At 50.6% G+C, this 569,401-nt stretch overlaps 6 protein-coding genes and 2 long non-coding RNA genes across 22 annotated transcripts; 5 read left to right on the forward strand and 3 right to left on the reverse strand.

The window, feature by feature from the left end:
* Positions 1 to 302: 302 nt before the first annotated feature.
* PHF20L1 (PHD finger protein 20 like 1) lies at positions 303 to 85,968 on the forward strand. 5 transcript variants are annotated; one of them, XM_042973278.1, is made up of 22 exons: positions 303 to 580; positions 2,730 to 2,846; positions 19,526 to 19,697; positions 19,843 to 19,927; positions 23,684 to 23,772; positions 24,034 to 24,111; positions 28,911 to 29,118; positions 29,717 to 29,842; positions 35,708 to 35,790; positions 39,335 to 39,587; positions 41,688 to 41,876; positions 42,119 to 42,325; positions 48,039 to 48,095; positions 49,286 to 49,393; positions 63,669 to 63,833; positions 67,194 to 67,375; positions 68,386 to 68,485; positions 70,063 to 70,258; positions 80,482 to 80,848; positions 82,354 to 82,516; positions 84,162 to 84,331; positions 84,973 to 85,968. In XM_042973278.1, the coding sequence occupies exons 2-21, from the start codon at positions 2,764 to 2,766 to the stop codon at positions 84,302 to 84,304; spliced, it is 3,054 nt and encodes a 1,017-aa protein (XP_042829212.1). In that variant the 5' UTR covers positions 303 to 580; positions 2,730 to 2,763; the 3' UTR covers positions 84,305 to 84,331; positions 84,973 to 85,968. The 5 variants fall into 5 exon arrangements, with proteins under 5 accessions (XP_042829212.1, XP_042829213.1, XP_042829211.1 ...); XM_042973279.1 differs by having other exon boundaries at positions 2,726 to 2,846; positions 84,162 to 85,968; XM_042973277.1 differs by having other exon boundaries at positions 84,162 to 85,968.
* A 13,773-nt stretch (positions 85,969 to 99,741) lies between these two features.
* TG (thyroglobulin) lies at positions 99,742 to 353,851 on the forward strand. 3 transcript variants are annotated; one of them, XM_042973584.1, is made up of 48 exons: positions 99,742 to 99,823; positions 100,846 to 100,954; positions 102,069 to 102,166; positions 103,238 to 103,441; positions 104,116 to 104,275; positions 112,028 to 112,134; positions 112,603 to 112,746; positions 113,186 to 113,371; positions 117,077 to 118,174; positions 118,584 to 119,171; positions 123,721 to 123,960; positions 128,581 to 128,721; positions 129,089 to 129,166; positions 129,700 to 129,812; positions 132,975 to 133,077; positions 134,029 to 134,229; positions 136,473 to 136,685; positions 138,224 to 138,378; positions 139,965 to 140,121; positions 141,422 to 141,646; positions 149,251 to 149,400; positions 154,200 to 154,370; positions 161,555 to 161,671; positions 162,230 to 162,345; positions 165,808 to 165,916; positions 170,785 to 170,976; positions 174,812 to 174,976; positions 184,166 to 184,231; positions 186,085 to 186,165; positions 191,137 to 191,274; positions 192,102 to 192,278; positions 193,893 to 194,004; positions 196,549 to 196,628; positions 197,327 to 197,470; positions 204,774 to 204,836; positions 228,739 to 228,873; positions 230,650 to 230,814; positions 235,913 to 236,132; positions 237,154 to 237,247; positions 240,198 to 240,357; positions 248,375 to 248,577; positions 316,772 to 316,936; positions 317,968 to 318,135; positions 332,296 to 332,477; positions 333,907 to 334,014; positions 350,946 to 351,080; positions 352,525 to 352,715; positions 353,616 to 353,851. In XM_042973584.1, the coding sequence occupies exons 1-48, from the start codon at positions 99,757 to 99,759 to the stop codon at positions 353,699 to 353,701; spliced, it is 8,280 nt and encodes a 2,759-aa protein (XP_042829518.1). In that variant the 5' UTR covers positions 99,742 to 99,756; the 3' UTR covers positions 353,702 to 353,851. The 3 variants fall into 3 exon arrangements, with proteins under 3 accessions (XP_042829518.1, XP_042829516.1, XP_042829517.1); XM_042973582.1 differs by lacking the exons at positions 99,742 to 99,823; positions 235,913 to 236,132; positions 316,772 to 316,936; ... (4 more) ...; positions 352,525 to 352,715; positions 353,616 to 353,851 and adding an exon at positions 102,742 to 102,886 and having other exon boundaries at positions 100,849 to 100,954; positions 248,375 to 248,462; XM_042973583.1 differs by lacking the exons at positions 99,742 to 99,823; positions 235,913 to 236,132; positions 237,154 to 237,247; ... (6 more) ...; positions 352,525 to 352,715; positions 353,616 to 353,851 and adding an exon at positions 102,742 to 102,886 and having other exon boundaries at positions 100,849 to 100,954; positions 240,198 to 240,344.
* Positions 256,410 to 294,177, reverse strand: SLA (Src like adaptor). 6 transcript variants are annotated; one of them, XM_042973586.1, is made up of 11 exons: positions 293,744 to 294,177; positions 291,738 to 291,998; positions 284,771 to 285,008; positions 283,082 to 283,271; positions 279,028 to 279,125; positions 269,990 to 270,089; positions 268,851 to 268,937; positions 265,770 to 265,873; positions 263,058 to 263,189; positions 259,082 to 259,214; positions 256,410 to 258,486 (listed from the first exon to the last, which is right to left on the reverse strand). In XM_042973586.1, exons 5-11 carry the CDS (start codon positions 279,086 to 279,088, stop codon positions 258,276 to 258,278), a joined length of 828 nt encoding a protein of 275 aa, XP_042829520.1. In that variant the 5' UTR covers positions 279,089 to 279,125; positions 283,082 to 283,271; positions 284,771 to 285,008; positions 291,738 to 291,998; positions 293,744 to 294,177; the 3' UTR covers positions 256,410 to 258,275. The 6 variants fall into 6 exon arrangements, with proteins under 6 accessions (XP_042829520.1, XP_042829521.1, XP_015393367.1 ...); XM_042973587.1 differs by lacking the exon at positions 283,082 to 283,271; XM_015537881.2 differs by lacking the exons at positions 283,082 to 283,271; positions 284,771 to 285,008 and having other exon boundaries at positions 279,028 to 279,173.
* A 47,598-nt stretch (positions 353,852 to 401,449) lies between the features above and the next one.
* CCN4 (cellular communication network factor 4) lies at positions 401,450 to 433,600 on the forward strand. The gene is made up of 5 exons (XM_042973075.1): positions 401,450 to 401,572; positions 419,317 to 419,596; positions 425,977 to 426,237; positions 429,904 to 430,097; positions 431,975 to 433,600. The coding sequence occupies exons 1-5, from the start codon at positions 401,504 to 401,506 to the stop codon at positions 432,272 to 432,274; spliced, it is 1,104 nt and encodes a 367-aa protein (XP_042829009.1). The 5' UTR covers positions 401,450 to 401,503; the 3' UTR covers positions 432,275 to 433,600.
* An 8,772-nt stretch (positions 433,601 to 442,372) lies between these two features.
* Positions 442,373 to 496,816, reverse strand: NDRG1 (N-myc downstream regulated 1). The gene is made up of 16 exons (XM_042973616.1): positions 496,702 to 496,816; positions 483,380 to 483,460; positions 480,939 to 480,974; positions 468,314 to 468,419; positions 466,157 to 466,277; positions 463,447 to 463,509; positions 462,606 to 462,666; positions 461,256 to 461,342; positions 459,023 to 459,079; positions 455,839 to 455,942; positions 454,155 to 454,211; positions 453,300 to 453,351; positions 452,130 to 452,177; positions 450,321 to 450,356; positions 446,373 to 446,424; positions 442,373 to 443,488 (listed from the first exon to the last, which is right to left on the reverse strand). Exons 2-16 carry the CDS (start codon positions 483,440 to 483,442, stop codon positions 443,277 to 443,279), a joined length of 1,155 nt encoding a protein of 384 aa, XP_042829550.1. The 5' UTR covers positions 483,443 to 483,460; positions 496,702 to 496,816; the 3' UTR covers positions 442,373 to 443,276.
* Positions 496,817 to 530,109: 33,293 nt separating this feature from the next.
* Positions 530,110 to 531,820, reverse strand: LOC122235043. Its single transcript, XR_006213133.1, has 3 exons — positions 531,669 to 531,820; positions 530,748 to 530,843; positions 530,110 to 530,149 (listed from the first exon to the last, which is right to left on the reverse strand). It is a non-coding gene; the product is annotated as an uncharacterized LOC122235043 (long non-coding RNA).
* Positions 531,821 to 531,926: 106 nt separating this feature from the next.
* Positions 531,927 to 539,889, forward strand: LOC122235042. 4 transcript variants are annotated; one of them, XR_006213131.1, is made up of 6 exons: positions 531,927 to 532,065; positions 532,518 to 532,726; positions 535,102 to 535,171; positions 537,887 to 538,076; positions 538,776 to 539,302; positions 539,563 to 539,889. It is a non-coding gene; the product is annotated as an uncharacterized LOC122235042 (long non-coding RNA). The 4 variants fall into 4 exon arrangements; XR_006213132.1 differs by having other exon boundaries at positions 537,890 to 538,076; XR_006213129.1 differs by lacking the exon at positions 537,887 to 538,076.
* A 22,766-nt stretch (positions 539,890 to 562,655) lies between these two features.
* Positions 562,656 to 563,051, forward strand: LOC102950319 (glyceraldehyde-3-phosphate dehydrogenase-like). The gene has a single exon (XM_015537902.2). The coding sequence runs from the start codon at positions 562,680 to 562,682 to the stop codon at positions 563,049 to 563,051; it is 372 nt and encodes a 123-aa protein (XP_015393388.2). The 5' UTR covers positions 562,656 to 562,679.
* Positions 563,052 to 569,401: the final 6,350 nt, after the last annotated feature.

Below are 569,401 nucleotides of genomic sequence, written 5' to 3' on the forward strand. Positions count from 1 at the left end.
TCCCAAGTGCTGGGGTTGAGCTTTGGCAATCTGTTTCCCACCAAATCAACCATGATAATACTCAATGGGCCCTGTCCTCATCTCTCAAAGGTCAACAAACACTTCAGAACTCCTGATTGGCTCCCGGAGCTCGCTTTCCCTCTTTGCCTCATAACGGCCCCTCCCGCTAGCCATCAGCCAACTGCCGCCAAGCCCCGCCTCCCAGGGGCACTCTCCAATCGGAGGCGCGGCCTGGGCCCAACCCTCGCGAGTCACGTGACGCGCCCAGGCCCGCTTCCGGCGCGTCGCGGGCGGCTGACGTCGCTGGGCCCGGCGTCGCGTCAGGGCTGGCCGGCGGTGGCGGCGGCGGCGGAGGCGGCGATGGCAGCGGACACTGAGCGGGCTTGAGGGCTCGGACCTGCTCCCTCCCGCGCGACCTCGGGCCCGACCCGGCGCTGCGGTCCCTGCTCTCTCCCCTCCTGCTTCCTCCCCGGCCGCTGCCTGGGCGGAGGCGGAGGCGGAGGCCCGGGCTGGCCGCCCTGCTCGCGCCCCGGCTCGGCCCCGGACGGCCCGGCTGCTGTGCGGAGAGGAGGCCGAGTCGGTAAGAGGCGGCGGCGGTGGCGGGGGCCTGGAGGCCGCCTGGATCCCGTCTGGCCGCCCGGGACGCCCCCGCGCTGGTGTCTGTCTCAGGCCCGCTCCCCTCTCGAGTCCCTCCCCGTAACTCGCCGCCCCTATTGTCTAGGCGCCGCCGCTCCCTCTCCCCCTCCCTTCCTTCCCCCACTGCCGCGGGCCGGACGGCTGTCAAACCTGGAGGCACCTCCCGCTCTTCGCCAGCGCCGTCTGAGCCCTTCCAGCCCGTCTCTGCCAGCCGCTCCCGCCCCGCGTCAACCCCCCTCCTTCTGTGGCCCCGCGGCCATTCTCTGACCTTTGCTTCACTTTCTCGGTGTTTTATCTTCTTGCGAATTTTCTCTTCCCTCCCAGTTGTCATCTCCTCCGAGTTTAACCATCCAGATAATTTTTTTTTTTTTTTTTTTACCATTCTTGTTCGCTTTCTTTTCTGTTTATGTTCCTCTCCGTTCTCTCTGTCCCCTTTTCTTGCTTCACGTACCCCTTCCCCCCATAGACTGTCTTACTTTGTCTTTTCTTTATTTCCGATACCTCCCCATCCTCCTCTCTCCACCCAAGGAAGAGGAAATCGTGCCTCATCCCAAAGTATCACTGGGAGTTTATAGGTCTTAACAACATCACTTTTATGGGTTCGAGGTTTTGTTGTAGAAAATAGTGTAACTGGTAAACTACCCCATACTGAGTTCTCCTTCTGAAGAACAGTAGAAAAGGTTAGTTAGATTTCTACACAAATGATTTAAGTAACTGCCTTGTATGTTACATACGACCAGCCTTTTAAAAACAATTCATGCTTTTGTCCCTTTTGCACCAAATACCCTCTGACCTAGCTTCCTGTTAACTTTAATGTATTAATCTTTTTTCTTGCCATGGCCAGAGGATAGTGTCCCCTCCCTCCCCAGGAGTATTTAGGTTTGAGTTTACATATTTTTATGGCAAGTATTGGTGCCATGTTTAACCCTTACCTATTAACAGAGGTCCTTTCAAAGAGGAAAAAGGACAGTCGGTTTTTATGTTTACTGTTATGTTTTGTCTCTTTTGAATTGTGAGCAAACCATTAAAAAAAACCCATAAAACAGTTGTGTTTTCTTTTTTAACCTGGAGGAGAGCAGCATCCTATTAGTAATTCTAAATATCACGAAGGTTTTAGGGATCTCTCTTTTCCCCCCAAAATTGTAGGTTTGCGTCCCTGATTACCGTTATGTTTTGGTCTAGCCTATCTCAAAGTGCATCCATATTCCTAAAGTACTAGTTAGTGACAAAGTCTACTTCAGGTGTTCTGGCTGTCCAGTGTGGCCAGAAGGGGAGTAAAGAGCCTACAAGGCAATGATCTAGAGAGGAATAGATAGTCCTTGGTAGTTTGTTGTTTGTCTAAACGTTACGACCACTTTTATTCGTCAGTGTGGGCGCTATGTTGAAATAGAGCAGAAAGAAATTCTTTAGTTAAAAAACCCCATATCATTGTTGCTTATTGAACGTGAAGTGTAAGGAAGAAATTTCCGACGCCACTTTGCATGTTCAATTAAAATTACTGACTCGTTTGCTACCAAAGTGGGAAATCGCAGGTAATGAAGAGTCCTAATCACAGGAATTATTACTGAAATTGTCCCTGGCAGAGGAGTGTGCCTACTGCTTCTTCCTTCTTTAGATGCTCTTTTGTGCCTTATCTAGTGTCGTGTGCTATGAGGCACTCACACATTGGTTGAAAAACTTGATTAATTTGTACCCTTCAGAATTTCAGTAGTCCCATTCCAGAACCCTCAGGTGTCTTGATTTGTCCAAGACAAAACACAGCTTCAGCTGGTGTGGAGAATTTTCTTGGGTATTTTCAAGTTCAAACTTAAAGCACGTTAGCCATTAGCAAGTTTTAATGCTCATCTGTTTGTTCTTTTGAAGTGGTTCTTTTTTATGTCCTTTCCCTTAATTCATCATCCAGACTGCCTGCAAGTTGCACCGTACTTTACCTATAGATGTTGGTACTCATCATTCCAATTTCTTTAAAATTTGGCACTTATTTTAACTTCTCGTGCGGGGTTTTAAAAATTCTGTCTTACTCCCTATGCATTTTATGCATTGGAGTCTAACTTTTTTTTTTTTTTTTTTTTTGTTCCTTCCTCCCGAGGTAGTGAAAAGCAAATACGGAAGAAATAGGATCTCAAGATGAGTAAAAAGCCCCCAAATCGTCCTGGAATCACTTTTGAGATTGGTGCGCGTTTGGAGGCCCTGGACTACTTACAGAAATGGTATGGAAAACCCGGAGCCCTTGACCTGAAGCACCGTATTGGTAGCCTTAGAGTTGTTTCTCAGTTGCTTTTCTTTTGACCCTGGCAGAAACATTAACGTGGTCACGTTTTAAGTACTCATACACTTTTTTTTAGCTTTCCTACTCTTCAACAGGCTTTGCAGGTTCAGCATTCCAAAGCTATTTGTAGTCAGAATCGTTTTAGGTATTGGGAACTGAACTGAAAATAATGATCTAGAATATGAAGTAGAGAGAGCGTATCAGTACCCTTGTGTGCTTACCGTGAGCTATATTGGGGGTGGGAGGGAGGGGATTAATTTAGATTAATCCCAAGATTTGGATAGAACTTGATATAAATCTCTTCTCTTGGCCTGTGTCAGAGGTAGTCTTTCAAAATACTGTGGTTGATGGTTATGTTGAATATGTTGATGGTTAGCACAGTCACTGCTCGTTCACTGTCCCATCTAAAATCAAAAACCAGTTTACATCCTCTTTTCCCCAGAGGGTGGTGAACTAAAGGCAGGTTGTTACTGTCCCGTACTAGATGGGCAGCACTTTCAGACCCTTTTAAATTTCTTGTGTTCTGGCCACGTGTGGTAAGTGGTGAATTTAAGCCCCTAACACACCCCTAAAACAGCGGTGTAGGGATAAAACCATCACCGGAAAGGAGAGAAGGGGAAACAACACACAGGGGCACCGGGCCACAGTAGAAATGACAAGGATGCATTCCCTCGTTCTCCTAGGGAATGCTTTCCTCATTCTTCTTAGCTGCCCCTAGTTCTCCCTGGGTGGAAGTCTGTTCTTGCCACCCTCGGCCCGCTCTCTGAGAGGGGCATTGGAGAGCTCCTCTGCAGGCAATGCGGTTGTCTGGCTCTCTTGAAGCCCGTCACTTTGATGAGGGATCTAGTGGCTTAGCAACTCCAGGACTCTGTCCACCAGACTTTCTGACATTTTCTCTCACGACGACTCCCTTCAAAACATGGCAGGCATTTTATAAATGCGCTTTTGATAGACTTGCATTATGTCAACCTCCTGAGTTGGCAAATGGCAGGGAGAGAAATCTTGTTTAGTCATGATATTTGACTTTAGACCAGTCTGGGATCTTTGTCTCTTAGTATCTGGCTTTAGAATTCTGCACGTCCCTGATTCCCAGGTTGACGGGCTCTGTCGTAGGCACTGCTTTAGGACAGTTTAAAACTACAGTCTGATGTGGGAAGGCAGTTATTTGGCCCCATGCCTGTAAGGTGCATCTCAGAAGATAGTTCTTGTTAGGGGACTTAATTGTTATTTCCCATCAGGTGGAGAGTGAACATAGTAGTTCCCAGGTGGGGTTTGGGAATCGCCTGGGCCTGGCAGTAGCATCTCTCGTAGTCGTGAAGCTAAAAACGATCTCTAGACGTGGTGGGGTGCTCCCTGGGGGGGCACACGTGCTCCTGATTGAGAAGCGCTGCATTGGTTAGTCAGTAATTGGCCCTCTTTGGTTCTCATGTGACCCAAAGGAGCTTTTTACTCTGAAGGCACACTGGTAAATCTCTGTGTGGTATGAGAAGTGATGCTGCTTCTCTGATGCTCATCCTTGTCTCTTAAGTTTTGGGTTTTTTTTAAGTTATTAGCTTTTGAATCACTAGTTAATTCATATTAACGTATTTTCTTAGGCTTCTAAACTGACAAAGATGCAGTTGAGATAGCTTCCGGTTTTGGACAGGGACCCAGTTTATTAATTTTCTTAGAGGTTTCCAGGGATATTAACATAATTTCAGCATTAGTAAGAAATTTGCTTTCAGTGGTGAAATGTTTTCTAATTCAACAATTGTTAAATTGATGGCCCCGTAGTTAAAACGATTATAAAAGAGAACTACTTTAAAGGTGAAGCCCGAAAGTGCTTTTAGAGTACTTGGAATTTGAGAGAAAAAATGATCATTGTAGCTAAGTTTTTCCATGGTCTTTTGCTTCGCACCAAGAAATTCTAAGTGTTTAGGTAGTGTGATAACATGCATACGTAATCACTGGTGAAGTTTAGCTTTCATTTTAATGACTCCAGTAGTAATGGTGTCTTTAAAGTACGTAAACATCAGCCAGAATAATCTTAGATGATAATCAGTGAAACATGTCATTGATTTGATTTTTGTGAGCTCATTTATATGAAGATTTTAGTATTCTGCTATGGTTGGCTCCTTAATTAAAAAGGAATGAAGAGTATTGTATATACATATTCTAGGTAGTTAAATAATTTTCTTACTGTGACTTTGTTTATTAATGTTGGTAGTCTCAAGAACTAGGTAGCTTTGGGTGACCCCTGTCATTTAGTATTAAAGTGCTTTACTGTAAGACAACTAATTGTTAAGATTTATTGGGTTTTAGATGGGCATGAAAGAAGTTCTACGAGACACAGTACTCTTTGGCAGACTTTATTTTTATTTTTATTTTATTTTATTTTTTTTTTTAAATTTTTTTTAACGTTTATTTATTTTTGAGACAGAGAGAGACAGAGCATGAACAGGGGAGGGGCAGAGAGAGAGGGAGACACAGAATCAGAAGCAGGCTCCAGGCTCTGAGCCATCAGCCCAGAGCCCGACGCGGGGCTCGAACTCACGGACCGCGAGATCGTGACCTGAGCCGAAGTCGGACGCTTAACCGACTGAGCCACCCAGGTGCCCCTGCAGATGCAGACTTTATTTTTAAATGAGGCAATAAACCTTATTCTTTGTATCATTCCATTTGAGTCATTCTGTATTTCATATAAATGCTACAGTTTTTTGCTTGAATGCCAGGTAAAAGTGTAGAAGGATTATTTGAGTGTTGCGAAACCTTAATATTTTTGTGAGGAGCAAAATAGTTAATCGCTGAAAATTTGCTGAAATGATTCCACTTTCACCCCTCCTTCCCTGTTTTCTTTCCTGTTCTCTTCTGTTGCACCCATATAGAATGCTTCACCGTCCATATTTACTCCGTACAGCTGGGAAAGTATTGGGTTCCTATTTGACATAAGTCAAATAGGCATTGGACAGGGAGGGACACGTAGGAGTGCAGATACTGCTTGCTGTCTCTGCACACAAGACATTTCCAGTAAAGCCGTGTGTCTCTTATGAAGGAAATAACATCACGTGTTGATAGAGAAGTGCGAAGGGAAAGTTGTGCGAGTGGAGCGCCCAAAATGTCAACATGTCCTGTATGTAGAAGATGTGTCCTGTGTCAAAAAAGCAAACTCGTTATTACTGTGTGCCCTGGACGTAAGAAGATAAATTCTGAATTAAGTGGCCAGAAATCAACAGAAATAAGCTTCCGGTTGTAGGTTTGGGGGTAGATTTGATTTCATAGGAAGGTACAGTCCTTTTCATATGGAAAGTACACGATTACTGCTTGAGCAAACCATATTACGTTTTCTTTAAAGTTCAGAAAGATATTTCATCCTTGAAAATACAGTCTATACATTTTTTAAAGTAGTGATTTGTTACTTTTTGTTTTCAAAGTCGTTTTAGAGCTACATTAGGAAACTCATTGAATAGTTGGATTACCTACGAACACTCATGAATGTAGGCCGTAGGAAGCCGTTGAGAGGCCAGCTGCCTTCAGTTACAGTGTGTGATTTTTGGATTTCCTATACTGACTAAACCTAACTCCTGCTGAGTAGTTAGGTTGCTTAATTTTTAATTAATTTTCTTTGATTTTTAATTTTTAATTTTTAAGTTATTTTTCGGGGGGTTGCTTAATTATAAACTGTTACAGTTTTACGTAAAACATAGTTTAGTTTCTCAATAGCCTTTTAATTTAAAAGACTTTTGTGATATTTATAGCTAATACAGTCAATCATTTTCTTTTACTTTTTTAAATATTTTATTTTTAAGTAATCTGCACCCAGTGTGGGGCTCGAACTCACAACCCTGAGATCAAGAGTCACATGCTCTACCAACTGAGCCAGGCAGGTGCCCCCACAATGAACCATTTTCTGTCTTACCTCCGCAACCCCGGTGTATTCAAACTGTGACATACCAGATTTATAATCTCTTGAATGCAGTAACATCATAAGAGTGAAAAAGAATGCAGGTGGTTGATACAGGAGTATATTTGGGGAAATAAAGTTCAGAGTTGAAGTTCTGTTGGAGATACTGGAAGTGAATTCTAAGGACAAAGAGGTAGGTCCAAAGTCAGACTGTCACTTTCTGATCCTGTGATATGGATAAGTCCTTGACTTGAGTTAGTGTATCAGTAAAATGGAAGCAGTGTTACTGTCTTTTCCTTAGAGGATCATTTTAGGGATTAAATAACGTGTGTAAACTTGCTTCCAATTCTACAAAATAGTGCGTAATTATAAAGCACTGAAGTAAATACAAGGGAAGAGGGAGAGTTGAAAAATAAATCTTTGAGGATCTGAAGACTTAAGTGTGTAAGTTTTTAAATGTAGCTTTAGTATTGAGGTGACAGTGGCCTGGAACGTACGAGGAAAATCATGTCATTGTAACCAGCTATAAACTGTCTTTTTTGAGGTGATAACGAAATGTTTTTGTTACTGCAGAGCTTTACAGTTGATAAAGCATCCTTGCAAATATTATAGTTTCTAATTATTCTGAATATTGGTCAAGAAGAAAAGTGATAACATCAAACTGGTTTGGACTACTGATTTAACTTCTGTCTTTTGAATGAAATTGAAATAGTTACTCTGTAGCAAGTGATTTAGTTATGAAGACAAAGTAAATATGCTCTGAAAATTTGAAATACAGAGTTAATTTAAAATATTCAGATAAAAAATAAAATATTCAGATGAGTTAATGCTCTTCTGAAATTTTTTGGAATATTTCTATTCTCTTCTAGATACAAAGGAAAGGAAAATGAAAAAAACTGTGGAGATATCTCCAAGTATCAGAGTTTGATAGAACAGTGTAAACTTGAATTGGCAAATGCTGTTTCCATACATTGGGAGTTTTTTGAACTGTATGGAACGTTTGCAAATGTGAGTTTTTAAAATGCTCACAAATAGAATTTTAATAGAGTGGGGAAAAATTGAGGAAATTTAGATTGTAGCAAGTACAAATACTTTCTGATTTGAACAAAAGTACATATTTTCTGAATAAAAAGGGTTGCTTTTTTCTAATTGAATTTAGTTATTCAAAGGCAAATATTAATAGAAGTATGTTGCATTATCTCTATTTGCAGTAGAAAAATGTTCCTGGGAAGTAGTAATGTAGATCAAATTTTAAAACTCAAGTCATTTTTAAATTATATTAGTTGAGTTCGAAGTTTGTAGAAACCTTAGGTGAATAGTTTTAAAGTAGGAAATCTTTTGCTAATATGAAGAAATTTTTTGTATATTGGGTTTCCCTAACTCTGTATATTTGAAAAGGTTTGATTCTTATTTTGAGTCACTACGTACCTTTGAAAACCTAATTTTAGCTGTAGACTCAGCAAAATGTACGGTCACACTTATATACCCCCAAAATTGAATTATATCATATGGGTGGTCATAGAAAATGTATCCAGGGACTCCAGATTAAGGACTCTTCTTGCAGAGAATTTCAGATTGAAATCTATGTGATTTTTTTTTTTTTAATTCCTAGATTTTTCTATTCAGAAAGTCACAAATTTTGAATCTTAAGATCTAAGCGAGTCCTCATTTTCGTCATCACATAGGTCTGCATCAGTGCACAAACGTTGTAGTTTTTTAATTTTTACAATTTTCGCCAAAAAAACCCCTATAAACTTTTAAGGGTAAAGATCTCTGTCTCCCTTCTCTTCCGTCAAAATATGGTGAAAGCAAGGTCAGATGTAGGGGCAGAGTATATGTATTTATTATTCTAGTTTTTACTCTGATGTTCTTTTCATTATATTGATTCATTTCCTATAGAACTTCTTGTTATTTGCTCAGACTTTTTGCTCATCCTAGTTTTCTTGGAAGGCGAAAGAAAAGGAATATTGGAAAACGTAAATTACACTGGAAATCAGAAGATGTGAGTTCTGGGTGCTCTTTTACCATGAAGTGTGTTGTGTGACTTTGGATAGTTCCTTCTCTGCTCTAATGTCCCTAAAACGAGGGTGTGATGTTCAGGTCCCTTGACATAGAAACTGAAATTTCTTTGATTTACTTTCCATCAATTCAGGGATGATAGATTTTTATAATCTCACTTTCCATTGGGTAAATAATACAGACTTGAGGCAAAAGTAAGACAGTAGAAGTCCTATGTAGTTTGTTCAAAACTGCTGGTCACTCAAAGAAGAGAAAAAATGAGTGGACACAGTGGAGAAAGTTGAATCTAGTTTGGAACAAAAACGATAGTTTTGAAGTTTGGGGGAGAGTGGTATTGGGCACATGGTTGTCCTTTCTCCAACCTGCTCTCCCACTCATTTAAATACTTTTCATTATTTAATTTTGAAATTACTTACAACCACAACTATTGGCTTAGAAAAGTGTATTTAACCAATAGGATGCCCTAACTCCCTGACTTTCCATGTGTTAACAATTCACTAATTGATTCTCTTACAAAATTCATGGATGTTGTAGTTTTGAAAGTGATTCAGGTGAAGTCTAGAAGCGTGAGCTTTAGCAGCCTCTGATTCACCTACAGGGTTTGTTACACACGCATCACTGGGCTAATGCCCGCGGCTCCTGAATCAGTAGATCTGCACTGGGGCCCAGCAGTTTGCACTTCTAAAATGTTTCTAGGTAATGCTGGTGCTGCCGGTCTGGAGACCACATAAGAGATTCACTGGTCTAGGGCATACAGAATTGTTAGCCCAAAGATACAGTTTATGAGGTGGATAGCAATGGAAGTGGTCAGGATTGTTTTTGAATTTATAGTCTGTTGTGATTATGTTCGTTGGAAGAAGTAACATATAAGTACATTGCAAAATGATGCATGATTCAAAAACCATTTTTTGCCGTTTTTCAGTACAATAGAGTATATTGACCTACATGTGCTTTGACAAAGTGCTTCAGTTTTCTTGCTTTTTTTCTGCTTTATGTAATCTCCACCGCTACGTGGCTGGATAGTTGGTATTTAGGTCCGTGTTGACAAGGGGCAAAAAGACCGTCTATGGTTATAGTTAATTATGGATTGCTGTTGTGAGATGATAACTTCTGTACTGATTCAGGATATATGGGAGATATTCAGTATGTCACTTGAGTTTTACAAGGAGCCTATCAGGTCTGGGACACTCTTTGCTGGTTTAGAAATGATGTGTCTCAGGTTTGGAGATATTAACTGTTTTCTTCCAGCTCATCTAGTTAGAAGAATCCTCCTGTACCCAGGTTCTTTTGACTCTCAGTCTTATGATCTCGTTACTATAACCCATTGCCTCATATATGGACACCCTGGAGTTTGAGCCTCAGCTTCAGGGGGTAAATGGGCTCAGTGCTGATAGGCTACCTTCATTCCTGACTTTCTCTGGTGACGTGTGTGTATCTGGTGTTTAGAAGGGCCCCAAGAGTCCAGCATGCCCGTGTCACTCTTGTTCCATGGAATTATCTTCTACAAGGTAAGTTAATTTCAGGCCTATCTGGCCTAGAAACTCTCCCTCCCAAGCTTACCTTCAAATCAAGCCTTCAAGCTAATGATTTCCTAGCTTTCTTCACAAATGTGTAGTAAAGTCCAGGAACCTTGGGCTTATTGTAGTGTGCTCTCTGTGTGTGCATGTGTGTTCATGTAATGGCAAGAGTTGGACTGAAAGAGAAGACCGTTTGATTTGCTCATCTGACATTTGGTTGAAGGTCAGCCATTGTATATCACATGCATCCAACTCTATTCATTACATCATTCCTGCTGAATATTATTATGTGTTGTGAGATTTTACACTTGCCACATCAAATTAGATGCTACTTTATTTTGTGATCAAAGCCACTAGTTGGGAAATAATTTATCTGGGTGATAGTCAACTCCACTAAAGAGAATGGCTGGCAGGTCTAGTTTTGCTGAGGAGACAGAACTGCTGTCTGTAGATGCTGATAAGTTTTTAACTTTGTTTTTACTTGAGTTTTTAAGTGAGGGGGAGAATACTAAGTTTTAAAGATCAGTGTAATTTTTTTTAAAAGCAATTAACATGATACTGAAAAGGCAGTTTAGTTTTGCTATTTTTCATAAGGGTCCCAGTTTTTAGTTTTTCTATGTGACTTTTCATTTTGAACAACCATTGACCATCCCTGCTGTCACCTCCCACACATTATTACTCATCACATAGAACTTTTCTTTTTATTAAATTGGACATTGACATGCAAGTGTCATGTTGTTTCAGTAGCTGTAACTCATCTTTGAGAGAATTGTTGCAGTGAAATCGAAGAAGGAATGGGGATATTTATTTAATATTCGATGTGTCTTAAAAGTCTGTTTTTTCACCGCAAGAAAGCTAACCTTCTTTAATTAAAAATAAGTGTGTTCCTGGTATATCATGGTTAGGGAAGGTACCAAAGTATCAGGTGCTTGCATGAAATAATACGTATGTACAAGGCCTAGCCCCTTTTACTCCTAAAGGTACCCAGCAAAGTTTATTGAATTTTGACAGGTTTAGTAAAGAGTGAGCTCAAGAATTTGGGGGATATCATGATATCTGGTTACTGTTTCAGAAATTTTTGGCAAATGAGTTGTGACTGATGGGTTGAAAACTACACGTAGGATTATATTTGTCAGACTAGTAAATTTTATTTTTCAAGTCACCTGGTGTTTTTCTTAGTTCTATAGCAAATCATCCCCAGGATTCCTATCTTAATTTTTAAATTTACAACAATTTTGAAACATCCTAAAAGTTAAGCCACTTGCTTTTTTCAGACTCCTTCATTTTAATGTGATATTTTGTACTTAGGCACAATTGAGGTATACACCTTTTGGGAAATTTTAATAATAAACCAAAAGAGCCTTTTTGTGCATGGGGGGGGGGCAGTGTTTTTTTTTTGTTTTGTTTTGTTTTTTGTTTTTTTTTGTGCAGTGTGATAAAAGCTGTTTTCTGTACTCTTTGGGCTAACAAAAATCAACTTTAGCCATTTTGTATCAAAAGCAGAAGATTAAAACTGAATTTACAAGAAAAAGTAAACATAATATCTGATTTTCTTATTTTGTTTTCACTACCTCTCAGTAAGAGCCCCCTATATTTGAAACTGCAGTAAGTGTGATAGGTGAAAAGCATCAGTTGGCAAGATGCACCATATATATTGAATGTCTTTAATGTCAGACGAATGTCATTTCAGGGATGTACCACTTAATTGCTATTTTTACTTGAGCAAGTTACTTAGCAGTTCAGAGCCTCTATGACCCCTCTGTAAAATCTGGGCTCAATAATAGTACCTAACTCAAAAAGGCTCTTTGGGAATTAAGAGAGTGCATCTTAAAAGCTTATCATGGTTTGTGCCACATGGTAGGCACTTAGTAAATGTTAGCTTTAATTATAATGACAGCATGAATCTAGTGGGAGAGGAGTCCGTGTAAATCTTTAAAACTTCAACCAGTAGGTATATAAACATGTATAGTTCCCTATAGTAGTAAAATAATTTTTAAGTCTGGAATATTAAGAAATAGAAACTGAGTGGACCTCAACTTGCTAGAGTTTGGGTTTTGTGACAAAATTAAGCAAAAAGGGCATTTGGTCCTGTTAGTCTGAACAAAGTATATAAAGTACGTAAACTTTGGGTACAATACTGGTGGCATTTTTTGGGTGGAGTAGGAAAGGAATTTTTGATAGTCTGATTGATTCTTGTGGTGGGAGTTGGTAATAAGTAGAAAGGCCATGGTGTAGGCATTTTGACTGATTAAAACTGACTGTGGATGAATGTACGCGTGGCAGGAGATTCAGGTGCTAAGGAGGAAGAGGGGAGTAGGACTTTATATGGAGGCATCTGAAATGAAACCTTAATTTGAAAGGTGGCGGCGTCACGGTTCTAAAGGAACACACGTAGCTAACTCTGATCTTACCTGTGTGCTGCTGCAGAGGTGTGGACAGGTAGGCAGCAGGGTGGTCTGGCAGCTTATACTGGACACGTGTCCTGGGGGTGGATGCCTCTGAAAAAACGACCTGACGGGTGATGTGATGAGACACTTAGAATTCTGTGTTGGAGAAAATGGGAGTTTGACATATAAGCTATTAGCTGAATGTTTTGGAAAGCCTAGATGCTTTTGTATTTACACTTCATTTTGGAATGTCAAGTTTGGATAAAAAGAGTTTTGTTTTCAGTGTGTCGTTAAAGTGTGAAACAAATTAACACGCGGTATCTGAAAGCACGTCATCTAAAAACACTGGAACACTAAATGACATCGTTCTTGTAGTTTAATCAGTGAGTGGAATGGGTGAGAAAACCCTTTTGAAAATTACAAAGCAGACTGATAAATTTAAAGTACTCCCAAGAAGCTAAAATTTTAAAAGGTTATTTTTATTATTTGGCAAATAATCCTAACAATTGTATGTAAGGAAGTTCTTACCTCCGTAATTCTAGTTCTTCTAAGGTGTTTTAGTCATTTTTTACGACACCGTGTTAGAGTTTCTTGCTTACAAAGTGCTTATCCACAAAACTGTTTGGAGTTGTTAATCTAACTCCCTAAATTTCTGCTAACATTTAGATTATGTGTAAGGCATATTTCAGGTGTGTTTCATTTTTTAAAAATCAGAGACCTGGGGTGCCTGGGTGGCTCAGTCGGCATCCAACTTCGGCTCAGGTCATGATCTCGTGGTTCGTGGGTTCAGGCCCCGTGTCGGGCTCTGTGCTGACAGCTCAGAGCCTGGAGCCTGCTTCGGATTCTGTGTCTCCCCCTCTCTCTACCCGTCCCCAGCTCATGCTCTGTGTCTCTCCATCTCTCAATAGTAAATACATGTTAAAAAAAAATTAAAAAATAAATAAAATCCTTTGCCTTTTTGATTAATGTGGTACTTACTCAAATGATTAGTTAAATCTCAGAGTGAATTCTGATGGTCTGTAGGACATTAACAATGTAGGCTGGCCTTGTTCGGTGGATTGGTACCTATCAATGAGTAGTTAACAACTCTGTCCTGTGGCTTAAGTGCAGGAGATCCTTGGCCCTGAGTGTATCAAGGAATTTCTCTTGTCGTGTCCTCGTGGTTTGCCTTTCTTTATCAATACAGGTAAAGATCTGGGTATTACAAAGTAGATGACAAATCAGAATGAGTTCAAATAATGTTTAATTGTTTTACTGTTAATATATTGAATATATATATATATGTTTTTAATAGTTCCATGCCCATTATTTCTTTATTCTTCCAAGGATAACGGAGCACCTATGGTATGAGTGTTAATAGATAATCTTGCCTTCCAGAAGGACTTTTTGTTTCTGATCATGGACCCCTTTGAAAATCGGATTAAAGTTGGGAATTCCCACTTCAAGAGAATATTGGTACATATCTACACCAAACAGCATTTTGCGGACAGTCTCAGGGCATCATGGTCTCCTGATTTAGTGAGCGAATCAGGACCTGCCCGTGTTAAACAGTTACCGGTGTACAGGAATTCATCTGTAATGGTAATTCCCATCTTAGATTTCTCGTATTCTCCTTGTGTTTTGACAACACTCAGGAGTCAGTGCTGTAGGGAACTGATGCAGTGTATTCAGTGTATAGCCAACCTCTTTGGTCAGCATGTGGTTCTTAACGGATTGCGGATTTGGTCCAGAATCCACAGATACTGCTATGCTGAATGATCTTGTATAAGTGGGAGATCCCAGTAACAGTGTTAAAATGTTGGTGTTCTTAGATGAGGCAATAAAGCATTGTAAGCATTCAGAAAAGGTGAAAATGATTTTTATTCTTGGGGATGGATTTGTTCTACTCTGTAGTTACAGCCACAGTTTAACTTGACCATTGAAGTCTTTGACTATACTAATTCAGAGAGGGTCCTGAGAAATCAACCGACAGATTATGGTAGTAGAATTGCATGCATGAAAATACCGTTCAGTTCAGCAAAGATCGCTGTAATATCTTCTCAGAATTTCTGAATGCTATTTGTTTCCATTGAGCCTAATAACCAGTTTTAGAGTGGATCATTTTTCTTGTTAAGGTCGTTATACTTGCTAGGCATCAAGTGCGAAAGACATATGAAGGTGTGGCAGACCTAGAGCAATGAAGGCAATTCCTTGTTTTCCACACGAGTGAAGATCATTGAAGCAATGCATGCGTTGCAGAGTGGGATTCGAGTCGGGAGGGTAGATAGTGGACATTTGATAGGGTTGTGCAGTAACTCATGATAAGGGGTGGGAGAGCTCTACGTAGAATTTTGGCACTGAGGAATCATACTCCCCTCTCTTTTGAACCCTTAAGAAATGCCAACCACGGTGTTTTCTTCTTATCCCTCATTGAAACTCCAGTCTCCCACTTCTCAGCTCTTTTCCCAAATCATTCATAAATGTCTGGGACTCAGCCTAATCACTGTTCTTTAACACTTTTCCATGATGTAGCCTTTAAAAAAATGGCAAAACAAAAACATTGTCACTACATCTTCCAAATTCATTAGAAAAATTTTATGTTCCATTCACACTCAATTATAATGAAAACTAAATTGTACATCAAAATGATTGTGCTGTAGGTCAAGATAGAGAGGCATTTGTAAATACGTTTTTTCAATGTTATTTTTCATTCGTTGTGTGTATCAAAGCATTATTACTGTGGGCCATTTGCTAGAATAGGGAAATCACTTCTTTATATAGAACTGTCTATTAAGTTGCCATTTTGTGCATTTGACATGTATAGCAAAGATCTTGATGTTGTTGTTTTTTTTTCTTAAGGTATAACTGATAACCAAAGTAAGGGATTTCCTGTTGTTTCTAGAATGATGGAGCATTTCATTACTTTGCTATTTTAGAGCACTTCAGTTTGAACCTAGCCAACAAGTCCAATCTGATGTCCCACTATTCTCCTTTATTCACCCGATTGCTTGTTTCGTAGTCTAGCCAGAAGAAGCGGTTTCCTTGAACTGCCTCCCAGTGTCTGGTCATGAGGTTCTTCAGGACAGAAATGTCATTCTGCTGGTCTCTGCATCCTCATTATCTGGCTGATTGCCTGACTTTGGCTTTAAGTAAATGAACATTGACAAACTGAAAGTGTCTATGCTTTACCTTTGTTTGTACCAGGCTCATTAGGTCTAAGTCCTGGAGTCTGTTACTAAGACCGATATAGATTAGGTCTCCCAAGAACCTTCAGTGCACTCCCCAGTTTTCTCTGAACTGTTAATAGCATCTTATGGAAAATTTTTATATATACTTAGCAGTTTACCATATATGATATAATTACTTTGATACGGGCCGTATCCCAGTTCTCCTGTAGGCTTTTGTGCCAGTTGCTTTTGGCTGCGAATGCTCTGCCATGTGTATTCTTGGACAGTCATCTGTGAAATGGGGACTGTGTTATCTATACCTTGGATGGTTACCAGGATCCAAGGAGAAAAGGTATATAAAGAGCAGTTGACACTCAGTAAGGAAAGAACAGAGAGCCTAACATACATGTAAATATTCTGAGTCATCTCTCTCCTTGTCTGACTCTAAGCTAAGCTCCTTGAAGACAGCAGTTAATTATGTTTCCTTTTTACCTACCAACAGTGCCTAGCAAGTTCCTTAATCTTATTAGATGCCCAAATATGTGTTGACTGAAGGAACAGAAATTCAGTCATTGTTAATAATGGTAATATTTATGGCTCCTTTATTTAAGATTCAGAATTTGATTCGTAAACATTGTAAGAATGAAAAGAGATACGAATCTTGGGTATGTGTGTTACTTATTTAATTGTTGGCCTGCATCTGAAGTTTACCTCTCCATCTCTGGATATTTATGGAAAGAGTATAATATACCGTAAATTATCCTGAAGCACTTCCCCACAAGTCTGGTTGTTGCATCAGGCATCCTGTCAGTGAAACAGAATTTGAAAGATTTTAGGAAAACTGTAGGTTACTTAAAAGTGCAGTTCAGATTTAAGTTATATGAACTTATTTAGATTCTGACTCTGTGCTGAATTCAGTCATGTTATGAAAATAAAGATGTGTTGGACTCTTCCTGTGGACCATTTTCACTTTGAGAAATGTTTTAAATATGTGGAGTTGTTTACATTTAGAATTTGAAGGAACCTAGAGAATAAACCCCTAATGTTTTGCTCAACAATAAAAAGGTGTGATAATAAACACGTGGAAGTATAAATTTATTCATTTTTATAGTTGAAAGAAAATCTTTTTTTATAGTGGTGAAGTGGCTGGTGAGCGTTGGAAAATAAACTAAAGGGCAACCTTCCCTCTAGGCTTCCCTCGGCGCTGTTGACAGTTTTTATGTTGTAAAAACCAGAGGAACAGAAACATACAATCAGAGCGGTGTTGCAAGAGACCGGCATTACGGCACTGATTCTGAGTGGGTCGGGTCAGTGTGTTCACCTTGGGGAGTATGTTAGTTCCCTGGGTTTGGGGGTTTTCTTGTTTCTATGCCTTTCTTTAACAGAATGTTTCTTCATCCACGCCGCCCCCCCCCCCCGCCCCCCGCCCCGAAAGACTAAGAGTAAGCTCTAACTTAGGGCTGTAAGGTCGACGGCCTTCTTAGTTATGAAGACACGTGCAGGTGGTCTTTAACGTCACTTCTTACTCATTCTGAACTTTCCCCGAGTGGCGGCTGGTGCTGTGTCTGTCACTCGGCTAGATGCTGGCGGATGCAACGATGGACATGACTCTGTTATTCCTTGAAGCTCACAGGCCAGAGTAGCTTCTAAAATCAAGTCCCTTAGATGTCTGCTAGCACGAGAGAGGTTAATAAATGTTCCGTGATAAAAGGATTACATATTTCTTTAACTTCAGCGCTAGAAAATGTTTCATGTCTATGTTGTTGACAAGACCGAGAAGTCTTTCAATAAAGAAAAGAATTAAACTTTTTAGCCAGTATTTTCCGAGGCTGTTTAACCATCAGACCCTTTTTGTGTGTCACGGGTCTTAACGTTGCAAGGGCTGTAAATGCTCTGCAGCACACGGTTTGGGAGCCTGCACTGAGATGGTTCTGGCCAGGTGGGTGCAGGGAGGGCTGCAGGGGCGGGGGGAGGCGGTTGCACATTCAACCGGCTCTGGAATGAGGAGTAGAAAGGGGAAGGGGAGGCCGCCCAGGGCTAGGCCAAAAGGACGGAAGGTACAAAAGCACGAATGTTTGACCTAGCGTGCGTGGTGTTTTTGAGGAAACCCCAAGTGGGAAAACCCAACCTACACCGGAGCTAGGAAGCTACCCCAGAGGAGGACTCAGGGCCCTTGAGATGCTTAAGAAGCTTTGACTAGCATGAGTGATACAAAGCTTATAGTAATCAGTTCCTGAATTTCGAAGCTCTGTAAGGTCTGTCGTGCTTATGCTGAAAGCCAGTTTTCTGTAGGGAGAAGAAAAATTCCAGATTTATCACAAACTAGCAAAAATATGAAATAAACTCTTAGGGCTGAATCATCTATGTGCTACTGTTGAATTCTTAAGGTTATTTAATGATAGTTTTTAAAAACTTTTGAGTCATCTGTGAACATTTAATACAGTACATTAGGAAGGATGAGGCAATTTTCCTTGTTGAACGTTTCAAGTTAACTAATTTCTATTTTAGATTTTAACGTAGGAGAGTCATCACACAGAGAGACAGAACAATGTACTGTTGTTTTTATATTTTAGAATTTAAAGTTTAACTGAGCTTTTCCCCTCCTATCATTAATGTGCGTTTTATGTATTTATTTATTTATTTTTAGTTTTTGAGAGAGAGAGAGAGAGAGAGAGAGAGAGAGACAGAGTGCAAGTAGGGGAGGGGGAGAAAGAGGAAGACGCAGAATTGGAAGCAGGCTCTGTGCTGACAGCTCAGAGCCTGATGTGGGTCTTGAACCCATGAACTGCGAGGTCATGACCTGAGCTAAAGTCGGATGCTTAACCGACTGAGCCATCCAGGCACCCTGATGTGCATTTTAAAATATTGGAAAGTACAGAGAAATAGAAAAAACAAAGTGATTTTGTGTCATAAAGAGACAAATGAACATGTTGGTATATTTTGCCAGACAAATTTGTTTTACTTATAATTCTGCTGAACACAGTGCTGCTACTTTACATTTCCCTATGTAAATTTTTTGCAAATACCACATTTAAAGACTATAATTTTCCATTCAGTGGGTATGCCATTGTTTGTATTTTTTTCTAACCATATTTTTAGGTGGCTTGTATTTTCTTTATTAATGTTTTGTATGTATAGTTCCAGATTTGTAATGATTGAGTCAAAAAGTAGCAATCTGTCAAGGCTCTTGAAGTATGTTTTCCAATTAAAAACAGTGCAGGTCATTTATAGTTCCACTGGGAATGTATCGAAGTATTTTTTTAAAAAACTTTTTTAACATTTACTTATTATTGAGAGACAGAGGGAGACATGGCATGAGTATGGGAGGGGCAGAGAGAGGAGGAGACACAGAATCTGAAACAGGCTCCAGGCTCTTAGCTGTTAGCACAGAGCCCGAGGCAGGGCTCGAACTCACAAACTGCGAGATCATAACCTGAGCCATCCAGGCACCCCTGAAGTATTTATTTCACTGGATATTGAGACCAGGCATTAAAGGCAAATAATGATAAAGCAACCTTTGTTGGTTCAATTGTTTAAAAATATGGACCCATATCATTTTGTTCATGGATTTAACGGTAAGCAGTGTTTTCAGTTAAATTATCCTTTTTAATACTTCGTGTAAACAGATGTAAGAATTTTCTCTTGATGTGAAGCTCCTTTTTATCTTGGAGGTATCCGTCACGGATTGAAAAAATCGACTATGAGGAGGGCAAGATGTTGGTCCATTTTGAGCGTTGGAGTCATCGTTATGATGAGTGGATTTACTGGGATAGCAATAGGTTGAGACCCCTGGAGAGACCCGCATTAAGAAAAGAAGGGCTAAAAGATGAGGAAGATTTCTTTGTAAGTAGCAATCTTCTTCTCATTTGCTAGATGTGTAATGACATATTCTAAAAGGAATTCTGTTAAGTATTACAAAAGCTTGTTTTTATAAAGGAAATGCTTATTTATTATACATGGTATTGATCTTAAAAGTTGTTTAAAATAGGATTTTAAAGCTGGAGAAGAAGTTTTGGCTCGTTGGACAGACTGTCGCTATTACCCTGCCAAGATTGAAGCAATTAACAAAGAAGGTATGTATTTGAAATGATCTTAGATTTAAAATGGGATTGATAGTAAAATTTAACTGTTTCTAATTTTAATTCTTGTAATTGTTACCACTGTTACTTCTGTCTGTCTTATACTTAATGAATTGCCTGCTAATACTCTTTTCTGGGAGTATTTCATTGTTACATATCGTATAGAATAACATGATACATGATCTGCTTACCACCTAAATAAACTGTTTAAATTAGAAGTGTGAAAGTTGGTTAAAATTGTTCGGCTTTTAGTTGACAGGCTTATATTATGTGCATTTTATTTCTCCTTCTCTGTTTCCAGTTTGCCGGCCAAGTTATTTTTATGAGCAACTCATCCAGAGTGTTAGGGAAGGTTAAGGATACAGGAAAATTCAAATCAGTTCAACTTGGAAGTAAAATACAGTACGGTGTTTTTTCTGAGGAAAGAGTGTGGGAATTTATCAGTTTGAGGATTTCCTTTATTGCCTTTTTCCACTGCCCCTTTTTTCTTAGTTTCTGTGAATAATTGAGAGGGAAATTTCCCGATAGCCTTTGTGGCATCTAAACATTCATATTGAGCAGAAATTACTGAACTGACCAGTGATGTTGAAAAAACACAGGAATCGGGTGTGTTCGTGTGGCCAAGGCTAATAAATCTGTGGGGCGGATAATGTATTTAAGAAAACAGGACTTGAAGACTGAGGAATTTGGAAAGGCATGAGAATTAGTATTTAAATTAGTATTGGAACTATGCTTAACTATTTTCTTTTTTAAATTTCTTACTTAAAATCTCATTTTAATAAGTTGTGAAATACTTGTAAGTATATTTCCAAGTCAAGAATACATCCGTTTTCTGTAACAATTGTTTCGTAAACTTGACCACTCATCCGTTCTGTTTACTAAAGAAAACACACATTGAGTGACAGCTTCTTTGCAAGAGAAGGATTTAAGTAAGGGGGCACTTTAAACCCGAAAGACAAACAGGTCAGCTAAAGAGGGAACGGAAGGCTTTTCTGACAAAAGAAATGAAATGGCATATTGCAGAAGAATAGAAGAGAGGCCCGCCACTTTTTAGGAACTGCAAGACTTCGTTGTAACTGGAGTGAAGGAGTCCTTTGAAGGGAGTAGAGTATCAGAAGAGCTGGGAGAGAGAAGCAGGGATCTGCGTATGGAATGTCTTGCAATCTTGCTACAGAATTTGAATTTTTTTGGAGGTGATGGGAAAGAAACGTGGAAGGGATTTAAGCTGAGGATTTAAAGTAACAACAAACTTGAGAAAACATGGGAAGTAAGAGGAGACAAAAGAGGAAAACATTTAAAAAGAGACATATTAAAGAATGTTAGGTGTGAAAAAGCAAATCAGTGTTGTCTACCAAAAAATTATGATACAACTTTATAAAGTTCTATTCCAGTTTATTGTTTTAAGGAATTGAAATAACAGATATGGCTATGATTTTACCACCACCAGTCACCTTCCTCCTGCAGGAGTTGAGGGACGTCTCTGTTAGGTTTGCAGGTTACTTTTCCTTTCCTGGTATGCTTCACCTCACTGTGCACTCAGCTTCTTGAGAGCTCTGTTACGGAGCCCCTGTTCCTGTGTCTAATACACATGGACCCTCCAGGTTTATAGCATGTGGGCAGTCAGCAACAGGTTGTGGAAAGAAAGGAGGCAGTAACGGATCAATTCTTTGGGATAATTAATAGGATCCACCCAAAATAAAGGAAGATGGTGCAAAATTAAACAACACTCTCCATTTTATATTTTTAAAGTTCATGTTTATTTATTTTGAGAGAGAGAGAGAGAGAGAGAGAGAGAGATTGGGAGAGAGGAAGTGGGGGAGGGGCAGAGACAGAAGGAGACAGAATCCCAAGCAAGCTCTGCGCTGTCAGCACAGAGCCTGATGTGGGCTCGAATTCATGAACTGTGAGATCCTGACCTGAGGCTAAGTCAAGAATCGGACGTTGAGCCTACTGAGCCACTCAGGCGCCCCAACACTCTGTATTTTGATTAAGAGCCGTTTCTTTGAGTGTGGAGAGCTCTGAGATCTTGTCTCCGTGCTTGCACTCCTTGGGAGTGTAGCATATACAAGTACACGTGTACACACACATGCAGTGCACTCAGAAGCAGAGCCCTCCTATTTTGTCCCATCCCATTTGTCCATGGGCATAGAGCACAGAAAATTAAGCTTGTATTCGTGGAAGAGCGGTGACGCTCACTGCAGTCTCTGCCGTTTTGGGAGCAGTTTGAGTGCACCCTTAGTGAAATGTTAGCAGACACGATTTCTTTTTAAAATATCTCCACTAGAGGTCTTTATTTTGCGATTTCCGTATGTCCCACGTGACGGATGAGCCTGCCCGCCGTGTGCATTCTCCACCCCCCCCCCCCGCCCCCCCCGCCCCCGCCAAGGGAAGGCAAAGGCAAAGGAAGCCTTCAGGAGGCCTTCTGTTCACTGTAAAAGCTAAACAAAACCTGCAGATACGAACGTTTACGTGTTTGTAATAAGTCTTAGAGAAGTTGAAGAGGAGGGGCGAATGTGTAAACCAGAGGGGACGGGGAAGTGTTCATGTCACGGGTGGGATTTGAAGAGCTGATCCTCGAAGAGGAGGCTGAGGGAGGAAAGGAGGAAGGCATCACAAGGGCGGCACCGGTGTGATCAGCAGCAGGGAGGGATGAATGCCCGGCTGGGGTGGCGTGGAACCTGCTCTCATCTGGAAGGCGGTTCCTGCAGGAGGAGTTCAGGCCTTTGCAGGGTGGCGGTGGTCAGGTGTCGGGTGCTCGTGGGGTTCGGTAGTCTCAACGCTTTCTCAGTGTCTTTACGTCCTGGTTACTCAGCTCATCAGTTTTTTTTTCAATGACTTGGGTTTAGATCTTTATACGTGCAACACTGTGAATTATGCTAATCACAGAAAATATGAAATGAAATGATGTTCACATTACAAAATTAAGGAAAATGTTTTGTAGATATCTGTCTGGTTTGGTGCCAAGTTCAAAGCCAGTGATACCAATTATGACACTGTTTTGACTTGTTTTGTAAAGGTCTAGTACATGTTTACTTAAAGGGGCTCTCAGCCATCATTTGTACAGGAAATGATAGAAAAACGTTGGAATTTCTTAAGTATAAAATCTACGTAATTTATGCTTTGTGGCAGTACTGACTTTTATTGACTTGAAAGCATGGACTCTGTGGCAAAACCTGAATATACTTTGTGGTTGTCATTAAGGCAGGGTGTTGAGTCCTGAAGGCAGGTTGAGTTAGTGGGAAAGGCCTCGGGATGGGGGGTTAGTTACAGCTGTGCTGCTGTTCGGCTGACTGCTGTGGGTGCAGCGTTCAGCCTCCCTGGAAATCAGTGTTCTGATCTGCACAGGAACACTTTCATGTAGATGGTCTGTAAAGTATTTTCTGGCTTAAAAGCCTGTGGATCTAATTCTTATTTACCAGTTCACTAGTATGGTGAAAGGAATAATCTTTTCCTGAATAAATGATTTTTCCCCCATATCAGTTCTTTCTCTCTGTTACTTGGAAAGAAACTTCCAAAGAGAGCAAATGATAATTCTTATAGAAATATTATATATGTTTGTAAGTAATGATCTTATTAGAAGGGAAGAGAAAATAAACTTCTCCAACTTCCTGCAGTTCTGAACGGGTGTGTGTGTGCAGTTACTGCGATCAGAGTGTGTTTCTTTCTGTTAGGGCGTTACTTGTTAGGTTTCAAGTGTTGCTATAAGATTCAGTTGTATTTTCTAATGATTCTGACTTGCTCCTGTTTTAGGAACATTCACAGTTCAGTTTTACGATGGAGTAATTCGTTGTTTAAAAAGAATGCACATTAAAGCCATGCCCGAGGATGCTAAGGGGCAGGTAAGAGAGTTCAGCATTCCTAGCTACCCAAAGGGATGTCTTCTTGAATGGTGACCAATCAAAAAAAAAAAAAAAAAAAAAGATACATATATATATATACACATATATATATTAAAGGGAACTAATTGTAGGATTATGTGCTGATAGCCCCAAATAGCAGCAAGAAAAAGAAGCTTAGAATGTAAGATAAATTATACACTTGATTTTTGCTTCTTTGGCTTTAGACCTGCTAAAGTTATAGGTCACTAGTTTCTGTTCCAGGTGAAATCCCAGCATCCACTAAGCTGGTGTTGTCCTATCGACCCAGCTGGATCGTGGAACCAGTCTATGGGAAGTGAGGTAAGTGCCTTTTTTTAATTTTGTTTTGTTTTTCCTGGTATATAGTATCATTTAGAAAGTTAATTTTTAATATAAAATTTTATATTGAGTTTCTTATCTTCTTTCCTTTTATAAATCATAGTCATTCATCTTCTTTTAAAAGGCGCTTACCTGACACTCTGTAGGCTGCTTCAGGTAGGGCTCTGTGAGTCATAGGATGTAAGCAGTGTGTTAAAATGCCTTGTCACTGCTCAGAGCAAGAATGATGAACGGTAAGCATTGGAAGGAGAGTCTGGGATGAAGTGAAAACCATGATTCCATTGGTTGAGTATGTTTTCTTAAATACTGGAGAGAAAAGGTGCCACTAGAAATTTAAAATATTTTCTTTTATGTTCTGCTGTTATTTGGGATTTTCAGCACCTGGACCTACAATTAATTTTTAGAATTGAAAGTAACCTATGAAAGTGTCTAATATGGAAATGCGCTTGTATTTGTTCCATACCGTGCAGTGAAAAATGTCATTCTGAAACGTGTTGAAATCATCTGGTCAGCTCCAGCCAAGTGTATACATTTAGTAATCTAGAAATGTGGATCACTGCAATAAAAAAAAAAAAAAAAAAAAAAAAAATTCCTCCTATCTTCTGAGAAGTGTGATCATTTTAAATCACCTGCTTTTTAAAAATTTAGTTTTGCAGTGATCAGCTGGCATTTCTTCCCCAGTTAATATGGAAATGTAGTTTAAAATGGAAATGCTTTTGACCGGGAAATTGTTTTGTGTCTTCCTACTTGTATGTATAAATAAAATGTTCCTTTAAGCATTCAGTGGTGTGATTTCTTGGTTACTGCATAGAAAGATTAAAACATCGGGAACTTAATATGTGCCTGTTTAATTCAACAAAATTCTCTCTCTCTCTCGTTTTTGTTTTGTTTTGTTTTGTTTTGTTTTTTTTTCGCTTTAAGGCTATTCTTTATTATTCTGGTTATTCACAAGTTTGTGAGATGGCACTAACTCTAAAACTTCATTTTTTTTCCAACGTGAGATACTGAGCCAGTTTGGTTTGTGGTAAAATTACAACTTATAAAAATTCATTGGATGTATTGGGTGTTTACTTTTAATAAGTAGTTACATTATGATGTGTGTGAACGTTAAAATCAATCCTGAATATAAACTATTGAAAGAACACGGGTAGCACTATATCCTTAATTTACATTTTTCTTCATAATTTTTAATCACAAGCACGCTAAAAATATTTGTAGAATTGTTTTTTTATAAAACGCTCTCTTTTCAAAGTGTCTTTGTTTCCCAAAAAGTTTTGACTTGTTTTCATGTAGGAAATAGACTAAGTCAGGTGTTGTGTGGGAAGTGCTGAGAGAATCCAACTTTGCATATATTTTCTAAATTTTCAGTACCTTGAGAATTCCTTTGTAAAGATACACAGTAAATTTATGAAACTAGCAAAGGATAAGTAGATGCAATATGGAAATACTCTTCTCTAAACTTCCTGTGGCTTTTTCTATCCTATCTTGTCTTTTTGCAAGCGTGCTGATATAAAACTCACTAGTATTAAAGCTTTGCTCATAAGGTCCTGTACCATTTATGAAACTTTGTTCTGCATACATTATTTAATTGGGTTCCCCTAGCAGATCCTTTGACATAGCTGTAACTGATACTTCTATTTCACATCTGAGGAATTCAGAACTTAGGGAATTGAGTGACTGACTTAAAATTTCACTTAGGCATCATGTGCAGAGTAACTCTGAACTCCCATCTGGTTTCCAGCATGCTCCATATCGTGTGCTGCTCTGTTACCTACAGGGAACTTTGAAGCATATCATGAGTTCTAATTCGTGGAAGGATCACACCAGTTATTAAAAAAAATATTTTTTTAACGTTTATCATCTTTGAGAGACAGAGAGAGACAGAGCATGAGCGGGGAAGGCGCAGAGAGAGGGAGACACAGAATCCGAAGCAGGCTCCGGGCTCCTAGCTGTCAGAGCCCGACACGGGGCTTGAACCCACGAACTGCGAGATCATGACCTGAGCCGAAGTCGGACGCTCAAGCGACTGAGCCACCCAGGCGCCCCCACACCAGTTATTTTTAATAGTGAATCTTACCTATTTAAAAGTAGAAGGGGGGAGTGCCTGGCTGGCTCAGTCGGTTGAATGTCCGACTCTTGATTTCGGCTCGAGTCATGATCCCAGGGTGGTGGGATTGAGTCCTGTGTTGGGCTCTGTGTTGAATATGGAGCCTGCTTAGGATTCTCCCTTTCCTCCCCCTGCCCTTCTCCCCAGCTCGCGCGTGCTCTCTTTAAAATAAAAAATATAAATAAATAAACCAAATAAATGACAAATACAAGGGCAAAATAATGGGAGAATTCTTTAATGACATAACTGCATTGATTCCATGATTAACAAGTCACATGATCAGGAACTTGTAAAAAATATCTAATTGCACTTTTAAGAGATACAACACGAATCTCTCCCAGTTTGCTGTCCATTGGAAAGAGGAAAGAGCTGGAGTAGAATTTACCTCTGGCATTTTTCAGCATTTCTGTAACATTAACTTAAAATTTTTCCCACAACATGGAACCCAGAATTAAGCACTCTGCTCTTAATAAGACTGTACAGATCTCTGCTGAATTTAACACTTTGCTTTTGTCTGGTTGTAGTTTTGTTTCTCTTTCTGCGTTGTTGCTTACTGTCTGTTTCATTGGGGCTTTCTTTCTCTAGTACTGTAATGTCGGTCTCAGGGTTCAACCTAGACGTAGCACTTGGGCTCCCCAGACCACTTCCGCCCCTTGTGCCTGTTCGCACATATTCTGATTGCCATGACCTTGTCTAATGGTTTCCTTCTTGCTTGCGGTGCCCTTGGATGCCTTTCCTTCTGCCTTTTGCCTCAAAGATACCTGCTGTAGGGTTCAGCTCCTCTGTCATGTTCCCTGAAGCTTTCCATTAGCCTTTCTCTTAAGTCACAATTAATCTTTTCTGTTTTGTTCTTCCGTGGTATTTTGTTTATTCCTCCACTGCCTCTCTTATCACACTGTCTTATAGTTAATTTTATTTGCCTTTCAATTCCTTATAGGTAGGACCAAAAAAACGTGGCTCTAAGTAAACATGGGGTTGGACAATATTGGTTTATCTGGTTTGTTTTGAGGTGTTTTTTTGTTTTTGTTTTTTGTTTTGTTTTGGGTGTTTTTTTTTTTTTTTTTTTTGCCAACTAGAGACATAAATCTGTATTTTACACCTGTGTCTTAATTTGCTTTCTAATAAGACATGTACTGGGGACACAGTTTAAGTACTGAGGAAGATAGATGCTGGGCATTTTCCAGGCAGGAACAAAGATGTGGTGACTCCGGGGCTCATGCGTTTTAAGTCCTTTCAGGCAGCATCTTTTATAATTGATGTCTCATGACTGCTTAGCGTGCTTCCTGGCACATGTAGCAAGGTGTTGAACAGAACTTTGGTGAATGAATACGATATTTTTAGTTCATTTCAATCATGGGGGAGAGAAAGAAACACAGGTTCTCTTTGTTGGTTGTTTATTTTTAGTGGCTTATTGTCTTCACTATGTATTTTCAAGACTGAGCAACCATCAACCTCTATTGACTAATGATTGAGGTTTGTTAATATAACTTGTGGAGTAAATGTATTTGATGTTGAGAAGTAGTTTTTAGTTACTTGGACTAAAAATTTAGTGTATTACCCATTTTGGTTGAATTTGAGCTGGTCTCTTTGAAGCTTAGTGGCCTTAGAGGAAGATTAACTGTAGAAATACTACAAATACTTGTAAGAAAGTTTTCTCGGTTGTGAAAATTTAAATGTTAGCACCACGGTTTTTACATAGTTCCTTTTTTTTTTTTTTTTTAAGAGAGACAGTGAGCGAGCACGGGGGAGGGGCAGGATTGGGGGGAGAGAATCTCAAGCGGGCTCCATGCCCAGTGCAGAGCCTGATGTGGGGCTTGATCTCTTGACCCTGAGATCATGACCTGAGCTGAAATCAAGAGTCGGACGCTTAAGACTGAACCACCCAGGAGCCCCTCCGGATTTTTTACAATAAGCATTTTTAGTTTAGAAAAATTATGTGGCAGTTAACTTTAAATATAAACACAGGAAGAATAAATACTTGCATCGCAGAAGAGTGGTAATCAGCACAAATCTAGGAAGTCATAGAGTGAGGGAAATTAGTCTGGAGCATGACCGTACGTATGTATGTAAGACACCTTGGTCAAATCACGCGGCTCTTTTTTTCTTTAACTAGTAATATTAAGCTGTTGTGATACGTTGGTGTCCAGGCTGTCAAAGCTTTAAAAATTAATTAAATCATATCTTGAATTCTGTGAAATTGTCCATACTTCTTCTTCCAAGAATAGTAATTTGTTCACTGGGAGTGCATTTCTTTTAACGTTTGCAGAATTGCAACATAAGCATTTTTCTCTCATTTCTTCTACGATTTGTTGTATTCAGAAAAGAAACACAGTTTACCATTTAAATCTAAAGTACTGAGAATGTCATGTAATGTTCCATATTTGTTAAAGGGTTTCCCTTTTATTTTAGATTTTATTCCTCTGAAAATAATAGCGAAGGAATGTTTGTTATTGAATATTTACCTGTTTCATGAGGGGTTATATAATCCCACTAAGCCATTAGATCATGAAATTTGATAATTACCATGTCGATGATTTGTCTTGTAAATGTAATTAATTCGATTTTTACATTTGTGCGAGAGTAGCTTTGAAAATGTGATACGTGTTTTTATTAGTGTAATTAAATTTCGATTAATTTTTTAATACTTGACATGTTTTGTGTTTTTCCTTTGGAGGATTGGATAGCTTTAGTCAAAGCAGCTGCTGCAGCTGCAGCCAAGAATAAAACAGGGAACAAACCTCGCACCAGCGCTAACAGCAATAAAGACAAAGATGAGAGGAAATGGTTTAAAGTACCTTCAAAGAAGGAAGAGACTTCAACTTCCATAGCTTCATCAGAAGTTGAGAAGAAGGAAGATCTGCCCACATCTAGTGAAACATTTGGTACAAAATATGTTCTTACGTTCATTCCTATGGCAGGGTGAACTCTCATAGTGAGTAAGCCAGACCCCCTGGCTACCTGTGATTTGGGGGTGCGGTTAAATGATTGGGCTCCCCCCCCCCCCCAGCATAAATGGTTAACTTTTGTAGCGTGTAACAGAGCCAGAGATAACTGGTCTAACATGGGTACCGGATAATAGGTGCCCTCAGTATTCTTGAATAGAAATGGGTTCAGATCTTGACTTTTAAGTTCTTGTTAGTAGGCTTTGGAGTTTTTGTTTGTTTTGTGTGTTTTTTTTTTTTTTTTTCTTTAACTTTTTAAATGCTTCTGCATGTGTTTTGGTATGTAATATGGGAAAAGCAGTAAGTCCTTTTCTTCCTGCTTTTCTTTCCTAAAGAATAACTACTTGGTACTTTTTTATTTCTAGTTTTTCAGTCTGGAGAAATTTGTGTTGTTTGAAGTTCTATGTCAAGCACTAGGTTAAAAAAAAACAACATAAGTGCAAAGCATTTTTACTATTTTGCTATTTTAAAAAAAAAATCATGTGTTTTAACTTTGGATTCTAGATAAACTCTCATATATGTATTCTATTAAAAGTAGGACTTCATGTAGAGAACGTTCCAAAGATGGTCTTTCCACAGCCAGAGAGCACATTATCAAACAAGAGGAAAAATAACCAAGGCAACTCATTTCAGGCAAAGAGAGCTCGACTTAACAAGATTACTGGTAAACTACAATGATTCTTTTGGTTTGGGGGGGAATGGAGGGGTTGATTTTAGGGTAGTTTGTTTTTAATAAAGCAAAATGTATCTTTCGTTTTAGTGTAACAAACTGCTTAACAAGGAAGACAGGTACTTTATGGTTCTTCAGAGTCAACATCCTTCAACGCTGTCAGCTTTTTCTCTTGTGAAATGTGAAAACCGTCACCTATTTTCTGCCTACCTCACAGGGATGTTGTGAGGGTGGATAGGATCAAATGAGATAAAATTCCATAGTTTTTAAGTCACCTTGGTGGCAGGAGTCGTTTCTATTAAGACTCCGATTATCTGCTGTTGTCAGCCTGGTGGGGTCACAGTCTCTGAGGTTCTAAATGTTACTACACAAACCTTCTTGCTCTTGCCTGGGCTCCTTAAAGATGGCAGCAAGTATGGCTGGAAAGATGGATGCTCCACTGAATTCAGGTCCTGAATCTGTGTGCCCAAAGTAAAAGTACTTCTAGAAGTTTCTTACACTTTTCATCTTCAGGTTGGTTCCTAGAATCTCATCTTGTTTCTCGATGCCTGCCTTAATCTAGGGAGTGTAGGGTGTTAGGACGCCGAGAACTCTGGCAGGCTTGGCGTGGTTAGTGGTCATGGGAAAAGCGTTGGAAGCAGGGTCAGTCATACCGGGGCCCCATCACTTGCAGGGCCTGTTCAGCCTAGCGATTCTAGTCTTTCAAAGAAATTGTGAACATGTTTAATTTTTCTGAGTATATGTTAAAAGGAGAGTTAAGATACTTTTAATGATTCAGTCGTATGTTCTTATTTTAAGGACAAAATGGTTTTTAGTGTCTTTGGCCTAATAAAGCTGTATAAACCTTTGTTGGCATTCTTTTAAATAATTTGAAGAAGCTTGGTTTCACTGTCAGATCAAAGGATACATGTCAATTAAACATTCTGACCATTTCCTGAAGAATAGAATCCCATTGAAAAGTGACTGCAGCTGAGGGTTCTTTAGAACCACTGTTTTTTTATCGCAGTGTTCTTCTTAGTGATTATGATTGGTTTCAACAGGTGAGAATATTTAGTCTTTCCATTTGTTATTATTTTTGTGCCTTTTGCTGATAAAGGATATTTTGGCCCCAGGACAGGAAATATTTCAAATCGATTCACCCATTCCACCCTTTCCTTAGAAACTATGAGCTTTGGAGAAAGCCAAAATGTCATCCGGTGATTGTTGTTACGATGGCAACTTGAGACTTCAGTTTGGCCCTAGCAGAATGGAAACTAGGGCTGCGTGCGCAGGGGGAAGAAGAGGAAAGCGCTTCCGGCTCCGGTGCCACCAAGACTAGAACCACGCTCCCGCAGGGGCCAAGACCAGGGGCCACGCCTGAGGGAGATGGACATGACCCTGACCCTGACGCTGACGCTGACCCACTCGGTGTGCCTGCCAGCTTACCAGCCTCGAGGGTTTTCCTGCAGTCTGGATAACCTGCTTTTAGTTTCAGGCAGTATATTCTTACATGTGCCTTACTGAGAAGTTCAAGCCCGGCATTTAAAGAAATAAAAGAAGAAAATAGCTCAGTCCACAACAATGTGTTATTTACATGTGGCCTTGAAAAGACAATAGCGGGGAAAAAATCATTTTACCTTGTGTCTCAAGGAAGTTCTAATATTGGTTGCTTAGTAACACAAGGTGGAGGGACTTTGTCCTTACTTCCCCTTGGGAATCTCGAAAGAACAAGTGATAGTTTGGCAGCAGTAGAAAAGAGTAAGATTTCACGGATGTGAAGCCATTATGGTTTTTTTTCCCTTTACTTACTTTGAAAATTTGAATGTATGGTAATCCTTTTAATAGTTCATCTGTTTCTCTTTTCATGTAGCAATTATATCCTGCAAAAAGATAATAGATCTTCAACGGTTGAAACTCAGGCTTGCCTCTGTGTAGTAAATTTCATTTGCAGACCATACAAAGAGATGAGAACAATACAAGATAGTGATTTTGTTACGGAGTTTTGGTGTGTTTTAAATTTATGAAGCTCACTTAACACGTGTCTGTCTTTGCTACTGCCCCTTTGCTACTGAGAGGAATAGGGCTGTGATCATGGCAGCATCTTCGCTGCTCTGATGTGTTTCCCCCCACTCCACATTTTTATTTTTGAAATCTTTCTAGCTGGAAATAAGCAGATCAGCCACTGGATAAATTTAATTCCCGTCTTCACTCTTTCTGTGCACTTCCCGATGGTCACACGCTATAGAGATTCTAAACGTGAATTCTGTTTAGGGGATGGTACAGGATGGCTTTTTTTGAAGTTTCCAAATAAGTACATACTGAAACGATAGTGGCACAGTGTATAGATGTCCTTCCAGAGACTTGTTTTTCATTACGTGATATACCTTATTGATAGTTAATATACTTTATGCATACTGATTTAGAAATTGACGATTTTACGGAGCGAGTCAAGAGCCCATGCTTTGGGACAAAGTTGCAAGCAGACTGACTGCAAGCAAATTTGAGTAGATTTTAAAATACAGATTGACAAGGGAGCAAAAGAAGAGACATCAGCAATTGGCACATGATCCGATTCTACAACTTGTAGGAGTTCCTAGAATTTCAGCCCCTGAAAGTTTGTGCAGCTTAAGGAACTTTAAAAATAATTTGAAAAAACCCAGAGGTTGGAACGGGCCCGTACATGTTACTGATAATAATGTCAAGAATATTCGATTCTTTTTCCCACAGCAGGAATGTTGTGTTTGAATCCTCTGTCTGAATTCCCTGTGTTGGAATCCCTGGTTGAAAAGAAGAGCACAGATTTAACTACTTACTTTGTCCTTCCTGCCATTTGCCATCCCAGGGTTCTCTGGCCTCTGTTCTGTGCATTCCTATTAGCAGAGGCAGACAACTGTGATATTGCAGCTGAAGTACAGTATTGAGAAATTGTAACTTTGTGGGTGGGACTTAGGAATATTTGGTATTCTACTTTTATCTGATATTTGCGTAACATCTTGAAACTGAATAATGCATTCTGTTAAGATCGTTACAGATATGTTCTTCTGGAGATGGACCTGTTTAGTGGTATATAATTAATAAGCATTTTCAAAGAAGTAAAACTAACTTCATTTGTATCTCTTTCCTTTCACTTAATTCTTCTCATTTTCTAAGGATATTGCATTTTTACCCAGAATATTCACAGGCCAGGAAAACAGATTTCGGACAGCCTCTTAAGGCGGCAGTAATCAGAGACCTTTCAGAGACTTTTATTTTTGTCCTCTTGTTTGTATCTGGTACCTCTTTTGTAAGATAGCATGTATACAAAGCGTGAAAAGCTTTTTCTCGATCGTATTTGAGGCATTTGAATTCACTGAATTCCAAGTATTGCAATTTTCTAATCTAATTTTGAGTAGTTTTTATTAAATGCTCCATTACTTTTTATAAGAACATTACAAAGCTTTATTTTTCTATCACAAACCATTAGGTGGGAATTGCTTTTAATTAATTGGGTCTATAATATTCTAATTTAAATTTGCAAATATGTCTCAATTAGTTTCTTTTAAAACTTGTAGTACCTTATTTTTGTAATTTGAGATCTCTTCCGTGTATTGATGAGATTTAAAAAATATTTCTACCACCTCTATGAAAGGAAACAAAATATAAGATACATTTAATAGATTGAATAGCCAAATATTTGTCCTGTTTGAGTAAACATTAGAAGTGGAAACTCTACTCATTTCCCTGCAAAAGAACTTGGTTCCCTAATTATTTTTCTTTTTATTTCAGTAGTATTGATTCTCAAAAATATTAGCTAGAGAAGAAAAACCTAATGAACATGATTTTAAATGTTAAGGAAATACACCATGCTACATCTGTTTCAGTCATCTAAAAGTATGTTCAGATGTGATATTAATATAATCAGGATTGAATCTATGGTTTGTAAGATTTTTATAAAATTATTTCTATATTGGCTTTCCCCCCACCCCCGTTTAAATCTACATTTAATATCGTGTGAGCAAACTATATAGATTGTTATCTCAGACTGGACCAAATACATTTTTAATATCAGTCACTGATCTGTCAAAAGTCAAAATCGTTGTGTAAAACAATAGAAATGGAAAGCCCCTTTTCTATTTTAAATTACAATTCTGGGTGCTGGATATTCAACTTTCTAGAAAAGGAAAGGTGCTTTTGGCCTAATTTAACACTTGCCTGTAGTACTGCTTTAAGGATACGTCTTTAATATTTGAATTCCTACTTAGATTACTTAACATCTTCAAGATAGTTACCTGAAAAAGCCAAGAGATGTTGCCACGTGGATAGCTCAATGTTATGTGGCATTTGGGGGCACTTTTTTTTCCCTCCTATTAACTACACTGTATAGACAGCTTCAGGAGTCTAGGGGGTATAATTGCTGCAGTAAGTTAACTGTTACGTTGCTGATTGTTAAACAGGCTTCCTTTGAAGCAGAGGTTTTGTGTAGCCAACTTTGTTTAAAAAAATTTTTTTTTTAACATTTATTCATTTTTGAGATTGAGAGAGGCAGAGCATGAGCAGGGGAGGGCAGAGAGAGAGACACAGAATCTGAAGCAGGCTCCAGGCTCTGAGCTGTCAGCACAAGAGCCCAACGCGGGGCTCGAACTCACAGACCGTGAGATCATGACCTGAGCTGAAGTCGGACATTGAACTGACTGAGCCAGCCAGGTGCCCCTTGTGTAGCCAACTTTGTAATGGTAGAAATGATTTTTGGGGCCCTTTTATGTGCCCAGTGGTCATAAGCAAAGACATACTTGTATTATACAAGCGTTATAAACTTGGCTATATTGACAGTGCTTGTCAGGTGCTTAGCAAAGAATCTTGACCAAGTAAATGCCTTTATTTATTTATTTATTTATTTATTTATTTATTTATTTATTTATTTATTAAAAAAAAATTTTTTTACATTTATTTATTTTTGATAGAGACAGCACAAGTGGGGGAGGGGCAGAGAGACAAGGAGACAGAATTTGAAGCAGGCTCCAGGCTCCGAGCTGTCAGCACAGAGCCCGACGCGGGGCTCGAACCCACGAATGCAAGATCCTGACCTGAGCCAAAGTCGGACGCTTAACTGTCTGAGCCACCCAGGCGCCCCTAACTGCCTTTAATTTAGAAATTAAGGCAGAGTTTTATTGTCCTATAAAGTTGATTTATATACTCTAGATAAAATATTCTGTCCTCGAAAATTGAGAATTAGTGATACACATTGGAGAAAACTGGAATTCCTAAATTATTTCATAGTTTATAGAATGAGGCTCTATAATATTAAGTTGAATGTAGGAAGGACCTGCACTTTTTCCCCCATTAACATAAAACAGATCCATCAGTGTTTTTGGCACTTTTGCAAGAAGATAAGGTACAGCAGGGTATAGGGATGAACCCATAAAGCTTTGGTCAAAGGATCCATGTGGAAATAAAAATTGGGAGTCGTTGTTTAGCTAATAATATAACAACAACAAAGTCTTCTAGATGTTTGGAAGGATTTCTCAGATCTTGATATTAACTCTGTATTTCAGTTGTGTAGACAAAGCCCATATTATGAGTATTAGTTAATCTAACCAATCTTTGGTTTCTAGACATTAAGTCGTAGAATTAAAATGTGTATGCATGTGTTTTTTTTAAGGATATCCTTAGGAGTAATTTTTTTTTTTTTTACAGAGAACTGATTGTGTAAAAAACTCAAGTTCTGATTCAGTCCCTTGAGTCATTATAAAGGGTGTTCATGTTTTTGACAAGTAAACTTTATATTAAATCCTCTATATTAAAAAGGATGGGGGATGTCAACTGCTAACATTTGGGGGAAGTTGATTATATCAGAAGCCAGTATTTTTTCTAATAAGCAATTTCTGTACAATTTTTCTCAAGGTTTGTTGGCATCCAAAGCTGTTGGGGTGGATGGTGCTGAAAAAAAGGAAGACTTCAATGAAACGGCTCCAATGCTGGAGCAGGTATGAAATGGTAGCATTTGATTTTTTTCAAGGTTCCCAACTGGAATGATCACGGAGCTATAGTATCCACGTAATTGAAATTGCCCTTTTGATTGGATATGGGAATAGGAAGCTAATTAATTGATGATATATTTTTAACTCTGCCTTCTCCAAGGTACGCAGATAAACTACAGACTTTGCTAGTGTTTGTTTTCGGTAGACTGGCATTAAAGCCTTTATCTCCAACATTTGAAGGCCTGGAGACAGGCATCCCAGGGTATAAGCTTCCAGCTGGATCACCTTTAACTAGCTTACATAAAGACCCTTACACAAATACTTTTCATTTGTGAGTTAAAACAGGGTTTTTGACATCTAATAAAGCTTCTTTTGTAAGAAGTTTCTTTTATATTGTAACAATTGGTGTTGTTAGACTGACTATGTGTTTTATGAATTGATCAATGAGCCATACATTTTTGCTAGGATGTATATTTTAATAACGACAAAAAAAAGAATTTTAAAAAACTATTAAGGGTCTGTCTTTAAACCACCTAATAGAGGAATTTAAAAGTGAAGGTTGCAGTTGCTAGATTTTGCCTTGGCTACCTTCAGATTCCCACAGTACCTGTACATAATGAACTGTGCATGCTTTTACATTCTCTAAGGGCTTAACTTCTTGGGCACTGTAAGACTATAAGAACACAGTAATAGCCATAACTGGATTTCCTTGGTTCTCCTGTTTTAAAATCTGAGCCTTAATGTAGTTTTAATATATCCTTTTTGTATTAATTTAATTTTCTTTATTAGTAGCCTAATAAAGAAGACTTTAAAATGAGTATCTTCTGCTCTTCTCTCTACGCGTTTTAAAAAATAGTCCAAATTTAATTGATATTGTATTGAGTTTTTCAGGGTTATTTTAGGCCTGATTTGATAACAGTGCATTGTTTTGGTGCCTCCATTAATGTTGTATGAAATCAATGGTCTTTTAAATTGATTAATATGTCAGCGAATCATACCTTCTGATTTTCTGTGATCATCAAGCGGTTAAGTCTTTGCCGTTATTGTCAGCATATCAACCAAATTTTAAGTGATTTTTTTTTTTTTACTGTGTATTACTATATTCAACGTCCCATATCTAACAATATTTTGTATTTTCACCACTGTTTATGGTATTCTCAGAATGCAATAAATCAGGGACTTGGTAATAAAATGTTTCTGGAAAATTCATTACAATGTCAATCTTTCATGATGCACAATCCTGCTGCGGTGAATGTGATTGTGAAGATTACTTCTTCTATGTGGAAATTAGTGGCGAGGGCAGGGCTCATTTCAGAGAGAAGTACAGAAAACAGCATTCTGAAATTGAGTTTATAAAAAAAAAAAGAAAGACAAATTGAGTAACTCGGCTGTTTGTTTGCATCATTAAGGCATTTTGAGAGTCCTTGCCAGTTTTGTAACAAAGAGACCAACAGTCATTACTGAAAACTTTGTAAATTATTTTAGATTTTTAAGGAACGTGATGCTGTTCCCTCATTTTTTGTCATTCAGATTGATATCATTGTGAAAATGTTTTGTAACCCAACAATTTTTATGCTGTTCGCCCTGCTTCAAAGTTAAAAAGCCGAGTTATAAAACTCTTACTTCCAAGTACTGGTATGAGCTACAGACTTAAAGGAGAGGCATCGATTGTCACTAACCTCTGTTGTCTTAATGAGTAAAATCATGAATGTCACTCATGACATAGATTTATAACAGGCCTATAGCCAGAACTTACTGTGCTAATGGATTTTCTTTATTGACACTCAAAAAAAAAAAAAAAATCAAACTGTGGTCTTGAACCCCAATTCTCAGATATTAATTATAGATTATTTAATTGTATTAGGGAATTGTCATGTTATATTTACTTTTGGATAAAACCTGCATTAGATGCATAATTCAGTAAGTTTTTAAAAATGTTAATTTGTCCTTGTTTAGAAGTTAAGCACCTTATCAAGATACTAATTTCAGTTTTCAATCTTGTTTCATAACTTTGTAACTTGAGAGTAATGGATGCTGTAGTGATGTCTCTCACGTATGTGAAGATGAACAATAAAATTGTTTATTTACAAGTAATGGCTCTAATTACTTTTCTGGCAACACCTTTTATGATAAGTTTAGGACTCCTTTCCATTTATGGAGTACTTTTTCAAACGATTAATCTGCACTTGTACACACGCATGATGAGTAAGTTCAAGACTAGAGATGATGACAACCGATTGAAGGGGATACTTGCCACCAGCCCTTTCTGTGGCGCGTCCAGCATGCCACCTGCAGAGCATCGCGAGGTGCTCTATCTACTTGGCACCAGCTGTGCATCAGACTTGGAGCGCCTTGTCCGTTAGCGGGAGCAGAAAGCTGTTTGGTCCCCAGACGATGCTCTTTCATGTTCCAGAGAACCACAGACTGCTGACCTGATGGTCATCCCTCATAAAAGATAAGGAAGCAAAAAGGTTTCCTGGGGACAAGCATGCTGTTCATAGCGTTAGCAATTTAAATCTGTAGAGAGGCCTATCTTAGCGTAGGTTATTTTTTAAAAGGGTATCTCCTGTTTTGTTCTCAGATCCGTGTATCAGAAAGAGATACAGCCCAGGCATTCCAACACCATAGATTGTAAATCCATCCAATGTGGCTATTCTCTGTTGTCTTTGGACACATTCACATAAATTTCTATATAGGGAGGAAATTGTACTGCCAAATGAACCAAGATATCCTTTATGAAAGAACTGACAAAGTTCTAATTTTTTTTTAAAAGTATCAGTTGGCAGGAGGAAGGTAAAAATTCTCATCTAAGAATGCGACGTATTTTGTTTTTAAATCCAATGTTTTTAACTTACACTTGGTTTTACTCCTTGGTTTTTTTTGTTGTTGTTGTTGTTGCTTGTTTTGTATTGTTTTTTAGTCTTTTAACTCTGTACTGCTGGTGGCTTTGATTTCATGACGCACTATGCTTATGAAACTCTAGCTTTCAGCACTAAAATGAGTTAAAGATAATGTTTCGTTAATTTGGTCATTGTTTTCCTGTTGAGATCTTTCTTTAAAGGGAAGCTGTCTACTTAGACTCCTGCAGTCAACTTGATAAAGGAAATTGTTTTTTAACAAGACATCTAAAAGTCAGGAGCTTAAATGTATTCAATTAAACGCATCTGAACAGTGGAAATGCTGTTTATTTACCTGTTATCGACGTAGTTGGTAATTAAGTGTCAAAAGAGGTGTTATTTCAGCGTAATACCGTGAAAATATTTGTCCGTCAAGCTATCACTTTATATTCCGAAAATATGATGAATAATACAGTTTTTAAAAAAAAAAACAAATGTAGACCAAAAGCCGACAGCATCCCTTTAAAGATAGCCTATTCAACTTTTAGTTAATAATTTGTGGGGTTCTTTTTGGTTTTTCATTTGTAATAGAAATGTTACATGTTGCTTAACAATGTTTTTGGATACTAAAGTTGCTTAACAATCAAAATAGAATACAAGAACAAAAATGAAGAAACCAAAATAAAAATATCAATTTTTTATTATTTATTCAGGCGATTTCACCTAAACCTCAAAGTCAGAAAAAAAATGAAGCTGACATTAGCAGTTCTGCCAACACTCAGAAACCTGCACTGTTATCCTCAACTTTGTCTTCAGGGAAGGCTCGCAGCAAGAAATGCAAACATGAATCTGGAGATTCTTCTGGGTGTATAAAACCCCCTAAATCACCACTTTCCCCAGAATTAATACAAGTCGAGGATTTGACGCTTGTATCTCAGCTTTCTTCTTCAGTGATAAATAAAACTAGTGAGCACAGATTTTTAAAAAATAGTTACTTATCCTATAAGATACATTAAAAACAGTTTGATTGTAGTTATATTGTATTTTTATGAAGTTGCTTTTTAAAAATTCAAACTTAAGTGGATCTGACAGGGAAGGCTTAAAACTATTTTCAGGGGCAAAAACCATATACATTTCTGACTGATTGACTGTACAGAGGCTGTACATTTCATGGCGCCAATTCTGTAGTTTGACTCTCCTCGATTAATAGTAATCCGAGCACAATGAGAGGCCTGATTCATTACAAAAAACCAAACCAAAACAAGGAGCTAGGAAGAGACTCACACTGGATGTTTTTCCTCAACTCCTAAGACTATTCTCATGGGTAGATTTAGTTCTTGTTCCCAGTTGTCTGTAGCCCCCCGCGATAGGTTTTATTCATTCTTGTTCTGGGATTTGGAGTTCAGACTTCCGTGTATTCTTACCGAGGAAGGGAGAAGAACGCTTCCTTCATCTTATTTTTAAAGGTTTTACTGTTTCAGTACCACTGATCTTTCAAGAGTTAACTTAGTCTTTTTAAAAATAGCCTTCCAACGTGGGTCTGGATATATAAACGGAGATTTGTATGGACCCTCTGCTTCTCCGGTTAGTTCCGTATTCTAAGTTAGAGACGGTTTGAAAAGCTGTGACCTGGGAAGTCGCTGGATAAAAGATACTTCCCTTCGTCAGTTCACACAAGCGAACTAGTATCCTGATTCGTAAGTGAAGACACATGTTCTTAGGAACTCTTCCATATCATGTTTTCTACAACAATTAAAAATGTTGGCATCGAGGAGACTTTCATCAGCCAAATATAGTCTCTTTCTCCCAATTCAGTTGCCATATTTTCTACCAAACTGTATTTTTGAATTTTTGAGCAGGCGTTGGTATTTTTTTTGTGTTTTGTTTTGTTTTGGTTTTGTTCTTTTTAATAAATGGGTAGGGAGAATGGGAACAGAAAAACTCCGTTGTTTCCTCATAAGCTTCATTTCATTTTGGCATTTACCACGAAATAACATAATGTTGTTAGTAGTCACCACAATGTCACGTGACATTGATAAGTATTTTGTTTTGAAATGGTTTTATATTTTGGTATTATAGCCACAGTGTTACAGCAATTGAATTTTATTCTTTCATTCTTTTTTCAATTATCACCATGTCTTTTTTTTTTTTTTTGATTTTTGTAATATGATTTTTAAGTACCCAAAGCATCGACCACTCTTATTTCCTCCTTCTAAGTTAACATGAGTATATTGGCCTGTGTAATCCTGTCTGTTCTAAATTCTTCAACATGTTTACATGCCCCGTAGAAAGAAGAAAACTAAAGGTTAAAAAAAACCCCACAGATTTCCAAACTTTTGTGTTACCTAGCTAGAAGATGCTTAATTGACCCACCAAATTAGTTATTTAAAAAAAAAAAAAATGAGGGCAAGAACAGTGTTATATTTTAAAGTCCTCATTATTTGCCTATAATAAGTACTTAAAGTTGTTTGTGTTCAATTTTTTTTAATGAATCAGGCCCAGAATGTTTATAAAAATCCATTTGTGGGAACGAGGGTGGGATAAACTTAATGTACGTTAGTTTTATTTTGGCAAGTAAAGCACTGACTCTACAATGCATGTCAGATTTTTGTCACCTATGCCCCCTGCCTTTTTGTCCCTTAGAGTTTCTAGATTTGTAATATAGCTAAAGAGATCTATCTATCTTTCTATCTATATATATATTTAATTTTTTTAAAAATCTCAGCTATACAGACTATTTTCCCAAAGGAAGAATGGCAACTAACACAATGATCTACAATTAGAGAATTAACTGTAGACTGTCACTTGGGAAACTACCTGAAATCCATGTTCCATGTTATTTTCTTTTGGTTCTAGTAGGCCTTAGACCTTAGAAGTTTTGATTAGCTTTTTGTGAATGAGGGCACAGTTTTTGCCTTTGATTACTTTTGGAACATGCCGTTCCTTGTGGATACCTAACACCATCAGAGGGCAGAATTTGAATCATTTTTCCCATTTATCTCCTTAAATATTATAAGATGATCCTGGCATGTATCTGCTTCGTGAACATTGAAGATCTTTTTCTAGGTTCTCCACAGCCTGTGAACCCCCCTAGACCTTTCAAGCATAGTGAGCGGAGAAGAAGATCTCAGCGCTTAGCCACCTTGCCCATGCCTGATGATTCCATAGAAAAGGTGTCTCCTCCCTCTCCAGCCACTGATGCGAGCATGTTCTCCATCAGTTCTCAGAATCAGCAAGAGTCTTCAGTACCAGAGGGTAATGTATATTGATTTCCTATAGAACCAAACATAAAAGAGATAAAGATTATTAGAATGTTAAGAAGTCACTACTTTTTCCTTCTTCCATCTTTTAGACTTAAAAGCACTTTGTTTACAAATATTTATTGAGTGCCCTTAGGTCAGGTGCGATTTGACGCAGATAACGTTTTACTCCACATTGATACTTACCAAGCCCGTCGACCTCTGTTAATATTCTGTTACATCCTTTATCTTGTGTAGTGCCCGATGTTGCACATTTGCCACTCCAGAAGCTGGGACCCTGTCTCCCTCTTGACTTAAGTCGTGCCTCGGAAGTTTCGGCACCGCCCGCCCCAGAGCCTGTTTGTCCTCATGAATGTCCCAGGCCAGAAAAGGAAGACGCACAGATGCTTACGAATCCCTCGTCCAGAGCGATAGCTGATGGAAAAGGAGCTCCAACAGCATCAGGTAAAAAAATAATAATAATAAAAATAAAGATTCATTTTATAAGGAGGTAGGCTTGCATTTAGAGGGCATAGACGCTCTCATGTTTGCTTCCGTGACTTTAACATGTAATTCCTCTTCATAGATGCTCTTGTGTAACGTCTACGGGAGAGAGGGTTTCACTTTAAAGTTCTTTTGTGCAATCATTTACCATCAGCCTCCCTGGACTGACTTCCTGTTTTGTCATTTTAATCTACTTCCTTCTCCTTGCTTCTTTCTTATATCCTGTTTTTGTTTTTAATTAAAAATAGGAATTGTTAGAGCTGACTGTAATGACATAAGTTCTTGGGTTTGAAGCCAGAAAATACCTAATGGGATCGGTATTCAGGTTTAAGGGTTTGAATAGAATTTAGTATTTAAGAAACACGTGGCTTCAATTTAACTGTATACCTTAAACATAACCCCCTATTTGCAGGCACACTCTCCGTAAGTTAAATGTCCTTTGTTACGAAGTCATCTGGGGAGCCTAATGTGCAAAAGCAGCCAGTAACACATTTTGGGGACAGTTTTATGATACTGTAACCTATGATATGGTTACATTATTTTATTCGGAAGTCTTAGAAGATTTTAACCTCAACCAAAGAGTATATAGGATTTAAAAAAGGCGAATACTAACTTCATATGTTCTTCTAGTAAATTACTAATTTGGAGATAGAGGGATGAAGGAAGTCGGAATTGAGCCAGTTCAGAGCTGGAGAAAAATGTAAGACTGTTTCTTGATCTGCAGCCCAGAGCATGAGGGCTGATTGTTTTAATAGCACCCGCCCTGGAGTCACTTTCTCTACCAACTCATCAGATGAAGCAGAAAATAGAGCTTGCTCTTTCCTGGCGGTGGCACGTATGAAAATAAAATGATTGAAGTAACTTACCTTTTAGATTACTGCCTTTACCTTCTTTCAAAGTAAAAACGTAATCTTAAATACACAGTTCTCTGCAGTTTGATTTTATCAATAAAGATTGAAGTCATTTTGTTTCTGTATTTTGTTTAAAAATTCCAGTGCCCAAATGTGAAGATTTATAGGTTTTGAAACATTTGTCATTTCCCAAGTCCGATCCGTTGCCTGTTGACTTTTTTCCAAGCCCCTTCTATCCATCGGGTAATTTTTCTTTTCCCTTTTCCCACAAAATTCCTGAATTACCTTGACTCTCTGAGATATTTTCCTGATGAAGGTCTTACACAGTTGGTGAATAATCTGGACTTTTTCGCGGTACTGAATTTATGAAAAGTATGTTAAAGTTATAATCTATATCCATTGGGGAAATTATTTTCAGACGTGCCTTTGACGATATTTGTATTTTCTTTAAATATATACATACATATTCTAATCGTAACGTGACTGAAACGTAGACCAATGTAAACAGCTATGTAATAATGAAGAGTGATTTTAGATTACATATCCTAAAATGTCAAAGTAGTGATTGCACATGAAGTGGAATCCTTGGTTGAAATGACTTTACTTCTAACCAGAGTATTAGCTTCGTCTTTTGTTAGAATTTCTAGCTTATTTGCGGACTTACTTACTGCTAATTACGACTGGGGTGTGGTTCTTGTTTCTCATAATAGTGTGTGGGGGGGGTGGGAAGGCATAATATTCTCTTTTTTTAAGACTTAGAGATAACTTTGAGAAAATCAAAGTAGTAGGACAGTATTCTGGAAAAGTGAATGGTAGAGAGGAGCTGAGATTTGTAAGACGACGAATTTGTAGATGCGTTGATGGGTGAGGATCTTCTGGGTGTGCCGACAGCTGGCAACCTTCATTGCTTAAATCAAGGAAGTGCATGGTTTAAATGTTAATTACTGAAAGGCCGTTTATTAGAGGGTTGAACACAGTCACAGTATCCGAATGTGGCATGATGGGGGTTCTGATTTATTTCTGTTACTTCTTGTAATTTTTTATTTTTGGAGGAAGTAGTGAAATTCTACTACTAACTGGACGCCTTTTTATTAAACCTTTGTGAGCCTCTCTGACTTGCATTAACATTCTGAGTCGTTGGCATGCTTTTATCTCTTACCAGTTTTGTTTCCTACCTTCTTTCCACTGTTTTGCAGTCTTGTTGGACTTCTGTAGTCTTTCATGTAGAATCACAGTGACAGCTGTTTTTGTTTCTGTCGTGTTTTGTTGTTTTTTTAATATATGCATATGTGCTTGGTTGGTTGGTTTCCATCTTCATTAATAAAAGGAAATTTTGTTACTTCCATAGCAAGCATTATTTACTCGAACTTGAGTCAAAGACTTTTCCTGGGGTGTTTTTGTCAGATTGAAACTCTTGGGTTGTTGAAGATGAGGAGGATGTTAGTCATAAGCTGGGAAATAGTTGAGCAGACTTAGATGTTTATTATTCATGTGTCCGAGGTACACACACTGTTGAGTTTAGCAGTCCTGGTAAAGGATTCATGAGATTATGCAAATTATCACATACACCTGTTCTGAAAGGTTAAAACCTTTCACGGTAGAGATGAGGCGTTCGAGGCCATCCTTCCGAGTTCTTTCACGGGCAAGTGTGCCCACATTCTGTCTAGTCTGGGTTAAGAGTGCTACTGCTGCCCACGTTACCAAAAAACACCAGCGGTAAAAACCGATGCCTTTGTTCTCATTTTACTATTAGAGTGCTGTATGTAATGGAGCCGACCGGTTTTAGGTTAGGATGAGTCTTAGTTTTGTTACCGTCTGGAAACGTTTGCTCGTTTTCTCATTTACCTACCGAGTGTGCGTGTAGCAAATACTGAATTACTCCAGCCTCTTTAAGGAGTTCAAAGATGTTGAAGCTCAGTGGACGGAAGGGCGAGCCAGTAATTATCACAGAACCTCTGACGCGTGGGCCGCTTGCCTGTGCTGTGGTGCGGTGCTGGCACTTTAAATAGATGAGTTTTAGTCCAGTGCCTTGCCTCGACTTTGCATTTACTCTGTAAGAGACTTGGGGTTTTTTAAGTGTTTTTCAGTGTCTTCCCTTGTTATTTGATTTGTTTATTTATTTCAGAATTGGGCAAAACAAAACTACAGCCAGGGACCCCACAATCTGCTTCTACTCCCACACCAAATGTTCCCGGCCCCTATGGAGCCTGGGGTTTCCATGGAGAGGCTCAGGGATAGCCTCGTTTTCCAGCCAGAGGAATTACAGATACTCAGCCTCCTGGAAGGGGCTTGAGAAACCAGTGCGCGCCGCCGGGTTTTCCGTCGTGCGCAGGCAGACACGGTTCAGAGACCTACCTCCCCGAAGGGCCCCGTCTGTTTCCATTGCTCATATTTTCGGCTTTTGTAGTCTGTGTTAGACTCTCCTGTCATATTTTGTTTGAAGAGAATGTTGTGTTGAAAAAATTCAGCCTAAAAATCACACTTCAATAAATCGAAGGCCTCATTATTTGGCTCCCAAATTCCAGCACACGGGGAATCCAAGGATGAGGGAATGAACTTCTCGTAAAACAGTTTTTTCTCTTCAGTTCTAGAACAGATCAATTTTAGTTGTCTACTTAGGTGTGTTTTTAGAAGTCCAGCCATCATTATTGCATGTATGAATATTTTAATATCTATGCTTACATAAAATGTTGACGTCCCTTTGTCAGCCCCTCAGTGTTACGTCTGAAATCGTATCAGTTGAGAAATCTAAAGGTTTAGGAACCGCTGGAAAAGTGTACGTAGACCTGATCCTGCAGACAGCACTGTTGTGTTTTGCCAGCCCGTGTTCCCGTGTTCCAGAGTGTTCCGGAGCAGACGCTCCCAGCCAGTGCATTTGTCCTCCGAGTACCTGAGGGTTCCCACAGGCAGCCCAGGAAGCAGTTTTCCTTTGAATCACCCTGGATTCAGTGCCCGGGACGGGGGGAGACCTTCAAGGCAATAATCAAGATCAAGTGCTGCTCCCGAGTATTGAGTCGAGAAGCTTGCGTGTGCCATCACTGAGGACTGGGAAAGCTTCTTTCTCAGGCTCGGTCTTGTAAATGTCTTATTATTTTCAAGCAAAACGCATCAAACACGTAGACTTTTTACGGTGCGGTAATTAGTAGTTAATAAACAGTTATTTTTGTAAAGTTTTTTTTTAAAGTTTATTCATTTTTGAGAAAGAGAGAGAGAGAGCAAACACAAGCAGGGGCAGGAACAGAGAAAGAGGGGGACACAGAATCCGAAGCAGACTCCAGGCTCTGAGCTGTCAGCACAGAGCCCGATGTGGGGCTCGGACCCACCAACTGTGAGATCATGATCTGAGCTGAAGTCGGATGCTCAACCGACTGAGCCACCCAGGTGCCCCAATAAACAGTAATTATTAAAGGAAGTGATGCATTTGTTCAGGAGTCTTGACAGTAAGGAAATTCAGTTGTATTTCTCTTTGTGCTGATGTTCCTTTCATTTTTTTTCTTGTGAAAGATTTTTTGTTTTTTGTCACGGAGACTATCAGTATTCTTACTTAATTTAAAACTTATTAGAGTCTTATTAACATTTAATTCAATTTGAGTGGTATTTTTGTATTTCTATTAAGTTTTTAAATTGTATAAAATATTTGAAGTAAGGTGCTAGCTTTTTTTTTTTTTTTTTTTTTGATTCTGTATTGGAATGTCTTGAAAAATCAGCAGCTTTGTAAATGGCGATATTAAAGCATAATAGACCGAAATTGTACATTAAGTGTACTTTAATATTTCTCTTAGATTAACCTCAGATACACATAAGATATTAGCATTGGAAACGATTGAGTATTGAGTTGAGAAGCTTGGTTAAATGTCGGTGTGTCAGCTATACCGTTATTGAGAGTACTGGTTGAAAAGATATTTTGGGATATTAGTTAATAGTACCCAAATCATTAAGGTTGAGTATTTTTAATGTGCAAATAGGCCTCTGTGTTTTCCTTTTAGAGAAAGACCAAAAATGATTTGTAAAATAATTGTTTTGGCTTTTATCATTACCTAACAACACATTCATGATGGAGTTCAAAGGTACTAGCTTAGTTTAGGCAACAGAAGTTAAATATCAGTTTAAAAATTTTAAACAGATTTGTTGAAAACCACTATCCTTTAATAAGAAGTTTAATTTTTCCTCTGGATGACCTAAAGAGCATTCGTGTCATAATTGTCACAGAAACAGGAATGTTCCACGGACCTACCACTTGGGTGCATTTCAGTCTCAGGATTGCCAAAGGCTGTGATGCCAGAAGAGATCTTTACTGATTGCTCAGTGCATTCATCTGTCTTTTTAAATGTTTGAACCCATGTTTGTGCTCTTTCTAAAAAGGATGTAGTCTTCAGTTATTACCCCACCACGGAGGAGAAACTGAAAAAACAAAAAAACAAAAAACACTGATTATTATTAGTCAAACACTGGTCTAAACATCTTACGGATTTTGACTCACATAATTCTGATAACGATGTGAGATAGTCATTCCTGTCTGGCGGAGAAGGAAACCGAAGCACAGACGAATTAAATGATTTGCTCAAGGCCAAACAGTTAACAAATGGTGCAGCCAAGATTTTAACGTGGGTAGTATGAAGAAACAAAAATCATCCTTCGTGTATCAGTTTTGGGGAGCGAGAAGTCCCACCTCTTTGTTACTAGTCCAGGCGATAAAATGACGTAGACCCTTAGGAGAAAAGAGTCTTAAGTAGACTTCTGTGAGCACTTGTAATGTAAACTATTGTCCCCTACTTTTAACCGCTTCTGACTAAACTTGACGTATTTTTCCCCTAAACCTGCAGGACTATCGAAACCAGAAAAAAAAGTGAAATTGGAAGAAAAAAGCTCAACAGCATTTGGTATGAACAGAAAGTAATCTTTAAGCAAAAGACTATAGATGGCTTGGCAGCGGGAGGACGTAGTCTGTCCCCTACTTTTTACCCGTTAGTGCTCCTTTAGGTGTCAGTGACCATCCGGGTTCGTATTTATCAGTGCTGTTCAGTTCCACATACGTATTTCTTAAACACATATTTTCATAGTATTATGTGTATTTTTTGTTGACGGAGTCGAAGGCTTCCTCTGAGAATTTTGTGTTTCTGAACATCTTTGTAGGATGGCTCTTTAAAAATAAGCCACCGTCTAATATTGTTGGGACTTAGGGCGTGGATGGTAAATTAAAAGTCATTTTTTTCAGACTTTCTTCTTTAACTGACCTTATAAAAACGTCAGTGAGTTTTCTGCTTTCTTTTCTGTCTTCTGTGCTATAATAATGAAACATTTTACAGTAATGGATGATAGTCTCAAATATTCTGTAGATTAGCCAGCTGGAGTTGGGTCCCTGAGAGTGGATTAAATATGTTTGATAAATTGTAGGCTACATCATTCTGATTTGGAACAATAGTTGAGTATATGTGATGAGTCCGTTTTAAGTAGAATACCCTAGGATATTGCTTTCACATCCATTCCTTTTTTTTTAAAGTACACGTGAATGGGAAGAAGGGTATTTTAAACTTTGGGGGAAAAATCAGTTTAATTAAGTAAGTTTTTGCACTGTGTTCCTAGCCTTCATTGTACACACTGGGAAGTGTTGGAAGACTGAAGGAATTACTTACGGATCGATCTAGTTTTTTATTTTTCCAGAGGAAAGAATTTCATTACGTTCTTTTTAAAATCTGATCTATTTTCTCATTCAATTCTCCGTGGAAATGCTGAGTCTCCTCAGTCAGGTCTTTCTTAAATTATGGAATTTCTTTCTTGCCACATCAGGGAACTGAGTATATTACTCATTTAAGATTTTAACTACTGTCTGTGTTAACTTCAAGGTGTCAGGAGTTGGGATTTCTCAACACTGCTAATGAAGACCCCCTCTTAGAGCCCAATAAGCTAATCAGGAGTTCCAGACCCATGACAGGAACAGTTTAATTGAATCCATCCACTGGGCAGGTGACTGGAATAGCTGATTAAAACATAAATGCTGCTTTTAGGTTAACCACAGAGCAACGACTCAAGATCAGTCACGATGGCTAACTTTGTGGCTCCTGTCATGTAGGTAAGAGAAGAGAGAAGGATAAGGAGAGAAAAGAGAAGAAAGACAAAGATCACTACAAACCAAAACAGAAGAAGAAAAAGAAAAAGAAAAAGAAATCCAAGCAGCATGGTAAGTACGCTAAAATGGTGATTACTGTTTCTTAAAATTCTCAGATTCTGTCGCTTTTTCTGTGTGCTTCCACCAGAATGGAGATAGGACAAGATCCTCATGTTGTTGAGGACCTGGGAAGTCCCTGTAGATTGTCTTTGGCTTTTGCCAGTTTTGAAAATCTGTAACAGTGTTCGCTGTAGTCTGTGAATTAATCCATCTGTACACCAGTCATCACAGCCGATTAGAGATTTTCATTTCCGGCATTATGGTGGACTAGATACCCTTGTCAAGTATGCTTCAGTATACTGAAGGAATTATTTTCAGTCGAGAATTACAATCCCCAGAATTAGCTTTCAAAAGTGAGGATTAAATAAAGCCATTTGTAGAAACAGTTGAAAAAATGATTTTTATTATCAGTAGCCTGTCTAAAGGATATCTTCTGAATCCTGTACTTGAAGGCTGAAGGAAAATGATGACAAAGGAGTGTTTGAGATGTCAGAAGAAATGACAAGCAAAGAAAATGTAAATACATGAATAAATCTGAACACTGATTATATAAATCATTTTGAGTTGTGGGCAGAAACAACAAAATGTTAGAGAACGGAAGTGTGTACCAATAATAACAGCTTTTAAATTGAGAAGGGCATATGTGTATTTCAGTGTTTTAAAGGTCTTGTTTTGGAAGAGGAAAAGAAAGAAATGTATTGCTTGAAGACTCCCAACAGGTTAAATCTGCAGTGTAGAATTGCTAACATGAATACTAAAAGAATGGAAACGTGGGGTATAATTTCCAGAGTAACAGTAAGAAAATGTAACGAAAAACCCATCCAAAGGAAGGTGATACAGAAAGAAAAACATCAAAGAAGAAAAATACAAATTACAAAATAGAATAGTAGACATAAATCCAAATATATCCATAATTCTAGTGAGAGAGATGATCATAATTGATTTAAAAAACCCAGTTAAAGGTTATTTTTAACAGACCAATCTAAATATAGGAATAGAGAGGACAGCAATGTTGGGGGTGGGGGGAAAGCATGGGAAAAAATGTGAGCGAATACAAACCCAGAGGAAAGTTGGAGTAGATACATTCATGTCAAAGAAAATAGTCATTAAAGGAAAAATCATTTCTAGAGATAGGCGACTATGTAATGGGAAATGTTCAGTTCACTTTATATCTTTCTAGATGTAAAATTTCCACATTTTATTACTGAATAAATTCATCATATCTTTCGTAGTAATTAATGAACAAAACTCAAAAGTATTCTGTAAGGAAAAGAAAGGTGGTGGCAGCACAGGTGACCTCACAGCTCCTGTCAGGGACGCTGAACTCAGCAGCTGCAGAGCCGAAGGGTTTTCTCAGTCGCCAGCAGGTATTAAAGATGACTGGCGACGGCCCTGAGCAGGTGTCAGCACTCTCTAGAGATGGGGTGACGCAGACTATGGTTGCTGACTGCGGTAGAGTTAAGTCAGTGTTAAAAAGATAACTAGAAAAACCTCGTATGTTTAGAAATCATGCCACACATTTTTAAATAATTCGTGGATCAGAGAATGGTATCAGAAGGAAGGTGAGATGTTAAGAACTTATGAGATGATGAAATTACATATCGAAACTTGAGAATGTGGTTAAGATGGCACTTCCAGAAGAATATGTATTGTCATAGATATTTTTGTTAGAAAAGAAGGCTGAAAGTCAACTAAGCCTTTAGCTTAAGAAGTTTGACATGAGCAGGTTCAAAAAAAGTACTAGTAAATAAACATTCGAGTAGAAATTAGTGAACTACAAGTAAAATTCTAGAAACAAATAAAAAATGCCAAAATTAATTGATTAAAAACTAACAGAATGAGCAAACCACTGGGAACACTGGTTAAGGAAGAAAGACAAAATGCACAAATAAGTGAGATTAGAAACCAAAGGGAATAGAACTACAGATGTTCCAGACCTAAAACGAAGAAAATATAAACAACTTTATGCAGTGAACTTGAGAGGTATCAACCTGAATAGTCCTCAAACCTGAAAAGAAATTTAATTAGTATTTTAAAATCTTGCCACAAAGAAAAAGCCCCGACCCAAAAAGTTTTGTTGCCAGTTTTTACCAACTGTTAAAGGAATAGATTATTCCAAACTTACATAAATTATTTCAGAATTTAAAAAAAGAGAACATTCCTTTAGTAGGGAGAATAGTGTCCCTCGAAAATCTACGTCTAACTCTCGGTCCTTGTACCTGTGAATGTGCCTGTATTTAGAAGTAAGATCTCTGCCGATGTGATTAAGAATGAGATAGTCTGGGGGCGCCTGGGTGGCTCAGTCGGTTAAGCGACCGACTTCGGCTCAGGTCATGATCTCACGGTCCGTGAGTTCGAGCCCCGCGTCAGGCTCTGTGCTGGCAGCTCAGAGCCTGGAGCCTGCTTCAGATTCTGTGTCTCCCTCTCTCTCTGGCCCTCCCCCGTTCATGCTGTGTCTCTCTCTGTCTCAAAAATAAATAAACATTAAAAAAAAAAAAAAAGAATGAGATAGTCTGGGGGGCGCCTGGGTGGCTCAGTCATTCAGGCGTCCGACTTCAGCTCAGGTCATGATCTCACGGTCGGTGGGTTCGAGCCCCCCGTTGGGCTCTGCGCTGACAGCTCAGAGCCTGAAACCTGCTTCGGATTCGGTGTCTCCCTCTCTCTCTGCCCCTCCCCCACTCACACTCTGTCTCTCTCTCTGTCTCTTGAAAATAAATAAATGTTAAAAAAAAATTAAAAAAACATAAAAGAATGAGATCATCTGGGATTTGAGTGGATACTAGAGCCAATGAAAAGGAGGGGGAGATTTGGAACCCACAGGGGAGAAGGCCGTGTGAGGACACAGGCAGCGATCGGAGTGATGCCATCCCAAGCCAGGGCACTCGAGCCACCAGACACCGCAAGAGGCAAGGAAGGATTTGCCCCTAGATACTTGTGAGGGAGAGGGCCCTGTTGACACCGAATTTTTGACTTCTGGCCTTCAGAACTATGGCAGAATAAACTTCTGTTGTTCTGATCCACCAAGTTTGTGATAGTTTGTCGGAGCAGCCCTAGGAAACTAATACAACTCCGAATTCATTTTAGATTATTTAAATAACTTGGCTCAAAATCAGAAGAGAACAGTATGGGAAAGCTCAGTTCTAGGCATTTCTCATTTGTGGACACAGATACAGAACTCACAAGCAAATGTTATGGAATTAAGTCCAGCAATGTATTAAAACCTATGACCACATAGGGTTGGAATGCACAGTTGGTTTGACATTAGAAAATCCATTGGTGAAATTCACCACAGTAACAGTTGAAGGGCAACAAACATTACTGTCTTTCTATACGTAGAAAAACCATTTGATACATCCATGTGTCCTTACACTTAGCAAAAAAAGTTACGACTAGCTGGTTATAAAACTTTATTTAGAAACATTAAAGAAGGACTAAATACATGGGAGATAATTCACGTTCATTGGTTAGTAGATTCAATATTGAGAAGATGTCACTTCATGCTAAATAAATTTACAGGTTCAGTGCTGATCTTAAAACTTAACAGTGGTAAAGAGCCTAAAATAAAATAGCCAATCTTGAAGAAGAACGAAGAGAAGAATTACCATTTCACAATAGTTTAAGGCAGTGAGGCATTGGGAAAGAATAGATGTATTGATTGAGGACAGGCTCATGCAAAACATATACAGATATAAAACCTTGGTTTGTACAGAGCTGGCATTCTTAGATTAGATAGAGGGTGAGCTTTTCAGTAATTGGTATGAGAACAGTTTTATTCCATAAAAATGAAATTGGACTGCTACCTAACACCATACCCAGAAATCCGTTCCAGGATGATTAACGATGAAATGTGTGGAAGACAAAACTGTAAAACTTTGAAAGGCAGTATAGGAAAGCATCTTTATGATCTTTGAGTAGGGAAGGATTTCTAAACAAAAAGTGCTAATCTTAAAGAAAGGGGTTGAAAATTTGACTAGACTGAGATTGGCGGGTTACACTTGAGAGGGGTCCAGCGACAACTAGATAAAGCAGAAGAAAGGATCCATGAACTCAGAGGCAGAGCAGCAGAACTCATCCAGTCAGAGCAGCCAAAAGAAAAAATGAAAACAAGTTACAATAGATTAAGGGGCTATGGGACAACATCACATGGACTAACCTTTACCTTATGGGAGTCCCAGAAGGTGAAAAGATAATTCATGCAAATGGAAATCAGAAGAAAGCTGGAGTAGCTATATTCCTATCAGACAAAATAGACTTGAAAACAGGCAGTAATAAGAGGCAAAGATAGGTGCCACATAGTGATAAAGGGGTCAGTCCAACAAAAGGATACGAAATTCATACATACTTATGCATCCTACATAGGAGCACCTAAATACAGAAGGCAACTATTGCCAGATCTAAAGGGAGAAGTACACCGCAATACAATAATAGTAGGGTATTTTTAACATTCCACTTCTATCAATGGATAGACCATCCAGACTGAAAATCAACAAGGAAACCACCTTAAATGACATGTTAGATCAGATGGACTTAACAGATATATTAGAACATTCTGTCCCAAAGGAGCAGATAACAAATTCTTCTCAAGTGAACGTGGAACATTTTCCAGGTTAGATCAGACGTTAGGCCACAAAAGAAATCTTAATAAATTTAAGGGGATTTAAATCCTATCAAGCATCTTTTCTGATCACAATAAATAGTATGAAACTAGAAATGAATTAAATGGAGAAAACTGGGAACTTCACAAATATGTGGAGATTAAACTACATACTCCTGAACAATCAGGGAGTCAAAGAAGAAATCAAAGGAGAAATAAAATGCCTCAAGACAAACGAAAATGAAAATACGCCAAAATTTGTGAGCTATAGCAAAAACAATTAAAAAAAATTTTTTTTTAATGTTTTTTTATTTTTGAGAGAGAGAGCATGAGCAGGGGAGGGGCAGAGAGAGAGGGAGACACAGAATCTGAGGCAGGCTCCAAGCTGTCAGCATGGAGCCCGATGCGGGGCTTGAACTCATGAACTGTGAGATCATGACCTGAGCTGAAGTCTGACGCTTAGCCGACTGAGCCACCCAGGCACCCCACAAAAACAGTTGTAAGACAGGAGTTCCTAGGGATAAATGCTTACTTCAAGAAACAAGAAAAGTCTCAACCTAACTATTCATCTCAAGGAAATAGAAATAGCAGAAGAAACAAAGCCCAAATGTAGTAGAAGGAAGGAAATAATAAAGATTAGAGCAGAAATCAATGAAATAGAGACCCAAAAGACAGCAGACAAAATCAGCAAAACTAAGATACTGGTACTTTGAAAAAGCGAACAAAATTGATAAGCCTTTAACTAGATTTACCAGGAAAAGAGCAGAATCAAATAAATAGAATGGAACAGGAGATGTTACAACTGATGTCATGTATTTAAAGATTTGTCCGGCACTATTGTGAGCAATTATATGCCAACACATTGGACCACCTAGAAGAAATGGATAAATTCCTAGAATCATACTAACTACCAGCACTGAATAAAATGAAATAGAAAATCTCAATCGACTGGTTACTAGTAAGGAGATTGAATCGTAATCAAAAACCTCCCAACAGAGAGAAGTCCAGGCCTCACTGGGGAATTCTACCAGGTATTAAAAGAAGAATTAACACGAGACTCTTCTCTCAAAGTCTTCCAAACTCTTCCAAAACACAGAAGAGGAGGAAACTCTTTCAGACTTGTTTTGTGAGGCCAGCATTACCCTGGTGGTACCAAAAGCAGATAAGGACACTTTAAGAAAATTACAGGCCAGTATCCCTGAGGAACACTAATGCAGAAATCATCAACAAAATGTTACCAAACCAAACTCGGTAATCTACTAAGTGGATCAGACACCATGATCAAGTGGAATTTATTCTAAGGATACAAAAATGGTTCAACATCTGCAAATAAGTCAGTGTGATATGCTACATTTACCAAATAAAGGATAAAAATCGTATCATCTCAATAGATGAGGAAAAAGCATTTGACAGTATTCAGTATTTATGATAAAAACGCCCAACAAAGCAGTATAGAAAACTCTAAAGACTCCATCAAAAAACTATTAGAACTAATAAGCAAATTTAGCAGATTTGCAGGATACAAATCAATATACAAAAATCTTGCATTTCTGTACGATAACAACAAACCACCTGAAAGAGAAATGAAGAAAACAATCCTATTTACAACTGTATCAAAAAGAATAAAATACTTAGAAATAAACTTAACCAAGGAAGTGAAAGACCTGTGTATTTAAAAAAAACAACCACAACAAAACTATGAGATGTTAATGAAAGAAGTTGAAGAAGATGCAAGTAAATGGAAAGATATTCTGTGCTTGTGACCTAGAAGAATCAGTATTGTTAAAATACCCATACTACCCCAAACAATCTACAGATTCATTACAATCCCCATCAACATTCCAAGGGCATTTTTCAGAGAAGTGGAATAAATAATCCTAACGTTTGTGTGGAACCACAAAAAAAGCCAAATAGCCAAAGCAACCTTGAGAAAGAACAAAGCTGGGTGCATTGCACTCTGACTTCAAACTGTACTACAAAGCTACAGTAAATAAAACAGCATGTAGCATAAAAACATACACCTAAATTAATGGAAGATATATAGCCCAGAGGTAAAATCTCACATATATGGTCAACTTATGACCGTGGAGTCAAGAATATACAATAGGAAAAGGGCAGTGTCTTCAATAAGTAGCACTGGGAATACCGGACAGCTACATGCATGAAAATGAAACTTGACCACTATCTTATACCAAACACAAAAATTAACTGAAGGTGGATTAAAGACGTGAACGTAAGCCTTGAGACCATAAAACTCCTAGAAGAAAACATAGGTGGTAATCTCCTTGCCATAGGTCTTGGTGATGAGTTCTTAAATCTGCTACCAAAAGCAAAAGCAACAAAAGCAAACGTAACTGAGCAAAAATAACATCCTGCTAAAAAGCTTCTTTACTGCAAAGGAAACCGTCAACAAAATGAAAAGGCAGCCTACTGAATAGGAGAAAATATTTGTAAATATACGTCTATTAAGGGGCTCATATCCACAATATATAGAAAACTCGTACAACTCAATAGCAGAAATACAATTCAATTAAAAAAAAAAATGGGCAGTAGATCTAAACAGACATTTTTCCAAAGACATACAGATAGATAGATGGCCAAAAAAGGTGCAGGAAAAGATGCTCAACATCGTTAATCGTACAAAGATGCAAATCAAAACCACAATGAGATATCACCTCACACCTGTTAGAACGGCTGTTGTCAAAAGACAAAAAAACAAGCAAACAAAAAAAAAACAAGTGTTAGTTTGAATGTGGAGAGAAGGGAACTCTTGTGTACTATTGGTGGGAATGTAAATTGGTGCAGCCACTGTGGAAAACAGTATGGAGGTTCATCAAAATGTGAAAAATAGAATTACCGTGTCTAGCAATTCTACCATGGGCTCTTTGTCCAAAGAAAACAAAAACACTAACTTGGAGAGATATTTGCACCCCCGTATTCATTGTAGCATTATTCACAATAGCGAAGATATGGAAACAACCTAAGTGTCCACTGATGGATGAATGGTTAAAGAAATTGTGGTGTATACACACACACACAAGTCAGTCCTTAGGAAAAGAAGGAAATCTTGCCTTTTGTAAGAACGTGATGGACATTGAGGGCTCATGCTACATGAAGTAAGTCAGAGAAAGACAAATACCACATCCTCTCATTTGTATGTGGAATCTTAAAAAACAAAAAACCAAAAAGGAACAGCGTATAGATATGGAGAACAGATTATTGGTTGTCAAAAGCAGGGGACGGGGATGGGGAAATGGGGATATCAAAAGATAAAGGGAAAAAAAATTAAAAGAAATTCCCTTACAGAGAACAAAAGGAAAACCTTAAATAGAGTGAAAAGACAACACAAGCCATGAGAAAATACTGCAACACCTATATACCTGACACAGGATTCGAATCTATTTCAAACTTACAAGTGAAAAATAGAAAAATATCCAGTGTGAATATGGGCAAAGGTGTTACTAGGTACTTCACAGAATTGAAAATCTTAAAATGATAACATGAATATGTAACATGACGCCCAATCTTATGAGAAGCTGGGTTCGTGTAATTTTGAGAACCCAGTGGACTCTCTTTCCCAGCTGCTAGACAGGCGAAAATTACAAGGTGGGCGCGTCAGATGTCGCTGAAGCAGTGGAGACCACTGTCCGACCCCTGTGGAAAACGGTCGGCCATCGGCAGGTTGTGCCTGCCACGTCCCTACAGTGCCTCACTAAGCTCACGGGACCCATCAGGAGGCATTTACAAGAATGTCCGTCTCTGCACTGGCACCGGCCCAGGTGTCCATCAGAAGTCACACGTCCATTCCTTGGAATCCATATCACTTTGTAAGTAAATGAATTATACCCGCAGGAATCCCAGGAACAAAATGATGAGCTAAAAACCAAGTCATTGAAGAAGAAGACGTGTGATATTTTATTTACGGAAAGATCAAAAAGTTGTAACGTGAAACTGTGATAGAGATGCAAAATAGTAAGAGCATATGGTAGCAAAAAGTAGCAGAGGCATAAAGAAAAGCCAGAGCATGGGAAACTTTCCAGTGGTGGTGTGTAGAAACCAATTTGACAATAAATTTCATATTTAAAAAAAAAAGAAAAGCAAAGCAAGACAATGGTGAGCAGACATTCAGGACCTTGGTAACCTCTGGGGTGGGGAAGGGAATTCATCAGTTCAAATCGGAAAATGGTACCAACGGGAACTTCAGAAGTGATGATAATATTCTCTGAAACTGCATGATGGGCACCCAAGTATTTTGTGTTATTGATATGCTTTATGTCCTACCTGGGTTTTTTTCATATTTATGAAACACTTTTTTTTTTTTCATTTTTATTTATTTTTGAGAGACAGAGCACAAGTGGGGAGGGTCAGAGAGAGAAGGAGACAGAATCCAAAGCAGGCTCCAGGCTCCGAGCTGTCAGCACAGAGCCCGACGGCGGCGGGGCTCGAACTCACAAACCGTGAGATCATGACCTGAGCCGAAGTCGGACATTTAACTGCCTGAGCCACCCAGGCGCCCCTATGAAACACTTTTAAAAACCAGTTTTAAAAACTGTAAAGCCAACTGGGAAATTTCAGAGTGACCCATTGATGGTAAATTCTTCAGACTTTTAACTCTGTGAAGTTTCTGCATTCTCTGTCTCTAAAGCTGCCAGAGTAAATACAAAGACATAGGATCAAACAGAATTGAAAAGCTTTTTGAAACCACTTTCCAGAGAGTGTCTCGAACATGTCTGGACGTTCCTGTGCCTACATTGCCCCTTGTCCCTTCTCCCCTCACCCCACCCCTTCACGTAGAGCTCTGTGGGGCCTAGACTCCAGAGAACCTTAAAGTCAGGAAATTCTGGCACTTCAGAAACAAAAACCAGTTAGCACAAACCCATTTGATTCAGGATTACCCTCCCGGGAGGATGAATCCTAATGTAGGCATCAGTGAAGCTTCAGACTGCAGGTAAAATGGCCAGGGGAACTCCCAAGTGACCAGAGGCTATGGGGATTTGGTGGCCTTAGGTACTGCGGTGGGGACAGGAAGTGCCCAGGGCCGGAAGGGCCGGCTGTTCAAGTCCCCGTGTGCCATGTCAGCAACAGGTCTGTTCCAGGACTCGCTGGCAGACACACAATCTTAATATGCTAGCGTCCCGAGAAAGTGGGGGAAAGATAACAGGGAGGGGCTGGCAGGGAACAAGTGAGGAGTGGGCCTCCCTTGGCTACGCAGTGAGAGAGCATTTATGAGGATGCAGGGAGTGGTGGTCTGGAGGAAAGGAGGCTGATCAGGATTAGTAAGACTTGGAGAAAGAATTGGACATTTGCACCACTGAGTCGTGTTCCGCTAACCCTAGTTTTAAAGAGCCATTAAAAAGTAATCTTGGAAAACACGTTAATATATTTTTATTTTTTAATTAAAAAGAAAAGAACTTTATTTTTTTTTTACATATTAAAATCGGACCGATAGGGGCGCCTGGGTGGCTCAGTCGGTTAAGCGTCCGACTTCGGCTCAGGTCATGATCTCGTGGTCTGTGAGGTCGAGCCCCACGTCGAGCCCCACGTCGGGCTCTGTGCTGACAGCTCGGAGCCTGCTTCGGATTCCGTGTCTCCCTCTCTCTCTGCCCCTCCCCCACTTGTGCTATGTCTCTCTCTATCAAAAATAAATAAATGTATAAGAAAATTTTTTTAATAAGTAAAATCAGACCTATGAATGAAAATCTTAACTTTGTAGATGGAATCCTGGCAAATACTTAAAGATGCACAGAAGCTTTGCTCTTTATGCACTTTATACTCAGCAGGTGCAGTGCTGGATAATCACCGGCATCCTTGCAATTGATGATCACTTTGACAGTTTATTCTGGGCTGTTTATATTCATCTTGGATGTGACACTCCTCTCCAGATCAAATTAGGAGGGTAGTCTTTAAGCTGGAAATGGGGGGTTTTAAATAATTTTAAAGACATCTTAATTTTAAAACATTCACATTATTTTTCCGGGGCACCTGGATGGCCCAGTCAGTAGAGCATGCGACTCTTGATCTCAGGGTCACGGGGGGAGTTCAAGCCCCACTTTGGGCATGGAGCCAACTTCAAAAACAGAAACATTATTCCTACTTGAGGTTCCTAATACGATACGTATTTTAATCTACAGTTACTACCACCAGGGAGTTTTGAAAATTCATCCTTAACACTGAGTGTTATTTTGCATATCCTGCCGGTGCTTATTATGTAGATGATATAAGCAGTTCACATTCGGTGCTTTGTTTCCTCTTCACATCGACTAACTCTAAATTTAGTGGGGCCTCTTCTCCCCATCTTGTAAACCGTGAGCCGAGACAGAGCGTCGTCCAAGCCCACGTGGCTAGTAAGCGGTGAAAGGCAGATTCAAACCCAGGCCGTGTGGCTTCGTTCTCAAGTTGGACTTTAACCATCATGCTCTGTTGTTACGCTACTTCCTGTGCCTTCGAGAGTGTTTGGCGGGTGGCGCGGCCTTCCCTCTGGCAAGCGTTGGCTGGTCTTCGCTGGCGTAGTAAGTTCTCGTGGTTGTCTGTATGAGCAGCCACCATGTTGGGATTTAAGAGTGACGTCTTTGCCAGTTTTTACCTTTGTCACTTTGAGCCACAGTCGCTTCATCTCTTTGTCATATATCTGTAAGTATGAGAGAACCGAAGGCACACAGAGAGGGAAAAGAACGAGAGTGAGAAATGCCAGGAGAGTCCAGAACACTACGTAGAGAAAGCAAAGACTCCCTCCCAGGAGCTTATAAGCAAGCCTGTCCGTGTAGACGAAGAGGGATAAGAAGCATGCGCGGCTCCCTACTGGGAAGGTAGCAGTGACACAAAGTAAGTTCTGTGTATAGTGTAGAGAAGCCCCGGTGGTCGAGGAAGGGGCTTTATGTGGAGGACTACAGCTGATCTGACCTTGAAGCCAGCGGTGGCCTTTAGTCACGGTAGCCAGTGGGGACTAGAATGCAAGGTGCAGCAGGTGTGGTGTAGACTGCCGAGTTTTGTTTGGCTGCTAATCCCACGCGGAGGGACGATATGTCAGCGTGCCTTCTTTTTAACACCAAATTGAGATTTCTCCCGTTGTTTTTACACTCCGCTGTAGAAAGTAGACTCCGCTTCTACTTTTACTTGGCTGAGAGGGCACTAGGGTCGGTAAAAGGGCAGCTTTCAAGGGTGAGCATTGGGTTCAGTTCCTCGCCGTGACATCGATAGCTCACGTGACCTTTGGCGAGTTAGGTTAATGCTATAAACGTCCGTTTCCTCGCTTCGGAAATGGTAATAACAGTGCCTACTGTGTGGTTTCATTTTTGGGATTCAGTAAGGTAATCGTTGTAAAGTACTTAACACAGTGCCAGCTGGCATTCAGCAGACGGCCTTTTCGCGCCTGTGTCTGAGTCATGGCGTTGGGTAAGCCGTGTAGAGTCACCGGGAGGCCGTGAGAGAGGTACAGGAACACCGCGCCACTCCGAGACCGCTTTGCAGTCTGACAGCGGTATCCGGGAGTGTCCCCACTCCTGACCTGCTGGGGGTGAGGCCCAGGCGTCAGCTTTAACAAGCTTTCCAGTTTGTGTAGACGGTAAATGTCGAAGTCCCCTGGTAACACTTTCTGGTTGAGCGTAAGGCTCGGTAGTCAGACTCAGGTTCGAAGGCTGGCTTTGCCGCGGAGAGAGATGTACTCTTCGGCAGTTTAATTTACGTAACCTTTTCTGCCTCTGCTCTTCCGCTTGTAAAATGGCACCAAGCCTGCTTAGCTCCCTTGTCGGATGGCTGTGAGGACTGAGACATTTAATATACCCGAAGCACTTGGAATCCTGTTTGGCACACCAGGGTGCCCAAAGAATGCGGCTGTGCTGTAGTATTTATGGCGACCGCTCTATTACTGTCCGACTGCTGCTGTCACGGAAGTCTGTGTATCGGGGACATAAAACAACACGAATCTGTTAAAGTTCTCTGAAGGTCAGAAGTCCATAATGGGCCTCGGGGGAACTACAGTCCTTTCGGGAGGCTCTCGGGGAGAAGCCATTTACTTGCCCTTCCCAGATTCCCGGGGGCTGCTGCATGTGTTGGCTCATGCCCCCCCCCCCCCCCTCCATCTTCAAAGCCAGCAACGGGCCACTCAAGTCGTTCTCACTTCACGTCGCTGCGACACTGACTCTCCTGCCTTTCTCTTGCACCTTAGGGACTCTTCTGGCTGCATTGGGCCCACTCCGATGACCCGGGGTAATCTCCCTATTTTGAGGTCTGATAAGCAGCCTCAATTCCCCTTTGCTCCAGAGCCCCGCACACTCACAGGTTGTGGGGATTAGGACGTGGACGTCTTGGGGGACAATTATTTTGCTGACCACAACCACCAACGTCACTTGGATGCACACAGTGCACACCAGCATTGGTGCTGCCCTTCTCCTGGAGCTTGCTTTCCTACCCTCGACCTTTCCTCCACCTCTTCCGCTCTGTTCTCCCTCTTTTTAGTCCCTAACCTGCCTCCGGTGACCTGTGCCTCACTCATACTCAGTTGTGGAAATAGCAGCCACCAGATGAGAACTTGCTCATCTGACCCACAACTGTGCACTTAGCTGCTTGTATCCATTTTCTCCTCCTTTGCCTCTACTAAAAGGGAGGCAGTGTCTGTCTTCAGTTCTTAAAATCCTGGCACTTGTCACCCTGCCTCTCCTCATTTTTAGGTTTTGGAGACAATGTATAGGGTCTCCCATCTTTAAAAAGCCCTCCTCGGAACCCACATTCCTTCTCTGGTTCCTCCACCTCTCTCTTACTCGTCAGCCCCATCTCCGAACCCTGCTTTCACACTTGGCAGTTCAAGCAGAAGCCTGGAGATCACCCTCTGACCCTGTGTCAGCCCCTCCCCTGCAGTCCCCGGATCCCAGCATCTGCCTGTCCGGCTCCACGCCCTCCTCCTTCCTCCCCTGCCGGGCCCTGGTGCCTCCGCCCGTGCCTCCCTGCGCCGTCTCTCACTGCACAGCTCCAGTGGGATTTCAGAGCCAGAACCGGACTTGCGTCACGCCCTTTTTGCTGCATTTCGAGCAGAACGCAAAACGAAAAACATGTTTAACCTGACCTGCTCCCGCCACTCTAGCCTCGTTTCTCCCTCCCCCCTTCACTGCGAGGCAGCCACAGTCTCACAGGTTGTCACTTGTCAGACGTGCCAGGTGGTCGTCTGCCTCAGAACCTCCTTGTCTGCAGGACTCAACGCTAAGTTGAGGAAGACAGGACTGGCATTAATTTCATTCAGAGGTTTTCTGCTGAAAAATTTATCAATGGATTGAATTGTCAGTGTAATAATTGACATGCTACCTACTAGAAGCACCTCTTTACAAATTGCAAAAAAAAAAAAAAAAAAGTCGATTTTCCATCTTGCACCTCTTACTACAGACATAGCCTTGATTATAATGGAGAGAAACTGTAGAGATAATCCTTTTTCACTTCTGGACCGGTTAACAAGACTTTATTGGTACCAGCTAGAACACGGTGCTCCCTGGTATGCAAATACTGCCCGGGGTGTGTTTCCCAGGTGTTCTTGCCAAACCCGGTTTATCAGATACACAGTGATCTAGCTGTTCCTGGGTAAGGAGAGAAAGAGGTGACATGGTTATCTTGTGTCTTGTAAAACATGGCTCTCTCGTTATTTTTATAGTGATTCTTCTTGATTACCGGACACTTTATTAATATTTCTTTATGTATCTTATGTTGCAGACTATTCAGACTATGAAGACAGTTCTCTAGAATTTCTGGAAAGGTGCTCTTCTCCACTAACTCGATCTTCTGGGAGTTCTCTGGCTCTGCGAAGCATGTTTACGGAGAAAAATACAACATATCAGTACCCAAGGGCAATTTTGTCAGTTGATCTTAGTGGTGAAAGTATGTGTAACTATGTAATGCTTAAAACAAGTCTTAAGATCCTTAAATGTGGAACTGAGATAACAACATGCTTTATTAAGGGCTTACGTGAGCAGGGCACGCCGTTTCAAAAGTTCTTCCGTAAACTAATAAGAAAATCTCAGCATTAGAAATTTGAGCTACTTTTTAAACTCCTGTAAAGTAAAATTGGCTTCTGTAATTGGTTGAAGGGCAGATGGTAAAGAAACTCTTAGTGTGCACCGTGTGCTGGTCATAGGTATTTGCACATACATACTGGGAATCCGCCGGGTTTCCCCGAAAGCCCGGTCCTGACCGCGGGGTTGTTACCTTACCTTCCAGTGCTCTCAGCAGTCCAAGGGGAGCCTCTCCCGCTGGAGACCCTGACGGCAGTGGCTTGAGGACGACAGTCAGGGAACGAAGGATAAGGGACAGGGTCTTCGTCTTGGGATGGTTATGGCTGAGCTCACTTCCCGTCTTCTCCTTTCTGCTGAGGGCCCAGCGTGGTTGGTGCCGTGCTTCCTTTTGCACTGCTGCCTCCTGCCTCCTGCTTAACTTCCAGGCCTGACTGCTGTCGAGCCCACTACGGAGAGTAGCATCTTCTCCCTTTTCTCCTAAAATAGGCGCCCAGCACTTTAGAGATGTATAGTCTTAAAATATGGGCGGGGGTTGGGGGGACAGAGGATTGGGAAAAAGACCTCCCTCTGTTTCTAACACACACCAGTCCCCTGTCCCTTTTTGGGCCAGTGGCTCTTAAACCCAGGTGTACGTGATCATTGTTGCTGTGATGCCTTCCGAATCCCAATACAGAGACCTGTTGCGGAGCATGAGGGAGATTTCTGGAAGGGCAGATGCGGTTTTTGGCAAGATACGGTTTCTGAGTGATTCTTTGGGGCAGGGTGGCGGGGGTTGAAAATCACCTAAGAGCACCCCAGTTTGAGCCGTGAGGGCCTGAGTGTCCTCATTATACACAGAGCGCTGGAGAATGGAGATTATGTCCGGGCTGGCTGTGTTGCCAGAGCTAGATGCTCGAGAGGGGAGGGAAAGGGTGTCGTGGGCGTGTGCTGTCGGTTCTGCTGTGTCTTCTGCCCCCTGTGTGACTGGGCACTGACCTGTGAGAAAGAACGGACGTTGCGGGGTGTGGGTCTTCGGCCAGGGGTTCTCAAACGCTAGCGTGCATCAGAACCACCTGGAGAGCTTGTGAAAAACACTTTTCTGGGCCTCACCCTCAGAATTCCTGACGTCAGGTGAGTTCTCGGGTGATGCTGATCTGGAATCCACACTCGGAGAATATGTCTGGGAAGATAGCGATAGATCAAGGGGTAGCAGTTGGAAGAGAATGGTGTTCTGTGGCCACTCAGTTGGAGCTGTTGTCCAGATGCTATTTTAGTGTGAGAGGGAACTTTGCTTTTGTAACTTTGAACCCTAGGACCCATTTACCCTGCCCTTAGAATTCAGCCAAACGTACGTTTGATGCTTGGGAATTATTCAAACTAGGTTTTCTGGCCATTATGTTCAGTTTACATTCGAACATCATAAAACCGGTGATTTTGGCCATGAAAGCATGTGTGAGCTACACACTAATTCCTTTCAGGGATAATAGTTTTAAATTTATTTATTCTGCTACGATTGCCCTCCATATCATGCCACCCACATGCTGCAACAGTGTTTGTTTATTCATGTCCCAGTCTGCCATTTTGAAACATGAACTTGCATTCAGGAAGGCCTGAGAGAAAATACTGATTTGGGGTTTATGCTAGCAAGATTATGAATGAATGAAATCTCCTCTTTAGGTTCTCGAAACTACTCATTATTATTAGGATTTTATAATGCATGATTGACTTACTCCTTCTTGAAAATTTTCCTATATTTCTCGACCATTATTTCTACTGACTTCTCTGAGATGTCCTAAGACCCTAAAAAAGACATTTTTCTATAGAACATTAACTTTTTGTAAATCAAAAACAAAACATTCAAAAACAGAGTCAGGGAAAAAATAAGATTAGAAGCTGATAAGAGAAACACTAAGTCATGAAATATTTAAGTTATAAACATGATTTTTTTTTTTTTTAAGTTCAAATTTGGCCAACTTCTTTCTGGTCTGATTAAAGAGAATTTTCTCTTTATATAGACCCCCCCCCCCCCTTGCTCCTCCAGAAGCTGGAGTGGCTTTACCAGTATAGACCAGGCTCCACTGTAAGAACTAGATGTGGAGCACTCAGCAGTGCAAAGCCCTGGCTCTCCCAGCCTGTTGATGCCGCCCAGAAGGAGGTGAGCAGTGGGCAGGGGAAGCAGCGGGCAGACCGAGACCAGAGGCTGGGACACTGGGGCACAAGCAACCACCTGTCGCTGCGGTGCTCAGCTGATTAGCCCCCAGGTGCCCCACAGCAGCGGTCAGGTGTTCCACTGCACAACTCGCGATGACTCAGCTCCCTCATATCTCCATCCACGCTCCTGCAAGATCTCTAGTGTCCGTCATCATTTTTTCCCCTTGGTTATAAATATTTCCTTGTGTGTGCCTCAGTTGTTTTTGTTTTTTCTCAATAGCCTGAGCAAAATTGTGGTCTTTGACATCAATGCTGGCACAAATACAAACCTAAAACCGGGCGTTTGAGTCAAATTCTATGTAGTGGTCCTCTATATAATCTAGTTTCTAGAATATACTTACTTACTTTAAAAGATTTATATCAAAGTGAAATTTTAAAACTTTGCCAATTCCTTAGGGAACTCAAGATCCCAGCTTAAGAAATACTGGTGAAGTCGTTAAGAACGCAGGCTTTGGAGTCAGGTAGTCCTGGTATGCAGTCGGCTTCACCATTAGCTGGCTGCACTCCCCGAGCAAGTAACAGATCTTGTGTTTGGAGTGTTTGGTAGAGTATCTGGTGCACATTAAGTGCAGTGGTGGTTGATGATCCTGATACTGTTAAGAATAGTAGCACTGATATCGGACTCCAGGCAGTCTCCTTCCCTTCACTGAAATGCCCATGTCTGTGGTGCAGATAACGAAACCCGTTCTCTTTATAACCCGTGGTTCTTGGGAGGATCAAAAGGACTAACGTTTGTGAGAGCGTTTGAGAGCTCTGCATATTTAAGTTATCAATATCAACCTTGGCCATAAACTCTATAAGCACCAAGGCTAGGGGATCCTCTGCAAGTTACTTGTAATAGTGTATATGAGAAGACGCAAAGTCAGTCATAATTACCTTGGCCTCAAAAATCCTTTGTTTCTTTGTTTCGGGACAAGTGCTCTATTCTCATTTGTCTGCCCTTCCCTTCTAAATATTTAATAGCTTACAGTCACTTCCTTTAGCTCCTTTCTATCTGGAAAAATACTTGCTGAGTATACTTCTGTGTATGTTCTAGACTTATCGGATGTGGAATTCCTAGACGATTCTTCAACAGAGAGTTTACTTCTAAGTGGGGATGAGTACAATCAGGACTTCGATTCCACCAATTTTGAGGAATCTCAGGATGAAGATGATGCTCTTAATGAGATCGTGCGATGTATTTGTGAAATGGATGAGGAGAACGGCTTCATGATCCAGGTAACCCGTCTTCCCTGCCCTCCGGAGCCATTAACTTCAGGTGCTCAGCAAGTACAAGCAGGGCTTCCGTGTTTGTCACTAACTGTCCTGTTGAAGACAGAGGTTTTCAACTTATCACAGCGCTTCAAGTCCCAGTAGCAATGGTGGGGAAATCTCTTCGTCAAAGGAGTAGACGGCTGTCTCACTTGAGAGAGCTAGTGTTGAGTTTGAGGTCTTCAGGCTGAAATTCTGGAAGCCAGTCTTTGAAGCCATTAAGATGGCGAGCATCCGCGTTGAAGGGTAGAGCGGAGCAGCCCTTCTCTTCCTGGCCTGGGTCCCTGTTTAATAACATTGTGTCGGCACCTTCCCGGCCCCTCAACCTGCAGATCTGGAAATAAACGAGTCCACTCTTCTCAAAGTTTGTTGCGAGCATGAAGCGTTACCAACCACCGGTGTCTCCCTGGAGAAAGGGTATCTTTCTAGGAACAGGGAGAAGCATAACCCCATGTTCTGTGATGACATTTAGAAGATTTGGAAATGATGGTCATAGGAATGAAGAAAGAGTAATCTTTTTTCTCCCCCTTTTCAAAGGTTTTCTCAAATGAGGGAACTACAAATGTATAGCATCACCACACCGGTAATACTTGAAGTCACTGCTACAGGCACTCCTACGAACTTGCCTTTTAAAAAAAGTGCACTCTAATAGGCTATTTTTAAGAGTTTTAAGGATGTAATTGCCTAAAAATTAGTGGGAAACAAATGAGGGAACTAGTTTTATGATTTGTGTGTGTGTGTGGTTTAAGTAATATGTCAAGGTTCGTTCTAATAGCTGTGGCGGGGGGAAGTTCGTGAAGCATTTGAGTGTTTCAGAAATAAAATGCATCCTGAATCCGCGTCCGCGTGGTCGCGTGGACGAGCCTCGCAGTGCGGGGGCGGCAAGAGCCTCGCGGGGGGGGGGGGGGGGGAGGGGGCGTGGCTTCCTCGCTGGGGAGCAGCCCAGTGACCGCAGGCGCCCCTGTGTTTTCTCGCAGTGCGAAGAGTGTCTGTGCTGGCAGCACAGCGTGTGCATGGGGCTCCTGGAGGAGAGCATCCCCGAGCAGTACGTCTGCTACATCTGCAGGGACCCTCCCGGTAAGCCCGAGCCCCGTGTCGGGGGCTGGACGCCCGAAGATCTGGGTCCCAGCCCCTGGTGTGCCGGCCGCAGGAGACATCGCTACTTGGCCGGGCCGGTTGCATTCTGCTTCCGCGTCGGCGTCTTTGAATATTTTTCGCTGTCTGTCACAGCTTTATTTTCCATGTTAATGACCTAGGCCAAAACATTCGCCTCATTTCCCACCGCCTTTCGGGGCAGCGTTAGGACTTTCTCCGGGAGAAGAATTCACCCCTTCGTGTGTCCCTGTGTATTGATTTCTAGATAGGTTCCTGTGTGACTGAGTGGAACTGTATTCGAGTGTGCACTCCTCATGACGTGGCTTGAAGAAAGTTCCTGAACATGCTGCGTATCCAACTAATTTTGGGTAGATGGGATCTCAGGCTCTCCCGTTGGGTCCCTTTATCTTGCCGAGGAGGCAGCCGGGGCTCAGAGGGTTGGCTGCGTGCCGTGTGCACAGACCTGAGATGGAAACCAGTGCCCTTCGCCTCCCTCTCCAGCACCTTCTTCCATCTAGAGGCTCTTTGAGTAGCAAGGTTTTGCATATTCTGTACACATTCAGCTGCCCAGGCAGAAAATAACTAGGTATTCTCAAATAAAAGCCTACCGAATTGTTCTCTTGTCTATCTTTAAAACAAAAACAAAAAAAAAGTAACATTAAGAAGCTGGAGAATGATTCAGAGCTATATGAATGTAGACATCAGTTTACTCATTCAGCAGCATTTATTGGATGCCTTCTCTTTGCCAAATGCTGGTAAGAGGTAAGAGGATTGATTCTAAGCAAGCCTTCCACTGTCTCATAGTATAGTAGGGGTCACAGACACATAAGCAACTAGCTTAATAGGATATAGTTAGCATTGGTGAAAATACAAGATTCTACAGGGCCCTGTGAGATCTTGGAAAGGGGTTCAAACATCCACTTAAGCAAGTCTCTGTATTTCATCCACTTCAAAACAAATGTGAGGGGCGCCTGGGTGGCTCAGTCGGTTGAGCGTCTGACTTCGGCTCAGGTCACGATCTCGCACTCTGTGAGTTCGAGCCCCGCGTCGGGCTCTGTGCTGACAGCTCGGAGCCTGGAGCCCGTTTCAGATTCTGTGTCTCCCTCTCTCTCTGACCCTCCCCCGTTCATGCTCTGTCTCTCCCTGTCTCAAAAATAAACGTTAAAAAAAAAATTAAAAAACAAAACAAAACACAACAAAAAAAACAAATGTGTGTGAGAAACAGGCACCCCGTCTAGTTTCTCTCCAGCCCTCTCGACTTTCCTAGAAGACAGATGACAGATAGGCAAAAAACGGAAAGCAGTACACTCAGGGTTCTTTGCAGGTGTCCTCAGCCCCTGACCACATCCCTAACGGACCGTGTTCTTAGCGGGCGGAAAATCTGAAAGTGCGGAGGAGCATCACAGCGCCAGCTCCTCAGAACGCTGTCTTGCTCTTTCGAATTTGCTCTTAGTACTAGAGCTCACCTTGCTTTCCGAATGACGTCAGTGGGGTGACAGTGGAAGGGGAATCTGAGTAAGTGGGATCCTTTGTCATTTGAATGTCCCCTTCATCTGCAGGTCAGAGGTGGAGCGCAAAATACCGCTATGATAAGGATTGGTTGGACAACGGGAGAATGTGCGGGTTATCGTTTTTGAAGGAAAATTATTCTCATCTCAATGCCAAAAAGATAGTTTCCACACACCACCTGCTTGCTGATGTCTATGGAGTCACGGAAGTCCTGCACGGGCTACAGCTGAAGATTGGCATTCTGAAGTAAGTGAGGAGAGCTGGGGGTCACAGGCGGCATGTATCCTAATCCAGAGTAGTCGTCAGCCTCTGGAAGGTTCAGATTAGCAGCTTGGAAGACAGAAGAGATATTTGAATACATTTTGTCTTTAAAAAAAGGAAAGATGAATAACTTTTTGGGTGAATAGCTGTCTTGTGCCTGTCGTCCTGGAATAAACAAACGTGGTTGAAAGTAAACTCTGCATCAGTGTTTCAACAAGTGACAGTCCCCGCCCCGCTGTTCTGTGTGCTCGCCACATGCACAAAATTAAATGCAGTTGCTTGGCGAACCCTGTATTTCGTGTCCTCCTTCAGGAATGGTGTCAAGATGAAGTAGGTTTAATAGTGTATTTTTTAATTACTTTAGGGTTGACTTTGGAGGGAACAGGTCATATAATCCATCCCTGTGCTGCGCACTGAAGGTGTTTTAGTCATTGCAGACAATTTTCCCTTAAAACAGCCCCCAAACCTGAGCCTCCCTAAGTAACAACAGGGTGTTCTCGAAGTCCTTGTTTTCAGTTCTTCCTAATTCCTGGCTGGAGTCCTTCTTTAAAAAAAATATTTTATATAAAAACAGGATGATTCGCCGGTTCTTCACAAGATTTTCTTCATTTCGACTCAACTTGCCTGGACCAGAAACTTGTCCTTTCCCCTTCTTCTATCCCCGTCCAGGTTTCACCTCAACTTTGTGCGTCAAGGGCACTTGGCCATTGTAATTGCTTAACACGGTTCAGTGCGTTCCTGTGTCTCTTCATACTCCCAGCCCAGGCTGTTCTGTTCACATGCACGATTGTCACACTTCTGAGTTCCCTGCGGCTCTGGTCTCGCACTCTTTGAGTTCATCCTTCTTACTCTTGCCACTGTGAGCTTAGTAAAAGATGAACGTGAGCTTGTCTTTGAGCTTCGTATCCCACCGTGCCTTCCCGGGGCCCAGCGGACGAAGTCTGAGCTCTCCGGCACGCACTCTGAGTCCTTCCCTGGGACCGTTCAGTTTTGTTGCCAAGTCTTTCCTCCCCCAGTGGTTTTCCCCAAACATCGCAGCTCTACCAGACCATAATCCCTGGATGAAGCCTGCTGTTCCATAGGTACGGCCCTTCCACACCCACACCCAGAACAGCCTTCAGCCATCTTTCTGGCAGATGCCTTTTCACGATACCTGCCCGGCCAGGGCTGATCACACCCTCTTGGCAAGCTGCCTGCACCCTGGTGTCGGCGTGCGCCTCGGTGCACTTTGTTCCCCATGTTTGTCTCCTCTTACTAAACAGGAGTTCCTTTAAGGGGGGGCTCGGGCCTCATTTCATCCTGGTACTTAGTGTGGGGCTAAGTCCTCAGTGATTGTTCCTTGAATGGGATTTGCTTCTGTTGTATGTCATGAATCCGAATGTGGATTTCTTTATAAAAAGGCCATGCAAATGCTAAAACTCAAGGGAGGAATGAACTTATTAAACTAATAAAGCTTTTGTTTAAAAGCCCAGTTGTAGGGGCACCTGGTGGGCTCAGTTATAAGAGCACATGACTCCTTTTCTTTTTTCTTTTATTTATTTTTATTGCTACTTATATTTAATGTTACTAGGTAATCTGCATTTAACTTTTTTATGATTATGAAAATGTACACACACACATAATAGTGAAGTGAACCTCCATATACTCATAACTTAAGTTCAACAATAATCGTATCTTGCCACGGATTCATCTATTTTTGTCCTTTGCTGAAGTATTTCATTTCGTTTTATTATTTCTTTTTTTTTTTTTCCTTGTCTCAGGTTTTTTGTTTTTGTTTTTTGTTTTTTTTTTTTAATAATTTATTGTCAAGTTAGCTAACATACAGTGTAGTTTTGGCTTCAGGAGTAGATTCCTGTGAATCATCACTTACGTACAACATCCAGTGCTCATCCCAACAGGTGTCCTCCTCAGTGCCCATCTCCTATTTTCCTTGCCCCCCACAGCCTCCCCCCCACCAACCCTCAGTTTGTTCTCTGCATTTAAAGAGCCTCTTATCGTTTGCCTCCCTCTCTGTTTATAACTTATTTTTCCTTCCCTTCCCCCATGGTCTTCTGTTAAGTTTCTCAATTTTCACATATGAGTGAAAACATGCTGTCTTTTTCTGACTTATTTCACTTAGCATAATACCCTCCATTTCCATCCATATTGTTGAAAATGGCAAGATTTCATTCTTTCTCATTGCTGAGTAGTATTCCTGTGTGTGTGTGTGTGTGTGTGTGTGTGTATCACATCTTCTTTATCCATTCATCAGTTGATGGACATTTGGGCTCTTTCCATAATTTGGCTGTTGTTGATAGTGCTGCTATAAACGTTGGGGTACATGTGCTCCTACAAATCAGCATTTTTGTATCTTTTGGATGAATACCTACTAGTGCAATTGCTGGGTTGTAGGATAGTTCTATGTTTAACTTTTTGAGAAACCTCCATACTGTTTTCCAGTAACAGTGCACAAGGATTCCCCTTTCTCCACATCCTCGCCAGCATCTGCTGTTTCCTGAGTTGTTAATTTTAGCCACTCTGACCGGTGTGAGGTAGTATCTCAGTGTGGTTTTGATTTGTATTTTCCTGATGATGAGTGATGTTGAGCCTCTTTTCATGTGTCTGTTGGCCATGTGGATGTGTTCCTTGGAAAAGTGATTATTCATGTCTTCTGTCCATTTCTTCACTGGATTGTTTTTCGGGTGTTGAGTTTGGTAAGTTCTTTATAGAGTTTTGATATGTCATTTGTGAATATCTTCTCCCATTCTGTCAGTTGCCTTTTAGTTCTGTTGATTGTTTCCTTTGCTGTGCAGAAGATTTTTATCTTGATCAGGTCCCAATAGTTCATTTTTGCTTTTATTTCTCTTGCCTTCAGAGATGTGTCAAGTAAGAAGTTGCTGTGGCTGAGGTTAAAGAGGTTGTTGCTTGTTTTCTCCTCTAGGGTTTTGATGGTTTCCTGTCTTACATTTAGGTCTTTTATCCATTTTGAGTTTATTTTTGTGTATGGTGTAAGAAAGTGGTCCAGATTCATTCTTCTGCATGTTGCTGTCCAGTTCTCCCAGCACCATTTGCTAAAGAGACCGTCTTTATTCCATTGGATACTGTTTCCTGCTTTGTCGAAGGTTAGTTGGCCATACATGTGTGGGTCCATTTCTGGGTTCTCTGTTCCACTGATTTATGGGTCTACCATGGGTCTATGGTGTATGGTATTTGTGCCAATACCATACTGTCTTGATGATTACAGCCTTGTAGTAGAGGCTAACGTCCAGGATTGTGATGCCTCCAGCTTTGGTTTTCTTTTTCAATATTACTTGGGCTATTCGGGATCTTTTCTGGTTCCATGCAAATTTTAGGACTGTTTGTTCTAGCTCTGTGAAGAATTCTGGTGTTATTTTGATAGGGATGGCACTGAATGTGTAGATTGCTTTGGGTAGTATTGACATTTTTACAATATTTATTCTTCCAATCCCTGAGCATGGAATGTTTTTCCATTTCTTTGTCTTCTTCAGTTTCTTTCATAAGCTTTCTATTGTTTTCAGCATACAGATCTTTTACCTCTTTGGTTAGGTTTATTCTTAGGTATTTTATGGTTCTTGGTACAATTGTAAGTGGGATTGATTCCTTGATATCTCTTTCTGTTGCTTTATTGTGTATAGAAATGCAGCTGATTTCTATACATTGACTTAATATCCTGCAACTTTGCTGAATTCATGTATCAGTTCTAGCAGATTTTTGGTGGAGTTTTGGGTTTTCCATGTAGAGTATCATGTTGTCTGTGAAAAGTGAAAGTTTGACTTCTTCTTTGCCAATTTCGATGCCTTTATTTCATTTTGTTATCTGATTGCTGAGGCTAGGACTTCCAACACTGTGGTGAGAGTGGAAATCCGTGTCGTGTTCCTGATCTCAGGGGGAAAGCTCTCAGTTTTTCCCCATTGAGGATGATATTAGCTGTGGGCCTTTCGTATATGTCTTTTATGATGTTAAGGTATGTTCCTTCTGTCTCAACTTTCTTGAGGGTTTTTATTAAGACAGGATGCTGTATTTGGTCAAATGCTTTTTCTGCATCTATTGACAGGATCGTATGATTCTTATCCTTCTATTAATGGGATGTATCACATTGATTTGTGAATATTAAGTCGGCCCTGCAGATCAAGAATGAACCCCACTTGATCATGGTGAATAATTCTTTTAATATACTGTTGAATTTGATTTACTAGTATCTTATTGAGAATTTTTGCATCCATGTTCATCAGGGATATTGGCCTGTAATTCTCCTTTTTTACTGGGATTTTTGTCTGGTTTGGGAATCAAGGTAATGTTGGCTTCATAGAATGAGTCTGGGAGCTTTCCTTCCGTGTCTATTTTTCTGGAACAGCTTGAGAAGAATAGGTATGAACTCTGCTTTAAATGTCTGGTAGAATTCCCCTTGGAAGCCATTTGGGCCAGGGCTCTTATTCGTTGGGAGATTTTTGATAACCGTTTCAATTTCTTCGCTGGTTATGGGGTCTGTTCAAATTTCCTATTTCTTCCCATTTTAGTTTTGGTAGTGTGTGGGTATCTAGGAATTTGTCCATGTCTTCCAGATTGTCCAGTTTGTGGGCATACAATTTTTCATAGTATTCTCTCATAATTGTTTGTATTCTTGTGGTGTTCGTTGTGATCTCTCCTCTTTTCATTCGTGATTCTATCTATTCGGGTTCTCTCTCTTCTTAGAAGTCTGGCTAGGGGTTTATCGATTTTGTTTATTCTTTCAAAAAACCAGCTCTTAGATTCATGGATCTGTTCTATTTTTTTTGGATTCTATTTTGTTTATTTCTGTTCTAATCTTTATTATTTCTCTTCTTCTGCTGGCTTTGGGCTTTCTTTGCTGCTCTGTTTCTAGTTCCTTTAGGTGTGAGGTTAGGTTCTGCATTTGGGATCTTTCTTGCTTTTTGAGATAGGCCTGGTTTGCGATCTGTTTTCCTCCTAGGACTGCCTTTGCTGCATCCCAAAGGGTTTGGACTGTCATGTTTTCATTTTCATTTGCTTCCATATATTTTTAAATTTTTTTTCAATTTTCCAGTTGACCCATTCATTCTTTAGTAGGATGTTCTTTAATCTCCATGCATTTTTCTTGTGGTTGATTGCAAGTTTCGTTGCATTGTGATTTGATAATATGCATGGTATGATCTCAGTCCTTTTATATTTGTTGAGGGCTGTTTTGTGACCTAGGCTGTTACGTGATCTGTTTTAGAACATGTTTCATGTGCACTCGAGAAGAATGTGTATTCTGCTGCTTTTGGATGAAAAGTTCTAAATGTATCTGTTAAGACAATCTGGTCCAGTATATCGTTCAAGGCCATTGTTTCCTTATTGATTTTCTGTCTCTATGATCTGTCCATTGTTATAAATGGAGTATTAAAGTCTCCTACAATTACAGTATTATTATCAATAAGTTTGCTGTTGTTTGTAATTAATTGTTTTATATATTTGAGTGCTTCATATATTTATTTACAATTGTTTATAATTGTTGGGTCTTGATGGATAGACCCCTTAATTATGATATAATGTCCTTCTTCATCTCCTGTTAGTCTTTGGTTTAAAATCTAATTTGTCTGATATAAGTATGGCTACTCCAGCTTTCTTTTGACTTCCAGTAGCATGATAGGTGGTTCTCCATCCCCTCACTTTCAATCTGCCTGCGTCCTCAGGTCTAAAATGGGTCTCTTGTAGACAGCATATAGATGGATCTTGGTTTTTTTATCTATTCTGATACCCTAGGTCTTCTGATTGGGGCATTTAGTCCATTTACTTTCAGAGTGACTATTGAAAGATACGGATTTAGTGTCGTGTTATCTGTAGGTTTTGTGCTTGTGATGTCTGTGGTCCTTTGTAGTCTTTGCTGCTTTCCACTCACAGAGTTCCCCTGTAGGATCTCCTGCAGTGCTGGTTTAGTGGTGATGAACTCCTTCAGTTTTTGTTTGGGAAAGCCTTTATCTCTCCTATCCTCAATGACAGCCTTGCTGGATAAAGGATTTTTGGCTGCGTATTTGTCCTATTCAGCACATTGAATATTTCCTGCCACTCCCTTCTGGCCTACCACGTTTCCATGGACCGGTCTGCTACTACCCTTATGTGTCTGCCCTTATAGATTAAGTCCCGTTTGTCCCTAGCCACTTGCAGAATTTTTGTCTTTGCATTTTGGCGGTTTCACTATGATATGTCATGGTGTTGACATGTTTTTGTTGATTTTGAAGGCACTTCTCTGTGCCTCCTGGACTTGGATGTCTGCTTCCTTCCCCAGATTAGGGAAGTTCTCAGCTATAGCTTGTTCAGATAAACCTTATTGTGAGGTTTATTATGTTTCATTGAATCACTTAGGTCTCTAATTCTCCCCTTGTGGTCTAGTCATTTCCTGTCCCTCCTTTTCTCAGTTTCATCATTTTCCATATTTTTATCTTCTGTTCTGCCCTCTGCTTCTTCCATCCTTGTTGTCACTGCATCTAGTTTATTTTGCATCTCATTTATAGCATTTCTTAATTCGTTGTGAGTCTTTCTTAGGTCCTTGATCTCCGCAGCTAGAGATTCTCTGCTGTCTTCTATGCTTTTTGCAAGCCCAGCTATTAGTCTTAATGACTGTTGTTCTAAATCCATGTTCAGATACCTTTTTTATATGTTTTGAGCAGTTCTCTGGTTGTCATTTCTTCCTGGAATTTCTTTTGAGGAGAATTCTTCTGTTTTGTCATTTTGGCTAGTTTTCTTTTATGTGTTTTAATAGCTTGTTATGTGTCCTATACCTGCGAGCACTGCTATATTAAAACTGTCCAGGGCCTGGCCCTTCAGGAGGTGTTTTTGGAATGTCTTGCATGCTCCCTGTTGTTGTGACTCTGGTTGCGTTATTTCCCTACTCGTAGTGGTGGTTTGGACCTTCCACCAGCTGTGCTTTGATTTGTTTCTTGAAGTAACCCTGGAAAAAAATGGAAAAAGGTGGAGGAGGGGCTGGAAGAAGCCTTATCCCATACAAAGAGAGAGATGACAGAGGTGGAAAAGAAAGACCAGGCAGAGAATCAAAGAAACTATAAGGCTTAATCCAGAGAGAGAGAGGAAAATAAAGAAGGAGTTACAGAAAGGTGTAAAAAGGATAGAGTAAAATGCCTGATTAAACAGACAACCCGAACAGAGAAAGAAACATAAAGAAAAAAAAAAAAAACATACACACACACACACACACACACACACACACGCACACACATTCAAAATAAGAATTGACCAAAAATCAAATCAGAAAATGCAAAACTGCAGGACAGTTGGGTGTCGCTGCCTGGGACTGGTGGCTGTGCTGGTCTGGAGGAGGGTCCGTCTGGTTTGATCAGTGTCAGTCTCTCGTAGATACGCAGTTACCGGGCACAGAGGGGTGAGGTCCCCCCTCCAGTGCAGGGCCGCGTCCTGTTTCCTGAAACTCCACCTTGTTGGTGATGGGGAGAAAAATCGCAACACCCAAGTCTATCCTCCCTCTACGGGCTGTCGCAAACCACACTGTTCAGGCTGTCCTCTCAGTGCTGCGAAGGCACAGGTAGCCGGTTTGTCCTGCTCCACAGTCTCCCGTGCCTCCCAGGCGCTTGGCTGGGATTAAAATCCTGATGTCTTAAAGGATCCCGCTCTATGTGGCCTGGTTCTCCAGAACCATAGCGCCACTCCCCTAGTCGACAGTGGGCCTCTGGCTGGCGCCTGCGGGGTCTTTTGTCCTGACCCTGTATACCCTCTTCCCACAGTACTCAAGGGAGGGGACTGCTCTCTCCCAGTGTGCCCCCAGATCATTACAGAACCCCGGGGCCAGCTCCTTTTCCCTCTAGGGGCACGCACACGGCAGGCTCGGGTCCGGACCGTGTCGTGCAACCCTGAAAACTCTGATCTTCATTCCCGAGGCTGTAGTTTTCATTCTGTCTGTGGTCCAGAGAGGTTTTTCTCTTGGCCAAACACAATCCCACTCTTCCACGGCCTCTCTTTCTCTTCCTTTTGTTTCTCCATCAAAGGGGCTCCCTTTTCTCCATGCCTACGCCACACGTTTTATCTCTCCCAATTTTCGAACACCCACCTCTGTCCTGCCAGCCTGTCTCCCGACACCCGGGAAGATGTTTCCGTCACTCTGCAGCCTGGGTTCCTGGAGTTCCAAGTGTTCTGACCTCAAGACTGCTGTGTTTGAGGGATGAGACAAATTCCAATTCTTCTACTTTTCCACCATCTTGACTCTCCTTTGTTCAGTGTATTTGCAGGTGCACACAAGCCGGGGAAGGGGCAGAGAGAGAGAGAGCAAGAAAGGGAGAGAGAATCCCAAGCAGGCTCCACGCTGTTAGCACGGAGCCAGATGCGGGACTCCAACCCACGAACTGTGAGATCGTGACCTGAGCTGAAACCAAGAGTTGTACGCTCAACGACTGAGCCACCCAGGTTCCCCCGAAGAGCATGCGACTCTTGATCTCAGGGTTGTGAGTTCGAGCCCCATGTTGGGTGTAGGGATTACTTAAAAAAAAAAAAAAAAAAAAGTAAACTTAAAAGATGAAAGCCTGGTTGTCCTTGATAGGAATTTGAATTTCAATGCATTCATTCTTTCGATAAGGATTTAAACTGGACCAATTTGGCCTCATGTCTGTGGCCTCTCTTTATGTTAATATTTCTAATGATAGAAATTGTTGTCATTAGCGATTTATTGAAAGTCTGAAAATAAAGTCTACTTCATGCCAGAAATCGGTGCTTTCATACGAGATTTTATTTCATCCTTAAAATAAGCCTGAAAAATAGATCCTACCTCATTTGATAGGTGGGTAGTCAAAGACAGAGGTTATGTAACTTGTCTAGGATCCTCAGTGGCACAGTAGGATTCGACCCATTGGACCGTTAGACTATAAAACCAGCTTTCTGCTATGTCTCTTACTGGGTAAGAATTTTAGTGTTTTCTGTTACTAAATTATTAAGGGTTCAAAAGTTAAAATTTTTCATTTCAGAAATAATACTTGGGTATTAGAAGAAGACTAATTTGACCCCTGGGTATTTATCTAATCTGGAAATAATTCACCAACATTATTGAGCCTTCTGAAAGGTTTATGCCTCTTGAATATCCTCCTTTCTTACCACCTCTGATGAAAGAATTCCTGTTGTACTCAGTGAAGGATTTTAATGATGAATTAGCTGTGCAGTATCACACGCTCACATGTTTAGTGAGGATGGGGTAGATAAAAGGACGTCATTGTAGACTGTCGGTGAGGAGGTAATTAGTACAACCTCTTTGGAGGCCACTTGGGCAGTTACTTCCCAATTTAAAACGTGTACCCATTATCCAGCCGCTCCATATCTGACTGAAAGCCCCACTTGTGCGCAGCGATCACACGCACGCACGTCGGTAGGTGGGGGATTGGCTGGTGAGCCCAGACTGTGGCACACTGATACCGTTCAGCTGCTAGAGTTAAGGGAAACGTCTGTGTCCTGATGTGGCAAGCTGCCCACATGTGTCATATGCGAAGAAGGCAAATTGAGAGCCCCATGTGTGTAAGAAGAGAAAGTGTACGCTTACCCCTTTAAAAAGAGTAATTAAACCAAAAGTAGAAATTCTTTGTCAGACCTGTAGTTAAAAAAATAAATAGGTAAAATATAATTTTGTGTGTATAGAAAATGTCTGAAAGGTTATGCCTCAGTTTTTCATGATTGCCACGCAGGGAGGTTTTTCCTTTGTACACATTTATTGCCTGAATGTTTTATCAGGAGCAAGTATCACTTTTTGATTGGATGAAGCTGTTAAAATGGACTCACATAAAAGTTTTTCATGCCATACAATTTTAAAAAATCCAGTGAAAAGTCAGAAAAAGAAGTGCACATATATCAAGTATTGCTGTGAACTGTCCACAGAATTACATTCACCAATGCTTTTCTTCTACCTCAGTATTATTTCTGTAAAATCGTGAGAATTCCAACTTTGGCTTAAGTTCTGGGGCAGGTTAACCTAAAGCGTACGTCTGCTTTTGTCTAGAGTCCCTGCCCTCTTCCTAACCGGGGTCCCCGGGTCCCGGGAGTCTAGGTTTTCAGTGGGGAAGTGGGGTCGGTCTGCCCGAGCGCGCACACTTGGCGTGCAACGTCAGTCTGCCCGAGCGCGCACACTTGGTGTGAAACAGGCACGGACAAGAAGGGTTACCTGTGTCACCTTACATTCTGAAACTTGTTTTTTCCTGAACTGCTCTTTTCTCCAACTTTGTTGTAAGGAATAAACATCATCCCGACCTGCATCTCTGGGCTTGTTCTGGAAAGCGAAAAGACCAAGATCAAGGAATTGCGGGGGTAGAGAAAAAAATGACAGCACAAGACACAGGGAGTGTTGAGGAGAAGAAATACCACGTTCAGAACCACAAAGAACCACCTCGTGTGCCCCTAAAAATGGAAGGAACTTACATAACAAGTGAGCACAGCTACCAAAAGCCACAAAATTTTGGTCAAGACTGCAAATCTCTCGCAGACCCCGGGAGCTCAGACGACGACGATGTTAGTAGTTTTGAAGAAGAACAGGAATTCCGCAGGAAAGATAAAAACCGTTCACAGTATTCAGTGAAAGAAGATGGGATGCCTGACAAGGTAGAACTATCTCATTTGTTTTGGCTTGGAAGATAGGATAGAACGTAGGAAAATTTTCTAAAATCAAACAACTGAATTCCCAGTAAAATTATGCTTATATTTCCAAGTTCACGGGTGCCTGGTCAGGGTGAAAACATCTTTTGCTTCTCTATAAGAAAACACTGGCCATTTGAACATTTAATTATCCCCTAGTTCAGAATTGTAGATGCAGTCAACTTTTGCCCTAACCCAAGTCTCAGTTTTTTGTTTGTTTGTTTGTTTGTTTTTTTTAACGTTTATTTATTTTTGAGACGGAGAGAGACAGAGCATGAACGGGGGAGGGTCAGAGAGAGGGAGACACAGAATCCGAAACAGGCTCCAGGCTCGGAGCTGTCAGCACAGAGCCCGACGCGGGGCTCAAACTCATGGACCGCAAGATCATGACCTGAGCCGAAGTCGGCCGCTTAACTGACTGAGCCACCCAGGTGCCCCAAGTCTCAGTTTTATAAATGCACTTAGATGCCTCCGAAAACCATGAGCCACGGTTTTTTCCAAATGAAGTTGTCTGTGTGCGAGAACGCGTGCGTGCATGCGGGTGTGTATATGTTAATATAATTTTTCTGCCTCTTTTTGTGTGTTTCAGATGAAAGATGGTGCTCTAACCTTTTTAAAACTATAGCACATTTCATTTGTGTCTGCATATCAATTCCATTAGGCGATACAGTGGGTTTTTATAGCTCTTTGTACACTGAATATTTGTAAACTTCTTTCCTAGTCACAGGGATTGTCTTAGTGATGCTGTTTCCTCATTTTTCATTGATTTTCAGCTAGTAATGCCACTAAAATAATCCTTTATTTTTCTGGCCTATTTCGTCAAGAAATCACGGTAAATAAATTTGGGAAGCTTACATTTCCTGATATTTGTGAAAAATTATTTTGTGAAATTCATATCCCTTTTTTGAAATGAATTCTTTCTGGTGAGTCTCAGTTCGGATTTTCTGTGTATGTGTTAAGCAGTTTACATTTTTTTTTAAGTTTTTAAAAGATTCTTAACTTTCACTTGCCTCATTGATTTAATTGCAGCAGTTAATTACAGCCTACAGTTAATTTGACTTTAAACTGGCCTTTGCCAGTTTTCATGATTTTTCCATCATTGCTTTCTGCCTTCGCTCCACTTATGTCCTTAGTTTGGATTAATCGAAGAAGGGGTCAGTCTAAAATTAGCTGGGCTTTTTAGTTACAGAGTATAATTAGCGACTTCGTTTCTTTAGCATGTTTTATTGAATGACTTCCACCCTGTGTGGCCCTGTGCGAGGCATCGTGGAGAGACATGGAAGGCATTTTTGCTCTTCTAAGGACCAGCAGATAAAATGTAATTATATGCTAGCACTTCCTCTAAGACTGTTCTGTGAGTCAGGTTGGATTTCACTGATCATTGTGGTAGTGAGGTGTTTCATGCTGTCTTTCCCGTTATGACATTATATTTCGCCCCATTTTGTTTTTTTTCCAATGGTTCTTTGGAGAAGAATCCGGCTGAAAGGAATACGGTATTTATTTATAATGATAAAAAGAGCACTGACGACTCAGGACACGCACATCTTCAGTGGCAGCTCAATCTCCTTACTCACATAGAGAATGTCCAGAAAGAAGTTGCCAGCAGGATGGACCTAATAGAAAAAGAAGTCGATGGTAATTTTAAGAAAGAACTAAAATACAGTGACTCTAGTATGTAAAGTGTTCGTTGTTGTTACAGAGACATTATGTGAAGTGTTATGTGAATTACCGGGTGGGAACTGTAGATCCTGTCTGTCCCGATGGAGCGTCTTGCTCATTTACATCTCATTTAACACAGATGGCGTTCGGGGTCTTTTAGGCTGAAGACAGTATGACTGGATATTATCTTGGTTTTTTTTTTAAGTTGGGTATTTATTGGACTTTAAGACACAGAATAGATGAACATATGGGAAGGGAAGCAAAAATAAGATAAAAACAGGGAGGGGGACAAAAAAACATAAGAGACTCTTAAATATGGAGAACAAGCAGAGGGTTACGGGAGGGGTTGTGGGAGGGGGGTGGGCTGAATGGGGAAGGGGCATTAAGGAATCTCCTCCTGAAATCAGTGTTGCGCTATATGCTAAGTTGGATGTAAATTTAAAAAAATTAAAAAAAAAATTTAATTAAAATTTAAAAAATAAAAATAAAAGCTAAAGTTGGATATTTATTAAATACTGCCCATTTGCTGGGTGCAGTATAAAGCACATGTGGAATATTTATTAGTTTCATTGAACTGTGATTTTTTTTTTTTTTTTTTTTTTGGAAGTTAGTTTACGGACCTTAAGCATATTTAAAATATGGGGGAAAACACTTTGTATCTTTGCTATCACTTTGGTCAGTAGGTCAGTAAAATTAACAACAGGAAACTCCTGCAAGCTGGATAGGTAAACCTTAAGTGTGCAGACACATTTTCAAATGGTTTTCTTTTATAGTTTTGTTTTTTATCACACAGGAGCCTGAGGGTATAGACAGGAAAGTTGAGAAAATAGGGTAAGATTACCTAATTCCTAATCCAGTGTTTTGGTTTTTTTTCCTAACGTCATGCATAGATTATATTCCCATTTTTAAATTTCACCCCACACTAAATTAGAACTCCTCCTGCTTTGTTTTTCCCTGAGAAAAGAGAAAATGGAAACCATTTCAAAAGCATCTTCCATTGGGTTTAAGCTAGCTTTTTGTTACTTTAATGTTTTGAGTAGATTTCTGAAGGGAAAAAAAATGTGCAATTTGACACTGTCCCTTATTATTAATAAAAAGTGTAGAATAACTAATTGTATTCTGCCTAGACTTCTAACGTGCTTGCATATTTTTAAAAGTAATGATAAAATAGTGGGACTGAAAGGGACACTGAGAAATTGCCAGCTCCTTTCCTTTGTTAAGAACTTCCTGATTTAAGAAAAACAATGGTGAGAGTAGCTAAATTTCATTGAAAATGGAGTAGAGAGGATTTAAATCTAAAATAATAGAAAGCTTCAGCAGGCACAGGGAACTGTTATTTCCTGTTCCAGAAGAGAGTAGAAGGAGATGTTCAAAATGAAATTAGCTTATACCTATAAAGGAAAGAATTATCTAAAATAATAACAAAGTCACCAAGAAGGACTAGAACTCTCGTGGGATAGGTGTAACGGATGCTATACCCTTAGACAGGCGTGAGTCTGTTGGCCCTTCTAGAGAAGGGGACGTCGTCTCTGTCTCCATCCTCCCCCAGCCTCCCAGTTACACCATTTTGTGACTTCTCCCAGTTGCCGTTTCAATCTGCTTGTTCTGTTCTGTCTCTTAGTTCTGGAAAGCTGGCTGGATTTCACAGGGGAGTTGGAGCCACCGGATCCTCTTGCGAGACTGCCCCAACTTAAGCGCCATATCAAACAGCTCCTAGTCGACATGGGCAAAGTACAGCAGATAGCGACTCTTTGCTCCGTATGACAGCAGTGAAAGCCGAATGAAAAGAACGTGGGTCTCTTCAGGCGATCGTTTTTATTATCCACATGACTGCTACGTGGATAGTTATAAAAAGCTTAGTGTTGTTTGGTCATTTACTGATTTGTGACATCAATAGGATGGCACCTTGGAAAGGAAAATGAAGAATAGCTTTATCAAGGGAGCTGATGTTAAAAAAAAAGCTTATGAGCAAGCTACAAACGATAATGTGATCTATGCCAGGGATCAATGACGTGGAATATAACTTATGCCAAGGAAATCGAGTTGGCAGGAGTTTTGAATAGTTGCTTAAGCACGAAGCTCGAGATACCTGTAGAAAGAAGTATGGTGTGTTTATGTAATTTTTAGTAGAGAGGTCCATGTTACGAAGCAGAATTTGGCCTACAGCACAATTGTAGAGGAAATGGAAATTCCGGAGAGTTCTGTAAGGTTGCTTAGACGAAGTGTCTTCTCCACGGTTCGTCCGGCTGCACCGCAGTTTAGAGTATTTAAACTTCTATAGGATCATGAGCTGTTTGTTAGGTGATGAATGTCCTTAATCAGAAAACTGACAGTGGAAGCCTCACTTCCCAGGAAAACAGTTGTGGAATTCTTGCTTCATTATGATTACATATTTAAAAACAAACGCCAAATAATTGGAATTTATTTTGCAGGCAGTAAGCTCATTGTAAACAGAATGGCTCACAGAAGGGTCAGCGTGCCAAATGACGATGACGCTGCTGGGGAGAGAACGTTAAATACCCTGGGAGTTCTACTCCCAACGTCTTACATAGGCCGTCAGCCCATCAGACACCCGATATCCTACACGGGACACACGTACTCTGTAGAGTTGAATGCGGTATTCAGGCATCGGCGTACAGCTTGATCCTGAGTATGCTTGGTGTTTGCCTTCAGATAAAAATTGTAAATAACCTCAGCTGGGATGAGGAGTGACAAAAATGTCAAAACAATTTGTGGCTGTGGATTTTTTTAACTGCTGGTAGTGGAATACTGGAAACGCTTCATTTCTGAAGATGAATTTTATTTTTAAAAAATACACGCGCACTCAAAATGTTTAGCTTTGGTCACAAATGGACAAATTTCTGAAACCAAAGGCAACTATAAGTTGCTGAGTTAGCTCTTGCTGGAGTTCGGGCCCGGGCCCTCCTGTCTGCCAGTGCCCTTGTGAGTCGTGTGCCACCATGCTTTGTGCGCAGGTGTGCGTCCGCGTGTGCTTGTTTGAAACAAACACTCAACGTACATATGTACATAGTCTACACATATTTATATCTACACATATCTAGTTTTATTACTATAGACTATAAGAGTTGGTGGTTAACATGAAATGTTACCTTTTAACAGACTGTTTTTAAAAATTAAAAATGTATGTACAGGTTTTGAAACTTTTTTAAAAAGGGGGAAAAAGACTGTTAAGAGGAGGCTATTTGATGATATAACACTTGAATATTTTATGCCTCATTCTGTTTATCAGTTCTAGCGATCTGTGTAAATGCATTGTAGAACTGATACACAGTAAACTTGAATTTATCTTTGATAAGAATACATGCCACTGTACATTCAGATATTATTTAAATTTGCAAACACACTGTTCTATATGTAAGGTACTGTATGTAAAACTCTTTATTAAAACTATTCCACATATCCTGAAATTTCAGCTTGCCTTTTTGTGGCCTTATATTTTGATGTAAAGACGATTAAAAGAATGTGCAAAACAGTCATTCGAAATTTTTATTGCCTTCTGACATTTTCCAACTTGATAAATGTGCCAAAGACCAACAGACATAACATAAGGTCCTGTGTATTTCACTCGTTCTGCGTTCACTTTGTCAGAGGTCTTACTGGGAAATGAAAAGCTTTCGTAGGGGTGATTGGGATACTTGCTTAAATTTGCATATTAAAGTAAAAAAAAAAAATAATAGTGCCTGTATTCCATGTGTGGAGTAAACTTGCTAATGCCTGTATTTCAAGATTGATAACTATGTCTTTCATTCGTGTTAAAAAAAAAAAAAAAAAAAAAAGAATGGCTCTAATCTTCTCTCTGTTGTGGTTAAATTCCGGATATTGAACTTGTGTCTTTTTCTTTTCCCCTCCAGAGTGGAGCGAATAGCATCCTTAACCTATGGATAGTGGAGTTGCCTAGGTTCTTGTCACGTACACAGAAACCCTTTGTGCCTAGTGATACCCGTCTTCTCAGTCCCTGGGAAGGGGCCACAGTTAAATCGACGTGCATTTGTTCTTGGAGAACATTGTAATCGGATCCCTTTACTTGTTAGAAGCCAGCAAACGGGAGGCTTCCCGTTAATACCTAGATTACTCAGTTTTGGCTCTGCTTCTGTGTGTATGAATTGAAAGTCTGAATTTTTTAATTTAGATTTTTAAAGAAAATCTATGCCAGATCACTTTCATGCACATATCCTTTCAATATAGAGTATATCAGCAATCGGTTGACGTCTTAGCAACGAGTTGGCTGAGCCTTTCCTTGTTTAAGAATATGAATTCGTTTTTGAGAAGTCAGTCCATTGTGAGAGGTTTCAGATGAGTGGATTAAAAAAATCTATGTATTTAAGTAGAAGCAGTAAACCAGAGAGGGTGTTTCTTGAAAAGATAACTTTGTCCTTGCTGCCCCGACAGAAGAGAAGGAGCACTGGCGGGAGGGATCCTTAGCGTGGTAGTGGCCAGGGGAATCTGCTTCCTCGTACTTGTGTGCGGTCCTTCTGACTTACTTCCTTAAAGGAGCTAGGTTCCTCTCCTCATTGCAGGTAAAGCCCTTTTACCTGATACTCTGTGTTTTCACTGACTTGCTTCCTCTCCACGTGCATGCTCTACACGTTTGAAACGAAGCACCCCAGTTCCCCTCCAGTGAGCTGGACCTTCTCCAGCTTCACTCTCGGCTGCGACATGACGTGGAGAGAACCCCCTTTTGAAACCCCGTATCCGTCCCATCCCCCCCGTGCTGATTTCTTTGCCGTCCCCCTAGTTCTTCAGCACATCTTGCGATGGAGGGGTTACTTCTGGCCCCTGAGATGCTAACCTGGTCTTCATTGTAATTCAGGAAAACGGTCACTGCCAGGCCAGAGGATTAAGACTTCCCGAGTGCCTGCTTCTCTCGGGAAGCCGGTGTTTTACGTTACCTGCAGAACCCGATTTCAGGCTTGTGTGCTCGGGGGCAAACAAGAAGGTTCTCGGGACAGGGAAGCTGAAGCGTACAGACACTTAGACACCTGTCCCGGGTAAGGCTTCCGTGGCAGGTCCGAGATGCAAACCCCGTGTTCTTCGAGCCCATGGTCTCTTCCCAGCGGAGGTGGGTTTCAGTTTCCTTCTCTGAAGCCACTGGTGACCATTTGAAACCAAATCCGTTCTGTGTGATCTGCATCTCGAGTTCATTTCAATTCAGCCTCACTTGTAGACTGTGCTTGCTTCCTTCTTAACATTTCCCTCTTCTGGAAGGTTCTCCATTGTTGTGTTTCTACGAACCCCGACAGTTATTCAAGCTTCGATTTCTCTTCTGTATCCGAGGCCTCCGACCTGCAGCCCCTGCGTTGTGCCTGCCGTGGAGGGGCAGTGTCAGTGAGCAGCGACCTGGCAGTCGTAGGGCAGGCATGAGCTTTGCAATCTGCCACTCGAGTTTTCACTCGGGCAGTTTAGCAGCAGCGATCTCTCTGAGCTTGGCGTTCCTTATCTATAAAATGTGGATAATGCCTAACGACTGTTTTGAGAGTTAAATGAAGCAAATAAGGTACCTAGAAGCTCTTATTAAATGATGGGGTTGCAAATTAAGTGTAGTCACATTTCAGTGTCATCCGTGTTCCAGCCATCAGGTTATGTGGCTGGATATAGAATCAATAAACTCCTAGTCTACAGGCTAATAGAAACATAACAAACCTATTTTTTTCAAAGAGATGGGTGGTACCAGAGAGTGCAAAGAGGCAAAAGAAAGGAAAAATAATTAGATTTGTAGGTGGAGGGGTTTGGGGAAAATAGAATATGTACGTTGAAAACAATGGTCTGTGGATGTTTTTTGACCTCTGCATAGGAATTGTGAAAAACTACCATCCACTCCCGGTACTTCTGTCTTGGGGTACCCCTAAAAATGGATCTGAAGACCAGACTCAAGTGTACTTACTGCACTGTGAAGAAGCGGGAGGGGGGAGGAAAAAGCCAAGAGCTGCTCAGCTGAGGGCACTGCTATGGGCAATGGAGCTTTGATTCTGCCATTTAAAACTGTTCATTATAAATGTAAACAGTTGCAGAGGGTGTGCTTTCCAAGTTGTAAATATTGGCGTATTGAAATCAACATGTTATTTTCAAACGTAATAAATCAATTGTTCTGTAGACCAACATCTATTTTCAGAACAAGCTCTTCCTTGACATTGGGAACTTCTACATGTTTGTATATTCTCTTGTTTGCCTTTCCCAATAGAATGTATCTTCCTTTATACTTACAGGTCTCTATCATTCTTTTGTCCACACACACACACACACACACACACACACACACACAAGTATATTACAACAGAAATGTATTTATAGGACTAATATAGGGCACTAATACTGCTGAATAGAAAATGGAAAAAATCTACAATTATAGTTCAAGATTTCAACCCTCCTTTAACACTGATTGATAGAACAAGTAGCAAATCAGGACATAGGACACGAACAAATGTGAACATGAACAGTCAATTTGATGTAATTGACACAGAACGTTTGACCCAGCAACATGAGAGTAGAAATTTCCTTTTCAAGTGCATATGGAATACTCAGAAGGATAGGCAGTATACTAGGCTATAAAACAGGCCTCAATACATTTAAAATAATTGAAATCATGTTTTCTGACAACAATGGAATTAAACTGGAAATCAATTTTGGATCTCTGGAAACCACCCCCCACCCCACCCCGCCCCCCGCTCCCAAATGTTTGGAAATTATCAACATACTTGTAAATCACCATGAGTCAAAGAGAAAAGTTACAGGCAAAATTAGAAGATATTTTTAATGGAATGAAAAGTAAAACGACACGCTAACATTTGTGAGTTGCAGCTCAAGCAATATCAGAGGGAAATGTGTAGTTTGAAATGTTTATATTAAAAAGGTAACACGGATTTTAACGAGACCTTTTGTGATCGTTTCACAATATCTACAAATATCAAATCATGTACACCTGAAACTAATATTTGTCAATTGTACCTCAATTTTACACATTAGAAATAGAATGTAGGACAAAATCACCCATCTAAGATTTGAAAACTAGAGAAACAAAACTGAAATAGAAAAGGAAATATGCTGAAATCAATGACCTACGAAATGTGCAAACAATAGTGAAACAGTGTAAACCAAAATGATTCTTTGAGTAAACCAATGAAATTGGTTAACTCCTATGGAGACTGATCAAAAATTAGAATGGAAGAGGGAATGTTACTACGTGTCCAACAATTTTTAAAAAGGGATATTATGCAAAACTGTCAAATGCCAAATTTGACAGCTTATGTGAAATGGAAAAGTTCCTCAAAAGACACAGGCTACCAAAAGTGACTCAAAATGAAATTAAACAAATTGAATTTGTTAATAAAAACCTTTCCTCGAAACTCCAGGTCTGAATGTGAATTCTATGAAACAAGTAAGGAGGAGATCTCAATTTTGCACAAACATGGACAGAAAATAGAGACGAAAGGAGCACTCACTTTTGGAGACCAACTTTGACCTCGTGCCAGACCAGGAAAAGACGCCAACAAGGGGAGGAAATCAGACCAATACGTGGTCTTCTTGAATAGACACAAAAGTCTTCAACAAAATATTAGCAATATGAAGCCTGTGACCCAAAGTAAGGATGATCTATCAAGATCAAGTTGAGTATTCCATTGGAATACAAATTTGGTTTAATATTAGAAAATCAATGTAATATACCGTCAAAATAAAAATCTGTTCATCTCAATAAGCTAAGCAAAAGCGTTTCCTAAATATCGGCATTTATTCATGATTGAAAACTTGGAAAAGGAATAGACGGGACTTTGCATTCCGATAAAAGGCATCCACTGAGAAACTTACCCTTAATGTCATCGTGATAAGTGAATACTTTCTTCCCTAAGATGAGGAGGAAGGCCAGAATGTCCACTGCCACCACTTGTATCCAGTGTTGCTCCAGAGGTCCTGCTAGTGCAATAAGTCACTGAGCAATAAAGGAAAAAAAAATAAAAGGCATACTACTTGGAAAGGAAGAAAGAAACATTTTGAAGTGACCTGCACATGAAAAAAAAAATCTAAGGACTCTACCAAAATGCTACTAGGACTAACATTTCTACACATTAGCAGCAAACTATCAGAAATTGAAATTTTTTTAAATACCATTTTCAGGGGCGCCTGGGTGGCTCAGTCGGTTAAGCATCCGACTTCAGCTCAGGTCACGATCTCACGGTCCGTGAGTTCGAGCCCCGCGTCGGGCTCTGGGCTGATGGCTCGGGGCCTGGAGCCTGCTTCGGATTCTGTGTCTCCCTCTCTCTCTGCCCCTCCCCCATTCATGCTGTGTCTCTCTCTGTCTCAAAAATAAATAAAACGTTAAAAAAATTTTTTAAAAAATACCATTTTCAGTGGCATCAAAAATATGAATGCTTAGGGGTAAATCTGAACACATATGTATGCAGAACCTGTACACAGAAAACTACAAAACAATGCCTAGAATAAAGATGAGATCAGCAAATAGACAAATATGCCAAGATCATAGACTGGAAGAGGCAACATTGTCATATGTCAGTTTTCCCAGAACTGATGCAATTCGGAGCAAAATCCCCACAGACTTTCAGAAACAGAACTGAGCAAGCTGATTCTAGAATTCAAACAGAATTGCAAAGGTCCTAGAATAGCCTAACCCGTTTTGAAAAAGAAGAACAAAGGACAATTCCTGATTGGGGGGGGCTTATTACAAAGCCATAGTCATCAAGTCAGCGAAGAGGCGGCCACGAGATGGAAGTCTAGACCGATGGCACAGGATAGAGAATCCAGGAATAGACCTACTGAAATACGACGGGCGGTTGAATGGGTGAGAGTCTGTTACTCTCCCTCCTCGCCAGCATTTGGTGTTGCCAGTGTTCTGGATTTTAGCCATGCTGACAGGTGAGCAGTGGCATCTCGGTTTAATTTGCGTGTAAGTATCCAACTGTTCCGACACCATTTGCTGAGAGTATTATTTTCCCTTTGAATTGCCTACGCGCCTTTATCCAAAATCAATTGACCTTGAACACACAGATCTATCTGTACCCTGGATTCTCTTCCCGTTGCTCTACACGTCTATCCTTAAGCAAATACCACACTGTCTTGATTCCTGCAGCTTCATAGGAAGGTTTGGAATCAGTGTAATTCCTCCCTAAGTATGTTCTTTCTTCTTTCTTTTATGCCTGTTTATTCAGGGGGAGGGGTGGAGAGAGAGAGAGAGAATCCCAAGCTGTCAGCACAGAGCCCAACGTGGGGTTTCATTTCACGAACTGTGAGATCATGACCTGAGCAGAAATCAAGAGTCGAATGCTCAACCAACGGATCCCCCCAGGTTCCCCTAACTATGTTTCTTCTCGAATGTTTTTGCCAATCCCATGTTTTGCATCTTCATAAAAATTCTAGGATCAGATCGTCAACTGTTAAGAACATGCTGGGATTTTGACAGGAATTGCACTCAATCTACAGATCAATTACCATTTTAACACTATTGAGTCTTATGATCCAAGAGTATGGTATATTTCTCCATTGATTCAGGATATCTGTTACAGTTTTCTCAGTAATATGTTGTAGTTTTCAGTGTTTAGATTTTGTGCTTTTTGTTGAATGTATTTCTAAGTGTTCTTGGTATTGTAAATGGAATATTTTTTTAAAATTTCATTTTCATATGTTTACTAGAATATAAATAAAATTGTTTTTTATATATCTTGTGAGGTTGTTAAACTCACTTAATAGTCCTAGAATTTTTGTATATTCCTTAATATTTTCTAAAGAGGAGGCTAAGAAGATTTTATAGGTGAATGGAATGTAAGATTCTGGATTGGATCCTAGAATTAAAAAGGATATTCATGGGAAAACTGGTGAAATTCATTGATGTCTGTAGTTGATAGTATTTTATTGATGACAGATGATGATTGTTTGGTAATCGCAATACGACTGTGTAAGATGTTAACATTCAGTGAAATCAAAGAGGGACCTCTACCATTATTTCAACTCCTGGATAGATTAAAAAATTATTTCAAAATAAAAAGTTAAGACACAAAGAATGAAACTTAATGCAAACTATGGACTTAGTTAACAATGTCTAAATATTGGTTCAATAAGTGTAACAAATGCACCACAGTAATGTAAGATGTTACTAAGAGAAGAAACTGGGTGTGAAGGAGGGTATATGGGGACTCTCTGTACTCAGTATTTCTGTAAATCTAAAATCTATTCTAAATTTGAAAAAGTTAAAGAGAAAAGAATGCGAGAAGATAATTACAATATGGCATCTCTGTAGTTTGAAAAAGAAAAGTATTCAGTGAAATTCTTACAGACCCACAGGCAATTTAAAGTTCATTCATCCTTGAAATACTCTGTCTCTAGGAGTCAGACTTGCCCAGGAAATCACGGAGGAAATAGAGTCATTAAAAAAGTATGCTTCGATGAAATCAGCACAGGAGCATTGGGGGATTGAAAACAATCTTTTTTTTTTTTTTTAAGAAATGGAGATTAATTTTTTTTTAACGTTTTATTTATTTTTGAGACAGAGAGAGACAGAGCATGAACGGGGGAGGGGCAGAGAGAGAGGGAGACACAGAATCGGAAGCAGGCTCCAGGCTCCGAGCCGTCAGCCCAGAGCCCGACGCGGGGCTCGAACTCATGGACCGCGAGATCGTGACCTGAGCTGAAGTCGGACGCTCAACCGACTGAGCCACCCAGGCGCCCCGAAAACAATCTTTAAAAAAAATAGGAGAACATGAGAATACGGTGTGGGAGAAAGGCTGAGCCCTTAGAAGGCCAACTGGCCAGATTTCAAATAGACAATGGGGCTTTGAAGACCAGAGCGGACTGGTCAGTCAGGGAGTGGAGTTGCATGGCAGATACAACCGCTTTGAAAAGAGGCAGTAGAGAAAGCAAATGCATCTTAACTGTTACCGAATCAGAACAGACTCGAAAAGATTGGGCCAGGCTGCACGCGGAGATCTTGGCTCTCTTGCTGGATTTCCCCGGACACAGCACTAGGATCAGGGGACTGTTGAGAAGTTCCATCTTGAGAGCCACCAAGTAAGAGTGAGCGAGCCGCCTGAATGGGCGACCGTACAGGATGCTTACAGAGAATCTAGACACATGTGGGAAGACTGGACCAGGAACAGTACAGAACCACCGACCCCATGGGTTGGGGGCGGGGGGGGGAGTTCATTACTGCCCGGCCAGGATGAAACTCCCGCTCCCCGTGGGACCCTTCTGTCACCATCCTGGCAGAGGGTTGGGGAGCCTCCCTAGGGTTAGGCAAAGGTGGGATTCTACGGTCCCCCCTCTGGCCTTGGCTAGCATGGGTGGAGGCAGAGCCACATTTTTCTCTGCGAGGTTTGCTAGAATAGAGCAGTTATTGTGAAAAAGGTTTTGTCTTGCCAGGCTGCCCCTTTTCTGGACCGTCAGCTCAAGAAGCTTTTCTTGGGGCTTTTTTTTTTTTGAGCCCTGTGCTTATCGGTGTCTCTGGTTGCCGGCTTGTCCCAGTCTGAGAGACGTGAGGCAAAATAAAGTCTGGGGACCTTACTTCCATATTGTTCCTCCGTCCTGAGGTTGCTAGCTGGCTGCCTTCTTTCTACCTTTCAGTGTCGTCTTCTGTCTGTTTTACGTATACTATCCAAGGGTTTTAGCTGTGCTTCGCAGGAGAAATAGGGAGAAGTATGTCTACTCCATCTTTCTGGAGGCGGACTTCAAGCACCAGGAATTCTGACTATTTCTCTGGCAACCCAGGAGGAGGGATGTGGCTCTGAGTCACTGGGGATGGGGCTGGTGGGGAGAAGCTGTCCAAGGCAGTGGCCTGGTACCCAGCAGGAGGGCAGCAGGCTGGCTTAGGGGAGGGGCGGCTGGGAAGCAATTCCCCGAGGTGGGCGGCGGCTGATCAACGTCACCAACATTGGCATCTGACATTGTAGTTCAACTAATGCGAGTTTGCTCCTTGGTGAGTTACAGGTAGAGAAGACATCAGGTGGAGTTGTCACACAAAGGAACCTATTTCCAGCAAATAAGGAGATCCCCCCCGGGGCCGGGGATAGCTTCCAAAGTATGACTCCCCAGCAAGGGTGGATAGGTTCCTTTTATTTAGGGTTAGGTGACTATTTATTTGTCAAGATTTTATTTTTATTTTTTTTATTTATTTTTGGGACAGAGAGAGACAGAGCATGAACGGGGGAGGGGCAGAGAGAGAGGGAGACACAGAATCGGAAACAGGCTCCAGGCTCCGAGCCATCAGCCCAGAGCCTGACGCGGGGCTCGAACTCACGGACCGCGAGATCGTGACCCGGCTGAAGTCGGACGCTTAACCGACTGCGCCACCCAGGCGCCCCCAAGATTTTATTTCTTACATGATCTCCACAGCGAGCGAGGGGCCGAACCCACAACCCCGAGATCAAGAGCCTATGCTTCTTCCCACTGAGCCAGCCAGGCCCCCCCAGGATGATGATGTAGATAGTAGGGCAGCCTTGTCATCGTAAACAGGGGCGGGCACAAGGTCGCGGGTGCGCCTTCAAAACCCAAGCCTACACGTACATTGTGTTACGTTAACGACCGCGTGCTCCTCCTCGGTGGCGATTTTGACATTACAATGAGACGACGCGAACCACAGGTCACTCCGGGGTCACTCCAGGGCCCTTCTGCGCAGGCTCAAGTTGGGGGTGGAGCTCCAACCGGTCTGGGTGGTCCGGGCCGTCCTCACTGCCGGAGGCGAGGTTTCTTTCCCCACCAGGAGGTCCTTTGGCCGTGGGGTCTTTGGCCCCAGTGAGAGAGAAGCTGGAAACTGGAGCTTCAGAAAAATGTGGACGGAGGGGGGTGGGTGCAAGCAGGTGGGCCCTAAAGTCAGGGCTCGGCGTCCAGCTGGCGCGCGCACGCGCCTTTTGAAGCTATTTCCTCCTCTTTATTCCAGTTACTCGCCCCCCCCCCCTCCAGTCTTCGGTAAGCCCCCCAGTATCGGGGCAGGAAGGAGCGGAGGCAGGGTTCTGGGTTCGACCCTCGGGCCAGTCTGAGCGTCGTGGGCTTGAGCCGGGAGCGGGTCGGAGAGGAACCCGGCGGGCGTCACCGCGGAGGAGGCCTGCGTGTCCCCGCGTGTCGCCCCGCTCGCGGCGGGGGCCGCTGAGTCACGGTGAGAAGCCGAAGCCCGGCGCCGGCCCCAGCTCCACGCTCTGCTGCCCGCTGGAGCCGAGCACCTCTCCTGCGCTCCCCGTGCGCACCCCTGCGGCCCCCCGCGTTGCAGGGCTCCAGAGCCAGCCGAGCGGGGACGGCGGCGGCCGGGCCAGCGGCAGTGACTCAGCAGGCGCTGGGCTCCGGGGCTCGGAGCAGGTCATGCCTCGCGGTGGCCCCTCACCCGCCCTTCACTCCCGGGGTTCGGTTCTGGCGGGCAGGCCCGCCGCGCGTCCGGAAGGGACCGTCCTCCTTCCAGAGTTGGGGGACCTCTGCAGGAGGGCGTGGGAGGGATCCCTGCAGATGAGGAGGCGCCGCTGTGTCGCCAAGAGGTGTTGCTGGCTCCCCACAGTGAGGGGTGTAGGACGGGGGGGCCTGGCGGGGGAGGGGGGATTCTTCCGCTCCTGCCTCCTTCTCCCGTAAATGCCAACACACCTACCCGCTCAGATCCTCTTTGCCTCAAATCTGAGTCTCATTATCCGTTAGCCTCCCCAGCCCTCCCATGGCTGGACGGTTTTCAGGAGCGGCCCCGTGGTCTTGACCTCCGGAACACCTGCGCAGTAGTGACTGTCCCTCCCCCCCCCCCCCAACCCCTGCAGCTGGAGAAGCAGCCTGGTGAGGGGCCAGGGTGGGAGGCCCTGCGAGTCCAGAGCCCGTAGCCCAAGGTGCTGTGAGGAAGGGTCAGGCCCAAGGGGTGGGGGGACGAGGGTTTGCTGGGAGGACGTGGAGGCGGCTGGCTGCCGTGTGAACGGAGAGGTTAGGGTAACACTCAGGTTTGGCGTTAGAGAGATGGAAAGAGCACAGTGAGGTGCAGCGCTGGAGGAAGTGTTGAGCAGCTTGTTGTGGTGGGGTGTGTTGAATTTGAAATGGCCGTGGAGCATCCGGGCGGAGTGGACCTGAAGCTTAGCCACCCATTTTGGCTGGGCTGGGGCCGGGGCTGGTGCTGAGACCGGGGCTGTGCAGAGCAGGATTTCTTACCCAGTTTTGGTCCCCCCCCCAGCTAAAATAAGTGTAGAGTTTTACTTTCTGTGCTTTGTATCAGGAACATAATAATGATGCTGGTAACCAACCCTGGGCAGTCACATGCAGGGGCTGTGTTAAGCACTTCGCATATGTGAACTCTTGTAAGATTCATGGCACCTCTGTCGGGTAGCACAATCCACTTCTGCGGCTAGGACCCTTCATTTCCCTCCTGGGTGGGGAGCCTCCTCTACCTCCCAGCCTGGCCTCCTGCCCTCCCCCCACCCCGGGATGCCATCCCTCCAGGCTCTCGCTCCCCCTCCCTCTCCACCCGGGTCCCACATCCTCAGCGGGGCCTTGCCTTCCCATCCGCTACCCCTGCCCCTACCTGTCACCAGCCCCTGCCCCTGCAGGGTATCCTGGGCGCCTGTCACCCTCTGGCACCACGTCATTTGCAAGATGAGAAAATCAGTGATCTTAATTGCCAGCTTCTCTTGTGCACATACTCATCGCCTTACAGCAACCCTATCGAGTAGGTACACATTAGTATTCTCCTTGTATTTCTTTTTTCTAGAGGAGGAGGCAGGGGCTCGAGAGGATGATGTGAGTTTTCCATGGTCGCTCAGGGAAAGGAGGAAAGGAAGGAGGCTGGCTTTGCTAAGAGAAAATACACAGCTTTACATTTACAGTCTCTCTGTGGGAGACACAGTGCCTGCTCCCTTTAGGTTGGAGATTCTGAGGTCCTCGGACAGAGGGGAAGGGAGACCACGGATGAATAGGAACCTGTGTCTGTGTGCTTGGCTTCCCTTCCTAACGTTCTTACCTTCTATACTAATCGTTTTGCCTGTTCTCTGCCACAGTCTCATTGCCTGGAATAGTGTCTGTTGCTGTGGGGCTCTAAATTATATTGGTGGAAGGAAGGAAGGGAGGAAAGCAAGGGAGGGAGGGAGGGAGGGAGGAAGGAAGGAAGGAAGGAAGGAAGGAAGGAAGGAAGGAAGGAAGGAAAGGGAGGGAGGGAGGGAGGAAGGAAGGAAGGAAGGGAGGAAAGGGAGGGAGGGAGAAAGGAAGGAAGGGAGGAAGGAAGGGAAGAAAGGTAGGGAGGGCGGGAGGAAGGAAGGAAAGGAGGGAGGAAAGGGAGGGAGGGAGGAAGGGAGGGAGGAAAGGAAAGAGAGGGAGGAAGGAAGGGAGGAAAGGGAGGGAGGGAGGAAAGGGAGGGAGGAAGGAAGGAAGGAAAGGAAGGAAGGAAAGAAAGATAGGAAGAAGGGAGGGAGGGAGGGAAGAAGAAAGGATGGAGGGAGGAAGGAAGGAAGGAAGGGAGGAAAGGGAGGGAGGAAGGAAAGAAAGATAGGAAGAAGAGAGGGAGGGAGAGAAGAAGAAAGGATGGAGGGAGGAAGGGAGGAAGGAAGGAAGGAAGGGAGGAAAGGGAGGGAGGAAGGAAGGAAGGGATGAAAGGAAGGGGAAGGAAGGAAAGGAAGAAGGGAGGGAGGGAAGGAAAGAGATGGAGGAAGGAAGGGAGGAAAGGGAGGGAGGGAGGAAAGAAGGAAGGAAGGAAGGAAGGAAGGAAGGGAGGGAGGAGAGGGAGGGAGGGAGAAAGGAAGGAAGGGAGGAAAGGTAGGGAGGGCGGGAGGAAGGAAGGAAGGAAAGGAGGGAGGAAAGGGAGGGAGGAAGGAAGGGAGGGAGGAAAGAGAGGGAGGAAGGAAGGGAGGAAAGGGAGGGAGGAAAGGGAGGGAGGGAGGAAGGGAGGGAGGAAAGGAAAGAGAGGAGGAAGGAAGGGAGGAAAGGGAGGGAGGGAGGAAAGGGAGGGAGGAAGGAAGGAAGGAAAGGAAGGAAGGAAAGAAAGATAGGAAGAAGAGAGGGAGGGAGGGAAGAAGAAAGGATGGAGGGAGGAAGGAAGGAAGGAAGGGAGGAAAGGGAGGGAGGAAGGAAAGAAAGATAGGAAGAAGAGAGGGAGGGAGGGAAGAAGAAAGGATGGAGGGAGGAAGGAAGGAAGGGAGGAAAGGGAGGGAGGAAGGAAGGAAGGGATGAAAGGAAGGGGAAGGAAGGAAAGGAAGAAGGGAGGGAGGGAAGGAAAGAGATGGAGGAAGGAAGGGAGGAAAGGGAGGGAGGGAGGAAAGAAGGAAGGAAGGAAGGGAGGGAGGAAAGGGAGGGAGGGAGGGAGAAAGGAAGGAAGGGAGGAAAGGTAGGGAGGGCGGGAGGAAGGAAGGAAGGAAAGGAGGGAGGAAAGGGAGGGAGGAAGGAAGGGAGGGAGGAAAGAGAGGGAGGAAGGAAGGGAGGAAAGGGAGGGAGGAAAGGGAGGGAGGGAGGAAAGGGAGGGAGGAAGGGAGGGAGGAAAGGAAAGAGAGGGAGGAAGGAAGGGAGGAAAGAGAGGGAGGGAGGTAAGGGAGGGAGGAAAGGGAGGGAGGGAGGAAGGAAGGAAGGAAAGGAAGGAAGGAAGGAAAGGAAGGAAGGAAAGAAAGACAGGAAGAAGTGAGGGAGGGAGGGAAGAAGAAAGGATGGAGGAAGAAAGGAAGGGAGGAAAGGGAGGGAGGGAGGAAGGAAGAGAGGAAAAGGAGGGGAAGGAAGGAAAGGAAGAAGGGAGGGAGGGAAGGAAAGAGATGGAGGAAGGAAGGGAGGAAAGGGAGGGAGGGAGGAAGGAAGGAAACGGAGGGAGGGAGGAAGGAAGGAAACGGAGGGAGGGAGGAAGGAAGGAAGGAAGGAAGGGAGGAAAGGGAGGGAGGGAGCAAAGAAGAAAGGAGGGAGAGAGGAAGGAAGAAGGAGAGGAAAGAAGGGAGAGATAGAGGAAATGCTTTGTTCCCGGGAGGCCTGAGCCTGTGGCCCACAAAACCATAGAACTTTCTTCACCTGCAAAGATGAAGTTCAAAGTCACCCCACTAGGTTCTGCTTCACAGAGCCTCAACGAGATTCCCGTCCCCCACTGGCCACACGAGTGTCCTCGGAGGGAGCAGACACAGGTGGAGGAACCCCTTGTGACGGGTAGAGAAAACACAGCTTCCCTGAGTGCCCGTGGGGGTGGGGGTGGCGGTGCCAGAGGGGCTCTATAAAGGCTCCCTGGCCAGAGCCTAGGGCGGGCAGTGGCTTGTTCGCCTTCGTCCCCGGACGGGCCCACAGAAATGGTCCTGGCCCCGTGGGTCCTCAGTCTGCTGGGCTCAGCCTGCTTGGTGTCGGCCAACATCTTTGGTGAGTTGCGGGTTCAAGGCCACGGAGCAGAGGGTCTGGAGGGAGCTCTGGGGTCACAGCCCCGACGCCCGCCAGGCTCTGCCCCTGCGCCTGGGAACATTTGTGATCTCGTTTAGTCCCCACGTGTCCTGCGGACGGTTTTCCGATGAAGAGACAGTGATTTTGAGAGTCGGACTAAGTTACCTTGAGGGCACGGAGCCAGCGACTGGTGGGAGAGGAGGTGGGAAATCAGATCTTCCCAATTCAGTTTGAGCTCAGCCCACCCGATCCTGTTAGTGAGTTTTGGCGTTGATACCTGGTTTTATTCCCTTGGCGGTCTCGGGCCGAGGTCATCCACGTGAGGCGTTTGAGAAGTCATCGGCAGGTAGTGAAGAAAAACCACAGCAAACCAAAAACCACATCCACCTGTGCAGCGAAATAGAGGCGGTGAAATAGTGAGCAGAGGTTGGCCACTTGCTGTGGGACTTTGGATAAGTGTCAGCTTCCCTTCTCTCTTTGCAAAAGGAAGACAGGGACACTAACCTCCCGACCCGGTCGTGATCTCCAAGTGCGAGCCTGCATGTCACATGTGTTCTCAAAGGACGCCTGACCCATGGGGGTTGCTGATTAATTTGCATTCCTGACCTGGGCCGGGAGAGGCTCTGCCCACAGGGAACCGCTTGATAAATTCAAGAACACCATCTTTCTGGCGCTCGGACGCCGTGGCTCGGGGGAACGCGGTGTCTGAGGGTTGGCTTTGAGCCCTTCTCTTTGCAGCTGTGTGACCTCGAGCAGGTGGCTTTCACAGTGTTAGTGCCACGTGGGGAAGCTGCAGGTATCACCAGCCCAGGGGAGGCTGAGGGTTAAATGAGCTAAAGTCCTACTTGGAAACGTGTGAATCGCGAACTTGGAAACAACATTGCGAGTCAGAACGTAATTAGTGCTGATGACGCCAGGAGAGCACCTGTGCTGCAGGGACCCCCATCTTTGCTACTGGAATCCCATCCACACCCCTCCTTGATGAGCTGCTTCCCTTTCCCCAGAATACCAGGTGGACGCCCAGCCTCTACGTCCCTGCGAGCTGCAGAGGGAGAGGGCGTTTCTGAAGCGAGCAGACTATGTTCCTCAGTGCACAGAAGACGGCAGCTACCAGTAAGGCTGCCCCAGCCCTGTGCACTCCTGGGGCCCCCAAGAGACCTTAAGGCCCTGCACTGAGCCCTCACCAGCCCCCCTCCCCCCCACCCCCCCGAAACGTGACAGGTGGCCACTGTCAGGTGGGTGGGCCCCGCCTCTAGGTTCAGTTCCCCCAGGCTAATGGGCTGGATAATATGACCCAGAGCGTCCCGGTCCCTGTTTCATCCCAGCCAGGGCCAAGAACTTCTCTTCTTTTCCTGCCCAAACTTTCAGCCCGTTTCCTTTTTTTTTTTTTTACATTTTTTTAAATGTTTATTTATTTTTGAGAGAGAGGGGAAGTAGGGGCAGAGAGAGAGGGAGACGCAGAATCCGAAGCAGGCTCCAGGCTCTGAGCTGTCCGCACAGAGCCTGATGCGGGGCTCGAACCCACAAGCTCAGAGATCATGACTTGCTGAGCCACCCAGGTGCCCCAGCCCATTTGCTGTAATGAAAGGTGGGGGGGGGGGGCGGAGTGATTTCTGCTTTGGCGCCTCTTCCCCGCATGTGCTCTTGAGAAGTCAGAGCTGGAGCCAGAGCTCCTCTCTGGAAGGGGAACGTGAACTCGCATCCAGGACCCTGTCCCTGGAGAGTGGAGTGGTAATCTGAGCAGTGCCCCCCCCCCCCCAGCATGCACGGGGATCCTTCATGCGGGCTTGGATGTTCACTTTCCCTGCTCTTGTGGTCACGCTGGACTCGGGGAGTCTGTGGACTGTGTTCTGGGAACCCCCCTCCCCCAGGAAGCATCCCCACCTCCCTTCATTTCTTTCCTGTGCGTTCTCAGCACTCTTCCCCCCCTCGCAAGAGCACAGAGACCCTCTGCTCCGCTCCCCGCTTGGGCCTCTGGGAAGGGTGGAGGGGCACAGGAGGTGCGGGAAGGCTCACCTTTGCCAGCCCTGTTTATGTCGCCGTAACATCGTGGCCGGAGCCGAAGCGGGACCCTTGACCGACTGAGCTAGGCCAGGTGCCCCAGTTTCTCCCTAATTTAATTGAATTGAAACTTGACAGAAGGGAAAGGGAGAAGGAAGGGAAGCCGGGTTGTGGCTTTGGGGCCCGGTAACTCTGTCTGCGTGTGGTGTCTCTCTCCCGCCCGCAGGACAGTCCAGTGCGAGGGTGACGGCGGCTCCTGCTGGTGCGTGGGCGCCGATGGCAAGGAGGTGCCTGGAAGCAGGCAGCCCGGGCGGCCGGTGGCCTGTAAGTGCGTGAGGGGCCGTCCGAGGGAACGGGGGTCTCCCTCTGGCTGCTGGATGTTCCTCTTCCAGTTAGGCTGGGGGTCCCGCACCCGAGGCCCTACTTCCTGCAGGGCTGCAGTGAGAATCCAGTGGGACAGTCGGTCAGCTACTGAGTTCAGGGGACACTGGGGGCCCCTGGAAGCGGGATTAAGCCATATACACCTGGTGTTTCTCACATCAGGTGCGTCTCAAGCTTGAGACTTCGGTGAACTCTTCACTGTTAAAATAATCATTATCGCGAATAGTGGAAGACACGCAGCCCCCCCCCCACCCGCCCCCGCCCCCATAAAGCATGTCAGGGCTAAGCCTAAAACAAAGTTCACTTCAAGCTGGTCATCTTGAAATGTGTGATTGAGCCCGGAACCAAAGGTCTCCTTTAAGGAGGAAAGCTCCGTTTTGGGTGCTGGTTGTTTGCTGCCAGCCTTGCGGGCTTGGGGGTTGGGGGGGGGGGCAGGCTGGTTCCCCAGCGCTGTCGGGCTGAATGACCCTGGCCGGGTCCCCTACCCTCGCTGAGCTGGGGTTCCTCGTCTGTGACAGGAACGTAGGCTCCACCTCACCGGATTTAAAGCATGTGTAAAACACTGGGCACACAGTAGGGATTCAGCGGGGGTGGTGATGGTCAAGGTCACTAATCCACATGCACACGGACACCGAGGAAGGCAGTTGTGTCTCAACCCTGGAGGTGAGAAGGGAGGCCGGGGGTGCTGCAGGGACTCCCGGGCCCACACAGCGAAGGAGTGGGCAGGGCCGTGGGATGCCAGCAGCCAGCCCACAGTGCATTCGCCCCTCCCCTCTGCAGCGCCCGGGCTGTGGGGTGTCTGGTTGACAGGGCACCGTGGAGCCCCCCCCCCCACCCCCTCACTTGGCCCACAGGCTGCTGGGAGAAATCCCGGGATAAAGTTGGACAGTCGGAGCGCTGGGCCTGAGCCGGCTGCCTTCTCTGAGGATCCCTGGGTTGTTGTGGGTGGGAAAGATGCGTCCCCGTGTCCAGGGAGGGAGCCCGAAGCCCTGACCCTGCTCTGTGCACCCTCAGGTCTGTCCTTCTGCCAGCTGCAGAGGCAGCAGATCCTGCTGAGAGGCTATGTTAACAGCACAGCCACATCCTACCTCCCTCAGTGTCAGGATTCGGGGGAGTACGCGCCCGTGCAGTGTGACCCGTGGCGGGGACAGTGCTGGTGCGTGGATGCAGAAGGGATGGAGGTGTACGGGACCCGCCAGCCGGGGAGGCCCACGCGATGTAAGTGCCAGGGGCCCCAGCGTTGCACACGTGCCCAGCGCGTCCAGCTTTCCACACGTAACCGTGACTTTGCCGGGCCTCCCGGCCAGAAGGCAGAGGACCTGGGCCTCAGTACAGAAAATGGGAGCATTTTAGGGAGGCTGTACCCTGCTCATATTTCCACGCATGTGGTATGAACGTGCGCGTCCGGGCTGCAGAAGTGAATGTGCCTCCTTGTCCCTAAGAATGCATTTATTTATTTATTTATTTATTAAAAATGTTTTTATTTTATTTTTGAGTGAGACAGAGAGAGAGAGAGACAGAGTGTGAGCAGGGGAGGGGCAGAGAGAGGGAGACACCGAATCCGAAGCAGGCTCCAGACTCTGAGCCGTCAGCACAGAGCCCGACGCGGGGCTCGAACCCATGAACGCGAGATCACGACCTGAGCCGAAGTCGGACGCCCAACCGACTGAGTCACCCAGACGCCCCTATTTATTTATTTTTTAATATCTATTTTTGGGAAAGACGGGGACAGGGTAGCACGAGAGGGGGAGGGGCAGAGAGAGCGGGAGACACCGAATCCGAAGCAGGCTCCGGGCTCTGAGCTGTCAGCACAGAGCCCACGCTTAACCGACTGAGCCACCCAGGCGCCCCTCATACCTAAGAATTTAAAATTTTTCCTCTGAAATGCGTAGGCCCCAGGAGCTGCGAGATAAGAAACCGCCGTCTCCTCCACGGGGTGGGAGACAGGTCACCCCCTCAGTGCTCTCCGGATGGGCGCTTCCTGCCGGTCCAATGCAAGTTTGTCAACACCACAGACATGATGATCTTCGACCTGGTTCATAGCTACAACAGGTAAGGGGAGCCGGCCTCTGGGGGGAGGCCCACCCCCGGGCCATCTCTTCCTGTCCCCTGCCAAAGCTCATGCGCGTGCGGGCTGTCACATGCACAGGCTGCTGGGGACCTCTGAAAGACGACCGTATTTTTAAGGAGGCAAGTGGGCAACAGCCGTTCAAATTAGAAATACGTGGACGCTCCCGCCCAGGCAGCCCAGGGAAATAAAAAGACCCCAGGGTGAAGACATATGTACTGGGATGTCTTCTGCCTTGTTTTTCGCTGTAGCGGAAAACTGGGGACAAAGTGACGGAGAAACCCAGGGTGGAGAGCTGCATACATGTGCACCCCCCAGAAACACGTATGCAGCCGTTACACAGAACGCACTGGAACTATACCAGTTGATTTGGACGGGATGCTGCCGCACGTATTATGATAATATGGTAAAAGGTACTAGGCGCTTGTGTGATTTTCCCTTTAGAAAACAAGTAAGCAAACATCCTCTTATGTGCCTTTACGATGACCCAACAGCCCTAGTGTCTGTCCAGGACTGGCTGAGCACAGAGGACAGTATGAATCCACACTCGCTGGGGTGGTCACCACGGCCATCGGCCGGGTCAGGTTGCTGCGGAGAAGCAGGAGGAGGGAGAAGGGACTTGGCAGAAAAGGAAAAAAAGAAAGATGTCACTGTGGCAAGCATGGGTATGACCGTATTTATACAGTTTTGTAAATGGTGTGTATATAGGCACCTGTTAAATAAGTTTAAATTTTTTTCATGTTTATTTTTGAGAGAGAGAGAGAAAAAGAGACCGAGTGTGAGTGGGGGAGGGGCAGAGAGAGAGGGAGACACAGAATCTGAAGCGGGATCCAGGCTCTGAGTTGTCAGCGCAGAGCCCGCTACGGGGCTCGAACTGGGAGATCCTGACCTGAGCCGAAGTTGGACGCTTAACCGAGGGAGCCACCCAGGCGCCCTGACCTGTAGATAAGTTTAAGGATTTAAATAGCAAACGTAAAAAGGGAGATACAGGATAGATCTTGGCCCAAATAATCGGATAGTTTCTCGTTATTCAAGATGGCTGCTTTATCACTGTATGAGGACGGCACAGACCTGCAGACATGATTGAAACGTCCTAAATAAAAGCAGTAAGCATATTAGGCTGTGAAAACTGCTGGGAATTCTCCGAGAGAACCTGAGCCTCGATGTGGCTGGCTTCCAAAACAGCCCGTTTCTTTCCTTCTGCAAGAGAGAGGATCCCCAGGGGCTGTGCTGGGAGGGGTCACAGGCTAGGGGCCTGTGCACAGGGACTGTCCATAGAGAAGTCTTATTTGAACTGCATATTATTTTAAAAACTGGAACATTTCAAGTGAACTCCATGGAATTTCTGCTTGTGGAGGTAAAAATAGTTGAACATCAGCAATTTTGTATGTTTCACCTAATACATAAAATCTGAATTCCTGAATCCTCCTGTGACACCAAGAAGCTGGCCTTGAACTGTTCTTTTTGGACTGATTACACACGGTCCAATGCTCTGGGTCCCTCCAGGTGTCCTGTTCCCTGCTTTCGTCTGCATCACCTGCCAGGGCCCGTAGCATTTGCCTTTGTGACCCCCATTCTAACTCTGCCACTGCTTGGCAAAGTGACCTGATCATTTACCCTCTCTGCGTCTCTGTGCCTCAGTGTCTCCACCTGAGATAAGGAGACAGCACCTGCTCCCTAGGTCATGGTGAGGATCTGATGGGGCCTCGTCTTTGAAACCACTGAGACAATTGTGAATTATCATGAAATGATCATGATTGCTCATGTAGCACCCAGCTTTAGCAAACGTGGGTTAGGGTGTTTTTCCTCCCAGGCTTAGAGAACGGTCTTCCCGTGTGCACATAAGAATTTCCAAACAGCCTGATTTACTGATACTCACGGATGCAAACCAGTGTGTGCTCAGTTCAGGTTCAACTGAGTGCTTACTATATACAGGCAATTGGACAATCTTCTGCCTACTTTAATATTTACAAAAAATAATTGGACGGTTAACGTTCTCTAGCATACGGATGAGGAATCTGAAACACAGAGGCTAAGGAGCTCCCCCTGGGAAGCATAATTAGTGGGTTCTAGAGCTGTTTGGCTCTGTTCACTCTCCCATACAACCTTGATTCAACTCTCTTTCCCTGCACAGTAGGCCTGCAGTCTGTGCTTATAATCAGCCTGTGTGCCAGCTTGAGGCACGGTTCATAGCTCCTTCCACAAGAGGGCGGTCGAGTTAAATACAAAAATTCAAGACTAAGCATCCATTGTTTCAGACAGACAAACAAAAAAAACTTACTCCTGAAATGGGATCCTTTCCTTTATGTAAGCAAGCATGTCTCTGGGGGAATTCCGACTTAGGAAGGTCATGGGAAGGGTTGGGTGGTCGGTTACTGGAAGCCCAGCCAATTTCAGGGATTTCTCGATAAGCTGACCTGGGCGTTGCCAGGCCCAGCCACTCTATGGTGCATGATGGTAGGAGCCACAGAGGCCGTGTAGAGAGTCTAGACTTAGTACCTAAGGCTGCTGATAAAATAAAGGACGGCCAGTTCTATTTGAATTTCAGATAAGCAAGGAGTAATTTTTTCTAGCATTAGTATGTCCCCAACATTGCGTCAAGAATTTTGAGCCTGGGGACGGAGATTGGGTATGTCTTGAGTTTAGGATAGAATGGACTGGCTGGGGAAGAGCAAAGTGGGTGCTGGTGGGGGGAGCTCTGTGAGCCCGGAGGCTCCCGCACTGGTCCAGGTGAGAGACGATGTAGGTGTGGATTAGAACACGTGGTGGGGGGGGGACTGTGGGGGAGACAGGGCAGCGGGAGAAGCCTGCACAGGATAGAATCCACAGCACTCATTGAAGGTGGAGGGTGAGAGGGAGGAAGAATCAAACCAAAGTCTGGCTTGAGACGGATGGTGCAGGATGAGTTTGGAAAAGGAAAGTCACAAGTGGGATCGTGGAATATTGAGTCTGAGAGGGTTTCTTCGGGAAATTCCAGCGGAGATGTGGCACGAACTGGTTGGCTTACTGGCATGGGACCTGGAGGGGAGGCTGGAAGCCTGGGGGTGGGGGGTGCTCATCTGCCAACCTGCTGTGGGTTCTTAGACGTGCTGGGTGACGACCTGTACTTGAACGTGGCTGCAGTGTCTGTGCATTTGAGGAGGTCCTTTGCCTCCGGAAGGCCACGGCTCACTACACCTATTCGGCTGGTGACTTAGAAAAGCCATGTGTGGTGGTGAGTAAGCTTTGGTAGGTGTCCCGACTCTTCCCTGCCTTTCGTATTGCCCTCGTCCAACCACTAACTAGGGAAACGCTTTGTACGTGAAGGTCTTAAAAGCCGATGCCATTGCCAAGGCCTTAGTGGTCTGAGCTAAAATTCAGTTAATTTGTTTTTGTTCTTAGGCCCGGTCTTTAGTGACTAAGCAAACTCAAATTTTCTTAGCAACCAGTCTTACCAAGGATGTAACCCCCTCTAGTCAGATAACCCAGGGAGAAGGATCAGATACATCTTAATGCGTCGCCAAGGGTCATCGTTACCGGAATATGTGGAGAAGTCCTGGTAGACTGACCATCGGAGACATCCGTGCTGGGTCAGAGCTCCTACTTCAAGGGGCACTCTTCGGGCACAGGGGAAAGCCAAACTAATTGCTAATTTGTTAAGGGATGGCTAGGTTTCTGGAGGGCCTGTCTGGGGGTGGCATGGAGAATCTGACTGAGCCATGGTATCAGCTACCTGAGCCCAGGGCACGGGGGCTGCTCTGTATGCGACCAGGACCAGACGCCTGCCAGGGCCTGACGTTTCGTGTTCCACTGAACCGTAGCCGTGATTTCTCCAACTCTGGGCTGGCCACCATGTGAGGGCACCAGGCCTATCACCCTGTCCCCCCCGCGCTACAATTTTCTCCCTTGAACACTTTCTTACGATCATTCTGAGCTGTTCCTTTTTATTCAACAGAAAGGGCACATCCTTTTTCACTAGGTGAAATATGTCCTTTTTGGTTTTCAAGTTCTGTGTTGATTTTCGCTTCCTCTTTTCTTCTGACACGCCCAGAACAGGAGAGAAAAGGAAGAGAGAGGAAATCATAGGGAAGGCAAAATCAGGGTAGAACGTACGAAGGGGCCAAGGCAAAGGTTGCACATACGGTTCATTCTGTAAAGTATTCTTATCACAGGTATGAGCGGCTGCTTACTTATGTCTGGGAGCCTAAGAACCAGAGCAAGAGAAAACAGTCTAAGTTATTTGGTTTCTGCCAGATAAAAGGAAGCCTGTTTTTCAGAAGAACACAATTTTTTCTTCTATTGAAGATGGGCAAAGCTTTTTCGGATCCTCATAAAAGGGGGTGATGCCGTGTGCCGTAGGGTCCTCCGTGACTTGACCGGACAGAGACAGACAGGACAGTCAGTTTCCTTAGGCCCGTGCCCAGAAGGGGAGTGGGCAGGGCACGTTCAGGAACGGTGTGTCCGTGACAGAGATGCTTGGGTTCCGACATTCTCCTCCAGACCTGTGCCCTCCCGCTGCCCCGGTGACTACCAGCCTCTCGGCTAATCCTTCCACCCACACTGTCGTCCTCTGCCCCCACTTTGAAGTTGGAGACGGGCTAAAGATCCTTGTAGACGTGTTCTGCATTCTCTCCCTGTCAATTCATCGTTCTTAGCTTTGCAATCCCACTCAAGGCTCACATCCTCTGGAGCCTTCTTTGGCCGTACAGCAGGTTCCAAACCTAGCTGGCCCACGTGTGAGGATGGAACCTTTCTCCCTTTCCCGTGGACCTCGGGTTCAGTGTTAGTGGCCGGACTTCTGCTGGGGTGGCAGAGAAGGGTTGGGAATCCAACAAGCAGGAGGTGGGAAGCATGGCCAAGGCCCTCCCGTCCTGGCCGCCCAGAAAGCACCAGTGACGATAGCGGAAGCAGCTACGAAGCCACCCTCTACGCTGTCACCTGCTACGCTGGGGGAAGAGTCCAAAATTCATGGCGGTGGTGCCGTTTCAGAGATCAGCCACAAAAATCAGATTGTATCAAATCGGGCTTTGGGAACTAAGGAGATCGAGGAAGATTCAGAGCTTGAACTTCCCATTGGGTGCGGGGCGGGGTCCCCTGAGGACCAGGCTCCGTTTCAGAGGCAGCCCCCCTCCCCGCCAGCTGCGGACGCCCACCCCGGGTCTGGGCTGGGTGATCTTAAACCAGTCTGTTCACCACTCCGAGGGCCAGCGTTCTCGTTTGCGAAGTGCAGCTTTGTAAGTGTTGTCGTGAGGACTGAGAAGGAGTGAAGAGGGTGCTTGGTGCAGTGTTGGGTCGTCCAGTACGTTCCCCCCGTTATTATTTTCATTCGTAGTGGTTAACGGCAGTGACCACATGTGGCTGGGCCAAGGCCGGAGCTCTGAACTCTTTTCAGTGCACGCAGAATTGGCAAGGGGGGGTTACAGGCGATGGTGCAGGGGGGTTTCCTGGGAGGACGCCCTCCAGCTAAAGCCACAGTGATCTCCAGTATGCAAGACGTGGGGACAGTGACCGTGAGGTCCATGCAAAAAGCACATGGAGGTCCGGGAAGTGGGTAGCTTCTAAGGCCGGAAACCGAGGGAGGAGGACTCTGCCCCCAAAGTAGTGGGATGAAGAAGGCTCCGAATTCCTTCTGCTGGCACCGGCCCCCGGGACATGACGCTGAAGAGGGCCTTTGGGGTGAACTGGCAGAACGCGGGACTAGAGTGACTGGAACCTCCCGTGTCTCGTGTTGTTACGGGTTCAGAACCCGGGGCCAGCCAGGTGGCCCATTCCTGTGTTCTCCCACGCGTGTGTGTTCCACATCTATTAGCTATTGGGAAGGGGCACACAGGGGAGAGTGTCCGAACACAAGAGAGTCGTGTGCCTCTGAGAATGTGCGACGGGAACCAGGTGTAGCCAACACCCAGTGAAGAACACCACTGGCAGACAGAGGCATCACGTGGGGCGTAAGACCTGGGTTTACAGTCTATCTCCCACCGCTATTTCAAGATGGTGGCCAGCATACTTTACTTTCTTAACCTCTAAAATGGGTACAAAAAAAGTCCACCTGCCTTTTAGGAGTGTTAAGTGGGTTAAACAAGTCAATATGTAGTAAACGTTTGGCAGGTTGTCTTTTACAAGATAGTGTGCAATGAATGGAAGTGATTATTCTACTACTGCCACCTCTCTTAGAATTGAATTACCCCAGGGACACCTGGGTGGCTCAGTGGATTAAGCATCCGACTTCGGCTCAGGTCATGATCTCGCGGTTAGTGGGTTTGAGCCCCGCGTCGGGCTCTGTGCTGCCAGCTCAGAGCCTGGACATTGCTTTGGATTATGTCTCTCCCTCGCTCTCTGCCCCTCCCCTGCTCGCACTCTGTCTCTCTCTCTCTCTCTCTCAAAAATAAATAAATGCCAAAAAAAGAGAGAGAATGAATTATCTCAGGTTTCAATTCATTTTTTGTTTTTATTATATACCTCTAATCCGTGATGACTGGGTGAAGGGAGTTCTTAGTTTCTGTTATGCATAATTCACTTACTACATCACCCCTTTTTATTTAGCTTATAGATACACAATGATCAATGGCACGGAGAAAAAAATCCATAACCTTACAGTGCTCTTGTAAGCTTGTCGCCTATTTATTGCCATGCAAATTAGCTAGTACCTTCTACGCCCCCCGTTCAGGCTCTGAGCGATTCCTGGGTTGCCTGTTGCCTTCCAATGCTGCTTCATTTCCGTTGAGGTCGTTGTGGACGTACAGGCCATTTTGCAAGCTGCCGTCTTCACGGAGTGTTACGCGTGCATCCATTTAGGAAATTTACTATAATTTGCTTCTTCCTTTTCCTATCGTTGGACACTGAGCTTGTTTTCAGTATTTTGCTGGAACGCATCCCACAGCAGCGGATCTGTTTGTGCAGAGAGCTGCCGCTTTCGCGAACTCGTTGTTTGGGGATATATTTCCAGACATAGGTAGGTGTGCCAACCCCACAGGGCACGGAAACGAATCTCTCAATGTCGCATAACAATGAAAAGCGCCTCTCCGGTTGCTTAATCACTGCACACGGCAAGAACTCTTTAATCAAGTTTCATGTCACCTCAGTTTCATCTTCCGGGATGGGGAACCCAGCGAATTAGCTCCTTATGAAAACTGCCGGGTCAGACGTGGCTTGGGCACACTCTCCCCGCACGCATGGAGAGGCACGCATAGCCCTTGTAGTGGCGTCATATTGATTCTGTGTTGTTTTTCTCAACTACGGAGCGGGAAATGTCCTTAAGAATTTCCTAGGGTGGAATCTGGCTTCTTTTCGAGCCCTGGAAAAGTCGTCAAGGGCCCTGAAGTTGTTTGATCTCCCCCAATGAGATCATCCACAATGTACCATATGTCTGTAAAGCCAACTTGGCTTTTGGTCCCTCGAGTTACAGTCTAGTAAATTACGCTCTGGTCATGCGCCGTTCATTACCTGTTTTCTGCCTGACCCTGTGAGACACACGCGTGGGTGTGAGTTGGTGAAATGCCACATGTGAGGGAAATGACTAGTGAGCAGGTAACAGCTGAGCACAGCTTTGTTTTTCATCTGTCCAGCCGAGCTCGGGCCAGGTGAAAACCCGGTTTAGAAAAGAAACCCATTTCCTGCAAGAAACACAGAGCAAATGGCATGAGATAAAAAAGCAGACATTCCTTCTCCCCAGATGAGATGAGGCCACGTTTATTTATTTCTGCGAGCGGCGCTCGTGAGGATTTGATGAGGCAAGGAGCAGACATCTCCTTCTCTCCTAGGTTTCCAGATGCATTCGTGACCTTCAGTGCCTTCCGGAACAAGTTCCCTGAAGTGTCTGGGTATTGTCACTGTGCTGACAGTCAAGGGCGGGAACTGGCTGAGACAGGTAAACGCACCTCAGGCAAACCGAGGGGGGTGGGTGAGAGGCACCTCCCAAACCCGAAAGCCTGAATATCATCACCTGCCAAGCAGAAAGAGCAATGTCTGGCTGCTCCCCGGCTAAGCCGCACACTTTGCAAATGCTCATCTCCGGTGCCTTGAACACAGCTGCTGGCCCATATGGAGCCTCTGTGTGCACTGGAAAGAGGCGCCCCGCTCTGGGCAGATGCAGCTCCCAACCTGGAGAGTGGAGGACAGGATGGCTTTCCTCTTAGAAGTGCTCCTTTGTGCCGTGAACAACCTGCACAACCGTACAGGGCAGCCTTGACTCTGGACACTATTAAAACCTTGATCAAACCCAATGCCTACGATGCCCAGGAAGGCTCTGGGCCTCCTGAGGTCTGTTTGAACAGCAGAGTCAGGACTTGCCTTTCGGAACGAACCCGTCCCTTGAAACGCTTCTGCCTTTGCTCAGGTCTCGAGCTGTTGCTTGACGAAATTTATGACACCGTCTTTGCTGGCCTGGACCTTGCTTCCACCTTCACTGAAACCACCCTGTACCGGATATTGCAGAGACGGTTCCTAGCGGTTCAGCTCCTCATCTCTGGCCGCTTCCGATGTAAGTAATAAGCCGACAGCAGACGTGCGTGTTTCTGCTTGGAAGAAACCACTGGGTTTTAAAGTTGCTGTGGTCTCTGTGGCTGTTTTGCCTAAGTGGGTGCAAGGATCTAAAACCAGGGCGGGTTTTTTTTTTTTTTTTAATGCTTATTTCTTTATTTTGAGAGAGAGAGAGAGCGAGCGTGCGCACAAGCAGGGGAGGGGCAGAGAGAGAGGGGGAGAGAGAATCTCAAGCAGGCTCCGCGCTGTGAGCGCAGAGCCGGGCTCGGGGCTCAAACTCACGACCTGAGCCGGAATCAAGAGTCGGCTGCTTAACCGGCCGAGCCACCCAGGCGCCCTGAGCATTTACAACGTTGTGAAAGCACACAGAGTGCGTGCTGGAAAGACCACAGCCCTGTTCACACGCTGTCCTCTCCTTTTCCCGCGTGGCTCTGTCCTAGGCCCCACAAAATGCGAAATGGAGCGGTTCACAGCGACCAGCTTTGGTCACCCCTACGTTCCCAGCTGCCGCCGGAGCGGGGACTACGAGGCGGTGCAGTGCCAGCGGGCAGGGCCGTGCTGGTGTGTGGACGCCCAAGGAGAGGAGATCCACGGAACTCGGCGGCAAGGGGAGCGGCCATCGTGTGGTGGGTTGCCTCTCGACAGCCTCCTCTTTTGCTCCCGTCGGGTCGCATTACTTTAACTGTTTCTCCAGACCAGCCGCTCCAGAACCCGTGAGTTCCGCTGCCTCCTGAGCGTACCCAGAGGCCCTTCGAGCCCACCACGGTGGAAAACCCACTTATCGCCATTAACTTCCGACGTGTTTCTCATCCTGTGTCAGACGTGGTCTATTCTTCCTCAGCGAGCCCAGGGGATATTGTGGGGCCTCACAGGTGAAGGAAAAACAGAATTTTGTTTACTTGTGCCACGAGAGAAGCAGCGCAAAGCAGGGTAGGGTCAATTCGAGCTTGTGAAAGCGTATGAAGAGGAGACATTCGGGAAGGCTTCATGGAAGAGGTGATGCTTGGTTAGAGTCTTCTAAGATAACGACGTTTTCTGAAGGAGGAAAGTAAGGAGAGGTGTTCTCTATCTATAGAGCAGGGAAGTATAAGGACTTAAACGATAGGCATTGCTCTGGTACTGGGCACCAAATCTTCAAGAAGAGTAGAGAAATAAATTGCTGGGTGTGGTCAGGGTGGGGCTCTGCACTACAGGACTGGGGGAAAATGGCGGGGATGAGACGGTGAGGTCTTTCGTACCGAAGCAAAGGCTTGGGGACTTCTTCCTGGAGGCCAGGTGGTGACGTTGAGGGGTTTTACGCTGCAGAGTTCCATGGTGGGTTCTGTGTGTAAGAAAGACCACCCGGGCACTTTGAAGGAGAGCTTGAAATCGGTGTTAGACTGCAGGCCACGGGGCCAATTTGAAGGTCATTGCAATGTCCTGAAGAGAGATAAGGGGACTATATTACTTTCCTGGAGCCGCTGTGACGAATGAGCGCAAATTCAGGGGCTTAGAACAAGAGTTCTGGAGCCTAGAAGTCCAAAGTCAAAGTGTCACCAGGCTCACGTTCCCTCTCTGAAGGCTCCAGGGCAGAATCCTTCCTGGCCTTTTTCCTGGCTTGCGAATGTTGCCGACAATCTTTGGCATTCCTTAGTTTGTGGCAACGTGGCCCCAAATTCTGCCTCTGTCGTCACATGGCTGTCTTCCCTCTGCGTCTGCCTCTGTGTCTCTTCCCCTCTTCCTACGACGACACTGGTAATATAAACTTAAGAGCCCGCTCTACCCTAGTGTGACCTCGCCTTAACTAATTATGTCTCCAATGACCCTATTTCCGAATAAGGTCACGTTCTGAGGTTTCCAGGAAGGATGTGCATTTTGAGGAGACCCGATTCAACCTGGTACAGGGACCAACATTAAGTAGCAGCAGTGGTCTGGGGAGAAGGGTGTGGACTTGAGAAATGTCACAAGTCCCTCCAGTGAGGCCATTCCATTTTACCACTGAGACCCTGAAGGGAGTTAGGGGTGAGGGGGGATGGAGAAATCCAGGAGCGCTCGTAGGCTTCCCACTTGGGTGAGCTGGATGGATCCCGCAAGTTCTCAGTGAAGGAGGAGGGCAGGTCTTTTTATAGCCTTGACACAGGTGAGCATTCATGTTCATTCAATAATTCCTGTTAAGTCACTGATTTCTTCAGCTTCACATTTTGAGTACTCTGCTCGGTGTTTGGTCGTACTCAGTCTGCTAAGCGTGAGAATCTAGACGAAGAAAAATTCCAAGCGCTGCCCTGAGGGTATTTATGATTACATTGTCGGTGTCTTAAAACCTAGAGAGTATGGTGCCCTCCAGTTTCCAGGTGGACACAAAGAACTATGGTTTTCCAAATGAAAACCAGAATGCTACCAAACGCGTGCATCATATATTTTTATTTTTTCCTCCCTGGCGTATCAGTCCTATTTCCGTGGAAACGAATGCCACGTGGAACTGAGATGTGCATTTTTTTCTTTTTGCCCTGGTAACACGACATAACAAATGAACGGAAGGGATATACTCTCCACGTAGAAACAGAAAAAGCACAGCAGTGAACTTTATTTCTTCCATACCTTCCGGTAATACCTTCCATTCAAGGAGGCCGTGCCTGGTTGAGGAATGTGTTACGGGTTCTGATGTTGCCAGTATGTTTTCTCTCTCCGACCGCAAGTTCCAGTTCTTTCTCTGTTGCCTGGTGACAGAGGGAAATTGGCTGACTTCCTTTTTGGCATCCGCGTGAACCGAAGGAAAAGAATTAAGTTGGCGGTGGGTGGGTGGGTGGGTGGTTGAGAAGGACTGCTGAGATTTATGGTTTTACGGAGAAACGTGGAGCCTAGTTCATTCCACCCGTGTGACAGAGACCCTTGGAATTTGAATTGAAGGTCTTTTTTCTTAATGTGATTACTGTCCGCTAGAATCTTCAGACGGAATGACCTGACCAGGCATGGAGTTGACTGAGTTGATCACCCTTTAATTAATAATTTCAAGGAAAGATCAGGAAGGCTAGAAAAATGTGCTAAGTGTTTTGCTGCACAGACATTACTATATTATATTATGGGAAATATATTTCCTATAGTATGTTATAATATTAGATATTACAACCTAGGAAATGTTTCTTATTATAGGAAATACTAATGGCATTTAAAGTATGGTTCTTATCTTCAAAGAGACTATCAATTAGTTAGCCTAGACAAGCCTACCCACAAGGAGGGATTAGGCAGCCGCACAAAGAGCAAATAATGAAGCATTAAAGTCCATTAAAAATTCCAACAAGAGAATGCTGGAAAAAAATTTTTTTCATTAAAAACACATGGGAAATAGGGTTCCTGGGTGGCTCAGTCGGTTAAACGACCGACTTCAAATCGGGTCATGATCTCGCTGGTGGTGGGTTCGAGCCCCGCGTCGGGCTCCGTGCTGACAGCTCGGAGCCTGGAGCCTGCTTCGGATTCTGTGTCTCCCTCTCTCTCTACCCCTCTCCCACTCACACTCTGTCTCTCTTATCTCTCAAAAATAAGTAAACATTAAAATTATGTTTAAAAAAATAAAAATGAAAACAAATAGGAATTTGTTGGTGTGTGAGTTCCCGAGGGCTGCCGTCACAAATGACCACAAACTCGGTGGCTTAATCCGATAGAAATTTATCCCCTCCCAGTCTGGAGGCCAGACATCCATAACTGAGGTGTTAGCAGGGCTAGGCTCTCTCTGAAAGCTCTAGAGAAGGATCCATCTTTGTTCTGTCCAGTTTCCAGGGGCTTCCAGCGACCTGGCTTTCTTTGGCTTTTGGTATTCTTTTTGGCATTCTTTTGGCATTCCGCCCCCATCTTCACATGGCCGTCTTATGAGGACATCCGTCGTTGGAGTTAGGGCTCGCCCCGGTTCAGTGTGACCTCATTTTAACCGACAGCACCGGCAAAGACCCTACTTTCAAATGATGTCATGTTCTGAGGTTCTCAGTGGACGTGAACATTGGGCTTGAGGAGGAAGGGAGGACACCATTCAGCCCAGTACATTTGGTGCATGCATTTGGTCAGCTTTTCCGAAAGTGGGCGGGCACCGACGAGCCTTGCCTCACAAGGGGGTCACCCTCCCGTGAAAGGTGGGAAGGGAAGTCACGTCAACTGGAACATTCATTCCCCCAAACGGCCGCCACAGACACTGCTTGGGGGAAAGAAAAAATGAATAAAAAGGCAGGGAAGAAAGAGGTACAAAACGTAGGCGTTCTTGATTGAACTGTTGGCCATCTTACTTCGAGAAGGATCTGGGGGGTTGTCTCAGGAGAACTTGTTGATGTTAAAACCATTTCTCCCGTTTGCTCTGTCTTGTGCAGCTGAAGACCAATCCTGCGCCTCTGAGAGGAGGCAGGCCCTGTCCAGACTACACTTTGGGCCCTCGGGCTATTTCAGCCAGCACGGCTTGTTCTTGGCTCCTGAGGGAAGACCGGTCTCCCAGAGAGTAGCCAGATTCGCCACATCCTGCCCGCCCTTGGTGAAGGAGCTCTTTGTGGACTCTGGGATTCTCCACCCGATGGGAGAAGGGCAGGGTAAACAGTTTTCTGCCTCAGAAACTCTCCTGAGAGAAGCCATTGGAGCGATTTTTCCCTCCCGAGAGCTGGCTCGCCTTGCCCTTCAGTTTACCGTGGACCCAAAGCGACTCCAGCAAAACCTCTTTGGAGGGAAATTTTTGGTGAATGTTGGCCAGTTCAACTTGTCTGGAGCCCTTGGCACAAAAGGCACATTTAACTTCAGTCAATTTTTCCAGCAGTTTGGTCTCCCGGGCTTCCAGAACGGAGGGACCGACCTAGCTGCCAAGGCTTTCTCCTTGGGACTGGATTCAAATCCTGCCGCAGAACCCCCCGAAGCCTCTGTGAAGGGAGCTGCTAGGAACAGGCCGATGGTGGGCAGCTTTGGCTTTGAGATCAACTTACAAGAGAACCAGAACGCCCTGACATTCCTTGCGTCTCTCCTGGAGCTTCCAGAATTCCCTCTCTTCTTGCAGCATGCCATTTCTGTGCCAGAAGACATAGCGAAGGACTTAGGTGACGTGATGGAAACGGTGCTCAGCTCCCAGGGCTGCGGGCAGACGCCGGGCAGCCTTTTCGTCCCACTGTGCTCGGCGGAAGGAGGCTACGAGGACGTGCAGTGTTTTGCCGGGCAGTGCTGGTGTGTGGATTCCCGGGGCAAAGAACTTTCTGGCTCCAGGGTTAGAGGCGGACGCCCCCGGTGCCCCACAGAGTGTGAGAAGCAGAGGGCCCGCATGCAAACCCTCGAGGGCAGCCAGCCCGCGGGGTCCAGCCTGTTGGTCCCTTCTTGCACCAGCGAGGGGCACTTCCTCCCCGTCCAGTGCTTCGGCTCTGAGTGTTACTGCGTTGACCCTGAGGGTCAGCCTGTTCCTGGAACTCGAAGCGTACTTGGAGAACCCAAGCAATGTGAGTCTGTTGCGTATTCAGTCCGCAAACCCCGATTCGTGGGGCCCCGACTCAGTGCATTACGGAAAAAGTGAATTCTGTTGTCGCGTAAGCCCCAACTTCTGCAGCGGCGAAAACTGCCACTTAACGTAAAGATTGTCCAGAAGCGGGTCGATACTGTTAACCATTCCCGGGGTTGAATAGGGAGACTCGTTTGGCTTTTTAGGGGCTGCCCCATAGGTTTCTGCAGAGCAGACAACAGTCTCGACAGTGCACTCTGTCTAGATGTTATTTACAGATTTGAGGCTGATGGGATTTCTGTGGCCGTATAAGGTTTCAGATGGGGCTTGGACCGTCAGGGGTTTGCATCTTGGCCTCGTGGGCTCCCCGCACTTCTTTAGCTGACATACCTCCTCCTTGTTCCTCCCAGGCCCCACCGCCTGTCAGTTACAGGCCGAGCAGGCCTTTCTGCACACAGTGCGAGCGCTGGGCTCTGACTCCAGCCTGCTGCCCGCCTTCGCCAGCATCTACATCCCGCAGTGCGGCACCGGTGGGCAGTGGAGGCCCGTGCAATGCGATGGGCCCCCAGAGCAGGCCTTCGAGTGGTACGAACGATGGGCAGCTCAGAACAACGGTGGCCAGGAGCTGACCCCTGCCGAGCTGCTCATGAAGATCATGAGCTATAAAGGAGCAGCTTCCAGAAGCTTTCGTCTCTTTATTCAGAGTCTGTATGAGGCCGGCCAACAGGGCATCTTCCCAGGGCTGGAGAGATACCCTTCTTTCCCAGACGTCCCGCTGGCAGTGATGGAAGGGAACCTGACCCAGCCTGGAGGGAACATCCTCCTGGACCCCTACGTCTTTTGGCAGATCCTGAATGGCCAGCTCAGCCGATACCCAGGGCCCTACTCAGACTTCAGCACTCCTCAGGCACACCTTGACCTGCGGAGCTGCTGGTGTGTGAATGAGGCTGGTCAAGAACTGGAAAGCACCCGGACAGAGCCAAGCAAGGTCCCAGCATGTGAGTTACACCCCGTGGAGAGCTGAGTTTGTGCCTTTATAAAAAAGATGTCTGGTAGGCGTGTACTGAGTGTCTGAGCTGGAGTGGAGTTCAGATACGGACAGGTATATGTCCCTTCAGTGCTCGAGGCACCCGGATGCATTAGTCGGCTCGGGCTGCTGCAAGAGTACCGTAGACTAGGAGGCTTAGCCAACAGGCATTTCCCATAGCTCTGGGGGGGGGGTGGAAGTCCAAGATCAAGGTGCTGGCCGATTCCGTTCCTGCTGAGAGCTGTCTTCCTGCATTACAGAAGGAACTGTGTATTCACATGGCAGAGAGAAAGTGCTCTTTTTATGAAGACACTAATCCCATCCAGAGGGCCCCACCCTCATGACCTCTTTGAAACCTAATCACCTCCCAAGGGTCCCACCTCCAAGTACCATCGCTTTAGGGGTTAGGGCTTCAATACAATACATTTGGGGGAGAGGGGGGATGCGAACGTTCAGACCAGAACGCCAGCGCTCGTAGAAAAGAAGTGACTTCCCCACATCCACACAGTTGGGTGTTGGCGAAGTTAATGTAGTTCATGTTTTTAAAACGTTTATTTATTTTTGAGAGAGAGAGAAACAGAGCATGAGCAGGGGAGGGGCAGAGAAAGAGGGAGACGAAGAATCCAAAGCAGGCTTCAGGTTCTGAGCTGTCAGTGCAGAGCCTGACGCAGGGTTTGAACTCGCGAGCTGTGAGATCACGACCTGAGCCGAAAGTCTGACGCTTAACCGACTGAGCCACCCAGGCGCCCCAATGCAGTTCATTTTTATTTTTATTTAAAAATTTTTGTTTTACATTTATTTATTTTTGAGAGACACAGAGACACAGAGCATGAGTGGGGGAGGGGCAGAGAGTGAGGGAGACACGGAATCTGAAGCAGGCTCCAGGCTCTGAGCCATCAGCACAGAGCCCGACGCGGGGCTCGAACTCAGGAACCGTGAGATCGTGACCTGAGCCGAAGTCGGACGCTCAACCGACTGAGCCACTGAGGCACCCCAATGTAGTTCATTTTTAATGTTCATATGATCAATTATTTAAATCAGTGCCTCAGATTTTAATTGGATGTCGTCTGTGTGCAAAGCATGATCTCAGGACCGATGAAGCCTGTCACGTGGGTATGACCTGGCTCTTGCCCACTATGGCTAACACTTGAGTAATCTCTCCTAAATTAGGTGCACCGCCATTGGATTGACCAACACGGATTATGATGCTCCTTACAAAGACACTGCTAGGTCCTCCAGACCTCACGAGGTGCCTTTACTTCACTTGAGGGGTTTCGTTATAGGACTAATTGGAGAACAGCTGAAGGAGGTCTGTAAGTTCGGCTCTGTGGCAGGTGGACCTAGAGGAAAGCTGTGGTGTATGAGGCAGATGCAAAATGAGGCTGACTCTGTCCGAACTTCAAATGGCTCATTACCAAGTGGCCACACCAGCAGCTGGAAAGAACAAGACGGATTCAGCACTGTTATTATCAAATGAGAACCTCTCTAGCCAGCAGTTGCTAGGTATTACAGGTAACAGTACAGCTGTTCAAGCCCAAAGACACCTCTCAATCCATTCTTTGCAATGTTCAACATCGTCCACGCCTTTCTGGCTAACGCTGAAATTAATCAGACGATGTTGACATTAGCCAGAGCGTAGGCTTGAGCAGAAAGTGGGTTTTTAGGATGTTGGATCATAGCACCACGTGGCGAGACCAGGAGTATCCTGTTCGAACACCTGGGAGGACCCCCCCCCTCCCCCCGCCCGCCCCTGCCCTCCACGACTGGGATTCTCCACTGAGTGTCAGGTCCCAGCAACAGGCTGACCCCTCCCAAGTCACACACAGATGTCGGCATGCCTATTGCATAAAAAGTCTTACTCAGATTTTGAGAGTCTCTATACCAATGGTCACGCCTATACAGGTACATTCCTATAATTTCAGATGCTTCATAAATTTAGTCCTCTTTGCATCCAATGTTTGCGCCCGATTGCTGAGGCCAAAAGCACCTTGTAACGTTAGTAGCTAGGTTTGCTCACCTTGGCCTGAGTGCTGGGCAAAGCATCAAAACTGGGCTGAGAATATGCTGGCCTTTGCAATGAGTCCCAAGAGGTGTGGAGGGTAGACCAAGATACGAGATAAACCGCCGGGAAGCAAAGATTAGAACGTCCACCCGTATGCCGTGTTGGTTCTTTTCCTTCTAAAGTCCTATTTTTGGTTTTGCAATTACATGTTACGAACAGCTGAAGAAAAATGTACCTAGTGTATTAATACAGTTGTATGTGTATTTCGCTTTACAAATACAGAAATACGCATTTTGGGGGCACATGTTCAAACTCTTGTTGATAGGGCGTATTAAAAGGGTGTGGCGACCATGGGCTCCGAGCCTTGATACCCCAGGCGTGGTTCAGTAGCATTAACATCACTTCGGGGAGCTGTGAGAAATTTGGAATCTTTGACCCCACCTGCTGAATCTATGCCTGCGTCTCTACAAACCCCCAGGGGGCTCCGATGCTCCCTAAAGCCCGAGGAAGGACTGGTCTCGAGGCCAGGGTGCTAGTTCTACCAGAGTCTTGAGCCCTGTTTCCACTACCTACCCCTCTGTGGCCACAGTCACACTGTTGGTTTCATCTGTGAATTTGAGTTAGGATGGATAACTACCTCCAAGGTCGTTGTGAGAATCATACAAGGCAATCGATGTGAAGTGCCAGGTCTGGTACATAGAAAGTCCTTCATAGATAGCTGTATTAGTACAACGGATGGTGAGTAATACAGTGACCAGTAGCCAGTGACCAGTGACCGTAAGCAGGGGGGATGACACCTGCCTCCAGGGGCATGAGGTCAGGTCCTGTCCATAGTAAAATCTCCGGACGCTTTGGAATTTCGCTCTCTTTATTCAATATGCAATTATGGACAACTGCTGTATACACTGTGCTGTATGATGGGAAGACAGTCATGAGAAAGGTGTGGTGTCTACTCTGAGGGGCTCAGGAACCGGTCGGGGGAAACTGACATGTCACCATGTCATGGAGGATGCCCAGAGACTGGAGCTAACTCCCTGGCTGGGAAACTGGGTAAAGATTGGCATGGCCTCAGCTTCTGGATTGCGAAGGATGTTTGCCCAGCTTAAAAAGGGGGCTGGGCCCTTCCTGATGGGGGAAATAGCATGTTCAAGATTAGGGCCGCTGAAAAGGGTCCGCTTTGTTGGGAATGGGGTGGTGGGGGTAGGTCAGTGTGTTAGGAAGGGAGGGGACTTGGGAGGGAGTGATGGGAGAAGCTACAGGTACATTTGGGCCAGATTTTAAAAGGTCTTACATGTCAAAAAGAAAAAAAAAACAGTCATATATCCAGTTACAGAATATTCATACTTTTTTGGAAGAAATGGGTAGCAAGCATAGATTTTCAAATGGGAGTTTTTGCTTCAGCTATTCTCAATCCCTGGGATTGACAGAAGAGATTATTTTGATCAACAGCACCCACAGAAAGCAATAATGTCTTCACATCCCAGAAGCCAAGGGTTTCTGCTGATTCTGTGCTCTCAAAAGAACCCAATGAACACATTTCCTGTTGAAGTCACAAAGTGACCGGTTGAAATAAATATGGCCAGTGTGGTTTTTGTTAATAGTGACAATTTCAAGGACAACATGGGCCAGACACTGTGCTGAGTATTTCAGATGCAGCACCTCATAGAATAATTTTAAAGACCCTCTGAGGGAGATGCCCCAATCATCCCCTTTTCACAGATCACAAGACTGAAGCTCAGGAAGAGTTAAGCACATCATCCAAAATTACACAGCTGATAAGTGATCAAGCTGACATTTCAATCCAGAAGTCTTTGAGAGCCATGCTCTTTTCTCTTTAAAAGAGTATCTCTCTACTGACCTATAATGCCTCCTTTCAACTTTGAAATCCATCCATCCATCCATCCATCCATCCATCCATCCATCCATCTACTCATCCATCCATCCATCCATCCATCCATCCATCCATCTACTCATCCATCCATCCATCCATCCATCCATCCATCCATCCATCCATCCATCCATCCATTTATCTACTCCATCCATCCACCCACCCATCCATCCATCCCTGTGCATCCTTCCGTAGGAGGCAGCTAGTCCAGATCTCTGGTTCTAGAGTTATACTGACTAGATGAGAAATCTGAATCAACTACTTGCTAGCTAGGATGGAGCCTACGTGACTTTAAGTTTAAGTGATATGACTTCTCCATGCCTCAGTTTCTCATCTCTAACACACAGATAAGAATAGTATCTTATTGGGCTGTTGTATAGATTAAATTGGATTGTCTGTGTACATGTGCTTAGTACAATGGCTGGTGTGGAGTAGACATTAGCTATTGCTCACCTTCTTACACAGTAGGTTCTCCATAAATGTTGAGTGAAACGAAACACAAGGAACATTCCAGGCTGTAAATAGAGCTGGGTGAAGGAAACAGCTAGGGCAGAAATGTGTGCATGCGTGTATGCACACGCGCCTCTGGGGGGGGTCAAAGCGTTCAGCCACGATGTCTTTATTCCCTAGGTCCTGGCTCTTGTGAGGAGGTGAAGTCTCGTGTCCTGCAGTTCATTAAGGAAACAGAAGACATCGTCTTGGCTTCCAACAGTTCCTGGTTCCCTCTGGGGGAGAGTTTCCTAGCAGCCAAAGGAATCCTGCTGACTGATGAGGAGCTCTCCCTTCCTCAGCTCTCTCCCTCCAGGGCCACCTTCTCAGAGAAGTTTCTGAGCGGGGGCGATTACGCCATTCGTCTGGCAGCTCAGTCCAGTGAGTTTCCTGTGCTTCTGGCTTCTTGGGCCATCTCGTTGGGGAAGCAAGGGCTTGAGTTCGTGGCTCTTCAGTCCTCAGAACTTTGGCCTTGGTTTTCCCAGGCTGGTGGGTCCCTGGGAAAGAAAAGGCAAGGTGGGTTTGTGTCCCAGGCAAAGCTAGAACGGTGCACCCCTCTCCACTGTATTCCCGAATCCGCCGGCACAGCCACTTGGGCGCGGGTCCCCATGCCGCATATTGCAGATGGTGCCCACAGCCCAGCAGGCAGCCACACGTACTTGCTAGAACGTGAGGGGCCCCCACCCGAAATGCTCGTGGCCTGTTCCGAAGCTTCCCTCCACTTCCACTGGGGACAAAGGAGAGGAACATTTATTACCAAGAAACGAGTGGGTTTCGGGCACCTTCCACGTGTGGTCTCAGCTAAATCTGACGGGGGCTCCAGAGAGCAGGGCTTACTGCCTGCATGTGACAGAGATACGCTCGGAGGGCCGACAGCGCTCTAGCCCGTGATGGCGGCTCAACATTACTTGAAACCCACCCCTGGCCGGGCGCTGCCTGTGCTGAGTAGACGGCCGGCCCTTTGCATGTCATGCTCCAGCGCTTCTACGAGAACAGCGCTGCAGTCACCATCCGGGGTGCTTCTCAGGCCCAAGTTCACCTGCCCCAGCTGACCCAGCTCGCAACCCGCGGAGCCTGGATGGTTTGGACCGCGAGCCTCTGTCCCCTGCCCAGCCGGTCCCTGGTGCCCAGAGCCTGCGTCTGGCTGGTCCCGGACCCCCTGCCCTTCCTCCACCGCCCGCAGCCTCGCTGGAGGGAGGGTCCGACGGCTCCCCCAGGTCTCTCTCTGACCCCGCCCCAACTGGGCAGGGGCAGAAGGTTCCTGTCCTCCCAGCATCCCGGGCTCCCTGCTCCCGGTCAGAAGATCTCAGCACATTCCCCACCTGGGATTTGCTGGGTTCGGGTCGCACCACAGCAAAGCCGTGCTCCCCGTGATGACATCTGTGCCGAGACGAGAGTCCCCCATCCTGCAGGCCAGGGCCCCCCTGCTTCTCCCTTCAGGGATGTCTGCTGCCCCCTGGGGACGGGGGCTCAGGTGTTTTTGTTCTCCGCACCCCAGTGGGACTCGCCCAAGTGCCATCTTTGGTTCCTGTCCCTCTTCCACGCCAGATGCCTCTTCTGGAAGATGAGGTGCCGCGTCTCACTCATCGTTATGCCCCCTGTCTGGGCACAGTGCCTGACAGACCGCGGGAGCCTGCTAAATGTTGCTAAACAGTCCTTCTTGCTTCTTCCATCACCTCTTTCTTTCTCCTCCGTCTCCTCCCCTCCCCCATGCCCAGACACTTCTTGTCTCTGTTCCTCGGGGACTTGGGGATTTCTGCTTTTGGCAAGAAACCGGGTTTTTGTTTTTGTTTTTGTTTTTCAATTTTGTCCCTGGACAGACTTGATGTAGTCGGATGGATACGTGGGGTTGATGTTCCTGCAGTTGTGGCCCCTGGTTAGAGAAGGGGAGAAAAAGTCGTTGGCGCCATAGAAATTTCGTTATTGAATGGTGAGCTGGCTGAACTTGACTTCAGAAGTCAAGTTAAGGAAGTCACCACCCCCCCACCCCTCCCCCCACCCCCGCAGCAACAAGCTCTGATTTTGCATGTCTGAGGCGGTAGTGAAAAGAGGAAGGGTCTGTAGGGAAGGAGCAAGGGTGCGCTTTTTTCTCGAATCCCTCGAGATGAGAAGAGGTGTCTCTACTCTTGCACAGGCGAGGAAGCTCTTCGTGTGTAGCCCTCCCGTCCTGGAGAGTCTGGGGATTGAAAGCCCAGGACAGACAGAGATGAAGGGTCACGGAGTGTCTTGGGCCAACAGGACACGGCAGTCGTGTCCTCGGGTCCAAGGAGGGTGAGGGAGAGACGCGGGAGTCATTTTTACCCAGCTGCTCTTGGCATGAGCTCGGTGCTCAAGTTCTCGTGATCTAAATGTCACACTTACCCTGTGGGGTGTTAGAGCCAATTCATCAATGGGGAAACTGAGGCTCAAAGAGGTTGGGGAGCTCACTCATGACCCCGAAGATCACTCACGATAACCAAGAGGGGCTGTGCCAGGATTCAGGCAGAGGCTCATTGGCTCCCGAGCCCCATCCTGTGCACCAGGCCGCTTTCTGGGGTCCTGGTCTCCTGAGGGGATCTGACCGTGGGCTGCTGGGGTCCCCCCCGGGGAGCCGTGAGCCCGTCTCTGAGAGGAGCAAGTTGGGTGATGTGACCCTGTGTCACCCACAACCCCGCACCCCACAAGCCCACCCTGAGCGCCAGCAGGAAGGGAGAGGAGGTGGAGGGGGTCAGACCTGAGAAGGGGTCCAGGGGACAGTTCCTGGCTGCTCAGGAGGGAAATGGCGCTGGGGGGCAAATCGCACTGAGGAGGGAGTGCTGGGAGACCCAGGCCCGCTAGCGACCGTCTCACCCCCCGCCCGCCCTCCCACCCCTCCCATGCCTGCATTTCTTCTTTTCCACTCAACAAATATTTCTTTCTTTTTTTTAAAAAAAAAAAAACTTAAATTCAAGTTAGTTTACGTACAGTGTAATAATGGCTTCAGGAGTAGAACCCAGGTGATTCCTCTCTTACATATGACACTCAGTGCTCATCCCAGAAAGTGCCCTCCTTAACGTCTGTCGCCCATTTACCCCACCCGCCCCCACCTCTATCAGCCCTCAGTTTGTTCTCTGCATTTAAGAGTCTCTTGTGGTTTGCCTCCGTCTGGCTTTTTATCTTAGGTTTCCTTCCCTTCCCCTATGTTCATCTGTTTTGTTTCTTAAATTCCACATATGAGTGAAATCCTGTGATATCTGTCTTTCTCTGACTGACTGATTCCGCTTAGCATGATACACTCTGGTTCCATCCACGTTGTTGCAAATGGCAAGATTTCATTCTTTTTGATGGCCGAGTAATATTCCACTGTATATATAAACCACATCTTTATCCATTCATCAGTCGGGGGATATTTGGACTCTTTCCATAGTCTGGCTGCTGTCGATAGTGCTGCTATAAACATTGGGGTGCTTGTGCCCCTTTGAATCAGCATTGTTGTATCCTTGGGATAAATTCCTGGTAGTGCAATTGCTGGGTGGGTAGGGTAGTTCTATTTTTAATTTTTGGGGGAACCTCCATACTCTTCTCCAGAGCGGCTGCACCAGTTTGCATTCCCACCACCAGTGCAAAAGAGATCCCCTTTCTCCGCATCCTCGCCAACATCTGTTGTTTCCTGAGCTTCAACAAATATTTCTCGAGTGCTTTCTATGAGGCAGACACAGCTCTGCACACAAAATGAGCACAAATCTTTGCACTAAAGGGCGTAAGCGCTGGCATGGAGGGGACAAAGCAAACACATACAATGTCTAGTATGTCAGTAGTGGAGAGTGCGGTGAGGGACAGCCAGGCAGGGCAGGGGACGCCGAACACGGACGACGGGCACAGTCTGATGGCAGGGTGACCGTCGGCGAGTCATTTCGCCTGCCCCACCGAGCCCGTCCCGCACCCTGGGGTGACAGTGCAGACGACCTGGGCTGTTGTGAAGACCGGACCCGATTTTGTGGGGAACAAAGCCTTCGAGGGGCCGGAGCACTGAATTGTGACAGCGTGGTGGGTGTCACCCCCTGACCTCTCGTGTTCAGAACCACTCCATCCACTTCCCGGCCGTGGGGCTGGGGTAAGCTATGTGATCCACCTGTTCTGTCCCCATCAGATGGGGTGATGTGACCTCTCGTAGAGGCTTGCCATGAGGATTCATCGGCTAAAACCTATATTCGGATTGTGCCTGCTATTGTAGGACATGTTGAATAAGTGCTGTCTATGGGTCTCCCCTTTCATGGGCCAGAGGACGTCTCACCGACCTAAACGGCCTCATATGAAAGTGACTTGAAAGAGGCCAGCAGCGATTCCTTCAGACTGCAGCCTACATCTATCTTTCTTTCTTTCTTTCTTTCTTTCTTTCTTTCTTTCTTTCTTCCTTTCTTTCTTCTTTCTTTCTTTCTTTCTTTCTTTCTTTCTTTCTTTCTTTCTTTCTTTCTTTTTCTATCTATCTATCTATCTATCTATCTATCTATCTATCTATCTATCTTATCTATCTATCTATCTATCTCTTATCTTTCTATCTTTCTATCTATGTATCTATCTTTCTATCTATCTATCTTATCTTTCTATCTTTCTATGTATCTATCTTTCTATCTATCTATCTATCTATCTGAGAGAGAGAGAGAGAGAGAGAGAGAGAGAGAGAGAGAGAACGCATGCTCTTAAGTAAGCTCCTCCCCCAGCATGTGGAGCCCACCTTGGGGCTCGATCTCACGAACGCTGAGATCATGACCCGAGCCGAAATCAAGAGTCAGATGCTTAACCAACTGGGCCACCCCAGGCACCCCTACATTTTTATTTTTGAAGGGCAGCCTGATGAGTGCCTCTCCACTGTTTAAGGAGCCTCTGTCCTATTTTGGGAGGCACTGTTTGTCACATCAGTAAGAAGGCCTCCTCACGTTGGAGCAAGAATGTGTGTGGGGCTTGTCAGCGGCTGAGCCCACACTGCTGAGGCTTTTCCAGCCTGCCGGCTCACGTTTCTGCTCCCCTCTCTCCTGACTCCAGCCCTTGACTTCTATCAAAGACGCGCCTTTCTCCGGGGAGATGATTCCACGCGAGCATCCGCCCTTCTGCGGCCCGGCCCTTACGTGCCCCAGTGCGACGCGTGGGGACGTTGGGAGCCTGTGCAATGCCACGCCAGGACTGGTGAGTGGGATGGACACCGTGAGGGGTGGAGTGACACCCTCCTTTTCATTTAGAGGAAAGGGTTTTGCACTGGGGACGGTGAGCTGGACTCTGGGCCCCTCTGGCAGCTGGTGACAAATCCCTTAGTTTCTCTGGACTTTGGTTTGTGCCATTTGTACAATGGAAGTTGTGACCTGCCAGCCTGAAGGTCAAGTGCGTGGTTGCTGGGGGGATTGGGGTGTGTGATTGTGCACATGGTGGGCAGGGGGGACAGATGGGAACCTGCTGGCCCTGCTGTGAGTGCACAGAAGGAGAGTTTTGCGCGAGACCCCTGGGGGCGAGTCCCCCAGCGCACTTCCTGAACCTCTGACCCGCGGCTCTTTCCCAGGGTACTGCTGGTGTGTGGACAGGAGGGGAGAGTACGTCCCTGCCTCGCTGACTGCCCGCTCCTCCCAGATCCCCCAGTGTAAGTGAAGCCCGAGGAACTGTCCCGCCTGACCCTGTGTATAGTCACTGTCATGTTTTTTCTAGGCTGGTCCAGCCCGTTGTCACCCCACCTTGAGGATGCTCGTGGGTCAGCCCCCAAGCACCCACAGACCAGCCCCCGAAGGCAGCCAGGCCATGCTTTCCCGCATTCCCAAGCCTGGGCGACTCTCATGATCTTGGTCCTTCGTGTTCTGTGCACCTAGCTTCCTAGGTGCAGAGAGTCCCCAGTGACGGTGAAAGAGCCCGGGGTCCCCTTCCTCCCACCTGCTCCCGGGCATTTTCATTCACTCTTGCGGTTTTGACAACTGTCTCACACTTGCCCTACGGACCGGCCTCTCCGCATGTGGGTCTCTGTCCCTGAACCGTGGCCTGATCCTCCTCTGAGGCTCCCTCTGTCTGTGCGGGACACCTCCTTCTACCCTGACTCAAGCTTCTGACCCCCACCCCCAGGCCCATCTGGGCTCCCCGCTCTCCCACGGCCAGTCTGTTAAGAACTCCCCTCCTCTTCCTCAGGCCCCACCGCCTGTGAGGCATCTCGAACCAGTGGGCTGCTTTCCAGTTGGAAACAGGCTGGGTCCCAGGGAAACCCATCTCCAAAAGACCTGTTCATCCCAACCTGCCTAGAGGTAAGGCTCTGAGGGCACAGGGATGGTTTGAGGAAGGCAGCCAGAGCTTTCTCATGTACACTGGGGATGATTTTTCTAGTTCTCAGTACAGTTGTTTTACTTAAAAACTCCTAGGTCGTTCTTTACCCTGACAGACCCTGGCTGTGTGACCTTGGGCAATTTGCTTACCTTCTCTGTGCTCCAGTTTGCTTTATTTTATCCTAAGATTGGGCCACGCTTTTATCCTGCCTAGTGCTAGGATTGTTCGGAGGCCCCAAGGAAATATTTTCCATTTCTTTGCAGAATAATCTGCATGTCTATAGTTGGTGACATACTTACCCTAAAGTCATCCTGGCCACATTGTATGGCCAGTATATCTGTTTCTTCATATAAATGGGAGGCATTAGAATGTTACCTGCTTTACATTGCTGGATGGCTGCAGAACTGATGTAAAAAGCCCCCAAAGGAAGGATTCTTGCTGGGGTCTTAACCACTTACATGCCGAGTGATGGCAATCTCTGCTCGGCCCCTAGAAGTTTCTGAAAGCGAGATGACTACAAATCACTGAGCAAAAGTTTCCTTATTATTATTCTTTATTATTGTTGCTGTTTGGAACTGTGACTATGGACCCCAGTTATTACTGATTTTTGTAGAGAAATTGGCCTCTTTAGCCTTTTATCTTGGCTAACAACCCCTGATTGCTGGAATAGAAGTCTGTTCCATTGTCCTGGGTACCGGCCTCTGTTGGCACAGAGGGTGAGGTGGAGACCACAGTTTCTGACAGAGGGAAAAGTGATTCTGAGCAGGCTGTGATCAGGTGGTCTCCCGGCCTGCCTCCTGTGGAGGCCTTAGGTGCTAGGGAACAGGACCCAAGCCTTCCACAGTCCAAACTGGGTAGCTGTGCCTTTGACCCAAGTCCCTGGGAAAGGTTAAGTTAACGACTAGAATGTTCTCAATTTTTTTATTAATGCCACGCATTTTATTAACTTAATTAATTAGTTAATTAATTTCATATGAAATTTATTGTTAAATTGGTTTCCATACAACACCCCAGGCTCATCCCAACAGGTGCCCTCCTCAGTATCCATCACCCACCCTCCCCTCCCTCCCACTCCCATCAACCATCAGTTTATTCTCAGTTTTTAAGAGTCTCTATGTTTTGGCTCCCTCCCTCTCTTTTTTTTTCCTTCCCCTCCCCCATGGTCTTCTGTTAAGTTTCTCAGGATCCACATAAGAGTGAAAACATATGTATGACTTATTTCACTTTCTCTGTAAGACTTATTTCACTTAGCATAACACTCTCCAGTTCCATCCACGTTGCTACAAAAGGCCATATTTCATTCTTTCTCATTGCCACGTGGTATTCCATTGTGTATATAAACCACAATTTCTTTATCCATTCGTCAGTTGATGGACATTCAGGCTCTTTCCATAATTTGGCTGCTGTTGAAAGTGCTGCTATAAACATTGGGGTACAAGTGCCCCTCTGCATCAGTACTCCTGTATCCCTTGGGTAAATTCCTAGCAGTGCTACTGCTGGGTCATAGGGTAGGTCTATTTTTAATTTTTTGAGGAACCTCCACACTGTTTTCCGGAGCGGCTGCACCAGTTTGCATTCCCACCAACAGTGCAAGAGGGTTCCCGTTTCTCCACATCCTTTCCAGCATCTATAGTCTCCTGATTTGTTCATTTTGGCCACTCTGACTGGCGTGAGGTGATATCTGAGTGTGGTTTTGATTTGTATTTCCCTGATGAGGAGCGACGTTGAGCATCTTTTCATGTGCCTGTTGGCCATCCGGATGTCTTCTTTAGAGAAGTGTCTATTCATGTTTTCTGCCCATTTCTTCACTGGGTTATTTGTTTTTCGGGTGTGGAGTTTGGTGAGTTCTTCATAGATTTTGGATACTAGCCCTTTGTCCGATATGTCATTTGCAAATATCTTTTCCCATTCCGTCGGTTGCCTTTTAGTTTTGTTGATTGTTTCCTTTGCAGTGCAGAAGCTTTTTATCTTCATGAGGTCCCAATAGTTCATTTTTGCTTTTAATTCCTTTGCCTTTGGAGATGTGTCAAGTAAGAAATTTCTGCGGCTGAGGTCAGAGAGGTTTTTTCCTGCTTTCTTCTCTAGGGTTTTGATGGTTTCCTGTCTCGCTAGAAAGTTCTCAATTTGAAGCCTTTGTCCCATAACATTTTCTCAAACCTTTCACTTGGCTTCGAATCTTACCTGTTTGGATTACAAGCCATGTAACCAGGGGCGTATCATCTGATTTCTCTGGGCCTCTCTGGGTAGAATGGGGACAGCAGGGTCCCTGCCTCCTAGGGACGCAGTGACACCCTGGGAGTGGGGGTGATTTGCACAGAGTGGCCCTTGTGGTCATGTTCCCTGTGAATGTCGAGTGTTATTACTGTCATTTCTTGCCTGTGAACAAGGCACAGCAGAGTATGATGTGAAAAGCAGCCAACAGAAGCTCAGGGAAACTGACAGGTAGCTTGGGGCCGCTGGTTTTCTCCAGCACCCCTGCTTCCTCTTAGGGTTTTCCGTTACAGATGCAGGAGATGTAACACTTTCTACCACCAAGAGTTCCTAGAAGGAGTGTGTGTAAACATCAGTCTAGTCCTGCCTCTTTTTTTTTAGCGGGGAAACTGAGGCCCCACTGGCCTTGCTCTGTGTTCCCCAGGTGGTCCCAGGACAGTCTGGGAGAGACGGGCCTGGCCAGAAAGGTCTGGGTAGCTGCCTTCTACTGATCCCCTCATGGTCTGTTACAGGTGCCAAAGGTTCCCTTCCTTCTAGGGATGCGTGCTGAAAATCATTTCCGGAACTGGGGGGAGCTTGGTTCAGGACAGTGGCTGGGCTTTGGGGCCGGATGGGTTTAGACCCAGTCCGGCCCCACCATTCTCTCCCTATGGGACGTTGCTCTGTCACCTCCCCTCTCTGAGCCTCAGTTTCCCCCACCCGAAAATGAGAACGCTGTGGGCCTGGCCTCATGGGGTTGTGGTAGCCATCAATTAAGGAGCGGATGAAAAGGGTCTGGACCAGGATAGCGTCTTCTCCGCCTCGCCTCTCTCTGTTTGGCGAAACCGTCCCCGGTGGTTTCGGCAAGGGACATTCTGGACATCTGCCCACCGACCCGTGGGCTGCAAAAGCGTCTTCCCTGGGGTGAAGACATGAGCTCGGCTTTGTCTCAGACAGGAGAGTTTGCCAGGCTGCAGGAGTCGGAGGCCGGCGCCTGGTGTGTGGACCCAGCCTCAGGAGCGGGCCTGCCTCTGGCCACCAACAGCAGCGCCCCGTGTGAGTAGCTGCCCCTCCCCCTGCCCCAACCCCGCCAGGAGCGCTGGCTCCAGCTCCCCACTCTGCTGCTTCCAGAGCTGTGGGAGCCTCTGGCCTCCCTGGGCCTCAGTTTTCTCATCTGTAAAATAGGGGCAGTAGGCCCTCGCCTCCGTGGGTTCTTGAGGAAGACACGCGTGGCAGGGAATGGGCTGTGCTTTGTAACCAAGACGTGCAAACCGGCCCTGGTCCCCATCAAAGTGGCGCTGAGGGCACAACCAGCCCCTGCCTCGCCTCTCGCCACCCCCCACCCCGCCTCAGCCCCGCAGCCTGGGTTCCACGCCGAAGTCACCAGGGTGTCCCCCGAGTGCCAGTCAATGTGCTCTGCCTCCTCCAGGGTCCTCGGGGCCCAGGCTCCTCCCCGTGGCCCATCGGCCCCTGCGTGTCGGGCTCCCGCTCCTCTCTTTGCTTTTCTTGTCTCGTCATCTCTCGCGCTCAGGACCCCGGTGTTGTAAACTACAGCCAGACTTTTCAAGAAGGCGGATGCTGGCTTCCCTCTGGCCCTTCGCGTGTGTTCTGCTTCAGTCCCCTCCCCACCCCCGCTTCCTACACGGATCACGTGTCAGTCCCTCCAGGACGCCTTCGTGGCCTCCCTTCCAGAGCTGAGCGCCGTGCCTTTCTGCGCGTTCCCAAACTGCCCTGCGCATGGCCTGTGGTCCCCCCATCACTCTCAGCCACAATCCCTCCCTCCCTCCCTCCCTAAATCTCCTTAAAGACACGAAGTTCCTGGAGGGCAGAGAAAGTGTGTGTGTGTGCGCTTGTAGGGGAGTCTGGATTTGGGCGGGGTGCCGTCTTTGGCCTGTCCTAGTCCAGCACCCCAGACTCTGGAGGGCCCTGCAGGTGGGTGTGACAGGTGGCGGTGGGTAGAGGCACCTCTGTGGGCCACGGGCCCATTTGGCTTGTCTTTGTGTCCAGGCCCGAGACTCTGTGACGTGCTCCCGAGTGGAGTCCTCCCCAGGAGAGCCAGCTCGGGCTCTACCCCAGCCTGCAGCGCAGAGGACGGACGATCTTCCCCTGTGCGCTGCGACCCGGCCCAGGGCAGCTGCTGGTGTGTCCTTGCCACCGGAGAGGAGGTGCCTGGGACCCGCGAGGCCGGGCGCCAGCCAGCCTGCGAAAGTAAGCTGTGATCCCCGAGGGGCTCCCCTGGGCTGCTGGGTGGGTATGCCACTCATCTCTTCCCTTACCCAGGCTGGGGAGGACTCTCGAGGCACCGGGACAAGGCAGGTGGGAGGGGGAGACGGGGAAGGGCTGGAGGGATGTGGTTTCAGCTGATTCCCATGACGCCAACACTCGTGCCTACCAGTGGATGGGTGTATCCCCCTCTCTAAACAGCACCAGGCTGGGGCGCCGGGGTGGCTCCGTCGGTCAAGCGTCCGTCTTGGGCTCAGGTCGTGATCTCACGGTCTGTGGGTTCGAGCCCCACGTCAGGCTCTGTGCTGGCAGCTCGGAGCCTGGAGCCTGCTTTGGATCCTGTGTCTCCCTCTCTCTCTCTGCCCCTCCCCTGCTCATGCTCTGTCTCTCTCTCTCAAAAATAAATAAACATTACAAAAAAACCCGGGGCACCTGGGTGGCTCAGTCGGTTAAGCGTCCTCCTTCGGCTCAGGTCATGATCTCACGGTCCGTGAGTTTCAGCCCCATGTCGGGCTCTGTGCTGACAGCTCGGAGCCTGGAGCCTGCTTTGGATTCTGCGTCTCCCTCTCTCTCTGCCCCTCCCCTGGTCTCGTGCTCTGTCTGTCTCTCTCTCTCAAAATAAATAAACATTAAAAAAATATTTGAAAAAATAAACAGCACCAGGCTAAGGGGAAGTGTGGCCCTTGCCTGCTAGGGTAGCGGTTAGTTTCAAAGGACCTGTGCCCAAGTCCTGGCCCTGTGTCTCTAGACTTCCATTTCTTCATCTATAAAAGGAGGATGAAAATGCCACGGCTGCCGACTTCATAGGCTTGTTTTGAGGAAGGTAAATTAAGTGTCAATCATGACAGAGTTTCCCAGGCTCTACAATTCGTGGTAGATACCAGACATCACGGGTGTAGGAAGCTTACCCTTGTAATACCCCAAGAGCTGTTTCCTTGCTCTGAAAGGGCTAATTCACATCCTGAAATTCCCAGTGCAGGCGATGATGTGTTCTTGTTGATAACAATCATCGTCATCCTCATCATCAGGACTCACATTGATGACTATTCGTCTGTCATGTGCCAGTAACTCCTCTAAGCTCTTTCTGTCCCTTAACCCATCTTGATTCACACCATCCTTAGGAGGTAGGCAATATCGCTGTCCCCACCATTTTATGGGTGAGAAAACGGAGTCACAGAGAGGTTAATTAACTCGCTATAGGGCGCTCAATGATCCCACTGAGTGTGTCTGTTCTTTCGTTTACTCGTTCAGCCACTTATTTAACGTACGTTCCTGGAGCTTGTGTTCTGGGTGAACAGGGAGGGGTGCCTTCTTTCCTCCCTGGCTCCGTGCAGTGGGGAGACCAGCGTGCACATGATGAGTCTCGAATGACTGACAGCATGGAGGTCCACAGCAGGAGGCCTGAGAGCTCGCTAAGTTCGCCCTGGGGAACCGCGGAAGGTGTAGAAGGCAGGAGATGTTGACTTGATGATGGAGGCTTGAAAAAAAGGAATATTCTAGGCAGCTGGGCAGGCAGAGGGAAGGGCATGGGACGATCAGGGAAGGGGAGACCCGCGAAGGTAGAGCGGCAGGAGGAGAAGAGATGAGAGGAGGGGGGAGGGGAGGAGAGGAGAGGAGAGGGAATGGTGGGTCAGTGGCCCTCAGGGCAGTTGAGAGCCCTGTCCAGCTTCGCTGCAGCTTCTGTGCTGACATCAGGGACTGGATGGGTTGTCTGATCCCGGAGGTGGGGAGCCTGGTGCAGAAGCTTCCATAGGTAGCAGTTTGGGAACCGGTGGCTGACCCTAAAGGAAGGAAGTGCATGGAGATGAAAAGTCGGGACAGGTGATCTGTAGCCCTCGCTGGTCTGTGGCAGAGGGGACGGGACCATCTGAGATGCTGCCACATGTGTGGCTTGGGACAACTGGGGTTCGTCACGGGTGGAGCTCGGGACACCGAAGCTGGGGGAGACGCGGCCGCAGGCGAGGAGGTCGGGTGTGCTGGCTCTGGGGTGGAGAGGCCCGCTGGCAACTGGATGTCCAGATGGGAAGGAGCTGCGGGGACCCAAGCTGGACACGAAGATGTGGGAGAGGGAGCGCTCAGGAGTCTGTTAAAGCAGGAGGATGGGCTCACCCGAGAGGAGGGCGGGGAGGGAGGGGGCCCAGGGAGGTCAAGGCTGGGAAAGGGCAAAAGGGGAGACGTCAGGCCCCCCTTGTGCGAGTGGCACCCACAGCGGCCCTCTTTCCTTCTAGGCCCCCAGTGCCCGCTACCGTTCAACACGTCGGATGTGGCTGGTGGAGCGATCCTGTGTGAGCGAGCCACGGGCCCCGGGGGATCCGCCATCCAGCGGTGCCAGCTGCGATGCCTCCGGGGCTACTGGAACGCGTTCCCACCAGGGCCCCTGCTATGTGGCCTCGAGGAAGGACGCTGGGTGTCACAGCCGCCCCAGCCCCACGCCTGCCAGCGTGAGTGTCTGCCCCGCACCCTGCTTTCCCCCTTGGGGCTCAGGGCTGAGCACCTACCTGCATTCTCCCCGCCCGAGGGTAGCATTTCCACGGTGAGCCAGGCGTCTCAGGAACAGGAGAGGGGGCCCAATAAAGTGTTTTCTTTCTTTCTTCTTTTTTAAATTAAAAAACACTCATTTATTTTTGGGAGGATGCAAGTGGGAGAGGGGCCGAAACAGGGACAGAGGATCTGCGCTGACAGGCTGACAGCGGAGAGCCCGATGCGGGGCTCAAACTCAGAAACTGCGAGATCACGGAAGTCAGACGTTCAACCGACTGAGCCAGTCAGGTGCCCCAGCATTTTCTTTTAGAAGGAGCAGATGTGTTTCACAGACTCCTAGGGTTACGCTTTCTTTTGGGACAATCTGCTCCTTGGGAGAACTGCCATCATTTCAGGCTTTCCTGGGATGCCTTGGATACAGAAGTGTATTCAGGAGGTAGGTGTTCCAATGGCCTTATTGGCTACGATGGTGTTGACAAGCTCAGAGCTGTTTGTCTGGACTCTGACTCACTGGCCTCACTCCCGGGTCCATCTGGGGCTCCACACCTAATGCCTGGCAGATCTGGGGCTGGACCCTGCTCCGGGGGGGCACCAGTTCTGGTCAGTGTGCGCCTGGGCCCTGTTTGAAGATGGGCAGAGCCCCTTTTCCCTGCTCTCCCACGGAACCTGTTCTTACACCCCCACAGCTGTGAGGCAGCATTGAGCTCTGACTGCCTCTGCCTTGGCTAAGGCTGGCCACAGTTACTCACAGCCCGGCAGAGCAGGGGCGGATGCCGGGACCGGGCACTGGGTCCGCCCAGGGCAATGGGGTGGTGTCTGAGAGAGAGGGAGACCCAGATCCTGGGACGGCCACAAGGTTCCGGGGGGTTCGCAGAGTGTCAAAAGGCAGTATTTCCGGCAAATTTCTGGGATAGAAAATGTTATCCATAAAAAGGTCAGTATGATTTGGACAAATAAGTGGTCTGTCCCCCTGGCTGTGACAAAGTGGCCTAAGCCGAAATTAAGACCGGGCTTGTCAAGACTGGCTCTAGAGCCAGGCACTTGGGAGAAGAGGGGCACGAGCCTCGAGCTCTTACAGTTAAGTGCAGGGCCACCGTGTACGACTGTGCAGGTTGTGCACTGAGCAACCTTAGAGTGCGTCTCTCATACAGTCTGTGGGGTCTCCTCTTAATTGGCAACATCGTATGCGGTGGCCCTGCTGGAATGCAAGGTAATGTGGCAGGCTTCCCAAGAAGAATGTCCGCCCCACCCCCCCCCACGCCCCAGAATGTCAAGCAGCCTGGTTTAGAGGCCAAGGCCAGACTGAGCTCGCTGGGAGGGTGCGTGCTCAGTAATTTCAGAGAGAAACCACCGTGCCGGGAAGGGAGCCGTGCAAGCTGGGAGTGCTTGTGCGTTCCGAGCTAAACGAAGAAGGGCTCCTTTTGCAGAGGCAAAACCAAAGAGGAGAGTCTCACGGGTCTGCTGTCCGCGTCTGCTGATCTCTGGCGCTTGCCTGCAGGGCCCCAGCTGTGGCAGACCGTCCAGACCCGAGCGCGGGTCCTGCTCCGGCTCCCGCCAGGCAAGATGTGCAGCGCCGACTACGCGGGCTTGCTGACGGCTTTCCGGGTCTTCATATCAGACGAGCTCGTGGCCCGGGGCTTCTGCCAGATCCAGGTGTGCGCCTGGCCTCCCGCGCGGGCGGGGGCTCGGACTGGGCTCGGGGTCACCGTGTCCGGGGGCCTCGGGGCTCAAGGGAACCTAGGGTCCCGCTCCCACTCATTCTACCGATAGGCAAACCGGGGTTCACCCCGAGAGAGACCTTTGGCCAAGGCTAATTCCGTAGCGGCAGGGATGGAATCCGCACTCATTCCCGGCGCTCCTTTCTGCATAAAGGTGACAAACCAAACGTGTGGCGAGCCCCGTGCGCTGTTGGCACGGGCTAGCAATGCTCGCGGGGATCCTGGTACCGTTCCCGTTTTGTGGGTGAGGGGGCTGAAGCCTGGAGGGTTAACGTAATTGTCCAGAGTGACACAGCTGGGGATGGTGGAGCCGGGCAGATGACCTGGGGACAGAGCTGTGAACGCCCGTGCAGTCCTACCAGCACCTGCGGAGGAAGAGTCCGGGAACGGGGTGCGGGAAGGCTGAAACGCCAGGATGCACACCCTGAACCACTGTGCCGGACGTGTCTTGACCAAACCTGCCGGAAGGCATTGTGGATTCCCCCTGGAAGGAAGATGCTGCCTACCAGAGTCTCTAGCTGTGTAATAGGCAAAGGCTTCTGTGATTTGAAGTCACAAGTATTCACAGAGGGAGTCTTTAAAAGTCACTCAATTAGGGGCGCCTGGGTGGCTGAGTCAGTTGAGCGACTGACTTCGGCTCAGGTCACGATCTCATGGTCCGTGAGTTCGAGCCCCGCGTCGGGCTCTGTGCTGACAGCTCGGAGCCTGGAGCCTGCCTTGCATTCTGCATCTCTCTCTCTCTCTCTCTCTGCTCCTCCCCTGCTCATGCTCTGTCTCTCTCTGTCTCAGAAGTAAATAAACATTAAAAAATAAATAAATAAAAGTCACTCAATTAAATAAGTGACTCGTTCTGCTCCAAGCTGGTTAGCTCAGAGAGCAACGCAGTTTTAACACCTCATGCTAAGAATTTTGCAGAACGTACATTTTCACAAAAACAGATACAGACAGTCGTGATTCTAAAACAAACAGAAACATACTTTGCCCCCTTTTATTCAAAGAAATGCACTTGGCAACAATGGCAGTGACAGCTATTCATTGTTGAGCCCTGACTGTCCCTGGAACCATTCTAGAAATTGTGCATTTCTTGTCTCTAAGTAAGTCAGCACCCTGCTCAGTGGGCCTTAGTGGCCCTTGATCTCTAAGTGTATTAACTAAAGCGCACTGAGGGTACGTGAGTTGCCCAAGTTGGATAGCTAATCCAGGTCTGTTTAGACTCTTTCGTTGCACCAAGTCTTTCTTTCCTTCTTTCCTCCTTCCATGTAACAAATGTTTGAGTGCCTATTACAGGCTGGGCATGATTGTAGGCCCTGAGGATTGTCAAAGACGAACAAAGCCAAACGCTAGTTAAAGTGGTCGGGTTCTCAGAGGGAAAGGGGGTTGATGGCGCCTTTCCCCCCTCGGGTGGGTTGACGGGAGGTTGGAAGGAAGTAGCATCCGCCTCGTTCTGGCGCCTGGTGTGGGCTCAGCGAAGCTGCCTCCCGACTCCGCGTTCTAGAACTAAAGGCATCTGTCTCCATGCAGGCAAAGGCTTTTGGGAGCCCCGTTTCCATTCCCGTCTGCGATGGTTCCACGGTGCAGGTGGAATGTGTGAGTGGCGAGCGTTTAGGAGTGAATGTCACGTGGAAATTGCGGCTCCAGGACGTTCCCCCAGCCTCTCTTCCTGATGTGCGTGACATCGGTATGTTTTCCTGTGCTTCTGCCTTGAGGGCACGCAGCCTCTCTGAGACTCAGTTTCTTCATCTGTCACATGCCAGTGGAGCCTGTAATGCCTTCCTACGAGGATCTAGTGAGAGAATGATGTGCTTGGCCCTTGGAGGCGCCAGTGATTAAAAAGTACATAAGGGGCGCCTGGGTGGCTTGTCGGTTAAGCGTCCGACTTCGGCTCAGGTCACGATCTCACGGTCCGTGAGTTCGAGCCCCGCGTCGGGCTCTGTGCTGACAGCTCAGAGCCTGGAGCCTGTTTCAGATTCTGTGTCTCCCTCTCTCTGTGACCCTCCCCCATTCATGCTCTGTCTCTCTCTGTCTCAAAAATAAATAAACGTTAAAAAAATTTAAAAAAAACCATAAAAATGAACGATGTTCTGTTAGTGGCTTACTACAGTTAAATAATATCACCTGAGTATACTTATGTGGACACTTTTAAATTCTTCTCTTGATTTTCTGGGCACCGACGGGGAGACAGGGGTGAAGCAGGGAAGAGGAGGAGGGTGACAGTCTGTATTGGTTTATAATCTATGTTCTGCGCACTTGTAATTCTAAAACATCTCAGACCAGTGACGCTATTTAAACCCATTATTATACTGTGTAAAGTGGGGCAGGTGTGTGGATGGATTGAGAGAGTAAAAGGATCCAAGGAGTGGACTTTGTGATGGTGCTGGGAGCCAGTGTAGACAGAATCCATATCGCCGACCGGAGAGTGGGGAGCCCCCACCCCTGCTCTCCTACCGTCCGGTCCAGTGGCCAAACGCCCAAGGTCAGGACTGGCTGCAGCCTGACCTCTGTGCTACCGGAGGGGGACTGGGGGTCCCTTTTCATCTTCTTCTGGAAAGACCCTGGGCAATTCAAGTATGTCTGAAGCTGCCAAGAGAGCAGATGCTTATTCCTGGTGTCCATGCTGATGACTGTGGTTTCGGGCCCTGGGTGGGCTTTACAGGAGCCTGCCGGAGCATGGATGTTCATGGCGTGCAGGGATCCGTCCCAGCTGCAGATGTCGTGCTCATCTGGTTTCTTCCTAGGAAATACTTAGGGGTCAACAGCGGGAGGCCGCTTTGGCGTTTAACTAACCACTGCCTCCTGGAGGCTCCGGCTTCTCTTTGAGCGTCCCCATCATGCACATCCCCCTGTAAAATGAGAAACCCGGCAATGCTTACATCCCCTTTCCCTGTGGACATTCTGGGTGGCTCTGCCCCTTGACCCCCCCCCCCACCGGGCCTTGCAGAGAACAATGTGACATTCCTGCCTCATCGTGTGTCTTACAGAGGAGGCCTTAGTCGGCAAGGATCTCATCGGACGCTTCGCGGATCTGATCCAAAGTGGAGAGTTCCAGCTTTATCTGGATTCCAAGACATTCCCAGCAGACCCCTCCATCTACTTCCTCCAGGGAGACGGCTTCGGCACCTCTCCCAGGACATGGTTTGGGTGCCTGGAAGGATTCCACCAAGTCTTGGCCACCGGCAGTGCCCCTCGGGACCCACCGGGGTGTGGTAGGTCCTTGCCCAGCCCTGGGACTGCTGTTTTCGGACACGCGAGGCTATGAAAAGGGCCACCAGGGCACTAGAGGCGGTCCCTCCGCACCTAGAGAGCGGAGAATCATCCGTTTAGCCACTCGGCAGGTCTCCCGGTAACCCGCCGTGCGTGGGCACGGAGTCATTACCGTTAGGTAGTAGCTGAAACCGGGGGCACGGGTGGCATGGCAGAAGGAACCCCTGATGTTGAGGTGACCCTTCTTCTTCATTCTTGACCCGCTTGGACTTTGGGGTGCGGGCCCCACTGTCTTTGTGGAGAAGGTTGACGTCCGCCCCGTGCACCCCCCAACATCTCTTAGTCTCGTTATGGCACCGTGTCACTCACCATCGGGTCCGAGTGGCCACTCATCAGCCCAGGGCTTTACCACCCAGGGGCGGTGGTTTCTGACAGAGGTTTACTGGGGTTGCCGTCCTGGCCTTTACCCCAAGTAGCTTTGGAAGTGGTTTTTTTTCGAGAACACAGCGGCACATTCCTTGAACGGGAGCTGCACGGGTTTCCTGTCGCTACTGCGACAAATCGTCGCAAACTCCGTGCCTTGAAACGGCACACATTTATTACCATACGGTTCCGCAGGTTTGAATTCCTCTTCGGGTCTCCCTGGGCTAAAACCAAGAAGTCAGCAAGGCTGCCTTCCTACCAGAGGGAAGCTGTTACCTTGACTTTTCCAGCTTCTAGACGTGACGTTGCCCATATTTCTTCCTTCATCCCCAAAGCGAGAGTACCATAGTAGCTCTCTGGACGCGCTTCAAATCACACCTCCTTGGACTCCCATCTGTCCCTTCTGGGGACCCTGTGGTCTCACACAACTGGGCAATCCAGGGCACCCTCCCTATATTAGGGTCAGCCAGTTAGCAACCTTGATTCCATCTGTGGCCTCAGTTTCCCTCTGCCGTGTAGCCTAACGTGTTTGGGGCGCCCACGGATCAGGATGTGGCTGTCTTTTCGGCCTCCTACTTCCAAGGGCTCGCAACGAGGAGTCTTCCTCCCACGTGGCACGAGACAGAGAGGCATTGTCGCGGAGCTGAAGAAGCAAGGGGAGATGTTTCTCGGTTATTTATTTTTCCGTTATTTATATTGGTTCCAACACAAGAACTACATGACCTTTCCTTTTGTGAAGCCCATGCCAAGCTCTAAAGTCCACGTTGGATTTAGGTTGCAGCTAATTCTTTTTTTTTTTTTTTTAATTTACTTATTTATTTTGAGAGGGGGGCGAGGAAGGAGAGAATGAGTAGGGAAGGGGCAGAGAGAGAGCGTGAGAGAGAGAATCCCAAGCAGTGACAGTGCAGGCTTGATCTCACAAACCATGAGATCACGATCTGAGCCGAAATCAAGGGTCAGACGCTCAACCGACTGAGCCGCCCAGATGCCCCGAGATGCAGCTAAATCTTAACACAGAAGCCAGAAACGCACCCGGTTCACTCACTGCTGATATTTACAGAGGGTTTTGTAGTTTACGAGGCACTTTCACAGCTATTTACTGCTCACAGTGGCCCCCAGTGACCGGCCATTCCGCCATTTGACAGATGAAGGGGTTGAGGCTCAGACGAAAGGGGATACAGCATCTCTAGGGTCCAGGGCAGGGCCGACTCAAAGGAGGGACTCGGGTTCGTGGAACCAGTTGGCTGTGGCTGAGTAACCCAAGGTCCTCTGGGGCCAGAACCCCCGCTCTTCCTGCCTCACAGAGCTGCCCAAACAGAAAGGATGAGAAGTAGGAGCAGGGGTGGAAGGTGCCCCCTGCCAGGGTGGGTGAAGCAGGGTCACAGTGACTGAGGCATTCAGAACACCCACCACTGTGTTCTTGGACTGACCGTGAAGAAGCCGGCATCTACTGCCAAGGGCACGCGTGTGTGGGAGGGCTGGGTATGGAGGAGCAGGGGCAGGAGTCTGATTTTATGGTCACCCAGGTAGTGCTGGGAAGGGGGTCTGGGAACCCCATTTGGGTGTACATTCTGGAGCGTGGAGGCCAGGGGTGGAGGGACAGGACATGGGACAGGTGCTGGTCAGGGGCCAGGTCACAGGGCTGTAGTGACTGGCTCTGCCTTTACATTCCCTCCCAGGGCCCATTCCCTGCATGTAACAGAAAGCGCTGGTCCAGAAATAGGATCGTAAGTTTCCTTCTAGGGAACTCTATTGATTATTAGATTATTACTTCCTGCCTGACAGGATGGGTAGCCCAGCTCCACTGGGAGGAAGGAGGGGAAGCTGAGTTCAGAGCTCAACAGTCTTGTCTGAAGGATGTCAACCAGTGGGGGCCACAACTCAGGGTGGCTTCAGAGAGACTGGGAACCACAGGGTGGCCTGGAAATTCGACTGAATGACAGGTTCTTCTGGGCTACATTTGCTGCAAGACAGGAGTTGGCCAGTTTCTTCCATAAAGGGCCGGAATGCAAGTATTTTAGGCTTCGCAGACCCTGTGGCTTTTGTCTCGATGACTTAACTCATCCACTGTAGGGAGAAAAGCATGGCTGTATTCCTTTTTTAATTATTTTTTATTAAAAAATTTTTTTAATGTTTTTATTTATTTTTGAGAGAGAGCAAGACAGAGTGCAAGCAGGGGAGGGACAGAGAGAGGGGGAGACCCAGAATCCGAAGCAGGCTCTGGGCTCTGAGCTGTCAGCACAGAGGCTGATAATGGGGTTCGAACTCACGAGCCACGACATCATGACCTGAGCCGAAGTTGGACGCTCATCTGACTGAGTCACCCAGGCACCCCGCGTGGCTGTATTCTAATAAAACTTTATTCGCTAAGCAGAAAGGTGAGCTGAATTTGGCCCACGGGCTACAGGTTGCCAATCCTAACTCTAGATAAACCTACATTCTGTTTCTCAGCCGCTGTAGCTTTTCGTGACTCAGAAGAATTGTCGATCATGCCATGCAGCCCTGCCTCCTTACTCCAAATAGTTAGAAAGGTCTGGAATGGAATTCACGAAAATCCAGCCCTGGGAGCCCTGGATTTTCTCCCGTGCTGATGATAATATCTATTTGTTATTGAACTTCTAATACGTGCTGGGGCCTCATTGGGTTTCTCCGGTCTAGAGGGCCAGGTATTATCAATCCCATTGCCTGGATGAGGCAGCCAGCTGCATAGAGTTAGGAGTATTGGGAGACTGCTCTTTGACGTCAGGGGGAGCTGGGTTCGAGTCCTTGCTCCGACACTTTCCCCGCGTGGGTTCTTGAGACATCACTTACCCTCACGAGGCATCCTCTGAAGAAGAGGGATGATAACACCTGTTTCCTGGGGGTTGTGGTTCGCCTGGCATGATGCAGTCAGTGCACCTCTTCCTACCTGGTGGCCTCTCAACGAATGGCCTTTTTCGTTGACCACACTGGGATCTGAACCCAGCTCTCCTGATTCCCGATTCTTCGTCCCCTGCCTCACACGGCTCTCTTCTCAACAAGGGGGTTCTTTGTGAAATCATGCCCTTGGGTCCTTGCAGCTCCTCTAACTGGTCCTTTCTCCTTCTGAAGCACATCTGGGACACAGCTGTGGGGCTACAAGCAGAGCATTGTCCTGGGGAGACGAAGCAGGGTTTCTGTGTATCGTTTCCGGGGGCGGCTAATCCGCATGATCCCCTCGGAGGGCAGTGGGGGGCCGGTGGGGGCTGGGGGTGGGGAACATCCGCCTCCTGTGACTCACGCAGCCCTGGCGGCTCTTACCCCGGGAACAAATCCTGCAGAGGAGGCCCGGGCTCTGTTTGCAGCTTCGACGGGGTCAGTTATGTCCACCCTCTTGCCTCAAGGCCAGCCACGTGGCTTCCCTTCAGAATTACCTGCTGGCGGCTTCCATACCCGTTTGGTCCAGTAAGGGGAATCTCAGAGAAATTGTCCGGGTTTTCCCTTCTCCATTCTGGACCACATTAACTTTCGTTCACTACAAGTTCTTCGAACGGAGCTCCTTCTCTATGGGTGTTTTTTTCCCCCGAAGTAACATGTTACGTCTTGTTTCCTTCCTCTTCCCTTCTTCCCTCTTCCCGCCTTCTTCCCATCTATGGTATCCATCCATCGAAGCTTTCAAAGCATACCTAGGTGTTAAGCCCCAGGTTTCGTAGTCATGGAAGCAAAGGCCAGAACTCCACTCTCAAAGAACTGACAGTCTAGGTGGGGAGGGAGAAATGAAAAGCCAGCTAGGTGTCAGTGACAAAGGCTTCTCCATCCCTGTCCGGGCGGGTCAGGGAAGGCTCGCTGGGATGCCAGGTGCGTCGGAATCGTTGCTCAGGGAAGAGCAGGCAAGGAGTGGGGTGTGCACGCGTCTGTGTGTGCATGCGTGTGCGTGTGTGCGTGCGTGTTCCTGTGTGCTGAGGGTGCTACCGTGCGGAAAAGCATTCCAGAAGTGGAGATTAGCGCAAGGAGTCACGAGGCTGTGGCCGAATGATGACAGAGCCGGTGGTCTGTATGGCTGGAGAGTGGGGTGTGTGGGGATATGGCGGCTCTCAGAGAGATAGGCAGGAGCCAGGGAGGGAGAGGCCTGGGGCCGGCCAGGGGTGGCCTGCTGGGGGTGCCGGGGGAGAATTCCAGGCCGGAGAGTGACAGGGCCAGGCGCGGGGTGGAGCGGAGCGGGCTGAGGGCGTGAAGGGCTGTTACACTTCCTCGCGGATACTTTTCGTCAGCAGAGGCATGGCTGTCATGGTTGGGGGCCTATGGGGACAGGGTGATTGGAGGGATGGCCTGACCCGGAAGCTTGGTGAAGCCCTTGAATTCCAATAGGCCAAACTGTCTCATCTTATGAAGGAGGGCACCGAGACCAAAGGAGTTTCTGACGATTTCGCGGAGGGAGTTAATTGAAAGATGGGTGCCAACTTGTTGCTGTGGACGGAGGGGTCTTGGAGAGCCCACGCCTGCCGGGGGAGGGGGGAGGCTATCGAGCCTCACTCTGACCTGAGCACGGCGTTCCCGTGGGTGGAAAGGCTTTGACGGCACAGGCAGAGAGAAGCAGGACGCGGGTTCCTCGAGCATCGTCGTGAGGCCTGCAAGTGGCTGAGCTTACAATGAAAGTGAGTCCCCGCTCTCTCCTTCTGCCCCCCACCCACCCCTCGGGTTTAGAGGCACGGCGGCTGGAACCGGTGAAAGAGGCTTTGTTTTCCCTTAGTGATGAATTTGGAGACCACTTGAAAAAATAGTCCGCGTCCTCGGCTTAAAATACTCGAGATGATCAGGGACCTGACTCATACAAGTAATGAAACCCCACTGTCTGGGGGAGGGGGTTAATTGCTCAGGGGCAGACCGGAAAACACATCGTTCGGTTTCCAAGATGTGCCCGGAGTTTCTGATTTAGTCAGACGTGCTGGGCGTGTGTGTGTAAGAGATGGCGGTTGAGTCAACATTGGCTCCAAGTCCCACACGTCCGGCTCACTTTTTTTGTCTAGGGAAGGTGCTCGAACTGGCGGATGGAGAGAAGGCTTTGGTTTTTAGGGAATGGGGCTCAAATGCCACCTCTTTCACCTTATCGCCCGGCCCACCTTGACCTTGAGCTTCAGTTTTTTCCAGTCTAGAAAGAGGAGGGTACCTTTCTTAGAGGATCGTGACACCATGCTTGGTGTGACCTGTAATTTTCCTTCCCCACAGCCCTTTGCATGAAGCATGCCAGGGAGTCATGCATGAATGTCCCAAGGCTCAGCTTCCTCATCTGCGACATGAGGGTAAAACACCGACTCACGGGTGTGCTGTGGTTATGGCCATGAAGCCCACAGCAGAGTGCCGGGCCCAGAGAAGGGGTCCCAAGAGCAGACAGGCTTCCGGCTCTCGCCTTCACTGGGTCACAGCTCGCTTCTTCTGGAAGTCATTTGGCAAACTCTTGGGAACACAGCCCAGAACCGAGAAAGAAAGCAAAAAGAACCTCTTTTCTCCCCACCCCTTCTCTGAGCCATCAGTATCAGTGTGGCCAAATTTATGCATTTTCCTAAGCTAGAGCTCCCGGACCCTAACAACTCTTGGGAGATATGCGTCTCTCTAGTTGGGGTTTCTGGTTCCTCAGCCCAGATCGTAGTAGAGGAACAGATGAGAAAGGACGAGAAATGTGAGAATCAGAGGGGGCAGAAAGCACTGAGAATCTGCAGATTAACAGGGTAGCACAGGGAGGCGAGGAACGAGGCCAGTGAGGCCTCCAGGGGGCGTGATGTACAGAGGCCTCCCTCTCAGGGTCATACTTGGTCTTTCTGAGTAAATCAGAAACCCCACAACCCGACAGCGAGGGCCTCCGTGAATCCTGTGCCCTGGGTGTCTCACCTCACCGTGGTCCCAGATCTGAGCAACGCCATGGATGACCAACCGGCAGGGAGAGGCCGCATGAGTCGAATGAGAGGGTGCTGAATTGTTGAAATTGCCCTGTTTGGACAGCGTGGATATTGAGGCTGGCCGATGTCAAGGAAGGACTCCCTCAAGTATAAAAATAATGTTGGGTGGGACAGTGGGGGAGATTGTTGATGGGGGTCAAGGGGTGCACATGCCATGATGAGCCCCAGGTGATGCAGGGACGTGCTGAATCACCAGATCATACATCTGCAACTAATATAACACTGTAGTTGAACTCACTGGAATTAAAAATGAAAAACAAAATAGCGACCATTTGTTGAGTGTATATGAGTCTGGCATTATGATCATCACTACATTCCGACGGGATCGTATTATTAATACCTTTCACAGAGGAGAAAGTGGAGCCTCCGGGAAGTCCATAGTCATTTAGGTATCGCGGGGAGAGGGACCTGAGCCAATCCTTCTAACCCCCAAGCTTGCACCCCAGGCTGCGCCCCACCATGCCCTCCAGTTGGGCAGCGTTCCCATGGCAACTGAGCGATGGACCCTCATCTTTCAAGTTGTTCCCAAACCTCGTCTCATGCCAGTCTTCCCTTTGTCTGCTAAGCTCTAGCCTAGTAGCTGGCTTTGTCTGGCTGTTTTCGTTCTGTTCCTTGACTAATCCGAACTCACTCCTGCCTCAGGCCTTTTGCACTTGCTGTCATCTCTGCTTTGAATGCTCTTTGGCTCTTTGCCCAGGGTGCTCCCCATCGTTTGGTGTCAAGCATCACCTCTCAGAGGGCCTTCCTCACTGACGTACACTCCTCTTCTGCCTCGCTTTACCCGCATTTGAAGTTCTTGCCGGACAGCCTCTTATCCTACTAGCCCGTCAGCTCCTGAAGGGCCGGAGCCTCGTCCACCCTTCCCACAGCTTACCCTCGACTCTGAGAGTCTGACACATTGCCGATTCTCACTGGGCACTTGTTCAGTGAGTGAGCTTTTGTCCTGCTGCTGGGATTTCACATGGCCTGTGTGTTCCGAGGTGACACCTGTAAAGCCAGAATCTCTTCTTTGTTTTCTTAAAAAGTTTTTTAACATTTTAATTTTATTTTTGAGAGACAGAGTGTGAGTGGGGGAGGGGCAGAGAGAGAGGGAGACAGAATCTGAAGCAGGATCCAAGCTCTGAGCTGTCGGCACAGAGCCCGACGCGGGGCTCGGATTCACAGACCGCGAGATCATGACCTGAGCCAAAGTCAGACGCTCAACCGACTGAGCCACCCAGGCGCCCCCAGGATCTTTTCTTTAACATCATTTCTCTGTTTCTCTTTTCCAGTCAAGTGTCCTGAGGGAAGTTATTTTCAGGAGGAGATCTGCATTCCCTGTCCCGTCGGATTCTACCAAGAACAGGCAGGGAGCGTGGCCTGTGTCCCATGTCCCAGGGGCAGGACGACCGTTTCTGCTGGAGCTTTCAGCCACACTCACTGTAAGTGTCGCCAGGTCCCCGCTTGAAAGAGAGTCCCTACCACGCAATGGGGACACAGCAGGGTGGTTCAACCTTGGCCCTGTTGAAATCTGGGGACAGAAAATTCATTCTGGGGACCGTGTTCTGTGTGGCAGGATGTTTATTTAGCAGCATCACCGACCCTTACTTGCTAGATGCCAGTAACATATCCCCTCCCAGTTACGACAACCAAACATGTCTCCAGATGTTGCCAAGTGTCTCTTGGAGGGGGACACAATTGCTGGCCGTGGAGACCCAGTGGGTGCAGAGCATAATGATCAAAGGGGCACCACCTCCGTATGCCTGTACCCTGCCAGGATCTAGGTCAGATGTTTTAAATCCTATCAAATCCCCTTCTGTGTAAATATTATTGGCCCAACTTTTGCGTATAAGAACGCTAAGGCTCAGAGAAGTAATTTAGCCAGAGTCCCTCCACTATAAGTGGCATAACCGGCCTTTGATCTTGGCATTGTCTGCTTCTGAAACTTCTGATTTTTGTAAGCCAAGCTTATCAGATTGAGAAATGGAAGAAATTTTCCACCCACAGTCATTACCAGTCATTACAACTCTGTGGCTCACATTCCCTTTCTGGCCCTATAAATTTGTCAGGACCGTCGGTACGCGTGGCCTTCCCATATGTCATGTGATTTCGCTCGGCCTACGTGATAGTCACCTAGGTGTTGTTGGGTTTTTCCTGGCAAAAGGGCGCACAGCTCGCCTCGTTGTGCATCTGAAACTGTGTCAACGCGGAGCAAACCATTAATGTTTTAGATCTGAATAGATTTTAGAATTCGAAAATGATTAATTGAAAGAGACCAAGTCAACTTCCCTGGTAAGGGCAGTTTCTTTTCTTTTTTTTTTTTTAATTAAAAAGAAAATGTTTATTTATTTTTGAGAGAGGGAGAGGCAGACTGCAAGCAGAGGGAGGGGCAGAGAGAAAGAGACACAGAATCCGAAGTGGGCTCCAGGCTCCGAGCCGTCAGCACAGAGCCCGACGCGGGGCTCGAACCCACGAACCGTGACTTCATGACCTGAGCCGGGGTCGGCCGCTCAACCGACTGAGCCCCCCAGGCGCCCCCAGGGCAGTTTCTTTAGGAGAGAAGTAGTAATAGTGTGATAATTCTAAGGCAACCAGAGGGATTTTATAGACTAGGAGTCTGACATTGCTCCTAGACATTAAACTCTTCACCAGGAAGGCAGAGTGTCCCTGACATCTGGGCATCACCCTCAGCTTGGACGCATTGATTCAGCCATGGATTTGAGATGAATTGAAGTGTTATCACAGTGCTGGAGGAAGGCTTTCTTACAAAGGGATCCATGCGATGTGTTGATCCTTGTTTATGGGAGCGGGGGGCACTACAGAAATGACAGGGAGCAGAGGAGAAGCCTGAAGTTTGACACCAGCCAGACCCAGGTTGGTTCCCGCCCCCGCCCCGGAACTATGACCAAGGCCACGCCTCCTTCTTTCTCTGAATGTCAACTTCCTTATTAATTAGATGGGGCCGATGATACCCCACTCATAGGGTGCTTATAAACCATGTCTTAGTTCCAGTTGCTACACACAAATTACCATAGACGGGGTGGTGGCAGCAGCTAACGTTTATTTCTTATGGTTCTGGAGGCAGGAAGTCCAAGATCGAGGTACCAGTATGGTCAGGTTCTTGGCGAGGGCCCTCTTCCTGGCTATGTCCTCATAGCCTTTCCTTCCTCAAAGACTATGGCCTTCCTCAAAGACTATGGCCTTTCCTTGGTGCATACATACAGAGTGAGGGATCTCCTGTGTCGTCCTCTTTTTATAAGGGCCCTGATCCCATCGTGGGGACCCCACCCTATGACCTCATCTAAACCTAATCCCCCAAGGTCCCACCTCCAAATACCACCGTGTTGACAGTTAACGCTTCCACACATGGATCTGGAGGGATACAAACCTTCAGTCCCCAACAAAGTGTAATCCATTAACTTGTTTAAGGTGAACCATAAGCATCACCCTCATCCTGCTTTGGGGATGAGCTTTCACTGCATCTCCATGCAGAAGTGGGGGGCTGTCGCATCATTCCCGCTCTCCCAGAGATCTTCCTTGAGGAACAGAACAGATTTCCGTGGCTGAGGCTCCAGAGTCAGGGGTAGAGTCTATGCCGTTGTGTATGTGTGTATCTAAGAATGCCTCCAGGACTGTCAGCGTCATGGTTCTGCTTGTTGTCTTACCTGGTCTGTGTTCTCAGATGGAATCATGGGAAAGAAGCACGAGGTGGGAGAGTCTGCCAAGCTTTAAGTGATGCCGAGTGATTACAGTATTTCCTCGGTTTCCTTTTGGTGTTAGGATAGCTGTTAGAATCTCAATTCCTCCGGGTGCCTGGGTGGCTCAGTCAGCTAAGCGTCTGACTTCGGCTCAGGTCATGATCTCGTAGTTCACGAGTTTGAGCCCCGCATCAGGCTCTCTGCTGACAGCTCAGAGCCTGGAGCCTGCTTCAGATTCTGTGTCTCCCTCCCTCTCTGCGCCTCCCCAACTCATGCTCTGTGTCCCTCTGTCTCAAAAATAAATAAACATAAAAAAAGATTTTTAAAGTAGCCTTTGTAATCTCTCTACTAAATGTTGTAATTAATCAATGGTTAGTCCTATAACTAATAGTCTTACTATATAGAAAATTAGATGTTCTCAAGTCTCTGGGCTGCCATGAAAGAACATTTTTTTTTTAATTTTTTTTTTTTTAACGTTTATTTATTTTTGAGACAGAGAGAGACAGAGCATGAACGGGGGAGGGGCAGAGAGAGAGGGAGACACAGAATCTGAAACAGGCTCCAGGCTCTGAGCTGTCAGCACAGAGCCCGACGCGGGGCTCGAACTCGCATACCGCGAGATCGTGACCTGAGCCAAAGTCGGACGCTTAACCGACTGAGCCACCCAGGCGCCCCATGAAAGAACATTTTTGAACCTACTTCCCAGCCCTGGAGAACCATGTCAAGACATTCTCTTTCGGTATCATTCATCAAAAATGTATTAAGCACTCTTTTTTTGTGCCAAGTTTTTACTGGGTATATAGGAGACAAGTGATGGTAATTTCCTTGTCCTCAGGGAGTTTAGAGTCTGATAGGAAAAGAACATAACGTTTGATTAATAACATGATGTGTGTAATTAATAATATAATGGACATGTATGTTATATGATCTTGTAGTAGCTAGCACTGCGTCTTGAAGGACAAGTGGGGATTAGCCATGGGGCAGGTGGAGAAGGGGCTTCTGGGCAGAAGAAATAGCTGAAGGCTAGGAATAGAGCTATTCATCCATGGATTCAGGTAGTATTTATTGACTGGGTTGTTTGGGGGAGGTTCCGGTACCCAATTCGTGTGTGTGTGTGTGTGTGTGTGTGTGTGTGTGTGTGTGTGTGTGTAGGGGGTAGTTTCCCCAGACCAGCAACAAGCAATCTGGACATGATCCTCTCAGAGATAGTACCAGATCCCACAGGTTGAGACCCCACTGCCCCCATCCCCAATCGAAAGCCCAGGTTACTCCCTGTGCTTCTGAGGAACAAGTTACACACTGGACGTTCCAACAACCCCCTCGGGCACCGGTCCTATGTCTAGATTGTTACCTGTACTTCCGACCAGCTGACTATAAGTCAGAGGTTCCCATGGCCTCCTCCTTGGGTGTGACTAATTTGCTAGAGCGCCTCCCAGAACTCACTGAAGTTACCAGTTTATTATAACAGGATATGACCGAGGAACAGGTAAGAGATGCACGGGGCATGGTGGGGGGGAAAGGGACGGAGCTCCCATGCCTCTCCAGGTGCACTGCTCTCCCCCACCTCTCACGTGTTCACCGACCCGGAAGCTCTCAGAGCCCCATCCTTTTGGGGTTTTATGGATGTTCCATTACATAGGCGAGCTTGATTAAATCATTGGCCGTTGGTGATTGGAGGTCAGGGAGAGGGACCGAAAGCTTCAGTGCCGTAATCACATAGTTGCTTCTCCTGGCAATCAGCCTCCATCCTTAAGAGCCATCCCAAAGTGACCTCTATACTGTAACAAAAGACACCTTTGTCTCTTTCACCACTTAGGAAATGCCAGGAGATTTAAGGGGCTTTGTGCCGGAAATGAGAGGAAGACCAAATATATATTTCTTGCTACAAATCCCGGTATTGCAGTGCGGGAGCTCGTGTCCTGTGTCAGACCCTGAGCCAGGCACTGGGATCCAATAAGGAACAAAACCAGATCAGGTCCCTGCTGGCCTGGAGCTTCTACTGAGGGGGAGGCGGATAGTTCATTCACACAGACAGATGGAAATAATAACCACGGTCCAGCAGCGAGGAGAGGTGTGGGTGGCTGGGAGTGTGTAACAGTCGGATGTCGGAAGCCTGGGGCTTCGCTGAGGAAGTGAGGACTGAGGGGAGGGCTAATAGGCAGTGAAGGGGTAACCCACTGAAGCTGGAGGAGAATGAGCGCCAGGAGGTGGAGCCCCAGGAGCAGAGCCTGTGTTTGGGGTGTGGTGTTCGGTATCCGCAAGAGGGAGTGCCCCGGGCACTGAATGCCGTGTGCCCTGTGGAGACACAGAGCGCATGGAGTGAGACAGGTGGAGCCCGATCGCAGGGTCTTAGTGGCCCAACAGGGGGCCTGGACAAGATCCTTTGACCAAAGGGTGGGAACCCTGAAGAGTTTGACTCTGGAGAGTGTCTGCATCAGACCCGTCACTTGGACATGTGATGTCAACTACAGGCAGTCTGGGGGCCCCGAGGGGAGGGGTCCCAGAAGCACGTCAGTGATGGTACATCTGTCTTTCCGCTTCAGGTGTCACCGACTGTCAGAAGAGTGAGGCGGGCTTGCAGTGCGACCAGGACGGGCAGTACCGAGCCAGCCAGAGGGACAGGGGCAGCGGGAGGGCCTTCTGCGTGGACAGCGAGGGACGGAGGCTGCTGTGGTCGGAAACGGAGGCCCCGCTCTCGGAATCCCAGTGTCTGAGTATGTGCTGGGAGTTATATCAGCCATGTACCTGGGGAGAGGGCATGTGCTCTCAAGGGCTTTCTAGAAAGGGAGAGAAGTAGGAGATGCATTTGTCTCCAACATTTTATTTTGCAAATTTTTAATCTACGTGGGAGTCGAAAGAATAGTAAGATGAATAAATAAATACCTGTTACCTAGATCCAAAAAAAGTTAGCATTTTCCACTTCCTTTTTCTTTCTTTCTCTCCCTCTCTATTTTTGATCCTTGGAAAGCAAATTTCAGACATCGTGCAACCTCACCCCTAAATACTTCAGTGTGTGTGAGCCATGAATTTTAAAATAATTCACGAGCTGAGTTTCCTTTTCCTGTGGGTGCTGTGCCTCTGCAAAGCTGGTCAGCTTTTCTCTCTCAGCTGGATGTTGTAGGAAGACCCGAGTGCCGGTCCTGATTCTGTAACTTACCTGCTGGGTGACCCAGAGCAAATTGCTCAACCTCTCTCTGATCCTCAGTCACCCCAGCAGCCTCCTGCCTGCCTCCTGGGACACTGTCAGGGTCAACAAAACCATCCTAGGAGGACAACCAGCCTCCACTGAGCCCCACCCTGTGCCGGGCACAGCTCTTCAACGAGGTGATGGGTGGGAAAGTCCTGGGTGAACCGATCGATACCTGTCGTAGAGCGCTCGGTGGGATGGGAGTGGGGTCAGGACTAGTTTAATCTCAATGGTGCCCTCCATTAGCTATGTCGTCTGAGCAAGCCACTCACCTTCAAGAGTTTCCTCATCTGCTGAATGGGGCTGTTAATGCCTGCCTTGCAGGGGGGTCGGTGTGTTAGGGGTGACATGACAGGAAGAGGTAATCAATGTTTCAGGACAAGGAGGAGATTCCGGTTAATCAAGGAGCAGGCGGAGACAGCCTGTAAGTGCCTTTAATTCTGACCTAAGTCTTCAGGACCCTGCCCTACCTTTCCGTAGAGTTAGTTGCCTTCCTGCCTGGGGTCTGGCTTACCTTTGTAACCTTGACCAGGCGGAGCCAGTGCCGGTGGCCGGGGTCTCTCAGGTTTCCGTGTGAGGAGAGGGCCTGATGTGCATGGACTTACTACGTGCCAGGCCCCCTTGCGGAAATTTTAGACAGGCAGTCATGGGTGAACTTCACAGTGGGTCTGAGGGATAGATATTATCCCCAATTATTTAGCTGAGGAAACAGAGGCGTGAATGTCTACGTGACTCATTAGTCAGGATATAACATCCCTAGAACGTGAGCCAGCGTGTACCTGACCCCCAAACCCATTCTTTCCATGACACTGATCTGCTTCTACCTGGATTTATCTGCTTCCTCATTAAGCACACACCTGCACACATGCACACGCACACTTGTACACACACCTCACACGCACACACTTGCACACGTAGCCTATCTGCTCTCTAGGGAAGCGGGTGCAGCGAATCACATACAACACTCGAGAAAATCCAAGAGGGACATTTTCATTTTCTTTTTTAATGTTTATTTTTTGGGAGAGTGAGTGAGAGAGAAAGAGAGGGATAGAGAGAGAATCTCAAGCAGGCTCCGCACTGTCAGTGCAGAGCCGGATGTGGGGCTCGAACTCACGAGCTGTGAGATCAGGACCTGAGCCGCAACCAGGAGTCGGACGCTTAACCGACTGCGCCACCCAGGCGTCCTGAGACATTTTCATTTTCTAACGCTCAGAACAATCATTTCCTTCTCTGGCAAAGCGCTGAAGATTCTCAAGGACTTGTGTGTGTGTGTGTGTGTGTGCGTGTGTGCGCGTGTGTGTGTGTGTCCCTGTGGATAAACTGCAAATCCAAGGAGAGTCTAATTATTTTTTCCAATATTCCTTTTCTTGGGCAGAAACTGCAATCAGGGGAGTTAAAGCTGGAAGGTGCCTTAGGCCACAAGGCAGGCCGATCTTACCTGCCCATCACAAATGAGGGAGAGGCGGGGAGAGCCGTTTGCTAGGCCCTGGCGACTCTGGGCCATCTGGGATTAGCACAGGAGTGCTTGCATTTTCACTCCCCTCCTCTTTGCTTCCCTGTCACCTCCTCAGCTGCCAGGATTGTAATCTGCATTTCGCAAAGCCTTAGATCCTTTGTTCAGCCCCGAGTCCCCCCCCCCCCCCCCCAGAGCAGAAAGGACAGTGTCATCAGTAGCACCAGAAGCATTAATGAGGAAGAGCTTAGCCTTGCCAGCTTCCAGGATGCCTCCCCCAGGCTCTGGCTGATGAATAGCCTCCAGATTGGACCTTGGAGTCTTGGAGTCTCGGGCTTCTTATGCAAAGCTCGGAGGGAGTTTACTGCTCTCTCTCTGGATTTTCAGAAGGATTTCCATGTTAAGCTGGGTCCCCACTGGCATGTCAAAAGCCTCTTCTAGGAATCCAATCGGCTTGCTTTTGAGGGGAGCTTCTTCTTTGAGAGTGGAATTGCAGTCCTAATTTTGAGGCATTTATCTTCCAGAAAAAAAGCAAAGGGTATAGAGGTCAGCTGTATCCCTGGGGGAGACTGGTGCCCTTTCCACCCGCTTTGTCCGGGCCTGGGTTTCCCCCTACAGGGATTATGCTGTCACCTCCCCTACCTTGTCCTCTTGCCCCAGGGTGGCTCCCCCGCAGCCATTTTTCTGCAATGCTTTGCAACAATTATTCTAAAAGGCAATTCTGGGGGCACCTGAGTGGCTCAGTCAGCTAAGTGTCCGACTTCGGCTCAGGTCATGATCTCGTGGTTTGTGGGTTTGAGTCCCACCCACATTGGGCTGTCTCCTGTCAACACAGCCCACTTTGGATCTTCTCTCTCCCTCCCTCTCTGCGGCACTCTGTCTCTCTCTCTCTCTCTCTCTCTCTCAAAATTAAATAAACATTAAGAAGAATAAAAATAAAAGGCAATTCCGTTTATGCAATGCCCCTCTCCACCTTTCAGTGGTTCTACATTGCTCTCGGAGTTAAATAAAATTGCATACCTCACTCTCCTCTCCGGATTCTAGCCTCCTTTGGATAGTATAATATCATCGGATATTCAGATAATATCATCCTTTGGGGCTAGAGTGGTACCTTTCTGTTCTATTCCAGAGTGGCTGGTGCTTGTTGACAGAATGAATGAATTGCTGTTATTATCTGGGCCTGTTTGAAATTCCTTCCTAAATGTGATCAGGGAAGGGGACTCTCCTGCCACCAGAAGTCCTGTAGCCAGTTTCACAAGCCCTGGCACTTAGGCAGGTGTCCTTGTCGGGGGGGTGGGGGGGGGGCGGGCGGGCAAAGGGACTTGTCACTTACTGAATTGTTATATACCAGGTTTTCCACGTTCTTCTATTTAATCCCTGCAACCACACAACCGGGCTCTCAGAGATTGAAATGTGCCCCAGGACACAGGGCCGATGAGGGGTGGTGGCGAAAGGACTTGGACGGGGGCCGACTCCAGAGCCAGCACTGCCTGCCTTGTCTCTTCCTCGCGGTCCCCTCCATCTTCTCTATACTGCCTGCGGCAAACCCTTAGTTTACCTACGGAGTTAGTGGTTTACTCGCTGACCTTGGCCCCTGGAAATATTGTTTTTTTGTTTTTTTTTTTTAATTTTTTTTTTCAACGTTTTTAATTTATTTTTGGGACAGAGAGAGACAGAGCATGAACGGGGGAGGGGCAGAGAGAGAGGGAGACACAGAATCGGAAACAGGCTGCAGGCTCCGAGCCATCAGCCCAGAGCCTGATGCGGGGCTCGAACTCACGGACCGCGAGATCGTGACCTGGCTGAAGTCGGACGCTTAACCGACTGCGCCACCCAGGCGCCCCGGCCCCTGGAAATATTGTAAGCTCCCCTTCCTTTAATTCTAGACCCAGTTTTCTTTTTTTTTTTTTTTTTTTTTTTTAGTGCTCCGGTAATGGGGTGGGATTTTTATTTTTTTTTATTTTTTTTTTTCAATATATGAAATTTATTGTCAAATTGGTTTCCATACAACACCCAGTGCTCATCCCAAAAGGTGCCCTCCTCAATACCCATCACCCACCCTCCCCTCCCTCCCACCCCCCATCAACCCTCAGTTTGTTCTCAGTTTTTAACAGTCTCTTATGCTTTGGCTCTCTCCCACTCTAACCTCTTTTTTTTTTTTTTCTTCCCCTCCCCCATGGGTTTCTGTTACATTTCTCAGGATCCACATAAGAGTGAAACCATATGGTATCTGTCTTTCTCTGTATGGCTTATTTCACTTAGCATCACACTCTCCAGTTCCATCCACGTTGCCACAAAAGGCCAGATTTCATTCTTTCTCATTGCCATGTAGTATTCCACTGTGTATATAAACCACAATTTATTTATCCATTCATCAGTTGATGGATATTTAGGCTCTTTCCATAATTTGGCTATTGTTGAGAGTGCTGCTATAAACATTGGGGTACAAGTGCCCCTCTGCATCAGTACTCCTGTATCCCTTGGATAAATTCCTAGCAGTGCTATTGCTGGGTCATAGAGTAGGTCTATTTTTAATTTTCTGAGGAACCTCCACACTGCTTTCCAGAGCGGCTGCACCAGTTTGCATTCCCACCAACAGTGCAAGAGGGTTCCCGTTTCTCCACATCCTCTCCAGCATCTATAGTCTCCTGATTTGTTCATTTTGGCCACTCTGACTGGTGTGAGGTGATATCTGAGTGTGGTTTTGATTTGTATTTCCCTGATGAGGAGCGACGTTGAGCATCTTTTCATGTGCCTGTTGGCCATCCGGATGTCTTCTTTAGAGAAGTGTCTATTCATGTTTTCTGCCCATTTCCTCACTGGGTTATTTGTTTTTCGGGTGTGGAGTTTGGTGAGCTCTTTATAGATTTTGGATACTAGCCCTTTGTCTGATATGTCATTTGCAAATATCTTTTCCCATTCCATTGGTTGCCTTTTAGTTTTGTTGGTTGTTTCCTTTGCTGTGCAGAGCTTTTTATCTTCATAAGGTCCCAGTAATTCATTTTTGCTTTTAATTCCCTTGCCTTTGGGGATGTGTCGAGTAAGAGATTGCTACGGCTGAGGTCAGAGAGGTCTAGACCCAGTTTTCTAATACTGCTTTTCGTTGACCCGCACCAAAGATTCCATATCGCACGTCAGGTGCCCAGAGGTATCAGCTGCTGTTGGGGTGGTGTCGTCTCCATAGGGTTCTCTCCAGGTTTTCGGGCGTTGCGGTGGTCTTGGCAGTCATCTGTTCATCAGTGCATCCACCCAATAAACAAGAAACTCATGTTTCTGTCACAGTCCCAGCTAGGAGTGTTCACGTACTCCCAGAACATTGTCCTTGTCTTGGAAAGAGATGGACGCGTAGCCATGATCACATATAATGGCTCTCGTGTTGACCCTCTATGCTTTCCAAGACATTTGTAAATATCTGCTAAGTCAAAACTTGGCAGGTGGGAAATTGTACCAATAGAATGTCTAAAAATTTGCCAGCTAACTCCGTATTCTATGGAATTATTGGCAACTTAGTGCATGGATTGTTTCTGTTCTGTTTGGCAATGAGCTTCCTCACCGAATGCTCTAGTGTGAAGAGACCTTCATCCCTGAAGGGTCCCTTTTGCGGAAGCCAGCAGATTGTCTACCTGGAGTGCTAAAGTGACTGCGTTTTCAGCCTCTGGGAAGACTTCAGCTGGAAATTGAGAGACCTGTCAAGTTTTGTTTAGTCTCCTGCAATGTTGGGAGTATCTGTCCATGCCAGTTACACCTGAGGGACAAAGGGCTGAATATTGTGTGGTGTTTGCTGGACCGGAGCCTGCAGTCTCTACAAACAAGATAACCAAGGGGTGTAAACACAGGCAAAAGAGAGAAAGAGAGGAGAGCAGAGGAGTTGACTACGGGCCAAGCACATGAACTTGGCAACTTGAGTGATCAACACGGAAGGACTACCTTGTAAAATCAGAATTATTTTCTGCATCAGAATTTGTGAAGGTTTAAAACATGCTGTGTCTCTTATATTAGTATCCCCTTCTCCCGACTTTATCCCAAAAGCAATAAACTTTTTTTTCCCTGCATTTATTACGAAAACGGAAAAAAGGTTGCTGGGTGGTCTTGAATTTATTGACGTGATAAAAACCCATCTAGACACAGGTCTGTTTTATAAAGCAACAGATAAGTAAGAGAATGGGTGCTTTTGTACATTTAGAATTGTGTCTGCAAAAAATTAATACTGGTCTACTTTGAGGCTTGGTTTCTGAGAGTTATTTGCAAAACGCTGACACCTCTGGGCATTTTTGGTTTTGGAAATGAGTCTCATTCCCGGAGAGTTATCTGCAGTGCTTTTTTGCTGGGTCAAGAATGTGTTCCGCGTCTCATCGCCTTGAGATCTTATATTTATTTCTTCTCCCCTGTTTAGCTCCAGGAGCATGTGACTGTGTCATTCCTAGTGGAGAATTCAGGCGTGTTGATAGTAGCTAGAAAAACAGATGCTAGTATGTCACTTAAACACCTACTATCATGAAAACGCCTGAGCCACGTGTCACGTCTTCAGATTTACATGAACCCACATGTGCCTGTGTTATTTGTCTTTTAAAAGATAACTTACCTCTGGGGTGCCTGGGTGGCTCAGTCGGTTGAGCGTCTGACTTCGGCTCAGGTCATGATCTCGCAGTTCATGGGTTAGAGCCCCGTGTTGGGCTCTGTGCTAAAAGCTTGAAGCCTGGAGCCTGCTTTGGATTCTGTGTCTCCCTCTCTTTCTGCCCCTAACCCACTCGCATTCTGTCTCTGTCTCTCTCAAAAATAAACAAACATTAAAAAAAAAAAGATAACTTACCTCTTTCCAGAAAGAAGTAAAAATTGTTTTCTGGAAGGAAAACTTTCAATAGCATAATTATAAGAAAATTTGCACTCAAAGATCAAGACAGGAAAATATAAATTTAGATAGAATTTATATTGAATTCTTGAAAATATAAATTTAGATAGAATTTATATTGAAAATGAGTGGTAAGGACTAGCATAATATTAAAATTTCTCCTTACCTCCTGACAATGAGGTTGCAAAAGGAGACATGAAAATACATAGCTTTCTGCATCAGATATGAGGCAGCATGCTGGAACTATTTTCAAAGGGAATTCCTCTCCTAGGGACATTTGTGTGACCAAGCACTGTGAATGAGACAGGCACACAGACGTGATTTCTTGGCCTGGCACTCTTCCTGGCTTCTCTGTAGAGACGCCTTCTGCCTTTCAGAGTCCAATGTCATCATTCTGCTTTCCTTTCAGTGATGCAGAAATTTGAGAAGGCTCCAGAATCTAAGGTGACCTTCCGTGCGGATGTCACTGTGGCGGGCAGGTCCAGAGTCCCTGGTTCTGAGTCTCCACTGACACAATGCTTGACAGGTAAGGGGTGCTGGGGAGCCGGGCGTGTGGGAAAATACTCTGTGCTGACCTGGGAAAGACAAATCAAATAAAACCACTGAAACTGTAATGAGAAAATACACTTTCTCAAGACATTTGGTAAATGGGTCGATTCCCCAAGTGTATATTCAATTCGTAGTCTCACCTCAGAGTTTATAATGCATATACTACGTCCTGAGAACATGGCTGTGCTAAATGTAAGGGAGCAGAAATGACGGACATCGGTTCCTTGTAGAGTTATTTGTCCGGGTCAGGAGAGCCGTCTGTCTGTACCAATGTCATGGCCAGAAAGGGGTGATAACAGCAATGGTGTTTATCGAGCATGTATGTTTACAAGGATTATCTCATAACCCTACAGTCTCTGATGGTCATTGAAATCCATGTTACGGATGAGTGTGTGTGTGTGTGTGTATGTGTGTGTGTGTGTGTGTGTGTGTGTGTGTTGGGGTGTGTTGGGGGCAGTGGGGGGGGTATGTGTCCACCTGCCCTCAGCATCACCTGAGAGAGACAGGCACGCTGACTGTCCCATGGTGCTTGCAGACTGTGCGCTGGATGAAGCCTGCAGCTTCCTTGCAGTGTCCACAGCGGGGTCAGAAGTCTTGTGTGATTTCTATGCTTGGACAAATAACCACATGGCCTGCACGACGTCTGCTCAGGTGAGGCATGGCAGCTGTGTGGGGGTTCTGCGTCTCGCCCTTTCTGTGTCAGACATGCTCTGATTGAATGGACACCAGGCTGGTCAGGTGGTGGAATGAGACTGTCAGCGGCTGACCCCGTGTTGGGTCCATTTCTTCAAAGTGATGAGACTTGGGAAAAATCCCCCGGTGGACCAGTGATGGCTCAGGATGAAGCTGTCCCGAGGAGTGTCCGTCTGAGCAGAATCGTTTCCTAACAGATGGGTCAGAGGGATTGTCAATGAGCACTCCCTTCTGTTACCCACTGGCAGCTTGGGCACTGGGCTGGTGAAGGGACGTTGTCCAGAGCCCTAAGTCCCCTCTGTCTCTCTGAGTCCCGGACCCCAGCATTCCTTTCCATTGTAGAAGTAAAATATGATTATAGCTTAAGAAAGAAAAATGTTAAATATTAGTTAGAACCACATGAAATTGCTGTGTCTGTAGGTCAAAGCTGGCAATTTCACCGTTACTGTGAATTAGGACCGAAGGGTACGCTGGCTCCGAACCACATGCAAATCTCCATTTTTACCGTCCAGTTTTTCATGGAAACTTCCAGAAAATTTCTATATGTTTATGAGCATCTTGTTGTGTTTGCTTACGTGTTAATATCTTACACTACATCTTCTTTTCTACCTTGATTTTCTCACATAATGTTTAACTTTCTCCATCTTTAAAATGAACCTTGTTCTTTTTAATGGCAGCCTACCAGTCCATTCTGTGGATGCACGTAATTCATTTCACATTTTTAAAGGGCATGTCGATTTGTTAGCAGTTTTGCGACATCACTGACACGGGTGGATTGCCTGCCCTTAGCACATGCCCCTGTGCAGGTGTGTGAGTGTGTGTTCATAAGCAACATCGCAGGAAGGGGCTTGGAAGGTGGACCCCTGAATTTTAGGACTCCAGCCAGGTCTATATCTGCAGCATCTAGAGAGGAGGCAGGGAGGGGTCTTAGACTGAATCCCAAACCTTGTCCGTTTGGGGCTGTCAGGCCACGTGCACGTTCCTCACCTCAAACTCTTCATCTATAACACGGAGGCTTGACCTCGCAGGCTTCTGGTGAGGATTCGAGAAGCTAACACAAAACACACAGCAATGGAGGCAATGTTAAATCCCTTGAGTTTAAAGGTTAAAGCATGTTGGGGAGGATGGCCGTGCCTTTATTAGTTTTTTCACTATCATGGCCCAGACCTGCCTTCAGATGTATCAGGGGGACATGGGGGCCGGTGGGCGGGGAGGGAGGATAGGCTGGGACACTGGTGATAGTCGGCCAGGACCCGCTGGCATCAACGCTGTGGGACAGTACAGACTGGCTGCATTTAATTGCTGTCTGGGGTTTCCAAGTGCTGTCCCCTCACCTTGGCTGGTCCGAGTCAAAGCGACCCTACTAATGGGACACCTCTGTCCACACCTCCCAGAGACGCTTGGTGGTCGAGGGGCCTGAGGTCACAGTCAGTGACGGTGCTCCCTGGGCAGCTAGCTGCCAGGTCCCTGGGCATCTCTGATCTAAGGAAATTCTACTCCTCTCTCCCTCAGGGATCAGACCCGGCTTGCAGAATTATTAGTGATAGCAGAAGATAGCTGATAGCATCTATTGAGTGCTTACTAAGCACCTCGCATTCCTCTGAGCCAGAGTAGGAGATTATCAGTCGTTGGATCCTCCGATGCCCTGACAAGTATGGATTTTAGTCAATAAGAAATAAAACACTTCCTCATTAAAAAATAAAACTAAAAAAGCCGAAAAGGAATGAACTCTCCCCCAACTCCTTAGCCCACGAGAGACAGCCTCTCGCAGGAAGTGTTATTAGGAGGTGGCTCTGGAGCTTGGCTGCCCGGGTTTGGGTCCCAGCCCCACTGCTGACTTCCTGCCCTTCACCCCTTGGTTCCTCGGAGCCCTCACCTATGATGCAGGGTGGTAATGGCACCCCAGTTATCGTGAGGATTGAGTAAAGTCCTACGTGGAGAAGCTCACACGACAGTTTCTGCCGCAGAGTAAGAGCTCAGTGACTGTAATAGCTGTCACCACCGCTGTTAGTATTGTTAACGGGCAGGCAAGAAATGCCATCTCAGCCGTTCCAGGCTCCCCTGCAGGGCCCCGGGGCTCTCGGTGCTGTCCCGAGACACGGGGTCAGGTGTCGTCATTGATGGGGAGTGACCTGGCCGGTCTATGCTGCCCAGTGTTGCAGCCACAGGGCCAGGCTCCTCGGAGCCTTGTGTCTGGGTTAGGTGTGGGGTGTGCAAGGGACCCTTTACCAAGGCAGGAGCCCCTTGTTTGGGTCTAGGCTGCAGGTGTATCGTCCAACTCACACTCGCCCCACTGCCTCCAGGGGCGGGGGGCCCTGCAGTCTGGGACCTGCCACCCACACCCTTCTCAGGAGTGCAGGGCCCTTTCCCTCTCGGGGGCCCTGCTCCCCTCCCCAGGCCATCATCCCTCCACCGCACAGCCAGGAAACTCAGGCAACTCTGAGAGGGGGGCAGAACCCTGGGAAAAAACCACAAATTGATGAGAACAGATTTATCCTGCCACCCCCCCCGCCCCCCCAGCCCCAGCAGAAGTTCTGGAAACAGGCAGAAAGAGGGATCCGAGATTAGCGAGAATGGCAAGGCGTTTGGACGTCTGACCTCATTTCCAAGCTTACAAACCTTCCCTTGATCCTCACTGGACACGAGCTGTGCCCATAAGGATGCTTCTGCATCTGTCCTCTCCCGCCATTCCCCCTCTCGAGACTGACAGTCTCCAAGAACCACAGGCTCTAGTCCTCAAAACACCACAGAATTCTATTTATTTATTTATTTATTTATTTATTTATTTATTTATTTATTTATTTATTTATTTATTACGTTTGTTTATTTTTGAGTAGAGAGAGACAGAGCACAAGTGGGGGAGGGACAGAGAGAGAAGGAGACACAGAATCGGAAGCAGGCTCCAGGTTCCGAGCTGTCCGCACAGAGCCCCACACGGGGCACAAACTCCCAGACCGTGAGATCATGACCTGAGCTGAAGTCGGAGGCTTAACCGACAGAGCCACCAGGAGCCCCAAAACACCACAGAATTCTTTGTCGTCGTTTCTGCCTCTTACTTTGCTTAAAACCCCCTTCTTTTATTTCCAACTGATGAACTCTTACTCATACGTCAGTACCCCACCCAGATTCACTTTTGTTCTGGGAAAGTTTTCAAGCTCTCCTTTCTCAGTAGACTTACTCGTTCCCGCTTCTGTAATTACCTCCTCTTGACTTACATGTGTCTTTGCAGCTAACACTCTGGGCCGGAATTTTCTGCTTCCGCGTCGGTGTGCTCCAATAGATGGGGAGAGACTAATGGGCAGGAATTGTCTGTTTTTACCTTTGCAGCCCCAGCACCTAGCCACGGTCAGAGTTTGGTGAATGTTTGTGGAACTGCAGTGACCATCTCTGGATAATAATGCATCCTCTTTCCATCTCCAGCATCAAGACACCCTGGGGAACTCAGAGGCCACCGGCTTCGGGAGTCTTAGGTGCCAGGTGACAGTGAGGAACGGGACTCCTGACTCTCCGGCTGTGTATTTGAAAAAGGGTAGGTTGGCTGAGCTAGGTGGTTTGGGGCCTGGGTGGTTTAACTTGACACTCGTGCTTAGAGCCGCTTCCTGGCAGGGCGGGTTCAGGGAGGGGACCGCACTGTCGGGACGGGGAGGCTTCCTCCGTAGGTGAGGAACTAAGTCACAGAGCAGACACAAGGGGTGTCGATGAGCGATGAGTGGGGAGCATCCCCAGCAGGGGTGTGGACTCCGAGCTCCCTGCAGCTGCCCCTCTCACGCCTTCCCTTCCCGTTGGTCTCCACCCTCCCCAGAAGTTACCAGACCTTCTCACAAGGGTCCAAAACCTCCAAGGACTGTCTCCCTCACCAACCGGGGCCTCCTACAGCTGCAGGCGCATGCATATTACCTGGAGGGCTCATAAAAATGCAGATGCTGAGTCAGTAATTCTGCCTTTCAAATAAGCTCTCGGGGAGGCCTGGTCCTCCGGCCGTAGCAAGGGCATATCCTCTCAGTTTACAGCTCACTTCCCTAGACTTGTTACATCCACCTTCATAGAAATTCTTTGAGGAAAGCGAAACAGGGATCATAGCCCCTGTTTTACAGATGAGGAGACTGAGGCTCAGAGAGATTAAAAGAGTTCCACAAGGTCTTACTGTTAATCAGTTGGGGAAGTGGGTGAGACCCCAAGTGTGTCTGAATTCCCCTATGTGGCTTCACAGAGCGGGGACAGGGAAGCCCGCCCTCTTCTGCCCTGTCCTGCTCGCCTCCATCAGGGCCAAGAGAGGCTGGGAGCCCTGGGCCACAGCTAGGCTCCCCATGAGCTGCGGCGCATGGCTGGTCCCTGCTCCCCGGGCCCTCCCTCACTCGGTTAAGGGTGAGGGCGCTGGAGCTCGCCTGCCTGGGCTGACCCCACTCTGCCACCTACTAGCTGTGGCCAAGGTCCTTGACGTTCTGGGCCTCCAGTTCTCCGGTGGCAGAGGAGGAGTCACAAGTGAAGCAAGGAGATTGGAAGGTTGGGGTGAGGTGACCTGTGCTGGTAGAGCATGGTCCATAGCAGGTGCAGATTTCTCAGACCGACTTTGTTCTTGCTGACACGTTTCCTGATGACCCGAGGTAAGGGCACAAACCAGAAGGCGGCCCAGGGGGCCTGACTGAGGATCTGGGGGTGGACTGGGGAGCGGCAGGCCTGCCATTCTCACAGATCCGTAGCTCAGGTGGCCTGGCTCCCAGCAGCTTCAGACTTGTGCAACGTGGAGACGATGCCACAGTCCGGACCCAAGGCCTCGGCTGGCCTCGCACGGTCTGCAGCCCATGGCAGAGACAAGTGCGTGTGGCTTTTTGCCTCTGGCCCTTCCTTCGCCTAATGCCTCCGTCCTGTCTTAGGGGAGGGCTCCCTGGGAGAGTGGAGTTCAGCAGAGCTGAGATTTCTCTCATCTGTGGCCAGGGGGGACTAGAATTCCTGCCCCAGTGTTTATTCCAATTATTTTTTTTTATCCATTACAAAAAATAACAGCACATAGAGACTTTATTTTTGTCTAAAAAGGACAACCAAAATAAAACAAGTAACCCCTCCCCAAAATGTTCTTTAAAACCAACCCTTGGAGTTTCATCACATTTTTTTTTAATGTGATTGTATTTCTTTCTAAGTGTTTGTTCTTATTTTTTTTCTCCTCATCTCCGATTGCAAGGGAAACGGAGACTCTTCCTTGTTGCCAAACTAAATCAGTGTGTTTCTTGCTTTTTTTGTTTTGTTTTGTTTTACTTTTTTTATGTTTATTTATTTTTTTTTTTGAGAGAGAGAGAGAGACAGAGCATGAGTGGGGGAGAGGCAGAGAGAGAGGGAGACATAGAATCTGAAACAGGCTCCAGGCTCTGAGCTGTCAGCACAGAGCCCGACGTGGGGCTCGAACTCACAAACCGCGAGATCACGACCTGAGCCGAAGTCGGACGTTTAACCGACTGAGCCACCCAGGAGCCCCCTACTTTTTTTTTTTTTTGAAGCAGGAAATGCACAGACAGGTGTTCTGCTTCCTAGGAGAGCAAACACAGAAGGGATGTTCAGCAACTTCTTTAGTTTGCGTGCTGTAAAGGGCGTAAGATGTCACAGCTGAGGAGGGATATACGTGGCTTTTGAAAGCCTCCCGTGTCAGTGGTGCCTAGTAGGTAGGCAAGCACATCTATTCACACACCTGACCCTAAGCGACCTGGAAGACGGGACACCTCGGTCCATCTCCCAGTACCATTCTGTCTCCGTGCACCTAAGAGCTGTGGCTGGGAACGTGGGGGAGAAGCCATGTGATCTTTCAGAATCGAAGGAAGACAGTGCTCAGAGGTTCCTTCTAGATGGCCTAGCCCAACTCCCTAGTTTCACAGAAGAGGTCTAGAAAGAGGAAGCACCTTGCCCCTGTGTCAGGGTGGAACCTGGGACTTCAGGGCATGACCTCTTCCAGCTCTGAGACTTCCCCCAGACCTGCTCTGTTGTCTAGGACTCGACCTCGTGTGGACCAGCTCGGCACTGGCACTTTTCATAAATATTTACTGAGGCGGGATATGTACTTTGGCAGGCACTGTGGACGCAGCTGTGAACAAAACAGACAGAATGACTGGGGAAGGAATCGATCCAGCAATAAGATCATTTCCGAGGGTTCTAAGCGCTTTCGTGAAAATAAAACAGGGCACTGGGTCAAGACAGACACGGACATGGGCTACTAGGGCGGTCAGGTTCACGGAGACAGGAAGTAGAACAGTGGTTACGAGGGACGGGGGAGGGGATGGACGGTCAGTGTTGGATGGGTGCAGAGTTTCATTTTGGGCTGAGGCAAAATAATAGAGACGCATGGGAGTGATGATTGCACAACAGTGTGAAGGTACGAATGCCATCGAAGTATCCACTTAAGATGGTTACAACGGTCAATCTTATGTGACATATATTTTATGACAACTTAAAGAGGAAATGAAAGAAAAACGTTAATTGCTAGAGGTTGGCCAGGGAAGGAGCCTCGGGGGAGAGGACGTTGGAACGGAGACCTGAGGCGGAAGGAAGAAGAGGCACTTACATGAAGACCTCAGGGCAGGAGGTCCCCGGCGCCGGGCAATGTGGTGGATACCAGGGGTGGGGCTGAGAGATGGCCCTACAGTCCAGGGCTACGGTCCCATGGAGCTTTCTTCAGTGATGAGCATGTTCTATAAACCCTTGCTGTCCAAAATGGCCACACGTGGCCACCGGCACTTGGAATGTGGCTACTGCAACATGACTTTTGGAGAACTGAAATAGACATTTAAATAGTCACGTATGGCCGGCGGCTATAGGGTTGGCCAGCAGGGAATGGCTCTGGGGAGTCTCAAGCCGGTTACGGAAGCAGACACTGTCTCGAGTAGCTTAAATACGGGGTGAAGGATGACGGAGCCTTGAGATCTAGGGAGGGAGAAACGAATTCTAACTGTAAAAATCAGGGAGATGGGGCCTTGAAATGAGGCTGGGTTTTGGTGACAAGGATGGGGCTGGGGCTTTTCAGGCTCAGCCAGTGACAGGGCGGTCAGGCAGAAGGGGCGGAGTGAAGCAATGTGAGGGGGCAGAAGATGTGGCCTTCTGGAGACCTGGAAAATGCTGAGCATCAGCCAAGTGGCAGACCCGTTGCTCAACCCGTTTATGTATGGTCTATCTTTTTATCCCCTCAACATCCAGGAGGATGACACGCTGTCATCCCCATTGTACAGAAGGGGAAGCTGAGGCTCTGAGGTGCCACAAGGATTTGCACCCAAATCTGTCTCATTCCAAGGCTTGTGCTCCTGGGTTCCTCACTCTGAGCCTCTCCACTACTTCCGGGGGCCTGAGTCGGTTAAGTCCTGGTGAACAGCAGGGTGGAAGGGAGGTCAGGATGAGGAAGGCCTTCCGTCTGCCACCCACCAGCTGTGTAAACCCAGGCAGGACCATTCACTCGTTCAGGCTCTCTTGCCTCACATGTGAAAGGGACATAATAATAGGATAGACATTTTGGCCGTAGATCTATATATATCCCTCCCTGAAAAATCTCGTCTTTGCACAATGATGCTCTCAAAATAACAGGGCTTATGGGAAAACTGGAGTGAGGGACAGGCAAAACCCAAACCTTGCCATTTTTAGCTGAGGACTGACAGAAGCTATCACAATCCTATTTAAAATGCTAGCACAATTTTTAAAAAGACGTCGAATCCATCGCAGAGCGACGCCTCAGTAAATGCTAGAAGAGCCACGTAGCCTGATGTGGGAGGGAGGAGGGAAGGGGGGAGTCTGCCGAGTTAGGGAGGGGAGAATTGGAATTGTCGCTTCGGAGGCAGAGACGGTGGCCAGAGGAAGAACGTTGGCCAGTAGGCGCTGCGTACCCTACCGTGTTTCTTGCAGCCGCGCTCCGCTGTGTTTGCGTGTGCTGTATGCACCTGCCGTTTGACGTGCCGGGAAAACCGTAGATCGACCGGTGTGACTTCAGCGTCACAGCTTCTCGCCCGGCCCGAGCTGGAAGCACAGAAGCGCGTGTGGTAGCGGGCAGGGCACGCTGAACCTCACCCGTAGGGCAGTGAAGACGAAGTGAGGTCGCGAAGGCAAATCACGTGTCACGGTGTCTGTGTGCACAGTTGGAGCTCAATAAATGTTTGCTGGTAATGGTAGAAACAATAATAGGTGTCACTTCTCCGCGCATCCCCTCTAGCGCTTCCAAGATGTGAGGGGCGTCTGTCCAGGTCTGCTGGGCTCCCCCTCCTTCACGCATGGGAAATCCAGAAGTTTCGCGGCGCAGAGAGCGTCGCATCTTGGACTCGATGCTGCCCCGGGCCCAAACGGAGGGTCCGTTGTCACGTGACCCGTAAACCGTGGCGGACTCCGAACTGTTTTCAGATCTTTGAAAAAAACTTTTCTCTGCCTTTTCCCCAGGCCAAGAATTCACCACAACAAGCCGGAAGAGCTTCAAGCCAACGGGCTTCCAAAACGCGCTCTCTGGAACCTACGGGGCCGTCGTGTTCTCAGCCTCGGGAGCCGATCTGACCGGGGCTCATCTCTTCTGTCTTCTGGCGTGCGACCGTGATTCGTGCTGTGATGGCTTCATCCTTGCGCAGGTCCAAGGAGGTAACTAATGTGGCAGTGAGGACGGGGGCCCTCCGGTGCCAGGACCCGGGGTCTGACAGGAATACGCAGGGTCGTGGAAGCCAGGATATACAACGTGGAGACGGCGTGGGGAGTCATAACACGAGGTGACCGCTTAGCTTAGGCAGACCCGCGGGCTTCAGTAGAGGTGGTTTTGATTCGAGGAATAATTGTAAGCCTTTGAAAGTATTTTTTTAAAATTAAAAACAATGTTTTTTTGAGAGAGAGTGTGAGTGGGGGAGGGACAGAGAGAGAGAGAGAGAGAGAGAGAGAGAGAGGGAGACACTCTGAATCCGAAGCAGGCTCCAGGCTCTGAGCTGTCAGCACAGAGCCCGATGCGGGGCTCGAACCCATGAACTGTGAGATCATGACCTGAGTTGAAGTCGGACGCTTCACAAACTGAGCCACCCAGGTGCCCCGCTAATGACAGTGTGAAGGAAAGGAATGCCATGATCAGATACGAATTTTGACACTTTGTCTTGAGAAGGTGATAGATGGGGAGTTGGACTAGATGTGGAGTTCGGTGAGGAGTTACACCCTGCCGTCCAGGTGAGAGGGGGTAGCTTGGGCTGAGGGGACAGCAGTGGAGATGAAGAAAAGGGGACAGATTCAAGGTATCAATAGCAGGCAAACCGACAGGACTTTGGACATGAGTATTGAGGACCATTCTTGGCTCTCCAACTTGCTCGCCTAGATAGCTTGCTTGTGCAGTGAATGATGGGAGATGTTGGGTTTGGTAACGGGAGACAGATTTGGGAAGGTCATGAATCCATTTACACTGTGCTAGGTTTGAAACGCCTTTAAGACAGTCACAAGGTGGGACTGAGCTTTTGGGGACGAAGATCCAAAGCTCAGAGGGGGAGTCAGGGCGGGAGACGGAAAGGCGTGCGTCCCCGGTGTCGAGGAGGTATCAGAACCGTGGGTATGGGTGGGATTTCCTTGGAGGCGGGCCCGGGGTGTGAGAAGATCAAGGGTGATGGGGGCCGATCCCTGGTGAACACCTACATGATGGGGAGAACCTTCGAAGAAGACGGAGAACTAGCGGCCAGACGGCAGGGAAGAGACCCAGGAGGGTGGTGCCTCACGGAAGCCGTGGTGCAGAGGGGTGACCCGTGGAGGAGTTTTGTCAACAGACTTGAATGCTGCCCCGGGGTTCACACAGGGTGTTTGCTGAAAACGCTGAGGTTAGCTCCCTGCGGTCTGCGGGGGCCGAACAAGAAAGTGTCGCAGTGGTAGGGCAGGAGCCTGGACTGGACCAAGTTAGATTCTAAAATTCCTTTTAGGCCTGATGCTCTGTGATTACATGACGTGCATTCGTGTTAGTGTTGAGGTAAGCAAAAGTATATGCAGAGACAGAGAGATTAAACCCACACAGACACGTGTAAGCATGGACGTGTGTGTCAGCGCGTGTATGTGGGAAACACTGCGGTTCAAATCAAGGATGCCTTCTGCCTTCTTTTCCGAGGATACCACAATTTCCCCAGATGCTCCATTACTCACCCACCCATATGGTTTTTCAAGTCGGAAGGTTCGTTTCGCTTTCCTTAGAATCCTATATGGAAGAATTATTGTGTTCCATGGAACAGTGAGCCCACAAAATCCTTTTTTCCATGACATTTCTGGCTAGCAGCTCGCTTGCTTTTTCCTCCAAGCGTAACCTGTGATCCGTGATTTATGCCCAGCTGACCGACCACCTCACAGCGCCTCGAGTTAAGCTCTCCTCGAGACACACATAAAACATCAAGGCAGATGTTTTCCCCAGTCTTGCCCGACGGGCAGATTTGGAGCTTTAAATTATGAAAGCGCTGGCTGGGTCTGCCGATGGCCAGGAACAGAATCCTGCTACCGCGGTCTGGAAAGTCATTTAACTTTCTGGTGGATTCCCCCCTTCCCCCTGCCTCAGTGGCTTTGTTTCCACTGACTAGTAAGGACAATTCGTGAGGCTTCTGTACCTACATGTCAGTGGGGGCTTCTTGGAAGCGGGGCTCAGAGGGCCTCGTGCGGCTCATGGTACACGGGCGTGTACCCGAAGCGGGCAGTGTGTGACCAGCAAAGGGACTTCCAGTCTCTAGCTGGCACCCATGTCTCAGACACACGGAGATCTCGTTGACACTTTAGCACTAAAGGACAAAGCCGCGTGGGTTTCGCTTTCCAAGGTCTGGAGCAGAAGGAAAAATCTACCCGCCTCTTGTTTAATCCCATGAGTCTGCGTCTTGGCTTGTGAGAGGACGGCCCTAGTGCTCAGACTTCCTCTGGGCCCTCAGCGGGCTCCTCCCGGCCCCCACTGAGGTCCCAGGCCCTCGCTGCCGGCTGGCTATTCCTCAGTAGCTAGCAAAACCAGTCCCCTTTCCCATGCCTCTGCTTCCTCATCTGTGGAATGAACTGGGCTAAGGAGGCGAGGGTTTCTAGAATCCATCCGTGCACCAGAATCACCTGTGGTGTTGTTTACAAATGCTAATGCCCAAATGTCACCACCTCCCACCCCTCCAAGACCTACAACCTACCTACCCACCTACAGAGTCAGAAACCCTGTGGTTGGTGCTGAGGAACGAGCATTTTCAGAACTCTCCCTGTGCTGTCGATCGGATCGGTCGAAGCCCCCTGGTTTGAGAACCACCAGTCAGAGGGCCTCGAAGGTGGTGTTTTACCCAGAGGGGCTCGTGCTGTTCTTGCTGCTGCTGATTTTTTGGCAACTGCAGGTTAAAAGTGGCCAGTGGTGGGGGGGGGGGGAGGACAGGACATCAAATTCATAAGGCAGGCGTCTGAGGCATCTACTTTGGGGAAATTTGGTGACAGATGAGTTAGAAATGCTATCTGGCTTTGGGTAGAAATGAGGATAAGGAGGGGAATGGCATTATGGAATGAGTATTTCCTTTTTTTTTTTTTTTTCAGGAGAATCTTAACAACTATACTACCTAATGGGATTATTTATCAAAATGATATATAGGGGCACCTGGGTGGCTCCGTTAAGTGTCTCTTGAATTCGGCTCTGGTCACGATCTCACGGTTCATGGGACTGAGCCCCACGTCTGGCTCTGCACTGACAGCACAGAGCCTGCTTGGGATTCTCTCTCTGTCTCTCTCTTTCTCTTTCTCTGCTCCTCTCCTGCTCATGTGCTCACTCTCTCCCTCAAAATAAATAAATAGACATTAAAAAAATAAAACTTCGGATATTTATATATTCAAGACAAAATGGTCTGGTGCCTCCCCTAGTTAGAGATATCTCCCTGTATGTCCCGGACACGCGGGCACACAGCCTGTGCTTGAATGCCTCCGGAGACGAGGAGCTCGCTTCCTAATAGGGAAGTTTGTGCTGTTGGTGCAGGGCTCTTGGTTTTTCATAGTTCCTTAGTTTGAATCTGAGTCCCTTCAAGGTTGATGCGTGTGTGTGCGTGTGTGTATGTGAGGGGTGGCGGGGGGCTGCTGTTTATTTGCTCCAGGTCTGAAAAAAGCTCTGCATGCGGTGGGGGTAGAGGAGGAGGACAGAGGATTCTGGCACCGAGACCCCCAGTGGTGTTGAGGTGTCGTCACTGCTGCTGACCCACGAAGAAGGCCTCTGACGCACAAGGAAAGTTCGGCAGTCGCACTGGTGGCTCTTCCTTGGGGAATTTGCCCCTGTGGCAACTGCAGGCCTATCAGGGAAAAGTAACCCAGTTGAAGACCAGGCTCCTGAGTTCCAGGGTCCCTCTGTGCTCCCGAGGAATTGTTACCTGTCCCCATCCTCCAAGCCTCTCGGGGCACAGACGTGAGTCCCTGGGGGCGGGGGCCCTTCCTGTCTCTATCACGTCAGCCTCTCTTCCCTCTCGTGACTCTGCAGGCCCCCTCATCTGCGGGTTGCTGAGCTCCCCCGACGTCCTGCTTTGCAACGTCAAAGACTGGAGGGACCCCACGGAAGCCCGGGCTAATGCCACGTGTCCTGGTGTGACATACGACCAGGGGAGCCGCCCGGCGACACTGCGGCTGGGAGGCCAGGAGTTCGAGAGTAAGTCTCCGCCTTCGGCTTACGTTCCTTCAGAAGGAATTTTCCTCAGCAGCCAGGTCCGCCGCCCCTCCCCTGAGAGCCCTCCTTGTACCCTCAGAAATTTCTCCTTCTGAAAAGAAACTGGACCAAAGATGCTGCATAAAACTCGCAGACCCCAGGGTGGCTGGAGGGGGGGGCTGGCTCCGCCGGGAGGCTACCCTGTTGCAGGTGGTCCCGGTACCAGCCACACTGCCCATTCTAATTACAGGGGTGCAAGAGACTGTGTCCCCTCCCCCCCCCCCACATGGGCTCCATTGACAGAAATCACCATCCGGCCCGTGCCTTCCTCTTCTTTCTTTCAGAAGCTCTTCCAACCTTTCCCACAAGCCTAGAAGCCTTAGATCTAGAAGTCGCTCTGAGATCATTTGCCCGCCCCCTCATCTCACAGGGATAGGCATTAGCGAGGCGGCCAGTCAGATCTCCTCTCTGCCCGCCCCAGCCCTGCCCTCTCGGCAGGTGTCCCTCAGGGAAGAGTCCTGAGCTGGAGACTGACCACAGCAGCAAGACTCAGTGCGGTCAGGACCGGCGGGCTCAGCATCACCAGAAGCTCCTTAGAAACACAAGTTCTCAGGTCCCGGCCCGGACCCCCTGGGTGGCCCCAGGAGTCTGTTCTAACCGGCTGTCTAGGATCATGCTATGCCTGCTGAGTTTGAGAAGCGGGAGAAGCACTGACGAGGTGGCCTGGGAGCTTCCTTCCGACCCGAACAGTCGGAGTTTATAGTGAGAACAGGGCCCAGGGATCCCTCGCTCCCGGTTCCTCTGTGAGGTTGGTGGCAGCCTGGCTCCCTCTCTGTTTTCCTGCCAGCACGTGGTCCCAGCCCGCCCTCTGCGACGGGAGGGGTGAAAGCCGCGCGGGTGTCGGCTGGACAGGGCGGGGAAGGGGCTGCGGGGAGGTCAGAGAGCCCTTGGAGATTCCTGTCTCTGCAGGACGTGGCGGCCACCGTCTCCTGCCTCCAGGGGAAGCCTGCAGGACCTGTTGCTCAGTGGACGGCAGCTCTTGGGGTTCTAGTGGCAGACAGCTTGCCACCTCCTCCAGCCGCCCTCCCTGACTACCCTGTAGAGTTTGTTGCTTCCTCCGCCGCAGAGCATGACACACAGTTTACGAATCCCTCTGTCGGGCAGTGCGGGGGGCCGTGCGGGGGGCAGTGCCCTGCAGGTGTGCCTCTGCCTGTCCACGGGTCTCACTTGCCAGCCGGGAGTGTGCCTGTGGTGGTGAATCCCAGCTTGGGACCCCGCGTGTGTGACCTGGGGCCGGTCAGTAAAGGTCTTCAGGCCTGATGGCTTGTCTACAAAATGGGGTGAGGACAGGACCCGTCTCCCCGGGCTGCGGTGATGGCGGAAAGGAAGATATTGGCGGTAATCACAGACGCGTCTCCCGTCGTGCGTGCGATGAGCCAGCCCCTGCTCTAAGGCCCCGGCCACTGCTAAGGCACGTACCCCCCACACGGTGCTTGTGGGGAGGCACTGTTACCAAGGCTCCCCGTTTTACAGCTGAAGAAACTGAGGCACACAGAAAGCGAAGCCTTCTTAAGGGCTCAGGACTTCCAAGTAGAAGGGCGGGGACCCGACACGAGGTGATGTGGTTCTAAAGCTGATGGGCTTGCCCACTTCTCTGTAGTGGATGCTTCGGATAATACACCTGTTTGAGGACTTTGTAGGGTGTCTGACACTTAGTACTGATATTAGATACTATTATTATCATTCTTAAAGTTGTCACTGCGTTTTGCTATTTTAAAGACCTGGGCCGTGTCTTACTAATTTCTGGATCCACAGCATCAAGCATAAAACGTAGAGAATATACATAACACCTGTGGAGTGACTATTTACCAAAGCCTGAACAAAAAATATTGCCTGATTAGGTGGGATTCCATGAGGCTTAGTTTTTTGGGGGGTAAATAAAGTCAAGTAACTTATTTATATGATAGACAGTGAACATATGGTACCCATTATTCTGAGAGGTAGCCCAGGGTGAAAACAAGCATTTGAAGAGAGACGTATGATATGTTTATGGGCAGTAACTCCAGAGGGAATTGCTTACCATGGAGCATGTGCTTGGTGTGTGCCCAAGAAATAAAGAATGTGTCCTTGTCTGGCCTCCCTGAGAAGGAGTGATTACCAAATGACTTTTGAAGTTTCGGGTTCTTTCAGTGCTCTGTGTGTCTGTGTGTATTTTGAGGTGTGGGCAAAGGTTTCTTTTTTGTTTAATATTTTTCATGGTTTTTTTTTTTTGAAAGAGAGAGAGCTTGAGTGGGGGAGGGGCAGACAGAGGGAAAGAGAGGATCTGACGTGGGCTCCGAACAAACAGTAATGAGGGGCTCGAACTCACGAGCTGTGAGATCATGACCTGAGTCGAAGTCGGACGCTCAACCGACTGAGCCACCCAGGCGCCCCTGATGTGGGCAAAGTTTTTCTTTTTTTTTTTAAGTTTATTTATTTATTTTGAGAGGGAGAGACAGAGAGAAAGAGAGAACACCAGCAAGGGATGGACAGAGAGAGGGAGAGGAAGAGGGAGAGAGAGAATCTTAACCAGGCTCCGCACAGTCAGTGTGGGGCTTGAACCCAGGAACCACAAGACCATGACCTGAGCCAAAGTCGGACGCTTAACCGACTGAGCCACCCAGGCACCCGTGGTGTGGGCTAAGTTTTACGAAGGGTGTGCTTGGATGGGGATTTCAGGCACCCTGAGGTATATTCATGATGTTCCAAATTAAGAGTTGCCTTATTGCGCAGACGGATCAGGAGGCCCTCTCCAACTGGGAACAACAGGGCACAAATCTTCCTGTCGTGGTAATTGGTCACTCTAAGTACAATTAATCCCTGGGAAAAGAAATGAGATTTAAGTTCTTACTAAGATGTGAATAGCTGATAGATTCCCTTTTCTAAGAACAGATATTGATAGAAGGAAAGAGGAGTGAGGATTCCATGGATCCAGACGGCAGCAGGGGAGGCCACAGAAAGGATCGAAAGCACATGGGAAGGAGCTGGGGACAATCAAGACGAGCTCTGCCCCTCTCAGCCCCTGCCTTCCCATTTAGCCATTGGTTAGATGGTCTCGGCAATACACACTCTGGAATTAGACCCCGGATTCAAATCCCAGTGTGGCTGCCTATGCTCATTGTATGACCTTTCTGGGCCTTGGCTTTCCTGGTTATAAAGTGCAGATAATGATGACTTTGGGCTCTTAGGGGGGTTGGAAGGATTAAGGGAGGAGTGTGCGATGAGGCCCTGGAGTGATGCTCGCAGCGAGGTGGGCACTCAGTAGATACTAGAGATTATGGAGCAGTGGCCTGCCCTGAAAATACTGGACACGAATTCTGCTTTTCTCCTCCAGCTCCGCGGCCTCGCTCGAATACACATTAACCTCTCCTAGCCTCAGTGTCTCCATCTGTAAAATGGGGGTATGCTTTTTTGTATGTTACGGAGTGAAGTGCTCATATTCCCTCTAGGCCATAGTTGAAGGCATTGCTTTCTGAACCTCAAGTCGCGGGTCCCCTGACGGCACATCCCGCAGAGGCACCCTGTGGGACTTCTGGTCTGGACGTCCGCTTTCATCCGTCAGCTCGCGGGTCCTTCGAGGGGGCTGGTTCAACAGCTGGCCTGGTTAATGGAGAATCAGCCTTGACGTGTATAAGCGAATCGATTGCCATTTGTGGGAAATTGTAACCCAGTGGAATACACTGAATCAAACGGGAAGCACGTCAGAATCCGTGTTGCGTTTTGCAAAACGCTTTCACACCGAGCTGCTCACTGATGCTTTTGACACTTGGGGGAGGCAGCTGGTTGCCTCACAGTTGTACCCACGAGAGTGCAGTCACAGCTGTGATGTGGCGTCTTAAGGAAACTGTCACTGCTGGCACCTGCACCTTAAACTTGGGAGACCCGGGCTATCAGCGAAAGCTCTCCCCACCGCCCCCTTGGTGCCACTTGCTTGGGTTACTTGAGTGATTCCAGCAAATTCAGGAGTCCAGTGATGAAGAATGTTGGTCCTCGGCCATCTCTCTGGGCTTGTCTCCTCCAGACATTGGGTCATTAATGTCAGCTCCCTGCATGTTCTACTTTGAGGATTATTCAAAAAAAATTTTTTTAATGTTTCTTCATTTTTGAGAGAGAGAGAGAGAGAGAGAGAGAGAGAGAGAGAGAGAGAAGCGAGCATGAGCGGGGGAGGGACAGAGAGAGGGAGACAGACAGACAGAATCTGAAGCAGGCTCCAGAATCTGAGCCTGACGCGGGGTTCCGACCCATGAACCGTGAGATCATGACCTGAGCTGAAGTCGGACGGCCAGCCGACTGAGCCCCCCGGGCGCCCCCAGAATGCCTCTTTAGCATGTTTCTCTTCATTTGCTAAGCCAAACAAATATCAGTTCACATCAAACAAATACACCCACAAAAAAACTCACAAATTACGGAGAGGCCGTTTTATCCAATACGAAGGCCCAGTGCTTTTCCTGGTTGTGAGGTTTCTCTTTCCCATCATCAGATTTCTGTTTAAACATCTCCCTCAAGATCAGAACCCACCCACGGTCGGCATCTCCCGCGTTGCCAGTGGGCATCTCTGGATGTTTCAAGTACTTGGTGCTGGCTGGGTCCATCTTCCCTTTTCTAAGAGGAAAGTCTTGGAAAGCTCTGGAATGGCTTATGGTTCCTTTCTCACAATGTCTTGAAGTGCAAATGAATGAGAATAGGCAGATTAAATGTCCCCTAATGTCCACAGAGACTTGACATTTGACAGGAAAACACAGGCCTTGACAGAACACCCCGGGTTTATCCTGAATCCCAAAGGCTTCATGCTTTGGGCAATGGTGAGGCTCAGGCCGATGGCTGGCGTCCCCTTCGCAGGAGTCTGTTTTGTATCAGTGATTGCTATTGTCTCGGGGTGCCGGGAGCTTGGTGGAAAAACTTAACAGTGCATCTGTGATGCTCTTTGTCACCAAATGCATTTGGAGTTGATGTCTGATGAGCATCTATAAATAGGCTGACCCTCCTAGTTATTTACAGGAGCTGTCATGTGCTTAGCACTAAGCAGAGCCTGAGACAAGGATTCGAGAGTGCGGTTTGTTTAGGAGGCGCAAAGAATATACGGTGGGCTCTGAAACCTGGGCTTTCTGGCTTAGGACGCTGCCCACTCCCAGGCTGTAGATTCAAACTGAGCCCCCACTCCCACCCCAGACACAGCACATGACCTCTGCAGAAGTGTTTTGAAGTATATTAAGACCACACATCACCCATCAACCCCCAAGAATCAGGCTCCGTGCCAAACCCCAAAACTTCTAAATGTGTATGCGTTCTTGCTGCCTTGATTACCGAGAGAAAGGCGATGAGTCAGTGTGGAGACCTGTTTGTGTAACAGGGATGTTCTAACTCAACTATCACGGAAGGAATGGGACAAATGTCTGGACAGTTAAAACTGTTTTTGCTTTAGGGGCGCCTGGTGGCTCCGTCAGTTAAACGTCCGACTCTTGATTTCCACCCCGGTCGTGATCTCACGGTTTGTGGGTTCAGGCCCTGCATCGGGCTCCGCGCTGACAGTGCAGAGCCTGCTTGGATTCTCTCTCTCTCCCTCTCTCTCTGCCACTCCCCTCCACTCTCTCTCTCTCTTACAATACATAAATAAACTTAAAGAAACCTGTTTTATGTTAGAATGTTGCTTAGCAGAGAAGGGGAGGCATAACGTTGGCTTCCGTTCTGTGTTCCTCCTTGCAATCAACGACAGCTCTGCAGCAGGGATTATGCTCGGTGTGGGTGATACAAGATGAAGAAGGCCCAGTTCCCAACCTCGGAAAGCTCTAGTACATTCAAGGACGATTACAGTCAAGTGTGAGCTTAAAGACAGAGGTGTTTGTTGAGTGCTGCGGAAATCCAGAGGAGGGGTACATAACCCAGCCAGGGGGGTCGTGGGGGCCTTCTAGAAGGAGGTGATGCAGATCCTGATTCTTAAAGGGCGAATGGAGAGGTTAACCGGGTGGCAGGGGACAGGAGGTCTTAGCGGAGAGGAGAAGCACACGCAGTGACGCAGGGGCCTGAAAGCACGTGTTAGGCGTCACTGGGAAGACGGGCACCTTCCAGACGCCGGGTGGCTGCTCACACTGTCAAGAACCTGATCGCAGGGAAGGGAATTCTGAAACGTGTAGCAGCTCTTGCAAGACGGGAGGTAGGATGGCCTTTCGGGAAGGATACCCGGGGGCTGTGTGGCTCGGTCGGGGGTGGGGGTGGGAAGGAGTCAAGGGAACCAGTGAAAATCTAATCGTGTCAAAAGAGGTGTTAAAACCGTGTGAAAGGGTGGTGGGTCCCTTGGCAGGGGCGGATCTGAGACTAGTTTAGGCAACAGGCTGGTTGGATGTGGAGACTGATGCCGGGGAGGAGGGTGGCTCCTAGAAGGTGAGCAGGAAGGAGGGGGCGCCACCGACCGATCTGGAAAGATGGAGGAGGTAAGTGTGGATATGGACATGGGGTGGGAGATGGGGCAGACAAGAGAGGGCGCAGAGCCATTCTTTTCGTCCCCGCGTTTCCTGCGCACCCCTGTGGAGACCGGGCAATCGTATCCGTAGTTAAAATGACCAAGGCATCATCACTTTCTCTGTGTGACTTACAGACACCTACGTGCCAATCTTAGATGTCGGTCGGGTGGTTTTCTGGACCGACCAAGGTGCTCGGTGTTCGTGTGCTGAATTTACCTGAATTCCACTGGATTGAGCTGTGTTGAAGTGGGCAAAAACCGAGGATGAGATTAAGACTCGCCATATTTTCCAGGCTAGAAGTCACAGGGCTCCTTTGCCTCGAGATGAATAAAAAGTGGGTCAGAAGGTCCCATTCCCATCACGGCGCAGTGCATTCTGGTCCCCCCCACCCCAGTACAGTGTGAGATCTGTGTGCACCTGTGTGGAGCACCTGTTCTCCCCCCGGGTGATGGAGGGCACCTGTGATTTTCCCTGCCGCTCCATGAAGGCAGGACCTACTCAGCACACATCGTCAAGATATCCTGGACCACATGAGAGTCTCACCAACTCACCCAAGTCAGAAATGGGAACTGCCGAGTGGTGAAGAAATCCGTGAGAGATTGTTGCTCTTGGGAAGAAGCAGGGGTGTGGATGTGAACTAATACTTGTTGAGGGTCCCTGATCCAAATGCAAGTACCCCTCATGGTAAAGTACGTCATGAAGTGGTCCTTGGTTTTAGTCTCAGGTTTGAGAGCACTAAAGCACCCTTCCGCTAAGATGCGTCTCCTACTTTTACAGGATAAGTAAGAATCCTAATGGATGGCCTAAGCTATTTTGAAAATTGTATTGACTTTATTTACTTATGTCACTGACATTTATGTTACCAAAGGCATATATTTATATATCTATATTTACATCTTCCTTCCCTCCTTCTTTCTTCTCTCTCCTTCTTTCTTTCTTTCTTTCTTTCTTTCTTTCTTTCTTTCTTTCTTTCTTTCTTTCTGTCTTTCTTTCTTTCTTTTTTTCTCTCGTTCTTTCATTCTTTCGTTCTTTCTTTCTTTCTACTCTCCATCCTTTTGAAGAGTCAGTATGCCAAATATATTTAGTGTAAAAAGACTTAAGACACAAATTCTCTAATTTGTCTTGGGACAAAGTCCCCTAGTCTGGCCTTCATCATAAGCAAATGTGATTAGGAAAGACGGCGGAAGGAGAACAGATGGAGCCCCTGCTCGGTGTTGGTGTTGGAGGAGTACACAGTGGCTCCTCTGTACTGTGTAGAGTGAATGTCACATTTTCAGAGATCCAAGTCTCTATCTTCCAGATATCATAGGTTTTAACTTGCCCAAAGTTTTATAAGTGACATCCACCCTCTGAAGAGGGCTTTGGGAGAATCATGAGTAGGTCTTCTAAGGCAACATGAAATCCCAATATTGGGTAGCGTGAGATGGTCTAGAATCGTTATTTATTCCCAGTTTAGCAGGAAAACCAAGTGCAAGTGCAGCTCAATATTTTTGATTCACCCCCGTGGCCTAGCATGGGGTGGCCATGCCCCGTGGGGGGAGGGGCAAGCATGGTAATTCTTGGTGGGGAAGGGCTCATGACTTTAATAGCTGAATTTCCCAAATAGGTCACTGTTTAATTGAACTTCTTTAAACCTCTTTAAACACCTCTCTAAACACAAGAAACTTTACAGATGTTTGCCATTTTGGAGGGGCAGAATTCTAAAATATGTTATCGTCTCTTTGGTGAGGTGATTGAAAGCATGGGGTTTGGAGCCTAGAAAGTGGTGTTTGAATTCTGGCATTGACCTCTCTGGATTTTGACCTTCACCTGGAAATTAGGGGCAAAAAATGCCTACCTATGAGGTTTAATGAAGCAATATCTGGAAAGTGCTCCTCATAGTGTTGGGCAAATGGCAATGATGCTTAACAATAATTCGCTATAATAATACATGGTTCTTAATAATAGTGAACAAGACGTGATCACTTTTTCATGTCTCAGACTGAGCCAGGTGTTTCCTGCCACGTGTGGGGTTGTCTGCCTCAGAATCTGTACTTTTTGAGCTCTTTTCTTAGCCTCTCATAACACAGGGGGTTTGGCAGGGTCTTAGGGCTGAGCGGAGGCAAGAGAGGCTGCCCTGACCATCAAGGAATGGTGTGGCAAAGCCGGTCTCATCCAGGGGTGATGCCGGAGGAGTGTCGTTTGGCAGAAAAGGACACTGAATAATATTAGTAACGAATTAAATAATGGCAGCTACCAACCATAGGGTGCGCATCAAATGTTGAGGACACAGAAGACACTTCAAAGTATTCCCAGCCTCCCATCATCATCCCCATTTTCCCCCAAGGCCAGAGCCTCAGAGGACTGAAGTGACAGGGACGATGGACGCAGCCCCAGGGTCTCCGTGGGCTTGGTTCTCTTTTGGCTAATCCCCGGTTCCTTCGGTAATGTTCTGTCTCATGGTTTCATGGCCTCTCCCCACGACCGTCTCTTTGATGCCCTGACCCAGACACCTGGGGTCCGACCAGCTCTGGCTTTGTACCAGAGATCTGGAAGACCGCTCCACGAGGCTCTCTCTTTGAGTGCATCTCGATGGGAAATAGAGTTCTCAGGCAAGAGGGGCCCGTGTGGGAGCGGTGGGTCAGCGTGGCCATGGCGGGTCCCCCGTGAGAACAAGCACATCGAAGCTCATGGAAATAAATCTCTCCCTTTGCAGTTCCGGCAGCCCTGGAAGGAACTCAGGATGCCGTTACCAGCTTCCAGCAGGTTTATCTCTGGAAAGGTGAGCTGTGGATATGTGTTTGGGGGAGAGGGAGCGGGACCCTGATTACGCGAGGCTGTCTGGCCCCACCTCTCGTTCACAGGGCACTCTGCTCCCCAGAGAGACAACTGTAGAGATTTGCTTTCCAAGTGAGGGCTCTGTGTGGCATAGAAGGGTTCGGCTCTCATCAGATAAGATACCAAACCTTAGAAAGAAAAATGGAAAGTGTGGAAACCCCAGAGGGGATGGGGGAAGGAAGCATGGCTTCCTGTGAGGTCACGTTCGCTGCCCACAAGCTGCCCTTGCTACAGGATGGGAGCTCTGAGGCCCCAGCAGACTAGGGAGGCATTTCCCCAGGGGCCACGGCCACGGCCACGCTGAGGTCAGGGTGAGGGGGCAGGACACGTGGTGGTGCCTTGACCCCTGCTTACAGGGAGTGCTTCTGGTAGTGCCCGTTTGGCATCTCCTGACTGCTTCGTTTGCCTCCTCTGAGTTTACCCAACGTCGACCAAGTGCCTATTCAGAGCCCGGGACACGGGATGGTTCAAGACATCGTGGAGGAGAGGAGTCTGAGTGAAGTAGGATGAGAGGGAGAGCTAAGGCACAGCTTTCACTGTGGGGGCTCCAGCCTCGGGCAGTGGACCCTTACAAGCCACGGCCATGGGGCTAGCGGGAGGGTGAGGACAGACCCCGCCCCTACATCACTTCCCTCCTCTTCCCTTGATCCCTCCTCACCCGCGTCAGGTCCCCTTAGAGACAAGACTATTTCTGTGCCCACGAGCTGAGATGGTGGGAAAGAACGCAGGGCATGGGGTAGAGTCCCCAGGTATGATTTCTGGTTCCGTTACCCACCGCCTTGTGACCTGGTGCACGTCAGTTATCCCCGCCCCCCCAGGCCCTGGCTTCTGGTGGGCAACATGGCCGTAAGAGCTCTCGCCTTCCAGGGTCGTGTGAGCACCGCCAAGGTAGTTGCAGGTGAAGTGCGGGGAGCAGTGCCCCGTGCATCCGTGCTGCTAACTCATGCCAGTGGTGGTGAGGACGGAGGTAGGGCAGAAGGAAGAATGAGGAAGAGGAAGGGAAGGAGGGTGTCCACCATAGTGGATTTAATGAGATTATGCATAGTGATTTAATGAGATTATACACTTCTGTCTCGGTCGTCCCTGTAAGGTGGCTATATAAGGGGGTGACATTTTATCCATTTTGCAGACAAGAAAAACAAAGCGTGGCGAGGGTCAGCGATGTGCCCCCGGGGATTGCTGGGGGCGGGACCCAGACTCTGGCTCCGAATTCAGTGCTTCCTCGTTACCTAAATTTTCTGATAAATAAGCAGCTAGCTGGTGAAGAATGAAGGGATTTCTCCTCCCTAGGACATTTGCAGTGCTGAGCAGAAGCACCCACAGGCTTGTCTAATGCCCTGTTCTCCCCATAGGCTCACTCTGCTTTCCTGGAAGACAAGTTCCCAACTTGAGGGTTTTATTTAATTTTTTCAAATTCGAACGCACCTACTTTCCACCTGCATATTCTGGGATAAGTCCTTTCATCTCTACACAGTTCCATTTTTCTTTTCTAGAGTAAAATGGGAATCTTCCTCCTTGCCTTCATGGGGTGTGTTAAAGACCAATATTTATGAACACATTTCGTTAGCTGTGCAAGTCTTAATCATTTCAAAAGCGAGGACACTCATGGTTTTGTTATTGAGAGGTTGGCTGTTGTTCCCTAAATGGCCAAAGGGTACAGTCCTCTGCCCCTGGATTTGTCCCAGATCCTGGCTTAGGCACCTGGCTGTGGACCGTGAGGATTTTCCACATTGCCACGTTGTCGATCCCTTTTTCCACCCCAACGTAAGGACAGCAATACTTTCTTTTTACTCCTAGATTCTGACATGGGGTCTCGGTCTGAGTCTATGGGATGCAGAAAAGACACGGAACCAGGGCCAACGTCTCCAACAGAACCAGGTACCGGCCCCGAAACCTTTTATATACTTGGTGTCTGGCTGGAGTCAAGATGGCGAGGCCAAGGGTCTAGTCAGTGGATGGACTTATTAGCATCGCTCTGTTACGTAGCCACGGACTGCCCTCTTAGCTTTTAACCCCAGTTATTCATTCCACAAATATGGACAGCCATTCAGAGGCGCCATTGGCGCAGAAAGCAAAGTGAGATCATGGCCAAGTCAACAGTGCTACTGGAAAACAAAACAACCCTCATCCCCAAACCGGCAAAAATCGATTAAAGGGCAAGTTTCATCTGACTGTGGTCAGTGAGTGTGAGCAAAATGTACCTATTCTGGAATTGTGCAGTGAGTGGGATTTCTAGAGAGTCTTTTGAGAAAGGGTCATTTTGTGCAGTGGACGACATAAATCCATACATTAATAGGGACAGAATGTATGTGCAGTCTCAGACACTCTATCCCTAGCTGTTGCAATTGTTGTTTCTTAGGTGGGGCTAAAACTCAGGGTGGAAGCCAGAAGGAGGAAAGAGGGGAGGGGAAGGAGGAGGAGGAGGAAGAGAAAGGATGGGAAGGGAAGGGAGAAGAGAGGCAGGTTAGTCTATCTGCACAGGGGAGACAGCATGGCCCAACGAAGGGAACACCACATTGCAAAGCAGATAGATTAGGGCTTGAGCCATTTTTTTTTTTTTTTTTTTTTGGCCACTTACCGCTAACTCCACGGCCATGGGTACTTTGCTCACCTGATAAGAGCCTTGATTCATCATGTGGAGAACTACCTTGCTTTCCACTAATCCCATCATAGATGACATGGCAGTTAAAGCCCCTGGCACATCGCCTGGTACTTAACAGATGCCACCAAATTCATAGCCTCTTCCTCTCTCTACCCAGGGCTTTTGTCCAGATCCAATGAGATAATGTACCGAAACCACCGGCAATAGGGCTCATCCCATAGTAGTTGGACGATTACGGGTTCATTCCGCATCCCTAAGAGTTGCAGGACCCAAGGGTGGAGCCCTGGTTTAAACTGCAGGTTCTCAGCCCCGGAGAGCAGGGTTCAAACCCCACCTCTGCCTCTATCTGCCTGTGCAACCCTCAGTCACCTTCCCTGAGCCTCGGTTTCCCCTTCAATAAATGAGAGAGGGAGCGGTACCCATAAGGGGGGGCAAGTGTGGGAACGGAAGCAAGTAGCACTGAACTTGCAGTGGCTCAGAGCAGGTGCTCAAGAATTAGTGGCTGTTGTTAGCTGGTGGCAGTGATATCGGTGATGATGATCCAGCATCAAGCCTGGCTCCTAGCAAGCCTTCCTCAAAGTTCTGTCCTCAGGCCTCTCTGTTCCTGTAACTGCACATCAGACAGCAGATCCCAGTTCAGGATGGAAACTAGGGTCAGAGGACATATTCCTGTCCGATGCTGTTAGCAGTGATGTCTTCTGAACCTTCAGAGGTTTTCCAGTGGAGGCTTTAATTTTGCCAGCAGGGTGGTGGGAGTGGGGGGCGGGGGTGGGTGCCTGTGCAGGAGGCCGTCCCTCCTTTGATCTCATAAGCAAGCATTTGGCCGGACTCGTGTCTTCTCCACCATGGCCTAGACCTTCAGCTTTCTGATCTTTGCCCCAGCGTATTGGCAAATGCGTTCTGCCCTTCAGAGCCTCCCAAACACGAGGCTGGTGTTCAAGTTTATCTGCTGCCGGCCATTGTCTTCTGGCTGAAGCAAGGGCGAGTTCAAAACTCACGAGGGAGGGAGGCGGAAGAGAGCAAACCCCCTTCCTGAGCCTCCTGGTGGCGGGCCCTGCCCTTGGTATTTTGTGTATATCTCTTCTCGCAAAACTTAGGACAATTCTGCCGACCGGTATCGTTGTTCCCGCTTTATCAGAGCGATATGAGACTCCGATGCCTCGGTATCCCCTGTCAAAAGCCAGTCCAGCCCGAAGCAAGCAGCGGTGCCAGGTTTCAGACTGTTGCTCAGCTGCCTCCGAAGCCTGGGTTCTTCTAGATCACCGGCCACTCCTTGGCTCGGACGGTGTCGGCTCCCGGGGCTGAGTCCTGGTGGCCCCCGGCTAACTGAGCAGACGGGGTTTGGTTTGATTTGCAGCGCGAAATTTCTTATTTTTTTATTTTTTTAACTGAGCCAGTAATTTTAAATTGGGAGATTTTATATAAAAATTCAGATTTGAAGCTTCTTTGGAGAAAAACAGAGGAAAAAGCTCTGGAAATACAGGCTTCACATTTCTGCCTGGCGACCGTCCCCCGAGCGGAGTTGAGCTGCCCCTGCCATCAGGGGCATGGCTCTCCCGTTTGCTGCAGTCCCCGCCCTGCCCTGGGTGCTCGTACTGGCCCCTGCCGGTCCTGGGCCACTTGTGTTAGCCGATTCCCCCCCAGCCTTAGTGGTGCCGCGGGGGTCCTCGGGGCAATGAACAGGTGAATGACTTTGGGGCAATTCTGGACGTTTTGTAAAATCCATCATTATACACTGTGTCAGGCCACATCTCTAAAACTATCACATGGCTCCCACAGGAAGGACCCATCCCCCCCCCGCCCTCCCCCCCCCCTCGTCCCCACCTCCTGCCACCAGAAAGGGAGCTGGGCCCCTGCCCAAGACCTTGGAGGGATCCAGGCTGAATAGACCCAGCTCAGCTCGGTTTTCCCTTTCTGGCTGATTACATTCCTGGGCTGAGGAAGAGAACACCCCTGCAGGAGGGGCCCCTTTGATCTGGTCCTCTGCGGCCGGGCCAGTGCCATTTCCGTGGCTGGTTTACCTGGCCTGTGTCCCCAAGAATGGCCTCCCCGATTCAAAGCACAGGGAGCACTTGTCCCCTTTCTGCCCTAGTGCTGCTTCAGTGAGTCTGAGTGTTTGGGACACACACAGGGAAACCAGCAAGAGCAACCTCCTGTCTGGCAAGGCCTGTACCGGCCTCCTTGCCCCCCGGGGGAGCGCGAACAAGAAGGCAAGGAATTCTTCCGAATAATGCCGCGTAAACCAAGTACAAACTGAGTGGGCTGCGTATTCATTCTACCGTCCACCAGACAATTTTTGAGCACAAGTGCCGTGCCCTTGGACATTCGCAGGCTAGCGAGGATTGCCCCCGTGCCAGCCATGGCATGACAGCGTGGCAAAGGCTACAATGGGGACAGGTGTCGAGTGTGGTGGGGATGCGGGGGTAGGAGGATGCTAAGCGGCCTGAAGGGGTCAGAAAGGCTTCTCAGAGGAGCCTGGGAGGACCCGCCAGGCATTTCCAGCCTCTGCGCAAAGGCTCTGAGGGCAAAGTGATCGAAGGGACTTCAACTTTGTCCTCAGACCTCGTGTGTTCTTTTTTTTTCTTTCTTCCTCTGCTGTCTTAACAAGTGATATCACGGGGCAAGCATGCAAACTGCCCATTGTACAGTAAGAGAGCTTTGTTTTCTAAAAAATGTTTATTCATTTTTGAGAGAGAAACAGAGAGACAGAGTGTGAGCGAGAGAGGGGCAGAGAGAGAGGGAGACACAGGATCCGAGGCAGGCTCCAGGCTCCGAGCTGTCAGCCCAGAGCGCAATGGGAGGCTCGAACCCACAAACCGTGAGATCATGACCTGAGCTGAAGTCGGACGCTTAACTGACAGAGCCACCCAGGCGCCCCATTTTTAAGAGAGCTTTTTTTTTTTTTTCCCATCGTACAATAATATTAAGTTCAAGAACCCAGAAGGCTGGGGAGGCACAGAGAAGGGCAACATGGTCTCTGGGGTCTCTGCCAGGGCTAAACTTCTGGCCTTGGCAGATGTGAGTAAAGATGTCATCTCCGTTGGTGGTTTTTGTTGGTGAGAAAGTTCAGTCTTCATGAGCCTGCTCTATGGAGCATGGAAAGTGGGCCTCTGGAAGGATGCTCAAGTCCAAGGCAAAGGGGGGTCCATACGGATGTGATGCCAGATCCCTGGGCTAAGGGACATTGTAAATGGGCCCCACCTCATCCCCATGAACTGCTTCATGCCCCCAGGTAAGCGCCTATGCAAAGTCAGACCTCTCGTGAAGGGAACATCGGGCCCCTCAGCACTGGGGAGCCTCTTTAGAGTGCTACAGCACATCAGGGCAGGAGGGAACAGCATTGGTCCTTGAAGCACAGGAGGACTAGGTAGGTGAGGAAGAGGGGTGAGCACAGTCAACAGTCCTGGGGCAGCAAGCGATGTGACTGTGCCCCTGGAGCATGAATCGAGGCAACTGCAGATAAAGCTTAAAATGCAAGTAAAGCCTGGACCAAGAAGAAGGCTGCACTTCTGTCCCGTGGGCGGCAGGGCACCCAGAAAGATCCTGAAGCCAGCGATCATGGTGAGGATACGAGGAACGACTAAGGGAGAGCAAAGCTGCAGCTTGCGGTGTGGGGCCGGGCAGAGCTGTCTTCACAAATGTAGGCTGCCATCTGGGAGAGAGACAGCACTTCTGCGTGGCTTCAAAAGACAGGAGCATCAGTGGTTCAAAGTGACAGACCAATTGGACTCCACAAGTCCCCAGTGGTGGAGTGGCCTGCTATGGTCAGCACGGATGCATCACACAGGGCTGCAGGGGCACCGGCCAGAAATACCATGGGGGAAAAGTCCTGCTTTGGGTGCAAAGTTGAACCAGATGGCTCCCAAGGTGTCTTCCAAACTAAGATTCTAAGATTTTGCAACTCTATAATTTTAGGACTTTCTGAAAGCTTCTGACCCCTTCCTGCCTGGCTAGACTCCCAGCCCTATTGCCTCCAGACCTGTTCTGGCTTCACACAGACTAAAAAAAAATGTGTGTGTGTGTGTGTGTGTGTGTGTGTGTGTGTGTGTGTGTGTGTGTGTGTGTGTGTTGTGTGTGTGTGTGTGAAAGAGAGAGAGACAGAGAGACAGAGACAGAGACACAGAGGGAGAGAGGAGGGGAGAGAGATGAGAGAGAGAGAGAGAGAGAGAGAGAGAGAGAGAGAGAGAGAGAGAGAGACTCACTGTGGAGATAAAGCAAAGGAAGTTGACCCGCTCCTTCTTTTTCAGATTTGACAACAGAACTTTTCTTCCCCGTGGACCTTAACCAGGTCGTTGTCAATGGAAGCCTATCCCTGCCCAACCAGCAGCACTGGCTTTTCAAACACCTGTTTTCCCCTCAGCAGGCAAACCTGTGGTGCCTGTCTCGTAAGTATCCTTAGAACACATCCTTCCTCTTCTGGATCCTCTGGTCAGGCAACACGGACCTAGTTTAACGACTCTTGAGAAATAGATAGGATGAGACTCAATGGCATAACTCAGGAATCACTTCAGTGTTAGTACCAGGGGTGATACAAAAGAAAGACAGGACATAACCCATCAATTCAAGAAGCTTACAGTAGAGATAATCTCTACTCTACTCCCAGAACCTATCATCCATCCATCCATCCACCCACCCATCCACCCATTCTTTACCCAATAGACATGTGCTATGTTTAGCATGTGCTATGTTCTAAGCCTTGCATTTGACCTTGGGGATGAGAAAACAAAAGAAGATGAATAAACTATAATCCATCCTTGTGAAAAAACTGTATAATCTCACATATACCAGTGGGAGAGTCTGACATGGGAGTGGAACAGGGGAGATCATTCACAGAGTTCACAAAAGTTTTATAGTCCCATGGCCTCAGGTCTGAAGATCCCAACTGCCTCTGAAATGGTCCTGGGTAAAGAGCCAGTGGAATTTCGCTCTCTCTTCCCCTGTATTTCTGAGTTCACAGCTCACTCTTCACCTTCTTAGATTCTGCTTTCATTCAGAGTCACATGGACTCCCTGTTTGGTGCACAATCCTCTCCCCAGCTAGCAGAACTCTAGTATTTTTTCTTGGGCCTTTCAGAATGGATATTCTCAACGGTCCTGGGCCTCTGTCGTCCAAGGAAGAATCTCTTCCCGGCATTTCTTCCCAGTAGATCCTGTAGAGGTTACTTTCCCTCAGGCCTCCCAAGGACCAAAACCCACTGCTCTCTTGCCTGCAGGCTGTATCCAGGAGCCCTCTTTCTGTCAGCTGGCGGAGATAACAGACAGTACACCCTTGTACTTCACCTGCACCCTCTACCCAGAGGCCCAAGTGTGTGACGATGTCATGGAGCCCAATCCCAAAGGCTGCAGACTATTCCTGCCCCACCAGCCAAAGACCCTGTTCCGGAAGAAAGGTGGGTGCTTCGTGGGATTTGCGCAAACGGCATTTCCAGTGGGCTACTGGCTCCTTGGTTTTAGAAATATCCACATTAACTTATTCTTCTTTTTGAAATTAAAGTTACTCACGCTCCTTGTAACAATGCGACACCGTTTAGAAACGCATCAGGTTGACCATAGAGAATAATCCTGTTCTGCAATCGTACTCCTTAGAGAAAGCCACCATTAATGCACCTATCAGTTCAAATTCCATTCGGCTATCTGTTACGGAAAATCCCAACAGTGGCTTTCACAAGATAGAAGTTGATTTTTCTCTCTGAAGACATTAATGCCACTTTTTTTTTTTTTTTTTTTTTATGGAGTCTTTTTCCCCTGCACAGTCTCCATTTCTTCTGGGATATTATCATGCTTTGTTTACTGTTCTATCTGTGCTGGAGTTCTTTCTCAGATATCTGGTGACCCTCGGTTTTACATTCAAATGTAAGAGAGGGGCCCAGAAACTGACTGGGAAGCTCAAAGTATGTGGTGAGAGCTCGCTGCCCATGTCTAAAAACCGTGGCTAAGTTACTGATGCTAAACACAAAATTTACCCATGCTCATCCAGGCATCTGACACAATCCTACAGGTTTCCCTGTAGGATAATCTAGTTGGGCCACCCTTTGGGGGGATCCCTCAGGTCTTTATTTATGGGTCCTTCCCATGAAGGAATCTTATAACACCTGGCCTGAGGCCATGAGCCTGACTGCTGTTGGTTTGGATGCCAAATAAAGTTGGACGATGAGCGTCTCAATCGTCACCATGTAGGTGGATCTGAAAGAATCCCCTAGTTTCAGTGTGGGATTCCCACCGCGAACTCCACCTGGTGCATCGAAGAGATCCTCTCTTTTTTGTTCTTTTCAGAGAATAAGCCTTCTATCTTCTTCTGCAGTTGGGAGAAGGCACTTGTCTCCCGTGCAGAAGTGGGGAAGCCGTCCGGAGACCTAACTGCTTCTTCTAGAGATTTCCGGCCTATCCTGGTTTAGGCCACCTTCATCCCAGTGATGTCAATACTTAAACTTTTGGGGATTCCAGAAGGTGTATAGGGTATCTTGTTCTTCCCAAGGAAAAGTTGAGGATTCAGCTTTCTTAGCTCCTCTGTGTGCTCTCTAGCTTCCAGAATTGTTGCTGTATCCCTTCTCCTATTCTTTGCAAGTTTTTTTTTAATGTTTATTTTTGAGAGAGAAAGAGAGACAGCAACAGAGCACAAGTCGGGGTGGGGGGCAGAGAGAGAGGGAGACACAGAATCCGAAGCAGGCTCCAGGTTCCGAGGCATCAGCACAGAGCCCAACGCGGGGCTCAAACTCACGAACCGCGAGATCATGACCTGAGCGGAAGTCGGACGCTCAGCAGACTGAGCCACCCGGGTGCCCCATCCTTTTCTCTTTATTCTTGTGTGTGTGAGACTTTACAAGAATCCCCTTACTGTCATTTTAGCGAGATTTGTGATAAGAACAGAGAGTAAGCATGTGAGTTTAATATGCCATCTTTAATTGGAAGCTCTCGATCTGTTGTGTCTACCCTAATCTTCATATTTGATAGATGCAACAAATCTCTCTCTAAATAATATATAATTTCTTTCTTCCCCCGTGTAGTTATACTGCAAGATAAAGTGAAGAACTTTTATACTCGCCTGCCGTTCCAAAAACTGACGGGGATTTCCATTAGAAACAAAGTGCCCATGTCTGAAAAATCCATTTCCAATGGGTAAGCTACTTCTGTCCTCTCAAATCTTTATTGTTAAGACTTTTCTGCTTCCATAAGAAGGTGACTTAATATCAACTAAAGGCACATACATAAGAAACTGTAAAGCCCAACGCAAAGAATGGAAAAGTAATGAGGAGGTGACCATATCTAAAAACCGTGGCTAAGTTACTGATACCAAACACAAAATTTAGCCATGCCCATCCAGGCATCTGACACAAAAGGGAGACACTGACCCGTGTCTTATCAATTAACAGATATTATCAAGTGTTGTGATAAACTTGATCAGCAAAGTCTCACTATGCTGTGTGCAAAATCTGGAGAGAAGGTAGAACTTCTAACAAGCTCATAAGCTTATCAGGAATTTTAATTTGTTCGATATATTATTTTTAAAAGTATGTTATTATATATTTAGGTAGTTAGCTGTGATTTAGTTGTTTTACTTGAAGGTGATGTTTCTCTCAGCCTAGTCTTTGGATCCCACCCATCAGAATCACCAAGAGGATGTTTTGCAAACTTCATTCCTGGGTCCTTTCCTGGACCTACTGAATCAGCATTTCCTGGGATGGGGCTCAAGAATCTGAATTTTAAGTAAAATTCTCCTCCTGGTGATTCTTTTCTACTTTAGAATTCGAGAGTCATTGGCCTATGAACTGTTGGTTTATGCAGTGTTGCTGATTTATGAAACTGTGTCATGTTGCTGGTGGTTAAGATCTGCTTTTGAAGGGGCGCCCGGGGGGCTCAGTCGGTTAAGCGTCCAACTTCAGCTCAGGTTGTGATCTCACGGTGTGTGAGTTCAAGCCCCTCATCGGGCTCTCTGCTATCAGCACAGAGCCCACTTTGGATCCTCTGTCCCCCTCTCTCTGCCCCTCCCTCCCACACTCTCTCAAAAATAAATGAACACTTAAAAAAAATTTTTTTAACGTTCATTTATTTTTGAGAGAGAGACAGAGCATGAGAGGGGGAGGGGCAGAGAGAGGGAGACACAGAATCCGAAGCGGGCTCCAGGCTCCGAGCTGTCAGCACAGAGCCCAATGCGGGGCTCGAAGCCACGAACCTCGAGATCATCACCTGAGCCAAAGTTGGATGCTCAACCAACTGAGCCACCCATGCGCTCCTAAATGGACATTAAAAAAAGAAAAAAAGATCTGCTTTTGAAAATGGACTTAAAAGGACGATATGGGGTAGGCTGTCTTGAGATCTGGCAGGGCACTGCTTGCAATGCTGGGGCAGGGTCAGAGAGAGGGTTGGAACCAGAGATAGACGCCATACTGGTGCTGGGGACTCAGAGAAGGATGGTTTGATGGGACAGCACATCATCCAGGCTGGAGCTCAGCACTGGGCTTCCAAGAGAGGAAAACACAGTGGTGGGTGGGCAGGTGGGCAGGACTCTGGGAGAGGGAGCCACGGGGCATGTGGTCCACAGCCATCAGGGCAGAGTTGCAGTCAGCATTGGAAAAATCGTCCAAGACACGGAGGCTTTGTGCACCACAGTGCGAGTGGAGTCCAGGGGCTCCTAAGACAAAGAAGGAAAGTGGCAAGAATGAGGCAGTTTGCCCCCACTGAAAAGGAGCTGAGGGGCTGAGCGAGCTCTCGGGAGTCAAGGACGAGCGATCAGAACTGGGACAGGCAGTCAGGGTGAGGGGAGTTAGAGCTGAGCCCGGGAGCATTGGCTTGGAGTCACTACGTCTCTCCAGGACTGGTCCTAGAAGCTGAGGGAGGGGTCTAGCAGCCACACTGGGTTATCTGGCAAAGTAGGTCCCGAGACAGGGCCTAGATCTGCTGACCCAGCAAACCAGAGTGTGATTAGCCAACATCACACGGCACATACGAAGGGAAGCTGGGTCAGGGGAAATGTGCCGGTCTTTGCCGACAGACACCTGGTTGGATCACTCCGACCGCAAGCCCATGGGGTCTCCCATTTCTGACGATGCCTTCTCTACCCTGTCTCCCTTTCCCCAGAGCCCAAAGCCAAACTTTCTCACATTCAGGATGCTGGGTGAGCTTGGCTTAGAGACCGGCACATAACAGGCACAGAATAAATGCTCAATGAAAGAATGAGCCAATGAATGAAAGATGCCAAGACTGTGTTCCTGAGAAAAGAGTAGAATTTTGTTTTTATTTAAAAAAAATTTTTTTTAATTAAAAAAAATTTTTTTTAATTTATTTTTGAGACAGAGGGAGGCAGAACACGAGCAGGGGAGGGGCAGAGAGAGAGAGAGAGAGGGAGACACACAATCCGAAGCAGGCTCCAGGATCTGGGCTGTCAGCACAGAGCCCGACACGGGGCTCAAACTCACGGAGTGTGAGATCGTGACCTGAGCTGAAGTTGGACGCTCAACCGACTGAGCCACCCAGGCGCCCTTAGAATTTTGTTTTTAGAAGGATCCTCAAAGCTAGGAATCCACTCATGCATACTGGCCACAGCACCCCCACTTCACGGAGTCATGAGGAAAGGAACTCCCGGAAGTAAGAATGACTGTAATTCAGTAGGTCCTGGGCCACTCACAAAACCCCTCTTGCCCGCTCTTTCTCTCCTCGTGCCAGCTTCTTCGAATGTGAACGGCTGTGCGATGCGGACCCGTGCTGTACTGGCTTTGGCTTTCTAAACGTGTCCCAGCTAAAAGGTAAGAGCGAGAGCGACTCCGCCTGCCTGAGCACAGCACTTGGCAGCCTGGAAAACATGCTCCCACATCTGCTCTTTTTGGGGTGGATGGGGAGGTGCTGTCCTTGTTCACACATGGGAAGTGGGGGCCTGAGAGGGGCGGTGGCTAATACATGGAACAGCCGGCCGGACGTGGCTCCTGGCCCACCACCAGGGGAACCTTGACACGGCACTTTGCCTGGCTCACATGGCCTCCTTCTAGGCTCCCAGCTCATCTCTCAAGATGCGGCTCAGGCATCTTGGTGGGATGAACTCTGCATCCATCCATATGACCTGAATTTAAAACTGGATTCGGTGCCTTGCTAGTGATGTGATCCAGGAAAACCCACTTAATCCCAGAGCGTCTCCGCATCCCTCACGTGCAAATGGAAATACAAATCCCCCTCACGGGACTGTGTGAGGATCCAGTGACGGGATGCCAGCAGAGACCAGCCCCGGGCGCGTGGCGGGCGCCCCATCAGGAGAAGCTCCCTCCATCCCTGCGCTCTGAGACAAGCTCGTTGCGGTACCCGGGTTTTCACCGGTGGCTAAGATCGTGCCTGGAGTCCGGTGGAGCACCCCAGGCGCCCGCTGGAGGATGGGTTTGCAGGATTTCCCTCATTCCGTTAGCCGTCTTCCCTCATGATCGCCTTTCTGGTCCTGGTTCCTCCTTTGCTCCAGGAGGAGAGGTGGCGTGCCTGACTCTGAACAGCCTGGGACTTCAGACGTGCAGCGAGGAAAGTAGAGGCACCTGGCGCATTCTGGACTGTGGCTCCCCTGACACCGAGGTCCGCACCTATCCCTTTGGGTGGTACCAGAAACCTGGTGAGTCACCCGCCCCTTCTGGCTACGTGGCCGTCTTCGGTTGGCTGCCTGCCAACCATGTATTAGGATGATGTCCTTGGGCTGGGAAGGAGACCAGCCGGGATTCGTTGGGTCCAAGTGACAGAAACTGATCCTGTAGAACTTCAGCAGGGAGGGAATTTATCTGTTGCTGATAGACTCAAAGCAAAGACGACTCACCTGGTCTCAGCGACCGGGATGTATTTAGCAGGAATGAGTGGACAGTGTCTCCATCATCAGACTTTGGTTGTTGTAGTCAAGCTTTAAATTCAAGGGAGAGAGTTTGGCCCAGCTTGGGCTCTGTGCCCTCCCACTGCCAGAGGGAGGGTGGGGCAGCCTGAGCGATGTCCTCTCAAGACGGTCTGCACAGTGGGAGAGAGGAGGGTCTTCAAAGTATGGTTGAGGTGCTGTTGCTGGGCAGGGGAAACCAATAGACGTGCACTCTGCCAAGTTCCCTTGTGTTTTTTTTGGAACTTGTCAATTAGGGCAATGGAACACACGGCAGTCTTGGGGAGGGAGAGGGGGACACTGGTGTGTATTTGACGACGTACATGGAGTTAGGATTTCAGGGTCAAGGCAGCGTTGTCCCAACGTGGGCGCTTCATACATACGTGCTGATTGTATCCCAGCCCGTTTGGGGAGCTCAGTTTGAAATCGGCGAATGAACGAATGGATGGTCTGCGTGGGATGACGGAGAAGCTCTGTACTCAGATGAAGAGATACGAGTGTCTTCCCAGCTCTGCCACCTACTGTATGTTTGTCTTTTGGAAAGTCTTCCCTTGCGTCTGTTTCTCTGTTGGGAGAACGGTGATTGAGACTCACTCTGGTCCCGTCAGCTCCTACCTTCCAGGTGTTTCTAGGTGCGGGTACAGTTGGGGGAACAGTGGGGAGCTGCCCGGAGACTGGGCACGTTCACCCTGTGTCCCGGAAGCAAATCCAGAAGGATGTGCCGGGTACAAAAAGATTGAAAACCCCCTCTGAGTAGGTGTCCAACGGAGAGGCTGAGATGAGGTTCGTTATCTCCAATCATGGCTTCCTCCCTCGTTTCAGAGTCAATACAGGACTGATGCTGGCCCTGCCAGGGCACTTGTCCCGGAAATGGGACTCATGGAATGTGCAGTTTGGAGGAATCTTAGAGATCTATAACTTGGATCTCTACACCCTTCACCCAACGCAACGCGTTGCCCCAAAGGAGGAAAGGAGGGGAAAACTGATATTACGTGTCTGCTGGGTGCCTGCACGTGCCGGGGCTTCTACGGGGGCATGGAATTTAATACCCATGAATGGGCATTCTCTCCTCCATTTTGAGACGAGGAGAGGGTGGCATAGGAAGTTGGAACTACTAAACCCCAAACCACACAACTAGAGTCAGGCTGCAAGGCCAGAGCTGGTGACCCTAGATGTCACTCTTCTCCGTTTCCACGTTGCTGGCAGGTCTTTCCCATCCCGTGAGTGATTGGATGTGACAATGTCCAGACCCTTTGACCGGTTTTCCCCTAACTCAATTAACTAATAAGCAATTTATTAACACGTTGAAAAAACAATAATAAAACTAACTAATAAGCTAAGGGACCAAACCCGTCAGTGGTGTGGCCTCTCGCTCCAGAGCTGTATCCAACTTGAAGGGGCTGGGATGGGGCTCCGTGGTAGAATCTGGCCCCGGCCCTTGTCCCTGAGCCTACTAACCCCCGAGGCATTCCTTGGCTTTCGGGCAGATTTATGTGGAGTTAATGACTAGCAGGCTGAATGGAATCTTCCCCGCTGATGTCTACCTTGAGCATCTTGTGACTGATCCTTGATCTGAATTCACTGGGGGTCAGGGTCATGCTTTTAATTTTATTTTAACATCCTGATTTATTTTAGGAAAAACATCAGGGTTGTATGATGACATAGCCTCGCTGGGTTTCTATTTAGAGAAGAATGTTCCATATAGGCTTTAACTCACAGGGACAGGGGAGAAGTAAATGCTTGCTTAGCACTACGGCCCCCCCGGGAGACCCCAGGGCCAGCCCTGCGTATTTCGGGGGCTTCGAAATGGAACCCTTCGTCTTCAGAGCTTCCCCGCCCGTCTCTGCTCCCATCCCCCCTCCCATCTCCTCACCCCGCAGAAGACTGAAAAATGTCTTTCTTGAGAATCTTCATCTGGCTCAGGGAAGACTTGGGTAAAAAGAAGCTTAAGATATAAGTCATTTGTTCAGAAATATCGTGGGAATCGGACCAGGGCGTTACAACATCATGGCAGGAGGTGGCAGAGAGAAGAACCCAAGGTGCTCATTGTCCCAGTTCATTCCGTCTGTTCTGTTTCTTTTCATCAGATGGCACAGACCCCTAGCTTTTTCCAATATATATTTTGTGGGGTCAGGCTGGGGACTCAGAGTTCTGTCCAGAAACTGCAGGCCGGGGAATTAAAAATGCACAGCGGTGCTCTCTTTCAAAGGACACTGACTGGACATTGACCATGCCCAGGGCCTCTGGTGTTACTAATCAGCCCGTATTCATCGGACTCTTTCTGTGTGCCTGGCTGGATAAAGCATTTATAAGCCTTATCTCATCTAATCTTCACAAATGCTGTTAGATAAGGAAAGGGAGGTTCAGAGAGGTTAAGTCACTTGCCCAAGGCCACACAGGAATTACATCTTATTCAGACCCAACCACATAACATAATGATTCAGTCAGTCAGAAAGACCTAGGTCTGAACTCTGACTCTGTCATATGCCCACCTGAACCATGAAGGGTGGAAAAGACCCTAATCTCCTCTCCATCAGTTTTGGCACACGCAGCGTAAGTTTTTATGGAGGAATTCTTGCAAAGAATTTCCATAATAGGCTTTACCCTTGCTTCAGATCCATGGCTTGGCCTTTTAGTCTGTTGACATCTATATTGAGTGTTGATCACAGGCCCCAGATTAGACTCCAGGCTGAGAGCCAGAGACGAGAGGCATAACCCAGGACCCGTTTCTGAAGAACCGCCCCTGAGGCAGGGGAAGGGAAGTGATACTCACCGAACTCCTGATACACGTTAAACACCGAGGAAACATGGGAGGTAGAAGGTCCTGCCTGCAGAGGGTTTAGCTGGGCTGAGGGGCCGGATGCAAGAGAAATGGAACATTTCTTAAGCGCTTACTGTATGTCAGAAACCACCTTAGAGTGCTTTTTTCCCCTGTATTAATTTGCTAACCCCTGTGAAATGGGCTGTATTCCGATCCTCCTGTGAGGAGATAATTATTCTGTCTGCAAGCAGAGATGTAGCTGAGGTTCCCGTGGGGGCTGCACGACGGTGGGGTCAGGGGGCTTCAGGAGCACGAAAGGGGAAGAGAATTCTGTTCTACAAGGGATTATGCAAAAGTGTCTCCAGGGGTAAAGGAGAGTGGGCTGACGGGAGCAGTGACCACTGTGTGGGGACAGGCAGCAGGCTACGGAGGTGGGGTGGGCCAGGGTCCTGCCCTCACAGCCCTCAGAGTTTCAGAGACCCGCACACACAGGCAATGGGGCAGTCACAGCATAACGATGGTGCCAGGCTATTCACAGAACAAAGGCCAGGAGAGAGGCACAAACCTGTCTGGGAGCACCAACAGGGGGCCCCAGAGAGCCCACGGCAATGCACTATAGGACTCTGCGGTCCACAGTGAGCAGAAAGTTCCATGTGTCGGTGCAGAACAGAGGCTCAGGCTGAGAGAGTATGAATGCAGAAGAGGCTGTTCTCGGGCCTGCCCCAGCAGGAGGGCCCAGGGAGCACGCCCGCTTCGCATCCAGGGTGGGAGTGGCCAGTGCTGCTCTGTGGTCGAGCAGTGCCCCAGAGCCCCAGCTTTTCTGGAAAGGGCGGGCCCCCGGGGCCCTCGTACCTTCCCTTTGCTCTTTAAAGAGAACGAAGGCTGCCCGTTCTCTCCGCAGCTGTGCATGGCTGGCAAGTGGGGCAGGGTCTCTGGTTTCTTGATAAAGTCAAATGTGGCTTCTAAAAAAAACAGTCGAAGCCACACAGTTCCTGCTAAGCAAATGCACTTGGACCTTGCAGCAATTCTAGTTAAGGGAACATAACCTGGGTAGGAAATGAAAAGCCCATGCGATTAGGCCTGTCTGCAATCCACGTCGAAACTACCACATGGAGGTAGGGTTACTGAATGGCCCACTCTCTGTCCTCATTTGCGTCCTGCCCTCAGCTCCTGCCAAGCGCTCAGTGCCAGGTTGGCTCCAGGCACCAGGCTGGCATTTCGCAACAACGTCTTCTTTAGTCCCCAAGCACCCCTGACGAGATAGGGCCTATTGTGAACCCCATTCTGTGCTGTGCTGGCCAATATTTCACAGCTGGTGAGGGTGAGTGGAAGCCCTGATTTGTGGCAATTGCCACTTGCCGTGGTGGAAATGTCCCCACCATGGCCACCAGCTTGCTCTCTGTCTGTCTTACCCCAAAAAGCAAAACCCTATTAAGAAATACTGCTGAGCGGGTGAGAAAGGGTAAGTAATGCAACAGCAGTAGAGCCACGTGATCTGTTGTCTGCTGAGATGAGCTGCTGGGTGGTGCTCCCTGGTGGTGCTCGCTGAGACGAGCTGCTGGGTGGGCTCCCTGGTGGTGCTCGCTGAGACGAGCCGCTGGGTGATGCTCCCTGGTGGTGCTCGCTGAGACGAGCCGCTGGGTGGTGCTCCCTGGTGGTGCTCGCTGAGACGAGCCGCTGGGTGGTGCTCCCTGGTGGTGCTCGCTGAGACGAGCCGCTGGGTGATGCTCCCTGGTGGTGCTCGCTGAGACGAGCCGCTGGGTGATGCTCCCTGGTGGTGCTCGCTGAGACGAGCTGCTGGGTGATGCTCCCTGGTGGTGCTCGCTGAGACGAGCCGCTGGGTGATGCTCCCTGGTGGTGCTCGCTGAGGTGAGCCGCTGGGTGGTGCTCCCTGGTGGTGCTCGCTGAGATGAGCCGCTGGGTGGTGCTCCCTGGTGGTGCTCGCTGAGATGAGCCGCTGGGTGATGCTCCCTGGTGGTGCTCGCTGAGATGAGCCGCTGGGTGATGCTCCCTGGTGGTGCTCGCTGAGATGAGCCACTGGGTGGTGCTCCCTGGTGGTGCTCCCTGGTGGTGCTCGCTGAGATGAGCTGCTTGGTGGTCCTCCCTGGTGGTGCTCGCTGAGATGAGCTGCTTGGTGATCCTCCCTGGTGGTGCTCGCTGAGATGAGCCTCTGGGTGATGCTCCCTGGTGGTGCTCCCTGGGAATGTGCTGCGGCTGGTTCTCATGGTGTCAGAAATTTCTATAGTTCCTGGTGATTAGTTAGTACCATGAAATCAACGTCTACTATATGTATACCATACGCATTCTTTACAACACAACATGATACAATACAGTACAATTCAATACAATGTTATAGCATAAATGTTTCCTTTGCAAGCTGAGCTCACTTTGCATTTCAAGATACATTTCCGGAAGCAGAATCACTGGGTTCAAGGGTGAGAACAATTGAACGCCCTTGATATATAGATGGTCTAGTTGTTCTCCAAAGTCTGCGTTAACTCTCAGGATCTTTGCTCTGAGGACCGCTCTCTTCCGGGAAAGACAGATATTTAAACAGGCCAGCCACACTGGCTCACTGGGTGCAGCGGAGCACGGCCGTGGTTAGTAATTCTGAGCATTGCTTGAGGAGCTCCCAGAATGTTAGATGACCGACGACACCGTAGCTCAGTGGTCCTTAAAGTGTGTCCTCGGACCAGCAGCTTCGGTGTCACCTGGGAATTTGTTAGAGAGGCCAGATTTCAGGGAGCCCCCCAGACCTGCTGAATCAGACGCTATGGGGGTGGGGCTGGCTCGGGGTTGTTACCAAGCCTGGGAACCAGGGCCTTAGAATGACTCGGGGGAACAGGTGTTTCCAGGCAGGTGGAACCATACCAAAAAAAAAAAAAAAAAAAAAAAAAAAAAAAAAAAGACACAATACAACTGGAGGTTCTAGAACCAAGAGAGGCTGGGTTATGGCTCACCTGACCAAAGTGAAGAAGGCAGGGGAAGGGCAACACCTTAGGGACCAGACTAGATTGTGACTCTAATGCATGCTTTTTATGGAGGGAGAATAGGACAGCAGTGTGTCACCGTAGAAGGGCAATGTTAAGAGCGGATAATGGCCAGCATTTATTGAGTGCCTGCCTACTGTATACCCAAAGCTTTACGCGTACCAACTCATCTAAAGCTCACGAGCCTGAGAGAGGTATTGTTGTAAGCCCTTTTTACAGACAAGGACGTTGAGGACAGGGAGGCGAGATAACTTCTGGAGGGCACAGAGAGGGAAGAGGCCAAGCCAGTCTTGCCCTGGGCAGTTGACCCCTGAGCCCTGCCCTTGACTGCTGACCATGCCCCCCGCAGCTGAGCATGCAAGGAGATCCTGGTTTGGGCCACTGGGAGAACGTAATGATGAAACTTTCGATCTGTTCAGTAAGGGGAGGGGAAGAAGATAATTAGCACTTATGGACCATCTGCCGGGTGTGCGGATTTCTCTGTCATTTTTACAACATCCTCATTTTGTCAATGCCAAAATTGGGTCTAGAAAAAGTCAGATGACTGGTCCTTCCACGCTGCTTCTAAGTGGCACATGAGATTCGGGCCCAGGTCTGTCTGCATAAAGTCTGTGCTCTGTCCCCCCCGCCATCCTGCCTGCCAGGAGCACCTGTCGTTTACTGGGCTCTTACCCTGTGCCTGGCACTACGTGATCTCCTGTCATCCTCACGCGATTCCCAAGGTGGGTCGCATTGTCCCATCGCGCACGTGTGGAAACATGGGGTTAAGTGCCTCGCCCAAGTGAACGGAGTCGGAAAGTGACGGCTGTAAGCACATGTGTTGCCCTCTGCCTGTCCCCAGAACATGGCCGGACTCTACCTGCTCAGCCCCCGGCCTCATTGCTGGCTTTGGTCAGCGACTTGTGTGCAGATGAGGGGTGTGTCCCTTGTAGGCAGAAGCTACAGAGAAGAGCGACGTTTTCTGCATTCGCTCTCCCTGCCTCGGTGTTGTTGAACCGGGGGGGCGTGGGGGAGCCTTCCTCCCCCCGGGCCCCGGGGGGACGACACAGAGCCAAGCCCCATCCCGCCTACGGAGGACGCATGGTGCGAGACAGAGGCCACCCTGGGTGGCGGCGGCTTTAAGCCGCTGAGATGTGATTGTCACCTCGGCCCAACCTAGCCCATCCTGACCAGTTCAGGGTGTCTCGGGGGCGGAACGCAGCCCGTCTGCCTTCCAGGTCCGATTTTGCCATTACTGCCGTGAGCCCCTGTTGACACCTTTGAGGGTGGAGGGGACCTAACCGGCTGCCTCTCTTCTTCTTTTCAGTTGCTCAGAACGATGCTCCCAGTTTTTGCCCCTTGGCGGTTCTGCCTTTCCTCCCCGAGAAAGGTAAGTTGTCTTTTCAGCTTCTCTCAGGAGAGATCCACCTTGCTTTTCCTTCTTCTCCTCTCTCTCTTAGTTTCGCCCCGTCCTTGAGAGCTCGCCTGGGCCTCTCACGCTCATTGATTTGAGCTCCTGGCAACTGTACACACGCATAGATGGGGCCCTGCTGGCCCCACGCCCATTTCACGGATGAGGAAACCGACTCCCAGTGAATAAACGCCTTGGCCAATAGTGCAATCGATTGGAGGCAGAGGAGGGCTGGGTCCCGTGCCTGCAAGTTTCATCCCGAGGGCTGTTCTCACCCTGTCCAGGAGTGGCGAGACCTACACAGTCCCAGGCCGATGTCAAGTACTGTGGCCCTGTGGCCAAACAGGGAAAGAACCAGCTAAGTGCTGGGAAGTAGAGGCTCACAGCCCTCAGTGCACTGGGTGGCACGGTGACATCTGAGGCGGGGCCCTGAGCCCGGGAGCATGGCTCAGACTGAGGCTGCCGCCCCCTCCTGCACGTTCTCCCCCCCCCCCCCCGCCCCCGCCCCCGACATGCCCCGTCTGGTCACGAGGCAGCAGGAAGTGCAGGCAGGTGGGTGCAGTGGTTTCTGGAGGCGGGTGAGCTGGGAGTGGTGCCGGAGAGCGAGGGCCTGGATGCAAGGCCCTGTTCTGCCTTCTCTGAGTCAGGAAATGACTCGAAGGGCCCGAGCGACGTTAATTCCTGCCCTGTGACATGATGTCTGAGGAGCTCCAGACATCTGTCATTACAGTGCTGGCTGAAGAGACAGAATATAGAGCTTGTGTAGGAAGGAATCATTTAGCCAAGGCCGCGGCTAAAAGTATACATGTCCTCAGCTCATATTGTTTCTTCCACCTAGTTCAAAGAGCTAACTTCGGAGATCATACACACACACACACACACACACACACACACACACACACACACACACATTTTCTGCACAGTCTATACAGAATTCTATCTGTGTCTAAACCTTTGGAGACTTTATGTCTAGGACTTTGACACAGGACTAGAAAGTGTCAGCTTTCTAAAGTGCTGTGACGTAGGAGTTGCCACTGTCATGTCACGAATGGCGGAGGGGGTGCTTCGACCAAGCAGGGGACACGTATCCCAACCAGACTTTGGTCAAAGTTGATATTGAGGTTTATCAAGATGACGTAAAGACAACTGAAATGATCACATCGTCTCCAGAGATCCAGGGTTTAGAAAAACCCGCCTGGTTCCTTGTCCCACGTCTACCGCCTGCCATTTCTGCTTCCAGAGGCTACCGCGGTTAACTCTTGCAGCTGTGTTTTTCTCGCCCTGGCCTCTCCCTTTCTACCTTGCACACGAGTCCTGCTACTCCTCGATTTGTCAATCTTGGAAGTGACCGTGGGGTTCCTTCCTGTCTTGATAGGTGAGGAGTCGAGGTTCTCTTGTATCACCCTTTTCAGTTTTCCTTCTTTGTCTCCAACATCTAGTCGTGTCAAGACTTGGGGTCAAAACAAGAGTATTTTTGTTCCGTGCATGGGCATGTGGCTCACTGGGGAGCCCCAGGGAGCAAGAGGGATCTCCCGTTGCCGTCACCAATCACAGGGTGTGGGCAGCGGACCCTCCTGTCTTTGTCCCGTGTTCCACCCCTGCCTTCCATGGTACCCCCCCGCCTTCTTGGGCTTCTTGGGGTGCCTGTGAAACACACAGGTCGGGTCCATACCTGCTCTGCAGGGACCTGGAGTGTTAGCTCCTCTGTGCTGACGTGTTCATCAACACACCTCCCTCTTCTTTGCCCCACTGAAAAATTTGTCGAAGTGTCTTATCTGCTGTTTGCCCGTTCTTGTTTTCTCTTGTCATCTTTGTGGGTCTAGACTTTTTAAATTCCTTGTCTTCATTTTTGTGGGAGGGAGAGAAGAGACGTGAGCCTCATTTAATTAAATGCGACCATATAATCTTTTCTGAAACGTTTCAATGTGTTTTGTCCGTTTTGTCCTCCTAACTGCACGAAGCATTTGATCTTCGCACAGACCTCAAGAGACAGGTCCTCTTTTACTATCCGTTAGTTGTGGAATGTGCGAACCATGCGGAAATAGAGGAGAAAAAAAAATCGCAAGAGTTACTTAGAAGTCATGTGGTTTCAAACATTGATTTATTTGCTTCTAATCTCCTTAGGCTTTCCTGTGGTCTGAAGTACTTGTAATCTCTCTACAATGTTACTCTTTCATTGTTACCTAACAGAGCGTCAGGTATATATTTCCAAATTGTTACTTATCTCTCTGAATAACGCATTCACCATGCATGTATCCATTCGTTCGTTCATTCATTCATTCATTCATTCATTCCTCTGTCCACATTCCTACATCCGGTGAGGAAGACGCAGGCGAAAACGGGCCAGTGTTGTCAGCTTCCGCATTTCACACCGCACTTCACCAACTTGTTGCTCTATTTTTGGGCATTTGATTGTTTATGACTCCTCGTCATTATGAAAATACCATAATGAGCACCTGGGTCCATAAAGCTCTTCCGAATGTCCAGGTTACTTCCCGGGGGACACGTTCTCCAAAGCGGAATTACTGGGTTGGACCACTTTATATTTTAAGACTCTAGCTTTGTGTTGCCACATTAGTCTCCTACGTCGTTTCTAGTGATATCCTCACTAGCAGTGAGTTCGTTTTTGCATCTTGGAAATCTTGAATCCAAGATTGGAATCTTTCTCATTACAAAAGTGTTATTTGTTCAGCGCGCGTAGATAAAGAATGCTCCGGGATCTGATTGTCAAATGCATACTCTTAGATACGAACAAATCAAAGTGTGAACACCTTCAGGGCTTTTGCGGTGCTTCTGCTCTGTTTTTTTTTTTTTTTTTTCCCCCTGATAATTTGTATTCCTGGGACTTGAATTACCAACACAAGGGAGCAAGGGATGCAGAGTTTCGCATCCCCCTTCACACATGCAGTCTGTGGATCTGAGTTGGAGTTTCCAAGGCACAGTGACATGTCACAGGCTTCTGAAACAAGTGCGATTTTGACAAGTGCGATTTGAAAGCAGGAGGGACGTCGGAGTGTGCGTTCCATCTGGGCTCAGAGTTCCCAAATTGGCGTGGAGAGTCTGGGTATGTTCCTCTGACGGCAGTCAAGCGAGGGCACAATGCCGCCTCCGGGGTACTGATATGTGAGCGTGATTCTGACACGGATTGTGCGTGCGTGAGTGCGTGTGCGTGGGCACACATGCGTGTATACCCCATGTGTATGCAAAATGCTCATCTTTACGCACTTCCTATCCGGAGAGGAAAGGGAATATTTATTAAACACCAAACATTTTACAAATCCTTTAGTGCTCATCAGAAAGTTAGATGGTGGCGAGGTCTGTTTCTCAAATAAGGGAGCTGAGGATCCGAGAGGTTAAATGAACCCCTGGGATTTGAGCCCCCGTGCATCTGGCCCCCCTCCAAGTTAGTCAAGAACATCTGGTTTGAGTTTCTGGAAAGGGTGGCAGAGGTGGACTTCCAACCCTAGACTTGTCCGGACATCTACCGCTTGGCCTTGTGTCTTGTGATGAGTTGGTGTGCATTAAGCCACTCATTCAAAGCCTCTTTGAAGAAGGATTCTGATGCACTGATGGGTCAGTGGGGGGGGGGGGGGGGAAGGGGAAGGTGACTTCCGAGCTCTCACAAGTCAGGGAGGCTTCTAACATGTTAGGGGGTTTGAAGATGGCAGGAGTTTGTCCAATGGCCAAGTTTCAGTACGCCTTTCCCTCAGAGAGAGTGGTTTGTGTGTGCAAAGGCCCAGGGGCATGAAACAGCCTGGGGCGTTCAGACGTTGGAGACATTTCCATATGGTGGGCCTAGGCTCATCAGTGAGATGAGGCAGAAGGGCCGTAGGGAAAGGCTTTCGCTTGAGCACAGGGCTGGCAGGAGATTCTGTACTGGGTTTGGCACTAGACCTTGGTACGATGACCTGGGGTGGGGGCAGGTGAACGTGGCAGGGAGCTCTAGGGCGGACGAGTTGGAGAAACGTGTTATGGCCAAACAGCTCGTCCTTCCCTTCAATTTAGTTCCCCTCCGTGCGTATGTCTCTGCCAGCCACTTTTCGGGTCATGGATTCTGAATTTTCACTTACATTCCAGAAAAGGGGCTGTGCTGGGGGCCAGAGGTCTCGACTGCAAGGACAAGAGCCGGCCTTCTAGTTGGGAGAAAGGCACAGGAAGTCAGAATTGAAGGAGCTGAGCCACTTACCACAGTGGGGGCCTCGGGAAGCCTCCCCCAGATTCACCGCAGACAGACAGGGAAAGTACCAGAGTGCATCACGGCCACGTTGCGACATAGAGAAGGAGCGGACGCTCGTCAGACGTCAAGGGGGGAAAAGGAAGCGTCCTGGGTAGAGGGAGGTGTGCAAAGAGAAGCCCAAAGGTGTGCATCAGTGCGGCACATGATGAAATAGAAACAGAAGTAGTTTAGGACTGCAAGGCCAGCGAGGGGCAGGGAGAGGCCAGATGGGGGACGGGGGCCAGAAACTAGGTGCCTTGGCTGCCACACTTCCCCGAAGGCCTTTACACAGTTGCACACTGAGCTTTCAGACTGTTCAAAAGCCCTCCTTTGGGGCTGTAACGGGAATGCATTGGTGGACAGACAAGCTCGATTTTGAGAAAACGTGCACAGGCGTGTTATCTGTATATAGAATACCATTTTACTCTCTGGGGGAAATTTTGTACATTTTTAAAAACCAGTGAAACAGGAAAGCTGTCATTTCTTTATACAAGAAGATGTCCGTTGCTTCTTAAAAGACCAAGCAATCCAGAGAGGATGTTCAGGGTCAGCAGGAATCACCTTCTCAGAGGCAGGAGCCCACTGTAGGTGCCTCAATCTCCCCCTCTCCCGCCTGCCCAAACACCGGATCTTCCGCGGGCTTATTCCCACGACAACTGATATGTCGCTTTTCATCTACCATTTCAGAAGCACTTGCTCAGAGGTGCCACTGAAGCAAATTGAGTATTTGGATTGCCCACCAGGGGAAAACACGGATTATGAATCTTTGAAAATCCGTATCTGTCTTCTCAGTCCATTTTACCCCGAGACACTTCAAAATGCCCCTTAGAAAATGCTCCCGGCTCTTGAGCGGGAGCCCCCCTTGGAGCGGCAGGTATGACACAGTTTGCTCCCTGCGGGGAGAAAGGTGCCTCCTTGCTGTTGGCCCCAGCCCAGCCCTCCAGCTCCTCTCCTCACCGCCTCCCTCCCCGAGCTCGGGGACAGCTACAAGCCTGAATTCCAGGTGATGGAAGTGTCTGCACGGACAGTCTTTCAGGCCACGCAACTACCGTCCATCAACTTCGCCTCGCTGTGCCAGTGGGGTGCTGGAATTCGGTTGATCTTTTCTGCGAATGTTTTCTATTAAGCTGGAGAGTGGTGTGATCCTAAAAAATGTGAGTGCTGGCAGGGAGCCTGCACATCTTCTAAGTGAGGGAAGCATCGGGACATGGCCCGGCCATGGGCTTTGAAGTCGGTCCATGCAGCTCCCAGTCCTCTTCTAGGTCTTTCTCAGCCTGGCGATGCCTCCGTTTGCCTCTCTGAAAGGGGGGGATGATGGTAGAAAACAAGAGAGATGAATCTAGTGGGCTTGTGCTGAAGAAAAAGTACAAGGCTCCGCACGGAACCTGATAAAGGGTGAGTGTTTAAGAAATGTCGGCGATAATTCACAAGTCCAAACCCATCTTTCTGGGGAAGGGGAAACGGGCAGAGAGAGAAGATGGCTCTAGTAAGTCACAGCCAGTTAAGGGCAGAGCTACAGAACTATATACTTTAAAAATTCCTATTCGTTGGCTGTCGCATCAATCACTGTGCTAAATGCTTTCCGTATTTTAACCCTCGCGACTGCCCTGTGCGCACGACTATGTGCATCCTACAGGCCTGGAAGCTAAGGCTCAGAGAGGTCCAAGTTCAAACAGCTAGCAAATAGGAGAGATTCAGACCCAGTCCGAATTCGAACCCAGTCTCCCCGCTCTGCTGAGTGTGGCTGGCTGGGTTCCCCAGGAGCCAGACACTGAGGTGCAAAGGCACCCACGGGGGGGGAAAGGGGGAAAAGGGAAGGTGCAGGGCTGGCCGAGGAGACAGTGAGCTGCAGAGTGGTCTCAGTGGCAAGGGCTTTCAGGGATGCTGGGATGACCTTCACATGTTCTCCACCTTTATTTCGGTGACACGGGGATGTGGGCATGACCTTCTGGAGGGCCACTCTCCCTGTGGGGCCGGCAGCAGGGCCAGCCTGCCGGGAGCACGCACCTCAGCCGGGCAGACCTGCTCGTTCCTGACGTCACAGCGTGCTCCACAGGGCTGTAGGGCTTTAACGGGCTCCGCAGGGGCCCCTGCAGACCGTGCAGGTGCACTGTCACTAGACTGTTGACACGGCAACCCACACCAGGGCTAATTCTTAATTTTTCGGGTCCTCGGGCTAGAAGGCCCCAGGGAGCAGGCACCGACTCCAAAAGCCTGTGGAAAATATGCATCTCCGTCCCAAAGCCGCACAGGGTTTCCGTGCGTGTGCACCCGCCGCGGGAGCTCCCAGTGCAGAGTCTGCAGCCACCCCCTGAGAACTGCTGTCCGGGGATGGGTCTCGTGCCCCAGGGACAAGCTCCCTCCCCAAGCGGGGCGTGCAGCCTGGAGGCTCCTCTCCCACAGGGCCACGCTGGCTGGGCAGCTGCAGTTAGCAGGGCCGAGCGGGCTCCCGGCACAGCTTCCTACTAGCAGCAGCCCTCCACCCCGCCCCCCCCCCCCCCACCCCGGCCCCGATCTCCCTTCCGAGACCCCCGGGGGCTGAGGAGCAGAAGGACACAGCTGGCAAACTGGAGCCACAGCAGCGGCGGGTGGAAGGAAACGGGAGATGTGAGGAAAGTGGCCCCCAGGTGGTCAGTTTCACGTCTCCCCGCGGATGCGGGAGGGAGCATTGCGCCAGCTGCTGGGGTGCAGGATCGGGGCCACGGTTATGCTTTCTCGTGCCTTGGCCGCCACTCCCCCATCTATCTGCTCATTCATTCTGCAAGTGGTTAGTGGGCATTTCCCCTGGGCCAGGCGCTAGGTGCAGGGGCTACGGCAGTGAGCAGAGCCCACAGACAGCCCTGCACCATGGGACTTCCTCCTAGCACGTTTCCGTGGGGCCCCTTCTCTGAGTTGACATCACCCCTAACTCCGCATCAAAGCAGCCCCCTTGGGCACTCTCCACTCCGTCAGCCTGCTCTCTTGTCTGCTGTGAAATTTTCTCACCTGCTTACGTCTTGAATGTTCGTCTGCCCTTCCCCCAGAAGGGAAACTGCATGGGACAGGGGCTCAGTGTCTCATTCACTGCTGTAGCCTCAGCCCCTAGAAGGTTCCCTGGTACCTAGTTAGTGCTCGCAAGGTATTTACTGAATGAATGAGGGCACTGCTGTTTGCTTGCCAGATTTCGTGCTCCCAGAAACTGAGTTCACAACTTGTGGCTTGATCCGTCATACTTAGCACGGTGCCTGATATATAGTGGACACTGACTGTTATTTTCTTTATCATTTGTTAGGTTTAAAATTCTTTTTAATGTTTATTTATTTTTGAGAGAGACAGAGAGCGAGCAGGGGAGAGTCAGAGAAAGGGGGAGACACAGAATCTGAGGCAGGCTCCGGGCTCTGAGCTGTCAGCACAGAGCCTGACACAGGACTCGAACCCACAAACCATGAGCTCATGACCCGAGCCGAAGTCGGACGCTTAACCGACTGAGCCACCCAGGCGCCCCTAGAATTTGTTAGGTTTAATATGTATTTATTCAGTTTGCTCTAGGTTAGTATTTAAAGCTAACAGAGGTTCAGTGTTTGTTGGAAAGGTGTATAAATGAACGATCTTGACCAATTTAAAGAAACTTTCTGAGTCTCAGGTGCCTCACCTTCAAAATGGAGATGATGATGCCTAATTCAATGAGGTTGTTATTAAGCTTGAAAGAGATGTGCTGTGTAAAATCCCTCGGCCGGTGCCTGGTGAAGGTGGCAGTGTTGGAACAGCTAAATTAGGTCAAGTGCTGCCCGTTCTAAGGGATCTCTTTCACATGTAATATTTATAAAAGCTGCCCCTGCGATATAGTACAGTGTACAACCTGTTCAGCTGTACATGGCGAGCCCAGGAGGCACTGGATTAATGTTTGCTGATTGATTGTGTCCTGAACCCTTGTTAGACCTTAGGGGCTGGAGAAGACTTAGGATTTTCGTCAGAAACTTCCTCCCCGGATGGTTAGTACCAGTTGTGTACCTGGTCCGTCGGGGAATTGTTCAATCAAATTTAAGGGAGACAGAACCAAGAAGAAAATATGCCAGCTTAAGACCTACCTTTTGGTTTCGGTTGTTTTGGCTTTAGCTTTAAAGATTTCTTTCAAGTGTCTTGCTTAGCTATAGAAGGTATATTTTCAGCCTGGAATCAATCAGATACTACCCGATAAAAAATGAGCACAGTCAAAACTGTGAGGTGGAGGGAGCTTTTGGTTCCTCCTGATTTTTCCCCCCTTCCTATTCCTGGCCTCCAACCCACTCTGGGAAACTCATGACTATCTGCTTCTCAGCACCCCACCTCCCCGCTGCAACTCCCATCCCAAGGCAGGCCTCTCTTGACGACAGAAGTGGTTCCTCTTTCCTCTTTCCCTCCCACTCTCAAACCAGCCCTGACCAGCTAGCTGTCACGGAGGAGATGCACCTTGCTTATTTATTGTTTTATTTCCTCGTGCTCTGCTAGAGAACTCTCGTCAGACCCAGTGGAGTTGGGGCGCCCGGGGCGGGGGGCTCAGTCGGTTAAGCGACCGACGCTTGATTTCGGCTCAGGTCATGATCTCGCGGTCCGTGGGATCGAGTCCCGCGTCGGGCTCGGCGCTGGCAGTGTGGAGCCTGCGTGGGGTTCTCTCTGTGCCCCTTCCTCGCTCACAATAAATGAGTAAAACATTTAAATGGAGTTGAGGAGTTGACAAAATAATTCACGCTGCAAATACTTGATACTACTTTAATATGATGTCTTCTACAAGAGTTTTCACATTTCAACAAGCGGATAAACCAGAAAATGGTTGTTTCTCAAATGATTTGACCAGTATTTAGGAGAAGTGTTTTAGACAGGTTGCCTTTCCTAGAGCCCCTCAAGTCACTCTGCAGAGCGGGCTGTGAACCCAACCGTCCCTGAATTGCAGTCCATCCACAGGGGTAGATTTCCTTTAGTTTCATGGATTATAATAATATTAACCGTTGGTTCAAGATAGTAATGCCATGTTCTAAGCGGCTAGTGTTATATTAAGTTTTATATTTATATATGTGTTTTGTTTTAGCGATTCTGTGGTCATTCTTTCCTCATTTTCTTCATCCCTACTGCTGAGTCTCCACGGAATTCTGACCTCTGACCCCCTTGGAGGAGTGGGATTTGATTTATGAAGGAGGCAGTACCTTCCCTCCTACATGGGCAAAGTCCAGGAGACGAGAGGGCCCAGCTCAGAAGGGACTGAGGGAAGCCTTCAGTATGGATCGGGGCGTCTGGCATCCTGAGGGGACCAGTGAGGGACGGGGCGAGAAGGAGATGGGGTCAGATGATGAAAGGAGAAGGCACTGGTGATCTCGCTCTGACGGGGATTGAGGTGATGAGCTCCCCATCACTGGAGTAGTCGAGCCTGTTGGAGATGCCCTTGCGGTGTGAGGAGGTGGCTTAAATGGCCTCTAAGCTTCCCTCTGAGTTTTCTGTTTTTGTAATTCTGACGATTGGCTCCGTTGTGCTTTAAGGCGTGGCCTTTGTTTTTCTGTTTTTGTGATAACTTACGCACAGGCAAGCAGTTTTGGGCAGATGTTTGTAGAAGTAGGAGCAGTGAAGCAGAGAGACTGTGGCATGGATGGGGTGAATCCGGGTTTCAATTCTAGTTCTGTTCTTACTCTGTGTGACCCAGGGCACGTCACATCACTGCTCTGAGCCTCAGCATCCTTAAGGCAGACTTCCTAATAGCCCTGCCTCCACAAGTGGCCGTGAGATTTGGATGAAGCATGGAGGGCAGTGCTTAGTACAGTGCCTGTCACACGCAGTACCTAACAGACAGTGGTGACAGCCGTGGCTGCCCTTACTGGCACCGTGCCCCGAAAGGCAGAGTAGAGCCTCAGGAGTCTGCCCGCCTGGGTCCAGACCAGCTGCGTGACCTTGGGCGAGTTACCCACAGTCCGCTGAGAGGTCAGGCCAGCCTCTGCCTGATGCTCTTTGTCCAAAAACACCTCTGCACTATTGGAATTTCTCTGATTAGCTCACGTTGGTGCTCCATATGCATTTATGCCTCTGAATCTCGGCAGTTTCATCCAGCACCCAGGATCACACGCAATGACCCCAAGAAAGAGTTCACATGCTCCCAGAAAACCCCGTTATCGTACCAGCTCCCCGGTCGCCTTTGTATGTGGGGGGGAGTTTGGAGGGGTCCATTTGATAGGAGTCAACCTTCTCAGAGAGAAATCAGGTTTATCCCGAGCCTTTGAATTTCCAGTAGGAATTTGGCTTGTGATGAACTTAGTAATTTGTCAGGAGGACACGGAGGGAGGATTGTCCCAAGGCTGGTCCCACGTGCCTGTCTTTTTCTTAGTTAGGAATTTTCTCCAGCAGTGTCTTTGAAGTTAGTGGTGTAAAAGATGATTACTCACCCATCCACAGCTCATAACCTCGGCAGAGGCTGGCCCATTTCAGATGTCTGTGGAAACCTTTGCCTGCAAAACACAGGCCAAGAAAGGGAACCACTTTGTCTCTGAAGTGGAGTCCCGGGCAGAGAGGGGTAGCTGTGGCGAAGTGGGTACTGGGAGGGGGAAGTCTTTGTTAAGCCTTTGGTTTGCTAACCACGAGCGGTGACTGTGGCCACGTCCTACACCAGCTCGGAGCCTCAGTTCAGTCCCTTGAAAAAGAGTGACAGTAATACCGTTGATGCATAGGCTGATGTAGTGATTACATCTTGTAGTGTCAATGAAATGTTTCATCAACTGGAATGTACCACAGAAGAGTGAGATCTTATTAAATTGGTGGACCATGATTTGGTTCCTAGGTGATCAGTTCCGCCACCGATCCACTTGAGGTCTTGTGGTAGGCGAATAATCATAGTATTAATCTTTATAGAGATAAAAAATACTTGGCATCCCATTCATTCTTTACCAGTTAAGGAACTTCATCAATTCATTCATGAAATACACATTTAGGACGCAAAATACACGCAAAATATTGACATTATTGTTCCTGTCAGTACACGGAACGTTAACAAGTGCCACCTACGGCTATGTTACTGTTTCTATTGTTGAGATTTAAAAATTTTTTTTTAACGTTTATTTATTTTTGAGACAGAGAGAGACAGAGCGTGAACAGGGGAGGGGCAGAGAGAGAGGGAGACACAGAATCTGAAACAGGCTCCAGGCTCTGAGCCGTCAGCACAGAGCCCGACGCGGGGCTCGAACTCACACACCGCGAGATCATGACCTGAGCCGAAGTCGGACGCCCAACCGACCAAGCCACCCAGGCGCCCCGAGATTTTTATATACTATTATGATAGGGCTCAGACAAGCAATGAAAACTGAGGCGGAGTCTTTGGTCTCCAGGAGCTCATAATTTAACAGAGATAGAAAACATAAGGAAATTGTAGTGCAGTCTATTCGTAGAACAGTAGACTTATTAGTGGAACAGTAGACATATCAGTGGAACAGGCTGGCGGTAGTGGAGGTGGGAGCCTCAGAAGGGTGTGCGTAGGGAGTGACATCTGAATTACGTCTTAAAGGATGACATGAGTTCACTGCGTGAATAAACTGACTTCATTTACCAAGCATATGTCAGATGAGAGGAACAACGTCGTACAACACGGGGTGATTGCCTAGACCTCCAGACGTGAATTTGGGGTGGTAGGGAGTAGAAGGAAGAGAGATGTGACTGAGGAGGTAGGTAAGGGAGGCAGCAGACAGATCTTGAGAAACGTTGGAGGCCATGTTTTGGCTGGATGTGTTTTCCGGGGAGAGCGTCCACTTATGATGGTAGAACCTGAGATTTAGACTCGAAAGAGTATTTGTTTTAATTTTCCTTCTATCAGGTCCTTTCTAGGTGGACATTCAGTCTACCTGAACACCAGTCGGGGACAACATTTAACACTTCAGGTTGGGCAGTCCCATGGGTAGCGGGGCCAGTTCCCGAGATGGAGAGTGTAAGAAGGGAACTAGGTGAAGACCGTGGCTAAGGATGGAAGTAAGAGTAAGCCCTCAGCTTTCAACAGGCTGAGTTTGGGATAGGTCGTGGCCACCTGCTGGGAGGGGTCTGCTAAGCACGGACTGTCTCGGCATGGCGCTTGGGTGAAGCTTCCGGCCTGGAGATGTGCTGATGGTCATCAGTGTGTCAGTACTTAAAGTCATGGGGACAGTGAGATTGCCCGTGGAGAGTGTGTCGGACATCAACAGTGAAGGTCAAGGACAGACCCCTGAGGAACAACACCACGGAAGGGAAGAGAAGGAGAGAAGCCAGGGGAAGCAGGAGGATGATAGGAGGCATGCTGGTGGCGTGGGGTGTCACGGAAACCAGGGAAGGGAGATGTGACCAACAACTTCAAGGACGATGGGGACTACAGACATTCACTGGGCTAGGCAAGCACTTTATGAATGTAGTGGGATGATGAGGGAAAAAGCGAAATAGTAGTGATTTGAGAAAGTACAAGCTACAAGCTTTTCGCAAGAATGTTGGCTCTGAATAAAGAGAGAGCAAGATTGACAGCTAAAGGAGAAGGTGGCCCATTCGTTGGTAACTATCTGTCTTGGGTCGTGAACCCCCGATAATGTATTGAAACAGTATGCCCCTCCATACATACCAGATTTTGCCTCTATTTTCAGAAAATCAGCCCTGGAAATCTAACTCCCAAGGTAAGAAACTGTGGGGTAGAATAACGTCTTGTTTTCAAGGGGGGCATTTGAGTGTGTTTTTATGCTAAGTCAAGTGTCAGTGTCCAGGGATGGACCGAAGACAGAGGAGGGGTGGGAGCAGGACTGGCCTGGGGGTGTAATTGGTTGCGGATGCCCCTGGGGGGGCGGTGAGAAAGAACGAGCTCTAGAACACAGATGGGGGAACCCGTCCCAACAGCCATCCTTCCTCCGTCTAGGAGAAAGAAAGAAAGAAGATGGGATGATTCATAGAGAGTGGAGAGGGGGACACAGAGTTGAGGACAATGCTGAGGACCGTCCCTCTTTTCTCTGGGAGGCGAGAGGTCGGGCACCTGCTGAAGGTGCAGGGGCTGTGACGGCGCTGGGCCTGGACGGAGCAACAGGCACCAGAGGTGGTGGATAGAGAGAACAGAAGGAGGTGAGGACGAGGGTGCCAAGGTGTTGACGGTTCAGGTGAGGCTGGGGATCCAGAAGTTGTGAAGGTGCCGATCTGTCCGGGGAAGTGGCTTGAGTTGTGCTCAGCTGACCAAGACAAGCTGCAGACAAAGCAGTCCCTTGGGTTAATCCAACCAGGAAGACGGGGTTGAGGGCACTGGCAAAAGGGAAGTTGAAAAAGCGGACCAGTGGGTGGCCCTGGCTTCGGACAGACCTGTGAAGACGGGTGCCCTAGAGGGGGGAGGAGAGTGGCATCACAGCGGAAGTCGGGAGCTGGTTTAGGGTGTGGATGTGGCCGTGGGCGTTGTGGGCTGGAATGAGTAGACATGAATGTCTCTGGGACTGAAGGGGTCAGGAAACAGACCAGAGTGGTGAGTGGACCATCAACAGTCCCCGTAGATGGTAAACTCACCCAAGACTTCAGCAGGGTCTGGGTGGAAATGAAAATTGTGAGCTGAAAATTATGGCAAATAATTTGAAGAATGTGGTCGAATGACCAGGCATGCCCTATTGAGGGTAATTAATGAGAAAGACTAGAAGTTTCCATAGTCAGGAGGTTGTGACCCAAAGCAGGGGAAAGGGGACATTAGGACCATGGTAAGGGCCCTGGTTTCCAGGACACAATACTGGGGAGGGGAGAGCTAGGGTCAGGGGTCAGCTGTGACAGCAGTGACGTGATTTCAGCAGGAGGCTGGATCAGGAGCGAGATGAGGCCACGTGGGTGTGGAGAAGACAGGTGGGCTTACATTCTCCTCTTGGATTAGTGGCTTACCTTGTATTCTCGGACAGGTCACGGTTGCCAATTTTTCATTCTACCAAATAAGAACAATGTTGAAAAAACAAAGCAAACGAATCATCATCTTTTTGTAAAAGAGTTAGGAAGCACACCCATCGACACAGCAAAAAAGCAATTTTACCTCCCAGATGACGTCTCCCAGCCCAGCCCTCATTTCTGGAGAAAGCACAAAACTCCTTGTCAAGTTGCCTGTTGCAGTTCTGGGTCCCAGAACGTAGACCCCCTCCCCCCGCCCCCCGCCCCAACCCCTCGTGCCACGTGCATCTGAAGCCCACGGCCCTGACAGCCCAGTGTTGGCAACCCACAGCCTACAGCCTGCTGCTGTGCAACCCGTGAGCTAAGAAGGGCCTCGGACAGGTTTAAAGGATTGTATAAAAAGATAGAGAAGAGAATGTGCAAGAGAGAACAAACGTGGCCAGCGAAGCTTGAAATGTTTACTGTCTGGCCTCTAACCGAGAAATCTTGCCGGCCCCTGGCCTGGCCTGAAGAATGGTTGTCTTCTCTTTATCCCAAGTCCCTGAACTGTGTCACTGGGTCTTTCCTGGTCCTCCTGGGCCACAAGGCTGGAGCTCTGCCCCATTGTGTGATAGTCCTGACCGGGGAGGTGAGGGAGTGTCAACAGTCATATCAGTGCTATTGATGTTTGTGGTTTGGTTGAAGATGCCTTTATCTCATTTTTATTTTATTTTATTTTATTTTATTTTATTTCATTGCATTGTATTTTAATTATTATTTTAATTATTATTAATTATTTTACTAATTCAATTATTATTTATTTACAATTATTATTTTATTGTTATTAATTAATTATTAATTAATTATTAATCATTACTTTAATTAATTTTAATGATATTTATTATTTAATAATTTTAATAATTTTAATTATTATTTTTAATTGTTATTTTATTAAATTATTATTTGTGTGAGAGAGGGGAAGAGGGGCAGAGGGAGAGAGAGAGAGGGAATCTTAAGCAAGCTCCACGCTAAGCATGGAACCTGACATGGGGCTCGATCCCATGACCCCGGGATCATGACCTGAGCTGAAATCTAGAGGCAGACACTCAGCCGACTGAGCCACCCAGGCACCCCTACAACGCCCTATTTTACAAGCGTATATGCCCTTGTGCATTGAGCAACACGGCCTAGAGGGAGGAGCTCTGGCTTTGGAGGCTGAGACAAAGGGCGTCAAGTCTTTAATAAATGTTGTTGAGCACTTATTGTGCACCAAGGCTTTTGCAGGGATTAATCCATTCAGCCCTCACCCTGTGTCCAGAGGGTGACTGGACACTGACTTTTTCATGCCATGACCCACATTGGGGATGATGACGTCTGCATTCAGATAGCCAGGTGAGAGGACCCGCCCTAGCTGCCTCCACCCCTGCCCCCCAGGGAGGCTAGAAGGATCAGTAGCAGACTGTGGCCCTTAACATATGGGAAGTTCTGCCCTAGGACACAGGTGACATGACTATTCCAGTTCATAGTTCCAGTTATCACAAGATAACGTTTGAAACTTAGAGTGTAATTTATGCAAAGTCAGAGCTGGTGGTAGGCAGAGCCAAGATTCAGCCAGCCAGAATGCTTCCGGAATGATCCCTCTTTAAAGCATGCAATGCCAGGGGCACTTGGGTGGCTCAGTCGGTTAAGCATCTAACTCTTGGTTTCAGCTCAGGTCACGATCTCACGGTTTGTGGGATCGAGCCCCTCATTGGGCTCTGCACTGACAGTGGGGAGCCTGCTTGGGATTCTCTCTCTCCCTCTCTCCCTGCCCCTCCTCTGCTCGCACGCTCTCTCTCTCAAAATAAATAAATAAACTTAAAAGAGCATGGAATGCCGCCTCTCTGAGCAGAGGTGACCGCAAAGCCATGTTCACAGTCGTGTGTGTATTAAACAAAACATCACATACAGCACATGGTGGTGTGGCTAGTAAATAGGAAATTCTTAATATTGGCCACTGTAATTGTATTACTTTACATGGTAAGTCTTATCATCGGGACTGGCTTTTCCATGTCCAGGCACAACAGTGAGGCACAGGAGACTGTCTGTGAATCAAGGAAAGGATGTTTCTACTGAGTATTCACCCGCCGAATTAATCCGTTAGGGTTGCCACAGCAAAATGCTGCAGACTGGGTCTGAAACAAGGGGAATTTGTTCTCTCACAGCTCTGGAGGCTGGAGTCCAAGATCAAGGTGTGGGCAGGGCTGGTTCCTTCAGAGAGCCACGAGCGTTGGCTCTGTTCCAGAACCATCTCCTAGGCTTGTAGACGGCCGTCTTCTCCCTGTGTCTTCACATCGCCTTCCCCGAATGTGCCACGCTGTGTCCGAATGTCCCCTTTCTATGAGGACACCAGTCATTCTGGATTAGGGGCCATTCTCATGGTCTCATTTTAACTCGATTACCTCGGCAAAGACCCTATCTCCAAATAGGGTCATATTACCAATGACTGGGGGTTAGGATTTCAAAGTATGACTCTTGAGGGAACACATTCCAACCCACAGGACTCACTGTCATCCCTCGGCTAAGCTCTGGAGATGCAAAGGGAAAGACAAAGCTGTGGCTGCCTGGAGAGCTCATAAATGGCGATTTGGAGGCTGAACAGAAGTAAACATGTCTCTAGGTATTTTTCTGGCGTTATACGTTGCAAAAGAGGCCTGGAGGGGTCTGCTGCTTCTCCCTGAAGAAATGCCAGACCCACAGGCACCTCAGGTCCTATTTGTATCTTTCAAGCCATCACACGATAACACGGATCTCTCTTTCTCTTTCTCTCTATCTCCCCCACTGTCTCTCTGTAATCAAAAGAACATCTGGTTTTTTTCTGAGGGCTAGCAAGGGCAAAAACAGCCCAGTATGATGTGGTTCTCATTTGAAAGACAGCGTCTGGTGAGAAATCAGGATGTCTGACTGTTAGTCCTGTCCCATAATGACTGCGCGTAGGGGGATCGTCTCAGCAGACAGCGCCTGTGGCTGTGTAGCTGTGAAAGCCGGAACCGATCAGACGGTCGGTTACGGCCTGCTCCCGTTCAAGGTCGTGGTGCCTTCCGGGTGCCTGAAATACTCTTCCTGCTCAAAAGGCTTCCAACTTGGATGTTTTACCCCAGCCAGCCGGCCCGGGCATAGAAACCGCCTCCAGCCTTCCTCAGGCTTTCTCCGTATTCAGCGCCCATCACTTTGATAAGTGCCGAGGGGCTGATGGGAATTCTTTTTGGTTCTGAGTGCGAGAGAAATAGAGCGAATCCTGTGTTTTCAGATGCTATAGAGCTTGCACTCATTATTTATTTTTTTTAGATCTTTTCATTGACAAAATGGGTCTGTGATTATTTGAATGGTGGGAGAGGTGAGTATTTGCTACTGGTCTGATATGTCTGCACTTTGATGTGCTTCGGAAACGCTGGTGAGCAGGCCCGCAGTTTTCCAATGAGAGAAAGGAGGGCCAGAGCAGGAACTGACACCCGGTTACCCAGCCAGCCAGCAACTGACCCGTACCTTCTGTAGTAGCATAGGTTTGCAGGCATATGTGTGTGTGCGTGTGTGTGTGTGGCTAGGGTAAAGCTATTTTTAATGGTTGAAAAAACCCTCTAAGCCTTGAAATCAAAATCAAGCATTTCCTCCTTTAACTGGTATCGGGATAGAAAGGTAGGAAGGAATACAGGAAGGAAGGAAGGGGAGAGAGGGAAGAAAAACAGAACAGGATTAACCATGATTTTCCATATATTTGAAAATTTCAAATATACTGGAGTCTTGTGATTTTGTTTTTACTTAGTCTACATTTGAAGGGAATACAGTGTTTTCCAGAAGGGAGCAGAAGTAGCTGGATATTCCTGGAGGCCGACCTATGTCGAGGTTGCAGCCCATGCTGCCCCAGAGTCATGGAGGGGTCCGCCCTGCCACCTGCTGCTTTCTGCCCTCCGCCCTCCCTCCGCTCTGCCCCCATCCACATCAACAACTCTGCGGCGTGCGGTAGAATGCCAGGCCACAGAGCTGACCAAGGCTCAAATGCTGACTCGGCACCTCTTAGCTGTGTGGCCTGGAGCACATCGTCGGCCCTCTCTGGGACTCACTTTTCTCTTCTGTGAAATGGGGATAGAATGCACGTGCTGCTGGCGAGGAGGGCTGATCTGTGGGTCACTACCCCACTGAGGGGGCCCCAGGCTATCGTGAGGCAGAGGCGAAACCGCACAGCTCCTGAGCATTCCCCTGTGACCTTGGAGAGTCCCCTGTGACCTTTCCTCCCTGTGGCTCTGTATCCCTATCTGACGCGTTTGGTGTGTGGGCGAGAGCGGGGAGCACCCAGGCGCCCCCTGCGAAGGTGGGGGGTGTCATGCAGCTGGACTCCGCAGTGAGCGTGCCCTGCCGACCACGGCTTTGCCTGTTTCCCCGAGGACCGTGGGCAGTGAGTGCCGTAGTCAGATGGGGTTGGGGGGGTGCCCTGGCTGCAGCGCGACGGTGGCTCGAGAGGGGCAAGAGTGGCCAGAGGGAGGTGTCGGTAGGCGGAGTGAAACCGAGGGGGCTGGAATCTGGGTGGGAAAGAAGGAATTGTTCCCAGAGGGGCCGAGCAGGCAGAAGGGACAGGGCAAGGTGAGGCCATAGGACCGTAGGATGTCGGGGGGGGGGGGGGGCGTGGTGGGGGGGGGATTTCCTGAGGAACAAGAACACCACGTGGGGGTAAACACCGGCATGGAGGGCTGAGTGAGGGTTTCGTTTTGGGTTGTGCTGAGCTCATAAAACCTTGTTGCTGTATTCAGCAGCGGATCTGCTGTGGAAACTGAGGCCCAGTGAGTAGTCAGGCAGGCACGCTGGCTGGTTCTACTGTGCCTATGACCAGTCGGAGGAGTCACCCGGCCAGAGGGCAGAGAATGAGGGATGGATGGGCAGGAAGCCAGGTGCCCAGGGACCAGGCTGGGGTGGGGCAAGAGGGAGCAGGGATTGGAAAGAGGGCAGGATGTCACTGGCAGTGCTTTGGGCTCCTATACGCCTTCAGGAACTTCCCCCTCACCCCCCATACTTGGGTGTGGCTCAGCCCGTCATAGTTTTTGAGAAAACAGACCGAAATGCCTCAGAGGTGATGCGATTGGCTGCGTTCACTAAGCTCCGCCCCCTGCACCTGCGTGGTGGGGGGCAGGGGGGTCACCTACCCCCGTGGCTTCATTTCTGACTACCGCTCTCGGAGGAGGTTTTCAGGGTGTCCCCGGTTTGCCGAGGAGGAAACAGAGGCTCAGAGAGAAGGAGGGGGCTGCCCAAATTCACGGAGCTGTTGGATGGGGATCTGGGATAAACTCAGGGAACCCGGAAGCTTCACCACGTAGGTCTCATTCATGACCTGCGCTCAGAGCCCACCATTCCTTACAGCTGCTTGACGTGTTCACTCCTCGCCTGGCTTCGGGCAGTTTCAGGGGCAGGCTCATCACCCCCCTGCACTCTCCCCTTCCCGGTAGTGGCTCCTGGGGAGTTTCCCTGGGGGCAGCAGAATCTAGCACAGCTAGAGCGCACGCCCATGGGGCTGTGGGGCAGCCAAGCCCTGGGTACCCCAGGAGGCATCCGTTCTTACCAGGCTGGGCGGTCGTTCTAGGGGAGCCAACCTTCGTCTTTTCCTCTGCCCACTTCCCTCCCTCTGCTCTGGGGGAAGGGACTAGTATCTTGAGGCCGACTCAGAAGGGCTCCAAGCAAAGAGGCTGATGAGCGCACTTACACCAGGATGTTAGTGGTCACATGCCATATTCACTTGAAGGCATTGTGTTTATTAGAGATTCAGAGAAAGGGCAATGTTTAAGACAAAGACATGAGGTTTTTTAAAGAATGGAGTTTCTCAGAGTGGTTAAGGAACTTGCCCAGGGACACACAGCATCAGGATGAGTGAGATTGGATCCCAGAACTGTCTCTTTTCACCAGCCTAAGCAGTTTCACCATCAGTAATGGCCAAAAAAAAAAAAAAAAGGAATATTTCAGAAACTGAGGAAGGCAATTTTCACAACTTGGTTGTATGTCAGACTCACCTGGAAAACTAGTAAGGAGCACAGAGGCGAAGGCTCGTTGACGTGGGGACAGCACCTGGGCTGTGGAATTTGTACCAAGTTCTTTGTATTCACCAAAGTTTGAGAATTACTGATGGAAAGTAGAAAGGATCCTAAACTTTTTAGCTAATTAGCCCGTTTTTCCGGGCTCTACCTTTTTGCTATCAGGTCTAGCACCTGGAATGTAGGAGGAGGCCGCCGAGTGGTTGTTGAATAAATGGACAAATCTAGAACTCAACTGGTTACCGCAGAGGACTGCTCAACCAGAGACCCCGGAGGCAGGTCACTGCTACATCTGCAATCCAGTTTGGGCCCCATTTCCACAGTAGCCCCATGGACGAGAGCCTGCCCTTCAACCATGTCTTCGAGTTACACCGAGGGAGTTCAGGATCCTTTTAGAAAATAAACACACACAAATAAAGGGCTTTCCTTTACGCCAACAGTAACTGTTTTAAAAATATAATGGGGCAAACGTTCCATTCCATTCTTAATGAAATCAAACCCTAAACATAATACAATCTAAAATCTTCCCAAGTTCGTTTTTAATTTGAAGGACATTCCAATTAATATCCCAAAAGAGCTTTCTTGAAACTTAATATAATGGCTTTGAATTTCATCTGGTAGAATAAGTAGCCAAAAATAGCCAAGAAATATATTTTTAATTTTTTTTTCTTCTTATTTTTAATGTTTATTTTTAAGAGAGAGAGAGAGAGAGAGAGAGAGAGAGAGAGAGAGCAGGGGAGAAGCAGAGAGAGAGGGAGACACAGAATCCAAAGCAGGCTCCAGGCTCTGAGCTGTCAGCACAGAGCCCAACATGGGCTTGAACCCACAAACTGCGGGATCATGACCTGAGCTGAAGTCGGATGCCCAACAGAGCCACCCCAAGAAATATTTTTTAAAGAGAAACTAATCTGGGAAGGCTTTGATGATAAAATGCTTAAAGCAGCATGAGGGCAGGGCTAGAATTTACAAACAGATGAATAAAAGAAAAGGTTACCCAGCAGACAAAATTCATTTATATGTAAGTACTTAATATATGATACACGTGGGATTTCAAATTCAAGGGGAGATTTTTTTTTTAAAGGTGATGCTGGCATTGCAGTGTATAAAATATATTTGAAACAGAAGGGGAGGAAGGAAACTCATCAATATGCCACAGATAACACCCTTTGGGTGGGTCTGATGGTAAACTCCCCCCCTCCCCAAATGCTTCCAAGATCCCCCCAGCTTCCAGGCTGTATCGTAGGTTTACATGCACAAAGAACTTGTTCTCGGAATTTGCATGAGATGCATGAGCCCCAGGTGCTGGGTTCTGCACAACAGCAGCCGCCCATCCTAGGGTCCCCGCCAGCTGGGGGGAAGGGGACAGGACAAGGGTGTGGCAGAGACTTGGCTCCAGGCCCTGGGGTGGCGACGGATGAGCGGACTCTCACTTTAGAGATGAAATTTACCCTTCAATTCTAAGCGCTTTCCCCCAGACATCAAGCTAAACACGGAGTGCGGCCAAGGCTTCCATTTTAAGCCCGTAATTGGCAGGATGGTCCTGCAACCCCATCATAAGTCTTCTGTGAGATTGCATATTGCATATTGCCTAAAAATATGCAGCTCAGTTTGGTCATGTTGCAAAAACGCCACTTGTACTGACCATGAAAATAGTAACGCGTGGAGGACGTGTAAGAAAATGAGAGCCCGGGGTCTGCGGCAGAGAAGCTGGGTCCCAAGGTCAGAAAGACGTGGCTCTGGATTCTGAGGACGGCCCCACAGCTCCAGGAGGGGGTTCACCTTCTCCGGCTGAGTCCATCAGAAGTCTCGTATCATTATTTGATGACTTCTTTGGATAAACCCTTTTACTCTCTTTTTTCTTTTCTTTTTTTCTTTTTATTAAGCAGAAAAAGGTGTGGTCTAGGTTGTTTTACCATTCTAATTTTAGCGCCCTGGGCGTCAAAGGCAGATTGGAGATAAAAATGACAGGCTTCCTTATATAGCTAAGAACGTGGTACTGTCCCAGAGAAAGACCTTTTCATACCTGGGGACAATTTTCCAGGAAAGGTGCTCAGCTGTTTAGGAAGCTTGGAGGGGGTGGAAAGAGTGTTGGCCGAGAGCCAAGAGGGCTGGTTCTGTGTCTGGCTTGGTCAAGTTCAACTTGGAAAGTCACGTAGCCTTTCTGTTTCTGACTCCTCATTTGTGAAGGAGGCCTTGGAGTCCCTACCCCACCACTCAGGCGGAGCTCCGTGGGAATCAAACGTAATATTTTGCAGATGGGAAAACTGAGACACTGGGTTCACACCCTTAAAGCGCTTAGCTGATAAGTGACAGCACTTTGCAAACTGTAAATTGCTACACCTAAGGTGGCCGTGCTCTTCTGCTAGCCCAAGTAAGATAAATGGTCACAAGTAGTTACTATAGGGATAGAACCACTGTGGTCTTCTGACAACGAAACCAGAGACAGAAAGGAAAAGTAAATGAACACATAGATTTTTCTCCATTAACGATCAGTGATGCACCCCCCAAACAGATCTGGAGAATGCTAGAGTTAGTGCTCCCAGCGATCACGGAGGGCTGGGTTGGGAGGCAGTGTTTTGCCCATTTTAGTGCTCTTCGTGGACAGAAAAATGCATTCATCCACCTAGACCCACAGGCCTCCTTCATAGTGGAAGCTTCAGGTCCCCGTTCAGGGTCACCTCTGTCCTCACAGGGACACTGGTTGCTCTGGCAGGTCTCTTCGCCCGTGCCAAGCCATATGTCTGACAGCTGCACCTGAGTCCCTCCCTGCTGGTGTGACAGATGTACAGATGGCGGGAGGCAGCGCCCTGGAGCCGCGGAGGGCATGGGCTGTGTGCATGCAAAGCCCGGGTTTCGCTCTCGCCCCACCCCTGAAGAATGGAACTCTCTGGGGCGAGCCCAGTTAACGTCTCTGCATCTCATTTCCTTCATCTTTAAAGAGGATGTTTTAGCTGCTGATTTCCAGGAAACAAACTCAGTGATGGAGATTTGCATGCAGGATGTTTTGTGCGTGGGGCTCGTGGCACCTGTAAGGAAGCGAGGGGGCAGCGGGAGACGTAGGGCTTCTGTGCCGACCAAACCCCGGCCCCGTGGATCCCTTGGTGAGCTCTGAAGCTGGGCTGGCCCTGCAGAGTCATCCCGTCTTGGGGCAGGACTGTGCGCACCCACACGGGCTAGTTTGGGGACACAGGCTGACCCTGAGAGGGGCGGTGGCTCACCTAGATCACAGGCAGGTCCTGGAGGGGACACGGCTAAGAGCCCCCAGACACCAGCTTCCCAGCGCTGGGGAGATGAGAGGCTGGGTCCTGAAAGGTGGCCCGGGCTGCATGCCACAGCGTCCGTTATGAAGGCAGTGGTCTTTGCTCCATTCGAGGGCTTGGGGAGGATTAAGTGACACCGTGTCTGGGAAGCCCTACATCCGCTATTGTCATCGTTACCTAGCTTCGTTCTGATTGTTGAGTCGTGACACCTACGTTACGATGCTGGCCTTCTCTGTTTTACTTCTCCCGCGCTCTACTGGGAGCTTCTTAATAGAAACAGCCATGGTTTGTTGTTGTTGTTGTCTTATCTTCGTATCCGTAGACTTGGGCATAGAACTTGGCTCCTAAAAACTTGTACTAAATCACTGTAGATGGAAACATGGATCAAGGGACGGGGTCACAGGAGAATGGAGGCCGCAGGGAAGATGCCCTGGGGCTGCTTCTTCGGGGTGCCAGGTGGCACCCCATTGTCTTTCTCATCACAACATGGAAAGCTGCGCGTGACTAACGTCCCCTGCTCTCCCTCCTAGTCGCTCTGGGCTCCTGGCAGTCCCTGGCCCTCTCCGCAGCAGTTGTTGACCCGTCCATCAGGAACTTTGATGTTGCCCACGTTAGCACTGCCGCCACCAGGGACTTCTCTGATGCCAGAGACTTCTGTTTGTTGGGTAAGGGGAGTTTCCCACCCCTCCCTCCCTCCAAGGTAGGGTGGTTGATTGGGACGGGGCCTCACACAGCGCTGCCAACGTCCTGACCTCGGAAGCACGTGGGAGACCCCAAGATGGCCTGGCATGCTGGGCAGGAAGGGATGAACCTGGGGACAGACTCTGGGTGCGCCCTCCTCTACAGTACCCCCATCCTCCTGCAGGGCAGACCATAGTCAAGGTCTCCAAGGGAGTAAGCTGGCCAGAAAGAGAACAACGTTGAGCCAGGTCAGAAGATGATGAGAGGAAGGATCTAGGAGGCTAGTCAGAGACAGAGGAGATGAGCAGAAGCCGGGATATCTGTCCTCAGATTATAGATGGGCCATCATGGCAAGGAAGAAATGTACTTGTCCTGGCCAGGCTCACAGGGCGAAGCTAAGACCTATGGGGAAAACTCAAATTTCAAGAGATATTTTTCAATACAAAATAAAGAAGCTTCTAATAGGCAAAGCTGTCCACAGACACATACTTCTTTTAGAGGGTTTCTGGTCACTGGTATTTAAACAAAAGCTAGATAACCATGTGGTAAAAATGTTCTACAAAGACACTCTCTTCTGCAAGAGTCTGAGGTTGAATAACATTCATACTCCTCCAATTCTTTGATTCCATGAATCCCCTCACCGGCAGGGTTGGATAGAAATACGCACATCTTACAGAAAGGGCCGTGTATACATGTACAGGTTGTGCACTGCACAATTCTGTGTGCTGCCATAGCACAGACTGGGCTGTGAATGAGGCCCTTAGGCAGTTCACAGCTTGCCCAAGTAAATGAGTCAACACCATTTTCACAGCTGTTCTTAGGACTGAAAATCTTTAATGCCATGAATAATTTAAATTATCTAGTTCAGGACCTGGTGCACATGGAAAATGACATAATCCCTGGTGGAAAATTGTGGGTATGGTGGGGGAGCTGGACAGGGAGATAAGGCTGAAGAGGAAGACAAGGGCTGGAGCATGGAGAGCTTTGTCTGGTATGACTTAATCCCAAAGCCAGTGGGGAGCCAGGGAGTTGCTTCAAACAAGGGAATGACAGGAGCACATTTGTGAATTAAATAAACAACCCCAAACCTGATTTTTGTGTGGAAGATAGATCTATAGAAGAGTTGGGTTCTACCCCCCCCCCCCCCCGCCCCACCACAATTCTATTTCCAGCCCCTGGCACAGTACCAGGGATGTATAGTAGATGTTCAAATGAATAAGTAAGTGATTATATGGATGTATGTATGGATGTATGTATGGATGGATGGATGGAGGCATGGACAGATGGTTGCATGGATGCATGGGTGGATGGATGGATGGATGGATGGATGGATGGATGGATGGATGGATGGATGGATGGACAGATGGTTGCATGGATGCATGAGTGGATGGATGGATGGATGGATGGATGGATGGATGGATGGATGGATGAGTGGATGGATGCATAATTGGTTGGATAGATGGATGGATGGATGGATGGATGCATAATTGGATGGATGGATGGATAGATGGATGCATAATTGGATGGATGGATGGATGGATGGATGGATGGATGGATGGATGGATGGAAGCATACATGATTAGATGGATAGACTGACAGGTGCACGGATTCATAGATACACGACTGGATGAATGGGTGGACTGATGGATGAATAGATGATGTATGGGTTCCCAGATGCACGATTGGATGCCTGATCGAACGGAAGAATGGCTGAGGTGCTATCTCTGAGGCCCAAGCCTCACTCTTCTCTTATTCCATAGAATGTTCCCGTCACCAGGCCTGCCTCGTCACCACTCTGCAGACCCGACCTGGTGCTGTGAGGTGTGTATTCTATGCTGATACTCAGATCTGCACACATAGCCTGCAGGCCCAGAACTGCCGGCTTCTGCTCCGTGAAGAGGCCACCCACATTTACCGGAAGCTGAGTAAGTCCCAGCCTGTGTCTTTGTGGCTATTTCTGAGGGCCTGGATATAGCTGGGAGGGATCGTCCAAGCATGTGGTGACTTGTGGGCAGTGGCTTTTGAGGTTCTTAAGGAAAAATTGGCCAAAGTTATCCTGGGCAAGATGGCATTCATTTGGGATGGACTGAAGGAAGATGAAAACCCTGTATGTGTATATACATACATACATACATACATACACACACACATATACAATTATGGTTATTTTATTTTATTATATTATATTTTATTTTATTTTATTGTAGTTAGTTAACATACAGTGCAACATTGGTTTCAGAAGTGAATTCAGTGATTCAGCACTTACATATAACACCCAGAGCTCATCATGACAAGTGCCCTCCCAGTACCCATTACCCATCTGGCCCACCCCCACCCACCTCCCTCTATCTACCCTGAATTTGTTCTCTATTGTTAAGAGTCTGTTGTGGTTTGTTTCCGTCTCTTCTCTTCCCTCCCCCTTCCCGTATGTTCATCTGTTTTGTTTATTAAATTCCACATATGAATGAGTTTATATGGCATTTGTCTTTCTCTGATTTACTTATTTTGCTCAGCATAATACATTCTAGCTCCATCCACATCATTGCAAATGGCAAGATTTCATTTTTTGATGGCTGTGTAATATTCCATTGCGTATATATGCCACATCTTTTTTACCCATTCATCAGTCGATGGACATTTGGGCTTTCTCCACAGTCTGGCGATGGCCGATAGCGCTGCTATAAACACTGGGGTGCCTGTGCCCTTTCGAATCAACATTTTTGTATCCTTTGGATAAATACATAGCGATGCAGTTGCTGGGTCATAGGGCAATTCTATTTTTAATGTTTTGAGGAACCCCCATACTGTTCTCCAGAGCGGCTGCACCAGTTTGCATTCCCACCACCAGTGCAAGAGGGGTCCCCTTTCTCCTCGTCCTCATCAACAACACCCGTTGTTTCTTGCATTGTTAATTTAGCCATTCTGACAGGTGTGAGGTGGGATCTCCTCGTGCTTTTGATTTGTATTTCCCTGATGAGGAGCGACGTTGAGCATCTGTTCATGTGTCTGTTGGCCATCCGGATGTCTTCTTTGGAAAAGTGCCTATTCGTGTCTTCTGCCCATTTCGCCACTGGGTTGTTTGTTTTTTGGAAACCCTGTTTCTAAGCTAGAACTTCTCTGTGCCGCCTTTATTCATTTATCCGAGATATGGAAGCCACTGGCCTTTGAGTTTCGTAGCAAAGTAATCAAATGGGCTACTATTTATGATCATTTTATAGTTCAGACACTTCTGTCCCGTGCCTTTTCTCAGCTGGTCCTCATACCAATCCTGAGATGGCAAGATAAGGCTTTCATCCCATCTTAGTGATCAAGAGACTCTGGCCCAGCGAACCCACCTCTCCGATTTTCACACAGCTAGCCGTGACAGAATGGGAACTTGGAACCAGGTTTCCTATCTCTAGATACAATCTGCTCGCCCTAAACCACCTCGCCTCACTACCGAATCATAGTCACCATGGAGAGGGCAGCTTTTTGTGGCTCAGTTTCATTTAAAAGCATCCAGTGAGGTGCTGTTACGATTCCAACGTTGTGCTAGGTGCTGGGGATACAGGGATGAAGCCAGCAAGGGGAGAGCAACCTAGAAATCCATCAGTAACTGAAACATCTAAGAACCTTTTAACAGGGTTCGTGGGAGCTGGGGATCTGGGAGAAGCACCTCCCCCATTAGACCTGCTTATGGGGTGGAATTAATAACTTTTGTTTTTTTAATGTTGCCTTTTTCTGCCATCTTATCTGCTAGAGCAGAGACGGGCAAACTTTCTCCGTAAAGGGCCAGATAAATATTTTAGGCTCTACGCGTCTGTTCCAACTACTCAACTCTGCCACTTTAGCGGAAGAGCAGCCACAGAAAATACGTAAATCAGTGGGTATGGTTGTGTGCCAATAAAACTTTATTTACAAAACCAGGCACCAGCTGCATTTGGCCCCACCCTGCCCTAGAGCACTGGTGGTTCCCAGGCCTGTCTTGATCCAGTGATATCCTCTCCCTCTGTCCCCTCCCCTCCCTCAGCCTTTAGACCTTGGGGGTGCTTTCCAGGCCTGGGAGGGCTTTGATTGCCATATGCTGTGGTCTTGGGCCTCTAGTCTCAAGTCTCCTCACCTACATAGACATTTATACTATTTAGTCAGGTTAGATTGCAGTAGTCTATCTCACCCATAGTGTAGCTAATCCGCACGGTAATCCTGCTGAGGAGAGATGCCTAGCTTTGAGGTTTAGCTTCTGGAAAACAAATTAAACTGTTTCCCTGTTAATTCTGTGCAATGCAAATTCGGTGTGCAGAGCTCACCTCCAGCTGAAGACGCCTGCCCGTGTGTTTCGGCACAGGCATCGCTCGCACCTCGTGCACACATACGGCTACTGATCGTTTTCTTAAGCTAAGTGGTCATGTGGCCTAAATATGTGGCTCTTCTAGAAAGAGTCCATCATTTTCTGCAAACCATTTCAAAAGAGAGAACTGCACATCTAACGTTTTCCCCATGTCGGAGCTCATTCCGTCTGGGATTCGCTGGGCAGCGTCTGGAGGGAGGGTTGAATACCACTGTCCGTGAGAAAGCAGGCTTGCGTGCCCTCAACAGTCTTTAGCTTTTGTATTTTCTGTCTTTGCTCCTCCTTCAGAGATGCCACGTTCATGAAATGTGGCTATTTTCCTGCAAAGGAAAGGGATGGAGTCTGAAGGTTCTGGTGCTTAACCACCCTCAGTCCTGAGCGCTTGCCCGAGATCCTGCGATTTACAGCTGAAGCAGGTCTTGCGAGAAGGAGCTGTGGGCTGAGAACCAGATTAAAACGTGTGACCATTTGCTTCCATCCTGAGTTTCCATTGAGTTCCTACCAGGACTGCAGTGTTTTTTAACAAAGTTTCACTCATGGTTTCCTCCCTCCCTCCCGTCCTTCCTTCCTTCCTTCCTCCCTCCTTCCATTCCTTCCTTCTTTCCTTCCTTCCTTCCTTCCTTCCTTCCTTCCTTCTTTTCCTTCCTTCCTTCCATTCCTCCCTCCCACCCTCCCTTCTTCCTTCCTTCCTTCCTTCCTTCCTTCCTTCCTTCCTTCCTTCCTCCCCTTCTCCTTCCCTCCCTCTCTCCCTTCCTCCCTTCCTCTCTCTCTTTTCTTTCTTCCCTCTCCCACTCCCTCCTACCCTTCATTCCTCCCTCTCTTCCTTCAATTCATTCATTCACACACCTGTGGAGCCCCTGCCACTTGCAGGCACTGGGCTTGGAGCACCACAGACATCATGTTATTTATTTCCAACATCTATGTATTGTAGGGACTGCTACCATTCCTCTTGCGCAGGGAGAGATTGAGGGTCAGAAGAATTAGGGAGTTTTCCCCAAGTAGCTGGTGCATCACATCAAGCCCAAGTCTGCCTGCCTCCTCGGACCATCCACTGGTTCCTCCTCACGATGCTCCTCAGTGGCCTGAAAGTCCTGAACACACGCCATCCCAGGGCTTCTCAACCCTCGCACCATGGACTTCCGGGGCCAGACCGTTCTTTGCCGTGGGGGCGGTCCTACAAATTGCAGTATGTTTAGCAGCGTCCTTGACCTCTACTCACTAGATGTCAGCAGCTGGCATCTCTAATAGACCCTTAGGACAACCAAAAATGTCTCCGGATATTGTCAAATGCCCTCTGGGGACAAAGTCACCTCCAGTTGAACCTCTGCATTACTCCCCGCTCGTGAGGAAGGGGTAAACATCTGTCCTGTCTGTCTGCTTCCTCTCCTGTCCTCATGGGAACAGTATGTGGAGACTGATCCGCAGAGCAAGCAGCAAAACTTTTCTCAATCAGCCAACAGTGGAGCTGAGCAAAGCAAACACACCTGCTGGAAATAATAAGAAATTTCTCTCTCCCCGCCCTGCGCATGCGTGCGCGCGCGCGCGCGCGCGCACACACACACACACACACACACGCACGCACGCAGTGACAGAAATAGAAGATCTCTTCACCAGCATTTAGCGTTTCCTTTGTGCAAGGCCCTAAGCCCTGTGGGGAATCAGACACAGGCCTGTTCCAAGTCCCAGATGGATGGTATTTGGCCCTGAGCCAGGGTCCCAACAAGAGTTGACTGACTCCATCAATGGATGCCAGAAGATGTGGTGGAGGGGATAAGCAAGGACTGCAGAGAGGGGGGTGAGCATTACGAGGAGGGGGTGGAAGGTGCTGGAGGTGGGGCAGGCTGGCAGGTGGTGCTAACTTTGACCTGATGGGCCAGATGGACCTGGCGAACGCAGGAAGGGAGAGAGGGTATTGCAGGCCAGCGCAGTGGCCTGGAGAGGGGCCCCCGACCTGGCCCTTGACCCATGTGAACCGGCAGTGGCCACAGTCGGGGGCCAGAAACCCTTTGAATGCCACACCTTGATGTCCTGGCAGCTACCCACCCTTGGCCCCTAAATCTGTTTTCTTAGGAGTGAAATGCAAATAAGGACCCACGGTGCCTCAGCATCATTTCTGCAGTCCTGAAGTTCTAAAACTTAGAAAACAATTTTTTTTGTGGCTGTGTGAATTTGTAGCAAACTTCTCTGGTGGCCAAATCTGCCCGAGAGTAACTGAAGAAATCAGATGCTCTGTTCATCCCTGTTCGTATGAGTAAGCCACACATTTCGCCCCAGAAATAATTGATGTGTTCGATGGTGGGGCCTGACTCCAGACCTTGCACGTTCTGTATCCCTCTGTTCTTTTTAAAAATCCAAGTAATCCTGAACGATAGCTCACGTCTGGCCCCAGCGAGCCGAGGAAGGGCTCGAATCCGGGGTTAAGCTCTGCCTGGCCTCCGGTGGGGAGAATCAGCGAGGCAGTGCACGTAGAGAGGGGATTGGTGCTGTTGAGCTGCAGACATTCAGTGTCTGGTGAACATCAGCTGTACTTGCTATTAATTTTTTTTTTCACATTGGAAAGTAACCTGACTGGACTCAGGCTGTTGGGGTCTGAGCGAACTACCCACGTTTTTACAGTGCGAAAGCAGTGTTTTGTCTGAATGCAGCACCCACTGTCGTCTCCTTCCCTCCCCGCCCCCCAACTGTCCTCCCGACAGACAACCCTCTGCTCAGCTCTGGGACACCTGCACCTTCTGTGACCATCACCCCCCACGGCCAGCTGCTGGGCAGGTCCCGGGCCATCCAGGTGGGCACGTCATGGAAGCAGGTGGATCAGTTCCTGGGAGTTCCATATGCCTCCCCGCCCCTGGCCGAGAGCCGCTTCCGGGCACCGGAGCCCTTGAACTGGACAGGGCCCTGGGATGCCACCCAGCCACGGTGAGAATCTGGCGGAATACATATTGGTGAATGCTCAGAGAACTCCTCTCCCGTCCGGGTCCTCCAGAGGGAGACTCGGTAACAGAGCCTTGCGTTCCGGTTTGAGTAGTGAATGGGGGCGGGGAAGTGTGTTAAGGCAGCCTTAGGTGCGCTAACAGATAAACCCTCCGGATACCATTATCTTGCTCCCGTAAAGTGAATTTGGTGATGGAGTGGCCGGTGTGCCCCATGCGGTGATTCGGGGACCCAGCCAACGGGCACCCCCCTTCTTCAGCACGCACGTTCCTGGACTTTGCCTCCAGGAAAGAGAGGCTTCGGAAGGGTCCTCACGGACGATTGCTATGGGCCGTGCCTGCGGGTGTGTGTGATACGCACATGGCTGGCCCTAGTCTGCAAATAGTTGGAACTCAGCCCCCTGGCCATAGCTGGCTCGCTGGGGCTGAGAAATACAGCAGAGAGGGGGAAAAAAAGCACATGAGCGAATGAAAAACATTTAAAAAGGGCTCTCCGTCCCAATAGGAACAGCCTTCAAAGGAGTTTTTAGAAAAAGGAAAAAAAAAAAAGGTCAAATCCTAACTTCCTGCCTCATCCACCGCGTCGGTTTCCCTTACCGCCTCCCACGCACACACCGCTTTAAACGGTTGCCACACTGGAGATTTTGCCATTTTCCGAACCAAGCGTGTGTTCACCTGGGAAAGAGCACAATTCTCCGCTCTCCCTTCCTGCAGCTCTGCCCTGAGGCAGCTGGCCCAGCCCTGTCCCTTGTCTCCCATGGCTGGCTGGCAGGCCGGTCCACAGCCCACGGCGGCAGAGAGAGTGGGGGGGGGGGAGGGTCCCGCTGTTCCTCTCACGTGCTGCCACTCCCTTTGCCCATCGCCCGAAGCCGCCCAAGTGCTGCAGAGCCGGTGGCCCAGCGGGCATTTGCCCAGGGCAGTGGGTTCTGGCCGACAGTGGGCAAGAAGGAAGATGAGGACTGTGTCCTCGGCCGTTTACCTGGAAGTCACAGAGTCTGTATCCCCAGGGCCAGCTGCTGGCAGCCAGGCACCAGGACACCCACATCTCCCGGAGTCAGCGAGGATTGCTTGTATCTTAACGTGTTTGTCCCTCAAAATGTGGTGAGTTCTGACGCCCTTGACTGTCTGCCCTGAAAACTGCCCCGTTAGAAACCCCCTGTCCCCGGAGTTGCCAGGCCCTTTACCCTTCTCCTCCGTGGTGGGCTCAGGTCTGCTCCCCCAGGGCTGTCCTGTCTGGTTCTTGGCTCTGTGAATAAGCAGGGGTCCCCCTGGTTCCTACCTGGCCTCACCATATCCTCCCCACATCCCCAGGTCACCCGCCCTCCCCACCCCCACCCCCCCGCCACAGGAGATGAGGCACAGTTGTCCTGCTTCGGTTCTCCAAGAAATACTCACAAAGGGCTTGTGTTGGGGTGCACTGCTCTGGGTGGGACGGAGCGGTGCCTAAAACAGAGGGAGTTGCATCTTAGTGGGAAGGGCGGAATCAGAGAAGCAAGTATCGATCGACTACGGTGTTGAGAGGACACAGTGACAGGAGGTGTGTTGGGCGGTGTTCAGCAGGTGCCGCTTGAACAGGGGTGGTTGGGGAGGCGTGAGGCAGGCGGTGGGTGAGGGTCAGTGACGCGGGGTCTCTGAGAGTGGGAGAGAGCCCGAGCAGGAGCGGGGGGGAAAGGGCAGAGCCTGACTCCCGTTCACCCACGCATGAGGAAATGAACAGCACTGTCCTTGGAAGACCCTAGGAGGGACCCCTAGGGACATTCACCCCCCCCCCACCGCCGGAGTGTCGTTCGGGGCAGTCCTGGAGGGTGAGGCTTGGAGTTGTGACCCTGACTCTGGTTCTGTCCCGATTTGAAGCCTGAATCTGCCTGAGAAGCAGCCATGACCCTGGTGTTGAATGTTTGAGTTTCCTGTTTTGGGGGGAAGGGTCAGAGTGCACGAGAGAAAAAGGAACTGATAAGGTTTAGGAAACATGAGTTTCTGGTGACGCCAGCCCAGTGTCGATAGACGCCATGGTGCCGGTAACCACGCTACAGCGTCCTGGTCCCCCAGCCCGCTAGCAGTGAGATTCCACTGCCCTTTGGACGTTTGACGTCAGCAAGATGGTCTGAGTAAGCTTGGTCACGAGGCCTCTCAGACGTCAAAGCTCCCGTGGGCTGCACCACTAAGAACACAGAGCCTAGGATAAGGGAGACAGCAGGTCCCCTCTGGCTGGTGCTGGTCACCCCATACCTGGGGTGCCGGAGTAAGGTCCGGCGCCCAGCTGGACTTCCACTGACCCCCCCGTACCACTGGCCTAGAGAAGGCAATCACGTTCTGTGTGTTCCAGTTACTGGTTCTGAAAGTGGGAGGGAAACAACATCTGGTTCATAACGTTCTCGCAAGAATTAAATAAAACATTGCATGGAGTCTCATGAGTCAGGAGATGGCTGATGGGGAACATGAGATGACCATGAGTGGGACAATGTCACAGGGGAGTGTGCTGGGAGGGGGCTGAGGCTGCAACTCTGGGTCAGCCGCCTCCTCCCCGTACGTGTTTTAAACAGTGACTTCGCCGCTCTGAGCCTCAGCGCTCGCACCCATAGAGTCGAGGTGCTTAGGGTCATTAGAGCATTGGCCTTGTGGGGCGGAAGCTGTGAGGGGGCGCCCAAGGTGACCACACTTAGCGTGCCATCCATCGGGGCGGGTCCTCAACCAGTGTTCGCTGTTGGTGGGGAACGCAGGCGTGTCAGAGCCCGTGGCACATGGCTGGAGCCGTCACAGCACAGGGAGGACTGAGTGAGCAAGATGCACCTGGGGTCCTGCACACGCCGCGGCCCGGAGTCAAGTTCGGGTCCCCCAGAGGGAGCATTGTATTCTAACGGAAGGGTCAGCTTGGGTTTAAGTCCTGCCTTGCCACTCCCTCCCTCGCTGTGTGATCTCAGACGAGCTATGTAAGATCGCCAGGCCTCTGCCTTCTCATCTGTAAAGTGGGCACAGTAACGATCCGCATGCTCCTGGAGCTTGAGGACTGAATAAGGAACACGCGTAGGTGCTGAGCCCAGTGCCTTGCTCTCGGCGCATGGTAGAAGGTGGCTGTGTACCCCCGGGGTGGGATTCAGGGGCACGCTGGCCAAACTAAAGAGGCTCACCGGGGAGGACCCAGAGGGCCTTCCGGAATAAACTAGGGGCCAGAACCGAGGGGCTGGAGGACTGCGTAGCTCCAGCCGACAGGCTCCCGGTCTGCCGTGGGCTGCCATTTCCGCCACCTGCTCACGTTTCAAAACAGCTTATCGGGTGACATCAGGCCGATTAGTGCACTGGTGATGCTGTAAGACAGCACTGGCCGGGAGGCGTAAACAGAGATCTATTTTCTCACGATTCTGAAGGCCGGGGATCCAAGACCAAGGGGCTGGCAGGGTTGCTGGCTTCTGAGGCTGCTCTCCTCGGCCAGTGGATGGTCATCTCCTCCCTGTGTCTCCACATGGCATCTCTTCTGTGTGTCTCCATCCAAATGTCCCCTCTTTTTTTTTTTTAACATTTATTTTTGAGAGACAGAGAGAGACAGAGCATGAGGAGGGGAGGGGGAGAGAGACACACACACACACACACACACACACACACACACGCACAGAATCTGAAGCAGCCTCCAGGCTCTGAGCTGTTAGCACAGAGCCCAACGCGGGGCTCGAACTCACAAACCGCGAGACCATGACCTGAGCCAAAGTCGGACGCTCAACTGACTGAGCCACCTAGGCGCCCCTAAACGTCCCCTTTTTGTGAGGCTACCAGTCATATTGGCTTAGGGCCCACTAGCTTAATCACTGCCTTATAGGACCCTCTCCCAATATAGTCACATTCTGAGGTCATGGGGGTCAGGGATTCAACCTGTGAGTTTTGGGGGGACACAGCTCAGCCCGTAATGTGGGACTTAGTGTGCTTACGAGGCAGAGTTGCCAGGAAGAGTCACGTGTAGGCTCAGAATCTGGCACTTTCTTCGGAAAGGTGCCCTCACCAAGCTCTGCCGGCTGAGAAGGGGCCAACGTGTCGCCTTACATTTGTCCGCTCCCCACAGGCCCCCAACGCGTCCGTGCTGGTGCTTTTCCACAACACCGTGGAGGGCAGGGGGAGTGAAGGGCAGCTGGCCATCGACGGCTCCTTCCTGGCCGCCATTGGCAACCTCGTCGTCGTCACTGCCAGCTCCCGAGTGGGTGTCTTCGGCTTCCTGAGTTCTGGTGAGTCGCTGGTGTGGCTGCTGACCCCTGAGCTGAGGCCAACTCTATGTGTGTGTCCAACCCCTTCTTCTCAGAGCCCCATCTGTCCCTTCCTGGTCCCCGGCCCTCCTCCAGCCCGGTGAGCTCTCAGTGGAACGTCCAGCACGCCACGAGACCCCTCCAGTGATGCTGACGCCCCGTTGCCACCGACTGAACTTACTTTGTGCTGAAGCTGTTCCAAGTCCATTACGTGTTTTATCTTCTGGTGTGTGTGTGTGGGTGGGTGGGTGGGTGTGTGTTGAGGTCCCAGAAGGTCAAACCCTTGTTTAATATCGATAGTTAAGAAACAACAGAGCCAGGATTCACCACCGAGGTTGACTTGGCTCTAGAAAAGGATAGAAATGGATTATAGGTCCTGGGCCCACAGGGAAGCCATTTGACTCCGCGTGGGGGCGGGTGTCAGTAATGCTTCCTGTTTCCTCTTGAATGCCAGCCTCACTTGGGAATGCCATCCTGTCCCCTATCCAGTCACACAACCGTTTGTCACCCTGGTTACACCCTCCACTTCCCCCACCAGCACCCAGGGCAGAGGTGAGGCCCGGACACTCTCATCGTCTGCCTCTTCCTCCGCGTCCAGCCCCCACCAGTGGTGGGTATTTGTCGAACAGCCATGGCGAGCGGCGGACACGCTGGCCTGGGAATCTGAAGAGCTGAGGGCCAGCTCTGCCATTCATTGTCTGAGTCTCGTTCATAAAACCCTTCGCTTCTGAGTCTCAGCTTTCTCCTCTATAAAATGGGAACGATTTTACCCAACTTCCAAAGTTACGTAAGGCTCCAGGGAGGTCGTACATGTGAAAGGGCTTCAGATACAGTAGTGGGTCCTCCGGGTAGGCACTGAACTTCATCTCTGTTCTCTAAGGATCTCACTTAAGACCCGAATGCCTGACCTGCTAAGTAAGGATGGGCAGGTAGAAGGTAGCATGGTGAGACTGATGGACTCACCTAGGATGTGGGTGAGTGGGTAGGTATCCAGCATGGGCGGGAACTCAGCAGTGCCGGGGAACGAGGGCTGGCTAGACCACATGGCATGCAGCCTCAAGCGCCGTGAGAAGCTTCTAGGCCTGCACGGCAAACCCGAAATGGGCACCAAGTCAAGGCGAAATACCACCAGATGCCAACGAGGGAAACACGGATGACAAACAGATTTCAGATTTCTCTTCGGAGGGAACGGGGTCGACTGCTAGAGCGCTGAAAACTTTGCCTGGATTTTCTTTCCTCTTGTCAAACACGAGACTGACGATGATTTGCTAAGTCAGTAGCTCCCGGCTCTGAAGAGGCGGGTGAAATTCAGAACTCATCCTGTTGAACGTGGTCGGGTGGAGCTTTCCACAGACAGGGCCGGCTCCTTGGCACAGAGCCTTACCAGACAGGGGAGAGTAAATTTCCATACGTCCCCTGTGCCTGAGGGGTGGGGGGTGACAGTTTCGTGAAGTGTAATCTTACTGAGGATTTGTGTGCTTCTGGGAAGGCAGACTCATTTCTGCTGCCGGTGGAGACAGTGTCGGGGGAGGCAAAGGAAGTTTCCAGAACGCCCAACCCTTCTCCTTCCTGATCTGGAATGCTGCCTGTTCATTGTGCTTAAAGCAAAACTGCGAGGGAGAAGGAAAGTTACAGTTGAGAGTGCCGGTCTCCACCAGACATTTCTCCTGGATTACCTCATTTCATTCTTAAGGCAGCTCTGTGAGGCCAGTACCAAAGGGCCGTTGCACAGATGAACCATGAGGCTCAGAGAGGTCGAGGAACGCCATGCCCCACAGTTAGGAGTGCGTTCCGGGCTCTGCATCCTGTTGCTCAAACAGCAAGGAGAAATCTATCGTGGCTTGCTCCCACGGATGTTTACAAGTGCCCTTTGGGTTCCCTGTTCTTCCGTGTACAGAGTAAGATTGGTCTTTTACATCCTTTTAGCCACAGATGGTTCTTCTTTGCTTTATTGACCAAACTCCCCAGCTCCCCCCACATTCCCGGGCTTTTGCCTCTCTTCCATTGAGCCGCCCTGCAGTTCCGCCAGGAGAGGGGAGCGATGCATCCGGAGAGACACTGAGACACAGAGGCGCTAGGATGCAAACAACAGCCTCTCTGACCACGGTCAGCCTGCCCGCCCGCTGCAGTGTGTCCCCTGACAAAGCTCTGCAGAGGACGCAGGTGCCCGCAGCCCCAGGGGATGCTCAGGAAGGGGGAGGGACTGGTGTGCGATTCCACGAACCCCCCAGTGAGTTTGTGACACCAACACACCATCCCCTTTACCATTGAATAAATGTATGATAGACAGGCGCCTGGGTGGCTCAGTCAGTTAAGCGTCCGACGTCGGCTCAGGTTGTGATCTCACTGTTCATGAGTTCGAGCCCCGCATTAGTCTTGTGACTGTCAGTGCAGAGCCCGCTTCGGATCCTCTGTCCCCCTCTCTCTGTGCACCTCCCCTACTTGTGCTCTCTCTCTCCCTCTCTCTCTCTCTCTTGCTCGTTCAAAAATCAATAAACTTTAAAAAAAAATAAAAGAGGTATAATAGATTTTACCATTAAGAGTGGTTTTAAGTTTACAGAATAATTGAGCAGAAAGTGTAGACAGTTCCCATATACTCCTTCTCCCCCTGCCTCAGTTTCCCCTATTGTTAACCTTGCGCGTGGGTGTGGCACGCTTGTTACCACTGATGAGGAGACACTGGTAGTTTATGATTGACTAAAGCCCACAGTTTACAGGAGGGGTCGCTCTTTGTATTGTACATTCTACGGTTTTGATAAACGTATAATGACACGTGTCCACCATCGTGTGTCTTACAGAATAGTTTCACTGCCCCTAAGGCCTCCCTGTGCTTCACCTGTTCGTCTTTCCTCTTTTCCATGTTATTTTTTTGACTTTTAAAAAAAGTGTTAATGTTTATTTAATTTTGAAAAAGAGACAGTGAGCAGGGGAGGGGCAGAGAGAGGGAGACACAGACTCTGAAGCAGGCTTCAGGCTCTGAGCCGTCAGCACAGAGCCCAACGCGGGGCTCAAACTCACAAACTGTGAGACTGTGACCTGAGCCGAGGGCAGACACTTACCGGACTGAGCCACCCAGGCGCCCCTCCCCTTTTCCATTTTAAATAGTTGGAAATTGCAGTTCAGCACCCAAGTCTGGAAGGAGACAGGCTAGTTTGAGTCGAGCCTGAGCCCAGTGTCCTACACGGCTCGGACTTTGTGTCTGAGCAGAACGGGGTCTGAGAGCAGCTCTGTGGGACCCAGGGGCTCTGGGCAGTGCCCTCCCTCTGCCTCCACTCACAGGCTGCCCATCTCTCAAACGACGCTAGGACATATGGGCAGATGATAGGGTAGAGTGGGTCGAGGGCAGACGCCTGGCACCCAGCAGGGGCTCGCAAGGGTCAATGCCCCATTTCTTTCCCTGGATGGAGCTTCTTCAAGGCAGGGCTGTGTTATGGTCATGACTCGGCTCTGCATCTGGCCAGTAGCTGGCACAGAGCTGCCCCTGGACCACAGCAGTTGCAATGGCCCCTGGCACTTACTGAGTCTATGCACATTATCTCCTGTGATCAACATACACAGCATCTTCTGTGGTAGCCCAGAGTGAAAACGGTCTTCCGAGAGCCCTCGACGCCAGAGGCACTTTTCATATTTTATTTTATTTTTAAGTTTATTTCTATTTATTTTGAGAGAGAGGGGGGTGGGGCAGAGGGAGAGAGAGAGTCCTAAGCAGGCTCTGAGCGGTCAGCACAGAGCCCGACACGGGGCTCGAACTCACGAACCGCGAGATCGTGACCCGAGCCGGAAGTCAAGAGTCAGACGCTTGACCAACTGAGCCCCCAGGCGCCCCAGAGGCACTTTTGAAAGGGGACAGAGGAAGAATAGAAGCAGAAGCTCACGCCCGTCCTGCGGCTGACGAGACAAACTCACGTTCTCAGCAAGAAAAGGAAAAAAAAACAAACCCATCAGCACTTCAAGGGGGTCCTGGTTCCTGGTGAGCTGAGCAGTCCGAAGGGAACTGAGGTGGTTGGTGCCGGGCCGGGGGCGGGGTGTTTCCCCAGCTTGGATCTTGCGGGCAGGGACCGACCCTCGGGGGCACAGGCCACAGCGATTGTCCTCTCTCTGGCAAAGCAGTGCGGCGAGGGCAATGGGGCAGGTGGTGTGCAGGCTCAGAGGAGGAGTGGGCAGGGCGGCCCGCGGGCCCTCTGCAGGGTGTGGGGACAGAGGAGGTGTGCTTTGGCCAGGGGGTCAGACAGAAGGCCACGCCCAGGACCATTACCGTCACCTCGTCATCCCTGGGGCACACGGACGCCTCCCGAGAGGCACTGCCACCCTCCAACCAAAAGAACGAGCACAGAGTCCTGTCTCGGCGGCCGCCCCTCCACAAGGGCCATTTCTGCTGCAAAAGCCAAGCCAAGGCCAAGGTCTGCAAAGACCTGAGACAATGCTGGCGCCTGAATCTGGTTTATTCAAGCAAAGCCAAACAAATTCTACAGTGCTTTCTGCCAGGCGCTGTTCCGTTGCCTTTCCAGTCCTGAACTAATTCAAGCATCCTAACAACCTAAAGAGATGAGTATTATTATTTCCACCTCACAGACAGGGAAGATCAAGTCACATTCAGTAGCTTGTCCAGGGCCCTGGCTCTATCACCTGAGCGCTTGGCCCCCTCACCTGCCGCCGCTTACTGATGGCCATCAACAAGACCGGGTGAGGGCCTGCTGTGAGCCCCGAGAGCTTCGGGGGGGTGGGTACTGGAAGAAATCCAACAAGCAAGTGAGAACCAGTTAGGGATTGAGGGAACAGTTAGATGCTTGCTGGGCTGGTTCTGTGGTTCACAGGGGCAGGACACTGGAGGTGGAAAAACAGGTCAGGGCAGCGGGGGCAGGTGCACAGGGGGGTGGACATCTGCCCACCTCTGTCTCCTTACTGGACTCTAGGTGTGGCCAGGGGGGAGCCCCTCTCCAGTGTCATGGGGGCACCGCACAGGTCATGTGTGGGCAGGATGGAACCAGGAGGGCCCCCGGTCGGCCACAGCCAGCCAGACTGCAGGGGGATGAACTTGGCCTTGATGGCTGGGCAAGGGTCAGTGTAGGAGAGTGAAGGGAGCCCAGATGGCTTGGACGGGCCAAGGCCATTCTTAGAGGATCTCAAAAGCCAGGAAGATGTTTAGACTTGAGGCAGTAGGAACGAGGGAGTCAGGAGGGCTTTCGAGCACAGAAAGTTCCTTAAAGGGAGCACTTCGATTTTTTTTTAATGAAAATAACACAGTGCCTCGCACATCATTCCAACAAGTGTTTGTTGAATTGGACTGAGCGCTAGGACAGAGAGTTCTGAGTATGCATCGGGATCTAAGTCCCGACTTTATCTTACGTTTGCTTCTTGCACCAAAGCAAACATTCCCCTGGAGTTTCAGGTTCCTCCTCAGGGAAGGAAGGGGTTGGTGCAGCCTGCCAGAGACCAGCCGGCTCACTGCCCCTGCGTGCGCTGCTGACCCCGTGTGACCTGAGGGCCAGGAACATGCCTGTCTTGCCCCCCCCCCCCCGCCCCAGAACCAGTCACAGCACCTCGCATCAGGCAAAGCCCAATTCAGACTGTCTGAAAAGCAGCCCTTGAAGGCCCCCTCCCCCTCTGACTTCCTGGGGGTTTCTAGACCCCACAATGTCAGCACTGTCCTTGGGAAGCTGATATATGGGAAGGGAGAGTCAGGGACAACCGCCCCCAACCCTCCTACATTGTCACTGGAAACGCAGGCTGCAGGCGTCACTTCCCAGATGTCCGGGACTGGGTCCTCCTCCATTGGCTCTCCTGCCCTGCCCAAGACCTCAGAAACAAATGCATTTGTCCTAACAAGCAGAACGGAAGCGTAATCCAGAAAAGTCATGGTGAGGACTGTGCTAATGTCTTCACCAAACCCAGAACACAAAATGCATTTGAAGAAATGCTGAGACTATTCCCAGCTGGAGGAGTAATCTGTGCTATTATGTCCCCAGAGCAGGCGTTCTCAGCAGCTTTGTGAACGCCAGGTTGGCAAATCGGGGTGCACGATTCTTCTGGTTTTCTGTTTGGGACTATGGAGTCTCGCTGGTAGTTTCTGCTGGATACTGGACCCTGTTGATCATAGCTCTGGTCATTCATTCGCCTGACGTTTACTGAGGACCTGCTGTGTGCCCCTGATTTCAGTGGGGTACACGGTCTAGCAAGGGAGGCAGTACCCAGGGTGACAAGTATCCAGATTAGGGAACCCTGCTTCACTGGAGGGCTGCCTCTGAATTCACGGCATTGCTAACACTTGAAGGATAGCTGGGCTGGAGGAGGAAGATGAGGAAGGCCGGGGGAAGGCAAGGGCTCTGGGCAGAGGAAACCCCATGTGCCAGGCACCGGCCTGGAAGAGGGTGACCCCATGTTTGAGCAATTGATAAGCCAGGCCCGGGGAGGAGATGAAGGGGGATGGGGCCCAGGGGACAGACACCCCAGTCCCATGGGGTCTTGAATGCACTGGGAGAACTGAGATCATGTCCTAATGGGATGAGATGGGAAATTTTTGATAGGATGGGGAAGTGTGTCTGTGTGTGTGTGTGTGTGTGTGTGTGTGTGTGTGTGTGTGTGTGTGAAAAATTATGCATTTGAAAGATCACCCAGGGGGTGCCTGGGTGGCTCAGTTGGTCAAGTGGCTGACTCAGGTTTCGGCTCAGGTCGTGATCTCGCAGTTCGTGGGTTCTCCAACCTGCATCGGGCTCTGCGCTGACAGCGTGCGGCCTGCTTGGAATTCTCTCTTCCCCCCCGCCCCCTGCCTCTCTCTGTCCCTCCCCTCTCAAGTGTGCTCTGTCTCTCAGAATAAGTAAATGAAAATATAAAAAAAATTAGAAGACCACTCGGGATGTGGCACGGAGAATCAGAGGGGGAGACGCACAGATACCTGAGGCCACTGAGAAGCGCAGAGGAGATCAGTGGGGAGAGAGCCTAGAGCATCTGGGGAACAGAAGGGGTCAGGGTGGAGTACAGCAGGTGTCAGGGAAGACTCCAAGGCCGTGCAGGAGCAGACCAGGGGGGTGGGGCCACATTAGAAGGAGGACGTGAGAAATTCCGAAAAGGCTACTGGCCGCATGCTCAGGGCATTTGGAATCGATTCCCTTTGGGACTCAGTGCACTTGAAGTGCCTTCAGCAAGGTAGCCTCCTGGAGACTTGAGCAGCCGGAACTGGGAGGGTACTCTGTGCCCCTGACGCTCCCGAGTCATCAGCAGGTGGGTGGTGGTCGGGGGCATGGGAATCTGCTGGCGTCTTCCCGAGCAAAGTGGGTGACTCTCAGCTCAAGCTAGAAGATGCCGGGTATTTCAGAGTGGTCAGCTGTGTAGACTGACAAGGAGGATCCACTGGGTTCAGAGGATGGCCAGAGGGCATGGGCATGTGATGTGCCAAATGCTGAGGAGAAGAATGTGTTTTTGCTATACTATACGTGTGTGTGTGTGCGCGTGTGTGTGTTTGAATCATGTCATTCGAAAAATAGTGCTGAGCTCTTCAGTAAATAAATACTTACTAAATTCTGTGAAAAAAGAATAGAGAGATCAACCGTGCTGAATGATACTGAAGGGCATGGGAGAAGAGGCAGTAGGAAGGAACTGGATGGAGAGCCTCAGCCAGGCCTGGTCCTTGTCAGGGAGGAAGAGGTGTGGAGAGCCACCACAGCGGGCCGAGACGTGGGGCATCCCCTCTGATGTGCCAAGCCAGGTGGTACTCTGAAAGTGCCCTGACTCTAATGTAAACGGCTGCCCTAGCAAGTGCCCTCGCCTATGGTGGGAACGCTGTGGGCCAGAGAAACAGAGGGACAACGTCAGGGTCTCCTACCCAGCAAAGGCTGGATGCTCCCGGTTCTGGAGCCCATGCTGCTCCCACCATCCTGATCTGTGCGGACAGGAGGCCAGGTCCCCCAGAGGCGCCGTGTGCCTGGCTCAGACACCACCGGGGGTGACTAAAATCCGGATTGTAAAATCGCAAAGGGTAAAAGGCTTTCTCCTCTTTCTGCAGGTTCTGGAGAGGTGAGTGGCAACTGGGGGCTGCTGGACCAGCTGGCGGCTCTGACCTGGGTGCAGACCCACATCGCAGTGTTTGGTGGGGACCCTCGACGCGTGACCCTGGCGGCAGACCGTGGTGGAGCCGATGTGGCCGGCATCCACCTTCTAACCAGCAGGGCCTCAGACTCCAGACTCTTCCGGAGGGCTGTGCTGATGGTGAGTCCCTTCTTCTGCCTTCAGACTTGTTTTAGACACGGGTGAGGCGAGGGGTCCTCACTTGCCTTTTAAGACCGGTTGACTTCAGTTGCTTGGTTTCCTTTATCCATGCTTGCTCTTGGCCATCTTTCCACGTACATGTGATTCCAGGATGCCGAGGAACTCCCCTGACTACTGTCCATCATTCTAAACTGAGGAAAATTCTAGATGGGAAAGTGTTTCTATTTTGGGAGATTGCCTCAGTAGGGTTTAATGATCTGAACTCTTGAAGACCTCTTTTGCCAATCGACAAACCTAAGGGGGTAGACTGTAGGAGGAGAAGCTTTCTGGTGAAAGGAAAGCTAACGATGAGGGCACAGTTTAGCCAGGATGATGCTCACGACACCCGACGGTATTGCTCACAACAGGAGGGAAGTGGAACAAGAGAATTCTCATCTGCTCCCCAGTGTTGCTTCCCTGACCTTCTCGGGTTTGAACTTAAAATCTTCCCTTATGCTGTCTGGTTTCTTCAACCGCCCATGCTCCAAATCTCCTGCTGAGATTCCGTTCCGGTGGCATTTCTTTGTGGAGCACTATTGGGTGATTCATTCCCTGTATCTAATCCCTTCTACCTCGTTGTTTCCTTTGCCTGAGGGGTGAGGGGAGGTGGAGACCCCAGAGCTTGCCCCCATGGTGGATCAAGGAGTGGCGGGCAGCTGGGTCAGCAGCCACAGGGTGAGGCATGGAGCTCCCAAGGTTTGGCCAACTGGGTCACTGACTGTTGAATGAAGGCAAAGAATAGAACTCAGTACTCATGGGTCTACTGGGTGGTCTCATGAAGTTCCTGGTAGATGGTGATGATGGTGGTGATGACGATGGTGATGATGATGATGATGGTCATAGTGATGGTGATGATGGTGATGATGATGATGGTGGTGATGGTGATGATGATGATGGTGATATAATCATACCGATGATAGTGATATAATGATATCGATCGTAACAGTAACTATTATGGAAGAAATAACCTGGTTGATCACAGCATAAGCCCTGATGGTTATTCTGTCATTGATGAGCTTCTAATTTTATGAAGCACCCAATCTGTGCCAGGTGCCATGCTAGGTGCTGGAAATACGGTGCTAAATGATTCATGTCCTAGTTCTTAGGAAGCTTGCAGTTTACTGGGGGGTGGGGAACAGACACTTAAAAAGTGGATATTTAAAAGAGGGTCTTAGGGAAGCTCAGAGAGAAGCCCCCATCCAAGCACAAGGGAGGGGGGGAATGTCCACGGACACTTCCCGGGAGAAGGAATGTCTGAGCAAAATGTGAACACTGTGTAGGCATTGAACCACAGGCAGAGTCCCGACACTAAGGGGCAGCTGGGCTCCTCACGGAGGTCTGCCAGCCCTGGGCTGCAGTGGGGGACAGGGCAGTAATGGAGACTGGGAGGCAGCGAGCAGCTGGACTGCAGTGAGCACCTTGGGTTTCCTCCTCAGCGAAGGGAGCCATGGAAGGGGTGTGTTTGTTTGCTTATTTGGTTTGGTTTCCTTTGGCTTCGTTTCCTATTTTAACCATTTTTAACTGTACAATTCAGTGCCATCAAGTACAATCAATTGCAATGTCGTACAGTCATCATATTAATCATTTCCAGAACTTTCCATCGTCTCAAACAGAAACTCTGTATATGTTAAACAATAACCCCCATCCCCCCTGCTCCCCAACCCCTGATAACATCTATTTTGCCTTCTGTCTCTATGAATTTGCCTGTTTTAGGTAGCTCACATTAGTGGAACTGTACAAAATTTGGTGTGTGTGTGTGTGTGTGTGTGTGTGTGTGTGTGTGTGTGTGTGTCTGGCTTATTTCACTTAGCATCATGCCTCCATAAAGGTTCATCTGTGTTGTAGTTTATATCAGAATTTCCTTCCTCTCTAGGTTGAATAATATTCCATTGTTTGCACATACCGCATTTTGTTCCCGTATTCATCTGTTGGTAGACACTGGGGTTATTTCTGCCTTACTGTGAATAGTGCGGCGATGAACATTGGTGTGCTATCAAAGGGTTTTCCGGCGAGGGGGAAACTCGCTTCCCTTTAGGAAGGCTTGTCTTAGAGCTGAGTGGAGGATGCACTTAAGAGGGACAGTCCTGAAAGCAGAGAAAGCAACGCTGAGATTATGAAGTAGCCAAACTAAGGCATCAAGACCAATGCCATGGACCTGCTAGCAAATCTAAGGCCATATGACCACACTGCAGCATTGCCCAGCCCTGCTGGGATCCAAACCCTTGATAGGAAGGAGGACAAGAGTGACATCGTTTGGGCCTCAGTGCTGCTGGGTCAACATCATCACCGCCCCCGAGGGGAAGCGGTACCACCTGCTACTTGGTCTCTCTCCTTCGGCCACTGGAGCCTTCCAACATTCCTTGAGGGGCCCATGCTCTGTTTTGCTTCCTAAGGACGTTTCCTCTGCGTGCCACACTTTTCTCCCATCTTCCTCTTTGCCCGCTCTGTTTGTCCTTCAGGGAATCCTTTCAGACTTTTCAGCCCGGAACCAGACCCCCTTTGTATGATCTCTGCTGCCTGTACTTCTCTGCACTTCATGTGTCACGATATCCCACCAGGAGATAATTATTCGCACTGCCAAATCCGTCCCTCTCGTAAGACGGGAAACTCTGGGAGAGCAGAGGACAGCTGTGCCCTGCTCTTACAGGGCCCCAAGCACCCAACACAGCTGTCTTACAGTAGATGCTCCAGAGTTAATATCTGGGAAGCAAAAGAGCAGAGGAATGGGCACGTGTGTCTTACAGGCCAGGCCTCCTCCCTCCCCGCCACCACTTTCTCGTGTCCCTTTGTTCCCGATTTTCCTCGGTCTCTCCCTCCATCTTCGCGGCAGGAGGTCTGAGCCCAAACATCTCTCAATTCCTGGTATTGGAAACAGAACTTCCTGACTTTGAGTTGCTCCTGAAGGGATTTCCTCCGAGCCTTCTCAGCAACCAGACACTCGGTGGGACCTGGAAGACGCCAGAAATACCTTCCAGGAGGCCCAGGAGGCCGAGTTTTCTTTTTGAAAAGTCTGGAGAGTTTAGGTGTTTGGGGGATTTCAAAGACTAATCTGTTTTAGCAAATGGCAGTGTATTTAAAAATAAACTCCATCTGTTTCAGTCATGTAGAAGCAGCTTTTACAACCGCTCCCAGCAGTCTTTGAGATGCATGTGAAATTATTTGGAATCGAGAGAACGAAAATACTTCAATATATTAGCGGCTCTTAAACTTGTTCTTTACCAGCAGATGTTTGGGGGAATGGATGTGAGTTGGTGATATATTCTTGGACAGAATCGTAAGTATTTCTGCAAAGCTTGAGGCCAGAGCTGTTAAAATGGAGAGACAGGCTCCTGTGATAATTAATAACTTTATTGAGCATATTTGGGGCCACAGAGCACCTCCCATATATTATTTCATAGATTGTTCACATTGCGTGGCACAGGGTCTTTGTATTATTTGCAATCTAGAGGTAAGAAGTCTGAGGCTTAGAGAGGTTTAGTGACTGGCTAAAGAACACACAGCCGAGAAGGAGCTGCATTAGAGGCTGGCGCCTAAAATCTCGTCCTGTGTTTCCCCCAACTATGCAGCGGCTTCTCTAGAAACTTGCGACTCTTTCAGGGTCTTAAGGTGGAAGAGAAAAGAGCCCAGGCCTAGCATCAGAATGCTTCACTCTTGCATTCTTTATGGATAAAATCGGTATCATTAATTCTGTCTCCCAAAGGCTTGGACGGTTGGCATCACAGGTGTGCAGAATGTTCTGGAGTTCCCGAACTCCAGAAATCCAGGTTCCGCCTCACCTTGCTAAGCTAGGGCAATGCCAAGAAAAAGCACGTCTGGGGATGCTTCACCTGCCCAGGGCGCCAGGTTGAAGAAGAGAGACGGGTGACGTGTTGCAAACATGAGCTGTGATGCCCCGGGCAGTTTTAAGAGAAGACAGAGGAGGTCATGTCCTGTGTGGTATGATTCTTAGAGTCCAGGAGAGATTTCCACTGCCCTCCTACAACACTGCCCCAATTCTGCATTCCTCAGTGCGAGTGCCAGGTCCCAGGGATTGGCCCCAAGCTATGTTTTCCTGTCTCCTTTTCTGCTGCGTTCCTGCCTGAGCCCTGCACTCCAGGCTCACCGGTAATCAACATTCCTAGAAAATGCCATGCCTTCTTCCACGTCTTTCCATCGCTGTTCGTGGTCAGCTCTTCGCGGCCAGTATGTCCGCTTCTCCACCTAACGAGTCACTTCCTTCTTCGAGGCTTGGCTGAAACGGGGCCGCGAAGCCTTTTCTCCATCTCTTAAAGCAGAATGACTCTCGCTTTGGTGAAGAGACTTCTATTTGGCAATTTTTAGGAACGCCGCCTTGTCTTACCTACCGGTTAGTCTTCTAATGTATCTATTCCCATGCTGCTGTGACTGAGTGCTTAACTGGGAGCGTGAAATTTTCCTCTTAGAACTTCCTTAACACTCAGCACAGCCCTGGGCAGAAGAGGGTACCGAAGCGCAGGCCGAGTTCTGTTAAACTGGTGGAGGGGCCCAACCGCTGCGTTCTTCTGTTTTCACACAAACCTCCTCGTTCAAGCTCGTTCTCCTCCGTTTCTCTTAATCAAAATGGACTGAGGGGCACCTGGGTGGCTCAGTTGGGTAAGCGTCCGACTTTGGCTCAGGTTATGATCTCACAGTTTGTGGGTTTGAGCCCTGCATCGGGCTCTGTGCTGACAGCTCGGAGCCTGGAGCCTGCTTTAGATTCTGTCTCCCTCTCTCTCTGCCCTTCCCCCACTCATGCTCTGTCTCTTTCTCTCTGTCAAAAATAAATAAACATTAAAAAAAAATTGAGCTATTCATGGGCTCCAGTGCTCTCATCTATATTTTGGAATAAGTTTATTGATTGTCTTTCAATAGTCTTGATGGGAATGGGAATGTATTTTCATGGAATTTTTCAGTTAATTAAAAAAATGTCTATGGTTTTATAATGTTAAATCTTGCATCCATGAATCAGGTTGCCACCATTACCGCAACAGGATTTTTGTCTCCTTACATCTTTTCGTAGAGTTTTGAACTTCTGTCCATAGAAGCGTTGTGAAGTCATGGTGGGCAAGTCCCTACCTGTATTCTCGTTGGGTTGGTGTTGTGAATGGTGTCGTATTTTTTATTGTACTTCCCAGTGGTCAATCCTGGCATGGGGGAGTAGAGTTGGCTCTGAATTTGCTGAGCCTTCTTACCGCTTCCATTGCTTGATCTGTTGGTTCCACTGGATTTTCTATGACATTATTTCATTATCTGTAAATGTAGGCAGGTTAACTTTGAACAAAAATGCTCAGCTGCTCTAGCGAAGAGACTCAACACTTAAGGACCTTAAATAACAAATATGTTTTCTTTTGTTTTGTTTTACTTTATCGTAGTACTTACCAAGGTGTCTCACGATCTCTTGGGACATGTGTTCCTTCTAGGTGTTTCTCTGCCATCTGGGGGCCTTGTTCCCATTGGCAGGGCCATGTCTGGGCAGCTCAGACATCCAGGCAGGGGCAGAGGGATGGGGGCCGCCGTGGCTGACTGTGGGAGGGGCGGGACCCCCCTCCCTTCCCCCACAGAGACCCCCTACACGCAGCCCTGTGGCTGACTGGCTTTTCTTCTTCTTTGACATGATCTTTCTTGCTCCTGTTCATCTTTGACACATTCATCTGACCATTTAAACAAGGTTTTGCTCTGGATCTTGTTGATGACTATATCATTAGAACTTTCGTTTCACCCACGTTTACCTTTGTCATCTTTTGCTTGCTTCTTGTTTCCACGACAATCAGTTGTTCTTTTAGCTTCTCGGGTGGAAATCCAACCTCATTACTGTTCATTCTTTGTTTTCTGATCAGTGGATTTCAAGCAATAAATGTCCCTCCTACTATTGTATCACTTAAGCCCTGGGGAGTTTGAGAAGTAGGAACATGCCCTGTATTTCTCAGTCTTTTATTATTTCTTGTATTGTGTTCTTCTTAACCCAAGGGGATATCTCCTCTTTTTTCCCCCCTGTAAATGCTTGTTTAGATTTGTAAGATTTTTACCCATCCCTTTGCAAATCGATTTTTAATGTTGTTTCATTATTATCATGGAGCATGAGTCAGTGAAAGGCGACTCTGAAATTTATTAGGACTTCCTCTGTGACCTAATGTGCTCCTCATTTGTTGATAGGAACGTTGTATAGTGTTATCGAAACCTGCTATTTACCGATCTACTTATCTTTGCTTGATTGCTCAGTTTCTGAGAGTTGTGTGTTTAAACCTCCACATAAAATGATTCCTTTATCTATGTGTCCCTATAGTAGTTGCCTAATATATTTGGAAACCGTATCGTTAGATTAACACAGGTTCAGTCACGATATCTTCTTAATGTATCATTCCTTTTGTAACGTCTCTCTTTGCCCTTAGACAATTTATTTTCGCCTTAAATTCCATTTTGCCTCAAAATTCAACACTTTCCCATTGTTCATTTCTGTACGAAAAATTTTCCATCCCTTTATTTCAAGTTCTGCATTCTTTTGTTTTCACTATGTGTCAAGTAGGTAATACAACCCCAAAATTTTAAGTACATATGAATTTATTTATTTTAAGTTTATTTATTTATGTTGAGAGGGAGCGAGTGGGGGAGGGGCAGAGAGAGAGAGAGAGAGAGAATCCCGAGCAGGCTCCGCACCCCCAGCACAGAGCTTGACACGGGGCTCAAACCCACGAACCCATGAACCCATGAACCCATGAACCCATGAACCGTGAGATCATGACCTGAGCTGAAATCAAGAGTTGGACACTTAACCAGTTGAGCACACCCCACACCACCAGAATTTGAAAAATTTACTCTCTTCACAGTGACCAGTATGCTCTTTAAAACACGTGGGTGAAACGATACCACTCCCCTAACTAGATGGTTCCATCGGCTTTGCATTTCTCCTAGAATAGACCCTAAACCCCTATGCTCCCATCCGGGGTTCTGCGGGACCCGCCTCCCTCCTAGCAGCCCTCCTCCCCACACTCCAGCTCACTCAGCGCAGTCACCCGGGACCTTCTTCCAGTTCCTTCCACATGTGTAGCCTTGCCCCTGCCTGCAAGGGGCACCTTGCTATCTCTGCTGCCTCCAGTTTTCCTCCTGGATATTTGCATGGCTGTTTGCTGTGCATCCTTCAGGCCTCGGCTCAAATGGGAGCATGGCCTTTCCTAACCATCCTTGTAAACGATCCCTTCCCCCCTCCCCCCCTTCCCCCTACCCCACGCCTACACACACTCTGTGCTGCTTTCTGCACTGCATTCCTCACGGTTAGGAAGTTTCTTGTCTATTGATGATCTCACTCTTTGTGATATCAGAGCCCTCATACTGGTTCTCACTGCTACAGCCCAATCGCCCAGAGCAGTATCTGGTATTTAATAGGTTTCAAAAAAAAAAATTTTTTTTTGTAGAAATAAATTCTTAGAAGAACAAAAAAGCAGAGATCTCGAAAGTGATTCGCAGAAGTAATGTAGTGAAGGCAGAATGTTCATAACAATCGCTAAGAAGTTGTTCTCTCCCCCTGCCCCCTGTGTCCACCTTCGAGTTTGATAAGACACCCTCAAAATTCACAAAATCGGTTTTTTTTTTTAAGGCTGCACTTCCAGAGAAAGCTGAGCTGCTAACCAGCGTGTTTCCTCTTGATGTTCCTTCCTTTCCTCTCTCTCTGATGGCGAGTTTATTTGAACATTCAAAATCCAAAGAAACTTCCAAAGGAACCACCCATCCACCTTGCCCAGGAAGCTCTCACCACATCCCAAGGGTTAAATATTTATTAGGTATATTTTAATCAGAAATAAATACATGATTTAGCAAAGTGTAATGCTTGCCACTTAGAAATACCTCTGAGTGCTCCCCTAAAGTTCCCAGCACACTAGTCACAACGGAAAACGACGCCTAAGACACCGTCCAAACATCTGGCGTTTGCAAGGTCCCCCTGCCTCGGGCTAGAAGTCAGCATCCACAGTGTTACATTCACTTCCCATACATCGGCTGGTCCCTTTGTAACAGCCTTTAGGGATTGTTGGGGAAACCGTAAATGTCTTCTGGTATAAACACACGAGAGTCTGATGATACAGAAAATCACATAAATGCATATACACATATCACTAGCACAGTGATCACAGATCTAAGGAATGCGTGTGGTGAACAGATTTCTCGTATCAGTCAGCGAGGGGTATCTCAGGCGCCCCTCCTCCCCCTGACCCCTTTGCAACAGGGGAGAATGAGTCACGGGTGTCTCTGCGGCCCCCTTCCTAACAGGATCTGGCTGGGCAGCCTAGAGATAAAGACTTCTCCTTTTCTAGAACTTTACTGTGCTTTCTCTCTCATCTCTTAAAATTAGTATGACAGCACTAAAGCCACTCTGACTCCCTTCTTTCCTGGAGCTCAGCAGTTTTATTCATGCGGCTGCCAGACCCTTTTTAGAATAAAATACTGGAGGAATTAATTCTTTAGAATTAATCAGTTTCCTTTTTTTTTTTTTTCCTCCGAAAAAGCCAATCATTCTCACCTACTCAATCCAGCTGAACTCATACTCTATGAAGTCCAACTGAGACGTGAGCTCATGGGACACCCTTACCTGATCCGGTTTCCCCACCCCCGAGCCATGAGCTGATTTCCTTTTTATACCCCTCTTTCACGATATTGGTTTGTACACTTTTTTCCCTGTCTACGCTGAGTGCCTCTGCTGATCCTTCCTTCCTTCCTTCTTCCCTTCCTTCCTTCTTCCCTTCCTTCCTTCTTCCCTTCCTTCCTTCCTTTCCTTCCTTCCTTCCTTCCTTCCTTCCTTCCTTCCTTCCTTCCTTCCTTCCTTCCTCTGACGTGGGACCCAACACAGTGCCTCTTCAGGCAATCATGAGTGAATAATTGCATTATTACTGGTGAGAATCTCAGCGGGTCGGAGAAGCCCTTCCTGTGCTGCAGAACCATGGCTGGGGACACCATGAGTTTGCCCTGTTCCAGGGCTACCCTCACACTTCCCTGCAGGCGGCCTCCCTCTCTCCCACCTGCCCTCTGCAGAAGCAGGGAGGCCATCTGACTTCTGTACATGAGGCTCTGACACCAGGAGGCCAACAGGATCTCCTGCTTCAGGGATAATAGGGAAGATTAACGTGTTTAGTGTCACCGAATTCCCTTAAAAAGAGGGGAGCTGCATACCAACGGTCCGGTTATGGTTGGGTTAGAAAAGTTGAACGCAGGAGACCAACTTGCAAACCTAGACTGGCCAGGCCACGGCTTTCAGCTCATCTCCTTCTCAGGCCTTCGTCATTGAGAAGTTATCTCTGAGGAGCTCAGAGTGTGACCATCTGGACAGTTTGTTCGAGGACAGTCTTGTGCCCTTTCTTGTAAGATAATGTCTTTCTCTTTCCCACAAACACAATAAGCACACACGAATGCGCAGGCTCTTCTGAAGTGTTGCCAGATCACATCCTGATTCAGCGACGTTCCGCGACGTCTCAGTACTGATCAGACGCCAGGGAGGGGCTCCCTTGGTCGTGATGTGGCTAGAGAAGATGTGAGTTCAAGTCTCCAGGTGCCTTCTCGTGGCTTCTGGAAGGTGTGCGGTTCCCCAGGGACCAGGGACCCGGGCCTCTCTGCCAGATTCCAGGTGACGGTTCAAACCTCCGCTATTTGGGGCACACGCCACGGTGTCTGTTCTGAGGCTAGTCTTCAAAATATGGTGGCGAGAAGAGCGAGCTCTTCCTCTTACTGCTGCTGTATATCAAGGACATGCTTTTCTTCTTTCGGTCAAAGGACGTGCTGTCATCGCTGGTCAGGGACAGGTAGGAAGCGATGCTTTCCCGAAGGCCGTAGCTGAAAAGGGACTCATCCACGCCAAGCGAGTTCCTGGCTCCCTCGGGGTCATCTTGCAGTCTGCGAGTGGGAAGGACGGTGGCAGAGGAAGGGAAAAAAGGGAGGGACATAGGACGACGGAGAACAAGAAAATGAGAGAAGAAGAAAAAAGGGCTGGTTAACATTGCTCTAATTTATTGTTCTAATTCTGCTTCTTACATTCGTGGCTGTGCGGTCTTGGAGAAATCACGTAACCTCTCTGAACCGCCATTTGCTTGGATGGCTACACCTCCCAACTGCAAGTTCGAATGAATATTTCTTTATGATATTTACAAGGAAGAGCAGTTTTGTGCATCTCCCAGGCAGTTCTGATCTCTGACTCTCCTTGAATTTGCCAGTGGAATGTCTGGATCGGTGTTTGATTAAGATAGCTCACCAATTCCCAACGACAGATATCCCTTAAAAGGTGATCGCTGCGAGGCCACAAGCTGGGTCTGCCTCCCAGGGGGCAGTGGGATTCTATGGGTGTGCACCTGCTCAGAGCACCCACCCTCAGCTTTCCACAGGGCCAGCTCTAGCTTGCCCTATTTTCAGCGGTGTGGCTCACACACTGGTCTGGGGTTCATACATTCATGTGGGACACACACACACACACACACACACACAGACACCCCACCTGGCTACCCTTTTCCAGTCAAAGGTCTTCTGGCGCAAGGTGACAGGCGAGTCAGGGGCCCTCACTGCCGGGGCGGCCGTGCTCTGAGTGAGGCAGGGTGTGGTCAGCACACAGCAGAGACCGTCAGCCACCTCTGAGGAGAGAGGCAGACGCCTGGTTAGTGACTCCGGGATGCCCCAGCCAGCCTGGGACGCGGGCCCTGAGGGACCATCCAGTACAGTGCCCGAGTTGTTCACATGGGGAAACTGAGGCCAACATAGGAAAGAGGCGTGGCAGGGCGGAGAGTCACGGGCCCAGTTGAGTGTGTAAGAGATGCCAAGACGCCCTGAGTACGCCCTGAGTACGCACTGGGCTTAGCTGGGTGCAGGTGGGGCATTAAGATTAGGATCCAAAAGCAACTCAGCCGGGGTTTGGATTTCAGCTTCGCCCTGTTAGCGAATCCCCTTGAACCTCTCCGAGCCTCAGTTTCCTTGACTGTATACTGAGAGGAACAGGCTAACAAGTGAGAACAGGTCAGGCATGGCTCCATCAACCGCGTGGTGTCCGATGCCTGTCCCCGAAGCCTGCAGAATGGCGCGTCCTCCTGGCCAAGCAGCACATCCGTGGGCAGGAAGTCAGGAAAATAAAAGACACGTGGAAAGAAGACAGGAAGGAAGGAGGAGAGAGTAGGAGGGAGGGGACGGGGGGGGGGATGGAGGGGAGGAAGTAAAAACAGAACAAAAAAAGAAAAGACGCAGGAATAAAGGAGGAAGAAGACAAAGATAAGGGCAAACAAGGGAAAGCGGAAAAAGGAAAAAAAATGAAGAGAAATCTCTCTTCCCTAGCCTGGATACGCATGCACAGAGGATGAGGAGGTGAGGGAGACTGAGCCAGACATAAAGCCTGGGGCCACCCAGTGCCAGTAGACGGCACCGGAGGGGGTGTGAGAGGTTAACCCTGAGGGCGAGCCGGAATCCGGGCCAAGACAAAAAGCACTGAGGCTCCCAAGCACACGCAGCCCGAGCCCGGCGCTGAGCTGGCCTGAGCGCTTCATTTCAGCCAGCAGCACGTCAGCTCTGAGCAGTCAGTATCCTTACACCCACTTCCAGAAGGAGGAAGCCGTGAACCCTGGGGTCAAGTCACTTGCTCAAGGTCACAGGAATGCGGTCGGAACCTGCCTCGTTGACTCAGAACCAGGCACTTGTTCCAAAGGCAACTCCTTGCCTCTGCAGTGGAGGAGAGAGAAGTCCCACGTGCATCTGGGGTCTGGACACACCTTATTCTCTGCACTCTGCAGAAGTTTCCAGAATGCTCACTCCTCTCCCACCCTTGGGCTCCCAATGACTCTACTACATTCAAGGGTCCCCCTTTTCGGCCCTTCGTTTCCCTGGCCATATTTGGGAACTTGTGTCCTGCTCCATCTGGCCTCTCAGTCACCACCAGGCACCAGATCCTTTGGGGCCAGACATCTCACGCTCCTGGTTTTCTTTTTGGTCCTAACAACAATCTTCCAAGAGGCAGTGCAGTCCCCATTTTATAGATGAAGAAACCGAGGCTTCAAGATGTTAACACATTTACAAACAGCACCAGGTAAATAAATATAAACATCGTGGAACACAACGGTGTCTGTTCAGACCCCTCGAGGCACAATCTTTTCTCATTCTGTGTCTCTAGATACACTCTGGTGGGAGGTCAACTTGGCCACATTGTTTCCACCGTGGGGCACCCAGGGGCACAGAAAGTATTTCAGCTATTTGCAGCAGTGGGCTGATGCGTGTGAACCATGGACCGATGCAGCGAGCAGGGGCACATTTCTGGAAGGCATTGCTCCTGTAACCAGAGCAAGCACCTTGAGCGCCCTCGCCCTGGAAGCCTCGTGGGTGTCCCAGGGTGTAACATCGTTGCTGGGGCAGCCTCCTTTCCGTGTTTGCTTTTGTCTATGCAAAACTTATGGTCTCCCCACCTCTCGGATGATTGTTATTAAAAGCCAAATACCACAACCAACCTTTACTCATAATCAGTAAAAGTTGACCATCTCCAGGACTCCCTTCCTCTTTCATTTTTAGCTAAGCTGCTAGGTTTCCAGGTATCACAGAATTAACATTTGGTATCGGTTATTTTGAATCTGCCCCGCTGCGGGCTGTGATGGACACATTACATTATTGCAGGTCACCCATTGTATGAACAGTCATCGCACCCACCTGCAAGGGAACTGTTTCCATCCACCTTCCATGGCCCGGGAGAGGTGGAGTCTCTGCCCAAGGTCTCACAGTGCCCAGATTGCAGCTTGGGCCTGTGTCTCCCAAGAGGCCATTCTCCTCCATGCCCCGCCTTCTCCTCCGTGCCCTGCCCTTCCCCATGCCCCGCCTTCTCCATGCCTCGCCCATCTCCTCCATGCCCCGCCCTCCTCCATGCCCCGCCTTCTCCCCCATGCCCGGCCTTCTCCTCCATGCCCCGCCCTTCTCCATGCCCCACCTTCTCTTCCATGCCCCGCCCTTCTCCATGCCCCACCTTCTCCATGCCCCACCTTCTCCATGCCCCGCCCTTCTCCATGCCCCGCCCTTCTCCTCCATGCCCTGTCCTTCTCCATGCCCCACCTTGTCCCGCATGCCCCGCCTTCTCCCCCCCTGCCCGGCCTTCTCCATGCCCCGCCCTTCTCCATGCCCCACCTTCTCCATGCCCCGCCTTCTCCCCCATGCCCCGCCTTCTCCTTCATGCCCTGCCCTTCTCCATGCCCCACCTTCTCTTCCATGCCCCGCCCTTCCCCATGCCCCGCCTTCTCCATACCTCACCCTTCTCCTCCATGCCCCGCCCTTCTCCATGCCCTGCCCTTCTCACTGGTCTTGTGTGATAACCCAGGCCTTGTGGGCTCCTCTAACCTTGAAATGCCCTTCAAGACCCACAGCCTACAGAATGCTAGCAAAGATACCCAGGGGTGTGAGGTCCGGAACCCAGATGTGGGAACATGCATATGGAGTGAGGGTAACTTCTTTCTTCCTCCCTCCGATAGGCCGGGGAAGGGGGGAGGAGGAGGAGGAGACGTCCTGGCTGAAGAACAGAGCGGCAGCCCGCTTATGGGTCAGTCGCTCTCCTCAGTGCTTTCCCCGCGCTCCCGCCGATGATTTGTCACAACATCCCAAGGAGTAGGGACGTTACATGGAGAAGAAAATGAGGTACGGAGGTGAGCAACCAGCCCAGGCTGCCCAGAAGATCTGGGATGTGAACACGGAGGTTCTGGAGAGAACTTCTTACCATTTCTCCCTTTTCCGTGTAAAATGTCACCTCCTGGCATTCTGGCCTTTCACAGTCTACCTCTGAACTCTTCTGACTACTCTTACCCGTCACCTCCATCAAAACCTGTCCTGCTTCTGCCATCGTGGAGGGGACGCTCCCCATCCTGGCCAGCGTGGAACACTAGGACCTCTCTCCTGGGCCCGGGAAGCATGTCCGAATGAACAAAGCTCAGCCCTGCTTTGAAGGGCTTTCTGGGAAACCCACACTAGGACACTGTTCACTGGGTCCCAAGGCAGAATGACCCAGTTCTAGGGAATCCCCGAAGGCAGGCGGGCAGTCCTGTAAACACATATCAAAGGAGGTGGCTTCCTATTGGTTTGAAGGCTGAGGAAGATTTGGCCAGACAGAAAGAGGGAGCAAAGCCCCGGGGGCCCGTAAACCTGTGGTCCACTTCAGGAAGTGCCAGCTGTCTGTGGTTGCAAATATTGGGGCAGGCTAATTCTCTTCATCTGCAGGTAGAAGGAAGGTGGGGTTGAGATTAGCTGCGTTTTACTCACTTAGGCAGCATTCACAGGCGGCCTGTTTTAGTGTGAAATTGACGGTCTGCATTAACAAGAACAGAGGGCGTTGAGAAAGCGGGGTGACAGCCAAGTCAATCACCTGGCAGGTATCGGTGACCCGTGCACATCCTAGACACAGGCACCGCAGGGCAGTTAGCAAAAGGGGGGGCTTCCCTGATCCGTCCCGACGGGGTGTTTCTTACCAGAATAGTGATTCACCAGGTCCTCCAGGCACTGGAAGGTGAGCCTCGGGGAGATGTAATACCAGTTGTTCGGAAGGCGGAAGATGCGATAATGCTTCACCTGCCTGTGTCTCACCGAGAGGGAATAAAAACCTGCCGGAAAGGGAGGACAGGTCAGAGACGTCCCACGTGTCCCCGCTGAGGGCGATCCGCCGAAGAGCCCCCCCACCACGGTGGCGGAGAGACTTTCTCAACCTTGTGATACAGCAAGAGTACCCGGACGTGCAGTCCCGGATTTGGAGGAGCAGACGCCAGAACCCCACCTTTGGGGACGTAGCTCACTGTGCAGAGACCACGGGAGCCTGCTCCTTTAGCAGCCACACTGCAAACAGGTTTTCAGGGGCACCTGCTTAGTCTTTGTGAGGTTAGCATTCGGGGTGCTCCCACGTCCTTTTCTGGAAATTACACGATCGGAGCTGGGTTGTGCCCTGCAGGTCAGGATCCGTAGCTGTTCTCAAGTCCTTCCCAGGCGCACAGCGTTTCCCTCCCTGTCCCATCAAGGCGAGAATGTCATACCACTTCCCGGTCCCTACTCCCTCTTGGTTCTGCCTTATGCTCGGCTTTCTCAGAAATTTGGAATAAGCGGCAGTTAAGACTTTTTCTGGGTAGTCTTAAGAAATATGTAAAACGTGCTGTTTTTCCTTAAGTGTGGGTTAGTCAAGTAGAACTTCGGGCGAGCGCCTTCACCTCTCTTTGCCTTGATTTCCCCAAGTGGAAAGACTCGGGCCTAGGTCATGTTTGAGAGTCCCTTCTGCTCCGTCTTCTGGGTCTCAGGAGTGAAAATGTTCCTGACGCAGTGAGAGAAGGAGGTTACTAGCATCTACTGAGTTTTTGCTGTCCGTACATGCTGCTTGGGGGCTAAGCTATTTCCAAACAATACTCTCTGTTGGTTTTTAGAAAGATTGGGATGTGTCGCCGCCCAATATTTTTTATAGATGGAGAAATGAGGCTCAGAGCCCCTAAGTGCTATGGCCCGAGGCACGCGGCCTGGAGACGGCAGCTCCGGGGTCTGACCCTTGTCCTGAACGGGCTTCCTCGAACATTCGGATGGGCGTTCCTCTCTTTGCCCCAGGTCTGCCCTCTGAAGCCCAACATGTGTCTTCCTGTAACGAAGACAGGAACTAGAAATATGGTGAGCGGGTCAAAGGTGGCAGGTGGAAAATGATCAGAACTTTGCATACCCAGCCCCCGCCCCCACCCCAGCCCCAGCCCAGGCTCGGCTGAAGGTCTGCCTGATAAAGTCTTTATTTTTAGATCAACCCTGGCACCCCAAACTGGACTCTTCCCTCCCTTGGCCATGCCTGCTTACAAGTTCCATGTGAGTCTGGGTCTCCTGCCTCCGGGGACCGCCAGGACATGCACAGGAAGTTTGGTCTCTGCTTTTTGATCTTGTTTTCCCCCAGCACCCTCGAGGTTTTGAGACAAAAGTTGTTCTTGAATTTTTTTTTTTTTTTTTTTTTTTATCATGTGTATATGGTCCATGCTTCTCTAAAGTCAGGCTGATGCTCATTTTAGTGAAAGGTCCCAGCACCAAGCCGCGCTGGCCCTTCATAGGTACGTGGGAAATAGTCTCAGATACCACGTGTTCTCTTCTTTGATTGTGACTATACAAGAAGCAGGCTAAGAACCTGTGAACTTGTCTTCTGTTTTTAAAAAGGTGTTATTTTTAGTATGGGGAAGCCCTAGCTGTTAAGTGTTTTGTTCCTGTGAGTTAAAGTGCTTACTACCTCCCGGACTCCGTGCTAAGCACCTTCCTAGTGTTAATCCCACGTTATAGGAAAGGGTTAGCGAGACAGGTGCCTTCTCAGGAATTCTTACGGCCAAAACTGGAGCTCAGAGCCCGTCTCTGAACCATGACAAAGAGCGCCGCTATTTTGTTTCCACTGAACTTCTTTTGTTTTAAATGCTTATTTCTTTATGTTGAGAGAGAGAGGGAGGGGCAGAGAGAGAGAGAGAAAGAGAGAGAGGGAGAGGGGGAGAGTGAATCCCAGGCGGGCTTCATGCTGTCATGGATCCATGTCTCATGGTTCACGAGATGGTGACCTGAGCCGAAACCAAGAGTCAGATGCTTAACTGACTGAGCCACCCAGGCGCCCCTTGCTGAATTTCTTAACGTGTGGGCCGTAAGGAGGTTGTAACAGTAACGATCATAGCCAGCGTGTGCGAGTAAGCATCTGCCTGTCCTGATTCTCTAAGCTCATCGGAGGGCACAGTGCGAACCAGTATGGAAGGTCTCCTGTGTAGCAAGATTATTTTCGAGTGGCACCGCCGAGGAGAATGCTGCCGTGGCAGAAGCAAATGCCCCGCTCAAGGCCCAGAGCTTGAGAGCACAGGCCAGGCCCAGGTGGAAGCCTGCTCGCTCTGGCCCGGGGCTGCCTACCCCCTTGTTGGCTTTCCTTCCCAGGCGATGGGGACATTTCCCAGCGGGACTGAGTCTGGCAGGTGGCCCCTCCGGGCCAGGTCTCGGCCACCTGCCTCTAGGCTTCCCAACGCTGACGCCGATGCTGACGCTGGCCTCCCCAGGGGCTGTGTGGGCTGCAGGGAGCTCAGCCCCATCGGACGGGCTTGCGTGTGCCCTGAGAAGCGGGAAGATGAGCTGGGCCCCGAGTCAGCCGGGAACAAAACGTGCCCCTCTCAGCCCTCGCGTGGCAAGAGGAGTCGGAGGTGCCTCACCTTTTTTGGTCTCACTCTCTCGGATCATGAAGGAGCCCATCTTCGTGTCCGGCAGCAACAGAAGTTCCTCCGCCTTGTCCCTGCCCAGCCCTTCAAACAGCCATCTGGGGAGGAGAAAGACGGCGTGAGGGTCCTGAGCACGCCCCCTCCCGCCGCCCGCCACACAGGCAGGTGGTACCAAAATTAAGAGCAAGGTCAAGTTCATACAAAACTGTTGGGATTGAAAAGAGGAGGGCGATGGACTCTTTGTTCATTCTTTCCTTTCTTCCTTCCTTCATACTTTTATTTTTTTTAATGTTTGTTCAGTTATTTTGAGGAGAGACAGAACAAGCAGGGGAGGGTCAGAGAGAAAGGGAGAGAGAATCCCAAGCAGTCTCTGCACTGTTAGCGCAGAACCCGACATGGGGCTCGAACCCACGAGCTCTGAGATCATGACCTGAGCCGAAATCAGGAGTCGGGTGCTTAACCGACGGAGCCACCCAGGCACCCCCGTTCATACTTTTAATCTTTCACATAAAATTCCCGAGTGCCTACTGCACACCAGGTATTACACTGGACAATGAGGGCACAAGACAATGAGGGTCTTTCTCATCCTGTTCTCGAATGCCAGCTGGGCTGGGCCCGGTCTGTATCATATAACATACAAGCATTCCCAAACACGATAAGGTACCTGTCCCTTGTACCGTAATGACCCTGCCCCCCCCTCACCACCCCACGAGGGCAGGGACCCTGCCTGTTTTGGCTTTGTCTTTGTGTCCTCATTATCGAGCCTAGTTTGTATTTGTGAGTGTATAAGTGGGCACAAGAAAGAAAGAAAGATGCCTAATCCCACCAATTTCACAAGCCCCACCCCCCCCCACCTCGCCAGGCATTCATTACATTTCCCTGCTGCCTTCCCTCGTCCAACATGTTTTAAACGAAGTTGCCATCGCACTCCTATGCATTGACATGGGTTTCTTGCTTTTTTTTTTTTTTTTTTTGCTCACCAGTAAAAAATTGTAAAAATCTAAAAAATAAAGCAGTTGTAGCACTGTGATCCGGCTTTCCAACGGAATGTTCAAGAGCCAGTGCTCTTGAATACGCATGGAAGAAGAAAATGCTTTGTTAGCACTTGGCCGGGGCGAACTGAGAAACAGTTACACATCCTTTTTAACAGTTTCCGTATTTCAGGGAGTGAACCTTGGCTTATTTAATCCCCAGGTCTGAATTAGCGCTTGCTGGGACATATTCACTATGTCGTCTCCTGTGGCATCCCCAGACCACGCAGACGGGTCGCTGGAGCTCTGTGGCTGGGAGAAGACCACAGCCTGATAATCGGATGCCGTTTATTTATGTCCTGGCCTCCGAGGACGATCTGTGAAGATCGTGATTCGGCCTGATGTTTCAACTGCCCCCTTAGTTTTGCACCATGCATGGTGTGTGTTAATTATTTTAGTGTCTTGACAGACATTCATCCTCCCAAATCCTTAGGTGAAAGTCCACTCACAAGAACGAATACACTAAAATCCACAGCGATAGCCACGTATGGATACTAATTATGGGCATGTTAAGCGCGTGAAATCTGATCCTCATCTGAACCCCCTAAGACAGGTAGCTTTGTCTCCCCTTCACTGATGAGGATGCTGAGGGTCAGAGTGAGCAAGTAATTGGTCCAAGTCACCCGACGTCCGCAAGTGGTAAAGCTAGAATCGCAAGGCAGTTTCCTGGGACATTGCATTCCATAGCCATTCTGTAGCGCCTCTCTCCCGGTTCTGTATGTTCAAGACATTTATTGCCTCTGCCAGTTGGAAGCTTCCTAGGGCCGCGATCACATCTTACTCAGCTGGGTTCTTCAGCACCCAAGCCTCTGCCAGCACACATCTTCAGCGTGCGGGTGATGATCCAGGTTTGCCAAATGAATCAATGGGTCAGTGGACGCACGGCTGACGTGGGGAAGTTTACGTGACTGACTCTTTCAGAACGTGGCTGCCAAAGCAGCTACTGCCCCACTTCTGCCCCCCTCCATCATCCTAAGCTCAGAAATGGCATCTGGTACTTATCCTCAAAATCCATAATCCTGCGATTAAATGCATGGGGTCGCATGTTCTTCAGAATATTCAAGCCGTTATCTCTGCTTCACCAGGTGAGCATGGAAAGCGGTTATTTCTGGTTCCCTCCAAAAAAAAAAAATGATGCTTTCTTCCTTCCTTCCTTCCTTCCTTCCTTCCTTCCTTCCTTCCTTCCTTCCTTCCTGGATGCCAAGGTCTGGCCTTGGTAGCTTGACAAGGAGGTGACTGTGGCTCCAGGAGGCAAAGTAACTTTTCCCTGGGTCTCGTGGGAGACTCCTACCCCGGAAGTCAGTCGCTGAGCCAGGCACACTCCAGCCCAGGAGTGCTGGCCTCCAAAGCCACCTGTCGTGCTGCAAGGCCTCCCTGCCCAACCCAGGCTTTCCATGCCTGATGGTTTAGAGTTTCTCCTTTTCTGCTTGACTTCGCCATTTGCCAGGTTGGGTACGTTAAGCATTTCGAGCCGTAAGCGTTCTCTGTGTTCTGGATGAGATTTGATAAGAACATAGCTAATACGTACCGAGCACTTACTGTAATGCCAGGCATCCTTCCAAGAGCGATCCACGTACGACCCGACCTCACTGTCCTAACAGCCCTGCACTTTGGTCTTCTTGTGCATTACTGTCCCTGTCGTTCTGTATTACAATGTCTATCTGACAGGTGAGGGAAGGAATCCGAGCCATAAAGTGTTGAGGAGCTTGCCCACTGTCACACAGCCAGTAAGTGACAGGGGTAGGATTGCTGCCCAGACAGGCTGACTTTTCAGAGCTGCGTCCCTTTGATCACAGTCTCTGAATGTTGATTGCTACGTGTCAGGAACACAGCGTTGGAGCTGAAAGGTTCAGCTCCCTTCATCTTTACTGATGGGAAAGCTGAGTCTCAGATAGGGCCTGGGGTTCGCCAAGGTCACACCCTTCCTTGTGGACTGAGCCAGAGTAAGAGTGAGCCTCTTGAAACTTCCTTTCTGCCGTGTGCCCTCACACACCACTACCATAAATATTGGGCGTTATTGAAGCTATTTCAGAAATGTACTCACCCATGGTAAACTCTGGCCACGCATATTCCAGGAATATAACTCTCTCGGCCAGTGCTAAGGGAAATGGCTTTCCACCAGCCCCCTTCACTGTAAGAACAAGAACAGATAGGAAAGGGTGGACAGGTGAGTTGCAAAGCAAAGGAACGAGCGGGGTAACCAGATTGAACCTGGGGCACATGGGGCCGTTTCTTTTTTAAGACCCATTGTTGATCGTGTTGACCTCAATTTCTCCATAGGGAAATAACAGTTTTTAAGTATGTCCCTTATTCCAAGCCAACCAGGAATGCTTCTCGTGCTTTGGCACTGAGCCATCTTTTGGGGACCCACAGGTGATATGCTAGAATTGGAGGCTTTTAAAAATAACTTTACTATGTAGAATTATACCCTGAGATAGAACCAAGATAGTTTAGTTTGTCTGTGTCAATGAGAATCTAAATAAAAGGGTTTTAGAGCCCCCTATTTGTTCTGTGGCCCATTTTGAGTCACAGAGAGGCAACAGGATGGGAGACAATACTTTCTGTTTACTTTCTGTTTATCATCAGACATTTTCTTAGACCCCTGTGTCCTCCTGTCTGAGCCCGAACTGCACCAGTCTATAATACCAATGCTGCATGGTGGGAGATGAGACCAATGTGAGAAACAGACGTTGGATCACAAAGGGTCACAAAAGCCACGTTAAGGAATTTGGATTTTATCCACCAGGCAATGGGGAGCCATTGAAGGTTTTAGAGCACTGGCAGCATTAAGGATTAAGCGCTAAAATCTTCTGTGTGGGCCAATTTCTTCACCTCATGATTGGAGCAGGGCCCAAGTGGAACTGGACAACTATAGCTAAGATCCAATGATCCCCATTCAGATAGCGCTCCCCCCTTTTTTAAAAAAATATTTTTAAAATGTTTATTTTTGAGAGAAAGAGAGAGAGAGAGGGACAGAGTGCAAGTGGGGAGGGGCAGAGAGAGAGGGAGACACAGAATCGGAAGCAGGCTCCAGGCTCTGAGCTGTCAGCACAGAGCCTGACACGGGGCTCGAACTCACGAACCGTGAGAGCCAAGGTCGGACACTTAACTGACCGAGCCACCCAGGCGCCCCAGTGCTCCCCGTTTTTAAGGGATTGTGAAACATTTGGAAAGCCAACTCACTCAGAAATCACGCGTAATTTCTCCCCTCGGCGGAATATGGGGGGGCTGATGTCAGGGGATGGGTAGTCACTCAGCACGGCCAGGAAGTCACCGTCCGGTCCTGGGGAAACAAAGGCAAGGGATGTTCTTCTCCACAGGGAACCGAAAGGCAACCCCAGGAAGGGGAGGACCGAGATGAGTCCCTCCCGGGGACTTCTCAGCTGGAGATCATGATTTGCCTTGGAATCGCAGTTTAAAAAAAAATTTTTTTTAATGTTTATTATTTTTGAGAGAGAGAGAGAGCCAGAGAGCAAGTCAGGGAAGGGGCAGAGACAGAGGGAAACACAGAATCGGAAGCAGGCTCCAGGCTCTGAGCTGGCAGCACCGAGCCCTTTGCGGGGCTTGAACTCTCAGACTGTGAGATCATGACCTGAGCTGAAGTTGTCCGCTTCCCCGACTGAGCCACCCAGGCGCCCTGGAACAGCAGTTTATAGCAGGCCCTCCTCCCTTCAGGGATGGTGGCACAGAGGAACCCCAAGGTCGGTGACCTCCTCCCATTCACAAGCCTGCCTTGGCCCTGCCGTTCTCCTCTGAGAAGGAGGGGATCCAGAGGTCCTGGGGCTGAAGTCACAAGATCCGGCTTCAGGCTTTAGTCATCGTGTCTACCGATCCAAGTGATCTCGGACAAGTCCCCGAACACCTGTGAGCCTCCATTCCCCATCTTTAAAGTGGGGCTACGAATACCTCAATCCGGGGTCCGCACGAGCCTAGGCAAAAGTATGTAGCAGCACCTCATGAATGATAAGGGGCTATAAAAGCATCTTTACCCTTCCTGGGGCTTGTAGGTCCCCATCTGTCACATGTGGGGGCGGGGTATGTCACAGCTGGGCTACATGAGTTCCGAGGACCCACCGGGACCCAAGACTCTAACTCAGAAGGTCCACAAAGTGCTTCTTCCTTGTAGAATACCAGGCACCGTGTTGGGGATCTACTTAATAGGGACTTTGGGGCGGGGGTGGGAGGAAAAAGTAAGTACCTTTCATCCTCTGTCCCTTGAAAGTAATTCTGGCGAAGGTTTGAAAAGAAAGGCATGCTGTGGGGTTCACGCGAGCGCTGCTTACCGTGGGCTGGAGAGGCGATGATGCACTTTGGGACACTTTGGGGCTGGTTCCCAGCCTTAACAGGTTTGCCGTAATCCAGGCGCATCAGACGCGGGGTAATATCAGGGTACATTTTGGGGGAAGTATTGTGCCTTACACACGGGTGAATTCACCTGTTGGGCTTATCACTCCATCTGCCGGCTGGGCATCTGAACGTGAAATTCTGGGCAAGTTTTACCACGTATTCTTCCATTCTGCAATTGTTTACTGAGCACCTAACCGTGGGCAAGCTCACATTCTAGAGAATACATAAACAATCCTGGGAGGGGTCTTCACCTGCCCTCATCACCCCAGGAAAATCTGGAGAAATCCCGGCACTCGGGCATGGCAGGCTGGGTGACCCAAATCGACCACTTTCTGGGATCCCGACACCCCCTCCCCCCCGCTGGGACCTCTAGACTTTGTCCCTTAGAGATCTAGATCTGGGACTCTCCAGCTCACAAGTGCCAGGACAGACGAAGCCGAAAGACGGCTTTGGTATAGTAGAATGAGTAACAATGACTCAGAAGCCAGCTGTCAGCGTAGAACGGCACATTCAGACGTACCGCTCGCTTGGGGAAGCTGAGCTACACGCAATAAAGCAGATAAAAGCAAGCGTTTTGGGGCACGAAATGGAAACCAAAAGTGATTCGTGGTGGCCACAGTCACCAAAAAGAGGCCAGGTCTCTGACCTGAGAAGGAGCAGTGCCCAGCCAGGGAATAGCCGACCCTGAGCCTGTGGGGACACCTCCCTCACATACGTCCTGCTTTGCCGAAGGAAAACGGGATCTTTCCTTTGTGTCGCCTGCCCCCGGCTCGACAGCAGGAGGTAGTGCCTCTGTCAGGCTTGAAGCCGGGAGTCCTGAGATCTGATAAGGGGTGCATCCAGATTTTGTGGGCCATGACACTCATGCAAATTGGGAACTCCTCCTTGAGAAAAGGAACAGAAAAGAAATTGCGAAGACAAGATCGTGCACGGTCCCTAGGAAGCTTCTGTGCCTTTGAGGAAGGACCTAGCACAGAGGATTTGTTCAGCTTCCCAGGAAAGCCGCCCCGATTCCGAGGCCGACCTTGCCACTCTGAGTGCCCGTGCGCCCTTTCCCTCTTGGGCCTGCATCAGTCTGGAAAAAGAGGCATTGGAAAATGTCTTCAGGATGGAAACCTAGGCTGAGGGCCCCGAACATGAAGGGGGGCCACTTAACGTGTGTCTCCACTGCCTCTAGGAGCAGTGTGATGAGCCGTCCCCTTCTTCTCAATTTGCCAGGACGCCCCGTCCTCAGAGGCTGTGACCAGGCTGCGCCCTCTGCCAGGAAAGCGCCTGGTCTCCGCTTTGTCATCCCTCCCACCCCCAGGAGGTTTGCCTGGTGCTCCTGCTGTGACCCCCACCCCCGACCCAGGACCCTAGGCTCTTCCTTTGAGGCCCAAGTTGTGTTCTGGGGTTTGCATGACTCTGGGGGACAGAGTGTGAACTCCAGGAGGAGCCTTCTGGCAGCCCCGCCCCCCCCCCCCCCCCAGCACCCACTGCCCCGGTCTCGGATGCTCAGGGTGGGTTTGAGGGATGAAGGCGAGGAGACGCCCCTGTGCTACTAGGCTCTTAAAGGCTGCCGTTGTGCTGCGTAAAGTGGTCCAAGAGAAGGAAACCTGTTTTGTGGCAGCCGCGCGGTGGGTGGGCGGTCATCACAGAACCAGCCCCTTGTGCAAAACAAGTGTTGGAAGGAAAGGCCCAGCATTTGTTCTCCGTGATAATCACAGAACCTTGACGTAGACCACACGTCTCCACGGGGGCTGGGCCTTTGATGTCTGGCTTCTCGACTAAGACCGTGAAACAGAACAACCGTCTTTCCTTACTTTAAAAACAGAAACAGAAACACAATCCCATTGTAACAACATTGGCTCAATAGTGGAAAGAGGCTTCAGGGGCTGGAGAGTTTCAATTGCACAACAACAGCGTTGAGTTTCCTGTGGAATTTCCGAAACGATGATGTTTTTATAGCTGTAACACTTAAACGTGGCTGAGAAAACCTTGCTCTGGGCCTTTGCTTAAAGGTAATGGCCTTGCTGTGGGCCTTTGCAAGGGATTTTAGGTCCGTCCCTGTCAGCTGTCTCACCAGCACCGGGAAAACCACACAAGTTCAGTCTGCACTTCCGCGGGAAGGGCAGGCGTTCTTTGTAAAGTTTATTTATTTATTTTGAGAGAGAGAGAGAGAACGGGCAAGCAGGGGAGGAACAGAGAGAGAGGGAGAGAATCCCAAGCAGGCTCCATGCTGTCAGCGCGGAGCCTGGCATGGGGCTCGATCTCGCGCACTGTGAGATCGTGACCCGAGCCAAGATCAAGAGTCGGACGCTTAACCGTCTGAGCCACCCAGGTGCCCCAGGAAGGCAGTCATTCTAAACAAGGTCCGGTGCCAGGACCTCATGGACGTCTGCTCTGAGCTTGGGAAAGTAAGAAAGTCAAATTTGCTCAGAAAGCTCAAACATACTGTCAGGTCCTCCTGGAGCCCCAGGTTTGAAGGAGAGCTGAGCACTGGAATGAAGTCAGATAAGTGATTGATACCAAAGAGAGGCATGGATAGGATTACTGAAGGTTTAAGATAAGGAAACAGAGTGAAAAATATGCGATGTGCATAAAGGAGAAATCCAGAGAGACTTTCAGAAGAGAGAACGGGCTTTGGAATCAGTCAGACCTGCCTTAACTTCCACCCCCACCACGTAATTGTTCTGCGATTTGGGGGAAAGATTTATTTTTAACCAATCTGAGCTTGACTTCTTCATGTATAAAAATGGGAAATATCGAAATCTACCCCGTGTGATTGGGTTTGGATTCACGACGCTCCTGTCCCAACGAGAAGCTGCTGATACCGTGTTTATGGGGTGGGATTATCATTACATAATCCAAGACCAATTTCGGCCAATAGTGCCCTAAAGTTTGAAAAGCCTCTAAGATGTGTAAATTTGAAAATATTCTATTCTTCCAAAAACAAACTCCATGTGGTGAGAACAGAAGATGAAATGCGGAAGACCAAATATTTACTGATACTGATATTGAGTCAGACTGAAGAAATTATACCGAAGTGTAAAATGGGAAGTGAATCCAAAAAAGGAGAGAGAACCAGGCGAACTTACTAGCCGCTTGGCCAAAGGAGAAGAGGCTTTTTTTTTTTTTTTTGCATTATTATTCCTTGTCCTATCATTACCATTTCTTTTTAAATGCTAAAAACCTTTCCGAAGATTCCATTTATAGTTCTAGCAAAACCAGCCTTTCATTACTTCCAATGCTCCACACAACCCTAGGGAAAATGAAGAAACAAATGCCAGGGGAGTTTTAGTAACGTGTGCAGGGGAGGGCATGAGGGTTGTCAGGCTCCTGGTCACGTCCCTAAGCCACATACCCCTCCTGGGCGTGTAATTACCAGGCTGTCCCCAGTTAACGATTGCTCCTTGACAGGTTGGGACAAAGGCTGGCTCTAAATGAGGCTTCCAAGTTGGCACCAGCCGCGGAGTGCAGTTGGTTGGCAAAGAGCTAAACAGCCCAGTGCTTTCAGATTCTGGTTTTGTATGTGCCTTGAATCATGCCCAAATCCATGGCCTCTGGGGAGTCAAAGCAGGCCTTACTTTTAGCATCTTTTCCGGGACACGCATACACACACACACACACACACACACACACACACACACAATGAACCAATCAGACAGGGCTGGGCACATTGGTCCCATAGAAGGTCTACCAAGTTCTGTTGATTACCACGAACCCCAGGGTGTACCTGTGGGTCCCGTATTATGGGCTGAAAATGAGACACAGCGGCCCACCTGTTCTTTCCTGTCCAAAGCCTTGGCTTCCCCATCTATGAGAGGGGGCGGATGGGGACTGATTAGATCCTGAGGCTCCCAGATGGCACAGTGAGGCGAAGGCACTCGCTTGGGAACCCACAATAGCGAGCTGAGTGCCCGGTCTCAAAACCCAGTAACCTAGCAGCAGAGGGTACAGACCCTGCTCTTGGCCACCTGTTCTTCTGTTTATGCTCCTGAACACCACCTGCACCACAATTAACAGCGTTTTTGTGTGCATTTGCTTTAAAAAATCTTTGGTCCCATTTTACGCAATGTGAAATCATGGTTTGACGGACCAGGTATATTTTGTGTGGTATCCATGACATGTACAGAAGCTGTACATTCAGTGTAAACGTTGGACCTAGAACCATCTTATGGGCCAGAAGTGGGATGCGTAAGACCCTGGTTGATCTAGTCGAAGACCTGATGCAGGTTCCCTTACGGGGCACTGGACTGCCTGTGAATTCATCTGGTGGCCGTCCTCCCTCAGCCTAGAGAGCGCCCATCGCCTCCCAGAACACGTGAGCTTCTTGGAATTCCGTTGTCCGTAGGCATATGATGTGGGGGCGAAGGGACGGACTCTAGATTCAGACCCCCTGTTTCAGATCCCAGCTGTGTGGCCTCCCGACAAGTAATTGAACCTTCCCGTGCCTCGGTTTCCCCAGCTGCAAAGTGGAGGTGATAATAGCGATCACTTCCTGCAGCTGTTGTGGGGAGGAAGCGTGGACGTGTGTCAAACAATCGGAATCGTGTCTGGCGTGTCACAGGCACTGAGTCACTCCAGTTGTCCCCCATTTAGAAGTGAGACCAGAGAGACACTAAGGGGACAGACTGACTCCTCTCATCTCTCATTGTGTGTTAAGAGTCGGGGGCAGGACTAAACGCTGGGTCCCATGATGCAAGCTTTCAGCCTAAGCCGGGGGTGGGGGGAGGAGTGGGGGGCGGCTTGTAAGAAGTTCCTCGGGTGGTTCCTTCCCGCTATCGTCGAATTCTGAAGAGCACATCAGGGGCGGGGCCCAGCGATCTGCACTTCGGACAACTTTGCAGGGGATCTGATGCAGGTGGTCTGAGAATCATTCACTGAGAAGTGCCAGGCTGGGTCTGAGACTTCCCTGCCCCCTGCCTCTTCCTCCCCAGGGCCCCTCCTGTCAGCTCTTTCCATGGGGCAGCACCCATGATGCTATGTAAATGCACTGCTTAGCGCGATTTCTATCCTTGCCTGGAAAAGGGGTCTGAATGGTGTCTGGGTTTACATTACTACCTCTTGCTTCAGGTCAGGGTGATACAAGGTGAGGAGGGGAAAGAATAAAAAGGTAGGGTGTGGGAAAAAGTCTAAAAATTCTCTTTAAGGTAGAGATACGCTACTTCCCCGCTACCTGGGAGTCCCCTAGGCCCTTCTCAATTCTGTGCTGCCTGTGTCTGGCACAGAGCAAGAGTCTGAACTGTGGAGAGAATCATAGAGAAAGTGAGTTCTTTGGGATGATTCGGAAATAAGTCCTGGAACCCCCAGTTCAACCACTTTAAAACCTTTGGGGGGGGGGGGCGTGCCCATTTAGACATAGCCTAGTGCAATCAGATAACCCCAAGTGGGGTTAAAAAGAGTGACTCCCCCCACATTTAGCGGGTAGCTACCTTGTGCTGTGATTGCTGTGAGGAGGGGAGGTTCTGACCTCCACTTGAGAGCTCAGCCCTGCCTTCTGGGAGGCTAAGTGCCTTACCCAAGGTCATACGGCTTCCGGGGGCAGTGCCAGAAGCTCAGCAAGGTCGTTTGTCTCTGAGACCTGCCCCGTTTCCATGGGTTTTGTGATATTAGTCTCTGGGAACTAGAGTAACCGGGAATGTTCTGGAAGGCTTAGTTAGGAGAAGACGGATGGGCAAAGCCACATTGCAAGGCATCCACAGTCCTGGCTTGGGGACGAAAGAGCTCTTGAAAGCTCACAAAACTCGTCTGCCTCGCAGTTCACAGACAGGCCTCCTGCTGATCCGTGTAGGGCCTGGGGCTTTGGGTGTTTTTAATTCTCCTCTCCTCGGGCTAACGACAGGGGAAGCTCCGCTTGTGTGTTGGCCTAACGCCATCGGCTCCCCGCACTACTTCCTGGGCATTTGAGCCTCACTAAATGAGTAAGCACGAGTGTTAGCTGAGTAGATGCCCTGTGCCACGAAAACCCCAACTCTTTGCATCATTTGACTAGAAACTAATAAATAACAGCATGAACTACAACCACTTTCTTCTCCCTTCTTCAAGTGGATGTCAGAAAAAAAAAAAAAAAAAAAGAGGAAATCAAGTTAGGACCGAGCACAAGGGAAACTTTTCAGGGGTGGGGGATGAAAAGCCAGCCGCTAACCCTTGATGTGGGAGCCTGGATCACGAACGGGGTCCCACCTGGGGAATTCTCTTAACCAGGGGGCGGAGGGCCGGGGAGACCCCTCCACCTCCTTTTGCGAGGTGCCCTCCCACCCACACAGTGGAAAAAAGAGAAACTTATTTCGTGAGAATTTGCATTTAAAAAATAAGGGCAAATGAGCAAGCCCTCGGAGGCCCGTGTTTTCACGGGGTTTGCTCAAGCATGCCACCCCCCCTGCCCCAGTGTGAGAGGTTAGCGTGACAAAATGGCTTCGGTGGGTGGGTGCATGGCCCCTGGGCCGGCCTGGGCCCTGGGAATTATAGTGTCCGCTTTCCACAAGGAGCCGTGGCCGGAGGGGAGGCTGTGACTTGAGGTGGTTTGGAGAAGGTGGGAGAAGGGCCCAAGCTGTCCCCTGGTGGCAGCTGACTCGGCCGCTTTGTGTAACGGCAGCCAGTTCAGAGCTGTGCACAGGAGATAAAGGGGCCCAGGGTGCACACCAGCTGCCCCGCCCCATCACATGGAAATCTCCTTTGTCCAGAAGAACATTCTTTCTTAGGTTTAAGGAAGGGGGGTGACCGGGCTGGAACAGACAACTACCAGTGCTGCCTGGCATCTGACTGGAGGGGAGGGCCGGGCAGCAGGGTCTCTGGACGCTCACTTGGGAGCATCTGAGGGATCATGAGACCATGTATAACTGGGGTGTCTCCATTTTGGAAGACGTGAAAAGACATCCCCTGTCTGAAGGGGCCACAGAAGTTGTGGAAGGAGAGACAGGGCACCCGGCGCCGTCTGCTCCCGGCAGGCAGGACGGTGGACGTCTGTGCGTGTGATCTTTGCTCGGTGCAGGGTTGTGGGGGACCCGGGGGACCCGGGGCGTTAGCAGAGGGAGACTAAGCCTGAGCGCTGTGCTGTAAGATAGGAGATGGAAATGTCCCAAGGGGACTCACCCTGGGGACACCGATGGATCCCCTGACCTCCTCATCACCCCCTTCCCAAGCCCCTAGAGGACCCACACAGTGCACCACCGCTGCCCCACCCAGAGCCCCGTGGGTTTCACTCCCAGCCTTTGCCTTCTGCTTGCCTTGTAGCTCTCTGACCAATCTCCGAAGGGCTCTGTCGCTTGAAGAGTCTGCCTCGACCTGGCAGCTCTGTGGGAACCTGCCTTCTGACATCCCTGTCTGAGCTGTGACATTGTGCCCTCCCCCTAGAACGGGTGGCCCCCTGATCCTACCGGGGGGACACAGGATTCCTTCCTTTCCGGGGAGATTTCCTCGAGCTGTATCTAGCTTCATCGAGTTGCTCTGCAAAAGCATTTGCAGAGCTCTGATAATACTAACCCCATGATCATATCCTATCACGGGCTGGCAGGGTGTGGTAGGCAAGAGCCCACGTTCCAGAATCAGACTGGCCTGGGTTGGAAATCTGAATCTCTGATTAGCTAATTGCATGCCCTCACGAGCCTCAGTTTCCCCACTTGTCAAATAAAGGCGGAACCGGCTGCTCTCGAAGGTCCGTCACACAATGCCAGGGACCCAGCCGTCACCCCGGGCGCCACCGCTCGATCTTTTTCAACACGTAGTTTTGAAATGTCAGCTACAAGCCAAGCAAGAGAGGCAGGTGCATCGAGCGCCCAGGCGCCCGGTGCCCTGTTTCAACAACCGTCAGCACCCCTGTGGCTCCGTCTTGGCCCCGGCTGTCAAGCGACGGAGTGAAGCATCACACCCGAGACCCAAGAAGCCAGACTTACCATCTGGGCTGGGCACCGGCCTCTCGGGGGGTGCCGGGGCAGATCTCATACTGTTTCCCATCGCTCTGTCTCTCCGGGCTGTCGAAGATGCGGGACGCCTGCAGCACGGGGGACACACACAGCAAGTCAGCCACGCGCCGACCCCTCTGGGTGAAGAATGACCCAGTTTAGAGTACATCGTGCATCATTTTTCGGCAGCTCACTTCTCGAGGGGCGGGTGCGTTCACGCGAAGATGAGATTCGTGAATGTTGGTTACATTTGCTCAGCCCTGCTTCTTTTATCAAGGGAATGACAGAGAAAACCACAGAGAGGGAAGTTGCCAGCAAATGCTGTTAGTGGCAGAAGTTTCCATTCCTCCGCACCCTGGCTGTCGGAAAGCAGCCAGTGGTGTCTGTGCAGAGCGAGGGACCTTTCAGATGGGCCTCGGCTTCCCCCACTCCTGACCCCGCCCCCAACTCTCCCCTCCCCCCATGCACCCGGAGCTCGGGGCGCCCAAAACTCGGGAGGCGCCGGCCTTACAATCAAAAGACGGTGAGGAGAGGGTGCTTTCTGCCTCAGTTTTCTCCCACGTGAAGTTTCTCAACATGCTGTAACCAGTGAAGAAGGGAAAGTCGGTAACGATGCTGTGCGATCGCGGCGGGCTTCGTGCACACATCGCTACAGGAGACACATACATGTGCCGTGACGTCTGATTATCGTAAAGTCCCCGCACCCGTAACCCCCTTTGTGCAGTGAAGGCAACTGAGTGCCTGAGAGGGTAAGGATCTTGTCTCAGGTCACGTAGCACACGACCCACATTCTGGGTCTGCGCGTGCAAGCTTGGTGACCTTGGGCCTTGACCCTTTCCTGCCTGTTTCGGGGACTAATGATACAACGACATTCGGTTGTGGCTGCAAAGTTAGCAGATAAAGCACAAGGAGCACTTAGAACATGGCTTAGCATGAAACCCGTGTTTGTTATTGCCATCTGCGGGGTACTTTCTGGGTGTCCGTCATGGTAAACCTTCAAATTCTGGGCCCTCGTACAAGCATTTTAGAAGGGAGCTGAGGTGATTACAGAAAACGTGTTTTCCCGGGCTCTTTGAAGCACAGAGAATAAGGCCCCACCCATGCACAGGAACCATTCTTGTCTCTTGGGGATAAACAGGAGAATCGATGGGGGCAGGTTGCCCCAGCTGGTACCCAGCCCAGCTGGAAACTTAGACTCCACCCCTTTCTTCTTCTGCAGTTTGGGGTCGAGGCCTGAGTAGCGTGAAAGGGTCCAGATGTCAGCCAACCCAACCCCCCACCCTGGCCTGAAATCCTTCCTCGATGCACTGCAAGTTCAGATTCTAGAAAGATCTACGTTCGCAGCAAGGCTTTCCAGAGATTGAGGGAGGTCCGCATCACTCCCTAATTTAGAGAGGCGGAGGTGGTGAGGTGGGGCAGTGTATTAGGAAATGAGGAAAGCCAAAATTAGTTTTGTTTGGAAGTTAGTGTATTTTAAATATTTACATGTACAGTCCATCGGTCATAACTCAAATAGTTCAGAGTACAATTGTGCTCTTTCTGAGATCATTACAAGCTGGCAAGAGCTATGAGCTCATAACGCACCACGGAAAGTGTGGCGGGAAGGGGTCACACATTCAAATGTACGAAGCCCATCTTCGGATCCTCTTTTAGGGGTGAGGCCCCTCCGGGCGTGAGTCACTCGTGTCCTCTATTTTGCCACCCCCACACAGCCAAAAGGACGCCTTGGACCCTGGCAGGGCCCTTCCCGCAAGCCAGGCAGGTGTGGACAGCATCCCCTGGCTCCTGGAGGCAGGGACCAGTTGCCTAAGTCCCCAGCTCCTAAAGCCTAGTGAAGGCACTCGAGAAAACGTGCTCCTCAAAAGTGCTCGAAAAACCACGGCAGCGGAGCGGCTGGGAGCCTCATTCCCCGCAGCTCGGTGCTGGCCCTGAGTCAGCACCCCGAGAAAGGCAGGCCCCTGGGATCCCACCCACCTGGAGGGGAACTCGGGCCGCCTCTGAGGCCCCGCCTTAGACATGTCCAGGGAAGGAGCGAAGCAAGCAGCCTGCGGCTCGGAGGAGAGGCCTGTCCCGCACGAAACCCCGCTCCCGTGTGCCGTGCAAAGACGTCCCACAGAGCCCCCGCCACCTCTGTCCTGCTCCGAGCGCTGTCCTGGAGCCCATCAGCCACCTCAGGCCTCCAGCTTCCCTGGCTGTCATGGCCGAGGCCTGGAGAAGGCTCTCAGGACGGGCTGGGGAGAGGTCGACTCTGACCTGTGTAGGCTAGCCTCGCCCCTGTCTCTCCCATGTGTCCCCACGTCGCAGTGCGTGCTGTCACCAGACCCCCTAGCAGTGCCGTTCTGTTCCCACAGCTGGACACTTGGCATCCAGCACTAGTTAAACGCCAGGGGTCGTACCTTTCCCCTTCCCCCACCCCACTTGGGGTGCCGTTTCCCGCCCACCGGACATCCCAGTGCCCTCCCCCCTGCCCCACCTTCTCCCTCGGAGCCCCTTTCTGGCGGCAGCCCCCGGCCCCCGTGTCCCCCTGTCTCCTTCCTTCACACCACAATTCCAGAAGGGTCGTGGGGAAAAGACCTTGTCATCTAGCAAAGTGAACTCTGACTTCACTCCCTCCCGACAACTTTGTAATTCTCGAGCATTCGTTGGCAATTTGGGGCAGGGGGGAGGGGGTTCTTGGGATCCAGGACAGGAAAAAGAAAGACTTGAAACTCGCATTTCTCAGGTGGGAAAACTGAGGTCCGTCCAAGAAAAGAAACATACCCAGGGTGGTGACACGAGAAAGGTCGGGTAGGTCCCAGAGGTCTGACACTCCCTCCGCCCTGCTCCTCCAGCTCTGGTCTCTTCTGTCTTTGCAGGTGCACGTGTGCACCAGCCCACTATATCCCGCGCCGTTCAGAAAACCCCAGAAGGTCTCAACAGCCCTCAGTGGTCTTCTTGTGGGCTTCCTGTAGTCTCCAGGAAGGAGTTAACTTATCTGAGAGAGGCTTTTATTTGAGCAGAGTAAAAATGCCCCCAGAGACCGAAAGCCAGAGTCTCCCTAATGAAATGGCTGAGCAATCTGATTTAATCTGTGACAGTTTTATGCAGGGGCTGGAGGTGGGAGAGAGGGTATGAGGCACATAATTGCTTCCAGGAACAACAAAGAAAGGGCAAAAGAGAAATGAGTTAATTAAAATTCGCTCTGAACGTTTGGTTTCTTTCTCCCTTTTCTCTGGGATGTCAGGGATCAGAGCTGGCATTTGCCTCTTACCTTCCCCCTAGTCTTTGGAGCAAAGCTGTTTTCTTTGTGAGAACTTGGGCCTCAGTTGACTCCTCTGGAAAGCGAGATGAGTGAAAAAGATGGTCTCCAAAGACAAACCACGTAGCCCCCCTTTTTAAAGTTTACTTTTTTAAATTTATTTGGAGACAGAGAGTGTGTGTGTGTGTGGGGGGGGGGGGGGGGGCGGGGAGGGAAGAGGCCGAGAGAAAAGGAGGGAGAGAATCCCAAGCAGGCTCTGAGCTATCAGGGCAGAGCCCAAGGCGGAGCTCGGTCCCATGAACTTCGAGATCATGACCTGAGCCAAAATCAAGAGTCAGACACTTAACCCACTGAGCCACCCAGGCGCCCCGCACTTAGCCCCTTTTAATTCTAGGAGTCAAGACTCCGTGACTTTTTAAGAACTATTAATAAACTGCCCCTCCCCCATTCATGCTCTGTCTCTCTCTATCTCAAAAATAAATAAATAAACGTTAAAAAAAAATAACTGTTAAGAACTATTAATAAAAGAACCGTCATCACTTCTCTTATCAAGCTCCATTACAGAATCCTCACCCTGTCTTTATATTCTTCAGGGTCAAGGGAAGGCTGTTCTGTGCTCTGCCTTCTGGTGGGCAGTTAGCAGACACACTGCATTTAATCTCCCAGCATCCCTGGGGCTGGGGGCTGGGGGGCCGTGGGGAGACTTCCTCTTCCACCCTCTCGGGGTGGAGGTCAGCTGGTGAGCTCACCTGTCCACACTCCGGGAGCTAGACGCATGCAGGGCCCGGATGCAGGACGCACACCTACCTCTCCTGACTTTGGCACCGACGGCCTTTCCCAGCGGCCGTGCCGCTGCCTTGCTGCACGGGGAGGAAGAAAGATCCCCAAGGACCTCTGGGCAGTGCGGACACACGGCACGGAGAGGTCACACGGCTGCAGGGAGTTGCCCTCGGTCGTGTGGGAGGCGCTCGCCAGCTACCCTTCTCTGGCTAGGTTGCTGTTGGACCAGATCAGGGATCCTTTCATTGTGCGTTCTGCATTATCTTATAGATACAGCAGTCAGACTTCTCAGAACCTTCCATTCCCGGATGGCATCCCAGGACAGTTCTCTGTACTTTATCCACTTTGCGCTTCCATTGCCCGGGCCTCACTGTTGGAAAGGACCGTAGCCTGAACCCCTCCCCGCCCCGCCCCCCACCTTGGGCGCTGGGGGCAGAGAGTTGAGGAGCCCCAGCCAAAGGAAGTTGGGGCCGGACTCTGTTATAAAACCAGAAACAGCTGGAAAACCTTATCGACAAGGTTTAGTTAGTATAAAAATCTACTTAGGGATGCAGCCTGCCCTTTGACCTTGGAAAATCCCCCCACAAAGCGTGACAGCGTAAACCCACTCGCATGACCAGCTTCTAAGGCGTGGAAGCGTGATGCCACCGGTGGGGAACGTCACCATCCGCTGTACCCTGACCCCGACGACGGCAGAGGTAACCAGAGCCACCACCGCCACCGTGGCAGATCAGATTTTGCTCCGCATTTTCTAGCCGCCATGCCCCAGGTTGCTCCAGAGGTGAGATAAATTCACTTGTCCAAGGCTATACGACTCGTAAGAGGGAAGCCTGGGCTTCAAACCAGGTCCGCCAGATCCCAAAAGCTGTGCTCTCACCCTCCGTGAAACGCTGTCTTGCTTTCCTGCCCTCTGGTTCTCAGAAAAGTGATTTTTGAAAGCCATCAGAGTAAACTTCTGGGACCGTAAACTTCTGGGGGAAACTTTAATACAAGGGACAGGGAGGTCCAGAAGGGTCTCTGGGACGTCAGGAGGCAATGTTTGGGAGCCCGTGTCTGGGGATCAGGCAGGGGCGAATCATCCAGGAGAGAGAGGCAGTTAAGGTGTGCTCAGGTCTCAGTACCACCCTTAGGTGGCCTGTGTGGTCAAAAGAGCCAGAGTGAGTCATGTGGAGTGTTTTCCACCCTTTCACAGTATTATTTTAGAGAACTGTTAAATGCTGTAAAGGGAGGGGGGACCGAGAAACAAGAAAAACCAGCTGTGCTTATACTAGCCCGGTGTTGCAAAAAATTCACACACATTTGCAAATACGTGTACAAAAATATTAAAGGAGATGATTTCCAAGATGCTTCCAAGGGCTCTCTCTGGGTGGTGATTTTCTCAGGTAAATGTTATCGATTTCTTATTTACACCTTTCTAAAAACTCCAGGTGTTTCCCCTACGGACATGGATTGCTTTTATAATCAGAAGCGGAGCTGGGAAACAATAAGGAATCTCTGAAAGGGTTTTCAAGGCAGGCAACCCTGAGTTCAGATTCCTGCTCCCAACCTACTGGCTGTGTGTCCTTTGCCAAGTTCCCGCACTTCTCTGAGCCTTGAGTTTTAAATCTATAACTTTGGGAGACAAATATATGCCCTGCAGGGTTGTTTTGAGGGTCAAATTACAGATCATATCTAAAGCAGAGATACGTTTGGTAAATCAAACAGCTAAAGACTTACCAAAGCTAGATCCCTTGGTGGTATTGGGTGGCCAGCTAACTCACTGCAAGCTCGAGCGGGTCTCTTCTCCTCCTTGGCCTCAGCGTTCTCAAATACCGTGGGGAAAGCGTTGGGACAGACAATGGCTCATGGCCCTGTTGCCTCAATTGTCCGTCCACTGTGTCCAACCGTCCGCCCAGTTGACTTGGGGCTTGCTTGGTGCTGCCTGTGGTCTGATGCTGTGCACCAGGAACGAGAGCTGGAACAGGGGCTTAGCATTGGTTGGTTTCCCTGCCAAGGATCTCGCAGGATTTCCGGGGGCACCCCACCACATCCTGACCTCACTCGACAGGTGCATCTGTGCTGTGACCCACATTGTTCCCTGCTCTCCTCTCAGGGCAGGTGCAGCCACAGCCTGTCCTCCCTATCCCCCAACCCCACCTCGTTCTCCTTTCTTGCATGGCGGAGGAGGGCTGTGGTATGGCCTTGGCTCCTGGGACACTGGCCAGGACAGGCAGCCAGCTCAGAAAGGTGCTCGAGTGCTCCCTCTTCCTCCTCCTGCCTAACTCAAAACCAGAGCCTTTAAATGGCCACTTGGAGGAGACCTCGGGATCCTCTCATCCAGGATACTCCAAGCCTGTTGGTTGAATCCCATTTTAAGAGTTTCCCCAGGGGCGCCTGGGTGGCTCAGTCGGTTGGGCATCTGATTCTTGATTTTGTCACAGGTCATGTTTTCACAGTTTGTGGGATAGAGCCCCTTGTCACGCTCTATGCTGTCAGCGTGGATTGGAATTCTCTCTCTGCCCCTTCCCTGCTCTCTCTCTCTCTCTCTCTCTCTCTCTCTCTCTCTCTCTGTGTGTGTCTCAAAATAAATAAACTTAAAAAAAAAGAGCTTCCCCAGAAGCTTAATATGTAAAATAGATAAAAGCAAGCTGCTGGTTGGGGACTCAGGGTTCAGCACTCTTACCCCTCCAGTCTCTTGATGGGACAACCGAATCTCAGGATATCGTAAAGCACCAATTGAAAAGTGGCAGTTCAGTGCCCTCATATCACAAAGAAAAGGCTCAGAGAGGGCAAGCAACTTGCTCAAAGTCACCTAGGAAGTTTGGACAGGGACCAGAACTCCCTGTCCAGCACTCTGTCCACCATTCTGCCTGACCCACGTGTCCCTGAGCCTGTGTTCCGGCTCCTTCTGGACTTGTGTGCCCAGAAAGGGATCTCATGTATTCTCAGGCCAACAGAGAGCCTCAGCTCCACCCTAAGACTAGGATAACATTTTAGGATGTCATGGGAAGAAGCCAGATTTGGGGCCAGTTGGTGCTGAAGCAGATTTCCGCCTCACCCGTATTACGTCACTAAGCCTCTTTCCATCGCTCGTTTTTATTTTAACAACGGACCTAACAGCCACATCTGCCTTGCTGGGTTTTCACAAGTAAGAATTCGAGAGAGGAGGTATCATGGGCGGCACACATCCTGGGGTCTGTGTGGCTCGCCTCTGCCAACAGTAAAATGCTTCACGGGCAAGGGAGTGTGGTCCGTGTGATGTGGGGTCCGGCATGGAGAGATAGGCAAAGAGTCAATCCCCACGTGGCTTTAGCATCGCATCGAATAAAAAGAAGAAAGTCTCCCCACCATTTGTTTCTTTTCTCCATCAGCTTTTTATACACAGAGGCCGCCAGTATACAGGACCGTTATAAATATATAAAACCCGTTAGCTGACATCATAAACACTGACATCATAAACACTGAAAAAAGTCCGTCGTAAAGATAATTATTTTGGTATCAGATGACGCAGGTACACAATTACGCAGAACGGAGAAACAGTAAATATGGATAGGCTTTTTCTTTTCCTTCCAAATACAGATACTTGGGAAATGCACGTTTCCGAAGAAGGAGGGGGGGTGGCCGCAGACTCGCGTACAGATGCTAAAGGTCGCCTGGACACGGGGGCCCAGGGAGGTGAAGCTGGCGACCCTCTTACTACACCACATTGCACAGCAGGACTTCGTTTTGCTTTTTATGCACACACACCGATCAACAGGGTGGCTCATAAACCTATCGAACAAGCTGGAAATTGGTATTTTGCTAACGACATCGTTTGCATATGCTGAGCCACCTGCTCCAGGGCCTTCGTCCCTCGCTGTGGATCACTCGTCACAACACAGATGCGGGGGTCCTACCCTTGGGGGTTCTTAGACGTTTCCTCTAGTGGGGCGTGGGCACTGGTCTTTCTCCAAAAACCCCAGGATATTTGCATGTGCTTCTAGGGATGAGAAACACTGAGCTACTCTTTTTTTTTGTTTGTTTTTTTAAAACCTCCTCAGGAATCCTGCATTGCCCTTTAAGTGGATTATAATTGTAACAGTTACTTGTGTGATTGTTCAACAATGACCCTAAGTGCTGTAAAGACAGTGGCCAGATCTGATTTTACCCGTGGCTGGAACACAGAAGCTACTCCATAAAACAGAACAGAATAGGTGGAGAGTAGAGGGACAGTGTGGCCAGGAGAGAGAGAGAGAGAAAGAGAGAGAGGGAGAGAGAGAGAGAATTAGTGGTGTGGTAGTAAATGTTTAACAATCAGTGATGGGCAGAGGGAGGATGATTCTAATCTGTAAGGGTTGCTCACCTCTGGGGTGTAAATATTCCCACCATGGCTGGTTTCCGGCTTGCGAGGTGACCTCCCCAGACGCGGAGTTAGGAAGAGGTGCGCACAGTGGGCCCTCACGAGCCAGGATGCACTGGTTCCAGGCACCGGTGGAAGGAATCGACTTTCTCCCAACAATCACCCCTATCCAGAACAGCTACCCAAAGACATCTCCGTTGCTTTCAAAGAAGAGACACTGATCTCGATGATGACCACCCACTATATGGAGGGTCTGAATCCAGTGTTTGAAGTACAGTGACTCATCTGATACCCCAAAGAGCCCACCATACATCGTACAGATGAGGAAACAGAGTCTCAGAGAGGTTGAGTAAGGTGCTCAGGGGCACACAGCTCATTCAGTGGCCGGGCCAGCTTTCAAACCCTGATTCTTTTTTTTTTTTTCCCCAATGTTTACTTATTTTTGAGAGAGAGAGACAGAGTGTGAGCGGGGGAAGGGGCAGAGAGAGAGGGAGACACAGAATCCGAAGCAGGTTCCAGGCTCCGAGCTGTCAGCACAGAGCCCGACGCGGGGCTCGAACCCACGGACCGCGAGATCATGACCTGAGCCGAAGTCGGACCCTTAGCAGACTGAACCACCCAGGTGCCCCAAGCCCTGATTCTTTTTACTACCAACCCTGATTCCTTCCACCACCCTCGTCCCAGCACTATACACATTTAAACCAGCTCACAAGCACCCTAAGAGCTAGGATTGCCGGGAGACCAGAGAAGGCACACAGGTCTGGGAGTCGGCACGTCCCCTGCCTGTGTCCTTCAAGGCCCCTTGCTTCGACCATTGCGAAGCCACTGTTGCTCCTGGAAGAGCCGGCTGTCGGGCCCTTCCCTCACACCTCTGCCCCTCTGCTCCGAGCCCTGAGGTACTGAGGGGAACTTGGCGACTTTGCGTTAGACTCGTTTGCACGGGTGGGGTGACTCCAGCACGGGCAGAGGGAGCATTAACCCATTTCTCCTCCCTAGTTTTTCCTCATGTGTGCTTCCCGTACGTTATGGCTTTGGAACCCACAACGGGCCCGCTAACCTCTCGGAGACGGGGGGTGAACCACTTTCCTTCTTCGGGTATCGGCTTGCTCCCCTGTAAATAGCAGGTAGACCAGAGGGAGGGTTCCGTGTTCCTCACAGATCCGTGCCGTCTGTGCCGCTCATGGGCTGAGCGTATGGCAACCGGAGAAAATCCGGAGCCTCCCGTGTGCCGAGGAAGGCTTTTACACGTACCCACCGGACCCCCACGACCGGTCTACGTAGGACGCATCACCGTCACGCCGTGCTTCGTAGAACTAGGGAAACTGAAGCCTGAGCATTTCTAGAACCTGTCAGAGGTCCGTTTGTAAGGGGGGGAGGTAGGATTTGAATGCAGGCGTCTGGCTCCCGAGCAGGGCTCTTAGCTGTGTGCTCGGAGGCATGAGGGAATGGACGGAGGGTCGTATAAAGCTGGATGCATCCTTTTTTTGTCAGGAGGTCGGGAGGCACGTATGTAATAGGTATTCTGTAGGTGGACCCAGAGGTGTGTTGATAGAGCCGACACCAAGAATTGGGTCCTGATGCTCTGGGTGCTTGGAGTTTGCATTCAGAGGGTGTTAAGTCCTAAGCGATTGTCCCCGAGACTCGGAGGCCTTGGCTGGGGGCGGGGGGAGGAGTGGGGACGCTGGGAGGTCCGTACATTGGGAACAGGCACGGCCACCGCCCAGGTAACGTGAGCATCCAACCGAACCACCGGTCTACCCGCACTCTTTGTCCTGGGCTCTGTTCCCTTCACGGCACACACACCATTCCCTATTTGTTTCTTTAAGTGTGTGTTAGGCACCCCGGCCTCAGGCTGTGAACTTCCTGAGAGCACCACCCACGTCTAGTATATTCCTCGATGAAAAAAACCTTTACCTACCAGGTGCCTGGCACATAGTAGGCGCTTGCTCCATTTGGGTGAGTGACCCAAAGTGTTGTCTGTAAAGTGCCTGGCAAGGTACAGGTGGGAGGGGCTGTACTTTTCCCACTTTCTTCTAAGGCTCTCTGGGTCTCTCCGCCTCCCCCCCTGCCGCACCCCAAGCCCTCCAGCCACGGACCCTGCTGCCTGGAGGGCGCCAGGGAGGAAAAGTATGACTTTGCAAAGCTGTTTGACAAGTTTCTGTCTGTAGCTCAGTTACCATAATGAAATAAGCCCCCTCCCTTGGCGGTTCTCAGATGGGAGGAAGTGGTTGGACCCAGTACTTCTTCGGACGCCTGGGGAGGTGAGAGGGGAGGAAGTCGGTCACATGGTGTGGCCTCGATGCATATTTATTAAGGGGAGGGAGGGCTGGACGGATGGCTAGAGGTACACCCAGGGCCCACCCCCCGCCCGCTGGTCCTGCCTGACTTGCCGGAAAGCCTTAATGAGAATTTTCAGCTCTTAGCCTCTCTCGGAGCCGGGGGAAATAAGTTCTTCCTGAATGTCAAATGAAAACTTAAAAAACCAGCAGCATCTATTAATGCAGGAAACTGATTAGGGTTCACCGCAGTGGATGCTTCCTAAGTCTTTAAAAAAGACACCCTCCCCTCGGAAATACACTGCCAGCTCTCAAAACTCAAGAGTGGTGAAGTTGGTGTTTTGTTTTTTTTTTCTTTCTGTTTTAGAGAAATGATTTCAGTTTGCTGCAATTCTAAACCTACCCGTGTCTGTTTCAGTTAATCACCTGGAGGAAGATGCAGAAATCAGCATTCAGAGAAATCAAGGAGCATCCTGCTCGGCTGCTCCTACTTAGTACTTAGCATCTTCTTTAGAGGGCCTATAATTTAGACTTCTTACAAACATGCAGGGCTTCTTTTCATGAGGCGGAAAGTAAGACTCAGAGAGGCACAGTGACTGGTTCGGAGTCACACAGCTCATGGGCGGCTGACCCGGAATGTTGACGCAGGTATGGCTGATTCAGTGAGCGGTCTTCCATGGAACCCTTTCCTGCCCTGAGGCTAGATCTGTTTAAAGCACAGAAGTCTAAATAGATTTCTAGTCTATTTTAAGTAGGTTTTTAATGTTGCTCTCGTTATACTTCCAGAACACCTTAAGCACGCTTGAATAGCATTCTCCTAACTAGAGAAAGTCATTTGCAAAGGATTTTGCCAGAACTTTGATGAGGGCTTAGCTGCCCAGGTTTGAAAGCGCCATAACCCGCCTTATAGGTTTGCAGCTCAGCGTCTCATAGCAAACCACAGAATGCCAATTTGCAGACTCTGGGATACATATCTCTTAAAACAAAGAACACCTGCCATAGTACACACTTTGGTCCTTCATACACCTGCTGTAGCTGAGACCCTCTTCTTCCCCACCTCAGCCCTTGGAGCCCTTACAGCCTCTTGCCAGCTGTGTGACTTATACGAATTACTCAACCTCTCTGAGCCTTGTCTCATTTGTCAAAAGCAAGTCATAATCATAATCTTGCGGGACTGTTCTGAGGACCGTAGGAAAATAGCTTTTCATGCAGTGCCCCTCCCCGGCCACTCAGTACGGTGGACACCATTCCTTCGCCCCCCACACGCATGGTCCCGATGTACGATCTGAGGCCAAAGCCCAGGTCATCTGGCATTAGGCTCTCTGGATGTGTTGGCGCCTAAAAGAATACGGAATGTGCCGCTTTCCTCAGGGAATTCTAGCGCTCCAAAATCTAATTCTAACATTCTGTGTTTTTAGATGTTATATACCTCACATAATTGTTTTTCCTTAATCTTCCCCCTGTCCCCATACACACGCCACCTACTCTGATTGTTATTGGTTATCATTGGCATCTTCCCAAAGATCCACGCACCCAAGCCCTTAGAAGCACCTTGGTGAGCCGTCAGCCTACCTGGGCCCCATCATCTTTGCATGTCATGACTCCACGTCGTTTGCATTTATTGAAAACCTACTCTGTGTCTCAAACTGGCCTGGGCACTTTGCATATGTTAGCTCATTTAACATGCCCGATACCTGTTGTATTGGGTGCCATTATTCCCACTTTACAGCGGGGAAAACGAAGGCCTGGAGAGGTTCAAGGTCATACAGCTCGAAGACTGATGGCAAACATCAGTTGCCCTTAGTAAGAAGCCTGCTATGTGCCAGGCTGCTGGCCCTTCGCCAGAAAATGCCCTCCGGCAGGAGTGTCCCCGGCCCAAGATCCCCAGCCCCTCTTGCCGTCTGTAATTCTATATCACATGCCCACCAAACGGCTGCCAGGTGCCGGGCACTGTGTTAGGTGTCAGCCTCACTCTCCGTGTTCCCGCAGAGCACTCTTGTGTCTCCAGAAAGTCAGTGCCCCACCAGTTGTGCGTCTGAGGAGTCTGAGGTTTCTCCCCGCCCAGCCCCTGCCCTGTCCCCTAAGATACCTTCAGAAGCTGGGCATGGTCTCCCCTGGGAGCAGCTACGGAGCGACTGCCAGGAGCACCGTCACCGCCTCTCCATCAGCTGCCGCTGCTCCCGCAGAGCGAGCAGGTGGCCAGGCCTCCGCGGGTGTAGAGAAGTCCAAGCTATCAAGAACAGTGGTTGCTAAAGCAGCCACACACTTCCTCTGCTAGAAATGAGGAAGGCGTGGGACTTGCAGAAGGTCAGGTTCCTGTTTTCAGTAACCTCTCTGAGCAGGCTTCTCTCTGTAAGGATAGGGAAGACAGTGGCATTATTATTATTATTATTATCATCATCATCAACATCACCATCACCATCATTACAAAGCACTTGGGAACATATGCAGCTTGATTCTAGGGCCTGGGCTGTGCTCAGGCTTTCCGAGGCTGGCACCTTTTTCTCTAGTTAAAAGGCAGAGGAGGCTGAGAGGCTGTTCTCACACATCCCTGGAGCCCACTGGGTCCGAGGAGGCTGGGGCTCAGGCCTGCAGCTCCTCCTTTCCTGGTTTCCCAGCTTCCCAGTGATTGCTGCTTCTTTTCTGTCCCTGCAAATGGGCCCTGGACCAGAGCTTCTGTTTAATTGGCAGACTTTTGAAATAGTAGCCACCAATGCCTACTCCAGAAAGTAGCTACCCATCAGCCTTCGGGGCAAGACACGCAGCCCCTTTGCTGTGCCATGACCAGAAGCAGTGAGAAAGGCAATGCAATGTAGTTAGCTTCCCACCCCCCATCCGCCCCGCGCCGCCCACCCCCCCCAACCCGCGCCCCCCTCCACCACGTTGTAGATTAAAATTGACTAAGAAAACATGGTGACTGAGCACAGTATGTGAGGCTTGGCTGGGTCCTGGATCGAGGGAAAAGACCTCGAAAGAACATTCTTGGGACGGAGGTGGCGGGGGAGGGAGGGTATTCACATAGACACTGCATTGTAGATAATATTGTGTCAGTGTTCATTTCCTTGGGTTTGATAGTGATGTGGTTATGTGAGAAAAACGTGCTGGTTCTCGGGAGATACTCCCTGCTGCATTTGGAGGTCAAGTGTCATAATGTCTGCAACTTTCAAGTGGTTCGCTAAAAGAAAAAGAAAAAGAAAATACAAAAGCAGATAAATATAAAGAAAGAAGAAAACGAGAGAGGCCGAAAGCAAACGTGGAAAAATGTTAACGTTTGCTGGATCCAGGTGATGGGCATATGTGCCTATTTTAGCTTTCTGATGGGTTAAAATTCAAATAATAATGATGATGATGATGATGATGATGATGATGATGATGATGATGATATATAGCTCCCTATTCATAGTATGTGAGTCTTAAGTGGGAAAACTCAGTCACATGGGGGCTAAGGACTTAGTGGCAGGACTTCCCTACTGGAGCTGGGAACACCAGATGACTGTATTGGGGCGACCCTCTGAGAGCCCCAGCCGACCCCCCCACCACGCTTCACAGAGACTCCAGAGCTGAGTGTCCAGTGACTTTCCCACAATCACATGGCTGGTCCCCAAGCAGAGCCAGGGGCCAGTGTCCAGGGCTGGTGATGAGCCGCCCCAACCCAGCCCTCATTTAGAAACCTCGCACTGTGTAGTTGTCAGAGCTCTCGAGAACATCAGGGCCGTTTCTAAATGAAAAAGGAACTCCGCGCTAGATAGTTGCCTCCTTAGGCAACTTGTGAAAATACCCGCTGTCCACAGGGAACCCCAGGAAGGCACAAAGGAAATGGTGAGAAAGATTGAGAACGGGAAGCACAGGCAGGCAGAAACATGCCAAAGTGGAGATTCCCCCCCACCAGCTTCACACAGAGGAGAAGAGGCTTGGACCAATTGTCAGAAGGCATGAGCTTTGTGGCAACTTAAAAAAAAAATTACCAAGCATGTGAAGGAGACACTGAGTGCATTCCCTCCTGCAGTCGTTTATTCAATAAAATTTTACCGGGCCTGTTCCAGGCTCTGGAATTCAGGCAGGTGCAAAACCCGACAGAACCCTCGCGGAGTTTACCTTCTCTGGGGGAGCCATGTGACAAAGACCCGAATACAGCAACCATCAGTGGTGGGGACTGCCGAGAAAATGGGGCGGCCGGTGTGACAGAGGGGCCGGGGCGCGTCACTTCCCACAGGTGGTCAGTGTCCGTGGTCCGCCATTAGCTGAGACCCACAGGAGGAGACAGAGCCAGCCCGGGGCAAGGCCGGCCGTGAGCGGCACGAGGAGCCACTGGCTTGGACAGACTCCGGAGGGTTCGGGGAAGCTCCAAGCCTGATGGCAGAGGCAGGCGACAGACAGACAGCGGACCACAGAGGGGTCTCCATGAAAGCACACAGACCATGGACGGGAGGAGCCCCTGCAGGAGGAGAGGCTCAGAATTTGGAGCCCCTGGGTTGTGGCCAGGGTCACAGTATCGGCTCTGCCTGTTCCCAGTGGGTAACTGGGTGACAGGGGCAGGGAGGGTGTGCCCCTCACTTCCCCCAGCTTTGGTGGTTTGTTATCTCCCTTTCCCTCCTGCGGTAACTGCCGGGAAACAAAGGCGGTTTGAGAACATGTCCCTAAAACTGCCACTGTGCTGCATGGAAGCCGAACTGTGGCTCACGCAGCAGGTGTGGAGGAGGGAGAGCCCGGGGCTGGCGTCAGCGAGAGCAGGGGTGAAACCAGGGCAGCCGTGCACCCATGTGTGATCTGGGCTAGCGACCCCGGCTTGAGGCTCCTGTTTCCACCTTCCCAGAGGGTTCTCCGTCTCGGCACTACGGACGTTCCGGCCGGACCTGTTCTTTGCCGGGTGTGTTAGCAGAGGGCAGGGGGCTTCCCTGGGTACTGTAGGATGTCGAGCAGCATCCTGGCCTCCACTTACCTGATGCTGGCAGCACTGACCCTGCCAAAACGTGCCAGGCATCGTCAGGCGGTGCCCTAGGGAACAGACACCACCGGATCACAGCTATCCCACGGAGGTACTGGGAGCGTTCAGGAAGTCAACCTGCGTGCCGTCCTCTCATGGATCACAAGCGCTGCCCAGCGGTCAGCGGTCGGTTCACATGGACCCAGTCCCGCGGCCGGCCACCCACGATCCCTGCCGCGCGTGGCGGAACGGTGGAATGCCACAGGACCCCCTGTGGGGTGGCTTCTACCTGCCCTCCTTCTCCGCCATAATACAGGTGACCTGAGAGGCAGAGCAGGCGTGTGTCCCGGTCCGGGGTCCCCGGAGGCGCCCCGCAGAGGTGCGCGATGCGTGGGCCGCATCCGTACAGAGGGGCTGGTTTGGTAGAGGGAGCAGGCAGGGCGGGGGGTTACAAGACAGGCACCAATGTCGTGTGGCAGGTTCGGCAAGGCTGTCCCTTCAGGGAGCTCACCGCCAACACCCTCATCCCCGTTTCTCCCGGCCCAGCACCACACGGGGTGCGTACCGGATACTTGGGGAATTGCCGAGTGCAGCCAACTTCTTGCGTTGCAAGGTCCTTATGCGTAAAACCCGCAGTGGGACCACAGACAGGGAGGGGAGCCTCGGGCGCAGCATGAGTGAGGCTCCACCCCTCCCTGCACTCAAGGAATTCAGGAGCCTGCCGACAGGGAGGGAGCCAGGAGAGGCCTGGACTCCTGGTTCCATGCGGGAACCTGGCAGCCAGGCGTGGCAGGACCAGATGGGATTCTACCCCAGCAGCCTGGTTTGGTGTTCAAGGTCACTGATGTTCCGAGTCAGCACAAGAAGCAGACATAAAAACACTGGGCAGGAGATGCCTCCACCCAGGACCTCAAGTATAAGTATAGGGTCAGCCCCAGCCAAGTGACAGTATGACAGGAGGCCACACGTTAGGGCTCAGAGAGACACTCAGGTCCATCTGTGTAGAAAGCACCTGACTCCTGGAGGGGTTTGCCAGTTAATTAGCTATTAGGCCGCAGGCCAATGGCCCCAGGAAGATTAGCAAGATGTCCTCATGGGTTGAGGATTGCTCAGTGAAGTGTGGGGCTGCAGTCACCGCCTCACTGAAATGCAACGTTCCACATGTTAACAACTAGCTTTACCCTCTTAACATTGTCCAGAGCCAGGTGTTAACGTTCCCCACTTGGGGAGGGCTGGCAGGCCCTTCAGATTGCAGAGGGCCTCTAGGTTCTAGAAAGTTAAGCCGGCTGAGCAACGCGTGGCCGTGGCCAGAGCGCGATGGGAAAGCCCCACGGTTGACAGCTTCGTCCAGCATGATCAGTTTCCTGGTTCTACTCAAAACTGTGTTCCCTTCTTTCCCCATTAGTGTTGGAAAGGCTAGAAGATGAGAAAGGAGACCTCAGGAACTCATAAGCTCCCTCTCAGTGGAGACGGTCAAGTGTAGGCTGGCCCACTTCGTAGGGAAGTTACACGAGCATATTCCCAATGGAAGGCGTTGTGCTGGACGCCATGAAACCGTAGAAGGGATTCTCGTATTTAAAAGGGTGAAACCAGATGAACTTCAAGATCCCATGCAAACTAGAAGTTCTCTGAGAACCAAGTTTATGCCCCTTCTGTAGCTGGATAAGCAACTCAGTCAGTCAGTCATTCAGCAAATATTTGTCGAGCACCTTCTGTGTGTTAGGCACTGCTCTAGGAGCTGAGTTAGAGATGTGAACAGTTGATGGCATAGAAATCACCCAAGGGAAAGGGGACAGTAAGGGGAACTCGCACCTTGGAAGAGAACTTTGAAACGAGCCCAGAATGACAGCAACATGAAGATCAGGAGGAAGGACAGTTGGGGGAAGCACCGGGCAGAGAGTGTGTGCGACGTTCAAGGAGCAGGAAGAAGAGAAAGGGAATTAACATGGGGGGGTTGGTGGGAAAGAGACTCGGATCTTGTTTATGGCCCTTGTTTATTCTTCCTGAGTGGTCTGTATGTCCAGACTTTGCCGGAAGAGACCAAGGTTCCTAGGGTTTAACTTACTTGCCCTACAGCCCCCAGCTGATGAGGGACACCACCCAGGTCCAGCTCGACAGGCTATGGAGGTGAGCTCACTGTCACTATTTTGTTGGCCTTGCAGAGGGGCTTCCCGCCCCCCTCCCCCGGCCCCCGGCTTCCCTCACACTGTTCCAGCCCCGTGTCCTCCTCAAGCACCTGCTGAAGATTCCTGCTTCCCACAGGACCAACTCCATCCCTTTTCCTGGCACTCAGTGCTCCTCGCCGTTTGTTCTCTACCCTCCCTCCCACGGCAGCATCACCATTCAAGGCCTCCACGCCCCCTCCACTGTAAGGACCTGACGTTTCCCTCTACGCTTCAGACAGGCCTCCCGCCTCTTCACCATGTACTTCGCCACTGCCCTTCCCCAACCTGTGTGGGACGCCCCCCCCCCCGCCCCTGCAAGACCCATCCCAGAGCTCACCTTGTTCATACATATTTCCAGACCCCCCCCGCCCCCAACCAAAGGTAATTGCTCCCTCCTCAGAACACCCCTTGGAGTTGTACCTGTTCATGGGAATAGGGACACGTGAATATGGGAGTCACGAGCAAGAGAAGGGGGTTCAAGATATTTAAGAGCCGTGTGCCCACGCACAGGTATTACTAATCCCACTGCCTTTCTAGGTCTCAGGGTCCGCAGGAAAATGTGTACAGACTACCTAGCACGGCACGAGGCACACATACGAGTGTCTCCCTTTCCCTTAAAGTGGAGCCTATGCTTGGGAAGGCAGGTGCATGTGTAACACGTGACCTTGGCCCGCCCCCAAAGCGATGACCCATAATTACCTCTCATTAAATGAATAAATAAGGCTATGCACCTGCCTTCTGAACAAAAGCACCTAATTGTGAATATTGAGTCTTCACCTCCGGGGAAGACGGTAAGCCAACCATGGACATCATCTGGGAGAGATCAGACCCTATTGTTTCTCCAGAGATGGCAGTTGCTTTTATTTCTGGAACCATCTCCAAAGCTGGAGAAGTGGTCCATCTCGATGGGCTGAATTCTACAGATGGAGTGAGGCCTGTGTGGCCTCGGAGTCTGTGTGTTTCCCAGAGAGGCCTCTTGACTTGACAGCCTTCTTAGGAAAGAGAAAAGTGAAAGCTTTGTTCTCACCGTGCTTCTCTGCTGGGACGAGTTGCACAAACGTGTTGATTCACTAAAGTTGTTCTCTTTGGTCATTGCTCAACCTAGCCCTCCAGTCCCGCCTCGGGGGAGACGGCACCACTTCCCAGCTCTGTGGAGGGTTGATAAAGAGGCCAACGCATTGCTCAGAGCTCAGGAAGTTCAGCCTTTGCAGCTTGGCCTTCTTTACAAAGTTCCTCTAGGTGCACCGATGTGCAAACCCTTTTATTTCCTAGATCTAACTCGGTCACTCGCTTATTTAGATGAGTAATATATTAAATGAATGTTAACCTCGGGTCAGCCATGAGGCTAAGCTCTAGGGGGACAAGGGTGAAGGTGACATATGCCCTGCCAGGCAGGTGCATGTGTAACACGTGACCTTGGCCCGCCCCCAAAGCGATGACCCATAATTACCTCTCATTAAATGAATAAATAAGGCTATGCACCTGCCTTCTGAACAAAAGCACCTAATTGTGAATATTGAGTCTTCACCTCCGGGGAAGACGGTAAGCCAACCATGGACATCATCTGGGAGAGATCAGACCCTATTGTTTCTCCAGAGATGGCAGTTGCTTTTATTTCTGGAACCATCTCCAAAGCTGGAGAAGTGGTCCATCTCGATGGGCTGAATTCTACAGATGGAGTGAGGCCTGTGTGGCCTCGGAGTCTGTGTGTTTCCCAGAGAGGCCTCTTGACTTGACAGCCTTCTTAGGAAAGAGAAAAGTGAAAGCTTTGTTCTCACCGTGCTTCTCTGCTGGGACGAGTTGCACAAACGTGTTGATTCACTAAAGTTGTTCTCTTTGGTCATTGCTCAACCTAGCCCTCCAGTCCCGCCTCGGGGGAGACGGCACCACTTCCCAGCTCTGTGGAGGGTTGATAAAGAGGCCAACGCATTGCTCAGAGCTCAGGAAGTTCAGTCTTTGCAGCTTGGCCTTCTTTACAAAGTTCCTCTAGGTGCACCGATGTGCAAACCCTTTTATTTCCTAGATCTAACTCGGTCACTCACTTATTTAGATGAGTAATATATTAAATGAATGTTAACCTCGGGTCAGCCATGAGGCTAAGCTCTAGGGGGACAAGGGTGACGGTGACATATGCCCTGCCATCTAGTAGCTCAGCGTGAGTCAAATAGGAGCTGGGAATAAACCACGATGCCAGGGCAGCGTGATGGCGATAACAGAGATGAGGGAACCCAGCGGGAATGGCTGGGGTTTGCAGGCAAGCCAAAGGCTGGACAGAGGGGTGACTTTCAGCTAAACCTTGAACATGAGAGTTGTCCATCAAAACTAGACATTTGGTGGTACAGCCGGGATGTTCATTTTATGCCTTCTCTCTCTCTCTCTCTCTTTTTTTTCACTATGAGATGACTTCAGTCACATCTTTTTTGGAGTTGGAAGCGACTTCCGTATCTTTCGCTCATCTGTCATACTGCCTCCTGTGACCTCCTTGCAGCTGGGACAGGCTGACAAATGGCTTCTCCTCAGATCAGCTCGGTGTCAGTCCTGTTTTGCCCCAGCCTTCCATAGCCACCCCCCCCATCATCCTTAAGGAGCATTGTGTGGACTCCTCATCTGGTCCTGCCCCAACTTGCCTTCCCAGCTACCTGCCTCTTTCTCTAGTCGCCTGGACAGGCTCTGCCGGGTTTTGCCTCTGAATTTACTCCTGTTGTTCCACTGACCTAGAATGGCTTTCCCCTCACTTTAGGATCTGCCAGAATCAGGGATGAGTCTCCTGTTGGGGCCCCAGCCAACGCTTTGATCCTTTTATCTTACTGAGTCAGAGGCTGGTCAAAGGGCCTGTGTTCCCTTCACTCCCTGCAAAAGGTGGGGCCAGGCCACGTCTCCCCTGCTCTTGTCCTCTGCTCAGAAGTGGGATTCTTTGATTATACAAATGGTCGGGGCCCCAGACTGGCTCATGCCATTCGGCATTGGTGGGGAAGAGGGATGACAACATCTTTGGTACTGTTTGCCTGTAGCTGAGCCTCGACCGGTAGCTATCCCAGAGGCAAGAAGTTTGCCGATCGTTATTGTTCCTAGGAGCAGAGCAGACACTGTGGGTCTATGGCGACGTCCCAGCTGGACTCGCTTGTCCTCAGCCCACTTAGAAAAGGGCCTCTTCCCGTTTTCTAGTATGATCATCTCCAAACTTTCGGTCGTGCACCCAGACAGTAAGAGTTTTGAGTAAGCACCCCCATATATGCCCATTTAGTCATGAATTATATATGCAGATGACGCTGCTAATATACACGTTATAAACAGAAAAATATGTGCGAAGTGTAAGACTAGTTAAATAATATTTTCTGGAATTTTCTTTTGGTGCCCCAGCGGACTGGCTTGTGCACTTCCTTCGGGAGACCAGGACTCTAACAGAAACATAAAGGAGACAGGCATCGTTTCTGAGCAAAGAGAGATCTTAACAAGGAATTTTGAAAGGCCACATGTTATCTTTGCCCGTGCAAATATACAGTCCGGCTTCTGGGAGGGGCACCGAGGTCCTTGTGAGCTCTGCTCAAGAACAAAGGCCCGTGGGAGTCTTCCCATGAGAGGGAAGAGTTGGTCGTGCTGCTGCTGGGTGGAGTCAGGCCCCAGGAAGGGAAGTTTTTCAAGGGTCTCTCCTAGAACACCCTCATTTTCCCATCTCCATGCTGGTCTGACTTTCAAACACTATAGGTTCCATGAAGGCAGGGAGCCACCTGTCTTGTCAGTGATCAGCGCCTGGTACTAGCATCTTCCATAGCCAGAGCAACCTTTACCTATTACTAGAAGGAAGTAAGGGGAGAGGGGAGGGAAAACCGGAGGGAAGGACAGAGGGAGCAGGTGTAACATAAAAAATAATTTAAAAAAACCCCTCCCCTCCCTTACAACTTCCTTAAGGCCTTAATCACTCTGATTCCCGGCAGCATCTGCCGTCCAAAGGGGGCCAGGCGTGGAATTATCCTGATAATAGACTCACAGCATCCGAGCCGTCTGCGTCCCCGGGGAACAGCCGAAATAGCTGGCCAGACATTCAGTGATAAGGCCTCTGCGATCAGCCTCCCCTCGAGAACCGAGTGAGGCCCCTTCACTGCCCTGCCCCGGCAGTTTCATCTCCTCAAACATAACAGTGACGAAACTGGCCCAGCCGCCTCTGAATGTGCCTTACTAGCCCCCCGGTGAGGTTAAGATCCGTGACAGAATGATGATGGCTTCCCCTAGCGTCCCCTCCAACGCTCTCATCCTGTGACGCCTTAACGCCTCTGTGCGATGTGCTTTTGTACTCACGACAAGATCCTGCTGCCGTCCTCTAAAGCTGAGCAAGCTCGGAGCCGGCCGAGATGTAATTTACGGCGGTGTCATCCATTCATCGGCGCCTGGACGCGTGTGAAATTGTTAGCCGGCATCTACTTCATTGTCCGCTGAGCCACGACTAATTACATGCAGCGGCGTGCGTTGGATGAGGAGGACAGGGAGGGACAGGCGAGCTCGGTGGCTTAAAATATCCTTGGCCGAAGCGAAATTCAACCCCGGAAGGCTTCTTTCGACCGGAGAATATTTCCCTAGTTTCCACTTTAGTTTGAGTAGCAATACCATTATAAATAACAACTACACTCTGGATAGTGCTTTAGCTCACTTCATTTTTGGAAGAACTCTTTTGAAATGTCAATTATGAGCTTAATGATTCTTTTTTTTTTTTTAAGTTTATGTATTTTGAGAGAGAGCGAGTGGGGGAGGGGAAGAGACAGAGGGGGAGAGAGAGAATCCCAAGCAGGCTCCGCGCGGCCAGCACAGAGCCTGATGCGGGGCTCGAACCCACAAAACCACGACAGCATGACCCGAGCCGAAACCAAGAGTCGGTCACTGAACCAACTGAGCCACCCGGGAGCCCCAGTGATTGCTTCTACTTATAAGAAACCTAACGTATATAACACTTCACATGTTGTCTCATGAATTCACCCCAACAAACGAATGAGGCGAATCCTCTCCTTGCCCTCATTTTGCATGAAGGAAACTGAGGCCCAGGGAACTTAAATCACTCTTCTAAAGACACACCGCGGTGAGTAAGAAGGATTGCTGAACTTGAGCTTGGACTCGCAGACCCCATGGCCCATGCTCTGGATGCTACACCTTGAGACCCAATATGCCCATTTTACAGATGGGGAAACCAAGACCCAGAGAGTAAGGCCACTTGCCAAGTTGTCAGTGCAAGATTCAATACGATTTCTCCAATCCCAATGCCCACGTTCTGTGCAGTTTTCCTATAGCTCTAATAATTTCTATCTGTTTCCACCTGACACATCAGAAGGGGATGATGTTGGAAATAATGTGAAATGGACTCCAGGAGCTCAGCAGGAGCAGGAACTCAGAGGCTTTGCCTATTCAGCTCATAGAGGTGCATCAACACCTTAGCCAGAGTCCCCTGGGAGTGCCTGCCTGGGAAGGTTTGGGGAGTGGGTCTCCTTGAATTGAGGGCCCAGGGGCTGTCAGGGCCACCCTGTGTTCAGGGTGGGGGCTGGGCTCACACCTCACACCCCGCTGGGGCTAATACAAGGCAAAGAAATAGCCACCACAGTGGAAAAGGCTGAGCCCATCCAAACGCAGGAGGCCTCACGGGGCAGGGTTGGCGTGTGAGGCTCAGGCCTGAAGATACAGACACCAGGAAAGGCCAGGACCGAGGGTCTCAGTCCAGCTGGTCAAGCAGACACAGTTTCCCCTCAGGAACCCCAAAGAGCGTGTCCACTGTGACCTCTCCGGTGTGGATGTTGGGTGGGAGCCCGCTTAACCTGCAGCCCATTCCCCCCACCGCTGTGGCCGGCTCAAAGATTCCAACCTGGAACCCGGTTCCAGCACCCTCTAGCTGAATCCCCGGGGACTCCCTGACTCCTCCCTTTGCACATGGCACACGGGAAGGCCTTTCTAGGCCGGTGCCTGGCCTCCTGGTCTTGCTTTTTGTCCAGGTGCCCCTTCTGACAAACACCCCTCCGGGGAGGGGCGAGTACCAGGCCTGTCTCCTTTCTGCTCTTCTCCCACTCTCTGCTTCAATCACCACTGATGCCATCCGGACAGCCTAGGTCACGCCCTTTGTGTGCTGTCCTCTGAGGGGCCGCCCTGACCCCCTCGGGTCCAGGAGTCAACCACTTCCTCTCCTGTACTCTCAAGGCCACGGGTGTTCACCAGAACCTCAGACCACACACACAGTGCACGTCTCTAGGGCAGGTGTCCTGAGCCCTTTGTCCTGGTCGGGAGCCGGCCAGTGGCATTTGCTGAAGGAAGGGAAGGGAGAAGAAAGTAAAGGAAGGGCGAAATGGAGAGAGGGAGGCAGTCCGGAGGGGACTGGGAGGAAAAGAGTCACTGGACGTGACTTTCTCACTTCCAGAAGTCTTTGCTAGGTTGCACAATCTTCCGGACCCTCCTGTTTCTTGGGGTGGAATTCACACATCATGGCTGGCTGCAGGAGTCAAACCCAGCAGGGAAAACAAGTGACTCAGGAAAATTGAGGAGGCCAGGCTTCCATTCTGGGCCAGCTTTCTCCCAACACAGGCACCTGCGGGGTCACCTCCCTCAACCTCTGTCCTTCCACCTTGACCTCAGGTACAAGGATACAGTGCTGGGCAAGGAGCTGCCCTTGGTGCCATGCGCGTGTCAACCCCACCGGCCCGCACGACAAACCTAAGAGGTGTGGACAAAATCCCACCTTTGCGAAACGAATTCGGTGAGGTGAATCGATTTGCCCGGAATGACAAAGCCACCACGTGGCAGAGCAGGGATTCGAACGCAAGTCTTTCTGGTTTCTAAATCCATGTCCTTGCCCGCTTTTCTACACTGGGAGTTGTTTCCAAGGTTTCAGGGTAGTGCGAGGTGGTCCTGGGCAATGAAGGGCGGGTGTGCAGGTGTCGTGCTGGTCGTATCCACAGAACTAACATTGGTAGAAGCAGAGGAAGCTGGGCAGAGCTGCTCACACAGTGCCTTTCTTGCACCCCTCGCCACAGGTCTGTGAGGCAGGTGCTCTGTAGCTCTGGGACTGAGGTGTAGAGATGTAATTTGTTCAAAGCCAAAGAATAAGAAGGTGGTAAAGTCACAGTTCAACTCCAAGCTGTGAGGCTCCCCGCCTCAGCGCCGCTCTCTCCCCGTCATCCCGCTCAGCCTGCCAGCCGACCATCCGGCCATTCATTCCAGTCCCATCCTGCTGGATCCATGTCTAGGGGAGGCCTCCAGCGCACACGCTCCGTGTTAGACTCCGGGGGCGAAGGACTAGCCATCCCAACCTCTGCCGTCAGGAGTGCGTCTTCGGGAGGCTCCGGTGCCCAGTAGTTTACTGAGAGCCTGCGGAGTGCTGTGCACCGTTTTCGGCGCCAAGGCTGCAAAGACAAATGATTCGGTGGCTTTCCTAAAAGGCTCTCTGCAACCCCCTGGGCAAGAGCCTTTCCTGACTCTCCATCGCTGTCCTAGAAGCTATGGTTGACCACCCTCTGAAATTGGTCTCTTGCTTGGGCTGGATTCCTCTCAAATTTACTCCTCATAACGCCTCGATGCAAATGCCCCTTTTCACTCAGGAGAAAAAATAGGCCCATCCATCTGTCCGTCTGTCCACCTGTCCATCCATCCATCCATCCACCCATCCATTTACCCATCCATCCATCCATCCATCCATCCACCCATCCATCCTTCTGTCCATCTGTCCATCTGTCCACCCGTCCGTCCATCCATCCATATATCCATCTGTCCATCTGTCCATCCATCTGTCCATCCATCCATCCGTCTATCCCCTCACTCATAGTCACTGGCTCACTAACTCAAAACCTACTTATCTGGGTCCCAGACCCTGTTCTGGGGGTGCCGGGATACTTGGGACCCATTTCCTTTCTTCTTTAGCTCATGTGGTTAATCAGTCCCCTGAACCCATCTGCCATCTGACCCCCCTCCCCTAGAGTGGCTATTTCAAGAAAGTCTGGCATGTATGTGTGTGTGGTTGTATGTCTGTGTATACCCAAGTGTGTGTCTGTGTGTATATGTGCGTTTCTGTCTGCGACCGTGCGTGTTCCCGAGTGTATGCGTGTCTGGTGTGACAGAATGCGTGAATGTGTCTTTGTGTGTGTGTCTCTGAGTGTGTGTAATCTTCCAGGGCCCACGCTTTCCCTGTCTTCTACCCCGTGCGCTGGCCCAGCTGGTCCCCAAAACAAAGCTACAGGAAGACATAGAAAGAAACATCCAGGCACTTTTGCAAGCTCTAATTACGAAATTATTTTTAAAAAGCCACCTATACCCAACGCGGATGGATGAATTGCTGATTGAGGACGGACGGAGAGCGTCCCTGCATTCTAAATGCCGTGGAAATAAGGGGCCTGTCATTGCCTCAGCTATCACACAGAGTGTCCCTTTTAAAGGGTGATGGCTTTGCCTGGGAAACCGGTACTTTTCAGTGGCAAGCATTTAAATGGTTTCTGACAGCCAGAAGGTGACTGAGGCAATTAGGTGTAATGTTTGTGACAGACAGAAAAAGGCATTTTGGCAAGGCTGCAGGAACCTGGAGGAAACAACACGACAGGAGAGCAAGCTCTGATCTGAAGGGCAGAGCCATGGCCCGGCTCCTCCCCCTTCCCAAGCTGAAGAAGTGTCTGCGAGGTGTCCCCTCGGAGGGCTCTCCCGACAAATGCCCAGGCGAGGCCTCCACAGGTAAAAGGGACAGGTGTATGGCCGAGCCACATTGGAGGCCAGTGTTTGCCATGGAGGCTGGAGAAGGGAGGAAGAGTCCAGAAATCCGCCTTCATCCCCGTTCCCTCTGGCAGATGGATGCTGGCGGAGCGGTGGCTGTGGAGACAAACAGCCCGGATCCAGCTCCCGACAGTGTGGACACAGTCAGTGGGGAATCGAAGTTTGCAAATAAAATACGCCAAGGTACAGCCTCCCTGCAGGGCAGTTTGGCAGCTCATCGTGAAAAACCAAAAGTGTTTCAAAACTATTTCTATACAGAATGCAGAGCGGGGCCCCTGGGCCTTGAGTTAAGTGGTGGTTTCTTAGCTATGACGCCGAAGGTACCAGCGGCAAAGAAAAAGAGCTAACGCTGCGCTTCATCAATGTTAAAAATTCTGAGCTACAAAAGCTACCATTAAGAAACTGGAAAAGACTGGGGCCCCTGGGTGGCTCAGTCGGTGAAGCGTCCGACTCTTGGTTTCAGCTCAAGGTCACGATCTTGCCATCATGAGATTAAGCCCCGTGTCAGGCGCTGTGCTGACAGCTCAGAGCCTGGAACCTGCTTCGGGTTCTGTGTCTCCCCCTCTCTCTGCCCCTCCCCTGCTTACGCCCTCTCTCTCTCTGTCTGTCTGTCTCTCTCTCAAAAATAAAATAAACATTAAAAAGTTTAAAAAATAAAAAAAAAAAGAAAGTGGAAAAGACAGACTGGGAGAAGACATTTCCAAATCATCTATTCGACAAGGGACCTGTATCTGGGATTTACGCAGAACACTTCTAACTGAATAAGAGAAAGACAAATAAACCCATTTAAAAATGGGCCACGGGGCTAAATAGATATGTCTCCAAAGATGTCCAAGTGGCCCATAAGCACATGGAAAGATACTCAACGTCATCAGACACTAGGGAAGTGAAAATCAAAACCACAACGAAATACCACTTTATACCTGCTAGGACTGCTGGACTACAAATAACGTTTTGAGATGATAAGAACTGGCGAGGATGTGGGGAAGTAGGAGCATTCACACACTGCTTGTGGGGGTACAAAATGGTGCAACTGCTTTAGGAAACATTTCGGCAGCTTCTCAGGAGGTCGAAATAGGGGAAGCACGTAACCCTGCAATTCTACCCCTGGGTACACAACTGAGAGAACTGAAAACACACACACACACACACACACACACACACCTGAACATGCGTATTCATAGCAGCATTATTTAGAATCGCCAAAAAGTGTAAACAACCGAGATGTCCACCGGCAGATGCAAAGATAAGCTAAATAGGGTAGACGTCTACCATAGAATATGATTCAGCAATAAAACGGAACAAAGTGGTGCTACGTGGATGAAGTGGAAGGATCCAGACACAAAAGGCCACATGTTGCGCGATTCCATTTTTATGAAATGTTCAGAACAGGCAAATCTGCCGAGACAGAAAGTGGATTAGTGGTTGCCTGGGGCTGGGTGTGAGGGTGGCACTGGGGAATGACAGCTAATGGGTTCATGGTTTCTTTGTGGGACAATGAACAGATTCTAAAATTAGATCCTGGTGATGCTTGCATGACTCTGTGAATATAGCTAGAAACCGCTGAACCGTTTGCTTTGAGTGAGCGAACTGTACGATACGTAAGTTACATCTCAATAAAACCACTTTCTCAAGACAGCTATAGATGCCGAGACACAAAGCTTTAAAACCTATATAAATGTTCATCACATATGTATGATACATCGTGCACAAATATTTGCCTTTAATATTTTCACACAGTGTCTCTTTAGTGAGAAACCATTAAATGTCGGGCGAGCAGCTCGTGCAACACGTTTTTTTAATGATCTGTCAGAAGAAAAGCGTCCTTTCTGACCTCCTAATGCCTTTGTATGAGGAAATCATCCAGGATATGTGAATAGATTTAGCTGTAACGGTGTATGTCCATTGCAGCTTTGTCCAGAACATCGCAAAACTGGAAACAATCATTGCTATCGTTTATTGAATACACAGAGCCGGTAGCATACTCCACCATTACAATGCAAAGCATCTTTTGTCTTCTACAACAATCCTGCGGGGAAGCCATCGGTATCATTATAGTCCTTCCGATAGCTGAGGATAGAGTCTCCACTCAAACGTCTACGAAGCAGAGCTGGGATTTTCATCCAATTCTGTCAGATTCCACAGCCTTCCGTTGTTCCTGCCCTCCTATGACTCTCCCTAGCAAAGTACCTGATTGCACAATGGCTTGAGAAACAGTCTCGTAACTGAATAGGCAACAGGACAGAATGATATTCACGGTTGACTCGTAGGTGAAAAATACGGGTTCAGCACCGGTGTGAGCTCACTTATTTCCTACATATACATATATAGACAGAAGTATTCATGCATGCATATACACACACACGCACTGACAGTATTTAACAGTGGTGTTCCTTTAGTGGGAGGATTACGTGTAATTTTCTTTGTGTTGCTCACCTATATTTCCCATTGTGGATTTTTTGTGCTGCTATTTTTACTCTAAAACTTCCAAAAGTTCTTGGGGTGCCTGGGTGGCTCAGTCGGTTGAGCATCCGACTTCAGCTCAGGTCATGATCTCGCGGTCTGTGAGTTAGAGCCCCGCGTCGGGCTCTGTGCTGACAGCTCGGAGCCTGGAGGCTGCTTCCGATCCTGTGTCTCCCTCTCTCTGCCCCTCCCCCGCTCATGCTCTGTCGCTGTCTCTGTCTCTCTCTCTCTCTGTCAAAAATAAACATTAAAAAAATTCCAAAAGTTGTGTTTAAATAAACTAAGGTAACACCAGTGGATACAGGACCATGCACGCCAGGCTTTTTCTTTCTTTCTTTCTTTCTTTTTTTTTTTTTGTACTTTAGGATATTTTTTTCTTTTTTTTTTCAATATATGAAATTTATTGTCAAATTGGTTTCCATACAACACCCAGTGCTCATCCCAAAAGGTTTTTTCTAGGGCACAAAGAGACTTGGCATTTTGGCAAGGCTTTGATGACAGTGAGGCTGGTTTTGGGGACCACCCTTCTTAGTCAGGCCTGCCTCCCTTCTCCCTCAGGGATCCTCCTTCTGTTCCACCCTCAGTGCCCCTGCAAAGTGTTCTTAGGTGGCCTTGGCCATGCCGCTTGCCCACTGATTGGCTTATGCAGTTAAGCGATAATGAGTGCCGCCTTCTTGACGCGAGTCCGTTATATTTTAGTATAGAATTAATATTTTCAATGTAATTTAATTTTTTTCTAATTACAGATACCACATAAGTTCATTGGAAACAAACATAGAATATTCTGAAAGGTACAAAAAGCCAATAAAACTCATCCGCCACTCCCTCGCCTTGAATTAATAGGGGATTCTGGGAATTGATACAGCTGGGCTATGTCAAGACCCTAGTGGGGGCAGTAGGCAATGGGTGAGAGGGCAAAGGATGCCCATGAATTCCTCATGATCTCTGCCATCAATGGAGGCAGCATGGCATCATGGGAAAGCCACAGCATCTTGGGATTAAAAAAAAACCAAACAACTGACTTCTTACCCCTTTCCCCTGGTATTAGCAGGTTACTAAACTTCTTTGACACTGTCTCTTGAGTGGACCCCCAATTCTTTTTGAATAAGTGGGGAATGGACAAGAGAATGATTACATAAGTAGCGTAGTTTCCTTTTAAGTGATATCGGTTCTTTCTGCCTCATAGGGTGGTTGTGGGTATTTAAGACAATGTAAGCGAGAGCTCTATATAACACAGAATGTGGTACAGTTGTCAATGCGTGTCAAAGCAACTCAAAGTGGTGTCTCTTGTGTCTGACTCCTTCCATGGGAGAAGCAGACCTTCCCAGCTTTCACCGTCCTGAACACCCCTGCAAAGACCTTGTTTCTGAGTCACCAGTCACCAGCCACACATGAGTGGCATGGAAAATAAGGGTCTGTGCTGTATTTAGTTAGCGTTGTTTTTAGTGGTAGATGGTGCAGTGGAGGGCGAAACAGCAAGCCTCGTAATCTCTGGCTCTGCTACTTTCAAGCCAAGACCTTGAACAAATTACCTACCCACTCTGAGCCTCAGTCTCTCCATCTATAAAGTGGGGATGGTAATACTTACAAGGTTATCGTGGGGATCACGTGAGAAAATGCGCAGGAATGACCTGGCTTTTAAAAGGTGCTCTGTAAAGGTTCAATTCTCCTCCCCCTCCCTTGGAAAGTCTATATAATTTATCTTATTTTTTTAATGTTTATTTATTTTTGAGAGAGAGACAGAGACAGAGACAGAGTGCGAGCAGGGGAGGGGCAGAGAGGGAGGGAGACACAGAATCCGAGGCAGGCTCCCGGCTCTGAGCTGTCGGCACAGAGCCCGACGCGGGGCTCGGACCCACGAACCGTGAGATCATGACCCGAGCTGAACTTGGACGCTTAACCGACTGAGCCACTCAGGTGCCCCAAAAAGTTTATATAATTTAAAGATAGAAGGATGGAGGCAGGGGGAGGCTGAGAGGCCCAGCAGGGCCCGGCAGATACCCCACAACAGGGAGGAAGCGTCCGGACAGGAAGACTTGCCTCCTGCTCAGTTCCCTGAACCACAGAGAAATCAGGCTACTTTTTGACTTTTGCAATGAGCCGTGATTTCTGAAGGACTACCCCACTTTCGTACACTGAAAGTTGTTTTCAAAGGTTTAAAAAGAGCGGCAGTGTTGGGGCTCCTGGGTGGCCAAATCGGTTAAGCGTCTGACTTCAGCTCGGGTCACGATCTCAGGGTTCATGAGCTCCACGTCAGGCTCTCTGCTGTCAGCACGGAACCTGCTTCCGATCCTCTGTCCCCGCCCCTCTCTCTGCCCCTCTCCCCCGCTTATTCTCTCTCTTCCTCAAAATAAATAATCAAACTTTAAAAACTAAAAAGAAGAGTGGCAATTAGAATTAAGCAATGCAGCGTGGACGTGTGGTTGTCCCCTGATCGCGCTAATTGAGCTTAAGGGCAATAGAGGTAACAGGAGCCGGTAGGGCATTTTCTCCGCACCGGTTCGGTACCCAGCGCATTTCACGAACCCCTTGCGGCAAGTGTGTGAGGCGGGTGCTTTACAGCCGAGGGGCTGAGGCTTAAACAGGTGGAGTGTTTTCTACACACCCACACTTCTTCACCAAAGAAGAAGGACCCCCACTGAGCCTCCGTTCACACGCCCTCCTAGGCTGGGATTTGTACCAGGATCTAGTGTTAAGATCCTTCAAGAGAACAGCAACACTGGAGCTGATGATTTTCGAAGGACGTGAGCAAGGCCAAAGATACACCCTTGTTTTTTTCCCTCGTTCAAATTCTCTGGGGTTCCTTCCACCAGCTAAAACCAAGACCTGCTGATTCCTGAGGACAAAGAGGAGGGAGAGATGTGCTCTTACGCCCTAAGACTAGGATGTCAGTGTGGAAGTTGTGTTCATTATAATCCCTTTGAAGTTTTGCCCAAACTCAAGTCCTACAAATTAGAGTAAAACTTGTGCTTTTGGGGGATTAAGAAGGTGATTTCAGTGTAGAAAACATTAGGGAGGCTACTAGCACCGATGTGCGTGTATGGAGGCTTTAAGCAAAGTCCGCCTCTGCCTTCGCTTCCAGAATGCTCTTGGAGCTGCCTGGGCAGCTCAGTAATGTCCCCCAGTTCATCTGTCTGCACCATTCTGGTGGCTTCTGTGTCGAGCCCCTTCCCAGGAGGGGAGCTGGTGCCAAGCAGTTGAAGTGACACCTGGCTCATGCCTCCTGCTATCTCTTCACACCCTGTGACCCTGGTGGGCTCCCCGCCTCAGCGCCGCTCTCTCCCTGTCATCCCGCTCAGCCTGCCAGCCAACCATCCGGCCATTCATTCCAGTCCCATCCTGCTGGATCCATGTCTAGGGGAGGCCTCCAGCGCACACGCTCCGTGTTAGACTCCGGGGGCGAAGGACTAGCCATCCCAACCTCTGCCGTCAGGAGTGCGTCTTCGGGAGGCTCTGGTGCCCAGTAGTTTACTGAGAGCCTGCGGAGTGCTGTGCACCGTTTTCGGCGCCAAGGCTGCAAAGACAAATGATTCGGTGGCATTCCTAAAAGGCTCTCTGCAATCCCCTGGGCAAGAGCCTTTCCTGACTCTCCATCGCTGTCCTATAAGCTATGGTTGACCACCCTCTGAAATTGGTCTCTTGCTTGGGCTGGATTCCTCTCAAATTTACTCCTCATAACGCCTCGATGCAAATGCTCCTTTTCACTCAGGAGAAAAAATAGGCCCATCCATCTTTCCGTCTGTCCACCTGTCCATCCATCCATCCATCCATCCACCCACCCATCCATTTACCCATCCATCCATCCATCCATCCATCCATCCATCCATCTGCCCATTTGTCCATCCGTCCATCCGTCTATCCATCCATCCATCCATCCGTCCATCTGTCTATCCATCCATCCATCCATCCATCCGTCTATCCATCCATCCATCCGTCTGTCCATCCATCCATCCACCCATCCATTTACCCATCCATCCATCCATCCATCCATCCATCCATCCATCCATCTGCCCATTTGTCCATCCATCCATCCATCTGTCCATCCATCCATCTATCCGTCCCTGCATCCATGCATCCACCCATCCATCCATCCATCCATCCATCCCCTCACTCATAGTCACTGGCTCACTAACTCAAAACCTACTTATCTGGGTCCCAGACCCTGTTCTGGGGGTGCCGGGATACTTGGGACCCATTTCCTTTCTTCTCTAGCTCATGTGGTTAATCAGTCCCCTGAACCCATCTGCCATCTGACCCCCCTCCCCTAGAGTGGCTGTCTATTTCAAGAAAGTCTGGCGTGTATGTGTGTGTGGTTGTATGTCTGTGTATACCCAAGTGTGTGTCTGTGTGTATATGTGCGTTTCTGTCCGCGACCGTGCGTGTTCCCGAGTGTGTGCGTGTCTGGTGTGACAGAATGCGTGAATGTGTCTTTGTGTGTGTGTGTGTCTGTGTGTGACTATACTGTGAATGTATCTTTCTGTCTGTGACTGTGTGTTTCCATCTGTGTGCTTGGACAGGAGCAGGTCCTGCGTCTGAGATGACTGTAATGGCTGACGGAGGTCAAGGTCCCTTATGATGTTCAGAGGCTTCAGGGAGAAAAAGCAGTGGTCAGCGATCGTGGTTTTGCTCTGCACTATTTTAAAGGTTAAAACACATGCACACACACACACACACACACACACACCCCAAACAGAAACTCGTTGCCCTTTAATAGCTAGGTCAGACTTACATAAGCGTAGGCCCGGGGCCCAGAGGCCAAAGACTTTGCTGCCTCCAAACCCTACAAGGGCTCCTCCAGCCCTCACGGTGCTAACTGCACCATTCACCACGCGGAGGTCACCCACCGTCTTCAGCATGTCCTTAGTGACCCTTAGAGTGTGGCTTGTCATTCCCATTCAGATGAGGAAATCAAGGCCCCCAGATGCCAGTCATTTGCCCTGAGCCACTTCATCAGCAGTTACCAGGGCCGACGTGTGAACCTGATTTCTTCTGCCAGGTTCAGGCGGGACTGACGGCCTGGTCTGCGGACTCTAGACAGGCCCGGGCGGTGTCCCTGGCTCTGTCCCCAAAGCCCTTGTTCTTCGTGCAGCTCTGCACGCCATGCCCTGCTCCAACCGGATGCTTTAAAGCAAGGGCTGAGCCGGCCGTTGACTTGCTTAACCAGTGATTTTCCATGAAGAAAGACATCTCCTTCAGCAAGATCAATGAGGTCGACACACTCGAGGGAGAGGAAAGTTCTCTAAGCCATCACGCAGCATTGCTGTAACCCACGCCTCTAACCACTTCCTGACAGTATCGGGGGCCCTGGCTTTTTATAGTTGCACACGGTGCTGAAAACATTCGAGGCCCCCACCCTGAGTTCTGTGTCCTCACGGCCTACCTGCGGGTGAAGCTGGGCTCAGCGGCCCCACCTCAGCAGCCAGCAGATTACCAGCTCAATGTGCAACTTAGAACACGGGACTGTGGGGCTCCTGGGTGGCTCAGTCAGTTGGGCACCTGATTTCGGCTCAGGTCACGACCCCACGGTTTGTGGATTCAAGCCCCGCGTCGGGCTCTGTGCCGGGAGCTTGAAGCCTGCAGCCTGCTTTGGATTCTGTGTCGCCCCCTCTCTCTCTGCCCCGCCCCCACTCACACTCTGTCTCTCTCTCTGAAAGACAAATGAACATTAAAAAAAAAAAAAAAGAACATGGGTCTTTGACCTTTTATACCTCGAGCGTGTGTGTGTGTGTGTGTGTGTGTGTGTGTGTGTGTGTGTGTTCTCTTAAGACAAATCAGATCCGGTGGCTCTCCGAAAAGCTGGACCCCTCGTCATTGAAGAGATAAACCCGTGGGCTAAGTCATCTGGACCCTTATGTATTATCACCGTGGTTGAGTTCTGGCTCTGGGCTGCCCGGTTGTTTGACTTTCATGGCTACTTATTCTCACCACGAGCTCAGGCGTTCGGACTCTGTGTGTCACCGATGCTGAAACTCAGAGCAAGCTGCTGGCTGGAGATTAGTGGTGCAGGAAGCTTGCTTTGTGTGTTTCGTAGCAAACCCCACTGATGACAAGAGCCTCTGAGCTTCCCTAAATGGGTTGAAGACAGAAAACCAATGCAGAGGACCCCTCCCTATCTTGAGTGCGGGGACCAAGCAGCCAGCCCCATTCTGAGCGACCCGGAGCTGTCCGAAAGGGCTCCCAGGGACCAGGGTACGTTGCTGCCGACAGGATCCACACCCTACAGGCTTTCGTCTCTCTGGGCTGGGGTTGAAATTGGCCTCACCCCTGACTCTGGCCACAAGGTTCCTCCTTGGTCTGGACAACTAAGTAGAGTAGTAATGTCTCCACCTTTCATCAAGAAGCTGCCAGGTGTATGTGAAAGGCTGACCGGGTGGCTGAAGGCTTGGCCACGGAGCCTGACTGCCTGCATTTAGATTCCACATCTGTCTCCACCCAGTCCTGTAACCCTGACCAAGTCGTTTGCCTCTCTGCGTCCCGCGCCCCTCATCCATAAAAGGAGACGATAATATCATCCGCCTCATGCGATGGTGGTGAGGCACCAACTAATATGCGTAAAATGCTGAGGACACACGAGGAACATTCCATCGCGCACGGGCACACACTCCACCAGGGTTCGCCCTTCTGATTCTTGGACATCTCACCCTCGGGGGGCGCACGTGGTGCCGATACCACCGCGGCCAAGGTACTCGGGAGGGAGAGGTGCTGGGTGACTTGTGAAGTCACCATGTGGAGTCGGCAGCAGGCTGGGGACCGTGTTCAGCTGCGTCAGACCGCATTTGGCTTCTGAGACGCGGAGCCTCAACCCTCCTGGCGGCCAGAACCAGTCCCGGCCCCCGGCCCTCTCCCCGCCCTCTGGGTGTCTGCCCCACCCAGTGCTGCCCTCAGCTGCCAGCCCTACCCGAGGGATGGCCTGGCCTCATTGCCATGCCCATGCTCTGCCCATGACCTTCAGTCCTGACTGTGAGACATAGAGACGCCTGGGACCTCCTGGGGGCGGTTCTGGAACACGCTCTGTTATTTCAGGTACTGTGTCCAGCAGGGATCTCCGGAGGATGGGTCTCCTCCCCTCTGGGCATCTATCTATTGTCTGTTTTACACAAGGGCGAACAGCACCAATGACTCAGGTGCACACGGACACCTTGCTGTCCAGCTTCCAGAAGGCCTTCCTCTGCACTACTTTATTCATCCTCTCAGAGACCCAGTGACAGCGGCGGCCTCGGTATACCCATTTCTGCATTTCTGCTGATTTTTGTTTCTGACGTTTTAGCCCAGGGTAGGGTCTAGAATGGAAACGTATTCTATGGAGTCAGCCAGATCAGTGTTGTCTTTACGTTGGAGTGAGAGGGTACGTGTGGTTCGACTCAAGAACACAGCATCTTGTTCTGGATATAAAAACAGGTGCGGCCTAATGTAGGGGGTGGGGGTTAGAGCATGGCCAAGGCGGACTGCTTGGACTGGGGTCTTAGCTCTGCCGGTCACCAGCTGCGTGATGTTGGGCAAGATCCTGAGCCTTCCTGTGCCTGGATTTCCCCCTCTCTGAGACAGAGGGGTAAATAACCTTTACCTCTGGGGGTTGTGGAGAGGATTTAATCAGTTAATATGTATGAAGTGCTCACAACTCTACCCGAAATTCAGCAAATACTTAGTAAATGTTAGCTATCTTATTAGTTTTCGTTGCCAAGCTCCCGGTTCCTGGTACATATTAGGTGCTCAGTGAATGAGAATTTCCCTTTCCTCTTGGAGCCTCAGTTTGCTAACCTGCAAAATGGGACTGCCGGTCGTACCTACCTCGTATTAGTGTTGCAGAGGTTGCGTGAGACGGGCACACAGAGTTCCCAGGAGGGTTGGTACCTGGCAGGCGGCTGGAGGCAGCCAGTACGTGGTACCGTCCGGCCCAGGCCCCTCAGTACAGAGCTGGGTCAGGGAACTGGAAACTCTCTGCCTGGGGTCCCGGAGCCTAACAAACTCTGGAGCCCAGCTGCCTGGATCCACGGGCTGGCTCAGCCCCTGACAGCATTTGTGGCTTTAGGCAAGTTCCTGAATTTCCCTGTTTCTCTGTTTTCATATCTGTGACAAGGGGGACAATAACAGCAGCTAACTTACTAGCTCTTATGAGGATTCACGAGATAAAGCGGGGGAAGCTCTTAAGAATCAGAGTGCTCGACTGCAGACGAAGGGCCCTGGGGCTGCACCCCAGTCGAGGCACTCAGCCCACCTCTTCCGCCCTGGGCGGATGACCGGTCCCACCAACAGTCCAGGCAGGGCGGATGGACCTCCTGCCATTGCCACCAGCCGTGTTCCTAGAAGGGAAATGTTCCCAGCAAGCCGGCATCTGACAGATTTGCACAAACTCTGCAGGCACGATTCACTTGTACAGTGACTGCGTTTCCATCACCTTCTAGGTGGGCATCTATTTCAAAGTCTAATTCTATCTTCACTGAGCCAGGAAACATGCTATTTAAGGAGACCTGGGAGGTGGGGCAGGGCGTGGCCCCACAGTTCTCTTCGCACAGGACAGTTCTGGTCCTTGTCCTTGTTCAACCACCATTGGCCCTCGGCCTTAATATACAAATTTACTCAGTGGATCACTCTGTCCAGCGCCCGCACTTCACAGGTGAGGAAACTGAGGCCCGGAGAGACATTCATTCGTGATCACACAGCATGTTGATACGATATTGATCCGTCCTGACCTCCCAAATGCCTGTGGACATCCATGGGAAAGGTCCTGGGACTTCCAAGTGTGGATGAAAGATACAGAGCCCTGATGTGGCCCTGAGGTCTCGGGCCGAGCTGGGGTGGGAAGGAGAACATCTAGACTACGTGTCCTGAGTCTGCCTTCTCTTCCAGGGTGGCTCCGCGTTCTCCCCAGCTGCTGTCATCAGCCAGGAGAGGGCTCGGCAGCAGGCAGCTGCTTTGGCAGAGGAGGTCGGCTGCCCCCCCTCATCCATCCAAGACATGGTGTCCTGCCTCCGCCAGAAGCCTGCTAGTGTCCTTAATGACGCCCAGACCAAGGTGGGCACCTGCATGCACATTGGGGAGGGACACTCTCTAATCTTTTACAAGTGGAAAACCAGGCCTAGAAGGGACACCTGACCCACCCAAGGCCACGCGGTAGGTTGATGACCAGCCGGAACTGGAATGCACATTCCTGACCCCAGCACCGTGCCCGGGCCCAGTATGTGATGGACCAAACATGGGCACGGAAGGTGGACAGAACTGGCTGCACATTGGATTTAATCTGTAAGATATAAATACAAAATACAATAGGGGCCTTATACACTGGGAAGATAAAATGAAGTGACACGTGCGAAGGGTCTCACCTGTGCCGGGACCGTGGTGGCACGGTGTCAGGTGACAGCCACACGGATTAAGCATTGTGGTCACAGCTGCAGTGGATCGGGGCCAGCCCATCCTCTTAGATAGGACAGCTGTGCGCTCCCCTTTCCAGACTCAGAAGACCCTGCTTCCAGCCCACAGTCTCGGGCTGTCCCTGACATTGATGAAGGGGACAGTAGCAGGAAGCTCTGTTGTCATCTCAGCCAAGGGCTTGATTCCTTCAGCTTTGGGCCCGGACCCACCGACCCGGAGCAGGTCTGACCCCCAGCTCCCCCAGGCGTGGGCTAGTGAGACAGCGGCTAGAGCTGATGAATTTCCCTTTTGGGTCCTGTCTCTGGCCACCGCCCATCCCTCAGTCGGTGTCCTGCCTCCCTCACACACACCTACGGGCTCAGGCTTGCCCATTCCTCCCTGTGGATCCGTCCTCACCGCGGCACGGAAACCCTGGACAGCTCCCTGCGGACCACCCATCGCTCAGAGCGATACTTGCCTTCCTGTTGGCTGTGGCCCAGTGTCCTTCCTACCTGTTGTTCTTGTCATTTTCCTCCAATTTCCCCACAAGGCCCCGGACGGATAGCCAGCGTCAGCATCCATTATGGTTAAAACCCGACCAAGTGAAGCAATGCAACTGATTCTTCTAGAACCATTTTTTTTAAAGAAAGGATAAAATCCATACACATAATGGCCTCCCTTTGCACCCAATGTAGCTCCTGGCCGTGAGTGGCCCTTTCCACTACTGGGGTCCTGTGGTTGACGGCCAGTACCTCCGCGAGGCTCCAGCCAGGGCACTGCAGAGGTCTCCGCGGACGAAGGTCGATCTGCTAATTGGGAGTTCTCAAGATGACGGGCTCATCAACAGAGCGAAAGCCGTGAAGGTAGGCGGGGCAGAGCCTCAGAGGTCCCCTAAAGACTGTGCCCCAGTGACTCTGGTCCTTAAAGCCTGACCGGGGGCCCAGAGTCATGGACTTACTTGCTCATTTACAAACCAATCGCTAAAAAACTGCTGTGGGCACAGGCTGCAAAAGGACCGTGGGACATGGTAATGGGTGGAGTCGTTTTGGACCTAAGACACTTGCAAGGTTGTGAGCAACACAGACGTCTTCGCCTCCACATCCAAAACCCCATCTGTGAGCAAATCGCCCCGGGAAGCAGCGAGCAGAGGCTGACCGAGGAGCTTGTGAGCTTCGGGCTTCCAGGCTGTGGGTGCCCCTGCTCCATGAGGGATGCTTGTCCCTCTGCTATCCTGGCAAGGCAGCCCAAACACCATATGGGTTTTCTTACCTGGGGAAGCTGGGCGGGGTCATACCCTGCACCTGGCAAAGGCCGCTTCGTATGGCTGCTTGGAGACACAGCAAAGTGAGAGACAGTTGTGAGGTCTTCTGTCCCTTTTTTTTTTTTTAAGTTTATTTATTTATTTTGTGAGACAGAGAGAGAGAGTGTGAGCAGGGGAGGGGCAGAGAGAAAGGGAGAGAGAGAGAATCCCAAGTAAGCCCTGCACTGTCATCACAGAGCCCGATGCGGGGCTCGAACTCACAAACCATGAGATCATGACCTGAGCCGAAACCAGGAGTCAGGCGCTTAACCCATTGAGCCACCCAGGCGCCCCAGTCTTCTGTCTCTTTGAACACTCACTTCCTGCTCTGACCAGGTGCCCTCCCCACGAAGTGGCCGGCCCTGAAAGAGGCCGGGTAGGCTCTCCTCTGGCCGGCCTCGTCAAGCCACTCTTGACGCACCCTTTAGGCTGCCAAGCCCGGGATGGTGACTGCCGAGTGCAAAAGAAACACAGTGAGAAGAGGCACTCAACACGGGGCACTGTCTGGCTCCATTGAATATGAGGCGGCGTAACTGGAATTTAAAAAAAAAAAAATCATTCATGCAGCCTAATGGCGTCCTGCATTGCCTCGGATTATTCTGTTCCCTCCGGTAATATGTCTCACTCAGGGGAATCTGTCTCACAGCAGTAAAAACACCACTCTGACCTGATATATACATACAAGAGTATTTATCAGGGCGTTAATTATTGTGGCGAAACGTTGGAATCAACCCAAATGTGCATTAACGGAGCAATGGTGGCCTGAGTTGAGCTGCACACAAACTGTAAACTATGACGCGGGAGGTGGGAGGGACGGACCGGATACATCTCTCCTGACTTGAGGGAGACGTGTGATGGGATACGTGTGATGTGCCGTTAAGTGGAAAACAAAACGTATTGGGGAGCAACGTGAAATTAAGGTAGCGTCCGTATTTTTTTAAAACAGCCAGCATGTACGCATCTGTAAATACGTAAATGCGCGTAGTTTTATGTTTCTTCCTGAAAGGATTATAGGGTGGAAAGTTCTACCTACAGCAAGCACGAACATTGGCTATCTCAGAAGAGATGGCAGTGTGAACAAGAATATTATGAATTTAATATTACTTGGGGCCCCTGGGGGACTCAGTCGGTTCAGCGTCCGAGATTTCAGCTCAGGTCATGAGTTTGTCTCGTGGTTCGTGAGTTCAAGCCCACTTCGGGCTCTGCGCTGGCAGTGTGGAGCCTGCTTGGAATTCTCCTCTGCCTCTCTCTCTGCCCCTCCCCTGCTCTCTCTCTCTCTCTCTCTCTCTCTCTGTCTCAAAAGATATAAACATTAAAAAAATTTTAAATAATACTAATATTACTACACACATATGCATATATTATATGTATATATGTATATATGCTACATATAATGTGAATAATATGTGTATATAGAGGTATGTGTGTAGATGGAGAGAGTACTGTGTGTGTGTGTGTGTGTGTGTGTGTGTAGCACTTAGTCACTGTTAGCTTCTGTCCAGTTGAGAAAGAACTTTTACATTTCTGATCCATTTCTGCGTCCATTTCTATATCTTTCTGCTGAGCACCCGCGTATAACACGGCCCTTATTTCAAGGGGCTGCAACTTAATTATTGAACCAGACTAACACTCAGGAAGCCCTGACAAGGTGCCCCTTCTCCACCACTGGCCCCAGCCTTTCTTCTCTCAAGTCGCGGGTCTTTGGATGACTTCTGATCTAGCCCCTCGTTAGTTCAAAAGTAGTAAGTGGAATCATTTTAGTAGAAATTATGCACAGGCGTGCTCCTGTACTAATATGCGGCATTGCTGCAAAAGATTCGTGGAAACGTAACAAATTTAAAGCATGGGAAAGAAATGAGTGTTTTTAGATTCGTGCTGCGCCACCGGGGTGCACCGCACTGGAGACGATGCCCTGTGGCATGGGCACAGTGGACAGAAATGGCCACTGGCCTGGCCCCTTTTCCATGCAACCCCTCAATTTATGTTGCCCTGCGGGGATGTGGGAATCTTTGTGCCGGAGAGACAATATGCACACAGCTCTGATTCTTTGGACTGCGTGCTGACAATTTATGCCAGCCATCTCTGACTTTAGAGAGAGGAAGGGCTACTTTTATACTCCCAGGAGCCTGGGGATCACCCTAGATAGGGGGGTGCAGGTCCTGGGACCCCTCCACTCGGAGTGGAAAAGCCTCCACGACCTGGGGGCTGCGGGCTCTTACGAATTTGGGGCTGTGGTGGCCCAGAGGGCAGCCCTGATCTGTATTATCTGATTATGCCAGCCCATTGTAAGAGGGTTATGTGGCCACGTGGCCACCTTGGTCTTCCCTGGTGCTCTCTTGTAGCATGTCGGAGAGTTTCCCGGCTCTTTCCTGAAAATCTGAGCCCCCCACCCACCCAGCCGGGAGCCTGGATCCAGAGGGCTGGGGTCCCTCCTCAACAATGCGTTTTCCATCCTCTCATTGACTTTCCCTCTGAGGCTTTCAAGAAGATGTTTCCTGGGCGCACGCCCAAAGAAAGGTTGTGTCTGCTGACGGGAGCTCACAGCCCAGACCAGGACGTGGCTGGGAAAGTGTGCCCTTGAGCCTGGGCACCAGAATAGGGAAGGCGCTCCGAGGGCATGGCGGAGCAGCGGCCGGCCCTGTTCCACGGCTGTTACCCAAACCCCCATCCTGGGCCAGTGCCGCCCTGGGCACATTTACTCCTGGTTAGAGCCTCCCTCTCTTACTTCCCTTCTCCGATCATTCTCCTCTGAACATGTGCTAGCGCAGCCCCTGATCTTGTGATCTTGTGAGCCTGGTCCTGCCGGGAACCCATCCGGGTGCTGATGCAGGGAACCGAGAGAGAGCAGGACATAGTGACGGTCGGAGTTGAAGCTAGCGTCTCTCTTCCGATGCCATTACGTGCTGCTGTCTCCTGAACGTGTGCCTCCAGCCCTGCCTTACACCCCCAGCCTGGGCTTCTCCCTGGGGCCCTAGACTGGTCTGGCTCACAGTCTATTTGCCATCGTCACTTACACGTCTTACAACTCCCAGCTCCTAACACACCCAGAAGGAGCTGCCGACTCCCCTGCGTCCCGCCCCAACGTGCATGGTCTCCTGCTGAATTCATCTCACAGAACAGCGATCCTGCTTCTGTGTGCCGGGCTGCAGGCTAAAGGTCCCCTTCACTCGGCTCTCCTCCACCCTGCCGGCATTCTGTCCGCAAATCTGGTTGGCTCTATCTTCCAAGTGCGTCCAGGATCCAGCCACCTCTCACTGTCTCTTCTGCCACCACCCTGAGCCATGCCACCATCCTTCTCCAGGACTTTCGTAACAGCCCCCCAACCGGCTCCCTGCACCCCCTGCGGTCTATGAGGACCACAGTGGCCAGAGCTATCCCTTCACACTAGGTCCGATCCTGTCACCCCCACCTCCTACTCAAAGCGCTCCGGTGGCCTCAGCTCCTGCAGAGGAAGTCATAGTCCTTGAAAGACCACCACCCGATGCAGACCCCTATTCACTCTGTGACCCCACCTCCTGCTACCCGCCTTGCTCTCTCCGCTTAATCCCAACTGACGGCTTTGGTGTTCCCCAGCTATGCCAAGCACGCTCCCATCTTAGTGTTTTGACACTGGCTGTTCCCTCTTCCAGAAGGTTCTCCAGATAACTCATCGCCTCACCTCCTTCAGGGTCTGCTTCTTCAGAGAACTTGCTTGACTCCTCAGGTGGAAAGGGCAACCGTATCCCTAACATTCTCTCTCTCTTCCTTATCCTGCCCCCCGCCCCATCTTCCCCATTCACACCCCTTGACGTGTTAAATATTCGTTTATCTACTGTATTTCTTCCTCAACTAGACTGCGAGGCCCACGAGCACTGAGACTTTATCTGTTTTGCTTTCTGCTTTATCTCCAGTGCCTAGGAAAGTGGTCCACAGTAAGGGCTCAACGACTCTTGATTAGATCGAAAGGACACCAGTGGGGAGACCCCACTGTGTGCCAGAATCTAACCTAGGAGCCTTCAAGGAAATAGTTCATCCTCAAACAACCCTATGAAGCAGGGATTATCATCCATTATCTATTATTTATTCAGACAAGAACGCGGCTCAGAGAGAGCAGAACGCAAATCCAGATCTAACTCCAGAGTCGTCCTCTTCCTGTTCCGGCCGGGAAAAGCCGGGTCTTCCCTCCAAGGGCTTCTCACCGGCCGAGGGTGGTGGGTACTCGTGTGCACACAAACACGGCTGGCACCAGGGCTGTGAGGTGCAGACGGCTTTGCACTTTCACCTGCATTCTTGCAGTAGCCCAGCCATGACCTTGGGAGGTAGATGCCCACGAACTGGTATTTAACACCATTTCGTCGAGGAAGCGGCTTCCAGAGATCATCACATGAGTCATGGGCAAAGCCGGGTCTCCACTGCAGATCCTTTGGCTCCCAATGGGGTGCTTTGCTCACCACCCCACGTGCGCTAAACCCAGGGATGGCGAGTGCATCGGCACCCCCTGTATACCCTCCCAGACACCATCGGAGCCCCAAGGAGTCCTCGGAAGCCTGGCCAACACAGGACGGCGACACTAGTGCGGACACACGAGTAGGAACCTGGCCACCAGCTGCCCTTTCTACACAGTATTGAAAACACCCTGCCCGTGAGCGCCCCTGTGTTGCCTTCCCTCGTGACCCTCATTCAGATTGGGTTTGTAGGTTTCTCCATTCCCCCCCCCCTGCCAGAAGGTTCCATAGTACCTGGGACCAGCTATCCCAGGATGGCACATTCCAGAGGGCCTCAATCTCAGCGATTCCTTCTCCTGAATCCTCCCGAGTCAGCCCCGCTTCTCCCGCCCATCTGTGCTGAGAAGCAGAACGCTGCAGAAAACCACCACAGCCTAGAGCAGGTGTCCAGCGCATTTCCCCAACACAGAGATCCGTTTGTTTCTGTCGTGCGACACTCAGAGAGGTCACCTACTATGTGCCAGATGCTGTGCTGGGTATTTGGAGCATAAACACGCATTAAATCCCTGCCCTCAAGGAGCTCGCAGTCAGGTAAGGAGACAGAAAATGAGCAAAAGTGAATGATTAAAATACAGTTTGATACACACTCTATGGAGAGGGGACGAGGGGGTTGCTGGACCCACAGTGGCATCTCCAGCAGGAGGATCACAATGACGAAGGAGCTGACCAGGACCCCATCCCCCAGGCCAGCTGTCAGCGGGCAGGGGGAGCATCCTGGATGTCCACAGAATATAAGCAGGAGCATTTGGGTCCCCCAGAACCTGAGCCGCGGGTTCCCCATCTGTAAAATTGGGAGATTATTACTCAAGACCCTCATTAAGTTGTTGAATGAAACCATATACGCAGCCGTGTCTGGCAAATAGTATGTGCTCAATAAACATTAGTTTTGCCCTGAATTCTTCAACTGTATTACCGTGATTAGTGCCCAAAGCTATTGTCCCCGATGCAGAGAATTATCCAGGGAAAGCAAGGATACAAAGGACGTACAGCCGCTGAATCACCTCGCCTGACCCAAGCCGGTTTTCCAAATCGTGGCAGATGCACACACGCGCTTTTTCCTTATGCCAGCCCTGCATTCATACCATCCAGAGCCCAACCCACAAACACACACCGTCCGGCTTCCCCGGGGAAGTCACAGGAGTGGTAGGCATCCCTCCCGCCCCAAATGAGCCCCTGGACCCACCCATCACTTCAGCAGAGACCCACCAAATCCCGCAGACCAAGGAGGGTGGGTGGGCAGGGCTTCCAGCAAGTCTGTGTGAGAATCCTCACCCACCTACCACCCCAGGCCAGCTACGGTCCACACAGCGTCCCAGTGACACCAGCAAAGTTAACAACGTACCCGTGGAGCATCACGGCTGCCTGAGATGCCTGGAAAGGCTCCGCTCTCCGAGAATGATCTTATTTTCTGAAGTCGCAGCTTTCTGTTGAAATTCATCAGCCGCTGTGGTAGGGATTTTTCCCTTCTTTTCTCTCTCTTTCTCTCTCTGTGTCTCTCTCTAACTGGTGAAATTGACAGTCTGCCTACATTAACCGGGCATTAATTTGCATGATCAAAAGCAGATTTGTTCCAAGATGCACTGTTCTGCCTTCCCCTCCAAGCACAAGCATCTCCAAGGAAGGCGAGAAAAATCCTGAAACAGCGCCGCCACCGTGCCCCGAGCTTGGGCAGGAGCTGGCCCCGTCCAGGAGCAGGTGGAGTGGGGGCCCTTCGGGGAGTGGGGAGGGGAAGGCAGCCCGTCTGAGAGTTGGAAGCAGCACCTGGCAGCCCGAGGCGCTGGCACCAGCCCCAGCACAGGAGGCAGGAACGCCCCTGCATGAATTCATGCACACGTCCAATGTATGCTCATTAAGGGGCTCTCTTCTAGGCCCTGGGGGAAAGGCGTCACCCCAACAGACAAAGCTCCCAGCTTGTAGGGTTCACATTCCGGGCAGAGGACACAGACAATGATGGCTGAGCAAATACATTAAGAATTTCAGATCTTGAGGCGCCTAGGGTGGTTCAGTCGGTTGAGTGTCTGACTCTTGATTTCAACTCAGGTCATGATCCCGGGGTCATGGGATTGAGCCCCACCTCAGGCTCCATGCTGAGTTGGAGCCTACTTAAGGTTCATTCTCTGTCTCCCTCTGCCCCTTTCCCCCACTCATGCTCTCTCTCTCTCTCTTTCTAAAATAAAAAAATATATGTATTTAAAAGAATTTCAGATCTTGAAAAGTGCTGAAGAGAATAGAAACATGAATCCAAGGTTCCTTGGCAGGGAGGACTGAGACCTGAATGATGAGACGGGGCCAGCTCTGGGGAGAGCTGGGTGAAGAGTTAGTGCAAAGGCCCTGTGGCAGAGATCTGGAGGACATAGAAGGCTGGAGGGCTAGGATCTCCCTCTGTGGATCACAGAGGGAGGGGCAGCAACAGAAGTTGGATATGTTGGAGGTGACCCATTAGATGAGATCCTGTAGGCATCAGGAGAGTGATTCTGTCCTACTTTCAGTAGGCAGTCACTGGAAGGTTTTGTTTTGTTTTTTTTAATTTTTATTTATCTTAAGGGGGGGGAAGGGCAGAGAGAGAGAGGGAGACACAGAATCCGAAGCAGGCTGACAGCTCAGAGACAAATGTGGGGCTCAGACTTACGGACCACGAGATCATGACCTGAGCCAAAGTCAGACGCTCAACCCACTGAGCCACCCAGGCGCCCCTGGAACGTTTTAAGCTAGGGAGTGGTTATATTGATTTATTTTCTTTTAAAAGAACATTCTGGCAACTCTAATGAAAACGGACTATGGAGAGGTAACAAAGTAGAGACCAGATCGGCCTGGGTTAGGAAGCCCAGGAAGCAAGCTAATAAGTCAAATGAGAATGATAGGCATGGCAATGATGAGAAATAACCAGGTTTGGGATAAACCTTGGATGGGCAGTTGGGTATACACGGTGGGAGTTCAGGCGAGAGGTCATTGCTGTAGATACAGGTTTGGAAGGAAACCAGGAAAATTTGATGTCACAAAAGCCAAGAAAAGCGTGTTTCTGAAAGGAAGGTCAAGGGTCGGATGTCATTGAGCGGAGGTCAGAGGTCGGGCTGCTGGACGGGACAGGACTTGGGTCCCCAGGGACATGGATGGGGGCCATCCCAGGGGGTGAGGGGAAGGGATTGCTGACCGGATCTGGGAGCGTGGCGGGTGAGGACGTGACCACGGTGCCTCCCACGCCTTCTGCACCAGGATGCAAACCCTTAACCAGTTTTCATGGGGTGGTTTGCTCACCGATGAGTTGCCTCCCCAGCTTTACCAGCTCTGTTCCGTGGCGAGAACCGTGCTGTGTTCATTTGGATCCTCCGCTGCTGGCCCAGGAGGCCTTGAATTTATATCCATTAAATGAGCAAAGGAATATCTGTCTCCGTCTACCTCTGAGCTCTAGAGAATTCGGGGCGGGGGGGGGGCATCCATTAATTCATGCCTCTATCCCTGCAGACTTGCAAGAATCAGGTGACCTCTGACAGACTGCCTGTTTTTCCTTTGGAAATTCTATTCTGGGTCTCTTCTTCTCAAACCTATGATGCCATAACCATGCTGCATGACTCCAAGAGTAACCAGTGTACCAAAATTAATTAAGGACCTTCTGTGTACCCTTCTCCCCGAATCCCCACCTGCCACAGATAGTGTTGGTGTTTCTGCTCCAGGATGGGGTAGAAGCTGATGAGGGAATGAGCAAAGATAGGGCAGGAGGAGTGGACAGGACAGTGGTTAAGACGTACTAGGATTGGGGTGCAGTAGCATGTTGGGGGAGGGGAGAGTAAGGGGGGGGTCAGCTAGCGTGTCTCTTTTCAGCTGTTGGTCTTGGTGATTGAGGACAGAAAAAGCACAGGGAAAGGGTCTGGAGGTAAGGAAGAACATGTGTAGACAATGGAGTTAAACTGTGCTCACGCAGAGTTCCAGGGACCCGAGAGATTCCCAGGAGGTGGGAGATACTTGGATATGCGGGGCTGAAGTGCAGGCTGGAGAGAGAGTTAGGAACCATTAACCTACCGGTCATTATCAAAGCAAAGGGAAGAACCAGTGCTGCCTCTCAGCCTGCCTGGACGGAAGGGGAAGGGAAGAGGGCAGGGATGGCAGCTGGGGGACCTCAGCAAATGGAAGTGAGCAGGACAGCAGAAGTGTTCCAGAAAGGAGCCTGGAGCAGAGCGGTTTCTGGAAACGGAGACGGGAGGATCCCTGAGTGGAGGAGGGAAGAGAACCAGGACGGCAATGGTGAATGAGGGCAGCGTTGGCCCGGGTGGGTCGAGGGGCACCATCAGTGGCCCTGGAGACGGTGGCCCGGTGGGGACAGGGCAGGAGCCAGATGGCTGTGGGGTAAGGACTAAAGGGACTCTCCTGCTGAGTGTGCGCCCCGGGGGCAGGGCATACAGACAGAGACCATCCTTGGCAGGGACGTCCCTCGGCATTTAGCCCTCGGTGGGGGTGGAGTCGTGGAGAGCTACACCTTGAAGGTCCTACGAGAGGGGATTTGCCCAGTGACGCCACCAAAGAAGTGGAGGAGGGCATCCCGGGGGCCCTGGGCACCGAGGCCCCAGCCCCAGAGGAAGGAGGTGTTGCCTGGTCCAAGAAGAGGGGCGGGATTCAGGGAGGGCTCCAGAGGGCCATCTCTCTCCGCATCAGAGCCCTGGGGGTGTGGGGAGATCTCTGAAGATCACCTTGGGTTTTGCAGCCGCATCAAGGGATTGGCGTGGCAGGAGAAGGGGCCAGTAGGAAGCAGTGGCTAGTGAGCTCCTTCCTGGCCCAGAGAACAGGGGGCTCCGACTCAAAGGCCCCTGGCAGCTCGCTGTTCTGCCTCTCCCGGACACGGACCCCCATCCCTGGCGGGCGGCACCTGCAAACCGCAACAGAGGGCCCTTCTCCCGGTCCCTCCTGAAGCAAAAGCAGGTGGGGCCACACCAGCCACTCCGCCCTCCATTCCCTCCCTCTGTCTCATCTCTGGCTCCCCTGCCCTCATCCACTGCACTGGCCACGCTGGCCTCCGCTCCTGCCCGCTCGGCTGCTCACACCCTCACCCTCACCTCCCCAAGTCTCGGCTCCGCTGGCCCGAGGCCCACCCCGATGATCCGATTTGCAATTTCAGCCCTCGCCGTCCGGGACCCCCACCCCCTTTCCTGCCCTGCTGGCCTCGTCTGTGTCATATCCTTTTCACCGCCGAACTTTCTATATTACAAAACCTGTCATGTACCCATCAGGCTCTCCAGCTCAACTGGAAGCCCCCAGAGGGCAGAGAATTTATCTTGTGTTGTTCCCTGATGCATCCCAAATGCTCCTGGCAGGTGCAGGCACTGGGTAGAAATTTGTTGCAGGAATAGTGGATCGAAGGTAAAGGCCCTGCAGCAAAGCAGGTTGACGTCTGCCAACCCTGGAGGGAACATAAGGACATTTATTTTCAGTGATTTACTGGCCAGCCAGTAAATCTCCTCTAGGAGAGAGAGAAGGGAGATGTACTGTCACCTGCGTGTCAGCCGCTTGGTAATCATTCATTCATTTGATTCTAGCATCAGCCCCAGGCCCAGAGAGGAATATTCACTGAGCAGATTTATTGACGGCAGGGAATCTTCCGAGGTCCACGCCAGAGCCAGGTTCGAACCCGCGCCTCTCAAACACAGACCCCGTGCTCTGGGGGCTAGGCCACGAGGCATTCCGGACCCTGGGAAGCCCTTCATGGTCTCAGAAGTTTCCTAACAGGCTGGAACTTTTCTGTAGGACATATTAACGGCAGTCCTTTCAACACACACACACACACACACACACACGCACACACACACACACACGGAGGACGATGAGCCAGCTCTTGATGGCCCTTAACAGGGCCCAGCCCCTAGCAAACCTGCTTCGGAGGCGGATTGTGCCTGTAATTACAGCTTGTGCAAGTTGGTGCTGGGAGTCACGTGGTGGCCCCCATCCCTCCTGCTGACTCTCTAATTAAACTAGAAACAGCATCTGTGCTTCGGTCCCGGCCAAGAATGAAGAGATGTGGCTCTTGCTGGAAACGGGCCCCTTCGCAGTCCCGCGTGGTCCCAGGGGGCCGGGAGGCCACACGCCATCCGTCTGGAGAATATGACCGGCCAACAAGGCCACGCCCTGGCTAGTCTCAGCCGCTGGCTCAGATCCCCTGAAAATGTGAAAGCAATCACGGTCTCCTGGGTGCACAGACCAGGCCCGTCCCTCCGGCTTCCTAGCCGGGGAGCCGTTTAGACTCTTGTATGTCAGAGGCACTTCTTCCAGCACTGCCAGGGCTTGGTGGTCTGCCACTCTTAAAGGCCACCTCGTCGTGGAAATCGTTTCCGAAGAGCTCGTGAAGGGGCCGTGCCCTTTAGATGGGGCCAGTCACTCTGCAGCAGGGAAGAGGGGTTGCCGACGGGACCGGCATCGATGTAGCCTCAAAGACATGGGCATCCCTGACCCATCTGGGCGGGACGCAAGGCTGAGTCTACAAACATCTAGCAATAATAGCATAGCACACGCTATGTTGAGAAGTGTGGAGGTATCATCTCGTGTAACCGCATGACCGTTTCATGAAGAGGGTAGTATCACTGTGCCCATTTTGCAGAGGAGGAAACAAAGGCACGGGGAGATTAAGTAACTTGCCCAAGGTAAGACCGCTGATAAGTGGCAGGGCTAGCATCCAAGCTCAGGCCTCTCCAACTCTGGGAATTTGAACCCAGGAGGTCGGACTCTGGTGTCTATTTGTAGCTTTGAGCCTATATTATCTCCACAGAGGCCGGTATCTTCACGAACCGTCTTTCCGACACGTTTACCGAGAACCCACAACTAGGTGCCACGCTGAACACTGTGGGCCCCTTGTGCTGCATGGTAGTTCTGGAGCAGCTGACCAGCAAACACTACCAGCATCCGGGGATTGAGCACAGCATCACGAGGGGGTGCAGAGCCCCTGCCCTAGCCTGGAAACAGGTCAATAATACTCACCTCTGTTGACAGTGTGCCCAGAACTGTGCTAAGCCGCCCTTTCTATGCATGTTGTGTTGCAATCTGGCAACAATTCCACGCGATTTTCCAATGCACGTGTTGATTTTGATACATCAGTGAAATATGCATGTTAAATGTTTGGCAATAATGGGAGATACGCGCGTGGGTACTGGTATTTCTGTCATACAATACTCCAAAAACTCAAAAAAGGGCAGAGAATAATATAATGCAGTTTCTCCCCTGAACTGCTAGTAGGTTATGAAGTCAGTTAAAGAGATTGCAGGCAAGATTTTGAGCAGACTGGGTTAGACTAGAATAGAATGGAATGGAAACGATCAGGTCTGTCATATATGGTAAGAGCCAGGAGCATGAGTGTCCTTCATGAACAGTATTTCTGGCCTGTGTGTGTGTGTGCATGTGTTCTGGTGGATGAAATGTCTTTCTTACTATAGATCATGGTCAAAAATACTTGAGCGCCTGGGTGGCGTAGCTGGTTAAGTGTCTAACTCTTGATTTCAGCTCAGGTCCTGATCTCAGTCATGGGATTGAGCCCCGCGTCAGGCTCTGTGCTGAGTGGAACCTCCTTGGAATTCTCTCTCTCTCTCTGTGCCTCTCTCTCTGCCTCTCCCCTTCTCTCTCTCTCAAAATAAATAAATAAGTAACTAAATATTTTTGAAAAATACTTGAAAGTCATTGATATAATGAATACTCTTGTATTCTCTATTCATTAAAAAAAAATTTTTTTAACATTTATTCATTTTTGAGAGACTGAGAGAGACCGAGCAGGAGTGGGGGAGGAGCAGAGAGAGAAGGAGACCCAGAATCCAAAGCAGGCTCCAGGCTCTGAGCTGTCAGCACAGAGCCCGACTCGGGGCCCTGAACTCACAAACTGCGAGATCATGACCTGAGCTGAAGTCAGGTGCTTAACCGACGGAGCCACCCGGGAGCCCCTTCACTCTTCATTTTTAACAGATATTAATATTTTCCCATATCTGCTTCAGATCTTCTCCCAAGAACCACACATTATAGGTAAAATTAAAAGGACGGTGTCTTTGAATGCCTCTCTGCTCTCTATCCCTCACCTCCCCTGAACGGATAGACATGGCCTCGATCAGTTGTTCCACTACTTGGTCCAGCCTCTTCTGGGTGAGCCAGGCTGAGGTCCGCCCCCCAGGATGGGCTGAAAGAATGTCTCAGACAGAAAGGGTTGCTTCCCCATCATGCCCACACCTCAAATTCTAATCACAGGTCCTGTATGCTTGGAAATGTTTACAAAAACAATTTAAACATACCAGGGCGTCTCGATAAGCACAGTTCGCTGTTGACATAAGAGCCTAGAAATATGTAAACACACAGCGTAGGATTGCGCAGGGGCCGAGGGGTCTCAAGAGCTGCATCTCTGACACCCTGCTGCCCCTTGACTTCAGAAATGAGGAGACTGAGTCCCGGGGAGCAGGGAGATGGTCCTCCCAGACGGCCCTGATGCAGAGAGCAGGAATGTCTGGACAGGGAAGGAAGGAAGGGGGGAGGGAAGAAGGGAAGGAGGATGGGGGCAGGAAAGAGAGAGGAAAAGATACTCGGACAAGCCTCCCCAGAGAGCTGCGTGCCTGCCCCGACCACTCCGAGAAAACTAGCCCCCACCCCATCCCGCTCAACCTGCTGTTTCCCCTCGTGGCACCAGAACCCTGATAAACTAGAATGATCTGCTTCTTTCCCGCCTCCGCCCACCGGAACGTCGGGCCCACGAGAACAGGGAGCTTCATCAGTGAGTCCACGGCTGTTCCCCAAGGCCCGGCACACAGCTGGGTCTGGAAGAAGAGGCTGTTGCTCTGCGTGAATGCGCAGAAAGCACTCCTCTGCCGACTGATCACGTGACCGGATGAGGCTCACGTTCGCTCTCCTAGCAGAACGGATCACGAGCTGGCTGACGGAGTAAAAGGATGGAGCCCAGGGTGACCCATACCCGCTGGCCATAATGGCTCGCGTTCATGCACACTCACTGGAGTACTTCACGCCTGTTCTCCGTTTCGGTTCATTGTGTCTGTTTCCAGGCCGGGAGAGGCGGGCACGGAGGGCCACGGCCTCCTGTTGGCGGTCACACAGCTAGAGCTGAGATTTGAACCCTGGCGGCCTGGCTCCAACGTGCCTGTGCTTCACACCCTGGCCCAGAGAGAAATTTCTAGAACAAGCTTTGCAGGATACTGACTCCAGACTTTCAGAATCTGATAGGGCGTTTTCTTTCTTTTCTCTCTCTCTTTTTTTAAATTTTTTTTTTTCTTAAGCAATTTGAGGAAAGTCAAGGCCGGACCAGTAGCAAAACAGCGTTTTACCAGGCGCTGCAGAATTCGCTGGGCGGTGAGGACGCGGATGCCGGGGTCCTGGCGGCTGCAACATGGTACTATTCCCTGGAGCACTCCACTGATGACTATGCCTCCTTCTCCCGCGCCCTGGAGAACGCCACCCGGTAAGCCCGAGGGGACACGGGCTCCTGCCCTCACACTGGTGCCGGCCTCGGTGACGCTCAGGTCACGGATGAGCACTGGACTGTGCCGGGAAGGGACGGCCTGAAGGGTGTTGCTACCCCCTGGCCAGCTAGGTCTCCCCATCTGGGAGTCTGTGGTTTCCAATCTCAGAGTCACTAGCTCAGAATAAAACGTGGCCCCGCCCACTGGGAATCTGGGAACCAGAAAGGCTTTAATTTTCCCTCGAGCAGAGAGCTCGGTTTTCAACCCTGCAGCCAGCAGCTATTTCTGTAGGCCCAGCCCCAGACTGTACTCTAAGAGCTCAACGATGTCCAAGTTCTGGACCCTTGTTGGCTCCTCACCCCGTCAGGACTGGCTCTGATCTGGGTTATTGAGAGAGCTCAAGCAGGACTGGAGTTTAGAAACCCTCGCTTTCGCTCCGACTTTGCCTCTGATGGGCTTTGAAGACATCTGTGCCCTGGGGCAAGAGCTGAGGTGTGAGGCAGGGCTGGTAACCGAGGAGGGTTTCACCAAGGGAATCCAGCCCCCCGCCCCAGCTCAGGCCCTCATTGCCTCCCAGCCAGGCTCAGACAGTGGCCTCCCTGCCTGCCCTCGGCAGTGTCCCCTCCACCGGTGCGAGCTGTGACTCTTTCCCGTAGGCCTGATTCCTGGTCCTGCTCACTACCCCTCTTCTTCAGGAGATGAAGCATGGCTGCCCCATGTGCCCTTCCACACCCCAGTGACCCCACCCCACCGTAGAGCTTTCCTATAAACACTCTGGCTGCCTCCAGACTCCACAAAGGAGTTCATCTCAACAGCCAGAAAAGAGGGGGAGACGAACCCTCTTCACTGAGGGACTTTCATGACTGTTACCAGCCTCAGTTGTCACAAAGTCCCTGCAGGATGGGTCCCCTAGGCCCCATTTCTCAGCTGAGGATATGGCGGGTCAAGAAGATGCCGGGGCCGCTGACTGGGATTCAGAGCCTGGTGGACCCAAGGCCGCCCGAGGTCTGTGGGGTTCTGACCAGGCCCGCCCCCTCTACAGCACGGTGCTTGAGTACCGGCCCACGCACGACCCCACCGTTGTAAGCTGGTGCTTCTGAAACATCTTTCCATCAGCCCCCAGAACGGGAGCAAACGTGAAGCTTGGGGAACCTAGAACAGCGTTCTCAACCTCCTGACGGTTGGCATTTTGAGCTGGATGATTCCTTGCTCTGGGGTCTGTCCCGGGCATTGTGGGATACTTAGCCACCTTCCCGGCCCTTCCCCGCCGGATGCCAGTAAGAACCTTTTCATCTCCAGCTGTGACAACCACAACTGTCTCCCAAACGTTGTCAAATGTCCCCTGGGCATTGGGGGTGTCTTCAGTTATGCTGGGTATATAGAGTTGCTACATATAACAAAGCTCCCTCCTCTGCCTCATTTGCCCAGGGACTACTTTATCACCTGTCCTGTGATCGACATGGCCAGGCACTGGGCCAGGAGAGCCCGAGGAAACGTCTTCATGTACCACGCTCCCAAAAGCTATGGCCACAGCAGGTAAGGTTCACCGGCCAGCACCCGCTCTGTGGCCGCACAGGGAGTCTGGTAGGGCTCCAGGTCCATTGTGTGACCCACAGGGGAGACTGAGGTGCAAGTCGTGGCTCCGTGACATCAGCCATGTCGTTTGGCATCTGAAAAATGAGTGTATTAGTAATGGCCACGTCCTCTCACAGTATTGTTGGAAGGGTGAACAAAATAACAGATATAAGAGGCCCTTTGGAGTTCCGACATTAGCTGTTGATGGGTTGACCTGGCTTGGGGGAGGAGGCTTTATCAACCCTACACACTTAGGCCTCTGAAACCTGAGCACTCACTTTCACTTAAGAAAATGGTTTCCCCCATTTTTTTGTGTGCAACAAAGGAAAGTCCTGTTTGCCTCTAATCTGTACGCCATTCCTACTCTCAAAATATACTTAATATATTTCAATGTACTTTATAATGAAAGTCTTAGGTGCAACAAAATAATCCCCATGGAAAAAGGAAATAATAAGCGAGTGAAAGAAAGCCCATGATAAGTGAAGGGGCAACCAGTGGGCACAGAATATAGCCCTGCCTGTTCCAGAAGCCAAGGACAAGATTTAAAAAGAAAGAACAGGGGCGCCTGCATGGCTCAGTCGGTTAAGTGTCTGCTTCTTGATCTTGGCTCAGGTCATGATCTCACGGTTCGGGAGATCGAGCCCCATGTTGGGCTCCGTGCTGGGCCAGCCGTCCAGGTTGAGCATTTGCAGATAGCAGAAGCTCATGGGGTCGGGTCTCCCAAAGATGCCAGAGTCGTTTTATTTTTTCTGAGAGTGGAAGCCGGGCCTGCCGTGTGGGGAGAGGACATCGATCGCCCACATCAGTCTGTTTTGCAGGCAACAGGAAGATGGGGTGTAAGAAGGCCAACTTTAGAGCTGGGGCTCCTGCCCCACCACTTGTCAGCTGCAAGCTGGGCGGCATCCTTTGTCTTTCTGGTCCTCAGTGTCCTCATCTGCTAAATGAGGCTAATGGTTTCCCCTTTCAGGGTTGGCATTCACAATATCTGGGATATAAATTATCTGGCCAAGTCAGGCCATGTATTCCTTGGCAATGACACCAAGGGAACTCTTACAAACATACACAACTTCTCATTGTAATTGGCAACATCCTTCTAATGGGCTGAATGTGGCCACCGAGAGATGCCAGGTCCCAACCCCGGGGACCTGTAAATGTTGCCTCATAAGGAAAAAGGGGCTTTGCAGACGCGATTACGTTAAAGACCTGGACCCAGGAAAATGATCCCGGATTATCCTGGTGGGTCCTAGCTGTGATCACAAACGTGACTACGAGAGAGGGGCTCGGGAAGATACACAGAAGAGAGGGAGGCAGTGTGACCATGGAGGCAGAAATTGGAGTGAAGCACCCATAAGCTAAGAAACACCAGCCAAGAATCCACGAAACTCCACCAGATTCCAGGCAAGAATCCTCAAGAGCTGCGGGAGCAAGAAATGGCTTCTCCCCAAGAGCCTCCAGGGGAAGCATGTTGACACCTTGATTTCGGCTCCATGAAACGGATTTGGGGCCTCTGGCCCCCAGAACTGTGAGACAGTGAACGTCTGTTGTTTTCAGCCACCATGTCTATGCTGGTTTGTTACAACAGCCATAGGGAACCAATACCGTCCCCCAGACATTCTAGTTTCCCAAAGCACCCATTGTTTGCCTGGTTCCCCCATAGATTATTCAGTTTATATAACACTTCACAAAAGCATCCAGAATCCTAGTGAGGTTGGCAGGGTTGAAACGGTCATTGCTCTTCTACAGATGAAGAGTCTGAGGTTCAAGGAGTTTCACGTGATCTCCCCAAGGACCAGCAGTGGTTGGTTGTAGGGCATTGGCTTACCCATAACTTCTCTAAGACCCTGAACTCTCTTTCCACTAAACCGTGCGGACTTTCTCTTTCTCTGCTTAGAACTGTTTATGATTCCAACCCCTATCTACTTCCTAGATTCCAGCAGCTGTCCCCACGTGGTAGGAAGGAAAGTAAATGGCAGGCTCCTCTGGTAAGGAGGCATTTGGAAGAAGGAACGATGAAGAGAGAGATGGTTTGGGTGGGGATGAAAGTTCCCCTCGTCACCCAGCGGTCACTCATGGCCGGGAGTTGTTTGTAGAATAAGCCTCGATGTGTCTCCCAAATGCCAGGGATCTCGGGATTCGCTCAGTACAGGAGTCTGGTTCTCTGCCGTCCACCCTTTTAAGGCACAGATTACAAGAGAAGACATGATGCTCCTGTAGCAAGCCCATCAGAAGCCTTAAAAGTGTGCACACGCCGTTGGGCTCCGAAATTTACGGTGGCAAACCTAGAAAGGCATCTGCTCCATGAGGGCAAGATCAGTCAAGACAAAAAGGATCCATGTGATTCGGGCCAGGGGTGATTCAACCCCACCCCTGTTAGTCTCCTACCAGCCATAGCCAAGGTAGCCCATTCCGGTAGCCTCAGGCATTTCTTGGCTTGTAGACGGCCATCTTCCCGCCGTGTGTCTGTGTCCAAATTCCCCCTTTTTATAACAACACCAGTCACATTAGACGGAAGCCCACCCTGTATCTTCATTTTAACTCCGTTATCTCCGTAAAGACCCTATTTTTAACGAAGGCCATATTCTGAGGTCCTAAGATTAGGGCTCCAACATATCTTTTTTTTTTTTTTTAATTCTTTCTAATGTGTACTTATTTTTTAGAGAGACAGAGTGCGAGCGGGGGAGGGACAGACAGAGAGGGAGACACAGAATCCGAAGCAGGCTCCAGGCGCCGAGCTGCCAGCACAGAACCCGACACGGGGCTCGAACTCACGGACCGCGAGATCATGACCTGAGCCAAAGTCGGACGCTCAACCGACTCAGCCACCCAGGCGCCCCTAACGTATCTTTTGTAAGGGGCACAATTCAACCCAGAGCACCACTCTTCTCTCTAAAGTAACAGCCCTGCTCACGAGGCCCCCGGGTAGCAAGGGCCCAGAGCAGCCTGTTCCAGACCCGAGAACAACGCGGACCTTGCAGGAGGGCTCCTTGAACAGACTCTGAATCACATGCCCCTCCGGGGATCCACGGACAGGGCTCCACTATGCTGATCCAAAGACCCCCGCCCCCCGCCCCAGTGAAAGGAGGCCATGCTCGTGAGCCAGACCCTCATGGAGTGCCTCCTGGGTCGTCACAGTCGCTCTGCCTCAGACCCCAGAGACCCTCCTGGCACAGAGTAGTGGGTGCTTCGGAAATCATGTTGGAGCTGATCCAACTCCCTCATTTGACAGGTGGGGAATGAGTCCTTTCCACTCTGGTCTATAGGCTCTTGGGGGCTCAGTTTCGTCATCTGCAAAATGGGAACAGGGAGGGGAGAGAGGTCAGGAGCACTTGACTCCACACTGGGCTCTGTGGAGCCCTGGCTTCAGGGCCCTGGAGGGAGGAGAACAACATTCTCTATACCTTGTAGACTGAGCTGTGAGTAAAGCATCGAGTTTATGCAGTTTAGAGAGGCATGAAACCCACTGGGCTCAGTCACCCATAAGTGACTTCTGCTCTCACATGCTACCGTTTGGGAGGAAAGAGACACTCAGAGCCACTAAAACATTTCACAGAGAGAGCTATTGCAATGAGTACAGAGGCAGAAAGTGTCCTGGTGACATCAGGCTCTCTGGGCCACCTGACTCGGTTAGAAGCCCAACGCAAGTCACTTAACCTCCTTGGTGACTCAGTTTCTTCACCTGAGAAATGGGAGTGATCATGGGACCTGCTTCGGAGGGTTACCGTGATCATTAATTTGCACGGAGAATGAGTCAGACAGTAAGTGCTGAGGGTGTTCTATTATTCACACCCATCAGAGAGTGTCCTTGACTGTCTGGGTCTGTGTGATCTCTCCCGCCACGGTCACGGGATGGCTCATCGTAGATGCTTAAATCAATGAATGAATCACCAAAACTAGCCCATTTAATCATTGGCAAGTTTCTCCTTTTTGCCTGAAAAGACATCTCTCTCATTCTGCCCTGGAGCTGTCACACCCCTCATTTATTTCTGGCTCAAACCTACAGACTTAAAATATATGTGCTGCCGTGCATTTTCAGCCATCTGTCTTGTACCTCCATTTCTGTGAGCATATATTAGCTTTCCTGGCGTAGCGAGCACACAAAACGCAATAAATTACCACTTTCTTAAGACTCTCGCTAATTGATCACAGCCTGGCATGGTTCTTTAACTGCCCCTGGATTATAGATGAGCTTTTCAGCCCTGAAATTGAGGGCCAAGCTCTGGGAGGAAGGTGTAGTGGATGGGGGAGGGGACAAGGAAACTAAAATGTATCTTGTGAGAAGAAGGTTCCATTTTAAGATTCAGACTGAAAGAATCAGAGAATCCGGAAGATGATTTCGTCTGTGTCTTTCATTTTATAGATAAAGAGACAAAAGCCCAAGATAAGGAATTAGGTCCCAGCCCCAGGGCCAATCAGTAGCAGTCTGGACCCAGACCCTGTCTCCTGCCCGCTCTCCAGTTTTGTTTTGTTTTTGTTTTTTTTTCAATCTTACCCTTCAACCCAAAGCCTCTTGAGTATCTGCCATGGCTAAATCCACTTACTAGCTGTGTGGCTTTGAGCAAGTTGCTTAACCTCTCTGACACTCTATGCATCCTCACCTATAGACAGGGAAAGCAAAGTACCTGTCCCATAGCGTGGCTCAAAGGGTTTAGGGGAACAGTGCCTGGATCTGAGATATGTGTGTGTGTGTGTGTGTGTGTGTGTGTGTGTGTGTGTATGCGTGTGTGTGTGTGTAGTTATGCGGTTGTGTGTATGTGTGCATGTAACACCTGGAAGTTTTGATTTCCAAGGCTGTTAACATGAAGAGGAAACATACCAGCTCTGCTCACTGGGGAGATTTGAGGCCAGTCTCCTCTGTATCTGTAGCTGTCTGTTTCAGGAAGAGGGATTTTCAATGATGACTCTAATCCAGGGTTTCTCAGCTTGGCACCATTGACATTTCGGGCCGGATAATTCCTTGTGGTAACAGGCTGTCCTGTACCTTGTATGGTATTTAGCATCCCCAGCCTCCCTCACTCAATACCAGAAGCACCTCCATGATTGGGACAACCAAAAACGTCTCCAGACATTGGCCAGGGTCCCCTGGGGGGGCAAAATCACCCTCTGCCGAGAACCACTGTTGGACTCCACTAAAATGGGGGTTATTACCAACAGCACCTGAAGGGAAGAGACAATCCCTTCCCCAGACTTGATCGACGCAGGACCCCTCTGTCCACAGACACTGCCCCACTGGAGCCCGTTGAGGCAGACCATGGGTGCACCATGGGAACAGAGCATGGCTGGTGTTTCTGTTACCAGGGTGACCCGAAAGGCTGACAAGCCTCTTTCCCATATTCACGCCAGCAGGGCCGGGACCTGCCGTCCCCTCCAAGTTGGAGGTGCAGGACGATCCCTAGAAGGGCTTGCCCAGCTCTGTCTCTAGGTGCCACTTCCTGAACTCAGCGAGGACTCTTCCCTCCTGCCCGCCTCCTGCCCTGCCTTCTTGTAGACCCTCAGTTGAAGTCCTTCTCTTGAACCAGCCCCTTCCAAAGGACACGCCGGTCCCAGTATCTTGTCAGGTGGAGCCCTCTCCGCATTCCTTGTAGCCCATAGCCAAAGGGATGTGGCTTTGCAGCCCATGTGGCTGCAGCCCCTTTGCAGCCAAGGGATGTGCCTTTGCAGATGATTCCTTGCAGCCCATAGCAAAGGGAAGCCACTTCCAGACCCTGTGGCCAGCTCAGGTTTGGGGGACCCTCCCCCCAACCCATCTCTGGGGGCCAAGTCCCAGCAAGTGTGGAAGAGGGCACTGATTTATTCTCTGGTGTTGCCTGTCCTTAGACGGCTCTACCTAGGTAAGCCACTTACGGTGTGCCTCCGGGCAGGTGACAACCTCCCACAGCTTCCCCTTCCTCATTCGTGTGATGGAGCTCACAATAGCATTGACACAAGTATAGGAGTGTGTCAGGATTAAATAAGGCCGCGCATGCAGACTGCCCAGCTAACTCCCCGACATAAAGTTGGCATTTATTAAGTGACTTCCAACACTGTTTAATGGGTTGTGCTAGAAGAATCCACATTGCAGCTGAATAGGTCCCAGGCAAACAACCCCAGAGGAGGTGGTTTCCGGGCACCGGCCCCTGAAAGAGGAGGGGTGGCCACTTCAGAGAGCATATGGGGACCCTTCGTCATAAGATGCCTCCTAGTTCCCACGGAAATTCACCGTGGGGCTGTGTATGGGCTGCTGTGGTTGAGTTGGGTGCTGTGGTCTGGACCTCGTTTCGTAGTCCTTGGTCCCAGAGCCCTGAGATATCATTCCCACATTTCAACACCACAGAGGACATTTCAGAGACGCGAGTCCTGACTTCTCTCTGAATGGAAGTTGGGGAGGGCTCTTGGAATTGCACCCCGACCCAGGCTCCACGTAGGATGCCAGACAATTCTTTACTTTGGGGAGAAGCAGCTCAGTGGAATGGGAGAACGCATCCTTTGAAAGGAAATCAACTGAGGTTTTAATTCCATCTCTCGCGTTCATTAATGGCCTGCCTTCCAGCAAGTTTTTTTTTTCTCAGTTTCCCCACCTATAAAATGAGTACAGTTACATCTCCTTCATAGTATGGAGATTCAAGTCGATGTGTGTTAAACATCTGGCATATTCTAGACGTTATGGTTATTTTTGCTTTGGGAACAATAAGTCTCTGAGAAGAAAAAAAAATTCAAAATGACTTAAGAGGCAGCAATGTTCTTCCTTCATGAGATGTCCTGACCCTGGAAAACAAAGTCATAAATTCTGGACTCAAGACATTTTGTGCACCACGACATTTGCATTCTAGACGTGTGTGTGTGCATTCCAGGGGCCTTTAACATTCCAGATTCAAAATATTATCTTTTTAATGGACTGTCTTGTTGAGTTTGTTGGAATTAGCGACCCAAAGAAAATATTAAGTGGCCGGATTCTTGAATGGGGTCCATGGGTCTGGCTACATCCTGGGGAATTGACAAGATTATTTACCAGTAAAGATGGAGGTAAGTCATTTTCTAAAACAGACTCCTCCAGCCTCGTGATCTGGAAGAGGGTGCATGCTGTGTGTCCTCTTTAGCACTGATTCAACAAATATTTACCTATTGCCTTCTATGCCCCAGATCCCCTTCTAGATCCTAGAGACGGAGAAGCCGGCAAGATAGAGAGGGGCTATCCTCTTTATTAACACTACAGTCAGGCGATGGGACTGACGGAGGTCTAAGGATGAGGTGCAAAGAGCAGACAACATGCACATAGTAAGCAGAGTAATTCAGAAAATGGCCCTGGGAAGGAGAAAGGGAAAAGGCTTGACATGTTTGAGGATAAAGAAGGAGGCCAGGAAAATTAAAACTAGAATTACCCTATGACCCAGCAATAGCACTACTAGGAATTTATCCAGGATATAGGAGTGCTGATTGGTAGGGGCACCTGTACCCCAATGTTTATAGCAGCGCTATCAACAATATCCAAATTATGGAAAGAGCCTAGATGTCCATCAACTGATGAATGGATAAAGAAGATGTGAGATATATATATATGCTGGAATACTACTCGGAGATGAAAAGGAATGAAATCTTGCCATTTGCAACAACATGGATGGAACTGGAGGGTATTATGCAAAGTGAAATAAGTCAGCAAAAGACAGCGTGTTTTCACTCATATGTGGAATTTGAGAAACTTAACAGAAGATCATAGGGGAAGGTAAGGAAAAGTAAGTTACAGAGAGGGAGACAAACCATAAGAGACTCTTAAATACAGAGAACAAACTGCAGGTTGATGGGGGTGAGGGGTGGGGGGGCAGGGAAAATAGGTGATGGGCATTGAGGAGGGCAACGAACACTGGGTGTTTGTTGGGATGAACACTGGGCGTTGTACGTAAGTAATGAATTACGGGAGTCTATTCCTGAAGCCAAGACCACACTGTATATAGCTAACTTGACAATAAACTATTAAAAAAAAAAAATGAAGGAAACCAGGGAGCTGGAGTCTACTGAGGAGAAGGAGGATGGTTGGAGATGTGGGAGACAGGGTCTTGTAGTTCACATAGGCGTTCATATGCTGTGGTAGGCAAAGAGATAGTATTTTATCTGAGTGTGTTGGAAAGGCATTGGGGATTTTTTTTAATGTTTATTTGTTTATTTTAAGGGAGAGAGAGTGCACTCAAGCAGGGGAGGGGCAGAGAGAGAGGGAGAGAGAATCCCAAGCATGCCCCACACTGTCCGTGCAGAGTCCCATGTAGGGCTCGAACTCACGAACCGTGTGAGATCATGACCTGAGCCGAAGTCGGGAGTCAGAGACTCAACCAACTGAGCCACTCGGGTGCCCCTAGCTCACTAGAAACCAGGTGTGTTTCTTTTAATAGAATTGAAACCATGTTGTCCAGTGGGACGATCAGTTGGTTAATCAGAAAAGTCCATTAAGACGGGAACTCATGAGAAACGAATCGGGTAGGTGTAGACCTTAAACATTTTATCGTCTCTGTGCACACAAACGTGCGAGCATCCGCCATTCCCTCTGTGCAGGGTCGGAGGCTTGAGTCGGAAAATGCTCCTTTTGAAAGTCTTACAAAACCACAAACATAACGCGTGGCCTATGATTTCCAGCTTTGGTTTCTTGAAAGGGGGGGGGTCTCTGAGTGATATTTAATTAATTTAATTAAGTTCTGTAATTACCACGACAAAGACAACTGGCACGCACAGGTTTGAGACAAACACAGTTGACTCTTGGGAAACACGTAACTTCCTGGGGAGGATGGACGCACCGGGCCAGGAAGACGCAGTCTTTTCTGAGCAGTAGTTGTTATGTTTTGTGCAGGGAATAAAATGTCCAGGTTACCGGGCGCCTGGCTGGCTCTGCCAGTAGAGCACGGGGCTCTTGAGCTCAAGGTTGCGAGTTTGAGACCCATGCTGGGTGTAGAGTTTACTTTAAAAAAATATCAAATGTCTAGGTGAAGGCCCCAGATTCACTGAAAGCTTTGCTTGTAGCACAAGCAAAACAGCATATCTTTGCTGGGCTTTCTGGTCTATGGAAGTGTTGCAGGTATTTCTTGGGGGCCGAAGGTGGGATTATATTATTTAAAGTAAATCGGGGAGCTCATTTTTAAAGGATTGCCTAGTGAAACTTTTGGTAAAACAAAAGCCATTTGTAAAGCCTGTCGTTGCCTCTCGGCAACTCGTAGGCAGAATAATAATTCATAGGCAGAATCCGAACCTTTGCATATTAGATTGGCCCAAAGAGAAGTGCGCTTACAGGCTTCTACTTGTAAGGTCGTTAACGACGTGTCAACCCCTCCAAAAAAAAAAAGCCTGGGAAACAGAAGGATTCCATTCCTCCTTGTTCCTGAATTTTCCGTCGGAGGAAGTTATTTAGAGATGCCGGCTAGAGATAAGAAAGGGAGTATATTTTACGGGGATGAGGTCAACAAACTTCCTCCTGCCGACAGAACAACAGGGGTTGAAATCTCTGGAACAACAGGCTCTCAGATCCGTTGATCAGATGGACTGGAGCAGGGAGCCTGTCCACAGCACAAGCCTCTTAGCCCATGGTCGGTACAAGAGCCACCTTTGCGATGCAGATCCGTGGCTTGTTCGTGGTAGGAAAGATCCTCCCTACTCGCTCTCTATAGCTTGAGGGGAGCCCAGCTCAGATCTTTCCCTCGGAGGACACCACCTCCTCGGTCATTATGCTCCTTGATCAGCCCCAAAGGGCCATGGATGATGACTCCCCTGCACCGGAAACAGAGCTCAAGTCAGGAGCTTGTGCGATGACTCATCTCTGAACTGTGGCTTTTGGCTGGCCAGACTGCAGGCCTGGAGTCCACACCAGCAGGACTGAAGATGTCAGGATGGCTGAATGGGAAGCCTGGGCAGCATGGGGTAAACAGCACCAACCCTCTGCCCTTCCTGGACGAATGCAGCAACCCCGTGGTTTCTCAGTTCTGGTCTCCCCCCTCCCATACCATTTCAGGAATGCTTCTGGAAGAAACACAGCTTGCAGCTTGCTTGCTTAGAAGCCGCTGATGTCCCCCAACCCCTTGAAGGTGTGGCCCTCGATTCCTCTGGCCTCGGTTCTCACCCCTTTCACAGAACTGGAGCCTGCAGGACCTTAGTGAGTGAGTTTAGTGGTTCCCAGGCTTTTGGTTTTCCCGGACCAGGAAAAATCCCCATTTCGCTCTTCAGCATGAGGCGCTTCTCGGTACAATCGACGAGACCCAAAGCTCTGGGGACTCTGCTGCCTGCTGCAGACCCCAGTCTGCCCCCACTCCCTCTGTGCCCGACCCCCGTCCCTGTCTGTTCCCACAGAAGCCACCCCATGACTTCCCACGCTCTGAGTCTCTGCTCCAAAGGCCCTTCCCGGCCGAGCCCACTCGCTAAACCCCTACTCCCTGACTTTCCACAAACTCCTCTCCTGAGACAGTGGGTTTGCTTCTCTCTCCCTTCTTGTGAGGCTTTGTAAACACTTTCCTCATTTGATATCTATCTGTCATACCCACAACACCTCTGAAAAATGGTGGCTTTTATGCGTTTCCTCTTTAGCTGTGAGCTCTGTGCCACATGGCTGATCCCAGCCCCTGTTCAGGGCACCCCCCGCAGCAGGCATTCGGCAAATGTGACTCGAGGACAGTCTTGTGCTGACGTCCTGTGTTTTGCCATCATCCCCACTGAACTGTTTTCACACCCTGTGACTGAAACATAACGCTCGTAGTCATCCCCGGGACATGTGGCCCGTCAATTCCTCCCACACTCTGGCTGAACATAGCACCACGGACGTCAGCGACGGTACCTTTTCCTTGGACGGCAATTTGGAGCTTTTGGAGGGATCTCCATCCTCTACAGTCTCTGAGCATCCAGAGGAAGGCTGAACAGAGATGACCAGACCCATTTTACAGATAGGAAGACCGAGGCTCAGAGGGTCAGCAGGGGAAGCGGGGTTTGAGCCCAGCTCACCGGGCTCGGGGCCGGGATCTCTCCTAGTCCCCATGCCCACATGTGACAGTGAAAAGATCCAGACCTGGCTTGAGGCTGGGACGAGTAACTCTCAGGTGAGGGGAAGTCTGTCCAGAGGGTTATAACCAAAGACAGCAAATGACAGCTAAAAGTTTGGGGCGCCTGGGTGGCTCAGTCGGTTAAGCGGCCGACTTCGGCTCAGGTCATGATCTTGTGGTCCGTGAGTTCGAGCCCCGCGTCGGGCTCTGTGCTGACAGCTCGGAGCCTGGAGCCTGCTTCGGATTCTGTCTCCCTCCCTCTCTCTCTCTGCCCCTCCCCTGCTCACGCTCCGTCTCTGTCTCAAAAATAAATAAACATTAATAAGTAAATAAATAAATAATAAAAATAAAGGAACGCCGGGCAGGACCACTTGCCTGCATAACCAAACCCCAGGTTTGGGTGTATGATTACTCAGTGATCACACCCAGCACAGAGCAGAGAAGCCCAATAAGTATGTGCGAACGGTCAGCGCGAACGGTCAGCCCATGGCACCATGGCCGCTCAGCTAACCAGCTCCTCCTTTTACCTTGTCAGTCCCTGGAGTGTTCTTCCGCGTCTCCCTCTGCTGACGCGGAATCCAAATCTCGTCTTCTCCCTCCAGAGAGTCCTGGGGCTCTCAGCCGGGGCCCAGAGTCCTCTGATCCTCAGTGCCCTCTTCCACGGCTCCCACTGTCTGACCTGCCTCCAGATGTCTGCCTTAAACTGCTCAAAATAACTCCAGCATCCTGATAACGATCGGCTCCGCTAAGGAAAAAACAAAGCAGAAGTCCTCAGCCACAACAGCCTCTCAAACTAAACAGAGCAGATGGGCTGGAAGACCAGGCCTTTTCCCAAAAGCAGTGCTCCGTGACCTGCTGGGGTCGCTGACAGTGGCAGGCTGGAGGTGACCCGCACCTGTTCCCAACAGCTGTCTTTCCCCAACCCCGAGCTCCAGGACGTCACCTTGGTGGTCTGAGGTTCTCTATGGCAGCATTGCCGACAGTATGGAAATCGGCAAAAGGCAATCGTTAAACCTTAGCCAGCACACCACTGGCACCAATCTTGAGAAGGTGAGGAAGGCGATGGAGCCCCTCCCAAGGAAGGCGATGGAGCCCCTCCCAAGGAAGGCGATGGAGCCCCTCCCAAGGAAGGCGATGGAGCCCCTCCCAAGGAAGGCGATGGAGCCCCTCCCAAGGAAGGCGGTGGAGTCCCTCCCAAGGAAGGCGATGGAGCCCCTCCCAAGGAAGCGTCGATATACAGCGTCACACCGTTTCACGTATAATTTCGGGGAGCTCACGGCCCCCCGGGACCCTACAATGGAACTCTCAGGTTAAAGGCCCCATGCGTAAGTGTTCAGGTGTTTCTCAAAGCTAGAGAGGAAAAGGGAAGGAGTAGATGAGCCAGAGACTGAGCAAGAGATTTGAAATCTTTTTAATTAACTAATTAATTAATTTTGAAAGAGAGAGCATGAGCAGGGGAGGGACAGAGAGAGAGGGAGAGAGATAATCTTAAGCAGGCTCCGCACCATCAACACAGAGCCCGACTCATGAACTGTGAGGTTCAAGACCTGAGCCGAAACCAAGAGTCAGACGTTTAGCCGACTGAGCCACCCAGGCGCCCCGAGAGATTTGAAATATTTTATTGCCACACCTCACTTGATGTTTGGAAGCATGACCGTGTCACCATTTTACAGAGGAGGACACTGAGGCCCAGAAAGTTTATGCATTGTGTCCAAGACTTCACGGATCCTAGCTGATTGAGCTGGGATTTGAACTCTGCTCTCGACGCTATTGGGAACGAAGCTTTGCTTGGAAGAAATGAATAGCAGACAAGGCTGCCGTGGTAGGCAGAACCCTCAACATGGCCCCTCTACATGACCACGCCCTAGTCCCCACAACCTGTGACTCTGTTACCTTCCATGGCAAAGGGACTTGGCAGATGTGGTTAAGATTCTTGAGACGAGGGGATTATTCGGGGTTATCCCGGTGGGCCCCATGTAAGGACATGAGTCCTTCAGAGCGTGAGCGGGAGGGAGAGGACCATGTGAGAGCAGGCTGGCTCTGATGGTAGAGGAAGGAGGCCATCAGCAGTGGCCTCCAGAGCTCCAAGTGGCCTTCAGTTGACAGCGAGGCAGAAAATGGGAACTGTGTCCTCCACCTCAAGGGGCCCAGTTCTGTCACAGCCAGTGAGCAGGAGGCAGATTTCTCCCTCGGAGCCTCCAGGGGGAACAAAGCCAGCTGACGCCTTGATTTTACCCCAGTGAGACCCGTGCCGGAACTTTGAACTCTGGAAACGATGAGAGAGTATGTTTGTGTTGTTTTAAGCCACTGAGTTTGTGGACATTTCTCAGGGAAGCCACGGAAAGTTCATCCGGTCACTTCCCTGAAGGACCTCTCAGAAACAGGCCGCGTCCCTCCCACACTGTAGGGGAAGGGGCAGGCCCTGGTGTGGCAGCAGAAGGGAGAGGGCGTCGCCTACTAATGCCAAGCTACCCTGGTGCCTCTGCAGCCCACACAGGAGTGGGTAGCCCCTGGGGGTGTAACGAGGCCAGTGCTCAGCCGGCTTTGGGATCACAAACCCGGCGTAGGTCTGGCATCGCCACTTCCCAGTGTGGGGCCCTGGCGAGAAAATGGCCTCTCGGAACCTAAGTTTCTTCCAATGTAAACACTCTGCAAATTACTCCAAGAACATCTACTCTCAGGGCCCTCGAGATAACTGGGGGTGAAGGGAACCCGTCAGCTACCAAGAGTGGCTACGGGAGAGGTGATTTTTATTGCCGTCAATTCTATCTTCCTGGCTTTTTTTTTTTCTTCGTGTTCCTTTTTCCCTCTGAGTCTTACAACATCACTGAGAAGCTAGGCCATTAGTACTTTTCAGTGACCCTCAGCCCCTGCACACAAGTAGATGGAGAACTGGATTTGGGGTCTGGGGGATTCAGCTCCGGATCCTGGTGCTCCCATGTCTGAGGCATGTGGCGGCATCCTGGGTCATCTCCTGGGAAATGTACGGATGATAACATTTATGTCCTTGGCGGGTCCCGAGTGTTGGATGGTCAGAAGCCCACTCTGGTACCTGGCACAACTTCGTGCTCAGGAAATGGCAACTGGAAACAGACACTGAGTCGAGCTGGCTGTAAACAGGTGACCTCGGCCACCGCAGACTCTGGGCTTTTGTGTGCATTTGACCAAGTGCAGTACACAAATACTTCTGGGCATTGGACGAGGGACTTAGCCCTTTGGGTGCCAGGATGTATAAATATTCATGCCGCTACCCCCTTCCTGTCCCCCTGCTTGGGAATAAGATGAAAACCGTCCCTAAGTGGGTGTGGGGTGCCTAACACTGTTCGCAGAGAGACACTACACTCTGTGGTTGAAGTTCCCCTCCTAACCGCGTGCCGTTAGCCCTGTTGGTCTCGCGGGGTCTCCCGTCTCTTCCGTGGCCCCTTCCAGTGTGGAGCCCAGTGCTGACACACAACAACCAAGATCATAACACTACCCGGCTCTCGTCAAAGCACTTGGAACTGGCTCGCACGTGGCTGGTTCGGTCTGGTGTTTCATGATAAGCAAACTAAAACCCAAGTTGAGTGACTCATCCAGGGTTACTCGGGCAGTAAGTGACAGAGCTGACTCAGCGGAGTGACTCAGCCCCATGTCGTTCCCTCCATGCCCTGCTGACAGCCATGTGTGCACTTGGTGATCGTGCTTATGGTCCCAGGAAGGATTCCAGCCCTTGAGACCCCTCGAGGTCCCCAGGTGAGGCTAGGTACCTGGGCGTCGGGCCCAGCCCTGTCCCTGTTGGTCACCCTAGTTCTTGGCCTGTGCAAGGGAGGGACTACAGGGAAAGTACTTTGTTGGCCTGAAATGTTCCCTTTTATACCCTTGAACTTGAGGGTCCTGCTTCCCAGTCTCAGGAATAACCACCACGAATCCCTCTGATTCATGGCCAGAGCCATGCTGTCCACGAAACATCGTGCCTGCCCTCAGAGTGATTTAACCTCCACCCAAACCACCTGTATCTGGGAGCCAGCTAGCCCAAGCCCTTTCCCAGCACATGCGTCCAGTGGGCGTCTTCCTGTCATACCAGCACAGATGAGAACCACTGGTGACACTCTGTGCCCATGGCCAGAAACTCTGCTATTAGCTTGACAATGGTGATTACATACGAAGCAGAAGGGTGGATACCTTTCAAGTCCTTACTACATGTGCCACCTTATTCCAATCTTTACAATGACCCCACAAAGCCGGTATTTATGCACCTGCTCCAAAGCATGGAATCAGGGAGGCCATGTAACTTGCCAGAGGTCACCGGCTTGGAGTGGGGAGGACTCAGACCTGGGGTGGTGCCACTGGGCTGCATGCCCCCCATTAGCTCATGCCCCTGGCAGTGCTCTTGAGCTGACTCCGCTCTTCAATTCACTGCGTGTCTCTGGGTAAGTCAGGAAACGTCTCTGGACTTCGTTTCCTTCATCTGTAGAATTAGAATTGGCTCTTGTGATAATCTGTGGCCGACTACAAGGTTAGAGAGTGCAGTCTCCACACAAGACCACGCTTACTTCTGACACCAAGTGCAAATTCAAGGGCCTCCCCAAACCACCCTCAGGCTTGATTATTCTCTAGAAAGACTCACAGACCTCACTGAAAACTGCTAGACTCATTGTTACATCATACAGGGAAAGAAGTGAATTCAGACCAGACAAAGGAAGAGCCCAGGAGCGTTCCAATGCAGAGCCCCACAGTCCTGTCTTTGTGGAGTCAGGAAGGGTCACTCTCCTGATGTGTGACAATGCCCACAAGGTAGCACGAACCAGAGAGGCTCACCCAAACTTGGTGTTCAGAGGTTTTATTAGAGCCCAGTTACATAGGCATGATTGATTGATTGATTGATTGACTGCCTATGGTTGATCTCAGGCTCCACTGATACCATGTGGCTTATATCCCCCACCCTAAGTCACATGGTCTTTTGGCATGACCTGTCCCCACCCTAAGACTGTCAAGTGCGACCACGTTTATGGAAAATCCAGTGCAATTAGCCTCTGCACTAAACAGAGGTATGATCACAGGGCACAAAGGCCAGACTTCTCTTTGGGGAAAGTCAAGTTCTTTACTACACAGCTGTGAAGTCCCTTCTAGCTTTTTCACTGTGACACTCTCCCAGGGTTCACCCCCATGGCCCCGAGTACCCCTGAGCTGGTCTCCCCAAGGCCAGCCCCAGCCCAGTCCACTCAAACGTCTCATCTGGCCTCTAAATCCTTATTCTCTCCTGCATGCTGCTTATTAGATGTTCAATTCAGTCATAGTATATATTTATTGACCAGCCAGCAATGGTGTGTCAGGCACTGGTCTAGGCTATATGGATGAATGTCATCCTTGAAAAGGTGTGCAAGTATAAGTCGTATGAACAAGGGCTAACACAAAGAAGGGACTCAAATTACAGACTATTTTTTAGTATTTATTTTTGAGAGAGAGAGCGACAGAGCATGAGTGGGGGAGGGGCAGGGAGAGAGGGAGACACAGAATCCGAAGCAGGCTCCAGGCTCCGAACTGTCAGCACAGAGCCCGATATGGGGCTCGAACCCACAAACCGTGAGATCATGACCTGAGCCGAAGTCGGCTGCTTAACCGACTGAGCCACCCAGGTGCCCCTACAGGCTATTTTGAACAAACGAATGTTCCATTGACATTGCAAATGTCATGGTTGGAAGTTTCCAGAGAGGTGATTGCTCAGCTTTGGGTCTACTTCAGCCAACAGATGTGGGCCGCCATTGGACTAAAGGCCAAACCAAATCTTAACTAAACAAACCAAGCACGGAATCCTACACGTAAACAGAAAAAAGTCTTCATTTGGGGAGGAATGTTGGTTTTCGGGTTGTTTGGCTTTTCCAGAAGTTTACGATTCCTTTAACTGTTGCTTCTTATTTCCGTGTGTTTTCTCAGCCTGGAGTTGCTGGCAGATGTTCAGTATGCCTTCGGCCTTCCCTTCCACCCTACCTACCAGGGGCAGTTTACTCTGGAGGAGAAAAGCCTGTCCCTGAAAATCATGCAATTCTTGTCCAACTTCATCCGATCCGGGTGAGTGGACGGCATGTGTCTGCTTCTGTCATCACGCCTCCCTCCCTCCCTTTGAACACTTTGCACTGGCGGACTCCCTCTACCCCACCCCCCAGCCTTTGTGGTCACCTGCCACTGGGCTCCCTGTCTCAATCCCCCTCTTCTAGCCAAAGCTACCTCTGTGTAGATTAACCTCGGTGAAGGGACGCTCCAGTCACACGCTCCCTTATTCAGCCGCGTGTGACGCCTCGAGATCAGGGTTCCCGGAGCTCAGTGCTATGGACGCTGGGGCAGGATAAGTCTTCGTGGTGAGGGCGTCCTGTGCATTGCTGGCTAGTCAGCACCTTCTCTGGTCTCCCACCACAAGAGGACGGTAACCCCTCCCCCCAGGCATGAGAACAAAATATCTCAGTGCCAAATGTCTCCTGGAATACATAGTCACCCCAAGTTGAGAAGCACTGTCTTAGATTCTCAAATTCAGTTAAAATATTCAAGACCCTTCCTTATTGACCCTCGCATCCCCTCACCCCTCTGTTCTAGCCCAAGTACCGTGCTCACTGTCCCCACTTCCAAAATTGGTCCCCCCCCCCCCCCACACACACACCTTTATGTCCTGGCCAGACATGCTCTGGCCACCTAGCATAGTACTCAGGCCCCTGGGAAGGGAAAAGCGGAAAAAGTCAGGTTTCATCCGTAAACCACACACAGTCTGAAACCTAAAGCCCAACCGAATTAAAAGGGCAAAGTTGAACTTTGTATAGTTTGTTGTAGGAGTTGAGCGGAAAGACAATTCTTTTAATTCAGATTTAGAAAATGTATGGCTGGAGACGTGACAGTGGAGTGGGGCCTGGAAGAATCGCAGGATGTTCAGACACAGGATGCCAGCCCAAAGAAGGCACCTTCAGGTTGAAGGGATGAGAAACACCTTGTTTGGTGAATGGCAGGAGGTCAGACCTAGTGGCGGGTGTGGGAAGGCGCCTGAGTGTAAGAGGATATGACATCCCCTCCATAGGGAAGGTGGCTCACGAGTGGCAGACAACTTTGCCTGGCTCGCCCTCCCCCACCCAGGCCTTAGACAAAGGGCCCCTAGAGACTGGTTGTGGTGTCCAGATACAAGGACGCCAGGATACAAGGGGACACGGTGACCAAGTGAGCATTCAGAAAGACAGGAGGGTAACGTGAGGTCCTGAGTAATGTTGCTGGGTCATGAACTCGAGTCTTTCCTTTTCCAGAAATGGCCTGAGATGGGTGAGGTGAGTCAGGGGCCTTTCTGCCTTTAATCATTTGGAATGCGGCAGGAGAGCACAGCGCTAAGCATCAGATCGGGCAGATTCAAACTCTGCCTTGACACCTAAAGATGTGTGATCTGGTCCTTAGACACTGAGTGCAACTGGAAAGTGATCCCAAGTGACAAAAGGAATGACACGTTTCCCTCGTGGATGTTCCTTTCTTGTCATTTTCCCAGAAATCCCAACTACCCACATGAGTTCTCAAGGAAAGCCCCTGAATTTGCAACCCCCTGGCCTGACTTTGTCCCACGTGCCGGCGGGGAGACCTACAAGGAGTTCAGTGACCTGCTTCCCAATCGACAGGGCCTGAAAAGCGCTGACTGCTCCTTCTGGTCCAAGTACATCCAGTCTCTGAAGGCCACGGCAGGTGGGGAGGCTGGAGCGGGCAGGGGGCTGGGCAGAGGGCAGATGGGGGCTGGGCAGAGGGTGGACGGGTTGTTAACCCCCTGCATTTACTGAGCTCGCTGGGTGGCAGACGTGGGTGGAGCTCACTGGGGCCAGTGAATCATAGGGTGCCATCGGCTCAGCATTTTTTCATGAAGAGCTCACAGTACTGGGGGTTCTTCTGTTCTGATGGGGGCGAGAGGGGAAAGTTAGAGAGAGAGAGAGAGAGAGAGAGAGACAGGGCGAGGACACCAGGGGCCTGGGTGTGGGATTTCTAGCCAGGGGAGAAGTGGGTATTACCACTTCTTCCTGCTAAAGAGAACTTCCTGTTGAGCAGGCATTAAGGAGAGAAAATGAATCATAACGAGGGCTCTGGGAATACAGAAATAAGTGCAATGCCTTTAAGAAGCTTCCGGGAGAGTGGGGGAGTGAGTGATGTAACCCAGCAAATGGCCCCTTGGCTTTCCCAGCACCACGATGGACGTCTGCACCCAAGCCAGTGGGAGCCTAGTGGAGGGAGGGTCTGGGAAGGCTTCCTGGGGAGGTGATGGTGGGGCTGAAGGTTTTTAGAATGGCAGGATTTCTTCATGTGGCAAGAGATGGGAGTGGAACATTCAGCAGGGAAGGGACCTTGCCCAACATGCTTTAGACGGCTAACACTGTATTAGCCTCCAAGGCCAAGTGGCTCTCTATTGAACCCAAGTCCCATTGTACCCTTAGCGTGACCGGTGGTGGTGAATCTGATGCCCGTCCCCTGGAAATGCTCTGCTGTTGAGCAATCATTGGGAAGGCCCGTCAGAGGCTGGGCTATCTTAGGGCCAAGGGGGAAGACATGGGGGGAAGACCTGATTGGACTGGACCAACCTTGCCTCTCCTGTTTCAGACGAAGCCAAGCAGGGTCCATCAGCAGAGAGTGACTCGGAGGACCCGCCGACAGGAGAGCCAGGCTCCAAGAGCTACAGCAAGTAGCTGTAGCTGCTAAGACGCCCCTGCCCAGTCTGCCAACCCCACCTCAGGCTGTCACCAAGGGCATCTTATTCTCTAAAATAGCCCTAACTTTCAATAAAATGTCTACATGCAGTGACGCATGGGTGACTCGGATTTGTTTCTTTAAGACAATCCTTGGGGGACGACAAACCACATGATCTTCCTGAGGCTTGAATCCCAGACTACCGCTTCCTTCCAGCCAATATTTGTGGAACATTCTCTCTCCCCCAGGCCCCGTGCTGATTTGCCAGGGAGGCAGGGATCCTGCCCTCTGGATGGAGAAAAGGACAGGTAAACAGGTGTTGAGAGTAACACAAGAAAGGAGATTGCATCGAGGGTGGTCTCCAAAGTTGTACAGTCCCACCCGCACATTAGAATTCTCTTGTGAAGGTTCCAGAATGGAGACGGGAGACCAGCTGGGCCGGTGTAATATCCTAAGCAAGAGACAACGAGGTCTGAATTAAGGCCGTGAGGGTAGAAATGGGGGAAGACAGAGATCTGAGAACCCTTTTAGGAAGCAGAATTGATGGGACTTGACTGAATGTGAGCAGGGGTAGAGGAAAGGAGATGAATTATTACCCCAATTATGGTTGCTTTGGGTTCCCAGATAAGCAACAGATTTTATCACTTAGCCCCCTAAAGGACACACTTATGAAGGCAAATCTGTTTAAATCTGTCTTCTCTCTCAATCACACACACACACACACACACACACACTCCAGAGAGACAGAGACAGGGAGACAAAGCAAGAGAGAGAGAGAATTAACCCAAAGTAAAAGCAAATGGAGCTGGTTAGCAGTCTCTGTCATTTATGTGGTACGTCCTGCGTTTACGTACATCCATCTCATTGGGGCATAGACCAGACTCACTATTGATTCATATGTTGGGACCATCACCCCGTTTTGCAGATGTAGAAGGGGAGTCTCGGGAAGGGTTGTGGTGTGCCTAATTTCATACAGGGGAGAAGGTGGACAATCAGAGTTCAAGTCACGTCTTCCGGTTTCTCTATTTCCTTGCACTCTCTAGACTTCAGATACGTTTACAGTGACATTGTGTATTAGGCAAAACCCTCCTGAAAGCACTGAGGACCTCAGGTAACCTCTAAGCTGCTTAGAGGATCGATCAGTTAGGATAGTTCAGTGCCAGAACCGAACACCCAACGAAAGTGCCTTAACCAAAGGATACTGCGGGAGGGGGGTAGTCCTAGCATTGGTCAAGGTCCCAGACTCTTTCCAGCTCTCCTCTCTGCTGTCTTCAGCACATGGATGATGTCTCACTTCACTGCCGCAGTACGGCTGCCACAGTTCCAGACATCACATTTGCTCTTGACGGCATCCGTGCTGGAAGAAAGCAAGGCATGGTATAAAGGGCCTTCCCTTCAGGTGTCTTTTTCCTTTCTTGGAAAAGTTTCTTCCCCAGAAATTCCCAGCAAAATTCCCTTTACGTCCCCTTGGCCATCATGGAGTTGTGTCCCCACTTGTAGACCAATCACCGACAATAGGGAATGGGCTTACCATGACCTGATGAGACAAACACGACTTATTCCCTAGAGTAGGAGATACCACTGTGCCAACAAAGCTGGAGTGCAGTTGGCAGAGGTGAATGGCGAGATACTTACTGGGTAGAAGCCTGGGAGTTTCCTCAGCCACCAACACCTGAGTGGGGGCTTCGAAATAAGATAGACCTGGACATGGTCCCATGCTCTGCCAGGTGTTCACAGTAGCAGAATGACTTGGAATAACTCCTTTAGCCCAGTGGTTCCCAGCCTTGGCCATTGGCTAGAATCATCTGACCCCTTTTACGAAATCCCAATCCCAATACCACATCCCAGATCAGTTAGATCAGAACCCTGGAAGAGGCAGTGGGTGGGGGCAAGGCATCAGGGAATTCCAAGGCATGGTCAAGAATGGACTCTACTCTGGGGCGCCTGGGTGGCTCAGTCAGTTGAGCGTCGGACTGCGGCTCGGGTCATAATCTCACAGCTCGTGAGTTCGAGCCCCGCGTCGGGCTCTGTGCTGACAGCTCGGAGCCTGGAGCCTGCTTCTGCTTCTGTGTCTCCCTCTCTCTCCGCCCCTAACCCACTCGCATTCTGTCTCTGTCTCTCTCAAAAATAAACATTCAAAAAAAATTAAAAAAAAAAAAAAAAGAATGAACCCTACTCTTAAAGTCAGCCCTCGACCCAAGGGCTTGGAATAAAAATTAAAAAAAAAGAATGGACCCTACTCTTAACTTCTCTGATCTTTATTTTCCTTACCTGTAGAATGGATTCCATGAAGTTTACTGGATGAGCAATGCTTAGCAAGGTGCATGCTGGAAGCACTTTTATTTCTGCCTATTACTCCCCATTTGTGGGAGGCAGAATAACGTCCCTCCCCAATTCGTAGACCCTGTGGAGGACTAAGGCTACACAACAAGAAGACATTAGGTGTCAGAGTTAGAGTTAAGATTGCCGATCAGCTGACCTTAAGATGGGGAAAGTGATTACCCAGGTGAGCCCAAGGTGACAACAATGTACTAACAATTACCACGGGGGTCCTCGAAAGTAGGGGAGGGAGGCAAGAGATGGGAGGTGAGAGACAGCAGTGTGAGATGGCCTCAGCCCAACATTTCTGGAGTTGGAGGAAGGTATTGAGTGGCCCCTAGAAGCTGGAAAAAAGCAAAGGAATGGATTCTCCCCTACATCTTCTATAAAGGAATGCAGCCTGCAGACAGCTTGATTTTAGCCCACTGAGCTTTGTGTCGGATTTCTGATCTACAGAACCGTGAGATAATAATTTTGTCATACATTTGTGACAATTTGTTCCAGCATCCATAGAAAACCGATATATTGTTATCCCTCACCGGAGGGGTATTTTATCCTGCCCCTGGACCAAACCTCAAGCATAGCTCACTGTTTTCCTGATAATAAAAAGTCCACTCCAGGCTACTAACAAAACCCCAAACCCTCCATCATTAGCCCGGAAAATACGTCGTTCACTTTCTTTAACATGGTTGGAGGGGGTGATGGTCTCATGTGGGTGGAACCAGATGGGGCCGCCCCCTTGGTCAGCCTTGCACGACGGTCTAGCACGGGATACTACCTACTATTTGCCCTCAGCCTTTGAAAACTGAGCTAGAAAACATCCCACCTTAACATCCTGTTACAATAATAATGTCTGCTTTGCGAATCCGCCCTGCAGATTGAGGGCGCTAATGTGTGTGAACGGAAAACAGTGAGGTGGTGTTCGTAAGTCCTTATAGTTAACAGTCCATTCAGTGCGCCCACTAAAGGCCAGTCCAGGAGAAAGCTATGGGTGGAAAATCTGAGGGTTCCAAAGGCCAGGCCATCTGGGTCCCTGCCCTGAAGCAGCTCACAGAGAAGAGTAGCTAAAAAGACAACGCACAACAGTCAGACTGAGCTGAAGGGGACCCGAGCCCACACCCCGATGAAGTGAGCCAGAGAGAGAAGATGTGCATCCCAGGCTCCCACGGCCAGCCCCTGTCAGTGCTGGTTTCAGAATGGCGGCCCCAGGCTCCAGCCCTTTCTCCTACACCGCAGAGATCTCTCTGGAAGTCCTTGTCTATCCCCAGATGGGACGGGCCAGCCTGAGGTAAACCAGGGCGGCCCAGAGGACACCCCCTCCGCAAAGGTCAGGAAGGCCACGGGACCTCACACCAAAGCAAGGGTCACTGAAAAGTCAGGAGGTGAGCAGGGCACCATTTCACACAGAGTGACCTTAAAGATTAGTAAGAGAGGAATCAAGAAAGGAAGTGAAGAAATTCGCTGTAAACCCAGTCATCGGTCTGAATCAACTTCCTCTTGAGCTGGAAGCTAACCTAAAGGAAGAGAGAAGGCTAAACGACTTCCTCGAAGGGAAGTTGTAACATGTGCCTGCAGGGCTCTCCACCTCCCAAACCCCAGCACAGAGGCAGCTGTGTCCAGAGCTCAGGGCCTCCCCCACGGTCCCCACGAGAGCTGGGAAAACAGGAACCTCTCCTCCCAGGCAGGCCATGCAAGACCCTCAGGCAGTGGTTCCAAGACAGTTACGAGCACATGAAAATCAGAGATTCCTGTTTCCAATCTTTTCAGAATGCATAGGTCTAAGGCAGGGTTCAGTAATTAGACTTTCAAATAAACAATACCTGTACCTAAGGAATTACCGCCCCGTGTCCCCCACCTGCCATCATCCCCTCCGTAAGCAGCCACTTGTCAGAGTTTTTACCTCCACCCGGTCACCCCCATGACTCTGGATTGGTGAGTTCACCTGTTTCCATGATTTATCACCTTCACCCCAGACCTGTTGATTTCCTGCTGAGACAAGAGGACGGTTCTGCTCCCTCAATGCCACCCAGCCTCTCCCCCCGTATCTCCAAAGGCAGGATGAGAGGATGCTTCTTATTTCTTCTTTCGGTGAATTTGGCAATTCTTAACAGTGTCTTTTCCTTATTCCATCCGTGTCCCAACTGTCCCTCCCTGGCACCTTCAATGTTGAGCCCGTTGGCATCCTTAAACCTCCCCTTCTTTTCCTCTTTGGTTTTACTGTCCTTGTCCTTGGGTTTACTTGGTCCTGCACCTTCATGCGAATGAACCTTCCATGTTTTGTTCTATGGGGTAATTCCTACAATTGAAAGCCTGTTAACTTCATTTACCATATTAAGATTTTACATATATGTAATATATAAATATATTTAATATATTTACATAAAATATATATTTATTTTATATGTTTTATATATTTTAATTAATACACACACACACACACACACACACACACATATATATCACAGGCCAGGCAGTATGCTAGGATTATACTCCCTGCACTCTTGGCTTATGATGTAACCCCAGGCCATTCCTTATAGCCACATTTCTAGCCTCACGACCAGAGAGATTCTCCTGCATGATACTTCACTGGTTGCTCAAAACCGTGCCGTGTTTTAGAGCATTCTCTGTTTAGACCATAATAGTATGGTGGAGCCTCTCATTGTATCCAGCATTTATAATTGTGCTCTCTCTCCTTCCCTTTCTTCTCTCCCTCTGTCGCCCTTGAACCCTATGCTGTTAACCTTATCTCCAAGGAATCCGTATGTTTTTACACCACCCTTACTAATGACTCTCAGCCAGGTTTGGGAAGCACCACCTTCAGGTTTTCGAGATAGAGGAAAAGTATTTGGGCTTGGGAGTCAGACAAAAATTTGCATTCTGACTCAGCCGCTCAGCGACTGGATGACCCAGAATAAACCCCTGCACCAATCAGGGCATTAGCTTCGACTGGAAAATCTGGACAACTCATTGCTCTCCTAGCATTGCTGTGAGGTTCCTGTGACGCAAGAGAAATGAATGGCCCACATAACTGGAGATTGGTGAGCACTAATGAGAACGGGCTTTCTCTGCCAATATAGATGCTGTCCAGCTCATTCCCCACTTCGGGCCGGGCCCTCGGCTCGGTGCTGAGGCACAAAGACAAATAATCGCGTTCAGACAAGTGAGTAGCTGATCACAGAGCAGTGGGCGGGGAGAAAGCAGAGGTCCCAGGGGCCGTGAGGGGTGCCTAAGTCAAACCAGAGGATGTGCTCCAAAAGGTGAGCCCAAGCTGGGTACAAAGGACAAGCAAAACTAAGCTTAGGCGTGTGGGGATGGCGTTCTAGACATGCCCACCGCATGAGCAAAGGCAGAACCTATTCCCAGCAATCATACGGGGGCCCTGAGGGTGTGACCACATCTGGCAAGCTTCCACATGTTCAGAAGCTGCCTCGGTCGTGCCCAGGCCACCCCCACTTGCTGGGGGGGAGCCTCAGGTCCCCTCTGAGTTCCATGCCCATTCGTCCCCTGTCCTTCCAAGGCTCCTGGGGCCCTGCCCGCCCTCCTCTCTTTCCCTGGACCTGCCTCCACGCCGCCTGACCAGGCGCTCAACTTTCCACCCCCCCAGAGCAAGACCGCTCAGTCTACTACTGTGCCCGGCACGCCATCCCAACTGTGCCCATGTGAGACCGATATTCTGGGCCTTTCCAAGGTTGGAAAGTGAGTGATGGTCACAATAAGGAAATAGGCAAGGGAGGTGACCAGCAGCAGGCATGGGGCCATGACCAACAGGCGTCTCTACCCAAGTGCCTGCTAGCCTGAGGTGGGGTCTGCTCGGTAAGGGGAGATGGGGCCCCAATGTCTGTCTAAGGCCTTTGTGGGTCTTTCCTATGGTGATGCTGGGGTCCCCTCATCCTCTTTTTCCCTTCGTATTCGAAATGGAGCTCATTAGGTCTTCCCTCCCTCTGAATGAAACTCGCCTCCTTCCTCTCCCGCCCTCACCCAGCCGTCAGCAACATCTTGGAGTCCAGTTGTGTGCAAGGCCAGAGGTGAGGGTGATGAGAAAGAAGGGGCACTCTGGTCCCCCTCATGAGGAGATGGCAGATCAGCTGAAGCCAGTCACGGTAGAGCTGGGGGAACGGGGCTGCGGGCAGAAGAAGTAGCCAACAGGGACGAATAAGGAGAAATTTCTCCCCCACACACTATAGGCAGAGACTTGCCACCTAATGGCGGCGAGTGTGACCTCCGACACCGACGCAGGTGTCTGGACCAACGGGGTCCCAGAGCGAGACAACACAGCATGGGAATGCCAGCGCTCAGCCTCAGGTTCCAAAACCATTGTTCCTTCCTCCTTACGGTGTCCCTCCTAAACGCGGGCCTGGGCCCTTCTGAAGTTCTTTGCCTGTAAAACAGGAGAAGAAAAAGCCCACCGCAGAGCTGATGTGGGCTCCAATAAAATCATGGCTGGACTCAGAGGCCTTGCTGGCCTCTCTGTGTGGCCAGGGGGAGGGCCATGGCTGTGATTTGGCAGAGGCCACGCCTGCTTTTGAACCTGTAGCCTGCACCTGGCCAGTGTTGGGTCTCGGGGCCAGTTACTTAACATCTCTGAGCACCTCCTGAGTTAGGGATGAAATGCCTCTATCGACACCCCTCCAGGGTGCTGTGAGGAATGAGTAAATCGACATCCATGGATGGCACAGGAAAGCACTAGGGACACTGTAACTCTTCAAGAGGTGAATCATGATTAAGAGCAATAGTCGTCCCAGAGGTGAATTTCTCTTGTGATGCAGTGCCTCTTACTTAGACGTTTCTGGCTCTCTGCCATGGCCCTTCTTAACTCTGCTCGACAGTGTGTATTAAGCACCTGATTTGTTCCCAGTTCTCTGCAAGTCTGAAGACTGAAGCCCACAGCTCATTACCCTTTGAAGGATGAGCTATAAATACACTGGGTCATTAAAAAGAGGAAGGAGTGCACCTGGACAGTCAAGAACATGTAAATTCGGCCAGAGGAGACTTCATGGCCCAGAGACCGCCCATCACCATGGTCTTCCTGGCTTCTTCAGAAGAACTCTGGACGTCCAGGTCAGGGACCACAGGTCAGCCAGCTTCCCCTCCAGCTGCCTCAGGAAACCCCCAGGGATCCCTCGCCCTCTGGGGGAAGAGGGAAGTGACCCCTGGTGGGAGGGTCCAACGCTTGGTCCCCAAAGGCATTGTGTTCCCCTCTGTGGACTGGCATGTCCTGAATGTCTCAAACCAGGAGGAGCAGAGGGGAAAGAGGGTGTGAGTTTTGACCGTGCAGCGGATGATTTGGATGACCTTGGGCAAGTTATTGAACCCCCTGAACCCCAGTTTTCTCATCTGTACGGTGGGATGCCCTCGAACGTTAGAGAAGACGCAGGAAGTGCATCTGACACATCGTAGACGTGCAACAGAAGTAGTTTCTCTTTCTCTTCCTCCTCTTTCCCTTTTCTCTTAGTGGATTGTGTCCGTTTCGCATCCGGAGCACTGGGGAAAGTTGCTGGCACGCAGCGAGTGCTCGAGGAATGCTTTTTGAAAGAACGAAGGAGAGCTCTGATTTCCCCAGCTTGGAGTCTGTCAGAATCACCGACGGCATTCTCCCTGTGGGACAGAAGTCACTGTGGGGTGTGGTAGACTGTGCCATGGCCCTGCAATGACGTCTGTGCCCTGACACCTGCCTGGAACCTATGGATCGGTTGTTACATGACCGAAAGGGACTTGGCAGGTAAGATTAAGGTCAGGGACCCTAATAGAGGAAGATTTCTAGAGTGGTTACTCGGGGCCCAATCTAATCACACGGTCCCTTAAAAGCAGAGAACCTTCGCTGGCCAGAGGCAGAAGGGATGCGGCGGAAAGGGAGGGCATGGAGGTTCAGAGCAGAGGAAGGGTTCCTCATGCTCTTGCTGGCTCCGAGATGTGGAGGGTCTGCATCCAAGGGCCAGACAGAGGCCCCTTGGAGCTAAGGATGGCCCCCAGCTGACAGCCGGCAAGGAAACGGGACCTCAGTCCTGACCCATAGAGACTGCGATCGAGTGTTTCTCTTATTTTCAGGCGCTCTGTTACACCAGAAATGGACAACCAATACCCAGAGCCTCCAGAGTATGGACGCTGACCTACCAAGCCCTTTGGCTAATATGTACATTCACCAAGCGTGCCGGAAGTGTCCCCTTCATCACCATTTGCAAATGTCACCTGAGAGCTGGACACCAGGCTGGTGGTTCCCACGTTCCTCTCGTCCCTAAACACCCAGAGCTCTTACTGTGTGGTCACCCAGCCCCATAGCCATTAGGCCTTGGCCCCTAGGGGACCCACCAGGGTAAATTAAAACTAAAACATTTTGGCTGGGAAAATCTTGGGGGACTTTCACTGGGACTAAACGTATCCATGGGCTGGGAGTCTATTTATGTTCCAAACAAAGTCATGATTTTGCCTCCAAGATTCCATAAGCCCCGTGTTGTACCAACGTCCTACGTTCCTTCCCACCGATGGTGTCTCCTCACAGTTGTGTAACGCCTCGCAGCTCTTTGACGGTCACAGGAGGAGTGGTGAGGACAGGGAGCAGGTGGAGAAAACCTTACTGGAGAGGGAGCTTGTGGCTTCCTCCATCTTGAACTTGGATATCTCCTGCCCAAGCACCGGGGTGAAAATCCACACCATAAACATAGAAACTGCCATTTTCCTCCTTCCTCACCTCTCTTCTGCTCACAGGGGCTGAGACTGGACCAGAGCTTTGGGTGCATGGTGGTTTAGACAGAGAAATGGTAAACTCAGTCAGCTGGGCCAGTGACTTCCTCTTTAAAGATCTCCAGGGTGTCTGGGCCAGAAGGGAGGCCAGCTGAACGTTTCTTTCTGAGTTCATTTCCAGTTTTCAGATTAGATATCTGTCCCGACTTAAGAATTATTGCTACCCCCTCTTACTGATGGGAAAGAGAAGTTGGAAGAATGGAAGCAAGTTTCCAGGGGCTCAGAAACGTCTGGAAGGAGGCTCTGCAGGGAGCGTTCTTCGCCATGGACCACGGTGAACAGTAACACTGACGGAGGCTGAACTTGCCAGGCCTTAACCTGTGCTGCTCGTAAAAGTCCTCATTTCCTTCTCGCGTGAAGTGATGGGTGAAACATCTCCTCTACCAAATCCAGAGGCATGAGAAATCCTGTGCAGGGTCGCACCCTGTAAAAGGGACTCAGACCTAGAAGTCTGACTTGGGGCTCAGCCACAGGAGTCCGGCCACACTGCCTCGGTGCAGTCCCAGAAAGGGGTGAGTGGGGAGCCAGCTCTTTGAGGGATGGGTTGACGTTAACCATGCAGGGGCAGTGGGGGTTGCCATCAGGCAGAGGGCCGGCCCATCGGGAGGCAAAGGTTCACGGGTTCAAGCCCCACGTTGGGCTCCTCTTAGAGGAGCTTTGGATTGCTTTGGATTCTCTCTCTCTCTCTCTCTCTCTGCCCCTTCCCCACTCACACCGTCTCTGTGCTTCTCAAAATAAAGAAATAAACTTAAAAAAAAAAGAAGAAGAAGAAGAAAGAAAATCTCCTACAGAGTCGAGGAGGCACAGTTATGGTATGGGCCCTGTCCTGTCAGTGGTGGAGGGCAGGGGTGAGCAGGCCGGGCAGGACTGGAGGTGCTTCTGGATGTTCCAGCCTCCAGGAGGGCACAAGCGGAAGGCCAAAAATATCCCCTCGTGCCTCCAGGCTTAGCCAGCTGCCCCATTTGCAGAGTTAGAGCTTCTCGGGCTTTCTTGGCACATCCCTGTGGACTGCGTCCAGAGGACGTGTCTCCCTGTGCAGGGGCCAAGGGGCTCTCCAGGGGCTCTCCATCCCCAGTGACTTCACTGGCCCCAGAGCCACCCGGCCAGACAGTGGATGACATCATAACCACAGCCACGGTCTGGCCTGCCGGGTGACATCACAGGCCCCAAATAGCTCCAACATTTGTGAGCAGTTCAGAGAGTGGGCAAGGTCACGTGGGCCTCCGCCCCCAGCCTTTGCCATTCTTCTGCTCCCTGTGGGGATTCTACCCCAGCTGCTTCTTGGATCGACTGGAGACGTAACGACTTTGATCCCAGAGGCATAAAAATCATTACGAAAAGCAGACCAGCAAAAAAGGAGGGACAGGAAATCACCCTAAACCCTAATACCCAGGGAGTCACTTGTAACATTTGGGTGTTTCGAAACGTCCTTCTGTATCATAGGCACACGTGAACGAAAAAGGCCCATATACTACATAGTATTTTGTAGCTAAAAAAAAAAAAAAAAAAAAAAAAATTAATCCAATGTGGACCCTCAGTGTGTCATTAGTTACTGGAAATAATTTTTAATCCTGGCATATTACACTAGTACTGAGTCTTGCAGGGAGGTTAGGCTCTGATATCTTGAGTAAAAATCACATACAGTCAAAAATCGCCTGTTAACGCCCACTAGGTAGGGTTGTGGCATAGAGGGTGCCCCAGGGATAATGGTCAGCATTTTCTCTGACGTGGGAGCAAGGCTCTGTTTCTCTGGTTGATCCCAAAGGAGAAGTAGACAGCTTCCATTTACAGACACTTGATTTTTTAAATTCCATATTTTCATCATGCCATGGTTGTTACTATTGGTCTAGTGCCTAGAGCTAAATCTTTACAAGCCGATTCAGCCAGGATGTAATTGCACCGTATTCTACTTTGCTGAACATTCCTCAGCCCCATTGTGACCTCCTCGCCGAGGACACAGATGTTCCAAGAGTCCCAAACAGTCCTGCCTCAGAGACCCAAGTATATGGGACCAGAGTCCTGTTGGAACTGTTGGGGCTGGAAGGACATTTGGAATCATCCCGTCTCCCCCTGCCATTTTCTAGATGGAAGCCGAGGCTTGGAAAGAGGACGGGACCCCCACCCAGCAAGTCAACAGTGGCTGGGCCACATGGGCCACCAGGGTCTCCTGGCAGGCCTCGCGGGGACCCTGGGGACCATGTAACAGGGCTCCACCAAGGCAGCCTGGTGTCCATTCTGTCGTTGACCAAGTGGGTCCCAGACTTCCGCTCCTGACCCTTTCATATGAACACCATCGTGTCCCGAGTGTTCACAGTCCCGGGATGTTTGTGACCTGTCAGACCCTCACAACAAACCTGGTGAGTAGGTCAGAGCACAGACTGTCACCTGCCATTTCACAGACGGGAAAACCCAGGCTCAGAAGGGATGAACGATCACAAAGCCAGGCCCAGGGGTCTCCCGTGAGTCATTCACCTGACACGATGCACCTGACAAGTGTCCCCTGAACAGCTGTGTCTACCCTGTTTCATAAGACGTTGGGGAAAGAGAACCAGTTCTTTGGAAGTGGTCGGGGCAGAACCTACTAGCAGCCATGGCGGGATTAAAACACAGAGTTCCTAAGCCCAGACTGGGGTCCTTGGGACCTGTGCGTGTCCGTATAGAGCATTTCCTTCTAGGGAGAACGCCCCCCTCCACTGGGTTCGTGATTTGGGGACAGACAAGGGGTGGGTTTCAGCCCCTACGCTGCGCCCCAAGAGAACCAAGCTACTGCTCAGGACACATGACTTCCTGAGCCAGACACAGAAGGCTTGTCTGCACCTGCTCCCGAGGTGTCTTCTCATGACTACAGATCCCCGTCACCCCGGCTGGGCACGTGTTTGCGGAGGTCATGGTTTTCCATGTCCAAATCTTAGAGACGCAGAATTTCTTCCAGCTGAGGCACCTGCTCCTCAACCCTGCCAGGAACGTGGGAGAAGACAGTGCAGGTGGCCGCCAGACAAGCCATCCACTCGTCCCTTGTAGCCACGGGCTCGGGGGAGGTCGGGAAAGAGCAGGGCCAACCCAGCCCCAGGGTCGGAGGTGGGGGTGGGGGTGGGGGTGTCCTGCCTCCCAGCCTGAGCTCACACGGTTTCCCCGGGCCTGGAAGGCTCTCCTCTGTTCTCGCTGCTCAGCCCCTTCTGCCTCCCTGCTGCCCCCTCCCTGCGAAGCCCACCTTTTCCTCCAGGCAGCTGGGCCTCTGTTCTCTCCCCTCCCACAGAACCTCACTCGCTGCAGGTTTACTTTCCCCGGGGGGCTCGGTCGGTGAAGCGTCTGACTTCGGCTCAGGTCACGATCTCTCCGTTCGTGAGTTCGAGCCCTGCATCGGGCTTGCTGCTCAGCGCAGAGCTCGCTTCAGATCCTCTGTCCCCTTTTCTCTCTGCCCCTCTGCCATTCTCTCTCTCTCTCTCAAAACTAAATGCAGGGGGAAAGCTGGCTTTTCTTACTCCAAAAGCCCTCCTGGGGCATGTTCTTTATTTCTTAAAATTCATTTATTTATTTTTATTAAAAAAATTTTTTTATTTATTAAATTTTTATTTTATTAAATTAAAAAATAAGTTTTTTAATTTATTTTAAAAAATTTATTTATTTTTGAGACAGAGAGAGGCAGAGCATGAACAGGGGAGGGGCAGAGAGAGAGGGAGACACAGAATCCGAAACAGGCTCCAGGCCCCGAGCTGTCAGCACAAAGCCCGACACGGGGCTCGAACTCACGGACCGTGAGATCATGACCTGAGCCGAAGTCGGACGCTTCACCGACCGAGCCGCCCAGGCGCCCCTCATTTATTTTTGAGAGAGCCAGCGTGAGCAGGGGAGGGGCAGAGAGAGAGGCAGGCAGAGAACCCCCAGCAGGCCCCTGGAGGTGGTGTGCGTGCACATGTGAGCACGTATGTGCTGGGCCTGGAGGCGGGGTGCACGTGCCCATGTGTGCATACATGGGCTGGGGCTGGGGGTGGGGTACCTGTGCGCGCGCGAGCACGGCCGTGCAGGGCCTGGAGGCGGGGTGCGGTGCTCGCAAAGGGCAGAGCTGGAGGTCGGGTGGGGTGTGGGACAGGCAGAAATTTGCACATGATTTGAAATTTCTCAGGCTGCGTCTTGCCAAGTGGTTTGCTCTGAGGCTCAGAACCAGGCCGTGTGGTCTGGGCTGGAACGTAGGGCTGTTGGCGACCGATCCCTGACTCATTCTGAAAGCCTGCGGGCTTGCTGCTCGCTGAGGACCAGAGCCTCCCGCTCCAGCCCGCTCACCCCGGCCTTCCGCGTGGGCCTCGGAGGACACTTGCTCCCTCCCAAGAGCCAGGAGGGTCCGCGGGAAGCCCTTAGCACGTCGATCACCTCGACTCCCTCCCTCCTGCGGGAACAGTTCCCTTCCCTGGAACACGCTGCCTCTAGTCTGGGCTCCGCGTCCCCCAACTGCAGCTTCCCTACTCTTCCCAGGAGGTCCCGGAGGCTCTTCCAAGTCCCGGGTCCCAGTGGCCCTATCTGTTCTGCGTCCCTCCCTCCACTCCTGGCACTCCCTGTGGGGACCTGCCACCCCAGAGCCACGGACACACGACTCCACTTCGCCTCTGCCCAGACGGGGCCACCGAGAGCGCGTCCGGCAGAAGCCATAAAAGTGTTGCTTTTCCACACCACCGACGCGCGCCCCAGACATCGCAGCCCTTCCGGGCCCTTCCCCCGCCACCCTGGGTGAGATTCTGGGTGGGTGGGCCGGGGGCTGAGCCTGGGAATATTGGTTGAGTATATTCACACCCGGCCGGGCAGCTCTTGTGTGCTCCCACGTAGCGGTCCTGACAGTTCGTGAAGGTGGCTGGAACGCGTGGAAACCGTGTTGCTGGTTATTTCCAGGCAGCAAGCATGCTGGAGGCTCAGTCTGCTGACCGGCCAGTGCCCTTGCCTGCCTGCTGTTGAATATTCTCCCCTAGGGGGGAATCCCTCCCACTCACCACCCACCCACACCTGCTGACACTTCCTGCCACTAAGACACTCAAAGAGCCCCCACCCCAGACCAGCCATTGCTTCCGGGTGAGCCACGTTGTCTATTTCTGCCTGGAGCCCCCTCGACCTAGGAACCAATAGACCATGAGCAGAGCCAAAGGAGAAACTTCACACAGCCTTCTGTCTCCCTAAGCCCCCTCTCCTCGCCCCTCTGTCTACCTGATCCCTCCTTCCCTTATCTGCCCTCGATTTCTGCATAAACTCGATTTCTGCCTGGTTCAAAAGATGCCCTAGGGAATGACCCAGGACCATCTTGCATGGACCTCCACACAGCCCGGGAAGGCACTGCCTCGTGAAAGCAAGGCTTTCCGGTTGCGTTACCCTTGCTTGAAAAGCCCTCAGACGGGAAGCTCATTACCACCCGAGATAAACCCTCTGGTTATTAATGCGACGGATTATGAATTATACGGTCACCAAAGCGGATGACCAAAAACTCACTCAAAAATCTATTTTGAGCCCCCATTTCTGCCAGGTAACAGAAAATACAATTTAGCCGTTTCTGAACAACAAACTGTGTCACTACAAGTCCCTGCGTCATCTCTTTGGGGGTGAACAGTCGGGAGACACCCCTGCCTTTTCTCTCAGGTGCCATCTGAATTCTGGAGTCTCAAGGCACTGATGGGGATTGCATATCTGGCCCGTGTCCCCATCTGCTCCCTCATGACACCCGCCAGATAGACGTGGTCTCTGCCAGGACTCCGTCTTTGTGTGTCGGAATCCCGGGAAAAGACTGGAAGGGCGGGTTTTGCTCAAGTCGTGAGGCAGAACTCGGTGGCCGTTCCCCACCGCCCTCTTGGCTGTCACAAGGGGAGAAAGTGAGCAGTCATTTGATTCAGAGTACATCTTGCGTATTATTTTTGGGTGTTCTACATTTTAACCCCCAGTGGTATTACAGGCAATTTACAGGAAGTTATTGAAGAAGACTTTGCTCACTATGTAGAAGCTGCTGGTTGATCTGCAGTTGGAATCTGGGCTTTGGAGAAGATACATGTGCATTTGCAAATGAGAGCGTGAACTCTGACACACAAACTAAAATGTGCTCAAGAAACATTCTTGCCCACGATAAAGAATCAGGGTCCAAAAGAGTCAGCCTGAGACAACAGCCACATTTCACTGAGGGCCCCGATTTTTTTCTCTTAAAATGTCCATTGCTTCTCTAGCTGCAAAAGTCACACGGATTCATTTTTAGTGTTTTAAATGTAAACAACTGCATAAATTAAAAAAAAAAAAAACTGAACATCCCCCATAATCTTTCTAGGAATTCCAGAAATAGCCATTATAAATGTTTTGACATATTTTCGTCTGGCCTTTTGTCTCCTGAGTGGGTGTGTGTAAAATTATGTCATTCTGCTAATTCTTTACATATATTTTGCATCCTTTTTTTGCCGCGTGTTTTTGTTTTCTTACATCTACAACTATGCCATATACCATCTACTAGTTCTTTCCATCGATCTGATCAGTTTCAGTGAACAGAACACAGGAAAAGGAAAGTCTTCAGGGGGTCACATTCCACCGGGGGCTCAGGGGGTTGAAAATTCACAACAAATAAAATAAATACAAACATTTCACAATGTAGTAAATGGTTGTCAGTGCTATGAAGAACAACAAGTCAGAAGGGAGAGAAGGTACGGTGGGATAGCATTGCCATTTGACATGGGGTGGCCTCTCTGAGGCCATCACCTCAGAGAGGTGATATTTGAGCCAAGTCTCGAAGGAGGTGAAGGAAAGAGCAGGATGGATCTTTGGGAGAGAACACCCAGGAAGAGGGAACAGCAGGTGCAAAGTCCCTGAAGCGAGAGGTGCTTGGACTGTGGAGGATAGGAGGGGGTAGGAGCAGGTGGGGTAAACTGAGCCAGAGAGAGAAGGGGAGGAGATGAGGTTTTTGAGTTGAGGCCAAGGGTCCAGTCACTCTTAGAAGCCAATGTAAAGAGTCTGGATTTTCCTTTAGATGGGATGGTAAGACATTAGAAGACTCGAACAGAGCGACATAATACAGCTCACCTTATAAAAATTCCTCAGGGCGCCTGGGTAGCTCAGTTGGTGAAGCGTCTGATTTCAGCATGGGTCACGATCATACAGTTTGTGAGCTTGAGGCCCGTGTCAGGCTCTAGGCTGACCGTGCGGAGCCTGCTTGTAGCCCTCTCTGCCCCTCGCCCACCCCACTCTCCCTTTCTTTCTCTCTCTCTCTCTGCCTCTCCCTCTCTCTCCAAATACAACTTTAAAAAACAAACAGTAAAAAATAATTTAAAAATAAAAGAATTCTTCTGGTTTGGCATGGAGAAAAGGCTTTAGAGGGAATCGGGGTAAAAACCAAAATCAGCAGTAGAAACCTCCTCCAATGAACCAAGCAAAAGATAGTGGGAAGTTGGGCTGGGACGACAGGAGGCAAGGTGAGAAGTGCCAGATTCCAGATCTGTTTGGAAGAAGGCAGAGAGGACTCAAGAATAGGGGAGTCCCGAATGTCACTCTAGATGACATTCAAGGCTTTCGGGTTAGATGAGATCACCCAGGGGGTGTGTCCTAAAGAAGAGAGGGACCCGGGAACTGAGCCTTGGGACATACTGACAAGCAGAAGTTGGAAAGGGACAAAGAGTTCAGGTGGCGAGACAGAAAACCAATCTCTTTTGGGAGCCAACTCAGTAGGTTGTGGATGCTGGAATCCCCATCCCAATCTTGTGGGAAACCATGTTCTCCCCACGTGACAGATGAGGGAAACCGAGGTTCAGAGAGAAGAAAGGACTTCTCTCAGGTGTTGAATAAGAAAGAACAGATGTTGTGGATGACGTATGGGAAAGCTTCTTGGCCTGGCTATGTCCTGCACCTGCACGTTGGTCATGCCAATATGGAAGCTGGCATTTCTCTTTCCACACTAGTCATCAACCATGACAGAAAGGGAGTTGATTGGGATGCACATTCCAGTGTCCTCCCCTCTTGGGTGAGATAATTCTGAGACAGGTTCTACAGTCTTCCCCAGAACTCCTCAGCGGGGCTGGGTCCCTGTTGGCCACGGTCATCATTGCAGATCGATAATATTCCTTACAGCCCCTGCCTCACTTGGCCGTTTTCATAGCATCGTTTTCCAGATCACCACCGCCCCCCAACCCCCCCCAAAAAAAAATTCCCTTGTACTTGAATTCTTATCTTGGTTTCCTCTGGAAAAACGCAAATGTAGACTTCTTCGTATGAAGAACAAAGACACAGGCCTGGGAAGGAAAATAGACGCGTCCCAGGGACACTGTTGTCCATGGTGAGACACGTGTGGGACACATGTATCTGGGCGCACATCCTTATGTGCATGTGGGTGAGTGTCCATGTCTGTGGGCCGGCTCATAAGTTAAAAACAGGAAAGGAAAATGTAAGCAGCTTCTTATGTAAATATTGGGCAACCAGAATACTTTTCTTTTGCTTCAGTCATTTCTGAGTTTCTGAAACTTTGCTGTTATTTTTGTCCTGGGGATTTCAGGGTCTCTCCCCTTATGCATGTTTCTTCTCTCCCTCCTGCCCACCTGAGCCCCCGAGGTGGGGTGGGGGGAGACCTCCTGACCCGAGGGCGTTCTTGGAACCTTGGCAAAGCAGGTGGCATCTCTGCTCCTCTGGAGAGCAGAGAATTCACTGAGAGACACAAGATCGTCCAGCGGCTGCCTCGCCATCCTGCCCCAGTGCACTCCCAGCTCCAGTGAAAAGGGGTGGGCAGGCGCCAGGGTTGAAACAGTTCTAGATTTGAGGGCAGAAACCCACCTCCTCTGAGTCTGAGAAAGGGGATGCTAGAGCCTGCCTCACAATCCCACAAGGTGGCTGTGAGCCTGAAATGAGCCCAGCAGTCATTGGAGAGCATTTGAAAGAACAGGTTTTAGAGCCAGACAGACAGAGGTTCAAATCTTGACTCTGTCATTTCTATGACATTGAGAAGTAAATTAACTTCTCTGACCCTCTGCTTCTTTATCAACAAAGTGAGGATTCAAATTTGTTAAATCTCATTTAATTAAATAAGATAATATGCAAATTGGGCAGCCTACATAAGGCATATAGAATATGCTTCCAAATGTCAATTTCCTCCTTTCCCCCTATCCCGCTACTTCCTGAAGAGCGAGAGAAGATAAAGTCAGTGCAGGTAGACAGGAGAAAAGGAAAGAAGAGGTTTAAGGCTCAGGGCATTTTTATTTGGGTTAACCAATGCAGAACTCATTAGAATATTAATTTAATCCAATTCACAAAACTTTACTGCAGCAATAATGAAGATGACAGGTAGAGGAAACATAGCTGTAATATACAGAGATCTCTTCTATAAATTGATAAGAAAAACACAAACCACCCAATAAAGTAGGTAAAACTATGAAATAAAGCAATCAAAATGAACCACAAACATATGAAAAGATCCTTAAATTTGCTAGACGTCAGGGAAATAAAAATTAACATAATGATGAAACATCATTCTACAACCATCTGATGGACACATCTCAAAATAGTAACACCTAATGCTAGTGGAAATGCAAATTGCCTTCTCAGTTTTACAAAGCAAGGCAGCATCGACTCAAACTTTAAAACATATATTCTTTAATCTAGAGATCCACTTTTAGGATTCAGCGCCACAGAAATGAAAGCACTGACATACACACACACACACACACACACACACACAGAGTTAGGTGAATGTTTCAATAAATAATATTATGCTATACCGTGGAATATTGTGAGATTACTTAAAGAATATACTCAAATTATGACAATGGGATCTATGACTTGTTATTAAGTGATAAAAATAAGATGCAAAGAGGTGTGTTTATATTATGTCATTTCGGTAAAGCAAACAATGATTCGAATGAAAAAGCCTGCCCAGGGATGCCTACGCACGCAGATGATTGGATGAGCTGAGTAGACAGTGGGAGAGAGTGCCCACCAGACCGACAACACTGCTTCCTCAGGATGGGGGTGGTCACAGGGTAAGCAAGAGGGTGAGGAAGGCAAAAGGGGAAAGAAGAACGAGCATGACCATGAGACTGAAATCATGTGTGCTATGACCCCATGTACGTGCGTGCATCTCAATGCATCAAGAGGTTCAGGAAAATGACAAGATTCCAGTAGGTGAAAAACCCACTGACTTAATGGAAGGACCCTGTACATTGTTGAGTAAATGAAAGTAATAACTAGAGTAAAAACACCGGTGAGTGGGACTGGAGTTCTCGGTGGCTCACAGAGAAGACCGTCCCCACAAAGGGGGAGCAGATGCCAAGACAGAAAATGTGCCATGCACCTGGCCTAGCGTGGCAAGTCCCAGAGTGGCTGCAGAGAAGATCATGGGAGAAATGACAGCAAGGGTGATATCAGCACCACAGAAGGACACATTTTGTGCAATGGGACGGTCCATAGAAGCTGTCAGAAGCCAGAGACAGGAGAAGCACGAGGGGTGAAGAAAAATGTAGGGTGTTGGGGGTGGGGGGTAGACGATGAATAGACCCCACATGTAGCTAATGGACCAGAAATAATTACGAAGCGAAACATAACCCATAAAAAAGCAAGGTTGGGAGAGGGAGGGGAGGGGTGATTAGTGGTCTCATCAATTCACTCAGTAAATATTTATTAGGAACCTGCCATGTGCCAGGCATTGCTCTGGGAGGGAAAACATAGAATTGAAACAAACAAAAAGCACTAATCTGGGGTGCTTCCATTGTTGTGAAGGAGACAGACAAATGACACCCACGTATGAAGGAGCACGCTGTGTGGTGGTGGCGGTAAAGGGTGGGGGGGAGTGGGCGGGGCAAGCAGATGTCATGGAGCATGTGGTGAGAAAACCTCTTTAGGAGGTGGCAGTGGGCAGGGGATGAGCGAGGTCAGGCCACCCTCCATGTGGATGCCCGGGCGAGAGCCGTCCAGGCAGAGGAGCCAGCACGTGCATGGGCCCTGAGCTCAGAAAGCACGGAATGTTCTAGAATCAACACAAAGGCAGTGTGATAAGAGGAAAGAGAGAAGGGAAAAATGAGATGGGAGAAGATAATACACACATTTTAACATTTATAAATATGGAGTATGGGCAAGCTATTTAATGTTTCGTAATTATATACCATTGGAACTATGAACAAAAAAATCAAAGATAGCGACTTCTGGTGCATGAGCTTCCCATACTGTCTGAAATTTTATTTCCCTGATAGAAATCATTTTTTGATGGTTTTTAAAAAATGTTTATTTATTTATTTGGGAGGGGGGCATGGGCAGGGGAGGGCCAGAGAAAGAGGGAGGGAGAGAATCCCAAGCAGTCTCCACTGTCAGCACAGAGCCCGATACGGGACTCAACCCCATGAGCCATGAGATCACGACCTGAGCTGAAACCAAGAGTAGGACGCTTAAGCAACTGAGCCACCCAGGCATCCTGGCCCTGATGATTTCTTAAAATAAATTAATGTGTTATTAAGTGGACAGAGCAACACACAAGAGAGAGAATAGGTTAAAAAAAAAAACTGACCTCGATAACAATGGCCAGTAGATAGGGTATTTTCTAGAACGGACTCCAAAAGCTGCATTTAAGTTCAGCTCACCCCTCCACCTTCTACAACCACAGCCAAAGAATGGCCAGTGCGAATCCACATTCAGAATCATCATCCTGAAATCCTTAGAGCACAGTATGCTCCAGGCTGTGTGAATGCTCAGTATGTTCTATTATTTTTAAAGATAATTTTTAAATTGTTTTATTTTGTGGATATAAAAGAAATAGAGGTTTACTACAAAATTTTGAACTACAAAATACAATGAAAAAACTGAACCATGACCCCATAAGCTCTCCGGTGTCTCTGTTAACTATGTGTTTCTCTTTCCAGGCTTTTTTTCTGTAGTTGAGGTCATGTGACATAAGTAAACCATATTCTACTTTTTAAAAAAATTTTTGCTTAATGTTAAAACATTGATTTTCTAGTTTCTTAAAGAGAAAGAGTGAGGGAGATCATCTAAGAGATGATGAATGCCATACCTCTTCATTAACCAGCATTTTCAAAGGACTAGCATACGTCATTTCTCCAATATTCTGAAACTACAAAGTTTATCACTCAAATTGTATATATTTAGAGACTCATTTGAAATTAACAGGGATCTAATTCCATATATCAAGTGCACCCTGGGCCCAAAGAAACTTTAAAAGAGGTTTTTATCTTTTTTCCCAAGTCTCAGCAAGTTCTCAACTACTGATTCTACTCCCTCCCTCCCTCTGATGATCAGTTAGCAGTCTGCTCCCATCGTCCAGGGAGATGGGCAGGAAGGTTGGACCAGAGCGGCGGCAATGGGGAAGGAGAGGAGTCACCAGATTCAAGATCCACTTAAGAGGTAAAGTCAAGAGGCTTTGTTAAGAGGCTAGGTAAGGAAGCATCCCATTTTTCTAACATTAGCAAATGAGGGGATGGTGGGGACTTTGACCCACATGGAAAGAGTGTTGGGAGGAACAACTTTGGAGGTCCCACAAAAGCCCGGATTGGGACATGCTGTCCTTGGGATGTCTGTAATATATCCATCGGACACGTGAGTCTGGGGTTCTGAGGAACAGACAAGCTGGAGGTGTACCTCTGGGTGTTGTTGGCACACGGCTGGCACTTCAAGGCACTGGAATGTATGAAGTCACCAATGAAGCCGAGAAGAGGCCCTCAAAGAGTTCAAAAAACCACCTCAGTTACTTCCAAACAAAATACCCATATCCTTCAGGATTTTTAAAATAAATGATACTTGGAAGGATTTCCTCCGTGGTGCTGGGTTCCACTAGTCATCTTTGGCTGCAGGATTGATGTTGCTGGCCCCAGTCCTTGGCTGGCCCACGCGGTGCAAAGCTGGCTTGGAAAGCACGTGTTCTCCGGGGGACGCCGTGCCAGGCCCTGTGATCCCACTTCGTCCTTCTCCCCCTCCTTCCACTTCCTCTCTGCTCCGAGATAATGGGACTTTGGTCTCGGAGTTCTGGAAAAGCTATAAGGATTTTACAACAAGCTTTTGCCTTCGTTCTCATATGCTACAGCTCCAGTTAATATTAGTCAGGAATGGCTGGAACGGATATGAGAAAGCCAGGTCTGTAGGATTCAATTTGCAGAAAGCCTCAGGACGAGAATGAACGGGCCCAGGGGGGTGGATGTGGAATGGGGGGTAGCTCCGGCATCAGAGGTCGCTGCAGAGGGAGGAAGGTGGTGAGAACCTCTTTCCCAGGCAGAGCTTGGCGGCTGAAAACCAGCTCCCTTTCTGCCTTGACTTCGCACTCAAGTCTGGGTCCAGAACAGCACTGCCCCTTGCGTTGCCTCCCGCGTGCTTGATATTTCCGCGCGGGTCGTTTCATCGGCTTCTCACTGACCACCTCCAAAACAAGAGGCTTGATGCTTCTTTCTCCAGAGTGGACCCTCCTTCAGTCCTGCTGATTTCTGTGAATGGTGTCATTCGTTATTCATCAAATTGCTTGAACCAGAAAGTTCAAACCATCAACCAAGATTCTGTCCCCTTCCCCACTGCTCACAGTTACTAAGTCCCCCAACTTTGTGGAACTCTGCCTCCCTGACGTGTTGTCTCATGGCTCTTCTCTCCTCTCCTCATCCACTGCAGCCATCCTTGCCTGCCTCTCTTTGCCTGGAGGCTCACCACCTTAATTTTCCTCCAACCACCACAATCGCTCTTCTGCATGCTGCCTGACCTAATTCCTAAATATCATTCTTGTTCTCTAACATAAAACCCTGCCTGGGTCCTCCTATTCTCTCAGGATAAATCCCACGGTCCTTAGCTGTCCAAGAGCCCCCATGGCACGGCCACTGCATGCCTGCCCATCTGCCTCTTCCAATTTCCTCTCACACCTTTTGACTCAATCTTAGTGAACTACATGTAGTTTCCTTAATGCTCACTGCTGTCCTGAGCCTCCATTTCTACCCACCTGCTTTCATCTTGTTCATTCCAATTCCCCAGCTACGTCTTTCTCGTCCTTGCCTGTACTCCCTCTTACACCTGCTTCCCCTCGTCTGACTGAGATGCCTTTGCCTCTGAGGTCCTATTATTATGCTGTTTTGACACTGCTTTGTTCTTCAACTTAACGAGCTGCCTCCCTGACCAGTCTGTATGTTCTGTGAAGATGGAAGCCGGACCTTACTGGAAGTTGTGCTTGGCCACAGTGCCTGCCACAGAGGAGAATGGATCCATCGAGAGAACGGATGATCGAGATACCTCTCCACAGGCACATTAGTCTAGCTCCCTGCAGGAGATGGAAAACACACGGGGGACTTGAAGGTGGCATCACTGGAGGAACAGCTGGCTGAGTTGTAAAGAAGGGATGTGGAGGTACCAGGAACCAAGCAATCGTGGACGTCATTACCACACCTCTGTTGGAGTGGCCCGTGGAGGACAGTTTTCCGAGGACAGAATGAGAGCCGAGTCCATGAAAGATGGGTCACCTGGACGGAGCTATAGGACCAGCTGGTGGAAACCAGGAGGTTCGGGTCAATCCTGTTGGTTTACTTGTCCGTCCTCATCATGAGATCATAGGCTCCTTAATAAACCATGTGCCGTTCATCTCTAGGTCCCCAGAGTTGAAAATCAGGCCTGACATTGAGGAAGTGTTAATTAATTCATCAGTTAGTGAGTCCTCTTATTTTCTAAGACCACTGATGCAAGGAAGGTGGCCTCCATACTCTACCATTTACTTCTCCCAAAGAGACAGCTGACCACCCGTGCCTTAAAATTCTCTCCAAAAGCAGCATTCAGTTTCCACTAGATGTGTACCTCTCCACTAGGATACAGGCTCTGGATCCTGCCTGATAAGCCCAAATAACATTCTACATTGACCGCACACATGGCCAAGCAGAATAAGCCATGGCTGAAGGATCCCTGGGCTCTAGGTAGAAAATTCAGAGGACTCCAGAGAATCTGAAATGACTGAGATAACCAGAGGAAAACTCCTGCAAAGCCCCATCCTGTCTTTCTGCCTTCTTGGAGCTAACGGGAAAAGTGGGGAGCCAGGGCTCAGGCTCTACAATCTTCAGGTCAATGGCTCAATAAGAAGGTTATGCTAGTTTTCAAGAAGGTTATGCTAGTTTTCTTTACTTTGTTCCTGACTGATTTTTGAGTCTTCCCCCCTTTTCAGTCTTTCCCTTCTCATAATCAAAGACTCATATTCATTCATTCATTCATTCATTCATCTATCCATCCATTCATTCAATATGTACTAAGCATTCAGTCTATGCCGGGCACAGTTCTGGGTACTTAGAATACATCAGGGAACAAAACAGCCAAATCGCAGTCTAATGGAAGGGAGATAATAATAAATAATCAGGTTAATAAATGAGCTAATTATATATAGTTTTACAATTAGTTCTATAATTTAAAAAAATATTAAGAAGTTCTATAATTTAAAAAAGTGTTAAGTAAAGCAACAGAAAGAAGATTAGGAGTGAGCAGGGAAAAGAGACACCTGGGACAGCAGCAATAGAACAAGGCTCCCATCGGCATTTTAAAATTTATTTTATTTTATTTTATTTTATTTTATTTTATTTTGAGAAAAAGAACTCTTGCAGGGGAGAGGGCAGAGGGACAGCGAGAGAATCCCAAGCAGGCTCCACACTCAGTGCAGAGCCCGTTGTGGGGCTCAATCCCATGACCCTGAGATCATGACCTAAGCTGAAATCAAGAGTTGGATGCTCAACAGACTGAGCCAGCCAGGGGCCCCTCCCCATCAGCGTTTAAACCTCAAACTCACTTCCTTAACTTTGTAACAGTCTTTAGCTAGTACCCTCTTTTTCTCCTCTCTGTGACAGTAAACTTCCAAAATAGGATTACGTAATTCTGCATACGCATCGTCCCTCCATTCTCTCTTCCAGTAGGGCTCCATCCCCATTGTCTCAAGAGTCGGATCTGAACAAGGTCGCCAAGGATGGCTGCTACCCTCATCTCAATCGACCCCTCGACACTTGTGTTTCTTCTCTAAGCTTCTGAATACTTCGCGCCTGGTTCTCCTCCTCTGTCTGAAAAAGGGGTCTCTTTCCCAGTCACCCTGCTGCTGCTTCTGCTTCCACTTCTACCTATAAATGTTGAGGTGAATATTTAGGTTATCTACTACCTTATTAAAACCACCCCCAAAACTCGGTCACCCAAAACAACCATTTATTATATCTTACAACTTTCTGGTTGATCAAGATATACTGCTGCTTCCTATGGTATCTCTCAGGGATGCTGGGACATCTGAAAGGTCCAAAATGGCCTCAGTCATGTGGTTGGCAGTTGGTACTGACTACCAGCTGGGAGCCTCTCCATGTGGCTCCTTGGGTTTCCTCACAGCATGGTGGCTGGTTTCCAAGGGTGAGTGTCCCACAAGAGTAAACCCCAAGGGGCAAACACTTAAAAAGCCTTCACTTGTACTTTGCTTGCTAATATCTCATTGGCCAAAGCTAGTCACATGGCTAACCCAGAGTCAATGTGATAGGGGGGTACCAAGGACCCCTGTGGTTGACCAAGAGTCACCAATGTAACAGTTGTTCACAGAGTGTCTTCAGGGTTCAGACCTCACCCATCTTCTCCCCTCTACCCACCGCAGGTGATCTTACCCGGCTTTGTGGCTTCAACTGCCTTCCAAAAGCTGAGGATGTGTCATGTTATTTCTAGACCAGGCATCCTTTCTTATCAACACCTTTTCTTTAGAATCCAAAACCATTTCAAATTTAACATAGCCTTGACCCCAAGTCTTCTCTTCCAACAGTTGATCAGGCCCAGATCCAAGGACTCACCTATGACCTTGCAGTCTCTCTTGTCCCACACGCAAACAAGTCTGCCTTCAAAATATATTCCAAGTTCACCATGTCTCACCACCAGTGCTATTTAACCCTCCACCAAACCACTAACTGATTTCCCTGATTTGAATGTATTCCCTTTCCACAGCCCATCCTCCATGCAGCAGCAGTCTTCTTCTTGCCAAAGAGGATGTTGGTCATGCTGCCCCCATGCAGCGGGTCCTTATGGGAGCGAACATTACACCCAAGCCCTAGAGCCAGCAAGGCCCTCTGTGGTCAATGCCCACCTGTCTTTCCATTCTCTTCTCCCTGTACACTCCTTCCCCATTCCCAGCTCCCTTTTGTCCTCAAACATCCAATGCTCATCTTGTTTGTAAACTTTACATCCTCTGTTCCCTCTGCCCAGCACACTCTTCCCCCAGATTGTCACATCTCTACCTCTTTCTCATCATTCTGGTCACAACTCAAGTGACAGCTTCTCTCTCGTCTTCCCTGAACTTGATGCCTTTCAGTCATTCTCTTCTATATTCCCTTATGTTTTCTCTATCACAGCACTTAGTATCAGACATTTTCTTATTTAGTTAGGTAGATATTTATACCTGACTTTCCCTTCTGGGGGTAGGACTCTGTCTGTCTCTGATTCTTTTGTATCCCCAGTGTGAAGACGAGTGCCTGGCACATCGTACCCACTTAACAAATCTTTGTTGACTGGATACTTAAAGTAAGAGGAGAGCTATTATTCAATAACTACTCATGTGTATATAGAAAGATGGTATTTTTGCAAGAATCCACAGTTCAGATTCTACTCCACGCTACCTGTGTGGTTTGCCCAGGTTGCTTAACCTCTTTGAGCATAAAAACAGGAGGAGGAGAGGGTGGAAAGGCCACAGGAATTGAGAAGGTCAACGGTTTTTTGAATGCTGCTAGTTTTCTAATTTAATCTCTCCCATGGCTACTATGCAGTGAGTGCTTTTTTTTCCATTTTACAGAAGGCTAAAGCTCAGAGCTGCTAACTGAGTCACTAGAAGTCACACATAGGAAGCAGAAGGGCAGAACATGGCTCTGTACCCATCTAGTGCTTTCAGCAGAGCTCAGGCCTCCATTGCACCATGCCTCAATCTTATATTTGGCCTGTGGGACTGAGCACGTAAGCCAGCTTTCTGAGTTAGTTTGATTTTAGCCTCTCTTGGCCTTAGTTTCCCCATCTGCGAAATAAGTAGATGGTCTAGATGCTGCCCATGACCTGTGAGGACTCACGGGGCTGACACTGGTTCTCACGCCATTCTTGGAATGTCTGGTTGTTTTTCCAGAGTTACTCATGGCCGGGACACAAAACCAACAACTCAAGTACATGAGGTTGTTGGTGCATTTAAGTCTGAGGTCGAATGCTGGCCTTGGGTCCCTCTAACCAACCACAGATCTACCTCAAGCTCAAGGCAGGCTTGTCTTAACCAACATTTGTGGCCCTGGCATGGCTCATGAGTGATCTCATGGTGGATGATCAGTGGGGGAACCACAGGATTGGCTCAGATGGCTCCAGCACGTTGTCCAGCCATGAGAGAGAACTTACCTCTTCCAGAACTGCAGAAGGGCCTTAGACCATGGGTTTGCTATAAAGATGCAAAAAAGCCTGGAAAATGTTAGCTGTGAAGCATTATCAGCCAAACCTCAAGCCTGGCTATGGTTAGACTGAAAACATGGAAGGCAGCAAGAGGGGAGAAAAAAGGAATCTCATCATGGAATTGGAGCAGCAGTGACAAAGGAGATAATGGAAGGGGGTGCCAGGGCTGCTCTGCTCTTCACTCGAGTTCCTTATCTAGGCCTGATCTTGCCAATTCCGATTGATCTCAGACCCAATCTGTGGACTCCACGGATTGTAGCAGAGTCCAGAATCATGCAGAGTGATGCAGCAGAATGATTTTTTTAAAAGATACTAGTAGTTAGCACCAGGGTCCCTTCAATTCATTCATTTACTCATACTTGCAAAAATAGTTATGGACCCCTGTGATGTGCCCACACTTTTGGACTGAATGGATTTAACAATGAAGGTAAGTAAGTCTCTGCCCTTCTCAAATTTATACTCTGATGGGAGACAGACAATTACAAACACATAAAATATGTTGAGTATTAGGTAGGGCGGATGCTTTGAATACAATGAAGATGGGTAAAGGGGGAGAGGAGGAGCCTTGGCCATTTTTGACAAGATGGTCCCAGAAGTATCTCTCAGAAGGGGACATTTTTAACACAGACGTTTGTTTGGAGAGTTTCTTTGATCAGCAGCTTGAGGTTGGTTCTGGGACCTTGTGGACCTTAGTGAGTAGAGATAAGGAATCAAGCATTAGAAATGAAGATGAATTCAGGGTTGATGGGTGGGGAGAAAACAGAAGAGAGAGACCACGCCATATGGCAGAGAAGCTAGTGACCCAGTAAGATGAGAGACAGGTGTAATTCTAGTTTATTTTGTTAGTATTACCATGAATAAACTTCCGTGCATGTCCTGGAGGCTTTCTGGTAAGTCTGCAAGACACAGATGCTGTGTGTGTGTGTGTGTGTGTGTGTGTGTGTGCGCGTGCGCGCACGCATGTGTATAGGCGTGTGTGTGTGAGAGTTGAGTCTAACTCTGAGTCTATCCCAGGACCATCTGCAGAGTGGAGAACAAAAATGCAGAGGTGGCAGAAGGTGGTGACAGCTGGGGGGACCATCTGTGGTGGAGGCACAGTCTCTCTAAACCCCTGACTTTTTCTCCTAGGCAGAGGGAGTGCAGTGAGCATATCACCCCCTGTTCTCTCTGTGCCTTCACACATCCTGCCTGTGGAGGAAGACCTGGGCCCCCTCTGTATAGCCCTTGCCCTCTTCCTGTAGGAGCAGGTATCCCTTTTCTGCTCATCTGAGCCCAGGTCTCTCCATGTGGATCCCAAGTATAATTCCACCCCCAGAATCGGGTAGAATGACCCACTCAGCTAAATGTCAGTAATTGTTATCCTAGGGAAGCTTCCTAGAGCAATGTTTCAATGATCTACTGCCATATAACAAAGTATTCCAAACTCAGTGTCTTCAAACTACCATTTCATTTTCCTCACAATTTTATGGCTTAGGAGCATGAGAAGGGTTCAACGAGGTGGCTCATCTCTGATCCACATGGCATCCCCTGTGGCTGGAGGACCCACTTCCAAGATGGCTTCCAAGATGGCAGGGATGGCTGGAAGGCTGGGCTCGGGTGGGCACCTCTACTTCCCCATGCAGTCTCAGGGCCTCTCCAGTAGGCTACAAGAGACCACGGGGGATGCTTCCCATCCTTTTAAAGTTTAGACCCCAAACTGAGTGGTTTCTGCTGTACTCTTGGTCAAGATAGCGATGGAACCAGTCCAGATTCCAGGGGAGTAAGGATTGACTCTACCTTTCACTAAAAGATCATCAAGGAATTCCCAGCCATCTGTAATCTTCCAGAGGGTGTGCCTGAGCTCCAGGACACCCTAACATTTATTGAATGCATACTATATGGCAGGTCCTGTGCTGAGCACTTCAAATGTAATAACTCCCTGAATCTTCATCCCAGCCCTCTGAGGAGTTGGAATTATTAGCTCATTTTAGTTTGTAAAAAGTAGGGCTCAGAGAGATTCAATCACTTGCTGAATACCACACAGGGCAGAACCAGGATTAAAGCCCAGACTGCCTGACCCAGAGTCTATCCTAGTTAGATCCCCGTTTAGGGGTTAGCCAGGTAAAGGGGTTTATGAAAGAAGGTCAGATCAAGGATGTGTCTTCCTGGTCAAGAAAACAGAATGAACAATGTCCAGAACAAAAGAGAGGGAGTTGGAAAGACTCCAGGCACTTGCTTGGGTCAGGGGCAGAGTGTGGGAAGGCATGGGATGGAGGGCCAGGAGAGGATACACCCCAGAGGGCTCCAGACCCTGGGCTTTTGGAGCTTGGTCCTGCCTTGAGAGCAAAAACACAGTTTTACAGATTTAAGAGATTGCAATGGTCCGGTTTCTATTTTAGGCCAGTGTCTCTGGCAGACGGGAGAGGAAGAGGTGGGGGAGGAGGGCCACAGGGAGATCTGGGCGATGTTTGCTGCAAAGCGGGAGGTTAGATGCTCTGGCCTCTAGGAGCCACTTCCACTCCTGAGATGCGTTTTAGGAGTAAACAGAACCAGAAACACGTGGTGCTGTGTTTCTTGTGCTTAGGAAAACAAAAGCAGATTTACAAGAGAAACTTCTGAACTTGTGCTTTGAAGCTTTGGGCCAAGCCCTAAGGACAAAAGAAAAAAAAAAAGCAAAACACCAAAAAACAAAGAACCAAAGCCATTCTCAGCAAATTCTACCCTTTCTGCCCATGTGCCTTCGGGCACGTCCCCTCACCCTTCTTCCCCCTAAATCTCTTCCCACCGGGCAGGCCACAGGGAAGGGAGTGGGTACCGGTTCTAACAAGGGCACATCTGTAGCTCCTTAGTGAGACGTGGGTGGCAACCAGGCTACCGGGTTTCTTCTGAAGGGAGGTCCAGGGAGGAGCCCCGGGAAGCACACTTGGGCAGAGGTGGGGTTTGAAACTTCGGAGATGGGCAAGCATTGCAGCCTTAGCCCCTAAGAGGCCTCATGGGCTATGCAACCTGTCTCAGGCAGACTTGGGCTGCAATTCTGAGCCTGCACGTCTAGAGCGGTACGAAGCTGGAAACAAGCTAAGTGTCCAATGATAGAGGATTGCTCGCGTAAATCACGGTACGTCTGTACACAGGATGTCACGCAGCTGTTTAAACCAGGCCCTCACAGGATCCTAAAGGCACAAAAATATTTAGCTTAAAATATCAAACAAAAGGTGAATAAATGAAAAGTGGCATGATTTCCATTTCTAAATATACATACGTATGGAAAAAATACTGCAATTTACTCAATATGACAGCAGTGCTTATCTCCGGGAGTGACTCTATAGGTACCTTTGACTTGCTTCTTTAAAAAGCCTAGCTGATAAACAAATCATATTTTATAAAGTATATAAATAAATTTACACACACGCGCACACGCACACACGCACGCCTACAGGGATACACGCACGTCCAAGTTGGAATTAAAAATAGCCAGCTTTCTTCCATCTGTCAGGCATTTGGCCAGATCCTTTATAAAGGTTCCATTCTAATTCTCATAAAAGCCCTTCTGGTCAGTTATTAGTAATTCTCACAGAGGAAGACCCTGGAAGGTTAGGTAGCTTGTTCAAAGATACCCCACAAGTGAACGGCGAAGTCTGGTTTCACACTGAGTCTTCTCCCTCCAGGCCCAGGGCGCCCTGAGCCCCAGTGCCCTCCCCGCACCCCGGAAACCTGCCGCAGCTGGGGTTGGGGTGAGTTGTTTTGGAAACCAGTCTGGGCTGTTTTTCCTGTGGAAGGTCACGTTGAGCTCACTTTTGACAAACACCAGGTTCCCACTGATCTGGCAGCTTTCTCTGGGGCAGAATTTGCTGAGACTCATAGAAAAGAAGGAAAAAAGAAGAAAACAGATGGTTTATCTAACCCAGATCTCAAAGAGCGAAGACAGGCAGCATTGTACCCAGGCAAGGCGTGTAGGCTGGGGACAATGGGGACCGGGCGCCCCCTGGGCAAGTCGGCCCACGCAGAGCCAAAGATGCCCCTGTAGTCTGCCAGGCAAATGAACTGGGTGCCATCCCAGCCAGGGGCTGCCAGCCAAGCCAGGCAAGGGGGCCGTCCTCGGTTCCCCTCATCCCAAGGAAGGTGCCAAGGTTCTCTGGGTAACTCAGGGAGTCGGAGGTTGAGGTTTCCCTCAGATGGCCTGCCCAATCTTCATTTTATGGAATGGGGAAACTAAATCCCAGAGAGGAGAAGGACCAGCCCAGAGACTCCCAAGGACCTAGTGCCTGAGTGTGCCACAGAAGCCAGCACCCTGCGCCTTGACCCAAAGAGCAGACATGCTAACTCTGCACCAGTCACAGGGCGACGGTGGGCTAAGAACACAAACTCACCACTGCATGGAGGCCACACACCCATGTGCAAGCACTGTGTCCCCACTTAACAGAAGGGGAAACTCAGTGCTAAGTGATTTACCAGCTTGCTTCAAGACTGCCTAAGCAGGAATATTTGAAGTCTACCCTCCTATCTGGACACACGCAGATGTGTAAGTAGAAACAGCCCTAAATTCAGAGCCAGGCGTTAGGTCTTTAGGGCCTTTTCCTCCAACAACCAGCCTAGAGACCTCCATTCTCTGAGACCATCAAACCGTAGGCTGTAGGGCTGGCCCTGCCATCCCAATGGTTTGCAAAAACTCAGATTGATCTTCAGGTGTCCCGTATTTCAGATTAATTTCAGAAATTAATTAATTAATTAAATGAATGAAATTAATTCATTTAATTATACATTTAACCACAATCCATCCATTCATGTCTATCCATCATCCATATATACATCCAACCATCCACCTACCTTTCTATCCATTCTTCCACCCATCTATCCATCTATCCATCCACCTATCCATCTTTCCGTCCATTCTTCCATCCATGCTTCCATCCATCCATCAACCCATCCATTCATCTATCCGTCTACCCACGAACCCACCCATGTATTCATTTTCTCGATTCAGTCATCTTTTTGTCTTATTTCTTGTTTTCTTAACGCTCTCTTTCCCTTTTCTCCTTTTCTCTTTGCTCTCTCTCTTTCACTTTCCATTCCCCCTTTCCTTCCTATAAACACTTACCTGAACACAGGCCAAACACTATTAACACAGCTAACAGGAGACCACAGCTAAATGGGGACCCATTTTGCCCCCAAACTTCCCAGAACTTGTTGAGAGAGTTCGAAGTGTATCCAAATAATTATACTACATGTAGGACATGTATATTTTATGTGTAAAATCTACAACTGCCATTTGAACTGTATAGAAAAAAAATGTTATAGGAATGAGAGAGGGAGACAGAGAGAGAGAGAGAGAGAGAGAGAGAGAGAGAGTGAGACCTCTGATTGAGGGTTCAGGGAAACCCACAAGGAAGAGAACATCTGAGTTGGGAAGACCTAAGAGCATTCAAAACAGCAGGGATGGTGGCTAAAGAGCCGTCATCTGGTCTGAAACTCTGCCTTTGATTCCAGTGTAGAATCTCTGCCCTCCATCATTGGTCCACGGACGGTCAGGGACATGGACCACAGCAGGCTTATCCCCAGCTGTGCCCAGTGCCCAGCATGCTTCTGGACAGTTGAATGGGCCATTCACCTTTCCCATCCCCTCTACTCCCACCTGCTTTTCTCCCAGAGGTAGAGCCTGCATGGGCTGGGTGCTCAGATTCTAAAGTCAGTCCTTAGGGTGCTTAGGGTGCTCAGAGTCCTTAGGGTGCTCAGATTCTAAAGCCAGTCCATGAGTATGGCAAAGGCCTTCCCACCTTTCTCCCTACCACTGATATAACCCACCCATCCCTCCTTCCGTTGTCCATTAACTCATCCCACATCACATCAGCTCTGCTCAGCAGCCCTGGAAGCTCCCTTGACCTGGAGGGTGAATTCACTTCTGTCTTGACACGCTCATTTAGCATCAAGCTCTGCTTCTGCTATTTGTCTCGTGTGACCTGAGCCCAGCCGCCTTTGCCACAATAGCCCAACAGGCTCCTAACTGGACTCCCTGCCTCTGACACTCTCTGCCGTGCTCCTGTAGCCCCGATAGGAAACATTCTAGGAAGATCTGACCGCCTCTGTCCTGTAGCGCCGCGTAAGTGGTTCCCACAGCCCTTCAAAGGGTCATAGGATTTGAGGGATCTGGATCCTCAGCAGGCTTCTGCACCTGCCAGGCTGAACTCACAACCCCACAGACATGCAGTGGTTTTTCCCACCCCTGGTTCACCTGCTTTCTTCTGTCTAGAAAGCCATGCCCCTTTGTCGGCCTCTCGGAAATCTACCTTTCCCATCTCAGCTTTCTCCCCCCACAGGCTCCCACCCACCTCTGGCTCCACATCTCACGCCGCCCTGAGGCGGAGCGACCCGTCGCCTCCGTATTCCCATAATCCCTTGGGTGTGCCTCCATTACAATCCTGTGGCACAGCGCTGAGCTCAACTATTTTCTTGTATATTATCTTTGGGGTCATGAATGTGCTGACCGCCATGGCCCCAGCTCCTTCCAGTGTCTGGCCCTGGGAGAAGCACGGTCAGTGCTGTTTCCAGCAAGAGAGCAACAGTGTTAAGGAAGAACCACACTCTGTCGCTTCCAATCCCGTCTCTGCTCCCTACTGGCTGCGACATTTGGAGCGTGGGGTTTAATTTATCCGCACCTCTGTTTACTCACATGTAAAATGGAGCTAAAGGAAGCACAGCTGTGTTTTGTTTTGCGGTGAAGATTAATGAATGAACATGTGTGAAAGTCCTTAAATGGCACCCAGTACACACAGAGAGCTCAGAAATGCTGGATTGCATTGCCAAGGTGTGCGTTCCTTCCTTGGCCCCAAATCTGAGTCCCCGCTACGCCTCTACCTAGTGACCAGACTCCTTTTCATCTTCAATGTGCCCCTTAGAATCTGTCCGTGGCCTTCCCAGGGGTGCTCTCCCTGTCCGTGGCATAGATTGCCCTAGTCTGCCCGACGGGGAAGCTGCACATGGACATTTTATGATCTCTCACAGCCCTGCAGTGGCCAGGACCCCGGCTTGTCTCCTTGCTCGCCCTCGGGTACCGCCGTGAGCACAGACCTGGTCCATGGGTGGGTCGCTTTACCCAGATGCTAGTGCGGGATTCGGCAGAGTGGGGAGAACAGCCGGGCTGGTGCAGAGCAAAGGGGGCATTCGTACTGCTTCATCACAGAGATGTCTGTGTCTCGTCTGTGACTTGGAAGCCGAACACAGAACTGGGAACAACTTTGAGACCACCTAGCCCACCAGAGCGCGGCATCACTCTGCCGAGGCAAGAACCCACGACCATCTCCAGACGTTCCAGACGGTCTTGGCAGGAAAGGACGCCAGGCGGGGGACACTGTCTGACTCTGAGAACCTCCCAAGTGTTCGGAGCTGCAGGGAAGAAGGTCACATTCCTGCTGGCTGGCCCTCTGCTGAATCGAGCCGAGAGTCGTGCCGAGGAGTGATTCCTCCAGCCCTGCCACAGCTCAGCTGTCCTTCTCCACGCTCTGTGGATGGACTGCAAACCCAGTAGCGGCTGGCTTCCCATAACCTTGGCCCACACGCTGCTGGGCTGAGTCATGCCGTGATGGCCTGGGCCCTGCCTCCCACCACGTCCACTTGCCCATCCCTGGAGAATTTGCCCTGATGACTGATTCAGGGGTTTTGGCAAGACGCGCGCGGGGAGCTGGGGCCCACCCCAGCCGCCACTCGGACACGGGCACAGCAGGCAGGTTTAGGAGGGTGTGAGGCCAGACAGATGGCCACACTGTGGGTGCTTTAGACCAGGCCCCTCTGGGGGTGGAGAAAGGGCTGAACCGCCCCGGAGGTCTTGGGTTCAAGTCCAGCTCTGTTGATTACCACCCACATGTTATGGGCTGACCTGTGTCTTCCCCAAAACTCATATGCTGAAGTCCTTGACTCCCAGGACTTCAGAATGTGGCTGCATTTGGAGACGGGCTCTTTAAAGAGGTGATTAAGGTAAAATGAGGTCCATAGGGTGGGCCCTGATCCAATGTGACTCATGTCCTTACCAGAAGAGGAGATCAGGTCACAGATACGCACAGAGGGAAAACCACGCGAAGACATGGCAAAGCCCAGGAGACTGACCTCAAGCAAACCAGTCCTGCTCACACCCTGATCTCAGACTTCTGGCTCCAGAAACGTGAGAAAAGAAACGTCTTTAAGCCTCCTGGGTTGTGGTGCTTTTTCATGGCAGCGTAAGACACTGTGCGACCTCCCCGAGCCTCCCTTTCCTCAGCTGGTGCCACAGGGTTGTGGTGAGAACGGAGTGAGCCTTGAACTTAAAAGTGCCCGGACCATGGGAGATTCCCCCAGAATCTGGGATATGAGTGAAAGACCAGTGTCCTTTACCTTGTGCCCAGGACTGCCCCTGACTGCCACCCGGCTTCGTCCCACCACACACCCTCCCCTTCCGTCAGCTGGGGCCAGGCCAGAATCCCCACGGAGCCAGGCTTTTACTCCTACTCCTCCTTTGAGGCTCTCCGGGAAGTTTCTGTATCACGCATGCTCCAACGAGGGAGAAAGAGTCACCATAAGTGTTCTGGAAATAAGGGGTTCTATTGATCGCACGTGGGATTTTATTTATGAAATTTCAGGCATGAAAGCCTACACACACACACACACACACACACGAGTCCTGAACTGGGCCATGCAGACTTGGGAGGAACGAGAGGGCAGGGGGAGTCCAAGAATAGTCGCTGCTGAGTCGGCCAGGTTTCGACAATGACCCTGCTGCCTAATATGACACCCTGGTCTCGGCAGTTAGCATTCTGGGACTTCGTCATCCCCACTGAATTCAGGGAGCCCATTTGCTGGGGCAGCCCCGTTGTGAGCACTGGCCTGCAGAAGATGTCTACATCAGAGTCTCCCCAAAAGCTTGGAGAAGGGGGCGTCTCCTGGACCTCCTGGGGATACAACTTGGGCCAAGTGAGCAGATGTGTATATTTATATTAAAAAAAAAAAATTCCAGGTGAGTCTGGGTGGCTCAGTTGGTTAAGCATCTGACCTTAGCTCAGGTAATGATCTCACGGTTCGTGAGTTCACGCCCCGCATCGGGCTCTCTGTTGGCAGCATAGAGCCCACTTCTGATCCTCTGTCTCTCTCTCTCTCTCTTCCCCTCCCCTGCTCTCTCTCTCTCTCAAAATAAATAAACATTGAAAATCAAAACCATCACAGCAATTCAATCTCCCAAAGTCCATTATGGAACGCCAAGAAAGTTCTGGTAGGTCAACTTCATTCCATATTGGTCACCTTTGGGTCCAGGTTTCAGTGGCTCTAACACACTGACCGTTAGAACCATTCCCAGCTGTTTGAGCTGAAACACCAAACCCAGAATCTCCGGATCGTGAGCTCCTGTCAATAAATGAGGCTTGACCCACCATCATCTTCCTTTCACCCTGGTCCAACATCCTTACGAATCATTTAAACGCACGGGACTCAAGGGCCTATGGATATAAACCAGCCAAACTTTGTAGGTGGCGGGTTATATTTCCTAGTGCTGCTGGAAATTGCATCTGGCGATACATCTGGATGGGTGTATCGTGGGGGTCGGTGGGGTCACACATCCTGGCTGCACGGAGAACAACATTCTAGACACGTGAAGTCCTGCTATATTCTCAGTTCTCCCCAGCTCTGGACGGGGAATGTGGGTGTCTGCCATGGGTGGGATTGTCCATCTGAGCTGGATGCTCGGGACCGAGGGCTGGGAGCCATCACCCACCCCGTAAAGCACATCCACCCGTTCTCCCTGCCTCCTGGGGACAGTCCACCGAAGATGAAGCTCGAATGGCCACAACCCTCTCGGCGTAGGCTGGGGCAGCCGGTCTGCAGAGCAACCTAATGCTGCTTAATGAAAGAAAGCAAAGCAAATATATGCGCTGTGGCCCGCAGCCCCACTCCTGGGTGTAAGCCCTGAGACGTTTCCCCGAGGGCCACGCGTGGGAAATGTGGGAAGATGTTCACCCAGGGTCCGCTCGCACTGATGAGGGGCTGGGGGCCAGCTTCTGTCCACCTGGGGGACGTGGGGGGGCCAAATGTTGGCGACACACGCCATAGAGTCTGGGTGGCGGTTAGAAATGACAGACAGGTGTGCCCGGGGCAACAGGGAGGGAACTCGCAGCCCGAGTGGAAGGAAGGACGGGACAGAGGAAGAGGCCCGCAGCCAGCGCCGCCGATGTGAATCGAAGTCAGATGCACGCGCTACGCTCCCTTCCTACAAGTGAATGCACGTGTTCAAGGGCACGTGCTGGAGACGCTGCCCGTGGCCGTGAGGGCGAGGGGCGGGGTGGGGCTGGGCAGATGGGGAACAAGACGGACCAGGAGGGAAGTTTTGGAAGCACTGATGATAGTGAGCCCTGTGCAATTAGTTACGCGCGTGATGTCCCCGGCGTCATGCCCCGCGTTCATAGACGTCACTGGGGGGTGTTGAATGGTGACTGCCGAGAAGCCGGGTCCAGGTCCTGACCCCAGAGCCTGGGCCGGGACCTTGCTTGGGAAAGGAGTCCTTCAGAGATGCAAGTAAGTGAAAGGTCTTGAGATGAGATCCTCCCGGATTCTTTGGGTGACCCCGGATCCAATGACAAGTGTCCTCGCAGAGACGCACGGAGAGAAGAGAGGCCACGTGAACGTCGAGGCACACAGGGAGGTGACGCAGCCACAGGCCGCGGGACACCTGGGGCCACCGGGAGCCAGAAGAGGCAAGGAAGCGTTCTCCCCTAGAATCGTCGGAGAGACTGCGGCCGATACCTAGATTTCCGATTTCTGACCTCCAGGTAGGAGAGCATAAGCACCGGTGGATGCCAGCTGTCCAGGCTCTGGTAACATTTCAGGCAGAGCCAGCATGGGAACACGTCGCTGCGCCCCATTCTCGCCCCCACCAACGGGACACATCTTCGGCCCATTTTGCAGATGGGGAGTAAGAGGCTCAGGGAATGCAAACAGCTCTTCCAAGGTGAAATGCTGGCAGGGGCTGAAGCCAGCTCAGGCCCGCTTGGGCCCACCGCCCGCGCTTGTTTACTCGGCCGTGTTGTTTCTCAAAGCAGGCTCTGCAGAAACCCTCCCTCGGACTTACCAGGAAGTGTTTGTTTAAAAGCAAATCTGCAGCGTTTTCCAGACCCGCTGGCTGACTCAGAACCTCTGGGTTGCAGTCCTGGGAATCTGTACGTTTTGGAAGTGAATTCCACGCATCGTTACTTTTGAGCACATCCAGACCACACTGGGCTGCATCTGAGGCCGGCCAGATGCCCAGAAGCTCAAGAACGAAGGCCGACGGGCCCATCACTGGCCTGGCCGAGCCCCCGCCCGCCCCCCGGCACAGATGCTGGGGTGTCTCCTGGCCCAGGCTGGCTTTGAACCTGCTCCTCTGAGGCTCCCTCCACAGGCGTTTCGAAAAGCCTCAGTGCCAAGGACGAGGGTAACACGAGGCTCCCGTCCACACCCGGGTTTCTCGCTGCTCCCCGGCCTGGAACCCTGCGCCCTTCCTGCAGACCGCGTCCCGTTCCCAGCACAGCCTCCACAGCTCAGCGTGCGCCCAGCCTTTCCACCAAGCCCGCCCGGGGCTCCAGACCACGCTCTCCTTTCCTCCTCAAACACGCAAGAGCCTTGGAGCTTTGAGTGCCCTTCCCTCAGAGCGGCAAAAACGTGGGTAAGTGCCCTGGCACTCTGGGGTCCCAGCCGACTTTGACCTCAATTTCTGCTTCAGTAAAATGAAGTCAGCACCTGCTTCATCCCGTGGTTCTGAGGTCATGAATGAAACCATGGGAGGACTGGGGCACCTGGGTGGCTCCGTCGGTTGAGCATCTGACTCTCGGTTTCGGCTCAGATCGTGACCTCATAGGTTCGTGGGTTCGAGACCCACCTCGGGCTCTGCTCTAGCAGCACGGAGCCTGCCTGGACTTATCTCTCTCTCCCTCACTCTGCCCCTCCCCGACTCATGCTGTTTCTGTCTCTCTCCACATAAACAAATAAATAAACTTAAACAACAAAACAAAACAAAAACCATGGGAAGATTAAAGCAACAGTGAGAGATGGCTCCATCACCTACTAGAATGGCCCAAATCCGGCACGTTGACGAAACCAAATGCAGACAAGGATACGGAGCGAGAGGAGCAGCCCTCATCCCCTGATGGTGGAGATCCAAAATGGTGCGGCCACTTTGGAAGACAATTTGGTGATGTCTTAAAAAATTAAACATACCCTTGGGGCGCCTGGGTGGCTCAGTCGGTCGAGCGTCCGACTTCGGCTCGGGTCACAATCTCACGGTTGGTGGGTTCGAGCCCCGCGTCGGGCTCTGTGCTGACAGCTCAGAGCCTGGAGCCTGCTTCCGATTCTGTGTCTCCCTCTCTCTCTGCTCCTCCACCTCTCTCTCTCTCTCTCTCAAGAATAAACATTAAAAATACATAAATAAATAAGTAAACATACTCTTACCATACGATCCAACAGCTGCACCCTTTGGTATTTACCCAAAGGGGTTGAAAACCTATGGCCACACAAAAGCCTGCACACAGATATTTATTGCAGCCTTATTCCTAGCTGCCAAAGTTGGAAGCAACCATGACGGCCTTCCGTAGGTGGATGGATAAATAAACCGTAGTATATACAGGAAGTGGAATATTATTCAGCACTAAAAAGGGAACGAGCTATCAAGGCATAAGGAGACACGGAGGAAACTTCAGAACACGTTACCAAGCACAAGAGGTCAATCTGAAAAGGCTAGATACTGCACGATTCCAATTCTAGAACACCCTGAAAAAGGCAAAACAATGGAGAGAGTAAAAAAAAAAAGTCAGTGGTGGCCAAGGGTTGGCGTGAGGGGAGATGGATGAACGGAGCACAGAGGATTTTTAGGGAAGTGAGAATACTCTATGACATTTTAATGGATGCCATTGTGTGTCTGTCCACACCTACAGAGTGCACAGCACCAAGAATGAATCCTCATGTACCCGTGGGAGTTGGGTGATCACGATGAGTCAATGTACGTTCATCCCTAGTTAAAAAAAAGTGCCATGTTGGTGGGTGACATTGATCATGAGGGTAGATATGCCTGTATATGGCCACTGGGCATAAGGCAAATCTCTGCGCCTTTCAACTTCATTTTGAACCTCAAACTAAAAGAAGTCTTAAAAAACAAACAAAAAAACATGGGGAAGGGTTGGGCGAGCAGCCAGCGCAGAGAATTAACCCACGCCACCAACTTTCACAGGAATCTGGAACACAGAGAGGTGCACGCTTTCTTTAAGAGCCACTAAAGTCCCATGAGGTAGATGACGCGGTCTTCTTCTAAGAGGCGAGGGAGGTTTATTCGCATAACTCACATCTACGGAGTCACCACTGCACGCGAAGCACGGGGTCAGCTCAGAGGGGGCGCAGGGATGGAGAGGCGTGGTCGGTTCTGGGACGGTGTCCCTGCTGCCTCCCATCCAGCCGGGAATCCCAGGTCCAGGGCAACAGGGGTGAAAGCTGGACACAGAGGCAGAGTCCCAGCTGGGTCCCCCATGGCAGAGGGAAGGGCCAGGCCCCACAGTTAGGCTCTGAGGCCGGACCACGTACCAGAACCGCATCGCAGAGGTACATCGCCCCCCCTCCCGCCCCCACCGCCCTGCACGCGGGGACAACAGTGGCAGGAGAAGCCGCGAGGATGAATCTCACAGACAGGCGAAGCCAAAGAAACCAAACGCGGAAAGAGCACGAACAGGTGTGCAGAACAGACCAAGTGAGTCCATGGTGACGGAGTCATCGTTGTGATTTTCAGAGGTGGGCATCACCACGGGGAACCTTCCTATCCTGATCCGGGTGAGGGTCCCAACCCCAGCCCTGCTGAGGAGGAGACCCAGGGGTGGCTCAGGGTGACCCAGGCGGGGACCCAGGCGGGGGCTCTGTGATAAAGAGCAAAAATCGTATTCATCCCAGCCATTTATTCAGCATCCGCCACATGCTAAATAGTGATTCGGTCTCCGGTCACGGCCCTAGGAGGTCGATGGGATCGGCACCCCCATTTTACAGACAGGAAAACTGAGGCTCAGAAGTGACGTGGCTTTCCCAAGATCTGCCACCTGGTACGTAACAAAGACCGGCCTGACCCCAGCACCCTCGCCTTTCCCCTCTACCTTCCCAGGTGAGAAGTGAGGGGTCCTGGGGGTCGCCACCTGTTTCCAAGGCTGACACCAGACGTGGTCTCCTGCCCAGGTCAGTCACTGCTCTAGAACCAAGTAGTGAGCAGGGGAGCCAATCAGGGGCTGCCCATGACTCCAGCCTCCCGGAGCAGACCTAGATGTTTCCACTGGGCATGAGGGACCGTTATCTCGACCCCTTGGAATCTAAGCAGACCTGGAGTCCAGGGTCATCCTTCAAGGGTTCTTCCATTCTTGCTCGGGCCCCGGGAAGAGAGCAGAGCCCCACCTGGGCCACCGAGCAAGCATGGAGGGCAGGGGGGAGGCAGGGCGCCCCCACCTCCCCCTCCTCTGCCTTCCGAACCGGGTTGCCTCTGTTTCCCAGGTGGGGGTGTGCTGTGTGTGTCTGAGTAGCCCCCAGACACACGCTGCCTGCATTCGTGGGACAAACAAATGACAAATAGGCTGGGAACAGATCTGGGGCTTCCTGGGCGCCTGGTCCTGAGAGCGTCTGGAATCTTCTGTGCATCTGGTTCTGGTCAAGGCGGCCTTACTGTTTGGCACAGGAATGCTCCCAAGTGGCCTCTGCTCTTGAACCCCCTCCTCCAGTCCCTCTTTGGAATTTATTTGCAGCTCTGGGAGGTCTGCTGGAGAAAGTTTCTAGAAGCCGTGCTCAGGCTAAGAGACAACACGCAACCAGCTGGAGGCAGGGACCCCGGGAGAAGTGGAAGCAGAGGCCTCTGGGAAGGAGGCTTGAGCTAAACACGGCCCGATCCGCCTTTCCTGTCCTCGGCCACAGACCTCTTCAGCACCTCCTGTGTGTCAGGTCTGGATGTGGGACCTTGTCCAGACCCCGGGCTTCCCACACTGAGGCCACATGATAGTATGTGTCACAGCTGAGGGTTCTACCGAGTGCTTACCATGCGCTAAGCTTGTCGGACGCACCCTGATGCAACACTGACTCTGGCCCACGAACGGTTCAGGGCATCTGTACCGCTCTCGTCCCAGCTTTAGAGGCAAAGAAACCAGCCCACAGAGAGGTCACGTGACTTCTCCGAAGCCACACAGCAGATGAATGGGCAGGCGGCAGGAGGCAGGATCCGGCCCTGGCCTGCGCGTCCGCCACACTGGGGTGGCATCGGCCGCGGCGACAAGTAATGGTGAGGCCCGAATCCCAGACAAACTCGGTCGCGAGTTGCAGGTCGCGGGAGGGCCCCTCAGGAGGGGGACGGGATGAGGTGGAGCCAGAAGCTCGCGCACTGGGGAAACCGAGGCACAGCACGCTGGAGACAGGGAACGGAGAGATCTGACATCCACGGAAGGGAGTGGGAACGCGGGAGCTGGAAGGAGGACGTTCGAGGCCGCGTCCCCACCCTCCTTCCCGAGTGAAAAGTCACAAGCGCGCGAGACGCAGAGCGCATGCGCCGGCCTCGAATCTGGGCTCCGTTAATTGTTTGCTGATCTTTTAGCGCTCTGTGCCTCAGTTTCTCCAAATGTAAAGAGGCACGAAATCAGCACACCTACCCTCCCTGCTAGGCCCTCAGAGCAGAGCTCAGCGAACGGAAAATGCTTCGTGCGCGACGATTGAGTTAAAACCTCACGACGTATTTTACGGAGACGCACACGCACAGATAACACGAGTTCAAGGGTGCAGACCCTGGCTGGTGGGGGCGGGGTGGGGGAGAGGTGTGGAGCGCAGGGGTGAGTAGGAGAGAGGAGACAATGCTAAGTACGGATGGGGCCCCGCGTGGCCCTGGCAGTTTGCCGTGAACCTTCCACAGCACCCGTACAAATAAAGTACCAAGGAGGATGGAAAGAAATACCCCTGCGTGACGTCCCCGGGCCTCATGCCTGCGAAAAGGCAGGATGTCGCCTTCACCCCACCCCACACACTCCTGCTGTCACCTGGACCTGCCAGGACACTGCCCTGCCGGGCCCCCACCTTTCAATTACTCCCTGGCTGCCTCTCAGCAAAGAGTTTCTGAAGATCTACTAAGCACCGCACACTCTTCCGGCTCTTTGGGGAGCACGGGGTGGCCAGAGAGACACATGGGTCCTTTGTCTCCTCCTCCAAGTGTCCTCCCTTCCCTCCCTTCCTCCCTCCCTCCCTTCCCCCCTTCCTTCCTTCCTTCCTCCCTCCCTTCTTCCCTCCCTCCCTCCCTCTTCCCTCCTCCCTTCCCTCCCTCCTTCCTTCCTCCCTCTCTCCCTCCCTCCCTTTCCTCCCTCCATTCCTACTTCCTTCCTTCTTTCTTTCCTTCTTTCTTCCCTCCTTCCCTCCCTCCTCCTTCCTTCCTTCCTTCTTCCCTCCTTTCCCTCCCTCCTTCTTCCTTTCTTCCTCCCTCCCTCTTCCTTCCTTCCTTCCTTCCTTCCTTCCTTCCTCCCTCCCTCCCTCCCTTCCTTCTGTCCTCCCTCCCTCCCTCCCTTTCCTCCCTCCCTCCCCCTCCCTTCCTTCCTTCTTTCTTCCTTCCTTCTTTCCTTCCTTCCTCCTTCCCTCCCTCTTCCTTCCTTCCTTCCTTCCTTCCTTCCTTCCTTCCTCCCTCCCTCCCTGCCTCCTCCTTCCTTCCTTCCTTTCTTCCTTCCTTCCTTCCTCCCTCCCTCCCTTTCCTCCCTCCCTCCCTCCCCCTCCCTTCCTTCCTTCTTTCTTCCTTCCTTCCTCCCTCCCTCCCTCCCTCCCTCCCTCCCTTCTTCCTTCCTTCCTTCCTTCCTTCATCAAACCCATACATCCCTCACCACCTCTCCATCTGCTCATGTGCTCATGTGACCTCTCACCCACAGTAGGCCTCAGGCACGTGCTGTGCCGGAGTCTGTGCGGCTGCTGGGGACACAGCACAGAGGAAGATGTGGGTCTGCTGTGGCCCTCGGACCTCACAGTCTGTGAGACCAACCAGGGCCTGTGTTGGCAGAGTGGTTGGGGAAGGAGACGTGGGTGTGGAAAACAGACATGTAGAGCCCAGCCCGGGAAAGCCTGGGAGCCGGAATGTTTCAGACAGGGGTTTCATCTCCCCACGCATGCATCCGTCTGTCCATCCGCCTGTCCATCTACCGTGCTCATTCATTTCTGTGTTGACTCATCTCCTCGTTCAACACGTGAGGCAACTTGGTCTACTTGAAAAAAGAACTTGTTTCGAAGCCACACGGGTCTGAGTTCTGATCCCAGTTTTCCCCTGCTAAGCTAGCTGAGTGGCCGTGGCCAGGCCTCAGTTTCCTCATCTGCAAAAGGGGACAATGACAGTGAGATGTCAGCTGCGAGGATGAACCGAGATGGGGATTCGGCGAGGTAGCAAGTGTCGCTGGGACGTGACGGATGCGTCACAAGCGGCAGCTGGCGTCCCCGTCACCACCGGCCAGTCGTTTAGAGTTTGTCCGGCTCGTGTGTGGGAAGTGCCTGGCCCCCATTCGCCGAGGGTGAACCCAGGCACATACACAGGCTGCCCCGTGAGATCGTTCGAGATGCTGAATCCCTGGAACAGGATGGACGTAGGACGACCCGATCATACCGGCCTCGGCCGCGGCCCATTCTGACTCCTCAGACCGCGGGTGGCCACACCTCACCGCCTCCTTCAGGGCCCCTGATGACCCTGTAGGTTAGGCGCTAACTCAATCCTATTTCTTTAAACAAGGGAAACCGAGGTACAGAGGCCGGTTGCCCAAGGCCCCCCCGGGAAGTGGCAGAACCGTGGTGGTACCTCAGGGGTCTTGCTTCCTAACCTGCCACTCGGCCCGAGTCACCGTGTCACCGCTCTCCAGGTGTCACTGGGGCTGAAGAACGGCCACTTGCAGCGGGGCCGGCCGGGCCACTGGGGGCTTCGCCAGCAGGCGCAAGGGACCAGCACGGTGTCGTGCTTCGGGGTCATCAGTTCCAACTGCTTGTCGCGGTCTCGGGGTTCCGCGTGGCTCCCATCAGAGAACACCAACAGGAGCTGGCAGGTCAAGCTTGCTCTCTTGGAAGTGCCCCGTCCGGACTCTGCCTTGTCACGGTTCAGAGACTGTGGTCCCAGCCCCAGGCCTGACCCTGGCTTGGTGCGTGCCCTGAAATCACCTAGCATCTCTGAGTTTCCACTCCGTCTCCCTTACGGTCATGAGAGATCTCATGGCACAGGGCCAACGGTGTCCATCGGGGGTTCGCTGAACCTAGATTAGTACCCAACACCTTTGGTGATTTCTTTAAAGACACCTGCTGCCAGTGCTTACTTTATGGGACTTACATTTTTTAAGTTTACTTATTTATTTTGAGAGAGACAGAGAGACAGAGTGGGGGGGAGGGGCCGAGAGAGAGGGAGACACAGAATCCGAAGCAGGCTCCAGGCTCCGAGCTGTCGGCCCAGAGCCCGACGCGGGGCTCGAACTCACGGACCGCGAGATCGTGACCTGAGCCGAAGTCAGAAGCTTAACCGACTGAGCCACCCAGGTGCCTCATGGGGCTTATTTTTAAGAGGAACAAGTAAGTTCATGAGAAGGGAAACAAAGCCTGGCATTTACTGGGCAGTCTCTACGTATTATACCCCCCACTTGGCCACTTTACGTGCATGACTTTTGGAAAGCCCCATAGAGCAATTAGGATGTACTTGACACTAAGGAATAAAATAGCTGACTACGCTCGAGCGTAAATCGCTGAATCGGCCCCTGTAACAGGAAGTCTGGAGGTAGCTGTTCCAGGTTTGGTTCAGTAACACTACGAAATCCCAAAGACCCAAGCTCTTCTCTTTTCTGCTCCGCCAGCCTCGGCACGTTGGCTTTTCATCCTCAAGCTTGTGCCTCACGTACTCGATGTGACTGCTGCAGCTCCAGCCATCAACTTTGCACACAAGTTAAGAAGAAAATGAGTAGACAATTGTTTTTTTTTCCTCCTCCCAAGGGATGCCATCCCTTCTAGGAGCCCCCAGCAGATTTCTCTCTATGTCTCACTGGCCAGAATCGGGTGAGAGGCCCAGTCCGAGGCCGACAAATGGAGAGACCGTCAGAGTCACCGTTGGGGTCACGAACTCCCTCGCGCAAACCTACACCACTGCCGAGCAGCCGTGCGTGCTCCTGTATTCCCTTCGTAGGCTGCAGGAAAAGAAAAAGAGAGGAAGTAACTGCTGAGGGAAAACACAGGGCAGGGAGTCCCCTTGGAGCCCAGAGATGGGACCTCGTTGGGGCGTGAGAGGAAGACCAAGGAAGCCAGCGTGGTTGAGGGTAGTACAGGCAGAGTGGAAAGAGGAGTGTGCAGGGAGGGCTCGGACAGCCCGCCGGGACTGGGGATTCCACGTGAGTCGACGGGCAGGCTCGGGGAAGCTCCAGCCAGGAGGGATCTTGGTTGGGTTTTCCAACGTTCACTCTGATGACCTTGGGGAATGGTAGAGGACGTTTGGGGGGCCAGAAGGGAGGCTGTTGCTTACATCCACACAGGGCTTGAGGGAGTTCCACGGGGGTAGACGGGGCCCCGGGGGAGACCCCTGCCGTGAGTGGCAATATCCAGCAGGAGGGAGGCTGGCCACCCAAACCCACCAGGGATAGAACAAGGGCCCAGACACGGGGAGACGGTGCCGGCACCAGAAGGCTTCTGGCTGATGAGAGGCAAAGGGAACTCCCGTAAGTTGGCGAAACCGTGGTTTTCGTTTGTCGTGGAGGGAGGGCGAGAGCCTGAGCCCCAGGGCTGAGTTCATTTGTAAATTCCTATCATTTCTAGATGGCTGCACTCAAAGCCATCCGCAGCCAGGGAGAGAAGAGTGAATGATGGCAAATGAAAACCAGAGGCAGGAACAGCCTGAAGAAATGGGAGGGAGTTCGCTTCCCCCGCTGGGAGCACGTTCAGAGGTCCCCCCAGCCCGCCCGCCAGGGTAACTGTATCTCTGCCTCCTCCTGGCATCCCCCCCACCCCGCCCTGCGATCCCCGCCCCCCAACTTTCGTGAAATACCTTGGCAGGATGGCCCCGGCTCCTTCCGTGAGAATTTACTGCCCCAGTGTGAAATCATAGCCCTGTAACTTTCCCTTTAAGAGCTGTCAGAGCTGGAGAGGCTGGCCAAGCTTGGGCTGGAGGTGGGGACAGAGGGAAGAAAGGAAAAAAAGAGAGAGAGAGAGAGAGGCAGGAAAAGTTTCTTCAGAGGAAAATGCAGGGTTTGTCCTTAACTCTGACGTCAGATCTTGCTTTAATAACCCCCCCCCCCGCCCCAGGCCTGTGGGAAGAGACATATCTCGTACTCCTGATGGGCCAGGCCAGTCTCTCGGCCCAGCTCCCCCGAGAGGCGGCCGGATCCTCTGGGCTGCTCGGTAGATGCCTTTGCCCCTGACTCCCAGGCATGAGGTGGTTCCTGCCCTGGACGCTGGTGGCAGTGACAGCAGCAGCCGCGGGCAGCGCCCCGGCCACGGTGAGTCCTGCTTGGAGAGGCTCAGACAGGGGACCCAGATCCCTTCTCCAGCCGGTTCTGCGGCATGGCGGGCCAGATCAAGAGGGGCTGGAAGTGTGGGGCCAAGGAGGTGCCCACATAGAGGCCAGGGGGAGAGCTGGGGCTGCACGGGGTCGGCTGATCCCCTCACGCTTGGGGTCGGGGAAGCGGGGAAGAGGCAGCCCCCGGGGGGGCGGGACAAAGCAAACAGGCGATCTACGCCCTTCTTTCCCACCTGAAACGCAGCAGGAAAGGGGCACTTGGTGGAGCGGGGCGTCGGGGGCCCGGACTCCCGTGCCAGCCCTGCCCAGGGCTGGCCGTGTGACCTTGGGCCAGTCACTCTTCCCTGAGCGGCGCGAAGCGAGGAAGTTGGCAGGCGATTCGTGAAGTCTCGGGTTTGGAACATGAGTCTCCAAATGCTGGAGATACTGCAAGGAAAGGAGTCGGAAAACACCGAGAGAATTTGGAAAGGGAAATGCCAGCTTTCAACAAAAGCGCCTCTCTCGAGCAAACATTGCTTTGGGCGATTTCTAACCCCAGCCGCTGGCGCCTTGGGCTGGCACAGCCATCGATAGCTTAGGAAGCGTGCACGGTGGGGCCCTGCGCATGAAGCCTGCTGCTGGGGGGGGGGGCGATCCTGAGGGTTCTCTCCCCTCCTCTCTCCACCCCAGGGCAACCCAAAGGGAAGGGAGGAGGGGTCTGCACCTTCCAGAAGCCAGGGGAGTAAGACACGTGGCAGAACACAGCCAGCCTGCTGGCTTTAAGGTGTACAGGCAGGTCCCGGGCGGGCAGGAGGTGGGCTTCTGGAAAGAGCTTCCGAATCCAAGATCCCACAGCCCGGGCCGGAGCTTGCTGCCGGCAGTAAAGCCGAGAGACAGAGGGAAGGCGGCAAGAAAGGCTTCATTACCTGCTCACAGGGACACCTTCTTTTGCGACCAACATCCCCATCTGTGGATGAGGGAGCTGAGGCTCGGGGGTAAAGCTAGTCGCCCACCAGTTCAAAGACGCTGGTTCCGATTCACCCAGATCTGAGGCTGAGAGCTGGCGGCCGGCCACTGCCCCGGTGCCTCTGGAGCTGGGTGACCAATGGTCCCCCAAGCGCCGTATGGCTGAGGAGGGCAGGGAGTGTATCTGTGTGATTTGTTGTGAAATCCTTTGAACCTTCATGGTGCCCCCCCCCCCCATAGTGGGTGCCAAGCCTTGCTACAAAACCCAGATACTAACTTCATTTTCTTAAAGAAAGAGAGGTGCCTGGGTGGTGGCTCATTGGTTGAGCGTCCGACTTCGGCTCAGGTCCCGATCTCACGGTTTGTGGGTTCGAGCCCCGCGTCGGGTTCTGGGCTGACAGCTCAGAGCCTGGGGCCTGCTTCCAATTCTGTGTCTCCCTCTCTCTCTCTGCCCCTCCCCTGCTTGTTCTCTCTCTCCCTCTCAAATAAAGTAAAATAAAATAAAAAATAAACTTTAAACATTTTTTAAATAAATAGAACAAAGAAATGGAGGCTTAGAGCAAGTGAGGGACTTTCCCAGGGTCTCCCAACTAGTAAGTGGCCAGGGCTCAGATTTTCAGATCTTCCCTTGCAAAGCCTGCTCTTTCTTCCAGAGCTTTCCTAGCTCAGGAGGGAAACCGAGCATTCCCTATAGGCTGGGGGAACCACAAGGGGCCAGATCGGCCTTCCTTCGGGGTTGCTGTGGCTGGGAGGACAAGGGCTGGATGGAGAAGAGGTGCGAGGTGCAGGGCAGCACGTGTCTGGGTGAGAAGGAGGAAAGGGGCCGTGCGCAGGTCCACACACACTGGAGCCCGGTACCTCCCAGAACGGGTGGTGCTGGGGAAGGGAGAGCCCGTCCGTTTCCACGGGCTCAGCCAAGAGCACACGCAGCACAGCGGCCAAGAGTCCAGACAGACCCGGGCAACGGGACGGGAGGAGGTGGGCACCTCTCCTGCACGCAGCCCCCGCCTGGGGACCTTCTCTGGGCACCCAACCCTACCCGGCCCACACTGGTGTCCAGATTCAGGAGCTCCCACGCGAGGCCCCGCGGGAGAGCTCTCCCGGCATCCTAACCCGGTGAGGGCTCTGAGACAGATGGCAGTCAGGTCTTTGCCTTCCAGCCAAACCCCATACACGACCATCCTCGTAAAACTGACAGATAATGGGACTGTGAGTCCTTCCAGGGGCCCGGTGGGACTTCAGTGGAAAAAATGACTATGGATGCTCATACGGAAGAAAGGGTTTGTGACAATTGCCTAGAAAACTTCGAGGAAGCAGAGTTCTGAGGGAAGACTCGCCCTGTCAGATAGGGAAGGATTATCCAAAGGTTCTGTGACTGAAGGAGGAAGATGTCCACCAGGAGGAGACGAGGGGAGGAAGCCGGGGCAGGGAGCTCGGGAGCTCGGCCAAGTCTCCCGGGAACGGGATATCCCATAAAGCCATGTTACAGATGCGCCTGGCTTTTCCACCTCTTTGTTCTTTTCTTCCTTCTACGTGGACAGAGATCAGCCCCTTGTGCTAAGAGAGAGGGGCCACAATTAGTGGGTACTGTCACGCCCCTGCCAGGTGCTCTTTGTGTGTACGCGTAAGACCCTCCTCGGTTCATCCGACAGACGTGCGCCCGCATTTACTGAGCACCTCCTACAAGTCTCATGGCAATACCGTGAAGCTGGTGTGATCATCCCTCTTTGCGGACGCAGAAACCGAAGGTCAGAGAGATTGGGCGATTTGCCCGAGGTCGCACAGCCGGTGACCAGCAGTGACCGATTTGGAGCCTCCGTCCCGCTCTTGGCGACACAGCCTGCTGCCTCCCTCTGCCGTGTCCTCGTGCAGGAATGAGGGGCTCGCGGTTTCTGCCCCTAGGGTGCTTACAGGGCCAGGGAGGCGGATGACAGCCACCCACGTGTGGGGACGAGAGGTGGCAGAGAGGGGTCGGGGGCAAGCTCTACCGCCGGCGGGTAGAGCAGCTTCCTTGGCCACTCTGGGCCTCGCCGTCTGCTCTTGAAGCCCGGGGCTAACGACCTGGGCCCTCCCTGCTGCTGGGGAGGGACCACGGGACTGCTCCAGGGGGGCCTCTCCGAAGCCTGCGACTAGGTGGACAAATCCTGTGCCGATAAATCCCTGGGCCCGCCTGAGGTCCGTGGTACCCTGTGTACAGGCGAGACCCGCATCCCCTCCCCCGTATAAATGTACGTGGCGCGTGCACAGGTGTGTGTGTGCAAGTGCGTTAGACCTCGTGGCTCGTTCGAGGGTGTAAATCGCCGCGGTGTGTGCGCGCGCGCGCGTGCCTAACGGCGGGGACGCGCTGCGCGTGAAACGCAAGTCCGTCCTTCGCTTCCAGGACGCGCCGCCGAGCAGGGTGGCCCGGGACGTGGCATATGCCCCGTTGCAAAGTGTGAGAACAGAAACGACAGGCCTTCTTTACGCCTCCCGTCCGTAGCTTGGGCTCCGAGCCAGCGCTTCCAACCCCACCCCAGGCCCCTGCTCAGAGCCGCTGCCTGCGACTTAGACGCTCTGCTCCCGGCTGCGGCCCCTCCCGCTTGCCGCTTGCCCGGGACGTCGGAGGCCGAGCGCCGCACAGACGGGCATTTTCCACCCAGCAAGGGCGCTCGGCGAAGCCTGGCCTTCCGGGACCGGCGTGGGAGCAGTGCTCCCAGGAGCCCCAGACCCCGACCGCGGCCTGGGCACTACCTCCGGGGGCCTGTGTGCCGACTCACCTCCCCCAGCTTTTAGAAGAGGCTCCCGCCCCCAGGCCAGCAAAGCCGCCACAGGCCGGGAGGCTGCCTTCAGCCCCTAACGGGGATTTTGCGCCTGGGATTCCGCCCGGAAACCTCGGCCATCTCTCTGGGCCGCAGGGAGGGGCTGCTGTGCGCGTTGTGGTTTCCAGATGGGAGCGAGGAAATCGAGACAGCAATGGCCCAGGCTGGGCTTAGCCCCTGAGAGGGGGTGGGAGGCTTGCCGAGCACAGCCAGGAGAGCAAAGGGAGGAAGGAGGTTTGGAGCCGGGAGCATATGATGCCACAGATGCCCAAGAGCGAGACTTCAGCACGTTGTACGTTCAGTCGACGCCACCGGGGCTCCCCACGCCTCGGCAGCGCTGATCGTAATGAAGGCAAACACCCATCAGGCGCTTGCTGGGTCCTGCACGTAGTGTCCTAAGCACTCTGCACACAGCAGGCCACGTCTGTGAAGCAGGCAGCAGCATCCCGGCACAGTCCAACGTGGCCACCGGCCACATGCGGCCACCGAGCACCTGAAACGTGGCTCGTCCCAGCTGAGGGTGTGAAACACACAGCAGCTTTCAAAGATCCGGTGTGAGCACCGGACGTACAGTTCTCCCTGTAATTTTCCTACTGACCCCCACGGTGAAATGAGAATATTTTTCATATATGGGGTTAAAGAAATACTAAGCTAACGCTCACTGATTTCTTGTTAGTTTCCAGCGTGGCTCCTAGAAAATGTAGAATTCCGTAGCCGGCACACATCGTGTTTCACGAGACCGTGTCGGCCGGGCAAGACACAAGGGCACGTAGATGGATTTTCATAGGTGGAAAGGGAAAGATGTCGAGGGCTCTGCCCCCGCCCCCCGGCTTTTCCACTGAGCCCGTCTCTTCATCTGTGAAAAGACACCATATTCGTACTTGCTTCCACGGGTTATCGAGATGATTAAGGAGTGAAATAGAGACGAAGTACAGAAAGCCGCAGCACCCCCAAGGGGAAGTGGGGAAACGATTCCCTTTCCCAGCTTGAGCTGCGGCGCTGGCTGCAGAGAAGTGCCAGGTCTGAGCAAATGAGCAGGGCTTGATAAAGACTGTAGGCCGGGCCCCGCGTGGGCAAGGAGGGGCAGGCTTCCTGGTGGGTTGCGCTGGGCTCAGCGCTGAGCTGATCTCCTTGAAGCTCCCAAGGTTTTCACATCCTGGCGAGCTTCCCAGGACATTTCAAGGGAGTCAATGAACACATTTGGATTATCACGGAGGAGAGAGAAATGCTAATGACGATGGTGATGATGGTCGAGGCGCCGGGGAATGACGATGCTTGTAGCCGAGACTTAGGCCTTACGACCCCGAGTCCCCTGCTACCGACCATGGTTGTCATAGCCCATCCACTTACTGTTACATGGATGCTGACGGCTTTGCTGGGCACCCAGCCCCTTCCCATTTCCAGAGATGCGGTGAGAAGCTGTGACCTTTGTCCCCACGGTCAAGTATGGCTCGCGTGTTGGAGACAAATTTTTACCCCAGCAGACGGGATTGCAGTGAGGAATCTGAGGGGAAGTTCAGAAGGCTGCGGGAGAAAAACACCAGTTCCAGGGCTCTGAGCCTGAATTCCTGGGAAGAGGCCCCCAGGTATCGTGCACATTAAATGGCACCTTGGTGATTCTTACGCACAGCTGATTTCAAAAATCATACCTGTCCCTCCTCCAGCCTTGACATTCTGTTAATCTGCCCTCCTGCTCCTCCTCTCTGAGAGAGGCAGGGGGTGGGGGGAGGGAGACAGAAGCAGAGGAGGAGGAACCAGGCCTCTCAAAACGTGAATAATGAATATCCCAGGGGATGCGACACAATCTGAGCCCACCCACCCCAAGGACCCCAGCCTGGAGGCAAGTCCTCCAGGCCTGGGACATCAACGGTGGATCTGCTGAGCCTTGGTGGGGGTAGGAGGGGGCGGTTAAGGAATTGAGAGCCCAGGTCCTAAGCAGAGGAAGAGAGGGGTCCAGCCCAGCCCCTCTGGGAATCCTGCGTTGTGTCTCGTAGGTGAGAGAAAGGGCATGTGCCATGCGGCTGCCCAGGGCAGGAATGCACAAGGGGGTGAAGGCTAGAAGAATAGTCTAAGAGAGCTGGGGCCACCATCCGCCCTTATGTCCCCTCCCAGTGCCTCCATCCATCACTCCTCCCAGCTGTCAGTGGGGGCAAGGCCCTCCCTACGGTACCTCCAGGGGTTTCCTGCGGCCTAGAGGTCTAAGTCCCCACACGGAGCTTGGAGGGAAGAGAATGCAATCAGAATGATCCGGAGTAAACCGTGCAGCTTGCATTTGGAAAGGGGATCATCTTGAGCACCTTACTCAACCTTTTTGAGCCTCTGTTTCCTGTGACACAGGGACTTACTCTCTCTGAATGTCACTGTGCCAGGGAATGAGCTGGGCGGGGGGGGGGGGGGGGTGGGGGGACATAGAGCCTGGAGCAGCTTGGTGCTGCCTAAATACCACTTTACTTGCCCCTCTGAGTCTCGCCAAGCCTGCTTTCCAGCGTCATCCTCTGGGACTGCCTTCGCTCACCTCCTCCCCTGCTTCAAAGGCCACGTTCCCAAATACTCGTGTGACCTCACTCCTGTGCGCATGCCCCTGCTGTTCCTTCTGCCTAAAATGCCTTTCCCCCTCTTCCGTGTTCTTGCCCAGGCGGGAGGAAACACGTCATTCAACAGGAGCTCTCTGCGGGCCTGGCCCCACGTATGAGCCACCCTTCCTCACGCTCCTTCCTCCCGCAAGGACAAACCCCCGGGCCTTGGCATGTGCCGTGCCCTACCCCCCGGCCTTGCTCAGGCTTTCTCCCTTCTAGACCTGCAACTTTCCCCGCTCAGCTCGGCTGTCACCGTGGGTACACATTATAGGGGCCTAATGCATGCCTGTTGGTTGAATGAATGAATGAAGAAAACCAGAAGGGCGGGGCAGGCTGTGTATAGAGGGGACAGGGAGGCAGGGAAGGCACAAAACTGAACTTTCTGGTGGAGGTTTTGTGCTAGGGAAGCAAGGAAGGGACCTGACCAGAGGGCCTGGGCCTGACCACTAAGGGGGCTGAAGGGTGGACTTACTTCCTGAGCACAGAACCGCCGCTTCCCAGCTGGGCCTCAGGCTTTCATCTGTAAAATGGACTTGAAAAAGCCCGGCCCACAGAGCCCTCGTGGCTGGAGAGAGAAGGCAGGGTAGGTACCGAGCACGTGCAGAGGATGAGGTTGGGGGGCCACCAATGGGGCAGCGAACATCCAGGTGTTCTGGCACTGGCGGGGGGGGACAAGGCCCCGTGGAGAGTCCCTGAACAGCCATGTGGGTGCCACATGGATGGGCCTCAGCCGCCTATCCATCCTTCTTGCTGCTGCCCTGTAATCCTGCAGCCTACATGTGCGTGTGCACACGCACGCACACAGACATAGGCATACACACACATAGAGACAGGCATACATGAATGCACACACAGGCATACGCACACACAAAGGCACAGGCACACCTAAGTGCACACACACACAGATATATGTGCACACACATGCACAGAGGCATATACACACACATAGAGACACGGGAATACACACATGCACACACACACAGACATATGCACACACACACACACCTGCTGACTTCCTGAAGAGCTGCTTCTGGCCCCTGTACTCCAAGGAGTTGTGTCCTGACCCTTGCAAATTTCTGCTCTTAAACAATCGGAAGCATCACCCCGTGTTGGACCCTCACCGTGAGCCGGGGCCCCCCACGCCTCGTTTAGTCCACAGGAGAGCTCTCCATGGTAGGAGCTGTTATCGCCCCCGCTTTACAGAGGAGGAAACCGAGGCAGAGTTTTACCGATTCCCCATGCCATCCGAGCTTCAAAACCCCCACCTTATTCCCTGTGCGGGGCCGGCGGGACCTGCTCCCAGGGGTGACCTTGTGTGCCAGCCCCTCGCCCGTGTCTGTCCTCCCAGCCTGAGTGGGGACCCAATGCAGGAGGACGGAAGGGAGCTGAGGTCAGGCTCCGGATGCTGGAGGGAGGAACCACCTTATCAGAGGCCCGGCTCAGCCAGCCAAGCGCATTGGAAGGCTCTAGAGGGTTGCCTCATCCCAACCTGCCCTGTGTGTGTGTAGGGCGGCGGGGGGAGGCAGGTGCTCATCCAAGGCCACGAGTCTCAGCCCAGGGCTGGAACCCAGGGCGTCCCACCTCCAGGTATGGGCCTAGGAGCTGAAGATGCCACTCCCCGCCCCATCAGGCAGAAACTCCCTCTTCCCTGGAACAGGTCTGACCTCAACAGATGGTAGTTTCTTCCACCCTTGTCTGTGTTGGCTATGGCTCCAGGGCCGGCCCCCTCCCTGCTCACCCCATGGCCACCGTCACTTCCAGGCCTGGAGCATGGAAGGCTCTCAGTTCCTTTGGGGGAATCACATGAACTGGAAATTGGGCAAGAGAAGGGTCCCTTAGAGGTCTGTGGAGGATTGTGAGACCCAGAGTCAGAAGAAGTGAGTGCGTAATTTTCTTGCCGTGTCTCTTAACCTCTGTGGGCCTCAGTTTCCCCGTCTGTCAAATTGAGACCGTGAGGGCTGATCTCACAGGGTTGTTTGGATCATCACCTGACACCGTGGGGTGGCTGACTCAGGAAAGACCCCTCCTTCCCCCGGGGGACGCACATGTCCCAGGCATGGCCCTTAAGGTCCTCTGACTGTGGCCCCAGCCTACCATCTCCATAGCTCCGAACCCTAAACCCCAGTATTGACCCCTGGTCATTCCTGTGCCACATCGCTGCCACCCGCATGGCCTTATTCCTGCTCTTCCTCAGCTTTGATGTTCTCTCTGCCCTCCCGGTCAATTCTCGCTCATCCTTGAGGACACAATGCAAAGAACGCCTCCTCCAAGAAGCACTCCTTGCTCCCATGCCCCTGCCCCTGGCCTTCTTATCATGTTCTCCTAGCCCTTATTTAGAGTCTGCTGAGGCCCTGTGCAGCTTGGCCCTTGGGTTCAAATCCCAACTCTGCCATTTGCTAGTGGCCTTGGGCAAATTATCCGACCTTTTTGTAGTTCAGTTCACTCCTCTGTAAATTGGGGAAGATGATTGTAAAAGCAGCCCGCCTCTTAGGGTTATCGCAAGGATTAAATGATTTACGTAAGGTGTAAATGAATAAAAGAGGCATAAAAGGCGAAACGCAGAATCCCATGTAGACCTTGCGTTGATCTTGATTCAGAGAAACCATCTGATTAAAGAGAAAAAAAAAAAACCTTGGAGATAATCAGTGCAATTTGAATAAAGACTAAGGACTCGTGGTTGAAGTTGGTAACAGGTGAGAGAGCCCATATGGCTCTCCCGACTTTGGTAAATGCGTACACATGTCTCCAGCAAAGAATGAATGGGTTCTGTAAAAGTTTTTTATGTTTATTTATTTTTGAGAGAGAGAGAGAGACAGGGCATGAGCAAGGGAGGGGCAGAGAGCGAGGGAGACACAGAATCCGAAACAGGCTCCAGGCTCTGAGCCATCAGCACAGAGCCCGATGCAGGGCTCGAACCCACGAACCGCGAGATCGTGACCTGAGCCGAAGTCGGACACTCAACCGACTGAGCCACCCAGGCGCCCCAAGAACGAACAGGTTTTGAACTTGTTAACATGAATAGTGCTGATACGAACGCCTGCCCCCGACATGTGTGCCACCAAGGGTTAGCGGTCATTAACAGTACTGTCACTCTGTCCCAGAAGACAGCAAACGCTTCCTATAAAAGATCAGATGGTAAATATTCTAGGCTTTGTGGGCTATAAGGTCTCCGTGGAGTATTGCTCTTTCTTTTTGTTGTTGTGTTTTACAACTTTTTAAAAAAAAATGTGAAATCCACTCATTCCCCCTTACAAATCGCAACGGGCCAGATGTGGTCAATGGATTGAAGTTTCCAACCATTGTTGTATAATGCAGTTACCCTTTCTATATTCCTGTCTCCTCAGAAGGCTGGGGGTTCCCTGAGGCTTTGTACTTGGAATTTAGGAGATGTTTCATATGTGTTTGATGAATGAATGAATGAATGAATGAACAAACAAACGAACACACAAGGGCTTGTTATTTGGAAAGAAGTCTGGCTTCCTGACCCTTCAACCCTGTCATATAAAGTTGAGATCCCCCCCCCAGAAACTCACAAGACTGCATGCTTATACATTTTTTTAAATGTTTATTTATTATTGAAAGAGAGAGAGACAGAGTGTGAGCAGGGAAGGGACAGAGAGCGAGGGAGGCACAGAATCCGAAGCAGGCTGCAGGCTCTGAGCCGCGGGACTCGAAATCACAAACCGTGAGATCATGACCTGAGCCGAAGCCGGACGCTCAACCGACTGAGCCACCCAGGCGCCCCAAGACTGCATGCTTATAAAGCCGATTAGCAGAAAATCTCAAAAGATCTTCCACATCCCATGACACGCAGCCTGGTCAATGCCGAGTCAGCCGCGGGGCCTTCTATTCCCTGGAAATCCTGCCATCGGAGCCAGAGACGGGCTTGGAGGGCTCTGGACAGTGCTGGGTCCTCCCACACTCAGGCCAGGTGACGTTAGGGGCTGGGAAACTAAGATCTTTCGAAGACAGGCCTCCCCTGCAGGGCAGCCCCCCTGCCCTGGGAACAGGGGTATAGATCCCTAGGGGTTCTCTCCTACAAGGAGCTCAGGAAATAGGGGTCCCCCACTTACACTGTGACTGCCCCATCCGTGGTACCAAATGTGAGAACAATGTGGTGGGGACAGCAGGTGGGCCCAGGCCACAGGGGGCCACATTCTTCTACTCCCCCACCTCAGGGCCCTCTTTTCAGTGAAGGGGTGAACAGAAACTGCTTCCCGGCAGCGCAGCCCCTTCCTGAAGCCCCCCCAGAACACGGTTGGGGTCCGCTCACGCCATTTCTGTCTCAAGCCTGCCCCCTTGTGGAGCCTCTGGGTGCAGCCTCCCAAATGCGGCTGAGCCAGGCTGTAGGACCATCCCTTCCAGTGGTCTGGGCACTTGCCCAGGGCAAGCCAGGCAAGGTGCCGGGGACTGAAGAGGCGGGAAGAGACAGCTCATTCCTGAAAACCCCCATGACAGGGGTCCTTGGCAGCTTGGGCTCAACCCAATCACATTCCTCACCACCCTGAGTGGGAGTCTTGAGGCTGTGCCCTTTCCTCTCACCCCAGTTCATCACCGATGACCCACTCTCATCAGACCCAGTCTGGGTCATCAGACCCAGTTCTGTCACCGATGAACCACACTCACATTCAGAAGGGGATGGGGTCCACTTGATCATCAAGCAGAAATCTCAGTTCCCTAGGTGCCCCTCCCCGCCACGGCCAGCCTCCCACTTCCTGCCCCCTTGCCTGTTGCCCGGCGTTCTTGGAAAACCGACGTGCGAGTCAAATCAAACACTGACTTGCGCCTGAGGGCTGGAAAACACCCTGAAACCCATAGTTCCTGCTTATCTTTTAAAAAAAAATTCTAACACTTATTTATTTTTGAGAGACAGAGAGACAGCATGAGCCGGGGAGGGGCAGAGAGAGAGGGAGACACAGAATCCGAAATGGGCTCCAGGCTCCGAGCCGTCAGCCCAGAGCCCGACACGGGGCTCGAACTCACGGAGCGCGAGATCATGAGCTGAGCCGAGGTTGGACGCTTAACCAGCCGAGCCAGCCAGGGGTCTCAGTTCTTCCTCATCTTTAAACAGCATCTCAAAACTGCTTTTGTAGCATTTCTTACAGGGGCTTTCATTTCCCCCCCAAATTTCATCAGGTTAAATGTGTCCGGTAAGTAGTACAATTCAAGGGATCAATCCATTTCTTCCAATCTGCTTAGTGACCACCCTCTTTGTCGGGAGGGCTAAGTGACGCTGTCTTCATCCATTCAGGCAAGCTGTGACGAAATGCCACACATGGGGGGCTTATAAACAACGGAAGTGTTCGAACGAACATCCGAGGTGGGGGTCGGGAATCTGTATTTTAACAGGGTCCGTGGGCTCGCTGTTCTCTGCTGCATGTAGAACTCCGTGGAAAAGTTGGGATACCTGGGGATCCTGACCGCCCACCCGTGTTTGTTCAAGCCTCCCGGTGGTTCTGACAGGCAGCAAAGTCTGGGAACCACCGTGGGAAGCGCTTCTGTTTGCAGTGGGTGTCTCCGAGCTGTCTGGGGAAGGGGGCAGGGCTTGGGGCCGGCTCCTGTGTGTTCTGGCGAATACGGGGAGAGGCTGCCAAACCCAAAGAAAGTGGGAGCTTGGTAAAAGCCTCAGGGGGTCCCAAAGGCCCAGCCAAGCACCCTGGGGTTCCAGGAAGAGCCTCGGCCCCCAAGGGGAAGTCCTAGAGAGAGGGGGACTGTGGCTTTGGTGGGGATTCAAAGGGAGGCCGGAGGCTTCAAGCACGGAGATTAGAGTCAGACCCTGCAGGTTCAATCCTTCTGCCAGTCGCTGCCCGTGCACCTGGGCAACAGCCTGGCCTCCCTGAGTCTCAGTCTCCCCACCGGTTAAGGGCGTGGAGTGCTTGTTGCACAAAGGGTTGGTATGAGGCTTCGCTAACCGAATGCACGGAATGCGCTCAGCACCGTATCTGGCACATTTAATGCCGAAGATGCCTGGCATTAATTATCAAATTCGCCTGCCTGGGCCCCAGGATCGGCTGCGGGCGCCCCTGGCATGGAAGTATAAGGTCTGGGAATTAAGAGCCTGGAAAGGCGGCACAGTGAGACCGAGCCCCGCAAGGACAGGGGATCTGAGGGACCCACCGCTCCAGCCCCGTCCAGCACGGGGCCCGCCCCGCTGCAAGTGCCCAGGAAAGATCCTTCCGAAAGGAAACCGTGGGCTTCACGTCCGGCTTCAAATGGGCAGGTGGGTCAAAGAGGAGTTCTAAGTTGCGTCCCAGCTGGAACGCTCAAGGGCCCTTCCGAACGAGTCTGGTCCTAAGCCCGGCTCAGTCTGGTCCCCACCCCCGGCTCGGCAGCAATTATCAGCTCCTGATCTCTCCTGCCCACTCGACCCCAGGACAGTAGCTCGGGCTAGAGTTCATGCAGGAAGCAGGACTTTGAAGGAGGGCGCCAGGCCGCCGGGCCTCAGCTTTGGCAATGACACGGGCGCCGGAGGTCTCCGGGTGCCACGAAGTGCGATCCTGAAGGGAAGGACCCTTCACACGGGGATCCCCACAGCCTCTCCGGGAGCTCCCAGCCTCTGGATATTTGCTTTGGTTAGGTCCGATGGGAGCATGCTCCCAAACACCACGGGAGCTCGGTCTTTCCTGCGGGGGGTGACTGAAGACGGCCGAAGGGCCGGGGGCGCCAGACCTCCGGGTAAGGCAGACCTTAGTTTCATCCTGGATGTGCCCCACCCGCCCCCCAACCCCCCCCCCCCCGACTAGCTGTGCGGCCTTCACAGCCACTCAGCCTCGCTGAGCCTCCGTTTCCTCTGCTCCGGGGACAATTAGTAGGCCTGCCTTGTGATTTGTTGAGGGAACCATATGACAGGGGGCAGAAGAACCTCTCCACTGAGAGGTGAGCACTCAGTAGATACTAGCTGCGATGTAAGGGTCTGTGTGTGTGCGCATGTGCACGGGGAAATGGACAGTACGTGGCTCCCGCCCTCAAGGGAGGACAGTGTCGTGGGGGCAACGTACATTGACTCTTCCATTCATTCTATTGATAGATGTTTACTGACACCTACTCTATGACAGGCTTTGGAAGGCCTGACACCCTCCTACAGCCCCCAGCCGGGAGGAATGTCCAGATGCTTCTTGATTACCTCCACTGGCAGTGCGCTCACTACCTTATAACTGATTTCCTTCCATTAGAAAATTCTCCACGTACGGTAGTGGGACAAGCACGGACCCAACAGATTTGGGTTTGAGTCAAATTCTACCACTTCCTGCGTGTTAACCATGAACAAGTCCCTTTGCTGACATACACAATGGAGATCGCGATACCAACCGCTGTGGGGAAGACAAGACAGGCCACAATAACTGAGACCTGGCTCAAGACTGGCCCCTGGCGGCCACCAGAGCTGTGGTCTGCAATGGAATGGACTGGCTAGGACAAGCCAGAAGCTCTAGCCGAGTGGTGCTTGGGCCCAGAACCTTGGTGGGTGGGGGTATCTAGTCGTAAGAACATCATTGTACAACAGAGAAAACCAAGGCTCAGCAAGTGAACTCCCAGAGTCTCTTGGACAGTATGTTGCAAAGACTAGACGTGGCCCAGGGTGACATTTCTAAAATACACATCTGTGCCGCAGTCTTTCTCCTGCTAACATCCTTCAACAAATCATCGCAGCAGACTCCAGCCAAAAGCCTGAGACCTTAGCCAGGCATTCAAGGCTCTCCTTGATCTTTGTGCCCAGCGACCTCATTGTCATCTATGAGGCGGTGCCCATATGCTTGCGTCTGGGGCACGGGGAGAATCGTGGGGAGCTGGTGCAGGGTGCGGGCAAGAGGCGGGAGGAGATTGAGGTCTGTTGGCCTCGTGGGTGGTCAGTTAGTGAGAAGAAGGTTGTGTCTCATGCACCCTTGCTTCCTTCGAGTCTCGCACAAAGCCTGGCACGTGGTAGGTGTTCGCGAAGCATCTGTTTCCGTAGAATGCGCGAAAGAGTGGATGCACATGTCCCCAACTCAACGGTCCACCCCTGAGGGCAGGAACCACCTGCCACCCCTCTGCTTCCCTGCGTTGCACACACACACACACAGACACACACACACACACAGAATTTATCATCAGGAGGGGTGTGCAGTCACAAGCCCTGTGGTGTCAACGCTGGACAAGGCAGCAAGGATTCAGGGGGTTTCACACCAAATGCGGGAGTCCTCAGGCCCCCCATGCACTCCGGGTACCTTCTCCTTTGGACTGAGGGCTAGGAGATTTCCCACCAGCAGATGGCGCCAAGAGCCAGGACTGGGTTAAAGATGCTCAGAGCCCATCCCTGGCAGCCCCACGTCCCCTAACTGGCTTCCCTCAAGGAGCTGTGTGCCCCGGGGCTCCGGGTAGGTACTAAAATGGAGTCTTCCTCCTTCCCTCCCTCCCTCCTTCCCTTCCTTCCTTCCTTCCTTCCTTCCTTCCCTCCCTCTCTCCCTCCTTCTTCCTTCCTTCCTTCCTTCCTTCCTTCCTTCTTTCCTTCCTTCCTTCCTTCCTTCCTTCTTTCCTTCCTTCCCTCCCTCTCTCTCTCTTCCTTCCTTCCTTCCTTCTTTCCTTCCTTCCTTCCTTCCTTCCTTCTTTCCTTCCTTCCCTCCCTCTCTCCCTCCTTCTTCCTTCCTTCCTTCCTTCTTTCCTTCCTTCCTTCCTTCTTTCCTTCCTTCCTTCCTTCCTTCTTTCCTTCCTTCCTTCCTTCTTTCCTTCCTTCCTTCCTTCCTTCCTTCCTTCCTTCCTTTCTTCTTTCCTTCCTTCCCTCCCTCTCTCTCTCTTCCTTCCTTCCTTCCTTCCTTCCTTCTTTCCTTCCTTCCTTCCGTCCGTCCTTCCTTCCTTCCTTCCCTTCTTTCTTTCTTTCCTTCCTTCCTTTCTTCCTTCCTTCCTTCCTTCCTTCCTTCTTTCCCCTTCCTTCTTTCTTTCTTTCTTTCCTTCCTTCCTTAACTTGGAGACCCAGGTGACCATATGGAGAAGGGTCCCTGCCAGGTTATAGCCAATCCCACCTCAGCTCAAAGTGAGCCCTATGCTCCCCGCAAGCCCTGTGCCGAGCCCTGTGGGGGTGGGAGAGGATGCCCAACCAAGAAATGCAAAGGAAAAGTCATGCTTTTGAGCATGGGACACCAAAGCCCCTGGGGTCAACAGTCCCCTGTGCACCCAGTCCACTAGGCAACACTTACAAAGACCTGCTGTGCTCACATTCTAGCAGAGAAGGAGCACCTCGAACATCGTCTGGGGGAGGCATGGAAGGCTTCCTGGAGGACAGGGCTTTTTGTTTCCTCTGCCGTGTGTGCGTGTGCGTGTGCGTGAGTGTGTGTGACCTGAGGGCCTGGGGACGGGTCAGAGACAGTCCCTGAGACAGTTGCTTACGAAGCTCTGAGCCTTCTAGTGTCACAGACAGATGAGGGAAATTCTCTCCACAGAGTCAGAAAGAGGTAAATATGTGTGCGTACCTCCGGTTGGCTTTATTGATGAGGGGGGTTGGGGTTTTATTGTGTCGCACTGTGTTTATGAGGAAAAGCAAGCAGGGGCAGGGAAACTTATGTCCCTCCGGTAGAAAAGGGCACGACTGAGTCCCGAAACCAAACCCAGAGGTGACGAAAGCCTCAAATCAAGGTCTGCCTATTTGATTTTGAAGGGCCCTTTGTTTGTTAAATCGATTTTTGCAGCAACTATTATGTGCCAAAGCCATAACCAAGCGCCCCGCCCATCCAGCACCTCAACCTGGATCATCTCACCTGGCCGCTGGTCCACCCAGCGAGGTGGACTTCACTCCCCTCGACAGAGCCATTTCCTGCCCTTCCCGAGAGCCCCCGGGGCTCCCCTGGGATGTCCGGCACTCTGCATACAGGCTTGCATTGTAATAACTCCCCTCTAATGTCGGTCTCTCCCCTACGCTGTGGGTGCTCCAAAATCAGAGAAGGTTTCAGTTCATCTTCAAATGCCTCAAACTTGAGAGAGGCTGTGAGCTGGCTCAGCTGGGGGTGGGGGGTGGGGGGTGCAACTACAAGAACCCAGAAGGCAAACGTAAAGGGCATAGAAATATGAGTCACAAGAGTCGTGTGTATCTCGGTCCTGACCCATATTGTGTCACCCTGAACACGTCCGTCTGCCCTTTTGGTCTCAGTTTCCTCCTCGGGAGAAGGGAGGACGAATCTGTCTGAATCTGTCCACATGTGCTGTTCAAAGGAAGAAATGCAGATCTCTAAGTTCCACAGAGCAAGGCTTCCTGGGTTCGAGATAGAGGGACTGGCCCCGGGGCCTGACCAGCCCCACCTTGGCCCCTCACAGAAGCCCTGGTCCCATCTTTGCTGACCTTGGAATTCTGGAGTCACGGTTGAGAAGTCAGGACTTCTCAGTCCTGGATGGGGTCCTCCCCAGCAGGGACCACACTGGCCTGGGGGTGGGAGAATGGCCAGAAGCTGGCTGCACGCTCTCTGTCCTCAGGCAATTCCCTTTCTCCCGGGGCCTCAGTTTCCTCCCGTATGAAGAGGGAAGGTTCAGGGAAAGAGCCAGAGGAGGTAGGAAGGTGACTGGCTCCCAGAGGTACAGGCGGCTTGAAGCTCCCAAACTGAAAGACACCCCAGAGCCGCCTTCCGTTGTGTCCACCTGGGATGGCTTTTGGGACCTGTCCCCGCCCCCCTTCCTGGCTTCCCGGTGTTGTGTCCCTCATATTTTCAGGATGGAGATGAACGTGTGGGCTGGAGGATGGGAAGGGGGCCCTGGAAGCACGTGGGTGCGGGGACTCCCCTCTGCAGGCCTGACGCTAGCCACAGGGGCTAACTCCCCTCTGCAGGGGCAGGGAGAGCCAGCCCCCGCACCCCGTAGCCTTTCCTTGGTGCTCAGAGAAAAAATAATGACGATGACAGCAGTAATAATAATAATAATAATGTCAGCTGGCTAACACCTGGTGTCAGATATGAGTCACCTGACCCCACAAGCTGCCAAGGACTCAGTGGAGTGAAGAGGGTGGCTCTCTGGGCCGCAGAGGCAAGGCAGTAGGATACGGGCCACGCCTTGTAATCTGACTAATCAGAAGGCATTCACTCCCCAAAGCCTCAGCTCCCCATCCGTGAAATGAGACAGGCTCAGTGCCCTCCCAGGTTATGGGGTGCTCGAGAAGGGAAGGAAACACACATGAGGCTTAGTGGGGCCAGAGTTCTGACATGGAATCTGGGCCCCACCTCCTCCAGCAGGGAGACTGAGGAAATTGGCTTCACTTCTCTGACCCCCTGGCTCCTCGGTCCTTCCTGTTTGCTTTACTGAAGGGAAAGGAGATGTCCAGCTCTCAAAAACAGGGTAGAAAGACATAATTTTACGTATCCCTTTTAACACCACGAAGAAGAGAAGGTGCTCGCTAGCCCTTTGGGCTTTGAACCCCTGCCTGGCAGTCCTTTATCTCTGCTGTTCCCCCACAGGCCTTCTCTCCAGCCCCCACGGCCATGGCCATCACCCCAGTGCCACTGGAGGATACATCTTCACACCCCCAGTTCTGCAAGTGGCCATGTGAGTGCCCGCCGTCCCCACCCCGCTGCCCGCTGGGGGTCAGCCTCATCACAGACGGCTGTGAATGCTGTAAAATGTGTGCGCAGCAGCTTGGGGACAACTGCACAGAGGCAGCCATCTGTGACCCCCACCGGGGCCTCTACTGCGATTACAGTGGGGACCGCCCGAGGTACGCAATAGGAGTGTGTGCACGTAAGTGAGACCCTCCCTACCTTCTGGCCAGCCCCCAGCACCCTCAGCTCTAGCCCTCACCCATAGCCCTTTCCCTGGCCAGGCTCCTGCACCCCCCGCCATTCTAGTCCATGATCAGAGGTCAGAAGCTAGGCCCTTCTTGAGGAGGGAGGGATGCCTGCCTTCCACTTGCCTCCAGAACCTGGCTTCCTGCTCTCTTCTCCAGCTGGGAGTTACATCCATGGCTGACTGGGGGAAGGGAGCCACCAGGAAAGACCTAAGCATGATTTCATTCTTTTAGTGGTAGACACTTTGTGGGATGCCTATCCTCCCAGAGGTACCAAAACCCATCAGAGTTCCAGATGTTCCAGTAATATTCTAAATTTAAATAATATGGTTTTTAAAAATCCACTAACCTTGAAAGAATCAAATCCAGCAGCCTGCAATCATCCCTTTCTATACACCCATGTTCCTTCTGTAACTACAGTCACTTTTAACTTTTTAGCCCTTTCTTCTGGTAGTAATCACTATGTAATATATGTCTTCTCTGGTAACTTAATTGGATTAAAATGCCAATTTTGGATAACCCCTCAATGTTCCTACATGTTAGCTGATGACTTAACTCCTCAATACCACCTGATACATCCCCTATCTTCCAGTATCATTTTCATAATTTTTGGTTATACAATAGTCAGTATTTACAATATTCTGACTAGTAAACAATGTTGCTGAAGCATGAGATACTGTACTTGTTTGAATTTCCTTTCTCATGAAGCTTTTTGGTTTTCCTGGGGTTCTAATTGCCTTTGCTTTTTCTTTACCCTTGGTCTTTATAATATCCTCATGCTGGGGGAAAACAACTGTTTGTTGTTTGTTTGCCCTTCCGGTGCTCTATCATGTCCTTTTTTGTTCCCAGGGACTTCCTTACAAGGACTGTCTGATCTCATGCTTCTACCTGGAATGTAGTCACTTAGCTTGAATCATCTAAGCATTTATCCAAAATACATGACCCAGCATGATGAAAAGAGGTAACTAGGCATCATGACGCAGCAGCCTAACTTCTGAAAAATTACACAAAGCCTCGTAAACCCAAGAACCTCTTTCCTCCCTTAGTGCTGAAACAAGACTTCTCCATAACTGTGACCCCATATGCACCCAATTACATGTTCACACGTAGTACAGGCTCTCATCCTCGGCTAATCTACTGTATCTCCTGAGGTGGGTTGTTGATGAGGGTTATGCACATAATTCCACATCAAACAATCCTACCTGTGCCTCACGGTTAATTATAAGCACCGTCTGCTCTTTTATCATTGGTTCATGCTTCAACTATCATAGCAAGTCATCTGCCTTTAGCTTTCCAAGTAACCACCCTCGATTCTCCCACCCTTCTACTTTTTTTGCCCCCTTTTATTCAGACTCATTATTAGCCCCACAAAACACTGTGTTTGTTCAAAGAGAACTTGCCACGCCACCTGCACAGAATCATCTGACGTGTCGGCTAAAAACATTGCCCTTGAGCCCGACCCCCAGACATACTGAGTAGAATTCTCTAGAGGTGAAGGTGGTGTCTACACCTTTAACAAGTTTCCCGGGTGATTCTCATGCATACCCAACTCTGAGACTGCTTACAGAGAGAGACAGTTGCATAGTTTTCTCCCCATACCCAGGTGAGGAAAGCTGGCTGAGCCTTCCTCCACTAGAATCCCTTCCAGCTATATGAGACTGTCTCATCATTTCTTTCCCCTTTTGGAAGCTGTTATTCCAGGGCATTAAAAAGGGAACTCAGTTCACTGTTATCACTCTAATGTCTAAAGCTGCACTGACATCTTGCTATGTGCCAGGCACCTCATCTTTAGAGACATTGTCTCATGGACCCAGAGAGGGTGCAGGCCCTCAAACTGCCTCTCCTGCCTGCCTTTCCCCCACCAGAGGCCTGGAAAACCGCCTTCCCAATCCACACACACCCCCTATCTCTTTGTATCTCAGGTCCTGCCTTTGCTCACGATAGCCTCTTAGCTCCCCCTCACCATGAGCCCCTGTGTATTTCCTCTCCTTTTATCTGGAAAGAAAACTGGTCCATAGATTTTAATAGATATCACACCTGCCAAGGGTTCCCTGGTCGCATCGGTTTGCAGACACTAGAATAAACAATGTTGAACAAGTATACAGAGCTTCTGAGAGGTTTTAAATGTTCACGTCCACTGTAAAATTCCAAAACGGGAGGTACCAGAAGAAACCCTATTTTTGAAACGTAAGTGCACAGGGAATTGTTTTGTCCAGGTAGATGTTAACTACTCACCCACCCCACCACACACACATGCACATTCACAGATACACACATTGCATGCATTCGTGTGTACACACACACACACCTCACTAGTATTCTACCAAACATTTTCCCAGAAATGCTGCCATGGTGTCTGAGTTCACGACCCCCCAAGGCAAGAAAGAGGAGAGGCCGACGTCTGATGGCCATACAGAGGAAGGCACCTCAGGGCGAGAAGAAGAAAGAGAAAGTCCCTTTAAACAGACAGTTTTTTGGCAAATGGTCAACTCAACCTATGGATGGTTAAATCTGTCCATGGAGGTGTGCGTGTAACGAGGCCAAGACAAGGCAGGTCATAACAACAAGCAATCACAACACTGACACATGTAACTCAGAGAAAGGCGGAACTATGGCAAACTAATGAATGCAAGCTTTGGCTACCAGAGGTCACAGCTCCCGGGCACAAGCCACCGTGGCCAGGCAGAAAAGTGAGCTTGGACTTGTCTTGTCCATGCTGCTCAGTCTTCAAGAGAATCCAAAAATCCGGATTTGTGTATAATTTGTAAATGTTGGCGACATGTTCCAAAAAAAAATTTTTTTTAAACACTCTGTGGGCCAAACTAAATACTTCTGTGGGCAAAGAGTGACCTCTGAATTATACTCTTTGGCTATTTTGGTTGTACAAACATTACTCTGCATTTAACGCAGCTGGGTCAGGCCTGAGAGCAGTGTGGTTTGCTGGAAGGATCATGAAATTTACAGGCAGACAGACCTGGGTTTTTGAATCTTGGCCCTGCTGTTTGCTGGCTACGTGACCTTGGGCACATCACTTAAGGAGCTTGATCAAACCAACCTCATGCAGTTGTTGAGAATAAACAAAGGGACCGCATTAAAGCCTCAAATGTGACCGGCTGTTCTGGGTCATTGCTTTACTTGATTTGTTTTAACTTTCCCTTGTAGAAATTACCTCAGCCTTGTCCATGGTCATCCTCAGAGGAGCCTCGTTGCAGGCCCAGACTCCCCAGTGTGGACAGCGAGGGAGTAGAAAGCTCACGCATGGTCTCTGGAGCTGGACAATCTAAGTTCGAACCCCAGCGCCATGACTAATACGGTGTCACTAGGCAAGCTACGTAACCCTTGAAGTGTCAGTTTCCTCATCAAGGAAAATGTGACAAATAAGGCCTACATCTTTGGGTGATTGAGACGTCAGGAACCTGATACATGGTCAGAGCACAATACAGATTAGGGCCCACCCCACCTCCCATCCACCCATCCATCCATCCACCCATCCATCCACTGACTCGTTCACATAGTTATGAACAGGTGGGTGATAATCCAACAGTGGGGTTACAACAAGGCATGACCCCTGTCCTTGCTCCCATGCAGCTGACGCTCCAGTAGGAGGTGGGTGAGGGACGTGAAGGCCTGGAGTGTGGAACAAGGGATTTGGGTTCCTGCTGGTCCTTCAGTAAGAGGAAGGCTCACCAGGCCATGGCTGTGCTTGCAAAGTCTGAGATTAGATAGGAGGTGGTGAGCTTCCCATTAGCGTGCAAGTGAACGAAGAGGGAGCGTCAGAGTCTGCTGTGGGCCCAGCCGTACAGCTTTCATACAGCCCTACTCTCGCTCTCACCAGCGGTGGGCAGGCTGCTCAGGGCCACTATCCCCCAGCGGTCCCAGACTCCCAGGAGACTGGGAACAGCTTTCAGAAGCAAGGTTCCCAATCTTGACCGCAAACTGGATTCACCTGAGGAGCTCAAACCTGCAAAGGTCAAGGGCTCCTGGGTGCCTCGGTCAGTTAAGCATCCGACTCGCGATCTCAGCTCAGGTCTTGATCTCAGGGTCAAGTTGGGCTCTGCCGTGGGCATGAAGCCTACTTTAAAAAAAATACTAAGGCCCGGAAAATAACCATAAAAGTACAGCGTCCCATCATCGGGGGCACAGGGCGGGGGTCAGAATTTTTGAAAGTTCCCCAGCTGGTGCCTCCGTGCAGCTGGTGGTGACAGCCACTGGGCCAAGGGCTCCCTGGCACCCGGTGCCGCCTCGTCCCTGCAAAGTTCCCCCACCCAGGGGCAGAGACCAGGTTTCAGCACGCCCCTTCTCCCCCTCCACCATCATGCCCACCCACGCGCACGCGTGCACACACACGCGCACCGCGTGCTCCCACCTTCCGGGTGCAAGGGCGCGGTCGGGGGTGACTCAGAGCAAGAGGATGAGTGATTCACCCAGGGCTTCCTCCGCTTCGCCTTGTTTTGGTTTGGTTTGTTGTTGTTTTTTCTCCAATTTCCCCTCCTCTACCGGTGTCTGGTGGAAGGAAATGGGCTGTGGGGCTGTCGCTCCCCTGGGTTCGAGGTGCAGCTCCATCATTTCACCAGCTGGGTGACCTTGAGCTAATGAATCACTTGACCTCCCCGTCTGCCAAACGGGGAAAATAAAACTCTCCTCGTGAAGTCCCCGGGAGAACTGAATGAGATAACATATCAGATGGTGCCTGGCACGAGATCAGATGGTCAGCGAGCGGTAGCGCCTTTCCTTTCTGGGCCTCCTCCCTGCACGATCTCCTCCCAGGAAAAACAGCAGCCGCGCCAACATTCCCACAGGCTGAGGCTCTGCGTCTAGCTGGGTCGCCTTCGGCACGTGACTTCACGGAGACCCGGTTTTGCTAGATGTGAAAACGAAGGGGACGGTGGGTGGTGTTTCCGTCTCGGATGAAATCAGCAATGCCAGGAAGCCTGGCACCGAGCAGGTCAGGTGACCGCGGACAGCGCTGGGAGATACCAGGGCTATTATATTATATCAGTGACCACCTGCAGGCAAACCCGGGAGATGCTCTGGAACTACTGTCAGACCGCGGATTCCAAACTAGCCCTCCTCGGGGGCGCACTCTTGCTGCCTGGGAGCTCTCTGCCTGCACTTCCAGACGCTGTCCTCAAGGCCGGACGCGTCTGGGGTGGGAGGGGCGGGGCGTGCAGCGCTGGCCAGGCCCAGCGGCCCCCGACCCCCCCCCCCCCCCGCCCGCCGGGCCCCTGAACTTGCTTACTGCGATCTCCCGTCTCACGAAGCACCCTCGAGGCCACTCACCCCAAAGCCAGCTCCTCCGAGGACAGAGCACCTCTCCCCTTCCGGGGCTCAGGTCATAGAAGCAGGAGTCGTTCCTGACTCTCCTCCGCTCCTCGCATCCCATCCGGCAGCTGTTCCTTCCAAGCACATCCAGAAGCTGAGCCCTCCTCCGGGGTGGTCCAGGCACGGCCACCTGTTCTCTCTGCTCACCATCCAGCGCCGCGCGTGCTCTTGGGCGGCGTGATTCCTAGAGCTGAGTCACCAGTTACTTCTCGAATAGATCCTGGGTATCCGGGTGCTAACAGCTTTGCCTCTTCCTTTGAGCCTGCAGGGAAGCCCTCGCCCCCGTCCCGGGAGTGCTCCCACCTGGCCCTTTACACCTGCAGCCCTTCCCCCGCCCGGCAGGCTCCTCCCCCGACACCTGTGCCGCCTACTGTCCTCACCTCCTTCTGTCTTTGCCGAAGCCGCATCACTTGGGTGAGGCTTGGCTGCCCACTTGAATCAGCCACTGCCCCCCATCCCCCAGCCGCCCCTCCTCTTCACTGTTCTCCCGGGCACTGGTGCCCATCAACACACTGTGTGATCTGTCTTTCCTGTGTCACCCCCCACTGTCATGTAAGCTCTATGGGGGCATGGTTTTGTCTGTTTTGGTCGCTGCTGAATCTCCAGTGCCTAGAACCTTCCATAAATATGCATCGGATGAGTGGAATCTTTGTTCCAAAGTGTTCTGATTGGCTCTACACTTGGCCGTCTCAGAACCATGACCCTAGAGGCATTTGTCAGTACTAGGCTCTGTGCCACATGCTGGGGGTGGGACAGGACGGGTCGCATAGGCTCTTGCGCCCGCCATGCCCTAGCTTCTCACCGGCTGCCAGCCTGGCCCCTGGGGGTCACTCGGCGGGTGATGGCGGAGCCGCACCCCGCACTCCCGCCCTGCGGTGGCCCTGCCTGCCCGCCCTCGCCCACGCGCGGTGCTCCCCGGGGGCTGGCACAGGTCCAGAGGCGGGAGGTATCCGCATGGGGGCGCTCGAGCCCACTGGGCCCCGAGCCAAGCGGCGGCTGTGTGTGTTCGCAGAGGTGGTCGGCGTGGGCTGCGTCCTGGACGGGGTGCGCTACACCAACGGCCAGTCCTTCCAGCCCAGCTGCAAGTACAACTGCACGTGCGTGGACGGCGCCGTGGGCTGCACACCCCTGTGCGTGCGCGCGCGCCCCCCGCGCCTCTGGTGCCGCCGCCCCCGGCGGGTGCGCGTGCCCGGCCGCTGCTGCCAGCAGTGGGTGTGCGACGACGGTGCGACGACGCCGCGCAAGACGGCGCAGCGCCACACAGGCGCCCTAGGTGGGTTCCGGGGAGAGGGGACTGGACGGGGGGGGGGGGGGGGGGGGGAAGGGAGGGCGGGGCCCGGGGCCCTGACCACTGTGGTTGGCACACGCCCTGAGTCCCAGTCCCAGAGCACCGCCCCACCAGCTGCGTGACCTCTGGGACCCTACTTCTCCATCTGTCCCGTCTGTCTTATGGGGTCCTCGCAGCAGAAAATGAGGAAGAGCTTTTAAAGAACAAAGCCAGATACATGGGAGTCATTGTTATCCTACTTAAGAGATTAGGTAGGGGAGTGGAGGTGCAGGAACGGTGTGTGCGCGCCCCCAGGAGGAGAAGCATGAACACAAGGTGCAAGGGAGGGAGAGGGGGTAGGTGGCTTCCGCCTCGCTATGGAGGATAGGTGGACAGGTGAGCCAGAGGAAGCCCTGGAAAAGGAGGAGAGGGACAGGCCCACTTGTTTTAACACTGCTTCCTGGAGTAGCCCAATGCCAGCCACTTCTCAGGTACCAGATCAATGTTTGTCATATGGGTGGATGGGCAGATGATGGATGGATGGGCGGATGGATGGAAGGACGGATGGATGGGCAGATGGATGGATGGATGGATGGGCAGATGGATTGGGTGGATGCATATGGATGGATGGACGGTTGGATGGATGGATGGGCAGATGGATGGATGGATGGATGGATGGGCGGATGGATAGATGGATGGATGGATGGATGGATGGATGGATGGATGCACAGATGGATGGATGGATGGGCAGATGGATGGATGGATGGGTGGATGGATGGATAGGCGGATGGATGGATGGATGGATGGATGGATGGGCAGATGGATGGATGGGCAGATGGATAGATTCGTGGATGGATGGGCAGATGGATGGATGGGCAGATGGATGGATGGATGGATGGATGGATGGATGGATGGGCAGATGGATGGATGGGCGGATGGATGGATGGATGGATGGATGGATGGATGGATAGGCGGATGGATGGATGGATGGATGCACAGATGGATGGATGGATGGGCAGATGGGTGGATGGATGGATGGGCGGATGGATGGATGGGTGGATGGATGGGCAGATGGATGGATGGGCAGATGGATGGATGGGTAGATGGATAGATTCGTGGATGGATGGGCAGATGGATGGATGGGCAGATGGATGGGTGGGCAAATGGATGGATGGATGGGCCAGTGAGGATCTGAGCTAGGGCAGTTGGGGTGGAGATTGCAAGGAAGGTACTGATGTGAGAAGCACTACATGAGGAGTAGGACCGGGGTCATAGCATCAATCCACTGCAGAGAGAGTTCTGGAAGCCATGCACCTGGGGCTGCCTATGGCGAGTACGATGGTCCAGGGATGATATGTAGAGTGAGACAGAGGTCTGGGAGGGCTGACATTTGAGGGGGGACAGGGACAGAGTGTGGGGAATAGAAGAGGAAAACGAGGAGAAGCTGATGACACGGAAGACAGCAGATGAGGATATTTCTAGAAGGAAAGTGTCTGCCAGACAAGTGGACATGAAAGAGTGAAGAGATGCCAATAGAGTCTGGGGTTTCAAGGGTACTGATGGTTTCCTAACAATTGTAAGTGCCTGAGATTGTTCAGGGAGACTGTGTAGAGCAAGGTTTCTCAACCTTGGTACAGACAACATCCCAGACTAGAGAAGACTCTGTGGGGAGGGCTGCCTTGTGCATTGTGGGGTGTCTACCAGCACCCCAGCCTCTCCCTACTAGATGTCTGCAGCACCTGCCTCTCAGGGAGTAACAACCAAAAATACCTGTAGACATTGCCATTGGACACTGGGGGACAAAATCGCCCAGGTGGAGAACCATAGGTGTGGCCCCGGAAACACCACCATTCAAGGCCAGGGAGAGAAAAGGCTGAGACAGGCAGCCAAGGGGCAGGACAGAAACAGGAGAAAGAGGTTTTGCAGAAGCTAGGTGAAGAAGGTGTTTCAGAGAACAAACTGGAAAGCAGGAAAGGGGGGGGGGGTGCCAGGGGACCAGCCCAGACAATAGAGACGTGCCCCCAGGCTGTGTGCCCTCAACGGGTGCCACCCTCCAGTGGTCCTGCCCCTCCCCGCAGTTCCGGGGGGGCAGAGCCTCTCCGGAGGGGCCTGGGCTGGCCGTGCTCTGTTCCTAGCAGGCCCAAGGCAATAGCCCTACCGCGGCCCCCAACCAACAGAGCCACACAAGGGTCACGGGGGGAGGGGCAGTGGCTGGCTGCCCATTGTATGTGGCCCAGTGACCCCGTTCTGACCCAGGACGAGCAGAGTCCCTGCCTGCCAGTGGGCGACCCAGAAACCAAAGCCCTTTTATCCTCCTAGGCAAATCCGTCCCTCTGCCTCCCTCCTCCGTGCTCCCACCCCCAGCTCATCCCAGCCCTCCTCTCCTCTGTCCTTAGTTGCCTCTTCTTGTTTCTTCTGCCTTTCAAAGCTCCCCCTTCACTCATTCCTTCCTTCCTTCATCCATCCCCGTTCCCTGCACACCTGTTCACTTGGAGGGGCTGAGTGTCCGGCCCTGACCCCTCTCCATTTTTTTTTATCCCTCTTCTCCCCCCTCCTTCCCGTCCTCCCCACTGCAAACCAGCCTCCCTCCCCCGCCTTCCTTCTCTCCCCCTCCCCCGCTCCCCTGCCCTACCATCTGTCTTTCCTCCTCTCCCCCCTCTGCCCGGTCCTTTCTCTGTCTTCCTGCCTGTGGGCACGTGTGTTAGGGCGGGACTGGCTTCCTCTTTGAGGCTTCTCTTGTATATCTTGTTCCGTCTTTCTGTGGCACCTCTCTTTTGTCCTGCTGGCTTTTTCCTTGCCTCCCCCTCTAGCTTAGCCCATTTTTCCGTTACTCAGAGAGTAAGTGAGCACTCACCATGTTCTAGATGCTGGGATGCACACATGGATAGAACCGTCCAAGACTTGGTGTTTAGTTGACAGTCAAGAAACCACGTAAGCTCGTGTTTACTGAGAGTCTACTAAGGGCCAGAGACAGCCTGTGGCTTTCATAGGTGCGGACCCATCTTTTCTGTCCACAGCCCTGGGAGGGAAATGCTAGCGTCAACCCCTCTTGCAAGTGGGGAGCCTGAGGCATGGAGGTGGGGTTAGCTTCTCGAAAGCTGCCCGACTGCTGAGTGGCCATGCTCATAGTTGAACCCAGGCAATTTGGCTCTGAAGCCTGTGTGTCTCTTTAACCACTGTGCCCTCAGCATCACCCAGATTAGCTATTAGGCTCTAGGGGATAGACACTCCCTCTGACTTTCTCCAAATAAACTTGATCGCTGCAGGGGCAGGGATAGCACCTTGCAGGTGCCTGATATGCACTCAGTAAACAGGCCCTTTCCTTGGCACACCAGCCTTGGAAGGCAGGTGTTCTGTTCCAACGAGGACACCGAGGCCCGGAGTGAGTTACCCAGAACCCTACAGCTTGGAGGTGGTCACGCAGGATTTGCACTCTGGTCCGCCTGTCTCTAAAGATGATCTTTCTTCCAGAGAGGCAGAGGAGCCCAGAGCAGATCCTCCTCTCCCTGGGGAGGGGTTAGGAGTCAACTTGCCCTTTCAGGAGTGGGGGGAGATAGCCCACTTCTTTCCTCTTGAAGCTTCAGGGTCCCGGACCCTGTGGGCGCTGAGGGTGGGGCGGAGTGGCTGATGGCGTCTGGCGACTCACAGGGAGTCCGGTCCCTATATCCACAGCGGCCACGGGTGAGGTGGAGCCGTGGCACAGGAACTGCATAGCCTACACGAGCCCCTGGAGCCCTTGTTCCACCAGCTGCGGCCTGGGGGTCTCCACTCGTATCTCCAACGTCAACACCCGGTGCTGGCCTGAGCAGGAAAGCCGCCTCTGCACCCTGCGGCCCTGCGACGTGGACATCCGTCCACACATCAAGGTGAGTCCACCCTCCAGGGCGGGGTAGGCATCTTACAAGCCCAGCTTAAAGCCTGGCGCCTGCACTTCCTCGAGGGGGCCGTTTGGAAAATGGGAAGAGTTAAGCCCCCTTCGGAAGAGTTGCATGGGATAATGTGTATCAGCGGGCTTTCAGTCAACGGAAGCATTGCGGTGACCATATTCTCAGAGTCAGGGTCACTCTGGAGAGAACTCAGAGGCCCTTGGAAGTGCTTTCCTGTGGAGATGCTCAGGGACCCTCACTGACTGCCACTCACCCTGTGGTCCTGTCCCAGCCCACACCCAAGTGCACGGACATGACAGTCACACTGGGCAGTAGGAGAGCTCTAAAGAGGGCTCAGGACAGCTGGAGTCAGGAGTCAAATGCCCATTTGCTGCTGACTGCCCATGACTGTGGCCAATCTCTGCATCTCTGAGCCACAGGCTCCTCATCGGTAAGACTTGGGGTTGGTCTGACATCTCTTCCGGCGTTGAGAGGCTAAGATAATTAAAGGATGAGGATAGAGTGGGCCACAGTAGTTAGAAACGGGTCTGATTTCTCTAACTCAAGGTCTCCTCACTTCTGTCTTGGGACTGGTCCCATGCCTTGGTGCCACATAAAAAGAAAAGGAAAAGGAAAAGGAAAAGGAAAAGGAAAAGGAAAAGGAAAAGGAAAAGGAAAAGGAAAGGAAAAGGAAAGGAAAGGAAAGGAAAACTCAGCACTGACTCCATTTTTGGAGCACTGATGGCATCTCGGGGCTGCCGAAGAGAGGACTGCCCAGGGGACAAGAGAGCTCCACTCCCCCACGAGTCCTTCTTACTCCCTGTCCCCCACCCTGACTCCATTATCTCTGTGCCAGCCAACTGGATCTTTCCACCTCCTCCTTCTCCTTCTTCTTCCCTTCTCTCTTCCGCTCCCTCTCTGATCAGTTACCTCTGCCACGCTGGCCTCCATATTCTTGGTGCCTGGTGCAGAGTAGGTACTCAGCAGATGTGGTTTAACTGAGAGCGTGAATGGAAGAGTTGTGAGCTGCAGGAAAGATGGGAACAAAGGCCCCAAGTTGGGTGAAGGCACCGTGCCTTTGAGGTAGAGGTGGGTCTACCATAAAGCCAACTCAAGTCCTTGCTGTTGCCTCTTGCTTCCCACCCAATTTTGGTTTTGTAATTATGAACCCAAGATGGCTCCTCGATCTGTATAAGCGTCAAGCCCTGCGTGGCCTGGACCTGCTCCGCCCCCGGTTCTGGCGTGGTGCCAGCACGTGGGAGAGCCATTCGTTCAATGAATTTAGTGAGTGCCTACTAGGTACGGGGTGCGGAATTAGATTGTAGAGTCACAGTAAGGGCCCTGCTCTCAAGTGGCCCACTGCCCAGTGCGGAGATAGAGCTAGTTTTCCAGAATACACTCTGGTTGAGCAAGCAAGCTGCACGAGGAGGATGTGTGTGAGAGTCCGTGGGGAGAGGAGGAAGAACAGGTTAGGGGAAAGGGCAGCTCCCCGATCATGGAACCCCGTGATGGTTCTAGCACTCAGCAGCTGGGACACTTGGTAGACCGAGGGAGCTACGCAGACATCCTGCGTTGGCAAAACGGTGAGAGAGTCCTGGGCATGGGCAAGTGGAAAGGTAGGAAAGAAGACCTTATAGGTTGCGAGGAGGAACCATGCATGCCAGGCAGGGCCCGGGGAGGCCTTCAGTTGCTTCTGCATAATATGTCTGGGTCTCGCCGTGTTTGGGGAGGTCCAACCTCGCTTGAAGATGCTGCAGACCTGAAAGAAAGGTGGAGGGTTCCTGCGTGGTGAGTGCGAAGGGAGAAATGAGGGCTTGGAGGGAGGACGGTGACTGTTCATCCTCTGAGCACCCCAACTGAAACCTCCTTTTCTGCAGGAAGGGAAGAAGTGTTTGGCCGTGTACCAGCCCGCGGCATCCATGAACTTCACCCTCGCCGGCTGCACCAGCACGCGTCCCTACCGGCCAAAGTACTGTGGGGTGTGCACAGACAGCAGGTGCTGCATACCCTACAAGTCCAAGACCATCGACGTCTCCTTCCAATGTCCCGACGGGCCTGGCTTCTCCCGCCAGGTCCTATGGATCAACGCTTGCTTCTGCAACCTGAGTTGTAGGAATCCCAACGATATCTTTGCCGACTTAGAATCCTATCCTGACTTCCCAGAAATTGCCAATTAGACGGGTACAAAACACGGGGCTCGGGCGTGGCCCAGTGTGTGCAAAGCAGCCAGCCCTCCGAGGCCCCCAGTTGAGCCTTCTTCGTCCACTTCCCGTTGACTTCTAACTATCCTGATCCAGACCGTCAGCCCCCTGTCCTGTTTCCAACCACCCAAACGACCCGTTCTGCTGCTGCTCGGGCCCAGACTCTGACTTCTCTCCTTGGCTGTGTTCTGCATATGCTCCAAAGTGACTGTCTCCAGCTCTTCTGGACAAAACCCAAGCCTGTCCAAGTCACTGGAAGTCCTGCTGGATCTTACCTGAGTTCCAAGGAACAGAATCAGCTAGGCATTTCACATCGCTCCTTCCCTTTCTAGATGCCAAACCACAAGACTCTTTGGGTCCGTTCAGAAGCACAGATGGGATCTACAATGGAACAGTCTATTATGTGGGTCCTGCCATGTGGACGCTGATAGACAGTTCTGACCGTAGCACACCCAAGTGTCTCTGATTCCGAAGATTTGGGCTAAGTCTCTCATCACCCCTGCATGGTAAAGGGTCTACACTGGTTCGTTTTGGTCAGAAATGCAATTTGATGACTTTCATTCTTATTCACGGGAAAAGTCTCCAGTCAATACTCTAGGGTCAGAACAGGGTCGGCCAATTTTCAGAAGTGATGGACCCTGGCGTGAATCTGCTGCTGACCAGCAGGACACCGGGCAGCTGGCCAGCTCTTCTGGGCATCCAGACCCTCTCCCTGCTTCGGGGCTCCTGGGAGTTGGGGGAGCCCTTAGGATGGCCCCTCTGACCCCTGAGAGTGGCATCCCGGGACGTTGCTCTGCTCTTACGGGCCTTGGGAGACCCCGCTGAAGTCCGGGCCAGACCCGCCTCAAGTAACAGAGACAGCTACAGGCTGTATGTGGCTCAAACCACGAAGTGGATCCACTCTGCATCAGTCTGGGGCACAAGGACACCGCTCTTTCTGCTGCAGTGACCCTTCTCACAGATTTCGGGTCTGCTGACCCAAACCCCCAGTCCTGGTGTGAAGACAGGTTTACCAGTTGTCTAGAAACGGAAATATATTTAACAGGGACTAAATGCCAAAGTGGCTTGAAGCTTAAAAGGAACAGAAGGTTGTTATGAATGGAAATGAGACTATTATTTATCTTGTTAGCAGAATATAAATATTTACTGTTGACTTTACGACCCGAGTCTCTGTCCTTACTTTTTTAGAGCTCCCGAGCGTGTCGAGCAGGAAAACATGTCAGAGTAACCGACTTCCTGCCCTTGTTTTTTCACTCTTTTCACTGCCTCTCTAGCTCCTTTCCCAAGAGAAGCGTATCTCGCTTTCAGGTAATGTAGGTGCCTGAGCATCCAAAAAAAAAAAAAAAAAAAAAAATACGGGATGGACAAAACTCCATGAATCGGTCCTCCCCTCCTTCAGATCAGGAGCCAGCTCTCATCATGAATTTAAGAGATGGTTTTGTTTATCCAGTGCTTCGGATGAGAGATGTGCGGGTTATTCCTGAGGGAATTCGGTGTTGGTGGGCCAGGGGTTCTGAAATAGGAAAAAAGGACTGGAAATATGCCTTCCTGACCATGACCTCCCCCACGCCTGGTCCATACAAGGCATACAGTGGTCCTCAATATATATTTGTGGAATAAAAGACACCGTGTATGTGTTCCTACTTTTACTCAGAGGCTCTCTTCTTCCAAAGGTACAGATCTTATCAGCCAACTCTTATTTAAAGTGCCCTAGGAAGGAGACACTGGATATTTAACAAATGTATTTTTTTGTTGAAAAAGACATTTTGTGTGAAGAGCGTTTACCCCAAGAATAAGCTCTTCTCTAAGCCTGTGTGGATCTACGTTGGATTTTCTCAGAGTGAAATTACCTGAGGTCTACAAATCACCAGGACCGGATGACGGCCAACCGCGTTTGAAATTCAGCAGAAATCCAAGAGCGAGGTTCTTCCTGACTCTGCATCCCAGTTTGGAAACATGAGCATAGCTTCCAAGATCCTAGGAAACCTGGATGGAGGAATCCGGGAGTGCCCTGGGGCCGAGTGGGCTGGGGTAACTCCGGTTATATTGGTTTTGAGAAATGGACGTGTCCTAGGCAGGCCCCCCTGGGAAAAGTCTCAGCTCCATGTTCTGAAGTCACGGGGAAGGAGACTTGGGACCAATGCAAGGAAAACCTTTCTAGCAGTCAGATTCGCTCGGCAGTGGTGTGACCGACCTCAATAAAAGTTAGGAATATTAGTCACAAAGAAAAAATGCCCCTTTTTTGAAGGCCTCCTTGGTGCCACCCACTTTGCTTAAATTATCTTACTAACATTCACGACATTTGGAAGGAAGCTTCTCGTCCCCGTTTCTAGACACGGGAAGTTTGAGACTCAAAGAGGCTGAGAAATCAGCCAAAACAAATTGGAGCCCAAATTCCAGTTTATTCCCCTCGGCCTGGCTCTTGGGGAAGCCTCCAGGAAGAGCACGAATGACCCCCAGAAGAGCGTCTCATTGGCAAGGCCATCCAGTAGACAAGACAGATGGTGTCTCCAGTCCTTTGTTACTCCGTGTTCTGGGATAAGGGGAAGGTACACGAAGGATTTGTTAGCCTTTGGTGAAGAAATTCACATTAGCGCCTCAAGTGAATTTCTCTGGTGTGCTTAGGTGGGGAGAGAGGAAACCTGTATTCTCAAACCACCACTTCTTGCTAAACCTTATTGTCAACACTTGGCGAGCACTTACTGAGTGCCAGGCCTGGGCTAGGTGCTTTCCTGCTGTATCTTTCTTAGTCCTCATAGCAAACCTATGAGACTTGGCGTTATAATCGTTTTCCGCTTCAGAGAGAAGACGCTGAGGCTCATAGATGTTATGTCCTCCGCTCAGTGTCTTACTAGCTAGGGAACCGCAGACCGGGACTGCCAACCAAGGTCAGTCTGACCCCTGAGCCATCTCTCCTGACCCCAAGCCCGGTGCACATGCCCCCGAAATCAAAAGGTACCAAGAGGTGCTTTACTGACAACAGGGTTGTGTCTGGACAATGTTAATTTCAAGGTGATTCAGAGAGGGAGTCAAGCAAGTAGGTTTGAACGATACAGTTGTCTATAATCTCATTAACATTGTGCTGTGTGTACATAGAGATCATGGGGAAGCAACGAAACCCCTGACTATTCTATTGAATTAAGTCACTGCTTTTTAAAGACTTATCTTGCTGTAAAGCAACTGCAATAATAAGCCTGCAGAGCTTGGGACTCATGAGTGGTCAGAACGGTCAACTGTGTATCTATGCACATATACGTGTACGTGTGTGTGTGTGTGTGTGTGTCTGTGTGTTTATATCTGTTTCCAAACTGTGACTTCATATTTAAGTATTCCTACTGCCATTTTTGCAAGTGACTAAAAAACAAATGAAGGAATGTTTTGGAATTTCCCAACAGAGGAAAAAAAGAGCACTTGGGCGATCTGTCATGTTTTACAACATTCCTCATTTTTCTCATGATTTGTGTAACGTGGAACATGTTTGTTCGACGTGAAGGATTTTCGGTGCGCAAATTCCCCGTTTATGCTTTTGTCCTTAAGGCAATAAATCATCAGCAAAATGACTTACCAGATCTTCTTGTGTGTGCAGTTATCATGCGTCACGGTGGAACATCGAGTTCATTCCACAGATGTGCAGGTGGTGGAGACTAGGTCCCAGATATTTCACATATGGTCATAAAAATAGCTAGAAATTTGGAGACGGGCTTCGAAGTATGAATTCTGAAATTCACAGAAGACCAGCACTACAAGTATGTCCACGCTGGAAGGTAGCTCCGGAAATTTTACTGCTCATTCATTTATTCATTCATTCATTCATTCACTCACGCACTCACTCACTCACTCACTCAATGCCTTTCTACATCTCCAGCTAGCACCTTGAGGGCAGGGACTATCATGGCATCCTCTGGGCCTAGCACGGGGTGTGGCACAGGGCAGGGACTGGGGAAGCAGGGGTTGGAGAATCAGATGTACAGAGATGGAGATTTCCAGTTGCCTTAGGAACCAGCGAGAGTAAAGAGGCGTGTGGGGGAGGTTGCACGGTAAAATGGAAACCGCTCTGGGGCGCCCGGGTGGCTCAGTCGGTTGAGCGTTCGACTTCGGCTCGGGTCGTGATCTCACGGTTCGTGAGTTCGAGCCCCACTCTGCTGACAGCTCGGAGTCTGGAGCCTGCTTCAGATTCTGTGTGTGTGTGTGTGTCTCTCTCTCTCTCTGTTCTTCCCCCCATTCGCACTCTGTCTCTCTCTCTCAAAAATAAATAAAGATTAAAAACTTAAAAAAAAAAAAAAAGGAAACCGCTCTGACTTCGGGGGTCGAGTGGATCTTTGCACACTTCAGTCTTTCCTGGAATTCCTCACGTAATCCCTCTGCACCTCCGTCTCCTCAGCTCTGAGATGCAGAAAATGATGGGATGGGACCTGCCTTTGTGGCGGTGATGTTGTGATGTGGAAAATGCAAATGGCATTCGGGGTTCCAGGACCGAGCTTGGCGCGTGGTAAGCACTTAACGAAACCAGGTGTTATTGGCAGATTTTCAGTTTCTTCAGGAACGGGGGGATAACCAGCAAAACGACAGCAAAAATTGGAGTCAGGGTATGTGCCTGTATACTTTTTACTTATTTAGATGGTTATTTCAGAGTAACAAATATAGAGAAAAGGTGTCACCAATGTTTGATTGAACGCTTTTTTATTTTAATCCTATGCTGCTTGATCCCCTAACTTTTCTTTTTATGTCTTCATTATGTGCTATAATTTGATTAAACACCCTGCTTTTTTAAAAAATTTTTTTAACGTTTATTTATTATTGAGACTCAGAGAGACACAGAGTGTGAGCAGGGGAGGGGCAGAGAGAGGGGGAGACACAGAATCCGAAGCAGGATCCAGGCCTCGAGCTGCCAGCACAGAGCCCGATGCGGGGCTCGAACTCACAAACCGTGAGATCATGACCTGAGCCGAAGTCGGCCGCTTAACCCACTGAGTCACCCAGGCGCCCCTAAACACCCTGCTTTTTTAAGGCAGGAAAGGTGCCATACTTTTCTGTCTCCCAAACCCGGGGCACTACATAGTACCTGCATAGCCACGTGAACAGATGTGCCTATGGCCGAGTACATGGGGTGAAAGACACGTTTGATGCCTTCTGGGGAAATCCCCCTCGTTCACTAACCCCGAAACACATCATGCTATTATAATAGGGAAAGAATCAATGCCAAGAAAAGGATAATGGCCACGTGAATCCTTTCCCAGAGCACTTCTGTCCTGACGCATACCTTTTTCAAAATTGGAAGTTAGATCATGGAGTCCTATAGATGCCCCAGATTAAGAGAAATGTGTAGATTAGGGGAGACATTTCTGATGATATCAGGTGGGTGAAATTTCACGAAATGGGATGGAGGGAAAACGGCCAGAGCACTTTATTGTGAAGGAAAAAAAAAAAAAAAAAAAAAGCATGTGGCCGAGATCTCAGTGCTCTCGATCCCCTCCCTGATGAAATAAAAATGCAGAAGCATCCTACGTGTTCAGAAGTCTAAGGTCCTGCTGCACCTGAGTTCCTTCCAAGTAGAGAACTGAGCCAAAATGACTCCCATCAGGAGGGAGAGGAAGCTGTTAAAAGCCGGCTTATTGATAGCCACGAGGAAGCATCAGCCTGCCAGCAGAGGACGAGACAGAAGAATTAAGAAGCAGAGAGAAGACACAGTGAAAGGTCATCCAAGCCTGGGCGAGACTATTTAACAGACAAATATCCCCACAAGCAATAAGAGCCTTAAGGTCATCTGTGTCCGGTCCAGGGAACGAACTGATGTTCTAGCATCCCAAGACGTCAATAGTGGCTGCATTAGTCATGTGCTCAGTGAACTGTTTTAAAAGGCAGCGAGGGATGTAGTTTATTTTAGAAATGACTGGACAAGCCATTTCGTCTCTCTGAGCCTCGGCTTTCGTAACGGTGAAGCAAAGATAACTCATCCTCACAGATAAAGGCTAAAAAGGGGAAACAACAATACTTGCTAAATATTGCTATCATTCGAGGAAGTGTTTGTCTGTTTAACAAAAGCCTCCTGTTTGGTGCCGGGCATCTGTGCTGGCCCGGGAGATGCCAAAGAAATGCTCGTATCGGAGAAAAGGACACCTACGGGGGTACACATCATAAATACCGCACGGACTCCTGGGCCCGTGTCTGCAGGATGCCCTTGTCACATAGGGGCATTAAACAAATACTTCTCAGAGCAGGGATAAGGAAGGGCCTGTCCAGCAACAGTGAGTTTGGCTGTCAATGAATTTAACTGGGCACAGCCCATGGCGATCTACAGGCCACAATGACATTGGTTGCTTAGAACCCCTGAGGCAGTCATGTGGGGAGAGGGGGTTGGGAAGGACAAACCCAGTTATAGTGGATTGGACAGCAAGTGGATACCGAAATCAAGCTGAATCAATTCTATTCTTTCCCTTAGGAGACACAAAGACCTGATTCGTTCCGCATCTAAGAACCTGAAGGTCACAGCCTTTGGGTAAGAGCCACCATTTTATTGGGCTTTGGAGGCACAGAGAAATCTGATCTTGCAAAGAACGAAACTGATGTGCTCCCCAGGTCCCCTCCCTAATCCGGTCTCCAACCTCACAAGGCCAGGTTTCACTTTCCGCCTTGGGAATCCACGTGGGACACCGTTGAAAGATTTCCCCGCAGCCTATGAAGCCCAAGACAAGTACGTGACCAGATGGATCGGGGCTACATCGAGGGTCCGATCCAAGGACGAATAGTGAGGTTGTGTCTGAGAAGGGACAATGAACAGGGTGACAGTTGAAGCCCTCGGCCGTCCCCACAGATCCTGCACATGGGTCATCTCAGAGCACACTTGGTCTCCCAACTACTACCGAAACCCAAGGGTCTGGGGCTAGAAACCAAAACAAGTAGCTAGGAGGACAGAAATAGACCTCCCAGCTGGCGAAAAGCCTCCTGGGTATCCTATCTCTCGGTAGCTGCTGGTGCATGCAAACCCCTGTAACAGTTCACGCCCGCCCTGGAAGCCCGAGCCCCGAGGAGCTGAGCCCAGCGGATCCAGTGGGGGTCTGTGCCATGCCCCCACTCCCCAAAGCTGATGTATGCACCTGCTGGTATGGAACTTGCTTCTCGGCTTTACCATCACCTGCCCTTTCTCTGTTCTGACTCCCGCACAGGACCTGACACAGAGAAGGTGCTTCTTGCCAATTGGAAAAAACTTCTCCTGCAGCTAGATAGAGCAGGAGGTCGCTCTAGCTCTTTACCCTGAGGTCGCCCGACCAGCAGTCCGGGGATAGAATTCAGGGGCCACGTACTAGGATGAGGGTCAAATGCATCTCTGTGTTCAGTCTAACTGTGGTTTAGCACACTCTTCCGTTTAAGCATAGGCAACGAACCCCAGTATCACCGGTTGGCAGATATCTCAAGATATTCTTATGCTTATCACTACCTAGAAATTCTGTTGAGATCTGCCCCAACGCCACTATTCAACTTAATAAAGAAGCATAAGCTATTATGTCACACAGTGGTCACATTTGGGTAGTTACACATGACTCTAATGGAATCGTCATCTTACACGTATACAACTCTTACTGCCTCACTGCCTGTCAGCCTCCAAGGTCACCCGCCCCGGTCTACACTACAGGCTCCTCACAAAGGCACTCGTCTTCCATCCTCTGGCGTCTACACTGGCCCCTTGGCTGGGAATGCCTTCTTGCCCTTCTGCACTGTGCTAACTAACTCCTTGCCATTCCAAATCAGACCATAATCCACCATAATGCAGACTTCAAGTTTTCAGTGAGTAGCACACTCTAAGAAACTCTTCCAGTGAAGAAAAGCCAATACCCGTAACAGCAAGATAGCTATTTAAAAGGGGAGGTGGACGGGGCTCCTGGGTGGCTCAGTTGGTTAAACGTCCGGCTTCAGCTCAGGTCATGATCTCACAGCTCGTGAGCTCGAGCCCCGCATCAGGCTCTGTGCTGACAGCTCGGAGCCTGGAGCCTGCTTCGGGTTCTGCGTCTCCCTCTGTCTTCACCCCCCACCCCCTTTCAAAAATAAACATTAAAAACATTTTAAAAAGGGGAGGTGGGCTTGAGCAGAGGCTGCGTTTAGTGACTTCCTTCCACAGGACGAGTGTGGGACAGTGGAAGAAGTAACAGGGCAGTGGAGAACCCTGGGAACCACAGCCTCGGCCAGGTGCTCAAGGTCAACCGCATCCGGGGTAACTCTTTCGTTGACCCGTCATGCTGATCGCCTGGCACTTTGCCTCTGTGGTCTTCGTTCCAAAAACCCACCACCCCCCTTGAGCCATGAGAAAAGTACCACAGAAACCTTAATCGAGGAACATTCTACAAAATGCCTGACGAGGGCTTCTCAAAAAGGTCATCAAAAGCCAGGAAAGTCTGAGACTCAGTTATAAGCCAGGGGAAGTTAAGGAGGCATGAGGACTGCATGTAATGTGGCATCCTGGATGGGATCCTGGGACAGAAGCTAGGGAAATTCCAGTAAAGTGTGGAGCTCTGCTCATAGCAATGTGCCAGTGTCGATTTCTTAGTTGTGGTCAATTACAATAAAGGAAGATATTACGAATCGGGAAACTGGGTGTCTATGGGAACTCGGCGCTAGGTTTGCAATTGTTCTGTAAATTTGAAACCAAGCCTAAAAAGCCTAAATAAAAATGGGAGGTTACACTAAAACCTGTTGTGTTTACTTTTTTTTTTTAACTTTTTAATTTTTCAGTGCAGTGGAAACACACATTATAGCAATTGTCACTGGCGGTGAGAAGGGAGTGGTCTTATCACATGCTTTCCTGTTATAAAAATAAAACGTAAAAAAAAAAAAAATTTTTTTTTCCCTTCTAAATATAGCTTGAAAAGCTTTAACCCTTTGTCACGGTGCTGGCCCAAGGTACTGAGCCCCTGAAATGGGGCTGGTCTGAATTGAGAGATGCTATGGTGTGAAATACTCACTGTTTTCTTAGTATAAAGATGCTGAAATACCTTATTAGCTGTTACATGGATTCTATGTTGGACTGGTAATATTTTGGATATGCTGGGGTTACGTGAAATATATTATTAAAATTAATTTCATTTGTTTCTTCCTTTTAGAATGTGGTTATTGGAAAATTTACACTTAACATCTGCAGCTTGCTTCATATTCTTATGGGACAGCAATGCTCCAAGACAGGTGTCAGGAGGTCCCAGGTAAGGAAGGACCCCTCCCTATACGGTGGGGCTACACACACACACACACACACACACACACACGATCTCTCAGAGGAAAAAGACACAAGCCACTGCAAAGTTACAAATTTATTGGTCTGGAAATAAATACAAATATCTCATTAAGAAACTCCTCTGGAAAGCCTTGTACACAACATTTTTTCCTGTCTGGATTCAGCCACTCCTGCCCTGACCCCTGACCTTTCTGCACAGGTCAGGGGAAGCCTCCCAGGTGGCAGGTGCGGTAAACTGAGTCACTGCCCCTCAAGCAACCTGGAAGCCTTGAATACTTCCTTCTACCAACTCTAGGGTCCCAGAAAGCACCAGGCCCCAGCGGCTGATTCGCAACGATCCATCCACTCTGATCAAACTTCCTATAAGAAATGGTTAGCCAAATGAACTCAAAAGGCAGTAGTATAGGAATTTGACAGCTATGCTCACGTTGCCCAGAAATGTCAGTGGTGCCTCCCCATTCAGCGAAAGGTTAGAGGGGCAGGGAAGAGGGGACGGCAGGAGAGGGAAGGAAATCCCATGGAACTTTCCAGAATCCTTACATCTTCTCAGCCACCACTCCCTGTGTGAATCCCCACCCCCTACAAGAGCAGAACAGTTCTACCCGCAGATCCAGTGACGTTACCAGGTCAGAAACACTCAGCCGTCAAGTTCAGACTCAACCCCAGTTGTCAAAGATCGGAAACCGAATTTAACTCAATCACACGAGATTCCCGGGAACCAGGGCGGGATCGACTGCAATCACAATTGTACTGGATCCCATCACAACCACAGAAATCCCGTATATCTAATAACCCAAACAGCCCCCCACCCCCACTCCCCTGCCCCTGCTCCCCCCTCCCACCGCCCCCCCCCCCCAATGCGTGGAGACTCATCAAGTCCAGGTACAGCTGTTTGGAATGTTTCCCTCCATTTCAAAGAAAGCAAGTGCAAACCTAAATGATCTTCCCCACAAACAACATGATCACTCACTCATGAACTTGGGGTAGGAAGCTGGGGCTGTGGAGGAGGCAAGACAGCTGAGCCAAAGACTTGAATTCACGATACCAATGTTTGCCAAGACTGCTTCTCTGGGAAAGCCCGGAGATTTTGTCTCCCGCTTTCACCACCCATTGAAAGGATGCCAGAAAAGCAGGCTTGTGTGTTTCGGCATTAAAAAGTGGATATATACACGAACTTGAAAAACCTACTTCTTCACGTTTCACTGCGTAGATTTGTTTTTCCAAGCGTTCTAGCCTCCACAGAAAGTCCACCTCTTTCCCGCTTCCTGTTTTGCTGAGTTAAAAGAGCTCCCCACCATCCGCGGCTCTCCCCCTACCCAAATCAGAACGGGGTTTTGTTTCCAGGAACTGGGTCAGTTGTTCTTTAGTTGGAGAGGAAACAGGAAGTAGAGGGGCTGGGCTTCCGACAAAATGCCCGTTAGAACCAGCCTAGGCCTGGATTTAGGAAGCGTCTAGGGCGGTGCGTCTTGTTTTTGGCAGTTTGGCGTCTCTGAGGGAGGGTAAGAGGGTGGCCGCCAGGCCACCCGCCAATGAGCACAGGACACTGAGATGCTTCTTTTCCTTTGGTCTGCCCGCCCTGCCCTGATGGGAGAGGCGCCCTCGACAAACCCGGTCTAACTTTGTCCCCCCAGAGCTGTCTTACACCATAAGCTTTGGGTTAATACGAGTTACGTGTGGTGTGGCAGGCAGGGCGGGAAGGGCTGGAGGAAGGGCGGTTGCGTGAGCCCAGAGTCCGGGGACGGCCACGGCGCAGGCCGCCTAGCAGGACACCTCCATGGACTTGGGCCCGGCGTTGTTGCCGGTGGCCCCGGAGTTGGGGGTGATGTCCAGGCGAGCACCCTCGCTGGTGTGGGAGCGGCTGCGGGTGCCCTCGCTGGTGTGGGAGCGGCTGCGGGCGCCCTCCAGGGACGTGACGCTGGAGCCGGAGGCCGTGCGGGAGCGCATCAGGCGGGTCATGCTGGCCGAGGGCACTGGGGAGAGAGGGGTGGGGGGCACCGGGTTAGGGAGGGGAGAACCTCAGAGGCACCTGCCCGTCGGCAACGGTGCCTCCTCGTGCCTGACCCGTCCATCCTTGGGGCGATCCGGCCACCAGGCTCTCTGTCCTCCCTGTATCCGCTCACAGAGGTGGACAAGTGAGGCTCTGATGGGGGTAAGGACCGGCGGCCACACGGTGGCTTGAACCTACAGGTGGGTCTGAATCCCAAATCTGCCGCTTGTTTCACAGCTGTGTGACTCTGGAAGAGTCCGGCTCGGAGCCCTCCGTCACCTTCAGTAACATGGGAATGCCAATCCCCTGGCAGCAAAACCCACGTGTGTGCCCGTGTACCACAACCCCCTACCACCCACAACCTCTGGAGTGGGGAAGATCGTCCAGGCCGGCTGGGCTGATACCCATCCGCCACAGGTGGGGGAACCGCGGCCACACAGCAAGTCTGCGGCCCAGCCATCACCTGCCATCTCTTCCAGAGAAGCCCGTGAGCTTCCAGGAACGATCAATGGCACCGTCCACTCTTCGGGACTGAACATGCCCTTGCACGTAGCAGGTGGCTGAGAAAGTGAAAGGAAGTACAGGACTGAACCCTGCCCCTCCCCCCCCCCCCCCCCCCCCCCAGTCATATCGACCAGAATCTTAGAATGGAGATAGGGTCCTTGCCAATAGGACAAGGTGAGGCCATACCGGATTAGGGTGAGCTCTAATGCAATGGCTGGTTCCTCAGAAGAGGAGACAGAACAGCCCTGCAAAATGCACGCGTGCGTGTGCGCACACACACACACACATACACACACACGGAAGAAGGCCACGTGACCACAGAGCAGAGATGGGAGTAATGTGGCTACAAGCCAGGGAACACCAGAGACTTCCAGCTCCCACCAGAAGCTGAGATGAGGCAAGGAAAGAGCCTTCTAGAACCTCTGAGGGGAGTATGACCCTGCATCTCTCTTGATTTTGGACCTCTGGCTTCCTAGAACCCTAGCAGTATGAGAGAATAAGTTTCTGCTTTTTTAAGCCATCCAGGGTGTGGGGAGCTCTCAGGGCAGCTACAGGAAGCTAGCACATCACCCAAATAAAGCATCACTGCGAAGGCCACGCTGAACAACAGACATCGCCATCTGAGGTGGCACATTATTCGCCCCATGGGCGTGGGAGTTGGCTTTCTGGGACACATACCCACAAAGAGAATTCGTCTTTGCTGTACTGAATTCCCTTCTCAAAGAGCTAGTGTTTAAATCCAGAGAGAACTGAGATCATTCTCACCTCTGCCACTCACCTACTCCTCAACCCCAAATCTGAGAGTTTGGCCGACCTTGGCGGGGCTCTGGCGACTACAGAATGGTGTCACGGGGGCAAAGAGCTAGCCAGGCCTGGCCCAGCTTGAACAGGCAGGCACTCGAGTAGACGACGACGCGCTTTTTCTGTGGCTGACGCCTCTGGGACTAAATGCCTTCCTGCCGTCTTCCCCTGTAACCTGCCGGATGCTTCAGCTTTCTGGAAATAGAAGCTGGTGTGCGTGTGTGTGTGTGTGTGTGTGTGTGTGTCGGATGGAACAAAACCTGCCTTTCACTTCCTTTCTCCCCAGAATACACTTTCAAGGCAGAAATCCAAACCCAGGGCAGGCCCAAGACAAACGAATCATGACACACGCCCTGCCAGGTAAATGAAGCCTGCCCGACGGCATCCTCCAGGCACCGTCTCTGCCCGCACACTTTCCTGTGGGGAAAGCGGATCAAAAGGCAGGAGACCCACAGGCAGATGTTTTCTGTTGGGATAGGGCACCTCGGGACACAGACTCTGCCCGAAGTATATAAATCAGGCTCAGCAGCTCTTGGCCTCTCTAGAAACTAAACATGGCTGAGGCCAATCTTAAGACTGTGGTCAGTTTACCAAACACGTCATTACTATTTTAAATGAACAAATAGTTTCAGTCTCAGAGGGGGGGGGGGAAAATCCCAGAAGAGATTAGACATTCAGACTTCCTAGTTAAGATGAGCACATAAATTATAATTCTACACAGTAGGCAGAAAGAGTCAAAAGGACCCCATCATGGCTCACACGTCAACGGGCACCCCCTGTGGCTGGAACCCAGCTGCTTGAACTCGGCATTGCCTGTTCTGGTCACAGGACTGCATTTATGAACAAGGGCTGTAGGTGTCCAACCAACTATAGTCATCAAGTGAGAAACCACAAGGTCTTGAATTATGCTCGTATTTATCCTTCAATGCCCTAATCTAATGGGTTAGCAAAGACACACGGTCTTGAGCAGAAGCGACTTTCTCACCTGCCGGCACAGAAGCTTTACAGTTTTCAAAGAACTGTCAGAGATCCCCACTCTGCTCCTTGCTTCAGGTCTCAAAGCCTAGGGCCATCACTTGTGAAACGAGAGAAGGGTATTCTCATAGGATGGTCGCGATGACGAAACGAGAAAAAATGAAGGATGTACTAACGCTCTTTCATCATCAGCACCAACACCATCATCATCACCTACGACTGGAAGGCTCTTAAGAAAGCATGTAGGCAACAGGTAAAAGGTTTTCATGGCTTCGCTCTTGTCTTCCTGGTGCTTAACGAGCTAGTCCCCAGCTAAACCTACAGAAAATTCCCTGCTGTAAAACAACTTTTGCTCACCAGTGGAGACAGAAGAAGCCCCTGTGGTATAAAGGAGACGCTAGAATTTCTACGCTGCCCTCTGTCCTCCACACACCTAAATATTTCTTCTCCTGACCTTCCCAGTTTGCAAAAAGCTGAAGGTGGCCAAGGTGACACAGAGTACTCATCCGAACCCGGTTCGGGTCATCGTATTTTCAATTCCCACACCTGCCCTCCACCTACCACCTGCTTGGAAATGCCACACTTACTGTATCCCATGCCCTGCACGAAGTACTTGAAGGCCTCCGCAAGCTTGGCCGGCTGCAAGAGACAAAAAGAGAGAGAGTGCGGTCAGTCGCCGGAGGTCCAGACCATGAATGGCCTCGTGGAGCTGTGTCCGTGGTCACCTTCGCTGAAGAGCTTGACCCGAGGGAGAAGGCCACCACATGTTGTTAGAACAACACACAAAAGGAAAGGAAAGGCGATGAGATACTACGGGGACCAAAGTCAGCTTTGGCTGGGGAGAAAAATTTCAAATTCACTTCGTAGCTGGGGTGGGGGTGGGGGTTGATCAGGTTATACGACCTCGCCTGTGAAACAAGAACAGAGAGCCGCGCTTTCTTCTGAGAGGTTCTATAAAGAAGACTACACTGATAAGCTGATGTGTCTAACTCAGCCTCTAGAATGTAAGGGCACCAACATCATGTGCCACCCGCGGTGCTGAGGGCATTTGTGGCACTACCTTATTTTCCCCTGACAACAACTATACGAGGTTGGTGCCGTTTTCACATAGATTTCATTGCTGAACAGTCATGGAGGCAAATAATCCGTCCAAGGTCCTGCCATTAGTTAGCGGTGGGTGGGTCCTACGGATTAATCCAGGGCTTTCTAAACTCTGTGTTCTCAAGGCAGTTCCTTCTCAGCCTCAAGAGCAGGCTGGATGGCTGGAGAGATGGAAGGAAGAAAGGATGGTGAATAACTAAAAGGGAAGTAAGATTGACGGATATAAGTAAGGAGGATCGACAGATGGATGAAAAGAAAGGATGGACAGACGGAAGACCAGAAAAAAATGGAAGAAGGAAGGATGGATGGATGGATGGAGAGATGGATGGATAGTCGGGCCAACCAGTTAATCAAATCAGTGGGGCTACTGTGAGTGAAATGAGTTGGGAATGCCAAGAACACACCCGCTTCTACCAATTACTCCCCCAAATTTAATTTAATCCGAACTGGGGGGGTGAATGCTCCCAAGTAAAGGCCATATTCACAGTCTGAATTAACTACAACTCTCAAATGCAATGCCCTGGGTCTATTCTCCTCTTACTCCTCCTACCCCGTGAAGAAGTCATCAGCAGAGGCAGTGCTCCCGCCCGCCTCCACCAACTCCTGCCACTATTCTACCAAGAGCCACATGTCATTTAAAAGAGAGACTGGGCTCAAGATGTCCTCTGGGGTTTGTGTGACAATGGTAAGCAAGTGACAAGAGGTACAAGTTGGGGCTGCAGGCAGCCAGGGACTTCCGTGCCAGCAGGGCGGCAGAAACAATCTTTCCCCTTTCGTGTCACTGCAATAAATACTTGCTCTTCTCATCCCTAAGGACTGTTCCCCTTTCAAATGGAATGAAGGATGGGAACGGCCTCCGTAAACTCGCACCCAACTCGTAAGGGCAGAAAGGGGAGGGATTACACGGTAAACGGTCCTCCTTGAACTGGTCTCCCGGAAGCCTGGGCTGGTTCAGCTGTTGCCACACATTCATAATGTGCTTTAACTACGGTTAGGGTTGGATCTGTTCTCATCTCACACAGAGAAAGGAAGAAGGGAAGGCGGGTGGAGGGAGAGGGAGAGGGAGAGGGAGGGAGGTCAAATGGAAGGAAAACTGGCCCCTCTCTCCCTAGCCCGTCCTGGAGTTGTGCCGTCTCAGCAGGAATCTCGGGGGCAGGCTGCATGGATAAAGCTTCCACCGCTAATGTGCGGGTATTAACTCACACTTATGTCTAAGCAGGGCTCTGCTGGGAGCCCATCTGTTCCCTCTGATGGCTGGGACACCCCATCCTTCTCTGGCTTCTCCCAGCTGTCAGACAGGCATAACACAACAGCAGATAAAACACCGAAAGGATTTTGTCCTTTTCTAGTGGCAGCAGAGGGGAACACGACGGAGAGCATAACCGAGCCACCAACGGCCACTTGTGCCTCTACCTCTGTACAGAGTTCTGGAGGGAGGGGCTTGCAGTGAGAGAAGGTCTAGAGCAATGAGTCAAGATCCAGGATCCACCTGATGCAGAAATCGACTTCTCGGGGATCTCTTCTTCCGATCCCCAGTGAAACACTTCACTACCCCCAAAGAGAAGACTGTTTTCTGTTGGGACAGCTCCGGGGGCAGCCAGATGAACCTCTCAGCCATCGCCGGCTCACTGGGGGACTCAGAGCCGAGACTCTCCCTTTTCCACCAGACAATCCTTGAAACTGGTGGGGCCACATGAAATTAATCAGAGAACTGATCTCTGTAGCACCGCAGGGATCTCTGAAGCACCAGAAATAACTTGTACGTGTCCGGCAATAGGGCGTCAGGAAAAATCAATTACAGTGTATCTGTGCAGCGGCATTTTGTCTTGTCATTAAAAACAAATTACACAGAGGGGCGCCTGGGCGGCTCAGTTGGTTAAGCATTTGACTCGTGATTTTGGCTCAGGTCACGATCTCGCGGTTTGTGGCTTCGAGCCCCACGTTAGGTTCCGCACCGACAGCACAGAGCCTGCTTGGGATTCTCTCTCCCCCTCTCTCTCTGCCCCTCTCCCACTCGTACTCTCTCTCTCTCAAAATAAATACATAAACTTAAAAAAAAATACAGAGCGTTTTTTAACTAAAGGAGGAGGGCTCTGAGATAGCAAGTTACGTGGACAGATGAAAAATATACACACAAAATGATCCGCATTTTGCTTAAAGTAAGGAAAAAAAATGTATGCAACTATAAAAGGAGATTAGAAGCGAGTAAAGCTTGTTTGTAAATTATTCTCTTATTCACCCACATTTTCGCATTTTTATTGATGGGCGTGGATTATTTTGTACCTAGACGATGAGAGGTAATATATACCTGGGGTTAAAAACAAAAACAAAACAAAACAAAACAAAACACTCCTCAAATATTTATGTCAGGTCCTGGTCCATTACTGAGGAGGGCACACGGCCCTTCTCCCCTCTGTGAACCTAAGTTTGGTTTGGTCGATCTCCCCAACCTGGGTTCGCTGTCCGGACAACAGGCTCATGGATAAGAAGCCCCTCGCCAGGCACACAGGGGTCCGACCTGGATCACCCGCTGGGGAGACCCACTGGGAGGAAAAGTTAGCCTGATGTGGACTTACGCCTCTGATGCTCTGTGCCCTCAGTCTCGTCCCCCCCAGCACCCTGGCAGGTGAGACAAACCCCAGGCGCGTGCCCACGGCGGCAAAGGAGGCTCCCCAGGGAGCTCAGCGGGGCAGGGGTGAAGGGTACATACAGCCAGAGGAAGAGCCAGATTCGACTGCCGCCGGATTACAGAAGCTCTGAAGCCCCTTTGAGGATGGCAGGAAGAAAGGGAAGACAGAAAAGGCATCATTCCATCCTCTTCCACAGATGGGTGGAAAGGACGACCAAAAAGTCACACAATGTTTCATTTTAAGACAGAGCAGAGAACTATAATAATATACAATCAAGGACGTAGATTAAAAAGTCCATCCACTGTTAGGCTGGTGGGATTATTTACAGGTGGGGAACTGGAGGGTCCAGTGACGGTGCGGCAAACGCCCTGTGCTGATTGGTATGTTTATACGTCTGCACACACACACACACGCACGTGTTCACACCCACACACATACATGAACACACACTCTGTTTTCACCTCCTGCCTGCCCCCTCTGCCTGGGCCTTGAACTCCAGCAGAAGCCCGTGGCCTTTGAGGTCAGGCTCATCTAGATTCTGGTCCACGGTTGCCAAGCTGTGTCTGTGCAACCGAACCCCTCCACGCCTGTGAACCCCGGTGTTATCTAACCCCTGGGGGTTCCTATTTTCCTTGCACGCAAGCCCTGATGTGCAAGCACCGTGTATAGACAGTAACGCGTCCACAGTGTGAGCGGATGTGACGGTGGGGTGGGGGACAGGCAGGAGGCGGGGGATGAGGGGGTAGTAACAGGCCACAGAGGCACCTGCCCTCCGCCTGGGGAGGGGTGGCAGGTGGGGCTCACCTGGGAGATCTGCGGGAGGCCACCGCAATCCGCCATCTAGGAGAGAGGGAAGCTGGTTAGTGCCAGACGCCCCAGAAGAGGGGTACCTCCAAGTGGGCGCCCTCCTGCTGCTGCCCTGCCCCCACTCTGGGCACATTACAGGCGGGGAAACACCCATCCCCACCGAGCAGGGCCGCTCTGGTTACAGTCCATCTCGGCACTGACCTGTGCCTTCCTGACGGCCGACGCCGGGAGAGCGCAAAGCCCCGGCGAGGCTCTGGCCAGGGTCCGTCTGACCCGAGAGCCTTCACCGCATGAGGCCCTGTTTGCACATTCTCTTTACTCCCTCAGAAAGAAACGGCTCCATCTAAGAGGCCTAAGGGTCTCTTCACCGGCCACCCTGGTAAATGCCGCGGCTTCCAAAGTTCCTACTGACTCACCAAAGCTAAAGCTGCCACCTCTCAGTCAAGGGTGCCACAGGCACGTGTGACTATTAGCCGGGCCCAGGGCTCGGGAGACCCCGGGCGGCAGGGTGGGATGGGGTGAAGGTGGCTTGGAGAGACGGAGGTCTGGCAGGTGTGTGTGACAGCGGCTGAGGCCGGGCCATCCCATGGCCCTCAGTCTTAAGGCCAGACCCTGAGGGCTAGCCTCAGGACCACGCTAACTGAGGCTCCCTGGGTAAGGGAATGCAGGGACGGGACGCCAGAATTTAACTCCAGGGCCCAGGCAGCCGGGCAGAGGAGTGCAGCGGGGACAGTCTGTCTGGAATCGGGCTGGAACGGGTTGGATCCCCATCTACCAACAAATCGGCCACTTTTTCTCAGGTCACCTGCCCTCTGCAGACGGAATGAGTTAAGATTAGGGTGGACCCTAAATCCAATGACCGTGGTCCTTAAAACCAGGGGGATATTGGGGCACAGAGACACCCAGAGGAGAAGGCTGGGGGGCACGGAGGCAGAGATGGGACTGAGGTGGCCACAAGCCAGGGACACCCTAACTTTGGACTTACGGTCTCCGGATGGGGAGACAACAGTCTCCTGTGACTTTCAGCCACCCAGCTGGTGGTACTTGTTATGGACACTAGGAGACCAACCCACCCTTCTAGAATGTTCCTTCCCCCTCTCCCTGTCAGCAGTGACTGTGGCCTGTCCATCTCTGTCCTGGGACAGCAGCCCGGATGCTGTCGGAGTCCAGACAAACAGGTGTGTTGGGGTAACTTAGACAAAGGGGCTCCCGCCTTAGCCCATCAGCGGCCCCCTCAGGCCCGAAGCCTGCCATCTTCCCGTCTTGCAATTTCCTGGTGAGGGAATCTTGGAAGAAAATGTGCGTAAAGAGCCAGTTACGGGGACCAGGCCCCCCCCTCCTCAGTAAGCATCAGACGCCTCCCGGGCTGGATTGTGCGGTCAGGTCAGGGAGGGCTCACACCCCCCACCCGGCCTCAAGGCCTAGTGAACTTGCTGGAGATGTTCTTCCATGGCCCTTGGGCGGGGGGGGGGGGGGGGCGTTTTCTCCTCTCCCACAGGCACCAGCCCCTCTCGGAGGAACGCCCCAGCCCCACCCTTGGCACAGCCCCTGCCCGCACAACTCTGGGCCATCCCTCATCAGAGCCCACGGACTCTCGGGGTCCCAGAGAGGGTCCCTTTCGTCTTCACAGCCTCGGGTGTCCAGCCAGCGCCCAGCAGAGAGACGTCTGTGAACGCATGCACGTGAAATCATCATTTCTACGCTTTCTGACCACCAGCTCTGCCTCAGTCAGGCACGACTCAATCTTGCGGCCGCCAGGGGTTCCTAAGAGAGAACTCGCACCAACCCCCCTCACTGTGTCGGTACCTTGAGGAGAGTCGTCTTTGTTGGATCCAATTTCGAGTTGCACTCCACCTGGACGGGGAAAAGGGGAAGAAATGTGCTAATTTTCTATCTGGAGCCCCAGGCTCCAGTCTTTCCCCCCTCCTCACTTCCCTGCCACTGGCGTCAACGACCCCAGCGTTCCCGCTAGCATGGAAGGAAGAACGCGGGCTTCGAGATTAAGCAAGGCGGCCATAAATTCCAACCTTGTCGTGCAGCGACCTCGGGCAATTTCTTTGAGCCTCAGTTTCGTCATCAATAAAATGAGGGGAATGTCTTTTTCCAAGGGTTGTTATGAAGACTCGCTAAAACCCAGAGGAGACTCTGGAAAGAGCTGCTGATTGAATGGCCTGGTTTCACCAGTCGCGGCCGCAGATGCTACACGTTCGACATCTCCAGTCCTGACCACCATGCGAACTGGGATCCACTATGAGCTGCTTCCCCTCTTCGCGTTGTCAGTGACCATCTTAGCAGTGCATCCAAAATTGGGCAAAATGCCCACACGTAACCTGTGATGTTCAAAGTGCCTACCGGAGAGCTATCCCCTCCTCTGATGTGAGAAGTGTATCTCTACTGATGCATCCTATGATTACGCCCAGTGGGTTAGATCACAGGACGCCCACAGTCCATTAAGACGTCTCAGCTCTTTGCCAAATGAGCCTTTGCAAATCTCACTCTGCAGCCCACTGCACGAGGCACATCACCACTTTAGGACTCTGCTCAGTAGCCCCTAAGTCCCTCTGTCCCCTGCTAGGGGCATGTTGGAAAGGCAGAGTCTTTGCTTTGCCTCCACAACATCATAGGTGGGAATCAGGGGTAGAATGACCCGGAAAGCGTTGTCTAAGCCCCACTCCCCGGTGTCTCTCTGCCCCGCCAGACAATCAGGCGCCAACCAGGTCTGCAAATGGGTTCCCAAACAAGAGCAGAGCGTCTCGGCCAGGAAGCCAAGTGGCAAACACGTCCGTAGAAACAAACGAGTGGGAGGCAGACAGGCAGGTGATGGGGCCTGGGAGAAAAGTCGGAGGGCCCGCTACCAAGCAAACAGGACTGGCAGTCACCAGGCCAAGGAGCCGGGGTCTGGGCCCTCTGTCCGAAGGCCAAGCAGATTTGGACTGTTGAACAAAGTACAGAAACGAGAGGACGATTTCTACATACCACGGCATCCACAGCAGGAGAACTGTCCCCAACCACCAACAAAGCAGGGCACCTGGGGGCAGGGAGAGAAGGGGGGAGGGAACACGAAATTCACTGAAAGATTCACACGCTCCCAGGCCCGCCAGGCTGGGACCAGGGTTCCAAAAAAAATTATTCGGGTTTCCCCAGTAGTAGCCTCTGCTCTTTTTATTTCCTTCTCCTTTCATCCTCTGCTTTGCTTTTCGGATAAACTGGGTTGGCAGTCATTTACACCCTAGTATGAATTTCAGCCAGAGAATTTCCGTGCCCTGGTGTTTCTAGCCTCAAGCATCCTCTCCTCAAAGAGGGAGGAGTAGGACTTTGCCGTGAGTCAAGATCAGAGACCGAGGGAACGTACCTGACAAAGGAAATGGCACGTGGCAAGTTCAGGTGTCAAATAATACAGTTCACTTAGGAAACTGTAAAAAGGCAGACATTACTGGTGGAATGCAGTTAGCTGCATCCACGACCGTATTTTCCTGCCAGCCTTTAGGGTGGGTTGTCCTGCGTCTGACTCGTCTCCAGGCTCTGTGAAAGCAAAGCCTAACACCGTACTCGACACAAAGTAGGTGCTTAATAAGTCCTATCCGAAGCGGACTCTTTCCCTGACATCCAAGGCTCCGACCCTCGTCTCAGGGACACCCCAGGAGCTCAACGCCTGCACAAGGAGAAGGCAAGTGCAGCTGGGTCATGCCTGACTCCTGGGAAGAAGGCACCCCCGGCCTCGCCGCCACCGATGTCCCAGCACAGGGTGGCACGGCTAACCAAACTCAGAAAAAGCCCTGCTGGTGGCCGAGCGAGGCTACGCAGATGATGAACAGGAGAAAATCTACTCACTGCAGGGTGACTGTGTGGGCTCCGGGCATGGGCCGCTCAATCTCCAGGTCTCGCCGGCTGCGGGCAAGGAACGCACAGTCACTCGGTGACACGGGCAGACGCCCCCGCCCCGGAGGCGGCCCCTCCCATCTCGCCCATCCCAGGGGGTTCCGTCGTTGGCCATTCTGGCAAACGACCCGTGTCCCAACCCGCACGGCTCTCGGGACATCACGGCCTCTTGGGGTCCATATCAATGGTTTCAGGGACAGCGGGACTCATGTATTTCCCGTGGAGACACTTCCTGTGTCCAGTGTGGCTTCATATATATATATATATATATATATATATATATATACACACATATAGGAATACAAACCATGTTCTCCACCAGAGGGTCCATACCTCCCGTCCCCCTAGTTGGAGCCCTGAGTCTCTCTAGCCCCAACTCGGAGTCCTCTCACACAGTAACCCAATCTCTTTAGATCTTAGATGTGATCCTTTCACCCCCCTCATCTCAAACCCTGCCACCGTTTCCCACTGGACTCTGTCCCTGCAGACCTACACCGAGCCTCTCTCTCTCTCTCTCTCTCTCTCTCTCTCTCTGTCTCTCTCTCTCTCTCGTCTCCTGGCAGCTCCCACCCACAGCCTTTCCAGCTCATGGCCTGGAGCCACGGACAGATTCAAATCACGTCCCTCTACATCCTAGCTGTGTGACCTCGGGCAGGATGCTGAATCTCTCTGTGCCCGTGTTTCCTCAGCAGCAAAGGACGATGGTCACGGTGTCCCAGCATTTTTAAGAGAAGCCCCTTGATTCCTACGGGCATCGTGAGGGCAAGGCAGTGGGTGGGGCTTCGGGGAGGGTGTTCTGGTCTCTGTGTGTCCACTGCCCAGCCCACAGGCTGACCGCGCCCGTCCTCAGGAAGCATCTGCTGAAAAAATGCGCTGCTGGGTCCCGCGTCCCTAGTTACCCACGGGCGATACTACCTCTCCCTCCCGCACTGAGAGGCTGGGCGGGTGGGAAGAAGAGACGGACGCAGAACTTTGTTACAGACACTAATGCCCTTCGTGAAATTATTGGCCGTGAGCAGAGACGGCCCCTGTGGCTCCTTCCCGCCCCCTGCTTGGGAAGGGGGCTGGTAGAGCTGGTCCGGCAGACTGAGTGACCACGCTGGAGTCTGCAGACCGTCCCCCCAGCTGCCACCGGTGTTCCCGAGCTGTCCCCTCCCCTGGCCGAGGTCCAGGCCAGCAGCTACTTATCGCGAAGAGGCCTAGCCCCTTGCCCAAGGCTGGAGGAACGTGCTTTTTCTTGGAGTGACACCTCCCGGCAGCCTTCCTGGACTCCTCCCTCCCCTTCCTCCCCCAGGGCTCTGCTCGCTCGCTCGCTTGCTCTCTTAGCTCTCCCACACCTGGCCCTTCCCAGGGCCAGCCGGGACACAGGCAATAACTCAAAACCCTTCGAGGGCGTGACTGCGTCTCCCCTCCTCGTGCTCGCGCCCCGCTTGTCTGGAGCGGTGGCTCAGCGCCTTGCAGAGCACTCAAAACCCGCGGATGTACCTGACTCCCAGGCGCACCCCTGTCCGGGTAATCTACTCGCTTGAATTCAGGGGCTGCAGCTCCTCCTAACGTTATAACCCCCTCTGCCTTACCCCTGCCCCGCTCCAGGCCAACAAAAGGACCTTGACACATGGCCACCGCGTGACCGCACCTGTTGTAGGCATTGATGAACAGGTGCAGGTTGCCGGGGTTCATGTCTTTCACGATGTGCTGGCGGTAGGTGTGGACGACTTCCACATTATTCTGCATTTCCTCCTGCGTGGAGAGAGGGGGGAGGTGCCCTGCATTAGGACTGGTCCCGGGCCAGCCACTGCTATCTCCGTTCTTCAGGTTATACAGGTACAGAGACGATACCGTCTAATCCGCTCGACCGCCTTGGAGCCCGAGGACACCTTCCCCAAAGCGGAAGTCCCCACCCGGAGCCAGTCTGACTTTGCATATCAGGTGAGAGCAGGAAGGAGTACAAACCCACCAGGACAAAGCAGGCCCTTCTGGGCTCATGACTTTGGGACTTTTTATTTGAAGTCAGTCCTCTCGGATTTGGAGCTTGGATCCATCAGTGTTTTGGTTGTTTTTTTTTTTTTTTTTCTTTTTTTCTGGTGGGGGGTGAGGGACGGGAGTAAATGTCTTCACCTCTCTGAGCCTTAGCTCCCTCAAAAATAAATGTGTGTGTGTGCGTGTGTGTGTGTGTGTGTGTGGATATTACCTACCTCTGCAGGTTATGGGATTTCACAGAGGTTGTGCACAGAAAAGCCTTTTGTAAATAATACAAGTGATGCAACTGTTGGCAATTAATGGTTTTAAGGGGGAGTTGAGAGGTTTTTCACGCCGGAAAAACAAAACCAACTCCTGCAAGTCCCGGGAAGTTGCTGGAAAGAAGGGCCATCTCAATTCCCGAGGGGGGGCCAACCGGAGCCTTGCAGAAGCCGCAGCCTTCCCTCTCTCTGGTTCCTTTCCGAATGTGATTTGGGACAAACAAACAAGTTACGAGCTTGCTCTGTTTCTCATTTGTACGACAGCGGATGCTGAAGGTTTCACAAAGCGGCCTGATGTGATCAGTGGCGACCAGAGCAGGGCAGGGAGGGAGCGGAGGGGGCCCCACGTCAAGCCCGAGCTATTGTCTAAACAGCCCCTCATCACTGAAGCAGCAAAGAGGCCAAGAGCCTACGCAAAAGAAAATCGGGAACTGTACGGTCTGAAGAATTAGCTGTGCTGGGCTTTCAGGTCAAAACACAACCGCGGCAAGTTGGGGGCATCGACAGATGCCTCACATCGCGTGGGGTACAATCAGGCCAGACTCTCCCTCTGTACCTGATGCCCTCTCCCGCAAGGAAACTCAGAAGCTGGCTCTGTTTGTTTCCATATTCCTATCAGGTTCAGATTATACACTCAGGGTGAAGAAAATGTATCACAAACCGAATGCAGCACGGAAGAGGGAAGAAGGCCACCAAGGGCTGCAGGGGGGCCACGAAGGCTATGTCCCCGTCGAGACCCCGGGGAAGTGTGAAGCCTACCTTCTTCGGGAAAAAGGTCTCTGTAGATATCATTAAGTGAAGGATCCTGAGGTGAGGTCATTCTAGATTATCCCAGCGGGTCCTAAATCTAATGACAAGGGTCCTTCTAAGACAAAGGCAGAGGGAGATTGGAGACAGACACGGAGAGGTCATCGAAGACGGAGGCAGAGCCTGGAGGGATTCTGAAGCTACCGGAAGCTGGAGGAAGCAAGGGAGGACTCTCCCTCTAGGGCCACTGGAGGGAGTGTGGCCCGGCGACACCCCCTTTCAGAGTGCTGGCTTCCGGAACTGCGACACAGTTAAGTTCCTGTGGTTGCAAGCCTCCCAGTTTGCGGGGGACTGTTACAGCAGGCCCAGGAAATAATGTGAAGAAGGAGCCCAGTGGATGCACCTGGCCAGCCCCAGAGGAGAGCAGCCGGTCACATCTCAGAAGGTCACTCTCCCGCTCGGGAACAGACAGTGCTGAGTGGGCCACACGGTAAACAGGGCAAGCCACCCTCGAGCTGGGCAACCGAGGGGCTTCTCGGTGTCTGGGCCTGCGTCAGGACCCCCGCACATCCTCTCCTGGGGCTGCCGGCCAGAGTCGGGGGCCATGCCGGCTGGCCAGACAGGGACAGGGGCCTGCCTGGGGTGACCGCAGAACAGCCCATGAGTGGAAGCACAGACGGTCAGTGCCCTGCTCTGGATACAGGAGCAAGACACCTAGCCTCTGATCCCAGCCCCACCTCTCCCTGGCTGTGCAACCTCACACGAGTCAGTCAACCTCTCTGGTCTCAGTTTCCTCATCCATAAAGTGGGAATCGAATTAGTACTTTTCACATGGCTCACGGAGCTCTTGAGTGGACTCCATGGGTTAATACTTGAAAAGTCCTTAGGACCGAGCGGGGCACACGGCAAACTCCATGGGTGTGTCTGTTACAGGTCGTATCTGTAATAGCCCCAGACTGGCAATAACCCGAATGCCCATCGACAGGCGGACGGAAGGGCGAATCGCAGGACACCCACACACAGAACGGGCAGCCAGCGCTAAAAAGGAGGGAACTACTGATAAACCCAACGACAGAGACGAAGGTCAAAATAACCGTGCGGCGAGAGAAGCCACAGTTGTTTTTTGGGTTCTGTTTGCTGTTCTTTTCAAGCAAGACTCCATACTTCATGATGCCACTTCTATATAAAAACCTGGGGAATGCGAACTCCTCTCTAGTGACGGAAAGCAGAGCAGAGGCTGTCTGACAGGCAGGGAAAGAAGGATTAGCAAGAGGCACGAGGGGACTCTGGTGATGGGGACGTCCGCTACCCCAGTTGCAATGTGGTTGTCCGGGTGTAGACGCGCGGCAACATCTACTCAATTCTGTATTCCCAAAACGTGCAGTTTACTATAGTCCAATCAGGCTAGTTAAAACAGCCTTACGTTAAAAAGAGAGCGAGCGATACGGGGGCGCCTGGGTGGCTCAGTCGGTTAAGCGCCCGACTCTCGATCTCAACTCAGGTCCTGCTCTCATGGTTCGTGAGTTCGAGCCCCGCATCGGGCTCTGCGCGGACCGCACGAGACCGCTTGGGATTCTCTCTCTCTCTCCCCCTCTCTTCCCCTCCCTGTTCACCCACTCGCTCTGTCTCTCAAAACAAAATAAAAATAAACTTGAAAAAAAAAAAAAAAAAAGGTGAGCGATACACCTGACTGTAAACCGATCCCGTCAGCTATGTGCGTGGTAGGCATCCCCAGGGGGCTTGTGTCCTGCTCGTCTCTGGGCCTTACGCACGGGCAGCACGCACTCGCTCAGCGTGGATGACAGAACGCTGGTCCACGTCCACGCTACTCACCTTCCCGAAGAGGTGGGACACCACCATGTCTGGGAGGGCTTGGGTCCATCCAGAGATCTGGGGAGGGCAAAGACAGGTGTCACTAGAAAGCAGGCATTTGAGGTAGTGAGACTAGGTCAGCAAAGCCTCCCTGCCCGCGGGGGCAGACCGGAAGTCCTGGGCTCCCCGGCACTCAGGGCTGAGGACGGCCCCCTTGGGGGAATGTGGTTCCAGTCCCAGTTGTGGACTGGACCTGGGGGCTCCGGAAGGCAGGGCCTGGGTCTCTGTCGATCGCTTATTCTCAGGGGCCCATGCAGGGCAGACACGTGCTGAACAGAGAGCCAACCTTCTCCTAGCTTGGGCCATAGCACACTAAGTCCTCACAACGAGGGGCCCCTATCCATTTCTTCAAAACACACACTGAACTCTGCCAGTCTAGACCCCAGGGGACCTGCTTACCTTGAACTAGCCTTCCTGTATCATCCTCTACATTTTCCGCCCTCGAGCCAGTATCCTCTCTTTGGATATCCTGAGGTTACTAAAGACACTGCCAACTCTCCCCTCTCTGCCTCTCCCCAACAAAATGCTAGGTACACAGCAGGAGCTCCATAAGTGATAGGCATACAGCAGGGGCTTCATAAATGCGGAGGCATACAGCAGGAGCTCCATAAATGTATGCTGACCAACTTCCGTGTCAGGCAGGCAGGGACTGGCAGGATAGAGAAGTTCTAGACCTGGGGGTTCTCTAGATCGGAGGTCTTGTTGGATCCCAGCTGTGTGGTCCTGGACAGGTTGCAGAGCCTCTGAGCCTCAGGCCTCTCACCTACAAGCCGAGGTGGCCGGGGGCTTCAAAGTCACAAGGCCAAGGTGAGGACAGCATGAGGCCAGTACGCATGTCACAGGATCTGACGCCAGCGCCTGACCCATAGTGGACTCTGGATACAGGTCTTTTTTTCTCTTGGGGTTGGAAAGGAAGGATACGGTACAGATACTAAAGCCACACAGACATTCCTCAGGCCGCACTTTAGCCAACGGTCAATGTCCCCGGCCCTCCACGTCTGGCTCAGAGCACTTACAATAGGAGCCAAACTGGCTGACTGGAACATCACTTCCTTTCCTGGAAAATAAAATAAAAAACAGGGAGTGTGCTCCACTCCCGCATATCACGCAGACGGGAGGGGCGGGCTCCTGCGTTCCGGCAGAACGTTCCAGGAAGAGCGGCAATAACAGGGCGGCCAAGACAGGGGTGGGAGGCAGGGGGGAGGGGCACAACCCCTTCAAAGCTCTGTCCGCGACAGCCACCCAGAACTTGGCAAAAACACACTTCCAAAGTGAGAAGCCAGGATCACCCCGGCCTGAGAGGTTTTGTCCTGTTTCAATTGGAACAATTTCCCCCCTCTCCTTGGCAAATGCTGGCGCCTTTACGAAGAAAACACAATAATCGTTTTTAAAAGATAAACAAGGAGCCCTAGGACACCGGCCAGAGCAGAACTTCCCGAGACAGCGTGGGTCCCTTCTCCCCCAGGCAGGCCTGTGTCCGGCCCCTCTGTATTCCCAGACCTGCAGCGCTGGGGTCAAGGTGCCATTCAAACACCTGCTGGATGAGACCGGGAGGCACGAGGTGAGGCCCAAGGACCACGGAGTACGAGGGATCCGCATTCAGCCCCAGTTCTCCCGCTGCCTAGCTTTGCGGGCCTCTGGGCACCACTAACCGTAACCACTCTGAGCCTCAGTTTCCTCTTCTATAACACGTCATTTATGACAATCCCACCTCCTGGAGTCGCCGTGTGGATTCAATGAGGTCACGCACGTGCAGCGACAGAGAGTGCAAACGGCCCCTGGCAAGGACTCCGCGCACAGTAGCTGATTCTCGCGGTCATCAAGCTAAGTGGCAGGGGTTGGTACCAAATGCACCCTCTTTTCCATCGACAGTGGGTGGGTTCCCGAGATCAGAGGCCTTTGCCTTGTTCATCTTTTTGTTTCCCGTGTCTTGAGCAAAGTCCAGTACGTGTTAGGTCCTCAGCAAATACCTCTTAACCTAAGCTACGCTGATCTAAGCTGGCTCGAGCGCTCACGTCCCCGTGGCATGTCTGGTCTAGACCGCAGCGTCCTACCAACATCTTCGGAAGGGCAAACAGCCCAGGTCACGTTTGTTGTTCCAAGCAAAGCAAAGGGGAGGGGCGGGGCGCACAGGCCAGGAGAGGTCTCGGAGGGCACACTGTTCCACCTGCCTGGCCCTGGCCCCCAGCCTCACCTTGGACGCGGCCCAGTCCATCCAGCCTTCGGCACAAGGGTTCACGTTGATGAGGACGAGGCCCTCCACCATCTCCGGGTTGTTCAACTGTTAATTCAAGACACAAGGTGAGCGGCAGCCCAGGAATCTCAGCCACCGCGAACTTCTCAAGGTCGAACCAAAGGTTGAGAAAATACCAGAAAAGGGCCCTGGTGGGGGCCACCAGAGCCGGCTGCTGCTCTCAAGAGACTTCAAATCCCACACCCCTCCCCCCCACCTTGCAAAACCGAGGCCCCAGCTCAGCCGACACAGGACCGAGCCCCTGAAAGCCTGGGGGGAGGAAGCAGGAAGCACAAGAGTGCGTGTTTGGCAAACCTGCCTCGGGCAAGGCGCCTCTGCCCGCACTTCCTCTTCCCCAGCCGTCAGGGGGGTGTATCAGACCTCCAGCCTCCCAGTGAGGCAGGGCAGGTAGCCGCTCTTTAGTGACCGCTCCTGGGAGATACATCCGTCTAACGTAGAATACAGACTTTCCTTGGTCTGCTCAGAGCCTAGACGGTCAGGCCACGTTCTATCCACACCAGCGTCTCTAACCGCTGACAAAGCCCAGCAAATAATGGGCGGTCGGAAAACTCACGGTCGCATAAATGAGTGTGGCTGCATTTCCAAATGAGTGTTTGGCAAGGGTACATGACATTCAGCAGCACCTGGCTTGGGCCCACGGTCCCGTGAACGCCATGTGTCTCTGATTCTAATACAGAATCAGCCAGGACCCAAAAGCCATGGGGGTATCACCGGGGTAGCATAGGAGACCACGCGGTGACGTGGGGACCTGCCCACAAGCCACTGCTAGGTGAGCGAAACCAGTGATGAAAGAGCGCGTTTGAGGAGCATTAAAGAAAAGCTTTAGGGGCGCCTGGGTGGCTCAGTCGGTTGGGCGTCCGACTTCGGCTCGGGTCATGATCTCACGGTCCGTGAGTTCGAGCCCCGCGTCGGGCTCTGTGCTGACAGCTTGGGGCCTGGAGCCTGTTTCGGATTCTGGGTCTCCCTCTCCCTCTGCCCTTCCACTGCTCACGCTCTGCCTCTCTCTCTCTCTCTCAAAAAATAAATAAACATTAAAAAAATTAAAGAAAAAGAAAAAGGAAAGCTTTGGTACGTGCGTGAGTCCACACACACACACACACACACACACACACACACACACGACTCTGGACCACAAACCACACTGTGAACTGTGAATCTCCCTTCGGAAATGAAATCACGGGTCATTTCTTTCCTCGTTCTGGGCTTTGTGACGCTTTTCCAATTGTCTTCCTCCATCCTGACTTAATTTTCTTTAAAGTGCCATGTTTTCAAAGGTGCCCAAGAACTCACGGCGAATCGCGTGAGGATGTAGGCCCCTGCTCCGGTTCCCATGCCGATAATGCTTTTCAGCCTGGAAGCAGAAGTGAAAATTCACGTCGCAGAAGGAATGAGCGAGGGGAGCCCTAACGACCCTCTTAACACCTGCCCCGCTCCTGGTCCCCGAGGAACCCCGCCGCCCCCAGCATCTGTCCCGGGGGGCATCACGAGCGTGGCTGGAGAGCCGGACAGAGTGGGGACACGCTGCCGTGATGTGACTGGAGGACCCGAACACATCAAGTGCTACGGCTTGACGAAGACCATGACCTCGGAGAGACTCGGCCCTCCTGCTCGCTTCTCCCCCGACTGCAGCCCGAGCGCGGAGAGACCGTCTGACATTTATGGGAGGGCCCGTTATGGCACTGCTTTCTTCCCGCTCTGGAGCTCTATTTTACATTCTAAAACTCGGAATGGAATTAAATCGGGCAAGAGCTCGGAGGTATTATCTTCACACAGAAGGCCCAACTAAAAGGGAAAGAGCTCTGGAGAAACAGAGCCTGGAGGGAGAAACCGAGGGCTGGGGCAACCCTATTCCAGAACATTCCGTCAGTAAGAGAAAACAGTGAAAGAGGAAGGGGCACGGAAAGGATGGGCAGGGTGGCTGTCTGCAGGTGACGTGTTGGCTCAAGGAGAAAAGCCCAGCCGGCGAGAGGCAGACTAGAGAGACTGTCTGAAAACAGTTTCACCAAGTGTGAGGTCTAATTCCTTTCCTGACCTTTAAATCTGCCATTTCAGTGGCCAGGCCAGGTCAAGGCCAAGGGAGAGACACAAGCGAGAAGGCAGGCTGGTGGGGGAGCAGATCTGTCACTCTTACCCAAACTGGTGGAGGACTCCAGGAAGCATTTCAGCCAGCTGGTCCATGGAGGGGTACATGTACCTTGGGGGAAGCCATACAGAGGCCATTAGCGAGAGCCAGACCCCAGGGGAAATGAATCACTCGAACAGGGACACGCCGGAAGGGCAGGGCCCACGCACACCCTGGTCCCAGCGCCCAGGCCCCCTGCCCGGCCCCCCGCAGCCCTCCTTCCCAGCAGTGAGCGACGTGCACCTGCCTGCACACCCCCTGCCCCGTGTAAGGCCACACCCCATCCCAATCCTCCCCGTTTTGTAAACTGACCCTTGATCGATTGCTTCCTTGCTCCGCACCAAGCATTTGAGGAGCCTTAGAAGCCCATTTAATCCTTCACAATAACGGCTCTGTGAGGTTGCCATGATTTGCCCCAGCGCACAGATTGGAAACATCACTGAAGCTGGGGTAAGTGACTTGGCTTCCCTGCCGGGCACTTGGCATGGCATCCCATGTGGGCTCTGGGGTTTCAAGACTCCTGTGCTCACCTTCCAAAAGGAGGCCTCCCGGCAGCTCGCCTGTAGGACATTCCGGGCCACGGGGAAGTCCTTCCCCTCTCGCCCGTGTCCCCCAGAGATGCTCCGCAAGGAGCCTGGAGAGACTGCAGAGAAGTGGGCCACGCTGATGAGCTGGACCCGGGGGGCTTTGGGAAATGGATAAGCCAGAGAGATATTAAGGCACTGGGATGCTTCAATTCAATTCACACATCTTCTGGGACCACAGCTCCTGTTAACAGAGGGCTGGGTGGCGGGGGGGGGAGGCTCTCCTCTGTCAAAACTGGATCACGACCGCAGGGATGGAGAAGGCGGGAGTGGTGAGGACAGACCCACGCTGGAGACTACGGAGTCTGCAGGCTGTCCCGAGTCCGTGCATTAAGGCGGAGGTTTCCCATCGCGGAACGCAGGGAACAACAGTCTCCTGTTGTTCTCCAACTCCTCAGCTGGGCCCACGAGGGGTTTCTTGTTCCCACTGTGCCCACCTCTCCAGTGGGGATACCAGTCGTCAGACCCCGGGACTATAAGGAGCCACTTCCCAGGCTGGTTCCTTCCTCTCGTCCAAGAACAACCCCGTCCCCCGGTGTCTCTGGCGGCACCTCGGGGCCCGCTCTCTTCCTGGCCTTCGCACCTGCTGTTCCCTCTGCTTCTTCACAAGCCACCGTGGGCTCACCTCCCTGGAATCTCCAGAAAGGAGGCCGGAGACCTCTGCCTCACCAAGGGCCCACAACCTCAGCCAGAGTTCTTGCACATTCTCATTCCCTTTCTCGTCTTCCCCGGAAGAACTCGAAGAATCCTCCCTTTCACCAAGGCCTCGGCTGCCGTCAGAGCAGGTGCACACGGCACCCCGTGTTAGGAGACCCCCGACTCCAGGTGGCGGGAAGAAGCCAGGGCCCGTTCAGGCCGAGTTCCCACCAGCCACGCACTGAAATCACCTGCTAGTGGGGGGCGCGGGGAGAGGGACAAATACACTGCAGCTTGGCCTCCAGGTCAGCTTCATGAAAATTCCAGGGGGTGAGGCCCCAATCTTAGAATAGTTTTTAAATCTCCCCGTGGAGAGCTAAGAGCCACCAGGTTACCTCAAGTCTTCCACACCGCGGCTCCGAATAAAAATGGATTTCCTGACAGATCTCTGGTTCCATCTGTTAGTTAACCGGTAACGGCGTCCCACTCTATTAGAAAGCTTTTAATTTTGGGTCCTGGCCCCGTGTATGCCTACTCTGATAAAGGCTGATTATGAAGGATAATTCTGAACACCAATAAGGAAATCTATTTGTGAATGCCAGGAAGGTCCCTTCTGGGAGACGTGAAACCCAAGAACCCGCTCCCATCCTGGCTTAATGACAGCATTGCACGGAGGTGCCTCTGAGACGTCTGCCTCCCACCGGTGACACTAACTGTCCCGGGCACCCGTCAGCCTGTCCGCTGGCTGCACGCTGGGGAGAGCAGGCGGTGTAAACACCTCGGACACGGGAACGTGACGTTCTAACGAGAAGGCGATCCTTGGAGTCAGCAGACTCTCCGACTCCCCCAGTGAAACTAGCTGGGTGACCTTGAGCAATGTTTAGCCCTTCCACCCTTCAGTTTCTTCACCCAGGAACCGGAGTTAACAACACCAGCCACGGAGCCGTAAGGATTGAGTGCAAGTGACACGTGCGTATAAAAATGAAGCCTGGACCACAGGAAGGACTTCAACAATATAATCTCCTATCATCCCCTCTCTTTTTCTTCCAAACTTTCTAGAACTCTCTCCTAACTATTTTTGCTCGTCAAGGTCCTCTCCCACTCAGTCCTGCCCAGGTCATTCATGCCCACCTATTAACAAACTAGCTACCTGGGTGGGTGAAAGCGGAGGGGCGGGTGGTGGCGAGGAATGAGGGGGTTAGTGTTTCAGAGGGACGGAGTTTCGGTTTGGGATGGTGACAAGGCCTGGAGAGGGACGGTGGGGATAAGTGCCCATCAGTGCAAATGCCCGATGCACTTAATGCAACTGAACTGCACACGCAAAAATGGTTAAAATGGTATGTGTTAGGTTTTTATATATATATATTTTTTTTCTTTTCCTTTCTTTTCTTTTTTTTTTCTGCAATAAAACAAATGGAAAACCCAGTCTAACGCCCGCCCCCCATCCACCTGCGCGGCCTTCCTCTCCGCCTCCTGGGGTGCCAGGCTCCCGGTCTTACCCCACGGGGAAGGAGGCAGCGCCGTCCTGCTGGCCAGGGGCATCCACGTGGCACACAGCGAAGTGCTGTGTGATCTCCTGCATGTCCTCGGAGTTGAAAAGGGGGTTGTAACACGTTTTGTCTGCAGAACAGGCAGGGGACAGAGATGAGGAAGAAGGAAGGAGAGAATACATTAGGGTGTTCAGCAGCACGTGAGGCGTTTTGCTGGTTTCACCCCCATTCGTCGGGGGGGGGGATGAACACACAGGAAAGAAGCTCGCCTCCTTCCCCCACCCCCCCGCCTACCCCCCGCCCCGTCCCTCTAGTGATGAAAGGCAAGTGGGCACGGAGGTGGAAATGGTCAATAAACTTTGCTGTATGTGCTGGCGGCTGAAGCTTAAGCCTCCAGCTGGTGCTGGGAGGAGACTCCCATCCCGGGTCCTGCTTCTCCCCTATCAGTTGTGGCTGTGATGTCCCCAGTGTGGGACCGGGCTGCCGCACTGCTATTCTCTTTCTGTCTGGGTCTCCTAAAGCCTCACGCTGGAAATAATGGCCAGGGCACACAATTCTCAAACAAGGAGGAGCTTAGGAGATAAAGCTCGGACAGCCTCACTCCTTACGTGGCCTTGGAGGAGTCTCCCGACTGCTGAGGGCCTGAGGCAAAGATGGCCACCTGGTCACCAAACCATCGCCATTTTCTTTCTGGGCCACACAGCAGGACTACATTTCCCAGCCTCCCTTGCAACGAGAGGCAACCATGTGACCAGGTTCTGGCCAATAGTACACAGTGCTCACTGTTTCTTGTTAACACCTGCTGCCCAGTCTGTAGGTTTCTCCCTCTGCCGTCACCTGCCAGATGCAGAAGCCGCTAAGACCCCAGGGGATGGCGGTGCCACAGCTGGTAGGAGCCTGGGTCCCGGAATCCCCATGCGAAAGATGCCCCACAGAACGCCCAGAGTTATTACATGAGTTAAGAATAGATGTATATGGGGCGCCTGGGTGGCTCAGTCGGTTAAGCGTCCGACTTCGGCTCAGGTCACGATCTCACAGTCTGTGAGTTCGAGCCCCACGTCGGGCTCTGGGCTGATGGCTCAGAGCCTGGAGCCTGCTTCCGATTCTGGGTCTCCCTCTCTCTCTGCCCCTCCCCCATTCATGCTCTGTCTCTGTCTCAAAAATAAATAATAAAAAAAAAAAAAAAAAAAAAAAGAATAGATGTATATCGTGTATAGCCACAGAGGTCTTAGGGTCTTTTGTTTCCCCAGTTGGCTTACTGATGACCGTGAACATCTCTAACGGGGGCATAACACCACCACACTTGCACAGCTTGCAACACTCAGGTTTACAGAGATGCCTGGCCCCGAGGGCTGTAAACGCCTTCCGAATCACCGGCAGAAATATTCACTTCTATTCTGTGTGATTTTAACATGCAGTAGATCTTGTGCCTTTAGCGTCCGTGAAAAATGGGGGACCCACATAGGCTGACACTTCCTGGGAATCTCAAGAATGCAGTGTAAACATTCATGGTAGCACTATTTGGAATAGCCACAAAGGAAAAACCAGCCAAGTGTTCATCAGCTGAAGAATGGGTAGACAAAGTAGGGCGTCTCTACTCAATGGAATATCATCCAGCCACAAAGAAGGAAGCGCTAACACATGCCACGACATGGATGAAGTTGGAAAGAAGCCAGTCACAAAAGATCACATACTGCAAGATTCCATATACAGAAAATGTCCAGAATACACATATCCTTAGAAGCAGAAAGCGGACTAGGGCCTACCGGGGGCTGGGGAGTAAGGGAGATTGGGGCACGCTAGATTAAGGGTACAGATTTTTCAGAGTGATAAAAATGTTCTCAAATGGAGTACGTTGATGGTTGCACAACTCGGTGAAAATACTAAAAACCACAGTACACGTTGCTCAAAAGATGTCACTGTCACACGCGGACAGGGGAGAGCCCGGGTTCCCAGCACAGCCAGGCACACCGACAACTCTGCGTCCCATGGGGTGCATTCCAGACTCTTCCAGTCTGTGGCAAGATCCCTTCCCCCAACAGCTCCGGGAAGTGCCAGCAAAAGAGAAAGAGCTAGACTCCCTGCCACCAGCCCTTCCGAGCTGTCCTATTCGTCCACCCCCAGCGGGAACTGGCTCATCAGAAACAGAGACTCCCGGAAACTTACGGTTCATGCCAATGTCGTGGTACGTGAGGATGACGGGCCGGTTTCCCTTGGGGGTCCCGCACAGCGTGACGTGAATGGAGCCATGCACAGTCTCGATGTCCTGCTCCTGAGGGAAGACGGCAGACAGAGGGGCCTGTGATGTGGCACTTGGAGCATCAGTGTGGCTGTGACTACCGACTGCAGGCGCCCAGCGTATTTCCAACTGTGTTTTGAGGAAGTTCCGAGTACGTTTCTCATTTGGTGAGGAGGGCCCTGGCCTTTGGGCAGCACATTTCTCTGACCAGAGAAACCACTCCAAGAACCAGGGAGGGAAGGAGAACTCAGTCGGGAGGAAGAAGAGAGGCCTGGCTCAGACTGTGCCATTAACTGCACAGAACTTGGGGAAGGCACCAGCCCCAGCCCCAGAGGCCCTCTCTGCCCAGGACCTTGGTTTCTCCATCTGGGAAACTGAGGTCGTCAAAGCACGAGCTTCCTAGATTACCTGCCCCCAAGTCTCACCCGTCCCACAGGGTCATTACAACGGTGACTAGCATTTGATGGCCTGGGGCTGCCCCAAATTCAATCCCTACTTCCAAGAACAGCCCCCAATTTCCTTTGGGAATCCACTCCAGTCTTACCGTCCATCCTAGTGGGTCTGTTGACAACACTTGCCCATGTTTCACGGGCCAAGGCTAATTCATGCATTCCCCCTCCCAGCTACAGGACCGGTTCACAGAAGGGCAGAAGGGCTGAGTCAGGACAACCAGAGCCAACCGCAGCTATTGGGGAAGTGGATTAGACTTGACCCAGCAGTGCTGGGAGGCGGGGGGATCTGCAGCAGCCATATTGTTCCCATGAGGCAAGGGCCTGCCTGAACACACAGCCAGCCCAGAGATGGAAAAGACAGAAAGGAGGTCCTGCTGATGGCATCCACCATCTAGGATTTTCGGACCACAGGCCAACAACTTCCAAGCCCCCTTAAGGCATTTTGAGTTGACGACAAGAATCCTCGATGATGACATATCCGTCTCTGTCCTGTCCTCCCTTCTTGGAGGGCCGGGGTCCCTCTTCCCTTGGTCGAGGCCGGTGCTCCAGCTTGTGTCCTCAAGCTGGCTCCCTCAGCCAGTCAGCCCCACATTTCTCAGGACTATACTGTGAATTTTTTTTTTTTTTTTAAAGATCTAAAGACATGTTTACTTTTCCTCTATCCTAATTAAAAAAAAAAAAAAAAAAAATCGCCTTGCCTTGATCCCAAGCCCATAAATTCACCTGCCAGTTTTTAACTAAACTTCTCCAAAGGGTGGCGGTCATGAATTTTCTCAACCCACTGCCTCGATTCACCTTCAGCCCACCCCCATCTTGGGCTCCCACCTTCCTCAAGGTCCCCCAGGGGCTCCAGGGACCTGTCCCTCTTCATGTCTGAGAGCCGTGACCTCCCCTTCCAAGCGCTCTCTGCCTGCGTCCTCACCCCCCAGCCCCCACTCCCAACTCCTGGCTCTCCTCCTACCTGGTGCGGGCACGGGGGAGGCCACCAGCATGCTGGGGACAGGACCCTGAGAGCTCCCACGTTCTAGGGGTAGCGCTGAGCCATTTCCCTCTACGCCCTGCATCCCTACAAGGGCCCTGTGAGGGTGGCACATCCCCGAGCTGGCAGATGCTGCCACCCTGGCTCAGGGAAGCCAAGTCGGCTGCCCAGAGTCACGGTCAGGACCCACCCACCCGGTAGGCCAGTGTTCCCCACACGCTTCTTACTCCCTCACAGTCTGAGAGGCGCGAGGACTCAAACCATGTTCCCTCCTTAGGAGGCCACGTTAGGTTAGCACTTGACATTCATTTCCCAAAGAGGGAACACTCCAGACGCCGTCTAACCTGCTCCCAGAAGCCAGCCTAGATGTGAATCGTATCGGTCACTGACCAAGTGCAGGGGAGAGGTCTGTGTCCCGCCCTCACGGGCGAGAAGAAGAAACAGGCCAGACCCCCCCCCAGTTAGGACCCCTGTGGATCTGGGCAAGCAGCCCCTTCCCCCAGCTGCCTGCACAATGGAAACGGGCCTGGGACCTGCCAGCCCTGGGGGATGCCGGGAGGTCCACAGGACACGGCAGGAGGGACTGTGCCTGCAGCCCCTTGATCTCGGGCCTGTGAAGGGTCACCTCTGAGGCAGAGTGATGTAGCCACACGCACACAGTCTACCAGGCTGGGGACCAAACCCCACCCCTGCTCCTTCTCCACTTAAGCCAGGGCGACTTTACCCAAAGACATTTATTATGCACCTACTGTATGCGTGTGCAGAGAGGAGTCGGTAAGAGCTCACAAGCTAGTGTTGGGGTAGCGGGGTGGGCCCCAGGCCTGCGGTAACATGTGGCAAGAGCTTGCTACGTGCGGACATGGTGCTCTGGGCACAGCAAGAAAGAGGGTGTAGAACCCACTGAGGGGGGAGGGGCAGGGTGGGAAGGGGAGCAGGGTAGCCCCCACCCCCAGCAGCCTTCGAGGTCAACGGCTGGGCTGTCGATCTGGGAAACCTGGCTCAAAAATAAGGAAATACGCCCCAGTTCTCAGGCTCCACCCCCAGAACGGGGAGCGCGGTACCCGTGTTTTTAGCAAGAAGCCGCTCCCTCCCCCATCCCAAGCGCGGGGATGTGGGGGCTTCCAGCCCCCACCCTGAAGACCCCCGAAGCAAGCAAGTGGGGTGCCGGATAACCAACCAAGGGGGAGCGCCCAGGCTGCCGTCGCGTCTGTGAGACGGGAGAACCACGGAACGTCCCGGGGCGCGTGAGCGGTCACCAGGTGAGGCCCACAGGCCCACCCAGGGCACAGCGCGGAGGGGACCCCCCCCTCCCTGTCAGCGCCCAGCCCCAGCCCCATCACAAGGATCCTCCTGAGCCTCCTGCCTCATCACCTGCCACAGAGGAAGTCTCCCGACCACGGAGCCCACCATCCTGGCCCCCTCCCTCTTCCCCTCAGTGCCCGACCCTTGGCTTGCGCCTATATAAACACTGGGAAAACAGTGGAAAAATCCACAGACGAGGGAGCAACAGCCTGGGCCCCAGTGGGGGCCACGGATCATCTGCCGGGCCCAGCCCTGGCGTTGAAGTCGATTGGGAACAATGGCCCATTGAGAGGGCCACATTCTCCATTGTCTCCCCAGCTGACCCACATGGCGCCCTCTAAAAATAGGCCAGGCCAGGCAGCGCCCGCCAGCCTGGGGTCATCGGGGTTCACAGCCGAGCTCTGCCCTCCCTCAACCCCTCTGGGCCCTGGGTCGCCATCTGTACGACAGGAGTGGGCCCCCTCACCCCAGCTTCTCAGGAGAGGAGGTCACCCTGTGGTCTGAGACACAGTGCCGGGAGGAAAGGACACCCTTCGTACGTGGTGGCAGACGTTGTTAATGCGGTGCCTGGAAGCCATCTTGGTGGCAGATATGGGACGCCCCTTGCCGGCTGCATCAGGGATGTCCCTGGCAGCACCCAGGGGTGGGGATGAGTTGACTCATCTCTGTGGAGGCCTTAAAATTACACGGCCATGGAACCAGAACTGAATCTGTCCAAGAAGGGAGGGGCTGCCCCTGCCCCGCTTACTGTTCTGTCCCGAGGCCTGGCACACGGTCGGAGCGCAGAGCAGGTGCATCAGGCCGCTGGTGAAACACCCGAGACCAAATGACCGCAGTAACATAACTTCTCTAGAAAGTCCTGACTCTTCTGGGTCCAGGCTCCACTCTGCCCCTTAACTGGCCGTGAGAGTCTCGGCAAGCAGCCTCTCGTAAGCTCCGGGATTGCAGTGACGTCTCCCAGGATTGGTGTAAAACCTCCCGGGACTGCATGAGCCCCACTGAGCCCTATGCTTTGCCCCCAACAGGAACCACGGGAGTGTCGTGGCCGTGGCCCCGCCACCTCACCCCTAGCCCGAACCTCGGTCCGGGCAGGAGAAGCTTCGGCCATGGCCAGCCTTATTTGGAAGCACGACCCATCCGGTCTCCAAAAGCGGAAGGGACGCGGTGCAGATGCGTAGGCGCAGCACGGTCCCCTGGGTCTGGGTGAGCCCACGTTGAGGGGCAACATCTGCCAAGTGCCCGCCAAGAGGCAGGCAGGGAGCCCAGCCTCCACGCCCCCAGCTATGCCTATCTATCCCATTTCACAGATGAAGAAATTGAGGAGACTTCCCCAAGGTCAGAACCTCAAGGTTCTGTAGTAGCAGAACCAGGATCCGAACCTGAGTCTTCCGGGCCCTCGTGCCGGTGCTGGGCCCATCAGGCCTCCCCTTCTGTGTCCGCCAGCCCACACAGGCAGGAGGAAGAGGAAAGGCCAAGTGCGATCTTTTCTGTGCCCATTCCTTAAGTCACAGATGCATGCATGCACGCACACGCATATAATGTACACAGGCACGCGCATGCATGCACAAAACACGTGCACATACATATGCACAAGCCCCCATGTATGCACACCTGTGCGCACACATCCACACACATGTGCTTGCACACGCACACACACAGTTCTGAGCCAGCCCTGGTGGTCTCTCTCCACTGGCCAAAGCCAAGACTGAGCCTGAGACTGGATGGAGGAATTCAAACACTCACGAACACGGGCCTTTGTCCTCTTTAGACCCAAAGGAACATTCTGTCTCCCTGGCGATGAATCACTATCTAGCGTCCCGTAGGGAGGGACCTACCTCACAATCCCCCACGTTCTCCCCAAGAGAAGGCACCGTGATACTCCTTGACCTCCCGCCGGATACGGAAAGGCGCCCGTCTTGGGGCTCGTCAAGGGTCCTCTCTCTGGCTAAGACGGGGGCTGGAAATACACACTCGGTCCCTCCGTCAGCCAGGTCTCCAACCTCAGCCCTTGCACGCCTCAGAGCCAGATCTCAGAAGTCCCCGCTCACAGACAAGATCCAGCCAGAAGCGTGCAACAGAGAAAAGCCAGGGCGCAAGAGTTTTCCTCTCACCTCCTCTGGAAAAGCCGCTCTCTCACGGCGTAGAAGAGACGGCACAGGGCGGCCAGGAGTCACCGAGTCGGCCCTCCCGCTGTACCCAGGCCCTGCCTCGAGCGCTGCGTCCCTGAAGGCACGCAGCACCTCCACTGGGTGACACCTGCCCGCATTTTACAGAGGAGGAGACGGGCCGAGAGAGGGCAAGTTATCTGTCCAAGGTCACACAGCTGGAAGAGCACGGCGGGATTCGAACCCGAGACGGTCCAAAGCCTGTGCTCTTTGACTTCTGTTTTACCCTGTGTGCCCGGCGCTACATGAAGAAAGGAAGCCTTTAGTGCAGAAGGCGCACTGTGATTCTCTAAGCCAGCCCCGCTCCCCCCCACCCCCACGCTGATGTGACCGTAGACGGCTTTCTGTCTCCCCGGCATCTCCAGGGACCAGCCGTCCACAGCCACGCGCAGGGGACACACTGGCACGTGGAATCGAGGAGTAACACTGGTTCCTCCTGCCCCTCCCGCAACGTGTGTCTGCCCCCATAACGCAGCAGGCCTGCTGGGTATCTGACTTGGAGGGGCCTCAGCGCAAACGTCGCGGGGCTGGGCAGGCCCTTCTGTGGGCACCGTTCCTTTATTTGGAGCACCTACCCCCCGCGCAAAGAGCCATTTCATAGCCACTTGCCACCTGCCGGCCAGCTCCACCCTACCCCTGCCGTCTACACTGCTTGCAAGATGGCAGCTGGTGAAAACAGCACCTACCACGAAGTGTTCCTCCAAGAGGGTCCGTCTTTTCGGCTGAGTCCTGGCTTTGGAGCTTTATAAGCCACGGCTGAGTGTGTTGGCTGGCCTCTTCAACATCTGTTATTCCCTCCTTTGCGACAGAATTCCCAGCAATGCGTCTGATAAAATTCTCTCCTCCCCCATCTCCCTTGTAGCCAAGGGTGGTCCGGAGACTCATTTCTGACTCATGTCAGCAGAACTTGCTGGAGTTTTGAGGAGAGTGGTTTTGTTTTGTGTTGTTGTTTTGAGAGTCAAACGTGGCCTTTTGATTTTTTTTCCCTTCACCCTTCCACCTGCTTCCTCCCTGGAATATGAATGCGATGCCTGGAGGTGCAGCAGCCGTCTTAGGAGCATGAGGACAAAAACCATATGCCCAGGAAGACAGAGCAGGAGGCTGAAGGAGTCTGGGACCGGGTGACCATTCACAGGTCTTCCAGATGAGTGACAACAAGCCACATCTCCTTGTTTAGGGCAGTATCTGTGGAGGGATGTTAATTCTAGTGATACATTCAGCACGTGCCCTTGGCCAAGTGACCAGGCTCGTCTGGGAATCCCTTCGGCTGTCAACTGAGGGCAGTAATAAGTCTATCTGCTCAGGGAGCTGCTCCCAAGACGAAAACCGAGCTAGACACACTGGGAAGTGTTTTGCTAACTCTCTGGACGCTGCTTGTTATGGATGCCCATCGCAGAGATAATCAGCGTGAAGCCACGAGGGGTCCCAATGGCTTAAGTCAATGGGTTGAGTGATCCAGGGGAGCTCTGAGACCAGCTGCCGCCACCTCCCTCCCCAATCCCCTCCTTCCCAGCAGGCCCTGGGGAGAGGCTGAATGCTCTGGACTCTAAGGGATGACACCCTGAGACAGACACTAAGTCAGCTGGGGCGCTGGGCTGCCCCTCCCCTCAGTCTAGCACATCTTGGTCAAGGCGTGGCCGAGGGCGGAGGGCACTCTTTGGCTAGTCAAACGCAGCATGAACTCAAGCCTTGTTGGGGCAGGAAAGGCTAATCGTGACAAGTGAGGCTCAAGAGAAAATGCCAAGGCCTTGCCCCATCCCCGTCCTTTCTGTAAATTATACCCTCCCCCCCACCCCCGTCTTCCTGGCTCATCTCCAGGGCCCACAGTGGGGAAGGGGTAGGCCTGGCTATGCCTTATCCTTGTTATCTTATCCTTCCCATTAAATAAGAACCAGATAAAGGATGAAGGGTGCCAGGGAGGGCCACCCATGTGGAAGAAACATACATTATCTATTTCCATCTAGGGACAGTCATCTGTTTACTGGGCAAACGCCATGACAGCTAGTTCACAAATGGAAAAAGCCAGCTTCTGTGTGCATCCCAGCACACACACCTGCAGGCTGCGGAGTCAAGATTCAGGACAAGCCCTTGGGCCGCCGGGTCCTAATTCCCAGCCGAGCCCAGGGCTGCCGAAGGCACGCCGGGTGCCCCTAGAAGACAAGACCTCCAAGACGTCCAGTGGAACTCGTGGCTGCCCCCCCACACCCCGTTTCTCAGGTTTCCTTAATGCTGTCATCACATCATAGCAAAGCTACAGAGTCAGGAAACCGGCCGCTGCGGGAAGACAGGCATCAGCCTGGGAATACAGAGGGAAGCCGGAACCCACGGGGAAGACCAATTCTCCAAGGAAGAAAGAATTAGGAGGAAGGGTCTTTGTCGGATCAGAGAAAAGAGAGGGAGGAGCGCCCAGCATCCATCCATCCAGCAGAAGAGGGAGGCTTGCGTGCTGAGTCCCATGCTGTGTTTATTTCATGTTCACAACACCCTCTCAGGGGTGGTGATACTCCCCCAAATTACAGATCGGAAGAGGAAGCCCCTGGGAGGTCGGGCCACTGGCCAAGGACACACGACTAGCAAAGACAGAGCTGATCAGAACCCGCTTCTGTCCAGTGCACCAGGCCTGTGACACCAGGAGACGGGCATCTACCCTCGGTGAACCTGACAGCCTGGGCTGGACAGACCCAGGGAGAGCCAAGCCCCACCATGGGGGTGCTCGGTGGGAGAGGCACTCCTCTCCCACCCCTCACCCCCGGGAGGGCACCCCCAGGAAACCCGCAGAGGAGGGCAGAAGAAGAGGCAAGCCTCATTTCTCGGTGACCCAGATGAACGCTTTGCCATCTGTCACTAAGGGTTCGCTCTAAGCTCCAGTGGCCTTGCTGGGAGGTGGGGCCGGGGGAGGGCAGAGATGGGAAACGGTGGGTTGAGGATTTCCAAGCCTGAGTTCTGCCCACCTTCAGTCAGGGAGCATGAAAACAAGAAGCAACTGTGTGAAAAGAAATTAGTAAAAGGTCACTGTTTCCATTTTCCCTAGAAGCTGCTCTGCTTCCAAGAAAAGGGGGGGGGGGATCACTTCTGCCCACCCCCCGCCCCCCCCCACCCCAGGATCAGACTGGGCTCCAGAGTGGGAGCCAGACCCCAGCAGACCCTGCCTACCACCTCCTGTGCCCCAGCCCCCGACGACGCCCTGCACCCGGAGGCCCTGTGGGTGACATCAGCTCCCTGCCCAGGGACCCCTGGGGAGCACAAAGACACAGATTCCCATGGAAACCAAATCAAATCAAACTGAATAACTAAAGATCCAGGTGGAAGGAATTAGAAACAGCAAAGCCAACAAGAGAGGCGATTTGGGGCCATAGAGAGTTTCCTGTCTCAGGGGAGGAGTGAGGGTCAGTGGGCGGCAGATTGCGCCCCCCTCCCCCTACTGGTTATACGGACCTTGACTCCTGGCCCCGGGGGACTGGCTTTGGCTTCATCATCTATCTCAGTTCTCAGTGACCCGGGCCAGATGCCCTAAACCTTCTCTGAGCCTCGTCTCCTCCACTATAAAATAAGGTGGTGCTAACACCTCTCCTAAGGGCTGATGGAACGATGAAGGAGACAACGCAGAAGAGGCCAGCGCTGTTTCTGGGGTACAGTTAATGCCCGGAAGTCAGCTATTACGACCCCCATGATTATCACAGATCTCAGAGTCACATGGGCCAAAATTGAGGGTTATCTTGGTAGCACCCTTTGGCGAGGACCCTTCTTAACATCTCCAGACTGATTTCTCATCTGCAGGAGAGGGTAACATTCCCACCTTGGGAAGGAAGCCCTGAGACAATCAGCGTGCGGATACGCGTTGGCTCCCTCTCCCCCACCCCCCCCTCCTCAGTGGCCCTCCGTCAAGCCTCCCTGCCTGGAGCAGAAAGGGAAGGGCTGGATCATAAAGCATCTGCCAGCCCTGATATCCTTGGATTCCAGGATTCCAGCCAAAGGAAGTAAGCTGGAACCCGAAACGCTCCCACCTACCCCACTCACCAAATTTGCAAACACGGCTACCTAGATCCTGACGCCAGGAACTTCTCTGCAGAGTCACCTCATCTTACATCCTTCCTGCAGTCACGGCACCTCAGCCGTGCCCGCCCGGCCCCGTGCTCCGAGGGTCCCAGAGGGTCTCCAGGAAAGACAGGTAAAGTGGGGTCCCAAGAGCAGGTCGCAAAACCTCACATGCCCGGGTACCAATCAACCTGCCCCAAAACATCCCGCAGGCCAAAGCAAACTGCCCACCGTGAGATGATGCCACCAGGAAGACAGAAGGCCACGAGGCCACCGCTCTGGCAGCTGGGCCTCTCCTGAGGCGGGCAGCCCAGCAGCTCGGGCAACAGACCCTCCAGCGGCTTCTTGCTGCTAAGCTCTGGGCGACGGTGTGTGTTTGGATTCGGGGGGGGGGGGGGGGGGGAAATTGTGCTTCAGGAAAAGAACAAAGAACAAAGAATCTGCTTGAGTTAGTCAAAATGCTGAAGCGCCGAATATTTTTCAAGAAATAACATTGGCCGCTTTCGGACACGCACAGAAAGGCTGCTCAGACTCCTTACACTTGACTTCCAAGGAACTGCCGGGCTGGGGGGGGGCCCCACCGCAAGGAGCAGCGAGGGACCAACTAGAGGCACAGAGGACAGCGGGGCACCGCTAAGGCACGTCCACTCCCGACTCCCGCATTGCCTTCAATGGGCTAAACGTTAGCCCAAAGCATCCTTCAGATTATCTACGGGGCCAGGCTTTTCTTTTTTTATTTCTCGACAGGAATTGCAAAGCGATGCTGGAATCTAGCCCAGATGGGCCCTTCCACGTTTATCGCTGCAATAATTGAGGAAAAACGGTCAGGGTCAGACCGCCTTGGTTCAGTGGGGCCCCTGCACAGCTGCTGGTCACCGGGAAGCCTCAGTTTCCACATCTGCCAAGTAGGGATGATGGTACAGGTCCCTGAAGGATCAGCAAGAGAGCGTGAGGAAGCCCCGGGCCCTGGCCTGGCTCAACAGGGGACCACGAAGTCCTCAGCAGGCAGGAGACATCCTGCCAGAGCCCCGTGTGAATCCTGGTGAGTCCCTGTGCTGGCCCGCCCCGCAGCCGCCCTTGACCAAGGCTCTGTCATCGCCCGCCTCTGCGCCTGTGGTCAGTAACCCGTCAGGAGGCAGACGGCATCACGGTGCAATGCATCTTCCGGGGGAAAATCCCACAGCAACCCCCGCCCCGTGGTTCTGGAGACTGCTGGAAGGCGGAAGGAAACCTTCATAAACACCATGAGTCAACTAGGTTTAGGAGCCCAATCCAAATGAATATAGTTTTATACAAAGTTAACGTTTTGGGAGACAACCTTGAAAGGGTGTCATTCAGCACTCAGATTCAGCGCAAATATTGTGATCCCCTCGTAAGATTGAGCCTATTAGCTTAGCGAAGAGCTCAGCTCACCCTCAGAAGGCTCGGAATCCAAGCAGGGGTGGGGGATGGGGGGCCCTGCGTGTGATGTAGGGCCATCCCTCTGCATGGGATGATCGGTCCCTAATCTTCTCCTGGTCACGCGACTGGCTCCAGGTATCATTATCAGTCTCAGGTTCAACGTCACCTCCTCCAACAGCCTTCCCTGACCCCCTCAACCCAAGACCGCAGCACGAGCTATTGTCCTCAAAACCCCTACAGTAACTGGCATTGGCATTGGCATTGGCGTGTTTACTTTCCCCCGCTTCTGGGGAGTCAGAAGTCGTGGTTTTAAACGTGCACTCTGGAAACACACTGGTTGAGATCAAACCCCAGCCCTCTTCCTTTCTGCCCCTGAGACTGCAGGCAAGTTACTTAACCTCTCTGTGCTTCGGGTTCTCCTTCTGCAAAATGGAGACAGGAATCGTTATGAGTTGCCCCAGGAGCAAAACACACAACGCACTCAGAATGACGCCTAGCATATACTCAGGGCTCAATAGTGTTGAGCGATTAGTTTGGAATTTAAGTTCCTGAAAACAAGGATCGCCGCCTGTCACGCTCCCCACTGTGTCCCCAGCGCCTAAGACAATGCCAGGCACAAAACAGGCATTTGTTAAAGGAACAAAGGAATGAGCAATCAGAAAAAAGCTCCCACCTCACAGGACAGCTCTGGGATTAAATGAGCGGGCCCGGCCCAGCCTGGTGGACCATGTGGGTAGACCTTATCCTGTCTCTCCCAGCCCCTCACTGAGGCTTCCCTTCTCGGTCACCCCTTTGCTGATGTCAGGAGAGCGCGGCACCCTCGCCTGCCCCCTCCTGGGAAACCATTGCCTGGACACCATCGCCTTCAAGGCTAGAGGGTGGGCCTGGGCCGGCAGGTGGGGCCAGAGGTCCCGTTCTCTGCTCTACCAACCACCTGTGCCTTGGGATCGGAGCACCTAACAGCGCTTTGCAAACTACCAAGGGGGACAGAAATATAAGGAATTATCTTCAGAGGAAACACATAAACTATGCTTTCCAGGCTTCTCCAAATCAATGCCCAAGCTTTGAAATAGCTACGATAATCGCATGATCAAATAATTCCACTTCGGAGCGTGTACCCAAGAGAACTGAAAGCAAATCTGTTCCGGAGCAGGTATGTGTACCCCACGTTCATACCAGCATTATGCACCATAGCCAAAAGGTGGAGGCAGCCAGTGCCCACTGACAGACGAACCGATAAACCGAATGGAATGTTATAGAGCCTTGAAACGGCAGGGAAATCTGACATGTGCTACAGCACGGATGAACCTTGAAGCGGTTACGTGAAGTGAAATAAGCGAATCACAAAAAGACAAACACTGTATGACATCACTTAATGCAACGGCGGTGGCCAGGGGCTGGGAGGAGGATTCGGTGGGGAATTAGTGTTTAATGGGGGCAGGCTTCCAGTTTTGCAAGGTGGAAAGAGTTCTGGAGGTGGCAATGGATGCCCAACATTATAAATGTCCTTAATGCCACGAAGCACTTAAAAATGGTCATGGTGTTGAATGTTAGGTCTATTTCAACACACACACACACACACACACACACACACACACACACAAACTTGGAAAAAAAATAGAGTTAGGGTGTGTTATTGACCCAACACTGACCAGGACACATCCCATCAGGGTCCCCCACAGCGTGGGACCCATGCCAGCCTTGAGATAATGAGTCCAGGGCTTACAGTTCCTGGGGTTCTGACCCTCCCCTCTGCCAAGACCAGCCAGCCTCCTCTCCCGAAAACTTGTTCTTGGACAAAACTCCAGACACACCCCCAGTGCCTGCGCCAACCCTGAGAGCCGATGGAGCCAGTAAACCACAGAGAAGGCTGGGTTCACTTTCCCAAGCAGAGCCAAGAACATCAAGCCTTTGCTCGGCTTCCCACGTGGTCCCAAGCCCACCCAACTGCTCCCCATTTCCCTCCCGCACAGGTCCCACACCTCAGCCTCTCCTTCCGGCCTTCACGGAGGGGGGGACGGGCTCTTGCTTCCTGGGCCAGAACTCAAACCAGCTTCTTTCCGGGGAGAAGGAGCTGACTGTGGAGAACCAGCTGACGCAACTTCCTCCCCTCCCCTGCCCCCCGTGGCCGAACAACGCTCTTCAACCAATGGAAAGAAGAAGGAAACAGAAAAGGCAGAGCAGGGAAGGGGGACGGGAGACCACTCCCTCTACTTGCCTGAACATCAAACTCTTGCAGAAGGCCGGTGATGGTCTGTGGAGAGACAAGAGAGATGGTCAGTTTTGTCAGTCGCCAGGGAGGGGACAAAAACAATGTTGGAACACACGGGCCCGTCCGAGCCCTGAGTCTGTTTCCACCCTCCCTCCTCTGTGGGGCCTCTCCAATTTCTTACAAAGAGACACTTCTCTTTTCATCTCAAAGAATAGCAGTCCGGCAGAAAAGGAGACGCATTACCCAGATTCCTTGCTGACTACAGCCTTGGTGAAAAAAGACGCGAAGGTCTAAGCCGGCCCCAAGCCTGAGAGATACAGGAATGCCATTTCCTATGAACTAGTCTCCCTGTCTCCAACCACATGTTACACTTTTAAACTCAAACCTGACCCTGTCACTGTCCTTAAATTTCTTCCGTGGCTGTCCGTGTCCCCTGGGGATCAGTGAAAAACGTGACTCCGAGGAGAAAGTGGAGCGACACGTGGCCAACGTCTCCAAGAGACGTGGCCGGCAAGTTTTCCTTCTGGCCCAGAGACGGATCCTCTGAAAACTAAGCCCCAGCCAGACCCCATCACCGAGCACCAGGAAAGAAGACAGCCCAGCAGAGAGAAATGCAAAAGAGGGGAAGGAAATACGCATGGAGACCCCTCGGGACAGTGGGGTTTGAAGAACAGACTGTCGGGGCTTAAAATAGCTTCACACACCCTGGGCCGGGTAAAGAGCACCAGGGAGGCTGGTAACTTCAGGCAGAAGCAAAGGTGGCCGACGTCCACTCTATGTACGTGTGTGTGTTGGTAGGAGGGAGGAGAAAAGCCATTCTGTGTAACCCCAGTCTTCAGAGGGTCAACAGAGCAGCCGTCCAGATTGAGGACAGCCATCAGGAAGAACCTCCCAAAACAATTCTAATTGAAAACACTTGGCTGAGGGGAGCCTGGGTGGCTCAGTCGGTTAAGCTGACTTCAACTCAGATCATGATCTCACGGTTCATGGGTTCGAGCCCTGCATCGGGCTCTGTGCTGAGCATTGAGAGCCCGGAGACTGCTTCGGATTCTGTGTCTCCCTCTCTCTCTGCCCCTTCCTTCCTCTCTCTCTCTCTCTCTCTCTCTCTCAAAAATAAATAAACATTAAAAAAAATTAAAAACAAAAGACACTTTGCTGAGTCAGTCTAAGGAGTTGGAAGATTTACCCCCATCGAAACCTTGAAAGAAAAGGCAAATATTCGCTTAGAGATAGACAGGTAACCCACAGTTGATAACCTCTTAGATGTTTGTTATGAAAATAAAATTTTCCAAGGACACCACTAGGCTGCCTGAAAAACAGAAATACTGTGTTTAAAAATGCATTTACCCTTGGACCCACAGATTCCACGTCTGAGAACTTATCCTAGAGTTGTAGCTGCACACATATAAACGACCTACATCCAAGGTCCAAGTGTTGCAAATACCCATCAGCGCTGCTGGTGACAGCAAAGGGTTGGAAAGACCCACACGTCGAGACAAGGCACTGGTCAAATAAAGCTGGTGGGATGCTGTGAAACGGGAAGGGAAAAGGGTTCTGTGGACTGACGTTGGAAAGGTCTCCAAGGTAGTTAAGTGACTAAAGCAAAGTGCGCTACACGCTGTTTCACGTGACTTTTTAAAAGGGAGAAGAACATATCGATGTGTATTTGCATTCCCTACCATCAGTTGGGTGGTTTTTTTAAGACTCTGTCATAGACTCAAGTGGAAAAGGAAATGAATTTGGAGCAGGGACAGTACACAGTATGGATCAGCAAATTACGGCCCTCTCCCTATTTGTGTAAATAAAGTTTTATTCGAACACAACAAGCCCATTTGTTCACACATTGTCTATGGCTGCTTTCATAGTGTTACTGTAAAGCTGAGTGGCTGCAGGGCGCCTGGGTGGCTCCGTCGGTTAAGTGTCCGGCTTCGGCCCAGGTCGTGATCTCGCGGTCCGTGAGTTCGAGTCCCGCATCGGGTCCTGTGCCTACAGCTCAGAGCCTGGAGCCCGCTTCCGAGTCTGTGTCTCCCTCTCTCTTTGTCCCTCTCCCCTTGCACTCTGTCTCCCTCTCTCTCAAAAATGAACATACGTTAAAAAAAAATCATTTTTAAAAATAGAAAAAAATAAAAAGATGTACCATCACAGGCAGCTACACAGCTCCGTAAGGACGAGGATGTGAATGTAGTTTAAAGTACAGCGTCGACTGTGCAAACGTAAAGCCTTTTCCAGTCCACGCTGGACGGCAAGGGCCTCCGTCTCCGACAGGGAGGACTCCTCGACGCGAAAGGTTTGACCGAAAGGACAAGGTGGATCTGGGCTTTTGCGTTCTTGGACACGTGTAAGTGCATACGCACGTGGGCCCCTGCGCACACGCGTGTGTGTTTGTATTCTGAGTATACGAATGGGTGTGCGTGTCAGGGGAGGTAGCCAGGAGCGCCTCCACTCACCTCCCCTTTCTCCACCAAAGGCTTCACCTCGGCCAGGTCCACATCCTGCAGCTCCCGAGACATGTTCCTGCTGTCACCTGCCTGCAAAGGAACAAAGGGCGTGGGGTCAGCACTTCCTGCTGAGATGTTTCCCGGAAGGAAGCAAATCCGAGGCCGGGGAATGAACCCCGTTCTGCAGCCCTTACCTCCTGTACGCCCATCACAGTCCCAAGGCCCCAAACCCAATGGCCCATGCCCCTCTCGCCTCCTGGGCCACGGATTCGGATTTCCTGGAGCAGGAAACCAAGGCCCACGGACGCAACTACCTTTCTGACAAAATGGACGGACTGCCATTCAAAGCCGGGTCTTCACGTGCAATCCCCCCGCCCAACCCCCACACCCAGGGCATTCCTCACGGCCTTTTTTTCTTCTTCTTATGGTAATTGACATTCATTTCAGGTATACAACAGAGTAACTGGGTACATTAGCAAAGGATCACGACAGGCCTGGTCACCCTACACAGTTATTACAACATCATCGACCGCGTGGCCTATGCCGCTTCAGAAGGTGTGAGCCGTCGGCTCTTTGACGTCGGTCTAAGCGATATCTGGGGGGTGCCGCTTCAGGCCAGGGCAACAAGAGCAAAAATAAACAACCAGGTGCCGCATTTTAGGGGGCACCCCTCACCGATTCCGAAGTCAGGCAGCCCCAGGTTGACGGCCGAAAAGAGAGAAAGTCCCAGGAGGCTCCCCGTTTGCAAGCTCGGCCTGAGCTTCATCCCCCTCCATCCTCAGAACGGCCCCAAAGAGGGGGTGGCCAGACAGACATCACCACGTCCACCTGTGTGCGGGGCTCTCTGCTTCGTGCTGGCGAGGATAGGGCCAGGCCGGGGAATACCTCCAGCTCAAGGGGTCTGATGGGACTGAACATTCAGGGGCATTCTGGGGCGGGGGGAGCACTTTCAAGGTAGCAGGGGGTGGGCAAGAGGGGGTGGGAGTGTAGGGTGGGGAGGCAGAAGGTGAGGGGATGGAAGGTGAGAGTGGGGATTGGAGAACAGGTGTGGGGTGGGGGGGAGGGGGAGGGAGAGGGGATGAGAGTAAGGATGAGGAGCAGGGGTGGGGGGAAAGGAGAGCAGAGTGGGACAGGGGTGGGAGAGCAGGTGTGGGGGGAGGGGGAGGGGTGAGAGCAGGGATGGGGAGCAGGGGTGGTGGGAGCAGGGTGAGAGGCAGGGGTGAGGGGGATGAAGGGTGACGACAGGGATGCAGGAAGCAGGATGGGTGAGCAGGGGTGGGGTGAGGGGGCAGGGGGAGGGGATGAGAGCAGGGATGGGGAGCAGGGGTGGGAGGAAAAGGATGGAGGAAAGGGTGGGGGCAGGGGTGGGGGAATAGGGGTGGGGTGAGGGGGAAGGGGGAGAGGGAGAACAGGGATGGGGAGCAGCGGTGGTAGGGGCAGGGGGAAGGGCAGGGGTGAGGGGGATGAAGGGTGAGAACAGGGATGGGAGAAGCAGGATGGGGAGCAGGGGGGGGTGAGGGGGCAGGGGGAGGGGGTGAGAGCAGGGATGGGGAGCAGGGGTGGGGGGAACAGGATGGAAGGAAGGGTGGGGGCAGGGGGGCAGGAAGGGTGGGCCGGGGAAGGTCCCTGCCTGGCTCTAACATGGGCAGGTGACCTCCGCAGAGCTAGGCAGGGGCAGGGGCAGAGTCCTGCGTGGTGGAAAGCCACCACAATGGACTCCCTGGGGAGCCAACTTTGGGTGGTGACACATACCGAGCCTACTTCTGGGAACTTAACCTGGAAGCGGGCGGTATAAGCCTTTTACTCTTGGAGCTCCGTAATCAGACTAGAAGAACGAGGTGCCCCCAACACCAGGGCGAGGCACAAAGAAGCCAGAATGTGTTCAGGTGCTGCGGGCAGAGGCGGGGGGAGGTGGGAGAAGGTATAAGTGACGGAGGGCAGTCGGAGGGCCCCCAGGTCATAGCCCAGACCTCCAGAATCGGGAAAGCTGGTGGAAACCAGCCTGACCGAAGCCCTCATGTTGCTACTTTCCAGGGTGGGGCCCTGGCCCCCCAAGTGCCCCACACCCCAGAGGTGTAAGGGCCAGAGAGAGAGCACACACCTATTAAATCCTCTGAACCCCCGGCTCCTAGAACCCACGGAGAGTCTCATTGTAAAGCACCTCTCAGAGGTCAGCTGTCAACAGCACCGGGGCCACCCTGCACCACCACCACCCCCCCCCCCCCGCCCCGTGCCAACACATGGCATGCCGTGGGCGGATCCCCTGGGATGCTCTGGTCTGGGGCCCCAGCACGATTTTCCCCAGTAGATAACCAGCCCCACAAGAATGCCTTTATGCAGCCTTTGGAGTCTATGCTCCAGAACATTCTGAAAACAAAGTCGGTTTTATACTTGTGAGCATTCCTGGACAGCTGCCAGCTCGGAGGCAGGAGGCATGAAAAGCAGAGGTCTGTCGGCCTTGCTAATTCAGCGCGTTCATGGTCCCGAGACCCTGGCCCGTGGGACACCTCGCCTACACAGCCTAAGGAGCCTTCCAGAAGCCCAGGGCTCTGGCAACGCCGGCCTGTCACGCTGAGAGTGTGAGGGGCTCCTTCAGGCAGAGCAGCCCCCCACCTGTGGGCTCCCAGGACAGGGAGCCTAACCGATCTCGTTCCCAAAGTTGGACCACAACTCCCCCGCGGAATACACGAACAGGTTTTATGCAGCTTAACGGTAACGTCTGCATTTAAATTCACTCTTAAATCATCGCTGAACCGCAAGGGTGAAGTGACTTTAAACAAGCCTCCATTTATACGGCCTCGAGCATATGCCATAGTTCCGTCCAGCCTGGTCGGTTCTTGGCTTCCAGATGCTGCGATCACATCGGCATCTCAGCCTCCACCGGCTCCCTCATTCTCTCCCAGAACAGAAGAGAGTTTGATCCCAGCCTGCACGGGTTCCGAACCGTGCTCCTGGTGAAACCTCTTTTACCCCACACCTCCTCCTCCTTCCCGCAACTCAGCTTCCCAGCCCATGTGAGGCGGCGGGTCGAAAACCGGCCGGTCTCTTAAATATCGAGTGTTTCAGAATTACTGCTCTTGAGAGCCCTTGGGGGCCGTGGGGAGGCTCAGGTGGGGCCACTAAGAACTATCGCGGTGTTTCGCGAGAAAAACGGGCAGTTCTGTCCCCCGGGGGGCATTTAGCAACGTCCAGAGACATTTTCGATGGTCACGACGGGGAGATGGTACTGGAATCTTATGGGGACGGGCCAGGTCCTCTACCGATCATTCTCCAGTGCACAGGACGGCCCCTGCAGCCCGATTATCCGGCCCCGCCTGTCAATAGCGCTGAGGCTGAGACACCCTGGTCTAGACCAAGGAACATCCATAAGTGCCCTGGGACTCTGAAGTCTGCAGGGAGACTGGATAAAGCAGAGGAAGCTTCTAACACCACTCGTGCCAGGCTCAGCCCACCAGGGGCAGAGAGACAGCTGACTGCTTTCAGCCCAATTCTGCTGACTTGGGCCAGTCCAGGGCCAGCCTTCACCCAATTCTCCTTTGCCTGAGCCCAAAAAACTTTTCCCACTTTTCTTCCAGAACCCGTTTGTCTAGAAGAAATTGTATAAGGAAGCTCAACATGGAAAAAGAGATCTAGCAAAGAGCAACAACAACAGAAAAGCTGACGTGCGCTTTGGATAAAGCCAGGGAAAGGGCCTGACGCCCCCCAGCCGCCCCCCTGTCCTCCCCCAGCCCACCGCGGGCCTCCACCGCCCCATGCCCCCCATGCCCACCCTCAAACACCATCTGAGCTCCAGGAAGCACAGTTTGAAACAGTGACGCATTCAGAGGTTGCTTCCTGTAGGTTCTTGTGTGCCCAGCACTGAGCAAAGTGTGACCGTACCTGTAACAGTTCCCCTGACGAGGCCCTATTGTGTGACAAGTTGGGGACACGGTCGTGAACAAACAGACCCAGCCCTGCCCCACCGAGCTCGCAGTCCTGCTCCCCGCCTAGGCCCAGGCACGGCTGCCCTGTCCCTCCACGAGGCTACGCTCTCCTAGAGGCACAGGGTCCCCCCCAACGGCCACCACTGTCACCACCTTCGCTTTACCAAGGGGGAGGCCAAAGCCCCAGGGGTCGAGGGACTGTCCTAAAACGGCACAAAGCCAGTGGCAGGTGGGGTGGCGGGGAGGCAGAAGCCTCTGATGCCCACAATTACCTCTCCACCACCTTCTTCCTGAAACCGTTTCTTCTCAGGGTTCAAATCCACAGCATCCAGACCACACGGCTCATTCAGGAGAGCAGTTCCAGCACATGCTGCTTTGCAGGTGATCGAGATGTTCTTCGACAGGAGGGAGGGACGGGTAGGGGTCGGGAGGAGGTGGCCTGGTTTGGAGTGCTCTGGCCGGTGCCCCCACCCGCCTCCCCCTGCCAGGAGCCACCGGGAGCCCACACGCAGGGGTCACTCCCCTCGGGCTCCCCGAGGTCCCGCTTGGTTTTGCAGGGTCCTCCCCGGGCTTGAGGCCGAGGGCTGGACGCCAGGCCCTGCCGGTCTCCACCACCGCCTGGAAAGCCCCTAAACAGAGCGTCAGATTGGAAAGGGCCAAGGCGGTCCTTTGGCAGAGGGGGACAGGGCAAGGACACCCAGGACACAGTGGGTGGGAGCCCAGCAGTCCGGCCTCCAGTCCTCCAGCCCCACCTTGCATGACGATGGATGTGTGGTACCGCCATCCCTGTCTCCAAGAAGCACAGACAGCCAACCCTCAGGACAGGGAATTAGGCCAGGACACGTCTCCTTCTGCTAAACACCTCCCCCACTCAGGGCCAACAACGGGGCTCCAGGCCACAGCACCCGCTGCCAGCCCCGTTCACTGAACCGCTTCCTCCTTTCCCACCCGCTCTCCCCAGAAGGAATTCGGAGGAAACCCCCCCAGAGACAAGTGAAAGGTCACCGGGAGCTGGGGGCAGAATCATCATGTACTAGCTCTGCAGTCCCCGCCAAGTTCTCTGGCCTTGTAGCCTCAGTTTGCTCGTCTGTGAAATGGGTACAATTCCAGCTCCCAGAAAGTAGCAGGGTGGCTTAAGTTAAATAACGGCACTTAGAATCTGGCATATAGCATAGCGGCCCCCCTTCCCCACCAGGGGGGTATGTTCCAAGATCCCCCCTCCCCCACCCAGGGGACGCCTGGCACTGCGATAGTACCGAACCCTCTACACCCCTTTTGCTCCTACAGACACACATCTATGATACGGTGCAATGTACAAACTGGGCACGGTAAGAAATTAACAATAGTAATAAAATAGAGCAACTGTAACAATATACTGGGACAAAAGCTATGTGAGCACTAACTCTCTCTCAAAATATCTTACTGAGCTGCGTCTGCCCTTGCTCTTATGATGACAGAAGGTGGTAAAAGGCCTCCAGGAAGAGATGGAGTGGGGGCAGGGGGGTGGGGTGACACAGGCGCGGTGACATAGCGTTAAGCTACTGCTGGCCTTCCAACCGTTTGTCAGAGGGAAGATCATCTGCTTCTGGACCTCGGCTGACCGCGCGTAACTGACACCACGGACAAGGGGGTAGCTGCTTAATTCATCAGTGCATTTACTTTTCCCGGTCGCCACGGAGACCCGCGGACATCTGGGAGGACCCAGCCTGTGTGTTCTACGACCGTCAGGCCCCAAGCAGGCCCAGCAGGGAGGGGGGCCCCACGGAAGTGCAGCAAGTGCCACGTGGGTTTCCAGCGATCAGACCCAATGCACCACCACGGACGTCTCCCCTCCGTCAGCAACGTCCGTCAATGAGTAACGACAGCCCAAGGAAAGCTGGGCGAATACCTTTCCGGTTCGATAGACCCAGAAGACAGTCAGCAATTAGTTGGACCTCGTGGGCTCCGAGGGAAGCCATGACTGGCATTGGCCCAGAGGAGGGAAGAACATGACCCCGGGGGGCCTGGGAGGGCAGTGGACAGAGGCCATGTCAGGCAATGTGAGGCCTCGAGAGAATTGTTGACCAGTCACGGGGGCAGTGAAGGGACACACAGAGCCCGTGACTCTCGAAAGCCTTGACGGGGCAGCGAGAGCACTGGCTTAGGAGTCAGGGCACAGAAACCCGCCTCTCTATGGCCTCGTGACTTTGGCCAAGTCATCCATCCATTCCTTTCTGGGGCCCTCGGCTTCCCCACCTGCAAAATACGCAGGACGCACTCTACACACATCATGTGGTCCGAGAGGGGAACCCAGGTGGGAACCTGTGCTACACAGAGACAAAACGGTCCTGTCTGGATCCGCCCGGGGAACCTGGAAGTCCCTGTCCTCCTAGCCTCAGACCTCTCCCTGTCTGAAAGACCTGGGCCCCCCCCTCCAGCTCCGATTCTCCTCCAGCTCTGATTCTCTGCCCAGAGGGAGCCATCTGCACACACAGTATTGAGCAGGTTCTCCTGGGCCCCCAGAACTCCCGCAAGATGGGGCAGAGGGGGTGTCCGGCATTGAAACATCCATGATGTATTCCGGGACCTCCAGGATGCACCCAGCCCAGCCAGGGCGGCCACAGGGAGGCCACAGAGAAACCCCACACGGACACACCAAGAATGACATCTATGGCGTTTACTGGAGGCCAAAGTCCATACTTCCTCTGAACTTCACGGGACCCATAGCACCATCATGCTCACCATTTGACAGATGGGGAAACTGAGGCACGGGGAGGTTCAGAAATGTGCCCCAAGTCACCAAGCAACAAGCCAGCATAGGTTAAAGGGGAAAGTTGACCTTGAAGTCAACTTGGCCTAAATACGCAGGAATACTGTGCACCCACCCTTTGTCCAGGCAGGACGTCCTAAGGATGAACTGGGAGGCTTTTCTTATGTGGATTGGCCGAGGGAGTCACGAGCTTCTCCTCCACCTGCACAGTCCCACAGCGAGCCCCGATGAGTGGCCCGGGCTCTGGACAGAGTCCGTGCCCTAGACCTTCCTACTCTCCCTCACGACCCCCAGAAAGCCTTCCGTTTTAGCTCTCCCCCAGGAGCCTTGCTGATTCCGCCATTCTGATACTTTGAAACAGTGTTCGCTCCACTGTTCTATTTGTTGCTCATGGAGGTCCCTGGCAGAAGGTGGATATTGTCACCCCAGCTTACAGAGGGGTAGCCTGAGGCTCCAAAGCAAAGGCCCGCGTGACTTCCTAAAGGCCGGCACCCACTCTTTCCACGTGGGTGCAAGTGTGGGGGGCAGGGGCGGGCAGACAGCGGGCTCCCGGAGGCCTGTTGTGAAGCAGAGAAAGAGGCCGACCAGGGGGGAGTGTTCACAAGCTTGCATCGATTCGGAATGTCAGCAACTGGCCCAGATTTTGTCCCCTCCATAACACGCCTGGTTTCAAAGCCACATGAAAGTGGTGTTCTTTCCAGCACACTGGGCTCTTTATAGGACAGAATTTAAAAGGGGGGCCGGGGGGGTGGAAATCAATGTGTGCTGCTGCTGTTAGGCACAGCATCTTCCCCGAATACTGCAATTCCCGAAGGTTCCAGAGAACAGACTCATGCCTGCATTAACCTCAAGGAAAGCAGCCTTGGGGTATGCCTTGGAAACCGCTGCCTTACTGTGCATACCGTTCTTTCTTGCCAGAGAGGTTTTGATATCAACCTACAAGGCAGTTCACGGGTCCTCTTGAGATTTTCTGGACCTTTTGAAACCCAAGGCCCTGGGGAGGGTGAAGAAGTTGGTGGCCTTAACTCTCCATGCTCTTCTTACGTAATCAACCTAGTAAGCGACACGGATGGACTTCCTGAACCCTCAAGAGAGCTCTCCAGTTTAGGGGAACAGAAGTCGAGAACAGGGTTCTCAAAGTCAATAAAAGGGCTCAAATGCCATGCGGAGGAGAGAGCCAGACTAGGAATTCCTGGAGGGCCCCTTCCTGCTCCGCATGGAGCCCGAAACTCAGCAGGCATTCAAGGAATCATTTGATACCAAAACAAAAACAAAAACAAAACAAAACCAAAAAAGGAATCTCCCCAAACAAGGCAAACCTCTGCTGCACTCACTCCGCAGGTACCGGGGCCAGAGCTGAAGTGGGACCCCCTCTCTGGGTTCAACGAGAGCACAGAACTAGCCAGAGGGTCCAGGACATACAGTAGGAAGAGGGAGGGGTTCGCAATCCAGCGGCACCCACCCCCTCTCTGCAATACCCCCCGGGGATCATCCTGAAGGTTCTCAGTAGAATTTTGGCAGCCCGATAAATTTGCTTGGTAGAGAGAAGACCGTCTGCGGGGACAAGCAGAACAATGGCAAGTCCAAAGGAGGACACTGGTAGGATTCAAGGATTCTTCTGCAAATCTGAGGGACAAGCTGCACCGGATGGTCCGTGAGATAATTTGTCGAACGCACACCAACGGAACCAATGCCAGCACAGGGCAAGGATGTAGATTCCTCCTACAAAACCCTTTGTTCCAGAGATGGCATGATGGCCACACAGACAGGATCCTTCCCCAAAATGGTCTCGATGCTTCTACACTCTGGATGGCCTTCCAATCTTTCCTACACCAAGACGGCCCAAGTTATTTCCTTAAGAAATGGAGGGCTTCTTCTGATCAACATTAAGTGCCTACTAAGTCTGCAGGAAAAGGGTAAGCAGACTCAGCCCAGAATGATCCAAGGAGGGCACCACCCCAGCATGCCAGTCTGCCTGGAGGGGAAAGCCAGGGAGGGCGTTCTGGAGAAAAGGAGGCAAGTTCCATGCTTAGAAAGAGAGGAGAGGAAGCCAGGGTTCCCAGCTGGGAGTCCGCAGAATTGAGTACCTCTTAAGATGGCTGCTCAAACACACATGTGGGTGGTGCCCAGAGAGCTGCTCAGAATCTTCTCAAAGCCAAGGGAGTAAAGCTAGGATTAGATGGGGAGCAGGATGGAGTCCGGGCCCCCATCCATCTCTTCAAGCAGAGCTGAACACAGGTGTAAACATCCCCACGTATACTGAGGTTGCCACAGACTTAAGAGAGAAAAACTATAAAACAAAAGATGAACTCCTGAGCAGGCTATTCAAGGCCCCCCAGACGGCTAATGAGCCTCATCTCCTATGGGCTCAGTTGGAGGAACACCCTGTTAGACTGGAAAAGCCTAGAGGCAGAGCCCCTGCAGGTAGGGGGCGGGCAGGTCTTTAGTAAATGTAAGATGGCAAGGCAAAGATCAGATCACAGAAAGGTCCCTTCATGGACCTGAATTTGTAATCTGTTCCTTTCTGTAATGCCAAATCAGACCCCCCCAGATTTCCCTCATCTCTCACAACACCCACCCTGGAGAACTGGGCTCCACACGCACCCAAAGTGCCCCAGTCCCTCCGCGCACCCACCTCCAATAAGCCCGGGCTGGTGTGGGAGGAGGCCAAGAGGGTATCAGGAAACTCACCTCCAGCTCTGCAGCAGACGCTGCCTTCCATCCATCTCTGGTCTCCAAATGGAAACAGAAAGAACAAGTAGACAGGCAGGCCTGGGCCCCGACTGAGATCAGGGAGGTAGGAAGGGCAGCATGAAACAAATCTAGGAAGCCAAGTGCATGCTTCAAAAACAGGTCCAGAAGGGTCTGGGTGGGAAAGGTCGACACTGGCAGGGGAAAGATCCAGGGCTGCTCACCTGAAACAGGACCCCACTCGCTTGATTCAAGACACACAGGTCGCCTGCCCAACCCTCGGTTTTCTGACCTGAGAAATGGCAAGAATGTCTCCCATCTTTCAACTGAATGAGGTGAGAACACTGAAGCCACAAGGCACCTTAGCCAGGTAAGGGCTGTTTACGGAGCCCCCCGGTCTGGTAACACAGGAGCAGGGGACACGTGGCCTCTCCTTTCCTTTCCCTCTCGCCCATCGCTCTGGAGCAGACGTCCTCAACCCTGGCTGCCTTCATTACGCCCTCCCTCCAATCCAGCGCAGGGAACTTTGAAACGGTGCAGATTCCTGGCCCCTCCCAAACTCGCAGGGCCTGGAAATCTGCATTTCAGACAAGGTTCTCATCACATTTTTATGCAGTCTGCAGAAGCTTAGTTTTTGTTTTTGTTTTTGTTTTTTTTGGAAGAACTTCAAGAAGCAAAACATGAGTTCAGCACGTGAAGGCACGTTCACTGGCATGGGTAAGCTTGGGACAAAAGTCCCGGACACGGATTGCCAAGGAAATGCCTTGAGAAATGTAATTTGTGGATATCATCGACAGCAAACACCTACATGGCGTTCCCACGTGCCCGGCACTCCTCTCAGTTGTGTATGTGGATTAACTCAATTAACATTTACAGGTCTCCCACTAGACGTTGTCTGTCATTCCCACATTACCGGAGAGGAAACTGAGGCAGGGAGCTCCTGTCTGCGTCTCTGGACCTTTCATTCCAGCTTTTCCCGGTCACCCCAACGTGCTGTCGTGAAAAAGAACAGACGCTTGGGAGTCTGGCTCTCTGGGTCCAAAGCCTGCCTCTCCCACTTCCAGCCAGGTGGCCGCAAACAAGTCCCTTAAACTCTCTGAGCCTCATTTCTCTGATCTACTCAGTGGAACCAATACAGCTCAGGCAGAACTCTCCCAGGGATGAAAGGGAAAGCAGGGATGCAGCGGAGGGCTAGGAGGGAGAGGGAGAGAGAGAGAGTGAGAGAGAGAGAGAGAGAGAGAGCCCTGCCCCTCTACCCCCTCCCAGCCTGAGTCAGGCCTCCTCCCCACCAGAGTCTTAGATGCTGAGTCATCATCCTGGCTTCCTTTCCCCGAGGCACAGCCACTTTGAGTCACGCCTTGGATGGGATTCTCCAGAGTTGGGTCCCAAGAAAGAAGTGCAGCTTTGGGCCACCAGGAAAACACAATGTCATCTTTCTTCCCCATCCACGCCAAGGCAAGCTCAGGCCAGGAAGTTTCATGAGCCTGGTGAGGCGGGGAGGAGCCCCCAGCTCTGTTCAGATCTAAGGTCCAACCTGGAGGGGGCAGCCAGAATCCAGCGGGAGCCCTTGCTCACTAGTCTGATTCTGCTAAGCTCTCCAGAACAATCTGATTTACACTAAATAAATAAAGGATGACCACGTTCCGCCCGGAAAGTTTCCTCGCCAGAAACTCAGGATCTTATTGATTTCCTCCCCCCTCACGGCAGAGGGGCAAACATCAAGACCAAAGAACCCCTTTCACCACCTTCAGTCCCAACCAGAGGGGTCTGGAAGGTGAAGTTCCAGCTCTGGCTAAGCCTTGACAAGCCATACCCTATCTCTGGGCCTCAGTTTCCATCTGTAAAACGGGCAGAAGTTGGATGAGGAACTTGTGTGGGTTTTTCATTCCATTCCAAATTATCAGACCCACAGTTAGTAATCCTGAATTTGCATGTCGCGCCTGGAGATCTCCCTCTGGGGGAGAGAAGACCCCCAAACAGGTGCTCCAAGGTCTCTCTGCAAAGCCAAATCGAACACGGCCACCCCAAAGGTCAATTGCCTGCTTGGGACCCCACCCAGGATACTAGAGGGGAATGGGGCAGAGGGAAGGAGCCACTCAATTCATTCAGTGCATGGATTTGAACCCCTCTCAAGTGCCAGGTATCAGGTTGCAGGGCGAGGGAGGCAAAGCCTTCCTTCTCAGCCTCTTGTGGGGGACAAAGTCCCACAAAACTAAGAAGTCACAGGTGAGAGCATTTTATAGGTTTGACTCCTTACACCAGGGCAGGGTCCCTCTGGCAGTTCCCCCTCCACTTCGGGATCACTTCCACCTCTTCGTCACCCCCCGCCCCCCGTGCCAGGTGCCACATCAGCACTTCCCCCCCTTTCCCTGCACTTGTCCCCGCAATGGGTGAACACCTTACAAACAGGTGCTGGGATGTGCTCTCTCTGTACCTTGCTTACTTCAGTTCAGGTTAGCGAAAGCTGGTACCGACGCCGAATTTCGGTACAGGAGGCACGGCTGGCGGGTTTGCGGGGACACTGCATTTTGACAGCGAGAACACAGGTCTGTATTTAGATATCTTGCTCATTTGAGAACAGTAAGTGTGGCCGATGGACGCGACGAAGAGAATAAAGCTGTCCAGTGTGGCCACGGGCTGAACTCTCTTTGAGTCTTCAATCTTTCCCCAGGAACTTAAAGGAAGCGGACAAATCCAAGTGGCCAGGACATCTGTGAGGAAGGGCTGAGCCTGGGCCCTCCCCCACTGGCTGCCAGGCACCTCCCTCTTCCCAGCCACAGACGGGTGCTGCCGCTGACCCACAGGGACATCTGACAGCAGAGGCGACAGACGGGAAAATTCCGGGGGGGGGGGGCGGGGGCGACGGGGGGCGGGTAAGGAAAGGATCCACTAAATCCGGGCTTCAGTCACTAAAGCGACGGAGGTGGCGGCACGTTTGTCGCCCCCCACCCCACCCCACCCCCGGCCCACCTCGCTCGTCACGCCCTGCCCTCCCGGCCCCAGGCTGGATCAGGGACCGCGGATCTCCTGGGAACGTCGGAGCAACTCCAGCTGCTCTTCCCCGCGGAGGGCCGGAGAGGCGGGTCCCGGAGGCCGGGAGACCAGGCGAGCGGGGGAGGTGGGCGGAGGCGAAAATGACGCCACCCGCGGCCCCGGCCAGCGCTGGGCCGCCACTTGCCCACACGACCCCTCTGGAGCAGGCCACCTCTCCCGCGCAGCCACAGCGCCAACCCCGGGCCACCTCGGGGTGCGCACCCGGCCCAGCGGCGCTGGCGGACCCGGGCTCCCGCGCGTACGGCAAGCGTCGAGATACACTCGGACCCTCCCCCTCCCATCACACGCGCACACACCCCACCCTGGCTTCGAGGCGGAATCGGCCCCCGCCCCTCGGATGCAAATCGGTTCGGGGCGCAGTCTGGAAACCAGACACACCCACGGCCCCTTTTCCAGCCTCAGCTCGAGCGGTCCCTACCAGTCTCCTTTCTACACACGCGCGCTCAAGCCCTCCTTCCCCAGACACCCCACTCCGAGGACACACCCCGCCCCAACACACACACGCGCGCGCGCGCGCGCACACACACACACACACACACACACTCTCTCCCAGGCCCTCCTCCGGCTCCCCCTTCCAGCGCGCCCTCAGGCCTGCGACGCCAGCCGTGACTCCGGGGTGCCTTTGGGAAGCGCGATCAAGGTGTTCCCCGGCCGGCTCTCCAGCCGTCCCCGACCCTCAGGATCCCACTTTCCCGGCTGGGGAAAGGTGGGCGGGGATCTCTTTTCCTCCTCTTCGCTAACCGACCCCTCCACTCCAGCGGCGGCCGCGCCCCAAAGCCCTTCCTTGCGCCCCGCGCCGCAGGGTCGCCACGCACTTGCCGCTCGGGGGCCACAAAGGGCGGTCCAGGGGCTGCGGCGGCACCCGTGGGCGATCGACGCCTCCCTGCCCCGCGGGAAGAGGGTGTCGGGCTTACCCAAGGTACAGGGAGGAAGGCAAGAGAGGCCGGAGCTCGGCTGGAGGCGCGGCGGCCAGCGGGCGCGGAGGAGAACGGTGAGGCTGTGCGTGCGCTCCGGGGTCGGAGCGGCGAGCCGGGCTAGGTTTGTTTATGCCCGAGCGGAGAGCGACTTTATACGCGCCGCGGCCCCGCCCCCGCGCTCGCCCCGCCCCGCCCCTCCCGAGCCCGCACACCGCGGGGACACACCCCTCGCCGCTCCCTCCTCCCCGGCGCTCCTCCCGCTCCCGCCAGTGAGCCGGGCCCGGCTGGGCTGGGGCAGAGCGCGGCGGGCGCCCGCCAGAACCGCTGCCTGTTGCGCAAGCCTTTGTAGGGGCGCGGCGGGGAGGGCCCTCCCGGGCCGGGCTGCGGTTCGGCTCGGCGGTCGCCTCTCTCGCCCGGAAAGCCAGGGCCTCCGCGTGTGCCGCGGGCGCGTGTGCACGGGGTGGGGGTGGGGGGGGGGCGGGGAGCGTTTGTGTGCTCGCGCGTGGCCACGTGCACGCTCGTGCCTGTGCGTGTGGATTTCCGTGTGTCTCCGTGTGACCGAACGGCCCCCTCGGTGTCTCGGAGTTTCTTCCGCCGAGTCCCATTGCGCCACGCCCTGACATCCCTTGTGGGGCTGCTCCCCACTTCCTCCCAGTGAGTCTCGAGGTCTTAGCTCCGAGCCCCATTTAACCGCCTTCCCGAGGCTGCCTCCTCGGCTTCCCCTCGACCAGCTGCCAGCGGCTGTCCCTCCATGTCCCCCTGTTGGCTCGTCTCTCCCCTGAAATCCTAGCTCCCGCTGAATCTCATCCGTCTGGTTCACCCCATCCCACCTGATCTGCGAGCCCAGCGGCCCCTGCCTCTGCCCCTCCCCAGTTCTAAGCCCACCAGTCCCACTAGTTTCCCGCCCTTGGCCTTCTCCCCTCCCCTGGGAGCCGTGGCTGGGAGGGTCCTCACCCCTTCCTCTTCTGCTTCCCAGTACTTGACCCCGAGCACCCTTTCCACCCTTAGCTGTCCTTCTCCCGTGCCTTGTTACTGTTTCAAGATGGTCTCCGTGTTCTCAACCCTCGCTGCCTATGAGAATCCCCCGGAGGAACTTATTTTTGAAAGGGGCCTGCCTGGGCCCCGTCCTAGACCAGATTAATCAGAAGGTTAGGGAGCTCTCCAGGTAGTTCTAAGGTGCAGCCGGGTGAGAACCACTGGACTGGAAGAACATCACTTAATAAGTAAAGGAAGACCCTGTCACTGTCCCCAGGCCCCTGTCAGGACTTGTATTTGCAGGCTCCAGGCTCCTTCCCCCGCCCTATCGCTTCTGGCTGATGATAAACCCACTCCCTCCACCTGCCGGTGCTTTGTTCGAGCCAAGGGACCTGGCTCCCTGTGCATCCCGTCTGCCTCCATACGCCCTGACATTTACTTCTCCTGTTACTCTACAAATATTTATCGAGCCACTGCAGTGAGCCGGGGTCTGTGCTCAGCCACGGGGGAAAAGGACTGAAAAGGCAAAGTCCTTTCCTTCAGGGGCGCGGCGTAGGAGACCGAGTCTCTGTTTCCCCATCCGTGCAACAAAAAGGCTACACTGAGCCCATTCATTCAGTACCCGGATCAAGCCCCTTCTATGCCCAGGCACAGTCTTAGACCCTGCGGATATGGTCGTGAACAAAAATCTGCCTCCTCCGAAGCCACCCTGCTATTTGAAGACCTTCCCAGATCTAGCAGTCTTTTTACCCCACTCACATGCATCCATTTTCCCTTACCTTCTGTTTTGGCTTTCAACAAACATTTATTGAGCACCTGTGGTTTGTTACCTGCCAAAGATACAGAGTCAAGTTTAAAACTATGGAGGAGCCTGCCTACTCCTTCGATAACAAATTAAAACACTAGTATGTGTGCTGAAGGAGGGCGTTTGGCCAAGAGAGGCCCCTTCCTGCCCCTGTGAGGAAGTCTTTGGGACGGTGCACACAGAGCAACCCAGACCTGCAGCCAGAGGCCCCCAAGTTGCTCTATGGGAACCCCAACTTTCCAGAAGGCAGTGAGCAGGAGAACAAATTCAGGGACAGGGGAGGGAAGGTACCAAGGGCATAGAGAGAAGAAGAGCGGGGGAGGAGAGAGAAAGAGGGAGACACAGAATCCAAAGCAGACTCCAGGCTCCGAGCTGTCAGCACAGAGCCCGACACGGGGCTCGAACTCGCCGACCGTGAGATGGTGACCTGAGCAGAAGTTGGACGCTCAACCGACTGAGCCACCCAGGTGCCCCAGAGCTGAGGCATTCTAAAACAAGGTTGAAAGGCGATGATTGCAGAGTCCAAATCCGCTGGATCCCACACTCCCTGTCCCATAGACCCAACACAGCCAGCTCCCTCAAGGTGGCCACACTATAGGAAATACGGACTTTGGCTCAAGTCCGGACGCACAGGGGAGTAGAAGAGTGCGCCTAGGAGCCCAGAGCCGCCCACACCCCCACATCCCCCAGCCCGGACCAGCTGAGGCAGCAGAAGCCCTTGGAGCCAAATGTGGGTGCAATTGAGTTGAGCTGTTTAAATTATTTCTCTTTCTCGCTGGTCAGCAATAGAATTAGATTTGCTTAGTAAATGCGTGTGTGCTGCAAATCCGTCACAGGATGAGATTGGAGTTTCTGGACTAATGTCCTCTGGAAATTTCTGTTTAGCAACACCTTCAATTTTATCACGGAATATCTGGACGAAAAGGACCTTAGGGCTCACCTGTTCCCCACCCTCTTTCTTGGAAGGTAATGGTACTCAGGGTTGAGAGAGACCCGAGAGAAAGCTGGAGTTCAGGAGAATAGCACCTGGTTCCCATAGGGGCTGTGACACCTGGGCAGTTACCCCACCTCCCTGCACCTCCGTCCCCTCCACGTGCACATAGAACAAACGGGTGAGAGAAGCCATCAGACCTTTCCACCACAATGTATAAGCCTGACGTTGCGGTGCCATATTTCTTTCCTGCTGGGATGAGGAAACGTCCCTGAAAAGCCAGCATCCCCCAGCTCCATGAATTGTAGTGGATGTGTACTCCTTGATTAGAATGATCTGGAAAGGAGGGAGATAGGGATTCCAGAGCACTGCCCACCCCCCCCCCCCATCCTCCGGAATCCCTATCTCCCTCCCTTCCAGATCATTCTAATCAAGGAGTACACATTCACTGCCGTTCATGACCCTTTCTAGTATCCCAGTTGCCCTCTGGTTACTGTAGCCCTACTCCTCTCCCCGCTTCCTCCTTGGAATTACTCTAACCACGTGTCTAGACACAGGCCTCCACCTCCTTCAGTCCCTTTCCCTTTATTTTTAAGGCTTTAATTTATCAAGTTCCTGGCCCAACAGTTCTGCAAATCTTGTTAGGAAAAACAATAGCTTTCCCCACCCCCTCCCGGCCTCACCACTCACAAGCTCTACACCCCTGGGCAAGTGCTTTGATTTCCTGCCTCAGCCTCCTCATCAAAAGAAAAAAAAAAAAAAAACAAACTGGGGCGCCTGGATGGCTCAATCAGTTAAGCATCTGACTCTCTGACTCTTGATTTTGGCTCAGGTCATGATCTCAGAGTCTTGAGATCAAGCCTGACCATGTCAGCCTCCGTGCTGAGCGTGAAGCCTGCTAAATATTCTTTCTCTCCCTCTCCCAGAGTCTCTCTCTCTCTCTGCCCCTCCTCTGCTCACTGTGGCTCGCTCTCTAAAGAAATAAATAAAATAAAATAAAATAAACTAAACTAAAATAAAATAAAATAAAATAAAATAAAATAACAAAAAACCAAACAACCCACATAATAGTAGAGTAATAATAGAATTAACTCCTAGGGTCACTGTGAGCATTATAGGAGTTAACACCATGTAAAGTGCCTAGAACAGTGTCTGGCAAGTAAAAAGCTCTTGATAAACTGTTAGCAGACTCCATCATCGCCACCGTCACCCCTGGCATCTTGCATGGCTCCCGGTTCATACGGAAATCCGGCAGATACTGGTGGAGTAAGTGGGGGGACGCGAGTCCTTCTCTCTGGATTCTCCCTACTTCGTGCAGCCTGGCTCAGATTTTGTCGGGAGGGGAAGGGATCTGTCGACTTGCTTTCGGAGCCCATGCGTGGACCTCTGTAAATTCTCCCAGTGCTCTGAGAGCAGGTCTGCCCCCGCAACATCCCGCGGTGGGCCACGGGAAAAACGGCTGGAGAACAATTCCATGCGAGGCTGGATGTAAGCCTGTGCTCAGGGCACGAAATGATCCTGTACTCTGAACCTAAGCAAAGAGATGCGCGAGGTTGGGCCCATGGAAAATCAATTTCTCTTCACTCCTGGTTCGTAAGAGTTTGTCAAAGCTGCTGTAACGAATTACCACGAACTGGGTGGCTTAAACCAGCCGAAATGCATTATCTCACAGCTCTAGAGGCCCGACGTGCAAAAAACAAGGGGGCAGCAGAGCCCTGCTCCCTCTGAAGGCTCTGGGGAAGAATCCTGCCTTGCACATGATGCTCCCAGCTTCTGGTGCCTGCTGGCACCCCTTGATGTCTCCTGGCTTGTGGCCACGTCCCTCCGATCCCTGCCTCTGTCATGACATGGCCTTCTCCCTGGGTGTCTCTGTCTCTAGCTCCTCTCTTCTAATAAGGGCACCAGTGAGATTGAATTAAGGGCCCACCCTAATCCGGTATGACCTCATCTTACCCTAACTAATTGCATCTGCAAAGACCTCATTTCTCAATAAGGTCACATTCCGAGGTTCTCAGCGGAAATGAATTTTGGGGGGACGGGATTCAAGCCAGCACACGGTTAGTGTGTACTTAATATTTGTAGCATATTTGCAGAAGGACCCACGCCCTGGCCTGCTCGGGTCGGGCCCGAGGGTGCTGCTCTCGGGGGGTCTCCGAGGGGCTCCTGCCCGGCTTTCCACCAGCCGCCCTGGTGTCATCGGCCCTCTCCGATTCCCTTCAGCCTCTGCTTGGCTTCATCCTGAGCAGCCTAATCACAGGTCCTGCCTAATTAAACCTTCCACTGCTCCTGCTGCCGGCCAAGTTCACCACCCACCCCCTCCTGGAGTGGCTGTGCCCATGCCCCTGCACACGCCCGGACTTTCCTCTCCCTCCCCCAGGCACTGGGTAACTCACTGCTTCCCCCCAACATCCTCACCTCTGAACCTTGGCCCACAATGTTTCTCCTTCTAGAAAGCCCCCCACACATACCCCCTTCCCCTATGGAGACTCCATTCATTGGGGGGAAACACTAGGGGTGCTCTCCACCCCACCCCACCCCACCATTTCAGCTCTCCTACTTCCTGCCCGTCTTCCCCTGAGGTTAGGTGTGCCTCTCATTGTCAACAGATGGGGAACAGAAGTGACCTGTGTCACTTCGGATGGGACCTTTATTTATTTATTTATTTATTTATTTTTATTTTTTTATTTTTTTATTTTTTAAATGTGAAATTTATTGTCAAACTGGTTTCCATACAACACCCAGGGCTCCTCCCAACAGGTGCCCTCCTCGATGCCCCTCCCCCACCCTCCCCTCCCTCCCACCCCCCACCAACCCTCAGTTTGTTCTCACTTTTTAAGAGTCTCTTATGTTTTGGCTCCCTCCCTCTCTAACCTTTTTTTTTTTTTTTTTTTTTCCTTTCCCTCCCCCATGGTCTTCTGTTAAGTTTCTCAGGATCCACGTAAGAGTGAGGATGGGACCTTTAATAGCCAGCATGGGATTCACCTTGCTCTCCTGCCTCGGCCACAAGCACTACCCCGGACAGTGTAGGTGACTTCCCTTGGGGCTTGGCAGGAGGAAGCATGGAACAGAGCCCCCGGCTGACCCCAAGTAGATATGGGACATGGGGAAGCAATAAGCTGCCAGGGCACCTGGATCGCTCAGTGGGTTAAGCGTCCGACTTCGGCGAAGGTCACGGTATCCTGGTTCGTGGGTTCGAGCCCCGCATCGGGCTCTGCACCAACAGTGAGGACCCTGCTCGGGATTCCCTCTCTCTCTTTCTCTTTCTCTCTCTCTCTCTGCCATGCCCCAGTGGTGCTCTGTGTCTCTCAAAAATAAACATTTTAAAAAAGAAAAAAAGAACGGAAACCAATTTGACGATAAATTACATATTAAAAAAGAAAAGAAAAAAGAAAAAGAAACAAAGATCCTGCCCCCAGGATTTTGAGCTGGTTTGTCACTGCTGAGCCCCCACAGCTGCCTCACACCCCACCCCCCCCTCCCACCCCCGGACTGGATCACTGTCCTCCAAGGCCATGCCACATGTCAGTTCCTCCTGGAAACCTCTCATGCATCTCCAACCAGTTCATTTTTCAAATTCAATACCTAGTTGTCAAGCACTCACAAGCCATTCAGGCCCAGCGTGAGGGGCAGGAACAAAGGGATAAATACAACAATGGCAGGCCCATGGACTTGTAAGTGTCCTTAAGTAAGAATAGAGTCTCAGGGGCACCCAGGGGGCTCAGTCAGTTAAGCATCCGACTGTGGCTCAGGTCATGATCTCACCGTTTGTGAGTTCGAGCCCCGCGTCGGGCTCTGTGCTGACAGCTGGGAGCCTGGAGCCTGTTTCTGATTCTGGGTCTCCCTCTCTCTCTGCCCCTCCCCTGCTCACGCTCTCTCTCTCTCTCTCTAAAAAATAAATAAACTTAAAAAATTAAAAAAAAAATAGAGAGTCTTAGAAGACTCAGTGACCCAAGATTCTAACCTACTCTGAAAGGTCTGGAAAAGCCTTTCTGGAAAAGGGATATTGAAGCAGGCAGCCATTAGATGAGGCATGGGTGACCATGACCTTGCCACCTTCTGATCCCCGGAGATTGCATGTTATCCTTTCTTTTTGTTAGTTAGAATTCTTTTTTTTTTTTTTTAAGCTTTATTTATTTTTGAGAGAGAGGGAGAGAGAGCAAACAGGGGAGGGGCAGAGAGAGAGGGAGAGAGAGACTCCCAAGCAAGCTCCACATTGTCAGAGCCCGATGTGGGGCTCGAATTCATGAACCTAGGAGATCATGACCTGAGCTGAAACCAAGAGTTGGACCCTTAACGGATTGAGCTACCCGGGCGCCCCTGTTGGTTATAATTCTTTAATGTGGATGTGGCATAAACGATTTCAAATGGCTTAAGCAAAAAAAGAAGGGTGTATCTCTGGGCTCATATAGCTGTGAAGTCCAGAGGATGCTGGCTTCAGGCACAGCTTGAACCAGGGCCTGAGGTCACCAGGCCCCTGCCTCTCCAGCTCTCAGTAGCTCTCAGATAAGTGTCACTCCAAGTTGGCTTTGTCTGAAGGCAGGTCCTTTGTAGATTCAATCAGGAGGTTATCAAGTAAATGTAGGTCAGTTAGCTGGAGAATTCCTTATCTCTAAGGAGGACAGAGCCTTGGGAGATTTCCCTCATTTTCTCTGAGAGGTCACGGGGGCTCTGAGGAGCCTGAATGTATGCTTGGCGGCCGCTCATCCGAAAATTGCCGGCCCTTTGCTCTCCACCCCCCTCCCTGGCCTGACCATCTACCTTCACCACCACCTACAGCAACAACTGCACCTTCCAGTCAAACCTGCCCGCTTGCCCCGGCCGGTCACGCCAGGTACCTTCACACAGCTGGGATCCTGCCTGTGAGTCCCCAGGGGCCACGGTCCCTCTATGCTGGGAACACGCCGACTTACACAGGGCAGGCAAGACTTAAGGGACATTTGCTGGCTGAATGTAAGGAAGGAGGGAGGAAGGAGATTTGAACGTTAAGTGCAGACAGTTCAAAACTACCATCACTCTTCCAGGTTTTGTACGCTCCTTTGGACTTTCAAAACATTACTCTGCTTCCTCACCCACCCCCCCCCCCCAAGGATGCATCCCCTTACCCTTACAGGTGCTCATTGACTGATGTTCTGAGTGAACAAGAAGTTAAGCCTGAGCCAGCCTAAGTCTCCCCACTGGCTCCTGACTGCTGGTCCCCTCCCACCATCACCTGGGACCCGAATCAGGAATGCAAAGAAGGGGGGGAAGGTAGAGGGGAAACCAATATGCCTTTACACAATCTGGGGAGGGTCAAAGTTCACCTGAGCAGGTGGGTGGGTTTGTACTTAATACTCTTATAAGGATGGAGCCCATGGGACCTTTCAGAGGGAAGGTCCCCCCCCACGCCCACTTACGACCTGACCAGTGGGCGACGTCGGTGCCCATTTCACAGATGAGGAAGCTGAGGCCCAGATTTGACTAATGACACAGTCATTGCTGGACAGAGAGCTAGTGACACGAGCAGGCTGTCTCTGAGGAGGAGGAAGCACCGTCAAGGAGTGGCAGGAGAAGAGAAGAGGTGACTGTCACGGTCCCACCAGCCAGCCAGGTGAAGCCGGAGCCCCCAGAGCCACGTCTGAGGCCGAGGTGCATTCAGAGTCACCCAGTCTTTCTTAAAACAAACAGGCCGTCCCCAGTTTATATCGAGACTAAATGTGTACTTGTCCGGGTAGACAGTGAGTTCACCTTTAGCACATGAGCATGTAGACCACGCTTTAATCCTGAGCACGTCGTAAACTAGGAAATGCTACAGACTTGGTTGCTCCCATAACAACAACAAAAACGATTCAAAAATAAATGTTCCATGTAGAGCTATCAGAAAATTCAGATAAGCATGGGGCGCCTGGGGCGCTCAGTTAGTTGAGCATCCGACTCTTGATTTCATCTCAGGTCGTGATCCCAGGGCGGTGGGAACCAGCCAGGTGTTGGGTTCTGTGCTGAACATGAAGCCTGCTGAAGATTCTCTCTTTTTCCCTCTGCCCTTCTTCCTCACTTCTGCTCACTCTCTCTCAAAAAAAAAAAAAAAAAAAAAAAATTCAGATAGGCACTGAATACATACAACACCAACAGAAATCACAAAAAATTAAAATAACCCCACACTCAGTAATAATCTCTGTTAGCATTTTGGTGCTTCTTGCCGCAGAAATTTTTCTGTGGATATGTATGTTTGCATGTATGGGTAAATATGTATTAAAAGTTCATGATAACATTTAATTGTAAGCAGGTATTTGGATGACAGCCTGTAAAAATAACTATTGACTTTGTTATAACCTGCCTTTTTCACATAACCGTTTATGATGTACGTCTTTGCGTTTGAAAAAAAAGTCTGCCCACACCTTTCTTTTCTACTTTCTTATCATAAAATACAGCCTGTCTGAAACAGAAAATGCATCGAACGTTACGCGTGCAGGATAGTGGAATAATTATAAAATGAACGTCCGAGAATATACAGCACCCACCTGGGCCAAGACAGGGAACACGACCACCCCATGGGAACCCTCACCGCTATCCCCAGCATCCACGAGGCAAGGAGATTGTTCCCAACAACATATAATATTTATCCCGTTGCATGGATGGGACAACGTTTCGTATAATATTTCTAGCAAGCATAGCTAATACCGATTTAGCACAAAGGTACCGGGGGCTGTTGGAAAGCGTTTGCGTGTAATAATGTTAACCTTCGCCACATCTCCAAGACGTAGGGTACTGTTTTTACCATCCCTGCTTTATAAGTGGAAAAACCAAGGCAGGAAACATATGAAGTCATTTGCCCAAGACGCCCAGCGAGTAAGGGGTAGGGCTGGAAACCAAATCGGGGCGGTCTAGCTCCCAAGTATGTTCCTCACCACCGTGTCTGGATGGCCCCCAAACCCACATTCTTCTCCTAAACCACCAAGTGCCTTCTAAAGCCAAGGGGCTCTGCACACATTTTTATGTGATGTCGCTGGGGAGCAGCTTGGAGCTAACACTCTAGCCAGAGGGACCCAGACAACCAGAGACAATGCACCTGGCTCTCCGTCCTCGTCTTGTGACTCTGAATCCAGTCTCACCGCAACCACACCTCCTCTGCTGAAAGGGAAAAGGGCCTCGCTGATGAGATCACCTCCTCCCTGGCCACCCCTCCCCCACCGCCAGGGGCAGTGAGGCTGAGCTGTCTGAAGCGGTGATAATGGGTTTAATCATTAGGTGAGTGACCAAGGGAGGCTTCCTGTGGCTGATTATTAATAGGAGCCCGGGAAGGTGTGCATGTTCGGCCACAGGCTGGCGTTTTGGGGTGCCAGGCCAGCTCCGTCTCTTGGTTTCTGGAGTCACCTGCATGATTCAGATTCTAGGTTGGTTCCCTTGACTCAGCGCCCGGCTGGGGGCTTGGCCTCCCACCTCTGGGGCACCCCAGGCGCAAGGCAAGTTGCCGTCTCACTTCCCTCCTTGCTCCTCATTTACATCATCTCCTCCCAGGCCGTCTGCAGGAACTGAAGCTGCTAGTCAAGGAGACCTGGGTTTATATCCTGGGAGACCTTGGCTAGATTGTCTAATCTCTTAGAACCTCACCTTGAGATGGGTGTGACATCTGAGCTGTGGGGAGGGCTGCAGACCCGCAGCGACCCACTGTTAGGATCAGTCACTCTGAGGCTCCCACGGTGCACTCTGGCCGCTGGAGGGCTGGACTGCCTCTGTCCCTTTGCACATGCTGTTTGTTCCCTTGGACGCGCTTGTCTTTTCCTGGCCTCTCACCCTTTTCTCCACTGTGGGGCGTGACAGTCGTATGAGGAGGTATGATTTATTGCGGTATTAAATAGTGGGATTCTCCTCTTTATTTTTGCCGCAGGGCTCTAGGGAAGAACCTTGGCCCCTTTGAGCCCTCTCCATGTGGAGGTAAGATGACTGGGCTCAACGCAAGACACAGACCTTGCAGGCGTTTGCCTGGGGAATGGCTGAACTAAGAAAGATTTTATTCCAAGAATACCAGAGGGAAGGGGAGAAGCTGGAAAGGGGGGAAAGGAAGACCCCTCTGTCAGGGGTGGGGGCAGGACCTGGGGTTCCATTAGCAGCAAGGACCCTTGACCCTGTGTCCTGAGGCAGAAGAGGGGCCACGGTATCCTCACCCACCCTCTCCAGAGGGTCCCGGAGAGAGCGCCAGAAAATAGTGGAGGCAGGTCTAGGGGGGCGGCCTCCCGAATGCCCGGACCTGCACTCACGCCATAGCCAGGAGCCACGGGCGGCTACTGGTAAACTAATTCCAATGCGATGACATTTAAAAGTCGTCATATTTCAAGGGCTTGGTAGCCCCACGTGCCCAGTGGCCACTGTCCTCTCGCCAGCACACATGATGGAACTCCAGCATGACAGAAAGTTCTAGCAGATGGTGCCAATGAGCACAGGGCAGTTCCCCAGGGAGCGTCGGGAAGCAAACTTTGTCCACTCTACCAGTTTTCAGGGACAGCTCGAACGATTTCTAGTATTCCAGTTCATGGGGATTTTGTGGCCACCTTATTCTTGGAGGCACCTCTGTGGGTCACTTCTGAGGCCTTCCAGGATGCTCTTTTGAGGTGAAGCTTTCACTATGCACCCCGAGGAAGGACGTAGGATGCTCACCTCCCGCTGAGACCTCATTTTCTTTTTCTTTTTTCCTGTCTCAGTCAGTAGAGCATGCAACTCTTGATCTTGGGGTCATGAGTTCGAGCCCCACATTGGGCATAGAGATTACTTAATAATAAAAGTAAATTAAAAAAAAAAGAAGCCTCATTTTCTTTTTCTAATGTTTATTTATTTTGGGGAGAGAGAGAGAGAGACAGAGCACGAGTAGGGGAGGGGCAGAGAGAGAGGGAGACACAGAATCAGAAGCAGGTTCTAGGCTCTGAGCTGTCAGCACAGAGCCCAACGCGGGTCTCCAACCCACGAACTGGGAGGACCTGAGCCGAAGTCGGATGCTTAACCGACTGAGCCACCCAGGCGCCCCGAGAGGCCTCGTTTTCTATTGCAGTTTTGTCTCTTCTCTTTGGGTGCTAGCTAGCTCTTTGAGAAAAATCTCCTGGTCACTGGCATACCCCCGGCTGGCACACAGTAGGTGCCTAATAAATGTTGACAAGATGGACGGATGGATATGTTGCCAGAAGGCAGGCTGGCTTGGGGCGTCTGGCTTTGATCTCCAACATAACTGGGTTTCAACCTCGTCATTTCCAGGAAATCTTTGCTGATTACAACCTCCAGCTCTGGGCAGAATCATACGGGTTTTAGAGCCAGAGAACTCTCTGTAGTGATCCCAGATTTCTCCGTTGCTTTCTTAGGTTCACAGAACAGGCTTTGGGGTGACAGCTAGGAGAGCTGAGAGATCATTGACCAGAAAGTGGGGAGGGGAGGGGAGGGGAGGGGAAGCCGAAACTCAACAGACCAAAGAGGAGGAGAAAGGCCGATGTACGTGGGGTATTTGGGGTAGACAAGCCCTTCTGGGTGCACAGCACGGGTGTGGGTATCACTCAGCCCAGCCGGAGCCCCATCTCACTGCTTCTCTGACATCTCAACCCTGCCCATGCTTGCCTGCGTGCTCGGTCACGTCCTCCTCGTCCGCTGCGTCCCCCACGCTCGCTGCGTCAGCCTCCCAAGATGCAGGTAAGCCTCTGGCCAGGGCCCAGGTGCTCTCCCCTGCTGGGAGGTGGTGACTGTGCCCGCCACCGCCCCTCCTCCCCACGAGTAAAGAAAGCCCCTCTTTTCACACTTGGGCACTCACTTTGTCTTTGAGCGTTTCTCACTAGGTATTAGAGAGGTGTCAGCTGACCACATAGTTTTCTGGCACGTTAATCTTCTTCCAAGAAACATTTGAAACAGCCTTGCTTGATTGACTGATGATTCATTCATCCATCCATCCATTCATTCATTCACCCACTTGTCCCACAATATTGCCTACTATGAGCAAAGTGTTCCGCTGTTTCACTGAGTGCTGGAAGGTCCAGGAACTGATGAGGAAACCCTGCCCTTGACCTCTGGTCGGGCAGGTAGATGGGTAGTGATCATCGCGATTACAGCTCCCACTCACTGCGTGCTAATTCCGCGCGGGTCCTGTCCTAAGTGCTTTCTATATTGGAAGCCTCCGAACATTCTTACGTGGGAGATACTTTTGTGATTCCCATTTTATAGATGAGGAAAATGGGCGCAGAGAACTTTTTTTTTTAATGTGCGTTTTTATTCTTGAGAGAGCGCCAGCGCGGGAGGGGCGGAGAGAGGGGGACACAGGACCCCCAGGGGACCCTGCGTTGACAGCAGCCAGTCCGATGCAGAGCTCGTAGTCACGAACCGCGAGATCGTGACGTGAGCGGAAGTCAGATGCTCAACTGACTGAGCCACCCAGGTGCCCCTGGGCACAGAGAATTTAAGTGAAAAAAGTGTCCCACGGCTTGGATGAGTCTGCTAGGGCTGCCTCGCAACAGTGCCACAGACTCGGGGCTTACCCTACAGAAGTGTATTTCTTCACCATTCCAGAAGCTGGAAGTCCCAGGTCAAGGTATCAGCAGGGCTGGTTTCTTCCGCGGTCACTCTCCTTGGCTTGTAGATGCCACCTTCTCCCTGTGTCCTCACAGGGTCTCCCCCTTCCCCGCCCTGTGTGACTCTGTCCTAATCTCTTCTTACAAGGACACAGTCACAATGGATTAGGGCCCGCCCTAATGACCTCATTTAACTGAACTCCTTCTTGAAAGTGACGGTCTCCAGTCAACTTTGAGGTCCTGGGGGTTAGGACTTCAACATATGAATTCGAGGGGGACACAGAGGCGGACCCAGGATTTGAACCCAGGCTGGTGGCTCCAAGCTCCTGCAGGTCACAGAGAATTGCCACAGTGACTGACAGAGACGAGGCCGGAGGAGTCCCGGAGCAGGGGACACCTGCAGGGGGTGACAGGGAGCGATGGTTGCTGTCTCCCAAGTCCAGCCCCGCCTCACGGCTCTCTAAACCCTGGGAACCCTGCATTCTCTGGGAGCTCTCACACTCCAAAAGGATCTCCTTCCGTGGCCAGGAGTCTCCCCTGCCCCGGAGCAGAGCGACGGACACGTGGGGCCAGAAGAAAAGATTCTCCTCTCCCCCAGGCACCTTGCTGGGTCTTTCCCCCAGGGTCCGTCCGACGCAGACAATAACGCGGCAAGTGAGTGAGTGTTATCTCCAAGAGGAGAAAACGGAGGCCAAGTTCTTTGCGGGTCTTCTTTTCCCCTCCCCCTTGGACACACCCTGCCAGAGAGTTTTGTAACTGGGGGATCGGCGTCAGTTATGGGCTCCGACAATTCTACGGCCAAAAACACCGAGGCTCAGAGAAGGAATACGATTCATTGAAGCCACAAAACGTATTCTGATTGGAACCAGGATACCCAGCTGGAGTGTGAACCTAGGCGGGTAGGGATTGTGTCTTCGTCTCCCTGAACCCCCAGAATGGAAAAGCAGATGAGCGCAAAGTAGACCTTTCCCACATATTTGTTTGAAGAATGAATGAATGAATGAATGAGTGAACAATGAATAAACTAATGCCCAGCCCAAGCCCTTGTTTTAGCCCCAAATCACCCAAGAAAGAATGGGTTCTATTCATTTTCCCCTTCACTCTCCATAATAGGACACCAGATTTTAACACAAAACCAGCCCAAATAAATATATTTTCCAGTTTCCCTTGTAAGTGACTAAGCTTTGGACAATACTAAGTTCGAAGTAGAAGTAGCTGAAATCTAAGAAATATGCTTAAAGGGAGGAAGGATGCACAAATAAATTTGCCTCCTTGTTAATGATGGCAAGAATGAGATGCAACGGTTGGGGCTCCAGCAGCCACGATGGACCATGAGGTAAACTTCGGAATGAAATGTAACAACAATGAGAGAAGAAACCTGGGTCATTGATCATGGGGCAGAAGTCTGACCCAGACAGGTTTAGTTTGGAGGGGTCTGTCCTGCCACCTACGAGTTATTTAAACAGGCAAGAAATTCCTTCAATCAGCTTACCAGTTCAGGGACCTTGGAGAAGCAGCCATTTTAACTCTCTGAGCCTTAGTTTTGTCACCTGTATAATAGGTGACAAATTATCCCTAATAATAGGAATACTAATACTGACCTCAAAGTCTGCTAAAAGCCTGGAGCCTGCTTTGGATTCTGTGTCTCCCTCTCTCTCTGCCCCTCCCCTGCTTATGCTCTGTCTCTCTCTGTCTCTCAAAAATGAATAAACATTTTTTTTTTTTTACTTTCTCATGGAATCAGAGATACCGTGGGCAAAATTGTAATGGGGCGTTGAAGACCAGTCTGGAGTGGATAAATGGATTTCATCTCTCCCGCCTGGCGGTGGATGAGAAATGGCCACCTGGAGTATATTGTATTGAGAATTCTCTGTGTCATATCGACTAGTGATGTCTGGCCTTCATAACAACTAGTGATGTCTGCCCTGGGCAAAGAACAAAAATGGGAGCATATACACACGGTTAGGGCATTTGTCATCCCTGAGCTGGTTCCTTGGTTAAACCCAGTAAAGCTAGTGAATAGCTAGGTACTAGCTCAGAGCCCTCCCTCTGAGGGCATAGGTCTCCTCCAGGTAGAGCTGAAAGTTCCATGTTGAAAGATCCCGTGTTAAGTTATCCAGAACTTAGCACAGAAGACTAAGCTCTTGACACACCTTGTCTCTGACCTCCCAACAATCTCGCAAGCTAGGCACAAGTAAACCCATCCTACAGGTTGGGGAAACTGATTTCTGAGAGTAAAAGCGACTTATCAGGACCTTTCAGTGACTGTTAAGAGGCAGAGCTGGAATCTTCTGTTCAGCCACACTGTGATCCCATGAGGCTGACAATTACAGAAGCTTTCTTTCTCCTCTGCCCTTGCTGAGTTATCCAGGCAACATCCTCGGCCCCCATTTGGCATTGACTCTGGGACCCAGCCTTGGCTTCCACCACGGACAGTTGTGTGGTTCCTCCGGTGGTTGGGAAACACCTGTGTTTTGGCCCACACAGGTCAGCTTGGGGTAGGAACACGTTCTTCCCGGACTCATCTGTAGTCATTTCTTCGCATGCAGAGACAGGGCTGGGTGCTGACTCAGGGCTGCCTAGACGGTCTGGGGTTGTTTGTTCTAGCAGAACCGGGAGCTTTAAACCCTGCATTATCTCCACCAGCTCCTTGCCTGTGGGCCAAGAACCCAAGGGGCCTGAGTGGGTGCATCACGGGGGTTCAGAAGCCTTCTCTGCCCTCTCACTTAGGTTCCCTCTCCTTTGTACCGCTTTTGTGCTAATTTTGCTAATGTTTCAACGTTAAGTCAACTTGGATAAGGAATATATTCTAATAGCTTAACAAATAAGCGATATAAAGCAGTACGCGTGAAAATTTCTTATTCCCACTCCCGTCTCTCCATTGTGCTCCCAACCCCCACCCCCGCCCCGCCCACCATAAAAAAGCATTTATCTTACTTTTGCTATATCCGTTCTGAGTTTCCCGGAGAAAACACACTCCTATATGAACATCTACGATTATCACCCCACTTCGCGGAAGAAGTTTATTTTTGTAATCATGATTCTTTTTTTTTTTTTTTTTTTTTTTTTTTTAAGCAGGCTCCACACCCAATGTGGGGTTTGAACTCCCAGCCTTGAGATCAAGAGTTGCATGCTCTACCCACTGAGGCAGCCGGGCTCCCCCTCCCTGATCATCACCCCTGCTTCTATTGTGTGAAAATTAGCACGTTGTTTACATCACCTTGCACCGTGTTTATTTCAAGTAACAATAGTCCCCGACGCTCATAACACATAAAGAATATCCTAGTGTTTTTTTGACATTATGTGCATTCCACTGAACGGATCACTAGAGAATCTGATTAGTGTTCACTTGATAGATACTAGGTATGTTTCCAGCTTTTCACCACAAACAATGCTGCAATATCGCATGTCACTTGGTAACTGAGCAAGATTTCCACTTGGGTAAAATCCCCCAAAGTGGGATTGCTGGTTCAAAGGGTAAATGCTTTTATAACTTTCCTAGTATTGCCAAACTGCCCTCCATAAACTTGTACCGATTTACAGTCTCACCAGCAATAATCCAGTTTCCGCCCAATGTCACCAACAGAACGTGTTGTTAATATTTAATTTTTAAAACCAATCTGATAGGTGAGAAGTGGTCCCTCAGTACTGTTTGATTTGATCATCTTTTATGTTGTGTCAAGCTATGCGCCTTCTTCATGTGTTTGAGAGCGGTCTGTATTTTGTACTAAAAACTTTCTATTGGTATCTTTTGCCCAGTTTTGGATTTCTAGTCTTTTGTCTTGTTTGTTCCTGAGAGCTCTTTCCTTAGGAATATTGGAAGATTCAAAGTGCCCTATGCAGGGCACGGTATGCATAACTGAGCCAGTGGTCCCAATAGGAACCGAGGAGAGCGGACGGCTCCGAGATAGAATCGACACGATTCAGTTGGCTGCCTGAGGTGGACGAGAAAGAGGGAGGAGTGAGGACGATGCCTAGGTTTCCGGCTTGAGCAAATCTAAGCCTGGAGAAGCTATTCACAGAGACGGGACACACTAGGGGGGTTGACAGAGAGATTCTGAACCTGGTTTCAAGCAAGTTGCGGTACGTGGGGTACATGGTCTTGGAGATGTCCCGTGGGCGACTGGTTACATCTTTCTGGAAAAGAAGGAAAGGTCTGAGCTAATCTGGAGAGCTCAGCCTGTTGTAGGTGGCTTGTCGAGACAGGGCGTAGCCCTTCACCTTCCACAGGTTAGAAATGTCTTCCCCAAGATACAGTCATGGAAGCTCTGGGCCAGTGGCTCCGAACTGGGGTGATTTGGCCTCCAGGGGACATTTCGCAATGTCCGAAGACATTTTCAGTCTTTCCAACTAAAGAGATGTATCTGATTCTACTGGTATCTCTAGTAGAAGCCAGCAATGCTGTTAAATCCCCAACAGTGCAGAGGGCAACAGACACAAGTCCAGATTGTCAGTGGAATAAAGTAATCTGATACACAAAGCAACGTTAAGGCCCCAACGACTGAGACCTCTATGCGCTACCACAGGGACTGAGTTCACATCCTGAGTCCCACTTCCCCGCTGAGTGACTTCTGGCAAGTCACTTCCTCCCCTAAGCCTCAGTTTTCCCATCTTTAGAATAGACATAAACCATCCTACCTCATTAATGTCTTAGGAGGATTAAGTAAAACACTGTATGTTAAAAACCTGGCACGTGATACATTCTCAACCCATGTTAATTTTTTCTCTTTCCCTACAAATCCCCTGCCCAAGGGGCACACCTTGGGCGTGCCCGCCTTCCTCAGCCAGGGCACTGATGCCATCCAGATCTCAGTTCAACTCTGAGCCACATAGCAGGGCTTCCCAGATGGCCTCTATCCAAAGATGCCCACACCACATTCTCCTCTGTCACACGAACCTGTTTCCCGTTTGCTCCGTGGCGGTCAGCACTGATGGAAGAAGGTGTTTCCGCTAGCTCGTCTGTTGCCTGGTTTCCACAGGAGGCTGAAAGGCCGGGAGGACAGGAACCCCAGCTGTCTTTGTCACTACCGTGTCCTCTGTGCGTAAAACAGTGCCTGGAACATAGGGGACGCTCAGTACATATTTTGCATACGAATGACTCCTCCACAGCAAAAAGAGACAAAACAGGCCGAGTAAAGCTATAGTCACAGCCCTCTGCTACTTGGAGCAAAGCGTCTTCAGGGACAGGCGGGGTGGCGGGGAGGGAGGTGGCCCAGGGAGGTGGGACGAAACAGGGGGATGTGCTCTGGTCCTGGGGGACGTGGCCCTGCTCTGGGCGCTCACTGAAGCCCCAGCAGCCCCAGCTCTCCTGGCTTCTCCAGAAACCACAAAAGCCCACCGAGAGAGCAGAGGCTTAGATCAGGTCTGACATATCAGGGGGCTCCTCGAGCCCCGGGGGCCCTGGGTGAGCAGACGTCGTGCATGAAGAAGTTCTGAGAGTGAACACCCACAGCATGACGTTCTGAGAGTGAATACCCATAGGTTTTGTGCGTCTCCGAAGCAGCTGGAGGCCCAGGGTTCTTTGGGCAGGAGGCTGGGCCACATGGGCTCCTGCAACCTGGAAGCCGAGCGGGTCCTTCCCTTCCGGCTCCCGGACATACCCACGTCCTGACAGAGGACAGAACTTGCCCACGGCAGGTGGTGAGCCAGTGGCCGGGCCAGGATCCCAGACAAGGCTTAAAACCAGATTGAATCGGGGCGCCTGGGTGGCTCAGTCGGTTAAGCGTCCGACTTTGGCTCAGGTCATGATCTCGTGGTCCGTGAGTTCGAGCCCCGCGTCAGGCTCTGTGCTGACAGCTCAGAGCCTGGAGCCTGTTTCAGATTCTGTGTCTCCCTCTCTCTGACCCTCCCCTGTTCATGCTCTGTCTCTCTCTGTCTCAAAAATAAATAAACGTTTAAAAAAAAAAATTAAAAAAAAAACAAACAGATTGAATCGTCAGGAAGTGATTTCCACTGGGCTTTTTGCTCCCGTGCTCATGACTTAAATTGCAACAGCACGTGTCAAAACAGCCCTCGGAGGCAAGCAAGCCTTGCCTCTGCCGTGGCTCCCGACCTCGGTGGGAGTCTGACGAGGCTGACACTGGCTATCCGGGAGCACTTGCCTCTGCCCAAACACCCAACAAGAATTCATTCACTCAAAAATAATTCAGGAGCTCTGCCGGCCTGGGAAGTGGGGAAACGGGAACAAGACGCTGTCCTTGACCTTGAGAGGCTCTCGGTCTGCTAATGGAGGCAAACGTGTGGGGAGAGCCTTCTCCCTGGAGGATGCCGATGGGGTTTCAGACAGCCAGAGAGAACTCTGTAGAGTTAGGGTAACTGAGGCAATGAGTCCAAAGAAGCTTGAGCATAAGGCTCAAGTCAAGGTGAGGGGAGCAGGCAAGATAACGGTGGCTCTTCTGTAACTTGCAGGCTCTCATTGATGTCATCTGCCAGGTGTTCCCCTTCTCTGGCCAGACTTAGGGTACTCGAGAAGCAGGACTCGCTGGCCACCGGAAGCAAGGTGTGGCCATGTGACCCGGCTTGGCCAATGAGGTGCGACCAGGAAGTGGTGGGTGGGGCTTCCAAGCTGGAGCTTTAAGAGCCGGGGCAGGTCACTCCCCCTGCGACAGTGAGCGGCCACGCTCCTGATGGGGTGGTCCTGTCAGCCCCGAAAGGTAGGACAACATAGTGTGTGACCCTCACCCAGTCTACCAGACACACAGGGCAGGTAAGAAATAAAACTTTGTGGTTTAAAGCACTGATTTTTGGGGTTTTACTTCTGCACAGTCCAGTGCAGCTTGAGCAATACGACCCAAACCCGAACGATCTCGCTCACAAGTTCTGGGATTTCACCACTAGGAATTTCTTTTGCCAGAGTCAGGATTGATACGTCTCACTGTATTAGGCGGGTTTGGCCAGGCTATGCAGCAATGACAAAAATCCTCGATGTCTCGGGGACTTCTCATAAGTGATTTCTTGCTTAGATCAAAGTCAGATCTGAGTCAGGGGGCCCTCCCCCTTGTAGTACCTGTGCCACTTGGAGCGCAGTGGCCAGCAAAGTCGCTGTAGGTGAGAAAAGGGAGGGAGCATGAGGGCTTGAAACTGACACCCAGTCACCTGTGCTCACAGTCTATGGACCAGAAATAGATAGATGGTCCCAAACTTAACCTGAGAGGGATCGCGTCGCTAACCCCTTCTGCACTGGAGTGGCTGTTAATGCATGCATACTAAAATGCTATCACTATTGGGGTGCTTGGGTGGCTCAGTTGGATGAGAGTCCGACTTCAGGTCATGATCTTGCAGTTCGTGAGTTCGAGCCCCGCGTCAGGCTCTGTGCTGACGGCTCAGCCTGGATCCTACTTCCAATTCCGTGTATCCCTCTCTCTCTCTCTCTCTGCCCCTCTCCCGCTCGTACTCTGTCTCTCTCTCTCTCTCTCAAAAATAAATAAACATTAAAAAAAAATTTTTAAGTGCTATCACTATTAACTGTGAAGGTACAAAATATCTGCTGCTTTGGGGGAATAATAAAAATCCTTTTACGAAACACACATGCTACCTTTCAGAATCCTCACTGCAGCCCTGGGAGGTAGGTCGGATTATGACCCCACTTATAGCTGACTGAGCAGGGACGAGTAAAGTTCAAAGAAGCTTCTCTACATCGCGAGGCTCACCAATAGGGCTTGGGTTTGAATGCAGGCAGCCTGGGTCTTAGGGCTGGCTCACTGGACCACTTTATTACATAGCCTGTGGGGATGGTGGGTTGTATTTTTTTTTTTTAACGTTTATTTATTTTTGAGAGAGAGAGACAGAGCGTGAGCAGGGGAGGGGCAGAGAGAGAGGGAGACACAGAATACGAAGCAGGCTCCAGGCCCTGAGCTGTCAGCACAGAGCCTGACGCGGGGCTGGAACCCGTAAGCTGTGAGATCATGACCTGAGCCGAAGTCAGTCGATTAGCCGACCGAGCCACCCAGGCGCCCCAGAATGGCGTGTTGTTGACTCAAGGTGACCTTGTAATGATGATGTTCTCATTCCACCTGCATCCTGAGAGGGGACCCAGGGGTGCGGCTACAGCCCCTTTGATAAGAATTGTGCAAACGTGAGATTTCCTCCCAGCAGTGCATCACCGACGTCATCACCTCTCCTGCGTGTTCAGTGGGAGAAAGTTGAGAGGCATGAACCATCCGTCACTCTTTGAAGACCGCTGCTTTCGGTACAGCACCGAGTATGTGCCAAGCCCAGTGCCGAGCCTTGTTTAGATGTGTGTGCCTTTTAATTGTTACGGCCACCGCAAGAGTATGTATAATTTCCACTCCAGAGGCGGGAGCGGAGGCTCATGTTTGGCTGGACCAGGGTCACGAAAGGCCTTAGACAGCTGGGTCAGGGTCCGTATCCAGCCCCGTGTCGTCTTCACCACACCTGTAGTCCTTCCCCAGCTACCAGTTACGGCACCAAATGCTCTTGGAACGTGCTCAGAGCAGGAGAGGAGAGCCTGGGCTTGGAATCCGAAGACCTGGGTTTGAGTCCTGGTAGCTGTGCGCCCTCGAACAGGCCGCCTAACCTCTCTGTGCCTCTGTGTGTTCAAGCGCATAACAGACTTAATATTACTTTGCCCCCGAGTTGTTTGTGAGGCACAAGCGAGGTACAGAATGTCACAGCACTCTGCCAGCGATAAAGTCCGGGCAAAATGCACAGGCCCTGCTTCCTCCTCCCCCTTCCCTCCCCTTGCCTGCCTCCCAGCCCCGAACCGTTGTCTTGGCCCCGGGGTGATACTGCAGCTCTCTTCCCAAGCCCAGGATGAGCAGGCTGCCTTCCCAAGATGAGGGAGAACAAGGTTCAGGCCGGTTCCTTCTTTGAACGAACAGCCACACGATTTGGGCGTACAGGCGTCCCCGCATTAGGGACAGATCCCAGGGTCTCACTCATGTGGGAGAGACTCTCAGACTAAGGGAGAGGCGGTTGCTTCACATCGCTCTCTCCTTTAATTGCGTAGCAATCCGGGGACATGTCCGGTGATGGACACGCCCAGGCCCATTCTATTTTCCAGTGAGGTAAACCGAGGACGGAAGGAAGTCTGGCTGCCTGCGGGTGGGAGGAGTTGAGAGGCCGACCGCCTGAGCCCACGCTCTCTGCCAGCTTACCTGTCCTGTCTCCCGCTTCCCTCCCCAGTTGATGACTTCACTCTCCGCTCTGGGCTGGTGGGTGTCGTCCTCTGGCTGGAATTTGGCAAACCCCGAGTCTTGGCTGAAGAAACAACGGGCCCAAGGTTTTGGGCCTGGGCCTAATGAGGCCCCACAGGGATTTACCAGCGGGGTTCTATTAAGTCATCTAACTGGGGAGCCAAGCGACGAGGCCTCGCTTCTCCCGGGGCTGACTCCCAAATGCGCGGAGCCACCGGGCCGCTGTGCGGCCCACGGACGCGGTAGCCCTTCTGGAACCTTCTCAAGGCGATGCTTCACGTTTTCCTGGGAAGGGGGTGAGTCAAGCCTGAGGAATCTACTCTGGGAAGGAGTGCAGGTCGGAGCCCCCGGAGGCCTCCCCGCCCGGCCGCCCAGCCTCATGTGTGGGTGCCCCCCGCTCCTGTGAAAGCCACCCCCACTTCCTGGGCTGGAGGACCCCCCAGGGGCTGGGCTGGGTCCGGGTCCAGCGGCAGTAGACTCATCGAGGCCGTCACGGGCTCCCTCGCAAGAGCAGCTTGATAACGTTCACCTCACAAGCTGCGTGGGCATCAAATGTGGGGCTCTGTTATTTCCCACTCACTCGTTCACCCGTGTAGCCGGCTACGTGGAGGCCGGCTGTGCGCCCGCACGGAGAATCCGGGGTGCCTTAGAGAACTAGTGTTTGCCCCGGTGGCCCGTGGACTCCAGAGGAGGCAGGTGACACGACTTCGTGATACTGAGCCGCCGGACGAGCGAGGAGGGAGCCAGAGTGAGGGGAGGGTGGGTGGCCGGCCCTAGCGCCATCAGGGGCCTCGGTTCAGCTCTGAGATCTGCGCGAAGGGTAGGAAGGAACGGCCATGGCCAGAAGCACCCCCTGTGGGTGGGATGGGACGGGGCGAAGGCCAGGGGGCTGGAGTTCTGGCGGGGGGAAGGCTGGGCGGACTTGTGAGGGAGGCGGGAGGGCTGACCAGGAGCTCGGGCCCCGTCCAGGGTGAGGAGCGACCCCGAGGTCTGCAGTGGGGGGCAGTGGGGAGATGCGTCTGACTGCCGTGTGGAGGTGTGGCGGTGAGGTTGGAAATGTCCGGGTCAGTGAGGAGACGATGGCATCTGTCCCCGTGAGAGACAGTCCCGGCCTGGGGTGGGCAGTACCCGTGGAGGGAAGGGACAGAGCCGAGATGCCTTTGAGAGGACTTGCTGCTGTGCCATCCGGCACGGAACCTGCGGCAGAACAGGTGCTCAGGAAGCATTAGCTCTCTGCCCCGTGGACCCCGAGCAGGACAAATTTCCATGCTCCCCACGGCCCCCCCCCCCCGCATATGGTGGGGACTCATGGGCATTTGTTGTGGTTAAGTAAACACCTTTCATCGGCGTGACCCCAAGGCAGTCCTGTGAGCACCCTGTGCCTCAGTTTCCTCATTTGTAAAATGGGTACGTTCGTAAGACCAGCCTCATAGGGTTTTTGTGAGGGTTCAATGAGTTAATCTATGAGAAGCGTTTAGGGGCACCTGGGTGGCTCAGTTGGTTATGTGTCCGACTCTCGATTTCGGCTCAGATCATGGCTCCACGGTTCGTGAGATCGAGCCCTGCATTGGGCTCTGGGCTGACAGCATAGAGCCTGCTTAGGATTCTCTCTCACCCTCGCTCTCTGCCCCTCCCCCACTCATTCTCTCTCCCTCTCTCTCTCTCTCTCTCTCTCTCTCTCTCTCAAATTAAATAAACTTAAATATATATATATATATATATATATATATATATATATATGTATGTATATATAGGGGCACCTGGGTGGCTCAGTCAGTTGAGTGTCCGACTTCGGCTCAGGTCACGATCTCGCGGTTTGTGAGTTCAATCCAGCCCCGCGTCAGACTCTGTGCCGACAGCTTGGAGCCCGGAGCCTGCTTTGGATTCTGTGTTTCACTCTCTCTCTGCCCCTCCCCTGCTCTTACTCTGCCTCTGTCTCTCAAAAATAAATAAATGTTAAAAAAAATTTAAAATATATATATATGTGTGTGTGTATTTACACATATGTGTGTATATCTATATCTATATCTATATGTATCATCTATATCTATATATCTATCAGAAGCATTTAGAACAGCCCCTGACACATGGTAAAAAGTATGCAAGTGACAGTGATAATATTTACTATCCTATTTATCTGCCTCCACGCTCACGTACCATGCCCTGGGCACGCTGCCCTTCCCTGCTTGGCTTGTTTACCATACAACACAGATCCCTCCACAGCCCACCCGACTGAAAAATCTCCCACTGGCCATCCACGCAAGCAAAATCGTGTTTTCTAGGGATCTGAGCTCAGAGGCTACTTCCCTTTTACATAGACACCCGAGGGGGTTTTGCAGGGTTTTCACATTCCCTGAAGTTTCTAGAATGCAACTACCGTACCCATCAAGGGACGTTTGTGCTTTGTCGGCTTCTGGGGTTTTTCCAAGAATTGTTCACTGTTTTGGAAAATCACATCACCCACAGAAGCGCTTTGAGTCACTGGCAAACACACCCATGTCGGTCTGCGTTTGTAATTGTGCTCGTGGTGATTTTTTATTTATAGGTGTGGGCAAGCTGACTGCTTTGTTATGGTTTTTCAGTGCGGCCGGGCCCAGGTATTTGCACAGTGCGATCCAAATCGGCGTGCTACAAATCGTTTTCCTTTGATTCCTCCTTTGTATTAAAGATAGAGCATTACGCGTGTTTCCTAAACATTGCATGTGGACGCGGACCATGCTGTCTATGATGTTGACTTCCAGATAGCACAGGATATTTACTTTTAGAGCCATTCGGTTTTTAGAAGGAAATAAGTAGGTCAGGAAGAAGAAGTGCTTTCTGGAGGGTCATGGTGGAATTTTAGGCATGTAAACACCACTTAGGGAATGTATTACTTCATGTTCCTTCAGTAATTCCTGCCTGGCTTTCTGCTCGGTACTTCCTTCTGGCCTCTAAGATCCCGGCAATCTCCATGTGTCTTTGCCCTTTCAAGTCTCCAGAAATAGGTTTCTTTGCTTTTCGGGATATGGGCTGTGTGTGTGTGTGTGTGTGTGTGTGTGTGTCTCAGCTGCAGGTGTATGGCCTCAGCTTGAGGACCCTTCTCACCTTGGGACGCTGCACTTCTTTGGGTCTGTTTCCTCCTCTGTGAAAGTGTGAGCAATAGTCCCATCTCTGAGAGTTTTGAGGTCCGTAAAGGTCCACGTGGAGAGAAGAGAAGAGTTGGGCCGCGCGCAGAGGGCAAGGCATGCTGGGACGACCTCAGGATTGGCCCCGTCCACCAGCGGGCCTGGGGCCTGAGGTCTCTTGCTGTCAGTTGCCCCATCGGCAAAACAGGTACAGAGGCAGAACTCACAAGATGTGTTCTGGGGCCCACTGGTCCACAGAAGCCCTGTGAAGTTAATTTTTTTTTTTTTTTTTAACGTTTATTTATTTTTGAGACAGAGAGAGACAGAGCATGAACGGGGGAGGGGCAGAGAGAGAGGGAGACACAGAATCGGAAGCAGGCTCCGGGCTCTGAGCCGTCAGCCCAGAGCCCGACGCGGGGCTCGAACTCACGGACTCACAGACCGTGAGATTGTGACCTGAGCTGAAGTGGGATGCTTAACCGACTGAGCCACCCAGGCGCCCCCTTGTGAAGTTAATTTGAACATGGCCACTCATAGGGGAAATCTATGTATTCAGACATAATCTCTCTTCTGATAATGGGAAGATGCTAACCACCCCGCCCCCCCCCCACCATGTTCCATACATCTGGAAAGGGCCTTGGAAGGAAAACTTGCTCCCAGAGAGGAAGGTGACACCCCAGTCATGTCCACGGGCCATGCAAGCTCCCAGGCACGGGCTGCTGTATCTGGAGCTGGAAGCAAAGGGCTTTCACTCGTACACCAGGTTGGCGTGGGGTCATCCATTCCGTCATTCGATTAGCGCCTTCCCCGAACCAGGCCCTTTCAGCTGCCCAGGCTGCTGCGCTAACTGTGATGGCTGAGGTAGCCCCGAGAGCTATGGGAGCACAGACCAGGGCCACGTAACCCAGCCCGGGAGGCCGGTATCGGGGCGGTGCGGAAGGGCCATAACCCTGGAGGTAACTCTTCTAGACAAAGGCAGGGATTGAAGGGCATATTGCCAGGCAGTGGGAAGAGTCTGCGGAGGGCAGGAGGCAGGAGGAAACATGGCATGCTTCAGGACCGATCAGTGATCACTTTTACTGGGCACCAAGTACAGGGGTTGGAAAGTCGAAAACTGAGTCTGTGGGGTAGACTGGTGCCAGCCAGGAAGGTCCTTGTGTACCCTCAAAAGAGTTCTGATTGCCCTTTGGGGAACTTGGAACCCCGGAAGGACGGCAAGCAGGAGAAAGACATAGTCAGATTTGTGCTTTCAGAAAAGCTTGACGTCTTCCCTTGTGTGAAGGAAGTATCCGAGCAGACACATCATTGGTGATCTGGTCCAAAGGGAGAGATGATGAACGTTGACCTGAGGCAGTGGCTGTAGGAACCAGTAAGGGGACTTGGTTGAAGGACACTTAAGACACAGGAGAGAAAGAGCACGGTGGGGCTTGACATGGCTGTTGTCCACAGGTGCCTGGGTGGCCAGCCTTCACCTACGTGCATGGGGGACAGAGCTCAGGCACGTGATGATGATGAGCTTCATATGGGTGGCACCAGAGGAAGGTCAATGTCACATGAATCTTTGGACCAATCCTGAGAGTTGGTTGATCCTGGGATGCTAGTTCTTCAGAGAGAGAAAAGTGACTCGCCCAGGGTCACACCTCCAGGAATCAAGCCATGGGTACGCCAGTCCTGTTAACTGGGACCCCGAATGACAGAAAGGTGAGAGGTCCAACCAGAACTTCTCAGGTGTCTGCCGCTGTGTCACTGAGAGGTGTTTCAGCATCTAAAAGAGGGTGTGGTTCATCCTTACGGGAGCCCACCTGGATGTCCTAGGCTCACGCGCATCTCGAGCTACTCCAGAAGACACAAAGCCCATCACTCTGAACAGAAGGGTCTTTGGTTGTCATGGTGACTGGGAATGGCGAGAGAAGCTTTCTGCTCTCTTTGAGGGGGGGAAAAAAGTGTGGTTCCTTCTGTGATGAGCTACAAAATGCCTCCCATCTTCTGCCCGATCTGGATGCCTCTCCTCTTTTCTCTCTTCCCTCTGGCTTGTAAATTTCCCATCCCTGCCAAATAGGTCAGCTGATTTGGAAACATTAATTGTTTGTGTTGTTGGATGCCAAGTTCCTCCCTGGCCTTCCTCACCTGGCAGAAGTTCACTCACCCTCTCAAAGCCCATCTCAGATGGCCCCTTCTTCCTGTAGCCCCTCACCTGCCGGCTGCCCCCTCCACGGCCCCACAACATGCACTCAGCTGACCCAGGGCGTCACTGTCTCTTGAGACCCCCGCTGGTTCGGGCCTGCTCCCGTGGGTCATCCCCTAGACTCTGAGTCCAGTCCTCTGCGTCTTCCTACCTGGGATGTGACTGCCACCAAATTGTTGAATGAATCAACCAACAAACGGATCAGTCCATGAGTGAATTTCAAAGGCAACCTAAGACGCCCTAGTGAAAACACTGTCTTTGAGACATTTTAAATATTTTATTACAGTTTTTTTCATAAAACACACACACCGAGTCCAAAAAAACTCTCACGGTGCCTGTTTTAGTTTATTTCGGCTGCTGTAACAAAAACACCATAAGCTGAGTGGTTTACACAACAATTTATTTCTTACAGTTCTGGAGGCTGTGAGTCCAAGACTAAGGCCGGTAGAAAGCAGCTTCCTGGTTCACAGACGGCAGTGTTCTCACTCCATCCTTCCCTGGCGGAAGGGGTGAGGGATCTCTGGGGTGTCTTTTACCTAAGGACACTAATTCCATTCCCGAGGGCTCCAGCCTTGTGACCTAATCACCCCCCAAAAGCCCCACCTCCTAGTATCGTCACATTGGGAGGGGGCTAGAATTTCAACATATGGATTTGGGGGTGGGGGACACAAACATTGGGTCCATAGCAGTGCCCAAGGGCATAAAATAAGCAGTGAGTCTTTCTTCCCCCTCCAAAGACCACTCTCCCCAGATGTTCCGACCCACACAATGGTTGTTTATATTTCCAAAAGTTTCCCTTTTATACGCTTTACACAATTGGGGACATGCTGTCCAAACTGTTCAGTTAGAAGATAAACAAATTTTTTAAAAATCAAATAAATAGAATAAAAAGAAATCTTTTTATTTCGTGTAGCAATATCATGGCGATGGTTTCACATCATTCCCTATTCAGTTATGTAGAGCTCCATTTAATGGATACATAAAAATTTCTTTAATCGAGCTTCTATTGGAAGACAAGGACGGTGCGTCACTTAATATGCTCCCCCCAGGGGCCTGTCTGCCTTCATTTTTGCCAGCATTAGGTACGATTTTATTCATTTTTGGACCTAATTTTAGTCGCCTTTTTTATTCATTTTTGGACCTAATTTTAGTCGCCTTTTTTATTCATTTTTGGACCTAATTGTAGTTGCCTTCTGGATGGAAGAGGCGGGCTTGTCAATGCGCATTCATCCTTGCTGTTCATATCGTGTTAGACTTAGTAATTAATATTTGTATTTATTTTTCTCCAAAGGCTGTGAAAACACTCCAAAGGCAGGGGCTGGAGCGCAGGGAACTACTGTTCCCCGATCGGCACTCGATACATTTGTGGTACAGATGAGTAAGTGAATGTCTGTGGATGACACAAGGCAGGGAGGTTGGGAAGTATTTTCTGATGCCAGGTCAGTGGCTTAAATGCCAAACTCACTGAGATGTCATTTCCTGACTTGTATTCTGACCAAATCAATGCAATGCTTCCTTTCATCTACTTTTAGTCTTTTACTATTTGAAATAACGTTGTATACTTTTACAAGTATTTCCTTACAAAAAGCTTCTGGAAAATCCCAACTGTGGAATTGCTGACTCAAAAGCGTCATTATTTTTAGGGATTCTTGATACATTGTATCAGAATGCCCCTCCAGAAGATTGACAGAAATTTTCACACCAACCGAGCTCTGTGAATCCTGTCAATGCCCTCTTCCTTCCTCGGGTAGGGAGACATTAGGTGAAATTCAAATGCGTGTTTCTTCAACAGTAGTTAGGTTGGCTATATTTTGCTGTCTGTTGGCCATTTGTAATTCTTTTTTTTTTTTCTTTAAATGGTTATTTATTTTTGAGGGAGAGAGAGAGAGAGAGAGAGAGAGCAAGAGCGGGGGAGGGGCAGAGAAAGAGGGAGACACAGAATCCGAAGCAGGCTCCAGGCTCCGAGCTGTCAGCCCAGAGCCCGACACGGGGCTCGAACTCACAAGCCATGAGATCATGACCTGAGCCGAAGTCAGACGTTTAACCAACTGAGCTACCCGGGCACCCCCGGCCTTTTGTATTTCTTATATGAATTATTTATTCTTACCAATAGTCGATTTTCGGTTGGGATTTTGTTTAATTTCTTATTGTGGCAGAATGTTACTTGGGTGTTTCCAATAGACCACGTCCCCTGGCGTTCAGTGCCTCCCCCCCTTGCATCTGGGCGACTTGTACAACCTCCTGTAACAGATAGAATGAGGCAGAAATAGCACGGGGAGGGTGTTAGGGCTCAGCCGTCAGGGAGCCTCCCCTCTCCTGCCCGTGTTCGCTTCGAAGCCGGCAACCACGCATGGGGTAACACACTGTCAGAGTCCCAGTCTGGCCACCAAGAGAAGCTTCAGGAAGAAAACTGAGGCTCCAGCTAAGGGCTCTGGCTGAGCTCCCAACAGCCAGCCAGGTGAATGGTGGCGACCTCGCTGGTGACCGGGGTCACCGAACAGAAGACTTGGCCATGTCAAGCCCTGTCCGGGCACAGAATCAGGAGCAGATGCCTACGACGATTGTCTTTACGAGCCGTTACTTTGGGGATAGCTTGTTGTATCCCAAGAGAGAACCCAAACTCTCACTATGGGTGTCGGTTCTACGGATCAAAGCTCACGGGTTGGAGCTATGAAGTGTCAGAAGTTAATTTTCATGGTTCATTTTCTCCCCCCCAGAGTTTGTCTGACTTTTCATTATAGCTGATTGATTTAGTCAGATCTATGCCTTCTTCTCCGCACGGTTTCAGCTTTTCAGGTCATGCTTGAGGCTCTTTCTCATCCCAGTTAAGTCCACTGACATCCAGCTGTATTTCTTCTCTCGTTTCACGTTTGTATGTACGTGTGCATTTTTAGATGGGATGTGGAACGTTTTCATCCACCTGGAAGTTACGTTGAACCAGGGCAGGGGTGGAGGCAAAGTCTGCGGGGGTGCAGGGCTTTTCCTGGACCTGAGGGGGGAAGGCAGTGGGGGTGTGGCACGGGGAGGGAGACGGCACTCTGGCTGGAGGAGGCCCGGCAGGTGATACAGGTGTGCGAGGGTCCAGAGTCATCCAGATGCCCCCACCTGCCTGACCTCCTGCCGGGTGCCCTCTGATGTGACCATGGTGCCTCATGGCACCCGGGGAGCCATGCAAATGGCTGAGTTCAGGCCCAGCTGGGAACCAGTGGCAGGCGGATGAGGGGACGGTGGGTACTTCCAGGGTGTGGGCCATTCGTCACGACCTCTAGCCTCTTCTAGACCAGCAGCCGATGTCAGGGAAAAGAAATGCAAACAAAAAAAGGTGCAGACAGGAGACACGCATCGAGGTTAAGAGACTTAAAATGTATCCTATACAAATAAAACAAACAAACAAAAAAAAACACTGCATGAATCTCATTTGGATTCTGATTTGGGGGGAAATGCCATGAAAATGACTTGGGGGACAATTCTGGATGTTTGAATCTGCACCGCGTATTTAATCATATGAGGAATGTGTCCTCTCATTTGAGGTATAGAATGTGGCTAGGTGACATAATGCCTCTATTGTTAGAAGATATTTGTTGGAGTATTCGGGGGGGTCAGTGCGTCACCGTGTCTGTATCTTACTTTCAAATGCCCCAGCAAAGAAAAGCAAAAATAAAAGTAAAATGTGAACACTATTGACTCTGAGGAGGTAGGTATAAGAATGATCGTTGTGGTGTTCTAGAAAATAAAATAAAATAAAATAAAATAAAATAAAATAAAATAAAATAAAAATAAAATAAATACAAATAATAATAATATAAAATAAAACAAAACAAAATAGAATAAAATAAAATAAAGCATGGCGTACCCCCAAAAAAGAGCCCCCGGGTCCTGTGACCTCTCCGGCCTCCCTCCCCCGCCCCGCCCAGCTGTCTGGTCCTCGGATCACTGTGGCATGCATCTGAGCCTGGCGACCGCCATCTAGGGCGTGACTTAGAAAGTGGGGCACAGATCACTATTGATTGGCAAAGACCGAGAGCATTTTCCCACGGGGCTTGAAGGTCATTGTCGTTTCAGTTATTCACTCACCCACTTATTCATTCATTCAAGAAGCTGGCTCTGGTCAGAGGCTGCTGACCTGGGGGCTTGGAAGGTAAATGGGACCCAGTCCTTGCCCTGGAGGCACTCACCATCCTCACAAGCCAAAGCCACGGTAAAACCCAGCAGGGGACATGCCTTTAGAGGTAAGTGTGGCACAGGGGCAAAAAGAGGAAATGTTTACTCACCCCGAGGCGGGGCAGGGCACAGTGAGCCAGCCAACGGGGTTAGGGATGGCGTCGCTGGAAGTGACTCTGTCCTTCATCAAGGTTCTTACCGGTGACGGCCCAGAACGTTCCTTCGTCCTCCCCGCGGCCCCAAGAAGAAAACCCAAATGCTGACCCCCCGGCTGCACAGATGTTGGAGAGGTGACTTTCTCTAGCATCACCTGTTATCTGCGATGGAGGCGAAAAAACCCCTCTGGGAGACCGCTCACTCCCGAGCCTGACCCCTACCAGCGGCCTCCCCAGGGAAGGGCAGACGGGGCCCAGGCAGAAACACGAAGGTCAAGAAGGGGAAGAGTGGCCCATGAGAACGGCAATGAGCCCACAGAGCAGGCTGTGTGGGGGCGGGGTTGAGACCCAGGGGGCTCAGCCCACAGACTGATTATTAGCCCAGTTTATAGGAGTATAGACTGAGCTCAGAGAGGTGGGGGCACTGCCCAGATGCACCGCCCCCCCCCTCCCCGTGGCAGAGCGGGAATCTAGACCCCCCACTTTCAGCATGAGGACCTCCAGCTCTTTGCCCCGCACGGGTGGCCTGAGAGGCCCTGCCTGACCTTGATCCTGCGTGGAGCCAAGGTCAGCTGGGCAGCGTGGTGGGGGACGGGGGAGGGAGGGAGCAAGTATCTCTGTATCTGTCTTCCAGTTAAATAAAAACCCGGATCGCGAAACTGCTGCCTAAGCCCTGGGCCCGTGTGTGCGCAGGGCGGTGTCCGCTGCTCTGGAAAGGAGCCAAAGTGGGCAAATGTTTAACCAGGTGTGTCCTGTGCCTCCCAGAGCCTGCAGAGATTCCCTAGTGCTGACCCCAGACCGTCCCAAAAAGTGCTGTGTGAGATTCCTGACCCGGGTTGCCGCCACCGTCTGGGGGTGCTTCTAGGCATCTGGGGGTGCTTCTAGGCGTCTGGGGGTGCTTCTAGGCATCTGGGGGTGCTTCTAGGCAGTTTGAAGCCTGCCAGCCCCAGGTGCCATCCTGTTCTGGACCCTCAGCACTGGTCAGCTAAGGTGCAGGCATTTCCTGTAATCAGAAGGTCAGAACTCCTTACCTGTAGAGTTAATGGTCCTGCCTTTACAGATGGGGAAACTGAGTCCCAGAGAGGGGCAACCCCGGCCAAGAGTCACACTAGCAGAAGAGGGGCAGAAATGAAGTCTCTCGACACCCAGCCACGGGCCTCGTGCTCCCTGCCTCAGTCCGCTCAGGCTGCTGCGACAAAATAGCACAGACCAGGTGGCTTAAACCACGTTTATTCTCACAGCCGTGCAGGCTGCGAGTCCAAGATCAAGGCAGGGTCGAGGCGCCTGGGGGGGCTCAGTCGGTCGAGTGGCCGACTTTGGCTCAGGTCTTGATCTCGCGGTGCAGGAGTTCATGCCCCGCGTCGGGCTCTGTGCTGACAGCTTGGAGCCTGGAGCTGCTTCCGATTCTGTGTCTTCCTCTCTCTCTGCTCCTCCCCTGCTCATGCTCTGTCTCTCTTTGTCTCAAAAATAAATATAAACATTAAAAAAAAAAAAATTTTTTTTTTTTTAAAGATCAAGGCAGAGTTGGTTCTTAGCTTGAGAGCCCTTTCCTAGCTTGCTCACGGGCACAGGCCTGTGCCGAGAGGAGACTGGCAATCGGGCCGTCCTCGGGCATCCTTGACTGTGCTCCTATCCTGACCCCCCACCCCTGCCCATCCAGGCTTCTGCCCACCCCACACACCTTCCTTCCCATTCAGCTGCGATGTCCCAGCCCTGCCGGCCCTTCTAGATTCCTGAGAGCCTCAGCAGGAGGGACCGACAGGATCACCCAGGCGCCCTGTCCTGGTGTGTGAACCTCAGGGAGATGGGGTGGGGACCCCCCAGCATCACTTTCTGAATTACTCGAGGCATTAAATGAATCACAGAGGATGGAAATGACTCCCAAGTTAACCCCTTATGCCCTCCTGGTTCTACCAGGGAGCGAGTCTTGATTTGGCATTGGTCCGAATGCTTCCCTGATGCTTTTTCTTCTCCCACAAGGAGAGCCGGCCTCTGTGCCCCGGTCCTTCCCAGCCAGGATTTAACACCCCATTGGCTTTGGGTTGTGATTATTCTCACCAGTGACTTCAGTTCATGACCAGCAAGACGGCTTCTCCACTTAGAGCGGCAACGTCGTGTTCGCCTTAATTTTTTTTTTTTTTTCTATTTCAGCTTCTATAAGGGGATCCATTAAATTTTCAAAAGATATGAAGTAATAAATTTTGCAAAATGTGTTTGGATTATGGTAAAAAAAAAATCATAAATGTAATAGGCCAAAGACTGCCATTTGGTAACTATTACTCGGACACAAACCATGAACCCAGGCAGGGAAGATGAGGCCCTGGAAGGGGAGGCCGGACAGCCGGTGTGTGTGGGAGGGGCCACCTCCGGCGTCATGTAGATTTGGACCTACTACGCCCTAGCGTTTTACGTCCTCGGTTACTCCCTACCGCCAGCCTGCGAGATGCTGCTTTTCCTGTTACAGTTGTGAAAACTGGGTTTCAGAGAGGCTGAGTGACTTTCCCGAAGTCGCACAGCTAATGGAGGTCCTGGGGATTGGAGGCTTTGTTCCCGGGGCCAGTGCTCTCCACCCCTCCCATCCCCTCCCCCACCCGGGCCCTGAGGCCTCCCCTCCCCCACCTCTGCTCTGCTCCCGCTCCAGCTTGAGGGAGCTGGGAGCTGAGTTTATAAGCCCTGAGCTGGTCTCTCTGAGAGTCTCTGTCCCCAGTACTAGCTGTGACCCTGACTACAACCGTCTCAGCATGAAGAGTAAGACCCCCCTTGTGCTGACCATCAGGGAAGCACTGATCTCACCTCCTACAAACACACAGGACTACATTCTCTCCTGCAAGATCCAGCATTCTTGGACCTAGGAGCACCTGCTTGGGCCCTGGGGCCTCGTTTATACGAACTCGATCTTGCACACAGACTTGTGTGCTGTCCCATTTTAAACCCGAGTACTCTGACACCCAGAAGCTTCCATCACTTATCCACACTCACCTGCCTTAGAAGGAAAAGAGCTCGCATTCCAACCCAGATTGGTCTATAGCTCTAAAGCTGACCTCGGTCCTCCTTCCCCATGAACATCCAATTTCAGAGAAGCCTCTGTCTACCCGGATCCCAGTATTCACGTGATAGCCCCAGTCCCTCATCTCTGGGCCCCTCCTGGGGTGACAGCATCAGCTACCTGATGCACGAGTATTGGGCACCCCCTGTCACAAAGGGTTCCTGGGGAAAGGTGGGGGTGGGGGTTGCCGGGGAGGCAGGTGGCCCTTGTTCCTCTCCTGAGAGGTCCTGCCCCTGGAGCCTTCAGACCCTCGGCCTCAAGGACAAAACAGAGGGGAGAATCTGGGCCAGAAAATCAGAAACTTCATCCCGGACCACGCACTAACTCCTGGTGACTTTGGGCACGCTGTTGCCTCTCAGCGTACTCATCTGTAAAATGGGGAAGAGCTTCGGGAATTGGGAACTCACGGGCTTTATATGGCCCACAAACACATTTGTTTGTCCCTTTCTTTGCCCCCCCCCAACCTTTTCTCATTGCCTCTTTCATCTCGTTTTGTTTTTGCTTTTGTTCTCTTTGGGGGGTGTGGGTGTGCATATGGGCGCATGCCCACAAGCATGGCAATAACAACTCTTCCTGTCGATATGCCAAGTGGGTCCCTGGTTTCTGTGGTTGGCCTCTGGAGGACCTGGATGCCAGGAACTATCGCCCAGGCCTGGAGGGACTGGAGGTCCCTTCCCTGGGGCCAGCCTCTGCAGCAGCTGGCCGACCACATGGCCGCCCCGAGGTGGAGTCCAGAATGCATTGTTTCGCTCTGTAATTAACACACAGGGTTCATTTTTCAGGGCCTGACTTGGAAACAAGTGCCAAGAGCATTCCAGAGGGGTCAGAGGGAGTGTTTACTGTCAGACTGTGAAGAAACTTCCTCCAATAAACCCTTGGGTCACGTATCAACCCTCGAGTAATGCCTTCAAGACTGAGTACTCAGCAAACCCTCATTCGGCACCTACTGTGTGTCAGGCCCCAGCCCAGGCGTGGAGACACAGAGACACAGGTTAGATGCAGTCCCTGTCCTTGGAGAGCTCCCAAGCCTGCGGGGGAAGCCGATTTATAAAGGGACAACCCCAGGGGCTAAGAACACTGAGTGATGAGCACCAGACCCAGGGAGGTGGTGGGCAGGGAGAGTCGGCAGCCTGGGTGGTGAGTCCTGTGCCTGAGTCCGGAGTCTACCCACCCATTTGTCCAGGGAATGTAGTAGAAGGAGGCATTGACCTATCCTCGAAGGCCGGTAACAAGGGTCTCCTTTGGACACCAATTGTTTCTCTGCCCGACTGCATTCTTTTTTCCAAAAATGTTAAACGCCGTGGAATGCGTGAGTTCAACAATCAACACTCTTCAGAGACAACCAGTGACCGGTGCCGGCTGAGCACAATTCTCCAGCACTTCCTTCCGGGCTTCAACATAGCGACGACTCCAGGGCTTACTGTCTTCCAGGCCTGCAGAGACAAAGCCTCGCAGGGTTGCACGCATTCCACCCTCGAAACACCTCCCAGAGGAAAGCACTAGGAGCGAGCACGCCCGGTTTCTGCGCAGGGAAACCGAGGCACGGCAACAGTGAGTCACACGGTGCAAGTCACACGGGAAACCTGGCTCCGGGTCCGGGCCCTTAGCCCTGAGACACGGAGAGCTGCGGAACCTGTCCACCCTCGGCCGCGCTCAGACCAGTGTCAGCCCCGCTCTCTGCTGCTTGCAACACGGCGAGGGAATCCAAACGCCCACACGAAAACAGCGTTCACCCCAACAGCCTCGCACTGTACGAACTGTCCTGAGCCTGAACTAGACCTTGTGAACATCCGCTGTTATCACAGGCAGATCTACTGCCTTCACTTCAAGGTGTGTTCGGTACTCCAAATTTGAGCGCATCGCAGTGGATCGGACCAGTCTCCTCCCAGGACGTGCGGGGTGGTTTCCGGTGTTCCACTCTTACAAACCGTGTTCCCTGCAGAGATCTTCGCTGGGGCCGATGAGCATTTCGGCCACATGGATTCCTGGAAGAGGGGTCGCCAGGTCAATGGTGCGGCCACACCTGCCAGCCAGCCACACCTGCCGAGCTGCCCACCGGGCAGACTGGTCCAGAACTCATTTCCATCCACCGGAGGAAGAATGTCTGAGCTGGCCGCGTTTAAATGCCTTTTCCCGTTGTGGCTGGCCGCTGAGCTGCATTTCACAGCCTCCCTGCGCTTTGCATTTTTATCTGTGCTCTTAAATGGCTTTGAGAAGGTCAGGATAAAAAAAAAAAAAATCAATGCTGCAAATGACAAAGGTGCGATGTGGTCAGCTGCTGTCGTTCCCAGGAGGACAAGCTTGGCTTGCGGTCCTTGGGTGGAAGTCACACAAAGGTGCCCCGTCCACCCCCCCCCCCCCAGCAGCCCGTGCCAGCCTGCACAGCCCAGAGAGCAGATTTCACGCTGGATCTCGGCCTCCACCTGCGCAGGGCACAGCCTGGCCAGCCTTCCACATGATTCTAGTTAGGGCAGGAAGCTGGATCCAGGCTGCCCAGATTCAAATCCAACCTTTCAACCCCATGAATCATGTGTCCTTGGACCAGCCACTTAAACACTATGTGGCAATTTCCTGGTGTGAAAAAGAGGCTGATGATCATAGTAATGCCTCCTTTGTGGACAGCAGTGGTGAGAATTTAGGTGAAATATTTAAAACCCTTATAGGCTTACACAGTACAGTATCAGTAGACGTTTGCTAACAAGCAGTTAACAATCCCCCTGGGCAGGTGTTCGGGAGGCCCAAGCATCGCTCCCAGAGGTTCTGCTTTTCTCCACCACAAAGGTTTCTTTGGCCTTCAAGCCAGTGCATTTAATGGAAAGATGCTGGATCTGGGAACTGGAGGGGAAAAGGCTGGAATCCTGATTCTCTCCTACCCTCCGTGTGACTTTAAGTGACTCCTTTATCTGATTTTCATGTTCCAGAGTTTTGTCTGTATATTCGAGACCTAGCATCGTACCTAGCCAAAAGGGCCACCACGAATTCTGGTTCCTCTACCAATTCAGGGGCTCCAGGACGTAGTAGAGGGTAATAGGTGGGGGGTTGGGGCTCAGGGGGGAGGAGGGGGGCGTGGAAGAATCCAGAAAGGAGCACACGCTTCTGGCTCCCTGTGCTGGCCTGCCAAAGCCTTCAGGGGTGACCAGGTCCTGCCCCGCCAGTCTGCCTGAAGCCCACCGCGGAGCCATCCCAATGCCGACTGGCAGACTCGAGACACCGGGGCTCAGCACACGCACCCCTCCAACCCCACACACCCTTCAAGACCCAACCTGTGTCGCTTCTTCCTGGAAGCTTGGGTGATTTCTCCAAACTGGGATGGTCGGCTCCTGGGATCTCCCACAGCTCTTTCCTTGTCCCTTTTTTTTTTGGCAGGCGCTTGGAAAAAGCACCCGTGAGTTGCTTCTGTTCTCCAAGAGAGACTGGAAACTTCCTAAGGGCAGAGGTTGGTGTCATGCAAGACCCATGGCGGGGTGGGGGGGGAGGGCATTGGAGTAGTGAGTTTACCACCAGCCAGTTCTGGGGTTCAGTTCCCAGCTCTGCCCCTCACTACCCCAGCGGCCTTGGGTATGGCACTAAACATCTCTGCCTTAGTGGGGGAAGGGGTAGGTGGCCTCCATTTGCAAGCCCCTCCCTGCCCTGCCCTGGACGTGGCAGGCTACGTGCATACCTGCGGATCCTTAGAACAGATGGGTTCTTCTCCCTCACCTCCTTGCGCGGGGAAGGAAACCGCGGAGCCTCAGTGGTAGCAGATTTGCCTGAGGACACGCTGTAAGCGGGCAGAGCTGAAATCTGAACCCAAGTCTGCACATGCATGCTCTAGCCGCCAACGTCCCCGTGCCTGTCTCTGTCCCCTTGTTCCTGCTGTGTCCCCGCGTCCCTCCGGCCGCCCCAGCCCCGCAGGGAAAAGCAGGCGAGGCATTGGATGCATCCTGTGAACTCGGCACATGGATTTCAAATAGGGACGTAGCAGCCGAATGTGGGTAGTTCTTGCCTTCACTGGGCGTGATTTAGGCTTTCCAGTCCTGGTGGGCGAACCACACAGCCCCTCACCGAGCCCCAGAGGCCTGGCCCGCAGGAGCAGGAGCAGTGGCCAGAATTGGGAAGAGGAACTTGCACCTTCCGGCTCTCCTCCTGACACTCTTCTCTCGGGAGCCTCGGGAATTACGTTTTCCTCCCCGTTTTGCTGTGTGCTCAGGAAGCAGCACGCGACGAAATCCTGGGCCAGAGCAGGCGCTGAAGAGACAGCGGTCGTGGCCGTTCTCCAAGGTTGTCCTGAGCAGGCACCCATGGTTTACGTTATGTCCCCAAATCGCCACAGCCACCCAGAGGCAGATCCCCTTACTGTCGTCACGGACGAGGAGACTGAAGTTTAGAGCGATGCAGGAGCCCGAGCGCGTGGTGGTCCCGGTCCCTGGATTTCTAACCCCCTGCGAGCTGGCAGGTGCTCCTAAAACACGAGGCTTGAGCACGGACGCTCATCCCCACTGCCCGCCGTCCGCGCAAAGGTGTTCCCGTGAGGGCCCAGAGAGGCCGACTCGGGCTCGCGTGGCCCGCGTCCCTGTCCTTCCTCCACGCCCGCCTGCCACCGGCTGTTGAGAACGTTCACGGAGTCGATTTCTGCCAGGCGGGGACGGGCCGCTCACTTCCACACTGCTTGTTTTACGACTTCCACTTACACACTGAGCCGGCGTCTAACCGGACGAGGCCTGGCCCAGCGCACGGCCTGTGGGATGACGAGCGCGTCTGCTGGGCTTTGCAGAGGTCCCGTGCGACGCCTCCCGTTGGCCCAGCCTGCCCGAGGTGTGGTGCCTCTAGATTTCGAGAGGACACAGAGCAGGCTGGGAGAGGTTTCCTCCTCGTCCCCCTGGGCCCTTCCCTCGAAGTGAACTGACACAGAAGAAGGGCGGTCCTATGTGTCCTATGGGTCTCTGGGCCCACGTTGAAGCTGTGTGACCTAGAGCAAGTTACTGAACGTCTCTGAGCATCACTCGTCTTTACCTGAGACAATTCCGCACACCCACCTGGGTGGCGAGGAGTAAGAAGATAGAAAAAAACAAAAAAAAACCCCCAAAACCAAACACCAGAAAACAGTGCCGGCAGATGGACAGTACTTGGTTTATGTTCACTTCTTTTCTTTTCCTCACCGTTGGGGGGGAAAAAAAACCCAAAAAACAAAAAACGATCTTATCAGTTCTTTTTTTGGACATGCGTTTTGGTCTGGAGAGACACGTGTATGTAAGATGCCGTTCCTGGGAGTGTGATACGAATCCGTCTGCCACGTTGTTGCCTGCTTGTGAGTCCGGACGCAGGCCTTCCTAGCTGGCCGTCCTAGCGCATGATTCAAGCTTACGGCATTTATTATGCGCTACTGTAAACCCCGCCTGGCACGAGGGGCTGGGAGCTGCGGAAAACCGGATGCCTTCTGCAAGAGCTCACATTCCAGTGGGGGGAGGCCAGCAGCTCCGGCCAGAACAGACATCCCCAGGGAGTCATGATTTCAGACTGTGCATTCTGGAAAAGGTGGCATTTTGGGTGCCCCCCAAACATGAGCAGGACCGCTGTAAGCAGAGCTAGGAAGAAAGGCATTCGGGCAAAGGGAATGGCTGCAGTGTCAAATCTGTGGAGGTAGAGGGGCGCCTGGGTGGCTCAGTCGGTTGGGTGTCTGACTCCGGCTCCGGTCATGATCTCACGGCGTGAGTTTGAGCCCCGCGTCGGGCTCTGTGCCGACAGCTCGGATCCTGGAGCCTCTTCGGCTTCTGTGTCTCCCTCTCTCTGTACCTCCCTCACTTGTGCTCTGTCTCTCTCTCTCTCTCTCAAAAATAAATAAACATTAAAAGATTTTTTAATGGTGGAAGTATAGTGTGGAGATATTGGTTTTTTTTAAGTTTATTTATTTATTTTGATGAGAGAGAGAGATAGAGAGCTGGGAGGGGCAGACAGAGAGAGGGAGTCCCAAGCAAGCTCCTTGCTGTCAGCACAGAACCCGACGCAGGGCTGGAACCCCCGACCCATGAGACCATGACCTGAGCCGAAACCAAGAGCTCAACCCACTAAGCCACCCAGGCTCCCCGAGATATTGTTTCCAAGTGCTCGTGACCTTCAGAATCACCTGGGGAGTGTATTAAAACACAGATCATGCAACCAAGATGTCCTTCAGTAGGGGACTGGATAAATAAACCGCGGTCCATCCAGACAATGGAACACCATTCAGCGCTGGCAAGAAATGAGCCACCACGCTGTGAAGAGACATAGAAGGACCTTAAATGCCCGTCACCAAGTGAAAGAAGGCCGTCTGAAAAGACTATGTACTGACGGTATGATTCCAGCTCTATGACATTCTGGAAAAGGTAAAACTGTAGAGACAATGAAGGGATCAGTGTTTGCCTGGGGGAAGAGGGGCTAGGCAAGTATGAATAGTCAGAGCGCAGAAAAATTTTAGGGCGGTCGAACTATGCTGTAAAATGGTGGACACACGTCATTATACATTTGTCCCAACCTGCAGAATGTACCGCACCAAGAGGGAGCCCGAAGGTGAACTGTAGACTGTAGGTGATCATGGTGTGCCAGTGCGGGTTCATCAGTTGTAACAAATGTATGACCCTCAAGGCACGACCCTCGCGGGGGGATGTCGATAGTGGGGGAGGCTGTGCCTGTGTAGGGGCAGGAGGTATGTGGGAACTCTCTGTTACTTTTGCTCAGTCTGGCTTGCTTGAAGCTAAGCTTGCAGGTGCCTGCTGAGCCCCACCATGCGCGGTGGGAGCCACAGACCCTTGGTCCCGTGAAGAGAACCATCTGACATGCTCCATGATCTTTGCCCGGCTGGGGCTTACTTACTGTCATACGTGGCACTGCACGGCCAGCTGCTCTCCGGCCATCGGGGCACTCAAGACAGGACTCTTGTAGGTGGGATTTGCTGCCCAAATCATGCCCATTTCAAGAAAGGTCTTGTCTTAACCAGAACTCCCCACGGTGTTTGAGGAACAGGTTGCTGTAGAGTTGACTTGCCCAGTAATAGAGGGTTATCCGGTCTATTTGTTGGAATACAGGGTCGGCTGTCACGACAGACAACCCACGGGGCCACTTGCACGGGACCCAACGAGATCAGGGCTTCCCGGACCCGTGTAACGTGGTGCCGCCACTCTCCGCCACCTCCGTGACGAGGAAAGGCGAGGAAGCGGGAGGGCAGAAGACGTGCTTCCCCTTCAAGACTCGCTCTGGAGATTGTCCATCTCGCTTCTGCTCACAAACCACACACCACGGCTTGGTCACATGGCCTCGCTTGTAAGGCCGTCCGTTGTTTGCCGTGGACGGTGGGAAGGGATTCGACCGTCGCGATACACCATCTTGGATCCTGTCCTTCCGGAACATTCTGTGTGTCGTGCTTCTTTCTAACGTGTGACACTCCACCATCCTGCTTTCCTCCTTCCGCCCACCCGCCTGTCCCTCAACAGTTTTACCTAGACGACATCGGGTTCAGGCGAAAACCGCGGATGGTTCTCAAGCAGGAAGCAAAATCCCTCATGATTCATGTATCCTGGATGAGAGGAAGCTTCACTTTTTCACTTCAGTGAAGGTAGAAGTGACAGGGAGGGGCTGATGGCACTTATCTCAGGGCTTCGTGCCTTCTTTTTTTCCCTTTCTTTCTTTCTTTCTTTCTTTCTTTCTTGGTTTTCTTTTCTTTTCATCTCGTTTTTTTTTTGTTTTGTTTTGTTTTGTTTTGTTTTTGCTGACCTTACCAGCTCCTTCTCTGAGTCACTGTCTGGGAACCCAGCACCTCCTTATTAAGGAAGGGGTGATTCTTGGAATTAGCTATAACTTTGCGTGACCCTGCAGGAATCAGGCACAGTGTGAACTCCAGAGACGATCACCTCTCTCAGGAGTCAGCCAGTCCAGATGCGGTGATACCCTTTTCCCGAAGTGAGAAGCCTGGGCCCCTTGGTAATGATGACGTTTTTTGTTCTGTTTGTGGGCAGGCAATTACTTTTAGTGCCCGTGTTCTTTTCCCAAATGAAAATATCCTATTTTCTTTTTTCTGATGCACACGATCTGCACCATTTATCAGCCTTTCCTATGAATTGTCCCATCACTATATGTAAATCTAGTTGTGCCGGGTTGACTGCAATATAGAAGAGAACGAATCCAGGCTGGGGTCTCTGTAGAGCTGTGTGCCCTCGGGGAAGTCACTTAGCTTTGCTGAGCCATTGCCCTGCCCGAGGGAAGGCCAGGGGGGGCAATAATTGTGGTCGGTTCCATAATGGCCTCCAAAGAGATCAGATCTTAAATCACCGAAACTTGTGAATGGTCCCTCATACAGCAAAAGGGATATTGCAGATGGGATTAAACCAAGCATTTTCTGAGGGGGAGATCACCCTGCACTACCCAGGGGGGCCGTGAACGCAATCACAAGTGTCCTTGTGAGGAGTGGGTGGAGGGAGATTTTGGCCACAGAGAAGGAAGTGATGCGACCACAGAGGCTGAACTCAGAGTGGTGCAACCATAAACCAGCCATCGTCAGTAGCTGTGCTCAGCAGGAGGAGGCAAGGAACAGATTCTCCTCCCGGATATGGGCTCAGCCCTGCTGACACCCTTATTGGGGCCCAGAAACTGCCTTGGGCTCCTGGCCTCCAGGATTATGAGAATAGATGGCTGTTATTTTAAGCCAGCCAGTCGGCAGTAGTTTGTTAAGGTGGCCCTGGGAAACAAACACGATAACCATCAATCACCAGATCCCACGGGGGATCTGGCCCCACCCCGTCCCGCTCAACCAACCAGAACCGCCAGGGCGGGTGGGCAGGTGGCTTTTTACTGAGCTCCTGGACATTGCATGGGGTCGGAGATTCCAGATTCCATGCCGCAGCTTGGCCTTCCCGGCTGGCCCGAGAGGTTATGACCAGTCCAGAACCCAGGGGAACCAAACAGAGAAATTCTCCCGACCAAGAAGGCCGGGTGTCTGGAGGCAGAACACAACAGGCTGGTTTATAGTTTTATCCACGTACGCTGAGCACAGACACGCCACGCACATGTTACGTAACTTACCACCTGTTCCACAGGAGAGAAAACAGGCACTTGAATTACGTGAATCTCCCCCTTGAGTGGGTACCCCAGGGTGAGCTCTGATGGAGACACGGCTTCCCTGCAGGGCTGGGCACTGGCACTCCCTGCTGCCCTTCTCACGCAGCACCCTGCCCGCACCTCTCCACACTTCACCCCCTTCCCCCCTGTTCCTCAAGACCCAAACCAACACTAAAGGAATTTTCTCCTTCCTCCCATGTCCCACTTACCAGGGCTGGGCCAGGCTCCTGAACTGCTTATCTTGGCCATAGGGGCCCTGCCTGCTATAAAATGTTTGCTCACGCTCACCGGATCCCGTGGGGGCAGGGTCTGGATAATGGGAGTGAGCTACACCCAAATATCTCAGACGGGAAGAGGGAGGCCCAGGGAGAGACTTTCCTCAAGGTCCCTTGAATCTCATGCCAAGCTCAGAGCTCAGGTTCCTGACTGAGTTCCCTGTCCCTGCAGGTAATAAAGAACACACAGCGGAAAGATTGTGAGGGAGCAGTCGGGACCGTTGGGTGTCCTGTCCCCCACCCGCAGGATCTAATGCTCTCGTTCTGTGCCTACCACTTTCCACTCCTAAGCACTGCCGATCTGTCCTCAGACATTTACTGCGTGTCCCCGTGTCCCCCCCAGGCACAGACAGGGCAAAGCCCGGATCCCAGCTCTGTCTCTTACTAGCTGTGCAGCCCAGATGCATAATTTGTCCCGTGCCTCAGTTTCCTCATCTATAAAGTGCAGGTGATAACGTCGAATTGCAGAGGGTCAGAAATAAGGCATGTGAGGCACCCAGTATACCCTAAGCACTCAATAAATGACAGCTGTTATCATTCCTGAAGTCATGAAGAGGTCTGAGGTCCCTGGGAAGTCCCAGGGACCCTACAGTGTCTTGCTGGTATGTCACAGACTTAGAGACGCTGACAACTGGGGACTTTTCCCATGTGGGGGGAAAGCGAGTCCAGACCCTGCTGTCGCATCTGGCTCTGGTCAATAGCCGGCCGGCAGGTCCACGTGCCACAGGCCCATCTCTCCAGACCCCGACTACGGCAGCAGCCTTGAATGTGCGTGTGATTCTCTCCATTTTCCAAACGTTCAGGGAGACCGTGTCGCCTGCCTGGGTCCCCTGGAAAGTGGGGAGCGGCAAAGAACGTGAGTCCAAGCTTCCCAATTCCACAGACTTGTTGTTTCGGCCGTTTCTAGACCCCACGAGTCCACTCTGTGCCTTTGCATGTTGGCCATGCCGCTCCTGAGCTTGGGACACCCTCCCCGCCTTCTGGGCTCTTCAAGCCCTGACATTTTCTGCAAGTCCCAGCTCACAAGGCCCCTCCTTCTGGAAGCTTCCCCTTGGCTTCTGGGGCAAAGTTTTTGGTTTCTTCTCAGCTCCCACAGTCCTTTGCAACGGGTTCTATTACAGCCCTTATCTTAACCACCATAATTACCTGTTTAGGTCTCTGTCCCATGAACTGCGTGCAGCAACCCAGGGGCCAAGGCCTGGACTTGAGCAGTCTGTCTGTTATCTCCAAGACTCGTATCCTCCTCTGCCCTGGATTATAGTCATTTACATTCCTGCCTGGCTCCCTTCTCTGATAGTCTGCGTTTTAAAATGGTTTTGTTTATTTATTTTTTACAGTTTATTTTATTGATTTTGAGATAGAGAGCGAGTGGGGAAGGAGCAGAGAGAGTGAGCGCGCGAGAGAGAGACAGAGAGAGAATCCCAAGCAGGCCTTGCACTGTGGGCACAGAGCCCGACACGGGGCTGGAACTCATGAACCAGGAGATTGAGGCCTGAGCTGAAACCAGGAGTCGGCCGCTTGACTGACCGAGCCACCCAGGCGTCCCTAAAATGGATTTAAAGTCATTTCACTGTAGTTACCCAGTGCTTTCCCCAGCAACAAGTCGGTTGAGGCCCCCACAGTTTCAAAAGTGCAGGTGCAGGAACCAGGCAGGCAGGGCACAGTAGTGGCTCTGGGAAGGGGAAGGGGAAGGGGAAGGGGGAGGAGGAGGAGGGAGGGAAGAAGAGGAGAGAGAGAAAGAGGAAGAGAGAGAGGAAAGAAGGCGGGGAGGTCGAGGGAAGGAAGGAAGGAAGGAAGGAGTGCAGGGATGCTCCCGGTGGCCAGACGTAGTTGGCTGAATAATGACCCACCAAAGACATCCACGTCCTAATCCCCAGGACCCAGGAATACGTAACTTTACGTGGCACTGGATTTTGCACAGATATTTAGATTAAGAATCCTGAGGGGCGCCCTGGGTGGGTCAGTCTCTTAAGCGTCCGACTCTAGACTTCAGCTCAGGTCAGGATCTCACGGTTCTTGAATTCGAGCCCCACATCGGGCTCTGCACTGACAGTTCAGAGCCCGCTTGGGATTCTCTTTCTCTCCCTCTCTCTCTGCCCCTCCCCCTCTGGCTCTCTCTCTCTCTCAAAATAAATAAATGAACTTGAAAAAAAAAAGATTAAGGATCCTGAAATGGGGACATCCATTGTCCTGTACCATTGAGGTGAGCCCAGCACAATCACAAAGGTCCTTAACCAGGGAGGCAGCGAGAGGTGATGTGACTACTGAGGCAGAGGTCAGCATGGCTTCTAGAAGCTGGAAAAGGCAAAGATACGGATTCTTCCCTAAGGCCCCCGGAGGGAGTGTGGCCCTGCCAGTACCCCGAATTTGACCAGTAAAACTCCTCCAAAATGGTAAGATAATAAATTGGTGTTTTAAACCGCTAACGTTCTGGTAGATTGTTAGGGCAACATTAGGAAACTACCACATGGTCTGGCTCACCTGCCCGTTCCCGGATGCAGGGCTCGGGGAGGAAGGGGTAGGCATGGAGTCCGGGAGAGGGTGGGTCCCCAAGAGCAAACGGGAGCACCTTTACCGGAAGAAAAGGAGGGACGGGAAGGGAGAAGACACAAAGACACAAAGTCGCTGCGGGATTCCTTTTACGTGAAGTGCGGCGAAGGCGAAATGGCAGAGGGAGAGGCGGAGAGCTGGGTTAGTTCAGGGGGAAGGGCAGATACTGACCAGGAAGGGGAACCCGGGTGTCTCTGGAAAGCAGGGGACGTTCTGGCTGGATCTGGTGTACCTTCGAAACTGCCCATTTTACAGATGAGGAAACAAAGGCCCGCGTGGTCGGGCGCAGAGCACGTGTTGAGCAGCTGAACCAGACCCAAGCCGGTCGGCCAGCGCTCTGCACCCCGCTGACCCCCTTGGGTGTCCTGCTGGCCGGGAGGAGCCCAGTGTCTCCTCGTGTCCTCTCTCTGATGTCAGTTACTCCTCCGGGACTCCGGGGATAGGGAGTGGGTCTCCTCTCCTTTGGTGGTGTTTCTAGGCTCCTGGAGCCCGCGGGGAGCGCCCTAAGCCTGGGTTCACCTCTCTGGATCCTGGGACCCACCTGGGGTCTCACCGGGAATTGCTCTGGAATCACAAGACCTCCTGGGCGAGTGGACACCATTCTCAGCATGCCCTTTGCCACCCATTCTCTTTCATTCATTCAACAAACGTTTCCCGAGGGCTCACGAAGCCCAGAAATTGAGGATACAGTGGAGAACAAGCCCGTGAGGGCGCCCGGCCTCCATGGAGCCTCTCCACCAGACCAGACGGAAGCCTTCGGCCATCTCCCTGATACTGGCCCGAAGCAGTCTGGAAAGAACAGGCCAGAGAAGGTATTTTTTTGTTTTGTTGTTGTTGTTTTGTTTTGTTTTTTAAGGTTTTGTTTTAACTCTTCCATTGACTTGAATTTTCTTTAAGGTTTTATTTTAATTCCAGTTAGTTAACACACAGTGTTGGGTTAGTTTCAGGCGTACCATCCAGGGAGGGCGCACTTGGGCACATCGCCCGGCGCTCATCGTGGCAAGTGCACCCCTCAATCCCCTTCCCCTCTTTCCCCCATCCCCCACCCCCCACCCCCCTCCCCTCTGGCAGCCATCAGTGTGTTCTCTAGAGTTAAGGGTCTGTTTCTTGGTTTGCGCGGGTGGGAATGCAAACTGGTGCGGCCACATTGGAAAACAGTGTGAAGGCCCCTCAAAAAGTAAAAATAGAACTACCCTGCGAGGGGACCGCTGGGTATTTACCCGGAGCATAGGAAAACACTCATTCAAAGGGATCCATGCACCCCTATGTTTAGAGCAGCGTTATTTACAATACAGAAAGTGTTATTTAGGCTCCTTTTGCAGACGTGTAAACAGCAGCTCAGAGAGATGGGAGCCCAGGCCAGGGTCACTGCAGCTGGAAGGCGGGCCTGGCACTCAACGCCCACCTGCCTTGGGATAAAATTACAGGTCTATCTCCCCTCGTGGAACTGTGGGCTCCGGGAGGGCTAGGGCGGGATTGGCGTCCTTGAGCCCCAAGAGGGCCCTTAGCTACTGCTTGTAAACCTGGGTCTTTCTCCCCACTGGTGCTGCTGGGGCAGAGAGAGAGAGCTGGCTCGGACAGGCACCCTCCCTCTCCCCTGCCTGCCTCAGTGGGACGTGCAGCCCTGCACACCCCTCCCAGGAATCCCTCAAGGCCAAGAGGTGACTCAGCGCCTTGCCAGATGCAGGGCCCAGGGCAGGGCAGGGCTCCGGGGCGGGGCAGCCCCTCCCTCCTGGCTCCTTCCTACCACACCTGCTGCTTCCAGCTCTTTCCACTTTCTTGGCCACCTCCGCACCCCCCCACCCCCACCCGGGTCCTGTCCTCCATCTGACCAGCCATCCTCACCCCCTGGGCATTAAGGCAGTGCAGGGGGATGTGGGGGGTGTGGGGGGGGGGTTGCTCTGCCGAAAGCTCCACACAAGCCTCTTCCTGTAATCCTCTCTGCAATCCTCCCAGGCCAGAGTGGGGACACTGAGGCTCAGACTGGGGCCATTACTTATGCAAGGAGCTGAGATTCGAACCCAGCTCAGCCTGACCGCAAGACAGGCCAGCCGGTTTCCAAAGACTTCGCACGAAGAAAAGCTTATAAAATATCTCCATTTTTAATTATTAATTACATATTGAAATGATATTGGAGATGTTGGATTAAATGGAAATATGAAATCTGAGTCAAGCTCATTTCCTTCTTTTCATTGTGTAAACATGGTTACGGGAGATTTTCCGTATTAAATTACGTGTGTGACTTGCGTGATAGTTATGCTATCTGCACCCTGACTTTGTTTAAAAAAAATTGTTTTTAATTTTGTTTTTAATATTTATTTTTGAGAGAGACAGAGAGTGAGTGGGGCGAAGGGCAGAGAGAGAGGGAGACACAGAATCTGAAGGAGGCTCCAGGCTCTGAGCGGTCGGCACAGAGCCCGACGCGGGGCTCGAACTCACGGACCGTGAGATCGTGACCTGAGCCGAAGTCGGGAGCTCAACCGACTGAGCCACCCAGGTGCCCCTAAAAAAATTGTTTTTAATGTTTATTCATTTTTGAGAGAGACAGAGTATGAGTGGGGGAGGGGCAGAGAGAGAGGGAGACACAGGATCGGAAGCGGGCTCCAGGCTCCGAGCTGTCAGCACAGAGCCCGACGTGCGGCTCGAACCCACGAACCGTGAGATCATGACCTGAGCTGAAGTCAGATGCCCAACTGACTGAGCCACCCAGGGGCCCCCTCTGCATCTTTAATATCATCCAATCTTTAAAACCGTTCTGTGTAAACTGAGGCACACACACACAGGCACAGCCAGTGGGCGGGCAGTCTGGGAATGTTTCCCAGGACTCCTGATCCCTGCATCAGGGGGCTTCAGAAAGAGTGTCTTACATAACAGGAGACAGAGGCGACCCCGACAGCTGGATGCCCGGGGCTGACTGGGCGGTCGGTAACAACCCGGGCCATACCACACGCGGTTGGTGCGGTTCGGGACACGCAAAATCGTTCTTGTCAGGCTTCGGCAACTCCAGAGAGCTCTCAAATCACTTCGCAGAAAGTGTCAAACACGATTGTCTACAGCAGCCCCTAGCAAACCACAACCCACGGGCCGGATCCGACCCAGTGCCTGTCTTCGTGGGGTCCGCCAGCTAAGAATAGATCTTACATTTTCTTTTCTTTTTTTTTTAATTTTTTTTTAACGTTTTATTTATTTTTGAGACAGGGAGAGACAGAGCATGAACGGGGGAGGGTCAGAGAGAGAGGGAGACACAGAATCTGAAACGGGCTCCAGGCTCTGAGCTGTCAGCACAGAGCCCGACGCGGGGCTCGAACTCATGGACCGTGAGATCGTGACCTGAGCTGAAGTCGGGAGCTCAACCGACTGAGCCACCCAGGCGCCCCTAAAAAAATTGTTTTTAATGTTTATTCATTTTTGAGAGAGAGAGAGAGACACAGAGCATGAGTGGGGGAGGGGCAGAGAGAGAGGGAGACACAGGATCGGAAGCGGGCTCCAGGCTCTGAGCTGTCAGCACAGAGCCCGACGCGGGGCTCGAACTCACGGACAGTGAGATCATGACCTGAGCCGAAGTCGGACGCTCAACCGACTGAGCCACCCAGGCGCCCCAGATCTTACATTTTCAAGTGGTAGGAAAAAATCCGAAGAAGAGGTAACATTTTTCGTGGCAGAGGATAATGATGTAGAATTCAAATTTTAGTACCTATAAATAAAGTTTTATTGGAACACAGCCACGCGCATTCATTTCCATATCCTCAACGGCGGCTACGGAAGCAAAGCCGAGTAGTTGCCATGGGGACCGCGTGACAGGCAAAACCTGAGATATTTACTATCTGACTCGTGACAAAGCTCACTGCGCCCTGGTCTCGAGTTGACTTTTTCGGATGACTCACTGTCTTTGGAATATTTTGTATTTTTCTTTCTTTTTCTAAAGGTCACTGCCTCCAAAGGCCAAGATGATTTAGAAAACAAAACAAAATGAAGGGACAATTTCTTCAGCCTGGCCCGGCTCTAAGGGCAGCGCCCGGACGAGAAGAGAGCCCGCCGGCCTGCTTCTTCAGCGTCTGCTCAGGGGAAGGGTATGTAGGTGTGGAGGCGGGCTCAGTGCCAGACTCCCTCCCCCTGACTTCCTTACCTGCAGGGATGTAGTTAAAACCGAATCTCCGAAAGGCCCCAAAGAGCATCAAAGACGAAAAATCTGTCCAGTGCAGTGTGGCTAAGCACATGGGCTTGGGGTCAGGCGGATCTGACTTCTAACCTCATCTCCCCACTTCTTGGCTGTGTGACTTTGGACAAGTTACATAACCTCTCTGAGACTTAGTTTGTATTTAGGGGTAAAATGGGGAAAATGGCACTTAACCTGCATTAGTCTCTTGGGGCCGCCATAACAAAGCACCACAGACTGGGTGGCTTAAACAACAACAATTTCTTTTCTTACTATTCTGGCGTCTCTAAGTCTAAGATCAGGGTATCAGCAGCGTTTTCTTCTGAGGCCTCTTTCCTGTAGACGGCTGTCTTCTCCCCATCTTTCCTCTCCCCTGTCTTTCTCTGTACTTGTCTGTGTCCTAATCCCCCTTCCTACAAGGACACCGGCCTTATTACACCAGGGTCCACACTCATGACCTTATTCTAGCTTGATCACTGCTTCACAGTTCCTGTCTCCAAAAACGGTCACATTCTGGGGCCCTGGGGGTTAGGACGTCAACATACGCATTTGGGGGAGACGCAGCTCAGCCCATGACACTGCCTCATAGGGTGCTAGGAAAACTGAATGAATTCAGGACCACATAGCACAGTTTCTGGAATATCAGGGAGTCGTTAGGAAATGCTAGCTCTAATTTTCGTTAATAATTATTATTGCTGCCAAGCACCTCGGTGGCCCAGTAGGTTAGGCCTCCGACTCGTGACTTCAGCTCAGGTGAGGAGCTCACGGTTCCTGGGTTCGAGCCCCTTATTGGGCTCTGCACTGAGGTGCAGAGCCTAGTTAGGGTTCTCTCTCTCTCTGTCTCTCTCTGCCCCTCCCCTGCCCCTGCTCTCTCTCCTTCTCTCCCAAAAATAAAAAGAAACTTAAAAAAAACTAAAAACAATTATTATTGCTGCTGTCGTGACGGAGCCACTCCCGTGCCTGGAACAGCACTGACAGCCTTCCTCAGAGTTGGAGGCTTCAGTGGCTTCCGAGTGGCCCCACGGGGTACAGCCCCTCCTCAGTGAAGCTTGTTCACTGCACGACCCCAGGTGACCCCATCACATGGTTGTTAACTCTCTATTCGTATACTGGTCAGGACAATTTTTCTGGCAGAGGTCAGAGGAGAAGACCCCTTTCCTCAAGTTCCCACAAAGGTGCAGTCCGGCCCAGGGCAATGCTGCCTCCTGGCCTCACGGGACGTGGTCTGCGAACACAGGGCGGAGAACGGCATCTGGCACACAGGCAGGCCGTCCACACGCCGTGCTGGATAAACGCGTGGAAAGAATCCCTCTCCCTGATGTGATGCGAGAATGCGAGCTGCACGAAGGCAGGGGCATTTTCTGCCTCTTTCACTGATGTATTCTGGCCCCTACACAGTTTCTGGCACACGGTAGGCACTCGGTAAATAACTTGTTAAATGCTCGTGGGATGAAACAAACGAACTGCTTATGCAGAGTCGTTCTTTCTCTCCTCCCAGTTTACAAGTGTTCAGCACATACCGTAGAAACTCAGAGCCGGGATACAGGTGTATTTCTTGAACACACCTGCTGTGTGCTGGGGGCTTCCTCATTCGCTGTAGCCTCTCCTCTTCCCTACCTTAGCTCTCACCATCCCAGCCCCGTGGGGTGGATTTTGTGCTGGAAAGAGAAGGGACTCTCAGTCGAATCCAACCATTTCGGCGCTGTGCTGGGAGTAGTAGATTAATAAGGCTCAGCAGAATGTTTGGCACGTAGTAGGCATTCAATAAATGTTACTACGTTTTCCCGCCCCACCCCAAGATAGCTGGAGGAATTCTCTCCATTCCAGCCATGGCTCCACTGTTGGCCCTGGGCTTCAGAAGTGAATGAAGAGAGAAGATACCAAGAACCGAGTTGAGGAAGGGGAAGGGAAAAGGAAACCCCACCCAGGCTGTGTGGCAAGGCCAGAGGTGTCTCAGCCGCTCTGGTGAGCATTTGGGGAAAAGGCAGTTGCCTTCATCCTCATCAACTGGGGGATGCGTCAGGCCTCAGCCCAGAGCCCCAAAGCTGCAGCCAGGGGTCACAGGTGGCTTTGGGGAAGCCGTGTCCCAGGACAAGGCAGAGCCGCCTGGAGCTCTGGGCCTGGAGGAAACGCTGGGCACCCAGGGCCCAGAGCTGAATGGGCCCTTTCTCTTTCTGTAACAAACACAGGCCTTGTTCGTAGGTTGGTGTGTTTGTTTCCCCGGGCGGTTTCTGTTCTCCTTCTCCCGCCCCGGGCTCAGCCTCGGGCAGGCGCCTCCAAGAGCTCTGGCTTCGAGAATTTCTACAGCATTGCTCATATCCTTTCTGCTTGGAGAGCACCCGGGGGGGTCCAAGAGGAAGCGAGAGGTCTTCACCCTTTGCAAATTTATTTGGGAAGACAAAACCTGTCCAAGGAGCAAGGACTGTTTTGGGGGGAATCTCTCACGGAGGCCCAGGTACCGTCCTGGGGGTTTGGCATGGATTCCCAGGCTAGCATGCCAGAAGGACACAATTAGCCACACGACAGATTATGTCACCACCCTGCTTAAAACCCTTCAGGGCTCCATTTTATTTGCTCGAAAGAGGAGATCGAGGCTCAGTGCTCAGTGCCTTTGTAGCTACGGTGGCCGAATTTGAACCCGGACCCATCTCCCTCTTTCTGCCCCCAGCCTCGGGTTGGGTCCCAGACTCAGTTTCTGCACCATCGGGTTCAGTCCCCAGCTCCCCGACTCCTTTATTCACTCCCGCTTAGACACAGGCACAAACTCGCCCCAGCTCTCCGGGACTTGCTTCTTTCCTCCGTAAAGCCGAGGTTACCGCGCCGATACCTACCTCAGCGTGTGCGGTCAAGACGAAATGATTTCCTTCTGGGGAAGCACTTAGGCCACGCTTGGGCAATAGATTCCAGCTGTCCATGGTCCCTCATCCTCAGAGGAAAGCCTCTGGGAGCCGCTCTTGTTATTTCCACTTTACAGATGGGGCCGACCCACTAGGTCGCCGGCCGGAAGGTCCCCTACTGCTAGGAATTAAAGTTGGTGTAGGAATTAGCTCCTTTTTGCAGGTGCTCCCCACTGGGGCCCAGCCTGGATGGAGATTGTGCAAGGAGGTGGGGGTGAAAGCCACCTCCTGACACCCAGATGTGCAGAGGACCAGAAGGCAGAGGAATTCTGGGCAGGGGGCGTTTCAAAGGAAGAACGAATACACACGCCTGGCTTGTGGACCTTGAAGACGTTTGCCGGAGCCCCGATGTCAGCACCTGTCGCTGAGCGTAACTTAGACGCCACAGATCATGCTGAAGGTGAGTGTGTTGATAGGGGCAGCAGCAGAGACTGGAAAGTTCCCCCACATCTCTCTTGAGTCTCCTTCCCACGTTTCTACACAGGGTCAGCCTCACCGACTCCTACCGGCTTTTTCCCCAGCCTCCCGTCCCTCCTCTGCTGGGCTGTGCAAAGCAAAAGGCCTCCAGATAAAGGCAGATCTGCCAAGGTCAAGGCCCCTCCTGTCCTTGACCGTACCCACATCCTGGGCGCTCACCCAGACCCAGAAAGAAACACGGTGGCAGGGTTGCTCCTGGCATTCTCTAAATGCGATGATCTCCCTCTGGGCGAGAGGAGGCACCCAGGAAGAGAAGAACCACATGACAGGGACTAGACAGGTCAGCATAAAGCGCCCCAAGGACAATCCTGGGACCTCCACTTGTGTCCTGGGGGTTCTTGGTGAGTCACTGAGCCTTGGTGAGCCTCGATGTCCTCTTTCAGGAAAAGAGGGCCCTGGGATCCCAGCCTCATTTTGCCGTGTTTCCCCCTAGACCACAAATGTCTCAGAGCTGAGACTGTGCCTCCATCACCTGTGCACCCCCCAGGGCCCGGGCCATCTAGGTCCCCGCATCTCAGAGCCGGCATCTACGGACGTTGCAGAGAACACAGTGTGGCCAAGCACTCCGTGCAGACCTCCTGTTTTGTGCTGCCTGGCGTCGTTACCTCCACGTTGCCCGTGAGAAAGTTGAGGCTTGCGCAGTGCAGTCAGCTTGCTCTAGCCACGGAGTGGGTAGGTGGGAGAGCCGCAACTCACAGCCAGGCGGACGGACTCTAGAACCTTCCGGCTCATCCCCCCCCCCCCCAGGCTGCAGTGGGGCCACGTAGGCTGAGCAACGGCTCCTAGCACTGACTGGGACACTCACCTAGGCTGTTGAGAGAGTGAACATGCAAGGAAGTTAACCTAACGGCTGGTATCCTGTAGGAGCTCACTCGGTCCAACTGCTTGAGATAAAGTCAGGCCTAACCCAATATCCCGAGATACGCAATAAAAGCATCAAGCTCAAGGGTCCTGGATTAGCCCCGGAGGCACAGCGAATCCAGTCCAATAACGTCTTCCCTGCTGAGAAATTGGCTGTTCACCTCACTTACCGGTGCTCTGTCTGATCCCGGGGTCCCGCTGTCGGTGCTGCTGGGAGGTCAGGGTCGAAACCTGGCTACGCTCACCGGTTTGTGACGGGTTGTTCTCCAGTTACGCGTTGGTTCGTTCAGATTCCGTCTTGGGGGTTCCCCTCGGGGTGCGGGCCCGAGCACGGGTCTGGGAACCCTTTGGGCACGGCCGGACGGGTTGCCCTGCCCCTGGTGAGCTCTGACCCCAGAAGCAGCCACATTTTCTGGAGGTGGCTGTTGCCTGGAGGGAGGAGTAAGGACACCTTCTCCCACCCGCGGAGGACGTACAGTCTACAGGGGGAGAAAAAACGAACCGACTGTCACCATCTCACAGACCAGGAGACAGAGCCAGGCAGCGATTGGCCAGAGTTCCCACAGCAGGTGAGGAAAGAAACTCAGACTCCACCCCAGCAAGGGAAGGGAAGGGAAGGAAGGGAAGGGAAGGGAAGGGAAGGGAAGGGAAGGGAAGGGAAGGGAAGGGAAGGGAAGGGAAGACTCCCTTCCACACCCCCAAGCAAGCGCGTGATGCACTTTAGCAGAAGTGCCCGCCATGTGCCAATATTCAACAGGCTCTCATTGGAAGTTCCAACTCATTCTCGAGGCTTCAAGAGGGCAGGACGAGTCCCGTATTGGAGTTTTTAGGGGACACGCCAAAACCCCAGATGGAAAAGACTCTGCGTTGAGGGTGTTCCTATTTCCCTGAGGACGACTTTCATTTCAGGGACAAAACTATATCTCTGGTAAGATAGAGAGACCAAGGGTCCAGCCTCAATGTGGTGCAGGACGGCGGAAGGCAGTATCTTCTTTTTATGTTTGTTTCTGTCGGGTCTAGAATCGAAAGTAGTACTTCAAGGAAAATACCCATGGTTCTCATGTTTTCCCACACAGCAGACAGCGTCTTGGCTGGAACGGTATTATTCTGGTAGGTTCCCCTCCATGATTCCCTCATAAAGTCACATGGATGAAAATCTGAGAGGAACCCAGTGTTTGTGTAAGACTCTGATCTTGTCCTTGTCCCTCTGACGTAATGAGACTTATATTAGGAAACGGGGGGTGGGGAATGAAAACGTATTCTTTATTTTTCACCTCCTTGTCTTTGTTTGAATGTTTGCATGAAAATCGGCAAGAGAAACAAAAAGGAAGGAGAAGTGAAAAAATTCCTATTGCCGGGAAATGAATACATCCGAGAGGGAAATACAGGTTGGTGCCCTCCTAAGCCTGCCCATTAGATAACGTCCATCAGAGATCAGACAGTTCAACACTCTGTGTTCACTGTCCAGTACTCGTCCTAACGATAGGGTAGGGCATCCCGTCCCTTCCAGATCCGGGGTTCTAGAATCACACACGAGTTGTGTTTGGGTTTTTGGTGTTTTCCCCTCCTTCCTTTCTAAGGAAGGGTCTTAGAGATTGTGGCACAGAATTTAAAATCACACACACCCGGATTCCAATCCTGACTCTGCTCCTCGGTGACAACGAGACTTTTGGAAATTTGTGTCATCCTTCTGCATCGTGGACTCTCCCTTTTGAAAGGAGAAGGGGTAGTCACTCTCCTCCTCGGGGTCACCGTGACGATGAAATGAGTTGACACGTGAAATGCCTGATTGGCTCATGGTGTGTGCTAAGAAAAGTTAGTTCCTTCCTTCTCTTTTAAAAACCTTTCCTGGGGGGCTTGGGTGGCTCAGTCCGCTGAGCGGCTCAGGTCATGATCTCACGGTTCGTGGGTTCGAGCCCCGCGTGAGGCTCTGTGCGGACAGCTCGGAGCCTGGAGCCTGCTTCGGATTCTGTGTCTCCCTCTCTCTCTGCCCCTCCCCCTCTCATGCTTTGTCTCTGTCTTCCAAAAATAAATGAATGTAAAAAAAAATGTTAAACCTTTCCTAATTGGATTTTTTTTTAATTGTAAAGCAATGCATTCTCATTGCCTTTAGCCAGATAACATGGAAGTCTATTTTTTTTTTTTTAATGTTAATCGTCTTGTGGCAATGACCGTTACTTGGTTACCCAATATCTATTCTCCATAGCCTTCTTAGAGTTTTCTTACGTTATCGAGCCTGCCTGATATCATAAAATGTAATATGTTGCAATATAATATCATGCAATTATTGCGGCCAGCTAAAAGACTACATTTCCCAGCCTCCTTTGCAATTAGGTACGGTTGACAGGACTTCTGAGATCGCGCCTGCGGACGAGGCACAAATAGCTTCCCCCACGTTCCTACCTGGACGAGGCTGCCAGAGCACCAACCACCGTCTCTGACCACAAGTGGCCTTGAGGAGAGGCCACTAGTCAAGGATAGTGACGCAGAAAGACGGAGCCCGAGTTGATGACTATCTAGCTATCGCCACATTGGTTCTGGACCACCTACTTCTCAACTTCCTTTTGTGAGAGAAAACTAAAGCTCCTATTTACTTAAGCCCCGGTTTCCGTGGTGGTGGTGGTTTGAGTTTTCCGTTGAATGGTCCTGGATCTAGTTATAACTGATAAGGCTTCCTCCTCTTCTAGTCTCACCTCTGGACACGACTGGTATTAACCAATCGCATCTGCTCATGAGATTTTTTTACGCTCATGGCAAAGATAGATTTATGGGTGCATGCATATAATTGAATCATGCAGTATGCCACACATAGTAATTGCTTATCGCACACACACACACACACACACACACGTGTGTGTGTGTGTGTGTGTGTGTGTGTGTGTGTATCAAGGTCAAATTCCCAGGCCAAGGCACACATATCTCTAGCATCAGCTTTCTACTACTAGGCTATTAAGTTGCACTATGGGTATATTGTAATTTATTTACCAATAAGTAACTCCCACTGATATAATGACAAGCTTTCCACTTGTTTTTCAAATAACATAAACCCTGCTGTAAAAGACATCTGGTACAAATACCCTTACCGTTACTCTTGTATTTTTTATTTTTTAGTGTCTATTTATTTATTGAGAAAGAGAGAGAAAAGCTGAGCATGGGGCAGGGGAAGAGAGAGAGGGAGAGAGAGAATCCCAAGCAGGCTTCCTGCTGTCAGCACAGAGCCTGATGCGGGGCTTGACCCACGAACCCTGGGATCACGACCTGAGCTGAAACCAAGAGTCGGACACGTAACTGACTGAGGCACCCAGGTGCCCCTACAGCCCCACACTTGTATTTTTTAGCAAATGCTGCCACAGTGGGACGACTAGGTCCTGTTCTTTGTCACCCTTCCATACTTCTTCCTTTTATAGATGAAACAAGAGAGACCCCGAAAGCTAATGTGCCAGAGATAACAGAGATGACGATGCCTCCAGAATCCTCCCAATTTTAATCCAAACCCCACGCTCTGATCTATCCAGTGGTTGCTGGAAGCAAATATTTGTTGAAAGAATATCCAAATAATCTTTGTAAAGATAATTCTCCTCCGGTCTCTGCTTGAACGTATCTGGTGGCAGAAACTCATTACCTTTCTTTTCATCTTTATTTAAAAAATTTTTTTTAACGTTTATTTATTTTTGGGACAGAGAGAGACAGAGTATGAACGGGGGAGGGGCAGAGAGAGAGGGAGACACAGAATGGGAAGCAGGCTCCAGGCTCTGAGCCATCAGCCCAGAGCCCGACGCGGGGCTCGAACTCACGGACCACGAGATCGTGACCTGAGCTGAAGTTGGACGCTTAACCGACTGAGCCACCCAGGCGCCCCTCTTTTCATCTTTAGAGAATGTCTACAACTAGAATGTTCTTTCTTACATTGTGTTGTAATCTGATGCCGTGAAGAAAAAAATTTGTTTGATGTTTGTTTATTGGAGAGAAAAAGAGAGAGAGAAAGGGAATGAGCATGGGGTGGGACAGAGAGAGAAGGGGGACAGAGAATCTGAAGTGGGCTCTGTGATGACAACAGAGACCCCATGTGGGGCTCAAACTCAAGAGCCGTGAGATCATGCCCCGAGCCAAAGTGGAACACTTAACCAACTGAGCCACCCAGGCGACCCCCCCCCCCCCACCAAACAAATTTTCAATGACACTTTTAATCATGACCTCTGGTAATCATGACTATGAAACTACTACTCCGTGGTCTCAGTTCTGACGCCTGGGGTCCTGGAGAGCTGGTCCAGTTTCTTTTTTTTTTTTTTTCTTTTTAAAAAAAAATTTTTTTTTAACGTTTATTTATTTTTGAGACAGGGAGAGACAGCATGAATGGGGGAGGGTCAGAGAGAGGGAGACACAGAATGTGAAACAGGCTCCAGGCTCTGAGCTGTCAGCACAGAGCCCGATGTGGGGCTCGAACTCATGGACCGCAAGATCATGACCTGAGTCGAAGTCGGATGCTTAACCGACTGAGCCACCCAGACGCCCCTGGTCCAGTTTCTCAAAGGACAGGTGGGACCCACCAAGGCAGGCACAGGAAAGGCATTCAGCGCTATCCCCCTGGGGTCTTGGCACTCAGATATTTCTTCTGTATGGAGAATATCCGAGTTGTCAGACAAGAAACATGGCTGTGAGGATACAAAGAACAGTCACCATTCCTGACCTGAGGATGGTCCCATCCCCTGACAAACCCAGCTTTGGGGGACCTGAAGCCCCCCGGTGATGGCCAAGGGGCACAGTTCGGAATGCTTGGACTCAGAAGAGAAGCACGTGTGGGTGGGGTTGAGGACTCACTTGGGAGAGATTACTGGAAATAACGTTGGCTGAGTAAGTGGGCAGCGGTCTTCACCCAACGGAAGAAATCATTTCCTCTATAAATGTTGATTTGTTTTTCCTGGAAAGGTTTCTTACTCACAAGCACTCGCACCCTCATTACAGTCCTCCCCCTCTCATCTTTCTCTCACATAGAGACAATATGTAGAAAAACAGGCTGAAAAAACACAATCTCCAGAAGCTTCCTCTCTCCTGACGTTCCAATGAACCCGGCTTGACTTGTTCATCATCCAATGGGATCACAGAAAGTAAACGTCACTCTTGTAAAACACTGGGTCTTTCAGAGCAAAATAAAAGTTAAAATTCATGGTCAAAATCTGTAGAAATTAAAGGTGAGGTGATAAAAAGGTCAGGCCGCCTTCTGGAGTAGAAACATGGGGTCTGAAGCCAACAGGCCTTGTGTTGGAATCCTGTCTGTCACTCATGGGGACCTGACCATACCACTCTCCTGGTTTCATTGCCTGGTGTAGAAGGAGGATAGAAAGTACGTAAGTCTCCAAGAGAGTAAATACGATAAAACCACCTCCATAAAGTGCTCGGCCCACTGGCAGTGATCAGTGCCTGTGGCTCTCTCTCTCTCTGCTTGTATTTTCACTTGGCACAACATGGGCATGCACGCTGGGCGTACCCGCCCTGTTCTCTCCGGGTGGCTGAGAACGTGCAATAATCTTCAGAAGGTAAGATGTGAAGAAAATGGATCAGAAAAGGCACAAGACTAGGCACAGGGGTCCAACACTTCCCTTGAACCTTTGTTCAAATCCAATGATGCATGGTTGCCCTATGAAGTGACCAAGCCACTGGGTGTGGTCACAAGTTCAGTTCTCCTACCCGACTGTTGGGCTGACCGCGCTTGCTATAAGCCAAGGGATAGCAGGACAGATGCAATCGATGAAGAGGAAAGGCATCAAAACTTGCCTTGTTCTGCCTCTCACCACCTGTGTGGCCTGAGCCAAGTCAGTTAACCTCTCTGAGCATCAGGTTCCTACTGTGCAGAATGGGGCCTCCAAATCCCTCCATACCTCAGAAGGAATTCTTGTGCTATCCAACGTAGATGGGAAATGCTTCATGAACTTTCTGGGTGGTGAGGATGCCAGTGTTTCTTGGGGAACAGCTCTGCAGGGAGGGAGGATACCCAGTCCAAGGACCCACCGGGAACTTGAGGTTTTCATCTGCGCTTCAGGTGGGGAGGAGGATACTGATGGCCGTGTAGGTGACATCACTTGGGGGCTGGACTGCCCCCGTTCCACTCCAGCTCACATCAGGCTCTCCCTTTGCCTCCCAAGGTCTTGGTCTCACTTTGAACCAGAGTCCCGAGGCCAGGGGCCCGGCCTGTCACATGGCCTATCAATGATTAGCAGCCTGACCCCTGCTTTGGTGGGCAGGAGAGCTCAGGGTTGTCAGGTGTCTGCCCACTGGGGCAAGTGAGGGTGACCGAGGACCTCCTCAGATAATCAGCTGAAGTCTGCCATATGCAACATCCCCCCCACCCCCAAGCAGGACAGCATCCCAGTCCTTTACCATCAAGACTTTTAGTGAATCCCCACCATTGTGCCAACTGTTGATTGGGAGACATTTTTTTTTTTGGCCTTATAATAACTAGTCTCTATTGAATACTCAATGTCAGGTGCTTATATGCATTATTTGTCTCCTTTTCTCCTGGTGCAGACTTTTAAATTCAGTGACACTTCCAAATAAATTTGTGCCTGATTAGCAATGCCCATGGGTATTTAAGCTGATAGTACATTTTGTGTGAGACAAGACTTAGTGTGCCCACAATGCCAAGGACACACGCAGTTTTGGGTTCCCCCTTATGCTCTAAGTCTAAGAAACTGTAGACAGCAGAACATAGTGGTTGCACAGTGGATTACTCTGGCTGCTGTAACAGCGAGCCTTAAAATAATAATGACTTAAAACAAAAATTTAAATTTAATGATCAGGGGCGCCTGGTGGTTCAGTCGGTTCAGCGTCTGACTCTTGGTTTCAGCTCAGGTCATGATCTCACGGTTCGTGGGTTTGAGCCCCGTGTCGGGCTCTGCGTGGACGGTGAGGAGTCTGCTTTGGATTCTCTCTCTCTCTCTCTCTCTCTCTCTCTCTCTCTCTGTCTCTCTCAAAATAAATATATAAACTTAAAAAAATAAATTTAACGATCATTGCCATATAAAGATCCCCTGAGTAGGTGGTCCAGGATTTGCATAGCAACTCCACAGTCATCAGAACTCGGACTTCTTCCATCTCATTGCCCTGCAATTCTCCTTGTGAAATTTACATCTCATGTTCCAAAAAGGCTGCTTCAGTTCCGCCCATCACATTCTCATTCCATCTCATGAACTGGGAAAAGAAGTTACTTACATACAGTACTTCCTCTCATATCTTACTAACTCGAGTTTGGTCACATGGCCTTAACCCCAAAAGACTCCAGGAAATGCATGTTTTAGCTGGGCATTCTTGTGCCCAGGTGAAAAGTCTATCACTCCAAAAGAAGAGAAGAATGGACACGGGAGGACAACTTGTATCTGTCACAGCGGTGAGAACTTGGACTTGAAAACCTGTCAACTTGACCTTAAACCCCAGCCCAATCACTTCCCAGCTATGTGGCCTAAGGAAAGGGTATTAGTTATCGATTGCCATGTAACAAATTATCCAAAAACTTATCCACTGCAAACAACAAACATTTATTATTTTGTGACTCCTGTGAACCAGGAATTTGACAGGGTGGGGGTGAATGGCGGGGAGGGCAGCCTAGCTGGGTGATTCTGGCTCAAGGTCTCTTTCAGGAGGTGCGGTCAACTCAATGGCTAGAGCTGTGGTCACCAGGAGCTTTGACTGAGGCTTCCAAAATGACTCGTTCCCATGGCTGTGGGGTGGGGGGTGGAAGGGGGTGCTCTGTTTCTTGCCACATGCTTTTCTCCCGAGGACTGCTTGACGGTCCTCGTGACGTGGCAGCTGGCCTTCCCCAGAATGAGTGACCCAAACAGTCAGCAAAGAGGAGGCCACGGTGCCTTTTGGGATCCACTCTTGGAGTCTAGCACCATCATTTCTGCCACGTTCTATCCACTGGATTCACCAAGTGCAGCCCACGAGCACACGGAGGACAATGAGGCTCCACCTTCAAAGGAAGAAGGATAAAAGAATGTATGGGCATATTTTAAATTACAAGGCAATTTCTCCATTTATAAAGTAATTTATTAATTTATAAAATAATAGTAACACTCGACTCCTAGGGCTGCAGAGGGGTTTAAAAGAAACAATGACTTCCCCTCTTCTCCTGGGTAGACATGACCTTGCTCTGCCCGGGGACCATCAGTGGTCTGTGTGATAAAGATGCTCCTGAAGCACCTACTCCATAAATCTCATCAGAAGACTATGCTCCTCAGGGCTCCTGGGCGGTTCAGTCGGTTAAGCATCTGACTCTTGATTTCAGCCCAGGTCATGATCTCACGGTTTATGAGATCGAGCCCCACGCCGGGCTCCAAGTCCTGATATTGAGGAGCCTGCTTGAGATTCTCTCTCTCCTTCTCTCTCTGCCCCTTCCCTGCTCATGCTGCTCTCTTTCTCAAAATAAATAAACTTAAAAGAAAAAAGAAGAGTGTGCTCTTAAAGATTGCTCACGATTGTGAATGTGTGCACTGAAGACCAATGCCACCAATGGTGATGATGAGCATTTCTGTCCTCCAGCTAAAGTAGCACAGGTATAGAGCAGGAGCGTAGACACAGTTTGGAGCTCGTTCTACCTGCCAACTGGGAAGTTATGTAATTGATACGTGGCTGAAGGGGGTGGGGGACTTGAATTCTTTCACATTTGGCACATTGACTGGGAATGGTTTATATTTTCACGCTGCAGATCTTCAAAAATCACACAGTTCACATTCACGTAGAATGTGGGTAGTGTTGTGGGTGTTTATGGATTTGTTTCTGTCACTCGATGAGTTCCCTGAGGACAGAGAATGGGGGCCTCAAAAAGGCAACCCAGTTCTGGAATCCTCAGTTTTCTTCATCTGTACAATGTGGGTGATAACACCCACTCACAGAAAGTCTGTCCTGAAGGTCAGCAGGGGCTCTGTGGAGAGAAAGCCCAGGTGGCCCAACATGCTACAAGTCAAGGGTGAAGGGCAGAACTGAGGGGCAGAGGGAATGGAGAAACTCTTCAGAGAGGGAGTCAGAAACCGGGGGCCAGCTTCAGTAGGTCATGGGTGTGAGCCAAGCCAGGTAGTTCAAAGGACTCCCTAGAAACAGGGGCTGGAAATGGACACCCCGTTGGCTTGAGCTGGAGGCCATTCACCCCCCAGCTGATGGCAGGACACAGAGCTGGGCTTTCGGGTCCTATCGCGGCCAAGAAGCCAGAGACCGGTGGCAACCATGAAACCTGCCTGTGCTTTCCTGAGTTTTGGGTCGAGGTGCTGGCTCTGTCTTGGGCATCTCCTTCTGGAATGTTCTGCGGATGCTGCTGCAAACCCAGCATGTCTCAAATGGGCCTCCTCAGCCTCACCTCCGCACAAAACTGCCCACAGGGCTGGCTTTGTCCCATGTTACCTTCTGGGACCAGTTGCTGAGACCAGTTGGTCTTCCCCTTCCCCCATGCCTCCCTGCTTCCTATCCAACCAGACGACACATCCTGTCCCATCTTTCTGTGCCTTGTCTCCTGAATTGGTCCACTTTTCCTTTCTCTGGCTGCCTTGCCGGATCTGGTATCTCCTGCTCCATCTGCCAAAGGGCCTTCCTGACGGCAGCCTGGAGCGCACCAATTCACCCGTTGCAAGGCCTTCTGTGGCTTTCTCTGGCACACATTGAAAAGACTTGGCCAGTCAGAAGGAAAAGGACTTCTCGATTTATATTCCACATCGTGGGTTGCTCTAGACGCAGACCATTTTGAACTCTACAGGCCAGCTTTCTGGGGCTCTCCTCCCACACCCCCATTCAACACCACGTCCTGGCAAAAGTCCAGTTGGGATTCGCCTTCTCCCCAGGAACCTTCCACAAACCCACGCTCCGAATTCATCTTCCCTTCCCAGGTCTTGGTAGCCCTTTGAACCTTTCTAATATACTTTACTACCCGTCTCCTGATAAATGGTTATTCACATATCGATTTGTTTCCACCTGACTGTAGATCAAGGACTTTAGCTTATTTAATTACATAAACAGTATAGGTGTCAAGGCCAAGACTCAAAATATGGAGCCCTCCACAGGAATGTCCTGGCCGAAGAGAAGCTGTAGCCGCTGAATTAATCATAGCAGGAACATAATAGGCTCCTAATAAATATTAAGAAATAATTTATGGGCGACTCAATAGCAAAAAAAGCCCAAATGGGTGCCTGGGTGCTTCAGTCGGTCAAGCGTCTGACTCTTGATTTCAGCTCAGGGCATGATCTCACGGTTCATGAGATCAAGCCCCTTGTCAGGCTGCTTGCGGAACGTGGAACCTGCTTGGGATTCTCTCTCTCGTTCTGTCTCTGCCCCTCCCCCATGGGCATGCGCTCTCTCTCTCCCTCTCTCTCTTCCTCAAAACAAATAAACTTTAAAAAATCCCCTTAAAAATGGGTAGAGGATCTGAATAGGCATTTTTCCAAGGAAGATATACAGATGGCCAACAGGTACATGAAAAATAGGCTCAGTGTCACTCATCATCAGGGAAATGCGAATCAAAATCGCGATGAGTTATCCTCTCAGTCCAGTCAGAATGGGGATGTTAGAATGCTAATATTAGAATTGACCCCAAAACTCACAGATACAGAGAGCAGGTTGGTGGTTGCCTGAGGTGAGGTGGCTCCTGCTCTTCCCCGTTGGACAGACAGCCACATCTCCTGGTGCATGCAGTGCCAGCCGCGTCCCCGAGACACGATGGTGAAGGTCGGAGTCAACGGATTTGGCCGTATTGGGCGCCTGGTCACCAGGGCTGCTTTCAACTCTGGCAAAGTGGACATTGTCGCCATGAACGACCCTTTCATCGACCTTAACGACGTGGTCTACATGTCCCAGTCTGATTCCACCCACGGCAAATTCCACGGCACAGTCAAGGCTGAGAACGGGAAACTTGTCATCAATGGAAAGCCCATCACCATCTTCCAGGAGCGAGATCCCGCCAACATCGAATGGGGTGATGCTGGTGCTGAGTATGTTGTGGAGTCAACTGGGGTCTTCACCACCATGGAGAAGGCTGGGGCTCACTTGAAGGGTGGGTAAAATGGGTGATGGTGGTCAAAAGCTACAAGTTTAGGGAATTTATGAACTGGATTAAATTCCTAACTTTGTCCAGGGTTGTCACAAATGTATTTATCTATTTAGCTTCCTCTATTTCTCCTTCTAGCAAGTTCTCTCGAGTCCCTCCCTCCTAGGAAAAGCAGATCTTCTGTGCACGATTCCTTCATTTGTTCAGGAAATTTCTAGGAGCATCTACTAGGGGCCCGGCACCATGCTGAATGCTGGGGGGGGACGTGAGTGCACAGAGAGTGCAATGTCTCTGCTTTCCAGAAACCTGGAGCCAGACCTGAGATGCTAAGAACAACAAGAAAAGAAAAGCAGTCACAAAATTCATCGTGACCCAAAGGACAAGATTCCGGAGGGCGGTGGTGCAGATTTCGATGAAGCCGGCTGGGCAGGTACCTCAGCCAAAATCTAAGGGGGACAAGGACTCATCCCTGGAGAGTCAGGGAGTAGCATTTCAGGCGGGTGGGGGAGATGGTAATCGAAGGTCTTCAGGTCAGAAGGCACTGATCTGCTTGGAAGAAGTAGGAGAAGGCCCTGGAGCTGGGGAGAAGCCGAAGAGGAACAGGAGAGACAGCGATCCCGGCTGCTGCAGGGTTGGAAGCCACTGGAAACCAAGCTTTCTTGACATCTTTTTGAATAGGCCCTCGCCGCCGTGTGTACGAACTTCCTCGTTCCTGGGCTTCCACAGAAGCCACCGACAGCTGTCATTTCTTCTGATCTGGGCCCGGATCTCACACTGAAGCTGCCCCAGCCTCTTGAAAAGAGCCCAGGAATTCCAAGGAGACAGGCAGGTTGGCCTTCTGTTGCCGGTGACACCAGGCTCCCAGCACTCACCTGGCTCCGAGGAGTCTGGGGCTGGCAGACGTCCCCGTCTCTCCTTTCTTCACACGAGGAGGGAAGTCCAATGCCTTTCCACCCTGCAGGGTCTGCCTCCCAGGCTGCAGTGTCCTGGGTTCCTCTCAGAGTGAGGCTGGATTCTAGTGAGGCCCCGAGTAGGAGCCGGCCAGGGCTCCTCCACACACAGCCTGTTTCCAGAAAGCTCTTTCCCCACTCCTGTTTGTTCTGGATGGCCTGCCCCTCAGGCCCGTGGCCTCCACCCATGTCTTCCTCTGGTCTAACCCCGAATGTCGTCCCGAGCTCTCAGAGCCTCGCTTCTCTGGTGCGCGATCGTCCCTCGGGCCCATATGCGTTCTTCCTCGCTAGGTTCCACGGGACTTCGGACCGGCAGGAATGGGAAGAGACACGCTGGAGGCTGACGGCACCCCAGGAGCTCCTATGCTCCTACAGCTGTCCCCTTATTGAAATTTGGGGTCTCGTTAGCCCCAGCTTTCAGATAGGGAAACTGAGGCTAAGAGAGGTGGAGTGGCCTGCTTTGGGCCGGGTGGACAGAGCATACACCGACTCCGAGGGTGGGCCCCCCACAAGGCTTCCCCGTGCTGCCTGAGTATCAACTCCTTATACGTTCAGCTGGTACTTCCGGTGATGGTTTAGTTCTTCACATGCCCTGAGCACCTGTGGCGGGCCAGGCCCTGTCCCCATCCCTCGGGACACGGGGATGCCCAAGGCATGATCACAGCCTCTATGCTGGGGCCGTGGACCAGAATGGGTCAGAGCTGAGGCTTTGGTGGATGCACTGATGCAGGGTCCAGCCGTTGTCATTCCACATTGGGCTGTGTGGTTGAGCGAGTAATGAACGTTTCCGTTCCTCGGTGTCAAATTCACAGCCGGGGCGGTAACGGCACCCGCTTGCCCTGACTGGTAGGGTCTTAGCGGGAGTGACTGAGAGACAATTAATAAGGAGCCCCCCGGCGTCCCTGCCTTGGAGGCCAGAGAGTGACCCCCAAACTCCGACCTCTTTTCTGTCCTTCCTCACTGCCGCGGTGTCAGAAAAAGCCACGCCAAACAGATGGTCTACGTGAGAGCCAGTGTCTCTGTAACATAACACACACTTTCGGCTTCAACCGAAAGTCCCTCATGCCAAGCACCAGGAAGAACCAAGAAGCTCTCAAACCGATTGAAAGGTGATCAGTAGATTCCAAAACCATGAACACAGAGGTTTTAGAATTACCCGAGGAAACTTGGGGCTGAAACGTTAGGGCTGAAATCTTAAGTATACTTCAGCGAGCAACTATGAACACACGTGAAACAAATGAAAAAAATAGAAAGCCTCAGCAAAGAAACAGAAAATCTCAGGAAAAAAAAAAAAAAAAAAAAACAACCAACCAAAACCCGAGAAGATATAAAAGAAGAACCCGATGAAACTTGTGGAACTGAAAATACACTAAGTGAAATAAAAAGCCCAGCGATGGGCTCAGAAGCAGAATTGAAATATAATTCTAATTTCAGGTGGAGACCTCCCTGCCTCCTGCAGGGCACCAAAGGCTCATGAAACCTGGGGGCTGGGATGACCATTTCTGTACCCCGAGGGCTCACCCCTGGTTCTGGCTAATTGGAGGGGCTTGCTTAAATGATGGCAGTGTCTGATTTGGGCTGTGAGCCCTTGAGGAGCCCAGGGAATTAACCCCACCCCCACCCCCAACCCCGGTCTCTTGTCTATCTTTCCTGTACTCAAGGGCAGCATGGTCCCATCTCCCTGGGATGGAACCATGGTTTCCAGTTCAATCCAGCTGTCCCAAGACACAATTCGGGATCTTGTTCTCCCTCAGTGGTCTCTCTTTTCCGGGAGATGCAGCCTGCAGGGAACAGCTTAGAAAATTCCAGCCTGCAGGTTGGTAGAGGCATTGGAGAATGTCAAATCTAGCCCCTCATTTTCTATCTAGGAAAACTAAGACACAGGGAGAAAGAAGTTTCCCAAGGAGCCACTCTTGTGAGTTGCAGAGTTAGAACGTAAAATCTCTCCACCAACTCACAAGAGGCTTTACATTTACACAAAATTTTTAACGTTTATTCATTTTTGAGAGATGGAGCGCAAGCAGGGGTGGGGCAGAGACAGAGGGAGGCACAGAATCCGAAGCAGACTCCGGGCTCCAAGCTGTCGGCATGGAGCCCGATGCGGGGCTCAAACTCACGAACCGTGAGATCGTGACCTGAGCCGAAGTCGGATGCTTAACTGACGGAGCCACCCAGGCACCCCGAGGCTTTACGTTTTAAGTCAGGATTCCTAGTTCCTGGAAGCCCGGCCTGGGCTTTGGTAGAGAAAGCAAGAGAGGGAAAGAATCTGCTCTGCTCTCCGTCTTCCATTCAACAAAAACACTTTAAACTCCGGTGTGTGATTCCCCATAGTTCCTTCTTTCTGCTTTGGAAAGCAGAAAGTCAAGGTCGGCGGTCCTACCGGCCTGAACCCCTGAGGGTTGCTTTAAGTCCTTACGTACAGTCTGGGGATATGTGTCACTGCGGCATAACCGAATTTATCCTGACTGACGCAGGCCTCTTCGACGTGCCGGAAACTACACACTGGGCCTGAGCAGGTGGATAGGAAAGAATAATCCACGCCCTGGGGGGAGCGCACGGCCTTGTGAGGGCAAGACACCATAAACAGGCGAACTCACAAACGAGCGCATACAGATGCTCGTGTGGTCAGGACACACACTGTGAGGGAAAACGAGGGAACAGGAAATGATGAGGTTGGGAAGAGGGGAGCCGACGCAGACCACGGGGCTGAAGGGAAGTTTCTCCGGGAAGGAAACACTTCAGCCAAGACTCGGAGAGTGAAGAAGGGCAGCGAGGGGGCGAACGCCGGGCGTGTCCAGCGAGGGTCAGCCCGTGAGAGGGTCGGGGAGCCCGGTGGCCTGAGGATAAGAGGGGCAGGAGGCCAGACCCTCAGGGCCCCGGAGCTGGTGGGGAGGGGCTGGGGCTTTATTGGAGGCACCCGGGAGCCCCCCGGGTGTGGGGGAGGGTGGGGCTGAGCTCTTTGGGAAGCTCCCGAGCTCCCCATAGGCTGGAGGGTAGGGGAGGCCGGTCACCAGCCCCTGTCTCTTGGGCGTAAGCCCTGGAGACCCCGGAGCTCAGGCCAGGCCTCTCAGCTGCCTCCACAAAAGGGAAATGTGACTTCCCAACGGGCCTCTCTCTCCTCCTACGTGGCAAGGCCCTGGGCCAGGTGGGGGCGGTCATCAGGCACCTCCCTGAGCCCCTGGCCCGGCGCTAGGGCTGGGGGGAGGGGGCCAGGCCCGGCCAGGACACCCGCACAGCTGCTCTGTTCACGGCTGCCATGTCGGCCGGAGGGACACGGGTGTCCTTGGAAGAGACCCCAGGCCGGGCTGGTCCAGACCTTGGGAGGCATGGCGGTGTCCTCCCCAGACTGCTGCGCACGAGGCGGCGTCGTGCCCACGAAGATGAAGCAGGGCCAGCGAGGCTCGGTGCCGGCGGTGGGGCCGTGCAGGCCCGTCGTTCCCTGCACCCATCCGGGCTGTGTCTCTGCCCCTGGGACAACTGCCGATTGGTGACAGTGGCCTGGCCCTTGGCTTTAGGGAGAGGGGAGAGTGCTTTGTCTCCTGGATGGTGGGTGGATGGGGCAGGGGGAGGCGGGAGAGGCACCGAGGGGCCAAAGCTGGCCCCCCCCTCCGTAGGCCTCTCTTCTCAGCTCTGCACACGCGCTCACACATCCCGCCTGTCACCCACGTGCACACTACAGACGCATACCACTCTCACACTGGGTCACACACTCTCTCTCTCTTTCCCTCCCTGTCTTTCCCCCCTCCTCCCCCCACTCCCCTCCTCTTTGACCTCAAGGCTGCAGCAGGGGAAGTGAGAACAGTCAGGGAGCCTGCAAAGCTGGCTGGCGGGAGGGAGACGGAAGTTTGTCACATATGGTCTCCTTTAGCCTCCAAGGCATGGGATTGCCTGTTTCTGGAAACATCACTGATACGGGGTCTGTCCTCGTTTCCTGGGGCTGCTCTCCCACACGTGTGTTCTGTCATAGTGGTGGAGGCCCCAGGAGTGACGCGGAGCCCTGGCAGGTGGTCTCCTTCCGGTCACCCCCGCCATTCCTTGGCTTGTAGGCCCATCACGCCCGCGTGAGTCCTGCCTTCACACGCCTCTGCCCTGTGTCCCTCTGCCTCTCCAACCTCCCTCTCCTCCTACGGACATCCGACATTAGATTTAGGGTTCCATCCCTCATCTAGAAATCCTTAATTACGCCTACGAAGACCCGCCGCCGAACAGGGTCACGTTCACAGCTTCCCGGTGGACAGATCTCTTGGGGGTGGGCGACACCATTTAACCCGCCACGGGGTCCCTGGGCTTCCCCGACTCCTCAAGGGAGTCTTTGAACGTGGGCAGTATGACTCCGGCTCCCCTCTCTGACTGCCCGCCCTCTCCTCTGACAGGAGCAGAACGAGTTGGTCCCCCCTTCACAGGGCCCCAGGAGACGCCAAGCAGAAGGGACAGATGGCCCTCAGGGGACTCAGCAGGGATGACAGTGTTCTCTTGTGGCTTCTCCCCGTGGGTGAGGGGATCCTCCAACTGGAGAATAGAGGGGTCTTAGTTGCAGCTGCCGCAAGCCCCCCGGGAACAGAAGAGGAAACTGAGGGCTGAAAGCAGTTAGCTTGGGTCAGGCAGGAAGTCTCGCTGGCCAGGCTGAGAGCCTGGCCAGGGGCTTGGGTTCTGGATCTTTGTATCTCGGAGGAGAGGTCCCTAAAGTGAGAAAGGCTTTGTCTGCTTGGAGGTCAGTGTGGCCAAGGTCCTGTGGGCACGGAGGGAGGCTACAGGCAGGCAGGAGAAGGGTCTCCACGGGGTAAAACCTCTGTCCCCGGCAGGACGGGAGGAGCCCCTATTTCCTGCCTGCCCTGCGATCTGCCCCTCGGCTGGCCCTGCCCACCCTCCTGGATCAGAGCCTGTGGCGGGTGGAGACGCCAGGAACTTCTTCATGCTGAGGCACACAGGGTGGTGGGGACGGTCAGGGCTGCCCCCTTCAGAGGAACAGCCTTCTTTGGGCCAGGGTCACCTGCAGGAAAACCCTGAACCCCCTCCCGTCCCTCTTGTCCCACAGACGAAGCAGCTGGAGCCAGAGAAGGGGCTGGGATGGCCTGAAGTCACATTACCTGGAGAGGCCTGCAGGTGCCCGGGGCTGCTTGAGCCAGCGCTCGGCCTCTATCTGGAAGCTTCCCGGCCTCAAAGTTCTCCTTTTCCAGATGAGCCAGCTGGCGCTGCCCACCGAGCTTTTCTTTGTTAGTCTGGGAACAAAACAATAACACAACGTGTCATGGAGCCTCTCGTTTGGCTCACGAGCTGAGGTCTCCCGGGACAGAGTTTGCTGGGCCCCTCGGAGCTGCCAGGTCTGTGCGTGAAGTCGGCACCTCAGGTCACCGGCGGCCAGAGAGGAGGAGAGACGCGTTCACCGTCTGGGTCTGGGGAGGAATGAGGGCGTC

The sequence above is a fragment of the Panthera tigris genome, chromosome F2 (genome assembly GCF_018350195.1).
Source record: "Panthera tigris isolate Pti1 chromosome F2, P.tigris_Pti1_mat1.1, whole genome shotgun sequence".
Classification (NCBI taxonomy): domain Eukaryota; kingdom Metazoa; phylum Chordata; class Mammalia; order Carnivora; family Felidae; genus Panthera; species Panthera tigris.

Coding starts and splice junctions, on each gene's coding strand:
- PHF20L1 (XM_042973279.1), top strand. CDS start 2,764: ATGAGTAAAAAGCCCCCAAATCGTCCTGGAATCACTTTTGAGATTGGT. Junction 39,588..41,687: donor TTCAGTGATAAATAAAACTA/GTGAGCACAGAT, acceptor ATCTTTTTCTAG/GTTCTCCACAGCCTGTGAAC. Junction 48,096..49,285: donor AAAAAGCTCAACAGCATTTG/GTATGAACAGAA, acceptor CCTGTCATGTAG/GTAAGAGAAGAGAGAAGGAT.
- TG (XM_042973584.1), top strand. CDS start 99,757: ATGGTCCTGGCCCCGTGGGTCCTCAGTCTGCTGGGCTCAGCCTGCTTG. Junction 100,955..102,068: donor ACAGAAGACGGCAGCTACCA/GTAAGGCTGCCC, acceptor TCCCGCCCGCAG/GACAGTCCAGTGCGAGGGTG. Junction 316,937..317,967: donor TTAATGACGCCCAGACCAAG/GTGGGCACCTGC, acceptor CACCCAATGTAG/CTCCTGGCCGTGAGTGGCCC.
- SLA (XM_007073819.3), bottom strand. CDS start 279,205: ATGTACTCTAAACTGGGTCATTCTTCACCCAGAGGGGTCGGCGCGTGG. Junction 265,874..268,850: donor GTGGCCAGAGTTTACCATGG/GTGAGTACATTT, acceptor TCTCCTCCCCAG/ATGGCTGTTTGAAGGGCTGG. Junction 263,190..265,769: donor AGAGAGTGAGACCAAAAAAG/GTGAGGCACCTC, acceptor CCTTTCCGGCAG/GTTTTTATTCCCTCTCGGTG.
- CCN4 (XM_042973075.1), top strand. CDS start 401,504: ATGAGGTGGTTCCTGCCCTGGACGCTGGTGGCAGTGACAGCAGCAGCC. Junction 419,597..425,976: donor CGCAATAGGAGTGTGTGCAC/GTAAGTGAGACC, acceptor GTGTGTTCGCAG/AGGTGGTCGGCGTGGGCTGC. Junction 430,098..431,974: donor ACATCCGTCCACACATCAAG/GTGAGTCCACCC, acceptor CCTTTTCTGCAG/GAAGGGAAGAAGTGTTTGGC.
- NDRG1 (XM_042973616.1), bottom strand. CDS start 483,442: ATGTCTCGGGAGCTGCAGGATGTGGACCTGGCCGAGGTGAAGCCTTTG. Junction 466,278..468,313: donor CCACGACATTGGCATGAACC/GTAAGTTTCCGG, acceptor CCTGTTCTGCAG/ACAAAACGTGTTACAACCCC. Junction 454,212..455,838: donor TTCATCAATGCCTACAACAG/GTGCGGTCACGC, acceptor CCTTGCCCGCAG/CCGGCGAGACCTGGAGATTG.
- LOC102950319 (XM_015537902.2), top strand. CDS start 562,680: ATGCAGTGCCAGCCGCGTCCCCGAGACACGATGGTGAAGGTCGGAGTC.